This window comes from Colius striatus, chromosome 4 (assembly GCF_028858725.1).
Source record: "Colius striatus isolate bColStr4 chromosome 4, bColStr4.1.hap1, whole genome shotgun sequence".
NCBI lineage: Eukaryota > Metazoa > Chordata > Aves > Coliiformes > Coliidae > Colius > Colius striatus.
The window spans coordinates 38,298,179-38,743,558 of record NC_084762.1 but is presented as its reverse complement, the minus strand read 5'-3'; the positions used below and the strand labels follow the sequence as shown (position 1 = coordinate 38,743,558).

The 445,380-nt window shown below is 40.5% G+C and overlaps 1 protein-coding gene across 2 annotated transcripts; it reads left to right on the top strand.

Moving 5' to 3' along the window:
• Positions 1–101,141: 101,141 nt before the first annotated feature.
• On the top strand, positions 101,142–347,267 carry DOK6 (docking protein 6). 2 transcript variants are annotated; one of them, XM_061995510.1, is made up of 8 exons: positions 101,142–101,366; positions 196,966–197,073; positions 215,732–215,846; positions 243,036–243,155; positions 252,948–253,137; positions 276,596–276,734; positions 303,162–303,279; positions 346,921–347,267. In XM_061995510.1, exons 1-8 carry the CDS (start codon positions 101,301–101,303, stop codon positions 347,058–347,060), a joined length of 996 nt encoding a protein of 331 aa, XP_061851494.1. In that variant the 5' UTR covers positions 101,142–101,300; the 3' UTR covers positions 347,061–347,267. The 2 variants fall into 2 exon arrangements, with proteins under 2 accessions (XP_061851494.1, XP_061851495.1); XM_061995511.1 differs by lacking the exons at positions 101,142–101,366; positions 196,966–197,073 and adding an exon at positions 207,202–207,244.
• Positions 347,268–445,380: the final 98,113 nt, after the last annotated feature.

The window sequence follows — 445,380 nt, the reverse complement described above, 5'->3', positions numbered from 1 at the left end:
TAGGATACATCATGAAGGGATGCTGTCTTTCTCTGTTGTCAGTAGCTGATACACAAATTTGTCAACAAGATAAAGAAATACTGTGAGAAAATTTATTTTTAAATGGAGTTTAAACATTTATGACATACAAGTATTGACAATAAAATAAGATTCACAATAGTGGGTTTTTTTTTTTTTTAATTCCAAGTTCCTCCCTTTCTTAGCTTACTGACTTGAGGTTTTATATTAAACAAAAGGACTCTGGTCTTGTCCCATGCATTGTGAAATGACACACTGACTTTCTCTAAAACCATCTGCTTTTCTCATGACACCCCAGAGTGTAACATAGCCATACTGAAATTGTTAATATGCACAATATAAATGGAAATGAAAAATTATAATTATTGATTTTCAAATGCTGTAACAGACAAATGACAAGACATTATAAATATGGTTCTTTTAAGAATGAAGCCTTAGGGTTTCAAGAATTGTGCAAATTCTCTTTAAGCTCCAAGTTCTCTTTTGAGCCCACAATAATCTCTGTGGCTAAAAATCAAGTAAAACAATTACATGATTTAGTGGGGAAACTAGGATTTTTTCTTTGCTCCTTTTTATCTCCAAAAGCATAAGAAAAACAATGTTTAATTAGTGATGGAGAATATTTCTGTGCTAACAGCTTGGCATTGTAACAAGGATATTGATGGAAATCAAGCTAGAAGCTAGTTTGTGCTGCTCTGTCTATCTCTGCCATATAAATCTTTACTATATATTTACTGTATTGTATTACCCAGCAGATGCAATGTATCCTACCAATGCAAAGGTCATAATAGCAATACAAAGTTAGTCAGATTATGTTGATTTTAAAATTTATATTTCAGAATATCAATACAGTATCCTTATTTGGAGGAAATTATAGTTTCTTGTGGGGTAGTTAATATTCACATTTATCCCTCATGCTTATTTGTAATCACTTATTCATTAGATTTTACTTTCAATTGTCTTTTTAGTAGTGCTATTTAAGTTTTCTTTCGTGTCTATGACAGATCGCACAAGATGCTTTCATTTTTATATAATTTTACCCTCTTCTCCAAGTAAGAGAAAACTCAGCTACTTCCATTAACTACATAGTATATTTATTTCAGCAGCTACTTACACACAGAACTTCAGAAGTCTCTTTGAATAAGTAACCCATAAATTAGACACATGAAAGTAAGCCAAAATAAGGTGATATATGATTGCTCTGGCTGCAGTTGAAAATGTCAGAAACTGTTAATTTATGACTTTTTACTCATAGTAATAGATTTGTGCAGAAGAAATTATTTACTCAAGGTCCCTAAGGATAAATATGAGAAAGTCAAGAAAATTCCTAATCTTAAATCTGGTAGTAAACCAATGACCTCTTCTACTTCATCTCTTGAGATGTATGGTGCTTAAAAAAGTAGATTGGCTCTAGGAAAAATTAACAAAATCTAGTCTTTTTTGTTTCCCTTGTTATAATACTATGTAACACAGATGTTTTATGTAGACCACTCTTAAAAGCTGAATATAAATGGTAATAGAAAGACTTAAAAATATTTTTCACAACTATCAAGCTTCATTAAACTTTTTTTAATATGATAAATGTGTATATTATTGAATATTGGTAGAAATGCAAAAAGTTAGGTAAAAATGGTTTATGTGATATGGTGGTCATCTAACAGCTGATAGGGAAACAATGGTTAACACTGTGGAATGGAATGGAATGGAATGGAATGGAATGGAATGGAATGGAATGGAATGGAATGGAGTAAGTAGATTGGAATCAAAAGGAATAGAATAGAATAGAATAGAATAGAATAGAATAGAATAGAATAGAATAGAATAGAATAGAATAGAATAGAATAGAATAGAATAGAAATTTCAGTTGGAAGAAGAGACATACAATGACCGTCTGATCCAACTGCATGATCACTCCAAGGTTGACCAAAAATTAAGGCATATTAGTCAGGGCATTTTGCAAATGTCTCTTAAAGATTGACAGGCTTGTGGAATCAACCACCTCTCCAAGAAGCCTGATCCAGAGTTTGATCATTCTCTCAGTAAAGAAATGCTTCTGAACATCGAGTCCAAACCTCCTCTGGCACAGCTTTGAACTATTCCAACACATCCTATCACTGTATCACAGGGATTAGAGATCAACATCTTTCTTTCCACGTCCCATCCTCAGGAAGCTGTAGAGAGCAATGAAGTTACCCCTCAGTCTCCTTTTCTCCCAACTACACAAGCCCAAAGTCTTCACCTGCTCCTCATAGAAATTCCTTCCAGCCCTTTCACCAGCTTTGTTGCCCCCTTCTGGACACATTCAATAACTTTTACATCCTTCTTCAATTGTGGGGCCCAGAACTGAACACAGTATTCAAGGTCAGGTCATACCAATGTTGAAGACAACATAATAATCTCTCTGACCTTCTGAATCTGCTGTGTATGGTGCATGCCAACATATCATTTGCCCTCCTGGTACCAGGGCACATTGCTTACTCACACCGAGCCTGATGTCAACCAGCACTCCAAGGTTCCTTCCTGCAGAGCTGTTCTTCATCTACTCCTCTTGCAATTTATACTTGTGCTCAGCATTACTCTGTCCTAGGTGTAGAATCTGGCATTTGGACTTATTAAATTGCATTCCATTAATCATGCCTAACTCTGCAATCTATCTAGAACCCTCTGCAAGGCAATTGTCTTTCAAGAGACTGAACAACACCTCTCAGTTTGGTATCATCAGCAAACATGTTAATGGTGCATTCGACTCCTGCATACAGAAAACTAATAATCATATTGAACAGGTCTAGCCTAGAATTGAACCCTGAGGAATATCATTGGTGACCAGTCACCAGACAGATGCAGTCCTATTCACTAGAGTCCTTTGAACACTGCCACTCAGACAGTTTTTCACCCAGCATGCCACAAATCCACCTATCCCACAGTTGGACAACTTGTTCACAAGGATGCTGTGACGGAAAGTAGCAAAAGCCTCACTAAAATCCAGAAAAACCACATCAATCACCTTCCGTTCATTTACTAGGTGGGTGACCTCATCACAGAAGCACATCAAATTAGTTAAACAGGACTTTACATTTGTGAACTTATTTTCTGTGCCTTCTGAGAGATGGCTCAATGTCTACAGTAGTCTTGTAAACACTTTTGAAGATACGTGTCAAAACAATGTGTACTTATTTCATTCATAGTCACTAAACACATAAATTAAAAGATGGCTATTGGGGGGAGCCAACCAAGTCACCAAGGGGATCTAATCCTGTTTGACAAATCTGGAGAGAAGCAATCCCATGCACCAGTACAGGTTGGGGATTGACCTGCTGGAGAGTAGCTCTGCAGAGAGGGACCTGAGAATCCTGCTTGACAATAAACTAACCATGAGCCAGCAATGTGCTCTCATGGCATCCTGGGATGCATCAAGAAGAGTGTGGCCAGCAGGTCAAGGGAGGTTCTGCTCCCCTTGTACTCTGCCCTGGTGAGGCCTCATCTGGAGTCCTGTATCCAGTTCTGGGCTCCCCAGTTCAAGTGGGACAGGGAATGTCTGGAGAGAGTCCAGCGCAGGCCCACCAAGATGATCAGCAGACTGGAACATATTCTTTATGAGGAAAGGCTGCAGGAACTGGGGCTATTCAGTCTAGAGAGAAGGAGACTGAGGGGGGATCTCATTAATATTTACAAATACCTAAATGATGGATGTCAGGAGGTTGGGGCACCCCTTTTTTCAATGGTATCTAGCAACAGGACAAAGGGTAGTGGGATAAAGCTGGAACGTAAAAAGTTCTGTTTAAACATGAAAAAAACCCTATTTCACTGTGAGGGTGAGGGAGCCCTGGCACAGGCTGTCCAAGGAGATTGTGGAGTCTCTTTCTTTGGAGTCCTCTTCAAGACTTGCCTGGATGCATTCCTGTGTGACCTGATCTGTACCTACTTCTACAGGTGGAGTGGACTGGATGATCTCTAAAAGTCCCTTCCAACCCCTACCATTCTATAATTCTGTGACTCTATGATTCATTCTTCACTCAACAAACAGCAGAGTAACTATGAAGAGAACATGACCAGTCCTGGCCTTTGTCTCCAGTAGGATATGAGTTCCCCAAGTTTAATTAAAACTTGTGAGTTTTTCCTAATGAGATCTCTACCATTTTATTCCTCAAGTCCTATTGTTACCATGACTTCCATGCTTAAATCTTACCACAATTGAAAGGTTATCTCAGAGTATCCTGAGTCTATTTTCCTCACTTTAAGGGGAAAACAATCCTTCAATACTAAATTTAAAATATGGCAGTAAGAAATTATAAACTATAAAGATACTTGGATGTCTTTTACTATTACAGACATTTTATCACATCACTTCAGGAAGAAGGGAAATAGCTTTCTTCAATTGAAATCAAAAAAGTATATTCATATTTTTGCACAATCTAAATCAAAATGATCTAAAAATAAATCACTCATTTCAAGGGGTATTATCAATATGTACAACAAATACAATTGTATTTGACTGCAAATGTGGTTCAGTTGCCTGCTTTAATCATGGATATTTTCCAGGCAATGCCTTTTCAGGAGTCAATTGATTATAACTAGAAAAGGGCCATGAATGACTGTTTATGCTGAGTGGGTAAAATAATTCTTAAGGTTATTAACATTTGAAAGGAAGAAAATTCAGATAAGAAAGGGACTAACACAATCATGTTACTTATAATTTAAGCTTTGAGGTTTTTCTTTAAAAGATAGTCTGAAGTGAAGAATTATTAACATACCATCAGTCAGTGAATACAGAATATAAAGATGGATTTGCAAATCATTTTAACTTAACAAAATGCCATGGTACATGCACAATATATTGAATTTCTGTACAAGTCTTCTCAGGAATATCAGCTTATAAAATCCTAGATATGCTCTATGTAACCATGAAGGTAATAATGTTATACACTTTTATCAGTTCTACAAGAAGATGCAAAGAAGCCTAAGATACAATTTGATGTCATCAGCAAGTAATAACCGGAACTTCGTTTTTAGATATATATATGATTTGCACATTCTTCCACCAAAAGGCATAGTGTCAATGTTTTGGTTTTGTTGTTTTGTAGTTCACAATACTGACCTTGCTTTACCTCGTAATCCAAACCTTGTGCCATGTAACCAGCAGCACTAACTTAGAAAATGTAGAACACAAAAGAGGCTTAATGTTATGGGTACAATAGCAGAAAACATGAAATAACATGACAAGGAAATTGGGTAAAGATTTGACAGTTTCTTCACCATGATCAGAATACACCTCTATATACATTTTAGAAAATGAAGCACCATTTAAGCTGGAAGCATAGAAAGGTTAATAAGAATCTTTTCATTTTTGTTAGCTCTGTAAATCTACTGTTCCTTTTCTTCATTATTCCATTTGTATTAATTCAAACCATTCAAAATCTGACAGTTTGCATCAATCTGCGTTCCAAACTATCTCAGAGGGAAAATAGGATTTTTTTTTAACTTTATGTTAGATGAGTCTTTTAATGGATTCAGGGATAAAGGGAACCTTTTAAGTTGGACAGCTATTGGAAGTCTTGTGTATTGTATTTTTTTTTCAAATATATGTGGTTGAAAAATATAACCAGAATCTGTAAATGTAACTGTGCTTTATTTCTTTAACTTAGTCTGAAAATGTCACTCATTGAGCTGAAAATATGTTATTAACTCCACTTTCATAGGACTTTTTGATTGAAGATAACTAGATTTTGGAGGGGAAAAACTTTCTTTCCAGTCCTTTATTTTTTCATCTTGTTTGTATATATGGAAACACAAACTTCATGCTCCAGTCTTCACCACCACCTCAGTAAGATGAAGTTTAATCCTTCAAAACTTAGAATTACAATTTACCTTTGTGTCCACATAAGGGATAGGGACATCAGATCCAGTTTTCCATGTGGTTTTTTTCTGTAGAAACTTGAAGGTTTTCTGTGTCTGTATTATATTATTAGGTATTTATTTGCAAACTAATATTAATAGTGCAGAAAGAGCTTCCTTTGTGTTTAAAGTCACCAGTGGTCATGCTTTCTATTTAAAATATTTCAATCATTTGCTTTTTATAAAAAAACAAATTTTAGAAACAAATCTGTTTTAGGAGGTCAGTTCCACCTGTAATACTAGACAACTTTCTTTTTCTACATATCACTAGGTATTACAGAATTCAAAAGCAAAAATAAGTAACTGTAATTACTGCTAGCAAGACATTGCATGTTGCAATTAAATGGTAATTAAATGGCAAGAAATATGTTTAAAATTCTTAAATTGACTATTCGGACCCTGATAAAGAGAGAAAAAAACCAAGATGGTAGAGACAACATAAATCAGATGCTGTCTAACCACTTTCCTATATCTCTACATATGCTGATTTCTAAACATGAACATTGAGGAAAGTGTTAGGATCACAGGAAAAGGGCTAACTAAAGACTACTGGCATTATAATGTGAAAAAACCTCAAACTTTTACTATTACAGGTAGCACTCTGTTGAAGCTGATCCTAAAGGGAAAAAAATCTCTCCATTTTGCTTTAGAAATTATGCACAGTACAACTCAAAGTCCTCTTTAATTGACCTTTAGTCAGGCCTCACTTCCCATAGTAAAACATTTCAACCATAGGAAAACATATATTTGGCCACTGAAAGTTTAATCATTTTCTTTAGACAGTACCCTGTGGGAGAGACAAGGAAAGGAAAGACTAATTTTTCACTTCTAACTAAATTTCATATGGTAAAAAGTAAATGCTACATTTCAAAAGACAGTCTGTTCTGCTAAATATTTTCATTTTTACAGTACAATTTTCTAAAGCACTATTGAGTGAGCCTATTTTATTGATTAAGTCAAAAGCAAATTGACTCTATAATATTTTTAAATGAAATATTCTTCTTAAGTTTGTTTTCTAATAATATCTTGATGCAGTAACTATCTAGTTTAAGCTATTACTTTAAGCATACCAAACTAACACAATGTATTGATTTGGAGGCTGTATGAGATATGTACAGCATAGTCCTACATTATGAAAGCTTTTGTGCATTAGGCAAAAAGAAACCGGAACATTTTTAAATTTTAACATGAAAATACTCCACTAATTGTTACTTAAGGCACTTCATATTCAAGCTAGAAAAGTTAAAACACAAAAGCAAAAGTTTGATGCCCAAGAAAAAATGATATATCAAGTATTTTTTTACTGAATGTGTAGTTCACTGTATTGCTTTCTTAAGCAATTCCAGATTCTCTGTCCTAAACATTCAGATTTAGAGCTATTGTCATCTTAATTTTTTCATTGAAAATTATTTTTAGAATAAATTTATATTTAGTTTAAAAAGTGTTGCATACCAATAAAGAATATCATTAAAAAGTGATACAGGAATGCAACCTTCTTCCAACACATGTCAAAGCTACCTGCCCAAATGCATGAAGATAAATTCTAAAGAGAAAATAATATGTTAAGTCATATCAATGTTACACTTCAAGGCAGAAGAACATTTTTCTTAGTAAGAAAGAATTGAGGGCTTGCTGGAGACAGAAATACATTTTGAAATGTACAACTGATCAGCTGACCTCCATTTCCAGCAAACAGTATGTACCATGCAATCCTGGATATTGAATTAATTTAACATAATTTAAGGCACTGATATGAAAAGACTTGATGAAATGCATAAGGTTACATGAATGCATCTGAATCTAAATGTAAAGAAAGATCTGTTATACCTGTTATATTTGCAAAACTAGCACGTTTCAGAAACACTTTGCTGTTAGTAAAGGAAGTAGTAATGAGAGGCAATAGATGACATCGTATCTGGAAAGCTACGTATCACTTTCCTTGCCAGTTCTCATTAAAATGGAATTCTCATTAAAATGGAATTCTAAGTGGAACAGTTACATTCAAAGACTACTAAGATGGATATTTTACTTTGACTAGAGTAGTTGTCTTTTACTCTTCTGAACAAAGCCGAAGAGGAAACACATTGTATGTAGGAGAAAGCAACTATATAGGCTATACAACAATGGCAGTGTCATACCATATGACTGTGTAAGATATATCTTTAAAACTAGAACAACATCCCTATCCTCTCTTGGGAGGTCATGATATGTTATAAGGTGAGTGATGTAATAATTCCATTTCTGTATGTATTTTATATTACATGGCATTAGAACAGGGATGGAAATGTGGACTGAAAGATCTTCTGGAGTCTAATGTGTGAACTTAGTCTGATGTATTAGGAATGATAGAAAGTGATTGAATTATGACTGCAGTTATCAATCAACTGGCCTGCATGCTGGCCTGCATGCTGTAACTGTGTGTTTGCACTTCAATAATGTAATGCAAGCATTAATCATACCATTCCAAGATGTCTGTTCGCCAAGGTATTTGATAAATATTGTATTTAAACTAGTAGAAAAAATTATAATGTGCAGGGGTTCTTCTTCATCATGCAAGACAGGAGCGACCAGACACCAATATGATTTGCATCGACTCCAACTTTATTGTCACATAATCATCACATATATACTTTTCCAAATGTTGTATACATGCTACAATTCATGATGATTAGTTAATACTAAGGTTCACACACTATGCATAAGGTTTCAAAGTTTCGTTTTTGTAACATCTGAGACACCAACCTCATTGTGCTAAAACACCAACCTTACTGTGCTTAAAATATCACTCCATCTATTTGGCCTTCAGTTAATTTCTCTCACATTAGACTATGGTTATGCTTACCTTACATTTTGCTTAGCTTTATACTATTGTTAGTTACATATATTACAATTTGTTAGTCACGTACACATGATCACACAATGCTTAACTGAATACTTTCCCCTGTCTTCTTGTTTTGACCTTGCCTCCATTACATTCTGTAGTTTTGATTTCCTCCCTGCTCAAGCTTGCTGACACATAGGCATTCTTTTCCTTTCTTTTCTCTTTCTGTTGTCAAAGGTAATTCAAAGATGAACTGCTGACTTCCTCCGTCTTTGTCTAACTCCACAAGGTTCATTATAGCCCAGGCCCCAACAATAATGGTAAATTACATCCAAATGACAGAAAGTGTGGTATTATAAGCCTGTTAACTAAAAGGGATCTGTGAAATTCTGAAATATCTTTGGGATATAAGAAATTGTTTGCCTGAGTTTGTAGACAGCATGAAAAGGTTTTCTGAGATGTTTTAAATGCCTCTGAATCTCAGATTAGTCATGAGATCCAGCAAACAATTAACTCTGTCATGGCCAGCTCAGCCTGCAGTTGTTGACACCGAGTTGAGCAGCACTGACAACACTGTGTTGTACAACCCCTGTGCCCTGTCTGAGGGATGAATTCTGGAGAAATCCTTCCATTTTACACAAGCATAAGATGCTTTCTTCTTTTCGCAATGAAAGAATGGACTTAATGAGATTATAGAAGACTTTCTCAACAGTTAAAGAGGAAAAAGTTGATAATCTATTACGGTGTTTCTATGCTTTGAAACCACCCAAAGATTCAGACTTAACTAATTACACATCACTCAGTTTCTCAGTTGGCAAATATTGTTGTGGCATTCAGTTACATTTTATTCAAATACATTTTTAGGAGACTAGAAACACCAGGCTTGAATTCTGTCCCATCAATTACAGTATTAGGGCTGACTACAGGAAAGAAGATCCTTAATGATTTTATTTTCAGTGTCTTTCATTCCACAGGTGTAAAGTACCATCAACTCATTCTTGCCAAATAGCATATTTCCACTTAGACATCTTAGAAAACAGGAGAATTCAGGTCTACATGGGAACAAAAGCTAAAACAATTGATTCTCTCTGCAACTTGTTCAACATATACTTATTCACTGAAATGTTTTGCATGTTACCTACAGAAGAGGGGCTGGATCTCAGCCATCCACAAAGTAGATGGCAATAGCATCAGGTAATGAACTATATTCTTAGCATGAGCTTTTCTCAAGACATCTCTTGTTCCTCCCATTCTCCCAAAAATATCTTGTTTTACAAATATACAATTTTTTATAAAATAGAATTACCCTTTTCTGCACAAAAAATTACCATAATCTAGTAAATGTTCTTATCATCTTTGCTTTAAATGAAGAATTAATCTGCTTTTTGGCACAGTGTTCCTTTCTTAATCGAGAAACAGGAATTTATCACAGTAGAATAGATTAGACTATTGCATAACATTTTAAAACATCATTAGTACAAAAACATATCCTTCCTTTTTACCACCACTGTCACTGCACCATTCAAAATCTCACCATTCAAAATCTGAGTTAATTTTCACATGTATTTCTTCTAACATATTTTTCATTCAGTACTACTCCTTTTACAGTAATGCATTCACTTCACTTTTCCAAGAGCCACAGCTTAATAAAAATCCTCAGAAAAACTCTTTTTTTTTCTCACAAATTTTCTTTAAGTAACAGCATTGTTGGAACTATGATCATATTTTATTTTCAGTTTATGGATCTGTACCATAGCTAGCAACAGTTGTATGAAAAGTAGCAGGACATAACATTAAGGCTGGAACTTCTTACGCTGGCAGCAAAGCATCATGAAACCATAGACAGTTGTATTTTCACTAATCAATTAGAAACTTGAAATAAAGGCTTATTAGTATTTGAGGAGCCAACAGATCTCTGTAAAGTTCGAAATTATGTATTGGTCCTTGAGGCTAAGAGTATAGTGGTAGATGCAGGGTGTCAAGAACTGTTCGCTGTTTCTGACATCAAAATGACAAGGCCTAGCTCACATTCACATGCCTGTACTCTCTTGTGCCCAAAAATAAGTGAGCAATATCAAGACTGCTTATGTGTCATGTGCTGTTTGTATCAAACTTGGCTTGGGCAGTGAGTGGCAAAATGTCATCTGACATTGTCCAGGGTTTTATGAAGAATGAAACCAAGGATTGAGCATGCAGTCATAACGTACCATAACCATGATACTATTATAGACTATAATTGTGATACTATCTCAAATTTGGCCTTGTTTTATTTAGCTGTACAAACGGGACCTTTGAAATCTGTAAGATAGTAAAATAGAGGTTTAAACATTTGCAGAATATTAGGACATTAGTTGATGAAAATATTATAAAGTGCTATGAGTGTTTGTTCTTAGTTCTATTAAAACTATTACTTTTTAAATCGTAGACATCTTTTGATGGTTTCAGGCTAGTTTATTCTCACTAGCTATTTAACTTACTTTTTAAAAGAGGGTTCAGGAGTCCAAACAATTAAACGCATGGGGAAGTCTCACAGAAGTACAGGTGGAGTACAGTCCTCATGCATCTGGGCCATATAGGTAAGAGCTTTCTGCAACAGGATTCCCATGCATCATCACTCCTGCTTTGATTTCCAGCTCTAAAATCCCCTTTCTGTGGATTCTCCTCCAAGATATAAATAGTATTCTCAGTTCAGCATTAAAAGTTTATTTTAACAATTTAAATCAGTGAGAATTAAGGAATAGAATGGGAATCATGGATGCAGAAAGTAGAGATTACCATAAATGACATATAGTACAGGTTTAATAGAGTGTGTAAGGATATCTCAAGTCCAAATCGATACTAGCAAACTAGCCACATAACAGATTTTTTACTCAGTATTATCTAGTTTGAGTTTTGAATGTACTTAAAGTTTCAAGCAACTTCTTACAGGAGCCATCTTTACAGCCCCTTCCCCATTACCAGAAACAGCTCTGCACAAAACCGTAACAAGTTTATAAAGTTATTATTTGTGGAAATAATAACTTATTAGTCAGATTTTAACTTTACTAATATGTATACAGAAAGTACAAATGATCATTGAAGAAACTTAATTTTTCATGTTTTCACTTACAGTGGATAAGGAGTTGCCAAGTCTGCAGCTTGCAAAACTTAACAACTTGAATCCAGCTGGCATATAAAATAAAAGCTATGGCCTACCAGGATTTGGAACATGACCAAAAAAACACAAAGAACTGCAGTGTAAGGAAAATATTGCTTACTTATTAAAAATGGGTCGTTGAACAAAACTCTTTTTTTTCCCAAAGAGCAGTCCAGAGAGACAGTTGTGAGTCCTAAATCATCACGTCTGATTTCCTCAAAGTTCAAAGAAAGTGAAAAGAAGTACTTTTATCCCGGATTCATGACCAATGCAAAATTACTATACTTTGTTTTTTTCCTTCAGATTTCACTGGACTCAATGCAGACCTCATTGCACCATCACAATACTTGAAGATATGTCTAAGTAGCTGTAACATTTTTCTCAATACATCCATGTATTGTGTCAGTGCTTATGATGTGTTCTAAACTCTATTTCAACTCAAAATTGCTCTTTTTTGAGTTTTTGAGGCCACTTTTTTGTCATTAAAATAATATACTATTAAATACTTTAATAGTATTCCAGAGTTGATGATTATGTATGATGAATAAACCCAGAAAACCTTTTCAGTCTGACTCTCAGACAATAATGATAATTATTTCTGTTGATTTGTACTTGAAACATTGCAGAATTATGACCTTTCATGAAAGTCTGATAACATCAAGGTCCAGCTGGAGATTCAGTCAACTTTTTTTTTTTTGGCAGCTAATACAGTTAAAAAAATGCAAATTGACAGTAGCAAAAACTAAGGGGAAAATTTTAATTTCTCCTGTTGTTCCTCAATATATAAGATGGAAAAAACCCTATCAAATGGAACTACAGAGAGAGAGTCTGCAAGTCTAATCTCCAGAGCACAGGGTCTCTAATTCCTGGGCATGGGTTCTAGCCTGATACACACCATAACATGTTTGAACATGGTTTTCTATAGGTTTGTGCAGCCAGTATTGCAGTTACATGGTAATGATGTGGATATCGCATCCTGCATAGCATTTCAGTTATATACTCAGTGACTGATAAACAGTAAAAAAAGTAACATCTCTCTAAATATAACAGTCCAGGGGTCACTAGCATATGATTTTGAGACGGATGGGATAGCATCACTTGGAGCTAGGTGCCTACACTCTCGCCTTAGAGCTGCATTAAATCTCCTTCAGGCTGGGGCCAGGATAATGCTTGGGAACACCTTGAATATCCCCCTGGCCAAATCTCCACTGGGAGCATGCTGAAAACAGCAACAGGGAAGTGCCAGTCATCCTCAACTGTTATCTGGTTTAATTAATGTTAAAACTGTAAATCAGGGAGAATGACATCATTATATCCTTTTCACCTTCTATTAGAATTCATTGTTTCCCTGATAGGAAATCAGTCTCTCTAGAGAGAAGGAGCTGATCCTAGATTGATTTCTGAAACACTCTTAAGCTTCTACAATTTAAAAGGAGACACATAATTCATTTCTGTATCACATGCTATATTCATTTGTGGGACATATCTTCAGCTGGGGTAATCTAGTATTTCTCCATTTACAGTACTGTGTATGAAGCCTGATTTACGTTAAGGTTTTATAATATAATTCTCTTTTAACTCCCAAGACTATAGGAGACATATTGATACTCCTCACTTACTTTTGACATGAATCATGAGATGTGTGGAACCGATTTCTTAAGTCAGAACTTAATGCTTCCCTCTCTATCCTGTGAATGACCTCTTTTCTGAATATCCCAATATACAGGGGTAGAATTTTCAAGGCAGGAAGCAGGAAGCATTGCTCTCTTCACTGACTCTGCTACATTAATTAAATATGATCAAACTGATGTCAAGATTTCACTGTTGAAATCATCATTCGAGACAGAAACAGAGTAATGAGAGTTTCTTTGAGTAGATATTCAGATGAAGTCTACATACTCAGGAAACATCTTGTAGGCTGCATAAGGACTACTTGATTTTGCTTCCCCTGGTAAGCATCAGTTTATTCTCTCTTAAAAAAGATTTCTAAAATTGTCTTGAGAAAACTGCTTCAGTCTCTTGAAATTATTAAAATTATGGAATCAATTTAGTACCCCGATCTTTCTCAAATACATTATACCATGTCTATTCCAGGTCATTTGTTTAGCTAAGTCATGGTGTAGCTTGTTCCTGTTATGAAATATAAGATTTAGTTAGGCCAAGTAAGCTGAACCACCTCAATTACACAGTTTCAAAACTTACTGGAAAACAAGAGGACAGTGGATACAAAAAATAGACCTGTTTAGTGTCAGGAGAGTACAAATTTACATTTCCATTTATGACAGCTTTGTGCAGCATGAAAGCTATGTCTGAGTACAAAAATGATGGTGCACTGACTTCATACAGTCTCTTAAAAAGGAAAGAGATTCTGCAGATAATTTTCCTAGGATTTTCACTTTTTTATTGTCATAAAGAAAAGAGTTTATATCCTGCTACCTCTTTTCAATGTCTTTTGTGATGGTTTAACCCTGACTGGGTGCCAAATGCTCACTAAAGCCATTCTATCACTCCCTGTCCTCAGCTGGACAGGGGAGAGAAAATTAATGAAAAGCTCAAGAGTTCAGATAAGTACAGGGAGATCACTCAGCAATTACCATAATTGGTAAAGCAAGACTCTGTTCGGGGAGAACTCAGTTGATTTCTTAACAATCAAAACAGAGTAGAGAAATAGGAAATAAAAACTGAATCTTAAAACACCTCCCCTCACCCCTCCCCTCTTCCTGAGTTCCTACCTCATCCCTCTCAGCGGTGCAGGGGGACAGGGAATGAGAGTAACAGTCAGTTCATCACAGATGGTTTTTACCACTGCTTCCTCTCATGGGGAGGCCTCCTTACACTTTCCACTACTAAGTTGTAGGGGGTCTCTCACAAGAGATAGTCTTCCACTAACTTCTCCAATATGGGTCCTTCCCATAGGCTACAGTTCTTTATTAATTGCTCCAGCCTGAGTCTTATTCACAGGGGATAAATTCAGGATAAATTCAGGAATTAACTGCTCCAGCGTGGATTCCTCATGGGGTCACAAGTGCTGACAGCAAATTTGCTCCTGTGTGGGCTCTTTAGTCCATGGGTTCAGAGGTCCTGCCAGGAGCTGCTGCAGTGGCAGCTTCCTCCAGGGTCACAGTCTCCTTCAGACATGCACCTGCTCCAGTCCAGGGTCCTCTCTGGGCTGCAGGTGGACCTCTGCTCCACCGTGGTCTCAATGGCAGAAGTGGCAGGGCCTCACTGTGGGCTGCAACCATGGGTCACAGGGGAATCTGCTCCAGCACCTGGAGTACCTTCTGTCCCTCCTTCTGCACTGACTTTGGTGTCTGTGGAGATATTCTCACATTCTCTCCTGCTGCTGCAGTTTTTAACAGCTGCACTGAAACTTCTTTCCCTTCTCAAATACACTACTTATTATAATAATTACTAACTGGTCCAGCCTTGGTCAGTGCTGAGTCCAACTTAGAATAGTCTGGCACTGGTCCTATCAGATACAGGCGAAGCTTCTATCAGCTTTTCACAGAAGCCACTCCTGTAGCCCCCTTGCCACCAAAACCTCGCCACACAAGCTCACTATAACTTTAAAATGAAGTGTAGAGTCTGGTTTTTTTCTAGCCTGCAAAAAATATCTCCTTGATTGAGAAGTTCAATTTTTAGAAAATCTTGTCGTTTTGTTCCTTTTCATCAAAGAACACAGGAACAAAGATTGTACTATTGTGTATTCCCTCATGAAAATGCTGCATACAAATGTTTTTCCCCTTGAGATATCAAGATGAAAAACAAACTTGCATTATCTAGCTTTAGTAAAGAGCTTAGTTCTTACTTTAGTTCCTAAAAATTCTCTTGAGCTTTACTCATGTCCCTACACGATGTGATGCCTAGTGACTGAAGACTGACTAAACAACATGAGAAACGGTCTTTTAGAAATATTTCTGTTGTATCCAATAGAAACCTCTAGATCAAAATATTTCTTGTGTATTATAACATTTCTTCATTTTCCAGACTCTTTGTTAACAGGTCATTTTGAGAAAATAATTCTCTATGCCAATTTCACTTCAGTAGCATAAATGAGGAGAAGATTCGATATCTAGCAAGACATTTTCTCATTATATTGTATAACTGAGAAATCAAACTGCTTTTTTTTTTTCCCTTCCATTTCTGTACATCCTAAACCATGAAAAGAAATTTCAGGATATGTTTGGGTTTTTTTTTTCCTATCTCTATTTTATTTTATCAAATAGAACTATTTATCCATCATCCTCTCTATTCACTTCAAGAATGTAAGAGACTTCCTGGGCTGACCTCAGCTCTTTGACCTCTGGTTAAATAAAACATGTTTCCAAGTCCAGAAATGAAAAAACGTTTGAAACCTGTAAGTATTGCCACCAACCATTCATTAAGCAAAGCTGTAAGTATTGCCACCAACCATTCATTAAGCAAAGCTGTGAAGAACACTAGCATTATTGATACTTCCAGACACATTTCTAAGGAATGTAGTTTTGAAAGTAACTCCTGGAGTTGTTGAATGTTAAGTGGCCCCTGAGAATACTTGTTAGACAGACATTTGTGCTAGAAAGCCAGAAGAACATCCAGTGTATGAACATGATCAGTCTGAAAATGAGGTGCTGTATTTCTCAGTCTCTTTAAAAATGGGAACTTGAGGAATATATGCTGAGATGTGTAGTTAATCTTTTACGGTTATAATTAGGAAGCATGCAATGAAGAGCTATACCCATCATTTGTAGGTGTGCTTATAAACTACTATATACACATTGCTATATTCTAACAGGTATCTCTTTCCATTTATAGTTTGTTTAGAGAAATTCAGGTTTAGATTAAGTTTTGATTTTTCAGTACATTGAATTTTATCCAATACATTTGCTATTGAAAGCTATTTCAGGATGTCATAGTTTTGTCCAGCCAGGGACAAAGAGCCACAAGGGTGCTCGCTCACTCCTCCTCCTACTGGTGGAATGGGGAGAAGAACTGGAGAAAAGGGAAAACCCGCATGGGCTGAAATAAGAACAGTTTAATAGAACAACAACAAAAAGAAATAAGTTCAGGAAACAAAGCCAATTATAATAGTGAATGAGGGGCTATACAAAGGAGATGGTGCGTGTCACAGTTGCTCATCAGCCGGGATCCAACACAACCGCTCCCAACTGGCAGCCGTACCCGCGGTTCTGCAGCGCCGCCCCCGACTAGCTCCCTGCCTATATGTACTAGGATCGGCGTCAGTATGGTATCGAATACCTGTTGGCCGGCCTGGGTCAGCTGCCCAGATTGTGCCCCTTCCTACTGCCTCATCGAAGTTTACCCTGTCCTAGCCCAAACCAGGACACAGGAATATTATTTCTGCAGATAATTAAATCCTTTATACCGGCATAGGATAAATAAAAAAATCATTAGAGCAAAAAACAACAACCACCTTATGATCTCTAAAGGTCCCTTCCAACCCTACCATTCTACTATTCTATGATTCTGTGCTTGAGGAAATATCTTAGCTAAACCTTATAGGCTTAAGCTCCTTCTGATACCTTTATGTATGTAAACAGTTGTCAAGAAAAACAAGCTCTTTCTCAGTCTCAATCTTCTGATTTTTTCACATCCCTTGACACAATTCAGCTTGCGACATAAAGGCAATGATGAGCACCAATAGTCATTGTTGTCATTGTTTCTTGTGATACTATCTGCAACTGATGGAAAACCAAAGAAAAGCACTTTCTTCGGCCACTGGCAAAGTCAGAAACTGGACAAAGATCAAAGTCTTTTAGAAATTTGTTTTCTAACAACATGGACTCCCATTAAAGAGGATACAATGAAAGTAATGCATAGATACTTGTCGTGGTTTAGGCCCATCAGGGAACAAAGACCAGGATTAGCCACGAGTACCTGAGTGGCTGAGAATTGCTCAAGGGCAGGGAGAGCTTAATTGCCACTTAAGGTTCAGGACAAAACAGACCAGGCCACTCGGTTTGGGGAAGAAAACAGAAAAACAATTTAATGCAACATCAACTAAAACATACCCCCAAAAACCCAAAACATAACCAGAAAGAAACAACCCAGAGTAATACATCAATGAACAGTCCAACCAGCCTTTTTAAGAACACCTTCTTGCCACACCTCCCCTCTTCCCGGGCTCAGAGCCTTGATCCCGCGGTTTTTACCCTGTCCCCCCCTGAACGGTTCGGGGGGGCAGGCAGTGGGGGTCTCAGTCAGTCTGCTCCCAATAGCTTCTGCCGTTTGTCCCTCCTCAGGACGGGTGAACTCCACGCCAGTCCTCCCTGCAAGTCCGTGGGGTAACTCACACGCATGGCAGCCCTGCACGGGCTGCTCCGATGCGCACTTATTCCAAAGGCTGCAGCTCCTCTCTGCCTCTCGTGTGGGGCTGCTCTGCGGCACACAGGCTCTCCAACATGGCCTGGGCCATGGCCGTCTCCCCACACAGTCCCTCGCCCGTCTGGGCTCACTCACATGGAGCTGCTGGTGGCTCTCAGTCCTGCCATGGATCTCCATAGGTTGCAGGGGCACAGCTTGCATTCTCGCCACGGCTTGCAGAGGGGTCTCTGGTCTGTTGCTTCTCCTTCCTTCCTCCTTCTCTGACTGAAGGGTCTGCGTAGTCGCCTCCATCTTGTATCACTCTTACACCTCCTGACTCGCGTTCCAAATTCCTGTCCCCTAAATAGTGACGGCAGAGGCGCCAGATTGGCCCAGCCGGGCGTTAGGTGGGTCTGAACCCAGGAGCCGGGGGAGAGTCCGCAAACTCTTTACCGGGTCTTTACCGCTCCCCCTGTTACTAAGCCAAAAGCTGCTCCTTGCTAAACCAGAACAATACTAGGGAGTAAAAGATGCATTTGAATTTATACAGAGTTGCTTCTTGGTTTTTCTGGCTATTTATCTTATGTAGGCATGTAAAGTATGACAAAATCTATTTATTCTCATTACTCTTCCTGATTAGAAACCAGATGGCCCAAGTCATGAGCAATTAATTTATTCAGACACTACAAATTTTAAGTATTGTTTGAGCCTTTGGAATTTTTTAAGTCTGTGGAATTACTGAAGCGATATTTGTTAAATAACACTTTAACCTGATTTCTGTTTTCCATAGATGCTACATCAATGGAAATTTAATCTAGATATCTTGATAACATAATATCTGCTTACCTATTATATAAACTTTCTGCCTTTTCTTGGAATGTGTAGAATGTGCTAAAGGCATACAAGAGGAAAAATTTCTAACTTAAATCCTCTGAATAATCCTCTAGAAAGATGCCATTGGCCTCCAAGGTGTTTAATGTTAGATAGTCTGAATTCTGTTCTATGTTAAACATGCTACCTACTCAGAGTGATAAAAAATTACAACCGTCTTTCACAGGAACAAAGACCATCAAAACACTGACTCTCTGGTTATCAGAGTCTAGGCCTAAAGCACATTTCAGTTTCATCAAGCCATCAGTTTATTTTGTACAATAGGATGTTAGATAGCTATTCCTTCCCTGAAAGAATGATCAATAGCGAACATGATAGTGCTAGACAGTGAAAGAGTGGTCCTAGTTGTGAAAGATGTTGATTACATTTTACCCTATAGAAACTTTCATTTCACAAAAGTGCTAATACAAAACATCCCTCTCACTGAATTAGTACTTTTTTGAAGACTTCTGTTCTCTGACTTGCAGTTCTAAAATATACGGCACAGAAACTCTACAGTTATCTCACTGCCAGAAATCTAATGTTTCTGGTTTCAAAGCTGTTTCCAGCAATGCTGTGTCAAAGGAGCTCATGGATTTCCTGAGCCATTTCCCAGCTCAGCCTCCTAAAAGAAATTCTCATTTTAAATTGTGCTAGCTATTTCTCTACTATTTACTTTTTCCTTTTCTGTAGCTCAATCCATTGACTGTGTACAATTTCCTGATCTTCAGCCTCTTTGTCTAAATAATGCTATGTACCACTGTTAACTGAAATTTAGGTCAGAATACTGTTTAGAATAATTTATTAAATTGCTGATGATATTACTTCATCTTGCCATCAAAAAAAGGAATTATGTCTGTCACCAATCTCTCCCAAATATTTCTATATCACCATAAAATATCTGAGAATTAAAGACAATAAAATCTGATTTTCTTTTTTGTGTCAGAATGATTCCAATGTACTGTTGAGTCTCTTTCTCTGGAAACATTCAGAACTCACCTGGATGAGTTCCTATGTGACCTACTCTAGGTGGTCTTGCTCTCGAAGGGGAATTGGACTAGGTGATCTTTCTAGGTCCCTTCCAGCCCTTGAGATTCTGTGATTTTATGATTCTACTAGGAAAAAAAGTCTCCATTGCAGGAAAACCATTCATGATTCACTGCCCTAACATCATTCAACATGCACTGAAAGCTGTTTCAGAGGGATGGAATGACAAATGTATGTGAAAGATGTATTTGTGTTATTACCTGACACACATCATCTTCTTGTGGTCTTCCTATATGCTTTCCAAATTGGAAATTGGAAAGGAGGAAATTGGGTCAAAATTGAACTTAACAAAAACGAGCAAGAAAACAATCAAAAAATGTAAAGATTTTTTTTTTTCACCTAAACTCTGTTTTTGATAATTTAGAATCCTTTATTCATTCATTTATTTATTATAATCTTATTTAGGCAGATACATTTATAAAAATATCCATGGTGAAATGATGGTAGATTTCTCTTTTTTAAAAAAGCTCAGAGAACTGAAACATCAGATTGTTATACTGTTTCATAATTAAAATTAAAAAACTAATCTGATTTACTTTATCTTGTCACAATTACTTCTTTAAAAATTTGTGCAGCTGTTGTTGTTTCTGGCCATATGGAATGCAAATTAGAATATCAATCTTTCAAAGTTTTCAGGTATCTTTTGTATATAATCTTCCTCTGAGTATGACTAAGAAAAATAAGTGTTATGGAGAGATGTTTCTGCGTAAGATTTTTTTCTTTAAGTCTCTTAATATTACAGTTGCATTGTTGACTATTGCAAAACTCCAGAATGGGAAGTTAACATATAAAGTACCCTGTTTCATATGGACTCTATTTCATACAGCTTACTCTGTTCAGCAGCACAGACCAGACATACATGTGATGAACAATTAAACCTCTCATATTCAACAACTGCCCTCTCTAAATTCTTCCTTATTATTTACTCCCGTTCTCACCTGATATCCTTACACATTTCCTTTCTTAAATGAGTGAATATTTCTCTCATCATTATGCACATGTCTATGTTAATTTCACAGACAGTGAGACAAAAAAATCAACCTTGGAGTTTAAGTAATTTCTAACTCTTAATTCTTCCATTGAAAAATAAGATTGTTTAAAGCCATGATATTTTATTAGGCTGTTAAAGTAGCAGTGGTAAGTATCACTCTGGATACTGTTGTTGCTTTTCAAAGTGTTCTTGGTACCACATCAGCATTTCAGTAATTATGATAATGCCTTGTTTGGATCTGACATTTTGTCTCAGAAAGTATCAGTCAACAGTAAAATGCCATGCTGACAACAAAGTGTTTAATTGACAATTTTCACCTGTAGACATGACATTGAGAAACAGTATCTTGATCCAATAGATAGCATTTCATGAGTGCTGTGCCATACAGACATACCTTTGGTTTTCCTGATTTCCATCTCTTCCCTCTTACTTGAACTCAAGCAATGCTTTCTCTTTAGAAGTGGAAATGCTTTTAAAACAAACAGCTTGTAAATTGAGACTACAAAGGCAGAAAGTATGCAAACATCTCCAAAGAGTGTGGCATAGGACGACAATTCTAGCAAAAAAAATTTTTATATTTTATGAGTCCTGGTAGTGAAATCATGATTGCAATTTTCAAAAGTGAAAAAAGAAAAGTAAAGCAAGTCTAACTTCAAACAAAGAATGTAAACAATGATGTGAACAGAAGAAATCATAGCATTTCTCTATAGTTTTCTAGAACAGCTTCTTTTATTGTTGGCTGATGAGGAGATGTTATGGGTTTGGTTATTCATTTTGCTGCTGAAATAAGCAAATAGATCAGGGAAACATCACATAGAGACAGAGCTTCCTTGAAGTGCTGTGGTCTACATAGTAGGCAACTTCATGCTCAATCATATAGTATAATTAATTATCAATATTGTTGATGTGTTCTTAGGCAGCAGACTAATCCTATGACAATTTTGTATAAATGTCAGAAAATCTCGTACAAAAGACAACACAACCATCCTTTTCTTAGATTCTATCATTGTATCACTTATATTTGACATCATCTTACAAATATTTACCACACAATTTGATCTGAGATGAGTTGGATCTTCTTTACAATTAGAATATCTAGAATGCATAGTGAATGTTTACTTTAACATGGCTTTTAATGAGCTCTAAATGGGATATGAGTGAAGAATAAGAAAAATCTCATTTTTGTGATGCATTTTGGCCCATTCCATAATATTCATATCCAGAATAAGGATATCTAAATTCAAGAAATAGCTAAATTCAATATAATTACCCAATATAATGAAAAAATAATTTTAATCAGATAAAAACTTAAACAGAAGCATGAAGAAAATGTTTTTACTGTGTCCCTAATATCAATCATCATTGTTAAAGCACCTAAGACTTCCAGTTTCTCTCTTTCATTTAAGGGTCTCAAAGCCAATTACTGCTTTAACTGCTCACATATCTTTATAAGATGAACAAATGTTGTCTTTATTTTGCAATAGGAGTAGTAGCAGAAAATTAGCTTCTAAGAATGTCACTGAAAACTGTTCCAGATTCTATTCCTCCTCTCCCTATTTCTCTTTCTGTATATTTTAACCCAGCACTACTGCTACAAAATTGGAAATGTTTGAGCCAGTCAGAATTCAGGAATGTTGTTAAATTTTTAGCTGATACAGCCCTAGAGCTCAGTACGTATACTTACTCATAGTCAGTCATTTTCTTGTACTTTTTTTTGCATATATAGTGGGTCTGAGATGGTAGTGATTTTCCATAGCAGCTCTTGCAGTCCTGTGCTTACCATTGGTATTGATATTACGACTCCTGCTCGCACAGCATCAGGGTTATCCCTCTAGCATTCCTTCCCCCACCATCACCAACAGCTGTGGGTGGGCACAATCTTGGGAGGGATCACGGCCAGAACAGCTGACCCAGGCTGACCAAGGAGATATTCCGTACCATATGACATCAGCTCAGTAATATAAACTGAGGGAGAGGAGCAGGAAGGGGAGGCAAGATTCATTTTTGACCTTCCAAAAGCAACCGTTATGCGTACCGAAGCCCTGCTTCTTCAGAGGTGGCCGGACATCGCTGCTGATGGGAAGTAGAGCGTAACATCTTTATTTATTTTGCTTTGCTTCTCGCGTGCCCGGATTTGCTGTTTCTTTATTAAACTGCTTTTATCTCAACTCACGAGACTCTCATCTTATTTTCTCCCCTTCCCTGACTTGCTGAGGAGGTGGGTGATAGAGTGGTGTGGTGGGCACCTGGCATCCAGCCAGATTCAAACTACCACAGGATAATAGCACAGTTCTATCTTAGGAATTTAGTGTAGTATGAAAATTTCCATACTCTGAACTGCAGGCAGCCATTATTAGCCAAGGAAAATTTCTATTTACATTAATCAATGTATTGCTTGTTCTCATAGCTCTGATTATCTAAAGAAAATTGAGAACAAGTGAATTGAGGTTTTATAATTATCAGGGTTTTATTGACCATGGTTTCATGGCCCTTGTGATCTCAAAGCTTTTATCACAAAGACTATATAAGTGAAAAAAAAAACAGAAGAAAACCATTCAATAATCTGGATGAAGGCACCATTGTGTAAACATTTGTAAGATAAAACACGTTATATAGATCCGTAATTCATCTTATTCTGTTCTGCAAAGCACATATTTTCTCCTAAATCTACAGTTGGTTGATAACTATACCCCGTGGAAATACTTGACATCTCAAATATAGAAAGACAAAATGTTCTCAGGATGCATAGTTACTCAAAGATACAATAACAATTATGACATTAGAAACATAGACTAAGCTTCCTGGTATTATAGACTATCACCACTCCTTTGCCTCTGAGAGAGTGACAGCAATTTACAGAGGATATAAAGAATGTCCAAGATTTGTAAATCACTTAGAAGTAAAACTATAGAGAACTCCACCTCTTAATTGTTCAGGCACATTTTCAACTCTTTGCCTTATCTATGCAGGGAGAGATTTAAAAATATAAACATGCATTCATTCTTTGATGTTTCATCCTCCAGGAACAGTTAGAGTGATAGAATTGAGAGAAAATATGTCACATAAATCCACAAGAACAGGTTTTCTTCATAAGGTGAAAAATCCTTTCCTCTGCCTTGTCTTCAGAGCTACTGTGGTCTGGTCTGGTGGCTGGGAAATGCCTTAAAGAGATGAGATACACTTTCCAGTTGAAGTTTATAGCCAGTTTACAATAAAAGTTGATTTAGACATTAAGCTGACAGAAGTTATTTGAGTCTTATATATTGTGTCATGTGTCCTTTGCTGTGTTTGGTGTTTCCTCTCCTTTTCTCATACTGAGATAGTTCTTACCTCAGGGAAAGTAAGATTCATCGTTGCTCACACACTTTTATAATTCTTATTTCCCTCCTGCTAGCACAGACAGCACACGTCCTGTGGTTTTGTCTATGAGGTGAGTGATGTGAGTCTATTATATAGCTCTGTGTTTCAGTCTTCCTTATGATGTGTGTGAAAACTGGGGTTTTTAGTCTTGAAAAAAATCACTTTCAGTAAATGCATTGCAAAGGTCTTAAATTTTTGTGCCTGCACAGTAGCCCTCACTCTGGGATTTTCTGCCTATGTCCAAGATATCAGGCTGAGCCAAAAAGAGGTGCATAGGAGAACACAGAAAAATAATAGTGATCTAATATTCTGTTTTCAACTAAATAATCTAATCTTGTTAATATTGTCTTTATAACCAATGACCTATACCCTTTTTTTGTGCAATAATAATTTTCATTGAAGCCTTTTCTGTGCTACATTTCTGCAAACACACATCTAGTGTAAAATTTTCTGTTGAAACTCCTATAAGTTGGAAAGAAGTGAAGCTACCAATGTCTCATGAATTGAAGGTCAGTATAAGATATTTGTATACATTTCTGAGAAAACCTAGAATGAATCTTCAGGGTAACTTTTTAGCAGCTGTTTTGAAGCTATGAAAAGCAGCTAGAACTGGGACTTAGAACTATTCTCCATGGTTTTAGTTTAATACACCATTCCCAAAATCAAGAGTTGTAAATATCTGTGATTGCCTGTAAGTTCAAAGCAGACAAAAGAAAGTACTTATTAAACTTAGCTTTCTGCTTCAGTTTCCTTTAGTTTTTTCTTTCCTTTTGTCCTAGGTTTGGCTGGGATAGGGTTAATTTTCACCAGAAAAAGCAAGGAACCTAACCCAGCTATTCCATACCATGCTAAGGGCAGCTGTCAAGGTGCAACAGCATGACATGGAATCTCAACTATTCTGTTAAAACTGAGCATCGGTCTGCTGTCAATGAGCAGTCACACAGGGCATCACTCTGTGTATTCCTTTGCTGTTGTTATGACGTTTGCTCTCTCCTTGTGTTGTTCTATTAAATTATCCTTATCTCAATCCACAAAGCTCTACCTGTTCATCCTGAGTTTCCTCCCCATCCTGTCAAGGTGGGGAGGATTGAGGAACTGAGTGATTTGGTTGTCAGCAGCTGGCTTTAAAACACAACACTCTTAAGAATGAATTTTCTCTTGACTAATGCAAATAGTGCTAATTTTTTGCAAGATGATTGCTATAAAAAATTTATATACTTTCTATATTAATTTCCTAGTTTCTCCATAAACTATTATAATATGAAACTTATCGTCTATAGTCCTATGGAAAGATAATTTAATAGCATTAATATATATTGATATAAAGCAATAGAGATCTAAATTTTGAATGAGTACTGTATGTATTTGTTTTCTAAAGCATCCTTGGAACTGAAATATTAGCAAATGAAGAAAAAATGTTAATATTTTGTTCTAAAATTGTTTAATATTTTGAAAATACAACAGTGTAATTATAAAAAGAATAATACTCATGAAGAGACATATCCTTGACCTCAAACTTATGAATGCAGGAGAACCACTTTATGACCTCTGGAGATCTACCAAGAAGGGCCTAAGGGAGTAGTAAATATTTTGCCAAAAGATGATGGACTTCTTTAATATCCCAATTTTTAAATTCAGCATCTTATTTAATTATATATATATAAATATGTATCAAAATATGTGCACTAAAAATGAATACAACTGAACCAGCTTTATCATGAGACTTGTAGTCTCAAGACTTTTCAAGATGCACTTCTTTCCAACTTCTGCTGACATCTTCAAAAAATTAAGTCATTCCTTTCTAAGCTTTTCAGAGTGATAGATGTTGCTGTATCTGTCTTTTCCCTACATAAATTTAGAAGAGTATTCAGTTAAGAGGCCTTGATGAGGATCTATTACATATCTCTACATTCCGAAGGAGCCTCGTTACCACATGAGGAGTTTGCACACCTAGGTGCACATAGTCATGTTCTGAGAAGCATGTGCTCTCCCGATCTGCAAAGATTTCTAAATATGGGTCAGGCTGACATGAAAGATAGTTCAGTCTGGAGTAGAAGTCCTTTCTTCGTAAAAGGCAAAAAGATAAAATATGAGGTATTGAGAACTGTAAGATACAACTTATGGCCTCAAAGACATTTGCATATCTCCAAAGTTTGGTATCTACTGACATGATTTGGGTTTTTTTCAAATCACAGTTTTAAAGTAACCAAAATCGATTTAGATGCTTTTGTGGCTCAGAATCCTCTTGATCCCCACCAGCATCTCGATTGAGCTTTTGTTTAAAAGCGTTGACTAAATTAGACTTCTGTTACTAAGAGGAAAAGTAGTGTCTGTTTACCTTGACAAATGGGAAAAAGTTTGATTGAATTTAACATCACATCATTTTGGTGAAGAATGAAAAAACAATTAAATCTAACAGACAAATCTAATAAACAATTCACTGTAAGAACTGGGAGAGGCGTGATAGTTTTCCTGTTACAACTGTAAGGAATCCACAAAGATTTGTTGTCTTCTGAAGCTGAAGAAGACTAGAATAAAAGTGAGCACTGGGAAAGTATGTTTACTTCTAATGCTAGTCAGCTACTCAGAGCCAAGTTTTTACCCAGAGCTTCCCATAGCTTTTTCTTCCTCTGCTCCTGGAATATTATATATATTTTTCTGTTGTTATCTTTGAACAGAAGTGTAGGAATTCTTCTATATAAAACTGCTTAATTTTCGAACTCAGAGAAGCTATGCAGTGGTCAACCACAGAATAACGAATTGAACCTTAGTCTGTAGTAAAAGTATGATTTGTTTGGCAGTCAGCTAATTCTCAGATTTGTGTGAAAATATATTATTATTCAAATCAAATACAGATTCAGGAGGTATAACGCAACTGGATCAAATCTCAACGAAACAAAAAACCTAGGCCCAAAATCAAAACAAAACAAAAAAACCAAAAATCCTGTCCCACATGTAGGAAAAGGAAAACATTGGATAGCAAAATCATGGGTTTTCACAAATACCTGTGAAAGGTATAATGGACTAGCATTTGATGACAGTCAGTTTTGGGAGCTAATGAAAAACATGATGTTGTTGATATTGTTACAATGATAGTGAACTATTTTGTTTGCTAAATAAAATCAGGATGTACAGGGTCATTCACAGAAGTGAATTTCAGGGATAATGATTACATCGGGGATATAATCCAAAATGTTACTATGTCTCTGGAGTGTTTTTTCTTTGTGGAAGCTTTGACAGGCACATTAACAACACAAAAACCTTGTATATTTTTTTCTTTTTTTTTTTTTTTTTGGAAAATGCTTTCTCTTCAACTCTCTTGCCTAACGGCAAATATTTACAGTTTCATGAGATTACCCAAAGGTTTATGTTCCTTTGAGTTTTCACATGCCAAAAGATTAACTTGGGGTAAATCAGAAACCATCTGAAACCTGTAGCAGTTACAAGGATTATATAGTTTTGATAATTTGTCTTTTTGGACATAAATAAAAATGAAGTTAATGTTATTTGAAAAACAAAGTGTGTCTATAAAAACTTACATTTAGACAACTATCAGTTAAGATTGTTCATGAATTTCATACCTTGATTTTGTCTAAATTTTGGATGAAGATTCATCCAATATTTCTGAGAGATGGGGTATAAAAGACTGAGAGGGCAATGAGCTGGGCTTGCAGTTTATTAAGGCAAAAAGTGAAATTGCAGATATATAGCAGTAAAAATATTAATATATTACTACATAATAATTTAAATATTGCATATGAGATCAATTGATGACAAAGTGTTAATTCAAATGACAAAATAAGATGCACGGGTAAGATTCTTTCCGTCTTTGTGTTAACTAAAGTTCTGGTTTGTTAGGTAACTAGAGATATGGCTTTTCACCTACAGAATGGAGTTTCTACTCAAAATAGTCTCAAATTTTGAATGGCACCTCTTGATAGTCAAAGAAGAACAGGTGTGGCTTAAAACTATGATCCTCTCTGTTGAGCTAGACCTCTTTCTACTAGAAATGCCATTCTGCCTGAAGTCAATTTCTGATAACTTCCCTGCGAGATAAATCAGAAGTATGCCGTAGCTATTTTCCCAACCTGCAGGGGCTCATAATGCTGTCCTCTGTCTAGTTGCCTGTCATCTGGATGAACAAAATAACTGAAAGTTTGGGGTCCACATTTGTATATCAGTGTTTGGTTTCATTTCTTTGTTCTTTAGTTGTGGTTTTTAATGAGATGAGATTGAATTTTCATTTTAGCTTAAACTTTCTCTACTTTCTTGATGTCATTTTAAGACCCTGGAATTTCAGGTAGGATATATTTTGTTTCTGATTTTTAAACCTTTACATATTTGTAAGGATCATTCTGTGGTTTCAGATAAATTGTCTTGATTTGTCCTGTATCTTTGCCTGTTAGTCAACATATACTACAGTTGACAATGCTTCTTCCACAGGATTTTTCCTGCTTTAGATGTGATTTATGTAATGTTGGGTTATGTTTTCTAATCCAGGAACCATAAGGCTATTTAAACAGATATTAACAGAGACTTTTGGTTCCATACAAGCAGCCAAAGAAGAGAACTTGCAGAAATTCAGCTTTCAGTCTCCAACAATGCTCTAACTCTTTGAGTACACAAACTTGTTTTGCAGAGAGCCTGGCCAGGCTGCATGTCACTAGAATTGCTTTTTCAGAAGCCAGCACAATTTAGACCAGTTTCCTAGATGTTATAAGCTCATAAGTCTTGTTTTTATACAATTTCTGATTAAAAGCTCTTCCTTGGATAGGACGAATAGAAGTAAGCTAGAAATGAAGTCTGATTTATTGCTGTCAAATATTTGACAATGGTCAAGTACCTAAAGGAGCAAGGGGGAAAAAAAATTGTATTAAAATGAATTAATCTCTCATAAAAATGTATATTCAGATATATTTATACCACAGAAGGTAGGTTTCAGATGCTTTCCCTTGTTCTGAGAAATGTCTTCTTCTTTTGCAATGAAACACAACGATGTCATAGTAGATATGATGAATGGAAGGACAATAAATATTAACATCAATTATCCATTTTACACACAATTATACACATGTCAATTATGTTCACCATTATGCACATCAATGCATTAATAAAATGTATAATTTAGAAAACTTTGTCTGCATGAAAGCTGCTTTAGCACCCAGAATTCTAGCCAGAAAAAAACACATTGAGTAAAAAAATTATCAATATTCCTTTCATAGAATATTATCTTCTAGTGTTTGTACTTAATATGTTTCATTTACTCTCAGTTATTGCTTTTATACGTTACTGCTCTGTATATAAAGTATAAATCTTAGCAATGTTTCTCGTCAAATATCCAATCCCTAAACATCCCACCCTTAATTAATTGTGTTGTTTATAAAAGATCTATATTCTTTGATTTAATATCAACCCTCTGCAAAGAAAGAAAAGCTTCTCTTTTTCTGAAGAGAACTAAAATGTGCACAGTATCAGAAAAGAGGTAAAATTTTATTCTCTTTATCAATGTTTAACATACATTAGTGGGGTATTTAGACATCATTTACATTCTTTTCTTTTTTCTCTTCAGCATGGAACCAAAGGATGGCATTTGAGGAAGACGGTATTCACAATTCAAAGAAATAATTTTTAAGGTCATTATTGCACCACTAAAGCATTTTCTTCCTCTTTGTGCATCAAACTGACAACTTTGATGAAAGATAGAGCTGATGTTTCTTCCAATTTGTTTCTCAAAATAATCTTTTGTGATTTCTTTATAAGAAATTCTCTTTCATGTTAACTTAATTGTGGAATCCATAGAATTGGCAGGAAAGCCAATGAGGCCTAAAGTCATAATTATTCACCAAAAACTCAAAGATTTAGTGAGGAGAAACTATTTGATTAATGTGTTCTACATGTTGTCATTTGACTAACAAATGTCATCATGAGATGCTTTTGTGTATTCTTAGTTAGTTTACTTCTGTTAAAGTATAAATATGAGACAAACAAAAAAAATTTTTTTTTCTACACTTTATCAGTGTGCAACTTCAAGTTATTGTGATAATCTTCAACAAACTAGACGCTTTCAGAAAGTAAAAAATTCTTTCTATGATCTAAAATAATGCAAGAGCCCTTACATTGAGCTTGAAATAAAAGAAAAGGACAGTAACAAAACTGAAAATTGAAAATTAGAAACAAATTTTCAAACATAAAAGACGATTTCTCAGAAGTAACTCTGAAAACATGGGATTATGGTACTATGATAGTAAAAAATATGGTATTTGGTACTAAAGCTAGAAGCCAAAACTTTTCTGGACATAACGATTGTAAATAAAAATTTCAAAGTGGCAGCATTTGGTGCCAGTCAGATTTTTTTTTTTAGATATTTTATAGTGTGATGCAGAAACCTAAATGCCGTAGTTCAGCCCTGATTGATCTGTCTGACAGGTCACTGAAGGTCCCTAAGTACTGAAGATGACTGCACTTATGAGAGAACAAAGGACTCAGACAAGCGTGAGCCTTTCCAGATGCAATAGGATCTAACATCAGAATAGTTTTTGAAAAAAAAAGACCAATATCATAAAACAAAACCAGAAGCGTGTACATACACATGCATGTAAACACCGTGGAAACTACAGCTGTAAAATACAAAGTAAACTTTGGGAATTATTCCCATTATTTTCATTTACAGTCACAAAAGAATTTGCTGCCCTTAGTATTTTGATGCCCTCAACAACTACCTGTTCTGCTTGTGTGGTAGAGCCAGTTCTAGGAATCACTGATGCCTCACAAGTTTCTTCTTATCTTGTTTTTTATGTTTTGCTCTGCATGCTATACCTGATTGATCCTCTAAAATAGCATTGATTCAGCTGACTATCCAGCTACAAAAGTGAATCACTTCCTGGATGTTTGAGGTTGTACAAAATCTCTTGGTTTTTAATCACTCAATTTCATTTTTGTGCCTATCTTGCTACTGGATTTTCGTTTTTTGGTAGTGAACTCAGTGTTTATCCTCTTGACTTCATTTCTGTCACTATACTGAACTTATCTTAACCCCTTTACCATTTTTTCTTCCCTCATATATTCTTTAATTCACTATCATCTTACTGTCTCCTTCCTTTTTTTTTACCCTCTGGCAAGCTACCACTTTCTTGTCACTTTGACTGCTCTGCAAGAGATGGTGTGCACTCTGATAACCCTCAAGCTACTCATAACTACTTATGTGTGACAGGAAGTCATAAACATTAAACATAAAATTAATAAACAGTATAAAGTACTAGAAAACTGTGATCTCTACATTTTTTTTCTTATTTTCAGCTTTACCCTAATCCCTAGGGCAAGACTGTTATGTTATTACACATTAAGAAAAATTATAGTAGTTAAGCCCTCAATGTCCACTTTAAAATGTTACTTTTTTCATAGCCAGTGCCAATAATTTTCCAAAGGAAAAATAATTTCATTATAATATGTTGACATTTTGTTCCCTAGGTTGTCCTGAAGGATCTATGTTCCCTTTTAACCTTCTAATCCTGGTCTTCAGTAATAGTTTTCTAATCTAGGAAACAAGAGAGGACATTTTTCTTTAGTCAATCAATGCTAAATTTGAAAGTAAAAACTAAAATACCCATGACTGTAAAAAAATAATATTGTAATAACACACTGTTCATATCCTCTCTTCTCACTTAATAACTCACAATTGATTTTTCATTTTTAAGTTTTAGGTTTAAAATAGATCACATATCTATGCAAAATTATATATTAGATTTCTGGAACAATGATCAGTGTAAATAAAATATTGTCACAAGAATGCAACATTTTAATATTTTTGCTAATTTTTCTGCAAGTCACTTGTCATCCTGGAATATCAGTTCCCTTCATCCAAACTACTGTGAATCATTTCACCTCTGACAGATTATTTTTTATATAAACATGAATAGGCACATTATGGCCTTACTGCTAATATTTTTACTTCCCTACTTTCAAGTACTCAAAGTAATTGCTGCACCTGAATATTTCTGTTATTTCTTTTAATTATACTGTACTGTTATACTAACAAGAACAGGCAAGAACAGGGACAGAATAAAGATACTGCTGGTCCTTGACATAAGAACACAGCTAGAAAGATGGGATAGGGGAGAAAATAAAACTTAACTCATTTTTTTGGAAATCACAGGTCCATAAAAAATCTTTAAGGAGTGGTCTGACTAAATTAGTCAGTTGAAATTGTGGAGTGAATCTGTCTTGACTTCTTTCTTACAGTGAGATACAACAGATACAATTTCTATTAGAATTTACAAAGATGATTTAAAAGAAGAGAAGATAGAATAGAAAATTTTAAAAGAACTTTACCAATATCAAACTGCAACAAATACTTCCACTGGTCTGTTAAAAGTCTCTGCTGTCACTTCTGAGATTTTGCTAGCTGTTATCTGGTCTCCTCAGTAGTTTCTCTGTGTGCTGCAAACTTCCAGCTCCTTGCATTAGCTCTTTCTGTCTCAAAATCTGTAGCTTCAAAGGTTTTGTCTTTGATTGTATATACACAAATATATTCCATTCCTCTGCCTTCACATCCCCTGGTACCAGTATCTTTTCAAACTCTTGACCCTGTGCCCAGTACTGATTGAACATCCTCCAACTCCAGTCTCAGTGCTGCTGCAGTATGTCAGATGTCTTGGCTACAAATCAAAAGAAACTCATTATTTCTTTAAAGTATTCACAGAAAGTTTAAAAAGGCCAAAAGTGACATTTTGGCCTTGAGGCTTTCTTCATATTGTTGAAATACAGAGAGTATCTTCCTCCTTCTTGCCTGAAGAAAAATTTCTAGATATACTGATCTCTATAGAGAAATAGACTAGGTTGATTCACAGTGGGCATTTGTATTGCCTACAGCCAACAGTATGTTTTGAGATCATGAGTATGGGTCCAGGTACTGTGCTCGTGCTATGATTTAGCAGGCTTTTTTTTCATTTGTTTGGAACTTCCTTAATATTTTTCACTTGAAAGAACAGCAGCTAATGCCCTCTATCCTCATTAATTTCTGTTAGATATACATTTGGCCACAGTTGTATTCTCCTCTCCTCTCCTCTCCTCTCCTCTCCTCTCCTCTCCTCTCCTCTCCTCTCCTCTCCTCTCCTCTCCTCTCCTCTCCTCTCCTCTCCTCTCCTCTCCTCTCCTCTCCTCTCCTTTTATATATAGTGTATATAGTCTATTCAATATATATATATACTTGCTAATAATGACTCACCCTCTCCTCTCTCCCTTTTTAAAAAATTCTTTCACTGTCATAATTTTTTGCACTCAAAAAACTAGTTGCTATTCCTAGTGTGGAAATTTTAAATTTACCTTTGAATTGAAAGAATGAAAACATTTAAACAGATATCAAGTAAGAGATTTATAGCCATTTACAACATTTATTACACTGACATAAGGTCCTGAGGGCCTCCAGCAGAACTAGAAAGGATTCATTATTTTGTCAGTCAGCTACTGCAACTAACTATAACAAAAACAATAAATTCTGTAGAACTGATGTAAATGCAAATGGACAAATTCCCTTGATCTACCTCCATTTTATGTACTTCCTTGAAAGACCTGCAGAGCTTTCACTTCTAGAACAAAGTTGAAGGCTACATTTCCGATACAGTGTTTTGTATGGTTTATACAGTCCCTTAAAGAATTTAGGAGTGGAGTTTTTTTTTTCCTCCCCTCTGAATTATTCCTCTTTATACAGCTTCTGCAGGTAACATTTTCACTGTTCTGATGTGATAAATTGTTGGCCCAAAAAGATTTTGATAGATAAATTTATATAAATACATTTTTATTTACATTTATGAAAGGTTGATGAAAAAATTTTTGCACATAAATAACCAAGAGAATCATGTTGTGGTGTAAAAACAAATCTTAAAGGGTAATTAAGATTACCTATAACTATATAGATATAGATACCTATATTGTGGGTATCTATAAATTGAATGTCAGCCTGAATTCCAATCAGCTTTTGAATGAATAGCCAGGAAATTTATTTCACTGTAAGATTATATTGCTTCATTTGGAATGTTTTCCAAATTTGGGTTATTTGAAGACAACTTTCAACAAAGTGTATTGGTGTTGCTGCCTTTTTCTTTATCAAATTGTCTCCTGATTGTCTTAAGATTGTCTTGTCTGAAATATACAAAAATATTGAAGAGTGTAATTTAGTTCCCTGTTCTACTGTCCAAGGACAGCATGGAATATATATGTCATGACAATACTAATGATAGCAATATCAGAGATTTTTACATCAGTAATCAAAACTTCCTTTAAACAATATCTTTGCTCAACAGAAAAAAAAATTGTTTTGATTCTTTCTTCAAGAACAATAGATAGCAATGGACAAGACATAAGCTGCAAATGGCTAGCTATATATTTTTATGCTTTATAGGCTTTTTGAAGTTCATCTTAAGCCTGCATATTCTTAATTTGACTGCCTCCATTTCTCTTAACTCTGGAACTGCAAAGCTTTACCACTGATTAAATGAGGAGATGCATTAGACTCTTCACAAACATGTTAATTTTGTGGTGCATATTACCTTTTTTTTTTTTGCCCCCTCCAGGGCCTTATGAACAACAAAGTGATAAAAATGACAAGAAAACAGGTTCTGAATAAACTACTAGTGTATTGTTTTCACAATAAGTAGCACATAGCACCAAAACATAAAACAACAAGATCTCTGCTTTACTTTTCGCCAGAAAGTTTTCTTACATTCCCTTTAGCCCACTTATTTTCATCTTTATACTGAAGTGAGCAGATTGCTCATTTCAATATCCATCCACATTCTTTCTCATCATTTAAACTTAGTGTCTTTTTTCCCCCTTGCTATCTAGAATTGTACATTTCAAGTTCAACCTGTACCTTCATTCCAAGCTTAATCTGGAAAAGGAAAGTTTTACTAACCTAAGGGATACAAATGTGAGGTTTAGAGCTTTAGCATTACTGATTTCATCATCTTCATTGTTTCAGTTGTTAGTTTCCTGATGCATTCCTTGGTACTGCTTCTGCAGTCTAACTTTGAACATGAAGCGGGATAACATCATTAGATTAAACTAAGAAGCAAATAGAGATTCTATCACAGTATGGTAATCTTATGGTAAAAGAAAAAATGAATTTTCAAAAGACAAGTTAATTTCCATTTTTAACATATTTACTTGAATGTATATGCTTGTTTACATATGGGCATTTTGAGGTTTTTTTTAAAATTATCTAATTTTTGGGGGATAATCCAAAAACAACTGTTCTCCAAAAAGCTTTTTGATAGTTTTTCCTAGATAAGTACATTTGAGGATAAATTCAGCAGTGAAAGTTACAGTACTTCTGCTGCATAAAATTCATCATATGATAAAATTGCATAGCTAAAACATTGGAAAATATTTAATTTGAGCTTTTTAATATTTTTTTTGAACAAAATGTATTTTCATTGAAATACACTTTTTTATTGAATAAATCTTCAAAAGATACCGGGTTTGATGGTAGTTTCTTTGGATTGTTTTCTCAGATCTGAATAAGACTGACAAAATCCATCCATCCTCTCTGTCTTGTTTTAGGCCCATCAGGGGACAAAAGACCATGATAAGCCTCAAGTGCCAAAGACCTGAGGATTGCCAAAGAGCAGAGAGAGCTTAATTGCCACTTAAGGTTCAGGACAAAACAGACCAGGCTACTGAGCTTGGGGAAGAATACAGAAAATAATTTAATGTAACACCAACTGAAGCATAAGCAGAAAACCCCAAAACATAACAAACATAACACAACACATAGTGGTACAATGATGAAGAGTCAGACCAGCCCTTCAAGACCACCTTCTCCCCCACTCCTCCCCTCTTAGAATCATAGAATGGTAGGGGTTGGAATGGACCTTTAGAGATCATCTAGTCCAACCCCCCTGCAGAAGCAGGTTCGCCTAGATCAGGTCGCGTAGGAACATGTCCAGGCGGGTCTTGAAGACGTCCTCTTCCTGGGCTCAGAGCCCTGATCCCAGTGTTTTTACCTCCTCCCCCCGTGAACGGCCCAGGGGGGCAGGGAGTAGGGGGTTCAGTCAGTCTGTTCCTGGTGGCTTCTTCTGTTTGTCTCTCCTCAGGGCAGGTGGGTTCTGCACCAGTCTTCCCTGCACCTCTGTGGTGTACCTCAAACACACGGCAGCCTTGCATGGGCTGCTTCAACGTGCATGTATCCCAAAGGCTGCAGCTCCTTTCTGCCTCTAATGTGGGTCTGCTCTGAGGCCCACAGGCTCTCCAGCATGGCCTGCACCATGGCCGCCTCCTCACACAGTCCCTCTCCCATCCAGGTGCATTCACACAGAGCTGCTGGTGGCTCTCAATCCTGCCATGGCCCTATATGAGTTGCAGGGGTACAGCTTGCATTCTCACCACAGCTTGCAGAGTGGCCTCTAGTCTAGTGCTCCTCCTTCCTTCCTCCTTCTCTGACTGTGGGGTCCGTGTGGTTGCCTCCATCTTGTATCACTCTTACACCTCCTACCAGCAGTTCAAATTCCCGTCCCTAAATAGTGATGGCAGAAGTACCAGATTGGCCCAGCCGGGCCGTAGATGGGTCTGAACCCAGGAGCCGGGGGAGAGTCCAAAAACTCTTTACCGGGTCTTCACTGCAAATTGCTCCCCCTGTTACCAAGCAAAAGCTGCTCCTTGCTGAACCATGACACTCTCCCCTCTATTTCTTTTTTTTTCCTTTATAGCTAAGAACATTTGGCTGAAATTGGGTTTAAAGTTCAGAGCTTTACTTCAGATTAGATGAAGACAGGCCTTAAACTGGATGTCCTAGTGGCAATCATCTTCTCCAGGTTAAAGACGTAAAAATCTTCTTGATTTGGTGAAAACTTCAAGAGGATTGACCACCAAAAACAAGATACAATTGGTTTCCAACCAACAGCTCACAGGAAATTAGCACTGTTATGTTTTCCTATCAATATAACAGAAATATTTGCCTACCGTACCAGACTGTGATAAAGATAAATTTAATATGATAGAGTTTTACATGATAGAAAAGTCTATATTTAGTTATTATTTTTCAAATTGTGGCTAGAAGACTGTGCTTAAAAAACTACTGAGCAGTAAGCAATCCCTAAGGATCAAGCCAGCAAGACATCATGAAATTAGGAAGCATCCACTATGAACAATTTCAAATGGCAAAAAAATTGTTCAAAAAGCAACCAGTGAGGCAGAAGTTCATTTCCATCGTTAGACAACCTAAAAAAAAAAAAAAAAAAAAAAGGAAAATTCTTGTACCAGAAAAACACAGATGAAGAATATCAAGAAAGTCACCATTCTTTTGCAAGCATAAAAGCTAGGAAAGAAAATTTATCACAGCTTGACTCAGCAGGCTCACAAATATTTGTTTTCTGGCACAGTGATCTCTAGAGGATGTCATTGAAACAATATTTAGCTCCTGAATGTTAACATTCTTCTTACATAAGCATATATTAGATTGGGTTAGAAGTGAGGTCAATGAATAGGAATCAGTGAAATAATAGGAGAATTTAAAATAGCAATAATTGTTTGATAGAAGTGGTAGATAGGTACTCATTCCTCAGATTTGCAACAGTCCTAGATTTAAATTACATCTATAGATCCATGCCTATTATGCCTGTTTCTATGTATGTAATTTCCTTTTTTCGCTTGTTTGATTAGCATTATGGAAGCTCACACTCAAACTAAGCAACCCAAAGGAATTGCTAATGTTCTAAAGAAATTTTCAAGTTGTCATAAATTCAAGAAAGTTTAGCATGAAAAAAAAAAAAAAATCCCATGAATTTTTAAGAAGTAAACTCATTTTCTATCTAAAGGTCCTCAGAATTCAACTACATATTCTAAGCAATCTAAATACCTAGCTTGGACTAGCTAATCCAGATATATAAATATTACTGGTTATAATCATAACAGTATCAAAGCTAAAACAGTAAAATTCAGTAAGCTGACAAAAATTAATTCTTTAATGTGTTTTTAATCATTAAAATTTAGAAAGATGTCATCTTTCTTCCTCCTCATAAAGGATTTTTGTACAGGCAAGAAATTAAAAGTAACTATGTAAGGTTGATTGACATTGCAATGATTTTTTTCCCTACTGGAATTAAGTTTGCATTAAACCCATTTTAGACCTGATCTGCAATCGCAACAAGAATTTCAAATCTAAGTCTACCAAGGTCAAACAATATTAACTGGCTTCTTCAGAAGAGGAGGAAATAATCCAGCCCTATCAACCACTAGACCATTTCCTTAAGTGCAATATCCAACCATCTCTTAAACACCTCCAGGGACAGTGACTCCAGCACCTCCCTGGGCAGCCTATTCCAATGCCTGACAATCCTTTCAGTAAAGAAATTCCTCCACCTATGCAGCCTGAGCCTCCCCTTATGCAGCTTGAGGGCACTTCCTCTTGTTCTATTGCTTGTTACTAGGTAGAACTGACCAACTCCCACCTCGCTACAACTTCCTTTCAGGTAGTTGTAGACAGCAATAAGGTCTCCCCTGAGCCTTCTTTTCTCCAGGCTAAACAGCCCCAAGTAAGACTAGTTAAAGAACAGTAACATTCTGTATACTAAGTTAAAAAATAAGTATAATATATGTTTAAAGTGTTCATTCATCAAATTATTTACTTTTCACACCAGATCCCACAGGCAAGTAATCTATGTCAATACTCATTTGTTCACATAGAACATCCTCTCACAGAATTATTTCTCTGTTCCTTTAGTAACTATATGTCTTACCCGATCCTTCTGAGGAGGAGGACTCTCACCTCCCTCTAAAGTCAAAAGATTAAGGTTTTGTTTCTTCTTTTTCCATTCCAGGCTGAATAAATTCAATGTAGCAGTTATTGAAACAGTTGCTGTATCGAGTTTGCATGGCAAGGTTTTGGTAGCCGAGGGCTACAAAGATGGCTTCTTTAAAAAAGCTTCTAGAAGCTTTCCATGTGTCTGATAGGGCCAGTGCCAGTTGGCTCAAAGATGCTTATTAAAGATTTGAACTTTCAATTTTTTTGCTAATAGTAGTATTGATGTCAAATTGTCTAAAGAACAAAGTCAACTTTGTTAGGAACAATGTAGGAACACTGCAGGAACACTGCAGAAATGATGATTAAGTTTGAAAAAATCCACTGTTGTAAATAAGTGGCAAAAGCACAAACCTGGGTAGGATTCATGAGAATCATGAGGAGTCAAGAGACTGCAATGAACCACCTATGTCTGCCAAACTATGAAGAAACTAGGTAGAAGATAATTGCAGCAGCAGGAGATCATGACCATTGACTCATGAACCATCTACTCAATTTATACCCCAGACCCAAAAGAAAAGGGCAGAGAAGGCAAAGTGGACATGTGTGCTAATTTATATGTTCAGCAAAGGAACTTTGATCAATCATTTAGTGGAATGTTAATACACATACATTAATGTATTGAATATGTATAAACTGTGTATATAAATAAGAATTTTGGGACCAGAGTGTGTTGTTATGGGACAGGCACTTCTGCATGTGCATTCACATAATAAAAGAAAATAACTCCATTCTGTATGTGAATTGGACATCTGCACATCAGGTGATGAAGCCCCAGTTTTGGGGATAACACTATCCTTTAGCAAAGTAGCATTCTGTGCATTTAATATATTGCCACCTGAACACAGTCTGTCCTTCAAATATCATTTCTGCTATTTCACAATAGAAAATTGGAGCTTCTCTAACAAGAAAATATTGAAATTGAGCTTTACTGTGAGACTTCTGATGCTTCTATCTTAAACAAAATAATTGAAGTATATTGCTAGGCATGTGAAAACATGCAGGTCACTAGAACAGTTTGTTGGTTTTACTTCAGATAATTCTTACTTTATCAAATTAGGAAATACATTGCCTAAGTCTAACTTTTTTCTCTTAAACACATAAAAAGAAATCAAGTGACCTTTTAGTCACTGTAAAGGTCATTATGAGCTGTGAGGTGAATAAGAAGAAAGTGCAAGTTTATTGATTCAATTCCATAAATGTCTAGCAGAGATCCAATGCAAAAAATGGATAGAATCTCAAGAGATCTTCATAGTGATTTGACTTTTATTTCTGTCAAATAGACACACACATGTCCTGCCCAAAGTAATTGGCAGACAAAGCATCTCACTTGTCTTACAAATAACCTTCATTTTTATTAAACATTTACTATGCACATTAACAAGAAGATGGTTTCTCTATATAATAGTCAGAATAATGTGATATCAGAACTGTTCCTATTTTAGATGGGTTTTTTGTACTTGTGTTTTGGCATCACTAATTGTGGGAAAGGTGATACGTAAAGATGTTACGTGCTTTCTCTCAGGAAAAAAAAAAAAAAAAAAAAAAAGAACAGAATGGGATTTTTTTATCCTGCCCATTGATCTGCCTATTCTGTGGAAAACAGCTGAACACTGACTTAAAAATCAGTGTTACTCTTCTGTGTCTGCAGTCCTTGATGGGGAATTTGTGACAGTATGTTGATCATTAGCACAAGAAGCATTTGACTGACATTAAAATATGTTTGAGCAAGAGGGAGAAAAGCTGGGAATTTTCCTAAACATGCTCAGACTGGCATATAGAATTTTCTCCCTTGAATTGTCTGTGACAAATATTTTCATCCCATCAAGGTTACATAACTTTTTCCATTTAATTGTTAAATGTTACCTGCATTTAACTGTTAAAGGCTACAAGGAAATCCAAATAAATTTATGTATTAACACTATCAAATTCAAAAAGTGGAAGCTGCTAATGTTCTATCTGAGTGAACATGATTTCAGTGCTTTAGAATTCTGCATGCTGCTTCTTATATCAGTGGTATAACAGACTGTGTAATATCTTCTTGTTTCCCATTTACTATGCAATAAAAGATGATGATTGATTATGAAAGGTGCAGGATGCCACAGGCTTTATGTGGTTATGAATCTAATTGATGTCAAAATGGTTAAAGTGTTGGATAATGATTTTTTAATACTAATGTATATCTCATTAGAAAGATTAATAGTATTTAAACTAGATTTTCATTTTGGTTCTAATATTAATACAGAGACCTATAATGAAAGCACACAGAGACATGCTCAGTTATTTTACTTCTGTTAATAAAAAAAATTAATTGTATGGGAGCAGAAAAAAAAAGAAAAGAAAAAAAAAAGAAACATGCTGTTTGTATGCAGTACATAACTCATCTGGGTTAAACATTACCCCAAATACAAAAGAGAAAGAGAACTAACTTACTGAAAATAAAGAGAGAAGAAAACAAATGAGAAGGCCAGATTTAACTGATTAATTAATAGATTTTTGGTCTCATTAAAATTAAACTGCATTGCCAGACATCCTTGGGTTTACTGTTTTCAGTATGCTTTATTGCCAGTACTCCAGATATGCATATAATCAGACAACATAGCTCTTGCCTCCTCACATCCCCCTCTCTCCTTTTCTTTCTGGGGTTGGAGGTAGGTTCTCTCTCTAAGAGTCTACTGCAACTGATAAGATGAAAGAAATAATTTCATCCCTTAGATTGTCTAGGAACTAATTTTCAGAATTACAGGGAATGAATGATCAAACTTTCACTTACAGAAGGGTAAAAAATACAATGTTGGAGTCAGAAAATGGTGTCATCTTCTAGAAGTGGAATACGACAGCCTACGGCTTACAGGTCTTTAAAAATTGGAAGACTGGGCAGGGGAAAACATAAAAATGGAAGTAAGAGGAGAAGATAACGAGCTGTAACTGAATCCCATCCTTTCTAGTACTGTTCTGTTATAATTTTATTCTGTTGTTTCAACTCTCACCTCTGTGTCTTCATTTCTGGTTTGGCTATTTAGATCCTTCTTTTTAGATTAGTTCTACATGGACAGGGATCTGTGCTTACTTGAAGCAAGGCAGTTTCACTGGGTTAGGACTCAGGAGATTTTAATTGTAATTGTTCTAATTCATCAAATTTTTTTAAAGTGTCTGTGAAGCACTGAACACTGTTACTCTATAGATAGCCAAAATTTATGTAAGTACAAACTGGGTGAACTTCTGTTGACATTTCTATTAAAATAATTGTAGTATTTTTACTATTAATAATAATAACAGTGATACTATTTTCTCTGTGTTTGGTATTTTATTTGACTATGTTCTCAATAAAAAGAGAAATAACATAAAGTTACATTAGGGAAGGCTTCTTCTTCCTTAAAAGAAGGTTACATTTTGAGGAAAGTTTGTTCATTAAAAATCGTGGAAATAGCTATAAATGTATAACACACTACAGAAGCACAGAACAAGCTCTATGTCCAGTTTTATTGCACACAAGAGCACTGACTAACAAGTAGAGACATCTCTGGTACTATGGTAGGTTTGGGAAAGACAATTATCATAGAATCACAGAATCATAGAAACATTTGAGCTGGAAGAGACCTTAAAGATCATCAAGTCCAGCCTTTGTCCTAGCCTTATCAACCACTAGACCATTTCCTTACGTGCAACATCTAATCATCTCTTAAACACCTCCAGGGACAGTGACTCCAGCACCTCCCTGGGCAGCCGTTCCATTGCCTGACAACCCTTTCAGTAAAGAAATTCCTCCACCTATCCAGCCTGAGCCTCCCCTTACACACTTGAGGCCACTTCCTCTTGTTCTATTGCTTGTTACTAGGTAGAACTGACCGACTCCCACCTCACTACAACTTCCTTTCAGGCAGTTGTAGAGAGCTATCAGGTCTCCCCTGAGCCTTCTTTTTCCAAGCTAAACAGCCCCAGATCCCTTAGTCTATCTTCACAGGAGAGGTTCTCCATTCTTCTGATGATCTTTGTAGCCCTTCTCTGGACTCTTTCCAAAATAATTCCTTGGATGGTACATTAATTAATAAGATTTGGAAATTCTTTCTCCACAGCTAGTATCCATGTTATTCTGTTCCTTTTGGCTCATAAACTTTTTACTCCTAAAAGTACTCTGCCTATATATCTCCAATCACAGCTTGCTCCCAAAAGGCTATTTTATCACTTGAATTCCAGTTGTGAACAGTACTTTCTGAAGTCTATACTACCACCTCTTTATGTATGTATAAGCAGTATGACATGTGGTGTTATGGAGCAATGGAGATGGCATCTGTCACTTTGGAGATCAAGGTTACAATTCAGAACCCCCAATGTGCAATAAGAATATCAGCAAGATGGAAGCATTATCTTCTCTGCAAATATTGCAGTCCATTCTCTGTCCACATCTGAAGTTACTCAGCACATCAAACTGCTTATTTTCAAGGTTTAATTATAATCTAACTCCTTTATATTGGCAATAATTTTTCCTGACCGCAACTCACAGTTACTTTGAAAACATTCTTTTGAAACTGGTTGCTGTGCTGCATAATAACTGAAATAGTAAACTGCTCAATTATTTTAACTAATGATGAACATTTTTTGAGGAAATCTTGACATTATTTGTACAAACTTTCAAATCCATAAGTTTTCTAATTAACTGAGTAAATTTCAATGATACTCTTCTACATGCAATATGAACATCTGATACATCTGTTTTTCCTTGCTAAGCATCAAGTTACACATTTCAATGTCACTTATGTCACCCATTGCAATGAAAGGCAACTGGAGTATAGTTAGGAAAGTCCTTTGTTCATTTTCAAGATAGTCAGTCTTCCATGAAGAATTAGGGGCTTTTTTTGAGAAATAAAGTTTATTAATACACAACTATGGGTGCTTCGTAGTCAAAGAGTCTTGAAAGTTTTAGAAAGAGATTCCAGTTCAAAAATATCTATACTTTGCCTACTCTGAATTATTATTGTTGTTCTTTTTCCCTTGAATTGAGAATATTCTGGCCTTGTACAGCAATTAAATATTGTCTTACTATTCAGGAGCAGGTGGTACCTCTGCATGTTAATTACTACACAAAGTAAGTGATAACATCTCTTGTTTCATATCTTTCTTACTGTCGGAGTGCATGCACTCAGTTGTAATTATGAAAATTAGATTAATGGTATCCTAGTTTCGTAAGAAATGTACTTTGAGAGTCATGAAAGAGAATATAAACATGCTAAAAACGTGCTTCTGCATCCTCCATTTCTGCATGTGCTGAGACTTTTTATATCTTCCTGTTGTATTTTCAGCATAGGGAAATAAGTACTCCAGCTTCTTACACTTATTCCTCTGCATTATCATTATTTGCCTCATCTTTATCCTGTGGTCTGAATTTTGTTCTGATTATTTCTGCAAATTATTGATTCATAATTTTCATTCCCTTCTATGGATAAGTCACTTGTCCTTTTAAACTTGGATGGACAATATATGACTTAAGTCTCTATCTTTCAATTTAAAAATAATGTAAAATTAATCTTTAATTACAGGAATTTTCAATATCCACAAAGCTACAGAGTTCTCATCTCTGGGAACAAAATGTTTGGCTGCTTCTCTACATCAGACAAAAATATCTTTGCATCATTTCATGTTCTAAGGGTAAAATATTTTTTGGCTTATTTTAGTGGCCCTGACCATGTTTCAGACATAATTACTGTTTTCCCAATGTATTCTGTTTTTTCTCTATCCTTCTCTGATATCCTTTTCACAGTGCTTTTAATTACAACATTATTTAATTATTAATCAAGTTCTCTTGCTCTTAGTGTCCCTAGATTGGTCACTTCCATTGTATTTCATACATTTCTTGACGGAAAATAAGAAAATGTGAGACGTTAATGAAAATTTGTAATTTTTCATCACTTATCCAGATGCTAAAAGCAGATCTAACACTGCATTTTCCACAGCTTTATTATCTGGACCAGTACCCTAATACCTCCCTTCATAATTTCTGTTTCTTCATCCAGTTCTTTCCATGTTATTAAAATTAGTATTAAAGTATGTTTGATTTACCAGCATTGGAGAGATCAGAAGGATGGGGAGAATGAGAATCGGAGTGTCTGTAGTGTGTTTGAGAAATCTGACCATTTAGTGTTTCAGGAAGAATTAAGTGGGATCCAGAAATTGTGGGAAGATATGCATGTGTGAAGAGAGAGTCTTTTCCTCTCTTAGTAAACATTCCACCCTCCAGCTGCTCTCATCTTCAAGGAATGCTCTCATCAACTACTGCTCAGTATGTTCACACATTGTCTCCTCCCTATGACATTTATCTAACTTTCTGCATGAGTAGTTGTTGGGTTTTTTTCACTAAGACTGGCATTTCCAACTTTTCTTAACTGCTGCATTTGCAAATTCTAGGCTTTCAGATACAATAAAGTATTATGTATAAGAATATTTTTAATTGTATAAATGTATTTTGGAAATGATGGAAGAATTTTGTAAGATAAGCAAGTGATGACCAAAATGCATAAAATAGAATTATAGATTTCTAGTTTTTTCTCACTTCTCAATTGGACAATATCATTTTTTCTCTTTGGATTTTTTTGTATGAAGTCTGAATGAAAATCTAACTGTAATTGCCTTGCTATATATTAAACAGGAAAAGTTAAAGATGTGGTATATATTACTAATAGGAATATCTTTTGTTAGGCAGATTATGTTAGTGGTTATTCAAGTCTAACTACATTTTCTATTATTGCAACTAGTGTGTGAATAGAGCTGTGTGACAGTGTACATCTGATTTCATTAGCTCAGAATAACAGCACAAACAGAATCTCTGTAAGAGAATCAAAATTATATCTCAATGCAAAAGGCAAGAAGAAGCTCCCATCTTGTTGCCCTTGCTGCTCTAATATAATGCAAAAACACCTGCTCTTCTCAGTTCCTTCACCAAATTATTCCTAAAGCCTGCATATAAGAGTACTGAGAAGCACTAACAAAAGCACTCGTAAGAATGGTAACTATATTACAATAACAATAATTCTTAGTTGGAAAAACACTTCTGAAAATTAAAACAAAACAAACTCACCAAAAAAACCCCAAAATGAAAACAAGATGTAACCAAAACCAAAGCAGACAAACAAACAGCAGAAAACCAAACACACCCAGCCAACCAAATCAGCACATATGGATTTCCAGAACATTTTAATTTTCTGGAAAGAAAAGGAAGAAAAAAAAGGAAGAAAGAAACAAAGAAAGGAAGAAAGAAAGAGAAAGAAAATCTCCTAACTGATATGAAGAAATGTAAAGAGACTGATGCAAATAACATATTTTAAGTCGACACCAACACATAGAATTTCATTTCCCCCATGTTAGAGGCAGCCAGTTTAGTCTTCAAACTGTGAGGAAGCCTGACCTCCATGTATTTCTGGTTCAGCCCAAAAGGTGACTTCTACTCTGTCAAGTTTGGTTTCTAAGTGTAGCTTTAAATTGTTATAGGCATATATAACATTACTCTGCATCAAGATATCTAGCATGCTTCATCTGACTCTTTCATCAAAGTAACATGCATTCACAACTATATGCAGTTCCCTGTCTGCTTAAAGGCATTGCAGAATATGGAGAAAACAAAATGAATTACTGATAAACAATACAAAAATGGGCACAGTTTGTAGGCTCTTCACTGTAAAGACTGTAGACTCAAACTTTTTCTCCCAAAAGTAGTCAATACTTCTATGTATACTTTCTGTATGGGGGTTTTTTTTGTCAAATGGATATGAGTCATACTGTGGTTGGTTGTAAAGACACCACCATTTACTATTCTGAGTTGCCTTGCTTGACTTAGAATTCTGATGCAAGTGGTAACAAAGAGAGCCTTTCCATGTAATGTTTCCTTCTCTTTCATATGTTTAAAGAAATCAGGGAGAGTTTCAGCTCAAGGAAGATGGCATAAGATTTTGTCAGATCTAAGGGAACTCCCAAAATATGTTTATCTGTCAATGCAGAGGATTTGATTTGCTACACCACTGCATACATTTCTGTATTTATTACTGCCATAACAGGAAGCACCACGTATTGGGTCTGATGGTGATAATTTTCCATAGCAACTCTCACAGTGCTTTCTATTGGTAGCTAGAAACATGTTTGATAGAACATCACTGTTTTGGCTATTGCTTGCACAATATTGAGGCTGTCTCTCCAGCATTTCTTTCCCCACCTTCACCAGTAGGATGAGGTGGGCAGGATCCTGGAAGGAGACATGGCCAGGACAGCTCACCCAAGCTGACTGAAGAAATATTCCATACTTTATGACATCAGCTCAGCAATATAAACTCAAGGAGGGAGAGGGGAGGGCACTTGTGGTTTATTTTTTTTCTTCCAAAGCTATCTCTATGCATACCAAAACCCCACTTTCTGGTATGTGGACAGTGGCCAGGCATCGCCCACTGATAGAAGGTTAGAGAGTAACTTCTTTGTTTCCCTCTGCTTTTATTTACATGACCTTTGCTGTTATTTTATTAAACTGCTCTTATCTCAGAGTACAAGATTTCCATCTTATTCTCTCCCATCCCTGGCTTGCTGAGGAAAGAGGTGATAGAACAGCTTGGTGAACACCTGGTCAAGGTCAACCCAGCACACACCATATTTTATAGCATTTACCTTCTTCAGACAGATAGGGAATTATGTTTCCTCTGTTACAATATCACATACATACTGTACAGCAGTTGGACTCTGTGCTGTGAATTCATCACTTGTTTTAGAAGAAAAGCATTATCATAATGAAACAGATTGTCTTTCAAAACTGTTGCTAGGATGCTGGCTTCACCAAGGAGTATTAATTGAAGTACCTCTGAGCTTGCTAAATTATCTAGATTATTTCTTTTTTAGCAAATAAACATCTAACTGGCAATACATTAGTACAATGGGTTTGCGTGGCCAGACTTTGGTAGCAGGGGGTTACAGGACTGACTTCCTTAAAGAAGCTGCTAGAAGCTTCCCCTGTAGCTGATAGAGCCAGTGTCAGTCAGTTCTAAGACGGACTCACCACTGGCCAAGGCCAAGCCAATTAGTGAGGGAGGTAACACCTCTGTGATAAACGTATAGGAGAAGGGAAAGAAGTTGCTGCATAGATGCTAAACTGCAGTAGCAACAGGGACTGAGAATGTGATAATAACGTCACAGACACCAAGGTCAGAGGAGAAGGACAGGGAGGAGGTACTCAGACACTAGAGCAGAGAATCCCCTGTGACCTGTGGTGCCTATGGTGAGGCAGAAGGAGATGTTTTAAGATGCCATTTTTATTGCATTTCTCTACTCTGTTTTGATTGATTGTGCATAAATTGAACAAATTCTCTCCAAGTTGAGAGTGTTTTGGCTATGATGTTAATTGTTGAGTGATCTCCTTGTGTAGCTCTTGAACTTTTAGTTATATTTTTCTCTCCTCTGCCCAATTTAGAAGGGGGAGTAACAAAACAGCTTTGGTGAGCACCTGGCCTCTAGATAGGGTTCAACCACTACAATTAGGTAGAAGTGCAATTGTTGTCTGATCAAACAACAATCCATTTGGAACTAAACCTAAATTATTTCCATTGACATAAACAAAATATCATAGATAAAATTAAGAATTAAACTCTCACAGAAAGCTACTCACTGTAAGGATTGTAATTATAATTTCCCTTTCTAAGTTAGCAAGGATCTGCTGGGACAACTCAGGCAGAAAGCAGCCATCTATGAGAGGTGGAAACAGGGGCTAACTTCTTGGGAAGAGTATAGGAACATTGCCAGGACATGCAGGGGTGCAACTAGGAAGGATAGAGCCCTTCTAGAATTAAATTTAGCCAGGGATGTTAAGGACAGCAATAAGGCATTTTTCAAGTACATCAGCAGCAGAAGGATGGTGAGGGGGAATGTGGGCCTGCTGCTAAACACTGAGAGTGCCCTGGTGATCGAGGATGCAGAGAAGGCCGAAGTACTGAATGCCTTCTTTGCTTCAGTCTTTACAGCCAAGGCTGACCCTCGGGAAGCCCAGTCTGGCAAGGATAACAAGATGGTCAGGACAGCAGAGGACTTGCCCTGGGTGGAAGAGGAAGAGGTTAAAGACTTGTTGGCCAAGCTTAAGGCTCATAAGTCAATGGGTCCTGATGGGATGCATCCTAGAGTGCAGAGGGACCTGGCTGATGTAACTGCTAAGGCACCCTCCATCATTTCTGAATGATCATGGAGGACAGGCAAGGTGCCTGAGGACTGGAGAAAGGCCAATGTCATGCCAGTCTTCAAAAAGGGCAAGAAAGGACAACCCAGGAAACTACAAGCTGGTAAGCCTCACCCCCATCCCTGGAAAGGTGATGGAACAATTCATCCTGAATGTTATCACTGAATATATGATGGAAAAGATGGTTATTGGGGGAGTCAGCATGGATTCACCAAGGTGAAATCCTGTTTAACCAACCTGACAGTCTTCTACGAAGTGCATCACCAGCTGGCTAGATGAGGGGAGAGCAGTGGATGTCATCTACCTTGACCTCAGCAAGGCTTTTGACACTGTCTCCCATAACATCCTTGTCAGAAAGCTCAAGCAATGTGGCTTGGATAAGTGGATGGCAAGGTGGATCAAGAGCTGGCTGAATGACAGAGCCCAGAGGCTGGTGATCAATGGCACAGAATCAAGTTGGAGGCCTGTGGCCAGTGGAGTTCCATAGGGATTGATTGTGGGGCCAATTTTGTTCAACATCTTCATCAACGACCTGGATGAGGGAACAGAGTGTACCCTCAGCAAGTTCCCCGATGACACTAAACTGGGAGGACTGGCTGATTCCCCAGAAGGCTGTGCTGCCATTCAGTGGGATCTCAACTGGCTTGAGAATTGGGCAGAGAGGAACCTCATGAGGTTCAACAAGGACAAGTGCAGAGTCCTGCATCTGGGAAGGAACAGCCCCATGCACCAATACAGGCTGGGGGTCTAACTGCTAAAGAGCAGCTCTGCAGAGAGAGATCTGGGAGTCCTGATTGATAATAAATTAACCATGAGCCAGCAATGTGCCGTTGTGGCCAAGAAGGTCAATGGCATCCTGGGATGTATCAAGAAGAGTGTGGCCAGCAGGTCAAGGGAGTTTCTTCTCCCTCTCTACTCTGCTCAGGTGAGGCCTCATCTGGAGTCCTGTGTCCATTTCTGGGCTCCCCAGCTCAAGAGGGACAGAGAACTTCTGGAGAGAGTCCAGCACAGGGCCACCAACATGATCAGGGGATTGGAACATCTTTCATTCGAGTAAAGGCTGTGGGAACTGGGGCTGTTTAGAAAAGAGGAGATTGAGGGGAGATCTTATTAACACAAAAAGTTCCATTTAAACATAAGAAAAAACTGTTTCACTGTGAGGGTGATGGAGCCCTGGCACAGGCTGCCCAGAGGGGCTGTGGAGTCTCCTTCCTTGGAGGTCTTCAAGACCCACCTGAACATATTCCTATGTGACCTGATCTAGCTGACCTTGCTTCTGCAGGGGAGTTGGGCTAGATGATCTCTAAAGGTCCCTTCCAACCCGTATCCTTCTGTGAATCTGTGATTCTATGATTCTGTTATTTTGTATTTGATTCTTATGTATTATATTGATGACCTGGATGGAAAATGGGGATTTCTTTCAGAAATTAATTTATGAGTAAATCTTTGGGGATCAAAAGCTTTTTTAAGTGTAAAATACCCACAAATAGTTGAACATTTAGACTCATTTTCCAATTCTGACATTTTTATTTGAGGGTCAAAGCTTCCAATGGTGAAGGGTAATGTTAGTCACCTCAGCAGTTTTCCAGTTTAAGACAACGTACCAGTTTGTTCATTAAAGATCAGCTCCATAACTTTTGACAATTCAAATCCAATACAGCATTTCAAATCAATCAAGAAGTAACAGAGGTAATAAAATTTCCTAGATATTTTTAACAATTTGATATAGAGTCACAAATTTAAAATTAAGTTTCAGTTTTCCAACAGTCTAGCCTTTTTATTATATTCTCTATCCTTCTGTCTGCTGACATATTTATCAAAGATGATATTTATAGTATCACTGGCAAAAGTTAATTTTTTTGTGTTCCTTCTATAATCGTATTAAACTTTAGAATGTATAATAGTGATAGAAAAAATAGAGCTTCAAATATAAATATCAAATTGTATGTCACTACTAAATTGGCACAGATTCCTGACAGAAAATAAAACAGTGTTTCCTGAGTTAGATTAGATTTGATCTTTAAGATGTACAAAATGAATAAAAGATTTTAAAAAGAATATATTTTAAAACAATATCTTATTTATGTGCTTGGTTTAATGTAGGTTTTTTTATAGTATATACATGCAAGCTGAGGTAAATATTTTTTTATGTACCCATCTGGAATTAAAGCCCTTAACGATTCAAAAACAGTAGATTTGATGCACTATTGATTTTCTACCTTAGCAGTAGAAAAACAGTTGCTCTGTACAGACCTGTTTTCCCAAACCTCTGACATCCATCTTGTTAACATTTATGCAATGTAGCATTTGTCTAGAAAAAGGAACTCACACAAGGTTGAAAAGGAAAGAAAAAATATCTTTCATAATAGTTTTAGACAAACTTTCACATTGCAAAATAACTTTGAGAAGCATTTAATACACTTTCAATATTAAATATCTGTACTTATTTTTAGTACACAAATACTTTCTGAATTGTATCTGCTCTTACTTCTCTGCTCTCAGACCACATGCAGTTCAGTCTACCTGCAGCTGTGCAGGAACACAGTTAGTCACTATGTGCTGAATTTCCTTTCTTAGACAACATTGAGTCGGGACAAAAGAGTTTTGGTCTCAAAATTTTTTTGAGTCAAACTGTGGGTTATATAAAAGCCATTGGGAAGCCACCAGTTCGGAATACCAGTCCCAATGCCTCTAAGGAAGAGAAACTATGTGCGGCAAATTCAGGCTTGAGATCTGGTTGCAATGCATCTGAGCCAAAGATGAGTTTCTTTCTGTGGTAGGATTTCTTCGTTCCTGGTCTGCAGATAGTGTGGACATCTTCAGAAGTAGAGAGCAAATCATAGGAGACAAGTTACAGTGTAACCTTGTTGTGATATATTGTACTATTAGGGCTATTTTATGGAAGCATTCACAAGTCACTAAAAAGTCTAAGACAAAGCAGTATTTTATGTTTTTATAGGTGCAGACATCAGAACACTTAAGGCAACAGTCTCATCAGTTCATAAATCACTACAGGTGAGAGTACCTTCCTTCATAAACCCCCTAGAAGACTTAGCATTCCATTCTTCTGTCAGGTCTAATCTTTTATCATTTAATATGAATAGTAAATAGAAATCTATTCCTATACAAGGCTGATCAAAATTAAATTGGGTATTTCCATCTCTAAAATGAGTGTTTTACAGAAATATGAATAGTCATCAATAGGAAAAAGGCAAAAATATAACTTTGCACAGAGGAACCGATCTCTTTGAGCTCTTTTTGCGATCTGAATACTCCACTGATTTGTTCCTTCAGTGGTGGCCTAATCTACCCATAGTATTGCCATCCTGTAAACTAAAATTACAATTTTCACAAAATTACTTTTCCTGCCAATTTTTCCTCTATTCTATCACATTGTAGTTCTGTTATTCATGACTAATATTTTTCTTCTTATAGCCTCATCTGTCCCTCTGCTCTCTAATATCATTTTAACTGTGTCTTATCTGTGCTTTCTGTGTGCCTAGACAGTACAAGACAATTTAGAAATGATTTTTCATCAGGATTTCCACAAGTTAGTCTAGAATCCATATTCAGAAGTACTTTACTAATACAGGAACACCAAAACATCAGTATATTAATTCCTATGCAAAATTATATTTATATTTTTTTTTCTCCTTTAACCTTGAATTTATTTCAAAACCTATAGATATCATTGACAGTCTTTCTGTTTACCTCCTTATGCTTGGGTTCCAATGTAAATGACTCTTGTGAATAAAATTAAATGTCTTATACCTGCAGTGTAAAGAAACAAATAAGGAAGGTCATGGAGAGGCAAATGGTATAAATTAGCATTACTCCATTGGATTCATTGGAGATGTGACGATTTATGCAATTTCAAAAAATAGCATGTCATAAAAATATATGAATTTATTTTACATCAAAGATCAGTTTCCAACAAAAGAAATTTGCCACCTGTTGCTGCTGTCTTACTGGACAGATGGCTTTGAGGAAGGGGTGCCAATCAGTGAAACAAATTAATAGGAACCAATACTCAGAATTGTACTGATGAACCAAATAATTGCTTCTTTGCAACCCATTTTACAATTTTTTATTTACCATGCCACTTGGATAGTTGACAGTAGGTTCTGGAACACATTAATTAGACGATGACACCTGCTAAGTTTTTCCTCAATTCCATATTCAGATATATTTGCATCTTCTGTCCTTATGGTTAATTTTGTTTTGCAGAATTGTGGATAGGTCCTACAAGTGGTCCATTATAGGATTCTACTAAAAGAACTAAGATAATTCACCCATCTCTGGGACATCCAGCATGAGAAGAACCATAAGCCTGTTGGAGACAGTCCAGAAGAGGTACATGAAGATGATCAAAGGGCTGGAGCAGTTCTGCTGTGAAGACAGACAGAGAGTTGGGGCTGTTCGATCTGGAGAAGACAAGGCTCAAGGGAGACCTTACAGCAGCCTTACAGTATCTAAACGGCCTACAATGAAGCTGTAGAGGGTTATTTTACAAGGACATGTAGTGAGATGATAAGGGATAATGGCTTTAAACTCAAAGAGGGGAGATTTAGATGGGTTATTATGAAGAAGTGCTTTACTATGACATAAGGCACTGGGAGAGGTTGTCCAGATAAGCTGTGGCTGTCTCATCCCTGGAAGTGTTCAAGTGCAGGTTGGATGTGGCTTTGAGCAATCTGTTCTAGTGCAAGGTGGCCATGCCCATGCGAGGGGGTTTGGAATTCAGTGATCTTTAAGGTCTCTTCCAACTCAAACTATTCCAGGAATCTATGATTCTATGAATAATACATTTTTTAAAAAAAAAATAACCAAATAAAAAACCCAACTTGATGTGATGAAGATAATCCTAAAGTTTCTTATTTCTAATTACTCTGGTTTTACCTGATATCATTGTATTCTTTTAAGCATGAGAGAAGTAATTTTTTTTTGAGAACTGATTTTATTTCTCCTTTGTTCAAAGAATGATTCTCATATTCTGGCTGCCAAGGTAGATTTTTATTCTTCTAATAGATTATTTTCACACTGTTGAGAAAATGCAGCTTTGGAAAGCACAATCATATGATAAAAGTATGTGAAGTATGTTCATGCAGTGTGCCAGAGACAGAGTGACTGATTGATCAAAAAGACAAAATGTTACTGTTAAGGGTTTTTTTTAATTTCATAAAAACCTAAAGAACATTTTTCTATTTTTAAACTACTAAACTTCAGTCAAATTCTAAGAGTAAACACTTCTCGTTTCTCATGCATAAGTGAGTACAATTATGTCAAGAAGAGTAAAAACTGTGAAGGAACTGTAAGATTTTTTTGTCAAAGTCTGTAGTTTAAAATTTAGGAGTTATCATAGGTTGATATGTTTCTTAGTATGAAATGAGATGACATCTTTTCCCTTTGTATTTTTGAGACATGTCAGTTTTGCAGAGTTGTCTAAGGCCTCAGCAACGTTTTAGCAAGACTGTGGTGGTTTATGTCTTTATAAGGAATGATTAAAATAAAGCCACAGTAAACTAAAAGAATCAGCTGACCTGTCCTTGAGCTATATACAAAAAAAGTTATCTACACAAAGAAGCATAATTAATCTATATTTGATGCATAATAATTAATCAGATCAAACAATCATCTTTACTAGTGTAAAGAAGGCAAGATATGCACCTATTAGAGCTAAGATTATCAGAGATTACTTTCAATTGAGTGTGAACAAAAAAAAGAAATATGGTAGATAATTTAAATGTGGTATAAATCTGGTATAAACTAAAAAAACCTTAAAATTTGTGCATGCACATCCTCCCCCTCCTCTGTCCTCTTATACTTTTCTTTCTTTTCAGGAGTAGAAGCAAGAAAGAAAGGAAAGTGAGAATTTTTTCCAGGCATGCTTTGTTCCCTGGTAGAGAGCAATAGTTACAAAGGAAATACACAAAGGTTTTTAAAATAGTAATTATTTTATCATCTTTCTGTTGAAGCTTAGAGTTTTAAAAAAATTAAGTTAGTCTTGTAATTCAGTATCAAATTTCAAATAAATATAGAAAACACAGAAATCATTACAAAGCATAAGTCTGTATCTCTCACAAGCATGAAATGTCAAATATATTTGTTCAGTTCTAACGCAGGTTTATACAAAGTGATTAGTCACCAGAATATTTGATATCTTTTGTTATGTCTTCACAAAACAAATCTAATTTTGAAGTATTCCTGTTTCTGAATCCTCCATGAGTCAGTCAGGTTTGTTTCATTGTGACCATATGTTGCCCTGAAAAGTATATGGCAAATACATATTTGTCACAGTAAAAAAACCATACATGGACCTCTGGTCAAAATCTGCCTTGAAACTTTTAATGTAAATTTGTGCAGTCAAAACAGATTTGTTGTTTGGTGTCATGAAGTCAAACCTTCATGTCTGCATTTTTTAGTAGACATTAATTGCTGTCTTGAACTGTATTCTCTACCTTTGACTTCATTAATCACAGGACAGTGGTAGGCCTGGGGGTGCATTATGGAAGTGCCTAAACTGTAAGGAATGAATTTTCTGCTTCTGCTCAAAATTATGTAGTAAGTTGCCTTTCCAACATTTTTTTTAATAAGAAATGTTATTTGAAAATTTCTTGTAAGTAAAAACTGAGCTATCTCAAAGTCATTGTGAAAAGTAGCTGCATCAATTTCTTTATCTACTATCTAGTGATGGCACATTATGGTTATAATCCTTTGTCATGTACATTTAAAACTATGAAAACTTTAGACTGCCCTTGAGAAACAGATAAATTAATGAGTAACATATTTGCAAGTTAGTTTTGTTGTCTGTTCATTTTTTTCTAAAAGGTATTCAAGTAAAGATAGTCAAACATATGTTACATGTACCAACTATGGGATGTCTTGTCTAGGGTGAGACTATGAGCTTCTCTGTGCTGCTCACAGATAGCTCTGACATCATCAGGAATAGCACTGCAGTCTGTTAGGGATCACCAATGCAGCGACCTTGATGTGTTTAAGAAAGAAATGCAGACACTGTAGGAAGGGGACTTGTGAAGAGACATATGAGGAGAAGGAATCATTTCTAGGGACATGGCTGGAGATGTATTCTGTGAAGCATGTGCTCCCTGCCACAGCAGGGACTACTGAGAGACCACAGCTATGGACAACTCATAAGGGGTCAGAAATGCCCTTGAGGAACTGAGGCTCTCACTGAAGGTCTTGGGTGGGATCAAATATGCTTCAAAATGCTTCAAAACAATGGCAGATGAACCTGGGTAAATGGAGATGAAAGATGTTTCCTAAGTATTTTTTTACCTGGCTGTGGTTTTTCTAAATATCTGAATCAGTAATAAAAAGTTGTGTTAATTGTCAGTACATTAAAAATAACTTATATAAATTTACCCACATTTAGATTATTTTGCCCACAGCAATGGGTTAAGATGATTCTTTTCCCCAGTATTTTAAGAGAGATTGTAGTGACAGCTGTTTTGATTTAAATTCACCTGACTTTACTTCTTTGTCAGTAATTTGACAGTTTAGTTTGCTGACCATATATTTATAACTAGAATAATAATCTATTGCATTTGATGAATCACTTCTTTGAAGAACAAAGTGCTGAAGACAAAGGATAATACTTCCCATCTCTAATATTTCTTGCAGTAATATTTTGTAAAATAAAAACAAAGTTCTAAATTGTAATTGTTCCTTTTTCCCATATCAAGGTTCTTGCCCTGTTTAGGAGATTTTTCAACATCTTCAATGTTTTGTTTAATGCTATAAATATCTTATTTCTTATAAAAATTCATTTCTAGAGTCAGAAAAGAGAGAAAAAATGCTGAGCTCTCAATTTTGCTGGTCAAACTTCTGATTAAACATTCTGTGCAATGTGTGCAAAGGACTGGATTTTCAGCACTTAATTACTTTAGCCAGTTGCCATCTGTTCTTTGAATCCTGACCTTTCTTTGCAAGTTGAGGCTACATGGAGTGTCTGCAGGCAAGCCAATTAGATCATGGATGTTTCATGCTGATATTACAACAGGCTTAATGTCCACCTGCAGAACCTTGGTTGATAAATTTAACAGTGATGACACAGTGGCTTTCTGAAACCTTCATCCAGCAAGTAAATAATAGTTTATTACACTTAGCATTGTTCGTTTAAAATGTGGCACAACAAGCAACGGCAAGATCACATTTTGATTTGTTTCTTCAGTCCATGACATTAATCATACACTGTCAAAACATTTTCCTGTTACAGTTGCTCACAGAAATAGTACAGGTTAACGCTAAAATACAAGCCCATAAAAGTACCCTTTTCTGAGATAAGGGGAATAGTCTCAGACTGAAATAGCATGGAGCTTCAAGCGACCTATTCTCCCATGAAATTCTGTGTTGGCCAAGCTTGAATTTTGTAGGAAGTCCATCTCATTGCTCTCTACCTACAATAATGATTAAATATCTACCCTGGTAACATCAATGCATACAAAACATCACCCTATTTCTAGTAGTGATCATGTTAATGGATAATTTTCCATCAATGTACAGTGGTGGTTCAATACAATTTCAATATTGTTTACTAGCAATTGATACAAAGACATATTCAAGTCTATATGAACCTCTTAACTAGGATCAAACTACTTACGAGAAGCTTAAAATGTTATAATTTGTGAACATAATATTATCATCAAAAAGTATACATCTACAGGACTTAATACCTAAAAGTTTCTTTGCAAAAAAGCTTCTGGGAAAACATACAATTTCACTTTCATTAAGTGTCTGAAAAAATAATAAGAAATATATACCTTTCCTTGAGGAATATTTTGAAGCTGACTGTAAGCACAAAGATGAGCTGGAGGGCATGATCTCAAGCCTATCTATGTGAAAAAGAGTCAGCTTTTGTATTGATTTTAACGGTCTTTGAATCAGGTCCTAAGTGTGAGAGATTTTGATGACCCACTAAAGCTTCCACAGTTTAAAACTGAATTTCTTCTATTGATCCACTAACTTGGAGACAGAAAATAAATCAATGTTAGATGAAGAAGCACAAATCTTTACCACTGTACGGGAACATGCTACTTCAGTGTTTCCTGTGCTTACAGTACTGAGCCAGATGGCAGTATATGTAAAGCATTATGCAGGGTTTCAGAAGCAATTTTGCTGAGTGTCAAGATTAATCGCTTAATAGAAATGCAGCTTGTGTGCTTGCTTTTTATGGGAGTCTTTCATTTTCACTCCACTTCTTCAATACTGCAAGTGCAGTATAACCAACAGCATTTGCACTGAATGAAACTCACTTTATTTCAATACTAGGTAGTGATGAAACTTCCAATGAGCCACTTTACTCATTGTGTTTATTTGGAAGCATCATGCATCAGGAAAACTCATGCATCAGGAAAAAAAGCCTGAACATTATGTCATCTTTTTTAGTCGATTCCCCTACATAGAACATTTTTAGGATTCTTGATAAAGAATTAGATGTTATTTCAGCCTAAAAAATGAGTTCAAATACCAAATTTCTCTTGTACAGATACCGAAGTGCTTCAACCTTTCCACAATAACATCTGAATAAAGGGAAATTTAAATTGATTTAGATAAACATTTAACATACAACATCTTTCCCACAGATAATAAACATATTACCTTCAAAGTGTCACACAGAAATTTCTTATACTTCTAAACCAATCTGAGATGCATACACTCTGGTGTGGAGTCCTCCATGGGCTCTGAGTGCGTCTCTGCTCCCCAGTGGCCTCCGTGGACTGCAGGGGCACAGCTGCCTCACCATCGTCCTCACCACAGGTCACAGGGGAGTCTTTCTTTCAGGGCCTAAGGACCCTCCTTCCCCTCTTTCTCCACTGACCTTGGTGTCTGCAGAGATATTTTCACATTCTCCCTCTCCGTTGCTGCTGCAGTTTAGCAACTGCCCAGCAACTTCTTCTCCTTCTCAAATACTGAGGCGTTACCTCAGTCACTAATTGGCCAGGCCTAGGTCAGTGGTGGGGTCCAGCTTAGAACTGACTGGCCCTAGCCCTGTCAGCTACAGGGGAAGCTTCTGGCAGCTCTTTGTTTAAAGAAGCCATCCCTGTAGCCCCCTCTGCTACCAAAACTTGGCTCAGGCAAACCACTACAACAAAATACTACATTATCATTTAAAAAAATCAAAACAAATCAAAACATCAAAAAACAATCTGTCTAAATTCTAGCAGCAGCTACTCTCATGTCAAAATACTGTGGTATTCTGGGGTACACTGGTGTTACTCATAACACATAAAGGGAGACACTGGGATAGAAGCAAGAGGTCATTTTCCCAAGAAATAATGTCAAGAAATAAGAAGAAACACTTTACTGACATTACAAAATATAAATTTTGACATTAAGTAGTTTGGGGGGAAAAAAAGAAATAGAGCTCATATTACTGGATTAAAGAGCTAACAGAATTCTGTTCTCACTGAAGGCTAGGGGAATTATTGATTACATGTATAACTTAACAGGTAGTAAAATTAAAGAGGTGTCTCTCAGTCTTGGTCCTAAAACCAGGAACTGACATGGGCATATCTATCCTATTCCCGTAAATCATCCATCACTGCTATATCCAGCAAGAAAAGAACTTGCATGTTACTTACTGTCCTTCCTGTTGAGCTATAGATTTGATGTTTGTGTATTTTATATATAATAAATAACCACTATCAGTGACCATTGGAATTTAAGAGGAAACTGGGCACTCTGCAAGAACAAAGCTATAAATAATCATTTGTATTCTATTTGACTAGAACCTGAAGCACAAAGTTGACCCACTTTTGCTTGTTGATTGTGTTACAATGCACAAAAAGGAGTCAGTTGAAAATAGCAGAAATATTTTGTTTCACAACGTTTTGGTTTAACTACGAAATTAAACAAGAATAGCAAAGCAAATTTCCTTATTTTTCAAGTCTATGAATCTTTCAAAATTTGGATGAAATTGATGGTATCTTCGCTTCCTTAAATTAAAGATTATTTTTGTCCTTCATGAAAACAGTTAATGTTGCCAATTATTTCTTTTCAGACATGCCTGAAAAATTTTAATGGGAAATATTCATCCTGGTGACATTTTTAAGTAGTGGATTAATGCATTCTTAGTAGAAAACTATGCTTTATGTGGATAAAAGAAGCTTGGAAGTTATTAATATTATACTTGTTAATATCTATAAGACATTTACTTTAAGGCATCAAAGCTAACAATGTCAGAAAAAAGATTAAGTAGATAAATTTTATTCTCTTAACATTTTCAAATTATCTGCACCTTAATAAATTCTGTGAGGCATTTGCTAGCACAATTGAAACAATATAGAGAGATCTAATTTTTAGATATGAGTATATTAAAGAAAATTTTAATGTAATGAATTTGAGGGACTAAGTAAGTTTCAGGTGATAGTTTTTTCAACTAAAAAACTAGGATTGGATTAATTTGAAGATATTAAAAAATTGGCATTTCCTGGCAAAGATCTCTGAAAACTCAAAAGTTGATGTTTAAAGGAGTAAGGACCAGAGTTTACTGTTGATCCTTAGGAAAATCAATTCCCAGTAATGACTAAATAGAACAATAATATTATTCTAGTGGGTCTTAGTTAACTGGAGTAAACTCATAATATTTATTTTTACACAGTGTTCTTTGTTCTTAGACACAGTTCAAAGTAGCTAACAGACTGAAAGTTGCCTCCAGAGTGAGGAAAGGTACCGTAGTTTTTACAACTGTGAGAGAAAAAGGATACATTTTACCATACTGGCACATATTTTTGTGTTTGCTTAATGTGGTATGAGCTACTTTACAACAGGAGAGAATATAACTTTTCCATATGCTATTGACAACCTTTATCACCAAGAAGAACATACAGTGATAAGAAATTGAAATGCCCATAGTTTATATGTGTCTAGTTTGAAACTTTTGGAAAATCTTGAAAAACATCTGAAATATCCACAAAATCTTCAGTATTTAATCTACAAGCAACCTGAATTTTATATTAACGTTTCTGTTTGTAATTTACCAGTTTACTTGACTGTGAACCAAACATTATCTGTGAATTAGACATAGTCTATGTAGAGTAAAAAGGAAGACAATCTTGTCTATAAAGATCTCTTCAGATAAAACTCCATCAGCTCACTACCAATATTTTCTATCAGAGATACCTCAAGGTCTATGTTTTAAAAAAGTAAAAGGTAAACACCACCATTGTCACCCCCCAATGTCCAAAATACAAGCAAAAAAAACCCCAAAAATCTTTTTTTCAACTAATTTCACTTCCAAGGAAAAGTCTCTCTTGACCCTTTGACTTTTATGTAGACCCATGGAAGAACAGTGACAACATGGGAGTAGGTGGGGGAGCACTGGGCTTTTTATGGTTTTTTTTTTTTACCTTTGCCTGGTTGGAAGATTCTATGCATACTGCAGATATAATATTTTAGAGAAATATAACACCAGTGGAAACTGTGGGACAGGCAAAGGATCTTTAAATATTAAGTCATCTCTACCTTCCTATGCTGTTAACCATCACACTAGGTGTTCAGATGCTTTGACTGATTTGCTGTGTTATTCATGACTTTGTGCATTTTAAAACACTTTAGCATTTTTAAACATCTTCAAGATTTTGAAGATGTGTGAATCCCTTAGGACAGGCAATGCTGCTGCAAAACTACTTTGCATTGGTATGAAACGAGCAAGCTACTTAAGAAATCTAGGACCTTCTAAGCTCCTTGTTTAAATGTCTTATAATCTTATCTCTGTTATACATGCTTTGGCCTGTGTTTATAGTGTAAATATTATTGCAAAGCTCTGGAAAAGATACATACTGACTTTAAAAGAAAGAAGGACTGGGCCCAAGGCTCTGAAGCAGTACTGCTCCATCTTCTTGGAAAGCTTTGTCATATTAACACAAGTATTGCAAGAATATTTTTCTTTCCTAAGGACAAAAGCAAGGCTTTGCTAGCAGAATTTAACAGATAATTGGCACTCTGAGCCATAAACTTTGGCTCCTTATTCTAAAAATGTTTAAGTCCAAACATATTTTGACAGACTGTTTTGCTGCTAGTTAGTTTCTCTTGTTTTGGCAACGCATGAGTGCTACAAAGCAGCTCTTCCTCCTGCCTACCTAGCGGTTTTCCATATACATTATCCAGGTCAGTTGAAGTTTTTGAAGCCACTTATGCAAAGGAAATTATAGGTCTGAGTCTATATATGAACTCTTTCAATATGTGGAAAACAGGAGACACAATGTATGGATCTAGGTCAGTGCAAGAGAAATACGTTGCACCACATTTCAGATAATCATACTATGCCCTGGTGAGGCCTCATCTGGAGTCCTGTGTCCAGTTCTGGACTCCCCAGCTCAAGAGGGACAGGGAATGTCTGGAGAGAGTCCAGCACAGGGCCACCAAGATGATCAGGGGACTGGAACATCTTCGTTATGTAGAAGGGCTGCAGGAACTGGGGCTCTTTAGTCTAGAAAGGAAGAGACTGAGGGGAGATCTTATTAACATTTGCAAATATCTAAATGGTGGATGTCAGAAGGTTGTGACATCCCTTTTTTCTATGGTATCTAGCAGTAAGACAAGGAGTAATGGGATGAAGCTGAAACACAAAAAGTTTAATTTAAACATAAAAAACTATTTCACTGTGAGGGTGAGGGAGCCCTGGCACAGGCTGCCTATGGAGGGTGTGGAGTCTTGAAGGAGGTCTTCAAGACCTGCCTGGACATGTTCCTGTGTGACCTGATCTAGGTGGACCTGCTTCAGTAGGGGGGTTGGACTAGATGATCTCTAAAGGTGTCTTCCAACCCCTACCATTCTATGATTCTATGATCCTTGAAGGATTGTCAATAAATATGAAACAGCAGCAGACTGGGCCTACTGTAAGACATGGATTGCTGCTATCTCCATCTGTACCAAGGACAGAAGATAAAGACACTACAATACAGAGACTATTCAATCTTGAATGTTGAAAAATTTTATTCTTGCAATGAGATCAACCAGCTGAAACTCACACTTGAGTCTTTTCACAGCATTTTCTTAATGGTGCTTTCAAAAGTGCCATTTAGTAAGGACATGTCCTCATTCTGCCATGGTTTTTATTTACTATTATTGGTAGACAATGAAAACACAAATCTAAACCTAGATTAGGCTTTACAGTTCTGAAATTCGAAACAGTGACTTAGACCACATTTGAAAGAAGATCAATTACAGAATATTAGTGCAGGGAGAAAGGTCAGACTACAGCAGCGAAGACTGGAAGAATTACTTTCCAAAATATCTTTAATGAAGCTTTCATATTACTATAAAAAGTTTAAATTACATTCAGAGTTGCCTAAAATTACATGACATATTTACATCATACTTTCAGTAAGAAACTTTCCTGTAATTTCACCCTCCTCTCTTGATCTTGAGAAATGAACAGAAGAATGAAGGAGATCTTTGACAGATTTTCTGTAGCTAATAGAAGTCTGATTTCTATAGCACATTTCAGAGATTGAGATATTATTATCAGAGCTTTTTTCATATATGATTGCACCAAAGATGCTTAGGGAAAGCTTGACAAAATCGCATAGAATCACAGAATGATTGAGCTTGCTAAATTACAATTATTTCATCACGGAATTCTAGAATAATTTTGGTTGAACAAGACCTTTGAAGGTCCTCTGGCCCAGAGCAGAACTAACCTGGATATTTGATCTAACTAGAAAGTTAGATCAGGTTTTCCGGTGCCTAACCCATCAGAATTTTGAGACTCTCAAAGGAGATAATGTAAGCTTTCACAGATTCCTCTATAGTTTCAGCAAACCCATTCAGAGAAGCTCATTACATTCAAAGGATTTGAATGGTGCATTGCAACAATTTATTTCAAGAATGGATACGTTAATAAAAATTCTTAAGTACTAGGTTCACATTTAGGGCCTAGACTACAAGCTGGCTGAAAGCCAGGTAGATGTGGCTGAAGAGCACTGGAGTTTCCAAATCTTACCAGTATTAACATTAACCAAAGTAAATGGCTCCTAGCCAACTCAGAATAAGAGCAGAGCTGTTTCGTGTCTATCTCTAAAATGAACTTTATAGACTGGCTATCTTATTTGCCTTAGAAGCCTGAAAGAACCATCTGGTTGTTTTTGATCCTCACATTTATTGTGATGAGAAATTCGTTCAGGCAATTCTTTTGCAGCTGCAAAAAAGTGGTGAGACATGCTGTATTTGGGACAGAAAAAAAGGCTTCAAATGCTGCTAAATATGTTTCAGGATAATGGCCTCAATAGCACATCTGATGAGTATTTAGAATAAGTGAAAGCCGAATGCCTTATCAGTGATAATACAGACAAAGGTTATCAGCATGTGTCATACATCAAACATTGATCTCAATGCAATTAATTTAAGTGAAAAATTGTTTCCATCAGCAAATGCTTTTGCACAACATCAAAGTCTGTTTCTTTGTTGTTCCTCTTCTTTCCAGTATGAAACTTTGACCTGTCCAAGCAAGTTAGAAATCTTTGTTTCTTTTAGTTTATTACAGTTTCTCATGCTTTGTAATTAACTTCCCAAGCTTGCAGCCTGAAAGTGGCAGAACATTTTATTGATGTTTTGATAAACAACATTTTTTTTCACCTACTGGTGATATTTTTATGGACATGTAAGTATTGTAATACAGATATCCAAATTAACTTCACCATATTAAGAGACCTTCTACTTGTTCTATTTTTTTAACATAGGTTTACTAAAAGCCCATTTAAACAAGCATTAATACTCATGACATATTGAATATATATTGTCATTACAATTGGAAGGTACTGGTAGCAAGGTTAGTTTCTGAAATACAAGAATGCTTTGAAAAGATGACAGGACCTCAGATACCACATACTGGTAGGACCAGTGTGTGACTTTGCACAGGCACTGAAGAAAATAAACTCTTAGAATAGAGGCAAAGTTCTGCCAGCAAGTTCTTGGACACAAATAGAAATGATAGGCCATCTTGACTATTAGTTTAAAATATCAACAAGTACAAGATGTATAAAATAAGGATAAAAATTAGAACACAGGGTAACTGCACTGTGCTCAAAAGAGATGAGGGCAAAGTAGTCAGTCAATACTGGTATAATAAATCAATTACTGAGGTCTCCAGCACTGATCACTTTTCCAGTCCCTGCCATTCTGTGATTCTGTGAATGCAAAGCCACATTTTGCATTTTGCATGAAGAAAATTAACTCTGCTCCAGCCAAAACCAGTGCATTCTCCAGTTCTTATAATTCTCCAGTCCTTATAATTTGTGTCATGCTCAGGTCCCACACTACCCAATACCTCTTCATTAAACATCATCACCCTTCCCATCCTTTGATTTAATATGCAAATATCATTAGTCTATGGACCACTCATATGAAATGTCCATAAAATGTGCATTGAGTTAATTTAGTCCATGACTTTGGTGTCCATCTTCATGTTTTTGTGTGGAGCTGTTTCTAGTAAGGGGAAAGGGGCAATGTTGCTTGAAACTCTCCCCATCTCTGAGTCAGACCCACTCTGGGGCTGAGCCAATTAGGCACTTCCACGATCACTTTTTAAGAAGAAGCCAGAAGAGGAGACTTCTTCCTGTTCCTTCTTCCTTTTTTTTCTTCCTTTTTTCTGACTGGTGGTGCAAGGAGTTGGAAGAGAGAGAAAAGCAACTATGTGGACCCCAAGATCAGTGAAAGAAGAGAGGAGGAGGTGTGCTGGAGCAGACACTCTCCTGCATCCTGTGAAGAGTAGTAAAGTAGAGATGAGTTTGCACTTTGTAGAGGACTCCACACCAGGGGTAGTGACTGTGCCCGAAGGAGGCTGTGAATTTGTGGGAAGGCGGCGTTGCAGCAGAAGGTGCCCGGAATGCTGCTGGCCACAGAGGAGTCCCATGGTGGAGGACTTCGTGACCAGAAATTGTAGCTGTTGGGAAGAACCTCCACCAGAGATGTTCATTAAGGACTGTGTCCCATGGGAGGGAACCTGTATCAGAGCAGGGGAAGAATGCAAGGAGTTGTCCTCCTCTGAGAAGAGAGAAGCAGCAGAGCCCATCTGTGAGAGACTGACTACATACCCCATTCCCTGTCCCCCTCAAGCCACTGAGGGAACAGTGAGCTGAGCCAGGGAAGAAAGGAGGGATGGGGGAGGGAGATCTTAAAGTACTGGTTGTAATTTTTTCATCATCCTGCTCTGGTTTTGCTTTTTGTTCTGTTCTGTTTCTTGTAGGTAGGACAATAAACTTTTCTCACTTTCTAAGTTGAGTAGTGGAGTCTGTTTTGCCCTGAACCGTAATTGGCAGTGAACTCTCCCTGCCCTTGTCTCAATCCACAACATCCTTGGTTATCTTTTTTCCTCCCATCTCACTGGGGCCTCTGAGCGTCCTAAGGAGGGTGGGGGTGGAGGGGGGGCAGTGAGCAAGAGACTGTCGTGGTGCTTTGTTGCTGGCTGGGCAAAACCATGACACCATCTCTTATGATGGTCAGTCAGGACAGAAGAGGTGATATCCTGTATGGAGTTACTGGGCATCAAAGCCAGCTCTGGTCAACAGTCCTGGCATTTACATTGTTTCTTATAAGGCTTGTCCTCTATTTGTTCAGATGATTCCTGCTGTAGTAATTCCTATAACATGCAACTAAAATAATGAATTTTCATTACAATGTCTCCTCCTGGAGACTGGGAAAGTTTATAGGGTTTAACATTTGCAATGAAATCCTCCTCTTGCTCTTTTTCTGGATAGCAACAAGGATTCCCTGCTATAGTAAGTAATTCCCATGATATGCAACTCAAATCCTGGATTAGAACACTTTAAATGTATTTCCATTACAATATCCAGGTCTGGTCCTTTTGGATCAGACCACTGGCTTTAACACTGCAGTGAGCTTCTCTCATTTCCCATGCTCCAGATTGGACTTACCCACAGACTGCAACTCCTTAGGGGTGTATTGCTCCAAGTGGAGCAATATTTATTTATTGCTTATTTATGAGCTACAGTCTCTTCAGGGTTATATCTGCTGTGACATAGACTTACCCACATCCACCGTAACTGAGGTGCGTCTGTTGCAGCATGACCTTCTACATAAGTCAAAATACTTTCAGAGATGTACCTACTCCAGGAGTAATCCCCTGGCCATCTGCCAGCCCAGGTGCATTACCCTTGTTATCAAATGTTCCCAAGCACTGCAAAGCAAGATGATTAACAGTACAAAAGTACAAGCAGTGAAAGCAGAAAGCATCCACTAATGAGCACTGGATTCTAGTATACAGTAAGGCAAGGAAGTCTCATGGCAAACACAACAGCCAGCCAATTACATATCTGCACAGCAGTAGTAGTTATAAATTTGATCTAGCACATTCCAATGAAAGCTGTTATTGTCTCAAATCCTTTAAGCCGCAAGTTGGGACCAAAAAGAAATGTTGTGGTTTAACCTCAGCTGTCAGCTAAGCACCACAAAGAAACTCACTCACTCATCACTGGTGGGATGAAAAAGGTGTCCCATTGGAATACAACTCATCTTGGTCTTGGAGATACAATAAAAGCCATAGCATAACCTGAGCACATAATAATGAGTGGTATAGTTCTTGTGGGAGGATTTCTGATGTTATTTGAAGAATTATAACTCTAGTAGAACAGAAATGCTTCTTATAGTCTGCAATAGTGTAGCTTCTTTGATTCACAGCAGATATAAGGAGTGCATTTATAGAGAGTAAGAAAAGAAGTGAACAGGGCAAATGGGAGAAGTGATTTAAATAGAGGCAGATACCTGAGTCCACTAATGACTTATCTGACACAAAGAACAATGACTGGAGTTTCTCTATATCTCCGTAGTTCTGTAAACTAAGAAAGAAATGTCGTTGTGTCAATTTTGTCCACTTTTCTAATTTTCCCCTATACCAAGTTTCAGGAGTCCTTTATAAGGAAGAGAGTTTATATGTATTTGCCCATTGACTTTATATCTTTCTTTCACTAGTGCTCTACCTGCTACAGATATATTACTAAGTCAGTAACTACTTATATGACACTTACAATAAAAGTTACGTGTTTCTCATGTTGCTTGCTGGTATAGTCCCTAGAAACTCAAGAGATGGTGTGTGTTCTGTAATTACATCATACCTTTCTAACTTTCTAAATCACTGTCATGGTTTAGGCCCATCAGGGGACAAAAAACCATGATTATACTCAAGCACCAAAGACCTGAGGATTGTCAAAGAGCAGGGAGGGCTTAATTGCCGCTTGTGGTCCAGGACAAAACAGACCAGGCTACTCAGCTTGGGGAAGAAAATGGAAAATAATTTAATCCAACAGCAATTAAAGCATAACCAGAAAAGCCCAAAACACAACCAACACAAAAAAACACAGAATGGTACAATGATGAAGAGTCCGACCAGTCCTTTAAGACCACCTTCCCCTCACTCCTTCCTTCTTCCTGGGCTCAGAGCCGTGATTGAACAGCTCAGCAGGATAGGGAGTGGGGGTTTCATTCAGTCTATTCCTGATAGCTTCTGTCGTTTGCCCCTCCTCAGGGCAGGCAGGCTCTGCACCAGTCCTTCCTGCACCTTTGAGGGGTACCTCACACACACGACAGCCCTATACAGGCTGCTCCAAAGTGCATTTATCCCAAAGGCTGTAGCTCCTCTCTACCACTCATGTGGGTCTGCTCTGCGGCACGCAGGCTCTCCAGCATGGCCTGTGCCATGGCCACCTGCTCACAGAGCCTCTTGTCCGTCCAGACAAACTCACACGGAGCTGCTGGTGGCTCTCAGTCCTGCTATTACCCTGCATGGGTTGCAGGGGTACAGTCTGCATTCTCACCACAGCTTGCAGAGGAGTCTTTGGTCTGGTGCTCTTCCTTCTTTCCTCCTTCTCTGACTGTGGGGTCCACATGGCTGCCTCCATCTTGTACTGCTCTTACACCATCCCCCAAGCACTTCAGATTCCCATCCTTAAATAGTGATCGCAGAGATACCAGATTGGCCCAGCTGGGCCGGAGGTGGGTCTGAACCCAAGAGCCAGGGAAAGTCCAAGAACTCTTTATCAGGTCTTCACTGCAACCTGCTCCCCCTGTTACCAAGCAAAAGCTGCTCCTTGCTAAACCATGACAATCACAAATAAGAGCCAGCTTTGAAAGATACATTGAGACTCAGAAGGCTAAGTGGTAGAGCAACAGTTACCCAGATTTATAGCAAAACCTAGAAATTGTAGAGCTACTAAAATCATGTCAGTTCCTGACATCCAAATTATATACTTTTGCATAAAATTAAGCATCTGAATAATTTTCATAATGGCTCATAACTTTTCTCTACCTAAAGCTTATATATCTTCAGATGCCAAAATAGTTATATACTACAAAAGCAAAAGCATTAAAACATTTATTTATGTCAAGGTGTGAGAGGAAGGTCTTCTGACTTTCAGAACAACTGGATTTATTACTAATAACAACATACTGTATTCTTAATATGATACAAAACTTTCACTAAAACACCTGATGTTGCATTTACCAGTTCATATTTCCATGGAGAAGCAGAAACTGGATTTTTTTTTTTTTTTTTTTTTTTACAATATGACATCAATTCACTTAAAACCAAAGGTGGGATGATATCTATAGATTAAATATTTAAAAAAAAAAAAAAGAAAAAAATAAGCTTCTAATATTTCTGATAACTTCTTATTGAGAACTTTCCTTTCTTAAAGGAAAATATTTTCCAGTCATTTTATCAATAAACGATCTCTATAGAGCTGAGTTTGAGCACTCTTACATTAGTTTGCTTCAGTTTGTTTACACTGCAACATTATGTACGAATAACTTGAAAATCCACTAGAGTATCCTGCTGGCCCAGAGTAAACATAAGAGTAATATTTAAAGTGGATTGAATCACTACTGAGCGGTGATATTTTCTGTTCTTTGAAAACAGCAAATGTTTAACATTTCTATTAATTAAATAATTTAACAAATACAAAATATGATTGCAATATTCTCGTGTACCATGTAAAATATAACATGATAACCCAACTTAGAATTAACACTCGGCACTTTTTCTTTAAGCCATTTTTTATCTGATTGGTAATAGACTTTTGTTCTTTTTTTGTGTGATGGCATTATGCCATCCAGAGGCCAATCTGGCACATTACAAGCTTTGGTTGCTAGGGTTACACAAAAGCCAGTCATCTTCTGGTCAACCAACGTAGGCTTGCTTCTTATTTTGTCATTAGAAAACATATTTTTTTCTTTTAAGAAGACCTGACTTTCGACTGAGACAACATTTATGTCTTCCATGACTACCAACATCTTCAAAGTTCTCTATATGACAGGACTGTTCAGCAACATAGCAAAAAGGAAGCTTCAGAGGAATGGCTAGTCCAAGAAGAGCATATAGAAGAATAAAACTTCAGAATTAGATTTCTTTAACAAATGAAAGCATTTAGCTTCCTAAAATTACCAGTTACCTCATCTACTTTCTATTCTGTGAATCATAGCCATTGAATGTTGTAAAGTGGGAAAATAATGTCTTCTCAGTTTCCAGTGACAATAGCAGTAAGGTTAGGAGCAGCTTTTAAATATCCAGCGAATCTTCAGATTTTTATTTGAGAGTAAACTCTTAAGAAATTTTAAAGTAAAAACAAAGCAAAACAAACACAAAGCCCCTTTATTTTTTTTTTTCCCCAGATTATTCATCTTTGGATCTAATGTCAAAATAAAGAGTGTAATTCCGGGATTTTATTTTCAAGCCTATAGTGTATATTCATTATAATTAGACCAAAATATTTTCATCTTCTGATTGTTAAAAAAAGAAACCTAAAAACTTTCTTTTACTTATACATGAGATTAATTACACTTTAGAAAATTTGTTTATAATAAATCTTTTCCATTTTTCTTTAAAAAATAGCAGCCACATAAATGCTGACAAAACTTATGTTTCTTTACACTGTGACAAAGTCATTGGTATGTATTATATAGTTGTTTACACATTAAAAAAAGAATTACGACAAGAGTACATTAAAATGTTAAATTCATATTTCAAATATTAAAGAACTCTGAAAATAATTAACAATTCAATGATAAAAATAAGAATAAAATTAATGAATTATTAGACTTGGTTCACTTTGTTTGTAAACCCTAAGTAAAGATTAGAATTTTGACCTCTGTGATTAATTAGTTATGTTCCTAAAACTGGAAAAGTTATCCACCATGACTTTTTTCAGATGTGAGAGAACTTGACAGAAAAAGTTATGACCATTCACCAGTCAACTCGTACCCACAAACTTGTTGGGAATCACCAGATTGATTATGAAGTCTATTTCACAACACTTAGCAATATAAGCATAGAATAAACCAGTAAAGAGAGTCTCAGATGGAATTCTTAGACATGGTGTGTATCCTCAGATGCTTGAAAGTCTTGGAGTGTACATTTAAGATGAAAGCTAAGCTTGAGTAAAGGCTGTCTATGTGCTGCACTTAACATCCACATGGGTAGCAGCATCATCACAAATTCCAAACTTCTATACACAGAGTAAGAATAGCTTGTACAACAATAGGTTAAAATCGGCAGTATGTATAGTTCATGACTATTAGCTTCCTTAAGCCTTCTTGGTTTTTACTTCATAGGGTGGATGTAGCTAGAGAATTTTACTCAAAGGCTCATAGGAACCATTGGACTCATTGGTTGAAAGTGGCAGGACAAAGCCTTGAGAGGTTCAATTGATGGATTTGTGTGGACCCGCTTGTGCTTGGTAATGGTGAGGAGGCTGCAATGCTGTCCCTGCAAACAGTTCCTGAAACTTCCCCTGTCTTTGAGTTTTGGACCCAGATGGGCCAATCTCGCACCTCTAACATCACTATTTAAGAACAGAAACCTGTAGTGCATAAGAGGAGGTGGAAGAGTAGGGCAAGATTGAGATGACCACATGGTCTCCGCAGTCGGAAAAGGAGGAAGGGAGGAGTGCTGGACCAAAGACCGTGCTCCAGCCCACGGCAAGAGTGCAGGCTGTCCCCTTACAATGCACGTAGAGCAATGGCAGGACTAGTTGCCAGCAACTCTGAGAGGACCTCATATCAGATGGGGTGATAGTCATGGTCTCCGACCTAAGACAAACAGAGAGAAGCTGCAGCCCTCGGGACTGATGCATGTCAAGGCAGTCCCTGCAGGGCTGCCTGGTGTTAGAGAGACCTCTTGCTGTAACAGGGAAGGACTGACGAGTTGTCCTCCTACTAAGAGGCGAGACAAGTGGCAGTAGACTGACTGCACCCCTCATTTTCTGCCTCTCTGCACCACTCAAGGGAAGTAGGTAAAAACAGGGGGATCAAGTACCTGAGCCTGGAAAGAGAGGAGGGTTGAGGGGAAAAGGATCTTAAAGGGACTGGTCATACCTTTCATCATCACCCAACTCTATTTTTTGGGGGTTACTTATTTCTGTTTGTTGCTTTTGGTTGATGGCAGATGAAATTAAGTTTCATTTCTTCCCCAAGTTGTGAATTCCTGTCTGTTTAGCCTGGGACCATAAGTGGGAAATGAGCCCTCCTTATCCTTAGTGAGTTCCAAAGGCCTTTGATAATTACGGCTAATCATGATCCTTTGTTCCCAGATGGGCCTAAACCAGGACACCTGGCTTGCATGAATCTTCAGACACTCTGTTCCTGAAAATAGTAATGAAAATGTAGCTTTAAGAGTAAGATGATTGTTTCTAGCAGAACAACATGTAGATCAAGCGTTTGCTAACAGTTGCCTCATAGCACATTATTTCTGTATGTTACAAGGAGCCTATAGTATTTGTTTCTTCTTGAGTAGGATATGAATACTCTTGTAACCATAAGCCATTACAGACTTTACAAGATATTTTCTCTACAGTATTTTAAGTTCTCCACTCTCTAGTACAGCAAGTTTTTAAGCAGTAATGTCGAAGGAATATAAATCACTGATTTTTTTTTTTTTTACATTAAAGTGTTCAAGAGAGAATTTTTTTTTAAAAAAAAAAAGGTAGATTTGAAGAGAGAAAATATTTTATCTGGTTTATGTAGGTGGCACATCTTGATAGGAAATCTATAGAGACTCTCTTATACTGTTCATTATTGTGTAGCAAATTCATGAGCAAACATGGGAAGAAAATTTTATTATGGATAGACTAGCAATATTACAATCTATGTTCAATCATTGCATATTTTTCCCTGTATGTTATTCTATAAACTAAAAGACTGTATTCTGAAAATATCACTGGGTTAAACATAACTTATAACTTAATTGAAGTGCTCTTCTGTAACTAAAACAAAATTAGAATTCAAGATGTGTTATGTTAGATTTATAACACCAGTGAAAATTAACCTCCATCAAGCATGGTATGTTGTAATTGAAGTACTAGGTTAATGTTTATAGTTCTTTTAATAAAAATATACAAAGTATTTACCCCAATCATCAAATAACAAAATTCATATCATAAAAATTCCACATTCTCCTTTTCTCTCTGAATACAGTGATTTTTCTATAATTCATTAGTAGTGTTGATGTCTCGTAAAAAACAGAAAACTAATACTTGAAAAAAACCAAGTTCCTTTTCTAAAGAAAGTTCACCCTCTGTAAAGAGTTGATGTGAGAAACAAATCCAAAGAAAAATTGTTCTAAGATTATCATAATAAAAAAAAGTGAGATTTAGATTTGAAAACACATTAGAAGGTCAGGAATGTGTTCCTGTGTTTAGTAATCTCTAGAGCTCAAGAGGGACAGAGAACTTCTGGACAGAATCCAGCGCAGGGCCACCAAGACGATCAAGGGACTGGAGCATCTTTCTTGTGAGGAAAGGCTGCAGGAACTGGGGCTGTTCAGCCTGGAGAAGAGAGACTGAGGGAGGACCTCATTAATAGTTACAAGTATTTGAAAGGTGTATGTCAATAAAATGGGGCAACACTTTTCTGTAGTGTCCAGTGATAAGACTAGGGATAATGGACAAAATCTGGAACACAAATATTTACACTTAAGGAAAACCTTTCCTTTGAGGTTGAGGGAGCCCTGGCACAGGCTGCTTGGGGGGGGGGGGGGGGGAATCATCTTCTCTGGAAGTCTTCAAAACCTACCTGGATGAGTTCCTGTGTGACTTGGTCTAAGAGGATGTGCTTCAGCAGGGGGTTTGGTCTAGATGATCTCTAGAGGTCCCTTCCAGCCCCTACCATTCTGTAATTCTGCAATCTTCTTTACACTTTCCCTTCAGTTATTGATGTACCTTATAAACGGTACTCCAGGTGTGATTTCACCAGTGTTGAGTATAGGGGAAGGATCACTTCTACATGCTGATAGCACTCCTCTTAATGCAGCCCAGAACACTGATAGCTTTTTTTGTTGCAAGCATACATTGCTGGCTCATACTCAACACGGTATCCACCAGTAACTCCAGGGTCAATTCCTGCAGAGCTGCTTTCCAACCAGTCAGTCCCCTGCATATAGGGAGTTCCTGGGGTTGTTCCTCTCCAGATGCAGTACTTCTTGTTGAACTGCATGAGATTCCTGTCAGGCCATTTCTCCAGCCTGTTGAGGTCCCTCTGGATGGCAGCACAACCCTCAGTCACTCCTCTCAGTTTTGTGTCATCAGCAAATTTGCTGAGGGTACACTCTGTCCTATCATTCACATAATTAATGAAGATGTCAAACAGGACTGCATCCAGTATTGACTCCTGGGGTACACCACAGGCCTCCAAACAAATTTCATGCCACTGATCACCACTTTCTCAACTCATCCATTCAGTTGACTTTCAATCCATCTCATTGAAATGGGCTGCTCATCTAGCCCACACTTCACCAAAGTTTCTACGAGGATTTGACATATGGTAGTGTCAAAAGCCTTCCTGAAATCAAGGTAGACAATATCCACTGCTCTACTTTCACCTACCAAGCTAGTAAGCCAGAAAACATCTTCTTCAAGCAGAATTTGGTAGTCCCTAAAAAACCAGCAGCAGGTTCCTCATATTCTTAATTCATGCATAAATAATCATTTATTAATAACTTTGCAATGGTGACAGCAGTAGAGAGAAATAAAGATACCATAAAGGAAAAAGCAGTATCACAAGCAGGCAGCTATTAAAATTTACCAATTAATCCCTTGAGAAAGATCACCTCAGAACAAAAAGTCTCCAAACTAATGACGACAATAAGACCATAAAGAGTTAAAAGCAATGCATAACATATGCTCTTTTTTTTAGTTAATTAATTAATTAATTAATGCATTGCTTCATACTTTTGATATCTGTAGAATTTGGAGAAGCTCATAATCATTATCAATCCTACAGATTATTTCTTTTTGTCATTTTTTTTCATTAAAGTAATGAAGTTTTCCAATGAATAAACCAGAGAAAAGACAAAATGTTAATCTCCCTAAAAAGCTTATTAAATATTTAAAAGCTCTGATGTGTAGTAATAAATTTTAGCTGACAACTTATAGGTCACCACAGTGTGTAACATATGTGTAAATATACATAAATATATAATACCTAAGTGTGATTGAAAGGTTTCTGAAGGCCGTTACTGAAGCTGGAATGCCTTAACAACTGTGTCTTTGAAACTAAGCTTATATGTCATATTTGTCATACATATATCCGTGTAATAAATAAATATATTATTTTTTTAGGTACACTTTAAATGAGTTAATGGTACAGTTACTATTATTGTAGAAGTTAAATATAACAAATCATCTGTTATGCAAAGCTAATATCTAAAATAATACAAGCACTTAAAAGTGAACTTGTGCTTTAAAGCTGAAATTTTAATTATTATATTAAACATAAAATATAAATCCCCTTTAAAAATTATATTCTATAGTTCTTAAAATTTCATAGAATCACAAAATCATAGAATCTTAAGGGTTGGAAGGGACCTCAAAAGATCATCCAGTCCACTCCCCCTGCCAGAGTAGGACCACCTAGAGTAGGTCACACAGGAACTCGTCCAGGTGGGTTTTGAATGTCCTCAGAGAAAGAGACTCCACAACCCATCTGGGCAGCCTGTTCCAGTGCTCCCTCACTCTCACAGTGAACAAATTTCTCCTTATGTTTCTTTGGAAACTGTTATATTCTAGCTTGTACCCATTGCCCTTTTTCCTATCATTGGACTTCACTGAGAAGAGCCTGGCTCCATTCTCCTGACACATTAATAAGATGTGACTCCTCCAAGCCGAAGAGCCCCAGCTCCCTCAGCCTGTCATCACAAGGCAGATGCTCCACTCCCTTCATCACCTTGGTGTCCCAGTGTTGAACTCTCTTCAGCAGCTCCCTTCCTTCTTGAACTGAAGGGCCCAGAACTGGATACAATATTTCAGATGTGGTCTCATCTGGCAGAGTAGAGGGAGAGGAGAATCTCTCTCGACTTACTGCCCACACTCCTTCTAATGCACCCTAGGATGCCATTGGCCTTTTTGGCCACGAGGGCACATTGCTGGCTTGTGCTCATCCTGCTGTCCACCAGTACCCCAGGTCCCTTTCTCCTATACTACTCTCTGTTCATTCCTCAACCTGTACTGGTACATGGGGTTATTCTTTCCCAGATGCAAGACTCTACACATGCCCTTTTTGAATTTCATTAGATTTCTCCCCACTCAACTCTCCAGCCTGTCCAGGTCTTGTTGAATGGCAGCACAGCCTTCTGGTGTGTCAGCCACTCCCCTCAGTTTAGTACCATCAGCAAACTTGCTGACAGTACAGACTGAACAGTACTGGTCCCAGCACCAACCCCCGAGGGACTCCACTAGATACAGACCTCCAACTAGATTCTGTCCCATTGATCACAACTCTTTGCCTTCTTCCCTTCAACCAGTTAACAATCCACCTCACTACCTGACCATCCAGCCCACAATTTCTCAGTTTTGCTATGAGGATGCTGTGGGAGACAATGTCAAATGCTTTACTGAAACTGAGGTAAACCACATCCATTGCAGTACCACCATCTATCCACCTGGTTACACCTTCATAAAAGGCTATTAAGTTGGTCAGACGTGACTTCCCTTTGGTAAAGCCACGTCAACTGCTCCCAATGACCCTCTTGTCCTTTAAATGCCTAGAGACAGCACCCCAGGATAAGTTGTTCCTTCACCTTTTAGGGATGGAGGTGAGGTGATGGAACTAACTATCCCAGTTTGTAGTTACCCGAGTCCTCCTTCTTTCCCTTTTTTGAAGACTGGAGTGACATTTGCTTTCCTCCAGTCCTCAGACACCTCCCCTGTTCTCCACGACTCACTGAAGATGATGGAGAGTGGTTTAGCAATGACTTCCACCCGCTCCCTCAGCACCTGCAGCTGCATCCCATCAAGGCCCATGGATTTATGTACATCCAGATTACTCAACTAATCCTTAACCCAGTCCTCATCAACTCAATAGAACTCCTTCTTTAACCTGCCTTCCTCTGGAGTCTGGAGCTCCTGAGGACAGTCTCCAGCAGTATACACACAGGCAAAGAAGGCATTCAGTAACTCTGCCTTCTCTGTATCCTCTGTCACCAGGGCACCTGCCTCATTCAACAGTGGGCCTACATTGCCTCTAGTGTTAGTTTTATCTTCAGTGTTTTTGAAGAAACCCTTCTTGTTGTCCTTGATCTCCCTTGCAAGGTATAAATCCAACTTGTTAGTTGCTTCCGTCCATCCTCTGACAACAGTCTTATACTCATCCCAAGTAGCCATTCCTTCTGACTCTATCTAGACTTCCTTCTATAGACTCTCTGCTTCCAACTGAGTTTACCCAACAGTTCCCTGTTTAACCATACAAGTCTCCTGACTCTCTTTCTTGATTTCCTACCTACCAGGATGCTCTGATTCTGAGCTTGGAAAAAGTAATGCTTGAATATAGACCAACTATCTTGGGTCCCTTTACCTTCTAGTACCCTGTCCCATGGGATGGCCCCTGGCAATTGCTTGAAAAGGCCAAAGTTGGCCCTACTAAAGTTCACGTTGTGATCCTGCTTGGTATTCTGTTCCTACCACACAAGATCCTGAATTCTCATGGTCGCTGCAGCCTAGGCTGCCCTCAGCCTTCACCACTTCAACCAGACCTTGCTTGTTTGTGAGTATATTATTAAAAGTCCTCTAAAAGAGAAAGTACATAAAATTCAGAAGTCTCCAGTACAATTTTGTTTCAGGTGGGTGAAAGTTTCACCATACAAAGTTAAGCCCTAAATATGTCAAGATAAAGAAGTAAAATAAATCTCATTGATAGTATTATGCTGAAGTATCTCAAAATATCACATTGTAATGAGAGGAAACATACAACATTGTCCTTAAAATCTACATCTGCTTACATTTCTGAAGAGACATTTGATACATGTTCTTTTGTGATCTGATCTGGTGAGTTATTTGTGCAGATAATTTAAAATTCAAAAGAAATACAAAGCCTCTGATACCTACTACATTCTCCTTTATAGAAGAGTAGTCTGTAATTTTGTGAACATTTTCAGCTGGTTGAAGGAAATGTTCATGCAAAGGGTACTTTCAAGCTTCTACGTCATTTATAAAAGATAAGATTTCACAAAATCAAAAATGTCCAAAGATGGATTAGATCTTCCCAGAAGACAGAAACTTAACAGAGTAACTGAAACCATTTCAGAGAAATTATAAAGATAACTGAGGAAGAAATTAAAATTATGTTTGAAGTCTTGTGAAATGCCTGAGGAGGGGGCTTGTAGACAGACTGCAAAGCCTCGTAGCTGGACATAGAATATTTTTGCCTACCAAAAACAACTGCAAAGCATCTGACAGATTCTGAAATTCTGTTATGCACACACATCAAATTAAAACACTATCAGCAATTTCACTGTCATAGATCAGGGAGAGGCGGGAGACGAAAATTTTGAACTAGCAGAAAGCTTTTGCCAGTGAAGAATTTCTTGCTTAAAGTGGTATAAGAATGCAGACAAAAAAATGTGAAGGGAAGAAACAACCATGAAAACTATCTGCCTGAATAAAAAATTTATGAGAATTTAAGACAATGGATGTGTAAACTTCCATCTCTCAGCTCAGGTGGAGATAATAAGACTAAATCAATAAAGAAATTTGCTTTTCATGGAAAGTAAAACTCATCATAGTCTCTTTAAACTCAATTTAACATCATATTTCTACAGAATAATTGGAGAAATCAATAACAACAAATATTTCTAAAAAAAGTTTTGAGGACTGTAGTAAACAATGCCTATAAAGATAAATCTTACTTAAATGGATGTATCATAAACCTTCAATACTTGACTTGGACCCATACAACAGTTTTTGTTAACTGTGGCTCTTCTAAAAGAAATTAACAGGTGACTGAGTAAAGAAATCTCTCTTGAACCGACAAAGGAATTGAAAAAATGTATGTCCAACTTATTCAGATACCTAGAACAATTATGTGCTGATGTTCAGTCAGATACTGATTCTCTAATTCTTATTCTTAAATTACTATAATTGTTATTTATCTGTGGAGAAGACTAATAGAATGAAAACAGACAAAGAACTAGATAAAAGCTATCTATCGTGTCCTACTACATATCTAATGAAAAATGATTGGAACTAGTTCTTATTTCCAGTGACTTGGAAAGAAAAAAAATAGTTAACCATCTCAAAGGAAATGAGAGGGGACTGACAATAACATAAAAGCCATAACTACAGAGATACATGCCTGAAAGAGACTGCCTGCCTCCCCCCTTCCCCTAAGTAATCAAGCAAATAAAAGCTCTTCAAAGACAAATGAAGCCTAAGCCAAAGTAAGAGGATTATATATTGAAGTCAGTCCAGGAAGGATATCACATATGTCTAGGATAATATCTTAATCTTTTAGAAAACTATTCAAAAAAATGTTACACACAGACAAAAGTAAACAAGTATCACTTTTTAAACTTAAACAGCAATATATGATCCTTACTCATCTGATTCTAAAAGAAATATATTGCAAATTGTCTTTAGGGTATAATTTTTCACATTATTTGGCATGACATACGCAAACTCTGGTGTATATATGTGTGCATGCTTATGAGTTTGTCTGTGAGTATGTGTACATACATGCATGTGTGTGTATTCACTTACACATATGTGGCTGACAGAGGATCGACAGAATAGCAATGACAAATAGTGCAGCTGCTTTGTAAAGATAAGCAGGTGCTGCTGCCTCATGACCTAAAACACATCTATTGCACCAGAAGGTGCTAATATTCCTTTAGCCATGTCAGACACTTCTCTCGATAGTTAATCTGTTTCTCTGCATCTATCACCAAAGATAATTACAGTGTTGTCATAATATTAAATGATGCAATTACCTGGGCATTAGAGTTTTAAAGTATTTAACCACCTTAAGTATATAATTATCCATTAATATGAAGTTAGCATTTGATTGCCTACTGCTGAATTCACACAGTAATTACACGTTTATCCATATTATAAAATAAAATAAACCTGGAAAGATAATCGTTATCTAAATGTTGGTTTCTTAATAAGATTACAAACATATCATCTATACAATTTATCAGACAATTTTAATTTTTTTTTGGTAGAAGTGCATGAGTTTTAATGAGCTGAAACTTAAATTATGTCAGTTTTAGCACATTACAATACATTAAAAATCATGGAGAAGCAATATTAATTAATATTTTAATACTCTGTAGGTATTGAAAATGGTGGAGCATGTAATGCATCTTTTGGGAAAACTGCTCTTTTCTTTTGTGCTTGTTCATTTTGTCAACTAGCTTGTAACTTCCAAGGCCAGCGACAAGTTAATGTCGTATCGCACCTGTTACGTTTTAGTAAGAGATAGCATAGCTGTATGATGTAAGAATGCATTCCCTGATTCTCTTTCTTTCTGAATCTGTAGTAATTATTGAGATAGAACTTACAAAAAATTATAACTGCAGAAAGATTCAGTAGTATCAGGAAAGATCTCTCGTGATTCTCATTTGCCATTTTTTACCTGCTTCAACGTGAGAGAAATGGTAGTTGGATACAAAGTAGATATGACATTATACAATTCAAGAGTACAGTGCAAAATACAGATTATGCAAAATCATTGCCCTTCTGTAACACAACTACATGAACACAAAATTAATGGCATAGTTAGTGCTAAAAATGTCTAGAATTTTATTATTAATGCTGCACTCAGAACAAAGAAGAATCTTACAGAGAGGAAAAATGGTGAGACCAAAAAAAAGAAAAATTACTGAATAAATTTTCTAATTGAAACTAAAAAAGCTTTAGGGAAAAGGTTTGCTCCAGTTGTTCAATTAAAATATGTGCCTTCTTAAAATAGAAGAATAATCCTGAAATAGGATTATTTTTATTCCAAAAACAGCAGAGAGAAATATTGATGCATAAAGGCTGAGTGTTTAGAGAGTAATGGAATGATTTTGGGTCTCAGTCATTAGAATACATTATTTTCATTAATGAATTAAATTGTATTTATTAAATTCAAAGTTGTCACTAAGATGAGAGGGACTACAAGAAAAATAAAAAGACTTAATAAAAATTACAAGTGGTCTTGACAGATAGAAATTATATCTACATTGTCAGAAAATAAAAGGCAGTCATGAGCATAGTCCTTTATGATGAGAACTAAGCAGTTGCGTAAAGATAATGTGGGGATAATTGATTGAAAGTCTGTCTACAGAGATCACAAACCTCTATGAATCAGTAACGTCATCTTGACGTAAAACAAAGGACAAGTATTTATCTTCCTCGGAAGCATAAAGTATTGCCATGGAAAAAGGAAAACATTTTTTATCTCTGAAGAAGACACTACAGAAGATTTACTGACATCCCAATGTAACAACTGCAGTTCAAGGAAAATGATGCCTGAGAGATACCAGAGAAAGTCATGGTTATGTGTTATAGACCTCTGAGCATGCTCTATAAAGCAAGTTTTTCAATGAACAATGTTCAGTTTTGTAATCAAAATCTGTAAAAGGAGCACTCGCCAAAACAGGTTTTATAGTTTAGAAAGCTGACATCAGTTTAATGCAACACTGACTGTCTGAGGGACCACTCCTCCTAGCATGCACATAAAAAATGAAAGAACACTCCTTACATACTTTACAGAAAAATGAATGACCCCCCTACCCATTACACATGCAATACAAGGTGATGTTTACCATGATTTGGGTGAAGAGTTGAACAACATACTCATGTTTAGCATGTACTCCTTTTAGCTTATTATCATTTTTAAAGATGTTAAAGGGATGTTGATTATAGTATTAATTTCACAGTTAATGAAGCAATTATCTCACTTTGGGCACTGTGACTTTGCTGAAACTGTTTTGAAGTTGTTTATCTGCTCCCTCCTGCAGTCTATAGCCAAAGCATAACTGTTTTCAGACTTAAGGCGCCCTTTAGGCTCCCTCCCTCAGCTGCTTCTCAAGCTGATTTGGAAGGCCTCAGCTCACAAGTGTCTGCACAACAGATAAGTGGACACTGGTACTTTTAAACACTTTTAACCCTTTCCTTGCAATTCTCTACTTGCTCATCACTCAAAGTCCAATCATGCTTGTAGGAAATAGGAAATATTAAATGAGGATTTGGGGGGTCCTCAAATGAAGAGGGTTAGAAATCTAAGGAATCTGAGAAAAGATCTACAAATGAGAAATCTCTGAAGTCTGAAAAATAATCTGGTGGAGATGTAACAATCTTCTTATTCATAAAACATCATTGAAAAGAAGAAGGAAGTAACCTCTCAGTGACAGGATAGGAAGTAAGAAGTTTAAATTCCAGCAAGGAAGGTTCCATGTTTACAAGGTACAGGAATAATGAAATATGAGAATGAATTGCTTAGAGAGGTTATGAACCTTCCTAATAGAAAACTTGTTAGAACTGACTATGCTGGTTTCCTAAGGAATTTAGTCCTATGTAATAGTTCTGTCCACATATTTCTCTGTGTCTCTGATCCACCAAACAACTGATTAATTTAAAGAAAATTTGGCAGAATAGTATAGGTGGTATTTCATTTATTTGCAGGAAAATACATTATGGGCAAAGATGAGAAATATTTTTAGAATTCTCTGCAAGTATTTTGAACTCAGTCTTCGCTAGATAACAAAAACAGTCTGTATGAGATTAGATATGACATAAAAGTATATGAAAGCTAGTTCAGTTTCACTATTTCTACTGTATCATGGATAGACAAAAGATTTTTAAGGCACATGGAGTTACAGCTCCATGTATGCTTCAGTTTTGACTATTTGCAGTTAGTTGACATTCAGAGCAACCAAATCTAAAAATTAAGCTTAAATTATATTTTTTAAGTCTTTCCTCATCCAAATTAACACTCTGCATGTGCTTGTTCTGTAATGATCTTTCCCCTGAATTCTGATTATCCCTCTGTAGGAAAATCTGAGAAAACCATTGCCAGAATTGGTTTGATGGCATACAAAATCAAACAAAATAAATGCTTGTTTCTGTAATGTAAAGCATTTTCTCATTATCAGGAAGATATTAACATATCTGAGTTGTTCTAGGGTGGGGACAGGATGATCCATTATGTGTGTTGTATGATGGAATTATTCGTGGTCTCCTCGGACCTACTGTGTGGATGATAATTTATCTCAATCCTTTCTGTCATTTTCCCATTAAGTAGCCATGACTAAATATAATGGGTGTATAATCTAGCACTTATGATACAGCAATGGGCTACGCAGTCAATGGGCTATAGTGCTCCTCAGTGCCTTAATCAGTATAATGCCATATACATTTCAAACATAGTAAAAAATCACTAACTTTGTGAATAATATCATTTCACATACAAAAAAGCTAACCCATAAATTTTGCCATACTATAAAGCCATCCTGTCTTTTACTCCATCATGAGTATTTAGCCTTTTTAATATTTTTACTAAATGGCAGGTGCATTCACTCCTTCCCTTTCTGGACAACTTTTTTGTCAGCTATAGTTGTCTATGTATATAGAAGGCTTCTCGTGTTTGTGTGATACATTTGTCCTGTTTCTGCTTCAATGGCATGAAATCAGAACAAGCCGAATTAACATTTGCCTCCAAAATGTAACAGTTGACTTCATTAAAAATTTTGTATCACACCAACTTGATTCTTTATCACTTATCCTTTTTTTAGGTGAAAAAACTTATGAAATGTTGAAGATAAAATGTAGAATAACTAAGTTCTTATTCTTTAACTCATTTGTAGATGGATAGTGTTAAAAACATTTCCTCTTACAGACATAAGTTCTTCTTTTATTTAGTGCAGTTGAGAATAACACTGTGCTGCATACGTGAGCATGACTGGACATTTCTTTGAACCTCTAATGACTGGTTGAAAACTTTCATTTAATAGGAGATTCAGTGTCAAGAAGTAAAATGTAATGACTACATTTGAGCTGAAGGAACACTATGTCATGGAAAAAAGCTGAGATATTCACTGTCTGCTCTGTCCTCTTCCCTTGTTTCCCACATGGGAAAAAAGCAGCGCTTGTGAGCAGAGAGGGAGCACAGTTCCACACCAGATGTATCCACCAGCCCTGCAGCCATGGCCACTTATCTACAAATGCTCATTATAGCACTAGATATTTGGTAGCACCAGGTTACCTCAGCCCTGCTGACACTGAGGTGTGCTAATGCACTGCTCACAGCTGAGTTATCAGTCCTCAGCAGACCAGATTCTCATGTGCACAGGAACTAACAGCATCAAAATTTTTCCCTACACTCTCTGCAAACATAGAACGTGATTAAGGGTTTCAAGATTGCTGCTTTAATTCTTGTGCAGGGATGCAGGGAAGGGAAGTAATAGGGAAGTGAAATGTACTTAAGTACAAATAATATCTGTCACTCACAATGTTTGGCCTCCAGACTTTTCATTTTGTTTGTAGCAAAGACAGAAAAACATGACTAACTCTACTTAAATTACTTCAAAGAACTTTGAAAAGCGGCTTTTATCCAGTTTAACACTCTAAAAGTCTGTATTTTTTTTCTGTAAGAGTAACATGTATTCTTAAGGAGGAAAACAAATGCTGTTGGTAGAAAATAAAATAATTATTGATATAATTTGGTACTTATTTTAAAGCATACCTGAGATTAATGACTGTACTGAAAGAAACTTGATTATATTGTCATTTAATTTAGAAAATGTTCTGGTTTAGCAAGGAGCAGCTTTTGACTTAGTAACAGGGGGAGCGAGTTGCAGTGAAGACCCGGTAAAGAGTTTGCGGACTCTCCCCCGGCTCCTGGGTTCAGACTCACCTCCGGCCCGGCTGGGCCAATCTGGTGCCTCTGCCATCACTATTTAGGGGACGGGAATTGGAATGTGAGTCAGGAGGTGTATGAGTGATACAAGATGGAGGCGACTACACGGACCCTTCAGCCAGAGAAGGAGGAAGGAGGGAGAAGCAATAGGCCAGAGACCCTTCTGCAAGCCGTGGCGAGAATGCAAGCTGTGCCCCTGCAACCTATGGAGATCCATGGCAGGACTGAGAGCCACCAGCAGCTCCATGTGAGTGAGCCCGGACGGGCGAGGGACTGTGTGGGGAGACGGCCATGGCCCAGGCCATATTGGAGAGCCTGTGTGCCGCAGAGCAGCCCCACACAAGAGGCAAAGAGGAGCTGCAGCCTTTGGAATAAGTGCGCGTTGGAGCAGCCCGTGCAGGTCTGCCATGCGTGTGAGTTACCCCACGGACTTGCAGGGAGGACTGGTGTGGAGTTCACCCATCCTGAGGAGGGACGAACGGCAGAAGCTATCGGGAACAGACTAACTGAAACCCCCACTGCCTGCCCCCCCGAACCGTTCAGGGGGGGACAGGGTAAAAACCCCGGGATCAGGGCTCTGAGCCCGGGAAGAGGGGAGGTGTGGCAAGAAGGTGTTCTTAAAAAGGCTGGTTGGACTCTTCATTGATGTATTACTCTGGGTTGTTTCATTTTGGTTATGTTTTGGGTTTTTGGGGATATGTTTTAGTTGATGTTGCATTAAATTGTTTTTCTGTTTTCTTCCCCAAACCGAGTGGCCTGGTCTGTTTTGTCCTGAACCTTAAGTGGCAATTAAGCTCTCCCTGCCCTTGGGCAATTCTCAGCCTCTTTGGTACTCAAGGCTAATCGTGGTCTTTGTTCCCTGATGGGCCTAAACCACAACAGAAAAAAAAAAATATTTTCAAGTATCCTCCACTGTTTGCCCATAAAGCTGTAAAAAACATGAGAAAAATAAGGATTTCTAAATATTAGTTTTTGACAAATCCATACTGCTGCTTGTGATGACGTTTCTCTAAAATATCCATTCTTTCAATATTACATGCTTGCCAATTGACAACTGAAATACAATATTGCCATTGAGGATAGTGTTAGGTGACACTACCAAGACCATACTAGACTACTGTAGTTTCAACTGTGTCAAAATTTCTGGTATCACCATTACATCTTGGCAAAGCATAGAAATCCCTTGCTTGCCAAAGCACTCTCAAGGTCAGTGACAAAGTATTTGCTGTGAATTCCAGAAGTTGTTTTTATTTTAACACAATTTCAGAGAAAAATAGCCTAGCTGCTAAACTTAAAAAACCCACAGAGCCTCTCAGTAGGTGGAAAATTATAAGACCAATAGTTGGGAGCAAAAATAGTAAAATAGGTTAAGAAGCAATAAGGATTCACAGAAAAATATTTGGCATCTATATCTTCACTTTTCATTTGTTCTTTCCCCAATTGTATCTATTTTATTCAAAAACTGTTACACCTATTTTTGGAAAGAAAATATTATTTCCAAAGTTTCTATCATACCAAACAAAATATCTATTTATAATGTGAGACTTCAAGGGATTTAGTCAGAGCTTCATACACTTCTTGGGATCAAATCTTGAACCTACCAATGCTTTGGAGGTATATATTAACAATTTCATAAAGCATACTTTGTTGTGCTTTATTGCTTCTGTTAGATAGATAATGGAGTACATGTGCTCCTTAGAAAGGGATTATAACAATATCCTGACTTTGAAAACCGAACTAATCAGTGCTACTGTATTTACATGTTAAAAAAAAAAAAAAAAAAAAGTTTCTGCAACCTGCTACTGTTTTGAGACTTGTATCTTATGAGGAAGCAGTCAGACAACACTGCCATTTTTTAAATACACCTACACATTTAAATGCTTTGCAATAAAAAGGTCCTTTTTTAAAGCACAATGCACCTTACTGTGAAAGCCAATGTGTCTGACTTCCTGACTCTGCTTCTAGTAGATTCCCACATCAGAATGATAAAATTTTAAGGGCTTGACTTAATTTTGTATGACTATAACTAACTCTTCTCAGCCTCTGCATTGGAGTTATTTGTCTTTTGAGAGAACATTTGACTGAAAGCCATGCATACAATTGCAAGAGACGGTGTTTCTTTTAGTAGTGATCAGGGATCAGTGTACTGAAACTTCTCTCAGCTGTTTTCTGAAATCTTTTTAATAGGTTCTGAGATTGTGCTCAAGGGCACAGTAGTAGAAGGCTAGAAATAGTATAAATGTGAGGGCTATATGATATTTAGAGAAATATATCTTTATGTTTTCAATGTGTTTGTGAAGCTATCTTTCAAGAACAATCCAACCTGAGTTCTGCTTATTCAGAGACTAGCAGACAAGATCAGATATATTGGTTTTCTGAGCCTACTGTAGGTTTTCCTACATTAAAAAAAAAAAAAGGCCTCTGTGTGAGATCTTTATGTGTTAGCAATGGGGAATTAGGTGGGTGATATGGCTCCCTAGGTGCAGAGTGGAAAGGTGGATACAGACCAAAGAGATTGCTCAGTCTGAACACTGCAGGATGCTAGAAAGCAAAAAGTGCAATGTTCTTAAGTGACTGTAAAAGTAGTTAATTATCCGGAGCTGTTGGTATGATAGTTAACGATTGATGTTTGAAGTAGTGTCAGTGTAGACTGGTGCTACAGAGTGTTGAAAATCCTTTTGTTTGTGAGAAAGAACTCATATAATCAAGAAGAACTTAATTTGTACAATGGGACTCAATCTTACTTGTTCATCATCAGATTTATGCCTTTCTTAACTAGAAATGGTTAACTTTAGAAGGGTGTGGACCTGAATAAAGAGATTACCTAATAATCTTTGAATGGCATGGATCTTGTGAGTATGATGTCAAAATGCAAATACTAATCAATTCATTTTGCAATATGACGATTGTAAATAATCTTATAGAATTGGCTTCCTCCAGTGAATGAGTTACAAATGTACATATGGGAGTCTGGTGGCATGAACGGTGCTGTAGGAAAGAACCTTGAAATATGTGGTGTTCCTTTGCTCTCAGTTCTGAAAGACACAAATAGTGTTCAGAGTTTGCCTGTGCGAAAGGTAACACACTCTTGCTTTCTCTCTTTTGAATACCTTCAATTTTACAGTGGTAGCTCAGTGCATTCTCATTTTACATCATCTTTATGTGCTGATAAAAGCTGAACATGCATTGTGTCTTAATAAATAGAGCAGGCAGAGATGTAAATGGTATGATATCAGCAACTATGCCACTGTGGCTTTTTAGAATCAGAGTAATATGTTTCTGAATTCTATAAGAAAATGCTGCATAAACCTTTCTTCTGAGAAAACAAAAAGACAGTTTCACCTTTTCATTAAAAAATCCCAACAAAACAAGCCAGGCTCTGTACCTGTAAATTGTGGTAAATTTAAGATGTTCCCCTCATAACTTGTTGGGTTTTTTCCTGTACTGCTTCTTAATTTTAAGGCAGAATTTAATAGATACGTTATTTTGGACTACTGTGAAGGGTCAATACTTTCACTTCCGTATGTAGAGTCTATATGCATCAGTGTATATGTGTAATCTATTAGCCATTTAATAATTCAGATATGTTGACAACATAGAAATACACAATCTTTCTCTGTAGAGATCTTTCAAAATCTGGAACCAAACTTAGTGGTTGCTTTCTCCTCAGAGGCAAACCTTTTCAGGGAAATGCAAAGCAAAAAAAGCCTTGCCCAAACTACTGTCACTCTTCACATGCAAAATAATATTTTAAGTTTTCCATCTGGATCCACCTACCACAGCTTGACAGGACCCTCAGCAGTCAGGAACAACAGTTGCTTTTCCATAACCAAGCACAGAAATTGTGAGATATCATTCTTAACTGAGAGGCATTAATGAATTATTTAAATATATAGTTCTGCCTGCCCTCAGTTTATCTTTTGATTAGGATATAGACTGGCAAGTAACTCTGGCTTTCCAAAAACAGATGCATAAGTGAGAGATGTTTAGAGATGCCAGCTGAGTAGAAGAGTCTACCATTCTAAGACAGAAAACCAACTTTTTGTTAGACTCCATTCCCAAAAGTGCTCTTAAAAAATAGCATGATGCCTAACCTGATCTTTCATCATACTAGCTACTTACTTGTAGAATAAGTACATGTGGATATGTAGGTCTTCCTACCTGAGGAAAATAAATGTTTGTGTCCTTTATCATGAGTGATCTAAACACTGAATTTAAAAGAGTCACAGAAATAGAACTTAAAAAAAAACTAATAAGGAAAAAGGCATTCTCAGCCTTTTTTTTTTTCTACCCTTGTAGACAGAAAAAATGTGTAGCTTGTAATCATTTTAAGCAATCATCTTTTCTGACTGTGCTGGTCAGCCTGCCAGCCACATTTGCTCTCTCAGTATCTGCAACTCTTTTCCCATAGGCACACATTAAATCTCTTTCTCCCAGACAGTCTGTAGATGACATACATGAACAATATTATAGGAGATGGCCCAGTGAGGAAAAAAAAATTACTTTCAAGACTTACTAACTTCTCTCAGAAATTCACTTGGCTTTCAGAAAGCAGCTTTAGTCAGTACTCCCATTTTTTCTCTTTTGTCTTTGTCACCAACTTATGGGCAAAGGCCTATTCCTCTTGTCAGAAACACCTCTGGCCTCACAGTGTGTGTTTGAAGCAAATCCAAATCACCATACAAAGAAAGGCATCACTCAAAATGTCTATCTAACTGAGAGATAATGGTACTCTTACTGCATGATTTTGCTGAAATAGGTGCAAAAACAACAGTATTATTAAAATTTCTACTTAGTTCTCATCTGTGTTGATCTGTTGAAAGCCTCTGATTATCTTGGCTCTACTTCAGTGAACACCTGATGAGACTGAATGTAGTCAACTTGACAGAGGGCACATCTGCACTGCAGCAGGTAAGTGTGTTTAGTCTACTGTACATAGGCTTCCTACTCACCAATATTTAGCCAACATTTCTTTGACAAATTGGGAAGGTGGAGCTCTTTGAGGTCACCTTAAGATGGTACTCATTCCAGTTCTCCTAATACTTGCTATATACCAAATGCTTTCTAACACTGGAAGATATTCCTCTCTTGCAGCCTGCATATGTCTTCCTCTATCTACTTGCTGTTAGCTTTTCTGTGCTGGTAATCAGAGTCTTCCACCACAAGGGAGGGCTAAGAAGCACTAAAAGGAAGTTTTACAGAGCTACTTCCAGTGGTTTAGATTTACAACACTGCAAGATCCCTCCCACCTCCAAATGAATTAATTAATAACCTTCATCATTTATGCTGCTTACTTTAGCATATTAAAAGAGTGTCTGCAATTTCAAAGAGACCAGTTGTATCGTCTACATGCAATCATGTAAATAAAAATGTGACAATACAGTTCTATTGATTAAGAAAATAAACACTCTTAATTTTTGACTATAAATACTTATTCTTGCAGTACTTGCCATTGTGTAATGAATTTAGGCTGTACTAGACAAAAGTCGTAAGGAATCCTCCTCCAAATTGCCGGATTAACTGACTAAAGAAATTGACATACTGCTGTTTTGCTTATTGTTCTCTCTTTTTCTCACCTCAGCCATCAAAAAAAATAAAATACCAGTTCTGGTTTTATCCGATATGATGCAAGGATTGTGCTCTTGAGTCTGGAGAGCCTGAATTTAGTTTGGGGTTTTGTTGATTAATGTTCAATGAATTTAAATGTGAGGCTTTCATTACAGTCTCGCTTAGTATGAACAGCATCTCATCTGGGTGAAATATGAAAAATGTAAGTTAAACTTGGATTTTGTTCTTTTAGACTGTTATTGATGCAGGTGATTGAGAGAAAAAAATGCAGAATTTTAAGATTACTTCTTTTCAAAATTTTGTGATGTTGGACAGGGATTTTTGTCGCAACTTCTGCTACAACTTTTTTGTGTTTTGAAAAGAGTAGTAGATAAAAAGATTCTTTTCCACTGAAGTGCAATTTTCATTAAAAAAAATCACAAAATATATTTATTTTTGCCAAAGCTTGCAATATTTTTTTTGCTTTACTATCTCTACTAACAAGTAAGATGGAATTTAATATAATGCACAGATATTACATCTAAATATAAACCTTAAAATTAGATAAACAGATACACGGTTAAATAGAGAAGAGGGATGTCTGCCAATTGTGTGTTTAAAAAAAAAAAATAGAGTTTATTATAAATTTGAATATGATACTGACTGTCCACACTGAGAAATGAAAAGTTTCAAGTCTTGAATATGAAAGCCCATGTTTATTTTTCTGATTTATAATGCTATTGTGTAGATTACATTAACTTGCACTATCGCCTTTATTTTCCTTGAGGCTTGTATAATATTAAGTTCAAAACATGTATTGTGATAGATACAAAATGTCATATGAAGAAAACTTCTACTTTTTTCATTCATGTTACTTCAGGCAGCCTTCTTCTATGTGTAAACTGACCAATTGCATATTTAGATTAGGATCTGAGGTCACTTTTTTCATACTGGTAAATTTGGTATATGCTGAAAACATGTCAAAGTAATACTCACTTGATTTATGCAGCAGGGTAACTAATGTTTGTGCTTTGTTCTCCTGGAAAGCAGGCAGAGCTTCAGGCAAATAGAATCTAGAATGGACGCAGAAGAGCATGAACAAGAGCTTTTACAGATTCAATCTTTACCCCAAATCCTTAGGACTCAGAAGAAATTTCTCTATTCTTTGTGCACACTTTAATATCCTGTTGATTTTCTTCATCTATAGTTTTTATGGAAGAAGAATAATAGTGGGCTTCTGTTCTGTCACTGTAGAGGAGAAAAAACAAATGGGAACAGAAGTTTTTTGAGTGTTCTTTCACGGAAAATATGACTGAGAAAGCCTTAGAGAGTAATAACACCAAAAACAGACGTGGGGAAAAAATACAAAATTTTAAATATAATATTTTTTTTTTCAATCAATGTGTAATACACAGATTCTCAACTCCTTTTCAAAAGCTGACTGAACATTAACCAATACTTATTTGTTCTGTATCAGACCCATTTTATTCAAGTGACATGGTGAAGCAATGGAAAGTTAAGGCAGGATATATCTTCCTGTGTAGTCCTATTTCTGTCACTGCATGTAGTCCAAGGGAAATCAGCAATTCCCTGTCAAAAAATTCATAATGACAAGTAACTAAAGACTAGGAAGAACTTTGGAAAAGAAGTGGCTTGAGGATTGTGCAATGAATCTGAAGTCTGACACTTTCAAATCCACCTTGTAGCTTTCTTCGCTTTTGCTAATGTAGTACTTCCAGGCAGCTTCATGTGGCGGCTTAAAACATTCCAGTATAAACTTCGTTTGGGAGTGTGTCAGAGTGATTTTGTCACACAGTCAAGTTTTTTTTTTTTCCTGAGGAGCAGAAGTTAAGAGAAGAGACATCTAATCTTTTTACATTCAGTCAAATGTGAATGGGATTCCATGAAAGGAGAAAACTCAGTCTTGTCATCTTCATAGATCATCTTCATAGATTTTTTTTTTTCCTTTCAGGCTCCACAGTCTGCAGCAAAGAGTAGAAGTGTGGAAGTTTTGAAAAACTTCTTCAAATTGGAAAGCATTAGACATTTTGAACACAAAAGCTGTATTAAGCTGCTATTAAAATATTCAGGAAAGGATATTCTGAACTCAGGTCTTGGCACAAGAAAGGATGTGTCATTCACCATTAAAAAGAAACAAATATAAAAGCATTGAAAAGCTAAGGAAAAAAAAAGTGCTTCCATTACCAATAGATTAAAAGAAATCTGTTTGGTGTCTTTTCTGAAAGCCCCTTTATAAAATAAGTTTATTTCTTCATGCAAACATGCAAGGGAAAAAACACCCAAAATCTAAAGGGAAATTTTATGAGGCAAAAAGCTTCAGTAGCTTCTGACTTCTAGGACATAGATGAGGGACTGCATGTTTTTTCTGGACATAAATGGAAGTAGCGTTTTTTAAGTTATGCAGTAGTCTCACTCAAAACCCAAATGCATGCACACATTGATGGAAGCAAAATAGGCCTCCAGCTGCAGAACTAATAGGAGATAGAGTAATGCGCTACAGTGCTTTGTAACAGCCGTGGAACAAAGAGAGATATTTTCATCTGCTACTGTATGGCTGAAGTCTAGTAAGATATGATTGTTAGGAAGGTATTCTTATATATGTATATATAAAAATATATACACATATATAAGTCTGTACTTAAATGCATAGGTCATTTAAAATGCATCAGTAGAGTGATTATAAAAAAAATATATAACTGGTAAATAAAAGAAAAAATTTGAAGAAATCATAAAAGCAGTTGGAATAAAAAGATGAAAAGCACAGTACATAAATTATCTGAACTTCACACAAGGCCACAGAAAAACTAAGAAAGTGTTGGCTTATATGTTGGACCTTTGTAAAGTCCTTTCAACTCTTTACAAATCCTAAATTGTTTACGGCTTGTATAGCAAACAGTTCCTTCCCCTGACACCAGTCTGAAAATACATCCAAACAAAAATTTGGTTTTTTTTGTTACCCTGACACTCACCACTTAGGATTTATATGACTAGTGTCATATGTCAATGATCTTAAATGAAATCCTCTGTCAGCTTTTGTTAGAGATTTGATGCAATGTCACCATAGCTTTTTTCTTTTTTTTTCTTTTTTTTCTTTTTTTTTTCTTTTAACTTCATGTGGAACCATATAACATTATGATGATACATAAGTAGTTTTGTATTTTTATGGTTTTCAGCTGCCACCCCCTGTCATATGATTATCTGTGCTTTTTTTACAAAATCCAAATTCATTGGTTTTGTTTTTATAGCAGTAGGGGAATCACAGAATCTTAAAGGTTGGAAAGGACCTCAAAAGATCATATAGTCCAAATCCCTTGCCAGAGAAGGACTGGAATGCTGAAGAGCAGACTATGTAGTACGCATTTCTGCTGTCGAGTCATGAAACTTCCTAGGGGTGTCATGTCTTCTTCACCTCTGGCTGCTTCTACTGATCTTATCCAAGACACCTACTAGCAGAAAGTAAATGAAACCACTCCCTGAGTGGTTTAACTTCCATGAGTTAAAAGGAGACTTTTTTTCTATTTCTCCATTGTTTGGGATCATCTGACAGTATGAGGACAGTGTTATGGTGAAGACAGGATGTCAAATCTGCATTTAGCAAATTATCTACAGTGCACTGAAGTTAGAAACTTTCGTTTTGCAGAGAAGGAAAGATTTTGTCTATGATAGATTTTCAGAAGTCTATGATGTTTGGTTATTAGAAAGGACTTTTCTGTAGGCATATTGATCTATAGAAACTATTATCTTACAGTGAGTACTAGACTCCCTAGTGGTAACTAGTAGTGAATTGTTGGTTAAATTTAAAATTAAAAAAAACCCATTAATATTTATCAGAGATAGAATGTTTTGATTGTTTGCTAGATATGTTTCTCATCAGAAATAAAATGCAAGACTTAGCTGTAATAATACTAAAACCATATATTGCAATCCAGGCGGACCTGTAATTAATACATTTTGTGTGCATATGTAAACAAGTAAAACTCTTAGCCTAATGTACTAGAAAATGAATATTAAAAGAAATAAATTATAAAGGATACATTGAAGGGTTTTGAAGGGTTTTCTTCAAAGCTTTCACCAAAATGCTATTTCTTTTCCTGGGCTCTGTTAGAATAGACAAGATAAATAAGCAACTGATTTGATTCCAGTGACACATGATGTTAAATTTTCCTCTTGATTTCTACTTAGGTGTCTTTCTGCTATGTCTTGCCTTAATAATGTGACCAGTCAGAAACTAAATCAGTAAAACTATGAAGAGATAATTTGCATCTCTTCAACATAATTTAATCTAACTGTAAGGTTACTAGTCATCCATATTTAGGGGGTGCTCTACTGCCCAACAGGCTCTGAAAACATCATCTGCAATCTAATATCTGCAATTAATATCTATTTATTGAGTTCTAGGTAAAGATCATGAGGCATATAATTCAATAACCTTGTTTTAAGTTCCTGTTCTTTTTAATCTTGGCAGAAGCCTAGCCTTCATCATGCTGGTTGTCACTTCAAACAGGCATGGCCTTCATAGAAGATGAAAGAAATATTTTCCTTGTAGCAAAAATATGCATTATTTTTTAACAAGCTGGGGTGTATAAAATAGTATCTTTTTTTTGTAATTAATTTTTTTCCCTATGATTCTATGATAAATATTCCTTTTCTAAATATTCCTTTAAGCAACTGCCCAGCAACTTCTTCGTCTTCTCAAATACATTAATTACAGAACTGTTACCTCAGTCAATAATTGGCCAGGCCTTGGTTAGCTGCGGGGTCCTTCTTAGAATTGACTGGTCCTAGCCCTGTCAGCTACAGGGGAAGCGTCTGGCAGATCTTTGTTTAACAAAGCTACCCCTGTAGCCCCCTCCACCACCAAAACCTGGCCCAGGCAAAATCCGTACACCAGTATACATATACTTCTAAAATTACTACTACATATTGTTCTCTAAAAGTAGACTCAGGCAGACATATGGGGAAAATAATGCCTCAGAGTGGTGTAGTAACCTCTAATAGAGCACCTCTCTCAAGACAAAGTTTGTCTGCCAACACAGTTACTGGGACCCCAACCATCCCTACGATGTCTCTTGTTTTGAGACAAAGAGCAAAAAGCAGAGTCTCAGAAGAGCAGAGATTTGACTATCACTATCTCCCTGACAGAAACCAGAAGTGACAATATTACCTCTTCCAATTCCAAAAACAGGCTAATCAACTATATTGCCTTATAAACCAGGAAATGTCACTTAAAAAAAAAATTTAAAAAAATCTTCCTTACGGAGATCAAAAGCAACAGGGTAAGATACTAGCTTATCTGCCTACTCTGTCTTTGGAGTATGGAAGATCATGCACTGTGGGTCTGGATAGTAAGCCAGTAATAAATATGCAAGTGGTTTCATGCAGGAACTAATGGCTTTGCATTCTACAATGCCCATGGAAAACAATAGTTTTTTAATATTGTCTATCTAGGTGATTTATGTTTCATGCTAGTTCACAAAGGACTCTGGTTAGTATGTGATTTATGGATTGCAGAAAAATAATTGTTTAGAGCCTAGCTGAAGGTAGGCTTCCAACAAATTAATAATACATTAGCTAATGTTTCTTTCTTGGCATTTCCTATGCAAATTTCTATTAACATAATAAAAATTACTGTTTATTTTAGATTGGAAACAGCTTTAGGTGAGAGCATGCTTTTTATCAGATGTCTTGATTAAATACTAACTGCCAGTTCCCTGATAAACTTTCAATTAGAGATTGTTCTTTGGACTCAGCTGGTATTTGGTCAGGAATGAAGTGGGAGAAGTGGCTTGCTTTGATAAAAACTGAGATGGAAATATCTGTGCTCCTCTTTAGCAAGTGTGGTGAAAGTCCATCCTGGCTGGAAAATTCAAACACTGGTAATTTCACTGGAGAATCGTTCATGAGTCTGAATTGTTGATGAACGGGGGACATACAAAGTCAGATTTAAAAGAGACACTAACAAAATCTGTTAATTTTGTCAAGTAAGAATAGGTGACTGTAATTTCATTTAAATAAATTGCTTTCTGACAGAGGCAAATGGCAATATATATTGTCTGTCCAAAATAGTATTAGATTTGATTGCACTTATGTTAGGTAGATTTGAAATTAACTTCTCTGCTTGAAATAATTCGTGACTTGATTACTTGCTGAATCATTTCCCTTTTCAAATGACGATTTCACACCAACAGGTGTATCAGAAATAATCTTTTACAAAATATAGAAGGCATTAGTTCACAGTAATGTATTCTTCAGAAGGGACCATACTATATCTTTCCTGCCTCCTCCTTTTTACTTCATTGAGTCGGTACCTGTTGAGTTTCTGAGAACATTTGTCTTCTTGAGATTTCTGAAGAAAAACAAGACAAAGCACGTAGGGCGACTGTTTTGAGGAACTTTCATTCGTAAGTTGTGACTTTCACAGAAAACGCAATTTATGAATGTGTTATGAACACAACATTATTTTTGTGGGGAAGTAACAAGACAGTTCATCTGTCCTTCTGTGATTCAAAGTAGCCTTGCTATGCATTTGTGCCCCAAGCTGTACATAGGACACATATGCAAATGAGTATTTGATCATTCTGACTGGAACCACCCAAAGAAGCTGAAAACAAATAAGATACTTTATAAGGTATCTTATAAGCTCAGGCTGGTTAGAATGTACTTTGTAGGAGGTACAGTATTTTGAGTTTGTATTTTACAAATATTTTGCTTATATCTTATTGCATTGTTGTAAGTAAATAAATAATTACAATTCATACACAGTTTTTGAAGACAAATACAAGAACAATAATGAATAACTGGGGAAAATCTGATGATAATTACTAATACAGATATGAATATCTATACCATTAAACCATTTTCCATGCTTGTTATATGATAAACTAACATAATCAAGAATAAATGGCTAACTAGCTTTGGAATTTTCCAAATGGTAACAACAACAACATGCATGTTAGGGAGGTGATATAAGTTCTGCTGTATTGTTACCTCTTACTTCAGAGACTAAAAAATGAAAAGTGAAAAAATGCCCCAGAATGCTCTGAAACTGCTGTTACTTTCATATGATATACAAAACAGTCTTTAAAAAACAAATCATAACATTGATTCTATCTCATTTTGAAGATTAATATAATTTTTCTCAAATGCTACAAGTCAATTTTTGTGTAGCTGAGAGATGACAAAGAAAGGATAGTGACTGTATGTGAAATTAGGTCTACAAACTTATAAATCTTTCAGGGTTAATGTGTAAGGAAAATGTTTGGGGTTTTTTTTTGTCAATTAATTGAATAGGATTACATACTTTTCTGGTTGGCAATTGAAAGGAACTGGTCCTCTCTTTTTTGATCCTTCAAGAGCTTTCTGTAATTTAAACAATTGTTAGTCTCATTTCGAACGAAGTTTATGTTCTATATGTTGTAAGGTGCCTTGAATCCTGTTGTAGGTATATCACAGTTTTCTCTCTAAAATCACAGAATATTCTGATTTGACATGTCATTAAAACAGAAATTGAGGAAGAAGTCATGTTCTGACCAAAGTAGAAGTTTAAACTTTTAATATTCTTTTGTCATTTCAATAGAAATAACTAGGAAGCCATATTTGTGTAAAGGTTAAGTATTTTTCTCACTTCCTTTTTATGATCATATTTTCATAAACAATTGCATAATTACACAGAAGTTTTTTTGCTTGGATAAAAACAATGTAGAATCTTACTCCTAGCAGATTTTACAAAATTCATATAATTGGGAATCAAGTTGCTAGAAAATAAAAGGACAGGTAAACTTTCACCTTCTTCAGCATTAATTGACCACGGCAAAAAAATCAGAACAAGTAAAGTAATAAGGGTTATTCTGAGGAAAGAGATTTTCCTTGGCCTAGTACCACAACTTTCACACTTGTTAGACATGGATGCAAAGCCAACAGCAGTCAATGATGATGCAAGAGTATTTTGATCATAGTATTAAGATTCTTGTTTTCTGTTGTTTAGATTTGGTTGGTTGTTTGGGATTTTTTTTTTTTTTTAAGAGATTCTAAACCTGGTGTATGGTGGACTAGCAAAAGTACTTTCAGCATAATTAAAAATGTTTCGGAAACCTGAAACATAAGATCTCTCTTTTATCTTCAATTTCCCATAGAATCATTGAATAGTTTGGGTTGGAAGAGATCTTTAAAGGTTATCTAGCTCAAATTCCCTGCAATGAGTGGAGACATCTTAATCTAGATTAGTGTGCTCAGAGTCCTGTCCACTGATGGTAAATGTTGCCAGGGATAGGGCATCTATTACCCCTCTGGGCAACCTGTTCCAGTATTTGATTACCCTCATTGTAAAAAATTTCTTCCTTGTACCTAGTCTAACTCTACCCTCTTTAAGTTTAAATTCATTATCCCTTGTCCTATTGCTACAAGCCCTGCTAAAAAGAAAAAAAATCTGGTCACTTCTTTCTTTCTGGTTCTCTTTAAGTACTGAAAGGCTGAAATGAGGTCTACCTGAAGCCTTCTCCAGACTGAACAATTCCAATTCTCCCAACTTTTCTTCACAGGAGAAGTGTTCCATCCCTCTATCCTTTTCATAATTTCTGTGGCCCTGCTCTGGACTTGCCTCTGGACGTCTGTCCTGTTCTGAGAGCTCCACAGCTGGACAAAGTACTCCAGGTACTTATACAAAGTTACAAAGCTTTTCCCTATAATTCCATCAGCCAAGCACTGTAACATCTTCACCATTTGCTGCAAGATTACTCTCTAAATGTGAGTTCTGCAGAATTTTACAGATAAAGTCTAATTTGCAGAAGGTTTGATTCACCAAAGTTATTACAGACTTTATATTCATTAAGAATATTATCTATCAATTTTAAAAATCTGAAATTAATCTGACAAACTCTCAACTATAGAAGTACGTTTCATTGCCCCAGTCCACAGCACACTGTATGCTGCAAATGCCTGATTCATAAAACGTCAGGGAAATGGTACAGCAGAAGGTAGAGATCTTGAAAAAAAGTTCATGAATATTTTATTAAGCTTATAACAAAAATTGAACTTTTTCACTGAAAATGCTTATGAAGTGAAATTTTACAGAACAATAATAACGCTCTCTCTTGTCAATCCTATGTTTGCAAGTTGTCATTCTCAAGCAGTTCGATTCATTCTTGTCCACTGCTTTCTTGCATGTAACTAAAACAATAACTTTCTTTTTTAAAATTATATAAACGTTTTTCTCAGAAGTCATTCTTTTTGCTAGATCCACCTCCATTAGCGGTACAATTAATTAAAGTCATGATCACCATTGCGGACGGCACAGAACGCCTGTGTGACACCTCATTTTTCAAGTTCGGATGAACTCGAGCTTTTTCAAATTGTTTTACTTTTATAGTTTAGATGTTTCTTTCATTCAGTTACTTGTGCTGACACTATATTTTAACATTTGGTGGTGGGCGTCTATGCGGCTTCTTGAACACAGGCGCAGAAAGATACCCTCCTGGGCCGTGATTCCGAAGGGATCTGCCACCCGAATAAGAGATGCCGCGGCCGCAGTGATCTGACAGCGTGCCGAAAAGTGGGTAAAATTGCCAAGGCCAAGGCCAGCATCTGGCCTCGGCTCTACGTCATGGTCGCGGGCGGCGGTGGGGTATCTTACCCCCCGCTCCCTCTCCGGCTCTGGAGACACGTGCCGCCTCCCTGGAGTCAGCAGCCCGGGCAGCCCCCTGGCCCCCGGCGGCGGAGAGGGCAGGGGAGGGTAGGGCAGGGCAGGGCAGGGCGGACGCTGGAGGCGGGCTCCGCGGCCGCGGCGCCGGGGGCGGTATCTCCGCTGCGACCCGCCCACCGCCCCGCCCGCCGCCCCGGCCGTAGGTGCGGGCAGCCGCGGAGCAGCCGCCGGGCGGTGCGATGTGAAGGGAGGCCGGCAGGCTGCGAGAGCGGCAGCTCAGGGGAAGCGAGGGGCTGGCGGAAGAGCGGGGCCGAGCAGCCGCTCCCACCCCCGGGGCGGTGTAGAGCGGAACGGCGCCGCGCGGCCGCGGGAGTAGCGGAGCGCGGCGCGGGCCGCTGCCTGCATGCCAGAGGCGCCTCCGGAGCCGGCAGTCGGCGGCACCCAGGAGGGCCTAGGGGAGAAGAAGACGGAGAAGGCGGTGGCGGAGGCAGAGGAGGACTCCGGACACGGAGGAGAGGAAGCAGGCAGCGCTGGCCATGGCCTCCAACTTTAACGATATTGTCAAGCAGGGCTACGTGAAAATCCGCAGCAGGAAGCTGGGGGTGAGTGAGCTCTCTTTTCGCTCGCCCTGCCCAGGGTAGGGGCGCGGCGCGGGCGGCCTGGGGGGAGGCAGTGCCCCGGGCCACGGTCGCCGCCTCAGGGCGCGACGACCTGCTGCTGCCGCCGCTGTCGGTGCACCGACTTTAGTGCCTTCTCCGTAAGGAGTCAGTGAGGATGCACTGCCATTGCGCCTCGGACAGAGCCAGTTTCTCTCCTCTCCCTCTCTGGGAAGGCACCGCTCCTCCCTTCTTTCTGAGCGAGCCCCTTCCAGGGTCACTGTCCGCGAAAAGCTTCGTCCCGTCCCACTATTCCCCCCCGAGTCCCACAGCGCAGGCCGGGGCAGACACTCGCCTTGGAAGTCTTGCCCCCCCGCCAGCCTGTCGCCTTGGTGCAGCCGGCGGGGGCTTGGGTGGGGGGAGAAAGGCGCGGGCAAGGTGTCTGAAAACTTTATGCACGGATTTTCCCTCCCCCTCTCTCCCGTTTTGGGAAGAGGCTGTCTTCAGTCATGGCAAGGTCTGAAAATATTGGAGGCTGGTACCAAAGCAGCCCATTAGTAACTGGAAGTAGCGTGGGAGTGGTAGTGCTCGACGGCGTGAGGGGCTGGGGAATAGGAGATAGCAGCAGGCTGAAGGGCAGAGAGGGAAGGGGTTGACAGCCCCATGGACCAAAAGACAGATGCAGGGTCTAACTGTGATCGAAATCGGAGACAGTCTCATAGCAGAGGGTGGCTGGCTTCGATACCCAGCGGGATGCTCATTGAAGCTGAAGATAACACAGATTGGCCGTGGACCCTTTTCCTGATGAGCTACAGCAAGCCTTGAAAAGCTATGAAGGTGGAGCAGAGTGCATGTAGAGGACAGGATTTCCTAAACTTCAGATGGTGCATCAGTTTGGTCTTTCTCCTACACTTTCTGTGTGTGAGAAGGCTCAGGAAAACTGTGTGCCCTGAGGCCTCTGCTGGTTTTCACGGCTATTGGTGTTGCCAGTAACCCTAAAAGAACAGTGTCCCTGTGGGTTTGATGCTAAAACTGACTGGGACTGGAGGGATGGCTAAGCTGCTTCTTTGGATTCATCCTCGTATTTTTTTTTCTCTGGATGTGGAGAAAAGTGCATGGTTGCTGCCTGCCTTCCTCTCCAGGGAGAGACTGCCTCTCCTGAAACCTAACCGAGCATGGGCCGTGTGAGATCTGACCTCCTCCACGTCATGGTCTGTGAGCTTATCGCAGTGCTAATATTTATCTCTTCCCTCTCCCCCTTCCCTCCCTTCTCCCTTTCCCCCAGGTGCTGTGCTTTACTTGCAGACATGGTGTGCAGAATGGGGGGAAACTAATCATAAATTGACCTTTGGAGCTCTTTGCTCCCTTGACAGGGCTATTAATTCCAAAAGACCACAGAAGAGTTTGGTGCAAATACTTAATAATGCCAACTCCAAATGTTTGAGAGATAGTGTAAATCCAAAGAGAATGGATGCTCGTATTAACGATTTTGCAACCCAAGTCATTCCATTCATCAGTCAAGCATTTGTCTCCGAGAAGCATTTTCTAAGTCTTAGTTTGTTTTTGGCAGTCCTCTGCTTAACCTTTGCTCATCAGTTTTTCCTCAGCTCAGCAGTATTATTAGACAGGCCCAACACAAAGCAGTGAGATGATGGTATGACATTGCCTTAATGATGGTAGTTGGATGTGGAGTTAACCTATTTGATTTGCAAATCTGTATTTGAAGGTATCTCTGAGTCCTTAGTATGAAATTATGATTATGTGCATATCTATATATGTGAATACTTTTACATACCTATATGTATATGCAACAATTGTAGGGTTTGTATTACAGTAATCTTGGATGATACTTGCTGAAGTTATGAAGACACTGATTTTTAGCTTAAGTAGCTTGAATATTTTGTTTTGAAGACAATCTGATTTTTTTGAGGGGGTGGATGTATAACTGGGTTTTTTTTGAGTGGGTAATATTCATGGTGGGAGTAATTATCATACTTTTACACAAAGCATAATTGAAACAATTTTTACAGTGTCTATGGAGGATTTTCTATGGAAGAGGTGTGTGGGGGTGACAATTCAGACTACGCAGCCTCAGGCAGGTGGTAGTATAAGCTTAAATATGACATATGGGGATGCACAACTGAATAAATCTCTTAAATACAATGTAAAATGGATTATATTTTATAGAAAATAGCATAAAAATTCAAATGAGTATGATGGTTGAAAGATATGAATATATGTGTATATATCCATAGCTAATTGGATTCTTGTGACTGAATTTCTAAATTAATGCAATTTTTATTCAACGAGTGAAACATTAAAGGTTTGTATTTTTTTCCCTTATCGCTATCTCCAAGTCGGAATCTTAATGAGTTACACTAGAACTGTCATAATGTAAGTGAATACATCAGTTTTCAGGGATATAAATGTCTGTTAACAAATTAATGCTTTTAACCTCCAAAAATCATAAGAGGAGGGAAGAGAACCATGGGTTCTGAAAACAAAGGCTAAGATCATTTTGAAACATGTAAATAGAAATACATCTCTTACTGGTTATGTTTTATTTGTAGACACTGGAAGTTGTTGTTGGCTTTTTTTGTCTTAATAGTATATGTCTCATGAAAATTAAATTGATTAGAACTTGGGGAGATGATGTTACTAATTTTAGTGCTAAGCTTGAGCAATAAAAGTAATTCTGGAAGCCAACTCATTATTGAACTTCTTCCAGGGTAGCTTTTATTTTCTCTTGTTTTGTGACTGAGGGAGCCCTGGCTGGGAATCAAATGGAAGATACTTCAATGTAATGCAACTGGTGAAGTTTCAGGTAAAACTGGATGACATAATACCATAGAGGAAAATCTGACAATGTATTTAATTTTGTTTTTTAAAAAAAAATCAACCAACAACTTTGGTGTGACCTTTCTGGTAGAATTTGATTTTCCAATAATTTAGTTTTCAAAAACCCAGTAGTAAATCTTCTTCTGATTGCCTCCTTTTCTCGATTTTTGTACTTTCTAAGGTAGAAATTTATTATGAATCTTTTTTTCACAAGGTATCACATGTTTACTTCTGACTTACTATGGCTATACCTTGCTTTAAGTACTTGCTACATACTCCCCACATATATGCAAAATGTATTTGTAATATGTATGAGTGCCATCTTCAGTCATGGAGATGGACAAATGTCCATTCTGAACCAAGTGGTCAGAACATGTAGCTACTTTGTCATCAGTAAGTGATCCTGGTTAGAATGATTGTCTGAAGTCAGAGCTAGTCTTTGACTTGTACCTGAGTCTGAACGGGAATATATGCCAAGAAATACTGTGAGAATTTGCCCATATTTTTGCTTAGTGATACTGGATCATCAAGGCTTTTTTCCTTCTTTTCATCATAATCATCAAGTGCTTATCTACCATTGGCTTTACATCTTAGTGGACTTCAGTATATTTTCTGACAGTCCAGTGTTTTCAAGTAGACCCCATTGTTCTGGTATCTTCATGCTGTTAAAATAGCTTGTTTAGATGTAGGATTGGATACTGAGCATGCCAAAATGAGGAGCTTCACCAGCATCTCTGTTGTTGGAATTTGATATCTGCTTCCATTGGGAATATGCTTTCTGCCATGGAGATGTCAGGCCATAAAGAGACCATTTAGCCTATCTCCTTACTTTTGTTAACTATGACATGTATATAAAACATTTCTATGGTGCCTTAAAATTTTAAATCTGTATTAGAAGCCTACATAGTAGGCAGTCTCACATGTGTATGTGACATCTTCATCAAGGTATTGCAGATATCTTTCAAACTTAGATACTGTAGTCAGGGAGGATAGCTAATTAAAACATCTTTTGAAAATCTGCTCCCTGCAGCCTAAATATGCTTTTGGTTTCAGTGCTCTGGCATTCCTGCACTGTTTGATACTCTGCTTTTCTCAAATATTACATAAAGGAAATACCTCATTTGTGCAGCCATTACATTTGACCTGTGTGACTCTCCTTTGAAATAAATTTGATTGTAATGTGGTGTGCTGTTCAGATCAGAATAGGTCATTTGTGTAGTGTGGAACAGGACTGCGCTGCCTTTGTTCTTTTGGAATCTTTCATACTTGTGTCGCATTAAAATTCATATGACACGATCTTTTTTACTGCTCTGGCTGTGCTTATAGGCTGAAACTTTCTTGTAGCAGATTGGAATCCCCTTGTCACCTCCTAATAAACTAAACAGTGAGGATTTCATGCCATATTGAAGTGGTGCTTCTTAGAAAAAAAAAATAACTTGATCTCACATTAGGAAGTCTAGTTAAAACCAAGCAATGTGTCACTTCTATAGTATCATTTTGACCTGTATTAACCTTCAAAGTCATAATCTTTTTGTTTGTTTTTTGTCTTTTCTTTGGGGGAATGCCTTGACCACAGAATGAAGCATCCTATATACTGGTTTTCATGTGTTTCTGCATACTGAGTAGAATTATTTCCTGAGTGGTTCAGCTTATGCTCTGATACTACTATTGGAACAGAAAATAGTACCTGCCTGTCAGTCTTGATTGAGTAATAAAACTCAAGTTGCTCTTAGTCACTAAATGCAAAGTTTTTGCCATATAAAATGCCCTATTTTTAACCATATTTTTAGATCATTACAGGTACCTTTTCTGGAAATGAACATAGTCTTTCTCCTTCTCCTGTTAATGGTGTCTTCAATCAGTCAGCACTAACAAGGCTATGAATAAGAACCTCTGATTGCAGCTTAGTTCCTCGTGAAATAGCGCAGAAAATCTTACAGAATCCTAACATTTAATTGATATTGTGTATGTATTTAGGGTGAAGAAAGTAAAGGGATGTGCAAAATGTCCTGAGTATGAGAATACGCTGATTGATGGCAGCAGCTTTGCAAGTGGGCCATGATGAATATAGAGGGCAGAGGAAAGGTTCTTCTAATTCTTTGAGTTGCATAGCATATTCTAAGAAACAAACAAGTGAAAACGCCGGAGCAAATTAGTGCAGCCTGGAATGGATAAGCTTTCCATAACTTATTTTATACTATTATTGCTGGAAAATATGCTCAGCCTGTTTGAAAGCACCAAGATTGCCATTTATAGCTGCATCCTGATGTATGAGCTAAACTACAAATAATGTCTTTGAATATGAAAATAATAAAAAAGAAATTATAAATATGTAGTTCCTGATTTTAATAAATGTCTGTAAATTTTTAGAAAGATCCAGGCTGACAGGATTTAGATGCCAGATTCTTTCCTTCCATCTAAAGCAGTTTATTTTTCATACTAGTTCAAGACAATCTGAGATACAGAATTTAAAGGATTTCACTGTAATCTATTAAAAGAAGCTAGTCACATTTACTACTTAATACTGAAAGTATCATTCAAAATACCAGTAATTACTGCATTCAATACTACTTCTTGCTACAGTTACATGAATGGATTTGAGGAACTGAATGAAAAACCATATGGATTTCCAATTTGGTCATTATAGAAAGAACAATCATTTTGAGCTTTTGACTGGTTCTCATTGATTAAGCATATTGTTCAGGAAATAGAAGTGTATTACAGCTGTTGTAAACAAAGACAAAAAGTCTAACAGTTCTTTATGCTGATGTTTGTGTTTAAAAAAACCTTGTGAGTCCCTCTTGTTGATAAACACTTTGGAGTTGCTGTGTTTCCCAGTTGCATTTCGTGATGTTCTTTTCCACCTATTTTAGTTCTCACAAGGTCTGATAGCCATTTTGTAATGAATACCACTTATTTAAAGGGACAAAAGGTTCTTCTTCTGCAGAAAGCATATTGCATCTCTGTTATCAATGGATTGTAGGTGCTTCTATTTTTACTCCTGTGTGTAATGTTATTAGCCTCAGTGAGATTACACCATAGCTGTATGAAGATTACACAAAGCAGTGTTTGTGGACTTGATCTCGTTTACTTGCATATTTTAAGATGATAAAATTTTATTGAGAGTTTATTTGTATCTCCTGTAAGGTTTTGCCTTCTGGATTTTTTGTTTAGGAATCTGTCATTTTTGTCCTGATATGGACAGTAAAGACCAAATGAAAAGACCCTGAAGCCAATTTAAAGGAACCCATTAACTGCAGTGGCTTTGGTTCAGAGTCCAGGTGGCAACCTTAACCGCATGCACAGAACATGAATTTCTTTGTTGTAAAATGCCCTTCCAATCCTAATCAAAGGATATGTCCTTTCTCAAATCGGTAATTGTGGAAGAAACTTTTTCTATGAATCCTTGAAATACTCAAAGAATTATTCATGTAATTCCAGTTGGGAGTTTTCTTCTTAGTTTCTGAGAAGTAATCTCTCTTCAAATCATTCATTCACATTTTTGCAAACAGTGCAAAATGCTTTACAGTGGTTGCCTGGCAACAGCATAGTCAGGCAAGAGCATATGTGAATCAGTTGATAGCTACATGTATGAATGTGTAGAGAACACATTTTAGATAAGTACTAGTGAGGAATTTCAAAAGAAGCTTTTGTTAGGGATTTTTGAGTGATTTTAATTTTTTTTTTTCAAATTATTTTTTTTAAGTATAAATAAAGGGATTTTGAGTCTGTATTATCCTGGAAAGTTTGTAATTTATTTGGGGTTTTCTAAAAGATCTGCTGGTTAAACAGCTTTTCACAAATGTCATAGTGTAGTTAATATACTTGTGTGCAGTCAGACCAGGAAATCTAAAATACTTTCTTTGTTGAAGATGAAAAATACTTTAATCTGTATATATTCTGGATTACATGCCTCACTGTTCTTTAAGAAACTATTATTGAAGCAAAATGTAGGTATTTTACTGTATCCTGTAGCCTTTCAGATCCGCTAGATTTAAAATAGTAATACCAATTTTGTGCAGCATTTCGTATTTTTAATCTCTTCAACCTGTAGTGCAGCTAAGATTCAGAAAGATACTGGTTTATACTTTTAATCATTATTTAATTGAAATATAAAATATATTGTTGAATTCTAAATACTATGAAATATCTTTAACAAAGTAAGCAAGGACAAAGAAGGAAACCTTTTAGTCTTAAGCAGAAAGGACAAAATTGCAAATGTTAAGAATTGAGTGAGAATAGATTTTGCAGTAACTGTATCGTCACATATGTACTTTCTTTCTCTTAAAGTTTTTTTTTTTTTACTATTCCGAATACGTACCCACATATGTCTGAGAAGAACATTTATGTCATTGTTTAGCACAGCTAGTAAAAGACTAACTGAAAACTTGATGCAAGTCAAGAAAGTTCCAAATACTGAGATTTTCAGCTGTTAGGATAATTGAATCAACTGACTCCAGGAGTACTACTAACTAGGATAGACAGAATCTGTCTTGGAAAGCTCAGACCAAAATTGAAGAGTTTTGAAGTTGAATGTAAATATTGAAGCTTGCGTATAGATTAAAGAAATAAATAATGCAGTCCTTAAGGTAGTGATGAAATACACTGCTTTACAGTGAGTGCCATAACAAAATAAGTCCTGCAGATTTTGCAGCTTTTTAACAAATTTTTAACAAATGTAATGTGTGAAACGTCATTGCCGTCATACTGAGAGGTTACAAGACCATGTAAATGGAGCCTCAGAGGAGTTGTTGTTCACTTCAGATGCACACAGCTGAGTAAGATAATTAATGCAAGTATGTATATCCTTTAAAAGATTGATCCTTCTGTCTGTTGTTCATTTGCCAAACTGGCCCTCATCATCTCCAAGGTATCTAGAATGAACTTTTGGAAAAGTCATACATGTCACTAAGGAACTACAAACGCACAGCATTGACTAGATCTGGAGAGAGTTCCACATGGTCTGCCTAGTAAAGAAAGGCACTTCATTGTGTTTCCTCTACTTCACTGCAAAAAGAATTCATAGCAAAGTTTAGTATCGGAAGTTTTGCACTACCAAAGTACCAAATTAGGACTATTTTTTTCAAGCAGGAAGCTCATGATGCTTCTAGTATACTCTGTCTTTTGTCCTTGGAATACTTTTTTGAGACATTGTTCATCCAAGATCCCCTGCCCTCAGCAATAATTGGTGTGTTCTATATTATCATGAAAACTTTTTTTTCATGCAGAGAGAATAAAATACATAAAGTCTTACAAAACAATAATGCAAAAGGGTTTTCTGAAGGAATAATAATAATAATAATTAGTGTTTCTGAACAGTATGGCCTTTAGGCATTGTTGCGATAAATATAATTTATATTTATTATCATTGCTTTTATTTTCTGTTGTAGAGAATGCAGTCTTTGGTGAAGTATTTACTTGATACCATAAATGTGCTATCTAGTTCAAATACGCTAAAAGATTGTGGAGGAAAAAAAAAAGTATGAGGCTAAACTAAGAATGGAGAAAACTTCCATTTTAACTGAGGCTGTTATACTAAATTATTAATTGCTAGATCAGTATAATAATAAATTACTTTGAAAAGAAACTATTTTGCTGATGAAAGTAATTTTTGTTGATGCTGTTATAACAGTAATGCTTTCTCTGAATTATAATTATTTTTCTTGAAACCATACTTTAAAACTATTTCTATGAATACCTCATGAGTATTTAGAGTTTTCATATGAGAAAAGAAAAAGAACAGGGTTGTTTTTGTGTTCTGCCTCTTCCATACAGGATATTGAACTCTACCATCTCATGGTCACTGCAGCTGAGGTTGCCTCCAACCATCACATCCCAACCAGGCCGTCTCTATTCGTCAGTACCAGGTCCAGCAGCACACCCCTCCTTGTTGGTTCCTCAATCATCTGCAACAGGAAATTGTCGTCAACAATCTGTAGGAACCTCATGCACTGCGCGTACTTGGCTGCGTGGCTATGCCAGCAAATATCAAGGTGGTTGAAGTCCCCCATGAGGACCAGGGACTGTGATCGTGAGGCAGCTCTCAGAAGGCCTCATCCACTTCCTCCTCCTGATCAGGTGGCCTGTAGCAAACTCTTACAACAGTATCACCTGCCTTGCCCTGCCCATTAATTTTTACCCATAAGCACTCTCCACGCTCCTTATCCCAACCCAAGCACAGTTTGGTACACATTATTAATGCTTCCTCACATAGAGAGCAACTCCACCTCCAGGCCTTGTCAGTCTGTCTTTCCTGAACAATACATAGCCCTCCATGGCTGTGCTCCAGTCATGGCAGCTGTCCCACCATGTCTCTGTGACCGCAATGAGGTCGTAGCTCTGCATCCGCACCCACGTCTCCAGTTCCTCCTGCTTATTCCTCAGACTGCGAGCATTGGTGTAGAGGCAGTGCAGGGGTTTACTCAGACGGGTTTCCCTGGGCGGGTGCAGGAGGTTCCTCCCCAGTTTGGCTCTTTCTCAGGGTGGTCAGCCTTCCGTATCTCAGCCCAATGTGCAGATGAAGGGCACTTATCATTGCATTCCCTGTCCTGCCCTGTTTCGCAGCTAGAGGGGACAGCTTGTTCTATTTTGCTTCTCTCCCCACCCCCCCAAGTCCCTTAGTTTAAAGACCTCTTTATTAAATTCGCTAGCCTACTGCCAGATATTTCAGGCTGGGTGTCAAACTTCTGAAGAGCAGCTCTGCAGAGAGAGACCTGGGAGTCCTGATTGATAATAAGCTAAATATGAGCCAGCAATGTGCCCTTGTGGCCAAAAAGGCCAATGGCATCCTGGAATGCATCAAGAAGAGTGTGGCCAACAGGTCGAGGGAGGTTCTTCTCCCCCTCTACTCTACGCTGGTGAAGCCTCATCTGGAGTCCTGTGTCCAGTTCTGGGCTCCTCAGCTCAAGAGGGACAGGGAAGTGCTGGAGAGAGTCTAGCGCAGGGCCACCAAGATGATCAGGGGAATAGAACATCTTTCATACGAGGAAACTGGGGCTTGAGGAGGAGATTGAGGGGAGATCTTATTAATGTGTAAATATCTAAAGGGTGGGTGTCAGGAGGTCGGGACATCCCTTTTTTCTGTAGTAGCTAGTAACAGGACAAGGGGTAATGGGATGAAGCTGGAACTTAAAAATAAGAAAAAACTGTTTCACTATGAGGATGAGGGAGCAGTGGCACAGGCTGCCCAGAGGGGTTGTGGAGTCTCCTTCCTTGGAGGTCTTCAAGACCCACCTGGACATGTTCCTATGCGACCTGCTCTAGGTGAACCTGCTTCTGCAGGGAGGTTGGACTAGATGATCTCTAAAGGTCCCTTCCAACCCCCACCATTCTATGATATGATTCTATGTTTTTGGGTTTTTTTTTGGCAAAACGAAAGCAAGCTATAGCTGCTCAGCACATGGTCCTTTTGGTTGCTAAAAACATTCATATCTCTCTGACTTCTGTAGCAGGCACTGAAGATCCTCAGCATCTCGTATGATACCATTCTTAATGAATGTCCATTGATTACACAAGACCAAATACTGTTAGACATATTGTCTACTCTTAGTGACTCTAGCATTTATGTTGCATGGTATTTACCTACTGTCCAAGAGATGTTGAGACTCATCACCTGGGATTTTATTATCTGAGAATAAATTTATTGAGTTCTTAATATCAGAGGTGGGGAGGATATATCAAGCTGTAATTATAAATTTATTTCCAAAGTTGATACTTGGTATTATTTTCAAAGTTGCAGGGTTTTAGATCAATCTATGTATACTGTTACTGATAATCCTAAAAAGACAGACTTGTAGAAATACAATTACATAAAGAAAGAATCTTTGAGTGAAGAGATATGTAATGCTGCTTCTTGCTTTTCAAGAAAGAAATGTATGTGTGTTTTTGTGTGTGTATATATATATCTACGTGTATATAAAAGAACAAGGACATCCTAGCAATAAAGATAGAGGTTAATTATCCATAGTTGTTATAAGAAGCACAGTAAAAAAAAAAAACTTTTTTGGTGTTTCCACCCCCCCCCTTAGTCCTCTTATTTAACTACAGTAACATTTTTAGAGGTTTTTCCACTGTTAATGAAATAACCTCTTTCTAAAAGATAGAAATATTTATGTTTATGTGTTGGGCAATATATAAGAAGAGTGAAACATTAGTCTTTCTCAGAGATATAATTTGTAGTCTTGAGCACTCTGATTCATTCCAGCCTTATTCTCCATTATACTAAGCTTACTGTATACCACAAATTTGAAGCTGCATTAAGGCCTTTTATACTGCCAGCATAGTGAAGAATGCTGTCAGTGTAAATGAGAAACAGGCTTTCTGAACTTTTCTGTCTGCCAAATAAGTATAATCTCTTTTCACCCACCACTTTTTTATTTTGTCTATTTCAGCTATAAACCCTTGATAAATTCTTGTTTTAGATATGTAGATGGCTAGCACTGATCATAATGAAAATCATTATTTGGTGCTGCCACTGTACAGAAAACACTATAAAAATTCAGAATTTATTTTTAGTAGTTTGAGTCACAGAACCAGAGAATGGCTAAGGTTGGAAGGGACCTCTGGAGGTTATCTAGTCCAAAATCCCATATCAGGCAGAGTCATTGTCAATGTTGCTTGAAGACTATTACTTTTGGTTGGAAAATAGATTGCCTTGAATTCTTGTATGAAAAGCCTCTTTTTATAGTCAGGATTTGTTCAAGTGTCTGAGCTATTTAAATTTTTGGTATATAAAGAAAGTAAATATCTTGCTTTTTTTTCCTGTCATCCTTCCAATAGAAATACTTACTCATGAATTTTCATCTTAGAAATAGATGTCACTAATAGAAAGACAAGAATTCTAAACTGAAGATTTTGATAAGCCTTATGTCTCTTTTGCCTTATTTGAGATGGAATTGTAGCAAAAAAGCCAAAATCTTGACTGATTTAACTTTTTCAAGTAGATGTTGAAAATGTCAAAGCTACAGTTGGTCACATCTTAACTGGCAGAACAACTCTGAAAGCTGAATACAGCCCATGAGATGATTTCAGAATTGCTAGAGTTACTAGTTTGCAATTGTGGATGTAAATTTCTGACACTAGACATGCAGAAATCAGCTATTTTTTTCAAATATTACATAATCGTCAAATGCATTTCACACAATCCAACAATCTTATTTTAAGCAGGGACATGGGGGTGGCTGGAGATGTTACTACAATGTCTTTTTTCTTTCCTACTACAATGTCTTTTTCCTTTCCTGATGTAGCATATCACTGGTTAGATTTTGATAACACATGAATTTTCCCATATCCAAATTTTGTAAAAGGCATATTCTTCCATAAGACAATCTGGATAATTCTCTTATTTTGTGAAGCTTTCTGCTAAGTAATACTAATCACTAGCCTTCATTTGTTTTACCCATTAATATCTCAAAGCTCAACACAGGAAGCATATATTTGCATGGTCCTATAGAGGAAGATTTGTGGGAGTATGTGCAGGTTGTAGGATCCACTTGCAGAGGTTAGAGATGAAAAAATGTATTCTTTCTTGAGACTTTCTACCTACTGAATATGTGCAATGAAAAAGCGCTACAGAAGCATTTATTGAAAATAAATGTATGAGACTAAAAAAACCCAAAAGCTTGTCAAATTATGGTTTGTCTGTAATAGTAATGCTAGCAAGAACACATCCAGAAGGTTTGTAGTAGTCAGTATTGTCAGGACACAGGTTTGCTAGGGTACAGGTGTGCCTTTAGTTAAAACAAATATCTTTTTCTGCAGCCTTTTGAAATCAGTACATCATAGCTCAAAGCAAAAGGTTGAAAGAATACCGAATATCCTTTGCTGGTAAGATTCGCCTTGGTTGAATACACTCTCAAGCTTACGCAGTGTCAAGACAACTTAGGTAGTAATGTGTTTAATGCAATTTAGTTTCTCCATCATGTTACATCTTTCCAATAATGTAAGAATCCTGAGATTTAATTTTTTTTTAATAATGAAATTTCTAATATAATGCCGTCATAAAGAAGAGAAAGGGAAATGTCAAAAATAGGGAAGTAACCTTCTTTTCACTGTATATGTGACTATGTAGATGAACTAGATAAGCTGTTTCAGACATATGTAATAATTCTTTTCATTAGATCTCATTATTCTGTGCAGGTACATTTTTAATTGCTTCTGGCAAGTTGTAAGATGAAACATTGCTTCAGGAAAAGCTAGGCAATAGGCAGAGAGTTTCTCGGCAGTAGATCTACATTTGTATGTAAGTTTTATCTGGTGTGAATTAGTGAAAGTGAGATTTACAAAAAGCAAAGTAAGATCTAACTTCCCCGACTGGAATAGAATCTGACAGGAGGAATTCCTCATAATGGCATGAGATGTATTAAGCATATAAATATTAAAAATAGAGCAGAAGGAATAAGGAGCAAAGAAAGGAAGCAGACTGCTCTATTCTGATGTCATTGCAGAAAAACAAGAATGGAATTATTTATATGGTCTTGGAGTTCCTAGTAAAGCAGAAGACTGCAGTTTTTTAAAGGTAGATACGTTATGCAAAGGTTTTCTTTCTAGAATATAAGCCATTGCGCGGTACAGGACTTGACCAAGACCCAGAGGCCAAACGGGATATTAGTGGGTCACAACCATTTTAGAAGGTTCAGATTATTTTGAAGAATTGGGTCTGAGTGCTTGTAGATGATCGTTAGAGATGATTGTTTTCAAACACCTCCTATTCATTTGGGATGAAGACAGCGTACAAATTATGAAAGGGAGCTGTAGGTAATACTAAAATTTTAACAGACAGTGGAGAACATGGATTAAACCATTGGAGTTAAGTGTCTGAGGTGCTTCAAAAGCTGAAGCTACATAGCAACATAAGGAGGAATCTGTGGAGAAGCTGTGGAATTAAAGTTAGATGAGATTTATGGGCAATGAGAGGAAAATTTATACTGGTGAGTTTCATACTGTACTCATTTGAGTATAAATGTTATTCCAGCAGCTTCAATACAATAATGTACCTACAGTATTTATATGTATCGCTTTGTGACTTTTTGAACTGAAGGAGAAAGCAGGAAAGTAAATGTTATTTGTAAATATTTTGGACATAATTTTGACACATTATTTTGACACGATCATACTATAATGCTCCTTATGTCCTAAGGTTAAATACATGTCAAGATGTTCTTGGAGATGTATTTTCCAGAACTGTAGATGTCAGAGAATAATTTTTGCCTGTAATGTGTTCTTTTTTTTTTTCTTCTCTGAGCAAATGAATTAGTCATTTCTGCAGTGTTTCTGTATAACATTATTCTGTGCCTTATAGTCATGTCTCCTAAAGAGAAGTATTTCAGGTGAATCCTCCACTGCAATCTCAACAAAATCCAGTTAAAAACTGTAGTGAAGTGATGCCTCTTGATCAGTTCTTCAGAATCCTATTTTTTTTTCCCACCTCTATCATACCTTAAACATTTCCTAGACCAGGCTGTACATAAATAATTGATCTTCTGATAGCAAAATTAACACTCTTCTGTAATCTGTAAATTACTAGGAAAAGTAAATACCTGTTCTTATTTAAACTTTTAAACAGATACTTCCTAATATACTTAATCAATTTACCTCTACTAGTTAAAAAGCTAATGGGCCAAATATCTACTAGTCAGTAGAAAAGCATGTGAAGAAATGCAGCTCCCTTCAGCATATGTCAGGCTTTTCCGTCTAGGAAAATGCAGAAAATTGTAAATGGTATTGATTTTTGTTGACCTAAGCTAACCCACAGTAGTGCCATAGCTGCATTCTCTGATGGTTATGACTTGAACTGAATGTACAATAGATGAATTGAGTTAAACCAGGGAATTTGAAATGGTGAATGCTACTTGATAGCATTTGAAGTCAACTTTAGAGAGCTATAAAGCAAAGCATAGCTGTCTGCATAGCTGTTAGGGTCGTCATGAGTGAAACAGTGAAAATGGAAGGAGCTCAACTACAAATACATAATTACTGAGAATTTTTTTTTTAATTGTCACTAATATTTATTTAGTAAGTTAGACTAGCAGCGAATTTATACACTTGAGCAGAGGAAAGACCTCCGCTACAGAGGGCCAAATCTGCCCTTGATTGTGCAGATATCTTTGAAATTGTATGTGTTGGCAGGTGTTACATGCCAGACATAGGGCTTATTACCATGTCAGTGAATATTTTGGTCAAATTTCATAGTCTTTTAACGTCAATTTAGTAAAGCTTTATCAATCCCAGAAACAGCTGAATAGAGCAGTTACTCATTTTCCATATTAGTTTTCTAGGTATATAAGTAATTTTAGGAATGCATCCCATATAACTGGAATTTGTTCAGATTTTATGTTTCAACTTTTCTTCAGAATCAGGGCTAATGCTTAATTTCTGAAACCAAAAATGGAAATGCTTGTGTACTATTTTGTCCTCAGGACCAGATGTTTTAGGCATAGGCCTTTAATCCCTGTGCCATAGTTACAGCAATTAAGGTTCATGAAATATAAATTTTGTTACATATGTATCTTGGTTTCTCCTTTTTTCCTCCTGTTTCAAAATCAGTCTAGAATATTAATGATCATAGTAAGTGCTCTCTGTTACGTGAATTGCTGTTAATGTCACATTCTAGTTACCCTGACAGATGCAGTGAGTGACGTTTTTTAACATTTAGACTTAAATATGTATTCTCATGCTGAAGGAAATCTGACTTTCATAATATGGTTTCTTGTAGGCCTGGTTCTTTATCTGCATTTAAATAAAAAGATGTTGGAGTTATGCAGCACTTTGGAAGGCCACAGCTTATAATTGTTCATGATTTTCTAGTGCTGCAGTGCAAATTAATCATTGTCAGACTGTGCTGGGGAGTATAGAAATGCCTAACAACGTTGTGGTCCTTGTTTGAAGGAGCTTATAATCTAACATATGAAATGTTAAAGCTGTCTCTTAAAGTCTCGTGGTTTTTTTTTTCCCTGGAAGATTTGTCTCCATCTATAATTTATCATCTATTTCTGCCTATCATGTCTATGCAACTGGATTTCTAAAGCTTGATTTTAAGAATTTCCGTGTCCCCCAAAACTTATGAAGAAACCATCACCTATGTGAATGAGGTCTATTAAAGCACTTGCATTATACAGTTTGGTTAGGATCAGGGAAAATACTGATAGGAGATCAGAGTACAGAGGTGAAAAAACAGCTTGATTAGGATAGTTCAAAACTGAAACCGATGAAAAAAGTGCTGTCTTTATAGCAACAGGCATAGCAGCATGTAGATTGTACTTCACTTATAGAGATGGCAGCCGCTTCGTATACATGTGAAAGCTCCCACATGAAAAATTCACAGCCTTGGGGTTTGTTTTGTTTTTTAAGGCAGAGGTGTATGTCACTGTAAAACAACTATATTTGCTTTAATGTAGCCAGAAAAGAGGCACTTAGCTGTTCCATCGGAAAAAGAATGAGTTAATAAACCTGACACACAATCTGTCTCTGCTGTAGCTCTTGGCACACAACAGCTCTAATTGGTGGAAGCTATTGAGGCCTTAATTGCTGATTTTGCAGTACTGCCATGTTTACTGATAAGGTTTAATGCAATATAAAATTTGTTAACTAGAGAGGAACAGTCACACTTGCATGAAGAGTGTGAGGACAAACAGCAGACTTTTCTGTAGCACCAAGTGACGATGAAGTATTTCAACACGTGGGATCATTAGATTTCCTCTTTCAGTCTAATGAAATGCTTTTCTTCAAGCAGAAGAGCAGGAAAAATGTTACTGAGTTACATGGTATACAGCTAGTATTGAAATAAGCCTACAGTTAGAGTGATAGCTGGATGTTCTCTTTGCTGTTTTACATTACTGAAATCTAATTTTTTTGTTTCCTGGAGAAGGACAGATGCAACTATTAGATTTGCATTGCATCAAGAGATCTGGGGTTGAATTGAACATATGAAAGGAAAAACACCAGTTGTGCTCATCAGATGAAGATTACATCAGTAGATGTGGTAGTAGTATCTCCCTAATATTAAAATTTGTTTGATATCAGAATTTATTCACTGAGATGTAATTTCATTCAGGTTTTGGAATATCACAAAAGTTTTGCTATTTGCCAAATGAATGGATGATCCTTACATATAGTTTTTAAAAAGATTGTTCTTGAACTGGGAGATTCACAGATGTTCATTTTTAATCAGTATCATTACAGTGTAATACAGAGGCTTTTTAAGATACTAACCTGCTATTTCATTTCTGAATCATTGTTTGTATTTGAATTTATACAGTAGTAATATGAATGTAATGTATAGTAGTAATATGTTATGTGGCTGTTTATGTCCCAAAAGCTAAAAGGAACAAAAAAAAGGGAAATATGTTTGGTACTTTGGACAGTTTTCTGTGTCTTAGCATGTTTTTCATATGCTGGATGCATGCCTTAGAGCAGAGCAAAGTGTAAGATACTAGCTGAGTGAAAATCAGATGCTACTGTGAACTCCAAATGAGCTTTTGTCTCGATGCTTAAAAAATACATGAGTCTAGTTTCAAAGAGATTTTGTGCTTCCAGGTGATTAAGTTCTATTTCATTTTGTTACTGAACATACTGTACCTTGAATATATTCTTTGTCATGTATGTCATCTCACACAGTTCATAAAATATATATTAGTCTATGTAACCGAATTTATATTAGAAGAACAGATGGTTGAAGTACCTTACAACAGTGCTTTAATCCAATATTTATTAAAGCTAAGAATATGAGAAATAGGGCATGTTCATTGAGTGTACTAATAAAATGTAGAAGTAATTATTATTCTTCTAAACTTCTCTGCAGTTTAAGTGGAAGTTACATCAAACATTAAATATAAAACAATCAGTATTTCTATTTAATTTAATGGACTGCTTTGATTGTAATCTTCTCAAACCTTCTGACAATTTTTGTTGAAAAGTATTTAATTAAATAAATTGTAACTTCATACAGTAGTACAAATATTATGTGTAAAAGAAATTGCATTATGTAATGTTTTAGATATGTAACAGGACAGCATTTTTAAATACAGACAAGTGATCAGTTTTGCTTTTAAGTGCTGGAAGTAACGTTGAGTACTTCGAGCCTTAAAAAGCTGAGAAAAAGCAAAACACTTTCATTAGCAAGTTAATCTTTAAGCTATGCACTTGAAGTCAAGAATGGCTATATGTCTGCTTTTAATTACCTCCGTAAAAACCTCCAAGGTTTGCAAGCAGCCTGCAAGAATGACCACCTTCTTACCAAACTATTTGGCAAACTTTGTGTAGTTATCCACAGAATGGGTAGCATTTTTTCTGTAAACAATGTGATTCAGAATCTTTTCTCTACTGATGTTCTGTGACCCACAGATGCAGCAAAATGTGCCTTGATTCTGTTGTTTTTATTGAAGTTTGCAGAGCAAGATATTTCCAAGAAAAGCTACAGAAAATGTCACATAATTTGCAGTTTCACAGGTCCATGGTGTCTCTACCTCTCTGTCTATATGCTTCATTGTGGGGTTAAAGAAATTTTCTTTAAAAATTAGTTGCCCTCCTATTGCCAAGAAACAGCAAAATTTATCTATAGGAAAGGGTCTTCAGTCAAATAGTAGTGACAGCAAAACTGTGAACTCTTCTCTGCCTTTTCCTTTCACTTCATTGAAGTATGAAATAGAAAAACATGAAACAATAAGTTTTCAATAAGACAAACTGGAAACCAGACTACTGTATTCTTGACCTAGATAACGCCATTGTACAAATAATAACTCATTTCCTAACCATTTAATCTGGATATATATGTTCACAATGTCACGTTCATAGCTCTATGTTTAATATTCTACCAGTACTTTTAAAATGATATCTTTTTACTTGGATTTTATGAAGTAAAGGACATGTATGATGACTCTTCTGAATAGAGCTTTACTTTTAATGGTCATGTGAGTTTGTTTCATCTGCTATTCCAATACTTCTTTTCTTCTTCCCCTTATAGCTTAAGTAGGGATACAGAACTAAAATGTGGAGAACATGATTTTAGAAGCACAAGCTATTATTTATTTTTATCTTCCCATAGTGTATATGTATATCTTATAGTAGTAGTCCATTAAAAATATTTTTTCAGTGTTTTTTATTACTAGCAAATAATATTTCTGAAATATGCAATTTATATTTTACCATGCATAAATTGTGGAATAATGCACATTATTAATTTGTCATTATTTACTATTATTTTCTTTTTAAGAAAATCAAAACACGAATTTTACGACAGAGAGAAAATTTTTAATAAAGCCTGAAGTGCCAATCAGAAAGTACTGAGTACCTCCTGTTTTACCTACAGTCTTCTGGTGTTGTAACCTTTGTGAATCAAGACTATGTAAAAAATTCTTTTAGCTGCAAGACTTTCTTTGTCTAAATAAATGACTCAAGGTTTAAAATAATGAAGGTATTAGTCTAAAATTGTCTGTTGTTATATTTCAACTATCCAGAATTTTTATTCAGTTTACCAGGAATTAACAAATTATATTTGCTTTTGCCTAATCTGAAACCAATTGTGAAAGAAATAAATTACTATTATTCCTTTCTTCTCTTTAATCAGTAGATGGCTCTACCAAGCCACTATCGTGTTCTGGTCATGGTGTAGCATTTGGTGGAAGGGAGTTAGGTGATTTGAGTAGGTAGTTAAGATATTTGCAGATGAAGGATCTTCTTCATAACTTTAAAAAAAAAAAAAAGAATATAAATTAGGGCATGATTCATGCATCCAATGTAGATATTCAGGTACTAATTCCACTTAACTGTATGATTGACTAATTCATATCCTGGCTCAGCTCATACTCACTTATTTTGAATATACTCTTAGCAAAATACCTTGAACCAAAAAGAATAATTTATTTTCTTAAAAGCAGTAAGTTAAACAGTGTCATCTGAATATAATAATAATTTTTAAATTAGATTTAGGGAAGAAAATTCATTTTCATGCCTCTGTTCTACCTGATTCCTCAATTGCTTTAAAAATATTTCCTCTGAGTGCTTGTTTAGTGTATTCATTATTTGTCTCTCACATTTGTTAAAGGCAAATAGAATCAATGATAACTTATAATAATTTCTATCATATGCAATTTTAGAGGCGACATCTGATGTGAATTAAGCATATAGAACTCCTGCTACCTCCAGAAAATTCCTGCAAATTTTCTGTGGATGAAAGCATGAAATGCCAGAAGCAAAAAATTTAACAAAAAAAAAAAAGGAAATAAAATAGCTAAAATGAAGAAACAAATTGTCTCCATTTTCCTCCTTACAACTCTTTAATTCATCATAAGTGCAGCAAGCATTGCTATTAACTTGATTCACTCTCACAGTATGTTGTCAGTGCTCTGGATAGAGATTTAAGACAGTGCTGGACAACTAGAAAGGGGACATGGTGAAACAGAAGTAAACAGGATGAGCAAATGAAAGGAGACTTTATAAACAATCAGTTTAATATGTGGTAAATATTTTGTAAATGAGAAATAATGGTATATAACTTCTGTAGCTAAAATTGCAGCTCAGTTTCTAGCATTGCTATGTGTGTTATAATAGGAGTTTCAGCGCACAGTACTCACTAGTCTCTTGTAGCAGGAATATTACAGCAGGACAAAAGGTCCTCTCTGACTTCTTATTTTGAGGCTGTTTAATTGCACATTAATATAATGTCCTGTGCAAGTCCAATAATAGATTAGCTGCACAGATGTTGCAATACTGTGGTTTAAATTTTAAACCTTTGCCTATATCTGCCTTTTAAATTTACTTTCTTGCAGCTGCAGTGATTAATAATGTATTATTGCTGTAACTGAAAAAAATGAACTGTGAAATTTCAGGCACTAAAATGGTCACATTTGAAAACAGAACTAAATGCCGAATGTCAGTTGTTGCTTTCAAAGATAAAGCAAACCTGGGATTGTCCATTCAGTGATTCTAATAATATGTTGCCAGGATAGCTATAAAAGGGAAAGAATAGGTAAGATAGGTTCATACTCTAGTTTTACGTTTTGATTGGCTCTTTACTACCTATGCTAAGGCAATTCAACAGCCATTTGTGATGAATAATAGAAAATAAGTCTCCACCTTTTTTATTTTACTCTCAAACTCTCTGAGCCTCTTTCTGTCTTATACATCTGCTGCCAGTGCTGTTGATTCAGCAGCTTATTTCAGTTCAAGTAGTCAAAAGTCTGAAGGATTACTTTCTGCTTTTGTTTGCCCCACAAAAGCAGCTTCTGTCAACATAGTATCTTTTTATTTTATGTCACCCATTTCTCTGGTGGAAATCTACCCTTGTGTCTGCAAAAGTTTAGTTTCTGTCCAAGATCACAGGACTCTGGACTTACCAAGTCTTACTGGCAGGTGGGAAAACTTCATTTGGCAGCAAGATCATTTTCCTTGGAGCTCAGTGATTGCCAGCACACAGTTCAAGCTTTTCTCTCTGGGCTGATCTCTTCTGTAGACTTGGAAAACTGTAGCTTTTTATGATTGTGCTGCTTTTGGTTTCACCTCCACCAGTTAGCTCTTTGTTAGTTTTTGTAAACTCCCTCTTCTCAAGTAGAACAAGTTAATTACAACTGATATTGTTTAGGACACCTTTTATTATTAAGCTATCACTATTAATAGCAAATAACAATTCACACAATGCATTTGTCTGCTTGCTCACATAGTTTACTAATGTGCTTGCTTGTAGTTACTTTGTAGGAGGAATGACGGGAAGGTCATGTGGCTCTACCCAAATGCAAAGGTCTGTGCTGCCATGCCATGGGTTTTGTAGGTAGGTGTTAAGAACTTCAGCGGGAACTTTCTCTCAGCAGATATGCAAATGATGTCTCTTTCTGCATGTAACAGCCACTGCCGTCTTATTTGGGATCTGAGGCGTACCACCTGTTGATGCTTGTGTGTGCCTATGGCCTTGTCTTTCTGACAGTCAATGTCATCAGTGTATTGACTTTTGCAATCTCAGCAGGACGGTTGGTCTCCAAAAACTTAACAGTCCTTGGGAAATTTTTACATGCTGCTTTCTCAGCAGCATTGGAGTTCAAGTGTGTTTCCTCTTTTTGGCTGATTTTCTGGTAATTAGTTTCTCTGTTCAAAACTATAAGGGCCTTGCTGGCACCCAGGTAGTCACATGGGTTGATTTGCTGCTTTATGTCTCTGATCTCCATCACTGATGAGTGGAAACCTTTTCAGGCTCAGTGTTTTTTTATTGTTTTACTGACACTTTTTTCCTGCACTTGTAGTAATAGTCATCAGTATTAGATTAAAACTGAATAAGGAGCTTCCAGCTGGGGCAACTGATACTAAGCTAAGTGCAGAGTGAGAAGGCAACCAATACAGAGCAAATGAATTCCAAGAATCTTTACTTAGAAGTGCCAAAATACATGGTAAGAGTAAAATTATTAGTTATGGAATTCAGAATCAGTGACTGTTCATTGGGTACTTAACTTTGTGTCCTTTCTTAAAGATAATGTGGCTGCTTAGCAAAATTCACTTTGTATTAATAAAGAAGTTGACTGAACACATTAAAAGCACAGCTTCTGTAAGTTTTGAGGTTTGTAAGTGCAGACTTAAACATCCAGTATTTTGCATGAGTTCAAATCCTGTGTAGGTCTATTTATCTCTGTAGTCATTCCTCTTAATTTGTTATATTGATCTCATATTAAGGTGAATTAACTGAGTATTTAGATGATCTCTAAAGGTCCCTTCCAACCCCTACCATTCTATGATTCGCCTTTACTGATAACCATTGTCGGAATGTGGTCATGCATCTACACTTATGAATGTAAAAGCATTTTTATTCCTTTACTGTAAAATCTGTGGCTTTTCATACCTGAATTAAGTGCTGATTTATTAAATGAATACTTCTTTCAATTTTTTGATATAATTTTTCTACCTGAAGTTTAACTAATTCTAGTAACTAAAGGACAATATTTGACATTGAGGACAACTCTATGTTACAGTTGAGTTAAACAAAAATAATTATTTCTTATTGTAAAGGTTTACAAAAGAAAATAAAAAGAAAAGTAGTCAAGAAAAAGGAAGAAGAAAAGAAATAAGTATTGGAGTCTCACTAGAAAGAATCATGCCTTGTATTTCAGGTAAAATATTTTTGCCTGAACTGTCAAGTTACTTACTGTAATAGCTGTGCATCTAGATCATGAAAGGGATGAGAGAGGAACAGGAATGATGTAAAAGATTATATTTCATTTCATCAAAATTACTTTGGGCAAATTGTCAAATGCAGTTTAATTGATGTGAAAAATTCTATGAGATGTGCCTTTGCCACTCTGCATAGGATGCTGTGCATAGGCTACAACCTAGTGGCAACTTCACCTATCTAAAGTATTTCTGAATTGTCAGTCACTGCAAGAACCAGGTGTCATCCTGATTTGAGATTACTGTAGTCTAGCAGGCTGAGAAGGATTCTTCTTTCCCACTGCTCTGGTGAGGCCTTGTCTGGAGTCCTGTGTCTGATTTTGGGCTCCTTAGCTGGAGAAGGACAGGGAACTTCCAGAGTGAGTCCAGCACAGGGCCACCAACGTGATCAGGGGACTGGGGTATCTTCCTTACGAGGAAAGGCTACAGGACCTGGGGCTGTTCAGCCTGGAGAAAAAGAGGTTGGGGCCTTACAAGCATTTAAAAGGTCATGAGGATGGGTTGGCACTTTTTTCTGTAGTGTCCAGTGCCAGGACAAGGAGTAATGGACAAAAGCTGGAACACAAAATGTTCCACTTAAACATAAGGAAAATCTCCTTTCCTGTGAGGGTGAGGGAGCCCTACAGGCTGCCCAGAAAGGGTGTGGAGTCTCCTTTTCTGGAGGTTTTCAAAACCCACCTGGAGATGTTCCTGTGTGACCTGATCTAGGTGGTCCTGCTTGAGCAGGGAATTGGACTAGGTGATCTTTAAATGTTCCTTCCACCCCTCTATCATTCTATGATTCTGTGATGGTCTGTACTGCTTTTTCCATGCATATTTCTGCAAATTTTCTCAAGACTTCTGTAGAGAAATCATCTCTGGAGTGGCAGAATATATTGGTGGCTTAGAGTCAGATTCCAATAAAAAAAAGGAAGATCTTGATTTCAGTCTGAGGAACTTAAGCCATTTTAATCTTGCCACATCAGTCCAGATGATACTTATGTATTTCAGAATGACTGCAATGACTGGCCATTGGAGTGTGATGGTCGTGTTCATTTAGTGGGGATTGGGTGCCTGAAGCACTTTAGTCCTGTAGGATTTTTATTCCTTGATCTATTCTGTCCTTAATCTTCCTATGAGAAATAGGAACGTGTGGTTATGTTCTCAGAGAAAACCGAACCTAAGAACTTAATAAATAACACTGTGAGAAATAGAATTATGTAGGTTTAAGATGGACTAAAGTATGTTAATTTGTGTGATACATTTGTTTGCTTTGATTCGGTATTTTCCTACTTTTACTTGAGGATTATTGAGTCCTTAAGCATTTACTGACTTTTAGGGGAAACAACTTCATTATTTTATGTCTGAAATAATATCTTTGAATAATCTCTTTGTAGTAATGACATGTCATGCTCTTATACTGCCAGTGGTTTAAATTCTTGGAAAACTTAGTCCTTCTCAAATCTGTGTCTACTGTATAGAGGATTTTGTGGATATTTTCCTTGAAGCTTACGAATTATGCACGCAATTTTATATTGAGTTCTAGTTTCATATACTATTTAAATATCCTTTTCGTATCAACAGCTCCATCTAACGTCACTGAAATTAAAAGACAGATGAGCTGACTTCAGTGTACACGTATCTGAGCACATGGATAGCAAAGCACTGAGAGAAATGCTTCATTTTACATATGATCTGAGGTTGACTCTCCATGTGGAATTATTCCAGACCACTGTTAGTGGTCCTGTGGAAACCATACAGAAAGGGATACAGGTTGTTCTTTCTGTACAATGTATTTGGTGGTCACAAGGCTGCATGCGGAAGAATTTTGCATGGGATGACTGACAAGTCTTCCTGGCTTGAGGGTTGTTGACCATCCCATCTTTTCAAGTCCTGATAGGTATTTGAAGGTCTTGCAGCAAAGACATTCAAAGAGTACTTACACAAGCTGTTACGCCAGAATGCAGTTTACATAGTGGTTATGTGCACTATATATAGCCTGTGTAGCTTAGTGACAATTTAGGCAGTAAATAAACCCATATTTGTGTCTATATGTTGGAAGCTTTGTCTGAGCACTAAGTGGACCATTCAAGGATGATGGCAGTCAGATGGGATATGTGGTGTTTCAGCAGTCCAGGGGAGAACGAGCAGAGAAAATATGCTGCTCTTCTTCTTGGGAAACCTTTCAATGTATGTTAATATGCTGTCACTGTCATAAAGCCGTTGTGAGTATCTTTTTGTATTCCTGTGTACTTGTGAGGCTGAACTGGAGGGACATCCATTATTCTCATGGCACTATACTATGTATTGAGCAAGCAGGTCCGTGCTGAAGGTGCCATTGAATGCTATATGTTAAGATATGTTTACTCGCCAGGCATAGCTTCAAAGCATGCACAATATCTCATCTATTTCAAACAACCGGCAGTCCTCTCCATACTGCTTTCAACAAGGGTGAGTGAGCCAAGGCACGCAGTGCTATTAAGACTTAATATTCCTTTTGGTTTAATCTGATGTTCTTCAGGTTTTTTCAAGAGGTTCTAACCAAAATTTTGAAATCTATGTTTGCACAGGATCTTTTAACACCTGTCTTTCTGTAAAATCCTCAGCTGTATGTTACAACAGTTTTCCTGCCTCTACACACATAAAAAAATGCCCTGCCATTTCTTTTGATCTTTTAAAGAAACTAGTTTGTATCGTGTAAATTAGTTTCATTTTGTGATGTTTTGTTTCTATTCAATAAGAAGATGAAAATAATTTAGCACCTATTTTTAACTTGTTTTGCATTCATATTGCTGCTTTAATCAAGCTGACGTTAGAAAGGCTCCATTATATTAAGTTTATCCCTAGCTGCAGATGAAATAATTCTGGATTAATGTCATTGAGGTGTGCTTTGAAGGTAGGAGAGGCAGCCTAGCATTGATGGCCAACCATACTAATAGCTTAACATAATTTTTTTTTTTATTACAAAAATGGGACTAATTTTCATTTAGTGAAGCATTCTCATGAGACTGACTGTTTTTTTATCATGGGTAGAATGCCCTGAGAAAAGTAAAATTATTTTTACAGAAATAACTCATGTTGATTTTTCTCTTTACAGTTAATTACAACAGAGAAGAGAAAGTAAAAAGTAAAGCTAGCAATAAAAGCATCTGTTTAATGTCCAAGCACACACTTCAGAAAACTCCATCAACAAAACAAATTTTATTACCTTATATTTCTATTGTTGGAAGGAGCATCAGTCAGGTATATTTTTGTTCTGCTTTTAACTGTAAGAACCCATTTTATATTGTATTTTTTAAAAAGCTACAAAATCTTGCAAATGATTAATTAGAGTGGGAAAAAAACCAAACTAAAATAAACATTTTTAGCGAGCCTCCTACAGAGATACCAGCTGATTTCTGTGATAGTATAACACTCCCCTATGTCATACTAAGGCTTTCTAGTAAAACACTGTTGTTAAAAAAACAGGACTGTTGTTTTTAATATAAAAGGCAATTAGAAACAACTCTAGCACAGTTAAGATGCCTGTTGTCCTAAATTAGAATGAAAATCAGGTTATTTTTTTTTTAAGTGTGTGCTTAATTTTCATGTTTATCAGGTGGATGCCTATGAAAGTACAGATATGAATGGGTTGATCTTGAGAGGAAAATATATTGGAATTGGTGAATATAAACAATCCAGACAAACATTTACATGATTCTACAGGATTTGATTATTTAAGTCCACTTGTATGTACCAGATGTCCATGTTATTCTACAAATATTCTTTTTACTCAGGCTACTTTTTAGATAACTACCTGAAATTCCTAAACTAAGGAAGAATATTTATGAAATATTAATATCATACATATATACTGTAACAAGATTCACTGCATATTAAAATTATATCAGATTAAACTGGCTTTGAAACTTTTTATGCTATTTCTTGAGGACCTCACAACAGTAATTTTAAATAAAAAAATTATTAAAAAAATAAGTAGAATCATGTGTCTTTGCAAATGGCAAAATGAACCGTTAAAACAGAAAACGGAGTAATAAAAAACTCCAGGCCATTTAATTCCCTGATGTAGTCAATAATGTTTATCAATATACTGCTATCAGAATTTAAGACGCTTCTTCATTTCAACCTGAAATTTATTTTGTAGAATAAATTGTAAATGCTGTGCCAGCTCAGTGGTTTTTTTTTTTTTTTCATTCTTAATGATCAATGAAAAGTGCTTACATGGAGGTCTTCCAAGATCAGATACTGTGATGTTTCCCATTCCTTTGCCCTCTGCTATTTCTTTCCTTTAAAAGTATCTCTCTTGAATAATGGAAAAGATGTGGCATAACAACAGTGGGCAAAGTGATGTTTGTGTGTATGTGTGAATGCGCATGAGGAACACAAAACTGATAGATAGGCTTGTGAATCAGAGGGGTGAGAGTAAGAGAAACGGATTTTTTTCTGATGCACATCTTCCCCTTTTATTATGATTCATAGTTACAAGGGTAATGTCTTCTTTCATTTGGTGAAGGACTTTAAAGATATTTCCTGTACGGTGGACTAGTTTTTATGTGACCTTTTGCTATCATCATGTTCTTTAGAGAGGTAACACCATTGCTTCTCTTTTAGCATGACTGTGTCAGAGATGAATCATAGCATTCCTTATCCTTCCTCTGCACTGATAAGTACAAAGATCATTCATTTCTGATATTCACTTAACTCAGGACTTTAAAACTGGACAGAAAAAAAAGCAAGCTGTCATCATTAAGAAAATGGCAGATTGACAGGTAATACCAATTCCTCTAATTTGGAAGGTGGAATTGTGCCTTATGTGGGGTTAAAGAGATTGCTTATCCCTTAGGTAAAGGTTGCATACTCAATGTCAGACAGAAGCATCCATCCTGAGTCGTCAGAAATCATTTATTTCTTCTTTTTCTTTTTTCTGCCTTTATAGGTCTTTTCTTCTGTTCTAAGTTTTCAAGATATATATCTTTATTTAAAGCCTAATGTAACTTGTTAGTTTGCTTTATAGAAGCCTTATTCTGATACCTATGTGAAATAGATCCTACGGACATATACTTCCTAAGCGCTTTGAAGCTGTGAAACCATTTATGTGAGAGAGCGCATAATGTCACAGCCCAGCCCTAAATCTCCGTCTGTGCTGCTGGTGCCAATTTTTGTGACTATTATCATCACTGTAACTGCACCACTTCTATCATTGAGCAGCACAGCAAATGGCACAGTGACATGTGTAAATAATTTATACAGAGGTGATAGAGTAGTTTGGGTTTGGATGCTGTATTATCATAAATAGCACTTTTTTGTTACTGACACTTTGTGTAAGCCTTTGGGTATGTAATTGGGAGGGACACTTAACTGAGTTTCTAGAGTACCTACTTTTCAAGATGAAATTACTGGCCATTTTATTAGTCATTACTTACGCAAAAGATAATTTTTAAAAGTTTTTATTCAGTAGATTATCTTAAGTGATGGAAAGATTTTCCTTCTCACAATTTTGTCCAGTCTTGTTTTTTATTGAAACACGCCACAAACTTTCATGCCTACGTTTCAATATATTCATGGAACATTTTATACTAGGTATTAACTGATTAATCCTCCTGCTTGAAGATTATTAAACCCCCAGATCTGCATATTATTCAGCAAATCCAGGTTAAAAAGCTTTTAAGCACTGAGAATTGTGGATCTCTTGGGGACTTAAACAATTACTTCTTTTTTTTTTTTTTTTTCCCCCCAAGGAAACCAAGCCATTAAGAATCATCATGTGCTTCAAGTTCTTTGAATGGTGACTGACAGTATTGCCTGTTTCTCATTTGCTTCATACATTATTTCTTCTGAGCTAGCTCCTTAGAAACTGATTCTGAAGAGCTCTTCCCACACAAAACATCCTCATTCACGTATGAGTAGTGTACAATCACTTGTATGGGCAGACACTCAGATGTGTGAACAGATACCTAAACTTAATGAGTGAAAGAGTAATTTATCACTGATTTATTTCAATCCTTCTCATATTTTTTTTTTTAATCTGTCAGATTTTTTTAGTAATTGCAGTTAATTAGTCAAATATTTTGAGAATGGCAGTTGAAAAAATAGTTATAGAAGTGAAGAATATATACTGATATCTTGCAAATATTTTTGACCTAATCCAGATACAAGCATTTTCCTGTTTTGGTATATGAATTCTGAGCTCTGTTAATTCTGATTTGGAAGGCCTCAAAATGATGTGTAGCTTTTGAAATTCAACTGATACTAATTTATCTGTTTTGATATATGATTTTTGTGCAAGTTGGTTTTTTGTTACTCAAGTACTGACTGATCTGTGGTTTTTTTTCTTTTTTAATATTTCCATGTGTGTGTTTCAAGATAAAGTTGAAAATTTATTCTTTCCCTATCTTCTGCCTCCATTTTAGAGGGAGCTTTTGTGTTGGGGGTTTGAGTTTGGGGTTTTTGATGATTTTGGTGATTTAGATTTTTTTGAGTTTTTGTTTGTTTGTTTGTTTGTTTTGGTATTTTTTTAAAGTAGTATCTTCAAAATGGCTTAAAGTAAGAGATGCGTTTAATATCAGTGGGCCTGGACCACGAGTGATGACTTGGAATAACAAGCTTCTGGTTTTTAGGCATCCACATAGAAACCTAAGTCTATTGGCAATCAAAGTATCAAGTTCTAGTATTTAACAACATGTATGTTTTCAGCTCCCATTTAAATTAGAAGTACCTATGAGACTCTCACTGCTGAAAGATTCCAAAGAAAGAAGAGTTCAATCATTAATCAGTGTTTTGTCCTAAGTGGTATATAACTCATACATATGATCATTGAAAATATATGGCCTCATGCTAACATACTAAAGATTTTATTTTTTAAGGCAATCATTTTGCTGATGGCTGTTTATTGCCACAACAGTCTATCTTGCCAAATGTAGGATTTTTATTTCTACTTGTTGTCCCTTGACACACAGAATGATATACAATTGTCTAGAAGCTGAACAGACTGGGATATTCAGTACTCTGTTCTCACTGAGCTCCTTACATGTAGTTGCATATAGTTGCAGTATATAAATCACTAAAGTCAGGAACTTGAGCTAGTTTGGCAATCTGCAATCAGAAAGATGACACAGGTGCCTCTAAAGTACAATGTATCTCAGATCCCAGAGAGATGTTCTCATCAGTCTCATCACAGTTCTGAGATACTCCTCTGAATGTATTGTTAAGGAAGTTCTATGCAGAAGTCAGGGATGAAGAAGATAATGTTGTGTGATCATGAAATCCTAGATGTTGTTAATAAGATTGTGAGACAGAAAATGAGCATAACAGAAAAAGGATTATTCAAAGATTCTGCTTTTTATGACTTTATACTGCTCTAACTCAGACAAGAATGTGACACTCAGATGAGTGTTTCCTGAATTTTGCTTGTTTCTTTATTGTAGTAACTATTAAAAATTGTTCTTCCCCTACATCATCAGGAATTCTAATAGCTGCACCAAGGAGAAAATTTGCCTAGAACAATATCCTTTGAGTCATTTAAGGATAATTAGCTTTTTGTTTTGTTTTGTTTTAAGACTTCTTTTTCCAGCTGATGTCGGTGTTCATCTTACATTTTGTCTATTGGCACCATTATATATAGACTTTTAGGGTACTAAAAGGATTTTTGGCTTTAAAGGACATTTTAGGGTAAATAGTGTGTTAAGAAATGTATTTCTTGTGAAATTTTTTACTTTAGCTGTATTGAAACTGCTCTTTAGTCTGCAGGATTTCAAGCTAAAATCAGAATTTATCAGAACAATAGTAATATCAAGTAACTCTGTCATTTCATTTCACCACTCAGGTTGTGATAAGTCCATAAGCATGTAATTGTTTTCTTAATAATAACTAAAGTATATTTTCTTCTGTAGCAGAAATTTCATACTTAATTACTCAAGAGAGAGAAAACATACAGGAACTTCTTTTTCAAACTGGTGTGCATGTTTTTCTGACACACATTTACTGACTATATTTTCTGTATTATCACTTTGTGAATTTTTTGTCTTGTCCAAGTTGATCTATTCTAAATTTTTTTCCAGCCTCCAGAAGATTTGTGAAATGGACTTGAAATATGATTTTAAAAAAGCTAAACTTCTCCCGAGGTTTTAGGTTCATCCTAGGTCCATTTCTTGTGTGGTGATTGTATGAAGAATTTAAGTACTGACAACATAATCTCTACTAGAACACTCCTGAAGATGACAATGCAGGCATGCGAGAGGGTTAAAGTAATACATCCAGTACTAAGAGGGATGCTCATATTGTAAGTATTAAATGGTTTCAGGAAGGAGTGTAGTCATTTATATTGTACAAACAAGGCAGCAAATAATAAGACTCATTTTTCTTAAACAGTTAAATTGAATTCAGTTAAATTGAATTCATAATTAAAGTCATTGTCGATGGCTGAGTGAAAGGCTATTCCAATTCAGAATGCAAAGGCAGGATGAGAAGAAACTGAATCAATGAAGATTTAGTATCTCTTCTTCCTCTTTTTTTAGTCTTGGAATTGAGCTATGAAAATTTCTTAGCCTGTATCAGATACCAACATATCTACTAATACAGTCAAGATAGAGACAGGTTTCTGATGTCCATAATATCTTTTGCCTTTTCTTATTGTAATAGTTACCGTGTTCCCTCTGCCTCTCAAGACAGAAGCATAGTATTAAAGGAAAAAAAAAATAAGGTGAACGTGTTTCTAGCCATTCATGGAGATTCATTCATCGTTCTTTACCTGAACCACAGTCAGATCTGACCTATGAGCAGCCTGGAGATACTAGTTCTCACATCTCCCTCTTTTCTGAGTTTAACTGCTGCCTGCTTAAAAAAAAGACAGTTGTTCTTCATGTAGATTCCAGCACCATTTCCTATATATTCTACAGGTGTACTGGATCAGTGAGTGAAGGGGGAAAAAACGCAACCGAAATGGTGCTTGAATAATTCTTGGCCACATATGTCAGACTTAAGTCCAGAGGATGAAGTTCTTTGTTCTGGCGTGCTGAGGTACAGCATGCCTCAGGAAACTGCAGACTCACTTACTGTGTGTCTGAACAGTCTTCTTGTGAGTTTTCTTTTGGTTAAGACAGTTCCTATCCTTATGTACATTCATTTGTATTCTTTCCTCCGTGCTTCTGCACTGCTGTTTATGATTTGTCTAGGCTTGTGAGTTACAAGAAATCTATAGATGTTTTGAAAAATAATACTGATTTGACTTTGTGTTTACTGTTCCTATTCTATTACAAAGTCTACTAACTTTAAACACTTGAATATAGACATACTAAAATTTGACCATAAAAGGTAAAGTTTTCTAGTTTATTAGTTTTATTTCTTTAAGTATATCTTTGTTAAGTACCGTAACTACATCTAGCTTTTTCATTCTCACATAGGAACCATTCAGTGATGTAACTAGATGAATACAAATGAGATGGGAAGATTGGGCTGGGATAGAAACAATTAAATTTGGAAAGTTTGAGAGCTGCTAGTTCAGGGTAAATAATAAAATAAAGATAGCAGATTTGCAATTTTGAAAAGGTCTGTGCTGCGTAATAGACTATAATTTAATTCTGAGAGACTATTTTATTAGATTTTTTCCCCAAGTTAAAATCACAATTCCTATTGTTCCTTATCATATGTCTCATTACTGCTGCTTCAAATATTATCCTCTTTATATGATTATAGTGATTCATACTTCACCGTCTTGGTTGTTTTGTACACAATTGCAAGTTAATAACAGTATCAATTTGACGTTTCTGAATACGAGACCAATAGGTTTTTGGTTTTGTTTTCTCTAAACAGAGATGGATATTTTAGTGAGGAGGTGATGATAAGCTTTACCTTGAGATCAATAAACAGATGCATACCTGATAAAATATAAATTCTCATAATTGATCAAGGTGGTAAGCTGAAGAAATGTCTATGCCAAACAATGGTTCTACAATAACTCTAAAGTTTGTCATTAACACTCATTATCTTTAATAGATGCTTTTTGAAAATACATGGTTATCATTTGTATGTTTGAATGTACAACTGTCACAAGAGTGTACCTAACAAAGAAAATAATCCTTTTCTGAGGGAGTTTACTCTCTTAGAGACAGGATACCTTTCATGCTATACTGGATGCTTCAAAATCCAGTGAAAGCCAGAAAGAATTGTGAGAGTGAGTTTTGAGTTCACCTGTTGAATTGAAAGGACTTCACTAGTTGGGGAGAAAAGAACAATCCATTTCAATTCTTGAAGAAGCAATGGTTTAAGAATTGTAAGAACAGAGGACCAATATGTTTCGGAAGAGAAATGAAGCATTATTGGTAAAATCAAAATATATAAATTCAAGATGCCCTTCTTTGGGATGCAAATAATAATTGCATTAAAATGACGTAAATCTATCACTATTTATATTATTTTAAGTCACTGAATTAAGCTAATTAATTCAACTTCTTTTCTTTTGAAGACCCTTCCAATGATATCTCAGCTAGAGATGTTTTTTAAAGTGTCGCTATTTATTACTGCCATTACTTACTACATTTAGTCTTTGTAGTGAATTCTCAATTTCTTTCTTAACTTTCTTCTTGTGCTTTACTTACATTACTTTTGTGTTTCAGAGTCTGAAAGCTTCGTCAACAAAAGATTGAGAAAAATATGGTGAAATCCAAGACAATTTTCCTCCTTTTATCACAATATTTTATCATAAGTTTTAGTTTTTAGTATGGCTTAAATATTAAAATAAGTATGGAAAATTTTGATTCATGTGGGAAATAAATGTGAAAAATAGTAGGCTCTAATAATGGAAATAATATCTATCAGAGATACAAGGATCATCCTTTAATATTTATATAATGTAGGTTAAATGAATATGAAAAGCATGCATTGGTGAGAATGGAGTGGAATTTCTCCAAGTGCAAGTAATCTTTAAAAGCTTGTCCAAAAATGGTTACAGACGTTTTAAGTTGGATTTAATTATTTTAACAGATTTCATTCTTGTTTCTTTTACTTTTTATTGTCATTCCCACTTCTTAACTGCTGCTTTTATTCAGACCTAAGATGTGATAATTTCATGGTATCTGTGTTTATGATTCTGCAACATATAGCTATGGAAATTATTGGAAAGCCATAAATGTAAGGCCTACTTCTGAGTGAGATTTTGCTGTCTTTGCTTCTCCATATTTATAAATTTATCTAAGTATACAGATAGTACAAATCTTCAGGATTACTCAGTATATACTTACGAAAGTACAAGTGCCAAAAATGCAAGTAAACTTCCAATGTTCTAACAGGAGATGGGAATGATCAATAGGAATTTGATGTCTTTTCTATGTGAATCCTGGTGTTAGAAATGTCTGTTTTAATATATTTAAACCAAGGATCTTTTGATTTGTAGCAGTAATATTACTTTATGGTATTAGTGCTTTTCATCTGATTTCTAAATTTTCTTTCCCCAAAACATTAATTATTGTTCTTATGTACAGTAGGTTAATACAATTTTCATTTTACAGATGAAGAAGCTATATCTAAAAAGATTACATCTCATGCCAGTGTCAGATGGAGGGTACATAGTACTTTTCTTCTTTAGCTACTGGGAAAAAAAAGTTTCTTCAATCTCTGCATTTACCACTATTACCATAACCAGACATAAATGCACAGAAATCAAGCTTTCCCTTACAAGAACAGATATTTCCATGAGGGGGCAGGGAAAGAAAACTTTAGTAGGTAGCCAAAGCACAGGAATAACATAATTGAAGTGGACCTGTCACTAAATAGTTATATGAGGTATGTGAATATAAATATGTGTGTGTACATACAAATAGACGTACTTGATTTGGATTTAGACTGTAAGTTTTAAAGAGCTGTTGAAAATCAGGAGATCTACAATCTGATTTTATGTTTAGAAAGAATCATCTCTTCCAGAAACAGATGTATTTTCCCAGATGCTGTTCAGTAGCCCAAAAAAATGTAATGGAGGAAAAAATCTGTAGCGGAAGGAGCAGCTGACATTTTCTGAAGAGTAGAAGTTCTAAAATTTTATTTAGAGAAATAATATTTATTTTCAACCTTTTAAATAGGCTTTTGAGACACTCTTTTTCTAAGCATTCTTAGATCTCAGCTTCTAGAAATTGTGTCTACAGAACATCTTGGGCAGATTGCAGACCTGACATCTAAGCTTCCCAGATTAATGATTACTGAAGACACTAGAAACATAAGCAAAGAGTACTAACTGCTCTAATTGGATGTAGCGGGGTATTTTCCATATAGGTATGAAATTTGATTATCTGAAAATGTAACTGCTCTAGTTGGATATAGCGGGATATTTTCCATATAGATATGAAATTTGATTATCTGAAAATGTAATTAGATAGATATTTATCCAAATGTAATTTTTAGCAAGATACTGAGATAACTGCCATTGCTTATAATTTTTCTTTCTAGCCTAAGTCACTACTAGCACCACAGTAAAACATCAGAATAACTTCCATCGTGAATTCACATACTGGTGTGTTTCTCGACAAGCGTTCACGTACCCTGTTTTGGTTGCACTTAACATTTAATAGAATCATAGAATTATAGGGGTTGGAAGGGATCATCTAGTCCAACTCGCCTGCCAAAGCAAGGCCACCTAGATGAGGTCATACAGGAACATTTCCTTCTTATTTGTCTACATAGATCATCTTCTGTCCCAATTCTGTTTTTATTCATGTTTTTAGGGAAGCCATTGGTGGAGGACTTAATTTCTCCTGTTCAGCAGCATGTGCATATACCTGTGACAACTCTTTCCTGTAGCTGGTCTTAGACTTGCAGTCTATGTAATAGCTGACCCCTAGACCTGCTGTCTCCTCCCTTTGCAACACTTGGGCCTATAAGCCACTGACTTTCGTGCCTTCACTACAGTTTCTGGCACTCAGGCCTCATACTGTCCTTGCAGGCTAGTCCAGCTTGAAGTTCATCACTGGCTCCACAACTTGCCCACTCAGAGCTGAGAGTGTACTCACACAGAAGGCATCCTTCAATAAGGAAGTAGGACAGGCTGTGGTACAGTGCAGGGCTCATGCTAACATGCTGACAAACAACCTCTTTCTTTACCTATGACTTAACCTCTTTTGTCCTTTTCTATTTTCTCGCTTTCATCTTTCCCAGATCTATCTTGACTCCTCTTTTTCTATGTCTTTGGTCTTTTCCTGGAACATCTCATAATAGATTTTAACTAACTTATTCCTTCCCTAAACATCTGATAATTACCAAATACTCTCTCTGCTTTATCAGCAAATTCTCTTCACCCATAGTAAGTCCTGTGCCCCAGTGAGCCCATTTAATGTGCCCGGCGAGTTTCCTGGTTTATCTGCCTTGGTGATTGTACTCACCGGAGGCAACTATGGAATTGGGGTTTTTTTGATGACCCTCAGAGTGTTCATCTCACTGTGTTCTATTTTCATTTCTTAGCTTACTGGGGTTCCTGCAGCTCTCCTGCTCCTCTGTGTTTATGGTCATTGTCCATTTGTCAGACAACCTAGCATTTGTTACCAGACAAGATTAATTCACTGTTAATTTCATTAGTCTGGAGGCCACATAAATGAATTACCTCAGATATCTAAAACAGAGTTTGTGTAGGACTTAGCTTCCTCATCTGAAACTGTGAATCTCACAACCCCTTTCACAGATGCTATTTGTGTGAATTCTCTTGCTCTCTGTTGTGCTGTAGGACTTTAGTCCTAAGTTTTCACAAATTAAAACCGCTTCTATTTTTACCCTGGAAAAGCTTGATTTAGTAGACATGCTTAGGTCAACTTTATTAGGTTGAGGCAGGAGTTGCCCCTTACTTTATATAGCGTTGCAAGTGCACTATATATATCCTGCCCCAAAGCAGTACTTCAGGAAATGAGTTAGTGCAGGTCAAATCTAAGTGCAAATTGACCTTAAAAGTTATCTGACACACAGAGGGAGGGCATTTAAATGAGTTTGGCTATTTTGTGTCTTTTTTATGTAAATATGGTCAGGTGGCTTCTTGTGTAATAACTAACTTTAGATTTCTACCATACAGAGTACATGTTGTACAGATCATAACCTTCTCCGAAATTTCGAAGACAAATAGATCATTTAGTTAGGAATGTTGTTTTGTTGTGACATCAAATGTTAAAGAAACGGATAATGAAACTTGATAGTCAAAGCATTTAAGAAGTTGATGTCATTATATTTCTTTTCAGAAATAAGGATTAAAAAGGTATAATCTAAGTTACAGCTTTAAATAAACCTTATGCATGATAATGATTATTGTCCTCTGGGAAAGAATATGGGTAATGACAAATAAACTGATTTTTTTCAACAATTTCTGATTGTAAAGATATTCTCCCTGTGCATCCTTTCATAGCTAGAGTTTCATTTGGAAAATGGTGGATTCCTAGAACAGCAGCTTTAACTCAGAAATTATTTTATTAATAAAGGAATTGTATTGTTTGACAGATTTGCTTGGTGAAAATTTCATAGAAGTAATGGTCTATAAACATATGGCTTAAGCTGAACTAATATAACTGAAATATAACCTGGTAGGATCCCCCTTACAGACGTACCATACTTTGGCTATTTTCAAATAACAAAGACATTCCAAATATATGGAGGTGAAACCTGTGTGTCTGTGATACTCCCTCACAACAAACAAACATGAAAATCCAGTTAATATTCATCTGGTTACTGTAAACTTCAGTATTGTGACACTTACTAATGTAATTCAATGAAGTTTTAAAGATATGCATATTATCTTGTCCAGAGAATGTTATGTAATTGAAGTAAAGAGGGCTAGTATGTTCTTGGATGATGAAGTTCGTAAGAAATGATTTTGCAGTCAAGTTACTAACATTCTTTCTTGGATATGAAAAGCGCAATTCTTTTGTTTACATGGAAATTTGTATTGCACAACTGTGTGTGATTTTTCATATCTTCTTCACAAGTAGAATATGGTAAGAGCAATGTAATACAGTGGAATGTGCAACCATGAACTCTCTGGAGTATCATAAGGTTCTCTTTTAAGAGTTATGACATTTTATACTAAAGATATAGATGTTATTTAGATTTAGAGCTATGCTTTTTACAGCCGTGTGTGATAGATTTGCCCCAACCAGCAGCCAAGCACCACACAGCTGTTCACTCACTTCCTGCATCCATTTCATTGGTTGGAGTAAGGGCAATTTAATAGATGGAAAGGAAAAAAAAAATAACTGAACCGAGACAAGCAATGCAAAAGAATTCACTTATCACCTCACAACCAGACTGATGCCTAGCCACTCAAGCATCAGCCATATTGAGAGGTAACTCCTCAACTCCCTTCTTTCTCTGTGCTGGTTCTTATTGCTTAACCTTATGTTACATGGTAAAGAATATCCTTTTGGCTGTTTTGGATCAGGTGTCCTGATTGTTTTCACCCCTTCTTGCCATCCCCATGCTGAATGCAGGGTCCGAGTGGAAAAAAGAGAAAGCCTTGATGCTGTGCAAGCACAATTAAACAATAGCCAAAACATTGCTTTGTTATCAACATGTTCAGTCACAAATTCAAAACACAACACCATGCAGGGTGCAGTGAAGAAAATCAACTTCATACCAGGCAGATGAAGTACACCTTGTTAGCATAACTAATACATATAATATCACACACCAATTTTAAAAGCATATCTGACATAAAAAGAAGTTGCAGGAGCAGGCAGTGAGTAATACATTTGGATGATGACTTAAGTGTGAAGGCATACATTTCACAGAAGTGATGGTGCTCAGAGATATATGAAAATGTAGCAACTTTATTTCAGAAGCTATCTTTGCTCTGTCTGCATTGTTTTCCATTATTGCTATTTGATGTATTTGTTACCATATGTTCACAGCAGCTTACAAGGAATGGATTTGTTTTTCAATACAGACAGACAGTAGATCATGCTGAACTTCAGAATACTCAGCAGAGTATTGTTTTAAGTCTGCATTAAGGCTAAAATGAATTGGCTTTGTACATCCTTTTTTCTAGTTCCTGCTTAATCTCTTTCAAAATACTTCAACTTTCATTGTATTAGAACTCATTCTTTAGCTTACAAAGGCAGATAAAAATGTAAAAAAATGAAGGAAAAGACAAAGGAAAGCACATAGTGAATATGAGATAATTGCGCCGTGCAACAAAGGAAGAAGAAATTAATTTTATTGTAAAGATTTGAGCTCTGTATTTTATTTTACTCCAATCTGTATTGTCCTAATAATTTTGGTTCTTGCCCAACACATTTCTGGAACAGTAGTTAATTCATAATATTTTCTACATAAGCGTAATTCAGATTAAAAAGAAAAAATCTGTTCCTGATTTAACAATTTTTGTAAGTTGTTCCAAAATGATTTCTTATAAACGAGCTCCTCAACACTTCAAGAATACAAAAAAACAACCAAACAAAACAACCCCCAAAAAGAGATCTAGCACTTAAATTCCACAATAAAAGAAAGAACTGTCAATAAATAACAATATCTGAGAACATTTAATAACTGAGGACTTTACATTGTGTGTTTTCAATATGAATAGAAAATTGGATGGGGAGTAAGATAAACTAAATCCTGAGAAACTGGTAAGACATACTTGCAGTTCTATGTGACTCTTCCAGCCTTGTTGCAAAGATGAGCTTCAGTAAAGTATTTGCTTGGTGATATCTTCAATTATAGATACTTTGTTAATCCTTAAAGTAGCCTGAAAAATTCCAGTTGTCCATTTGGATTTTTTTTAACCTTCCTGATGAATATATCTCTAAATGTAGGCTTTTTCTTATACCTAAAGTTTTACATAAATACTCATTTTAAGAGTCATAGAATCATAGAATGGTAGGGATTGGAAGGGACATCTGGAGATCATCTAGTCCAACCCTGCTGCAGAAGCAGCTCAACCTAGATCAGGTCGCATAGGAACGTGTCCAGGCGGGTCGTGAAGACCTCCAAGGAAGGAGAGTCGACAACCCCTCTGGGCAGCCTGTGCCAGTGCTCTGTCACCCTCACAGTGAAATAGTTTTTTCTTATATTTAAATGGAACTTTTTGTGTTCCAGCTTCATCCCATTACCCCTTGTCCTGTTACTATCTACTATAGAAAAAAGGGATGTCCCAACCTCCTGACATCCACCATTTAGATATTTGTGACTACGAAAAAGATCCCCCCTCAATCTTCTGTTTTCTAGACTAAACAGCCCCAATTCTCATAGCCTTTCTTCCTATGAAAGATGTTCCATTCCCCTGATCATCTTGGTGGACCTGCGCTGGACTCTCCTCAGCAGTTCCCTGTCCCTCTTGAGCTGAGGAGCCCAGAACTGGACACAGGACTCCAGATGAGGCCTCACCAGGGCAGAGGAGAGGGGGAGAAGAACCTCCCTTGACCTGCTGGCCACACTCTTCTTGATGCATCCCAGGATGCCATTGGCCTTCTTGGCCACGAGGGCACATTGATGGCTCATGATTAATTTATTATCAATCAGGACTCCCAGATCTCTCTTTACAGAGCTGCTCTCCAGCAGGTCAATCCCCAGTCTGTACTGGTGCAGGGGGTTGTTCCTTCCCAGATGCAGGACTCTGCACTTGTCGGTGTTGAACCTCATGAGTTTCCTCTCTGCTCAACTCTCAAGCTGGTTGAGATCCCACTGAATAGCAGCACAGCCTTCTGTTTAATCAGCCAGACCTCCCAGTTTGGTGTCATCAGGGAACTTGCTGAGGATACACTCTGTCGCCTCATCCAGATTGTTGATGAGGATTTTCAAATGTCCGTCTGTTTTCTAAAACCAATGCAATAAACACGTAATAGTCATGTTTTTAAACAAATCTCAGATTCAACTCAGAATTTAAATAAAACTGACTTAATGGGAAGATTAGAAAAGTCCACTTATACTTCATAAATTTATTTGTGCTTTTTTGTAAAAAGTTGGTTTTAGCTGAAAATCTACTTTTATTTGTGTGTTAATAAGAGAAACTTAGTATTTCCCAATACATTCGTCCTCTATGCAAGTGAAAGTCCTCTAGTAAGTCCTCTAGTGAGTGAATACTTAATTTACTTGTGTCAATGGTTTCACTGGTGGACAAACGACCAGAGACTTACTAACTTATAATGTAAAGTGTAAGTAAAAAGGGTGACTCTTCATGAAACTTGAACATCTAGTGGTTGAACTGCTAAATTGTGTATGTGGTTAAATATGTATAGAAACACATATATGTATATATATATAGGTTTTCAATCAGAAACTGAAAGTCTAACTTCACAATGACACTTAACTTTATTTCACTTATTAGATTTTTGCCCACTTATTCACAAATATTAAATCATCCTGTTGCTGTATTAGAAAGGTATACTGTGTCCAGTTTATGCATTCTTATCATTTAATAATACATCATATAAAGTTCAGTACCAGAAAAAACTGAAAAATGTTAGTTGCTTGAGTAGTAATGAAAGTGCAGTTAAGTAACCAGTTTTGTTCAAAACTACTGTCTCTTGAAAATATCTTGAACAAACGGGCTAAATAGTTGATAGCAATGAAAATCATATTTGTGTATGAGTGTGTAGGCATTTAGGAGAAAGACGCGGAAGTAGGTGTTAAACATGACGGTAAAGTGGGAAAAAGTGACAGTGGGAGAATAAGAAAATCTAATGCAGAAATTTATCTTGTGCAACTAAACATTGACACTTACGTAACTTTGTGTATAGCTATATCTATACGCTATATCTGAATCAATACCTCTATGCTATTACTCAATATCCTTCTGTAAATATGAGACAACAAGTTTCTATTATTTTAAGGCAATTTATATTTGTAATTGTATTCTTTCAAAGAAGATCACCTTGAGTACCCTTACATTTTGACTCCATAGTGCTGGTAGCCTTTGGAATAGTTTGCTTTTCATAGAAAAAGAAAAATAAGACTCTTCATTTATGGTGTGGAAGCACTTGTATATTTGTAATGAAAAAGGTGTAACTTCATTTGAAATAATTCATAGATATTGATAAGGTGACATATTTTGTATTTTTAAGGAAAAAATGTTGTTTAACGTGAATCTTATACTTCATCCTTTCAGGTTACATTCCAATCAAGTTACGTCCACAGAAATGGAAATGAATGTATTTTTATATATTGAAATGAATTGAAGTTAATATATTTATAATGTATATAAATGTGGAATGTAAGAAAGAAATTATGTATTATGCTCAGGTTTGGGGAAAACTTTTCTAACCTTTAGCAGCTAACTAATTTAGTTGCCAAATGATTAAAGAGCAGTGGATTGTATTAAGAATTTAACAACTCTCAGTAACGACCTATTCCCCATTGTCATGCCTCTAACTTTATTACCTTTTGTGATAATTAAATAAAACCCAGACCTGTGCAAGCTCTCAGGAAGCAGAGTAAATGTAAAACTATGATCTATCATGTTTGTGTCATGATGATTTTTGTTGCATATTTGATGGATTTGTTTTCCTTTTGATTGACCACAACAGGTTTTCTTCATTAAGAGTATGTTATAGCATGTGTTTTCCATATTGCATATGGAAAAACAAAAGATTACAGAGATGGTCAGCAGCTCGTTGTCGTAAAACAAACTTGAGAAAAGGTTGTTCATTTTTATCAATAACATTGGATTAAGAAAAAAATCGTGACTTATTCACAATTTACCTTGTTTAGATTGATGGTTTACTCTCCATTGAATTAACAGAAAGTAAAACTAAAATACATAACCTTAAACTCATGTATATTCAGTATTTCATAAGAGGTGTAGGTTGTCTTTGTCTGAAGAAGTGGTTCTTCTTTTAAAATTCCAGTTTCTTTGGGACAGTTTTTACTTGTACTGGAACTTTCCTTATGTTATAACTGTATACAAAAATAGTACATCTGTAGGCTTCCCTGTCTGACTTATGAACAGTGAGTTCATAAAATGATCTCATAAACCTGTGGAGAACCTTTTGCCATGAGCGCCAAAGCATGCTGTGTAGTTTCTTATAGCCTTTACTTCAGGATTTGTGCATCCTCCTTTAATTTGTTAAGTGATTTGACACCCAAGAAAAATGTCCTAAACCTCTTACTATATTTTGGTATTTTTCTGTTGTTTTTCATTTCCACTAGAAGCATGACTGAAAACGTGTAGACAATATTTGGAATAGATACAGGTGACAAGTCCATTCTTTTTTGTGACCTACTCTAGGTGGTCTTGCTCTGATAGTGGGTTCAAATAGATGATCTTTAAAAGTCCCTTCCAACGCTTAAGATTCGATGAGTTCCTTTTTTGTCTATCAAAGTTTATTCCAGACTTGTATCAGACTTGTTCCGATGAACCTCTTCTTTAAGCAATTTATACACCTACATACATTATATCTGAGAAATGGAAATTTTGTCCTTGATTCTTTGTCTCACTGCTTTATACATTCCTTTGGTGTCCTAGACCTAAGCATTTGTGACCTTAAAAGGCTTTGTGTTCTGTAAGCAGTCAGTGTAAGGATCTGGATTTGGTATATTTTCAGTTTCTTATATTCGAGTACTCTCCTTGCTGTTTTGTGTAAGTGCATTCCTGAGGGCTGGTGACTTTATGCTCAAGTGTGTTGCATTGCTGAAGCCAGGAGGCAGGAAAGCATGCATTGTGTGCTGTCAGTCTATAACCTGATAGGATGAAATGTGTTCCCTGAGCCTGCTGTAGATAGAACACATTCTTTACATAAAATGTAAACTATCATAGTTCAGCTTCTTACATTCAGGAGCAGTTCTACATTGTAATCCTTGTCAGCTAGTTTACAAACAAAAATTTTTAAACAATGGAGATGATATTACAGATAAAACTTCTCAAAGTATTTTCCTTTGCCAAATTCAGGTAAATGAACCTTATCCCAAGTTGATATCAGTCAAGTGATATCAATCTAGATAATTTTTATGTCAGTAGAAGACAGAGTTATGACTCAATTTGTTTGGGCCCCTTTAGTAAGGTGCAAAGAGATTTTTGCAAACAGAGTATACATAACTTGAAAGCTTAAAGTCAAATTGCCTCATAAACAGCAGATGTGTAGCACCTAATAAGCTCTTAGGCTAAGTATTAACATCCTCTCGACTTGTATGACACAGCAGAGTCTTTGTGGGCCAGGCAGGCAGCAGTTAGGAGAGGAATGGTTGGGAGCTGCAACAGTAGAGTCTTCACAGTTTCAATGCTTCTATCCTCTACCAGCAGCACTGATGTAGATCACACTGGTGACCTATAGCAGTTCCCAATCAGCCTCTCTCTTCCCCTTTTTCTTTATGGTTTATACCTATGTTGACATTTATTGCCCTGGAGTTGCTAATGATCAATAATCCTACTTCTGTCTGTAATTGGAGCTATATGGTATCACAACTGGGCCTTGCATCCTTGGGTATACAGAGGTTTGGGATGAAGGAGTTGAATAAGGTGAAGAACTGTAGCTGGAGTTGGAGAAAGGAGGGATAATAAGTGATAAAGTCTGATCAGTTGTACTTTATATTGGTGTTTGTTTATGTCGCATCATGCACGTGTGATTTTTTTCAGACATTACAGCTCACTTCACACCTACCCCTGAATGTGGAATAGAATGAGGATAAGAATGATTGTTTCAGGAATCTGAATATAGAGATTTTTTTTTTAGTCTAGGTGATGATCTCCAGCAGCACATTTTGGGCTTTCATTCAGAAAGTATTCAGAAACATTCAGTAAATTGTTCTGCAACTGTCAGCAGCTGGAATATGAACTGAAGACACTACCAACTGAAGACAGCAAAGGATCACTAAAATACATTCACTTCCGTCGACTGCTCTGAGTCCACATTATAGCCATTTCATTGGCTTTTGTAAAAAGGCCTGAAATTGGCTTTTAACTAGACTTTGAAACTTTTGTCAGAAAAGGAAAGCTTAACTCTAGTCAATAGTTTGCTAGAGATATTGGGTGCTTTGAAGACCTTAAAGAAGGAAAGAATATTGAGTTCCTGAATATATCAATAGATACTTTCTTCAGAATAGTAATCTCTTATAAGCCAGGAAGGCTCAGATGGTATTTTTAATGTAAGTCAAATTGTCATCATAGTATCTTCTGCCTTTTTCTAGAAGATAATAGAGCCTAAGTCATGGAGCAAGAGTAGGGTATTTTCTGATAAGAGAAAGAGTAATTCATGCAGCATAACAATGCCTAATATGTTTGTTTTAGGTCACATGTCCATGTTTGTATTAATTCTTAGTTTAGCAAAGAAAGAGTTCCTAGGACTCAGCAGGCTGAAGTGTGTCAAAGACAATAATATTTTATATTGACAAAATGGTTTAATGTTTTGGGTGAACTTCATCTGTTTTTGTTTTATAGAATCTCACCCTGAATACTTGCACAGAATTTGAAATTCTGTGAAGAGTTTGTAGGTTATCCCCAGCAGAAAATAAGAAATAATAGCATCTCAACACTAAATCTGAAAATATGTATTTTTATCTATCTAAGAAAAATATAGCAGTTTTTTAGAAACAAAGAAGCAATAGCATAAAATAGCATAATGGCCTTTTGGGATACAATTTCCTCTGTTATAAGCATATTAAAATAAGCTGGTATCTACTATTCATCTCTGACTTCAATAGAAATGGTAAAACAGCCATGTTTCTACAATTCTAGTGCCTTGTGATATTTTAAAATAACTTTTGAGAAATTACAGTTTATAATTTAAATTTTCTACTTTATTAATCACACAAATGTCAACTTTCAGTAATAGCCAGGTCTTTTGTACTTTAAACTCATTATACTGTTGCACTGATTAATTTGTATAACCCATAGTAATGAAGTGGCATTGGAGCAAAGTAGGCTACAGAATTAGTGTCAAGTGAAAAAAGTAGAATCATGTAGATGGACAGAATATTTTTCTACCCAGAAGAAAAATATATTAATTAAGATCTATTTAATCATTAAGAAATATATTAGAAGAGAGTTTTATCTCAGATGTTGCACAAAAGCACAACTACAATGTGATATTCAGATTCAGCTTAAATTTCTGCTTCTTTCTAAAAGGAAAATGAATTATCAATTTTTGACATTCCTACAGTTTATGTTTTATGGAAGGTCGGATGAAATGAGATCCCTTTCAAATTATAACATTCAAAAAAGGGAATCTCAAGGACAATGCTTAAGACATAGAACAGTGTCTGCTTTTTCATGGTTATGTTTATACAGTAAGATAATATTTTTTACTTCAAATAATTTGTTCCCTTGAAACCTGACTTTTCTGCTTTTTTTTGGTTACAGTTTCAGTACCTATAAATAGAAGCTCTTGACATTTTGCATCATTCTCTACCCTTGTTCTTTATATAGAACTCTCATTGATTTCAATTGCGTATATTGAATTAGACTAGGATAAATGACTTTTGATTTATAAAAAGGTGACAGTATTAACTTCTATGCTGATACAAAAGCTGTTAAATCTTTCATTATAAAATGCTTTAAATAATATCTCAGGACTGAATTATATAATTTCTAGGCCATCACAAATTGAGATACTGTGATTGTATGAAGGCAAGTAGAATGAGTTCTGAAAAATCTTTGTTTTTAAAAGTTACTGTTCCGAAAGTTGCTCAAAATACCAATTGTTTCTGCAATGAACTGTTGGAATCACAGTGATGTCCCATGTCCAACTAAATGGATTTCAAATTACAAATATCTAATAATCACCTTCTTATAAACTCATAAAGATACATTTGCTTTGACTTCCCTCTGAAGGTTTTCATATTGTTACGGAGACAACAAATTCGTCAATGCACATTTGACTGACACAGGACTCCACAACCTCCCTGGGAAGCCTGTGCCAGGGCTCTATTACCCTTACAGTAAAGAAGTTTTTCCCTAAGTTCAAGTGTAACTTTTTGTTTTCCAACTTTTGTCCATTATCCCTAGTCCTATCACTGGACACTACAGAAAAGTGTTGCCCCATCCTCTTGACATACACCTTTCAAATACTTGTAAGTATTAATGAGGTCCTCTCTCAGTCTCTATTCTCCAGGCTGAACAGCCCCAGTTCCTGCAGCCTTTCCTCATAAGAAAGGTGCTCCAGTCCCTTGATCATCTTGGTGGCCCTGTGTTGGACTCTCTCCAGCCGTTCCCTTTCCCTCTTGAACTAGGGAGTCCAGAACACAGGACTCCAGATGAGGCCTCACCAGGGCAGAGCAGAGGGCGAGAAGAACCTCCCTCGGCCTGCTGGCCACATTCTTTGTGATGCATTCTGGAATGCCATTGGCCTTTTTGGCCAGGAGTGCACATTACTGGCTCATGTTTAGTTTATTATCAATGAGGACTCCCAGGTCTGTCTTTCTGTACAGAGCTGCTCTCCAGCAGGTCAATCCGCAGCCTGTACTAGTGCATGGAGTTGTTTCTCCCAAGGTGCAGGACTCATAATAGGAATTAATTTCTCTGTCACTCATTACTTCTGCATATGCTAAGTCTCAGAAGATGTTATGTGTTATGACCAAGCTATTTGAGATATAAAGTTGAAAATAGAATCACTTGATTCCCATAAGTAAGCAAATTCTTTGTAATGCCTTATGGACAAATACCATATTGATAAATACACGGCCTCTGTAGAGGATAGTTTATAATATATATTAAGATATTAAGTTTCTCTTCTGTTTATTCAATAGATACTGGATGTGGTACACAATCACTACAAGCAGTAAAGAGAAAATTTGGGTCAGAATAATTTATACACGAATTTAGACCACAGAAACAGATACTTCTGTTATGTTTGAGTCTCTGGGTTGTTCAAAAGGCATACAGCCCTTCGCACTTTGGAAAGAGTTACTCAGCTTTAAAACAAAATATAACATCCTTTTAAGTAGTTTTCTGTTGGTTTTCCTATTTTGTATATTCCAAGGAGCAGCAAGATATAGCTAGTATCTCCAACAGCATTGTCTTAAAAGGAATGGATGTGGTTCTAAATGAGACAATGTTTCTCTCCTTTGAAAAAAACCTAGAAGCTAGATAATGCTCACTATTACTTCACAGTGATTTCATGTCCCAAGCCTGGTTTTTAAAGCTTTGAGTAGCTTCAAAATGCTGAAGATCTATTCTGCCTTAGAAGCCGTGTTTTTTAGCAACAGCTCAGCTTTTAGAAACTCTGTTCTTTGGTTAACAAATTGTACTGTGTTTTCCCTAAGAGAGTAATCCAGCAACTTAAAGATAGCAAGTCTAGAATATTGTAAAATAGGTACCTAGAAAATGAGGGTATCTATATGAAGTCTTTCTAATTACTTTTGAATGTTCTTTTAAAAAAAGTCTGAATAACTTTTTTTTTTTTAGCACACTGTCTTGAGTGCTTAGCACCTTCTGAAATTAATTTCTGTAGATTATTCCTTAAAGCAAACAGATTCATTCCCTATTACAAGAAATTTTGGATCAAAATCAAGTGTTAATTTGGTTTAGTATTATAAGGAAAAAACGTAGCAGATATACTGTTGAGCAGAAATGTGTTTTTATTTATTGCACATACTCATCATTTCTTTATTTTGAAGAGGAGTTACACAATTCAAAAGTGAATTGATAAAAGGTCTTTTAAAAGGAAAGTGATATGTAGGTGAATTTTTTCCTGTTATGTCCTTTAAAACTAAATTATGAAAAAAAAACCCCAAACCAAGGAAATGAATTCCACTGGGAAAAAATAAAACTCCATGTTAAAATATTTTTTCTTTATATTCAAAAAGATTTAAACATTCACAGCAAATAATTAGTCTCAAATGATTATGGGTTCAGAATAACATCTGAGATTTGTCTTGGTGGAAAAGGATGTGTTATATTTGTTCCATGCAGGAAGACAGAATGTAAAAAAAATCATTTAATTTAGAAAAGTAATAAATATTAGTCTGTAGTAGATAACATTTGAATTCATAAACTTTCATGGTTCAGTATTTTTCATACTTTTGCTCCAGGCTTAAGCTAGATTTGCCCTATTTTTTCAAGAGAATATAGCCTGATACCTGATCACCTGCCATCTGCTGCATGAGTATATGTTTTCAGCAAACAGATGAGCCTATCTTGAGCATAGGGCCATAAGAAACATTGGCCAAACAAACCAAAATAATCTGGTATTTTAGAGTCCATCTGTTAAAAGTATAGCACAAAGCTGTTTTTGCAATTGTTGAAGAAAAGTAATTTAGCACAGTATGTAGTTTATATACTTATTTCAGTTTATTATAATTTCTTGAATGCTTGCTTTTGCCTTGGGATATAAACGTAAATTGTTTAGTTTAAGCAAAGACTTATCAAGAAATTCAGAAGAGATTGCAAGTGATTCAAATTAAATCTGTGTTGTTAAGAAGCAGCTATAAATATTAATTCCATTTTTTTTTAAGTGAGCTTGGCCTGCAGTAAGAGTTTTCTGCGAAGAGAAACCTTTTAAAACTCTACAAATATGACTATACAGACAGGCAATGATGATAGAATTATGTACTAGAGAACTGCTGTTAGATTATATCTGCCTGATTGAAACAACATCATTTGCTGAGCTGCTTTTGCAAAAGAAAAAAAATGGGGGCAAATCCAAAGAGTCACAGAATCTTAAGGATTGGAAGGGATCTTGAAAGATCATCTAGTCTAACCCCCCTCCCAGAGCAGGACCACCTAGAGTAGGTCACACAGGAAGTTGTCCAGGTGCATTTTGAGTGTCTGCAGGGAAGGAGACTCATCTGGGCAGCCTGTTCCAGGGCTTCTTTACCCTCACCATGAAGAATTTTTTCCTTATATTTCTTTGGAACCTCTTATGTTCCTGCTTGTACCCATTTCCCCTTGTACTATCATTGGATGTCATTGATAAGATCCATCCTCCTGACACCTGCCCTTTATGTATTTGTAAAGATTAATGGGATCACCCCTCAGTCTCTCCTCCAAGCTAAAGAGCCTCAGCTTCTCAAGCAAAGCATTCCTTCCAGTCTATGATGAGTGGGATAATGTGAAAAGGAAATAGATACCATTTCAGTTAGGTTCAGTTAGCTAGAAAGAAGACACTGAGAAATAAATAAATGGAGGTGTTGGAATCAGTAAATACAGGCAATTAGCACCTGTAAAGAAGTATCAGCACACTGTCTTATGTAGACATATTTTAGTGTAAATTTTAACTAAGCTAATTAGCAACTACTAATGTCCTGGTATTTTTCTTTGTGGGAAATGATTTTAAAAAACTTCTGGATTATAATATTTTCTTATATTTCTGCTGTATTGTTCTGTTTAGAATTTAACCCTTATGTGCAATACTTTTTTCAACAGTTTCAGTTCAGTTTGAAAAGCAATGTTGGAGAAAAAGGCTATATTAGAACAAAGAAGTGTTATGTATTACTGTGTTTTAGGAGATGTGTCTGAGGATAACCATTTGAGAAGCTTTTTTTAACTTCATATTTTTATATATAGGTTTGCTACTGAAGGGAGATGCATTTCTGACAGAAGTGCAGAGAGATCATAGGTAGAAAAAGTGAAACTGAGGAAGACATTGGAACAAGGAGCTGGACTGACTGATCAAGCAAGTGAAGTATATGAGCAGAGGGATCCTGAAAAGGAGAAGGGTGACAAACAAAAACAAAAATGAAGAGATTGAGGTTCTTTCCTAGATAGGAGATTATCATTGTTGGATAGCAAGCCTTGGTTTGTGCTTCGAAGTCTTTGGGAATGGGTTAGACAAGAATGCTACGGGACAAAATCCAGAAGATAAAAGTTCTGAGAGATGTGAACATAAAACTTTGTTGGAATATATGATAAAAGTTTAAGATTGCACTTGGAATTTTAATTCTTTGTCATAAAGTTTAAAATTGCATAGGAGTTTTAATTCTTCGTTATTTCCTTTTTTTTTTTTTTTTTTTTACTTCCTGGTTTTGGATACTTGAAAGAAATATGGGAGTGTAAAGCAAACTGGAAAAAGAAAATTGTGTTCTACTGCATGGTGTCATACAGATCCTGACTTTGTCCATCAGCTTGATTTAAAATTTTGGATCCAGTTTTCTGCTATTTTAAAGATAATTTCATTGGTGGCAGTAGTAAATTGCTGTTTAATTCCAAAAGAATTACACATGAAATGAATGATCTTTTTATTTCCCTATTCTTTCCTCTTTGAAGTTGAAAGATGTCTAGTAGCACAAACGTTCTCTCTAGCCTTTTTTCTCTAAACTGACTATTAGTACAAAAGCAGATATTTTAAAAAGCACTCTAAAAACACATGGAAGACCTAATTCTGCATTGCTCTCTTATTTGGCAAACATCAGTCTGTCAGATACTGTTATCTTAGCTAGAGACAGTCCTGTGGCTATGGCATTTTATGAGATAAGAAAGAAATTCTAAAACAGTTTAGAAATATGTGACAGGATTCAGAAAAGTCATGGCAAAAACATCTAAAATTAGATATCTCAGTATACTCTATGAGTCTTTACTGACATTTAGGAAAAAAGAAATCATAAAATTTATTCCGTCCACCATGCAACCTGGAAAGGTAACAGTTCTTTGCCATAATATGAACTGAATATCCTTTAATTCTGTCTCAATACTCTTTCAAGTATTAAAGAGTGTCCCAACTCTCTTGCATTAACCCAGTTCCTATTTGTATAACTCTTGTTGTAATCATCTTTGAAATCGGAATCATATTTGAACCATACCTCCCACGCAGAACTTTCTCTGAATGATAGTTGAAAAATGTGCGTATTAGTGAGTTGTCATCTGAAAATATTTTTTGTTCTTCATTGTAATACACCATACTTGGATAATGAAGGTCTGAGGTTATGACACAAGCATTTTTTTATTGACTCTGCTTTTATCTCTTTGAAGAAAGGTAGTTTTGCTATCAGGGTTTAGGTTAATTTAGTCTAACATTCTCACTAGCTGCTCTGTCAGAATAAATAAAGTACAAGTAAAGTAAAATGTGGTTTAAAATGAAATTGGAATTGCCAAAAATGCAACAACTGAACTGCAGACTGACATGGAAGAAATCTTCATTTAATTAATTGCATTATATAAATAAGTTATACTTAAATAAGTTTTGAGGGAACTTCAGCGACATTTACTGCTGCAGTTGCATGATACTGCAAGTCATTAGCATGTTTTCAGAAGTAGTATTCTCTCTCATCACTATTACAAGTATTTATTAATTATTTTCTTAGTTGATTTAGAGTGGATTTTTACAAAATGTATTTGAGAATATCTAAGTGAATGGCACCCAAATTACAATCAAGTTTGAGGTACCACACCCCAACAAGCAAATATATACATGAATATATAAGGATAGTAGATAAAACTTACCTATGCTTATATATCAGTACAAGTTATTAGAGTGATGAATTCTCTGTAACTGATTCTCAAGTAAGGTATCCTTTCAACTAGCTGGTGGGTTTTTGCAGTTACACACAATACAAAGACATTTCTGTCAAGGCTTTCAATCACAAGCGGCTGCAGTAGCTTGCTACACAGTTCTATACATGCTTGAGTTATACTTTAAATAACCTTTTATGGCATTTCTTCATAACTAATCTTTTAGAAATTGACTTGATACCATTAGGCATAATCTTTATTCTCTGAGACTTCTATCTTGTGTTACTACTTTTACTACTTTTGTATTCTCTGATACAGTTTGTGGGTTTTTTTCCTCAGAAACCTATGATATGTGATACTTCCCTGGGCAGCCTATTCCAGTCCTTAACAACCTTTTCAGTGAATAAATTTTTTCCTCATATCCAATCTAAACTTCCCCTGATGCGATTTGGGGCCATTTCCTTTTGTCCTATCACTTGTTACATGGAAGAAGAGCTTGACAATGGCATTGCTATAACCCCTTTTCAGGTGATTGTAGGGAGTGATAAGGTCACTCTTCAACTTCCTCTTCTCTAGGCTAAACAACTCCAGTTTCCTCAGCTGTTCCTCATCAAACTAGTTCTCTAGACCCTTCACCAGATTCATTGTGCTTCTTTGGACACACTCCAACACCTCAATAATTTCTTGTTGCCAAAGGCCCAAAACTGAACACAGTATTTGAGGTGAAATGGATGCAAAACCAATTTAATATAGTGAGTAGTCAGGGAACTACTAATACGCTATTAAAACAGTGTTCAGGGAACGCTAGATCACTATTAAAAAGAAAGGATGTAGCAATTGAAATTTCCTTGGGACTGTTGTGGATCCACACTTACAAGCAGTTTCACTGGTGACCTAAATGAAACAGGAAACATGCACATAGGACATGGAATGCAGAGTAAGATAGTGCAAACACTTTGAAACTAGAATTTGATATAATCTTGATAAATTGAAGAGATAGTTTAAACAAATACAAAGAATTGTAATATGAACATGTACACAAAATAATCAGGTGTACAAACTTGCTTTGAAAGAGTTCAAAAAACCAAATATGATTTGCTGAATCTTAACAAGGGTTTGTAAGTTAGTGTAATCAAACTAGTTTGAAAGGTCCAATATAAATGGTGTAAATATACATTCTAGCTTGAACCTGGAAGAGGACCTCTTCACTGACCCAACTTGCTGAAACAGTGAAAACTGAAAAACTTAGCAGCTTGAAATTTTGCTGTCAATTCAGTATTTTAGGGATTTGAGAGTAAACCACAAAATTTATCCAGAAATTCTTTTTTTTCATGTGTTCTGTAGTATAAAAATTAAAAATCTGATGATAAATTGAAATTACTGTAACATAGAGCTGACACCAAAGGTTTGGAGTAGGATAACACAGAAAACCTTTACGTCATTTGGAATATATATATTGACAAACTGTACATCTTTACTGAATTTAATTCAATCTTAGTTAAGTAGATATGTGATGGTTAAATATCTACTTACAGTTAGAGTAGTTTGAGATATGAAGTTGCTCATGAGTGGGGAGACAGCAAAGTCAAAAAGATAAGTTTTTCTGAAGAAGATGGTGAGACTTACTTTAATTGATAATTTGGTAGCCCATAAGTCTAGAAATGTGTATGCTCAGCAAATATATTCATATTTTGTATGGCAATATGTAAGGTCTTGAAAAGCATTCAGAGGCTTTGTCAGTAAGTCCCTATCTTTCTTTGTCTATGTTTTGGTGATGCAACTGGTACCTCAGAAGACATTGCAACCAGTGGGCTAAAATAGGGTGGCTCTGAGGTAATAGATGAATATTGAGTTGCTGTAGCCCAAAAACAAGTGTTCCATAACACTTTTGGTCTGATCTATTGTTCTGGCTTTGAAAGTGTTTTATTTGCATAGATTTGATGCATAATACAAAGACAACAACATCCCAACTTTTCTGTATTGCAGAAAACTGTGTAAATAAATTACTTTTCAGTAAACAGTAAAAATTCTGACTATATTTTTATCATTTCTAAACAATATAATGCTTACTTTTTAGCATAAAAATTACTGAATTCAGGGAAAGAATTGAAGACAGACAGACTGGATATAGTGTATACTGCCAGCACATCTGGAAGACAGTTATTCTCTAATTACCCAAGAGACAGAAGAGAAAACTGGCAGCTTTGCTGCTATTATAAATCCCATCACTTCTAAAGGAGTTAATGGAAGCCCAGCTAATTGGTCTTTGTTATCTTGTAATATTCAGGGACAAAATAAAGGCCATAAAAATAAAAAGCAAAGGAAATTCATTAGTCTAGTACATTAAAATGTGCGGTTTTGTTTTCCCAGCATACAACCAACAGACCTGTTTTACAGTGTGTGATTAGTTGTTTGGATGAAAAATTACTTCTCTAGATGGAATGGCTGTTGTGATGAGCAACTTTCCTTCTCTCATTTCATCTTTTGAGATGTACACCTAACCTACAGTTTGAATGATTCTCTCAGTTTTAGCACCAGCTGCAGAGCAGTCTTGCCTGTAACCAGATTTATTTTCTTTATCCTGAATTTAACTGTAAAAGAAAATAGAACATCACCTGTGAAAAACCAGAGTATTTATCTCCCTTTTCTTTGGAGAGAAGAACCTCAAATTACTTACCTTTAGGTAAACCTATATGAAAAAGGAATCAGTGCAGTATTGTCTCACTGGAGTAGGAAACCTGAAAAAAAATTTGACAGAAATAGCAACCCAATTTGAAAAGGTTCTTGAATATCATCAGGGACATTTTAACATTGCCAAAATGTTGCCAAAATATAGTAAGAGGTTAAAGAGAGACCTTATATGTCACCAGAAAATTCCACTTAAACAAATTTCTCAGTCATACAGTGCTTAGAAAATAAAAATACAGTGTACTTACTGCACATTCTACACTTTCTGAAGGCTGGAGTGAAAATTAATGTATTGACCTGAAGTTGAGCAAGAGAATTCCCTTGTGAGGGTAATAAAACTGGATTATGAATCATGAGGTCTAATACCCATTAAAGTATCTCTCACTTAATGAAGAAATCTCTAGTTCTTGTCTTCAGTGCCTACTGAATAGATTCCTGAAGGGGTCACTACGCCTAGAGCAGCAATGGGTCACAGTATAGTTCTGAACATCTCCCTGATTTGTTTTTTATGCACGGAAAATACATAAGTAAACATAGTTGTATATCTGGAGTTTAAAAAGAAGCAACTGATTATCTGTTGGTAATCTTCTGTGTCATTTAGTAAGCTGCGAGTTTGTTCCTTGAAGTTTAGGATTTTGAACACACAGCTTCAAACACATGCATTTCAGGTTGTAAAGCAATACTATAATGTTTCCACCTTTCATTACATATAGCACCTCCTTTTCTGAATTTCATATTCCCAGAGTTCATGGGTGAGAGCAGGCCTATGCTGGAGCACTCTCAGTCATTTGCCATAGTTCTTATATTGGAATTTTCAGTTGTTTTTTTTTCCCATACATATTTTAAATGGCATATAGCACTGGTTCTACTGTCACTTGATTTAAGATGTCAGCTGTACCTGGACTGAACCAAGACTCCACATCCTACAGCAAAATATTCCTCAGTAATAGATCAGGTCTGCTCAAACGTAGGTATGAATGCTTTCTTCTGAATGGCTTTGCTGCTCTGTTCTATTATCTTTGTGGAAAGGTGGGACTGTCAGAGCATAGTGTAACAAAGCAGCGTAGATGGGACCTCTACAGATATGCAAGTCCATGTGGGGTTTATCTCAGCTGTTAGCTCCTCGCAGCAGTGGGATGTGAATAATAGCCTTACTCATGCTGCTCTGAGTCATAGCAGAAAGCTTCATCAGAACAGAAAACTAACTGGAAGTGTTTTTTCTGTGTACCTTGTCATCCAACCTTGTCTTGTGGGAAAGCAGGTTTGTGCTTTTTTAATTTTTTTTTTTCCTCCTTTTAGCATAAGTGGTTGGAAGCAGCTTTAGAATGCTAACTGACTTTCAGTTATCGTAGACATAATTTTGGTTCATACCACTCAAAAATAGCGAGACAAAATAGTCCTGCTGCTTTGCTGTCATGGGATACTATTGTGAGGAACTGTTTCAGGGAACCACATGGGAAGATTTGTTAAACAGATCCAAAACATTTTTTTTTTAACAAGTGTTTTTTATGGACAACACACAATAGAAGGCTTATGTTATTTGAGGTTGTAGTTGAAAACAAGTTGAGGAAAAAAGTAAGGATCCGATATTTAGATCAGTGATTAGACAAAAAATGACATGACATCTTGATTCAAACAAAACGCTCAAGATGTGAAAAAGCATGAGCTGTGTTAATTGACTAGTTCAAGAATAGTTCTCCCACATCTGGCCATCTTAAAAATGCAGAATTAACCATAAGTTTACTAACCTGAATGTGAGAGGAGACTTCCTTTTTCTCACTGCAGAACTCTCAAGAAGACAATTGTGATTTAACATTTTACAGAGGACAGATTAGTTTTTGTCCCAGTTTTCTGCAAGGGGAATGTCAAATATGAGAAACCTCTTCTCACCAACCCTGGGGCACTGTGGCTACTTTGTGAGCAGCAGTATCGTTGTTGAGGACTTCTGCCTTTGAGTTCTTAATAGTTCACTTTAAATACCTTGGGGGAGGAGTGTCCCTGTAAGGGTTTTACACATAGACAGTACACAGGAAAAAGAGTGCAAAAGAATAGATAAATATAACATATAATCTGGAATATCGCAGAGAAATTTAGTTTATGACTGTTCTATTTCAACTGCTGTGGTTATTAAAGTCAACATTTCAGGAAGCTGTATTGTTTGTTTAAAAAATGTAGTCACAAAATCAGAGTTGAAACTAGACACAGTGCAAGACCAGAGATTTGAGCAGGTATCTGTGAACATTACAAAGTTTCTATTTGTACATCAAACTCATGTACTTTGCATTTTCTACAGATTTCTGTGAGATCCTTTTCTTTGTAGTGTCTTGCTTTCAGGCTTTTTAATTTCTGATGTTAGTATTATGCAAATACACTGTCAACTGTTTTCACACATTTCTTCAGGAAAAAAAGTTCTAGTTCCTTATAACAATAGTAAGTACTGTTTGTTTCAGATGATTTTGAATTCTAATGCAACAAAACACATGTTCGTTAACAAGAGATCTCTATTCTCTGCCAATATAAAATAACCTACACTACTATGTGAAAGGAAGGGGGATGACTGAGAGGGAATCGATAAGATAATCATTAAATGGCTGTGCAGAATCTGAGACTATGGATTGATGATAGAAATTGGTGACTGGCTTCCTGACTTTGCTCAGAAAGCCTCCCTGATTTTCTCTCTTCCCTATGTTTTCTTTTCTAGGAAGCAGCAGAACAGCCACTTAGTTGTAATGTCTGAGATATGGATGAAGGAACTAATCCTGCTTTACAAATACGTAAATAATAAGTACAGGAGCCCTCCACATCAGCTCCTCTCCTCCCATCATCCGAAGTAATTTATTATGAGGCTTTAAAGCTGGTTCCACAAACAAATATTCTCATATTTTGACACCAGCAGTCCACTGCACAAATACATGGTTGGGCCAGGACCACCTAAAACTAGTTTTGTTGCCAAGAGCGTCCTAACATGAAAATATAACCTCAGAGTTAGGTGCAGAAATATTTATGGTCTCTGCAAGAATCTGTATCCATTTTCTGTTTGATTAATGTAAATTTTAAAATGTATGAAATCTTCAACAATATGTCTCCATTTGCCACTAATGAGAGAGAAAACACAATTTTGTCACGCTTCATGCAGATTGGAGGCTTGAATTCTGATGTTACTTTTTCTCAGGATTTGTTAGGGCTTTTCTTTTGAATATTTAAAATTTTAAAGACTTAACTAAGTTTTTGTTTTGTTTAAGACTGGTCACATAAGAACTGTGAATCAAGATTAAGTGAAGATAACTGCTTGAAAGTAAAATTTATTTCTGTTAAAATTTTGGAGCATCCAGTTTTTTTGAGATTAAATATAGAGTATATTTGGCACCTGGTATTTGTGTAGAATAAAACCTAACTCTTACAGTCAATCAGTAGTCACAAGATTATAAAATCCGAGGAGTCTTTCAAAAAAAAAAAAGTACATACTTTGGTTTTTGTAGATAGTTTTCTTCTCGTACTCCTTGCCAGTGTAAATTCAGTAATGATTCAGTACATTTTCCTCAGAGGTACTATTTTAATCCATGGATGTTTATACTTAGTCTACGTAAAAAGAAGCATTATTGACCAGCTAAAGCAATCAAATCATGAGTTCTTTCTTCTTATATTCCATGAGGACAGGAATGAGCTTCAGATGAAATACTAGGTTGTACTTTGAGGAAATGCTGCTCTGTCCTGTCTTTCGCCTTGTGAAGGCTTCTGAAAGGGATAGTGGGTGGATCACAGTATTTGAAACTAAAATTATTTTTTCATCCATATTCTCATTCAGAATTCATCCTTTCTGGCCATGTTCCTGGATTCATGAGCCCTTATTATCACTGGTTTCTAGAACAGCTTTAGTGAAAGACAAATATGACCTCTTTTATTAATATAGCCCAACAGTGGCTCATGTGAAAATGTTTGTGTCATTTCAGCATAGACATTAGAGCATACAAGATTAGTAGAATAAGCTACTACAGTTTCTTTTTACTGAGGTTTTCTGTTTAAAATTAGATTTCTAATTAGATTCTAGACTCATAATCCACAGCGAATTAAGACAATTAAAATTAATGTAATATAATGTATTAATTTATTAGAAATGATGAAATAAACCACCAGAAACAGCAAATGAAATGTATCCTGTTTTTTTCCTGAAGTTTGCTTTTTGTAATGGCTGTACCGTGTGTGCAACTCAGTATCCGAGGAAGTTAGTAAAAACCATGCTATGCTAGTAGTGGTAAAACATCTCGGCAAATTTAGAGTTATACTTGTTTTCTCAAGCTCTGATATTCAATATTTTCTGATCTAAAGGAATTCAGCAATAGTGTCATGAGAGCTACTCCCCGGTGAGCATTTCCTTCTGTCTACATTGGCATCTGATTCAGCTAGAGCAGTGAATTCCACGAGATTACTTTTAGGGATATGAAGACTATTTCCTTTATTATTTTGTTTACTGCAAAAATAGTTTCATCTGGACCTGCTGATTTTTGCATTCTGAAACAATGGACACTTATGCCCTATTTGTCTTTGCCTTGCCAGTGAGCATCACATGTGGTTATGCAATACCTCTCTTCAAGTGTGCGTTTTCCAGACTGAGGCATTTTCATTGTTTTAATCTATGACATTAAGGAAGCCATTAAATACTTTTAATAACTGTTGTTTACCTTCTTTATACATTTCTAGCTGTGCCATGTCTGTCCTGAGAAGTATAGCCGGTTCTAAAAGCTACATTGACCTTTGAATGATACGGACATCTGTCTTGCTGTTCTGTATTTCTACAATTTGTACCAAATTTCTTGGAAGAAAGGTTTTTTTTGTCACATTTCCTACATATTACACTAGTAACAGGGCCCATTTAAAGGCTAATTTGTTCACTTTACTTAATCTTTTGGAATTTTTGCACTTCAGTTGCTCAGGTACAAGTGCTTTTGAGTTGTAGTAATCTTTTAGTATTCATGTTATTGATTATTTTCCAAAGCCTCTTTTGCTAATGCTTTCACTGAGACAACTACTTATTTAATGCCAGGAAAAACTCAACCAAAATCCAAACAATGGTTTGGATGTTACTCAAGCTCGTTTCATAAATTGATGCAAACAATTACTTTAATTGCCTTTTTTTTTTTTTTTTTTTTTGCCTCTCTTACAGCCTTATGTTCTTTGAACACTGTTACAAGCTGATAGTCTTTTGGCCCTGCAGGCTCCCTGGCATTGGATGCTATTTTTTAAATGTTTTAAATGCCTCAAACTGTTCTTTGATCTGACTTACAATTTTCATTGAACTTGTTAACATTTGTGCTTATCTCTGTTTTCATCTGATTGTAAAGAAGACAATTTAAATTTCTGCCAGTTCATGATTGTTAAAAAGCCATCTTTTGGTCCTTTTCAGATGTATCACATATATTTGTTTTGATGTTCCACTTCAGTGTTTTAGACAATTTGTGTTTGAAAATACTTTAACCTTTACCTGCCTCATTTAATTTCAGTTTACTAACTTAAGTACTTATATATAGTTCACCTTTTCCAAATCAATGTTGCTGACTGGATGTTTTAATTTATTAAGCTTAATTATCTTGTTTCTTCTGAAAAGCACCATAGTGTCACCTCCTATGTCATTCTTATATTTCTATACCAGAATGTATTCAACTAATTATCTTTTTAAATACAATTTACAAGTTACCTAATGTGGCAGTGTCTTCATTCATAATTACCTATTTAATTTTCATTACTTTTGAAAACCTGGCTGCTGTCCATATACTATATTCTTTTCTTAATATCTGTCATTTCAGAGCTCTCATCATGAAAATGTGTGTTTCCCTAAAAGAAAAAAAATACAGAAAAAAATGTCCAAATACAGGTTTGTTGCCTGTGATAGGTAAATGTGCATCTTTTTCCCTTTCCACGGGGACAACGAAAACTCATAAGAAATCATTGCTCTAATACTTCCTTTTCAGATAAGTTGTGGTACTCTTTATACACAGGAGTTAAAGTTCTTTAACATCCAAATAGATTCAGTACAATTTTCCCTCTGCTTTTGCTTTGTTATGGAGACCTAGGTCCCATAGCTTTTGCTTTGTTATGGAGACCTAGGTCCCACAGCTGTGTTTCTAATTTTATTTCTGTTACCATTAATATACACTTAAATACAAATTCCCGTGCAAAGGAAATACAAACTGAATATATGGAAGTCTCCTGACCTGTACGTATCAACAGCCAAGAGCGTAGCCTAGTTACTGGTTTTACTCTTGTTTTTTCTTTGTCATACAGTCACATCAATAACTTAATCAAAACTACAGGGGACAGGAGTTTAGAGGAAGATAGGAGATTAATATGTAATAAGGTATAACTCCACAGGAATGAATTCTTTTCTTTAAGTGGGGATACAGAGAGAGCAAGGGATCTTTAAAAAATAATTTGATATACAGTCTATTAAAATAATCTAGTATTAAATAAGTATAAATACGTGCTTAGTTTCAGAATTGTTTCACAGAACACCAAAGTAAACTCTGACACAGTTTTGACTTTTAAATATTCCTCCGTTATATGAGAAAATGAGTAAGATGAATTAGCCATGCCAAGTTTTCCCTGTTGTTACTGTACTTTTTTTCAGTACCTCATAAACAGCCAAAACTCACAAAATTTGTCTAAAACAGATAAAGCCTGTTATGTAAAAAGTAACAAGTTACCTGTACATTATCTAGGCTTGTTTGCTAAAATCAATCTTGAATTTTCCCTCTTTTTTTTTTTTTCCAAGAAAGAGTTTTGCCAGTTCTATTTGTTATTAATTAAAAATCCTTAAGCATTTTCTTTGTAACTGAGTGGGTTTTTTTGGTTTAGGTGGTAACTGTTTTGTTTATGAACTCAGTGGTAGCATTCTGAAACCGTATGAAACAAATAGCAAAATGTCATCTTCCTTGCATGAGCAATTGCTCATAACGTGTATGTTACCTATAAAAAAGAACTCCCTCAATAGTTTGAAATGTTGAGTTTGTGTGAATCAGCACAATGATTTACTTTCCAGATGACTAGAAACACATTAGAAAAGCTTGAAAGTGTGATTTATGGTGGGAGGGGTTTTTCAGTGCAGATATTTTCTAAAACTTAGTTGTTGATAATTTGTGTTTTAAGGAGAAACTGTACATTTTAAAAATAATTTTAACCAAAACTTTAACGTGGTCAGGTCACATTTCTAGTCACATTTTTTAAGTGTTACCACTAACATAGTTTAATTAATCTACATCAACTGTAGTATAAAATACATATACTTGTGCACTTTGAAAATGAAGTTGAATTTACATATCTATGAAAATTAGTAAGGCAATCCTTTCTTCTGTAAAAAAAAAAAAATATTTTTATATTATTGTTTTCTGATCTGTTTTTTATTACCTTCATTTATCTGTTTTTATCATATTCGGATCACTAAGAGTGCATCTGCCTTAGCATTTTGTATGGAGTAGAAGGGTGCTTTTCTTCCCTACTTACACTTTGGCTTGCATTGCACAGCCATCTTGGAGGACTCTGACTAGATTTCTTTTAAGTGAAAGTATTCCAAATAATGTTCTGTAAGGGTATTTCATCAATGGAACAAGATATGAATCCCAGGTGAAATGCATATTATGTGGGTACTGGGTCTTTAGCAGCAGTTGCAGACCTGGCCCTATTGTATTCACTCACTGGCGTAGCTTTGGCCTAAAGATTTAGAATAGGATCCACATTTCCCTTCTGTTGGACAATATCTGGAATGACATTAGAGAGAAACAAAGAATAGTTTTGTAAAGAAGTATAAATAAGTAATCTGTAGATAGCTTGTAAGGGACTGTGTTTACAAATAGTTTTATTATCCATCAAAAGTCTCTTTGATGTCTCCTTACTACATCAAATTATCAGTGACGTATCTGCTTTCCATAAAAAGTATCATTTTTTTTGTGGTAACTCTTTCAGCTAAAGTCCTGAAAACTGTGATACATACTGTTGAAGTGATGTATTTATTTTTTCTTACATATAAGAAATTGACTACACTGTATCAGAACACATTTAAAGGACCAGGTTATCCTAATTCCTATCCAAATATAAATCCTTGGCCTAAGAGTTCAGATTGTTTCTCACAACTCATGTAATCTGCATGTTGTGAGATTTTAATTATGTTGTTTTACAAGTATTCTAGTTTCACTTTTTGAACGAAAAATAAGAAGGAACATCTGGAAATTGGAAGGAATGATGTTTATTTCACTGGGGAGGTCTGACTGAATAACTATTAATTTGCAAACATTGTACAATTAACATAAGACATTTTATACTGTAGCATAGTCAGCATTTGTCTTGAACAAAATTCTTGCTAAGGACATTTGTTTTCAGCATTGGCAGCTAGAACTTAAAAAACACCAGCTTGGCAGGTGGATTTAAATTGTTGTTGCAAATATATTGGCAACTGATTTTTAGTCTGTTAATTTTACACCTATTTCATAACAACTTTTTATTAATAATTATATAAAGATAATGCTAATATTATTTTTCTGAAGAGAAAAAGTAAAGTGATGTTTTTACAGATAAAACTTAGAATATATGGTCATAAATCAGAACACTGCAAGTCTTGTAATAGTGTAATTGTGTATTTCTTTAAATTACAAGATGCTAAAAAATATTAAGCATATAATTAAATAGATTTTTATACATTTAAAAGCAAGTTCAAAGGACACTTCCTTATTCTTTATCTATGCTGGAAAAGGAACATAGTGCATAGTAGGTTTTCATCCTATTAAAATTATCAGAACGGCTATCAATCATGTTACTGGAAAGAGGTTTAAACCATCTATAGGATTCTGATACAGGTGAAAGTCGTTTGTATATATAACTTATTGGTGGATACCAGTTTCTCCTCTAAAGAGAGTAACAGTACTGAAGTACTATTTTCACAGTGAGCTGTCAGCTCACATTTATTTTATTCTGTGATATTTTTCAGGTTGCACTGTTCATGGAAATTTATGACTGATCACTCATACTTGTTCTTAACTTTAGCCATTAGTAATGAAAACTTTCTCAATAAATTCACAAATTACTGTTTTGCTGACGCTGCTGATTTACTGCTACGAATTTCTGCCAACTTAGGCCTGTGAAGCCCTAAGCTAATTAACTTTTTCAATTTCACAATTGAAGTAATATTTTGCCAGCTTTCTTGGAGCGTTATTTTATAGACATTCTTGCACAAAATTGTCCCATATGAGTCATTTGCCATCTGTTAATAAAACCAGAGGAAAAAAAATCTACAACCCTGAAGTAAATCTATAATAATCCTTCACGCAGCACCTTAGAAGCTTACATCGAGAGTCATACTTTTAATGATACAGTTCAGTAACAGACAAAGAAAAGTCTGTAGAAGCGGTTAGCGAAAAAATATGCTAGTATACACTTTCTGCTGCACACAGGTTTGTCTCCCCACCAAATCAAAGATTAACTTTTGTTTCAGGAAAGAATTTCTACACCTTCACAATGGTTATAATGTGTGAAAAAAAAGTTTTACAAACATTATATCCAGTTCCAATACAAATCAAGGATGCAAAGACTTAGTATATCATCTGACAGAACTTTGTTGGAGGGAGGGGGTGGGGGTATTGAATTTAAGTGATATAATGTGGCAAACCAGAGTTTGCAACACAGACAGGCTCAAGGTTTTTATTGTGTCAGTGGTGACATCTACAATACACTGATGATTAACAGTAAAAGTGAGAATCAGATTATTTATCTTTCTCTAGAAAATAGCCCATTGGTCAATTTCTACTTTTGTTCTTCTTCGTCTGCTTTTTTTTTATATATGTTCCCAATAGGCACTTGTGGTGGTTTAGCCTGGCTGACAATACCCAAATCATCCAGTGACTCACTCCTCCCTACCTTAGCAGAACCGATAGGAGAATCAAGAGTGTTCTAGAACCTTGTGGGTCGAGATAAGGACAATTTAACAGAACACCACAAAGAGTAGGCATTTACACTGATGGCCAAGGGACATAGAAAAATGAGCAATGCCCAGTGTAACTGCCCATTGCCCGCTTCAGAGCTCACACTCGCCCCCGCCCCCACCATGGGCCGCATGAGGTCGCATGGAATAGAACAGCCTGGCCATGCCCACTGGTGGCAGCTGGGAGGAGTTAACTCTATCCTGGCCAAATCCAGGACTTTATCCACCCCTTATTCTATTCCATGTACCTCATGCCCAGGTAAGGCACATTTTTAAAAATGTTCCTGTCATTGATACACACATATATACACCTACAGATATTATTCCCGTAGTCTATGGGCCATTAATTTAGTCCATTACTTCAGGGCTCCATCTCTCATGGCAGTGTTCTAGGTTCCTGTTCCTGTTTTTGAAAGATATATGAGAAGATTTGTAAAGATGAGTTAGTGTTAAAAAACATATTTTAATGTTTGCTATCTGAAAGATTTAGAAACAAAATTATTTATTCACAGGAGAGTGCTATAAAGTTATCACTGACTTTCAGTTGAGAATGGAGATGGTGGAGTTACCATCTCTAGGGATATTTAAAAGCTGTGTAGATGAGGTGCTTAGGGACATGATACAGTGATAGATTGATAGTGTGAGATTAGTGATTGGACTCGATTAGCTTAAAGGTCTTTTCCAGCCAAAATGATTCTATGATTCTATGCACAGGATACATAATGATGCTCTTCAACAGCTTAAAAAAGACAAATTAGACAGTGAAGAGACCTACTTCTTCACGTTTGGATTCTATCTCTGATGTTGTTGCCTGTAGTCTCATCAAATTTTGCAAAAGGTAAGATGTAGCACAAGAAGACATTTGAAAAAAAAGATAAATGATTGCATAAGGTGATATGTTGTTACTTTTGAATTGCCACTGACAGAAAACTTGGCAACCATTTTTGTCAGGTGTTATGCTGCAAGTCTTGAGTAAAAGCAAAGTCTGAAGATCTCATTTGGTTTTAATGTCCTGTCAAGACTTTCACCAAGAGTGAAGGTGTGACTGCTTGAGTAGTGACCCAATTCAAATCCACAAAATATGTTATAGGTCAGAAGAATGAAAAGTGAATCTAGCTTGGTTGTTTTTCTTCATCAGTGCCCGTAAGCTGACATGCAGTTAACAGTAAAAGCAAAACAAGTGTGTATAATGTTTTTCACAACTGGTGCCCCAGAATCCAACAATTTCTGACTCCTGAGCTTTTCTAGGTCTTTGATGGTTTCTCTGCTTGTTAATTCTTAACAGAGTCCTCCTCCAGAACCTGTCCACCCTTCCCTTGAATACACTGCTGACTTTTGACACCCACAATACTCATTTCCAAAAATGTTTCTACGGCTTCCTACCCACTGCCAGGCAAACAAAAGGATCTTGCTGTTGTCATCTCCTAATCACGGTTCCTCTACTGAAACACCTAGTGAATAGTTTACCCTCAGCTCTCTCACATGATGTTGCTTTCAATCTCAGAAGTCTGTACTTGGCCGCCTACTTTGCCAGCCATGTCAATCCTTCTCCAGGCTGAAGAGGCTTCACTCCCCTGATAGGAGCTGTTTTGTAATTTTTGGATAGCTCCTATTTCCCCTTCTGAGCCTTCCTATTTTCTCTCTTGGAAAGGAAAGAAAGATGAGATGAGCTGAGATGTGGGTGAAACATGGACTTAGTGACATAAAAATGCTCTTCGTTTTTCTCTGTTGCTTTCCTAATCTTACCTAGCAATTCATTTTGCCTTTCTGACAACTACTGAACTGATGTTTTCAGGAAATTCTCTTACTGCCACTGAGTCTCAAAGCTTCTCATTTACCAAAACAGGTGGTCATGGTTCTCTGGCTTGTGTTAACTGATATGTTTCCAGGATGATTTGACATGCTGTTGCCATTTCGACATTGCAAGTATTATGGCCATTTCAGTGCCTGGTTGCTTAGGAGTGCCTGATGTGCCCTCAGCCTGGTTATCTCCAGCAAGAGCATATCATCACCAGTTGCCTCACTGCTTACCCTCTTTATGATTACCCAAGGGAATATGATGAGCAGCACTAGATGAAGTGAAAGCTCTTGCAGAGCTCCACTGCTGGCCTTCCTTCGCGACAAGAGCTGATTGTGTTCTCTCACCCACTACCCATCTTTTACTCAACTATTTATCCATTCCATTATATTCCTTGTTACGTCAGGATTGCCTTGTTTCCCGAATAAGCAGCATCAAAAGTGTTTTTGAAATCCAAATATGTTTTCAAACTTAGTTCAATATAGATAATTATCCTCAGATAAATAGCCTTTGTATTTTACCTTTTGTGTTATTTTCCCCTTACACAATACTGTGCAGTATCAGTATATGCTCTTTAGTTATTCACCTTGGATGGTGATATGTTTTCTGACAGAGGGATATTAATGACATGAGCTATATTCTTATATCAAAGTTAAAACTTCTTATCTTGATTTAAACTGAAAAAAAATTACAGAAGACTTTACATTTTAGATAAATCTTTCTATTCTTTTTCAGGAAAATTGGTTGCTTCTTTCATCCTCCAAGATCAATGAATTAAATATGAGTTCAGGACAAATTTTGTGCCTTCCTAACTGAAAGATCTGCATCTGTTGCATGAGAAATGAGTGCAAATTCAATGTCTTAGGTAAAGATAGAAACAGTGAATCTCTGGCTTACATAGACAGATATTTGTATTTTGTCTAAAGGAGGACTTAATAAATTAATTTTCAACTGTAACAGATGTTAGTGGTTGGGAGGGAGCCTATTTCTCCTATATTTCTCCTATTTCTTCTATATCAATATTGCTAAAAAATATTTTACACATTTCATTGATGATATATGCATGTAGTTTCTGATGATAAATTAGCTTGCTTTCATTAAGCTGTTCATTCAAAACTCTGAGTGTTTCAGTTTATCCCCTGAGCTTTTGGAGCATCCATATTTACTAATGAAGTGCCTACTTGGTCCATAGTGAAGTGCAACTATAGGTAAATATATTTAAGTAAGGAGTTCTTGAAGATAAATTGCTAGAAATACATGATCCAGAACCTATTTTATTCTGGTTTATATCTGCAGTGACATTTTTGATTATGTTAAAAAAATGATGCCCCTGGGTTGCAAGACTTTTTTGAGAAAAAACCTGTGACTTCATACTAAACACATAAATGCTGAAGCATAGAAAATACAGAGAAATGAGTCACTTGTTTGCTGCTTGTGGAATTCGGGATGTTCCTTCCTTGTCAACTCACAAATCAGTTCAGCAAATGTTGCAATAGTTTTCTTAAATCAAGTCCTCAAGGAATTAATTTGTCTTTGCAGAAATGTTTAAATGTCCAGGGTTTGGAACAGAAAAAAGAAAACCGTTCTACAGATAAAGGAACAAGAATAGAATAAGGCATCAGGAGGATGGCTATTGTATACTCTTTTCTTTAAAAAAAAATTCCCCCAAAACTGAAACTATTTAGAAAAAGGAAATGGTATTCAAGAATGTACATATTCAGCCAGCTAATTATTTTTGAAATGGCTATGTAGTTTCATTAAACCTTCCCTGCTCCTCCAAATTTACTATTGCAATCGAAAATTCAAATTAAAATGTTGATGCCTACAGATTAGAACATATAGAACATGTTTTATCTATAAACAGTTGTAACAGGCTGCTTGAAAGACAGGAGTTTTGTCCCTGTCTACATTATTCAGTGAAGCATAAACAGCAGCAGTAATGCTCTCAAGAAAGATAAAAAGAATAAAAACCTGTGTACATTTAAAATAATTGGTTTTGTGTTTGTGCATGCACAGCAGCCAAGGACTTAATGAAAACTCTAAAAACCTTAATTCATACAGTCTCATGGAGTGTAAACAACCAGGTAGAAGTCTTTGATAGACTGCCTCATTATAGTAGTGCTTGTGCCATTTATTCACAAAGCAAATGGCAAGCCAGTGGCCTCTTAAAATGTAAAATGTTATTTTTCTATTTGAAACCTATTTTGCACAAGCAAAACTCAACTGCTTTAAGAGAAAGCCAAGACACCTATTCCAACCTACTTATGTTAACTCACACACATTTTCCTTACAACTTAGGATAGATATGCCTGTTTGATGTTAAGAGCTGTCAAAATATTAAAATTCATCATCAAGTTTATTTATAAAAACTGAATTAGCTTTCACTCTGGAAGTTTTTAATAATTTTTCTCTTTGTTTGTCATAATGACATTAACAAAAAACTGTGTCCCTGATGCAGCTGTTGTGAATTCTTTGCCATTTTTATAGAATTCTCTATTTTTTCAAATACAATGCAGACCAAAATTCAGGTAGAAATGTGTTAGAGTTGGATGCATAGTAAAATTATATATTAGAAATATTTGAGTTTTAATTTCTCACAAAATGTATTAGCATGTGCTTTTTAAGAATGAAATCTATTAGTTGTTAGTCAAATCCATTGTATAATGGTGTCATATTATAGACTTAAGCTTTTTCAATCTTCATTTAAGGATACTACATTAATAACAATATTTGAACATTTTCCAACTACTAAATATTTTTTTTCTTAACTGTGAAAGTGCTTTTTCTTCATTATAACACTGCAATTTAATATTAAGAGTATGATTAAACTTGAAGAATATATGTAATGAAACCTTCCTCATGGAATCACATTATAATAGGACATTCAGCAAAGAGAACCTTTCTCTTTGGGTTGCACATAATTTTATGAGGAGTATGACTGAGCATCTTCTATACATCTTGTTATCTTTTGATTTTTTAAAGAAAGATGTAAACACTGGCTACAAAGACTACAAAGCCTGTTAAGCATAAGTTATTTTTATAAACGTATATGGTTCTTCGGACCAAGAGTGTAATTCTGTCCTGTGAAAAATTGTAATGAAAATCTGTTCAAGGACTGATATCCCAAATAGCTTGTCAAAGTGAGACTGAAGATTCTTGTTTAACTGAATGAACCAAGTGTCAGCTTTCTGCACAGAGCTGGATTATACCCTGCAATTGCAGGAAGTTGAAACATGAATGTTTTCATTTATGACATTTTCTTGTGTTTTAGTTGAAGGTTTGAATCAGCAGATATTTATATGTATGTCCTTCTTGCAGTCCATCTCACTGAAAGTGAATGGAGCCTGCTTATGCCTATAAAGAGATTCTGTATGCAAATGTATATATATAAGAATGATGAGGTAGCTCTATGGTCTGAGCAATGATTATCGACAGAAACCTTCTCTGTAACTACCAGAGTTCCATTGTCTGAAGTGAAAAAGGAAATATAGATACTTTTTCATCTATTGAAACTGTTCAACGTTATTAACTCGACCTTTAATGTATTACTAACATTGATCATGTGTCAAAGGGAAGCAGAAAAATACACAAAGCAAGCCTTGTATTCAGTTACAGCAGGAAAAAAGTGTCCATGAATACCAAGTGCTGTTGGTGAGATAACCTTTCTCCTGTAAAGGTGACATATAAAATATACAGAAGCTACTCCAGAATAAATCAGATTGCTAAAGTAAGCAGGTTGCCATGTCTACTTTTCATTTTGACTCCATAGATACATAACTAAAGGCCACTACAATTTACACGATAATTTTTCCGTTTGATTTTCTTAGTGTTTTCTTTGGTTTGTTGTAGCTTTAAAAAAGATGCTGAGTGAATTATAAATTCCATGAGAATTGTCTGTTGTGAATAGATGCTCAATAGTTTTGTTTCATCTGGAACTAAACTTCATAGGACAGAATAAGTAATTTTAGATTCAGGAAATCAACAGCTAATTTACTATATTTTGCTGTCTGCATACGTACATTAATGTTTTTATTATGTGCATTTTTTTTAATGATATGTACAAAATGCATATGAGACCTGGTGTCAGTTTGTGGACTGGACTCTCACAGAACTTGGCAGAGTGTCCATTGTCAACATCTGCTTTTTTCAGTAAAGAGATTTGTGTTTAGTTTCATGAAAAAAAGCACATTCCTAATACTTGTCCTTTGTCATGCAGAGGGACATGGATCTGAAGAACAGAATGATTCCCATTAATACTTCAGCCAAATGACTATCTATTCTCTTGAAGAATGGAAACCCATAAGCTCTGTGGACTGAAACTCTTACAGTTTCAGTATATCTCTGCCTGAAAATACTAAGTTCTTAGTTGAATTCTTCTGGAATAAGTAGGAAGTTTCCCATTGATTTTCATGCAGATTATACCAAAGAGGACATCCTTACGCAAGAAACCAAAAGAAAGTAACTGAACAGTTTGAATGATTAAAAAATAGCATGAAAATTCAAGAAAACCATCAAATTCGGTATTTAGGAGAAAAAAATCAACTCTGACTGGTTTTGTTTGCTTTTTTGCTTTATGAAAGACCACTGAATTTAAGTGAGTACAATGAGAAATGTTTATGGAGCTGACAGATACAACCAATAGAAGACAGTTGGGATGTTTCTCCTAATGTTCCTTCAAAGAAAACCAGTTCCTATCAGAATTATAAGACATTATATAAGACATTAGAGAATGGTTGTAAATTTAAATTTTAATGGATATTTCTAATTTAAAATTTTAATTTTAAAAGTTAAGTATTTTATTTTGCATTTGATAGAAAGGAAAATTAATTTTTAATCTGTGTGGTTTTTCTGTTTTTCTGGTCTTCTATAACCAAAATTCATCCCCCATAATACAAAGTTTACTTTGACCTATGGATCCATTTTATCTTGGGAGTCACATAATGGGTAATATAAGATTCTGGCCTGTGGAGAAAATTGTAGCAGGTTGAGAAAAAACTTTAATGAGACAGAGACAGCGCATCGGCCCTGGGAATTAATTCTAAATCTGTAAGTTTGTCAAGTGAGAGATTTCCAATTACTCACACCAGAACTTTTGTATGTAAATTTGAAATACCCTCAATTTTTCATCTATTCTGAAACTAAAACAAACATTAAAATACAGGAGTTTTCACCATGTGAGATTTCCTGAAAAGCTTTTACTGCACCTGGCATGTTGACTGATTACTGAGTAACTAGCTTAACTGGGGACTCATTGCTAGAGAGTGGAGTACATGGCAAATACTCATTATCCTTTTAATTACATACTTAATGCAACTGTAATTTAGATACAGTATCAACACAGTGCTATTACAAGGTAATTATCCTGTCACTTTGTTAGTTTACTGTTTATATGAGTTACTGCTTATTTCACAAAACAAAGCTGTATCTGAGATTAGTGAGATGACTGAAGGAAGCAAGCTTGTTCACCTGAAGGTTAATAATAAGGGACCTTCATAATTTAATCCATAATTCTCTTACTCTCTTCCTACTTACAGTGGTTGCCTGCACAGCTGCTCTAGGAGTCATTTAAGCTGTAATAATTCATTGTACACACTGTAACTGTTCTCTGAGACACTTCAGTACAGCCACACTAGTTACAGTTACTTTAACTATTAAAATACTCCTTTAAAATGAGAAAATGTAAGCTTTCAGAGTTAAATAAATGTATTCTGTAAAAAAAAAAAAATACCATTTTACTTCCAGTGGTTTTTAAATCTTATGAAATCAGACATTTGCAGTTTTATACAAGAATATAGTCATCCTTATTCAATGATTTGGCAGAAACACAGCAAAGAGTAGAGATAATACCCATTCCACAGAATCAAAAAATGCTATGGATTGAAAAGGACCTCGAGTGATCGTATGGTCCAAGCACTCTACCAAACCAGGTTCACTTATATTAAGTCACACAGGAACACATCCAGGCAGGTTTTGAAAACCTCCAGATAAGAAGATTCCACACCCTCCCTGGGCAGCCTACGTTAGTGCTCCCTCACCCTTACAGTAAGGTTTTTCCTCATGTTCAAGTGGAACTTACTGTGTCCATTACCCCTTTTCCTGGCACTGGGAAGTACAAAAAAAAAAACTTCTCTCCATGCTCTTGACACCCTCCCTTTAAGGAGGGAATTTATAAGTATTGATACGGTCTTCTCTCTGTCTTTTCTTCTCCAGGCTAGACAGTCTCAGATCCTGCAGCCTTTCCTCATAAGGAAGATGCTCCAGTCCCCTGATCAACTTGGCAGCCTTCCACTAGACTCTCTCTAGAAGTTCCCTGTCTCTCTTGAGCTGGGGACCCCAAAACTGGACACAGTACTCCAGATGAGGCCTCACCAGGGCAAAGCAGGAAAGGAGCAGAAGCTCCCTTGACATGCTGGACACAGTTTTCCTGATGCATTCCAGGATGTCATTGGCTTTCTTGGCCACAAGGGCACTTTGCTGGCTCAGGGTTAGTTTATTATCAATCAGGACTCCCAGGTCTCTCTATACAGGGCTGCTCTCCAGTGCCTCTATCCCCAGCCTGTACTGGTGCATGGAATTTTTCCTGCCCCAGTGCAGGACTCTGCATTTGTCCTTGTTGAACCCTTGTTGAACCTCATGAGGTTCCTCTCTGCCCAACTCTCAAGCCGGTCAAGATCCTGCTGAATGGCAGCACAGCCTTCTGGGGAATCAGCCAGTCCTCCCACTTCGATGTCATCTGTGAACTTGCTGAGGGTACGCTCTGTCCCCTCATCCAGGTTGTTGATGAAGATATTGGCCCCAGAATTGATCCTTGTGTCTGAGCTTTCCTATGAGGATGTTATGGGAGATGGTGTCAAAAGCCTTGCTGAAGTTAAGGTAGATGACATTCACTGGTCTCTTATCTACCCAGCCAGTCATGCCATCATAGAAATCTATCAGGTTTATGAAGCAGGATTTCCCTTGGTGAATCCATGTAGATTCTACTATCCTGTCTCTTCCAAAAATGTGGCTTTCTTAGACTGCTGATACCAAATTGAATAAGCATCTATGTTATACATTTGAAATATTATACATCTTTGCTGACATTGCTGGAGAATGTGCTATTTACTGTTCATTTCTCTAATATTGGATACCTGCGAGCTTGGACTTGGGTAAGGACAACCAGTTCATTTTATGTAGGACAGTGAAGAGGCAGCAGATGGTAGATAAGCTTCAGTCAACACCAAGCTGGGCAGGATCCACACCACCGAGCTAGATGTGGAAAACTCAAAATCCCTCACCTAATTCCATGAGCCAGCCATTCTCCCTTTCTTATGGAGAGCCTTAAGAAGATGTATTTTGCAGGATCTAGTTTCAGCTTAATGAATAAACATGATTTAATGTACTGACTGTAGGATTTTACTAATGTATTTATTATTTTCCCTTTCAAGAGAACTTGTAATGATGTGTTTTCACTTAAAGCAATTAGAATGTATTTTTAACAGGGGAAATGACTTAGATTATAATTACAGAGCATTATGATGTATTTTTAATGATTTTACTCTTTAGAAAAATGAACAATGAGAATCATTTTGCATAAAGTTATTATCTTGCTCTCACAAGATAATACTGACTTCCTTCTCAGGCTGTTGGGTCACCAGAGCTGTCAGATCAGGGGCCTATGTCTTAGCCTAATATAAAAAAGAAAATTAATAAATATTTAGAATTGCATATGTAGTACCTGAAATATCTCTTCTTAATTATAATATTTGAGTCTTCATATAGTTTTGAGGCAAAACCAAGGCTAAATGTATGAAGATTGTACTACTGTTTTTCGAAATTTATAGTTCCCAATGTCGCACGTCTAAACTAGAAAATTATATGTAGTGCTATAGCAACAAGAAATCTATGAAACAGTAAAGATGAGTCTGTCTTGTCCTATGTAATCAACAGATAGGGAAAGTAAGATAGAAATTGGGCAAACTGAATTCCACTCCTTAGGTTAAAGACAAAAAAAAAGGGGGAAAAAATGGGCCAGCAGTTTTGCAATACACCTGCATTGCAAAGAACTGGATAACAGTCTCAGGAGAAAAGTGGACAATGACAAAATAGTAGATATGAAGCACAGCAGGTACGTCTTCAGCCTTGTGTACCCACTGGTTTGCATGCCTGCATTGCGGCAATGGGGGAAGTGGCAGCAGCTGTGAACTCTGTATCAGAACCATAGGAAATTTTCGTCCTGTTTTTTCTCAACTGCTATGTGGACTCTTTTCTAAGAAGGCTGTTTGCCTGAGCAGTTTCTGCAATGTTTTTCTCAAAGTTGGTTAAGAAAGCTAGGTACACTTTTCAAACATGAGTCTTTCAGATGTAGAAAATGCTAAAATCATTGATAGGCAATGGAAGAGAGATGTCACATTAATGAGGTTGTGTGAATTAATACTCTCTACTGAGACCTAACTGAAAAGGAGATGAACTATTGTTTTCCTCTTTAATTCTCCTGTGTTATCCTGCATCAACAATCTTTATTAGGTCCCCTCCTGTGAAAGGTACTTTTCTTAAGGCAATCATGTAAAAAGCATAAGTGGTACTGTATTGTGAAAGTGAGACAGAATAGGAAAAGTTTAGAGATTATGTGTTTACAGCCAGATAGTTGGAAACAATAGTCCTTTGACTGTATTACATTACAGCTATTATCTCACTGTGTACATGAACAAAGTGTGCTTTGGTGAGTTTGAGAGTCTGGTGGGAAGGCGGTTCTGAAGTTTAGGAATTTCAAGCAAGAAGGGGGAGAGTGGCTTATCGCTTTCCTGGTCAGGCCGGGTGGGAAAAACACTGGAATGAGTGAAGGTGAATGGTAAAATTTGGACCTCAAATACATGCCTGAAGTATGGGACTGGGGGAAATGAGAACAGAAGTAATGTGTTTGAATGAGTTTACAGTTCTGAGATGAAACTGGGGGAAATATGGTGAGACGATGGGGTAGGAGGTAGGGCTCAGCAGGTGATGGAATAGGAAGAATGCAGTAAATGAAGTAGAATCACATATCAGATCTCTTCTAGACATGTTCCTGATACCTTAAGAGTAAAGTTTAATGTTACTTAACAATTTTTGTTGAGATTCCCTCACTATCAGATAAAACATGGGTTGCAAATCCTAACCTTCCTGCATCACAAAATATTTTCAGCCATCATAACAGTTCTCCTTTTCTACCTGCCCTTAGCCATTTCTCTTTAAGGATACCAGGCACTGTGAAACAAAGCATCAATACAAGGTTTTGTGTGATAAGTGATACTGGAAGGTGATGCATACTCACCCTTCTCCTGACTGACAGAAGTATCTTATTTTGGTTATAGACTCATCTTTTGATGCAGGGTTTTTCTTTAGTTACAGAAATTTATGAAATCCTCTAGATGTGGGAGCTGACTGAATGCCACTAGTAGCATTTCATCTTTGTAAAAGTCTTTGAAGACTTACCTTTTTTTGTTGTGTATCCCTAAAAGCCTTGCAGGATTTGTGAAAAAAAAAAAACCAAAACAAAACAAACCTAACAAAACAACCAGACATGCTGGCTCTTGTGTAGGTATATGGGTGGGCTTTTGTCCTGGTTTCAGATGGGATAGAGTAGCTGCTACAGGGCTATGTCTTGGGTTTACACTGAAAAGAATGTTGATAACAAAGGGACGTTTTGGTTATTGCTGAGCAGTGCTTGCACAGCATCAAGGCTTTTTCTGTTTCTCACCCAGCCCTGCCAGTGAGCAGGCTGAGAGTGCACAAGAAGCTGGGCGGGAGCATGGCCAGGACAGCTGCCTTGAACTAGACAGAGGACTCTTCCATACCACAGAGTGTCATGCACAGTAAAAGACTGGATGGACCTGGCATGGAGGGGTACATCACTGCTTGGTTAACAGGAAATGAACAATTCCCTTGTGCAGCACTTGTTTTTTCTTGGGTTTTATCTGTCTTTTTGTTATATTCCCTTTAATTACAATTCTTACTATTGTTATTATTCCTATTATTGTTTTATTTTATATTAATTATTGCACTGTTCTTATCTTTTGGTTTTTTTACTGATTCATCAAAATGAGGGGTTACGGAGCATGTAGCTCCATGGTGCTTACTTGCTGGTTGGAGTTAAAGCACAACACCTGAAATTGCAAAAATCTGGGTTGGGAAGAAGGAAAGTATGTAGGTGTGATTCAGAGCAGTTCTCTAACAGACAGGGTAACTCTATGGAAGACAGAGCATGTGTTCCATGTGTTATTAATTTTTCCTCCTTTTGCTTTTACAAGGCTGCTTAGATATCTTGTCAATGTATAATATATTTCAGATGCTCTGATAGGAGCACAATGATTAATTTGTTTGGCTGTATTGAAGGAATTTGTAGTCAAAGAATTTTTTATTAGCTTTATGATTTCTTCTTAAAGAAATAAGATCTTATACTTAAGAAATATATTTTCTTATATTTCTTCTTATATTTAAGCTTTGTAAACATAAATATATTCTATGGGACATTCTTGGAAAAACATGCCATTTAAAATTTTTATCAGAGTTCAGATCTTCTGCTGAAAGAGGTATTAATAGTGGGGTTTTTTTTGTTGTTTTAGTTTTACTGGTATCTTCAGCAATTATGATCTTGTTTCTAATGTGGTAGCTTTCTACCAGAGCTTTTTTACATGTTAACTAGTAATGAAACCTATACTGTTGTGAATATCAATTTGTTATTAGTGTTGTTTAGTAAATAATGAATGTAAAGAATAGGTAAAGCAATTATCAACTTGAAATCAACTTCACATTTCAAATACAGTATACATTGGATTCTAGTATCCTCTGAGGGCTACATTGAGTGCTGCTACAGTAAAGCATGTGGACAGGTCACCCCTTATTTAAATAATCTATGTTATTTAAATATATTTCTTATTTATCTATCTTATTTTAGTAATGTTTTTAAATAATCCATAAAAATTATACAAGGAATGAGAATGAACAATAAAATCAAGTGTCTGTTTTAAAGGAGTGATCCATTCGCTGTTTGAGGTTTACAGGAACTAACTGAAGAACTTCTATGTTGATTGATGTAAAAATAAAAGACATCCGAACTAAGACCATTCCCAAACATTTATTTGTTTGTTAAAAGTTTTTATACCAATATTCTAGCTGAAAATGTATTTTGATCTACTTTAAGAGGATACTTGAAACTGGCACTATGTTTGAATAATTAACAAACATTCTTTCAGCCTTGCTTTTCCTTCAGCTTTCAGTGACAGGAGAACCACGGCGAAGCTTGGGAAGTTGCTGTGTCACTATGGAAATGGCTATAATGCCACCAGTTTGGCATTTATGCTTCATTGCCAGGTCCAATGCAAAGACATATATGAAGAAGAAATCTCAAGACTATTTATACAAGGAAAAAATAAAAATATGTCAAATCTTGATACTAATGATAAATTCATTGAGATGTTGTATCGCCTCAGGACATTCAGATTTTTTTTCTGTAGCTGATCAGTTAATATTTTAACTTTTCTGAGTTTTGAGAGGTTCAAAGTGATTTGAGATAGTACTATTTTAACACAGGAATTAGGGCACTCAACAAGGATGTCAAATTACAGCAGAACTTCTATGACTACCCTGTTGTCTTACCTTTTCAGTTCCCATGAAACAGGATGATTGTTGTTCAGTAAACTGTAAGTGTAAATTCTCCTCACTAAGAAGAGATTAGCAAAGTCATGGAGGAAGGAGCTACCATCAGTTATATACTTCGAAGTATCTGGTTGGGTGTCTATGTGTGTGCATTCAGGGGAAGGGGTTCTGTCAGACATTTGTTTTGCTTGGTTTGGAATGATTAAGTAAATAAATTGTTGAGGGCAGAGGAGGGAAGAGAAATTGTAATTTCTGAGACTGTTGCCCTCTGCTTGTTTTGCTCCAATGCAGGGAATGTCTGTCCTGTGGGCCTGAACAGGGTCATTCATATAGGAGATGAATGATTTTCAGGGGTTAGTCACTGTAGCCACAAGAGCTATTTCTAATGCAAAATGTGTGTCTGAGTCTTAACTCTCCTCTGAATTTTCCTAAATTTTAGTGATAATTTATTGATTATTCCTGGGGTAGCTTGTTTTTTTGTGGACAACCGTCTTGGCCTTCAGCCATGAGGCTGGATGCAACTGCCTCCAAAGTAGAGTGGGTAGCTGACCATTTCACAAGGTCACAAGTGTGCTTCCTTGGACGTTTTTTTCCATATTTCAGTTATTGCTGCTTGAGTACATGTAAAATTCCAGGTCAGAAGGTGAATTTCTTGGTCATAAACAAGATGACTGAAGTGCCAGCTTTCAAATTACTGACATACAAGCTGCCGTTTCAACTGGCAAAATTCCCCTGTTCTTAACACTCAGGCCATCTGAGAGTATTCTCTGTAGAGTTAACGTAAACTATTTCATTTTGTCTTAAAAATTATTCTTCAGTGAGAAATGATAAAAATGTAGTTCTTGTTTCCTTCAGATTCTCAGAAATCAAATTAGTTTGTCCAGTTTTTATTTATTTGTGAAAAGTTACTTCACTGGGATGTGGGGAATACTTACATGTAAACAAGAAAAAAGAAGTAAGGTAACATGAAAAGGAGAGCCAGTTGCTTTTGATTCATATATTTACCACTGTCATATTTTCTGAAAGTACTCTACCATCGGGCATTGAAAATGGGAAATGTTTTCTAAACTTTTTTATCACTTCTGGTGTATCTGACAACCTGCCAATAGCCTGAAGCAACTTGCTGTGCTTGCCTTCAGCAGTACTTTTACTTGTTTACACGAAAAATGAAAGAATGAAAATCTAGTTATTCATCCTTGATGTCTCCACACAAAAGTTTTTTCCTTATTTATTCAGCTACCATTAACTGCAGGTGACATGCAGAAGATTAGTTTTCTGGAATGCTTGGAAGCAAATTCTTTTCTATTCAAGCAATAATTCACGTCTGTGGAGTCACACCAGTCTCAGACACTTAGGATTGCTGGTAATGAAAATGTTAGAAATACAATGAAGGAATGTTTTAAGATCAAGGAAGTGTAAACTTTTTTTTGCAAGATGTTAAGTACCTTTCTGAAATCGAGAGGGACTGTGGAGTCTCCTTCCTTGGAGGTCTTCAAGACTCGCCTGGACATGTTCCTATGCGACCTGATCTAGGTGAACCTGCTTTAGCAGGTGGATTGGACTAGATGATCTCTAAAGGCCCCTTCAAACCCTACCATTCTATGATTCTGTGATTCTGTGATTTGAGCCTGCGGCCTCTGTAGCCTAGGTTGTTGTGTAAGCTTCAGTATGGATGTTGTCATCAAAACCACTGCTACAGTAGCGGCAGATCTATACACACTCTGTGATTTGTTCAGTGGTCCTCTTAAAATTTGACATAGAAAAGGGGAGAAAAGTGTCATTACAGGGAAAAAAAAATCTAGTGTAAACCACCATATGTTGACCATCTACTATTTCTTCTCTAAAATGTAACTTAATAATTATATTTCACGTGTGCAGCATACAGATTATCCCAGACTAAGAGTACAAGATACAAGTTTTGAACTTTCACAGAGATATCTTGAACTAAGTATCTTGGTGATGTGACCAAAACTTCGAAAGCTTGTGAAGAAGGGGTACATTGTATCATAGAAAATAAAGGACACCTTTTTTTTTAATAGTGGATAAAACTATAATCCCAGATACAGAATTGTTTCCCTTCATGCTTTCAGATGAATGGAAACTACCATTCCAGTACTTTAAATCTATTTTTTATTCAGAGCCTGACATCTGCATGCGTGTTTTGAACTGTGCTATGTTTAGACTGAAGAGATGAAATTAGAGAATTACACAACTTGGAGGCATAAAGCATAATGGATTAAAACCAGGAATTACATATCCTTACTTTAGACAAAGAAATACTAAACTTTTCTTTAGAAATTGCTAAACTTTAATCCACAGCTGTAGTCATATTTTACAGCTATATAGTGAGCCACAACTGTTGTTGAAGACCCTTACTTTATTTCATTGACTTCTTTTTGTTTTCACTAAAGTCAGTAACACCTAAGATTTTTGGAAAGCCCTTTATTGGGAAGGAAGAAATTGATTTTCAGTTCTTTTTGCAATCTTAAGAGGGGAAAGAGCTAAGTTACTCCTAAGTTACTTCTCCCAAAAAGTGATGAAAGGTTTTTTTTTTTCTGTAGCAATAAAAGAAGGGAAGACGGGAAATGGAAAGAGAAAAGTAAGACTGGCTTGGGAAAAGTGCACTATATTAGTGTTTTCTACAGTTTCAGAAGTAAACCTTGATAAAAGGCTGCTTTGATACCTTTCAACCATTTACTTTTGCTTGAGAGGCCTGCTTCTAGGGTCTACAAGTGGCAAAGCCTCTTGTGGGTTCTTTGGACCAATTTTACTTCTCCTCACTGAAGTTCAGTTTTAAACAGAATAAAGAGCAAAACTGAGAAGAATTAAAAGGTTATATCCTTAGAGAAAGAACTCTCCAGATATTTCTTCCTCAGAAATTCTTTGCAGAGAAAAATACAACTAAACATGGCTCTAAGAGAAAGTGTAAACGTTTATGGTTACATTTAGTCATTGATTCACGTATGCATAGGATCACGGAGGGCAGCTAATCCTGAGTGGGACTGTGAACTACTAGTATGTGATTTTAAAATAATCTCAGACATTATATCAAGCTTGTGCTCTTCACAGGATGCAGGAATCTTCTGCACCAGTAATTAGAGGCATACTAAAATAGATTTCTTAATGTAAGCACTCTCTTATAAGATGCACACCATCACTATGACAGTTCCAAGATATTTTAATCATCAGTGGCAACATTGGAAGAGTGATGCCCTAAAAATGAAGAACTTCAGTTGGCAAAGCATGCAATTGCTTATATTTTTAATAGTATGTACTAATGTCTATTGTACTTCAGGTGCCTGTAAATTTGTTAAATTTTGACATCTGTGCCTTCATTCCCCTTAGTAAAGCTTCTGAGTAAAGATATACATACAGACATAGAATTGTGGGTGTATTTTTAGAACAAATGCTCACCTACATCCGTGACTTGCATCCGTGGACAACTGGTGTAGTGTTGTTAAAAGGAACAATGACAAGTAGAATGACATACCATGCACGACCTCAAAGTAATTAAGTATGTGTTGTGTTCTGTTACTGAATTAGCTTATGGTCACGGAGGGATTTTTTTTCTGTTTTTTTTTTTCTTTTCTTTTTTTTTTTTTTTGTTTACTGTTTGCCTTCCTTTGCCTGAAAAACCATAAAAGGCTTATTATTTTACTTTTTCTTTTCTATTTATGGACATGGGGGAAGGGAATAGAACTTTTAACTTCTAAAATCACATTTTAAATAAGCACTAGGACCCTGTGTCATGGTTTATGCCCAGCTGACAGCAACTGGACCACACGGCTGTTTGCTCAATCCTCCCGACATCAACAGGTTGGGGAGGAGAATCAGGAGGAAAAGGTACAGTTTTGTGGATTGAGATAAAGACATTTGAATGGAACAGCATAAGGGGAGAACAAACAGCCATAACAACAGCAAAGGAACACACAGAGCGAGTGGTGTCTGGCACCCAGTTCTCAGCCTGACACTCAGTCCCAACAGTTCCTGCGCTCAGCTGCACCCCAGCAGTAGGGTATGGAATAGCCTGGCCATGGCCCCTTGGCCTCTGTGGAAAATTAACCCCATCCCAACCAAACCCAGGGCACTCTTAAGACCAAGCCAAAACATGGTCCAATCCAAATTTTGTTCCAGAACAAAAAACAATGATTATCGAAAGGAACTGAAAAATGTTTTACTTAGTCTAAGGCAAAATTCTTTGAGTGCAAAGGTTTTATATTGCTTCAATTTTAGTTGAAGGTTGTTTGAAGAATTACAGAACTAAAGAAGATAAAACAATTGTGGCCTTCTCACAATGTCTGGATGCTGAAGAACACAGAAAGACAAGCTGTGTATATATAGACTGTGTAAATTCTGTCAGGGACATTTAATAATTCTCACAAGGAAGATATAGGAGAAAAAAAAAAGATTAATGCTGTAGTGCTTCTAGAAGGAATTTATCCAAAAGATCAGCTCTAATATTGATCTGCATGGATATAGCTTTGTTATCAATGTGCAAGAAAACAAATTCTAAAAAGAAACTGACAAAATAGTCACATAGACCTGCTCAGAGTAATTTTGACCACCCCTCTTAATAGCGGTATATTGAAGCCAAACTTGTCTCAGTTTTGTGAAACAGATGAAGAATGCTCTCTTCTTCATTCTGCTTGTGGTCAGTGGGATACTGCTGTCACTCCCTTTGAAGGTGCAAATCACTAAGTTGTAACCCCTTCATCTGCAAAAGATGAGTGGAAAACGTCAATATAAATAAGACATGGAAGTTATGTAGTGAACAACCATACTATCTATTCAGACCAAGTTTAGAAAAAATTAAACCCACCATAAACCTCCTGTCTTCAATGCCTGGACCATTTAGAATGCCATTTTAATGATGTTTCTATAGACCTCAGGAACGGGGCTAGGAGCTTCAAAAGGATATGTGAAATATTTTAAAACACTTCACACTAAAGCACATCGAGTTGTAGAATGACATTTACTGATGTTTAAGAAAAGGAGACTTCAGCTATGTATGTAGTATGGAAATAAACAGACTTCTCTATGACATTGTATAATGTATCTCCTGGAGCATATACTGTGGGACCATTACTAATGCTTATAATATTCTTCAATTGCTGTGCTGCTATCTAGAAAAGATTAGTACTGTTCATAGTAGAAAGGAATTGCTGTCATATGCAACAAATAGCAGCAGCAACAGAAGTAACAGTAGAAAAATGTAGAATTCTGTAAAGAAGTAAAAAAAAAATCATTGTAAATGTGGCTGATGCTCCATTATGAGTTGGCTTAATTTATGTAACATTTTTATTAATTTGTAAAATCTTAGAGCTTGAACTGAAACTGGACATGAAGGTGATTATTGAAAGATATTTAAAGTTCAGCAGAACAGACTTAAAATGGTGTGAGGGACAGCAATAGGAAGCAGGGACATGTTAATTTGCAAATTAGAGGAACTGAAGGAGAAATTACTCACTGTGTGCTGTCTGAAAATAACAGAGTTGAACCGTTCTAAAGAGAAACTGAACAAAAGGTTCTGCCATCACCAGGTTGGATGGTACAGCACCCTCAACTGCTGAATGTCATAGTGGCTGTGTTGGTGTGAGTTGATGCTGTGAGTTCACTGATGAATGCTGCAATGAACTACCATGTTTAAGCTTAAATGTCTCATCCTGCTGATAGATTCATTATAGTAGATGTTAAAAATACAAAAGCCACTAGGGAATTTTACTAAAACAGGTGCTATAGAGTCAAAGGGAAAAATCCATTTGTACAGATGTTAGCTGCAAGAATTAAAATTTCTACAGGGACAAGACTCATAAATTAAATCACAGTATAAACTATCTCTCCAAAGCATGAGGGTTGTGTATTAGCCATTGAGCACCTATGAAAAAAGAATTACAAATATGAAATGTTCAGTATTTTTTTCTCCCTGTTACTCCTTGGGAAGTAAATAATTTCTGTCCTAGTGAGGCAGTACCATGAGGACAACAAAAAAATCCCCGTTAGATTTCAAATATCAACTTGGATATAAATAACATGACAAATAGAAAAAGAGATCAAAAAGTAGCGGACACCTATTGCATGACTTTCTGCAACTGAAGGAGGTAGGGCTTAGTAACTTGCACATTTCCTTTCATTCATCTATACCCATCTCTTACCTGACTCTGTTTGGGTTGATATGCAAGCTGGGTCATTTTTAGTGCAGGCTTTAAAAATAAATGTAGCAATTGCTGCTGTGCAGTGCTGGACTCAGAGCTGTCTGTATATGGACAGGAGTTTAATGGCCACATAAGGAATTGCTTGGGTTAGTTTCTGAGATACTGGAAATGTTGCTGTGAATTTAGAATACTATTTATTAGTAGATAGTAATTATAGATACTACTTTATATAGATTATATATAGATTATAAATACTACTATATATGCTATATCTACTATATATACTATATATATACATCAGTACATGTACTGGCAAATGACTAGGTAATATATTGTTTAACATACAGAGACTAAATTTTGCCTACAGTTGTCAGTATCTGTTGTCTGATATATATATATATATAGAGAGAGAGAGAGAGAGAGAGAGCGAGATGATAAAAAACACCTCTCAGATTCTGAATCATTCAGTGCAGATGCCTGGGATTACAAGAGTCTATGTAATAAAATTCTACACTGAGAAGATTTCCTTCCTTATCTTTTCTTCCCACTCCCTAATCAGAAAGTTTAATTCTAGAGTATTGAAAATATTTTGAGAATTTTCCACATGGCTTCATTAGAAACCAAATAGATGAAGAAGACACACTTTCTGTAGATTATTGATGTGTAAGACAGTACCTGTGGTGAGCCAGTAAAATGGCACTGTATATCTAGATTGTTACCTTGAAGAAGCTAGGAACTGGTTATAGTACTTTACTTACTTCACACAATATCCCCTGCTACCTCCTCTTTATGTTATACTACGTATTACAACTTCAGATCTTGTAGCTGAGACCACTTCAGCAGTCACGGGAAGTGAGCAGCACTATTTTCTGCTGTTGACTTGTCTACACTTTTAATACTGTGAGAAAAGGGGCTTGTGTTACCTAATATTGAACCAATATGCTAGATGTTTGCACTGTGTATGAGGTATCACAAATTGTCTGTTTGATTTGTCCAGAAATGCTACAGGGTTTTTTTCTTTTCTTCTACTCATTTCTGCCCTCATGTGGTCCCCATAACATAGAAAATCATGACGTTTTCTATTTACATACAGCTGATAAGAATATTAAAATAAATAGCATTACTTGGACAGATTAATAATTTTTTTCTGCCTGTGGGAAATGCTTGTGAAAGGACAGTTTTATTTCTGGAAAGCTAGTGGTAATCAATACAAGTGATGGAGAAGGAGTTGAGTTTATTTTGGGGTTTTTTTCCCCTCTGAGATAATATTATTAACTTGATGAGATGATCATCCTTCCATTAAAAAAGAAATTTGTGTTTGATATATGATGTCTTGAGTATTGCCGATTTGAGTCAGAGCCAAAGCATACTAAAGCACTGGTGTGGTTTCTTCGGATTTACTGGAATAAAGTTTGGGTGAATGGCTAAAACACTTCCAGGGCAGACTTTTTTGAGACCTATCACAGATACAGAGTGGAGAGTTTCAAGCAGTCTTTTGGATTTAGAAGTTTTGGACTTATGAAGTGATTTGAAAACCATCTGCTTTTCCATTGCATTATTTCCTGTAACAACATGATTTCTAATGCTCTGTAGGAACATTTCCCCATAGAATATCTTGTCTGGGAATGTAACTCACCAACTTTATTTAAATTCTTCAAGAAGCCTTTTTATGCTAGTTTTTCTTTGGGTAAAAACTTTCTCTAGCTGTTGAAAATTTACTGTTGAAACAAAAGCTGAATAGAATTGATGTTGTTAGTTACTAGAGCTAAGAGCTACAGCCTTTTGTTCCAAATTTGCTTAGCTGTGTGTAAAAATGTTTGGGTTTTCATCTTTTCCTTGCTTTGGATTACGTATTTATTCAGTGCAGTACTGATGCATTGTATTAGCAGACTGGTAACATCTTAAAGCAGAGATTCTGTGAAATAAGTATCAAAACAGTGGCAGAAAGCAAATCAGTAATACAAAGAAATGAAGTATTTGAAATATGTATCTCAGAGCAAATGATAATTTTTTTTCAGTGTTTGGTTTGATTTTTGCTGTGGTTCTTTAAAATTTTCTGATATTTCTATGTATGAATATTGCAGAAAAAGAAATCACTGCAGTACTCAATTTTAGTATCCCTTTTTTTCCTGCTGCAGAAGATTCTTGCTAACTCTGATCTTTTAAGTGTTTCCACTTACCATGAGCTATTAATTCATCTTCCTCGTCTTCAGTTAGGTTGAAAGTAAGACATGTGGAGGTCTTTGGGGGCACACTAGTATCTGTTAAAACCACGATTATTTGCCAGGAGAAGATTTAACCTATAGCTTACAGTAATTCAGGTGATCAAATGTCAAAAAAACAACACTAATATTAGACATCCTCTTGATCATTACTATTTGTAGGGTCCTACTTGAATCCTACTGAAGGCTTCATTTTGCAGAACACATTTTTTCCTATATAAGATGATTTTTTTTTTACAAAAAATCAAGCAGACACATCATAACACTTCCAAAGCAGAATATATAACTTCAGAAATACACTATGGCAGCTACTAAGAAGGAAACTGTCTCTGTCCTAGCTGATATTGGGACAGTAAAAAAGGATACATTTGATTTATGGGAAGCTAACGTTTAATTCATACAACTTGGTGCTTCAGAGTTCTATTGAATTATGTGTCATGGATGTTACTCTTAGAATCTGTACCCTGTTCTGTAGTACAGTGTATAGGATTATGTTTGAAGGGCTTTTCTTCTGTATTGGCACCTATATGTTATGTAGTCTCACTGTATTTAAACTTGTTGCATACATTTCCTGTATGTATGTGTTCCTGGGACTGTAACCTGACATTTAATAGCGGCACTTGCAGATTATAGTTAGCTTTCACCCATATGTATTAGTATGGCTGGTATGAAGATTTTCTGGATTTATGGGAAAATGACAAAAGATGCTCATGAGAAAAAGCCTATAACTTTACAATCTTTAGATACCATCCAACCCTGACCATTCTATGATTCTATGATTCTTATTCTACTTTGAGGATCAGTTGCTGTTAGAAATTACGCACCTACGTAAATGTACAGTAGCACATTTTTATTCTGTGTTGAAAGTTCTTTGAAATTGTTACTGTGCTCAGCTATGTTAAATCCTCTCTAAAGCACACTATTTTGACTTATTTTATAATTTTTGAGGACTGTGATACCTTTGCTAAGACATACTTTGGTGTGATAATGTAGGAAAGAGTAAGGATAGATGTGGTAAAATACTAGCTGGTGTAAACATAATGAATAATTTTGGATTCTGAAGCTGAATTTGAGTTTGTAACCTTCTAAATTTGAACTGTAAAAATGATTTGAATTTTTGTCTCTCAGTAGTCTAGAACAGATGTTTGCAATTACTGTTCTGTTCAGAAGCTCTGCTTCATTTTGAGTTATTCTGTTACATGATTTTGGTTTTGTAACACTTATTTTCACAAATCTCCACCTTCCTAATGTAAAATATTAAGAATCTGAGCAGATAAATACCATCTTTCATTGCAAGTGTTTTATTTCAGATTGTGTGTAAAGGTCTGAATTTTGTTTTATAAAGACATAAATAAGAAATCCATCTCAAGAACTTGTCTGCTTCTCAGCATTACGTTCCCTTGCAGGTACACTAAATGCCTTTTAACTTTTTCAAGAACAAAGTGATGACTGTGTACTAAGATGCATGAAAGATACTGCATTTCAGCTTAATAAGATCACCTAGGGAAGAATCAAAATTAGGAAGCTTTACTGCCATGGTATCTCCATTATTTTAATATATAGCTAAATGATTAAAAACAAGTGGGAGGGTTTATAACTTTTCTTCTGTAAATATTGCTTTCCATTGCAGAATATCAAACCATTATTTGTGGTTTGTCATATTCAAGTGGACTATGCTTATTTGTAACCGAAAAAGGTTAAAATTTTAAAAAGGTGGTGGAACAGAGGAAATTGGTGTTTCCAAATTGATGTTTCCACCAAAAATACATCAGATGAGTTAAGTAAGCTAGTTATTCCATTTCAGTCTGAGAAGTTAGTCACACTGAATATTGAAGTCACATTTAATATTAAATATAACCATAACTTTCTCTGTTGATATTTTTTTCTGATTACATTTGGAAAAGTAACTGTGGGAGAGGATACAAATTTGGGTACAAATTCTGGCTACATGATTTTTCATAATAGCTGCTACACATTCAACTTAAGTACAGTGAATTGCTTGAGATTTCTTAAACATAATAATTTCTTTAAAAATACTTCAAGTTCTAGAATTTTCCCAATGGATGTCTGCTAAAATTTTTGTAAACTATTTTTTGTTTTATTTTGATGATTCTTTTTTGTAATTTATTGTGAGATCAGACATGAAGCAAGCAGTATCAGCTTTCTTCCAAAAGAATCACTGAAGTTAGTCTTGCTAACAGAGTCAGAAATTCAGAAAGCCAGAAAATGGCTACTGGAAATAACTTTTTAAAAATAACTGTAAGATCAATTCAGATATAAGTGATAAGTTCTGCTGATCTGCAAACTGCTGTGAAGACTGAGTGCATTATTTTTCTAAACTGGCGTGTCCTTGAATTGCCCTGCTGACAGTTCAAAGCAAAGTAATGGTGTTGAATTTTTAAGCTGTGGGTACTTAAGGAGTGATAAAATTCTATAACAGTTTTCAGAGGAATACAATGTTCAGATATGTATCCCTTGCTCTTTTTTAAATATTGGAAAAAAAAAGACTTCAATTTCCACAGCTAAAGCATTTATACACATGGTATTTTATAGTTAGTATAGGAATAGTTGGAAAATTACTATGGTGTGCATTGATTTCACAGAACTCTCTAATAATAAAATAAAACTTTTTATGGATTACATATGTAGCCTGCAACTAAAACACCATAAATTATAGTATATTATAAACATCTATAGGAATCTATAATAGTATGTTATGGTAGCAGAATGATGACGTATGTATACTGTAACTGGGTGAATTGTCCCTAATCATATCTCTCTAACCATCCTAATTCTCAGTGACTGCAATCAAGCCCACATGGATTGATCTAATCTGAGAGGAAAGAGTTTGTAGCAGATGTTTCTGTATTTCTTCTATTCCTGACTTTAAATGCTATTAGATATGCAATGTGGAAAATAATAATAGTAATAGTAATAATGATGATAATAATAATAGTAAAAATAGTAAATGCTATGGGAAATTTTAGGATTTGAACTGTGACACTGAAGTGATCTAAGGCCCAATTGTCTTCTGTAATATTGCAGAAGGTCATAGTACAGGGTTTATAAATTAGAGGTTTAAAATTGCTTCCTAATTACCATGACAAAATGAAGCTCAAAGGTATGTGCAAAGTTATCATATATGAAGAACATTTCCCTGCTGGATAGCCTTTGTAAAATACCTTCAGACAGCATTTTTTATTAATGATCTATTTGGGTTATATTTTTGGGCTTTTAAACCTAGCATTACAGTTTAAACAGCTTTGGGTTTATTGCAATTGCTTTGTAGAAGATATTTGATAATGTCTGAAGAGAATATGTTGAAGTAGGCAAGAGCTAGTGGAAAGTTAGAATCAACAGAAAAAAAAGACAAAAGAAAAGAAAACTTTCCAAGGTTTATTGTATCTTGCAGTAAAATCTTGGCCCCTCATCCCAGAGCTTCTGAAAACAGCTAGTAATCTCATGCTTCTGAGCACAGCTATGGGTTATTTTTGCCTGTCCTTCTGTTTAGGGGACAGTTGTTGGAGGATCTCTGCTCTGCTGCTGGAAGATGTATGACTTCCCAGTGGTGTAGTAAAGGAGCAGGAGCTGGCCTTGATTCCCTGCAACTCTGCACCCTCTGCACTAATTGCAGGAGCTCAGTGTTGTGCCATAATATCCCGCTGCTCTTGCTTCTTCATACCAATCCAAATTTACCACTGAGAATGCACCCACTTAGTGCAACGGTAACTGTGTTTCAAAGAAGTAGATGGTAAAAATAGTGCTGTTCAAGACAGGGAAAACACTGTTTCTAGGGCACCTTAATTTCAAAGATTCCCAGAAACTTAAGTATGGAAGGGCTAGGATGCCATATTACAATAGTAGTTGCTTTTGCTTTTTAAACGCACTTGTTGGTAACATGAATATTTGGATTGCAATGATGAGGTGTTTTGTTTTGTTTTCTATTCACTTTACTCAGTAGTAGCTTATATCCTGTAGCTTACTCTTTAGCTGATGCATGAATGATTGTTGTCCTCTCATTTTCATCTTGTGCTGTTTTACAGATAATAACTACTTTTCAGTGTCTCTTAAATTTTACTTGAATACGTGATGACTGTAGTTCCACTGAAGTGTCACCCCTCATCTCTTCTCCCTTTGCCAAAATATGCACAGAAAAATAAAAAAGCTGTGGGTGTCAAAGCAATGGTTAAATGTGACTTGACTGTGACAACTGTTTTTGTTTGTCTTACTATGAATGCAGCATTTTTTAATTTGTTAGTCAAGATTTTTATTAGCTCACAACTTAGTGCATTTCTCTCATACACCCCACAAAAACCGATACCCATTTGTGATGGGGATAACTAGTGAAGTAAATTTGGACATATTCATGTTTTAGTATTTTTGCTGCATACACTGGAGATATCTTGTCTAAAAGGAGAGACAACATGAAAAGTCAGGAAGGACAAATCAACTAGCCTTTCCTGCAGATAATGTGGTGTAAGTGCAGGACTGGATATGATGTGGTAGCTGTCTTCCTGGGAGAACCATTTGATGCTTTATGCTAGCTGTAAGACTCATGGACGATGCTTTGGTCAACGGTGGTTTCTGTTAGTAACTAGGAGCTAATTCTGCTGCTTCTCTAGAGACAAATGTTTGTACAACTAGTGGCAGACAATTAGATGGTTTTCCAGTAGACTCAAGAAGGTGATTGTCATTTGTATTATCTTTTGGATAGGGGTAGGGAGATTTCAGAATGTGTTAAGTGGTTTGGGGAAAACAAGACAAAACAAAACAGCAAACTGAGACTGTTGTAACTTTCTTTTTTGACATAAAAAAAAAAAAAGATGGATGAGATTTTTTTGTTTCTGAGAGTTTTCTGAGTGTGAGGTGGAGTATCTGGATTAATGTGTAGAGACTTGTCAATAAAAATCCCTTCTCTAAATATTAGTGATGACTAGCAAAGCTTCCCTAGGTACAGCTGTGAATGAATGAATGAATTCTTTAATTAACATTAAAGAATGTTAATCTCTAAAGCATCTATTGTACAGGACTAGGAGAATGCTTTAGAAATCTGTGGAAATTAGAAAATCTAATGTAAGGTGCGCACTGTACACTAATCATTTGAAATTATTTGAGGAAAGGGAAAAAGTTTTTCTTCTGTCTGAAGAACTAATTTAGCCAATGATTTTCTTGTAATATGTCTTTTAATGGATTTGTTGTGAACAACCATGGCAAACAAAAACCAGAAGTGTATGATATGAGCATGAATAATAATGATCTGTTCAGAGGCCAACCTTTTGCAGTATAATCAAGAATATAATCAAGAATATTAAAAATATAAACATGCTGGAAAGATGAGCTGAGAGGTGAATTAAAGAGAAGGAAAAGCAATGAAAATATTAGGCAGAGGTTTTCATAATGAATTAATCTATTGCACTGTTTCAAGAAAAAATATTTTTTACAGTATCTGTAAAGATTAACAGAAATGGAGCAACACTGGAAGTCAAATTTCTGAGTGGAAAAATTTCAAAATTATTTTGGGCAATAAGGTTATATTGTTCCACGTCTGGAATCCTCTTATTTTGCTAACAAGATGAGGCTTCTAAGAGGCTTGTTAACAGAGACTGTTCTCCCCTGCAAGCTTGTACACTGTAATCAAAGTCACTCCCATATGATAATTGAACAGGAAAGATAAACAGGTTCTCAACAGACCATAAGTGTGCTGAGCTACTGTCAGTGCGTACTGATACATAGTTGTACAAGTAGTGGGATCTAAAGAAAGATATTTTTTCTGCTTTGCCCATCTTGTAGAACTGAGATAGTAAGGGTGTTTTTTAAAGAGGTTCTGCTATGCCATGGACTCAGCAGATAATTTCCACAGAATCCTTCTCAGGTTTGTGCTGAACAATTTTTCGTCTTTCTAATTGATATTTTAATGAAAAGAAACTTATCCTTAGCATGTACTTAATACCATCTTTCTGAATTTCTCAAAAAATAGCATAGGGTGAGACTTTGTGTTGCCCTCAATACAAAGTTTTTAAGTCATATTCGCTAAACATTGAGTACTCATCCAAGAATGCTGTAAAACTGATTAAATGATTGAATATTTGGCATTTCTTCAACTGTGCATGTGTAAAAAACAGGCACTTAAATTTCACAGGAAATACAAAATATTATTACCACTGTAACTGGTTCTCAATCTGTTATTAAATGACTGATGCGTATTTGTTTTCTAATGACTACCCCAATTATCTGAGGACTTTAGAAGTATTTCAGAAGTTTTGATTACAGCTAATGGCATCCTGAAGTAGGGCAGGGATAAAAGAGTATCTCAGGAGTCCTGAATAATTTAGTAGGCTCTGCATAACAATGAGGTGTCTTATGAAAGGCAAATGTTTGTCTGCTGTGCACTCACATCTGCACTTATTTATTCAGATTTATAGGTAAATTCATATGCTAATGCTTTTTCAAACACTGACATACAAACTATGTTTTGGTGTAATAAGGTGAAATGCTGCTGAAATGCAGTGGAACCGTTTATGTTTCTATCAGCTTTAAGAGTAGGTTTAAAAAAAAATCCAAATGCAAGGATGTATCTTGGTATATATACCTTGGTATACGTACCATATCAGGAGGACTCTTTGAGACATTCTATTCTTCACATCTCTCCTCTCCCTAGAGATCTGGAAAAACCAGATTTCAATAAATTGAGGCAGTATCAGTCTAAAGGCAGAACTTACTGTTCTCTCCTCTTGCTGTTCAGTGTTGTCCTTCAAAAGCAAAGGCTGTTTATTCCTACAATCTGTCTGCTGAAGCCTTTGAATTTAACTCAATGCTGAAATTTGGCAAAAGACCTGATAAGAAGAATACTTAATGATAACTAGCATTTAGCCCTCTTCAATGGATACTTTGAAACACTCCCTAATAAGGGAATCAAATTTTGAATTTTGAATTTTGTCAATTGTTTAGCTGAAAACCTTCAAGCTCACTTACACACAGTCTCAGGTTGATAACCAGTGAAAAAAGACTAAAATTGCCATTCAGGAGACCCTGCTCATTTGTCACTAAAAGAATCGTTTTGGAGTACACATTAGATGACCTGTTGTCTAGAAAATGTCCTCATCCTTGCAGAAAGAAATCTGACTCCTTAACTTTGCATGTCTAATTTTCCATTTATTAGAGCTACTTTTCATGTATTGGATCTAACTGATACTTTGCATTATAATGAAATATGACAGTGCCATATATATTTTTTAAAAAAGACCCAAACCAAAGTCACACGTTAAAAAAAAAAAAAAAGAAAAAAAGATCAGTAAAAACAACTTTAAAAAAAACTTCTCAGTCAATTAACATAAAACTTCTGTTACCTTCTCACCACTGTCCAAAATTCAAGTCATCTATAAAATGTGGAATCTCTGGCTATCCTTAAAACCTACTGCCACTAGGATGGATCCTGTTGCTATTGCTCGACTTACTTTTCTAAATAGAAGACTTTGAGGACTGTAAACCTGAAAATAAGGAGATCAATAAAATATTTTAAATTAAGGCAATAGTTTTTACTTTCATAACAAACTTCTTAGGAAAAGACTTTCCTCAGAGGAAGAGAGATAAACGGAAAGTACACATGGACTAAAAAGAAACCCAGATCCCAGAAGAACAATTGACACTTTTACTAAATGAATACATATATCCCTTTTGGACAGTTGATGCTGTTGTTTTTATTAAGGTAAAAACATCATGAGTATCCTCTGTCTATGTCTGTAACTTTCACACCATAATGTTGTCAGGAGTTAATAAAACTTCATTTTAGCTCTCCCTGATAATAGTTTCTTGATTTATTTTTAATTTTTTACTTTTCTTTATTACTGGGAGATGTAATTGATCCAAATGAAATGGTACTGTGCTTGTGTCATTAAATTTTGCAGAAATTCTAAAAAACTAAGGCTGTTCTCCGCATACAGCTAGTGGAACCATTAACTGTTATTGGTGGGTTGTTCTGTTTTTCAATGTATCCTTGAAATAATAATGGAAAAATTCCATATTATATTGATTATAGAGCTGTGCAAATAGTGAAGAGGAAAAAATAAGTAAACTATTGCCATAGATTGTACAACTTGATTAACATCTAATCCGTTTCTTGCATAATGGAGTCTAGAGGATTATCCTTAATCAGTTTCTCTTTGAACTGCAAATATATTCTTATTTGGTAATTCAATCCTGATTTTAAACTTATATTTATGGCAGTAATATCAGAATACTTGGTAAATAGTAAAAAAAAAAAAAAAATCCTCATTGCTTAAAAATGGATTTTAAACAAAATGTAGGGTGTTTCTCATTAAAATGAGAGCATAATATTGTTTTGATTTGTGCTTTCTGGAGGATTTTTTTTCCTACATGTTTCCAAACTTAATAGTCTGCATAGGTTTTCTTTAGTTTGTCATTGAAGTAAGTGCAGAAACTAGATGTTTTCCAGTAATGGCCACATTGATGCTTCTTTCAGCGTAGTGTTTTCTGGGCATACAAGCTTATATTGACTGTTGATTACTGTATTGTGTTAAAAGCTGCAATGGGTGTTTCTCAGTGGTATGGATGCTCTTACAGAAACAATACAAATGTGAAAGCTAGAAATGCATAGAGTGATTTCTGAAAGAACTTTGTCTAATGACAGCCTTGTAATTCTTTTCATATTCAAAGTTCATGGATTTACTTGCATCTCAGGAACTGTCAAATTTGGCGTGCATGAAAGAAGCTAAAGCAAAAAAGTCTCCAAAGGACTGACAATACATATAAATTGACAGACTTGGATTACTTGTATAGAAATAATTGATGTTCTCAGTATTTTCTAGATTTTTTAAACAAAATATCTGTTTTAAAATTTCTTCCCAAGTCAATTATGTAACTGAATATATTTGTGATACCGCCCACCTTTAAAGAAAAACTAATATAATCCATTGGTTTTGTCTGCAGATTTTCAGACGTTGTTGGTTGGTTTTCAAGAAGGCTTCAAGTAAAGGACCCAGGAGGTTGGAAAAATTTCCAGATGAGAAGGCAGCATATTTCAGGAACTTTCACAAGGTAAGTAATGCTTTTCTCGTGAACTGAATGTTTACCGCTTTTCATTGATGAGAGTGTGTTCCTCATTGATGAGAGAGTGTTAGTTTGCAACCAAGACAATGAAAACAGGGTTGAAAGCACAGTAAAACCTCTATACATTTGGGTAAAGGAGGTGACATCACACTGTTTTTTCCAAGTGAAGACCCCCCCCCACCCAATCTGTGTGAAGTAACAGGTTTTTTTTTTTTCTTTAAATATTGATATCTCGAAAATGTGTAAAATTGGCTGCTTAAGCAAACCTTTAACCATTAGTTTTTGACCAAGTATTGAACAAATTTGGAAAATGCTAAATACCCTGATTGTAATGGCAACACTGATTGACTATTTTTCCAGAGCTTGAAGATTTACAAGCTCTGTCAACAGCAAGGATTTTTAAGAGTAAAAATTCAGTACTCACTGAATTAATTTATCCCTGGTCCCTCCATTGCTATCACTTCTGTGATCAAAAACAAGATATTCGAGCGCTATTTTTCTTTTTGACTTGTAAATTACTGTTATCACCTCCCCTAGTCAGTCACTAGACTTGAAATTAGCTAATCTCTGTGCTTGTACTGTTGTCTTCTATCCAGTCACCTTTAGCTTTATGTCATGTCAACTGTAGATATTACGTTAAAACTGGTGGGTTGAAACACAAAAACAACATAACCAAGGTCACAGGACACGCAGGTAAAACAGTGTGGATGTAAGTCTAGACCCTCAAAGGCAAGTCTAATGCTTTTTATCATAAAACTACAAATTAACCTTTACATTCCAGTAACATATCATTATGTTTAAATTAAAAATGTCTATATAATAAATAGCAAGCCATTATCCTGTGAATATTTTCTAAGAAAAAGAGACACTGTAATTTCGTATCGCCAAAAATCCAACTTCTGATCTTATATTAATATCCAGGTTTAGGACTAAGTATACTGTTCTACGAGCACTTTCACTGATGTTACACCAATGACAATGTTTGCTCTCATGTGTAGGAGGTCCACTTTGAGCAAAAGTGATTCTTCAACACAAATTTCAAAACCTGTTTACTTTCAAAATGTAATTTAATGACGGGTCTTTAAAAATATTAATTGGATGGTTTGGGCTGATTGCTGTGGTGGATTGATACTGACTGGATATCAGGTCTCTATGAAGCCATTCTATCACTCCCCAGTCCTCATGGAGGACTGTCTCCCATGGGAGGGACCCCATGCTGGAATAGGGGAACAGTATGATGAAGAAGCAGCAGAGATGTGTGACAAACTGTCCACAACCCACATTCCCCTTCTCCTTGGGCTGCTGGGGAGGTGGAAGTAGACAATTGGAAGTGAAGTTAAGCCTGGGAAGAAGGGAGCGGTAGCGGCAAGGTGTTTTTAACATTTGGTTATATTTCTCATGATCCTAACCTGATTTGACTGACAATAAATTAATTTCCTTGAGTCTGTTTTGCCCATGATGGTAATTGATGAGTGATCTCTCTGTTATTATCCCAACCAATGAGCCTTTTGTTACATTTTGTGTCCCCTGCCCTTTTTTTTTCCTTTTATTTTCCCTTTTTTCCCTCTTATTCCACTCCTTGGAGGCAGAGAGGGGAAAGAGAAAGAAACGTATACTTTTTCCTGTTTAAAAGGATACTGGGTTTCTGGCTGTACAGGAAAAAAGAATTATATCCATTCACTTGCATTATACCAATTTTTCAGATACAGTCATTAAGTAATTTTTAAAGTTATGTCATCAAAAATAGAAACTCTGAATCTGACTCCCAGTTGTGATTTTTTTCTCAAGGATATTTTATTATTTCATAATGATTATTCTCCTCAATTGCCTTCATACTCATAAATGAAATAGTGGTGAAGCAGGTGTGCATGAGTTATGTATAGTCATCAAGCATGACTATTGATGGAACAGTGCAGAACCGCTTATTGCTTTTTTATGCTTTGAAGTAGTTTATAATGCATGCTTATTGTTATCCTAAACAAACTAATAGCCCTGTTTCAAAATTTTCCTTTCCCATATTCACTCACAAAATACAAGAGGGCATGTGGTGTGCAAAGTTGAAGGATAACTCTGAATTCTAAGAATCAATGGAAAAAGTTGTACCAAAGACATGACACTTAGGGTTTTTTAAGGAAGAAAAAAATGGAAGTTGCAAGCCTGACTTCCTATGACAGGACAACATGTTTGAAAAGGTGAAAAACTCTGATCACATACTAACATTCATATGAGAATATGTACATCAACCCTGAGATCCTTATTCCTGCTTGGTCTCTTTATAACTAATGGAGAAAATGAGGTGGTACAAAGGGGTCTCAGAAAATACGGGGTTTCTCTAGGAACTCGTGTCCTTCAGATATTCAGATCAGTCTAGGTTGCCTTGGGAGGAGGTCTAAAAGTAGCACATAGTCTTACTAGGTTTTACTGTGCAGACTTTGTATCTTTCTTTTGCCAGAGTTACAGGAGAAAATTGTACCTCTCCACTGAAAACATCAGAAAAATTAATAATTTTGGTTTATTTTAATTCGAATCAATATCTAGGATCACAAAAGTACCCCACTGTAAGTAAATCATCAAGATCCTCATTTTTTGTGTTTGAGCTTGAAATGTAGTTCGGATCAAATTCCTATTTAAAGCACTTTGCTTAGATGACTATATATCTCCTACACATATGTAATAAACCCAGGCACTGGGCAATGTGAATTATATAAAAAGCTAAAAAAAAAAACCCGAAAAACACAGGACTGGTAGCACAAAACTTAGACAATCAACAATAGAGATTTTCTAGTTTACATATCCTAAATAAATATTTTTTAGTAAATAAATAGTCTAGGCTGTTTAGAAAATGAACTCTTTCCTCCCCAGTATCCATATAATATGTGGATTTATTTGTTATTCTGTAAATTCTCTAATGCCATTGTACACTGTTTTGGGCTTTTTTCTTAGTAACTTGTTTATTGTAAGTAACAGTAATGACATTAGTCCTTATAGACAGGTGCCACCTGAAAGTAACATTCATTAGTGAAAACAGGACCTCATCTGTTCATTCAATTTCTGATATGAAATTTAAAATTCTCATAAAAATAGAAATACAAAAATACAGATTCTGATTGATCAGGAGCAAAATGCTCGCCAAAGACCCTGTGCATGCAAATCATTAAATCATAAAATCATAGAATGGTTTGGGTTGGAAGAGGCTTTAAAGATCATCTACTTCCAACTCCCCTACCGTATGCAGAGACACGTTCCATTAGGCCAGGTTGCTTAAAGCCCCATCTATCTCGGTCTTGAACACTTCCAGGGATGGGCAGCCTCAGCTTCTCTGGACAAACTCTTCCAGCGCCTTACCTCATAGAATCATAGAATCTCAAGGGCTGGAAGGGACCTTGGAATATGATCTGGTCCAACCTCCCTGCCAGGGCAGGACCACCTAGAGTAGGTCACACAGGAACCTGTCTAGATATTTTTTTAATATTTCCAGAGGAGACTCAAAAACCCATCTGGTCAGCCTGTTCCAATGCCCCATCACTCTCACAGCGAAAAAATTCTTCCTTGTATTTCTTTGGAACCTCTTACATTCCAGTTTATACCCATTGCCCCTTGTCCTATTATTGGATGTCATTGAGAAGAGCCTGGCTCCATCCTCCTGACACCTGCCCTTTGCATATTTGTAAACATTAATGAGATCACCCCTCAGTCTCTTCTTCTCCAAGCTAAAGAGCCCCAGCTCTCTCAGCCTTTCATCATAAGGGAGATGCTCCACTCCCTTCATCATCTTGGTGACCCTGTGCTGAACTCTCTCCAGCAGCTCCCTGTACTTCTCGAACTGAGGGGCCCAGAACTGAATACAATATTCCAGATGTGGTCTCATGAGGGCAGAGTAGAGAGGGAGGAGAACCTCTTTCGACCTACTCACCACAGCCCTTCTAAGATGCCATTGGCCTTCTTGGCCACAAGGACACATTGCTGGCTCATGCTCATCCTGCTGTCTACCAAGACCCCCAGGTCTCTTTCCCTTATACTATTTTTATACTGTGTTCATGCCTCAGCCTGTACTGGTATATGGGGTTAGTTTTTCGCAGATGTAAGACTCTACACTTGCCCTTTTCGAATTTCATTAGATTTCTCCCCGCCCAACCCTCCAACTTGTCCCTTCAGGTCTCATTGAATGGCAGCACAGCCTTCTGATGTGTCAGCCACGCCCCCCAGTTTAGCATCATCAGCAAACTTGCTGACAGTGCCCTCTGTTCCCTCATCAAGGTCATTAATGAATAGATTGAAAGTACTGGTCCCAGCACAGACCCCTGAGGGACTCTACTAGACACAGGCTTCCAACTAGATCCTACCCTATTGATCACAACTTTCTGGTTTCTTCCCTTCAACTAGTTAACAATTCACCTCACTACCTGCTCACCCAGCTCAGAACTTCCTTACATCTAATCCAAATCTCCCCTAAATACGAAGGAAATTTGAGCTAGCCTACTAGTTCAGTCCAAGAATCCTTCTTTATTGTAGAGTGCTTCAGCATCTTGTGTTGCTCATGTTCACTACAAATCAGAAGTTATGTAAGTCTCCTTATGGACCTGTCTGATCTGGGTGCTACTATTATTACTCATGATATCACATTACTTCTCAGATGCAAAGGTATTCTCAGGGGGAAGTTGGATAAACTTATCTCAAGATATCCCATTTGATTTGCATAAAAAATTGACAATTTGAATTTTCCTTACTTTTTAATGGTTTTAGTATAATATTTCTGATTTCTGGTTTTCAAAATCTCAAATTCAAACTTGCCTAGTTTTGCTTGATTGACCATTCTTCTTCCACTGTTTGTTAGTTGATCTAAATTTCCTCTGAAAGTCTTTATTTTATTATCTAGTTAAATTAACTCAAAAATTTGTATTTTTTTTAAAAAAAGCTAAATATTAATATCTGATGAAGATCTGGTTACATTCACAGATATTGGATTTTTACATTGAGAACAATCTAGAATTTAAACCATTATGTCTTTTCTGTCTTCTCCCTTTCTTTTTGAATATGTGGTCATATTCTGTTCCCCAGAAAAAAATCAGAAAATTGCAAAACAGCAAACTCAATGTAGTGTTTTCCCGGGAGCCCAGTGAGTGTCTGTGAGCATGCATGACTATGTTAATTCTGAGTAATATTTCTCAAATTTTTGTCTGCAAAGAATGAAGAATTTAATTGTTTCAGTTTTTTCTGTCTTTGCTATTTAATGTTGAAAGAGGTGCACAAAAGTTCTTTATGTGGCTTTCACACCTTTATTTCCCTTGAATCCTCCAAAGCAGAGATAACTAAATTTTCCTGAAAATTATATCCTTATTTTTCCACATTTTATCTTTTAATTCTCTTCATATATCTGTTTACAGAACTTTTTAGTAATATGCTGTCTTCTAGCAAAATCGTGTGGTTAGTATGGAAAGGTTACAAAGAACACTGCTTTCATGGGCTGCTGTTACTTGACTGATGAGATTAAAATGAACCCTGTTTAAATGAATAACTCTTAGTAAAATTACTTAATTCTGTACACCAAGCAGCAAGATTTGCAGTAATTATCAGATCCCTCTCAAAATATAGAAATATCTGAACAACATAATTGTTCAAAGCAAGCATTCTGTGCACCAAAAAGCAAATTATAGGAATAATTGTAGCTGTGCTGGTAATAAAAGTAGAGTCTGAGCACATCAAAGCGCAGCATGCAAACTAATAAAACAAAATCTCTTTCAACAATGATTGTATTAAGGCAATAAATAGCATCTTCTTTCCTTAACAGTATAGTGAGGAATTTTACAAGCCAAGCATGCTGACAGGACTTGGAGCTCCTACAAACAAAGACTTAAAATGCTTGTGTGACCATGTGAATCTCTTCCTGTCTAGGACTCTACTCATCCTTGTAAACCCAGAAGGCAGAGTATTAGTTATGACTATCAATTCACAGGGTAAAGATGTGATGTCAGTGGGTGGCTTAGAATTCCTCAGAAGTGGCATCAGTGGTATCAAGAAGGGAATAAACGGTGGGAAAAATAAAGATAATCTCCTAGTCTCTACTGGTAACACAAAGCAATTTCTAGACCTGTTAGTGGTTGTTCTTAAATGAAAACTCATGTACAATGATTACAGTAAATTCATAGTGGGTGTGTGCACAGTTTTGCAGGACAAGTGACACTCTTAATAATCAACTGTTGAAATAAGGAGCCTACATTCCTGTTATATTGTGTTAAAATGATCTGGAAGACTAACTTTTTATTGTAAAAAATATTATTGGGTGGGGAAGGAACATTTAAACAGGAGGGGAGAAAAAAAAATGTTTTTTAATGTAAAACTTCCGAAATGTCATTGACCCATAGAATGATTCAGGATGAATGGAACCTTTGGAGTTCGTCTTATTCAATCTCCTGCTCAAAGCATCATCAGTCACACCATGTTGTTCATGGCCATGACCTGTTAGGTTTTTAATAACTTCAGTTATGGAGGCTTCATGACCTCTATTCAAGAGAGATACAAAAAAAACCTAGAGAGGGTCCAGCAGATGCCCAGTGAGGACAATGGAGGCTGGACAACCTGGCATATGGGGAAAGACTGAAGGAATTGGTTTTGCACTAGTGAAGAGATCTAGGGGAATCTAACCACAGCCTTCCGGTTTTTATGAGATGACTGAGATGAGAAATGTAGGTGCGCTTTTTTCAAGGATGTGCAAGGAAGGGACAAGAGGCAATGGGCATTGGTTGCATCAAGGGAATTAGTGCCATATAAGGAGAAGAAGAAAAAAAAATACCCATGGGAACAAGTAAACATCAGAGCAGGCTGACCAGAGAGGTCAATATTTTCTTGCTGGAAATCTTAAAGATCTAGCTTGACAGGGCCTAATTGAAGGCCCTGCTTTCAAGGGTGCACTAGGTGCTGTCCAGGGATCCCTTCCAACCTAGACCTTTTCTGTGAGTTATGAAGTATGTGTCATTAAAGTTACTACAGGCTCTTGATATATCCCTTTGTTCCATATATTATATTAAACTGGTCTTGCCCTCTCCTGAGTATATTGTAGTTATTTCTAGTGATGGAAAAAGTACACTTAGTCTTCCTGGTTTCTCTTAAAACAGTCTCAAGGAGCTTTTCTTTGAACTGCTCTAGTATTACTGCTTTACAGTAAATAACATGACAATCTGTGTGTCAGTTACACATATTCTGGTTTTGCCATGAAAACTGAGCCATGGTCTGGCAAAGTTTAAAGCCTTTGCAAACCTATCTTTTCTCTCCGTTTGTTAGAAATTCTTCTGAATTTGACAGGTAAAATATCTCATGTCATCTATAAAGCTTCTTATATGATGGAAATTCAGATGATTTTTCTGTCTTGAGTAATGAAATATATTCCCTTCACTTCTTTCAGGACTAAAGCCCAACATTCACTCTAATAGCTACTTGTCATTTCTGAAGACTAGCAGGAGGTGTTTAAGATGAGATCGTCAAGCCAGCCTCTGTATATATATTCCTTGGCATGTAGGTAACATGGAAAGGAAATTTACTAAATTAGAACTTAGAAAACAAATAGATCAAATGTTAGAACGTGTGAGAAATATAAAGAAATACATACTCCGGCATTGTATGAAAGCTCTTTATCAATTAGATATCTAGGAGAAACACCAAGAGCTTCTGGCAGATTATATGAGAAATACTAAAGGGAAGAATGGGACAGGAAAGTGGTGAAGCAAGTGTGTATTACTAAGGGTAAATAATACCATTGTGTCTGACTTTGCACAAAACCAAGACTGGTGCAGAAATTAAAATCTGTCGATGAGAGGGAAGTGGACAAGGAAGCAAAAACATAGTTTGTCTCTTCAGCTCAGTTACATCCAGGGCAAAGGGAATCAGTGCAGCAGGACAAAAGCACATTAAGGAAAAGCCAGAGATTGTTCAGATTCTTGCACTAAAGCAAATTGCTGTCTAATAACTCTACCTCATTTGTTTCAGCAGCTGGGAAGTATGCACTTCTCAAGACATTTCTCTGGAATGGCAAGTTGAGAAATAAGACAATCCTGTATCTGGGAGTGAGGATATCAGATACTCAGATGAAGCTGGAAGTTTGATACTGACAAGAAGAGAGATAGGAAATAAAATCTCTGAAGGATGTCTTCACTGGTTCTTTGGAAGGGATCAAGAAGATATGATTGGTCTAGGATATAAAACAACTGGGTTTTACTGTGGATATTTGCACTAACTTAGCTCCACTTTTTAATGCAAGTGGTGTTGAGAAGCTGAATCCTAGATATATCAAATTCAGATCAAAAGTCTAAAGGACATATTTTTTACTTTCATTTGTTTTCACCATGCAATTTCTTTGTTCCTTCCCTGTCAGTATAATCCACACCTCTCTGAAGTGAGGAAGGTGTGAAAGGAAATTAATATTTATGAAACCATCTGTGTGAAATATATGTGTATGATGACTATTATGGAAGAATCCTGAGAGAAAGCAGAGTGTAAACAGTATGCATTAAGCCAGAAAAAGAGTATGAAGTTAGGAGAATCAAACATAATTTATAAAGTCAATTTTTCTGAGGTGAAAAATTATTACAAAAAATCAAATATGATCATATAATTAACAAAGTGTATTATAATATGTATAGAAAAGATACACATAAAGGTATTTATTTGTCTTAACATAATAAGCATGAATGCCGTAGATAGACCCAGTGGAGCTGACCAACTTACAAACAACATGAAAATAGTGAACTAGGCCTGTAGATCTAGCAGTCAAATAATAATTAAGTCTTCATTTCCTAGTCTTCAGCACTTGATCCTGCATTTGTTATTTTTTATCCGGAGTTGTTGGTATGTATTTTCAGTATTCAAGTGTAGAAAGTAGATATACTATGTAAATAATAAAAGTTCATTCTGAAAGTCAAAGACCTAATTATCTAGCCTGCTGTGTATAACACTAGTTAAGAAATGTTATGTGAGGATTTTTATTTTCTCAGTGATAACATTTTCTCTTGAAGCTACTCTGAATTATGTGTCTGTATTGTTGAGGAATGTTTATCATTTTGATGTGGAAATAGGAAAAGGCACGGTCTTTTGTGCTATAGCCATAAAAGGAAGCAGACAGGTTATGATGATGAGAGAGGGCAGATACTGTAATTTACTTTTTCTTAATAAAGGAAGATGAACTAGAATAAGTCTTATGAGTACTAAGTTTCTTTTAAGGTCTTGATTTGCTTATAGTAAGGGAGGTTTTGCAACATAAAGAGCAGCTTATTATGAAAATTAGCACAAAGCTATCTAATTTTTACTTCTTCATAGAAAGAAATTTGAAATTCAAATCACTGGCTGATGAAGGTTATTAAAAATGCATTAGAGTTGAAAATGTAGCTGTATGTTATTGTTGTAATAGTAAAAATTAATTTATCCCCAGTGAAAATTAAGCTAAAAGAATTTTCAAATTATCAGCTAAAAAATTTCATTTAATTTTAGAAGCAAATAAAGTAAAAACATTTTAAAACTTTGTAAAAAAGTTAAAATTAAAAAGAAAAGCCTAAAAGATGAGTTACATTTCTGTTCAGAATCTTTCATTTTCTTGTTTTTCAAATTACTGCATTTTTCTAATTTTTTTTTTTGGCATTGGGTTCTCTCTGTTTCATTTTTATCATGAAGAGTTCTAAACCACTTTGAGTGTTGTGTGTACACTCACATTAACAGGCATGTGCTGAATCTAGGTAAATTTCAACTCACAAATTTTTTTTCTATATCTGGAAGTTTTTCATCTAGTTGATGCATCTTTCTGGTGAGCATCAACAATCCCATAGGTGACCCAATGCTTAATACTTTCAGAAATGCCTTTAATTTGTATGTTTATAATTAAGAACATTATTGAAACTCCATTTTGACATTGTCGGATTGGGATGGGAGTTATTTTTAAAGCATATTTATACCCTTTAAAAATTGGAATTTTTCTAAATAATATTGGTTTTGTGGTGGGTTTATATTGTTTTAATCCTTTCTCAAAATAATTTAGGCTAGTTACTATTTCTGTGGTTGTTCTTTTGTATGTACACACATGGACTTGTACCACTTGCAGTTGTCCACACCCAGCTATAGGGCAGAACTGCCAGCCAAGTCCTGTGCTCATATGTGGACTCCTCATCTTTGGCATCAGGTGAGAAAACCCAAGAATGGGGAGGGCAAACATGATGATGTCACTTCTCCTTTCCTCATTAGTGTCATTTCTCCGTTTCTGAATATAGCTCTTGATAGTTCAGTGGATACCCAGCATCTGAGAGGTCCTTAAAACCTTCATTGTGAAGTGCCTCTTAACCATAATTATTTCTTCCTCTGTGAGAGGTATGATGGAAATAAGCCAACTTCTCTCACTTAATTTTGACCTAAGGCTTCCCCTGGTTTCAAGATCTATCTGAAGGGATCTACAGCCTAAATTGAAGGCTTTCACAGTTTGAAATGGGTAGGAAAGAGAATTAAAGCTAAGGCTTAGCCACTGCCATAATTTACAGCATAGGTACAGCTAAAGTAAATTATGTACGTTGAAAGCCTATGGTTACTTGCGTCCTTTAACATGCAGTTTGTCAGTGCAGTGAAAGATCTTGTAGTTAGGATTATACCTAGCAGTTTTGCAGGAAGAATTGTATAACCATCACTTTCTATGTTAATCAAAGTTATATTTTCCAAGTGTGTCTTTGTCTGTAATTTGTTTTAATGTAGTCTGCGAATAAACCTGTGTTTTTATTGAGCTTAACTCACAAGATAAGTTTGGGAATCAACTAAACCAAGAGGAAAATTTAAAAGAAGTTTTAGAAAAATGCATTTCTCCTTTTCTTTCTACTCAAAGATGAATAACATATTCCATTTAATTAACCAATACCTTTGGGTCAAAACTAGAAAAGATCTGAGCGTAATTATGTTCCTGAGAATGTTAAAAGGGAAAACTCTTCAAAATGGAAACAGTCTCTTACTGTCCAGTATATTTTATTAGCCTCATAAGATTTTTAAAACAAAATCATCTAATTTTGTGAGGTATTGTCTTATTACTCTACTTGAATAATTAAACTACAGTAATGAAATTCCCCATTTTGTTTCTCAGGCATAAGCACAGTGCTACTGTTTGAATACCTTGTAACTCAAGCAGGAATTCTGATATTGAAAGTATATTTTTTTAGTAGCTGAAATTTGAAAAGATAATTGGGAAACCTGTTTTATTTCAGTTGTGAATCATCTTCCCTTTCTGTCATCTCTTTGGGGTAGTGTTATTTTTCAAATGTGAACCTGGATTTCAAATTAGAGTGTTCTTTGAGTATTAAGGTGTTAGTTATTTTAAATTTTGTCAACACTTTTACAGAAGGCTAGGGTTTTTATTTTAATGGAAAACTAACATAGTACTCTGGTATTCAGTTTGAAAATCAAAATGAAAGGTCAGATTGGGAAACATATTTCAAAAGTTCTTTAGGATAGCAAGGAAATGGTATAGGGGAGAGCATATTCCAAATGATTGTGTACAAAAATACCCTTTGAAGCGTGAAGGCATTTCTTTTTCAGTATGTATTTAAAAATCTCAGTTAAAATAATTTTTTAGGGAAAAAATCCACGTACACACGAACTGATCAGATTTGAGCTATTGCTTTAAAATACCAGGCCACCAGCCAAAACCAGAATAATCCCAGTAGGCTGCTTGATTTTATGGATTAGACAGCAGATCAATCCTGGCAGTATTACAGCAGTGCTGTTTGAGAGAAAGTAAAGCAGTTTGGCTCAGCAAAACCCCTACTTCCTTGGCTGTTAAAAGTAGCTGGCGTGACCTAATGTGCTTATTATGCCCTGGTAGGCTAGGTTTACAAACACTGTGAAACACTACTGCTTTTAAAGTGGCATAACAAAAGCTAGCCAGTAAGTTTTTTTTCCATCCTTATTTTTTTCAGATTTCATTGAGGCAAGTAAAGAGTTTGTAGCTGTTTATGGGGTAAGGGGTCAGTTAGAATATAGCAGATGAATCTCAGTACCCTGGTTGTAGTCCATGTTAAAGTCAGCAGTACTAGTATTAGTACTTAGCAGTAGTGAAGACTTCAAAGAGTTGAGGTGAAGATTAGTAATTTCTCCTTCTTTTACATTAATTTAAATTTTGATAAAGTAAAAGATAGGTATTTTATTCTGTATTCACATTAAATATACATAATGTCATCTACATTCTCCAGAAATGATGAAACATTGAAACTTTTTCATTTTTTTTAGATTTAAATTTTACCTGGAGAACAAGAAGAAATTATTGACTGTCCCTCTACTCTCAGACCTGTGCATATTTCTCCCCATCAAACTTCACTTTCTTGCCTTGACATTCCTGGCTTATACTTAGCCTGTTTTATTTTTAAAATATACATTCAATCCATCCTTTTTTGTTGTTTTTGTTACCCAATTACTGCTATTATAGGCATGGTTTCTATGCTTACAGGAGTGAATGTTTACTTGGTAGCAGTTTCTTAAACACTCAAGGCTGTAATGGCAACTGGAGACCTGCCCCAGAGGCGTTATGTAGAGGTTGATGTGCCACTCCTTGGCAACATTCCTGGAGAGTGTTCTTGTCACTTATTGTCCATGGATAAATCCATATGCTGAGATGAGGAAAACTCTTGTGTTTTCTTTGTGAATTAGTTTTGCTTTTATATGATCCATCCTTTCACTGTTCTGATCTTGCGTTTTCTCATTATTTTCCTCTTGTAATCTTATGTTTAAAGTCTTTGTGTTCTTTCCTGAAATGATTTTTTTCTTATTTTTCTGCCTCTTAGTACATTTTTACCTAAAATTTAATTTCTTTGTCTCTTTAATCCCCCTGGTCCTATTGTACATGGTCATGTGCTTGTCTTGTGCATGATGTCAGGAGAACGTATTTCATCAGAAATACTCTGAATGCCTAATGTGATATGGGTTTGCCCAAACTTGTAAAGATATAAATAGTCTTACAGATCTGTTAGCATCCCTTTCTGAGACTCATAGCTTATATGTGAGTACACCTCAAGAGGCCTCTTACTCAACTCCTGCTTATGGTAGAGCCAACTCTGAGGTCAGGTATTGTTGTGCAGGGCTTTGTTAAGCCCAGGGGACAGAGGCTCCTGGGCTCTCTTCATGATGAAAACATTGCTCCTCATATGCAGCCTGAACATCTCGTATCTCAGTTTATGCCTGTTGTCTCTCTCTCTTTCACCAGGCCCAGCTCTGGAGAGCTTGTCTCTGTCTCCCTGCAGGCATTGCAGGGGGCTGTTAGGTGCCTCTGAAGCCACCCGTGCTGCAAGCTGGAGCAGCACTGTCCCAGAACCTCTCCCCACAGGGCAGGTGGTCCAGCTCTGGCTGTCTTGAGGGCCCTTTGCTAAGCTCTGTTTTAATAACTGCACTGAGGTCCCAAAACTGGACACAGATTTATAGATGTGTTCTAACGAATGCTGAGTAAAGAAGAAAAATCACTTCCCTTGATCTACTGGCTGTGCTTCTGCTAATGCAGCCATTTTCCCAGTCTAAAATGTCTTAATGTTTTTCAGGCAGCACACTGAGGTTTTTTTTAAGAGCCAAAATCATGTCCAACTCTGTCTGAAGCTGTAACAAAATTTCTACTCTGTGGCAATTGGATTTAACCATGTCAAAAGAGCCTCCACTAACTGCAGATAGGAAGACTGAAAACTGAGCTGAGATGTTTTGTTTCTTTGAGATACTCCTCTCTATAGACATTTCATCTGCAATGGGTCAACATCTCCTTTTCTCCTCTTGAGGACTGACAGCAGTATTCAGACTAATATTAACATATTGGTGTCTTCCTTACCTCATTCTTGCTGTGATGGATAACATAGCTCTTGCTTCCTGTATCACTCTCTTATTGTTGTCATACTGGTTGGAGGTAGTTCTTTACTGTCAGGGCATTAGTCACTAGAGTCCCTGGTCCTTGCCACTGTGTTGACTTTTGCGCTGTTACATTACTGCTTGCATGGCATTACACAACAGATGGTAATATGTGGGCCACTATTACGAAATAAGAGGATAAACATTTACATTTTGTAGCTCTCTCTTGTGCTTCTATTTTTACTAGATAGAATTTAAATGACAGGAAGGCAGTGTGCAATGAAAAACAGAAATGCATTTATGTAAATTCAGACCTTCTCCTCTGCCCAAGCAATTTCCAGGACTCTGCACAGTGGAAATAACACTCAGGAGATGGAATTGCAGAATTGTTTCCCTCCCAATTTCATATGAGAGACATACGTTTGGAAGAATTCAAACAGAATATAACCCAGAATAGAGCGCTTGAGATTTTAGGAATGATTTTTGTGTTTTTCATCTTTTCTAGACCTCCTTTCTTATGTACTATAGAACTGTGTTTTTTGTAGTGATGCAGATTTAATATATTATTTGGAATTTCTGTAGTTGTGGGAGAGTTATCGGATCTATTTAAATGTAGAATTTGAACATCAGAGCCGAATTAAGATGCCAAAAAGAAAAGAGAAACAAAACTCATAAACATTTTAAAGGGTAGGTATCTTAAGTTGCATTGACAGCTACTCTTTTGTTATATAAAATATTTTGGCCACAAAATGAATATATTATCCTGTATTATTTCTTTTAATTTACCTAGGTAACAAATGCACTTTCAAAAAAAAAGAAGACTATAGGTTGCTATAACATGAGTGAAGGACTTCTGGACAGGAAAAATTATGGTGTTTTTCCCAAGTAAAAACAAGCTCTTAACAGGGATGAGTTTTTTATGGCCAGCACTCAGGCTTAAGAGAGTGGGAGAGTTTTGAAGTCTCATGTCAAGACAGGAAGAGACTAAAGTGTTTCTAGAAAGACTAGAATTTTGTTACTAGAAATTTACTATCTGAACTCTTATGTCTAGCCAGAGGTAACTGTCTGCTTCAGTGAATGGATCTACTGTTCAAAGTTTCCATATAACAATCCTGAATAATTTCCTTGATCAGCCTATGCCTGTGTATCTTTCACAGATTCACGCTCTTCCTACCTGATGCTGCAGTCTATCTTACATTAACAGTTTTCCTGCACTTGAATTATTCGCTAGAAAACCACAATATGACCTTACTGAAATCAGATGACAGTGGTTTTAGCTAGGGAGAAGTGGAATTAGACTTCTGAAATCTGTCAGGATGATTTTCAGTTCTTTTCCAAGTCTATTGACACAGAAATGCACAAAAACTATAGTAGGAGAATCCTTTCATTTTTCTTGTAACTCGGTCCCCTGGCATAAAGAAATACTTGGGTGTTCTGACAGACAGTCAGAATGGAAGCAATTTGGTGTTAGCATCAAATTTAGGATCTTCTTGTAGAAAGATGACTTCAAGTCCCTGTGAGCCTCTCAGGGTATGAATGATTATCATAAAACATAGGATAGGGAAAATCTTCAAGGAAACTCAGATTTTTTTTTTTAGGTTTTTTCTTTTTTTATTTTTAAAAGTGAGGGCATAAGCTATCTTATTCTTCAGATCCACTTAACTTTTTGACCAAATGAGTTAGTATTTGTTAACTATTTGTTCCTTCAGAGGAGTCCTTTCTAACATTTCCTCTTACTCCTAAGGCTGATGCCTTGTTCTATGGTTTAATCATTTTTTTAAAAAAAAAAGTAAAATATAGAAACTTCTTAAATATAGTCATAATACACAACAGCAGATATCTTTTTTCCCCCTTTTTTCTTCTTTTTCGTGTTTTTAGCATTTACAATGTGTTGAAGATTATTGATTTTGTTATACCTGCATAACATTTACTTAAAGGAAGCAAATAGAAACTCTGAGAAGTGGCACCCTTTTTAGAGGAGGTGCTATACCAACACAAAAAAGTTTTGGGCCCGTCTGCAGACGAAGAAAAAGAAAAATAATGAGGATGAGAAGTGAAGCAGTCTTTGGCTGATTCTTAAGTTCTCTAGATATGTGAACAACAATGGCAGAAAACTAACTATAGGCTCTTTTACATTGTTGTTCAGTGCTTGGGGTTTCTCTGCAAAGATATTTTCTAGTTTGGTGAACTATCTGAGACTCACCCCAAAAAACTGTGTGCAAATCAATTACATTTCATTTTCTGAGGCTATACTGATGATTTATTGTGCTGATGTATAATATTTGAGCAGATCCAAATTCCTCACTGTGAGAGGAAGCAAGTTACAGAAACCAACACTGATGGGTAGTCTTGAGGCTGTAGTAAAAGCCTAGCCTAACTTAATTTTGTGGGAGTGAGATTCTACCTTTACCAATCCTAGAAATTCTCCTACCTTGTAGCCCTTCAGGGTTATGTCCTTTCATCCAATATTAATCATAAGTAACTGAGTTGAATGTCTCTGATATACCTCTGTTAAAAAAAAAAAAAAAAAAAGCAAAAAAACCAAAACCAGCAAACTAAGAAAGAAAAAAACCTTTTACATATGAAAAAAAGTGGAATTAAAAAACCTTGTCAAATAAAAGTTAACTATTCCATGTATTGTCTTCAGTCACTGTTCATTGTCATTCTGGAAACAAGAAGAAACTGATACAGGAAAAGATCCAGAAACTAATTGGAAAAAAAAAGCAAGGAAATTTATAGGTGGGCTGCTGAGTGATGGACATATGAGGCAGGAATTATTGATGACACATAGGAAAGCTGAGAAATAGACCAGGTGCTAGGAAGTCCCTAACATGTACCACACTGAAGACCATATGGAATACCACACTAAATGGTAGTGCCAATGCCTAGTAGAGCAAAGAAAGTCTAAGTCACTAGCATAAGTGAAAAGTTGTAAGCTACATAATCACAGCTAAATACAAAAAGATTGATTTAGCCTACTGGAAGAAATCCTAAAGGATAAGATTACTTACTGAACAGATAATATTAGGGATTATATTTGTTGTTCATTTTGTTGTATACATAGAAACAAGGAGAAATAGGAAAAGCTTGTTTTCAATTATTTTGTTGTTTTGTATTGGTTTTAATATGATCAAAGTTTTAGCAAAGCATAATTCTACAATGTGAGTATTTACTTTTTATTTTTGTGGACAGTATAGGTAAGACTTTTACATTAAATTTTCCCTTTTTACTTTTCGTTTTGCCAATACAAATTTAACAATGCTTTAGGTAGTTCCAAAAAACTGTTTTGTTGTTCTGAACAACAGCAATGTTTTCAATAAACTAGACTGTATTTTGTCAACAAGTTTGATATAAGACAGGGTGCAAATTTTGGTATAACATTCCTTGCTTTGAAACTTATATATACCTAATGAACTACTCATAAGAAAAGGACCTTTTTCTTTTTGATAAATTTTGAATTTGATTAGTCTTTTAAAACCGTCTGAAAGTTTGCAAGGAGGTGGTTTAAATTATTTAAAAATTTACTAGTTGTTTAGGATTTTCTTCTGGTCTTTTCAGTACCTTTGATACCTTTTTCCCTTTTAAAAAAAGGTTTATTTTTTTTTTTTTTTATTCAAAAGAATAGATAAAAAAAATAAAACTACACTTTAAAAATTAAATCAGTGCGATAAAGCAGCCTGATTGCCAAGGCAAAGTTTGTTTTTCCTTCATACAAAATAATGTAAACTCTCAGATGTTTGGTTTTTAATTGCAAATGTTCAGCAAGTAGAGAAATGACTCATGCTTCAATGGCATTAAACCCAGAATTGTGAATTCGAATTTGATTAACTTTACTTCTCTTTAGCAGTGGAAGGATAGACTTCCACTATTTCTCTTGCCTCTGTCTTGTAGAGGGAGACATACAGTAAAATATCAAGAGTTGAACATGGAAGCAAAAATTCATATTTCTATTTGATAATAAAATTATATATCAAATAAAATACTGAGGTACTCATTTAATATGTGACTTCTGTCATTGTTAGTATTGACTCACCTTTCTTCAAGTTGTATATTGTTTGGTGTACATTAGCCAGCAAGGTGTTCTTGCCACAGAGAGAGCTAATGATATTCTGACCTGCATTAGGAGAAGCATTTCTAGCAGATGGAGAGAGGTGATCCTTTCCTTCCCCTCTATTCAGCACTGATGTGGCCAGACATTAAGTGCTGGGTCCAGTTCTCCTCCCAGTAGAGGAGAGATATGGGCATACTGAAGAGATTTCAATGAAGAGTCATGAAGATCATGAGGGAACTAGAAGATATGTCCTATGAGAAATTTATTTTAAAAATATAAATTCTGATTAAGAGTAACCTGGACTTTCTCTGTCTCAAATCTTTTTAATTCTTTTGCTTGTATATGCTCTTCTTATTTAGAAAGACTAGTAGATCCATATCTTTCCTGGCTCCTACTTTGGGCCCTTCTCAATCTTCAAAATTTCTTAATGATTTCTAGATTTGGTACAATTCCCTCAGATTTTAACTTTTTTTAATTGAATCATGTATTATGGAATAATCACAAGGCTGTCTTGATGTCATTGGAGTAACTGTTTTCAAGTAGAATTTCATTAAAAAAGTGAACCGTTCACTTCTTGATACTTTACATTTTATAGAAAGTTTTACAACTTTAGTCTCTACCTATTTATGTATTTTTGTTTATTAAAAAAATATAAATGTTAATAGCCTTAGGGGAGAAAAGTAGATTTTAGTAAAAATTAAATAGTTATGGTTAGTATTTTTGATTTATACAGTGGCCTAAAATACTTCTTTTTTTTTTAAGGTAACTGAGCTTCACAATATCAAAAACATAACACGATTGCCTCGAGAGACGAAGAAGCATGCAGTGGCAATTATCTTTCATGACGAGACGTCAAAGACATTTGCGTGTGAGTCAGGTAAGCAATTGATACTGCATCTCTGTCTTGAAGAAATCAAGTTACACATCAAAATCTTGCTCAAATGAATTAACTTAAAACACCAGATAGAAATCCTTAGCTTAAGGGAATTGCTCTTAAGGGAGTAAGTTCTTTGAGTTTGGGGTTAAGGTTTTTTGGGTTTTGGTAGGGATTTTTTAAATATACTTTGGAGGTTTAAGGGGTGTAACAGAGGTGTTTTTTTCATTACTTATCTTTGACTGCATGCAGATGGTCTAAGTACTCAAAATTTTCAACTCAACTTGTAAAATAGAGTAAAAAATACCTATAGGATATTATTAACTCAAGATGTCAAACATTCTTTTTTTTTACCAAGTTTTGCTATAGGCATTTACTAAACTATTAATTATCATGTTGCTTCAAAGAAGAGGTAAATACCAGCTAAAACCTCAGGATATTATAAAACTTGATATCAAGCAGTCTGTGGCTTGAAAAGCTACGTGGTATAATGAATTAAGTTAGGAACAGACTTCGGCATCATGGTACATAACGGCAGGTAGTTACTTGTGAGACACAGAACATTGTACTATTAAAGTACGCTGTTTTCTTATGTGAAATATGTCTGTGTCTTAAGAGTATATATAATGTGAAAAAAGTTTTTTAAGAAGAATGAGGATTTTTTTAAATTAAAAAATTTCTATTTGTTTAATGACATACTTGAAACTGCATTTTAAAACTGTATCTTAACATCATATAACACATTGCATGTTGTATAGTCTGTAGTTAAAACGGTGAAACAAAAGTCAGGAAATGTGGAGAAAGTAGGTCAAAAGGGTGTAAGGTCATGAATTATGTTGATTTTGGATCAAGTATTGCAAACATTGGTGTGTACATCCCATCACAAAAGCCAAATTGACAGTTTTGATCATTAATTTATTTAAATATAAACATCCCTAAGATCTGTTCTACAGAGGTTTTTCCGTTTACCTACACATGCATTCCTCTTGTTCTCTAATGAAAAAATCTTATTCCTTCCCTAGAATTACTGTGGTGCAGGTATATTTAAAAAGAGTGACAGCAAATCAGAACTTTACGATTCTTTCATGAAAGGTACAAACCTAAAAAAGTGCAACACATCTTTTCTGCTCATCCCTTTGTTCTTTAACAAACATGATGTAACTCCTTAACCTTGAACCCAATAGTGTAGAAAAGATGCAAGTACATTAAGGTGCTAACAAGATGAAAGCATGAGATGCCCTATCTTTAGACTATGCTCTATGCAGAGATGTGTTTTGAGTGGATGGAGCCTTGGGTAAAGTGGCGAACCAGTGGAGAGCTTGTGGGTAGAGATCAAAGGACAGACCAACACAGATGTCTGCTGCAGACCTTCTCTTGTTAAAGAGAATGCCGATGAAACATTCTTAAAGCAAGTGGATAAATCTTCACAGTCCCAGACATTAGTACTCAGCAAAAGTAAGGCTAAGTGAGTGTGGGCCCATTGCTTGAACGTTGCGTGATGGGGTGATGGAATTAGTGATAAGGAGCATGAGAAAGGCTGAGGTACTCAGTGCCCTTTTTTATGTGTTGGTTTTCACTCGTAAGACTTGTCTTCAGTCCTTCCAGGTCACTGAGGCTCTTAACAGGCAGTGGGAGTAAAGTGATATGCACAGTATAGCAAGACAGAGTCAGGCATCACTTAAATCACTTGGGTATACTGCACAAGTCTGTGGAACTAGATTGGCAAGAATAACAAAGAGGATCCAGATAGCTATTGTCCTGTCAACCTCACCTCAGTCCCAGAGAATGCTGTTGGAGCAAATCATGTGTAAGCACATGAAGGACAACAAGGTAAATATGTGTAGGTAAAAGGTTTTTGCATGTAAATCATGCTTTCTATGAGATGTCTGGCCTTGTGGGCTAGAGAGAGACAGTGGCTGTTACATACTTCGGTGTTAATGGTGTTTGACAGCCTCCCATACCCTCCTTCATAGTCCTCAAAGTGGTGGGACATGGGATGGATAATGGCACTATAAAGTAGATGGAAATAAGCTAGACTTGAAGAGTTGTTATTAATGATGTAAAGCCAAGCTTGTGGTCATTAAGTAGTGAGTCCCTCAGGGATCAGTGCTGAGACCAATACTATTCAATGTCTTAATTGACAACCTGGATTATAGGATGAAGAATACTCTCAGCAAGTTTGCAGTTGATGCCAGATTGAGGTGACCTCAGATTGTGAAGGCAGGGCTGCTGTCAGAGGCACATGGACAGGCTGGAGAAAGGGGCTGACAGAAATCCTACAAAGATCAAGAAGAGCAAATAACAGGCCTTGAATTCGGTTAATTCTGGGCAACAAGGCAGGCTGGGATCTAACTGGCTGGGAAGCAGCTCTGCAGAAAAGGCCCTGGATCCTAGTGGACAACAAGCTGAATATATCCCGGACTGCATCAGTGAGAGTGTTGACATCAGGTACAGGAACGTGATTCTTTGCTTCTATTTCTCACTTATAAGACCACACCTGGACTACTATGTCCAGTTTTGTGCTCTCTTCATAATATCGTTGACATACAGGAGTGAACGCAGTGGAGGACCACCAAGGGTCAGGGTCAGAAGCACATAACATTTGAAGAGAAACTGAGAACTGGGCCTATTCACACTGGAGAATAATCATCTTTAGAGGATCCTATTGCTTTTCACAACTTCATGATCTGAGAATACATGGAGATATAAAAGTGTCAGATATCTTGCTGTTTCTGAAAGACCACAAATCTTAGCTGTGGGTATAGTGGAGTTTCAATCAGGTTGCCTTTCGCCATGCCTTCAGTCTATCTGAACAGTATAAACTGCGTTATCTCCATCAGATGAGATAGATACACTGCATTGTTTCAATAAATCTGACTCTCTTGAACTCCAAATCTTTTTTGTGTTCTGAACTAGGAAGATATAGTCTGAAAGAATTTCTTTCACAGCTCACTTCCACAACTGAATTCTGTCTTCCCGTAAGGAACTATTACCATTTTTACTGCTGCTGAAATATGCCAAGTACTTCGCTTTCCTTTATGACTAAAGTTTAAGGACTATTTAGAGAGCTGCTTGTTACTTAAAGTGTTTTCTTCTTAGATCTCTAAGAAAATGTTTAGTGATGGTGGTTTCTACAGGACAATGCCTAGACTTTTAACAGCCTTATGGTGTGTAGTGTTGAACACACAAAGGGATTTATTTTGGCAAATCAGACAACTTCTCTGGTTAATGCAATAATACCTTTACTTTACTAATAACTCTTCTTTCCTATGACTACAGTGAGAAAGAACCATTCAAGTGGTTTTTGACTCAGCCAGATGTCTTCAAGAATCATGGCTACTTGATCACCTTGAATTATTTAGAAGCCCAAACGTTCATTATAGGAATATTTTTCTCTAAATATAGAGAAACATATTCTTTTTTTCCTTCAATCTTGACTTACAGGGGCAGATGGAAGGACAGTAACGCTGAACCCATTGCAAAAGGTTTGCTGAGCATAAAGTCACTACTTTCTTGGAAAGGAAGAGGTGTAATGGCCAAAGTTGTGTTGATTTTATATCACAACTGAACAATGTGGTTTTCTGGCAGACTTGTACCAGGAATTGTTTTAAGATAACCATATCATTTTGATTTTGATAGTATGAGCAGATATTTTTTTCTCTTCACAGTCTAAAAGTCCATATGATGAAAAGTTGCACAATTTTCTGGTACTTAACTTTCTTAATTAAGCACAGTAAAATGCTCTTCTGTTTTAAAACAAATCTCTAAAGATATACAAAACTTAGATCCTCCCCAGAAAGCCTGAGACTTGTGATATCAACTCACTGGGTGTACTGGCTGGGACCCTATGGTTTTTTTTCCTAAACTTCTGTGGTTTCTAGTCCTTCAGCTTACTTACTGTCTTCAAGGTAGCTACTAGCAAGTCTGAGTTCTGCATGGGTTGTAGCACTCATATTTCCATTAGGATTTCAGCAAGTTAGTCATCCAGGGAGGATCTAACTTTTGATGATCTGAACTGGAACTGTTTAGTCTAGAAAACAGAAGACTGAGGGGGGATCTTATTAATATTTACAAAGATCTAAATGGTGGGTGTCAGGAGGATGGGACATCCCTTTTTTCTCTTGTAACTAGCAACAGGACAAGGGATAATGGGATGAAGCTGGAACACAAAAAGTTCCACTTAAACATAAGAAGAAACTATTTCATTGTGAGGGTGAGGGAGCCCTGGCACAGGCTGCCCAGAGGGATTGTAGAGTCTCCTTCTTTGGAGGTCTTCAGGACCCACCTGGACATGTTCCTATGCGACCTGATCTAGGTTGACCTGCTTCTGCAGGGGGGTTGGACTAGATGATCTCTAAAGATCCTTTCCAACTCCTACCATTCTAGCATTCTATGATTCTGTGATTCACTTACTAATGAAAACATTCTGTAGAAAAACAAACATAACCCCTCCACGTGTTTTTGTTATTGTCTTACTGTTCCCATCACTACCACCATTGCTCTGAGCATCTACAGCTGTTCAATTACAAACCTCTATTGAAATATTTTGAAGAGCAAACCAGTCTCAGATATGACAGTTCCCTGGTTAAAAGAATGGGATAACAAGTCTTTAAAGAAGAATTCTCCCTCTTCAGGGAGAGAATGAAGCTGCTTTCTGTCGCTGTGCCTTTGACTTCTCTTCTAGTGAGCAGAGAGTTGTGACTTTGGTGATTAGCAACAACTGGTTTTAAATTGCCTCAGTTACTATCAGAATTGTCTCAGTTGAGGGTTTTCACTAATGAGAAGTCATAGCTGATTAAATAATACGAAAAATAGTCTACAACTCAGTGAACTTAAGATGGACTCTGAAGAGTGAGAATTCTTCTTCAGACCATGGGAAAATGCTGTCAGCAAGAAACATGCCAAGGTCTCAGTTTCAGCCTCCTTGAAAATCAGGTGAAAGTTGTTGCCATTAAGAGAATTTTTAAAAAATTAAATATCAAAAATCATGACATTCTGAGGTGCTTTAGAAACAGGGAAATGCAAAACTCTTAGGTTACTAACACATTGAGACTTGAGAGAAAATGAAATATTGCCAAATGTATAAGCAGATTAAGTGAAAGGACAAAATACTGTGAAGAAAAGTGAAGCAGTTTGGGGGAATTGAGCATATATATGCCTCCATAATAAAGGTTAAAAACATATCACTGTTGGCTTTTAAATACATCAAGGAGAAAAAAAAACAGAACAGTTTTTAAGAAATGAAATTATTTTATCATAAGAACAAATATAGAATGACTATATGCCTGGTATCCGTCTATGTTGCTACACCCATTCAAACAGCAGGAGCAACATAGACTGAAAATTTCTAGAAGTTAAAGCAATGAGGTTGCATACAGCCTCACAGAAATCTTTCCCCATTCCCTTGCATCTTTTTTCTGCATTCCACTGTGTATTATCAAGCAAATGGAGAAATTCTTTTAACTCTAAATGCTAGCTTCTGCCTTTGAGGTGCTGTCTTTTTTCTAATGTCTTTTTTTAATAAAGTTGTTGGGATGGGGTTGGTTTGTTTGGTAGTGATAATGGGTTTTTTTCAGATAAACATACTGTTAGTTTTGGTGTACGATATAGCTATGCTCAGACACATGTATCTATTGAGAAGCTCTTCTTCCTGCAAGCCTAATGTCCACAATGTAACAGTAACCCAAGTCTGTGTTTTGAGACAGGCGCGGCAAACTTTTAAGTTGTAGATATGATGTAGCAAGCAATGGTGGCTATGCACTATGAGTAAGAGAATAGAATCGGCAGACGTGAACACTGATTAAAACTAGAAGTTTCTGGTTGCTATTGTGGAATTTGATAGAATGACGATTGAGCCTGAATAATAACTAGCTTTCAATGAATGACGTTTCTGGGATTGCATTAGGTCAGTGACTGACGATATGGGAGCATGTTTTTTCCTTCAGTGATGCCACCAAAATATTAAGTGATCATTCATTTAGGCTCAGTGGATCCACCAGCACATGTTTCTGTAAAGTTTATTTTGATTTATAAATGACAGAAGATGAGGAAAATTGATGAACTTGTAAACCATGTGAAAAAAATCAAATTGGGAGTAGTAGTATGAATTCAGAGATAGAAGAAAAAATAAATTAGGAGTAAAATTTGATTTCAATGATTTGAGTATTGGATGAGATGTAGTATGAGAAAAAGAAAAGGAGCAAAATCACAGAGAAATTTTAAAACTACAACAGTGAAACAAATGCAGAGATTCCCCCAAGATCACAGAATCACTGAATTGTAGGGGTTGAAAGGGACCTCTAAAGATCATCTAGTCCAACTCCCTTGCTGAAGCAGGTTTGCCTCAATATAGTTGCATATGAGTGCATCCAGGTGGGTTTTGAGAAACCTCCAGAGGTTTTCCTCCACAACGTTTCTGGGCAGCCTGTGCCAGTGCTCCATTACCCTCACAGGAGAAAAGTTTTTCCTCATGTTCAAGTGGAACTCCCTGTATTCCAGCTTGTGTCCATTACTTCTTCTGTCACTGTGAAGTACACAAAAAAAAGACTGAGCTCATCCTCTCAGCACAAATCCTTTAACTATTGTGTTTATATAGATTGATAAGATCTCCCCTCAGTCTTCTATTTTCCAGGCTGAACAGCCCCATTTCCTGCAGCCTTTCCTCATAAGGAAGATGCTTCTGTCTTCTGATCATCTTGGTGTCCCTGTGCTGGACTCTCTCCAGAAGTTCTCTGTCCCTCTTGAGCTGGAGAGCCCAGAACTGGACACAGAACTCCATATGAGGCCTCACCAGGGCAGAAGGGGAGAAGAACCTCCCTTGACATGGCCGCACTCTTCTTGATGCATCCCAGGATGCCATTGGCCTTCTTGGCCATGAGGGCACATTGCTGGCTCATGTTTAGTTTATTATCAATCAGGACTCTCAGGTCTGTCTCTGCAGAGCTGCTCTCCAGCAGGTCACCCTCCAGCCTGTACTGGTGCATGGGGTTTTTCCTCCCCAAGTGCAGGACCCTGCACATGAGGGTCCTCTCTGCCCAACTCTCAAGCCGATTGAGATCCAGCTGTATGGCAGCACAGCCTTCTGGTGAGTCAACCAGTCCTCCCAGTGTGCTGTCATCAACAATGACTAGTACTGTTATTTTTCAGATATTATTAATATTATTGCAGTTGTTTTGACTCAATCCACCATTTTAATTTCTTGAATGTCTTGCTGCTGTGATGATTATAGTGGTAAAACACATACATCTATAACATCAACAGTTTTTTTCTACTATGTTCTTAATGTTTTTCCTAGACTTACGCTTGTTCTGGATGTAGTTAAATTGATATAACTCCACAAAAATTTCTCTCTGTAGAAATGTAAAGAATGTTGGTGTCTAGTGGCAATGTGTTCAGCAACATGATTTTTTGGTTCTATACATATTTTCTGTTTAAAGCTATCTTCAAATCTTGCTTTCTTAAAAAAAAAAAATCATTGCTACCATTTTGGAAGGCACAAATTCATTCCTGTTTTGTACTGAAAAAACTTTTCGGCTATTGCCATATTAGTTTTGATTATGATCTGTGCTTTTTCTCCTTGGTAGTTTTCATAAGCAGAAATATTCCATGCTTGAAGAATTTGACAGATGTCAGTGGAATATTAGATTTAATTCATATCACTATATCCTTTGACAGCTAAGAAACCTATAGGTTTTGAATTAAAATTGCAGTGAAACATTCAGACTTTGAGATGAAGCATCAGTGATCATACCTGCTGTTATTACTAACTATGCAAATGGTTACATAAACCCCAGCAGATTAAAGTTCTCATTTTCACTGTCAGTTTTGTGAGTCTGAGACCCCAGGATTATGGAGGTGTTAGAAGTGAAGAACATCTTCCGAAGTACAGGTTTTGGTACTGAAAAGAGGAATAAGGAGTTCACCTTTTGTGTGCAGAAAAATGATCCCATAGAGTTGAAGATATTCTGAAAGATGATTTATTTATCTGTTAAATTAACAGGGAGTATTATATGAAAATATATGACCCTTATTTTCAGTTCGTGATTTTTTTTATACATATATACTGAAGGGGCCATGTTCTCACTTCCACATGTGCCTTTCAGGTACAAAAAAGAGTGAAAACACAGGCATTGCATAATGTTAAATGTTGCTGTGGATTCTTGCATTCTCCCTTATTGATTGTAACATTTGAAAAACTGTCCACTTTCAGGGCAAAGCTAATCTGAGTCATGTTTGTAAATGTTACATTCTGATACTAATATTTAGGATGCATATTCTTTTGTTCTTGACAAATAATTCCCTTTTCATTAAAAATAATCTTTATTTCCTATTTTTTTATCATTTACCTAAAAATATGCATCTTTATTCTGACTTCAGCATTCATAAATTAGAAATATTTGGATTTTTGCTCTCATTTCTCATAGTTGCTTGCCTTTTTTTGTTCCTCATTTTTCTGTGATCGTCTGTCTGAACGGCATTGTTACAGTTTTCTGACATGAATTGGTAGTATGTATAAGTAGCAAATGGAAGGAATGCAGAAAATACCACTTCATCTCCAGGACATGATCAGGTCCTAAATTTGAAAACAGTAGACACACAAAATTATCATCATCCCTTCAGCATTTCTCCCAGGCAGATCCTTGATCTGAGGATGCTGCTGCTGTATTCTCAGGTTCTAAGACAAATGGGGGACAGCAAGGAAATAAGGTTAACGTCCAGCCTAGCAGGAGCATGCATGGGAGTTATGATTAAATGAGTGGGAAAGCTGTAAGATTTCTAAATATGGAAACTTGAAAAGGTAAAGTTGCAGTGGGACTGCAGTATGTAAAACCCTGAATTTAAGATTCTGAAGGTAAAAACATTTGGAGGTTGATTTTTTTTTCTCTCTTTCCCTAAATTTTCATTACATAGTTGTGTATATTGCAGGTATGATAGGCATTCTGTTTTCCTTGCTGTTCATGTACTTGCCCGGACACTCTTTACTAATGCTTTAACATAGTGAATCGTGAGAAATTATGTATTATTCTTTCTTCCTGGACAAATATATTGAGGTATAGACACTGTAAGTGCTTCCCGTATTATTTTTACCCAAAGGGGTTGAAATTCATATGAATTATAAACTACTCCCGTAGGAACAAAAGTCAAAGAAGATAGCTAAGATAATATTGAATCATCCATTTTAGAGTGTGTGTAGTACTACTTCAGAGTAAAAGAACAGAAAAAGTCATCCTGCCTGGAGAAGCTGAACAACTTCAGAAAACTAACATAAGGCAAACAGATTTTAACTTATCTGGTAGATAATGCAAGCTAAATTTTTACTTCAGAAAGATTAGGGTCAATATATGAATCTCAAAACCTCTGCCCTAGAAGTTTAGCATACAATTAGCTTTCCTAGTAGGCAAAGAAAGGAGGCAGGTTAGTTAAGTCCAGGATATTGGCATATGGAGATATGTAGTTGTTCGTTGGACTTCAGTAGAAAGTTTTGTAATTGCTCACTGGTTTTGGTTTTAGTTGTTGTCATAAGCTGTAAACATCTGACAAATCTTGCCGTATCTGCAGCCTCCATGTTTTATACCAGAACATTGTATTAGTGTAATGACACAAGACCATAAAAATGTAATTTAAATACAGCCTAACATTTGGCTTAGAAGAAAATAAAAGCTTTTCTTAGTGTCTGACTGTCTACCTTAAACTGAAATCTAAAATTATTAATATTTTGTGAATCTATACATAACAAGATCTGTCCTTGATGCCATTTCGAGATTCTCTCCTTTGTGTAATTCATGGCATAGATAGATTTCAATCACATTTAGAATAATTTTCAATTGTATTGTAAATGTGAAAGTCTAGATTTACTTCTTATCATGTAAACACATTTCATTAAGAAGGTAAGGCAATAACGCACTATGTTTTTAAACATACCCTTCATGGTATGTATCCTGTAGCTTGACTTTAAACATACTGTCTCGTTCTACACTGACAAATAACACAAACAATAATAAAAGTATTACCAAAAACTATCTGAGAATCTTCATGAGTTTTCTACATAAAATTGTGTCATGTTTTGAGATGTTATTAGGAGTTTGCAGAAGAGGGAGTGGAAATACAACCTGATCAACTGAGTGGCAGATAAATTTAACAAAGCCTGAAAAAGAATCCCAGTAAGAAGACTTTTCTCTGTGATAAACAACTACTTATATTGTATCAAGAAGAGTGTGGCCAGCAGGTTGAGGGAGGTTCTCTTCGCCCTCTACTCTGCCCTGATGAGCCTTCATCTGGGGACCTGTGTCCAGTTCTGGGCTCCCCAGCTCAAGACAGACAGGGAACTTCTGTAGAGAGTCCAGAGCAGAGCCACCAAGATGACCAAGGGAATGGAGCATCTTCCTTGAGAGGAAAGGCTGCGGGAACTGGGACTGTTCAGCCTGGGAAATAGAAGACTGCAGGGGGATCTCATTAATATTTACAAGTATCTAAATGGTGGATGTCAGGAGATTGGGGTATCACTTTTTTCTAGCAGCAAGACAAGGGTAATGGAAAGAAGCTGGAACACAAACAGTTCCATTTAAACCTAAGAAAAAACTATTTCACTATTCAGGCGAGGGAGCACTGGCACAGGCTGCCCAGGGAGGGTGTGGAGTCTCCTTCTCTGGAGGTTTTCAAAACCTGCCTGGATGTGTTCCTGTGCAACGTGATCTAGATGGACCTGCTTTGGCAGAGGGATTGGACTAGATGATCTCTAAACATCCCTTCCAATCCCTACCATTCTATGAATCTATGATTCTATAGCTACATGTACGAATATGGAATCTGCTTTCACTAAAATATCCACGTGTGAAGCTGTAGTATGGATTTGCAAATGCCATTACCAGTAAGAAACATGAAAGTTAAACAAACAAACAAAAAAGCCAAATAGAGAAAAAAATGCAGTATCGGCCTTCCACACTACTTGAGAATGGATCAACTACGTTCTGGAGCAGAAATAAATCAATGCCTCCTTCTTCCTGAAATTAAAAACCCTGCTCATTCAAATTAATGCATATTTCATATAATACAGGAACTAAAGCCTCTTCAGGGTTGTTTTTTAATGCATTCTTACATGGAGGAATCATGTTATGAAAGAATACTTTGGGTTCCAAAAGGGTGATGTTCACAAGGAAATGTAATGCTTTCATTTAAAAAGTACCTAGTGTTAATAAGCACTCTGATGTTTGCAGAACAGATCATAATAAGTCAATGTACACTGAGCAAAGTAATTTCTTACTTGCTTCCCACAATATGAGTGGGAATATGTGAGGCTATTGGATTTTTTCAAAGACTTTATAATGTTGTCATTATACTTAATGTTATTTTTTCTGCATGCTGTTCAGGTTCTTAGGCACATTACCTTGATTTTATTATGAAGATCATAGAACAGAATTCTTAAGAACAACTGCATTTAAAATGATGATTGGTATTTATCCAACTGTAACAAATTAAATTTCATTATCAAAAAGTAAAGAAAAATATATAGTAAGTCTTTGCATGACCAAAAAAAACAGAAAAAAAATCATTCTCCGTTTGTCTTTATGACAGAAATTAAGGCCAGATGTAATCTTGGGAAACCTCTCCATCCTAAGGAAGTATAAGCTATACCTATTTATAGATGTATATGTCTATTATTGTATGTATATATATATAAATATCATTCCAGGTAGGTTATGTCTTGTCTATTTAGGTTTTTTGAACATAATTAAATAAAAACATTTCAGAAGTACTGAGGTTGAAAAAGAATGACATAGCAGTATATGGTTGAAAATAGAACAGAAGCCTCTTTTCCATCTTGATTAGTCATTGTGCATATGGTAGTCTTTAATGGAATAATCTGTTATAAAGACCTCTGCTATGGTAGGTACTTTGGAAGAGAAATGAACGAGACTTAGTGTTTTAATAGGTTTTTTGTAAACTCAGAAGAGATTAATTCTTTTTTTTTTTTTCCCTAGGCTTATAGTTTCTAGCACCTAGCACTACAACATGTAATAGTGTACATTTGTGTGGTTTCAAATTTATTGCTTCCTGTGTTCCAAAGACTGCAATTTAAAAATAGATTTTAAAAATGCTTTTGTGAGAAGGAAATTCAAACAAGATGTTTTGAAATTCAGGCAGGACTCCAAAGCCTGATTACTGTAGTGTAGCTATTCTTGCCCAGGCTTTTAGGCTTCTGGTCTCCGTTACAACCTAATGCTGCAGTCGTGGATCCTTCAGCAGCCTACCAGACAGACAGGCAGAGATGGGTACATTCCTGACAATGCATTTAGGACTTGATGAATTTAGTCAGAAAAGTCCCACCCAGCTCTAGGAATAACACTTCCAAGTAAGTCATCACTGTCTTGAGACTTAACCGTCAAAACTGTGTTGAAGTGTTAACACCAAGTTAAAGTGTGTTATATGCAAAAGGTTGTATTTTTCATTACCTGATGAAGGGGAGAGTCAATAAAGAATTTTGTTTTCATTATGTCTTCATGCCTAGATGGCTGCAAGCCAGTTCTAGTCCGTAAATGATGTACCTTTATATTAGGAAGGCATCACATCTCTTCAAATTTCCCACATTTCTCATCTGGCACCAAAATAGAAACATAATCACCTGCTCTTACCGGTAAACATGGTGCCAGACCTTTGCAGAGGCTGTTTGTGTTCAATGCCCGTATCGAGGCTGTATTGTTATGTAAAAGAATTCTGCACCACCTCTATTTCTAACATTCATATCTAGGACACATGTAACATATCAGAAAACATATAACAGCATATTTTAGTGGATTGACCTTAGGTTGACCTGGGTAGCTGCCAAGTGCTCACCAAGCTGCTCTATCACTCTCCGGCTGCAGGAGAAGATAAGTTGAAAAGCTCGTGGGTCAAGGATAGGGTGATCACTCATGAATAACTGAAACAAGAAAAACAGCTTTGCATTGAGGTAACTAATAACAGAGTAGGATATTGAAAAATAAAAACAAACCTGAAGATACCTTCCTCCTACTCCTTACTTCTTTCCGATCTCAGCTTTACTCTCAGCTCTTCCTGTGTGCAGCACACAGAGATGGGGAATGGGGGTTGAAGTCAGTACATAACATTTCATCTCTGTCACGTCTTCCTCATGTTCTTCCCCTGCTCCATCATGGAGACTCTCCTGCTGTATACAGTCCCTCATGAACTTGTCCAACCTGGGTCCTTCATGCAGGCTGCGGTTCTTCAAGAGTTGTTTCAGTGTGAGTCTTTTCCATGGAGTGCAGTCCTTGAGGAACAGACTACTTAAGTGTGAGTCCTTCATGGGGTCACAGGTTCTGACAGAAAACCTGCTGCTAGAAGCTTTCTCTGTATCTGATAGGGCCAGTGACAGTCAGCTCTCAGATGGACACACCACTGTCCAAGGCCGAGCCTATTAGTGATGGAGATAATGCCTCTGTGATAAATATATTTGAGGAGGGGAAGAAGTTGCTGCACAGTTGCGAAACAGCAAGAACAACAGGGAGTGAGAAAGTGAGAGCAACATCTCTGCAGACACCAAGGTTAGTGGAGAAAGAGGGAGACAAGGTGCTCAGGCACCAGAGGAGAAATTCCCCTGTGACCTGTTGTGAAGGCCATGGTGAAGCATACTGTCCCACTGCAGTTCATGTTGGTTCAAGGGGGAGCAGAGATCCACCCGCAGCCCATGGAGGACCCCATGCTGAAGCGGGTGGATGCCTGAAGGAGGTGGTCACCCTGTGGGAAGTCCACGTTGGAGCAAGTTCCTGGCAGGACCTGGTAACCCATGAACGGAGAGGAGCCCATGCTGGACCAGATTTGCTGTCAGCACTTATGATCCTGTGGGGGATCAATGCTGGAACAATATGTTCCTGAAGAACTGTTTCCTCCATGGATGACCCACGTTGGGGCAGTTTGTGAAGAACTGCATCCTGTGGGAAGGACTTATGTCAGAGAAGTTTGTGGAGGACTGTCTCCCATGAGTGGGACCTTACACTGTACCAGGGGAAGTGTGAGGAATCCTCTCCCTGAGAGGAAGCAGCAGCAAAGAGCAGCTGTGTTGAACTGACTGTAACCCCCATTCACCATCCCCCTGCACTGCTGGGGAGAGAAGGGAGGGGTGGGGGAAGGTGTTTTAAGATTCAGTTTTTGCTCTATTTTTATTGATTGTTAATAAATCAAACCATTTCTCCCCAAGCTGAGTCTGTTTTGCCAGTGATGGTAATTGCTGAGTGATCTCCATGTCCTTATCTTGACTTCCGAGCCCTTTGTTATATTTCTCTATCCCCTGTCCAATTTAGGAGGAGGAGTGATGGGCAACTGGCACCTTGCCAGGGTTAAACCACCACAGACTAGTAGTAGTAAGGCTTTCGGGATTTAAGAACATCTATTTAATTATCACTCAAACTCTTAATCCTTTCTGTCAGCTCTTCTGAAAGGTACTGGGATGTTTCTGATGTCATAATGTACTAACAGAGAAATACATAGTTGTTTGTCTTCTAAATTGTTTCCTTTTTTGCCGTTATTTTTTCACATTTAAAAGTTTTATGTAAAAATAATAGAAACTACAATAATTTAACTCATACCTCTTGTGTTTGGGCATATTTCTACTTCTTTTGAGATTAGTGTAATACCCTATCTGCTCTCCACAAGTTTGCTAACACTGTAGTGTTCCAGATATCAGATGAGATAAAAGGACTTCTGCTTATCTACATGGAATGTGGATCAGATCTCTTGGGATTTATAAATATGTATCACCCTGTAAAATTATATGACTTCTGCGATTCGTATCCTCTCTTGAGAACAGCTTACATTTGGTGACAGCACAAAAATAATGACATTAGTTTAAAGATTGAATTCATAGTACTGACAGATGAGATATGGCTAACAGAGCCCAGGGAGAGTTCAATGAATAACATGATGATTTACTGCTCCAAACCCGAAGCACACAGTCTATTTCTTATTCTATGTCAGTATTCAGCTTGCATTGCATTTGAATACCTACAGTGTTTAAGGTATATGGGACTTTTAGCAGGTTAACTGTTTCAAGCCATTTGAAAAACTTTGTCACTGAATGGAGAGAATCTGAGAAGAATAGCATGTGTAAAGCCCATTACGTTTTATGTGCTAGTAATGTATACTTAGTCATGTATTCAGCATGGTATATTCTATTTTATTTACAATCTAGGGATACAAACTTTGGACAAATTTGTACACATTAAAATGGAAAAAAAAAGCAATCAAACAGAAACCCCAAAGATTAACATATAACATTTTGAAAGGTTACTAGAAGCCCACTGCCAACACAAATATTATTATCAGCATTAACCCAGTCCAGTGGGCTGTTGAGCAATCACTAGTGGCAACTGCAGTCAGAGTGACTGCTAAAGAAATTTGCATTTTACTGCTGGCTAGCAGTGAGAATTAGAGTGATTTTTAAGACTTAAACCATATGTGGGACTACTGTAGATATATAGTGACAGGCAGACAAAGCTTTTTTTGTGAATCTGACCACATGCTTATGTGAGATTTTCTAAAGTTATTTAATGCATTGTCACAGTACATTTAGATTTTTAGTTATTTTGGGAATATATCATGGGAAAGTGTATTGAAATATGGCTTAACTTTAAGAAAATAAGTAAATACATTTTAAGTAGAAATAACTCTAAACATCAGTAATTGAAATTGTTCACTTTTCCTGTGTATTTGAAAAGACTACCACGTCTGTAATTTGTCATGTCCTCCAAATAAAAGTAGAAAATGTACTTCCTTCAGAAAAGTACAAGAAGCTTCCCAGTAAATAATTATGGCCTTATAACCTCTGAGAGCAGTACACAAAACAGTCTCTTACCTAGAGATGTATCCAGTCCTTTTTGTGATTTTTATGCAGTACCACTTTTTTTTTTTTTTTTTTTTTTGTTTAGTGTCATCTCCTTCCCAGTAATCATGCATTGGTTTTTATAATAGTCTTATCAAGACTGTACTTTCTGAAAGTAGTCTAGCATTTCTGAGCTTGGCCTCTTCTTTGAGATTTAATGAGAAATAGGGTTCTACTTCCAAACATAAAACAGATTCTTTCATACAATGATATCGATTCCTAGTTTACAGGTAGATATGCAAATGAATCACATATACACCAATTAATCCAAACAGTGTATTCCCAGACAAATGAGATGCCTCTGCTTACAATAATTTATGATCCTGGGATGAAGTTCTAAGCAAGACAGCATTAAATCTCTCAAAGAGAGGACTTGGCCTTTTCCCTGGTAAATAAATAAATAAGAATGTTTTCCTGAATGACTTTTACTGTGTGAGTAGTTCCTCTGTCATTTTGGGATGTTTAGTCTTAAATTCTGTAGAGATTTTATGCCAAATCTTTCTTATTTATTTCAAAGAAGTAAATTCAGGCTTAGGCCAAGAAGAAAATTATGCTTCAATTGTCCAGAGAAGCTTAAAAAAAAATCAAAAAAGTTTATTGTCACAGTCAGTGCTCTTTTTAATGTAGTTTTAAAGTAACATGGTTTTAAAAAGTGGTACAAAGTACAACTCTCTTCTTAATTGCAATTTAGTCTTTTTTGTATGAAGATTGCACTGAAAAAAGAAAATGTGAACATATATTCTGTAACTGCTGTTCAAGTACATTCATACAATATTTTCATAAACTATACATAGAAATGAGTCTTCCAGCTCTAAAAAAGCTTTCTTTTTTTCCCAATTTCTCTCCTAAAACGTGACTACTTTTAAAGTTTTCTTTTAAGCAATTTCAGCTGCTTACAACTGCTACTAAATCTTCCTTGCAAGTTAAGATGAGGTTAAAACTGAAGTTAATCAATGGAAGGAACAATAAAAAGAAGCTATTGACTGCAAGTTGCATTTTAGTTTTTAAATAGGCTTAAATAGACTTAAAGCTGGTTTTCAATTTTAATTGCTTTTGAAACTTATAAAATAGTGTATTAATGTGCAAAGAAAGTAAGGTGTTAATGTAAGGGAAGGCATGTGGTAGCATATGTACTGTACTTTTGCCCATTTGTTGAGTGTGCTGATGGTGCTAGATTATTTGTAAGTGACAGTGATCAACTTTCTCATCCCTACTGTCAATAACTTCTTCCTACTTATAATTAGTTTTCAATGTTATTCTCTCCATTAAAAGATATCAGATAGGAAGTACTCAAATTTGAATTTAGCTTAGGTCGTGACAATTCCCAAGTAGGGCACAGTACTGTCATCTAGTACTGTATGTGTTTATAAATCAGTTCACAACTAAGCTGTAAGTGGGCAATTACTCACTAGTGTACATAAATTACGCCTTCACTTTCAGATGGTTTGGATGGGGCTTTGGGTAACCTAACCTAGTGGAAAGTGTCCATGCAGAGAGGCTAGAACTATATGATCTTTAATATCCCTTCCACACAAACCAGTCTATGATTCTGTGATTCAGATACTGTTTTGTCATTGTAATCAGCACCCCTGAAAGGTCCTATGTCCTGACCTTTCTGTACAATTCTGACTTTATATGATCCAAAATATCAAATTTAAACACTTTATCATTTCCTTATGAGATGCTTACTCTTCAGTAAGGGTGAAAGATTAAAATGAAACAACCTTTCATCAGTGATTCTTCAGTTAATATGACCTTAAGCCATCATTCAGCAGAATTCTTTAAGTTTCAAATGATTTAGTCATTGTATGTTCTGTAGGACTGCATTCATAAAGACTTATTCTCATTTTCTTGGAGGAAAATGACATAACTGAAGTTGGATCTATTTGCTCTTTTGCTGGTTCAACAAAGGACAGAGTTTTGTTGTGCTGAATCTTAGAAATGTTCCACTGAAAGTAAAAAAAAAGAAAAAAGAAAAAAATTCTATTAAGAAAAAATTAGGATTCGCTTTAAGCGGACTGCCTCTTCTCTTATAATCACATTGGTGAAGATACCAGTGGCCTGTTCAAAACCCAGCAGAATGAAATTACATCATTAAGATACAATTTTATTTTAAGAGACTAATATTTATAAGAGATTTTACTTGATGGGACAATGTCTGTTTTCATAGACATTCAGAGATTGTCTATTTTCATAAAACATTTTTTAATGAAAATAAAATTTAGGTGGATCAAATGTACGGACTCAAGCTGCGAATAAAATATACAGGAAAAGTGTAAAATGAGAGTAAGAAATATAAATAATTTATAATTAAAAAGAATCCTCTTGATTTTAAATTCTGTAGATATGAAGTTTGAGACAGACACTTCTCATTTAGATATCAACTCTAGACTATGCCATGGATTATTTTATTTCTTTTTGCAATAGTATCTCATTAAAACAATCCTCCAAGGATAAAAGTAAAAGACACAGTCCTCTCTTGCTAATACTTCACTGAGAGTAAAATTTTATGCAACTGAAAATCAAATTGAACACATACCATGATATTATGTTCTTAAAGATTAATTCAGTCAGAAGTTGTCTGCAATTGCCTTGAATCATTTTTCTGTGCTCTTCAAGTAACATAAAATCCTGATTGTTCACTCTTTTAGTAGAAAGTTCTCAGATCTTTACAACATTAGTTTTAGGAGTTTGAGGGAATATTCCATGGAAGCACAAAAGAAAAAAATATTCCTCCGTGGAGTTTGTTGTTTTTTGAAAATGGTATGTAGCACCATGCAAGAAAGATCTCCTAGAGTCCTTGCAAAGTTAGGAGGAGTAAACACCAACACTGCCCTCCATGCTCAGCCAAAATGGGGCTATGCTTAATAAATGTAAGTATTCAAATCTGGAAATCTTGAATTAGACATTTTTAGTCAAAGAGGAGCCAAAGGGATGAGACATTCCAAAGTCTTCCTAGTCTGGTAGTCATTGTCTTCTGCTGATTTAATGCAGAAGATACTCAGATGGCTGGAGTGAAAGTCATGTATTCAAAGATACAAAAACAATGAAACATATCATGGCAGTGATTCATATTTTTTCTCTCATGTATTGAAACTAGTGATTATCACCTTGATTTTTGTCTATGAAAATACTACTTTTAGATTAATTTACCTTATCTAGCAGCATTTCTGTTCGTCAAGTGGCAAGATTTGCAATAGTTCAAAGAGAAGACTGAATATTTAGCATATGTTAAAAAAAAATGAATGGAGTGAACCTTAGAATTTGTATTTGTTTATTTCAATATGAATTCCCTTACTAGACTAAAACGTTTGACAATGAGGTTCACAATAAACTAAGCATGAGCCAGCAATATGCCCTCATGGACAAGAAGGCCAATGGTATTTGGGATGCACCGTGAAGAGTGTGGCCAGCAGGTCAAGGGAGATTCTGCTCCCCCTCTTCTCTGCCCTGGTGAGGCCTCATCTGGAGTCCTATGTCCACTTCTGGGCTTCCCCGCTCAAGAGGGGCAGAGAACTTTGGGAGAGAGTTTAGTGCAGAGCCACTAAGATGATCAAGGGACTGGTGCATCTTCCTTTTGAGGAAAGGCTGTGGGAGCTGGGGCTGTTGAGGAGACTGAGAGGGGATCTCATTAATATTTACAAGTATATAAAGGATGGGTGTCCGGAGGTCAGGGCAGCCCTTTCTTCTATTGTATCTAGTGACAGGACAAGGGGTAACGGGATGAAGCTGGAACACAAAAAGTTCCATTTAAACCTAAGAAAAAACGATTTTACAGTGAGGGGGATGGAGCACTGGAACAAGCTGCTCACATTTGTGGAGTCTCCTTCTCTGGAGTTCTTCAAAAGCCACCTGGACGCATTCCTCTGTAATCTCGTCTAGGTGGATCTGCTTCAACAGGGGGGTTGGACTAGATGATTTCTAAAGGTCCCTTCCAACCCTTACCATTCTATGCTTCTCTGAGAGAGAGAGAGACATACTTGAGACTTACATAGAACATATGAAATTTCCCATACCTTTAAGAAAGGTCCAAGAGGTATTATGGGAGTAGACTAAATCTGAAATATTACCAAGTTTCAAGCCAGAAAAAAGCTATTACTGTCTGCCAATTATGAGGTAGCTGCATAATTTGATGTGATAGCGTCCTTTGTGTTGTTATGTTACCGGTGACAGAACCTTTTTTGGACACTTGATTGGTAGTGTTTATATCATTCCCACTTCTGACAAGCTGCCTGAGATTATTTTGCCTCCATGCCACTGTCATTTATCATTCATTACTGTTCAAACAGATGTGGATTGACAATCCTGGGTAACTGTCTAGTTCTCATGCCAGATTATTTTAAATGGTCCATTGGTTTCAGACAAAATGCAGATGTTTCTTCTATATTCAGGCAGGTTTTCATAATTATTACTTCAAACTTGAAAGAAAGTTTTAATTTAGAGTGAAAATTAGCTAGGGATATTTTAGAGTAATGATGCTTGCTGTGGATCTCTTAGACACACTAATACTTGATAAACATTTATGATATAATGAGAGTCACTAGTCCTCAGCATGAGGTAGAATATACAATGTGTAAGGATACCGCTAAATCTACACTCAAGGACTAATTTATCCACTAAATAGCATTTTATTCCTGGAACAGCATCACTTATTTCTGTAGGACTAATCACTGAGTAAAGTTATATTCTTTTTTTTAATAACAGAAAACAAATGTCTATTTCCTATGGTTACATCACCACTAGTTTTGCACAAAGGAAACCTCTGTCTTATAGATTAACTGTTTTCTTCCATTTTCCTGTACATTCTTCATATGTTAAACATGTCAAGTTCAGTTTCTGTATGAAAACTACATTCTCAAGCAACATTGCACCTAGGAAACTTTGTTTCCTACTGGTTTAACTTAGTGACTGCTGGTCCCTTAAGTTAAGGAGTCTTTAGAAACTGCTAGCCAGCATTGAGTGGAGTTTCTTTTAGTGTTTCAGTGAAGGTTACTCTTTCACTGCAGTGTTACAGTGGAAAGGAGGAGCAATGAGAGTAGATTTTTTTTTGTGCAACTAAAGTCTGTTTTAGGGAAATAGTTTAATGGATGGTAACATTAATATCATAAATCTTTTTAAATGCTGTTATTGTCTTCCAAAGCATTCACGTAATGTTGTACATGTTTATATTATTGACAGGATAGCAGTCCAGTAGCTGAGCGTTAGTTATTCAAGCTGACACTTTTGATTAGACTTGCAGAAATGAACAGGATATTGTGAGGAAAATGTCAGTGTTCATATACCTCAATAAGTACTTGGATACACAGCTGGCTTGCAGTATCTCCAGATAAGTTTGGATGATTTTTGGCAGAAATATCAGTTTTAATTTTATGATAGCTAATAAATGTCTTTTTATAATTGCTATAATTAATTGTGCTGTCCTTATGCCAACACAAGTTTGAAGCAGCAAATGATAGGAAAATAAATATTAATTTGTGTATAATACTTAAACTGTATCTTCCCTTAGTTTAGAAAGTGCATTAGCAAAATGTAACAAGTTGAATTTACAGAAGAGAATGTGTTCATATCCTGTAATTATTCATTTAACTTGATTGCTGCATTATTCAATATCTCCTTAAGCCAAAACAAAAGATGTGTAAGACTCAAGTCATATAGACAAATGTGGGTATGTCATTAAACTCATGGTATATTCAAGAATATACATACATTTAATAGTTTTAAATAGTTCAAAATTAAAAGTGTTATTGCATTGTCTTAGATTTGGTTGTGATAGGGTTAATTTTCACCAGGCATCGCAAAGGGCCATAACTGACATCACACTCAGGATATATGGGCAGCTGCTGGGAGCAAGGGAACTGTGCTGCTGTCCAGTCTGGGCTTCTGACTGCAGGTGGTGAGCAGTAACACCAGGCATAGCTCTCTGTGTTCCATTGCTGTCCTTATGGCTGTTTGCTATCTCCTTGTGGTGATCTATCAAATTGTCCTTATCTCAACCCACAAAACTTTGCCTTTTTCCTGTGATTCTCCTCCCCATCTCAAGTCTGGGTGGTTTTTAGAAGACATAAATTGGCACATGTTGCTTTTCTGCTCCACCTTTCTTTCTTCATAGAGAATATTATGTCTAAGTCTAATAATCCAAACAGGAAAGATTCTCCAGTTTCATTGAGAGTAAGACTATTCAGTTTCATTTGAACCTCTTATAAAAGTAGTTCAGAGGCAAGAAAACTCAATCAATTTGTGCAGAAAAAGCATTAAAATGTTCCAGTAATTAAGAAACTAACAATTTAGGGTTTTTATTTGACATTAGGGAAAGCTCAAAAAGTAAGTAAGGTTTTACGATTTGCAGAAGGACAAAGTTTTCCTCTCCAATATTGCATACATGTTTTTTTCCAACTTAATGCCTTGGTCACATCATATTGTGTGGGTTGAATGAGAAGGGGAAGATACAAACTGCCCTGTCTTTGCTTTTAAACTTTAAGAGTTGCATATAAAACGAGTCATTTTTTAATGACTGTGATAATTTGCTGCTGCTAGTGATGGAAGTGATCTCCTGGAATGGAGAGCACTGCCTTACAGAGCAGATGACATTACTCAAGGACACAAAGCTGAACTGAGCGGGATTGATCTACTCTTTAGGTCTTTATCTGAGGCTAGTGGAATTTCACTATGCTATCAACTTGTAGTGTGTGATGGCAGGATCTTGTAGGATTGTGTGATGTGAAGATTGGAGGTTAAATGTGAAAGACTGTGAAGTTATCAGGATTCAGAAGGTATTTGATTTAGCCCACATGCAAAATCTTAGTCCTGAGTTAGGAGTCTGAAAACAATCCTACCTCCAGGTTAGAGATCTAGAGAATCTCTGACAGTGAAGTGAAATAAATCTGTGTATCTGTATCTATGCCCCATGACCTCCTCCCTGTAAAATATATTGCGTAGCATGAACTATTTTAAACCATAAGTGGCAGAAGAGCTCTTTTACAAATTTGTATTTCCAACACCATTTGCCAATATTTTTTCATCATCATTATTATATCAACAATTTTATTTATCATCCTGTGTTATTACCTGTGTTATAGTTGGGGTAGGTACAGCATCAGTTTAATCACCTGGGAACTGAAGTAGAAATGATACATAACTGCAGACGTGACCTAGAAGCTCAGGTAAACTGAAGTAAAATATTGTCAATAACAAGGTGTGTGTTTTCAGGTAACAAGTTTGCATATTTGTTCCCAGTAATATTTTTTATGCAATAAACAGTGCCTAATTAAGGTCTCCCATCTGTCGCATTTTATCTCACATCATGACATTTGTATAGTAGCATTTTATAATCAAATAAATGCAAGTATTTGGGTTTTATTAATAGCTGTGCAAGCATGCTTTACAATTCATCATTCAGTCTAAGAATTCAAGTTTTTTTAATGACGAGTCACAGTTACAAATAAAAATCAGAATTTAGCACCAGTAAATCTAATCTACATGCATTCAAGAGAAGAATTTTGCTGACAGTTTTTTATGACTTGGTTTCTCCCTAATATTTCATCTGTTGCAATATATTTATGTAAAAAATAAAGAAGTAACTGATATTTCTCTTTTGTGATGTGGTAGCACTCATTCTTAAGGATTGCTACTGTGACTGATGCATTTATGCACTAAAAGTTATAAGAATTACATTTTTTTAAAAATAATGCTTAATTTGTTAGCCAGAAACACAAAGCATGCTATAGACCTTTTACAAAGGAAAGGTGAACAGCTTTACAGATGCACATAATGAAAGAAGAAATAAGGCTTTGGCTTTGAAAGGTAATTCACCTGCTTCTAAAAAAGATTTCATGTCTGTCAAGGAAAGGGTTGAAGGCAATCCTTTGCAAGTAAGCAATAGCTATCAGGTTGCATTAGGTGAAACTAACTCACACAGTATCCTCATACCCTTGACCTTCCAACCACATTTGTAGATAACGATGTTTCTGACAGCAGGCGCAAATCCTCACAGTTCTGTCAGAAGATATTTCAGTTCTGTGTTGAAACTATATTTTCTGTAGTATTAGGTCAATCATTTTTGTAAGATACAAAATCTGAGTTATACAGCAATACAATGCATGTTATAGCCTACACTTTGTAAAATATAGTGCTTACAGTAAGATAAGTTTCTTATGTGTGGCAGCTGGAGAATGGTCTAATCTGGGTCTAATCATCAGTGCTTGGCAGTAAAGAAGCAGCAGCTGAAATCAGACTGCCAGTGTCAAACATTGAAAGGCATTTTCTGTATCCAAGCTTTCAAGACCTAAATGTTCATGTAAAAGAGGCAATTGGATTGAGGAGATCAAAACAAAGTCACTCACAAGAAACAGCTTACTAGAACGCTGCTTTTAGTTATTTGATTGGTTGTTTCCCAAAAAAAACCATAGTAGAAATGCAGTCTGAGAATACATATAAATAGAACTTGTTACTTTTACTTGAGTCCTGTTTTGAATTTTACTGATGTTTAGTTGAATTTCTGGAAATGGAAATGTGTTCTTTTCTCCTTAGATGTGTGTAAAATTAGAAAGGTTAGTTTAGTGTGTGTTTGCCATTGTCTCATTCTACGTTTCCAGAATATACCTTTTCAGTCTGGATGCAGGCACAGTGAAAAAAAAATAAGAAAATGCAGATACAAAAAATATTATTTCCTGACTATAGTCCAGAAGAAAAATCAGGATTTGTATAAGCTGTCAGTATATGTATTGTTCTGTGATACAGTTGTGTCAGAGAAAGAATTGTGAGAGGGAAGGTGACATAGGAGCACTGGACTAGCTCACTAGCCCTGTCACCTTTGCACTACCAGCCTTTCTGCACTGATTCCACTGAGTTTATTTGTAGCTGAAAGCAGATGTTGGGCAACTAGGTGGAACCCCTTTCTGAGGGGGTTTGACTTACCCATGTGCCTGTGCGCTGCTCCCCATATCCCCTCTGTGTGCTGCCAGAATGTGGCTGCATGTGTTATATTCCACTTTTATAATCTCCCTGACATGAAGCCCTCTCCATGAGAAGATAAAATTTATAAGGCATGGCTCTGGTTCAACAGACCTCACAAATATCCAAAAATAGGCCACGAAGTGGCAAAGGCTGAAGGAGAAGAAGGGAAAATGGGAGGAAAATTTCTTCATGTGTGAGCAGAAGATTAATTCTGAAGGTCGGCTTTCAAGCAAATTTATCTTCTTTGTTTTTGAGGTCCTGAATTTTTATTACTGTTCAGAAATACACTGATTCTCTGCTTACATCCATGAGGAGGCTGTACTTGTAGAAGCATTAAGAACTAGTGTGTTGTTACCTCAATATTTTCTTCTCACATACAAAGTTATATATCATCTGAATATTTCTGACAGAATGTTCTGTCTCTTACCACCAGAAGCTGAGAAAGTTTGTGAGAAGACCAACTTTGGGAATCTGAGACAAAGACTGAAAAAAATCAGGAAGAGTTAATGGAAATCCCTGTGCTTACAGTGCTCTGAAGATGCTCTCCCAACTTGTGTCCCTGTGACAACCACATTTGAGTCTCAAAAATCCCGAAACAGGCTTTATCATTTGAGCTGTCTGCCTGGAAACTCTCTTGGCAGATAGCCAGAATAACTCAGGAACAATCCATTTGTGGATTATTCAGGGCCTTGAACAAAGGAGGGTATCCAAAAGTCCTTGGAGACCTGGAATTGTATGCCTGTCTCTAATGTCTAGCAAATGTTTCTGCCTAACCAAACAAGGATTTGAGCACCATACGAATTAGGCATGGAAAGATTTTTCTTAGATATAAATTGTTGCTACTTAAAATGAGTCATCATCACTAAATGCTTCAAGGCTTGCATGCAGTATTTTTCTGTCTCTCTGAATATCAGCACTATGATTTAGAGATTGTCACAAAAGTCATTTCCAGATGTCCCAAAAATAGGATTGCAAAAAAAAAAAAAGTGGCAATTTAAAAGAGACATTTCAAGATTACTGAAGTCACCCACTCCGAATGATCAAATGTAGACTGACTGTAACAGTTCATACTCAGTGTGTGCCTGGTGCCAAGCTTGGTCTCCAGAAAGCTCCCCTTAGATGAAGCCTATCCTGTAATATGACAAGCTAGTTGTACGATATTTTATTAGCTATGATTTCATGCTCTGTGAACACCAAATTGAGAGGTCAGGTTTTTTGACCAATGCTGAAGATTTTGTGATGCTAAGTTAGAGAAATGGATAAGGTGAAGTTTGGTGTGGAGGAGAGGCGATTGTGATGTCTTGGAAGGTTATGCCTTGGGGAATTTCTGTCTTGATAGACTGGCAAATAGGGAGCTCTTGGATGTACATCAACAGAAGGACTCAGAAGGGACTAGGAGGTTTTGAAATTCCATACAAATTCTACAACTAATGCCCAGTTTGTGCTGAGACCAAAAGAGGGTGAACAAAACTGAGGAAATTCGTTATTCAGACTAACTTAACTCAGTACAGCAAAGAAGTAAGTTTTGCATTTGAAGATCTTTTTATTACTGTTTTTTTTTTATTTTGCACCTAGAATAATGCTTTAGAACTTTTAGAAACAGAGAGTATTTTAATAGTTTGGATTCACCTAAAGAGCAGTAAAGAATATTTCTGTGTGAGCCAACACAGGCAGGATGCAGGAACAACCACAAAACCACAGATAAAATGAGAAGCAAATTTGTTTTTATATACTTCACAAACCAGGGGATCCCCAAAGCAGCAGCTGGGCAGAAACCCACAGTGCAGGTATCACAGTGCTCGGTCCTTGCTAGAGGATCACTGAAACTGCTGAATTTGCCTCTGTTTTACTGATTCATGCAGGCATAATTCACCACTGTGCATTGATCTTTGCCATAGCAGGGCAGGAATCTCAAGCTTAGTCTCTAAGGTCTCTCTAAGGCCACACAAAAATTAGTATGATACATCTGTTTTTCTACACCCCAGATACAAGTCACTTGAGCATATTTACAATCCTCCTTACCAATCTTACATTATTTTCCCAAAATTTCGAATACTATGTCTAATGCTTTTTTCTAAATTGCATTTATTCAAGAAGGCCCACTAGAAATATACTGTCTTGAAAACTCACTACTCTTTTCTCTTTTAACTCCACCACCTGTCATCTGAAAATGAAAGATGTAGTCCAAATAGCATAAAGCTTTTTAGAAGCTCCTAAATCAAGGCAAATAAAATCATGTGGAACTTTATACTAATAACTCATATTTCATCATGTAATTCATGATGTAAATCTGGTCAGTAAGAAGGTATCAATTTAACTCCACACTTTCTTGAGTAAAATGTTAACTTTTTTTTTTTCTATCTTTCTAGAACTAGAGGCAGAGGAATGGTGCAAACATCTTTGCATGGAGTGTCTAGGAACCAGACTCAATGATATAAGTCTTGGGGAACCAGATTTGCTTGCTGCTGGAGTCCAGAGAGAACAAAATGGTGAGTAACTCTATAATTCTTCCTAAATCAATTCTTAGGTGATGTCACGTGTTATCTTTGCTTGTGTTGGTGGTTGTGAGGATTTTTACTGTTAGCTAGAATCACATCATAATAACATTTTGATGTGTTTTTGAGGCTTGATCCTATTTTTCCTACAAATAAAGATGATTCAGTTCCATGTCAAATATGGAGTGACTTTATGTCTTCATTCTATTCACATTTTCCTGTCATGGGAAATGATGACCCTTCTAGTTCTGGAAACAATAACCTCTGTGAAGAGGAGTAAAATAGCAGCTGTTCTTCCACAGCCTTTGAAAGACAACGATGAACATATCAACATCACTTTGGACTGCAAAACATATATTTGCTTTAAACTAATACCTGCCTTCAATAATGAAGTTGAGGTCATCTAAATCTTGTCAAATACAGGGGAAAAGAGCAATGATAGTCAGCACTAACCCTGAGCTTGTAAGTCTTCATCCAAAGGCTATTTGACATAGAACTTTAGATCAGACATATGCACAGTAAGGATGCTAGTGTATCAAATATGTAATAACAAAAGTAAATCTGTGATTATCCTGTCATTTAATTCCTATTAATGAACATGAGGGCAACACAAAATGTTCTCTTTTATTCCTCCCTAAATTACAGCTCTCAATGGTTATTACTGTCTTGATGGTTTTATTGGATCCCATACCTTTTAACAAAGTAATAAACCAAACTGCCTTAATAAATAATGTAATAAAATATCACAGCAACTGTCATTACAAACAAAATTATGTAGTTAAATTATAGAATCAATAGCACTATATCGATTATATTGTATTAATTTCGTAGAGGAGTCTAGACATCTTAGAACCGAAAATATAAATGTGCAGAAATCTTTAAGGAGTTTTTTTTCAAAAATGAGGTCTTTTTAAGTATGATTTATAAGTTCAAGTGTTCGTGGTTTGCTTGCTATGAGACATGGTATTTGTAGTCTTAAGCTCCTTCACAAAGGGAAAGCTACTAATGTAGGAATGTGACAATATGTCAGTGATCAGACACTATTCAAAGCACCCTGCTATGTGCTCATGGGCTAGAGATATAAAATTCATATGATGCTATTAAAAAGAACTATGAGCACATGGAGTTCCTTCACAAATGTGAAAGGAAATAAATCTTGTCAAAAGAATGATTTGCGCAGAAAAATAGCTTGAAATTCCTCAAGCTCTTTCTGCAGTCCAGCAGTTTTCAGATGTAGATGGCAAATACTACATTTCATCTTGTTCTTGAAAGAAATTGTTACACACACACAACCTCCAGAAGGCATACATTAGTTCTGTTGTGTGAACTACTCTTGATTCCACTGCCTTAGCCTAGAAATTAATTGCAGTGCTGACAATCAGCATATATGAACATAATTAGCATCTTTATTGTTCTAAGTAAACAAATGAAAGGAAACAAAGAGGCAAAGCATGTATTTGTTGTACAAATGACATGAATAAAAATGCACAGAGGGTATCATTAGCCATATTCTTTAAAACCAAGTAGCTGAATACCTATAATCTAATATTTGATGACCATATTCTGCTAAATCATTGGTTACAGTATCTCTGAAAAGTAATTGTGATAACTGTCCAGTTCCTTTGCTCATACCCTTGATGCACAGCTCTGCATTTTTATAAATATGTTTGAAATAAGTTGTCTTGTTCCAAAGCAAAGCAAATTCTATTTTAGGAGTCTTTTAATCAACTTGGAAGGAAGATTCTTACTATTGGTATGAAATTTAGCATTTTATTAATTTTAACTGTGCTGTAAGAAGCTGCAATTGCTTTCAAATTTATTTAGCAGAATCCTTCAGTAAAATAAGTTAAGTGGAAGTGTAACTGCAGTTTATACTAGTTATCTTATTCTGCTACTTGGCAGTGTCATTCACCACATTACCATTTTATGGAAAAGGTGACTAATGGGAGAGTAGAATCATTTGGTGAGCTATGACAGAAATTCAAATTTTAAATTGTTTCTTGCACATTTCCCCCATGTTGTAGCTTTTAAAGGCATGGTATTGAAAATTGTAGATCAACGATACCTAAAAACTTTTCAAAAGTCTACTAAGCATTTTTTACCCAAAACTGAATGGTCAAAGTTAATGTTGCGACCTGATCTAGATTGACCTGCTTCTGCAGGGAGCTTGGACTAGATGATCTCTAATGATCCCAACTCTACCATTCTATGATTCTATGAATGTTCCAGTTTGAAATTCTTGAAAAGTGACTATATGTATTAAATATCTAAACTCAGTTTCTCATTGTGAAAATGGCAGCTGTGTCATTCTCAATTTGAAAAAATTGATTTTTGCGTGCATGTATGTGTTAAATAAAAACCATACCATGGTACAGTGGATATTATAGGACTTGTTTACATTTTAAGGGCTTAAAGCAATTGAATAATTATATCATAATGCTGATATCTCTATGATACAATTGGTTAATAATAGCATTAATCCCAAAAGAACAGGTGTATTAACCATTAATCTCATCTCATGACCCTTTTATCAAATGGTTACTTTGCCCTAAAGATTTTATGAAATGTTTAAAATTTGATACAGATACTTTCTTGATCATAAAAGAAGTAGCATAATAAGGTTTGGAACTTTTTTTCCATGAACTGTTTTCCATTTTTCTAGCAATAATGTTTTTTAATACATGATGTTCATCTGTCCAACCACTTACCCATTCCTGTCCTTAAAGGATATTTGCATGATGTATACCCTGTACTTGTAAGGATATCCACTGAAGGGATCAGGTAAATTGGCTATGTCTTTCAAAAAACAGTACATTTTCTCTTGTATAGGTTTGTATTTGAGTGCGTATTTATGAGCACTGTAGCCAGAACCTTCAGTCTGCAATGTTTGTGATAATTTTCTTAATTGTTATTGTATATACCCTGGGACCATAAAAATTACTACATGCTACTTATGTTTTTTTATACCCAGGAACTCATATTTCAGAAAATACTTGGCAAGGAAAATATGTGTATTTTTTATTATTTGTCTGATACTTCTTCTTGTTATGACTGAGCCTGTTTATCCTTCTGCTCTTAGTCTTGGCGTTCTCCTGAGATGAGTTTTGAATTTTGAAAGGGGAAACATCTGATTCTCTGTGACATGAATGCAATGATACAGTTCACAAAACAGTTTGTTCCAAAGGCTGGGAAATTGCTGTTTGCTGTGCAAACGTCGTGGCTAAAAGGCCGTACATTCATAAGGAACTTCTGTCATATGAGGATAAAAATTTATGGTAGTGCAACGATCTGAAAAAGACATACTTTTAGGGTTCTGAGTTGTTCAGTAAGTGCTACTGAGACTTATTTTATTGAGATTGCACTCTTGATTGACCCTTCATCATCAGGCAGTTCTGCAGTGGTGATAACTGAGAGCCAAACTGTAGAGCTACACTGCTTATAGTAGAAACCTCTAGCTATTGTGTCTTATAGGCAGAATAGAGAAGACATCTAAGCAATTCTTGTGCAAAGCACATCAGTATCAGAAAGCTTCTCTCTAGATTCTTTCTGTTATTACTTTCAAGAAGTTTAACTGCAAGTCTCACTATGTAAACTCTGCTGCAGAAAATGGCCCTTAGGTGCTTTTCTTTGTACATTCAAGTCTCACAACTAATGGCTGCGTAGTTTGCAAGGATATGCAGATTCCAATTAAAATGAGATTTTAAGTGAAGCTTCTCTTACTCTCTACCCATTTTATGTTCTCTCTCCAGCAAATCTCAGTGATTTTTTTCGTATTCCTCAGTCCTATAGCAGCAATACAATCTCTTACTATTTATGAATGTCCATTTAGATCATTTGATAAAGAATGAAAATGTAGTGTTAAATCAAAAGCAGATCCTGTTCAGATAGTGAATTTAGTATAATGGCAGTGGATCTGTATATAAAATGATAAAACAAATAATAATACACAGTTTTAACACGAGGAAAGAAAACCTGGACTCTGCCAGGTCTGTTAACGCTGTTGACAAGTAGCCTTCTAAGCAATATCCAGTGATACATACACACACATTTCATATTCCTCAGGCTTCTCAAGCTGCTGCTAGGGAAAGAAATTGTGAATGTAGAGTGCTGTCTTCATTTGGAAGAGCTGAAAACTTTGTTTCCAGTTCTCAATGTGTTTGGAAGCATTTTTAATGCACCTCAAAACACACCAACAAAAACAACTCTATTTTTAAAATGTTCTTAGCTGCCTTGCTATTGTCATATCTAGAATTTGTTGATGGTCATGATTTTCTTTAAAAAACTCTGTTTCCAATGTGTTGATGTAATTTCATTCTTTATAAAAGGAAATAACTAGAAGGAAGTCATCCGAATGGACAGTATACCATGGCACTATGTTTACTGTTAAAAAAAATAAAAACAAAACAGAAAATTCAAGACAGTATTAGTTAAAAAGGCATTATGTGTAAACAAGTGGTACTAAATTCACTGTTTAAGAGCAAGGACTTTGCTTTGGTGAAGACCTTATTTCTATCTATCTTGAATATTGAATGATAACACTAAAACGTATTCTATTAAACTTTACTTGGAAACCTGATGTAAACTGTGAAGAAAATAGACACATGTAAAAATGCAAATTTGTAAACTGAAGAAAAGGCCTGATGCATCTTTTGCTGCTGTAGCTCATTTATTGTTAGGTGTCATGCCTCTGTTGTCAATATGATGCTTTTCTATTTTGTGTTACTAGTGCTTTGGCTTTTTTTTTTTTCCTGCATTATAAAGCTAATTTTGATTTTAGAAATCTGGAAAAATGTAAAAGAGAATTAATCTTTTCTTTTTACTGACTGCCTAATATTTCAGTTAATATAAAAGTATTTTCTTAGCAAGTATTTTCCTCCTTTGTAAAACATTTGTTTTACCTTCCTTTTTTATTTAAAAATGATGCACAGTAGAGCAGTCTTTCTTCCTGGATTTTAATTCTAAGAAACCCATTCATTTCTGTTAGTAAAAATCTAGCTTTTCATAGTGAACAGCATCCTTGAATCCTCAGAGAGGATTATGAGTTTTTTATGCTACATATTGAGATTACAACTGAAGCCAAAGCATAGAGAGTTTGTAATTACACTCACAGAGCTGACTTGGTTTAGGGCATATTCCAGGGTCTATAGAATCTATTTGAAATTTACTACATAAAAGTATTTTACATGTTTTTTTGTTCATCTTCTGTTATCCTTAATCCATTTTTGTACTTTGTGGGTTTGGTTTTTTTAAATAAACCAAACATTGCTAGCTTTATTTAGAGAAGAAAGGTGCTTACAGTTTTAATGGCTGGTTAATCCAGTGAGATTTCAGATTTTTCTCTACCTTACTAATTATCAGTGAAACAATTACAAACATTTTATTTATGGTAGCCTTTATGTTTTCATTGAGATGTTAAAAAACATTTTCATATATTTTTAGCAGTGGCAAAGCAGCATAATTATCAGCAAAGGAATTAAATTAATTCTGGTTCCTCGCTGTCTAAAGCAGAAGATCATAGCTATAATAGACCTGACATATGAGTGAACCTAAAATGCTATGACTTCAAGATTTAAGCTCTCTTTCCATCTGAAAATTATCCACAGATGATCAGCAGCAAAACTCTCATAGATAGGAGTTTCTTTCAGATAGAAACTGAATGTTTGCTTTCAAAACCTCTTATACTGACTCTACCAACCTGACTGACTCATTCTGTAAGCAGTTTTTCCCTGTCATCAAAGCTGAAATGAAACAAAACATCTGGATTGCAAGATTGCAATGTCATCTGGTCAGTTTTCCAACTAGGATGATTTAGGCAAAGGAATCCTGTGATAAAATGGCAGAACCAGGATCATTAGGCCTCACAGTCGTTTTGCTTCCCCAGTACAGCTGCACTTTGAGGTGAAAGACAGAGCATTTCAAAGTGGCTGCCAAGTCTACATGTCAGTCAATGTACTCATTTTAACAAAGAGTCTTATGCTCATGCGTTGTGGTTTAACCCTAGACAGCAACTAAGCACAACACAACTACCTCCCCAGTGAGATGGGGGAGAGAATCGGGGAAAAAAGGTAAAACTTATGGGTTGAGATAAGAACAGTTTAATAACAAAAATGAAATATTATAATAATAATAGCAGTAATATTAAAGTGTCATAATGACATTTTATATACTGGGCATGACACTCTGTGGTAAGGAACAGTGCTTTGGCTAGCTGTCCTGGCCATGCTCTCTCTGAGCTTCTTGTGCACTCCCAGCATACTTACAGCAGCATGAGAAGCAGAAAAGGCCTTGATGCTGTGCCAGCACTGCTCAGCAATAACGAAAACATTCATCTGTTATCAACATTGTTCTCAGCATAAACCCAAAACATATCCTTGTACCAGCTAATAGGAAGAAAATTAACTCTATCCCAGTCAAAACTGGACTCTATCCCAGTCAAAACATTTTCCGTGCTCTGGAAAATGTTATCGAAGGTCATATTCTCACCAAAGACAAATGCTAAACACTATTAAATACACAACGTGTATGATGAAGCTTATTCAAGGAGATGAGAAAGAGCAGTTGCACTGAAAAAAAATGAGTAAATGTAACAATATATCAACATTTTTTCTCATCGTGGCTCTCCCACTCCCTAAACTTTGCTCTCATCAATTATAGAGGTGAGAGGAGAATAGTGATACTGAATGATGAGGAATTGCGCCTGCTCAGTCTTAACCTTGTCTCATCCAAACTGCAACATCTACTTATTTGTTTTCTTCCATCTTCCTATGTTCTGGGTCCATTAACTTCTATTTACTGAATCTTACTACCCAGTGAACTGTTATTACCTCATCCTACTCATGTGGAGATAGTTCTCTGCCCCTCAGAGAAGCCAAAAATCATATTCAGTGTGATTCAGAAGATCTGATGACAGAATTCAGCTGGAATTCCCAAATCTAGCCTATGAATGTTTGTTCTTACCTAGATGAATTTAAGGGCAAAACTTACCACTAAAAATTGAATGATGGTATTTCTATTACCTAGATACCTGTTAAAATATTTTCTGTAATGGAAAAATTTGACCTTGCATTTTAATTCCTAAAATCATTTAGTAGCATGTGCACCTTTCCACTCCTCAACTTCCCACTAATCAGAAGTCCATTTTTGTTTCAAAACCATGTATATCCATCCTCAGTTTTCTCCAGTACGTATGTCTCTACACTTTTCTTGCCAATTTGAGTAAATTCCAAGAGTACCACGTTTTGCCCTGCAGCTGATGTTCAGTTTAATCAGACATGCTTTCTTTAATCCATGACACCTCACTTTAGACACTGACCTCCCATGAAAAGTCAGCCAATGTCTTCTGACAGTTTGAGGATACCATATGTCCTGAATATCCTTCATGCATTAATATCCTCAAACACTTCAGAGATTTGAAGTATTTCATGAGCGTCCTAGTAATTTCTAAGCCAAGTTGAAATATTCTATGCCTTCAGCACAAGAGTTTGTTTTCTGTACCTTTCCATTTACTCTGTTGTCTGAGGCACTCTGTTCGTTAATACAGGGGAAGTGAAAGATTTCCATTCTCATATAGTAGCCCATTCACTCCTAGAGACATTGTATGATTTCATGTATTGTAAAAGAGAACTGGCTGATATGTCAGTCATCTGCATCTTTTTTTTTCAAGTGGAGAAGATAAGTAACAATAAATGAGTAACAAAAAATGAGTAAATGTAACAATATATCAACATTTTTTCTCATCGTGTACAGCATGGCAGTACAAAACTGGAGTCTAATATATGTTAAAAGCACACTTGTGTGCATAACCATCACAATGACATGTAGATTCTGAAGAAGGTCGTATATCTATATATATAAAAAATATAATCCCATTGCAAAGTATGCTTTCTGTTTCTCTTTCATTCCCTTTGAGATGCAGTCATTGACCCATACTCCCTCATGTGAGTCCTTCCATTTAGTAGGCAATACGTTAGACCTGTCTCCAGTTCATTCCTCTGAGGGTCAGGGGAAATTCTTTGCCATGATCTCAGCAGCACCTGCTAGTCTATTTGTGCTATGTGTCAGAAGACTTTTACAAAACATTAGGAGTTTCACACGAGGGACCTTAGTCATAAAATGGAGCTTTTAAGGCCCATTAGTGAGACTAATGAGAACCACAGCATGGGAAAAGAGGTTGAATGGCTGTGAGACTGAATGAATCAATTGGGGAGTCATTAATAAGACAAAATTAAATTGAGTAAAACAGAATAATATTGGGGATGACAAGTTTACTTATAGCTATGCAGAACGTCAATTTTTAGCTTACCCAGCAGTTCCTTGCTTCCATTAATTCCTCAGACAAACTTTGGCAATTTTATTGACACACATACTCACACACACCCTTCTAACACATTTTATATTAAGTAACTCATTTGTAATGTTATCAGTTACTTATTGGAAAAGTATATATATCAAATGCTTAAAACATGGAGACCTAATGTCTGTGATATTGAATGTGAAACACAATGGGAAGCTGCATCTAATTTTGAATGTTATGATTAATTTCTCTCATTCTACTTCTGATTAGTTTAAATTCCTTCCTAATTTTTATGAGGACACCGTAAAAAAAATCAGTGCAAATAGCAAGTTATCCAGTAATTTGAGACAATTTTCCTATCAGGTGTACCTTTAAAGTACATTTTCCCAATACTGTTTATTGAATGAACATTGCTCACACTCATACTTTAAATTGCTCTCACCTTTTTGTCAACACACTTTAGTGCAGTAGCATTGACATTTTGCATTTCTAGCCCATTTCAAGAATGAAGGAAAATTGTGAGAGGAAGCTGTGAATCAGCTGCACTCTCCCTTGTTATGCTACTGAGCCCTAAGATTTCAGTGCCTTTAGAGTTAAAATATAGGCTACCACTTCCAGTAGTACAACCTGAAATTTGAGTTTCCTGGTTTTTGTAGAAGCAACTCATAGAAACAGTCTTCAAAGAAAAATGCATTTTTCTATAAAATTCTCTTGCTATTACTGTGGGGTTTTTTCTTCTGTATGAACCATTGGTGTTTTATGTCATCTTGGCTTTTTACCTTTTTGTTTATAAGGATAGTTTTTTGCATTGCTTGTTAAATAACACACAATTCAGAAAGTTGTTAATGCCCTTGACCTCTTACTGCGGTGTGTACTGATAGCAATTGATGTCATGACCATAATAATATATCATGTAAAATCAGATCTTTCAATGAAGTGACAGATGATTTATTTGACAAATTGTCAAGATTTGGAAAATAAATAGAAACTGAACACAAGGAATGGAATTTTTAACAAGCTTCAGTAACTAAACCATGCAGTTTCAAGGGCAGTTTTTCTAAGAGGTAATGGTTGTACATACATGTTTTCCCAAGATACTTTTAGATTTGTTCTTTGAGAGGCGAGTCTGTATCAGAGCTCACGTCATTGTGAATTTAGATTTGCAAAGAGTTCTGGACCTTTATGGGAGGATAAAGGACTTCAGTTGAGTTACTGGGAACATATGTCAGAGAACTATGCAGATAATCTGTGAAAGATGTTTCAGTCTGCTGCATTATTTATAACAACAAGAAGATTCTTCTCTTACTTTTCACATGTACTAGCGAGACTTTATTGACATCAGTGGATCCTCACCTGTGTTCAAGGCTCGAAATTTGGCCTTCATTTCTCAACCATCAGTAACTAGACTTGGGGTTCTTTTCCCACATTATAAAGTCTTGCCTTAACTGGTGATGCCTTATTCTGTGTTCTTTTTTTTTTTTTTTTTTTTCCAGAACGATTCAATGTATATCTTATGCCTACACCAAATTTAGATATCTATGGGGAATGTACAATGCAGATCACACATGAAAACATCTATCTCTGGGACATCCACAATGCCAAGGTCAAGCTGGTCATGTGGCCTCTGAGCTCTTTGAGGAGATACGGACGTGACTCCACATGGTTCACATTTGAGTCTGGAAGGTAAGAGCTAAGGAGGGGGAGCAGCAAGAATAATAAATAAGGAGTGATTTTTGACAGGCAGCTTGATAAGTTAAGTTAGCCTCTCATTATAAAAAAAGATGGAATATGGGCCTCTCCATAGACTTGAAGTTTCTTTAATATTACTATTCAGTATAGTCAACCCAGTATTCAAAATAAACATTAGTATCTCTTATATTTAAAAGGAGCTTAAACTTCCTCTACTTTTATTTAACTGCAATTGAATTGTCATTCTTAATGTTTATGAGTCTCACTGTGCTTAAACATTAGCATGGTATAATTTGAGTACTTTTGATGTCAAATAAATTAATTCTGGATCATGGAAAAGGCTCATCACACAGTATGAATGTAATAACTCCCATTATGGCAGATATTACTCTTTTTGGATGTTTCTGATGACTGATTATCACTCTAGAGTATAATTGCAAGCAGGAGTATAGAGAACATCGTGAACCCATAAAAAGGCTTGCTCTTTTTTCTGCCTGCAGTTTTAATCCTCATTGCCATTTCCATCCCCAGATCAGTTTTAAATGTCTGTGGAGCTCTTTTTTTCCACCTTTTCATATCTTTTTAATACATTTTATATCTTGCTGTTAGGTCTGCTCCCTTTTCTGCATTTCTGTGCAGAAATAATTCTGCATTTGACTCTCTTTGGTGTTTCATCTTGTATTTTATGGTACTAGTTTTTTCTAAGTTTATCATACTCCCTTATGTGGACCCTGAGTTTTCTGAAGCAATCTGTGAAATTACAAGTGTCTACACCCTTGGGTTAGACACGCTGCCTTGTAAAAAATCTTTATATGTATTTCAGTATACACTTATTCAATATCATGAACAAACACATTCACCAAAGTACAGTTGGTGATCACAAATAAAAACATGAATCCATGGGCTAAGGAAAAGGTAATGACCAAAGTTACTCTAAACTTTCTTATAGACAGGAATTACCACATGTAACTTTGTATATTCAGACTGATGTCACCAGAGCGTTTTAGTGCTCTGCTACTTTTCTGTGATGACTTCATTAAAAATCATTAAGACATCCTTACTTTTTAAAATTTAATATTGTTTTACTAAAAATTAGCTTCAGCTGATCCACATTTCAGTTTCATTGTTAAGCCATGGGGCTCTTCAAATATACAATTTAGCAAGAATAATTTGCTGAATCATTCCTCCCCCTAGGCCTTAAATTACCTCATGTGAAACTAGTTCAAACAGCATACCTACATGATACCAGAAAGCAAATAAAAGTCAAAAAACAATGCCTGTGACCCATCATGGGGAAAAGCAAGCAAGCAGAGAAACAAAAACCCTATCCCATTGCTTTTGAATATCCCTCTCATCTGACTCTGGCTAAATTTGTATTGCAAGTATGCATTTTATTAAGAGTGAAGGGGTTATTTTTGCATAACAGTGTAATGATTGAAAGCTTATTAATATTTGCTTGTTGAGAGCAGTATATCTATCTGTGAGTAGGCCCACTTCTTTTAGTTGTCTCTGAAGGAAACTATCTTTGGAAATGGGAATCATGGCTAACTCAACTTAAACTGCTGAAACTAATTGAGAATATTCACTTTCTTATACGTGTCTCAAAGTGTGGTTGTGTCATTCTCTAGTGTTTTAATTATGAAAAAAGTCATGTTGTACCATACTGAGTTGGTTTTTTTTACAGGATAGTTGCTTTCAGTAATGCTCTAGTTTTATCTAAGGCACATCAGTACTAACAAACCATGTATAGTATTGTTTACATTCAAGTAAAGTGTGAGTTCTGTCTCTCTGCTTTCTCAAACCTCCTAAAACATTTTAATTCCATACTAGTGTCTGAATATCATCTTCCCCTACAATCCATGCACCATGCAACATGAAAAGCAATTTTCCTGTGTTTTATTATTATGAGATAGCTCGCTTTTATCTGTCATGATTAATCATCTCTGATCTGATTCCTCCCTTTTTCTTCCTTGGGAGTGTTATATCCATCTGATTTGAAAATGCATAAAGACTGGGTTTAGACTGGTAGAAAAACATGGAGATAAAAAAACAAGACTAGAGAAAAGTCAGTATTTTTAATAACATCCAAAGACTGAATAGGGCAACACTAATGCTCATTTTAAAATCTGTAGTTGATTTGTTTGGCTTTCTATTCTATGTTTTAATGAACATCTTTCTCATCTTTCTGAACATGGTTTTCTTTGTCCCTTGATCTGCTAGTACCTTAATACAGTAAATTCCTAATGCATGCTGTCTTAACAGAAGCAAAGCACTTACCCATGTTTTATGAGAATGTTATGCAGTAAAAGTGTTGCTGCGTTAATTTTTCCCTAAGGCTTAGATATTAAATGTAGACAATTTGTTTAAAGGAAATATTTTTAAATAAGTTCATATGTTTTACTTAGTTTTATCAACTGTGCTGTATATGTTGTATTAGTCTTGTATGAACATTAAGAGCTTTGGTTTATTATATTGTTATCCATTTCCAGTTTTGGTATTACTTTGAGAAAATAAATTCCTCCTATTAAAGTAAATGGATATATTCACAAAGAGATACTATGAGAAATGGATCAAAATTAAGCTTTATGACAAATTTATCTTTTAATAAATATAGTACTTTGCATTTAAATAGAATATGGACTCAAAAGTCTAAAACTAAACTGTTTATGTGTCTAATAAACTATAACAACTACATGATTTGGAGACTGCCTAAACTGTGGGAAGAATAAACATATAATCTTTTAAACTGCTATTTTTTTGCTCTAAAGATTTTTCCTTCTCCAGTGTTTTTTTTCACTGGAATGTTTAAATATATATCTCTGCACTACCTATGAAGTCAGTCCCATCCTTATTTAGTGAAGAACTGAAAGTAAACATTTCTCACAAAGTGATTTACTTAATTTGTGTTGTTCCCTATCAAAACTCTGCTGAGATCTAGGCAAAGCATGGTTTTGTGTGGATTAGTTCCATGCTGGATGAAGAGATTCTAATTATTTTAAGTACCTGATTAAGGCTGATCCCATACAATCTACCCATCGACCACAAAATAGTAATCCACAACTGCATTAAACACTGCAATAGCTTAGTAATGATTAATACTGTACAGTGAATTGATCCCACAGTAATAAAGAGCACCTAATGTAGGAGCCTAACATTTAGTTTTGCAAGAGCTAGGCTTTCTACCCAACCAGTTTGGATTGGCTTGAGGAGTTTTAATGTTGAAGCATTAATGAGTCAACAGGATTTTTAAAATTTGTGGACACGTATAATGTATTCAGGCACCTCATTCTCATTTGGCATGTTGAATATGTTGGAGACACTGTGCCTAAGAATGCCATTCATCTGCACAAGTGCACTTCACAGAATCACAGAATAGTGGGGGTTGGAAGGGACCTCTAAATATCATCTAGTCCAACCTCCCTGCTAAAGCAGATCCACCTAGATCAGGTCACACACAAAAGTGTCCAGGCTCTACAAACTTTTGGAACTGCTGTTGCACGTACATTCAGGGCATTAGACCCTGAATGATTCTGATTTTAAGCTCACCTGACTGTGTAGATGAATTGCACTGATTATGTTTATTACATGCAATCCAAGAAACATACCAGAAAAATAGTAAAAGTGTTGTGAGTGAAATATCTCATAGGCCACATCTGACATCACTCCTGCCAAAGTTACAGAATGCATTTTGCTGATGTTGTAAACCAAAGAATCCATAACAAAAGGCAGTTGTAAAAGGTGATTGTCCAAACTTTCATATTAGCAAAATAAGCTGTCTAAAGCATCTTTTTAGGGCCCTGAGACTCCTAAGAATTCAGAATTTAGGCACTGAGAAAAAATAAGACATATGGGGTTTTTTTCATTTTGAATTGTGCTTTCTTTTGCTTTACTGCCATTCCACCATTTACAATATTTTCTATGTATGAAAGCCAACTAGTCAAGTCTATTAAGTGTTCACTAGAAATTTTAAAAAGAAAGAAACCCCAAAGTCAAACTGAAGTCAAAGGAATGGGCTGCAAAAGCTCAGACCAAATTTAGTCAAATACTGTAAGTTTCTAGATGAGTAGACAGGTGGAGGCAGGAGGTTTGTTCTTGGAGTTTTGAGAACAGAAGTAGCCACAAATCCGTGATACACTTCTTTTTTTGAAATATATTTTCTCGTGTTTTGTAGACAAGACATTTAAATTTAAGCAGTTTTAAGTATTTCCATGATTAGTCATGATGTACATTTAGGGTGATCCATTGAATCACAGTAAAGTATTCATTATTTGGCTTTCATTTTGTGATTTTCTTCCTCAGAGAAAAATCTAATGAAATGTGATATTTTCTGTCATTTCTAAGACATGGAGTCTATTTCTTTGGTTGAGAAAAATGTTAATCTAAAGCATCGCAGCATGACGAGATGAGAATTTCGAAAGATTTTTTTTTTCCTCCTTCATGTAACCCAAGATTGACATACTGATTTTCTTAGTGGTAGATACACAGATGCTAGGGTTATCCGAAACTAAAAGTTCAGTATTTGCTTCAGGCACTACATCTGACTAAAATATTTCATTTGTCTGTCAATCCTCTGTGGCAATTTTTGGTGTTAATGTTCAATGCATTAGTCATTTAACCCTTAAAGTTAAGTCACAGGAAACATCCTCTTTTTTCCTGTGTATGGGGAGAGATTTGTTATGTATGTATGTGCCTCATGAGGCAGTTGTTCTGGAGCTACATACACTGATATACCTCTCTGAAGAGAAGCTTTCAATTCCTGATTGCTGGTGGATTATCTAAATTGTGAATTAAGTTTATCAAAGGTTTATAATATAATTATGAAACACATAAGTCATTCTAAATATCGTTATAAATCATAATCTTGTCATAGAATGTTTGGGTTTAGCAACAGTATAAGCACTTGCAACTGCAACAGATAGGTTTTTCATTTCAGATAAATGTTAGCTCAGAGCTCAGTATCTCACACTTAATAGTTAAGTGTGTTAGGATCTTTTATGCCTTTTTAATATTTTCAAAAATGATGTGAATTTTTTATGGTTTATTTTTAACTGTTTTCTCACTCCTTCTTCCCTTCTTTATCATTATCTTATTGTCCTGGTTTAGGCCCATCCAGAGACAAAAGACCACAATTAGACTCAAGGACCAAAGACCTGAGAATTGTCAAAGGGCAAGGACGGCTTAATTGCCACTTGTGGTCCTGGACAAAACAAACCAGGCTACTCATCTTGGGGAAGAAAACAGAAAATAATTTAATCCACCACCAACTAAAACATAACCATAAGACCCCTAAACATAACCAACACAAAACAATGCAGAGTGGTACAATGATGAAGTCACAGTGAGTACCACTAAAACTTAGAGAATTACATTCTCCCCAGTATGACTGACTATGGCAAACAGAGAGATTAGAAGATATGATATAGAAACTTTTTGATCCTAAATTTCTTTTGTACCTTTGCCTTGTGCTTGGCTGGGAAGCCAGGAGGGACATAGACAGGTTAGCTGGCCCATGCTGGCCAAAGGGATGTTCAAGGCCCTACTGATGCCATTCACAAAATATATCTGGGGGAGCTGGACGAAAAGGGAAATGGTGGAAATGGCATTTTTCAGTCAGGACTGAGCATCAGGTTCCCAGTGGTGGGCAATTACATTGGGCATTGCTTGCTTTGTGTGTTCCTTTATTAGTATTATTGTTATGATTGGTTTTTTCTCCCCTTATTGTTCTATTAGTAAATTAGTAAAAAAAAAAAGTTTTACCTTTTCCTTCCAGTTCTCCTCCCAACCCTGCCAGGAGGTTGAGGAGTGAGCAAGTAGCCGCATGGTTCTTTGTTGCCAGCTGGGCTTAAACCACGACAACTTTCTATCATGTTCTGCTTTCTTTTAGTTCCTGTTTTAAAAAGTTCAGCCATGATATACACACACCTACAAAAGATTTTCTCTAAATGACAGAGAATGTGTGAGCCATACCACTTTGCTGTGAAAGCTCTAATTTTAGTGAGAAAATCAATAGCATCTCAAAATGGGCAATATATTGAAAGATTAAAATTACCTTTATTAAATTAAAATTTCATTACAAATAGATTGAGAAGTCAGTAACTCCTAGGACAAAGCAGCAAGCTCACAGATGGAGTTGTGTAGCATAGTAATGAACGAATTTATAAATACTACATTGATAGGAATGAGCACATCACTATTTCATTAATTCACCATTGCCAAACCAGTACATTTTCTTAGGAATTTGCACTGAATTACACATATGCAATTAGAAAAACAGCTAAATTTTGTCCAGTTAACATTGGACATATAGCTTAGAAGGAAAGCCGTATTCTCTGTGTTATCTGTAGAAGTGGCTCGTATTTGCACATTTTACAGGCCAGAAGATGTAGCCTGAGTTTTCATCTGATCACTAGATATCCAATATCATTAGTAGAGTTCAACTGGTACAAAGCGTTTTAATGCAATTGCTAGGAATTTTATTGTGTTTGCCTAGTATATCAGCAGACAGCATGTTATGTTCCTTCTGATGATCCTGGGGTAATGTGAACTGTGCTGTTCAGTTGAAGTGCACAATTTGTCTTCGTCATAAGACATTTGTATGTCATAATCAAAACAAAACTTATTTCAAAATGTTTTGAGATAAGCTGCAATTTTACTTTCAGATGGCTTTACATCAGTGCTTGAGCCCAGAAGATTTGTTATTCACTTACCATGTTCTATTTATCGCTTTTTCATACATATGCTCTGCTGTAAGCATGTATAGTTGGATTAACGTTCCTGATGCTGAATATGACTAATGAGGTTATTGCTGTGTGATGTATGAGCAGAGAAGATGCAGATGAAATAATTCATACATTCTTCATCACATCACGGCTCCATTATTGTTTCAACTCTACATTTTAACCTTGGAATTCCACGGTGAACGGTAGCAGTAATTAATCTCTCATGGCAGTTAGGCAGAATAATTTGAGGTGCCCCACAAGCGGGTCCTTTTCTCTCCAAGAGATACATTTAGAACATTTAACCTTCTACCCCGAAATACAGGAGAACCGAAGTGTCTCAGGTTTGATAAGTAAATCAATTCTTAAAAAAACAGCAAAACTCAGAAATTCATATGTACAAAATGCTAATCCATTTCATGATGTTCTTCATTTCATATATAGATACCATTTGCAATAAGAGCCAGAGTGTCTATTGTAACACTTAAATACTGTTACATCTCTCTCCCAGCAAGCCTATTTGTGTGAGGTAATGAAAAGTGCTGAAACTGGGCACTTAGTTATCTGTACAGACATTAGGAGAGTGTTAAATACTTCAGAAAGGGCCCTCCAGAATGCCACATTTTGCACAAAGAACCATCTAGCCAGCAAGAATGCTAAGCACAAATAAATCCTCCTTTTCTCCAAAGCTTATGAACTAATATCATCAATTACGGGGAGGTTTGAAATATCCTCTATGCTTTGCCTGTGCACTGTATAAACACAGAAGGAAGTAATCAAAATGCAAAGGCTGGAATTTGCACAACAAAAGAGCCTTGTTGTGTATGTGAATGTATATGCAGTAACCTGTGCCAACCATGCAAGTCATGGACACGGGGAGCCCTGCAGAAGCATAAAGGTGTACAGTTTTAAACATTTATGTAGTTCACATACTTCTATATTGTGGATATAGTAACAGTGTGAGAGCAGAAACTGTAGTGTGGAAATTTCCGTGGTAATTCCTTTTTTTCAGTAACTGTATCCTGGCTTTTAATTAGTAACTTGAATGCTATTACCAGCAGAGCTTTATGTATATGTGCATATATGACTGAGTTGAAATATGTGAGTAACTGTGGAGGTTACTAACTTTTTAAGTTTGTTATTTTTTTCTATTGCTTTAGTTTTTTTCCAAATTTTGTTTGCAGTATTGAATCAATAATCATGAATATTTTCATCTATTAACTTAATAACACCATAATTATTTTTTTATGTCCATACAAATCAGAGATTACCTAGAATATTTTGATTCAAACCTTTAAAACATGTTAAAAACCTCTGATCTAGATTCTTTACCACTTCTCAATGTCTGTATCCTTAATGAAATGCAAGGGATTTTTTTGTGAACTTTTCCTACTAAGACAATCCATATTAACAAATATGTTTAAAGACACAGATAAAATAATATAAAATGTGTTCCTCCCAAAATGGGTGTGTAAGTAAATGGGAAGACCTGAAAGAACTACCAAACTGACCATTCATGAGTAATTCCTTTGGTATTTTAGATAGTGATGTTAAATTATGTTTGAATACAAATCCATGTAATACATTTCATTTTTTTCTTTTCACAAAGCACTTTACTGAGGAGAAAACAAGATGAATAATTGAAAACCATGACACAGCCTTCCTCGCATTATCATACATTATGCCCCCTCAAGTCTTTTAATGCAACTGTTTTCTCACTCTAATTTAAATTAACTAAGGAACTATCAAAATGTGGCCATATAGAGAAGATGGAGAGCACTTTATAGGCTATGCCTGCTCAGTAGCATTCTGGAAAAGTCAGACTGGTTTTGAGGTGTTCTTCACTGATCCTGTGGGCTCCTTTAATCTTCTAGTTATTTATAAGGCACCTAAGGGAGGTTGATCCCTTAGTCCCTGTTAGAGAAAATGCTATTAGCTACTGTGTCCCTCCTAATATTACTTCTTTGCTATTGAAGTAAGTTATTACTATTATTACACTATTAATAATGCTGTATTCTGTGGTGTGTGATTTATTTCTGCTGTGAATAGTCATTTGTCACATATTTTCTAAAAAGCTTCCGTCTTATTAGAAGGATGGGAGAGAGAGGCAGTATCTAATGGAATCCCTCAATCTCAGTAGCTCCAAACATCATTTGATCTTTCTGACCTTTTGGAAGAAAACTCAGTACAGTGCTATAATTCACCGAGATGCTTCATCTACTTGATTATCCTGTCAATGTCCAAAAAGTCAAATATAACGTTATACTCACATGGCTTGCTTGAACGAATGCAACAAAGCATTTCTCGCTGGCTTTGAAAATATATCTCATTTAAAATGATACTTCAAATGATCCCTGATACAATTTTTGAAAACAACATTTTAGGATGAATGTGTGCTATTAGGAATGAAATTTCATCAATTTGACTATAAAATTAAATTTAAAAAAATGCTTATTGCAAAATTGTATTTATTAGCATGCAGTATTTAAAGAATCAAAAAAAGTGAAACTGTCTGACCCTAAGTATCACTTATTGTCACAAATAGGGGTGAGTGGCCAAAAATTTTATAGTCTAAATGATGATTCAGTGGCAAACTCTAAAGTTCTTTAAATGATGACTGAGCATTCCAAACCTTTACTTAATGAAAGAACAGGTTGGATCATCTATATTTCTGTTGACTTATCTAAGAGTATTGTCACTGCCACCAGAGAATAGAGTGACAGCAGTGACTGCAGTGATGCAAAACAACACTGTTCTGGAGAGGACCCAAGAACTGAGTTAATGCTAAAGCTGTATTGCACACATGTTGGACAGCAAATGAATCAGCTTTTTGGGACTCAAGAAACTCAAAGGTCTGATGAAAACAGGAGGGGGGCTTCATGGGTCAGGATGAGCTCAGCACATAGAATAGAAGGAGGTAGGAATGTGGTAGAGAAATACAGGGAGTGTTAAAGCGGAAATAAATGGGGAGGGACTTCTGAGTAACAGCAAAAGGTAGCTGTTTTTCTGATGGAACACTGTAGCAGTTTTTAGAATATGTGTAGCATTTTTGGAATAATCAGAAAATGTGGAAGATGTGAGCAAAAAGTAACAATAAAAGGTTGGCCAGCTTCAGTGCTTGTCATTGGCAGATGTTGACAGCATCGTCTCAAATATTTCATTTCACAGGTACTTTGCCTTTTTATGGAAAGCTTCTTTAAGCCCCATTGGACCAATTTCTGGGGGAGAAAACAATCAGTATGATTAACTCTCAGCTCTAGAAGCTCAAGTGAAATGGAGGACAGCCAAGAAGAGTTTTCAGTGCACATGGAAGTAGTCTCAAATAGCTGGTAAAAAGGACCTTCAGAGAAATTAGAGTAGAAATAGTAATACACAGAAATAGAAATGTATATTAGCATTTATCTTGAGACTAACAGTCTGTCTATGATATGAAGGGTACCTATAATGTGAGTGTTCCACAGTGGCAAAATTGGGAAATACTTCAAAAGACTTTTAAAATGTTACCTAGGATACTCAAAATGGTTTTAATGACTTACATGAAATATCCACAAACATGCCCAAGCTATTACACATAAATATCCAGGGAAGGCATGGTCACCTCTTGCTGCCTAAGAACCGTGAATAGCCATTATATGTAATTATGCACATAGGGGATTTAGTACCCTTTCTCTTCTGCCACCTATAGTGCTTCCTTTTTGGATAGCTATATATAAATGTTTGATGAAAGCACTCTATAGCTCATGCATTGAGTCATTGACAAAAGGGATGTATGCTTTCCAGTGTTCAGAGTACTTCCATGGCTGCTTAAAATTAAGTAATTAATTAATTGATATTTATTTCTTATTAAAATATTACTAAGGCAGTGTAGAACAGCAAAACCCTAAATTGAAATGCGAGGTAGATGTGTAAGCTACAGCATAGAAGTAACTTGTAGGGATTTTTTCACAGCAAAGGATGATTGCTTTTTTCATCTTGCTAACAATGCCCCAAATTCCCAGGGATGAGAGCAGGCATGCTAGACTTAAAAAAATTACACATTACTGAAGATGAAATTCAGAGTTTTATGTTTTACTATCCCAAATTTGTTCTGTAGCCTTTGCTTTTCCCCTGTTCTGTTGGACTTGTGAATGTACATTTCTTGTCAATTAGTAGCATCTTGTGCTATGCAGAAAACTTGTCTTAGGGAATATTTACCCAGAGCAGTTGAATGCACATACAGTGGCCACAGATCATGCCATTCTTACTTCAACTTTTTTCTTTTAAGCAAAATCCACACTAAAAATAGAATAAAGCATGTCTTTATCAAGACTAGCATCAGTAGTTTCACACAGGATTCATAGTAAATATTCTAAAGGGAAATAATCAGCATAACTGATTGCTATTAATCAGAAGTGGTTTGACACTGTCTCCCATTACATCATCATAGGAAAGCTCAGGCACTGTGGGTTGGACGAGTGGATGGTGAGGTGGATTGAGAACTGGCTGAATGACAGAACCCAGAGGGTGGGGATCAACGGTGCTGAGTTCAATCAGAGGCCTATGGCCTATTAGATTCCACAGGGGTTGATTCTGGGAACAATCTTGTTCAACATCTTCATCAGCGACCTGGATGAGGGGACAGAGTGTACCTTCAGCAAGTTCTCTGATGACACCAAACTGGGAGGACTGGCTGATTCCCCAGAGGCTGTGCTGCCATTCAGCAGGATCTTGACCAGATTGAGAGTTGGGCAGAGAGGAACCTCATGAGGTTCAACAAGGACAAGTACAGAGTCCTGCACCTGGGAAGGAGCAATCCCATGCACTAGTACAGGTTGGGTGTTGAGCAGCTCTGCAGAGAGAGACCTAGGAGTTCTGGTTGATAATAAGCTAAATATGAGCCAGCAATGTGCCTTTATAGCCAAGAAAGCCAATGGCATTCTGGGATTAGTGTGGCCAGCACCTCAACTGAAGTTATCCTCCCCCTCCAATCTGCCCTGTTCAGACCACATATGGAGTACCATGTCCATTTCTGGGCTCCCCAGTTGCAGAGAAAAGGAACTTCTAGAGAGAGTCCAGCGGAGGGCTACTAAGATGATTGGGGGACTGGAATATCTCTTACAAGGAGAGGATGCAAGACCTGTTTAGCTGTGAGGCTGTTTAGCCTGGAAAAGACTGAAAGGGGATCTTATCAATTCTTATAAATACCTAAAGAGAGATTGTTGAGAGGACTGGGGGGAGTCTTTTTTTCAGTAGTTCCCAGAAACAGAACAAGGAGTAATGGACACAAGTTGGAACACAGGAAGATCCACTTGAACACTTTACTGTGAGGGTGATGGAGCACTGGAACAGGCTGCCCAGGGAGTCTGTCAAGTCTCCTTCTCTGGAGGTTTTCAAAACCTGCCTGAACACATTCCTATGCTACGTGATCTAACCTGCTTTGGCAAAGAGGCTGGACTAGATGATCTCTAGAGGTCCCTCCAACTCCTTCTGTTCAGTGATTCTGTGAAGTACACCATTACGAAACATCAGAAAATGTCTATCTGTGGCATCCCAGGCAGTTTTGGAAAGAAGATATTATATGAGACATATTATAAGAAAATATATGGGGAGCCCAAGTGTGTAACTGTAAACCATAAATACTTCTTTGTTAATTTTTCATCCGTTTTGATGCTTTTCATGTTGCTTGTCTGCATAATTTGATACATGTGATTCTTTCTGATTATTTTCTTTTGCAGGACTCTCTTTTCTGTTTCTTTGTTTTCACACTTCTTTCATCCACTTGTACCTTCTTCCACCCGCTTACTTATGTAATTGCAAGGAATGTCTTTTGTATGTAGTAGAATTGTACAAAAAATATTTTGAGGGTTCTCAAGACCTTATCAAGCTGCCACCCACTGGAACACAAACTGCAATTTATTTTAGGTATCAGGCTGATGAAAAGTCCTTACAGCGTTTTCCTAATGAGCACTAACACGAGGATATTGAATACACAAAGTTGGAGTTAGGGGTGCCGGGTGAATGCATTTTGAGTTTTTTGATCCATAACAGAATTGCTGCTGTCTTCAAATGAGAGAAATGGGAAAATCTATCTACTTCCACCTGGCTTATTTTAAAGAGAAAAAGTTAAATCAGGTGGGAGGAAATCCATGATTCCTCTCCAAGTTAAATATCACATGTAGAAAATCTGTGGAAGTTCAGTGAATATTTTATTCTTGTGGTGAGGGCTGGGTATTTACTGTTACTTTTTATGTTATGTTATTATTGCACATCCAGTTTACCACTGGAGACAGTATTTGACCACTTACATCTGCATATATGTCTAGTTAAAGTTTAGAACTGAAACATGGTCTTCTGCTAAGATCTTCAGTTCTTACCGTCAGCAGGTGAGAAATACAGCTGGGTGGGTTTTTAAAAAAAAAAATCACTGCCTTGTCTCATTCTGGGTGTTTTCACTTGTCCCAGGAGTTGCTGCTGTGGTAGGCTGCTCCCAAATTGGAGTTGACACCCTGCCAGTTCCAAAATTAGTGTTGATGAGTCTTTGGGTATCATTAGCATATGTTAATTATCTGTTAGTGCATGTACACACCATGGTGAGTGTCTCTGGACAACCCTATGTGCCCATTATATTTGCATATGACTTTCTGAATGTTCCTCTGTGGCCACAGTGGTTAAAACAGTAGCTCTCATACCTTGAAGATTGAGAAAGTGACATTGAAAGACGACAGCAGTACTTAAATCCTCATCACAGTAAAATCATAGTGATACTGAAAGTTTCAGAGAATGGCTGAGCATGAATGCTTTAAGTCACTAAATGATGATGCATTTAAAGTAGTCAAAAAAACTGAATTTAGAGTGCTTAGGGTGTTCCCTTCATCATTTCTTCACAGTTTGTGTATCACACTTTTGAAATGGGAGAATGCAGCTTTCATTTTCCATAAACTGGGAAAAATAATGTTTTGAATTTATAATTTGTTTGGGTTTTTTTTCTTGATTCTGTGGTTCTAAACCTTTGTATTGGTTCTCTATTAAATTTACTTCTACTATGTCAATATTATTCCTCCACTAAAAGTGTTACTTGTATTAGTTCATTCCTGTTCAGCCCTGCAGAAATTTTCCGTCCTCTCCTTAAGTTGCTATACTTCCATCAAAATGCTGGAAAAATCTGTTTCCTATACTTGCTGTCGAAATAAAAGAGAGCAATGATACAAACGCAGTGTCTGCATTACTGTGGGTGCAATGTGTTTAGTATGGCATTCTGTACATAGGTGAACGATTAATGAGGCATTTTAGGGCAAATAACTCTTGTAGAGTGTGTCAAATGTGGTCATATACTAAATTGTTCATATCATATTTGTTAGCATTTGCAGATGCAAAAGCAGTTTTTATTACCTCTTTTTAGTTTAGCTTTTAGGTTGAACAGGGTCACTTACTCCAAGTATTGTTGGCACTTCTACAATAGTGTCTGGTGTCATAGCTTCTAAGCACCCCAAAGTTGAAGTAAAATAAACAACTATAATTGTGCAGATTCATTCCTTGGCTGTTACTGTTCTAACATTTGTTTTTGGCAGATACCTCCTTAGAAAACTCACTCACTCCTGAGAGTGGATCAAATAAGTTCAGACTTGTGTGACATTGTATTTGGAATTAATTGAGATTCTAGTGAGTAGCATCTGAGACAATTTCCATCTACCCTGGGCGAGTAGTCCCAAACATAACAGTGACTTCAGGGCTTAAAAAGATAAAAAAAACCCAAACAAACAAACAAAGAAGCAAATAATGATCCTGGGCCACTAAGTTGTATTACTTCTGTTTAAGCAAGTAGCAATGCACAGGGCTCCTGTATTATTACATTGTCATTTATTTTAACCAGTAATGGTCCTCTTTAGGTTTTATATCTAACATTTCCTGTTTGTCAAAGGCAATGGTATTCATGTAGATTAATGTGGTTTCAGCTTTGTTATGCTACTAAAGACACTGAGACAAACTGTCTAATATTCTTATGGGATGTATTTGTCTTCATTGGGGGAATAATAGCTCTTAACAGGGTTTCAGAAAGTCCTGTAGCAAATATTTGTATTTGAATATGATCCCAGCTTCCAGGACTTGGAACTTATATCCCTCTTGTTCAGAAGTGAGATGACAAATAGTAGCCAAACCATGATTAGTGAAAAGATTTAATCAAAAAAATACAGGCATTTGTAGTCTTTGTAATCTGTTACTTTTTCATTGATCTCTTTGTTGTTCAGCCAACTGTAACTGCTGCTTCTGTACTAAAATGTTAATAGTAATATATGAGTTTGTGGTTTATCTTTCATGGAGCTGGCAAGAATAGATACTACTCTAAAACACTATTTATAATATTTCATCATTATCAACAAGACCCATGCTTCATGAGCTAATAGAACAAATTATCTAACAAAATCTTCTCATTTGTTCTGTTATTTAAACTATCAAAAATGCAAACATCTTGTGTATTTAAGAACATGTCAACAATGAGTTTTATTCTCCTCTGTTTAACAAATGTGTTGGGATTTTTTTAAGAAAATGTTAAGAGGTCAAAAGTCTTCATGAAGTGTGTTGTTTTGCATATGCATACATGTCAATTACCTACACTAATTTCTTAAATAATATGAACTAAATAGTGACACAAGAGGGTAATTTGCATGTGCATCCTAGAATCCTTCTTACTTAGAGGTGGTAAAGCACAAACAGCACAGTTCAGTGTTCTCCATCAAAATATCTAGATAATGATTTATGAAAATACAAGCAGGAAGAGACAAAAAATGTTGTTATAGTGAAGTATTTGGGATTCAAGTTCTTAGACTCTGGAATATAACTTCTCTGATTTTTACTACAATTTAGTTTCTAGGGTCTCAGAAATAGAAAACAGAACCTCTGCTCAGCACACGTCAGTCCCTACATTCTACCTTTTATCCATGACTTCAGTGTAGTCATGTTTTCTGCTTTTTATGCTGTAATTAACACTGAAATTTATTTACTCTTTTAACTCTTCAGCACTACTCACACTTATTGTGAGATATCAAAGTAATTAATATGAATAAAAACTTTTTAATGAAAATAGGTGGAAAAATTTGGTAGCAACCAAAAGGTGATCTGGAATAAGTCCCAGATCCCAGATGAGAGTTCTCCTTCTTATCAAAGCTAAACCTTGGGAAAAAAAAAAACCTTTGACAAGGATAAACCCTCTGGAAGTAAATTACAGAATTACAGTGATAGTGGACAATTATTAATATAGCCCAGAGAATGACACAGCTTGCTTTCTACACTTTCATTAAGGAAAAAGTGGAAAGCATCTGATACGTAGAAATGGGTTAGTGTCTCCAATATGCCCCACTAGTCTAAATATACTATCACAGAGTGCAGTGCAGAGGCAGCGATTCTAGAGGTAGCACAAGCAATGAGAAGAAAAAATATCCCAAGACATTACCGCAAGTACTGTACATAAATCTCTGCTATCTGACAAAACAAATAATACATGTTTTCCTGAGGAAAAAAAAAAAAGTTTATATTATACCACTTAAAAGGTCATTTGGTTGAGGCAGAAAAACAATCTTGTCATGAAAAAACATGATTCACACAAAAAGTCTTTCTTTTAGAGAAAAAATTTGTAAGGTACTTCATCTCTGTTCAGAATGACTAGCAGTGTATTCACCAGACTAGTACATAAGATTTTTGTTACTGTCATTGCATATAACATCTTAAGAATATATGGAACTTGGAAAGTATTAAGGTCCTCAATTAAGTATTGAAGAAGGACTGCTTCATTCCTCTGAGTGATGGAATCCCAACTAACTGGAAGCAGTTCATCATCCCTCACTCCCACTCATTCTCTGAACATTTTTCTTCTCAGAATTGCAAAGTGTTGCCATAAACATTTTTAGTAGGAAAGCTGCTTTAATGACATAAATGATCATTTAGTTCTTTTAGTTGAAAACAATGAGAATGACTTGAGAAATTCAAGATCTGACCTTGAACAAATCTTCAGGACTAAAGCTACATGATCAAGTTACTGAGCCATATCAGAGGTGTGGTAGTACACCACATTCCCTGTATTAACTCAGTCCAAATTCAAGGAGATTCCACATGAATAGGAGCAAATTTAAGAATATTGCTATCTATGTCTCATAAGCATGTGCAAGAACATGGAAAGTTACCCACCTCAGTTGAAGTGCAATAGCATGACAATGAATGTTATGGAGCAAAGTTTATAGCCAGAAATTAGTATGTATCATGCATAATAACTTTTTTTGTGTGTGTTGTGTGTTCTTGCCAGTAAATAATTATCATTAAGGGTGACAGACATCCCATCTGTCAGATAATTTTCATTATTTACTTTTCAGGTTATAATACTGCCAGGTTACCCACTCCAGGTAAAACTCTGAAGTGCTGATTGGAAAGCGTGGCAATAAAACTCGTTATTCATATAGAGAATGAGTAACAGGCCACACTCTGTGTCTGCATGTTCTGGATATTGTCCTTTATATCATTGCTGTGCTTCATGTTGGCCATCATCATTTGCCTTTCACAGATTTTTCACGGTACATTTTCCCTGTTTTCACTGACCTTGTCCCAGCTTTAAGTCTTTCTAACCATGTCTGCTGTCAAAGTTCTATACCTGAATCAATTACACTTTGGGCACATTTCCCGTTGCTTGTCTTCTCTCTGCTTCACCCACAGATCTTTCTTAAGTCTAATACATATCATATTTATGTAGTTATATTTTTTCTTATTGATTCCCCCATCAAATAAATGCCTTTTTCGCCTGCTGTTAGGATTCTTGTTATTTTTTTATTTAATTTCTTTCTGTGTTTTTCTACCCTTTCAACATAGAAATTTTACATAAATTTTTACAGACTTACATAGTTTATTTTTCATTTGTTTTGATAAGTATTCCTAGGTATAAACAGAGGATTTTTTTAATCTAAATACTCCCCTGCCACAAAGAGTTTATTTGCTTACCTTTTTTTTTCATTTTCTCAGAAAATATCAGCTTTGGGAAGAAGCAAGTTAGCATGTGCTGAAGGCTGGAATGAGCAAAGCATTTGGACCCTCAGGGGTGCTTTGTATTCATTTTTTTATTGATCTACTGGTTAGCTAGCCTGGCTTTAATGTATGCTGTGTGTAAAGTCCTTCCATACAAACAGCATTTCTCTCAAAATGGCTTAGCTCAAGTTGAGATAACAAACAAGGAAACAGCAAAAGTTAGATAAGGACAAGAGATAGTGCTTGTGTCTCCACTAATAATCTAATTACATTGGAGGCAAATTTGCTAGTTTCCATCACTTGTTAGAAAATCAGAGCTGTAGCAATGAAAGAAGTAAATGTCTCAGTTCAAAATTAAGTACTGCATACCAGTTTTTTCTGAGTAACAGCCACAGCTTCAAGGCTTTAAAGAAAAGCTATCTTTTGTTTACTGCATGTCTTGTGACAGTGACAGGTCTGGTCCCTGTGAGACATCTGAACACTTTCTTAAACGTACATGAAATAATAACTAGGTAACTTCGTTTATGGGCCGTGAAGTATCTGAGTAAATAGCTTCCCTGTTTAAAGGAATTCATTTTTTCACATATCGAGTGCAGACTATGCAACAGCAATTTCATCCAGTTCAGTACCAGTAAATTTTAGCTCTTTGATTACTGGAAAATACCTCCTCATGATCTGTTCTCATTTAAAAATTTAAAGTCCATATTTGTTTAAAGAACTAGAAACTGTTAAACTACAGTAGTATTTATTTATTCATTATTAATAACTATAGTTACTAACAGTAAATAGTAATAGTAAATAGTTAATAATAGTAAATGTTTTTGATTTTTAGTGCCTATTTGAGCGTATTTACCCTTATTTTGGTTTTTGTGTGTAGTTGTATATACATAAATGACCCATTATTTCTATGATGCTAAATTATTGGTGAGTAAAAAGAAATTATTAAAATCCTTTAAAAAAATAGATCCACAACTATGAAGAACTAAAAATTTTCTAGGTACAATTGTTATTTATCCTCTATTTTAAAGCAAGAACTTATAGCAAATAATGTTTCTGAGCATCTCAGTTTTTCAGCCTTCATTATTGTGAAAACACATTTTATCCTTAACCACAATAGTAAAAGGAAGCTGAGATGTCAATTTTTTGTCCTCTCATGCAGTTGCTGAATATTGTGCTATTAAACTTTTTAAAATATTTCAACTATGATTTGGAAGCATGAACTTCTGTTTGTAAAAAATCACCATTTGTAAAAGATGATCAAGTCAACAAATTTTTCTATTTGAAGAGAATTCTTCAAGGTTATTATATAGTATTAATTCTACTCTAAAAGATTGAAATTACTATCATGAGTAGCAGCAGTAGGAAGCCGTTGTGTGAATTTGGGATATATTGGAAAAAGTCTGACAATACTGGTTGGAAAAGGCCTTTGACTTGAACAAAAGCCCAACCTTTGAGTAAACCTAAAACTTTCATTGTTGATCTCTTAATCCAGTGTATCCTAGGCCACAAACTTAGGTCTCACCTTCTCTTATTCCTTCCCCTAGCTCTTGAGCCAAATCTACTAACATTGATGGTTGTGAAAAAATGCTGTGGTAGCATTTTAAAAAGTAAAAGCTTTTGATGTAAGAAAGTTTTGTTTAAAAATTTTTTGCCTTTGGAGAGCTCAGGCATGCCAGGTACTGAGTGCTTCATTTTGGGAGTCTTTGAGCCCTGTTAAACTTCAAAGCAGCATAGGGGAATTCAGCACCTTAAAAGATGATGACCATAATTTTCCTCCACCTCCAGTTTTGAGCAGCTGTGTGTGTGTGATCCATCATTAGCCAGGGAAGCTCACAATCTGGAAATGGAGAGACCGCCATCAAGGACTTTCCAACATGGCCATGCCATGTCTGCTACAGTCACCCTGAGGTGCTGGCCTATGCAGTGAGTGAGATGCCAAGGCAGTACCACATCCCACATCACAACCTCCACACAAGGCTCACGCAGTGATAGTGCTCAAAACAAGCACCTCAGCTCCTGAATCTTAGTCACGCCCCATTGCTTCCTTGTTTTCATGCCTGTAGGATTTTTCATCCTCTGAAACCAACAAAAAGGTCATATTTTTCCTCACTTTCTGAAACCTCGTCATTTTTTCCAGACTTTCCATTTCACACTCTTTGAATTTTATTAAGATCTCTTTACACAAAAGCAGAGTACCAGCTATACGATGCCCTGAGGGATCAGAAAGGCTGTTCCCATAATGTCGCAAAACTCTGGAGACATTTTATTTCTCCTAGAAGCTCTTTGAGGGATTATGGCTAAGGATATAAAATATCTTAAATATTTACAGCAGGAATCTTGATCTCCATTGGAATTAATTACAAAAGTGGGGTTTTTTTATGTATTTATTGGCACATCACATTAATACTGATCAGGTAATACTTGTCAACAAAATGGATTTTATTTTCCTTACATATTGGGACAGAGATGATTATTTTTATTCAGAATTAAAGATAATGCCATGAATCGTCTATCCTTAAGACTATGACTTTCTTCTCAACACCTCAGTTGATCATCATTAAGTATTTTCACCAGGTGTTTTCCAGAAGCATGTCTGTTTTATTTGTTTCTGACTCCAGTACTTTCTGTTCTTCTCCAAAACAGCCATACATAAGTTCTTTACGGGAGGCTCAGATTTTCTGTAAGATTTTATTTTCACTGGTCAGTCCTGAAATGAAAAGCAACTACTGAACTCTCAATAGTCTCTTATATAGGCACAATAGTCCTGTTAAGATGAGTTTTGAAGTAAAATTGTGTACAAACTATCTAATTTGACAAAAAGACAAATCTCATGAAAAAAAATATTCCATTTTCAAAATGCAGTAATATATATTCTGGATGTACATAAATCCATGAGCCCCGCTGGGATGTACCTGCAGGTGCTGAGGGAGCTGGCAGAAGTCATTGCTAAACCACTCTCCATCATCTTCAGTAAGTCATGGAGAATAGGAGAGGTGCCTGAGGACTGGAGGAAAGCAAATGTCACTCCAGTCTTCAGAAAGGGCGAGAAGGAGGAGCTGTGTAACTACAGACCAGTCAGATTCCCCTCCATCCCTGGAAAGGTGATGGAACAACTTATCCTGGGTGCTGTCTCCAGGCATTTCAAGGACAATAGAGTCATTAGGAGCAGTCAAAGTGGCTTTATGAAAGGGAGGTCATGTTTGACCAACCTGATAGCCTTTTATGAAAGTGTAATCAGGTGGATAGATGGTGGTAGTGCAGTGGATGTGGTTTCTCTTGATTTCAGTAGAGCATTTGACACTGTCTCTCACAGCATCCTCACAGAAAAACTGAAAAGGTGTGGGCTGGATGATCAGGATGAGCTGGATTGTTAACTGGTTGAAGAGAAGAAGGCAGAGATCAATGTAATCAATGGGGCAGGGTCTAGTTGGAGGCCTGTATCTAGTGAAGTCCTGCAGGGATCCATGCTGGGACTAGTACTGTTAAAAATATATTCATTAATGACGTTGATGAGGGAACAGAGAGCACTGTCAGCAAGTTTGCTGATGATACTAAACTGGGGGAAGTGGCTGACAGACCAGAAGGCTGTGCTGCCGTTCAATGAGACCTGGACAGGCTGGAGAGTTGGGTGGGGAGAAACCTAATGAAATTCAACAAAGGAAACTGTAGAGTCTTACATCTGGGATAGAAGAACCCCATGTACCAGTACAGGCTGTGGAATGAACTGTTAGAGAGTTGTGTAGGGGAAAGGGACCTGGGCGTCGTAGTTAGCAGCAGGATGAGCATGAGCCAGCAATGTGCTCTCATGGCCAAGAAGACCAATGGCATCCTGGAGTGTATTAGAAGGGCTGTGGACAGTAGATCGAGAGAGTTTCTCCTCCCCCTCTACTCTGCCCTTGTGAGACCACATCTGGAATACTGTGTCCAATTCTGGGCCCCTCAGTTCAAGAAGGACATGGAGCTGCTGGAGAGAGTTCAGCACTGGGCCACCACAATGATGGAGTCGAGCATCTCCCTTATGATGACAGACTGAAGGAGCTGGGGCTCTTCAGCTTGGAAAAGAGGAGACTGAGGGGCGATCTCATTCATGTTTACAGATATGTAAAGGGTGGGTGTCAGGAGGATGGAGCAAGGCTACTGTCAGTGATGTCCAATCATAGGGCAAGGGGCAATGGGTATGAGTTGGAACATAAGAGATTCCAGAGAAACACAGGGAAAAACTTCTTCACTGTGAGGATGAGAGAGCACTGGAACGGGCTGTCCAGGTGGGTTGTGGAGTCTCCTTCTCTGGGGACATTCAAAACCCACTTGGACAAGTCCCCGTGTGACTCTAGGTGGTCCTGCTCTGGCAGGATCTGGATCTGGACTAGATCTTTCAAGGTCCCTTCCAGCCCTTAAGATTCTGTGATTCTGTGATAATAGCATATGTTTGCCCGTGTGTGTGCATAATGTAGGAGATACATTTAAATTACTATTTAATTAAAACAATATAGATCTATATGTTTAGGACATGGGAAAATATTTTCTAAAATTTGATATATGATTAATCATTAAGAATCTGGTATGCAAAATCTAAAGACACTGATATTTAAAAACCTGGTAGAATGTTAGACTATTCAGGACATATTTTTCTATATACCTCAGGATTTCTGGGGCCATTGTAAAGGTGCTGGGATATTTTAAAAGTTTAATGTCTCTAAAAATAACGGAAACAATGAAAACATTAAAAGAATCTGGTATTTTAAGAATAAAAAAATCTTTTGTTGAAGAATGGTATGCATCGGTCACAAGTCAGCAATTTTCTGTCACAGATAACTGAAAATCTGTACAGCAATTATCAGATCTAAAAAAGAGGATTTTTTAAATTCCATTTCTAAAACTGCAAGAAATCTATAAAAATACAGACGTTAGACACTGATAATATAATGGAACTACTAATATAAATATGTCATATGGCACCACTGTTAACACTGTATATATTCTGAAGGTAAGATTCAGTCAATAATTGAACATTGTCTGTTCCCATTTTCTGTATTTCCAGCCCTCTTTGTCGTTGCATTTACCCTGTACCACTCTTCTTCTTGAGAATAATGCCATAGTGATATCACAGATAAAGATAACAGCAGTTGCTCTTTCAAATGAGAAATTAAATTGTGTTTCTAGTGGGTTTTTCTCACTAATCTTCTTATACTACAGAAATACTGTTCCTGTTGTCAAATAGACTGAATGGCTTTTGTAATCATCAAAATAGCTTTAGACACTGCCTCACATAAATGTCCTGAGATAGTTATAATTTAACCCTCTTAAAGCTTTCAATATAGCTTCTTTGTAGTGATTAACCATAATAGCACTTTTAATTGTCCATGTTCTCTTAAAATGTCAACTTTTCAAAGTCATGATGTGATATGTACTTCTGGCATTTCTTGGCTAAGAAAATTAAATGTAGCTCCCACTTACCAATGCAGACATTTGAAACAATGCTGGAAATAGCTGACTGTATTACCTCAAATTTTATTCTACCTTAAGACTTCTTTTTCACCATCTAGATGATGATTAAAACTGATCTTAAAAGTGTTGTTCTTGAAGTTCTGCACATCTCTTGGAATATGTCTGTCTTCAAGGGTAAAAATAACTTCAGAAGTTTATAATTCCAATGTTTAACTGCTAAAGTCATAATTTTCTACTGCAAAGTGTACACTTTTTGTAATAGTTAAATAAAAATTACACAGTACTATTTTTTTTCCTCACTGCAGGATGTGTGACACAGGAGAAGGACTGTTCACCTTTCAGACACGAGAAGGAGAAATGATATATCAAAAAGTACATTCTGCAACGCTGGCAATAGCAGAGCAACATGAAAGACTAATGATGGAAATGGAGCAGAAGGCAAGGGTAAGGTCCTTTCACCAAAATCTTTAAATTAAAATAAAAATTGCTATCTGAAACAAAAAGTGATAATGAGGAAAAGAAGTTTGGAGTAATGGAAGTCTGTGGATTCAACCGTAATGATGGCATTAACTATGTATATTTTGTAGTTTAGTAGATACTTTTGTAGTTCTGTATTTTCATGGTCAGGGTTTTCCAGGGTGTAATATATAGTAATTGTTGGTATCTTTTGAGAGCAGTGGGTAACATTAAACTCAATATCCATGGTTACCTTCTTGAAAATTGTGACTCTGTTACTCAAAGATTAAGCCTTTAGCAGAAGCTAGCAATGAGTTGACTATTGATGAATGTTGATTGCTCCTTATGGCGTCACAGGTGGGGAAGAAAAAAAAAAGTCCAGTAAAAACACTGCTCGGTGAGAGCAGACATGTTCTGTTTTCCTTAATCCTCAAAAGTTTGGAATTTCCTGTTTACACTTTATATGATTACTGAAAAGTTTGCAGCTTTTTAAGACAAAAAGAAAAAAAAAAAAAGTATACCCTGTATGCTTAGAAGTAGAGATGGTCTTAAGTTGTAATTCTGGAAAGCTAATTTTCAGCTGTGGTTTGAAACTGCCTATATAAAGATATGGGAGACCAGAGAGGCTGGTATACGTGCTTTTTGTCTCGGATGACCACGATTCTCCGCGGAATTTGCCATAGAAAAAGATTTGAGGGCAATTGCATCATTTCCAGTGACTCCTCCTTCTCTGCCTTCCCATCATGTATGTGCCCACAGTTATGCAAACATGACTTATATGATCCCCCCGCACTCCATCAATGTAAAAATATCTTGCTCACAATCCTGAGAGAAAGGCTTTTGCCAAAGTCAACTTAAGACCTCAATGTTCAACTCTTTCTCCTAATTACTCCTCAGATAAGTCTTCTTTCTCTTTTATGGAAAAAGAAACTTGACAAAGACTTGGATTTCTGTATCAAAAGTCTTTTATGTTGAATGCTTCACTTAGAGTCTGCATGTGTCTAATTAAGATCTAAGATAGGAAGCCATGAAAAGTGATCTTTTTCTATGATTTATGAGGAAAAGTGGATGACTTTTTCAATAAAACTGGACAAAGTAGGAGCATTTTCACAATAGTTGAGATGCATGAACTTTGGACAGAAAAGGCAGGAAGAGGAGAGTTCATAATCAAGATTAAAATAAAGTTACAGACACAGGAGCAATTGCTGGAAAGGCAAAGAAAAGAGGATTAAATGGAAGAGCATCTGAAGTAGTAGAAGTGCAGGCAACAAGAAAAGAGCATTCTACAGAGTAGAAAATTATTGAATAATAGTCCAAAACTAGGAAAAGGAATTATAAATGTTTCCTTTTAAAGTGTTTGCACCAGTAAGATAAGCTAGACCAATTTCATGCTCCCATAGTAGATGTTTAGACCTGGATGATACAGGATTTTCCTTTCATGGAACCACCACTTTCAGGCTTAGCAAAACTGTTTCCATTCTGCTGTCAGATTACTTCCTTGAAACCTGATTTATGAAGGCTGTGGCCATATGGTGCATAATATCAAACTCTGAGAGCAGGTTGAGAAATAGAAATGACTTATCAGCCACGCAGTGTATAATGTACTTGGCTCCTGCATGAGGCTGCGCTGCAATCTGCAGAGAGAGACCGGCAGAGGCCTGCTGTAGGCTGCCATAGGCTGCATAGAAGTTGTGAACTGTGTAAAAACAACTGAAAAAAATCTGTTGATTTTATACTTCCACTAGTTAGATAATCTTAATTTGATTTTGGAATCTTGGCTGTTCCTGAATGATGGGGTACTGAAACTTTAAGGGGTCATCTGTAACATTTGAGTTGTAATCATATTAGAAACAAAATATGAAGATATTAAATAGACTAAACAGCATTATTTTCCTTTTATCAAGTATAATTGCTTATTTGATATCTAAATCAACAGTTTCATCAAATGCCTATGTGTAATTTTTTCCATAGGATCTGTAAATGAAATACAAGCAAGAGTATATTTTTAAATCAGGGATCTAGAGGCCGTAAGTGTGTTTTAGGTCTACCTTTAGATCCTATGTATCTGTAGCTCTATATTTGAGGGTTTTTTCTCTCTCCTGACCCTTTCTGTAATGAACAGCTCACAGTTAGTATTACGGAATTACATGTGGGTTTTTTTGTAAAGGTGAAAATTAAATTTTTTAAAGTAAAGAAAGCTTAACTGGTATATCTATTGTTATACAAATCAGAAAAACTAAAGAAATGTAGTGATAATTCCATCTTTACTTCTTCCTTCCAATCATTAGAGGCTATATATTAGAAAAGACTCTTGAATATTTTTGTGTTCTGTCTTACATCTTAACATATTTTAAGAAATTAATACACCAAGTTTTCATTTAAATTTTTCGAAGTTATAACTGGTTGTAATCCAATGTTCTTAAACATTAAGACATTTTATAAAGGAAATAACAGTGTATTTTTTTACCAAAGAAAACTTGATGAAATATATACATTATGATTAGTTCTCATAATGAATATACAAAGTGCTTCACCTTAGTGGTAAAAAAAGCAAAAAGACACAAAATGGAAAAAAAAACCCAGTAATAAATTCTGGCAAATGGAAAAAGTGAAAATTAGTTACTACTGATAGACATCTGTCAGATAAAGGTACTGAAGGCAGCTACAGACCATATTTATTCTATATGTATAGGTCTCTACACAAAGATGCTGCTTTGGGTTACTAAGCAACAAATTCATTTTTATGCTAAGAAATCTATTACTTGAGCCAACATGCTGGATAACCATCTTAATAAGAGAGACATTAGAAAGAAACTAATTCTTCCCATTACCTTTGAAAGGGCATAAACTGAAAGTAAAATTGTTCTATGGCAGCTAATACAGTACCAAGTTTCCCATACTGTTTCCTACAGTTTCCATTCTCTTAGAGAAATTGGCTGTTCTTGGCTTGGATGGGGTTATACTTTCCTGGGTGAAAATCTGGTTAGATGGTCGAGTCCAAAGAGTTGGGCTCTATGGAGTTAGATCCAGTTGGCAGCTGGTCACAAATGGTGTCCCACAGGGACAGTACCAGGGCCACTCCTGTTTAATATCTTTATTAATGATCTACATGAGGGGATATAGTGCACCCTGAGTAAGTCTGCAGATGACACCAAGCTGGGTGGAAGTGTTGATCTGCTTGAGGGTAGGGAAGCTCTACAGAGAGATCTAGATAGGCTGGATGACTGGGCCAAGGCCAATGCCATGAGTTTCAGTAAGGCCAAGTGCCAGGTCCTGCCCTTGGGCCACAACAACCCCCAGCAGCTATACAGACTTGGGGAGGAGTGGCTGGAAAGCTGCCAGGCAGAGAGGGACCTGAGAGTGTTGCTTGACAGTGGCTGAATATAAACCAGCAGTGTGTCCAGGTGACCAAGAAGGTCATTGGCATTCTGGCCTGTATCAGGAACAGTGTTGTCATTAGGATGAGGGAGGTGATCATTCCCCTCTAGTCACCTTTGCTGAGGCCGCACTTTGAATATTGTGTCCAGTTTTGGGCCCCTCTCTACAAGAAGGACATGGAGGTGCTGGAGAGGATCCAGAGGCTAGCAAGCTAGTAAAGGATTTGGAGCATGTCTCCTATGAGGAATGGCTGAGGGATCTGAGGCTGTTTAGCCTGGGGAAAAGAAGGCTCAGGGGAGACCTTATTGCTGTCTACAACTACCTGAAAGGAAGTTGTAGCGAGGCTGGAGTTGGTCTGTTCTCCCTAGTGACAAGCAATAGAACAAGAGGAAATGGCCTCAAGTTACACTAGGGGAGGTTTGAGCTGGATATTAGGAGGAATTTCTTTAACTGAAAGGGTTGTCAGGCACTGGAACAGACTGCCCAGGGAGATGGTGGAGTCACTGTCCCTGGAGGTCTTTGAGACGGTTGGATGTTGTACTTAGGGAAATGGTCTAGTGGTTGATAGGACTAGGACAAAGGTTGGAGTCAATGACCTTAAAGGTTTCTTCTAGCAGAAACAATTCCATGATTTTAAGTCTGCCTTATTGTCATTATGAGCAGGAAAAACCCAGGCAGTCTAAGCAGCCAGTCATATCCACACACTTCTATCCTGCCCATTTTTCTTTCAAATTATAACCTGGAAGAAGGAACTGAAATACAGAATCAATACTCCTTGACATAGGTGTGGTTGCGAATTGGTTATTTGTTTTACTCTGACCAAAACAGACTGGATTTTATTCAAATACACAGTGGATGGTGATGTAATTTAGGTCAGATAGTCTCCTTGGTTGAGCTTGAAACATTAAATTGGCAAAGTCATAGTGTTTTATGCTCATTTTGTTTGAGACAGTAGCAAATTTTGTACAATGCAAGTAATTAAAATGAAACTCTTTGCAGGGAAATTGTTATCTGTATATTCACTTTTTCCAGTTTTCACTTTTTTAATGGATCACTGTGATATACATAATTGTTCCAATTTTTTATTGTTCTTTTTTTTTCAAGGGGAAGGGGAGTGTGGATTGTAGTATCAACACAAAAAGTTAATTAAAGTGAACAATGTCTGTTTAGAATATTTTATTTAGTGCTGTTGTATTATCTGTATGTGACAGTGTCATCAACTCCGATTTTATCATCTGAATAGTGTGTATTCTTACATACCTATTCTCTGGCATTTATATATATATGACCACCCCTTTTGATTTTAAATGTAATATTTACAAATCTGGTTCGACTGGCAATCTGAGAATTACAAAAAAAGAAAAAGAAAGTGATAGCCTCAAGAGTAGCATATCCCTCACTAACTAATCCTGAACACAGAAAATGCACATCTGAATGTCTAACAGCCAGCTCTCCCATCCCTCTCCCATCTCCCGGCTGTGCTGTAAGCTCCTTCCACATCCTTTCTGGTAGCTTAGGTGCTTACCTGACTCGGGGAGACAATTCAGTTTGCTCATTTCGCAAAAAATAACGAAACCAAATCAAAATAATCTAACTGAAATAAAAGAAGAGGATTTTGCAGGATTACTGAACTTAATTGGTTTACAGAGACACTAGTGAATAATCATATCTTTCCAGTTATCCTATCCCAGGGAGAGAAGAAAAAAGAGTAATTGACCTTCTATAAATACTGTCTGTCCTCCTTATTGCAGTCAGTAGATGATGTTGGTTTTAGTAATCTTTTTCTAAAGAACCTCAGTGAAGATAATTTTCACACATCAGCACATGAACAGTTGTTCTTGGCAACATTTGTCTATCTAACCTGTATACCAGGATGACAACATGCTTAGTGTCACATGGCATCGGATTTTAAGACTTATTTTACCTCCATAATGACAGCTTTGATCTTCTGCCACACAGCTTCTACTGCAAATACTCCTGATGTAACTGTTCGTCAGGTGTACAAAATGGAGGGTTGAGAACTGTAGACTACACGAGGGAGGCATGCTGAAGAATTAGTCTTACTTTTGTAACTTTACAAATCACTTCTTTCAAGAGTTGCCAGCCGAAACCTATTATGTAATCTCAAAAAAATAAAAATTTGCAGTGTCTGAAACAGTAATTCTAAATAAGATGGCACTAAAGTAGATGTTAACAGGTGGAAGTAAATCAAACATCAGTAGGACTGAAGTATTAGTGCATGAGAAAATGATAATGGTGCAAGTTTCATAACATTGCCATAGGAGATATTCTATTAGGCTAATTTTGCTTTAGACAGCAGAGCTGTAAAAGTCATATTAGATTGTGATCTTTTTAATATTTATCAGAAGAGAAACACTTACATGAAACACTGCAGTTATATATTTCTCTTCCATTCTTATTATTTACAAGTCTTGTCTCTATTATTCTAACTAAATGAATGAGTCATCATGATAGATTTCTGTCACTTAAGAAAAAGATAATATCAATGAGTTTATAGAGCTGGTTTTTGTGGTTTTAAAAATAAAGTATTAGGAGGGAAATAATGAATGTGCCAAAGACAAGTATCAGGCAGTGGAACCATGCTTAAGGAGATGTTGAAGAGGAAAGAGGTTAAGAAATAAGCTGGCAAGTCATTTAGTCTTTCTTACCTGGAACAGAATGAGGAAGGTAACAATATTTCGTAGGACTAGTCTGAGGATAAATGTAGATGACAGAGTTGTCAGGCATGGTATTACTAAGAACAAAAACAGAACAAAGAATATAAATGTAAATTTTCTTAGAATCTGAAAAAACAAACTCTCTTGAGGTTAGAAGAAATAACAGCATTACTTTTCTAACAAACTTTTAATTTAGCTTTACTCTGTAAACATTTTGTATCATGTATTTCTTCATATATTTTTAACCTGATCCCAATGCAAACACATACTCATTGAAAACAATACAGGATCAAACACCATTAACATACACATCATCATTCTGAATTTTCAATGCAAAATGATGCTTTCAATCTGAAGAATCCTATCTTTGCCACTGCATCTTCAGGGCTTTGTCTAGTTTATGGTTATTATTTATGTCTTTACACAATATTATAAATATTATTTATAACTTGTGAAGTACAGGAAATTCAGAGAAACACTAGCAGACACTGTTGACTCAAAGATTATATGGAGTATTTAGTTAAAATAAATATCTTTTGGACTCCATTTCCGAACTGCAATTTAGTTAATTTGACAAAACTCTTCTATGTTGTAATTTTGCCTAAGTGCGTTTAGGTTGAATATATACCTGGAGGAGAAAAGGGAGAAGAAAATTCCAGAGCTCATCTGTAGATGATCTCATGTCGTGATACATTGGTCTCTTATCATGTTTTCTTCTGTTTCCAAGCTATGTACAAGCTCAAATACTGAGGTTCTGAACACATATGATCATTCATGAACTCATACACTTTATATAAGCTGAAGTATAGCCTCAGGTCATTTATTTCTCTGAATACTTAGCTCAATATTGTTTTCTATTTCTCATCTGAAACTACTGTATGATGTTGTTGTATAATGTTTGTTTAGAATCTTTATAACCCTATAAAAGGTGGCTGTTTTGCTACACTACATGGTCAATGGTTTACTTGAGTCACACAGGTGTTGTGAAGCTTTTTTCATTTACTGGTTTTACAGTTCTGTGAAAGTTACAGGTTAAAACTGAAATAGCCTTTTAGCACTTTTGACAGGAGAGAACTTCTGGAGAAGTAAAGATCATCTTGCTTTGTGGTGGAAATCAGTAATAGAAGATTGGGACTGTTCCACTGCAGGATCTTTGGATCCACTGTTAAGCCATGAGCTGTAAACATTGCCAAGATTAACAAGAAAATCAAGAATGTGGACTTCTGGATTTTTAACCCCTTAAGTCAGAATCTATGTACTTTTGGGTATGAGCTTTGTAAACCCAATTCTCCTAAGTATCAGTAATTTTCCATAGGGTTCAGTGGTGATTTCACTCATAGTGATCTCAGTGGCAGTTAGTGATTCCTCCAACTAGAGTTGCTTTATTTCTTTATCTAATTTGAAAGGAAATATTTTCTTGAATGTACACATTTCATTGGTTTGTTTTCAGGGGCTATTAGTAATATCCAATAATAGACATTTGAGCACTGCAGCAACATTCAAATGTTATACTGCAGGTGCCATTCACTTCCTAAAATGAATTACTTCATCCCATCATGAAATATGAATTTCCATGGCCACTGCCTGTTCCTTTCTTTATGAAGTCAACAACTTTTTTTACCTGCTTCTTCCTCCATCAGCTGCAAGAGTCTACTATCTCCTGTAGAGTACCTTGTAAGCATTGTGAGGATGAGGTGCAAAGTCTCGCTTCTCAGGAGACCACTGCAGATGGTGGTTGTTACTGGGCGTTTGCCATGTTTTTTGAATGAAACCACAGTGTAGGGAAAGTCTTTACTATGGTAATGAAGGGTTAGTGCAACTGCCTACATGAAGTGACAGAGTGGTGCGGGAGGGCAGGAGAACAGAGCTATTTTTCATGTCAGAAGCACTGCAGACAGCATAAAAGTTTGTGGAGTGTGTAGGTAAGTACCGTGAGAAGGTGTGACAGCAGATCTGGCAAGTACTTGCATAAGAGTGTATCAGATATTTAAATGTGATTTTACCATTTGAAAACTATTCACTAGAGCACTGGATTCCTTAATGTTTTTGAGGTAGTAGCAGTCACAAGGGCCCTCATTCAGAACATGGTGAGAAAAATTCAGTTCCTCATTTGCCTGACAATTTTGAAATCTTTTATCTCTAGCCATTGGGCTGGACGATCTTGAATGCAAAGACCCATCTATAGGAACTAAAACCCAAGTACCTCACCAGAGGGAGGTACATTCTCTGTTCTCCTGACACAGAATTTGCTCTCAATTTTATCCTCTTAAAAATTCCTGGAATATTTTGTATAATGTTCTTCTAGCTTCTCTCTATTGTACTACCTAAAACTCAATTTAAAATCTACATTCCTCCTAATATAATGTAGGAATTGAAACAAAACTTGTAATAAAATCTTCACAGAGGTGTCTTATAATGGAGATAGTACAGTTACTTGTCTGCCAGGAGCCTACTCCATCCTATGAATACTGTTTCCCATGTTCTATTCACATTGTTTATCTGTTTGCATGGAGTGTGCTGCATTATGGATATTTTGATTTAAGCAGCTAGGGTCTGGTTAGTTTGTTTAAATGCAACAGAACAAAGATGTTTACATAGTAAGGTGTAGTGGATCTGGGTTGATGGTGATTCTCCACAGCAGCTCCTGTAATGCTGTGCCTTCTGTTGGTAGCTAAAAATGTGTATTGATAGCACATCAATGTTGTGGCTACTGCTCGCATGGCATCAGGGTTTTCCCTCCAGCATTTCTTCCCCTACCTTCACCAATTGCTGTAGACGGGCAGGATCTTGGGAGGGGCCATGGCCAGGACAGCTGACCCAGGCTGACCAAGAAGATATTCCACACCATATGATGTCAGCTCAGCAATATAAACTTGGGGAGAGGAGCAGGAAGAGGGACGTGATTCATTTTGGCCTTCCAAAGCAACCGTTATGCGTACTGAAGCCCTGCTTCTCGGGAGGTGGCCAGACATCGCTGCTGATGGGAAGTAGAGTAACAGCTTTATTTGCTTTACTTCGCTTCTCACATGCTTGGCTTTGCTATTTCCTTATTAAACTGCTTTTATCTTAACTCACGAGACTCTCATCTTATTTTCTCCCCTCCCTGGCTTACTGAGAAGGGGGGTGATAGAGCAACATTGTGGGCACCTGGCATCCAGCCAGGGTCAAACAACCACATAAGATATCGGAAGATGCAAACAGTCTGGAGAATGTAGCATGTGGGCACTTTAAAAGTACCAGATTTCGTAGAAGTTTACAAAGTTGTATTTGTATATAAGTAGTGCATTTGAAAAGTTGCATTTGAAGTACATTTGAAGATTGGTGACATAAGCACATTTAATTAGGGTTTAGAGTTTTTTGCTTTTCTTGTGTGCCTGGCTGAACCCTATTTGGGTATTCCCAGCCTTCCTCTTAACTAAACTCTGAGAATCACTCAACATGGAAGGAAAATTTTATTTGACATTGTGTACATTTAAAACAACCTGCTTGTATAATGCTGCTGGTAGGTTTATGTCATCAAGCTGCCACAACAGAGGAACAGGTATTACTAGAAAAATAATTCTCAAGCCAGTTCTCCAGTGAGCTTGATTTATTATTAATCTCATATCGGCTCTTTTGAGACAACTGTTTCTTGTAAAATAAAGTGAAGTAACCTATAAAGCTCATATTATCATTAGCAAAAATAATAGCTGATGAAGCTATCCAATGCTCTCAAGAGGCGGGTATTATTATAATCATTTTACTAATGAGTAAAATGAGTCAACGAAAGATTAAGGCCAAATCAACTGTATATGAATTTTCCAAGGTCATAGAGTAATCGACTGTACACTGGGAATAGGACAGAAACAAAACAAAAACAAAATAAATCCTGAATCATGACCAATTACTCACTCACTGAAGAATTATGTTCTGAAAAACATATTTTTCACATGGTTTTCATTGGTCTTTTGAAATATAGTATCATTCTGTGTCTTCTATCAAGCAAGACCTATCTCTGTTTCAGCAATGCTGTTCAGGAGTTCTTTATATCACCCAAGGGAATAGTTAAGGCTTTGTCTTATTAATAAGAATCTTTTTTATCAATGATTTACAGAGAGGCACAGTGCTATTCAGAGAATAGGAGACTTATAAAAAGCAATAATCTGAGAGGGGATCAAAAATTCTGGTAATAGTCCTAAAGTTGCTCTGTAAATCCCACCTATGCTTTTTGTGCTTTGGCTCATCAGGTACCTGTTGGTAGGACAAAAATTAGGTGAAGTTCACACTTTGTCTTAATTTTGCTCTTTTTTCCTCCATTTCCATTTCTTTTTGTAAGGATGACAGAGTTTTTTAACATGAAAAATATTCATAATAATCTCTCTGATTATGTTTAGACTAAAAACAACAGATATTTAGTACTTAAAAAAACCCCTATATCTAGAATGTAGACACTTTTTCAAGTACAGACTGTCATTTGATATGTATTAATCAAAGCCCATCCAGATAAGGGGTTGTTTAGTAGATCTCTGGTTGTTTAGATGATCTCTAAAGGTCTCTTCCAACCCTACCATTCTATGATGATTAGTTTATGTTCTTTTTTATTTTAACCTTGGGTCATTGTTCTTACATTACTGATACCCCATATATGATTCTACCTATGCTAACAATTTTTATTCATTGACTGCTCTGCACTGTGCAAAATTCAGAAACGTAGGACAGTAGTACAGAAGGTATAGTCCCATTGTTTTGACATGATTTCACTTACTACAGTAGCTATATTATATAAAAGGGTACAGCTACTACAGTAAGCGAAATAATGTCAGGTAAACACACTGACATGTAACATCTCATTAGCTCTGAGGTTTTCAAAGTCCTAGAACCATAGAATCCTGGAATGGTAGCGATTGGAAGGGACCTTTAGAGATCATCTACTCCACCCCCTTGCAGAAGCAGGTCCACCTAGATCAGATTGCACAGTAAGGCATCCAGGCAGGTTTTGAAGACTTCCAGAGGAGACTTTCCAACCTCCCTGGGCAGCCTGTGACAGTGCTTCTTCACCCTTACAGTGAAATAGTTTTTTATTATGTTTAAATGGATTTTTCTTTGCATTTAATCTTCATCACATTACCCCTTGTCTTGTCACTAGACACAACAGAAAAAAGGGATATCCCAACCTCCTGATACCCACCATTTAGATGCTTGTAAATATTTGTGTGATTCTCCCTCAATTTCCTCTTCTCCAGACTAAACAGCCCCAGTTCCCGCAGCCTTTCCTCTTAGGAAAATGTTCCTGTCCCCTGATCGTCTTAGTGGCCCTGCGCTGGACTCTTTCCAGAAGTTCTCTGTCCCTCTTAGCTGTGAAGTCCCGAACTGGGCACAATACTCCAGATGAGGCCTCACCAGGACAGAGGAGAGGGGGCTGGCCACACTCTTCTTGATGCATCCCAGAATACCATTGGCCTTCTTGGCCATGAGGGCACATTGCTGGCTAATGGTTAGATTGTTGTCCACCAGGACTCCCAGGTCTCTCTCTGCAGAGCTGCTCTCCAGCAGGTCAGTCCCCAGCCTGTATTGGTGCATGAGGTTGTTCCTCTCAGATGTAGGACTCGGCACTTGTCCTTGTTGAACCTCATGTGGTTCCTCTCTGCCCAACTCTCAAGCTGGTCAAGATCCCGCTGAATGGTAGCACAGCCTTCCGGTGAATCAGCCAGTCCTCCCATTTTGGTGTCATCAGTGAACTTGCTGGTGGTACACTATATCTCCTCATCCAGGTCGTTGATGTAGATGTTAAACAAGACTGCCCCAGAACCGATCCCTATGGAACTCCACTGGCCACAGGCCTCCAACTTTATTCCCTGCCATTGATCCCCACCCACTGGGTTCTGTCATTTGGCCAGCTCTCGATCCACCTCACTTTCCACTCATCCAACCCACACTGTCTGAGCTTTCTGATGAGAACGTTATGGAAGACGGTGTCAAAAGCCTTGTTGAAGTCAAGGTAGATGACATCTGCTGCTCTTCCTTCATCTATCCAGCCAGTTATGCCCTCTTAGAAGGCTATCAGGTTTGTCAGACAGAATTTCCCCTTGGTGAATCCATGTTGACTCCTGATAACCATCCTCGCCTTCATATGTTTAGTGACAACATTGAAGGTGAGTTGTTCCATCACCTTTCCAGAGATGGAAGTGAGGCTAACCGGTCTGTAGTTTCCCAGGTTGTCCTTCCTGCCCTTTTTGAAGACTGGAGTAACATTGGCCTTTCTCCAGTCCTCAGGCACCTTGCCTGTCCTCCATGATTGTTCAAAAATTATGGAGAGCGGCTTAGCAACCACATCAGCCAGCTCCCTCAGCAGTCTTGGATGCATCTCATTAGGACCCATTGATTTATGACCATTAAGCCTGGCCAACAAGTTTTTAACCTCTTCCTCATTCACCAAGGGCAAGTCCTCTGTTGTCCAGGCCATCCTACTATCCTTGCTGGACTGGACTTCCCGAGGGCTGGCCTTGGCTGTAAAGATTGAAGCAAAGAAGAGATTCAATACTTCAGCCTTCTCTGCATCCTCTGTCACCAGGGCACCCTCTGTGTTTAGTAGCAGGCCCACTTACCTGAAAAACCCCTTCTTCTTTTCCCTTACTTTCTTGGCTAGGTTTAAATCTAGAAGGGCTTTAGCCTTCCTGGTTGCACCTCTGCATACCCTAGCAAAGTTCCTATACTCTTCCCAAGAGGTCAGGCCCTGTTTCCACTTCTCACAGATGGCTGCTTTCTCCATGAGTTGTCCCAGCAGGTCTTTCCTCATCCATGGAGGCCTTCTACTTCCTTTTCCCGCTTTTCTACATGTGGGGACACACTGATCCTTACTTTGGAAGAAGTGATACTTGAAGATCAACCAGCTCTCTTGGACACTTCTACCTTCTAGAATCTTATCCCATGAGATCCCTCCAAGCAGATCTTTGAAGAGGCCAAAGTCAACTCGCCTGAAATCCAGGGTCACGGTCCTACTTCGTGTCCTGCCTCTTCCACATAGGATCTTGAAGTCTATCAACTCACGGTCACTCCAGCCAAGGTTGCCTCCAACCTTCATATCCCAACCAGACCCTCCTTATTTGTCAGCACCAGGTCCAGCAGCACACCCCTCCTTGTTGATTCCTCTATCATCTGTGACAGGAAGTTGTCATCAACAATCTGTAGGAACTTCCTGGACTCTGTGTGCTTGGCTGTGTGGCTATCCCAGCAAATATCACAGAGGTTGAAGTCCCCCATGAGGACCAGGGATTGTGACTGTGAGGCAGCTCTCAATTGTTCGTAGAAGGCCTCATCCACTTCCTCCTCCTCATCAGGTGGTCTGTAGCAAACTCCTACAACAGCATCACCTACCTTACCCTGCCCCTTAATTCTCACCCACAAGCACTCAACTCCCTCCTCATCCCCACCTAGGCAGAGCTCAATGCACTCTAATTGCACTCTCACATAGAGAGCAACTCCACCTCCTCACCTTGTCAGCTTGACTTTCCTAAACAATACATAGCCCTCCATGACTGTGCTCCAGTCATGGCAGCTGTACCACCACGTCTCTGTGACTGCAATGAGGTCGTAGCCCCGCATCCGCACCCACATCTCCAGTTCCTCCTGCTTATTCCCCAGGCTGCGTGCTTTGGTGTAGAGGCAGCCCAGGGGCTTACTCAAACACACAGGTTTTCCTGAGTGGATGCGAGAAGATCGTCCTTGATTTGATACTCCCTCAGGGTGGTCAGCCTTCTGCATCTCATTTTTGTGTGCAGCTGAAGGGCACTTATCACCACATTCCCTGCCTTGTCCTCTTTCCCTCTTAGATAGGATGGGTTGTTCTTTGTCATTTCTCCCCCCACTCTCCAAGAACTTCAGTTTAAAGCCCTCTTTATCAAGTTGGCTAGCCTATTCCCAAATATTCCAGTGCTCTTATGAGAGAAGTGTATTCCATCCTGCCCTATCAAGTTACAGTCCCCGAAGAAAGATCCATTGTCATAAAAACTGAAACCTTCCCACCTGCACCAGCCTCTTAGTCAGGAGTTAACTTGTCTGATCTTTGCAATAGTGACTTCCCCTTTTCCTCTGGTGGACAGAATGGAAGACAAAATACCCTGTGCCCCACCTACCCTTCACTTGCTCCCCTGGGGTTTTAAAATCCTTCTTGCTTCTGGAGATACTATGCCTGATTACGTCATTCATCCCCACATGGAAGAGGAATAGTGGATAGTAGCCTGCACCCCTGACAAGCTGTGGCACTCTCAGCCACATCGCTGACCTTGGCTCCCAGCAGGCAGCACACCTCTTGTGACTCCTTATCTGATCAACAGATGGATCTCTTGGTGCTTCTTAACAATGAGTCACCCACAAAACGCACTCTTCGCCTCTTTTTAAGCTGCCTATTACCTGTCGCTGGTGGAGCAGCTGATGGTGAATTGTTTGCTGGATTTTCCTCTTCTGGACATTGCTGATCTATGTCCCAGGTCATCAATGCCTCATACTTATTTGTAATTGGCACACTGGAAGGAGGGTCTTTATGTTACCTCTTTATGTAACTAAGCTCTTTATGTTACCAGAGTCCAAAGTATATCAGGATCATTGATCATATTCTGCTGCTTAGAATTTGTCATCTTCAAACTCAGTAAGGGTGGATTCTGTCTCACTGACCAAGTTGATGATGAAGATGTTAAAAAGTGTTGGAGTACTGGCCCAGATAAACTGCAGAAATAGGGCTTAAAAAAAATGTTACTGTTCTGCAGTATTCAGCTGCAAGAGCTTAATGAAGGTTTTCCACACATCGCTCTGTTGCTTATGACTGTCTCAGGGTAAAAGCTGCTAGTCTCATAACATATTAAGTCTGTCAGAATCCATTTCCATAAAAGTAGCTGCCAGGCAAGATTCATATGGATTCATATGGCTAGCTGTTGAATGCATGTCTCTACAGTGTCTGTGATTCAAAATCTTTTGACAAATCAGCATAGATTCTTGTTTCTAAAATGAGAGAACTTGTCTCTTTATTATTGTTAATCATTTCCTTGTAGGACACAGTGATAAATGTGCCAATTGCTAATAGATGAGATATTTTGTAAAATCATTTGTAAAATGATAGCATTTCTATAATGTTTCCCACATATTGTTCAGTGATCACCTTTACATACATCTTGTATTACAAGCAGAAAAGTAGTGATGGAGTTGCAGGTTTCCATGGCAACAGTTCTAATTCTATTTCTTTTGTTTCATGAAGCTGGAACTTACCAACATGGAGGAAAAGGATTGTTCTGTTAAATGGCAACTGTGTATTTCAGAAGGTAGTGCATGTGGTCATGCAACACCTTGACTTCACAGAATTACTTTTGCTGGGAGAAAAAAAAAAAAAAAAACCACCAGATTTATTGTCAGAAAATGAAATTAATGGAGAAACATTGCCAATTTTAGGATTTATTAGGCTGATACAAGTATGTTGAAAGATACAGCAATTTACAAACACTTTTCTGTTTCTCCCTTTCCAAATTGGATTCCTTGTTTACAGCTATTTTTACTACATCAGTAAACAAGCATCAGTAAGGAAGCAAAAATGACACTAGTTTCTTTTGTATACAGAAATTTGGACTGTGATTTGAAGAGTATCATCTCTCATGTTAAGTTGTTTCTGGACCCCCCTTCAAAAAAACCCCCAAAAAAACCCATTACATGGTTTTATTTAGAAGTGCATGTATTGCTTTTGAATTAGTGCTTATTGCAATTTTAAAACTAAGCAGTGTCAAGAATTTTCTGGCTGAATTTATTTATATATATAACCATGATGTGATCCTCATGTATGGACACCTACAGAGGAAGATAATAGCCCTTTATTTTTATATACCATCTTCTTCATTGATTTTAAATCTCTAAAAGCCCTCTAAAGGCAATGGAACTACTGAAGTAAGTATTAAATGAAGTAAGAATAAATTGAAATTAAACTAATATATTTATTTGTGTGTTCATCTGCACAGGCATATCTTTTATCCTCCATCCAAAATAATATCCTATGTTTCAAAAATAAAACTTAATTATAGAATCATAGCATGATGGGGGTTGGAAGGGACCTTTAGAGATCATCTAGTCTAATCCCCCTGCAGAAGCAGGTCCACCTAGATAAGGTTGCATAGGAACATGTCCAGACAGGAGAATAATTTATATTCATGTACATTCCTGTGCATTCCACATATACACATGACCCCATTATGTAAAATTTGAAATGGATTTGTAATGTTTAAAAGTAATTAGTTAGAAGGAAGGAAATGTGTTCTTTCTAAAGGTATTCAAGAGTCAGCTAAGATGCCTTCACTACATGATAGTCATTTTTATATATTTGAAGTTTATTATTTTTTCTTTTTAATTGAAATGCCTTCGTTATGACATATAAAACTGACTTATGAAAATGTCAAAAATGTAGAGGTCAGCAAGACTGTGTATTTTACTTGAATACTGGAGTCATGCACTGATAAACTTAATGAGTTATCATGAAAGGTTGTTGATGATTATTGTTTCAGCAAATTGTCATCTTGTCATTTTATTAAAGTTCATTTGTACCAGCAATTTATATATACTGAAATGAAACAGCTAAAAGAAATGTTGTTTCCACAAATATGTGTACTTGGAAAATACTGATCTGTTTTAGACAATAGAAGAAAAACATCTTGAGAAAGCTTATGAGGCCGAAGGCATTTGCTTTAGCAGAAGGAATGAAAAATAACTGTACAGTGAACACAATACAGATTCTAACTTTTTGTTGGTTTTGTGGATTTTTTTTTGTTTTGCTCAAGTAAGGTTCTCTCAACTGGGGATATTGTGAGTTCATCCTTATTTAACCTTTCTTGCTACATCCTAGAGAGACTTTTTGAAGTCTGTTGTCCACTGGGAAACATTTTTTCGTACTATGACTTTGACCATACCAGCTCTAAAATTGGCCAGAGCAACTTCTATAAAGTCAAAAAGGTTGTCCTTCCAGTATTCTCAAGTAAAATATTGAGGACTTAAAGCATCTCAAATACCTCTTTAAGATATGACATGTCTTTTGGCAAGCAATAAAAAGGAAAAACTTGCATACTTTGAAATCTCCTAAGCATATCGGGTTGAGGTCAGACACAAGCAGCTTTGTCAGAGAGAAGACTACACAGCAAAGCAAGGAGAGTAAAAAGCAGACAGAGAAAGGTGGACAAGACTGTGTAAGTTAACGCTGATGGCAAGACTCACTATTTTTAACTTTGGTTTGACATACCTCGTGAAAGAGAGCCTTCTGGGACACTATGAATCTCAGGTTAAATTCTGCAGAAAACATTCCTGGTGAAGCATACCAGCCTTTGTGGACAGTCTCTTTCTTTGATGTTTCCAAGTGATGCATTTCAGTTCATTCTTTCCCATCCCAACTGACTTATCCCTACCTTGTTCAGAAGACTGGTCTGTCACTCTCCCTTTTAGTAAAACCTTCTCTACAATTTTGGACATGCTCATCACAGAATCACAGACTGGTTGAGGATGGAAGAGACCTCTGTAAGCCACCTTGTCCAACCCCCCTGGCTCAAGCAGGACCACTCAGAGCTGATTGGCCAGCACCATGTCCAGATAGCTTTTGATTATCTCCAAGGTGGGAGACTCCACAACTGACCTGGACAACCTGTGCCAGTGCTCAGTCACCCTCACAGTAAAAAAGTGTTTTCTGATGTTCAGAGGGAAATTCTTGTGTTTCAGTTTGTGGTCATTGCATCTGATCTTGTAACTGGGCTTCAGTAGAAGAAGCTTGGCTCTGTCTTCTTTGCACCCTCTGTTCAGATATTTACAAATATTATTAAGATCTCCCTGGAGCCTTCTCCAAGGTAACTAGTCCGAACTCTCTCAACCTTTCCTCATAGAAAAGATACTCCACTCTTTCATCATCTTTATGGGGCTTCATTGGACTCTTTCCAGAAAGTTTATGTCTCTATTGCACTGGAGAGTCCAGAATGAGACCCAGGTGTAGCCTCACCAGTGCTGAGTAGAGGGGAAGGATCATCACTCTTGATATGCTGGCATCAGTCCTAAAAAAGCCCAGGATACAGGTACTGTTCTTTGCCACAAAGACATCTTACTGGCTCATGTTCAGCTTCATGTCCATCAAGACCCCAGGTCCTTTTCTGGAAAGCTGGAGTATTGTGTCCAGTTCTGGGCTCCCCGGCTCTAGAGGGACAGGGAACTTCTGGAAAGAGTGCAGCACAGGGCCACCAAGATGCTCAGAGGACTGGAACATCTTCCTTATGAGGAAAGGCTGTTCAGCCTGGATAAGAGGAGGCTGCAGGGGGATCTCATTAATATTTACAAATATCTAAATGATGGATGTCAGGAGGTTGAGGCATCACTTTTTTTTCTGTTATATCCAGTGACATGACAAGGGGTAATGCGATGAAGCTGAAACATAAAAAGTTCCATTTAAACCTAAGAAAAAAAAATTTTACAGTGAGGAGGATAGAGCACTGGAACAGACTGCTCCCACTTGTGGAGTCTCCTTCTCTGGAGATTTTCAAAATCCACCTCTGTATATGTGTGTGTGTATGTGTGTGTATTTATTGAAAAAATTATCTCATCTTGCTAGCAATTTCTCTAACTTGTTAGAGAATCCTACCATTTTGTTGTGTTTGTTTCCACTAACACCTACTGTATACAGGCTTGAAGTAATTTCAGCTCTGTTCATGTCACCATCATCTCCCATGTTTTTAGTGAATGGTTTTATGCGATGAGAAATGGATCAAGTATTTCATATGCTGCCTTTGTGTGATACTATCTCTCAAACCCTCTATAAAATTGTAAGAACTTGACCTTGTGCCCTCATAGTAATTAGTATAATTTCCATAGACAGGAAACTTCTTTCATGAAAGAAACAAAACCAGAATGTGAGTGAAGACACACACCTTACTGACATTCAACAAATATAATCCCAATGCACTGTAAAACCCAGCTACTTTTCTGCAACATTAATCCATTCTGTCAGACAACAAAGTGATCTATTATGAGCTTCTTTTAGAGGAAAGAAAAAAAAAGCCAAGAAAAAACCCAATACACTTCTGCCAGAAAAGGAGCAATATGCCCCAATTCTCCCTTTATAGTGTGGCCAAGGAGATTAGAAAAAGAAATATCAGTCCCATTGAGCCTCCCTTCAGAATGCTTTTCTTTCACCATTGCTTTATTATTCAAACATAATGTTATTCTGTCACCAAGGAATAATCATCATCTACCTTGGCACTGCAAAGCGGTGTTATTATTTTGAGATTTTTTTCCTCCATAATTGATTAAGGAAAGCTCTAAAAGGCCATAACAGGGTTAGAATAGCTACTGAAAACCTAAACACTCGAAAGATAAAGGCTGAAATTACTTTCGCAGCTAGCTTTTCTATAAGTCTTTTCAGAAGACTTACAAGGTCATATATTGGTGGGGTTTTTGCCAATATTGTGTATTCTATCAAGAACAGCAAGCTGGATAAAAATGTTAAAGTAAACATACAGCAGTGTATAGCAAATAAGTAGTGTGCTGATATTTGTAAGTGTTTACATTATTAGTAGACACCTTTAAATACTGAACAATCCAAATAGCATATGGCTATTTTCTAAGCAAACTAAATGATCATGAACAAGTGCTATGGGGAAATAATAACCAGAGAGTTATTATTACTCATACATCACAAAAGGGAAGAATCTTCTCAATAGTGTTTCACTATATCCTGCATCCAGTTTTATTAAGTATTTTCATAGAAGTTTTGTATCAAGGCACAATCTGATTATTAGACTTCCAGATCTTGCAGTTGTAAGACAATACAGAAATGGGTCACTGAAGAGATTCAATATGACAAGTTGAAAAAATTGTTTGAAACAACAGAAGAACTGCTTTCTGTAGAACAAGTTTTTTGTTTAACAAGTTGAACATGGGACAATAGTATATGTTTTGGGGAAAAAAAAAAAGGCAAACATGACACTTTTTTCTTGGTCATTACTGAAAACACATTCTTTTAAAAAACAAACAAACAAACAAACAACTTTATCCCTCCAAGGTCATGCAATTGGTAGCTGAACTGGTACCTCAGCCAGTTCTACCTTCTAGATTGTGTGACTCTAAAACTTTAGTAATTTTTCACTGTTGATACTGGTTAAATTAGTCCTGGTTATTCCACTGTAAGCTAATAGGCACTTGAGAAGTGAAATATATTTCTCCCCTTTTTCTTCAAGACATAACAGACAGAGCAACCTTCTTAAGAGTTATAAAGACAAAAAAATGTAGTGATGCTTAAGTTGTATTTCCAGACTGTAATTCTTCTAGGTCTTCTGTAACCTAGTTCTGTAGCTATTTGTTTAAAAATTCTAATGAGAAGATGAAACGAGATGGGTTTTTTCATCTGTAATAAACTAACCTATTTTCAGAGCATATATGTAAAAAACAAATTGTCTTTATGGCAGCCAAAAAAATTGAATGAACTATATGTTCATCAGTTCTTTCCCCCAAACCAAATGTCTTTTCTGTCACCTTCAGTGTTTTAATTTTTTCAATGCAAAAAGCAAATGAGATAATAATATGCTAAACAGATCAAAGCTCAGAGCTCATTCATTTAACAAGCTCTATTCCTGGAATTCTATTCATTATTGATATCAGAGTAACAAATCTGTTTAAGTCAATGGAGATGGCCTATAGGAATTAAAAGAGACATTAATAGGTTGGGGGGGAGAAGAATATTATTTCCATTTTAATGAAATAGTCTTTTAAGAATTATAAAGTTATTGGGAAGGCAAAGGTTTCATATAAAAATATTTTGGATATTTTGGATTTGGATACAGGAGAGAAATGTAATGTTCACTATGTGAAAGCTTTTCACTGTGTGAAATCTTATCAAAGAAAGATTCTGGAGGAAACCATAGGAAACTGAAGTACTAGATATGTCAGATACCAAAAAAGCTTCAGTGATGGAGTTTTTTTATATTCCCACCAAAAATATCCCTGAGATGATGTGGATTTGATGTATGCATTTCTACTTCTCTCTCAACCAAATCTTGATTACATCATCATTTTCTCCTTCTTAAGCTGGCAAAAAAAAATCTGTATTATGTTTTTCATAATGTCCCATCAGGTTTGAGAAATATTTGTAACAAAATTGTTCTAGATGCATGTTTGATTTAATGCTACATTAATATATATTTCATTTCACATACTAATTTTACTGTCCACTATATTTCTGTATCTAGATACCAAAAATAAGGTTAGTTCATAGAAGCAAAAAAAAAAAAAAAATTAGAAAAAAACATCTTTATTGACATCATAGCATGGTTTGGGTTGGAAGGGGCCTTTAAAGATTATCTAGACCAACCTGCAATAAGCAGGGACATTTTCAACTGGATCAGGTTGCTCAGAACTCCATCGTGTGTGATATTGAAAGTTTCCAGGGATCAAACATCTGCAATCTCTCTGGGCAACCTGTTCCATTAGGTCACAACTCGCATCATAAAAAAGTTCTCCCTTGTACCTAGACTGAATCTACCCTCTTTCAGTTTAAAACCATTACCCACTGTCCTATTGCTACAGTCCATATTGGAAAGTTTGTCCTTCTCTTTCTTATAAGCCTCCTCTTCAGTATTGAAAGGCTTTAATAAGGTCTTCCAGGAGCCTTCTCTTCTCCAGGCTGAAGAACTCCAGATTTCTCAGCTTTTCTTTATAGGAGAGGTGCTCCATCCCTCTGATTATTTTTTTATCCCTCCTCTGGACATTCTCCAAAAGTTCTATCTTTCTTGTACATCCAAAGTTTGATGCAGTACTCAAGTTGGGGTCTCAACCAAACAGAGTAGAGGGGCAGAATTATGAACTTAGAATCATAACAAATGGAAAAGACTTTTAAGATCATCAAGTCTAATCACTAACCTAACACTGCCAAGTTCATCACTACACTGGGCTATATGTCTCAGCATCTTATCTATGAGTCTTTTAAATATATCTAGGGATGGTGATTCCACCAGCTCCCTGGGCAGCCCATTCTAGTGCTTAATAACCCTCTCAGTGAAAAAGTTCTTCCTAATGTCCAATCTAAACATCCCCTGATGCAACTTGAGCCCGTTACCTCTCCTGAGGAAAATATACCAGTGTTGTAAGCAACAACTCAACATTGATTTCTTGAATAAGAAAGGATCCATGCTCAAAGATGTTTTAATTTTGTAAATGGTAGAGCTACATCTGTGCAGAAAAATTTAGTCTACATATTTCATGAAAATAAGAAAATTTAAAAGGTTATTTACTTGATTTTCCATAGTGAAATGTTCAATTAGTTAGATGTTAGAATTAAATGAGTTAGATGATTCAGATGAGGGTAGAGGAGAACTCAATTGTTTTTTACTGAGGCATAGTAAAAAGATGAAAGGGTATCAAGGATAAAATCTCTGAACTTAACCAGAGTGATCTCTTCAACTGGTCTGGAACACCAGAAGTCTCAAGCCTGAGTGTCTAATTATTTAATAAGTAAACAGTTGTGGTTCATCTTCTCTGATTTACAGATTGTTTGTTTGTTTTGTTTTTCTTTTTTAACATTGTGAACTACCAGAAGTTCATTTACACTTGGGGAAAAGGGATTATGAAACAGCAGATCTCTGTACGTTAAATTGTAGTTTAGCCTGTAGTGATTTATAAAGCAAAAAAGATATTTAGCAATACAAAAGCAACCAGTTATATGGATGTTTATGCGCCCATTTTCTTCACCTTGATTTCAAGATTTTTTTATATCTGAACCACCTACAGTCTTGCATATAAGATGGTCTCTAGAGAGAGTAGATTTCTGTCAGTTATCCAATTTGTTTTGAACAAAGAAATATTTTTACAAAAAGAATTTTGTAGAAATAAGCATATTGTCACTGTCAATTATATTTGACCAATAAAGTGATTTTTATATTTATAAATAAATGACAAAAAGCCAAATTCTAGCTAACAGTGATCTAACAGTTAGTAAGAATAACTTTATGGTCAAATTAATGTGCTATTATGTTATCATCCTTTATATGATATACAAGGTCTTCAAATCCATATGTTTGTCTTTACATTTTAAAGTCTCAAAACCAAAACTGAAAACTCATTTTAATTTGATTTTTTTTTCTTAGGATTATAATTTAATGAAATAGAAATTGCATTTTCTCTCTATGGAGTCCTGAAAGAAATTATTGCAGTTAGCCTATTACTTGTTCAAAAGGTAATATCAAAAGTTGGTTTTTTATTAGAGAATCTATGGAAACAAAGTACTGTGAATGCTCACAATGCTATCTTCTGCATTAGAGCAGTTCCTAATTTATCATGAAAATAGATTGTTGTTGTTGTTGTTGTTGTTCTTTCAAAGCTTTAATGTCTGCATATAAAATTTTCCTGCCTCAGAGTTGGTCATAGTAGGAATAGTGATGTAAATTTAATCACTTCAATTCAGTCCATGGATTTAGATTTGAGATAATGAGCCATAGTCAAAATTATTCTCTTTACTAGATTTTTTTTTCTTCAGAATACATTATAATACAAATTTTTTGTCTGTTACCTCAAGACTATAATTTATCTTTTAGGTGAATAAATTATTAATAAACTATCTGAGTATTGAAGTTACAGGATTTTTTTTTCTTAACAAAGATACCTATGTTACCCTTGCTACACTAAAGTGTTAAAAGAACTTAGGTTTTTTTATTACCTTCATCTCCACAATAAAAGAAATTCTCTGTATCAATAAACTTTAAATTCTCAAGTCTTCCTAAAATCATAATTCCTGTGACAAGGATTTTGAACTTTTTTAATGGAGGAAATGTTTCTGCAAACTTTTTTCTTCATATTGAATAACTTCCAGTGATGATCTGTACCACAGACAAATTAAATGCAATATTTGGCTATAAATGAGCAGAAGAGATGTTAGCTGTAGACGAGGAGTAATTTTGATGACAATTCTCAAGAAAACAACAACAGAAGTAATTACAATAGATTGATCTGAAGAAAAATATCTGCCACAAATCAGTGTGTGTTAATACTCAAAAATGAAATAACTGAAGATTATTTAAATATAAAGTGTGGATGAAGTTTCTAAAAGGATTTTTTCCTTTTATTAGAGAATAACATTACTTTGTACAGATAAAAATGTCTGCTTCAATTTGGCATTATGATTCTAAATGAGGTATTGCTAAGAGTTAATCAATGAATATTCTAGACCTTGAATACCAACTGCTCTGTAGCTGGACTCTGAAAATGTGGGTTTCTGGGCTCACCCTTTCAGAATACCAACCTCACTGTCCTGGTGCACCTTCTGAAATTAAGAAGTTTTCCACTCTAAATGTTCAGACATAACTGATTCTTCAGTTTTGATACTTCCAACTATCATCTGAAGAAATTACATTTCCCACAGCATTATTATGATTTGTTAGATCCCACAAAGTACTGATCACATTTTATCTATTGGAGGTTTAACCCTGGCTTTGTGCCAGGTTCCCACCAAAGCCATTCTATCACTCCCCTTCCAAAACTGGACAGGGGAGAGTAATATAATAAAGGGCTCCTGTATCAAGGTAGGGGCAGGGAGTTCACTCAGCAATTACCGTCATGGGCAAGCCAGACTCAACTTGGAAAGAGTTGATCTGATTTATTTAAAAACAATCAAAACAGAGTAGGGAAATGAGAAATGAAAACCGAATCTTAAAACACCTCACCCACCACTCTCTTATTCCAAATTTTCTACCTCCTCCCCTCAGCAGCAGAGAGCTACAGGGAATGGAGATTACAGTCAGTTCATCACAGATGAACTTTACTGCTGCTTTGTCTCAGGATTGGCATCCTCACACTTCCTACTGCTACAGTGTGGGGTCCCTCCCATGAGTGACAGACCTCCATAAACTTCTCCAAAGTGAGTCCTTCCCATAGAGTGCAGTTCTTAACAAATTGCCCCAGCGTGGGTTTCATACATGGAGAAAACAGTCCTTCAGGAACAAGCTGCTCTGTCTCCCACGGGGTCAGGAGTCCTGACAGCAAACCTGGTTCAGCATGGCCTCCTTACTTCATGGAATCCCAGGTCCTGCCAGGAACTTGCTCCAGCGCTAGTTTCCTACGGAGTCACAACCTCCTTCAGGCATCCACCCTCTCTGGCATGGAGTCTTCCACACGTCGTGAGTGGATCTCTCCTCCCTGGTAGCCTCCATGGACTGCAGGGGCACAGCTGCCTCACCATGGTCTTGGCCACAGGTCACAGGACAATCTCTCTTCCAGTGCCTCCTGGGCACCTCCTCCCTCTCCTTCACTACTGACCTTGGTGTCTGTGGAGATATTCTCATATTCTCATTCCCTTCTACTGCTGCTGCAGTTTAGCATCTGCACAGCAACTTCTTCCCCTTCTCAAATATGTTCATCACAGAGATGTTACCTCAGTCACTGATTGGCTCAGCCTTGGTCAGTGGTGGGTCTGACTTAGAGCTGACTGGCACTGCCCTATCAGATACAGGGAAAGCTTCTAGCAGCATTTTTTTCTTTCAGACGCCACCTCTGTAGCCTCCTCACTACCAAAATCTGGCCACACAAACCCATTACATCTGTAAAGCAAGAAAAACACTACAGAGACATTCTTTTTTCATCTATGCTGTGAAAACGTAAGTTTCACAGTTATATCCAAGAAGTTGTCAGGATGCATAATCTTCCATCATTCTTTTTTTCCTATGGCCTGGTCTTTCACTGAGTTTTTATAATGCGTTGGAGACAGAGTTCTCTTTATTAAAGTTTACATTCTTCTTATCATATTTTTTGTGCTGTAACTCTTGCACACATGGACACTTATCCTGCCATTCAGTTTTGGTTACATGAAGGCCCTGAACTGGGAAAACTTCTTCTTGAGGCTATAGCCTGCTACTGGTGATGAGCTGCCTCCACTTAAATGGAGGGTTAGGGGATTAATGGCTCTTCATTGCTAAATCTCTCTTAACGTCTTTCTGGGTATTCAATCCAGTATGCAGGCTAAATGACTAAAACGAAATGTGATCATAGAGGGGTTTAAGATTTCAGGCATATTCCAATACATCATTATTATAAACTTAAAGATGAAAACAACAAAATCTTAGCAGTAGAAAGGATAGCTGTGGAGAAATAGGAACACATTCCTGTGTCCTGATATTTACCTGTGCTAATGAGCCTATATACCCAAATATACTTTTGCAGCTTTTTTTCCTGAGCATTCAAAATGCTGATGCTTATAACACAGTTTCCATGAACATACAAAACCTGTGGAAACTCAGGAAATAGTATTAGCATTCATAACAGCATTGATTCAATTTACAGTTTTGAGTGTATCAAGTTTGGTTATGTGTGATCTTCCATTCATGTTTGCTTTTTCTTTTAGCTCCAGACCAGTCTGTCTGAACCAATGACATTATCCAAGTCAATCTCACTTCCTCGTAGTGCATATTGGCATCATATCACTCGGCAGAACAGCGTTGGAGAAATCTACAGTTTACAAGGCAAGTTCCTGACAAGTAAATGCCATGTCCATTAGCTTATTTCCATTTGACCAGAATTCATGCAAATTGCTTTTTATTTGAAGTGGTTGTTTTCTCTCCATTTCATTTTATCGATTGTCAGGATCCTCAGCAGGATTCTCAAATTTACATAAAACAGGTTTCAAGTCATTTTGCAAACTAATGGTGAGAGTTATTCTCAGAATCACCATATAAAGCTGGATAGACAATTTGGCTCAATGTAGCTTTTCAGTAGCTAATGAATGTCAAGTTTTTTTGGTTATTTTCTTCCAATAAGATTGTGTATGTATTTGTGCAACCTCAGGGTGTCCAATTATATCTACATAAAGTGACTATATGATTTGCAATATTAAACCAAAATAATTCTAGGAATAAGAGCTATTCTTGGTGGATCAGTTGATGAATCATATACATAAACTGTCAGTTTGACTGACTGACAGGCCTTCCTTATATACGTATATTTTTCTGTCTCCAGTTCTCTTTCATATGTTTAGATTCTAAGCTATTTTCTTAAAACCTCAAATGCTATAATTAACATAACTTCATGACAATGATTCACTGCTCTTAAGCTGAAATTTAACTCTGTTTTAGGGAATTGGAATTATTATTACAAGTTAGACCTTGGTTAATAGTATTGTTTCCACTTTCAAAATAAACTGTCTTATCATATGCTTATTGATTGTAAAGGGCTTAAGGATTTTGTTTTACTTCTCTCTTAATAATCCATTTGCATAAGCAATTTATATTTAGATAGGAGGTTAGAAACTACTCACAAATAAGTGTATCCAATGCAAGAAAACAGTATATTGTCATGAAAATAAATGAAATGCAGCACATAGGTGAAGTGCCTGAAGTGTTTTGGTTTTTAAATGATGATAGAAATTAAAATCAGCAGGTGAGCTGTGAATTCAATACGTGACTCTTTCATGAGTACAGCAGTTTTCATCATCCCCTATACAACAAACACAAAGGGAATTTCTAATCATAATTATAGTCTTATAGTTATACAACAGTAGTGGAAAAAAAGAAAATAACCTTCAAAAAGTTGATTGTGAAAGAAGTAGTGCTTGTAGATCACTTTAAAAATATTCACCATATTGCTGATATTTTTTCATTAACACAGTAAGAATTTTTGTTAAAAAGGGGTTTTGTAGAGATGTTAGAGCTCCTCTTATGTTCTTGATGGGAATTTCCTTTGGCAAAAAGATATTAAATGTGTTACACTATACATGAAGTGAGACAAATATATGTAACATTGTTCATTGTCTGCAACATTTTGCTACTCTTAAATTACCTTTGCCTCACAGGAAAGCAAAACTTGATATATCAAGTAGTAGTTTACTATTTATGCTTTTCAGGACGCAACAAATAGAAAGTGTATTACTAAAAATACAAGAATTACACTTTTTGAAATATGCAGATTTTATTGATGCTTCCACTGAAATTTGGGACTAATAAATATTTCAGAAATTAAAATTTTAATATTTCTTACATGTACTATGATGACTGAAACTTGAGAAAGCATAGTTGATTTCAAGAAAGACTAGTTCAGTTTCACTTAAAAAATGCATCCAGAGAACAATTTTATCTCCTTCTGGTTGCAAAGTTTTTACACTCAAGAATATGGATCAAATGCACCCTCAGTAAGTCTGCAAAAGACACCAAGTTGTGTGGGACTGTTGATCTGCAAGAGGGTAGGAAGGCTCTGCAGAGGGATCTAAACAGACAGAATTGATGGTATGAGGCCAGTTGTGAGAGATTTAACATGACAAAATGCTAGGTCCTGTACCTGGGCCACAACAACCCCATGCAACGCTGCAGATTTGGGGCAGAGTGGCTGGAAAGCTTTCCAGAGGACCTGGGGATGTTCACTGACACCCAGCTGAATATGAGCCAGCAGTGTGCCCAGGTGGCCAATGGCATCCTGGCTTGTATCAGAAATAGTGTGGCCAGCAGGTCCAGGGAAGGGATTGTCCCTCTATACTAAGCACTGGTGAGGCTGCATCTTGAGTACAGTGTTCAGTGTTGGCCCTCTCACTACAAGAAAGACATTGAGGTGCTGGAGTGTGTCCAAAGTTAAGCAACAAAGCTGGTGAAAGGTCTGCAGAAGAAGTCTTATGAGAAGTGGCTGAGGGAACTGGCATGCTTTAGCCTGGAGAAAAGGAGGATGACAGGAGACCTTATCACCCTCTACAACTACCTGAAAGGAGTTTGTAGCCAGAGGAGTGTTGGTCTCTTCTCCTAAGTAAAAAGCAGTAGAAGAGGAAATGGCCTCAAGTTGCACTTGGGGAGGTTTAGGTTAGATATTAGGAAAAATTTCTTCACTGAAGGAGTTGGCAAGTGTTGGAACAGGCTGCCCAGGGGAATGATTGAGTCAAAGTTCCTGGAGGTATTCGAAAGATGTCTAGGTTTTGGTGCTTAGGGACATGGTTTAGTGGTGGACATGGGAGTGATCTTAGAAGTCTTAATGATCTTAAAGGTCTTCTGCAACCTAAAAGATTCTATGATTCTTTGAACCTTCTGCTGCAAGAGAGATTAAGAGAGTGCAAAGGGAGTGCAAGGTCCATGTTTTTATCCTAATACCTGTTTCTTACTGGTAGTCTTTTCACAGCAGCTGCTGCAGAAGGAAAAATCACTTAGTGTCACTGCGATTTCCTCTGAAACTTGAAAAGGTGTATTACACCTTCAGAGAGGAGACATTTTGTTTAACAAATAATTCATCAAGTTCAGTTCTGCACTTCATGAGCATTTTTGGCAAAGATTTTTAGATTCGAGAAATGAATTTGAAGTTCCACATGTTCTACTGAATATCTCACAAACTCTAAAATGGCATAACTAAAGTGGTGTCTAGCTATGTTCCAATTACTATTAATATCAGTAAAATAACAGCCAATCTTACTGTTAAGTACAGTGTAAAACTGTTTCCATAGTGGCAATTATTTAAAATTTCCAGTCTGATGTAACTAGAATTTAATTAATAGCATCTGTTGATGTATAAAAAGAAATTAATGTGTTCATACTAGCTTGGATAAAATGGCTCTTTGGGAGTTATTTAGCAGTCAAATTTAACTTAATTAGTAGTATGACTTGATCTGATAATGAATATGCTGTACAGTAAGAAGATGGGGTAGTCTGTGTTGGTTTTCTGTTTAAAGACTGCATTTCAGTGTCAAAAAGGCAATTTGAGAAACAGCTATTGGTTTTATGATCCTCCATGACAACACTTATACGTAAAGACTTTAAAAGATTAAAATATAGCATAATAGTGCTAAAGGAACCTGAGTTGCACAAAATATCCTAAAATGCAGTGATCTGGTTTCTCTCTTTATACAGCTTTTCTTCTTCTATTTCCATCTTCCTTTCACTCTTAGATTCTCCACTGATAAGATAAAAGTAGCAATTTAGTTGTCTAATTAATCTTGTCAATAGGAAGAGGATGATAGTTAGCTTTTACCAGTGACAGCACATCACTACCAGTATTTGCTTCAAGTTTTACAGTATAGCAATGCAGGTCTGACAGAGTTTCCATCTGTGATCTGCAGCTGCTATAGAAGTTGTGATGTGGAACCTCATTAGCTGACACAATGATGCCCTTTCAGCACCATGCATTGCCTCTCCTCTCCATCTGATGTGTCATTGGACATGTGGCAAACTCCACTGCTCCACTATAAAAAGAAAAAGATAATTGCTCCCACATCAGAAAACAGCGCAGTTTTTACAGCCATCAGATTAAATCATGGTGTAATCGTCTTGATTTCATTTAAAATCTCAACTGATACCTATGGTTTCACAAATCACAATCTCTTTCTCTAAAGTGTACATGTTAATAATCCAGATCTTGGCTTTAATTACAATTCAGAAATAAAATAGCATCCATGTAGATTTTTATTATAAAAAATACTTTCACATCACTTTTGTACATATACAAGTAAGATTTAAATTAATTTTACATTTTCATGAGCACTAGTCTGCTCTATGAAGAATTATAACTCTAAAGAAGATAAACTTTTATTGATATGTTATGCCCTCCTGCACATCAAAGTTTAGAAAAACGTAAAAATTAAAAGCCGAAAGAACTGCTGTGAACTGCAATCACGTTCAAGGACAAAAATACAAGTACAAAAACCATTTAAGCATGAAAAAACCCTCTATATGTATCCTCGTAAGTCATTGTCTATTGCTGTTACCTGGCATATGATTTAGCACTGTTGTTAATGTATTAAAAATTGAGAAACAAAGCACATGAGTTTTTAAACAGGAAACGATAACATTGCATTAATGCATGTTTTTTTAAATAATTTTGCATTTTAGGGTTTAAATTTGCTTAGGATTAAAAAAGGATTGCAGATTGAATTTTCATAGCTAAAACTTTGTGTTGTGGTTCTTGCTCTACTGAATTTCAATAGTACAAATTTTTAACAGAGTCATTTTGGATATTGTTAAACAAATAAGGCTGAATTTTAGGTATAGAAAATGACATTAGCTTTTTGTATTGCAGTTATTGAAATCCCTATGGAAATTATGTTCAAAAAACCTAACTAAAATCGAGTCTTTCCCAAGAAATTAAAAATTAAGAATCCCTTTCAATCACCCCTGTTGTATTTGAGTATGATTCATGTTCATTTTTTGGACTTTGGTTTTGCCATCCATACTCAAAGGGATGAGTGCCTATGTACATAAACAATCTTATTCATTTCCATGAGAGTATTCATGTGAAGGAACATATATTGGTGTACGAATGATACCAAGAACATCTTTAAAAAAAAAAAAAAAGTAGTACTTTTTACCATATTAAATTGCATATCACAATTTGCTTACCACAAATCCTTATTTGCTCCATCACAAATGCTTACCACATTTTGTTGTAAGCCCACAAAAAAGTCATTAAATTACACTGAAAAATACTAAGGTGTCTGCAAAGAGAGACAGTCTCACATATTTTAAGCTTAGTGGGGAACTGTGAGAAGTAAAATTATAGTCTTCAATGAGACAGGATTTAAGCTAAAAGCATCACTTAATCTTGTAAGTAGATGTCAAAATCAAAAACACACAGCAGTAAAAACTGACCTTCATGGAGACTGTAGGAATTTCACTATTGATACACTTGTATTTGTATTTCACACTAAAGATGTAAGAAAAATAAATCTGCTTTTGCAAATTGAAACAGAGGGAACTCTGCTTCCTCTTTGGCCTTGGTAAGCAAGCCTGCATTGCTCCTTGTCTTTTGGCCTTGTTAGAGGAGAGCTCACCCTTTTCTTGGTTTGAATATATTTTGAGTAGAATAAGATGTAGTGTTAACTCATTCAACTAAATATTTTTTTTAAGTAAAAGGGAGACAAAGTCATACACAAATATTCTCCCAGCTACATGTTTCCAGCCTGTTCAAAGTAGGAGCTCTGATATGTCGTTTAAAATAACCAGAGAATATTTGAGTTGCTAAATATTTAGCAGGGTTTGAATCATCATGTTCAGCCCTCCTTAGCCTCATCCTGCAAGAATCTTCATTGTGGATTTCTTCAGTTTTCTGAAAATCAAAGTATGTAAAAGGAATTGCAGGATATTTGTCATTTTGGCGTTTTCATTGTTTGTTCATATGCCCAGCAACAGAGTGCAGAATACATTTCCCCATCTAATCTTGATGCCAGAATAATGTGAATGACATAAAATGTGTAGAATGTGTCTGTTATATAAACCTGATCACTCAGTAATGTTGCACTAATTTTCTACCAGCAGCTAAAGCTGAAATGCTCCACCTTCCCATTTCCTTTGCTTAATCTCATCAGAATTTTCCCATTAGTAAATGAAGCCTATAAAATTTGAAGTATGAATAAAGGACAGTTGAAACAAGATACTTACTGAGAAGAAACTATGTAAGAGCTCCATTATTTAAAATGACTGTATTATGTGTGTTCTCAGTCTTATGCAGTAGATTTGATGCTTTTCTTTTGAGCTTTGAAATTCTGTGCAAAATAGTGCATCAATAAATTGATTTTTGAATGACGTATTGGAAATGGTGTCTTACTCATAAACTAGTAAAGAAGAAATGCATTTTGTTCAACAGTGATTACTATAGCTAATTAAGATCATTAAACTCTAAAAAATATCTTGACATATTCCCTTTCATTTTGATAAATGATTGCTGAGGTAAGAGGTTCTTACAGTTATGAGCCATGAAAAATTGGGGAGGGAGGAAGTCAAAAAAGGTTAATAAAGCATATTCTGTTGTTAACTCCAGAAGTTCTGATTTCATTTAAACCGTATACTGTCATGCCCTTGTCAGAGATTATTCTGTGGTAGACCAGAGAGCATAGAAGTCTCTGTAATCTCAATTTACAACTAAAAGCCCAATGTAAGAAAAGCAGTTAAATATTAGCTCATTGCCTCCTCTCCCCTCCAAAGCCCAAGAAATTTAAGTTCTTCAGTTCTACACCAATTCTTAGTTATACATCTCTTTTTATGTCTTAGCTTAATGAATGGCTTCATGCATATGTAATAACTTCTCAGTTAGTGTGATAAGCAAATCAAGCTTTGCCTCTAGCTTAACTTAGCTGAAACTAGGAATCTTTACCCTGAGAAGACTAACTACAGTTACACTACAGTCATTTGATCTCTTTGCTGTACCATAAAAATCAAGGAATCCATTGTTTCATGATACTTGTAATTCAGTAAAAGAATATGTGTACTGGCAGAATAGGCATAACCAGCTCCATGAATGCTAACTGTTGGCTGGTATTGGATTGTCTGAATATGAAAGGCTTGCTATGTTATTTCAAAGAGAAAATTGAAATACTTGTCAAATGTCAATTTGGGGAAAACAGCTTTTTTCTATTGAATTGTCACCAATAAATCCAAGCTGATCTAGCTATGAGTATCTTAGGTTGTGTTAAGTATGTTATCACGATTAGAATCAAGAAGACTGTCAATTCAGTTTTGTAATTTCAAGCAAATTGAAATATTTCTATGTTGACAAGCCAGATTTTCTAGTGAAACTATTACTTAAAATCATGTATACATTAAAGTTCTTTTAAAACAATTTAGGGTGGGGGGAAGTCTGCATATTTGTGAGAAAAATAACTGATCAAAAAGTATCTATTTGCAGGAACTGTGCTTCTTTTTCTTTAAATAATTATTGTTAAATAAAGTAAAAATTATTGACATTTCTATAGAATGTCTTCACATAAAATTATAATATAGAAACAATATAAGTTTTGAAAATAGGCTGTGTAATGGGAAGAGCGGAGGGATATTTATAATAACAGCTTTTCTAGCAGGAGTAAGGAAAGAAGTCAAGCCCAAGTATTTCAGGTGCAATTGATTGTGTCCTATTTTAAGTGGAAAAAAAGTTCCACCCTTCACGTTCTACTGTTTAGGACATATGAGGTAATAATAAAAATAAATATTTAACAGCTTGTCTTAAGTGATATAACATTGACCTAGATGCTTGTCATGTGGTTATAATGAAGTTTAAAATATATTTGTTCTAGAAGGAACATTGTAAGATCTCAAGTACATGAATCTTAGGTTTCTGTAAGATTGCCTTTATGTGTATCTTTACTAATATGTAACAATACTATAGTCACAATATTTCTGGCACACGACATACAGTCTGTCTATATGTAGACATATAGATCTATATGTTTTCATGGTAAGGCCAATATAACCACAATGGGCACGCTCCTCAGTTTGTTCAGTTTAATCAAGACATGAGAATATATTCTTTATAATTCCACAGTGAATTTCGTCTATGCAGACCTTATTAAAACAATCATAGCATTATTCAGTAGGGTAAAAAAAATTCAGAAAATCTTAAAACATCTTAGAACATCTTTCATTTTATTAAAAAAAAATTCCATTTCTTCTTGGTTAATGCTTACATCCTGACAACTTTTTCTTTGATCAAAGTAATACACTGTAAGAACCTAAAATAAATTGCACAGAAGTAAGAACTGTGAATAACAATGGGAATTTTCTCCAATGCAGAGTTAGAAAGACTTCACCAAAGTAAAAGCTTTTTATCTTTTCCAAAACTGAGGTCTGCCAGCTCCATGCCTTTCCATGTTTGAATACGAGAATTGAGTTTGCTGTTTATATGTTGGATTCTTGTTTATCATTCAAAATTCTTTGAAGATGCCTTTTGGGAAAGTATTTTAATCAAAGGCTCATTGTCCTGAGTGTAAGAAAAAATTTTATATTCTACTGTGGAGCTGTATGGAAAACAGGAATATGCAATACCAGACTAGGAGAGAGCTAAGAGAAAAAGAACTTGGTAGAAACTGGAGGAAGGGTGGAGTTAACAGCTTAGTAGTATAACTGCAGGCTTTGGAATTTACATTTTAAAGATCAAAGGCTCTATCTTTCCCCACCGTGTAAAAAAAATGTTTACATGAGGATCCCGTGCAGAGTAGCAGAGCAGTATACCATAAAACCATACCTATCCTGACTGCAGACAGTAGAGGTGAGGTCCTAAGTGGAATGAGGCTTTTCACTACTCAGCAGCAAGCACCATAACTGGAGAGTGAGGATGAAATTAGAAGTTTCTTATTACTTTAATGGCTTGAATATCTATATTATTGCTGTCTGGACAAGTTTACATGCAGCGGGACTGTGCCATACTTGTTTTCTCTGTCCTGGTTGTACATGTGACATAATGTGGCAGAGTCCTATCTGCTCCTGTGTGTAGTAATGCCATCCTTCAGCCCAGCCCAAGAAGCGTAGGAAATTAGCTTGCAGGGAGAGGCACAGCCTTGACCTGCTGTACCAGTGAGGCTGTGAACTGAGAAACTAAGGATTCATCTTCTCTCTGCCTCTTGTCCACCTTGGACTTTCATCCTCACTCAAAGTAGTCTTGTGCAACCCACCTCCATCCCTGGAAATCATGCTTGATGGAGGCTACCACTGTCAGTAATAAGCCCCCTTTTTCTATCCAAATTCTTTTGAGCTCTATATAGCCACTGCAGGCTGTTCTCTATATGAGCTGAATAAGGTGCAAGTCAGTGTTACTCAAAGTAAAACATCTACTTCATTAATTGAATACTTAGCTGAGAATTATCCTGTTGTGCACAGGTGTGTTTTCAACCTACAGAAGACTCATAGCTAGTTAGTTACATCTATATTACTGTTTTTTTATCTTTTCTGAATGAAATATAATTAGGAAGATTTTGATCAGTTATTTGTTTTCAGCTTCTAAGAACAATAGTGATCCCCTATCTTTCATTGCACATTGTTCCTGTGTTTGACTGACTAAGCACTTAAATACTATCAGTCTTACTCTTTTCTACATTGGACTTCTGTAAAATTGTCATTACTGGATATGGTGCTTTTTGATGTAAGTTAGGGAAAACTGCATTAAGCAAGTTTTCATCTTTACCTCATTTTACTATTTTTCCATGCATCTACATAAACAGATAAAAATAACAGGGTTTTTTTTTCCAAATTTCCTATTACATACATGGCAGAGTAGCACCTCTGTGTCCATACATTTGCCTACTTTTTAATAAAATGGAAATATGTCTTGCCTTTTGATAAGATTTCTCTATGCTATGTTAGGGTATCTAGTGGGAAGTTTTCAGATTCCTTAGTTTTCTTGGTCATGCACTGATGGCATCAAACCGGGAATGCAGGTAACCAAATGTGCTTTCAATCTCTTCATGTGTGGATATTTCAAGTTTGGGGGATATTCACAAGCAATATTGCTGCTGAAAGTGCAATTCAGAGCCTGTTTACATGTTAAAGCTTAAAAAAAAGCCTGTTCTCATTGTAATTGTTATAAATGCAGCATCAGTTTAAGTGATCAATTGTTGACAGGCTTTGGCCACTTATTTTTATCCATTATTGCTGTTATATTGTTCCAGGATTTCTCAGCATGTTTTCAGGGCTTCTATTTGTGAGATGACAGTCCTATCATTAGCAAACATTGAATTTGTGAGCATTTTATGATGGAAAAGATAACCTGTTCTGGGTTAGGAAATGGAAATGCATTTCATTCAGTCTTGTCAACTGTCTCATTATTCCCCATTCATCAGAGCAGGTATTTAATTCTGAGAAATAGCTTCAGCAGTTTTTCATCCCTTTCGTGCCTCTTATAGAAATGCTTTCCTCCGATCAAGTATGTGCATTTTGGTTTAAGTATCAATCTGTTTATGAAAAGTCTTGTTTTTATCCAAACTGTAATCATATATTTGCTAAGACAACCCATAAAGACAACTCATTTTTACCAAACAGTGCAAGGGACAGAGTGAAACAACAGGACTGGGGAGAGTAAACACCGAACATTATCTGTACCAGTATGTGATTTTTCAGTCCTGGTTTCTATGTGCTAGTAATGCCTTTTAGCTCTTTAGGGTATCTATGAGATTCTTGTAACTTCTTGAGCATAGATCTTCTGTTAATCTAGTGTAAGAATAAGGAAATGGGATTTTTCTTTTTCTTATTTAGCATTTTGTACTGTTTTCTGTTTTGCTGGCCGGCATTTCAAAGCAAAGAACTACTCCATCCTATGCTAATGGATTTAAGCAACACCAAGCAGTCTTAGGACTGAAGAAGTGTAAAGAAAGGCTCTAGATGCCTCTTCATGTACTCTTATTATTTTAATTGTACTTCAAACCTTTTAAAAATGTAAGAATGAGCCATAATTTTTTCAGTGGTGTTTGCTGTGTAATAAAAGATCAGAGGGACACAATTTAAAGCTATTACCTTCAGGTGACATAATTTTTTTGCTTACACTGCAGTAAATCGTGCATGTTGCCAGGGACATGAATCACATCATGCTAGTGCATAACTCATATGAAAGGGGAAAATGTATAGGAAATTTTAATACTATCATTGCTGTAAGATACTCATTTTGCTTACTTAAATATTCAAAACCATACAAGATAACAAAATAAAACCTTCATAGCTGGACAAGAAAGATAATTAACAAAATCATAGATTCATAGAATGGTAGGGTTGGAAGGGACCTTTAGAGATCATCTAGTCCAACCCCCCTGCAGAAGCAGGTCCACCTAGATCAGGTCCCACAGGAATGTGTCCAGGCGGGTCTTGAAAATCCAGAGAAGGAGACTCCACACCATCCCCGGGCAGCCTGTTCCAGTGCTCCCTCACCGTCACAGAGAAATACTTTTTTCCTTATGTTTAAATGGAACTTTTTGTGTTCCAGCTTCATCCCATTACCCCTTGTCCTGTCACTGGACAAGAAAAAAAGTGATGTCCCAACCTCCTGACATCTACCATTTAGATATTTGTAAATTTTAATGAGATCCCCACAGTCTGATTGAGACTAAACAACCCCAGTTCCCACAGCCTTTCCTCATAAGGAAGATGCTCCATTCCCCTAATCATCTTGGTGGCCCTGTGCTGGACTCTCTCCAGAAGTTCCCTGTCCCTTTTGAGTTGGGGAGCTCGAACTGGACACAGGACTCCAGATGAGGTCTCAACACGGCAGAGTAGAGAGGGAGGAGAACCTCCCTTGACCTGCTGACCACACTCTTCTTGATGCATCATAGGATACCATTGGCCTTCTGGGCCATGAAGGCACATTGCTAGCTCATGGTTAGTTTATTATCAACAAGGACTCCCAGGTCTCTCTCTGCAGAGCTGCTCTTCAGCAGGTCAATCCTCAGCCTGTACTGGTGCATGGGGTTGTTCTTCCCCAGATGCAGGACTCTGTACTTGTCCTAGTTGAACCTCATGAGATTCCTCTCCACTTGACTCTAATTTATTGTTAAGACATTTATCCTCAGCTGTTTGAAGTCATTCTTGCTCACGAAAAAAAAATTCTACTGACCTAGACAAGATTAAAACCTTTATAACTCATGTCCACAGATCACTGTAGCATAAACATAACCCCCACTTTTGAGCATGTCTTCAGTGGCCCGTGTCATTATACAGAGCCTTTTTGACTGAAGTTAATCTTTATTCTGATAGTCATGAATCTCTGTTGGATTTTTGCATGATAATGTTGGTTGCATTTTATATTATAAAATATCTGCACATTCACTTTGGACTTAGAAGTCATCTATATGAAAGAGATTTCTTTTGATTTTTTTTTTACACTGATGTGATTGGACAAAAAAAAAAGTAATTTGAACAGTTGGAATTTGTTAAATAAAACCTTCTCAGTACCATCACATAGCATGAAATTGTCCCAGCACACATACTGTTGTGGTATAGGTTAATACCTCGAGAATGGGTCCATACCTTTGCATTGTCAGTAAAGCAATATTCAGCTGCAACAGTAGGGGAGTGATGATGCCCTTATCTCTCTGAAAACAGCCCTTAGTCAGTAGGAGCTCTAAAGCCAAACTCTGTGAATTGCTGCTTGAAAATAATTTCCATCCAGAAGTGATAGACAGAATTGGCTTTGAACTCTAGTTTTGCTGACCTCAGAGAAGTAAATTACCTTACTCTTAGAGGAAGTATGACTCACTGTCTGACTGCTTGCACAGCATTTGAAGTTTTCACCTGCCTGGGGAAGAATTGAAATCTAACAATTATTCTGGCACTTCTCATCTAACAGCCAAGCAGTGTTCCTTGACTGTAATGATAGAGTGTATGTACAATTTTAGTACATATTGTCTGAAATGTGTTGTTTCTTGAAGTAGCCACTGAAGTCACTAACCCATTAAGAGACATTTTCCTAGGATAAGTTTTTCAGAATTAGTTTATAATATTTGTTTGAAATGGAAGCACTTATATGCCTTTTGCTTACACAAATGTACATATAAGAATTAGAATTTTCCAGATAGTTACGGGTGCAGTTTTTGGTTAGAGTTTTACTGGCAGAAACTGAATATGAAACTCATAGATGCAGCAATCATTCCCCAAATATCTCATACAAAAAATATTAACAGGATGTTTAAGCTTACATAGTAAATGAGTAAACAAAAAAATACTAGGCAGATCAAAATGAAATATGTGATTGCAGATAACATGTACATGTTAACACAAACCATGTTATTAAATGACCATTTAAGCATAATGAATTTTATATATTATGGTAGCATAGATGTTATTTCAATGTGAAATCTTTTCTAAACTCTGCAGCTAAAATATATCAAGATCTGCTGTATCCTGAATATGTACATTGTATGTCTTGTAAATTATATATTCAGTTCTAAATATCTACAAACTTGAATCCAACTCATATCTAGGTGTGTTTCCCCCACAGAAGTGTGTATTAGATCAAAAATCTCATTTAGTGAATATTTGATTTAAACAGAAAGCTGTGTTAGCTACCATTTTTTTACATATGTGTATCAGACTTCACAGACATAAAATATGTGGCCAGGTACAGCATATTCTAAATCTCCTTACACTTTCTGTGTCAGATATTTGTCTTTTATGAGTTACCCAATGTACATTATTCCTGTTAAAATCTTTTCTCGTTTCTTTTCCATGGAACATTGTTTTCTTTTCTCAGAGGTCATAAGGGGATTTATTCCATATTATTCAAATATCTATGATATACAAATAGTTGGTGACAATTAGGCCCAATATTCTTGACTGTGTGACAGAACAAAATGAGTATCAGGTCTCAATCTGGTGTAGATCAGTATAGCTCTGCTAAAGAGGCATCCGAGGGTGTTTGCTAAAGTGATGCTGCGAAAGTTCCAGTCAGGACTCAAAAGCCAACGTGACTGTTAAGCAGGTACTGTTTATTGCAGCACTGGGTGATTTTTCAGGGGATTTCTCCACCAAACATGCACACCCAAGGTTTTTGTCTTATATATATATTAAACATGCATATTCATTAAATTTCTCAGAAAAGTTTGGGTTATGCTAATCAGTTCCAAGAACTCATTATCATCAGTTCCACCATTGTACCTGCCTCAGTCTGCCCAGGTTATGCCTCCATCACGCTGTCTTTCGGTGGTCGCTGGGGGTCATAGAGGATGAAGATCTAAGTCATCCTCACAGTGTACTTTTCACCTTTGGGTTCTTGATGTTTGTTCAAACTGCAGAACAGGACAAAACCAGCCTTGTTCTGTCAGCACCAGATAGTAGTGCTGTCAGTGCTGGATAAACGTTTCACAAGGCTTGTGATTTTACAAGGTTAGCAATTTTGCAAAGCTATCATTTCAAATGCCTAAGACTTATAAATGTATGCTTGAGTTTTCTAGCTAATATATAATGCCCTATAAGTTCTTTCATTCAAAAGAGTCATATTTCTATACTTACCCTACGTAATACATCAGAAATGTTTATTTCACCATAGATAGGTGGCCTTTATATGTTAATATTCTGTGCTTGTACTACCTACTATCATAAATGTAATGGTTAATAGTTACTAAAATAGTGCTAAAAATATCTTTCATTTGAAACTCATTCTTGTTATCTTGAAGTTTCTTTTGCTTAGCAGACATATTTATGTTTTGTTTTGAATGCCAAACTATGACTTAAAACTTTTATGTTGCTGTTATTGCTGTGTGCAAAATGATATCACTAGTATTTGCACTAAATCTAGTGTCTCTGGAAAGTGTAACAGACAGATTTACAGACAAATGATAGCTGGAAACCTCTTTCCTAAGGACAGGCACTTCAGGCAAAAAGACAAAAAGAAAAATTTTCAGATCTGGAAGGTACAATGAATTATAGATATCATAGTATGGCACTATTAAACCAAAATGCAGGAGTTTTGGCAGTTTTCTCCTACCAAATTAATGGTTTTCAGATTCATTATACTCATCACCACACCAAAAACAAAGTGAAGGAGCAGAAAGAAAGTCTACCCAGCAGTCCACATTCAATAATATTAATGAGTATTCTTAAGTTGAAAACTTCATATCTTCAATTGAAAATTTAATGAGATGTTTGTGGTTGAATTTTTTTTACGTCCTCATTTTGAATAGAAGAATGCCTGCATGGATTTTGATGTATAACTTATAGATATAAATTAATATAAGTGGTTAGTAGTGTCTTGATTAAAATGTTACCTTGTGCACTTACAGTCCTCGTGATTCGTGAAATAAGACTGTGATTTGACAAAGCAATAAATATAGTTTGAAAGGACCTAGTGTTAGTGTTTGGTGTTAGTCATTGTTTGTTTGACCTAGAAGAAGGAGTGTGTGTCATGTTATAGACTTTTGTAATCCCATTGAAAATAGAGAGGGAAGAAGAAAGTGAGGTTATATTTTACAGTGACAAAAAAATAAAACATTGTTCTCTGCCCTGGAATGTTAATAAAAGCCCTATAGTAACAGTATTACATAGCCTTTTCCAGGATGGAAGGAATAGAAACAATAGTTAGGTGTTTTATCTGTTAGATCTATCTGTATATGTAATGCTTCTAGAAACATGTTTACTTAATCTGTGAAGCTTAAGTTAACAATTCTATGAACTGAAGTCATGATGAAAATAGAAAACATATTCTGAATTATATGTTTCTAGTAAAAAGAACAAATCAGAGATATTAATTTTATATGTGTATCCATTATCTAAATATGAAGGCATTTTTAATGTATAAAGTGTATGTAATATAAGTGGTTCCAAAAGAAGAAATTAGCTTTTTAAAGACACTATTAATAGCTCATTTTTACAGGAATTTTTGCAAACTGAAAACTGTTACTGGATTTCTTATAGTAAATTAAAAGTTTAAATACAAATCTTCCAAACTGTTTGAATGACCTTTTTAACTACTTTTTAACGTTACGTTATTAAAGTGCGATCACAAATAATGCCACATCTTCAAATATTTTGAGAAGCACAATCAGTATAATCCAATAATTTAAACATACTATCAAGAGTTGGAAAATAAATTCTATTTCTAAAATGTTTTATTTTAAAGAAACTTGGCAAAGAGTGTCATTGTTTGACTCAAATTTAAATTTATTAATTTTACAAATAAAAATAATAGACTAAATTAGAAGAAAGTTAAATCTGCTTTTTTACTTTGAAAACTATCTTTTGTGTAATATGAATCTGCTCATAACCTTTCTTTCTCAACATCCATTTATAAACTCACTCAATTCTACATTTGTGTTTGGCTACTATTTTTATTTCACTTCATTTTCTTACTAGTTGAAATAAGGCAGATCCCTTAGGAGTGGCCTTTTACATGGTATTTTTCACACTGATTACATTCAAGTTCTTTATCTTACATTTCTTCTAGCAAAAACAATCAAAACCAATTTTGGACCTCTGTACAGGTGGATATATTTGCTCTTTTGTTAGTATTTTTTCTGGTGATAATCGCTTTGCAATGTTCAAGATGGCATTTAACATTCCAAAGAGATTAAACACTGTTATCAGACCAGATGGTGAACAAATTACCTTATCAGTAATAAGTAATTCTTAAAGGATTAGGTCACATACATAGATTTCTATGAACATCTGAATCATTAATCAGCTTTGTCTTAAATACTTTACTTATTTTAATTTCCAATTGAACTTTCTTAGCAAAAAGGAGAAAAACTCACACTGACTTCCAACAAAGGTCCACACTGTCATTTGAGATGTGATTCTCTGATCGGTTCTGTAATTTCCTGTTAGTATAAATAGATGATAGAATTTTAATTCTATTCACTGTATTGGCAAAGATCATTGCCATGTGCAATAAAGTGCAGATAAGACCAATAGCAAAACAAAACAAAATAAAACTGTCATAGCCTATTCAGTTTTTTATAAGAGAAATAGAAAATACTGTAATGAAATATTCTTATGGAGTGGATGACTGTGGGAATAGTGATACTCATTTGTTGCAACCTTTGTCTTAATGTTTAGCCTTTTCTTCAGTTTAAGTATACTTTTTTGTTCACATTGAATATCCATAGAAGAAGCAGTTATTTATTTTAGTTTAATTGCATTTCCATCATTCTAAATATAATGGACTTACAATGAGATAATATTGTATACCCATAAATGTCATAACCTATCATAACCTATCATCAATATCTATGTGTTTTTGGGGGGAAAATGTAAATATTATGAGAATTGTGAGCTTTATGACACAGTTTTATTATGGTGCTCAAAAGGCTGAAACAACTGCTTGGAATAGACGCACCTAGGTTTTACCCAAAGGGAAGGTGCATTCTCCACTTATAGTGAGACCAAGAGATATGAGTTATTTCTGTAAAAGAGTAACAAATTAGCTGAACTCCTTCCCGTGGGTCAAGAGGCATGCTACGTTTTGCTGTCACATGCACAGTATTTAGGCATGTACTACAATTAGAGAGCTTCAGGAGCTCTATTTATTGTCATTGTTGCCATTGAATGCCAAAAAAAGTACTTGCCACTGCAAGAAAATACATTTCTTGTGGAAATTTCTTGTGGAGTGGAAATTCCATATTTTTTTAGTGACAATAAAGAGGAGTGCCCTTTACCGGAGGTTATTGCATACAAGTGGGCTTTTTTGCAAATTTCAGATATTAGAATAAATCAATGGAGGACAAAAATGAAGTGAGAGGAGCATTTGAGAATGGAGGATCAGATAAATTCTTAGTCTCTCATTTATCATATTACTTGTGCTAGCTCTGGGATAGATTATTGATTACCCTACTTGAAAGATATCTTTTTCTCAGAGTTTATTTTCCTTCTCACTTACTTAGCTGTTCTCAGTCCACTGCTAGACTTTCTCATTAAATATGACTGTATGAACTAAATGTTACCTGTTTTCTTTTCTCCCAGTCCATTTACTCCTAATAAGTAAGGGAGGGTTCCAATGTCTAAATAACATCTAATGTCTAAGCCATCAAAACAATGCATGAAGCAGTTTCTAAAGACTACAATTGCGATCCCTCTGGTAACTTGAAAACTTGTCAAAACTAATTGGCTTATAGACCAAATGCCATTTTGGGGTCAGAAGGAACAGAAGTTACAAGATTGCTTAAGTACATCCATATCTCAGTTAAAGAAAAAGTGACATAAATACTCCTCCAGACAAATCTTCATACCACTACATATTAGGTCTTTAAAAGGAAAACTGGATAGGCTAAATCAGGCTTTTTGTCACTTTTTTTTTTTTCTGTAACTGTACACAAATACAATTATTTACAAATGACAAATTACATCTATTAAAGAGCAGTAGAAATACTACAGTGCAACACCTTCTGCAACTTTTACTTTGATTCAGTATTAATCGTTGTTGATCAGGCTCATTCACAAACTTGACTGGTCTGTCTCAGTTGCCAAAAAAAAAAAGTGCTGATGACTGCATCCAAAGCATTTTTCTGTTGGTCCAAGTGCTGAGCCCTTTCCCAGTCAGAAGTGACAACTTCAAAGGAATGCTTTAGCACAAGGGAATTTGAGTAGTACTTGCTTAAATGTTGTGACAGAGAAGCAGAGTTGTTAGCTTTACTGAGCTAACAAAATTCCATCAAGACTATTCAGCTAACTGAAACTAGAGTATCTACTGAGAGATGGGCTGTGTTTTATTTATGTATTTATTTTTACGATATTCAGAATGACTTTCCAATACGTGTCTTTATACTTCGTCTCTTTGACACTGTGATGGTCTCAAGTGCAGTAGAAATTCTTTCTTCCTGGACAAATTATTTACTATGCACTTTTACATGAAAGTAGGCGCTTCTTAGAGCAGGCTTATCATAATTCTGCGTGTAGTCCTGAGAGTGGGAGAACTGCTATTTCCTTAGCAATATTAAACCTACAGTGCCTTTTCCATAATTTTAGCATAACAGCAGGATGGAGACATCATTTTTTCTGGTTAAACTTCTAGAAGTTTAAAATATTCTTTCTTCTAGAGGTTGCAAAACTAAATCCACATGCCACTACATGTTTTGGTTTACATTCAGAAAGACAGAGAATAAGAATGACAGGTTTTATTTTTTAGCATGATATTTCTTCTTTTAGTTGTTGTGAAGTTGTCACATGGATTGTTAAACAGATTCTTCATTTCATTCTCACACTGCTCAGTTTTAGCATTTTGTTTGTATGTGTGGACATATACTGCTCTTGGTTCAGTGTTATTCTCAGGCACAGTATGTAGGAGAAATAACCTCTATGCTATCATTCATTACTTTCCATTAGATAACTCATTCTGACTGGTTTTCTTTCTTGTTTAATAATGCAGTAAATGTACATACTATGATGTCGTCAGACTGTACTTTTATGCAATATCTGATTCATTCAGACAAATTATCACTCATTATAAATATCATAAAGTGGTGTCATTAAATGTCCTCCTTATGAAACATATTCTCAGACTTTTTAACTTCTTTCTGAAAGTATAGTGGATGAGGGAGAGACTGTGGATGTGTCTGCCTAGACTTTAGTAAAGCCTTTTACAGCTTCCTACAGTATTCTTCTAAAGAAACTAGCTGCTCATGGCTTGGATAGGCATACTCTTCATTGGCTAAAAAACTGAATAGCCAGGCCCAGAGAGTTGTGGTGAGTGGAGTTAAATCCAGGTGATGGCTGGTCACCAGTGGTAATTCCCCAGGGATCAGCCAGTTGCAGATAGTTCTGTTTAACATCTTTATCAATGACCTGGAAATTGAGTGCACATTCTGTAAGTTTGCAGAAAACACCAAATTGGACAGGAGCCTAGATCTGCTTGAGGACAGGAAGGCTCTACTGAGGGAACTGAACAGACTGGATTGATGGGCCAGTTGTGTGAAATTCAACATGGTGAAGTGTCAGGTCTTTCATTTAGGCCACAACAACTCCATAAAATGATACAGGCTTGGGCCAGAATGGGTGGAAAGTTGTCCTGCAGAAAAGGACCTGGGGGTGTTAGTTGACAGCCAGCTGAACATGAGCAAGCAGTGTGCTGAGGTGGTTAAGAAGGCCAATGACATCCTGACTTGTGTCAGAAATAGTGTGGCCAGCAGGACCAGGGAAGAAATTGTCCTGCTGTACTCAGCACTGGTGAGGCTGCACCTCAAATACTGTATTCAGAGTTGAGCCCCTTACTACAAGAAGGACATTGAGGGCAACAAAGCTGGTGAAGAATCTAGGGCACAGGTCCCATGAGGAGCGACTGAGAGAGCTGGGGATGTTTCGCCTGGTGAAGAGGAGGATAACAGGAGACTTTAGCATTCTTTACAACTACCTGAAAGGAGTTTGTAGCCCAATGGATGTTGATCTCCCAAGTAAAAAGCAATAGGAGAAGAAGAAATGTCCTTAAGTTGCACAAAAGGAGGTTTAGATTGGTTATTAGGAAAAATTTCTTCACTGAAAGAGTTGACAAGCATTGGAACAGGCTGCTCAGGGAAGTAGTAGATTCACCATCCCCAGAGATATTTAAAAGACATGTAGACATGGTGCTTAGGGCCATGGTTTAGTGGTAGCTGTGGCAGTGCTAGGTTAATAGTTGAACTCCATGATCTTAAAGGTCTTCTCCAACCTAAATGATTCCACGATTCTGTGATTCTGTCTACATGGTAGATGAATCTGCATATGCCTGCGTGAGAGCTTGCAACCTAGAAACACAAACTTATTTCAAATTGGAATATGAACATTTTCTAGGTTCATTTATTTTTTTATGGGCCTAGCTAAACTTGATGTGGCTTCAGAGCTAGGGATTAAAATCTGACGTTTAGTACAATACACAGCTAGAGGAGTTGAATGTGTCCTTAACATAAGCAGTGATTGAGACACAGAATCTGCTGTCTTTAAAAATAATCCTACAACAAGAAACCATACTCCAATGCAATTTCAGTTTGTGTGAGTTAGATTTGGTAAACTTAACATCACCAAAACCGGTGATTTGAGATGACAAGACTCTCAAGCCCTTTGTCTTTTATAGATCCATGCTCTGCTAAGGCAGTGACCATCATCTTGGAAATTACCAAATGAGTAATGACAAATATTCTGTTTGTATGGTTACAGGTCTTTGAGTGTACTTACCATTTACTTTGTTAGGAAAATGTCAACGTGGATTGTAGCACACTGAAAACAGCACGTTGTCTCTTTCCTGAATTAACAGAGTAAGAGATTCACTGTTTTGTTACATTTCTCTATTAAAAGAATCTCCTTTAAACTGGATCCTTAGGCAGCTACCAGCAGCAATGTTGTATGGCAACAGTATAGATTTAGCACAGACGTGTATATTTTTTTTCAGACTGTCATTTTTGCCTCCACCAAATTCCCCAAATTATCCAAGATGTGTCATTCTAACTAGCCTGTTCCTTGTAGGAGGGTAGTGTTGAGTCCAGCTGATGCTGTCATTATAAAAGCAAGCTTCTGCACTTGCATTAGTAATCTGAGCATGTAATATCTGAGTGATTTAGAAGGTGTTCCCTTCCATTCAGTGGGCTTTGTGAAATAAAAGTAGTTTTTTCTTCAATTTTTCAAGTGAAGATTCACACAAAAGATATCAGTCTGGTGTATGTCTGCAGTAGTATGTGCTGAGTCTGATCAAATAAATGAAAAGTTTGAAAAGAGTTTGAAATTTCAGTTAAGGGACTGAAAGATTATTTTTAAAAGACTTCCTACGTTTAAAGAGAGTTGTCCTTTAATAGCAGGTTTTTTCTGTGTTCTTTAGTAAAGAGCACAGAGCTTTTCCCAGCTCATAGGGAGAAAACTGGGGAAAAATTAAAGAATTCCTAGATAAGCACACAGTGACTTGATGCTCTCCGTACTTCTCTTTGAAATATATTGTTTAATTCCTTGTGTGTATATGACTTGTATGATATATCTGGAAAGGAGTTCAAAGTTCTGAGCCTAAATCTCATCTTATGTTCTGAATACAAGTAGCGTGTTACTCTGTAATGCGTATACACCTACAGTTGTAAATGTAATACAATTGCAGTCACTGCTCTGTTTTTGGTATATGAGATGAATTCGGAGTCTGTCCTGCACCTCCTGCATCAAATAACCATGACAGGGCTGCCAAAGACTTGCCTATGTGGCTGGTAAGTCAAAGCAAATCACCTTGTCAGTAGTTTATCCATGAAACTCCCTGTGGATTGTCTGTATGCTTATCTGGTATTAAAATAGAAAAAAAGCTTTTTTTTTTTTTTTTTTTCCCAGAAGATCTGTAAATATCTTCGCTGAGTCTCAAAACAGTGTTAACACTTTTTTTGCAAACTAAGCTTTTAAAGTACATTTTGAAGTATTTCCAAAGTTAAAACACTCTTCCCTTCAGAATGTGGTCAAATACATTTAACAATGATCAGAAATGTGTGTACATCTTCCCCTTTTTGAGCTCTGATTCATTGAGTTTCAAGGTCATATTAGGCAGAAATCTTTTGCAAGACTTAGAAAACTGACCATAATAAATCAATTAGACATAAACAAAAAAGATCTTTAAACTTCTGTTTCACATGAAAGGGTGACAATGCCTCTTCACTCTTTGAGAAGTAATTTTTTTTTTTTTAATTGCATTTGAGCTTTTATAAAAGCTTTTTTGCTTTGTTTTCCCCAATAGTTTACTTTTTCTGACACTGGAGCCCACCACACAAGATACATGGGGTAGAAAGAGGTGAACTCCCACATTAGGCTAAATGTGTCATCAAATTTAAGTTATTCTCAAGTGGGTTCATTAGTGTGTAGAGACTTGAAACATGGTTTTTTTCCTACAGTACATATTTCTAAAACAGTAGTTTGACTGCAGTCACAGAATTCACAGCAAGGAAAGTTGAGCAAGAAAGAAAAGAAAAGAACCTTGTTGATAGCTTGCATCGAGACTCAAATTACAGGTCACTTTCCTCTCTCCTTGCTTCTTTCCGTCAGTAGTGTCATTATATCCATCCAGAACAAATCTTGTAGCTAACACACCTAGATATCTGTACTTTAGCCCTTGGAAAATGTATGTTCAGACCCTGATTTTCTACCACCTTCCGTTCTTGTCCAGAAAGACACTAACAGCACAAATAAGTTCCAAAAAGCATCATACAAAAACTAGGTTTGAAAGGAGAAAAGGCATTGCGTCTTTAGAATGCGCTTCTGTATATATAATGACTCTTCTATATGTATAAACAGCTATGTGTATAGCCAGCCACCAATATTTTTGCAAAAAGGAATAACTTTCGTGAATCTTAGATTAGATTTGCGGTTAGAAAGAAGACTTCAGGATTTCATTAACCCATCTCTTCTCATTATTCATATAGATTGCGAGATCTGTTCCTTGGTCTTTGTCAAATGACAATCGAATTACAGGCTACCTCCTAGATATACAAGAACCTCTTACTCTTTCTTCTTCCTTGCTCTTTTTTCTGGACACAATATCAGGTTATTCTTACTGAAATAGAGTGCTGAAAACTGCAGGAGTTTTATTTCTACATAATTCCAGCTACTCCTTCAATGTTGCAAAAGAATTTCACCTAATACAATTCTGCAACTGAATGAATCACTGCTCAAAGCCAGGTGGCATATGTCTTGTGACTATATACTCTCATAAATACAGTACAGCAGAAGCCTAAATGGAAACACATCTTTTTGAAACCATCTGTTCTTATAGATAGCTGCAACAATAAAGAAAATAAAGGCTTTAAATTCTGCTGTGCTGTTTTAAACCTATTCGTCTATTCTCATTCTGAGAAGCTCAATTTGTTTCACTTGGAAATAGCTGCCATGTTTGTTACTGTCCTGTTTACGGGCTTTGGAGAATCTCACTCTAGCTGGCCTACCTATATGTGAGTATTTATAAAACAGAACTTTTTTTCATGGTGGAAAGTTCTGTGTTGCCCTCTGGTGAGTGTAACTTGTTTTTGTATTTTATAATAGCTTATAGTGTGAAATCAGTGACTTAATGGCTTGCTTGTTTATTTGAGGGAAGTTATGTATGAATTATTCAAAAACACAAAGCTGATAATCTTTGATGATTGCTTATTTACTTAATTGCATCATGTTACTCTTGTGATATCTTGACTGTAAAAATGCTCATTTGGAACAATATTCCTAAACTCATGCATTTAGATCATACTCCTTAATTGTCGGTCTGTGTAACGTTAACACTGATTAAAAAAAAACAGGTAAGTTTCTTACTGGAGTTGAATCTGTTGCCTGTCAGTTACAGTCATTTGTGTTTTGCAGCCAGTGAGTGCTGCAAAGACTACTATTACAGTTACATCTGTATTATATCTGAATTTATAAGATTACAGTGTATTTGCTAATGCTTTGGTCAATATTTTAGCTCTGTTTACAGAATTTCTGTAGTCCTTTGAGGTGGTATTTGAAGGCCGAGATTTCTTCTGAAGTGAAATAAAGATAACAACTCTCAGAAATTCAAGATATAAGCCAATATATGAAACTGAACTGCAGTCACGTAAGCTGTCTCATTCCTGAAAGACTAACAAAGAACAAAAGTGACATAGGGAGAAATGGCAAATAGAATTTCTAACTGAGAAGACCAGTGTTAATCCATGGAGGCCTCTGGTTTATCTGAAATAGTTAAACCTATGTGCCACATACTTGTCAAGCAGTTCTGCTTAGGCACCAGTTTTGGGATGAGGGGGCAAGAAATGGCACAGACACCGTACCTAATTATGTGACTGGCAGGTTTTATTTGCATGTCACTACCAGACAGCACAGATTTGCAGAAAACACATTCACTCTTTTTTTCCATCATGTCTCATTTTCAGCAGAGTGATAGAGCAGGGGAAGGTTGCTCTTGACCATCCTGGAAAAGGTGTCAGTCCCTGAACCATGAAGCCTAATTGCCCTTTTACTCTATGCTAGAGGCATGAGCTGGAAGAGAGATCTTTCTACCTGAGTGTCTTCTCTCAGTGAAGGAAGAAATGAAATGTCACACCAATTATCCGAGCAGTGGACAGTGTAAGAAAAACTGGCTGCTTCATAAAGCTGCAGCCAGAGCCTCAGTTACTGAATTAGGCTGAGGGTTTTTTTATACTGTTGGCTCTGCACTTGGGTGCATGTGACAGACCCCGGTGTGCATGGGGTAGTCAGGTGTGACTTGTGTCAGCAAGATGAGGTTGTGAGCATTTGGGGGGATGGATGGAGAGGGATAGGGCCTAAATTGGCCTTTGCTTTCAAAACCCAGAAGTCATTTCTGTGGTATTTGAGAGCAATTCTCCTGAAGGAGGCAGAATTGCACAGCTACATCTGATAACTGTATCAATGATGGAGATTGGAGTGATGCCTGGGTGTGCAAAAAGCTGCACTCTGCTTCAGTGTTAGTAGAAGAAAAAATCATCCAGCTCATCAAGAACATTTAAACCAGAAAGGGAATTTAGACTAGTTATTTCTCAACAAAACTCAGCCAAAATGTACAACAGAATGTGAAATATAATACGCTATTGTTTTATCAGGAAATTAAATCTTTTGAGGAAAGAAAGTTCCCACTTTGCAGGTGGGACCAGGTTGTTCTTGTCCAAATGCTTTATATCTAAATGATATAATTTTCTGGTATAGGAAGAAAAAGCATTGTAATACCATTAAATAATATTCACAGTTTCAGCATGTGTTCTAATTTCTCATATGACAGTGTGACGTTCTGCTAAGTGCTGTGACATGACAGCAGCTGTGATGAATGGAGCTAAGATACTAAAATCTTTCAGGCAGCAATTGTATTTCAGTTGATAAAGCATCAGTTTTAAAAAATGGATTTATTTAGAGTTTCTAAGACAGGTAAACAGACAAAGTCTGTCCAGCAAGACACATTATAGGTGATAAAATTGTTAATAGTGTGTCATAGCTTAATATAGTTCCATATCTTTCTCTTCATTTCCCTCAATAATATTTAGTGTATGCTCTATAAAACATCCTCTTTTATCAAATACCCGTTTAAATGCATAGGCTCTTGAGGAACACATAATAGAGAAAGAAGGTTTTTTTACCTGAGACATGAAATAAATCCAACATAGAAATAAACCCTATGACAACAAATAGTGAAACAGTAAAAATACTAAAACATTAGAAATCTTCTAGAGTATTTTTAAGTTTCATGTTATTAAATTTATACGTTTTCTGCAGATCATCCTGTAATACTTAATGAAGAATATTATGAGTGATATTGCTGATGAAGTGGAAAAAAAAAGATACAGAAATATGGAAATCGGAGTTGTATGAATTCTTAGGAAAGTTCAGTTATATCTGATCATCTCATCAGAAATAGCTTTTCATCATCTCTGGTGCTTGACAATATTTCAATGATTTGGGAATATTTTGGGGAGAAAATTAAAAATAATATTTTGTTTGAATATTGAAATCATTATTTCTCCATATTTTAAACAGTAAAATACATATTTTTTGTCATTTATCATTGATCAATTTTAAAACCATATTAAATTAAGATGAACAAAAGACAGGTGGCATAGTGCCAGTTGTCTCATTTATCAGAGCAAAAGTATATGTTTGAATTCTGTTGAAGTCTTAAGAATTTAAAAGAATTCTCAAGAATGAGCAAAGAGGTATGTATGCATGCCAAAAGGGGTAAAATAACTGTTTTATTGAACTACTGAATGTGTAAATATTGTGTCATCTAAAATGAATGAACTAATGCAAATTCAATTTATTTGTAAAAAGACTAGCATCTGGATTTTTTCCTTGGGATTTTTTGTTGTTGTTGTTGGTTGGGTATTTTTTTAAAAAATATCCTTCCTAACCTAATAAATAATATTAAGTGTTGTATTTAGTGGGAGAAATTGGCAGACTTCAGAGACACACAAAGAACAAACTTCCAATAAATACTTATATCAACCAGCAGTATTTGAAAAATCATCACCAAGTCTCTCTAACTTTTTGCATATGTGCGTTTGCTATCATTTAATTTTAGAGACGAGTCCTCCTAGAATAGCTTTGCTTTCTAGTAATTTCTAGTGTGACATGAGCTGGATCCAGTACAAGATTAATCTAATGGAAGGAAAATAAGAAAAGTCTCTATTTGAAGAGGTACTCTCACTGAAAAGACTATTCTCTTTCCCTGTGCCTTAGCTTTGAACATCAAGGAATAAAGCACGTAGCAGAATGATTGTTGTTACTAAAGAATAATGAAAAGAGGGGTTTAGCCTCTCTATTACATTCTAGGCAGAAAGATCAGAAAGCTGGAAACCTCCCAGCCCTATTCATACTGCATCATGTGTGTGTTGAGCACGGGATAGGTCCTTTTAGTGGTTTGATATTGCTCATAATTTGAAATTACAGTCACTGGGTTTATAGTTTCTAGTTCATAAATTAAATATGTATATATATGTGTATATTAGGTTCTTGTTAGGCAAAAAAGGACATTAAAAGTACTGAAAAGGATAGATTTTGTGTGAAATCACAGAAATGACTACACTAGATGTAAAGCTTCTGATCAAAGGATGATACTCAGTGAAGCAAAAATCACATCCTACTTTGAAGAAGGGAGGAAATGCTTTCAGTCAGACGGTGCTTCTGCTGTTAAACTTAATGAAGAATGCTATTTGCCTCTTTTTATTTGCTTAAAAGTTAAAATACTAAGACAATACTTCTTTCTCTCCACCCCAGCTCTTGCAAAGGTGCTGTCATCCAAGCACAATAGATACTGCATCACACGGGTTTTTTTCTTTTGCATAGCTCATGTTCACAAAAAAAATAAAAATGAAAGCACATGCTGTAGAGGTTTTTCTTTTCTTTCTTTTGAAATTAGAATACTTTTGAGGAAAGGAAAGTCAAGATATTATGACACATCTGCTACTTTTTCAAGGCAACTATTTTCTTAAATGAAGAAGAATCATAGTTAGCTGGTAGAAACATTAACACTTCATTTTTCACTGTACTCCTTGGTACTACTGCTTTTTTATTTTTGCTCTTAAAGTAACAATTTACTAGTGGTAACGTGGTTTTGTAATGCATTGTGGTGATCCAGTTGACTGAATCACTGTTGCTCAGCCATTGTACCAAAGATGTTAAAATTTGATCTCCACTTGCTCGTTGCCTCTACTGAAATCCCCAGGTATGATTCAAAAAAAACCACATTTATAGGAGGAAAACATATGGTCTCATCGTCTTCAGCATCAGGTCTGAATGTATTCTAAAATTCAGATAGCTCCCCAGTTGTCTTTTAAATTCAATTCCTGATTATCCTCTAAAGTAAATGGACAGACGGATTCCACATCCCAGAAAAGTTCTTTTTTTAGCATATGATTGTTGTCATTAACTTCTTTGAAAAGTTAGAAACGTTTCATTCTGTTTTGCCTTTCAAATTGAATTTATGAAGCCAGGAATTATTGGACTGAGTATTGACTAGCTGACATTTTGAGCTAGTACATTAGTTTCTGAGCTACTTTACAGGTTTCTATATCCATTCTTGTATTTCATTAAATGTCCATTGTAATGAAACAAAGTAACTGACTGTTACCTGCATCCCATCCTCCCACTTATGAAGAAATATATAAAATCTTAAAAGAATGCAAAGATATCATCTTGTGAGAGACAAAGCTCTACAAGAAAGACATAATACTCTTCCCTCTGAGCCTTAGTAATGCTCATGTCTGCAGCTGCAAGACTATATAAAGAAAATTACTTTAACTGCAAGCTCTAGCAGTGGGATGTAAATATGGTGATTTTATGGTACAGAATCACTGTCCTGAATAATCAGGATGGTGCAATGTCAAGATTTAACCCCAGCAGTCATCACTGGTGTGAACTGTAACACAGAAGATTTTCATTCTTTTTCTTATGGCATAAATCACTTAGATTTTATTGTTAATAGCAAACCCATTCTGTGAGAGTTATCCCACACCTCAGCTTGAGGATTCAGCTAAGGACTCTTTAGTAATTCTGTATTCTGTTTAACAAGCAATGAGTAAAAATTCTCACAATCACTGATTGTTAATTATTATTTCTCTAGGGAGGAGGAGTCTATAAAGAGATAAATTTGAAATAACTGGAAAAACACATTTACTTTCTTATTTATTTTGTCAAATTGATTCATTAGGTATGTTTTATTATCTTTTTGCCCTTAAAGTTGTCCTCAGTGTGCTCTTAAAATAGACGATATATATGTTTAATTTTAGTTTGGCTTTACGCTTGTAACCTGGAGCCCAGTACCTTATACAGCACAGTTTTGCAAGCTGCCATTTTGCCTTAATGTAAAAGTATGTTATCATGTTTCATCAAATATGGTACTTTCAGAATAATTTCTGCTAAACCTGTGCTTTAACTTCCTTTTAAATCACATCTAATTTCTCTAATTCTATTTTTTGTGCTGCTATAAAGCTACTTGCTTTCCATTATTTATTTCCCTCCTTTTAGAGCTATACTAATAAACGTAAAAATTTACATGTGAGTTAATATTTTTTACAGTGTTCATGAAGAAATAGTACCATAACTCAAGAATACCATCTTATATTGTATGCTTCTACATTTTACACTGCTCTGGTATAACGGCACTGAGAATAGAATTAGCACAAAAAATCTTCAAGCTCTGGTGGCGGAAGGCAAAGCTGGTTTTAGTATCTTTTGTGTCATAGTGTATTCTGAGCAGCAATACACAAAAGGCTGCTCTGAGTTTCACCTGCCACTGTGTGACTGCCAATTGCTGAAAATGACTGAAGCAATGGATGGCCAAGCCATACACAAGAAATTCCCCAGATTTCTTTCAGAAAGTATGAAGTGGGTCTTTTGTGTTATTTTTCTTTCAACTGCTGATGGCTCCAGGCAATTCATCTTGCTCTTAGCTAAACTGCTACCTAACACCAATATCTTTAACATTCATCCATCCTCTGAGCCTCATCTTTGCTCACCTTGTCATCTCTTATCTCTATACTATGACTACAGACACTCATAATGAATTTAACTTCTGCATTACAGCTCTTTCCAGTCAAAGCCAGCAGCAAAATTGCCATAAGGAAAATGTCTTGCTTTAATATAAAGCACTCTTTTCTCCAAACATCTCTATGTAGTGTAATTACTTTGTACATGTCATGTTCTGAGTATGATTGTTGGTCATTACCTTGTGCCATAGGCTTTTTTTTCTTTTCCTATATGACAGAGGGCAGATGAACGTTACTTAAAAGATAATAGCTCTCTGTCCCTTCTTGCATCAGCAGATCAATCAGTTGATTTGCCAGAATGCACTGGGTTTTGTCAGGACTCTTTCTGGCAACTACTGTTAAGCTTTCGCAGCTTCTATGACTGGAGAGGCCACAAAAGGAATATCAGCAACAAAAAAGTCTCAGTGAGCTGAGCAACAGAAAAGACAAACATGAGATATTTACAAGGCTAATAACAAACTTCCAGAGCAGAGCCACGTAGATGGTAATTTCAGTGTGTCTCACTATTACTGTTGGATTTTATGTACTATTTATTCCTTTGTTTACTTGTTTGTGTGGAGGGGAGGAAGTCAGTACCTTGGCTTAAGCCATTTCTTTTGTCATCTGAGAGTGAAGAACAAGGCACTCTTCCCAGCTCCAGACACTCTGACTTTACACAAGTCTGATGAAAATGGCACAGCTTGTTCATGCTGAACCACAGTGAATTCCCTTTCAGGGGAAAAAAAAAGGAAAAAGAACATCACTTGCATCCCTCAGTGAATTATAGCTATTGTTTTTTATTTCCTGGTGGGTAATTGAAGGCTTTTACAGCTAGAAGAAATTATTTATAGAGTCACGAGAACTGGATTAACTTTCCTGAGTGCTTCAGTGATGTTTTAGGGATGTACTTTGTTCCAATTAAACTTATACAATCTAAAAATCAATGAAGTTCTTTATTTTAGAGAATAAATTACATGGCAAAATAATTTGTTTAGCCTCCGTAAACTGCCTTATCTACACATATTTTATATATGTAATCTCTGCAAGCAACAAAAGAAATCAAAATGCCATTACAAAGCTTCGTACAGACAGAAACCTTTCCTTTGTTAACAGAGCCTAGAGTGGCTTCACAGAGACCAAGCTTTGGGAAAGAATTTAGGAACTTTTCTGCTGAATTAGAGCTGCATCCATCTAATAAACTCTTCAGCCACTAACTGACTGCTACCAAATGCCTCAGAAGAAGGACTGGCAATGTAGAGAGTTCTATAGTCATAACTAAATTAATTTTAAAAAATACAATAAAATCTTTATTCATAGAAAAAAATAATCAGGAAATACTGTCACTAGCAAAACAGACTCATCTTGAAGAGAATTGGTTTGATTTATTCATAAACAATCGGGAAATGAGAAATTAAAACTGAATCTTGAAACACCTGCCCTCATCCCTCAATTCTTCCAGAGTTTCTACCTCCTCCTCCTCCTCCTCCAGCGGCTCAAGAGGATGGGAAATGGGGTTTACAGTCAGTTCACCACAGAGAGTCGTTGTCACTGCTTCCTCTTGGGGAAGCCTCCTCACACTTCCTCCCTGCTACAGTGTGGGGTCCCTCCCATGAGTTAGACCTCCATGAATGTCTCCAACATGGATCCTTCTCACGGAAGACAATCCTCCACAAACTTCTCCAATGTGAGTCTTTCCCATGGATTGCAGTTTTTCACACACTGCCCCAACATGGGTCATCTACAGGGGAAACAGTCCTTCGGGAACAAACTGCTCCAGCATGGCTCCCTCATGGGGTCACAAGTCCTGACAGCAGACCTGGTCAGAATCCACAGATTCCCAGGTCCTGCCAGGAGCTGCTCCAGCATGGACCTTCCGTGGTGTGGGGTTCTCCACAGGCTGTGGGTGGATCTCTGATCCACTGTGCCCTCCATGGGCTGCACTACAGACTGTAAGGGAATCTCTTCTCCAGTGCCTGGGCACCTCCTCCACCTCCTTCTCACTCATCTTGGTGTCTGCAGAGTTATTGTTCTCATAGTCTTACTTGTTTTTGCTGCTGCTGCAGTTTAGCATCTGCACAACAACTTCTTCCCCTTTTCAAATACGTTAATCACCAAAGCATTACCTCCGTTGCTAATTGGCTCAGCCTTGGTCAGGTGCAAGTCCATCTCAGAGCCAACTGGAATTGGCCCTGTCAGCTACAAGGGAAGCTTCTAGCTGCTCTGTTTCTTTTAAAGAAGGCACTCCTATAGCCTCCTGCTACCAAAACCTGGTCACACAAACCCACTGCACATTCCTAAATCCATAGTTCAAGTTTTACAGTAATTCAGTCTATCTTTTTAAGTTGTTCTAAGCAGGTATAGTGAAAGGTGATGTCCTATTTTAAAGTTAAGCAACCTTACATTTTAGATAAAATGCTGGCAGTCTCAAGTCTTAATAGCTTTGAGAAGCCTATCATTTCAAATATTAAAAGAAAAAAAACCCAAAACCAACTGAAATCCCACATTGTCCTTTCTTCTTTAGAACTGCTGGACTACTGGAGAGGTGTGTCTTCTTGTCTTGTGAGTGTTGGAGTGTGGTTTAGGCCCATCGGGGAACAAAGACCACGATTAGCCTCAAGTATCGAATTGCCCAAGGGCAGGGAGAGCTTAATTGCCACTTAAGGTTCAGGACAAAACAGACCAGGCCACTCGGTTTGGGGAAGAAAACAGAAAATAATTTAATGCAACATCAACTAAAACATACCCCCAAAAACCCAAAACATAATCAAAACGAAACAACACAGAGTAATACATCAATGAAGAGTCCAACCAGCCTTTTTAAGAACACCTTCTTGCCACCCCTCCCCTCTTCCCGGGCTCAGAGCCCTGATCCCGGGTTTTTTACCCTGTCCCCCCCTGAACGGTTCGGGGGGGCAGGCAGTGGGAGTTTCAGTTAGTCTGTTCCCAATAGCTTCTGCCGTTTGTCCCTCCTCAGGACGGGTGAACTCCACGCCAGTCCTCCCTGCAAGTCCGTGGGGTAACTCACACGCATGGCAGCCCTGCACGGGCTGTTCTGACGCGCACTTATTCCAAAGGCTGCAGCTCCTCTCTGCCTCTCGTGTGGGGCTGCTCTGCGGCACACAGGCTCTCCAACACGGCCTGGGCCATGGCCGTCTCCCCACACAGTCCCTCGCCCGTCCGGGCTCACTCACATGGAGCTGCTGGTAACTCTCAGTCCTGCCATGGATCTCCATAGGTTTCAGGGGCACAGCTTGCATTCTCACCACGGCTTGCAGAGGAGTCTCTGGTCTGTTGCTTCTCCTTCCTTCCTCCTTATCTGGCTGAAGGGTCCACGTGGCCGCCTCCATCTTATATCACTCTTACACCTCCTGCCAGCACTTCAAATTCCCGTCCCCTAAATAGTGATCGCAGAGGCGCCAGATTGGCCCAGCCGGGCCGGAGGTGGGTGTGAACCCAGGAGCCGGGGGAGAGTCCGCAAACTCTTTACCGGGTCTTCACTGCAACCTGCTCCCCCTGTTACTAAGCCAAAAGCTGCTCCTTGCTAAACCAGAACATGGAGAAAGCTTCTTAGTCAATGCCAGAAAGCTAATTATCAGCTAATGCAATGTTTTCGCTTTTATGTGGCATCTACTGTTACTATCTGCTTGTAGTGTGATATAATGTTAAGGCCCTCTAAGGAATATTCCTAAGGAAAATTTCATTAAAAGTTATTTTATAGAAATCTTACATCTGAATAACAAATACTTTAATAAGTGCTTTCAATGCACAGGTAAAAAATAGAACAACTTTGGAAAGGTAGAAGTTCTAAAAGCTGTGTTTTATCTCTGCATAAATTGTGAGAGCTATTATCTTTCCTGAAATTTGTTCTTTGATGACAAAAGAATCACAGAAAATCTTTAATCAGTTTAAATAACTCATTTTTAAAAATAGGAACTATATTTTTGCTTCCCACAAACTTCCCTGATCCCCTGCTTTCAAGCAAAATATGCATAAGCAGGACTAATTGCCCAAGTTACACCTTAAATACCAAAGTTCTCTGAAAGGCTGATTACTAGAGTCCAAGACTTTGTTCTGAATGGAGGATATTGTCTACAGTTAGAACAGCATTTTGTCCTAAAATACCTATAGTGAAGTACAGTAATGAAGTGACTGAGTTCTGTAACAGAGGTAGAAGAATATGAATGAAACGATGAATTTTGCTGCTTTTGTGCAGTCAGGAGCACTAGTACGGGTCAAACAGGACTGAGACTGCAGTATAACAAATTGCTGAGGTAATCTGAGACACTGCTGATGCAACAATGAGTGGTCCAATTACACCTCATAGCCATTTTCAACAACCAGGCATTCCTTCCTTTTCTTTGAACAGTCAAGTTGTATATCTGACTTTACAATGAAAGCCAAAAAGACATAAAACATGTTTTGGTTGGTTGGTGGGTTCTGATAAAGGTTAGTTTTGTTGCTGTTTTTCTCCCTGTTTCCCCAGCTCTTCAGATGTGCAAAGCAACTTCCTAGGAGTGACAAAGGAAGGGCTCAGCTGTATCACCATACTCAATGTGAATGTATTAGACCTTCTATTTTATATGTGTTTAGTTTTCACAGTATCTTCATATGATGAAATTGTCTTTTAAGATTAACATTTGTGAAATTAATATCCACTTGGGGCAGCATAAATCCTTGGCCCTCATCTTTTCCTATATCAAGAAATGTAAACTATACTGCTTGCCATTTTTTTTCTTTTTATTTTTTTTCCAAACAAAGTGGTATATTACATAAAAATGTGGTGAAAAATATACTCCTTCCATCCTGTCAGACCAAATTTGCTCTCTGGCTTCAGACCTTATGTGCTGAGTTTCATTTTATGGCAATATTTTTATGGGCAATCTATAAATCTTTATGAATGGAGTGTTTATAATGAAAATACTACTGTGCCAAGAAATATTGACCGCACTAAAGAACAGCAGAATTCTAACAGCAACAAGGTTAAACAATACTGATCAATCAGCCTCCAGTAGCATCCCATTTTAAAAGGCAGTATATTGTCTCCACATTGTACACTTTTTGTCAGCGTAAGGATTTTTTTCCTTCCTTTTGCTTCAAATACTGAAATATGGAATTAGAAATTTACTGTTTCACTTCACCTCTGTTGTATCTGTAGAATTGCATGAGGCCTGTGTAGGGTTTTGTGGAATACTATATCTCAGGGGAAATGTCAACATGATTTGCAACGCAATAAATATTTAACAGTGAGATATACCATATCATCAAAGTGATATGCAATGTATAAATTTGCATTTTTGCATTGCATTTTTTAGGAAGATGCTTCATACTAAATCAGTAACAGATTTAGAGGTTACTTTTTTTTAACAAAGTATCTGATAAGATCTGGGTTATAACTGGGCCTTTAGTTTGGCTGTAAGAAAAACGAAAAAAAAACCATTTTGAGGAAGGGAAAAGTGAACAGTGAGCTAACAAATTTGTAAACCAAGATGATAACACAATGTATATAACTACCTATTTTAAATTACTGTGGTAGATGTGATTTTCAGGAACGCAAAAGAAAATTGTACTCAGAATCTATTTATGCACACAGATCAACTATCAGTTGACTCTCATAATCACTTACTGCTCTGCACAGGAATCAAAAGCAAAAGAAGGCAGCAGAGTGTGTGCTCTGCCTACTTGAATATAACAGAATCAAGAGGGACAGAGAACTTCTGGAGAGAGTCCAGCACAGGGCCACCAAGATGATCAGGGGACTGGAGCATCTTCTTTATGAGGAAAGGCTGCAGGAACTGGGGCCGTTTAGTCTAGAGAAAAGGAGACTGAGGGGGGACCTCATTAATATTTACAAATATCTAAATGGTGGGTGTCAGGACGTTGAGGCATCACTTTTTTCTATAGCAGATAGCAACAAGGGGTAATGGGATGAAGCTGGAACAAAAAAAAGTTCCATTTAAATATAAGAAAAAACTATTTCACTGTGAGGGTGAGGGAGCAGTGGCACAGGCTGCCCAGAGAGGTTGTGGAATCTCCTTCCTTGGAGATCTTCAAGACCCGCCTGGACATATTCCTGATCTAGGTTGACCTGCTTCTGAAGCGGGGTTGGTCTAGATGATCTCTAAAGGTCCTTGCCAACCCCTACCATTCTATGATTCTATGAAAAAATAACTGAATCTGTAGAATTTTATCTATCTTTCATATTTGTTTCTTTTTTCATTACTTTTATACTCTTCCTACTTTTCAGTTATTCCAGGAGCAGAGTAAATTTTCAGTGTTTCCTTTTGTTGGTTTGTTATGTCCCCATGAATCAAAGCACCATAGAGATGAAAATAATTGTCTTACTAGAGTTTTCCTTTATTTTTTCTTCTTCCCCATGGCTTTAGCCTTTCCCATATGCACTTAGGACCAGAGCGTTCTTATTTCTTGCATTTTGCCATCATCTTATCGTTTGTCAACATTCTTATCAAATTCAAATGTTCTTTAAAGTGAAAGAAATTGTTTTTTACAGGAATTCATCCTCCATCATTTTCTTTTTATTTTGTTAGTATTCTGAACATGGAATATCTCTGTTTTGTGAAGTTTCTCTTAAGAAGGTCATTAACTTTTGCACTTGAATAGGAAAATGAAGCTAACTGTATTTTGTATACAAATGGTTGATCTCTGTTTACCTCTGTGATAAATGAAATAATTATTACTTTACTATGGACAAGTGTGAGGTTCAGAAACAGAGTTATTCTATTAGTAAACTTCAGGTTTACAACTTATGTAGAAAGGTTTTATATTAGTTTCTGGTTGACTGAGTCTGCAGCTGAAAGGATAAATTATGCTGGAGGTGCTAGCCACCTTGTACAAAGTAGTTTGTTGGGGCACCCATTCAAGATTTTATTTAGAGTCTTAACTAACTTGTCAATATTTTTACATATTTCAGTAGTAAACTGCATGTATTTCCTCTCAATAGCTTTTCTTCAAGGGCATGATGCCTGTATCTTTCACCACAAAACAAAACCCTTGACCATAGTCTCTTCTCTAGTACACACAAATTGTTATCACCTGTGTACTGCTTCGGAGAAAGCTACAACTCTCCTAATACAGTGTGCAGGATGAACAGTTATTTTCTTTATCTGATTTAAAACAAAGTTGGTTTTTTTCTCTCACAAAGCAAAATGCCTGAAAATTAAATATTGCATCATATCATAGAATAGTTTGGATTGGAAGATGGGTCTGGAATTGTTTCATCCCAATTGCTCACTCAGTGGAGGGCCGTTATAGATCCAGGCTCCTTGATAAATACTTTAAAATCAAAAACTAAAAGTTGAAAGTATTACTGCAGAAAATTTCACTTCTGTAGAATCTGTGAAACCAAACTCAAAAACCTGAGTTTTTTCTGAGAGTTTTCATCTGGAAAATTCTGTTTATTTGGAAGCAAAATTGGAACTTAGCCTAGTTTTGTGTTAAGTGAGAACACGATTATGCCTCCTTGAACTGTATTGGCATAGTTAAGGAGCTGGACTCGGAACAAAGGGAGAGAGGAAGCTAGTTTCTTATTGCCACATTATCACAAGTGTAAAAAGCTTTAAGGATGAAGTCAGTAAATCTCTGTAAGGACTGCTGCAGTCCATATATAGAATACCACATAAGAAAGGTAAGTACAAGCTTGTTCAGGTTTTTTCTGCATTTTGTCTCAGAGTATAACTAAAAAAAATTGCTATTCCAGTCAAATACTTTTTTTATGTAATCTCCCTGTAGCTCAGGCATGCATGCATACAATTTTTCATTACACATGGAAGAGCACAAGTCAAAAGAGATGTAATATGTAAAACAGATTACTTTTCCCAAATATTTTGGCTGCAAGAATGGGAAAGGCCATAGGGTAATGTGAGACAAATGTAAGTAACTTTATTTTCCATCTCCTAAGTGGATATTTTATGTAGCAGGAGTTTATATGTTTTCATTTTCTGTATATAATGTTTACAAGCAAGTCATGATATTTTCTAGGTATTGTAACAATTATTACTATTGCAAAGCCCTAAGGACAAGTACAAGAATGCTGGAGCTTTATGAAGAGTACATTTACATGTCATTATTTTGAAATAAAGAAAATGCATGTCCTGAATGCTGAAATTTTTTCTTTAAGACTCAAAACTGTTGTATTTTAAATGTAGTAGCATTAAACTGACTATCTTGCAATCTTTTCTGCATGCACATGTAAAATTTCTTCTTTTCTAGAGAAAGATTTGATAATACCAGAACCTTCTTTCCCTATGTGTTATCAACAATTTAAATTATTTAATTGAAATTAGTTCTAATAAATAAACCATTATCTGTAATATTTATATCAGAAATTGTGTTCCTTGATTGTCATTTTCCCTTCAAAAAGCTAAATATTTGATTAAGTGAAATTCAAAATTCTTTTAGAAAATATAAAAATAGGAGCCCAGCTGTGCTCCCAGGAGTTTTAAATCCAACTGCAGTTAAATTCAGTGGAAAATTTGAATTTCTTTATTTGGAACTGAAACAGGGCCACAGTTTCACTTCCAATAAGTGTATGGAAATCAATATGCTGTAATGTAGCTTATGCGATTTTTCAGTTTCCATCTGCTCCCTTCCATTGCATCTTTTTGTGAGTGACACCATAATAATTGCTGTACCAATTAATGCCCTTCCAATCCAACTGCATTGTTACTGCCCAATAAATGTTTTACTTCCTAGCAGTTTGTCCTGATCCGAAACTTCGCTTTAGTTATTCCCGTCATCTAACAGCAGAAAGGTAAAAGCTGCTTTGTTTTCAACAGCTCAATAACAGACACTGTATGTTTCATACGAGGAGTTGGCAGAATTTTAACCAATATCAATTTATAAATAGGACAACAGCAATAATTTATTTTCTGCTTTAAATGAAAGTATCCTTTTTTTGATGCAATAACAGCTGTTTTACTGATTTGAGATTGTAGTGGGTTGGGCTTTTTCTCTTTTTTTTTTTTTTTTTTGAGGAACATTTTCTTTATCCAGAATGAAATATGGAGTCTCTTTCTTTGCCACAAAAGCTCTTAGAGGATAAAAGCTCCCATCTGAAATAAGCAGTCATAATAATTTAGTTTATTGCAGTAAGTGTTTCATTTTCCCTAGTGGGCTTTCAGTGCATAGCTACAGTGTCTTTCCCGTTTTGTCCTGTGTGTCTTAACATAAATGCTGCAAAGAATACTGGAGGTTAAAGCACCCTGAGATACACTTCCCTATCAAAGCCATATATTCAGTGCAATCTGCAGACCTCCTCTGATATAAATAGGAGCTTTCACTGCTGTTAGGAAAGTCCTCAGAGAACATAAATCTAGATTAAAGGCTGGTTCTTCTTTTGTGAGCTTTTCTAGATGAAGGGATGCATTTATTGTCCAGTGAGAATTATGTGAGGAAACAGCATGCAATGAACTCCTCCTTACTACCATTTAATTCCTAAAACATCTGTTAGCTAATTGGGATTTTTCCACCTCCTTGCAACATCCTTTGTGGATAAAACCTCATTGTCTCTGTTTCACTGGTTTTCAGACTGTTCTGTTAATTGTGAAGAACAGAATTTTGCAATGAATATTTCTAAAAGGAAAAAAAGAGTGCTTTACAATGGAACAGTGATTCACTTTATTTGGTCTTAGCTCACACTGATAGATTCTTAGACATTTCTTTTGAACAACTTTGTTTTCCTGTAACATTTATAGAAACATCTATATCAGTCACAGAGCTCTTGTCCTCTTGAAGTCTCAGAATGCTCCCAGGTAAAAACCATAATACTAATAAAAATATCCAGTTAGCTTTAACTTAATGACTCATAATCTTGGGAATGGAAATGCAAAATTGTATTTTCAAAAATAAAGTTCATTATTATTACCTAGAAAAGCAAAACTGCATTTTGTTTGTAAAGTCATCTCCTTAGAGGTTAAAAAATCTCAGATGAAAGCTTGCCTTGCAGCTGCAAAAGTCTATTTCTTTATTTTACCAAATGACTCTATAATATGAGGTACTTAAAAGGCATGCAACAGGAGCCAAAACACAGGAGTCTCCAGTTCCATTAATTTTTAATCACTGTACTCCAAAACATACACTTATATTAAATCTAGTATTAGAAAAACATAGCCACAGAATTTCAAAAGTGATCCTGCATCAGAGTAGTTTGATGACGGTAGCAGTCCCCTGCATTTGGTTGCATATTGCTCACAGGTCATCATTCCCTAAATAATCTGGCACCAAAACCAGTCTGAGAAAAACTCTGCCATCTCTTGACCTTGGATGCTTGTTCCTGCTCCTCAGCTGTGCCAGCACAATGGTTTGCAAGGCTCTTGCAAACCAGATGACCCAAGTGCTTCAGTCTACAAAGCAGCCTTTCAGTTGTAATGGTACAGCTGAGGGACAGTCGTCAGCAGTTGTGGCAGAAAAGAAAAAGGGAACATTTTCAGCTGATTCTTCAGTTACAGAAAGTGTAATGTCAAACCTTACCCAGAGGCAGAGGGAAATTTTAACTCAGGACTTGTACATCATAGATGAGTGCTCTAACCAAAGAACATCAGATGAAAGAGTCCCTTGAATTCTTGCATTGGAAAAGAAAAGCATAACCTTTTTTTTTCATTTAGAAAAGAAAAGGTTTGGCACCTGCTTTCTGGTTAAGAATTTGAATTCTGAGCCTGAAACAGAGAGAAACATCTCCCAGTAAGCAACAGTAAGAGAACTTTTAAAGCTTATCACTGGATCTTATCTCTTGGTTGGTTATTTTTTCTTTTCATTTAGCTGAGCACTGCAAGTTTTCTCTTAGAAGTTCTGATAAATCTACTTATATGTACATCAGTAACTGCTGTTACTAGGAAACCACTGGATTTTTCCTCCAAAGAATTGTTATAAATAAGCATCATACCATGAAATAAGATCCTTGTGCATACTGCCTCTGCTTCCAACATAATTAAGATCAGGAAAAATCTAATTTTTGTGTAATTTGCCAGGTTACATTAAATTATCTTGGTGAATCATTAATACATAATTGCTTTGGATGACAGCTTCATTGCATTCTATGATCCTAACACTAAATTTAAATAAAGGATCAAGTGGGCTGAGTAATACTTACCTTTCCAAGGTCCCGTCCTAGAACAGAAAAAAAAAAAAAATAGTTTTCCTGTGTAAGCCACAGGAAAAAAAAACCTCCCCCAGTTCTACTGGTGTCTTCAGGTCGTGAAGTGTGTGTTAATCAAATTCATCTTATGCTGACTTTAGAAGAACTGTAGAGAGAAGTTCATTTTGCATTCTTGAAAACATCTGTGGTACCAAAAAGCTGCAAAAACCACAAACAGCATTCTTCTTCTTCTCCCTTAACCTTTTAAGACCTAAATATGACACAGAAAATACTATTGAAGCAGGAAGCTTAGAAACCTGTGGAACTTAAATTCTTTACTGCAAAAACTTTCCCTATGTCTTCAGTTTCAAAACCTTTCCTGCTGACATAAAGTGTAACTGTGAAGACCTAAGACTGCATAAGGCTGATCAGTTGTATGAATGATAGAATAACACTTAGTAAGAATGCAAATAAAAGAATCTATTAGTATTTGCAGTATGAGATATGCTGGTTTTTTTTAATCTGAAGAAAACCTCACTTTTTGGAAATTTACTACTTAGAAGTCTTAAGCCAACTTGGAACCATTGAACTATTTCATTATTTTTACCATCATTATTTTTTATTAATTTTATTTAAAGATGTCAATATGATTTGTTGTTCTTTAAAAAAAAAAAAAAAGTAAGTTGAAAGTAAACATATTGCATAGAGCCTTCTTTCCTAAACTCACAAATTCTCTTTTACCCATAGGTTTCTCATTTCATTTGCACCAGTGTTCTCTACTCTTTTTGTTGTTATTTCTGTAGATTCATGTCATGCTATTGTACTTGAGCCTCGACCAGCTGTCTTAGATCTTTTGTCTCTGTTGAGTGTGTCTTTTAATCTTTGGGACCTGACTCTCTTTGACTACATATTGTAACATTCACAGAAGGAGTCACTTATCCATATTAACCCATTTGGTTACAGAATGGCTAAAATCAGCCCTGTTGTGAGATTTAGCAACTACGAATTCTCTTTTAAAGAACAGTAAGGGATGTGCTAGCAGCTGAGGCATATATCCAGCAAATGGAAATTTAATTCCCTTTTTAACCTTAATAGGTTCAAATTCATCTTTTACATTCTAAGAGACTACCTTAATTCCTTAGCAAGAAATTAGTTTAGTGGGAACACTCTTCATCATTGTATTTAAGCTGTACTATTCTGCAGAAGTGAATTTTAAATTAATTGCAAGAGATGCAGCACAGGGTACAAATAGGCCTGAGTTTAGGGAACTCCCTTGGTTTGCAAGTGTCTTTACTCCTGCTCATTATCACAGGGACTGTTTGTGTGGTTTACATTTTTGGATAAAGAGAATGGAGGAAAATGGCATCTTGATATATTTTATTTCTCTTTATTGGTAAGAAAGAGAAAAAATGTACGTAGCAAATACAGAGATGGACTAGCAGTTCTCTGTGGCCCTTAAGATAGATATGACTCTAGCATCTAGATGAAAAAAAAAACAAGACCTTACATCCTTAGAAGGAAAAATATCAGATTCAGAAGACAAAAAGAAAACTTAAATCATGCCATTTTCTGTATTTAGGTCTGCATTCAATTTTAAAACATCTAACTGTAATTGTGATGCAAATCCTAAATAAAAATGAATGAAAACCTCACTTAATATAATTTAATATCATGGTTGAAAATTGGTCAAAGCAATAAAATATTTCAGACTATTCTCAAACAATGTATTATTGTTGCTTTTGATTTGCAACTCAGACCTTATAGCCACCATGCATTTTAATTGTTTGATGCAAAAGCTTCTTTTAAAGCTGGCATCTCAGTCAGGTTTTGATCGCCAATGTCAATTTAACCCAGTGAATAAATAGTGAAAGTACACACACAAAATTCTTCCTGCTTCATCATGCTATGAAAGGGATTGTTTCGACCATTAATCTGCCACTAGGAAATCAGACTCTAGTTTTACTGTCTCCAACATCACTGAGATATACCTTTTATTCACCTTTTATACCTTTTATTCTATTTTTCACTTAGTTGGGCTTTTTTGCTCTCTTGGTCTCAGTATTGTTCTGAGAGACTCATCTTTGAGGCAATCAGAATTTTTTTTTCTTGAAGCAGTCTGTAACATGCTATTGCCAAAATTTTCCAGCTAAGTTTTTCCAAATCCAGTGAACATCGTTCTTGGTTGCAGCGCTACTGGGGCAGTCTAGAAAGCTGCTAACCATTTTGAAACATTTCACTTTGAGCTAAGTTCTTCAGCATTTGAGTCTATACTCTGTTATAGCTATTTTTTAGTATCTCCATGGTTGCATGAAAAACATGATTTTGCATTCCTGCATATAACACATGTATTGAAAGTATTTTTAAAAGCTTTAGTGAAAATTATTTTACGTCCAAGCTTCAATGTACATTTCCAAAAAAACCTGAGAATTCACACTGCATGAAAATATGCACTTTGGAAATTAACTTTTTATTATTAATTAAATCTCAATATCAAAGGGGAATTTTGAGATAGGAAAATTATCCCATTACAGAATTCGATCATAAGAGTCATCTTCTGAGTTTGGTCATTGGTCATTGTCTTGCACATCCCCTTCCCAACCAGTATTTTGTCACATAGCTCATAACCCACTTCCAGTTCATTGTGAAATTACAGTGGTGCTGTGTTTACGTGACAAACTGGCATCATCTTTGAAACACAGTAAGTACATGCATTTGTGTGACAAATCTCTTTGAAACCACCGTTTAAGCAGCACAAAATTAAAAACAAAGCAAAACAGGCAGAACCCTCCTTTGCAGCCTTAAAAGTGCCTGATGTGGCATGGCTGGTCTCTGGCCACTCTGGCACCACAGGGCAGTATGAAGTCAGCCCATCAGGGTCTGTATCCATGGCAAAAGGCTTCAGGTAAATCAAAATTAAATTAAAGCAAAGTTACATCTTTTGTGTCCGTGTCCTCCCCACAGGTCACAGCCTTGGGCCGACGAAGGTGTCCCGGGCACAGACATTTCCCAGCTACCCCTCGGAGCAGATTGAGGAGCACCAGCAGTCCCTCTCACTGGCCGGCAGCTATGCCTTCAGCTATGGATCGGGCCTGGTGCAATGACAGCTGTGTGAGGCCAACCAAGAGAGACAGTCGAGCTTGGAGTCTGCTGCCAGGGCCGGGGAGCTGCTGGCCCCTTCTGCACCCACCATCTGCCGTGAAAACTGATGCCTACAAGCTCCAGCCAGGTCACCGCTGACGCAGAAACCTGGGGAGGCAGCTTCCCTGAAGCAGAGGCTAAGTCTTTATTTATTTATTTTGCCTTTCCTGTTGTGGATATGTTCAGAAAGGAGTGGGGCAAGGGGGGTGGGCAGAGGGAGAGGGGTGCGTTCGTGTTGTAAGAAAGTGGTGGAAACAAATGAAACTGTGTTGCTGTGAAGGTTTCTGCATGACCAGAGAGGGCCCATTCTGGGGCTCCATCGCAATGACGCATTTGATGTTGGGGCTTTCCTACCTGCCTCCGCCAGCAGGCCAGCCCGTCTTCACCCTTATCGTTTTTAGATCTCTGTCACAGCCCAGTGGTTCCCTCTGGGGTCACTGAGGTGTCACCAACTCGAGACACGGCATCAGCACTGCAGGGGTCACCTTCAGATCCAAGCAAGTTCACTCATTACCCTAGAGAGTGGTTGGGTGTTTTTTGAGCCAGATGCCAACAGAGACTGAAGTAGTGAGCTTATTACAGTTTGTTGGGAATAGAGTTTGATGTATTAAGCTAAGGTTATTGCCTGGTACAGCTCTAATCTTAAATTCCCAGGGCACAAATTCATCCCTTACTAATACATGCATAATTCTCATGACACTCCTGAGATCTGTGAATTCCCGTATCAGCAGCACAGTCTCATTCACAGAAGTGCTGCAAAGTCTTCTTATTTGCAATTATTTAGGTAACCATGCCTGTAAGCCTAACTTTAAAGAGCGGGAAAACTGTTCTACAGACAAATAAAAGCGGACCACGTCCCCAGCTGGTGACTGCCTGTGCCACAGCTGGGCCAGACACAGTAGAGCTGAGCTCTGGTCTTGTCTTTCTGGTCAGCGTTACTTTTATTTTCTCTATTTCTTCCTGAGATTTCTGTTTTATATGCATGTTGTATCTTGTATGATCATGTGTCAAGCATTGGTTTATTTTGAAAAGGAGGATGAGTACCTCTTCCTAAAAATTTTCTGTCTTTGGAAGGTATCTTTAAGAAATAAACTGTAGTAGGTGTGTTTGTAATCAATGCTGAAAGTTGGAAGGCATACCTGCAGGTGGGAAACACGTTTTATCTATCTGGAACATTTAGATTTTTGTAAGTGGTATTGAATATTTATGTACTCCTGAAATGTTTTAAATTGTGAGGAGAAAAATCTGCCCTCTTTGCTATGATCTGAGCACCCTCTGAGTTCTGTTATCAGTGTGAAGCTATTGCCATGATTGCCAGAGGGATTTGTCTCATTAGTTGTTTCTCAGAACAGGTTGAGGAAGTGTATCAAGGAGGAGACAGACTCTTTTCCAATGAAACAATCACTTTTATGTACCATAATTTACCAGAAAAAGTGCTGTTGGGTTGTTTTATATATACGCACATATATAAATATATATGTATTAAAAGGTACGGAAGAAATTTCTGCTTTTGATTAAACATTTACTGGTACAGTATGTCCAACCATTTTCGAGGCTAAGAGACCTTGCAGACTTACAGCTTTCTACACATCAGTGAACAGCTGCTGAACAAAAAAGCTTTGTGATCTGCTTGAATGTAACATTTTTCACTCATCACAATCAGCTTTATTTATTCTTCCTCTTTTCCTTTTCTTCTCACAATGCTGCCATACTCAGGAATAGAACAGTTCCCTGCGGAGAGTATTTTGATGAGCTAAAATGAAAAACTGTTCTAGCATGCTGTCAGGGAGCTCTACCTATGGTGCTCTCTGAGCTATACCCATCAAGGAAACTTCATTCATACTTCCATTTAAGAAAAAAAAAATTGGTTGACATAGATATTTGGCTGGTGTCATTCTGTTCTTCAGTGCATCTTTGCCAAATATACTGTTTTCTGATAACTGGACAGTTAATTTTATTGCTAGGCAGCTGCAATTCTTTCATTTGCCCTAAAATTACACACTTTCTTTAAAATTCCTTATATTAAGTATCCAGTATGTTCTGCAGATTTCTGTGCTGTGTCTAGGTAACTATTTTCCTCTGTAGCTTGAATACTTGTCGTTTATAACTTACGTATTCTACATAGTCCAAAAGTGGGGAAAAGGCAGAACAGGAGAGTATCAGAACTGCTTTATATTTCCAGTGCCCATGTACTTCAAGAATCTGTCTAAAGCTTTTTAGCTTTAGCAGTGTTTAGACAAAAACATAAGATCTGTATAATGTGTTCTTTCTGTCTTTTCCAGTTGCTATATGTATGTCACAGATGGTTTTGTCTTCCTGTGCAGTGCATGATTATTGCCTAGTTAATGAAAATGTAGATACTCTTTCCAAGGAAAAAAAAAAGGGGGGGGGGAGCAGGGCTTGGCCATGTACAGGAGGTTTACTAAATATTTTACTTTATTACATAATGCAACTATCCTCTCAACTTGTACATTTATAAAAATCTGTTAAGTCCCATCTTGTAGTAGTAGGCAGAAAACTGAACTCCTAGACAAAGCTGGAGAATGCAAGCAAGAAAATTCAAATCTGATCTGTTGGGAACCCATTTTTTGCAGATAGTAAATACAACCATATTGGATGTTGAAAGTAAGGATGTAACTTCACAGTATACTGTAAGAGCATCTAGAGAAAATGAGCAGATGAAGCCCAAAGGTATTCCGCAACCAGTTGATGTTGTCCTTAGCACCACTTGAGAACAGCAGATGACATCACTGGAACATTTGTGGATTCACATAGCTTCCAGAACTGTTTCTTAGAAAAACACCATGAGGACCAGGCAGACGTTGTGCCAATAGTTCGCTAGAAAATTCTGTTTTCTCAGAATTGCTTTAATTCCTGGCATATGCCTGTCAATAACCAAAGTGATTCCCCACTACGACTACTTGTACAGCTCCTAGTGCTTTTGCCAAAAGCAAAACTCTTCTGGCACACGTGGTAGAGCTGGCTGTCTAGAGGCAACAGGGGCCTTTAAATAAGCCCAGGGACCCCATGAGTCCCTGTTCAAGTCTCAGCTTTCTTCATGTGCAAGACAAACAGATAAATACATCTGCTCCTGACCCAAGAGGAAGTCTCTATTTACAGCTAATGAGCCATGAAGAGATGAAAGGCAACAAAATGTCTTCAGTGGTAACCAGGTGCAACAGGTACAAATGGAATTTAGCATTACTAAGTTATAAAATGTAAGGAATAATATAAGGCTATTGCTTTCATTTGGATTTTGATGCTGTGTTGTGAATACCTGTAACCGTGATTTACATTTTTTAAAAATGACCTTTGATAACAGTATATTCACCCCTATGAGCAAATAACACAGTGCATTACTAAATATAGTAATTACTAATATATCTTAACAGTAAATATTCTAGATTGATGCATGCTAGTACTTTTGATTTTGAAGTCACTTGCTGCAGAAAAGGAGAAATTGAAAGAGACTGGTAATAAGTTATCAAGTTGTGCTAAGGTACTTGAGTAGCCCCATTTTTTAAACAACTACATGCTGTTATCAATAGTTTAAGTCATGAGTACACTTCTTTGAAATAGATTTGCCTTCATATTGTAAAGGAAAAAGAAAGAAGAATATCTTTTAACATGGAGTTGGTGGTTTTACTGAGTAAATGTTTAGGCTTTACTTTCCATAGTAGGCTCTGATTCCAGCTCTTCACATGTATCAGATCCATGCAAAATTTTATTCTTGGGGGCTTTTGCGAGGTTCTGTTGTCCCTTTAAAGCTAACAAGTAAAGCTTGGAAAAGATGTTTGTTAGACAGCAACAATAGTTTCTCTCTTTTGTTGTGACAAAACTCTACCATGAAAGTACTTAATTTCGTGACTTCTGAATAGAAATCCTGTTGGGAAGCAGCAACACGTTTCTAATCGAGTCTTGTTCTAAGCTAATAAGACTTTTCTGGTAGAGAATTTGAAATTTTATATCTGAGGTCAAAAGTCTTTTAAAGTGCTTTCTATAGCAATAATTTCAGTACAACATATAGCCTTCAGGTACCCATTTATTTAAGAGTTGCTAAGTGCAGGCAATCTGTGAAAACCCTTAACTGTTTGTGACAAAGAGGGGAAGAAAAAGAGCATTAATCAGATCACTGTATTGCACTTAAGAGAAAAGGAATGAACTTCATGCTTGCTCAGCTGTACGATCTAATAGGCAATACTATTAGCAGTAGGGATTTTTGAGATATGTGATTTCTAGGTACTGACAAAGACCATCAGCCTGCAGCATATAAACCCCTGCTCAGATTTAGCTCACCAGCCACATCTACTACTTTTCATTCAGTAATCTAGAAACTGCAGGGTACTTTTCTGTGAGAAAATGTATCTCTTGAATGGCTGCCTTTTTTTAACATGAAACACAGAATTATTTACAACTCTTTCTTCCAAGAAAGAAGGAAGGTGCTTCAACTCCTTAGTGTTTCATAGCACTGTATTTTAGCTCCTTTTTATATCTGCTTCAAAGGAATAAATATTGTTTTTATCCATACATAGAGTGGACTGTGGAGAAAGTGTGAAAACCTACTGTTTCGTTGCAAGAACAGACGCAACAGCACTGAAACGTTTAATTTTTCCATATTTTCCATTTTTCATCTTTCAAATACTTGTGTCTCTTTCCAAACCAACTTGTTACACACTTGTATATATTAAAATCTCATATTTTTCATTGCAGACAACTGATGGGGATGCCTGACTATGCTTTGTAACTGAAAGATGATTGTGCAATACCAATGTAGTGTCATAACTTTAATATCAAAGGGTATAAGGTTAAATATATTAATTCTTCAGATATTAAGTCTTGCACTCCATAAAGGCTGCTGTGCTGTTCTTTGGATTTTAGATAAAAAGGTGTGTTACATTGAAAACAAGTATAAGCATATGGTGGAAAGAATGAAATGTCAAAGAATATTGACTAACCTGATGTAACAAGAAGTTTTTCTCTCTGTTCAGGCCCGATAAGACAGTAAAAGGTGGCAGATGAAGTAGCTTGTATTCAGCACTTATTTAAATGGCATTATGCTTAGAAACTTAAACATTAGAATCCACAGGTGAATCGGCTCTATTGAAGAAAGGGGAAGTTTCACTTTGCAAAAGTGCTTTTCATATTTTTGCATTCATATGCAGCTTGACAGATTTTTATGGATATGGTTAAAACAGATATGAATGTAACTTAAGTATGACTAAATGTAATAAAAGTGTTTTATAATATTCATATTGTTGTGAATATTGCAAGTTGTAATGGAGGAAAGTTTTACATTTTAATTAAATGCAAGCTCTGAATCTAATATTCTCTCTAAGATGTAGAAGTTAAAATATTTTTAAATCTCACACTGAAAGTCCCAAAGAATGGATTTTGTTGTTGTTTTTGTCCTTCAGTATAGAAATCTTCATGAAGTTAAATAGATTTACCATGTTCTCTTACAATCCTGGGATTGGGAACTGAACGGGTAGATTTTATATTGACATGAATGAAGTTAACCTCTTTTTTAATGTTGGCTACACATTGTTTTCAGTCTTCTTTTTAAATTGCATGATACAAATCTACAATGGGCATAGAAAATAGCACAAAATTAATCAACTGTCTTGGTAATTCCATACCAGTAATGTAGATGAAGGTTCCAGTTAAACATCGATTCTCATTGCTGCTCCTATAACTAAAACAGAATAAATGATGTAAAATAAAGCTATCCTTGTTGATGTTAATTGTTGCATTTCCTTGATTTTCTATAGATGATAAGCTGTAGCAGGAGGTATCCAGAACTACTTTTTTTTAAGTCATACTCATTGGAGTTTATTACAAGGGAAAACAGACAATGCAGAAAAAAGTATTATGACTTCCTACCAAAATATGACTCATGCTCACCTTTATTTTTTTTTCCTTCTTTGAAAAACATTGTTAGAGAGAGTTTTTGAAACCTAATAAAAAAGGAAGTGAAAAATAGGGTAAGAAATTGACCAAAAAAAAAAATGTTAAAGGTTCTGCAATCTTTAAAAAGATTGGGAGAATTTAGGAGACATTTAAGCACATAACAGTGGGGCATGTTGAGTGCAAAACAATTTCCTGGAAATTTATTTTTTCTGACTTTATCAGAAGCTGGGAACAATATTTTGTAAACCAACTCACAGCTCTAAGTTTCTGTACAACAATGGACTCAGGATTGCTGAGCTTGTTTTCCTGGACCTGGCTGGAAGAACCAAGTACCAGTTTGGCTAACAAGCATTATGCAATATATAGATGCTTTAAAAAATATTGTTTCATACAATGTTGTCACAGTTGTTTTCACACAACTTTGTAGGACTTAACTGCAGCCAGGTATTGCTAAAAATAGGATTTAGAATGTTTCAGAGATTATAAAATTCTGGGGTAATAAAAGCAATATCTGCACTTAACGATGCATAAAAATGCATACATTGGTGCTCAGCCTTTATGCTTCTAATTACAAAATGATGTGACAGAGTTCTGTGGGGAAGTTACTCACATACTCCGTTGCTGGGTAAACTGTCAACATTTAAAAGAAAAATAATAGATGTCTGCTTCAGACAAAAAAAAACCAACAGTATTAGCAGAGAGTAATTAAATACATATAAATAATCCTAAACATACATTTCTTTCTTCAAATACACATGCAGACATCAGCACAAATAGAGAAATGCATTAAAAGAAAAAAAAAAAACAGAAGAAAGGAAAGATCCTGTGTATTTGTTTGGCTATACCTTAATGTGATAAGCTGTTGATCACTTAAATCATGCTATAAAACTTAATCCTCCAAATGAATTATTTAATGTAACAATCTAAATATAGAATTCAATATTCTTTAAAATCATCGAGAGACTTTTTTTTCTAAAACTACAAAATGGTCTCTTTTAAATAAGCTTAAAATTAGAAGATATATGTCAAGCTTGGCTAGTAATTTTTATTAGCTACTTTATCAAATTATATTGACAACGTGAACAGGTTAGAAGTAATAAACATATATTTTTGAAACTTTCATAAGTTAACTTTGTACTTTTCCTTCAGTACTTCTAGTTTGAGTGGTTCTAAGTTATATGTAGAGATATATAACTGCAAGACTATAACATGGATAGTAAGGTAAATCTACAGCTTTATAAATCAAGCCTAATCAGGGTCAAGAAACTAGTCAGAGCAGTGACACAGTTCCATGGCATGACAGCAGCCTGCTCCAGTAGTGTCTGAGCTCCCACAGATGAGGCCATCTTGTTGATCCTGAAGCTTTCTTATTCTAAAGGGAGTACTGGTAAACTCATCATGTGTTTGGCCAGTGGTTATCCAGATCACAGAATCATAGAATCATAGAATGGTAGAGTTGGAAGGGACCTTCAGAGATCATCTAGTCCAACCCCCCCCTGCAGAAGCAGGTCATCTTTTTGTCATAACTCTTAAGAGAGACATAGGTGAAAGCAAAAAGAAGGTCGTTCTTGCTGGAGCTCTTGCCGTGTCTTCTTAGAATTTTGAGCATGAGTTATTTGTGTACAGGAATCCAGCTTCGGGAACAAGACTGGAAAGGACAGGGTAGAGGGAGTGAATCTGATGCAGACTGGCTGAGAACTGGGACAGGATCTTCCATTTCCTGACTGATTTGGCAGGTCGGATGCTGGATGAACTGACTGTGGTAGCAGGAACAGCGAGCATTTCATGAGACAATGGGAAGGCTGGCCTGGCTTAGTGTTTTCATTGAAGACCACTGTGGTCCTTCAGCCTTACGGTGTAATCTTTCACCCTACTGGTCAAAGGGACACCATGAGCCCATACATACTCTGATATCATGTCCCAGTGAGGCACAGCAGTGGAGACACCTCTTGTGTTCTAGCCCAAAACAGTTCCCCAGGATTGTGTGAGAGTTGGAAATGTCTTTTGGATTGCCTTGCTTACATCTTCAATACCATGTGAGAGCTTGACATACAATTTCTGTTCCTGGGATCTAAAGACTAAAAGAGCATTTTAGCACCTACATTGTAGACAGACAAGCCTGATTTTGGAACTAGCGCTTAATGTCAGACTTGGGAAACCATTTAGGGAATTGAATCTTACTGAGCACTTAGGCTCATTAAGAAAATAAATCTTCCATTTGTGCTGGGGAGTACTCACTGAAACAGAATTTCAGATGCTGCAAGTAGACACCTCAGTAACATAGAAGGTTTAGAGAAGCATGATGCAGGTGAGATTTTAAAATCAGAGCTGTGGTTCTGAGATGTCTTTTGATTACAAAAAAATCACTACGACTCATCAAAAAAAAAAGAGGGGGAGGCAAACTGGAAATGAATCTGATAGTGTGATCAGTCCTCTGAAATCTTTTCTTCTTATGAAGTAAGGTTTCTTATGTGGATCTCTCAGGAGTAAGCTGGTACTCACCAGTCATCAAACTATCTAATGCTGATAGCACTTTAACTTGGCTGCCTGTTTGGTTGCCTTGGTCCTTTCCTCCTGGCTCTTAGTCCTGGGGTAAGACCTAGATTGGGGGGTAGGTGGCTAAGTTGCACAACAAAGTTAGAAAAAGATATTTCGAAGTGATTAAAAAAAAAAAAACGAAACTTAGATGCCTAAGTGAAAAGGTGGCTTGGAATCTAGGGTAGGTGGTGGTCAGAAAGGGTTAAGTGCTGGACTGCCTTGCCTACCATGGGGGTTTGGAGGAGTCCAGCTTCTTGTGTTCCTTGGTGGGTCCAGCCCTTAAAGTAGACTGTTTCCTCACAGAAGCATCGGTTTACCCCAAGATTACAGAGCCAAGGCATAGCAGAAGACAAACAGAATGAGCAGTATCATGAACATATTATAGAGTCAGAGAAGCTCCAAAACATGTTTGAGATGAATGAAGAAGAGGAGGTAATGCATGTTATTCTTCTAACTTTCACCTTCTGTCATACTCTGTGAGTTTAGTATTTACCTTGGAGATCCAACCTCTGGTTACTGCTTCTCCTATATTCATAAGTCCCAGCAAAGACTGATTACAACATTATTTTTTTCTGATTTTTTTTAAAGACATATACATTTACAACCTTTAAAGACTTATTAGTACCATTAATCACAGAATTCTCCTTTGAACAGAGGACTAAAACATTATCTTTTTCACTTTTTATTGTTATTGAAAAGAAATCTGGTTTTACTTTTCTTAAAATCTCAGTCATTCATTTTCCAGTTATGTGGAAGGCAGTTACCCTATAATAATAAACCATGCTAACATGTTTTACTATGTTTATTTCCTTTCAGTGAAGTTTCTAAGGCCTTAAGACAACAACAAAAAGACAGAAATATGTTTGAGTTTAGACATTATGCTCAGCTGGTTGTTATCTATAGTTGTGTCACGTTACTTTCTTGGGTTTTTTTTTATTTTCCTCACTCTTAACTATTTGGGCAAGTGGTACAGCACAAAATAGCACAGTAATTGTTCAACATAAAATTTCCAAATTACAATTAAGGAAGTTTACTCAATGGGGAAAAAAATTCCAAAAGAAAAAGGCAAATTTGTGGGAAATATTGAAAATAAACAGCAATAAACATACTGCTTTACACTGGCAAGTCTATTTACATAATCCAACTCACAATCACAGCGAACAAGCTCTTATTGGGTCCCATCCTGCCAAATATATTTAAAGGGTTTTCATATTACATTTCCAGTTACACTTCTGGAAGTTTCTCTTGCGTGTAGGTTTTAAGACAGTGAGAATATTGATGTTTTGGTTTGTTTGCATTTGGGTTTTCATTAGCATCAGTCTCATGTTCAGCTGCTGTTCACTGATACCACCATGGTACAAAAACTAAGCTCTTGTTTTGGCTTTGTTCTTTGAAAAAAAATTGTTCTTATTATACTATGTGTGATGTGATTTTTCCTGTGGACTATCCTGGTAAAAGTATGTATGTGGAATTTGAATTAAAACAGATTAAATACCTGCAAAGGTGTGCACTACATATTATTTTTTTCGTCCTCAAAACTAAAAATTAAGCAATTATTTGGAAAAGACAAGCTAAAAGTAGCAAGGGAGGCAAGGCAAGAAAGAAGGACGTTCAGAAACGATAAAAATTCTGGTAATCCAGATACTTAACCTCAACCTCTCCCCCCTTTTTACCCTCAGTAGAGTAGCTATGTATTTTGACTGTCTCTACAAGGAGTGAAATAATAACAGCTTCTTGTCTTACGGATATTTCTATATCGGGGTTCCAACTGAGAACTTTGGTGTAATCAAATTCATTACTTTATCATTTTGGTATTTTAATATAAATGCAATCATCAAATAAATAACCCCGTGCTACAGGGTTTTATCTGTAATGATGTGCACAACTTAAAACTATCTGCTGTGACATTTGATAACTCAGGAAATAACCCAACTTATTAATGGTACAGTTCTGTGTATCCTCATCAACATCACACGCAAGCATTTATGTATCTGAAAACCTGCAGTAAGAGAAACAATTTTTAAAACTGTCCCTAGCAATGTGTATATGTCCTTGTTCTACAGCACACAAAACCAAAATGATACCCTTTCTAGTGATATATATGACATTGTGAATGATTTAAGTCTTCAGTGATAAGTTGAAGAAGACTTTGGTTTAGGATTTTAGGTTTTTAGCTGGAGTGGAGGATAACCACACAACGCTGTTATTGCTCAGCTAGTTCAGAGAAGCCTTTTGTCCACATTATTCTCAGAAGAACTTAGACCGCTGTTTCCTGTGCACATGAAGAAAGCTTTCCATTGGGAAAGCAACGCAAAACATGCTTTTCACTGTCAGGCTGTTGATGCCATTCAGCTGGATCTGGCAACCGATCTGTAGGCAAACCCATGATGCCTTCCCCTCAACCCCTTCCAAAACAGGAAAACGCAACATTTTAAGTGATACTTTTACCAACACTTGAAGAGAAAAGGGGAATCATGCCCAGGTGGGTCAGGCACAGTTTGTAGTATGCAGACATATATGGTTATCAGCTGTCATTGTAAAACCTTCATCTGCTGAGATTCTGTCCTTTGTAATACAGCAGGTTTGTAAAAGGCCAAAAGATGTGTAGATCCTAATTTCTCAGGTCTGCCTTCTAGTAATGTTTGTTTAAGGATTTTTTTTTTTTGTCTGTTCAATTTCTGTGGTTTCTTCTGTAGATTTCAGCAGAATATACACATATACACACGTACAACTACATAGGTATGTGTATTGTTTTGTAAGCATTCTCAATCATGCTTTTTTCTGCTTAGCATCATTTATTCATGTATCTTCCATGTTCTCGGTTATTTTTTGCGCAACTAAACCTTATAATAAATTATTATTAAATATAATCAGACAGTGACGGAGTCGTCATGTTTTATTTTCTCCTGGGCATGTTGGGAGGGGCAGAGGGGGCAAGGAGGGAGAGAAAAGAGCAGGGACTATTCTTCTCTTCCATCCCCAAATAGAAAATGCTGAAATAACTGTGGTAAGTGGCAAGAAGTCTCTAACATCACACAGCTGTCAGATAGTAAGTTCCATTCATACTTTTAAATCAAGGTTCAAGGCTCTCTGATATGTTTGCTTTTGTCAACTGAATAGTACTGTTTGCCCAGCAGCACAATAACATTTCCTATGCAGAAAATCATGGATATTTATTATTCTATAGAGCTTTCAAAAATCAGGGACATAGACAACGTCAAGCACATTTTCTTTCTCAATCCTATCACATAGACTATTCAGATACATAGATTTCTCACACCAAATTGACTTTAGTTAAATGTATGCAGCTCCATTCTACATATCAGAGCTGTTCTAAATTTCTTACTTAAGAGTACACTTATTAGGTAAAAGTGTTTACATTGTAGAAGTACAAATAATCTTTAATTCTACATAAGAATCACAGAATATGTTAATACTGCAGGCTGCAATGCATCACAGACACCCCTTGTATAACCTGGTACAGCCAAAGCATCCCAGGCACAACTAGTTTGATCTTCCATTTCTTGCCAGCACAAAGGAAATAAAGGTGCAAATATAAAGCCTGTGCTTTTGTTACTTTGTTCTTAAGATGGAATCTAATGATCTTTTCTTAGGTTTGTGTGAGACACTTTTGCAATTGATGTAAACGAGGGTTTGGCTGTGGGCTGACCTGCTGAGAGCAGCTCTGCAGAGAGGGATCTGAGAGTCCTGGCTGATAAAAAACTATACAAGTCAGCAATGTGCCCTGATGACCAAGAAGGCCAATGGCATCCTGGGGTACATGAAGAAAAGTGTGGTCAGCAAGTCAAGGGAGGTTCTGCTCCCCCTCTACTCGGGCCGGTTGAGGCCTCATCTGGAGTTCTGTGTCCAGTTCTGGGCTCCTCAGCTGAAGAGGGACAGGGAATTTCAAGGAAAAGTCCAGCACAAGACCACCAAGATGATAGGGGACTGAAGCATCTTTCTTATGAGGAAAGGCTGTGGGAACTGGGGCTGTTTAGTCTAGAGAAGACTGAGGAGGAATCTCATTAACACAAACATTTAAAGGTGCATGTCAAGAGGATGGGGTGGCACTTTTTTCTGTTGTCTCAAGTAACAGAACATGGGGTAATAAACAAAAGCTGGAACACAAAAAGTTCTACTTAAACATAAGGAAAGGCTCCTTTCCTGTGAGGATGAGGGAGCCCTGGCACAGACTACCAAGGGCGGTTGTGGAGTCTCCTCTGGAGGTTTTCAAAACCCACTCAGACACTTTCCTATATGACCTGATCTAGGTGGACCTCCTTCTGAATGGAGTTGGATTAGATGATCTCTAGAGGTCCCTTCCAACTTCTACCATTCCATGATTCTGTGGTTCTATGAAATCTATCTGCTTGAGTGATGATTCTTCTTTCTCTGTTCTGTGTGCCATGATAATTGGGTCTTCTGTAACTGTTATCAGGCTAGGAGAACATCAAAATAAACAAAAGACAAAAATTTGTCAGCCTTTTCTCAAAGCAGCTACAACTTCGAAAAAGGAGAAAAATGGCAAATTTTCCTTATACGCTGATTCATTTTTGGGAAATATTCAACCATCATTCAAAATTTTTTATCACCATGTTTTCTATGAATACATTTCAGGTTCAAGTTATATGAAAAGAGAAGTTGCACTTTGAGTGTTTCCCAGCTGTCCTGCATCAAGTGCCTGTATCTTGGTTTAGGCCCATCTGGGTACAAAGAACCACAATCAGCCATGAGTACCAAGGGCCTCTGGAATTCCCTAAGGACAAGGAGGGCTCAATTGCCACTTATGGTCCCAGGAAAAACAGACAAAACTACTCAACTTGGAGAAGAAAACAGAAATTAACTTAACCCACCAACAACCAAAACCATAAACCTCCAAAACATAAAAAACAGAAAACAACAGAGTGCTACAGTGATGAAGTGCACAAACAGCCCTTTTAGACCACCTTCTCCCCACCCCTCCACTCTTCCTGGGCTCAGAGCGCTGATCCAGGTGTCTTTATCTCCTCCCCCCATGAACGGCAGAAGGGGCAGGGAATGGGGGTTTCAGTCAGTCTATTCCTGATGTCTTCTGCTATTTGTCTCTCCTCAAGGCAGGCAGACTCCTCACTGCTCCTCCCTGCTCCACCACGAGGTCCCTCACAGGCCGGGCAGCCCTGCACAGGCTGCTCTGATGTGCATTCATCCTGAGGGCTGCAGCGCCTCCTGTGTGTGTCTCTGCGGCCCGCAGGCTCTCCAGCACAGCCTGCACCATGGCTGCCTCCTCATACAGTCTCCTGCCCATCCAGATGCACTCACCTAGAGCTGCTGGTGGCTCTCAGTCCTGCCATTGCCCTCAATGGGTTGCAGGGGTACACCCTACATTCTTGCCATGGGTTGCAGAGGTACACCCTACATTCTTGCCATGGGTTGCAGAGGGGTCTCTGGTCTGGTGCTCCCCCTGCCTTCCTCCTCCAACTGTGGAGTCCACATGGTCATCTCCATCTTGTACCACTCCTCCACCTCCTCTTCCAGCTCAAGTTCCTCTTAATAGTGATGGTAGAGGTGACAGTTTGGCCTGGTCTGTCTGGATGTGGGTCCATCTCAGAGTCAGGGGATGTTTTGAGAACTGCTTACTGCAGCTCTCTCCCCCTGTTACCAAGCAAAAAGCAGTTCCACACAAACACACAACAGTCTGGTAAAGAACCAGTGGAATGCCCTCTTCCCCTCATGTACACACTCGAAGTAGTAGTACATGCTGAAGTAATTTCTCCTATGTCAGTAATGAAATGTGAATTACTCTAAAGTTATTTTCTATGCTAAAAACTAGTCATGTTGTTAAGACAGCTGAATGTGACCACGCCTTCATACCATTCTGGTAGAAATAGTCACCCAACAGTCAGAATGAGAAAAATGGAAATGACAGGAGGTGAAAAGGCCTCTTAAAGACATATCAACAGTGGAGCTCACCATTGGATCATATAGACGTGTCATCTGAGAGGTCGTAGGTGGAAAGACAGTCTCACATTCACTATGAGAATGAAGTCACTTCCCTAAGCACAGCTTACGGTATGAAGAGACAAGTCAGAAGCAGTGAAGTTGGCTCGTATCTTTTCACTACTAAACTTCCAGTCTTGAATAGGATTATTAAGGGGAGAAAAAACATTGAGCTCCAAAACATTGTTGACTCTTACAATACAAAAAGAAAGGAGAAGCATCGAAACAGTTGTTCCAACAACAGTTCAACTGGAAGAAATAGATAGGACAAAGAGTATCACAATTACTACAATTTTTTGCCTTGGTTTTACAAGTAGTGATGAGGAAAAAAAATATTAAGACTGTACAAACACAAAAACTAGCAAACTGAAAGAACTAATTTTTTAATCGCATGGAACACAACTCAGTCTCTAAATATAGCTGTAAGACATTGATGATTCATCAAAAAATAATGAGTAGTGATAATCATACTTCTTAATATTTTTTTTTTCCTGCCTGTATAGTTGAAAATTAGAGTGTAAGATTCAAAGGATTTAAAAAGCAGATACAAAAGAGAAAGATATTTAAGAAATATACAGTACAAAACAGGAGTAAACTCCAGCTCTCTAGTTGGAGATCTTACCCAGGTCTGAGTAGAGTATAAAGGTTTGATAAGGCCTCTGTGTTCCATTTCTTACTGATAACACACAGTCAGAAACAGAAAACAGTATTTCCAGTGTATAAGAGAGAATGCTGGTATTTCTTTCTTTCCCAGTGAAACAAAGAAGTGCGTTAAATTCCAAACAGTCTTTTCTCTAACTTGAAAATTGTATCATGCATGAGATTAACAGTGTTTCATGAAAGCCTGGACACAGATAAAAAGACCCTTTGATTCAAGGACAAGCACAGTAATATATTCCAACAAATTCCATAAGCTTAATCTATTTTAGTAAGGGAAGAAATTTTTTTTCCTGACTATTTCTTTCCATTGGAAGCAGAAATTCTTGATCAGAACACCAGCATATATTTGTCATGGAATACAGCAAACTTAGATAACTTAAAACTATTAGTTTTTATCTGTTTGTGAGCAAATTTGAAACATAAAATCAGAAGACAAAATGCTAAAAGATGTAGAAAACCTCAAGATGTTGCCTGTACTTCTCTGTGCACAAAAGAGGAACAGCATGTGGAGCTTCAGGAAATTCCTGACCAATCACTCCTGACATGAAGTTTCAGCTAATACCACTGTAAGCATTTAGCTGATTAAGGAACTTAGGTAAGCCATTTGTTTTCTTAGTTCAAAAAAAAAAAGGAAAAAATAGAAAATATAATCTTTTATTGTAGACTGTGAATGAAACTGATTAGTTTTTTTCAACTTTAAAGGTTTGGCAAGAAAATTCAATTTTCACATCTACCTGGTTTTTAGTTGGTTCTGAAGAAGATAGTAAAATGAGCTGTTAACACCTTCATACTTACCTACTTCAGCATGTTAAGCAAATTGGGTTGTTATTCTCTTTTTTGTGGTAAGCAGTGGTGCTGTAGATCAGTAGGAAAGCTAACAGTAAGACAACAGCAGAAGCTCCTCCAACTATGTAGATAATAAACCATTTCTGATCCCAAGTTGCTAAAATACAATTGTAATAAATGTGATTAGTATTTTGTATAAATCAGTCTGAATTTTGTATGACAAACTAAGCTGAAAATCAATTATTATTTAAAGACATTATTCCAAGACATCTTATACTCAGAATTCAGACCTCACAACCGTTTCCTCATTTTTAAAGTGCCTTTGTTTTACAGAACAGGCTCTTTTAAAAGTTGTGACTGGGATGACCAAAGATCAGTGAACATAGTACAGTGGTATGAAAGAAAAAGTGATGCCTTGTAAAATCCTTTCCTATCTTCTTCACTCCCCTGGTGAGAAAGCCATCCATACATAAGGGACTCGCTACATGGATAATAAAAGTGCTCATACAACTTAAGTGAATATTCCTAGCACTGCAAAGGTTGTCCCGTAAGAGATACCTAACAATCATGCAGTGATTCCATGAGAAACAAGGTATTTTTTACAGTACCGCAAAGATAATCTCAGACTCTTGGTCAAAGATAATCTCAGACTCTTCTCTTTGGTGCTGCACATGGTTGTGTTTGTTCTTTTCTGTTACAGTGACCAAAAAAAAAAAAAAAAAAAAAAAAAAAAAAAAGCCAAAAGTGTTAATTGTTGAACAAAAATATTTCCACAACAATTTCTCACTGTACATGCTTTGATGATGGATGTCAGGAAACCTAGTCTATTTGTTCTAGTCTAAGCAAAGATGCTTTCTTTGACAATTACAAGCAAAGCAGGAAAAGTTATTTCCTTAAAATAGATTGACTTCTTCATTATGAGGTCACATCTTCAAATGAAGCTAAGGAGCAACACGTAATAACTAAAGGGTTGAGACAGGCAAGACAATGGTTTCAAGGTATGGTTCCATAAGTTCTTATGATGCTCAAGTTGCAAAGTAGTATAATGAGATACTACTCTTATTTCTGCGGCAAAGAAAAGCTGGAGGAAAGAACAGTGGTAACATACTCAAAATCACACAGGAAGCCCACAATACAAGTTTGAACTTGTGAAACACATGAATTTTTTTCTTGTTGTATTTCTGAACTTTGGTTAGTGGTAGCATAAAAAAAACCCCAGCATTGTTTTATACCACAGAATTCCTAGTCAGCTTTTTGCAGCCCACTACGGTGCCCTGCTTCCTGCTTCTCTGTTGCAAATCCAAACTGTATGTAATAAACATTTCTGTACATAGTGTTTTTGTGGCTAGCAGTATCAATTGCTAGATCTGCTAGATCTTACCCAGATGATCTTACCAACTTCTAGCAGTCTCAAACAACCCTACATGTCAGCAATATCTTGATCAGCCAAGCATTGGGTATGACTCTGCCCAGACACCTACTGAAGAAAAAATATTTCCTCCATGTTCTTCAGTTTCTGAACATGTAGGAGTAAAATAAAACAAGATGTAAAAAGAAAAAATGTGAATGGCCTGCGATGTCTCCTTCCTTGGAGGTCTTCAAGGCGCACCTGGACATGTTCCTACGCTACCTGATCTAGGTGAACCTGTTTCTGCGGGGGGATTGGACTAGATGATCTCTAAAGGTCCCTTCCAGCCCCTACCATTCTATGATTCTATGATTCTATACTGTTTCTTCTTGTGTTTCGGATAAATGCTAGCAACTCATTGGTGAAGAGAGGGTAAAAAATTATCTTTGGGCTAGTCCTTCTTTAATGTTCTGCTCACTGTATGGAGGAAATTAATATCCTAAGATAAAACCACACCTACCTAAGATCTTTCATTCTAGGTAGAAAAGCATTACACACTCCGTTCATAGGCAAAACAAAATGATCAGTATCACTAAGGACAGTAATCCCAGCTAACCAGCTGCTAGGCTGTTACCAGATAGCTTTTCTCTCCTGGTTCAAAAATGTTCACAGCTTCTTATCCAACCATACTGAGTATCAGTTGAGAGCTGTTCAAATATGCCACTTTAGTATTAATGTGCTCATTACAAAGGATAACAAAAAATACTGCTCACAGAAGAGCTTTGTACTTGAATTCCAATGCCATTTTACTGAAAAAAAAGTAATTTCTCTCAGAAGTTTACACTGCTGAAAGTGTGTGACACAATGGAGAATACTGCTTCGTAACAAAAACTGGCGTCTTGTGTGTTATAACCACGTATAAAATCACTACTTTCAGCATGCTTTCATCTGCTGTGTGCTTACAATGACAGTACAGTGAATATAGCTATTTCCAAATTCAAGAAAAATTATAATATCTTTTATTCCAAGTGTTTACCTACCCACCACAGAAAAACACTAGGCCAGTGAGTACTTACAGAAATAAGGAGAAAGTATCCCTTAAACAACAAAGAGAAAATTTTAAAATCTTGTGATTAATTTTCACTAAGGATGGGGGGATCTGGACAGAGTTCCAGACTTCAGCAGCATCCCCACCCTTCAGTTGAAGCACTCCAGACCTCCTCATTTTTCTTTTCCTGAAGTTTCACCTTCAGTTTTATCAGGTCAAGATAACAATCTCTGAGTTAATGCATTTGAGAGCTGAGATTATCAACTGTCACTTAAATTTGTATGAGGAAAATCATTAGATTTTCTTTTAGAACTGACAGCAACTCAAAGCCGTTTTGCCTTTTCTCATTTGAAGTGAGCAAAGCCTTCCCGAGGCATTTGTTTTCTTTATAAAACCTTTTGTAATTTCTGACTAACATAGCATTCAAGATTTTGCAGAAATGTGTCAGAAGCTTATCATGTGTCTCTTTAGTTCTTCTGTTCTCATCTAAGGTGATATACTGATGGGAGGCTATTAAGTGTATTTTCATCATCAGTACAATTTCTTTTAAATAGTAGATATGTCCCTCTCTCCCCCCATCTCTGTGGGGGGGAGAAAAGCCTCAGCATTTTCTCTGCAAGATTGTGAATTTTTTTGGCGGGAAGGATTTCCACCTTTAGTGCACTGATTTTGATTTTGAGGACAAAGCACTGATGGGCCAGACAGTTATTTGTTTTAACAAGAGATTTTAACTGCATGTAGCTTGTCTACATGCCTTGCTGGATTGGCACAGATGGTATGCTAACTAGACATCAATGAAATAGTTTTGCCCATAGCTGAAAGGCAGACATCCAGCACAAATGCCTTTGTGCCCAGAGAACAGTAGTTTGTTGTGTAGAGATACATGGACATGGTCTGTTATCTTGTGTTCACACTGGGTGAACTCATAAAGGAAAAAGGGAGCTAATTTCACTCGCCCCAATTCTCCTCACCCCCTATTGCAACCTTATCTTCTGTTTTCTACGACACAGAAGTACTGCTGTCTTTTCCCAGCTCAGAAAGACTGTATGATAACCGTCAATGACTGGACAAGTAGTCCCCCAAAGATCATACTAGATGCTGTTGAAAGACATTTAAAGGCTCATTCACATAGACTCACAAAGGGAAAGTCTTGTCTAACTAATTTAATATTCTAAAATAAGGACATCCACCTCATGGATGAAAAGAACAGAGTCATGTTAGGCACAAGTATAAATTGGGAGAGGAGTGAATGGAGAGCAACTCTGCAGAAAGGGATTTGGAGGTGCTGGCTGACAGCAATGTGCCCTGGTGCCAAGAGGACAATCCACATCCTTGGGTACATTAAACACAGCAGAATCAGCCTCTTGAGAGGTGATTATCCTACTATGTTTAGCATTGGTGCAGGCCTCCCCTTGAATACTGTGCAGTTCTGAGCCCCACAATTTAAGAAGGATGTGAAGGTCCCTGAATGCATCCAGAGGAGGGCAACAAAGCTGTTGAAAAGATTGCTACAAAACATAATGTAATTCTTCTCTAAACATACATTTAAATATAACCATCAATCAGTTTTTCAGATCTAATGAGAGAACACACAGCAACGTAAAATGTTTACATTTTTCTTTGTTGATGTGTTCTTGCTATTTCACTTCCTACTAAAACAAGGAAAGAAATTATTAAACCTTTCTAAACATCTCTAGGTCTTCAGGATGGAATAATGGATTATTTTTTTACTCCTAATAATTTTTAGTTCTTTCACGTGCCATCTCTCCTTCTTTCCCAATCACCTACCAAAACAATACATGGATTTTAAGTCTGCTTCCCTCCTTCAAAAACATGCTCAAAAGAGAAATTTAATCAAATGAAAAAGCATAGTAAATAAAAGTCAGAAATAGTTTCAGAAATGGAATCTGGTGACTCCATATGAGTAGAATTTTTAGAAGGAGAAGTATGATGAAGAACACATTAGAAATTAGCCCAAAGGCTCTTGAACACTTTATATAATTATACAACATTCAACCTTCTGTTTCTGTAAAGTGCTGTCCAACAAAAGCTACACTATATGTAGCTTAATAGGTTCCAGGTGTTGAGGTCAGAAAATATTTACAAAAGTCTCATTTCAGCTGGAAATTCTTGTCACTGAAGAACAACAATTACAATATTCACTGGGATAGAATGGACAAATTTTATGATATTGAATGAGTCTCATGGTTTTATTTTCACTGACATTCAAAAATGTTTAAGGCTGCATGACAACTTCTACTGAAACAACTACAAGAATACCACAGACTTTCCTGATACTTGAATACTTACTCCCTCCTCTCACCTTTTTGTTTTCATAGGAATTCCATGCTGATTTTCCTTGCAAAAATACATTCAACTTTAGAGAAGAAAGCTGCCTCTTGCTACTGTACTACCTCTTAGAATCAGCCATTTTGAAACTTTTATCGGTTCTGCAAGTAATCCTGTGGTCATATTTCTACCTCCTTTCACCCAGGATTTCTCCATTTTAAAAATTCTTAGAATCTTCTCAGCTTCAATGACAGCTTCTCAAGAAAAAAAAAAAAAAAGCAAAATAACAAAAAATAAGGTTGATCTCTTTCTTCTTACTCTCTCTCAACCTGGAGTCTTCTCTATTTACAGTGCAGAGATTGTCCCAGCTACTAAACTCCTCACTTCTTAACTGTATCAGAGATTAAGCATATTCTGAAATTTTGTACCCCATGCTACAGCTCTTAGTAGTCACTAAGCATAGGTCTTGCCCCCAAGACCCTGTAGCATGCTGTGCTAATGGGGAATTTTCCACATGCCTTCTTTGGGAGGATGCCCACTTTTCCCTGAAAAATCAGGCAGTGTCTCCTCTTTCAAAGTATCTCCTTCCTAACATCAAATCAATTTCTCACAAAAACGTCTGAAGTCCTATAATGAGATGAGAGAAGCTTAAAAGCTGCTTCCTTCTGTGTAAACAAGATTAAGTATAAACTTTGATGTCTTTTACGTGTTGTTAGTTGGAATGTAGTATTTAAATAAATTCTCACTTATTAGTGAAGTTATTTTATATGGGTAAAAGCAATGATGTCTCAGCAGACTCTTTATCACTTTACTTACCAGAAATGGTAAAATTCAGTACAACTACATTTTTTCTTCTTCTAGTACCTACACAGCAGCATGCTGTAAAGTCAAAAGTTGTCATACCTGGAAAGACAGACATGCAGTTTGCGTGATCAGAAAAATCCAACAGTGTATGCTCTTTGAAATATGAGCCAAATGTTATCTTTACTGATGACTGGCACAGAACAATGAAATCTACCTGATGTGCTTTAAACTTTTCCCAAAACATTTGATGCAGTCAATCTCCATTTTATAATGACAAGTAAAAGTAACATTTCCTCATGACTTGGTAGACACAGGATTATTCAGTTCCACAAATACTTAGAAATTATACACTGACAAATTCATAAAAAAAAACCCAACAAAAATCTACTTAAAATTAATTCAAAGGAAGATTAATACCACATATTTATGAGCAACAAATGTTGATGAAATTGGAATAAAGATGAAAGATATCATAATAATATGAGATAGTGAAAAATTTAGATTATAGAATCATATTTTTAATAAATATTTAGGAAAAAAAATATTCTTCAAAATATGAGGATGAATTCACAAATAAAGGTTTACGGCTCCCCGTTGCCATGGTGGCTTTGGGACCCAGGACATGCCCTCTAAGGCCACAGGGCCCCACTACATTGTGACCTCACGCCCCAGGCGGGTATATAAGGCCACGCTCGGGCAGCCCTGGCTGTGGCAGTTGCCGTCCGTGCTCCTGCAGGTCACGGGCGCAGCAGCTGCCGAGCGGGAGGCACCCGCACTGTCGGTGGTTGGCACTTTGGTTGCTATCCCCACAGCCATGAGCCGGCGCCACGTGCGACGGGGGCATGTGCCACGCAGCCGTCCCTCGCCCCGTGGGGGCCCAGCGCAGGCGGACGAGCAGCAGCGTGAGCTGGACAGGCTGCGGGCTGAGCTGGAGGCGGAGCGGCTCCACTCCCAAGAGCTGTGCCGCCGCTTTCCCACTGAAACTCAGCGGCTGGTGCAGGAAGCAGAGCGGGACCGGCAGCTCCTGGCCCAGCGGCTACACTCCACGTGGCGGCAGCGGCGCGAACGGGAGCTGCAGCGGCTGCGAGATCTGCACCAGAGGCAGCGGGAGGGGGAGATGCGGCAACTCTTGCACTCCAAGGAGACGGAGCTGCTGAAGGCACAGGAGATGCTGCAGCAGCAGCGTGATGACGCCATCCGTCAGGCACGGGCCCTGCAGCAGCAGCTGGCCAAGGAGCTGGTGCAAAGAGCCTGCGGGAGCAGCAGCGAGGCCCGCGGGAAGCTCCAGGATGTCCTCAGCAAGCTGCACTGGGAGGACGACGCCGAGCAGGCCGCCCACATGCTCCGCCTCCAAGAGCAGCTGCTGCGGCAAAGGCAGCTCTTCCTCAAGTATATCCTGGAGCACGCTGAGGGTGAGCAGCCCACGGCCTGCAGCTGAGGCCAAGGCCACGGCCTCGCACAGCCTGCAGACCCTCCTGGCCACCGAGACCGGTCTAAAGAAGTTTGTCATAGTCTTCTTCTGCTTTCACACTAATTGGAACGTGGTTTGGTGTCACCCTCACGTGTGTGGAAAGACATTCCAGACCATGAACTACAATTCCCCCATCCAGAAACCTCACCACTTCAATTAAAAATAAATAAATACATGAAATTCTTATCCATTCGTATACTTCACTTGGGAAAAAGCCTGTGGCAGAATCTGTGCCATGAAAGGAGACTTTCAGACACCTTCAGGACTTACTAATCGAATTCACCGCTTACAACTTCAGAAAAAACATTTTTTAACAACCTTCAATAGAAAGATTGGCAAGGTTGCTGATATCCAGAGAACTCCACAGCCATGAGGTTTCTAAAGGCAGCTTTGTCATGTCCACCTTGTTGATGGTTTGGCTGACGGCTGAGTACAAAGAGAGAGCAAGGAGCCTCCCAAGCCAGACGTCGGGTCTCTTCTTCCCAGAGGGAGACGAGGAGGAGGAGACATCTCAGCAGCTGCCTGAGGACTGGGATCTGGGTCTCGTTGCAGGGGGCATGTCGGTCCTCGTTTTGAGCAGCCTGGCCAAGGGCGGAAGAAGGGCTGAGGGCAGGTACCTGGGGCCACCTGTGGAGGGCTAACAGCAACTCTAAGGGTGTCATCGTGGCGCTGCTGGACGTGACTCCACTGGGGGAATGGTACTGCCCCTGGCAGCCACCTTCCCTCCCCAGGAGAGAGGGGCTGGCAAACTCTCTGGCTGCCAGAGCCAGGCAGGAATACTGCAGGACAGCCCTGAGGAGCAGGACCCTTCATCCCATGATGCTTTGCAGCCCGCGGCGGGGATTGGCCAGGCTGATGGAGCTCTCCCACAGGGCTCTCTCTCTCTAGCTCTCTCTCTCCAGCTCTCTCTCTCTCGCTCTGGCTGGACTCCTGAGAGGGAGGAGGACAGGAGGACTTCAGCAACAGCCGTTCCCTTGCCCAGGCGAGCAGGTGCATCGGTGTGGCTGATGGGAAGGAGGAAGCTCCAGGGCCCATGAAAGGCCACGCAAGAGGAGCCAGGAGGGGACGAGAGTTGCCCTCCCAAAGTGCCCATCAGTGTGGCTCAGGCTCCACAGCTCCTTGCATCGTCAAAGAGGTGTGGCAGCTCCTCAGAGAGTTTCAGAGTGATGGGGCTGGCCTGGTGCATCTTCGCAGCCCTCCACACATTCCTGAAGACAGCTAGCCACACACAGCCTGCTGTCAGCGCTCGGTACCCCGCAGGATCTCCCTGATGTCTGCCAGCAGGCCCTTGCCAGTACGAAACACACAGGTTAGCTTCTGTCAAGCCCTGGAAGACTTCAGCCATACAAGGCCATGGTGGCCATCCTTTGGGAGGCCAGAGCCAGGCCGTACCACAGAAGGCCTTACAGTCCCACCTCTCCCTTCAGACCTCAGGGCCCGGGCTGATGGCCACGTAAAGCTTTACGGCTCCCCGTTGCCATGGTGGCTTTGGGGCCCTGGACACGCCCTCTAAGGCCACAGGGCCCCACTGCATTGTGACCTCACGCCCCAGGCGGGTATATAAGGCCACGCTCGGGCAGCCCTGGCTGTGGCAGTTGCCGTCCGTGCTCCTGCAGGTCACGGGCGCAGCAGCTGCCGAGCGGGAGGCACCCGCACTGTCGGTGGTTGGCACTTTGGTTGCTATCCCCACAGCCATGAGCCGGCGCCACGTGCGACGGGGGCATGTGCCACGCAGCCGTCCCTCGCCCCGTGGGGGCCCAGCGCAGGCGGACGAGCAGCAGCGCGAGCTGGACAGGCTGCGGGCTGAGCTGGAGGCGGAGCGGCTCCACTCCCAAGAGCTGTGCCGCCGCTTTGCCACTGAAACTCAGCGGCTGGTGCAGGAAGCAGAGCGGGACCGGCAGCTCCTGGCCCAGCGGCTACACTCCACGTGGCGGCAGCGGCGCGAACGGGAGCTGCAGCGGCTGCGAGATCTGCACCAGAGGCAGCGGGAGGGGGAGATGCGGCAACTCTTGCACTCCAAGGAGACGGAGCTGCTGAAGGCACAGGAGATGCTGAAGCAGCAGCGTGATGACGCCATCCGTCAGGCACGGGCCCTGCAGCAGCAGCTGGCCAAGGAGCTGGTGCAAAGAGCCTGCGGGAGCAGCAGCGAGGCCCGCGGGAAGCTCCAGGATGTCCTCAGCAAGCTGCACTGGGAGGACGACGCCGAGCAGGCCGCCCACATGCTCCGCCTCCAAGAGCAGCTGCTGCGGCAAAGGCAGCTCTTCCTCAAGTATATCCTGGAGCACGCTGAGGGTGAGCAGCCCACGGCCTGCAGCTGAGGCCAAGGCCACGGCCTCGCACAGCCTGCAGACCCTCCTGGCCACCGAGACCGGTCTAAAGAAGTTTGTCATAGTCTTCTTCTGCTTTCACACTAATTGGAACGTGGTTTGGTGTCACCCTCACGTGTGTGGAAAGACATTCCAGACCATGAACTACAATTCCCCCATCCAGAAACCTCACCACTTCAATTAAAAATAAATAAATACATGAAATTCTTATCCATTCGTATACTTCACTTGGGAAAAAGCCTGTGGCAGAATCTGTGCCATGAAAGGAGACTTTCAGACACCTTCAGGACTTACTAATCGAATTCACCGCTTACAACTTCAGAAAAAACCTTTTTTAACAACCTTCAATAGAAAGATTGGCAAGGTTGCTGATATCCAGAGAACTCCACAGCCATGAGGTTTCTAAAGGCAGCTTTGTCATGTCCACCTTGTTGATGGTTTGGCTGACGGCTGAGTACAAAGAGAGAGCAAGGAGCCTCCCAAGCCAGACGTCGGGTCTCTTCTTCCCAGAGGGAGACGAGGAGGAGGAGACATCTCAGCAGCTGCCTGAGGACTGGGATCTGGGTCTCGTTGCAGGGGGCATGTCGGTCCTCGTTTTGAGCAGCCTGGCCAAGGGCGGAAGAAGGGCTGAGGGCAGGTACCTGGGGCCACCTGTGGAGGGCTAACAGCAACTCTAAGGGTGTCATCGTGGCGCTGCTGGACGTGACTCCACCGGGAGACGGTACTGCCCCTGGCAGCCACCTTCCCTCCCCAGGAGAGAGGGGCTGGCAAACTCTCTGGCTGCCAGAGCCAGGCAGGAATACTGCAGGACAGCCCTGAGGAGCAGGGCCCTTCATCCCATGATGCTCTGCAGCCCGCGGCGGGGATTGGCCAGGCTGATGGAGCTCTTCCACACAGCTCTCTCTCTCTAGCTCTCTCTCTACAACTCGCTCTCTCTCGCTCTGGCTGGACTCCTGAGAGGGAGGAGGACAGGAGGACTTCAGCAACAGCCGTTCCCTTGTCCAGGCGAGCAGGTGCATCGGTGTGGCTGATGGGAAGGAGGAAGCTCCAGGGCCCATGAAAGGCCACGCAAGAGGAGCCAGGAGGGGACGAGAGTTGCCCTCCCAAAGTGCCCATCAGTGTGGCTCAGGCTCCACAGCTCCTTGCATCGTCAAAGAGGTGTGGCAGCTCCTCAGAGAGTTTCAGAGTGATGGGGCTGGCCTGGTGCATCTTCGCAGCCCTCCACACATTCCTGAAGACAGATAGCCACACACAGCCTGCTGTCAGCGCTCGGTACCCCGCAGGATCTCCCTGATGTCTGCCAGCAGGCCCTTGCCAGTACGAAACACACAGGTTAGCTTCTGTCAAGCCCTGGAAGACTTCAGCCATACAAGGCCATGGTGGTCATCCTTTGGGAGGCCAGAGCCAGGCCGTACCACAGAAGGCCTTACAGTCCCACCTCTCCCTTCAGACCTCAGGGCCCGGGCTGATGGCCACGTAAAGCTTTACGGCTCCCCGTTGCCATGGTGGCTTTGGGGCCCTGGACACGCCCTCTAAGGCCACAGGGCCCCACTGCATTGTGACCTCACGCCCCAGGCGGGTATATAAGGCCACGCTCGGGCAGCCCTGGCTGTGGCAGTTGCCGTCCGTGCTCCTGCAGGTCACGGGCGCAGCAGCTGCCGAGCGGGAGGCACCCGCACTGTCGGTGGTTGGCACTTTGGTTGCTATCCCCACAGCCATGAGCCGGCGCCACGTGCGACGGGGGCATGTGCCACGCAGCCGTCCCTCGCCCCGTGGGGGCCCAGCGCAGGCGGACGAGCAGCAGCGCGAGCTGGACAGGCTGCGGGCTGAGCTGGAGGCGGAGCGGCTCCACTCCCAAGAGCTGTGCCGCCGCTTTGCCACTGAAACTCAGCGGCTGGTGCAGGAAGCAGAGCGGGACCGGCAGCTCCTGGCCCAGCGGCTACACTCCACGTGGCGGCAGCGGCGCGAACGGGAGCTGCAGCGGCTGCGAGATCTGCACCAGAGGCAGCGGGAGGGGGAGATGCGGCAACTCTTGCACTCCAAGGAGACGGAGCTGCTGAAGGCACAGGAGATGCTGCAGCAGCAGCGTGATGACGCCATCCGTCAGGCACGGGCCCTGCAGCAGCAGCTGGCCAAGGAGCTGGTGCAAAGAGCCTGCGGGAGCAGCAGCGAGGCCCGCGGGAAGCTCCAGGATGTCCTCAGCAAGCTGCACTGGGAGGACGACGCCGAGCAGGCCGCCCACATGCTCCGCCTCCAAGAGCAGCTGCTGCGGCAAAGGCAGCTCTTCCTCAAGTATATCCTGGAGCACGCTGAGGGTGAGCAGCCCACGGCCTGCAGCTGAGGCCAAGGCCACGGCCTCGCACAGCCTGCAGACCCTCCTGGCCACCGAGACCGGTCTAAAGAAGTTTGTCATAGTCTTCTTCTGCTTTCACACTAATTGGAACGTGGTTTGGTGTCACCCTCACGTGTGTGGAAAGACATTCCAGACCATGAACTACAATTCCAGAAACCTCACCACTTCAATTAAAAATAAATAAATACATGAAATTCTTATCCATTCGTATACTTCACTTGGGAAAAAGCCTGTGGCAGAATCTGTGCCATGAAAGGAGACTTTCAGACACCTTCAGGACTTACTAATCGAATTCACCGCTTACAACTTCAGAAAAAACATTTTTTAACAACCTTCAATAGAAAGATTGGCAAGGTTGCTGATATCCAGAGAACTCCACAGCCATGAGGTTTCTAAAGGCAGCTTTGTCATGTCCACCTTGTTGATGGTTTGGCTGACGGCTGAGTACAAAGAGAGAGCAAGGAGCCTCCCAAGCCAGACGTCGGGTCTCTTCTTCCCAGAGGGAGACGAAGAGGAGGAGACATCTCAGCAGCTGCCTGAGGACTGGGATCTGGGTCTCGTTGCAGGGGGCATGTCGGTCCTCGTTTTGAGCAGCCTGGCCAAGGGCGGAAGAAGGGCTGAGGGCAGGTACCTGGGGCCACCTGTGGAGGGCTAACAGCAACTCTAAGGGTGTCATCGTGGCGCTGCTGGACGTGACTCCAGTGGGGGAATGGTACTGCCCCTGGCAGCCACCTTCCCTCCCCAGGAGAGAGGGGCTGGCAAACTCTCTGGCTGCCAGAGCCAGGCAGGAATACTGCAGGACAGCCCTGAGGAGCAGGACCCTTCATCCCATGATGCTCTGCAGCCCGCGGCGGGGATTGGCCAGGCTGATGGAGCTCTCCCACACGGCTCTCTCTCTCTAGCTCTCTCTCTCCAGCTCGCTCTCTCTCGCTCTGGCTGGACTCCTGAGAGGGAGGAGGACAGGAGGACTTCAGCAACAGCCGTTCCCTTGCCCAGGCCAGCAGGTGCATCGGTGTGGCTGATGGGAAGGAGGAAGCTCCAGGGCCCATGAAAGGCCACGCAAGAGGAGCCAGGAGGGGACGAGAGTTGCCCTCCCAAAGTGCCCATCAGTGTGGCTCAGGCTCCACAGCTCCTTGCATCGTCAAAGAGGTGTGGCAGCTCCTCAGAGAGTTTCAGAGTGATGGGGCTGGCCTGGTGCATCTTCGCAGCCCTCCACACATTCCTGAAGACAGCTAGCCACACACAGCCTGCTGTCAGCGCTCGGTACCCCGCAGGATCTCCCTGATGTCTGCCAGCAGGCCCTTGCCAGTACGAAACACACAGGTTAGCTTCTGTCAAGCCCTGGAAGACTTCAGCCATACAAGGCCATGGTGGTCATCCTTTGGGAGGCCAGAGCCAGGCCGTACCACAGAAGGCCTTACAGTCCCACCTCTCCCTTCAGACCTCAGGGCCCGGGCTGATGGCCACGTAAAGCTTTACGGCTCCCCGTTGCCATGGTGGCTTTGGGGCCCTGGACACGCCCTCTAAGGCCACAGGGCCCCACTGCATTGTGACCTCACGCCCCAGGCGGGTATATAAGGCCACGCTCGGGCAGCCCTGGCTGTGGCAGTTGCCGTCCGTGCTCCTGCAGGTCACGGGCGCAGCAGCTGCCGAGCGGGAGGCACCCGCACTGTCGGTGGTTGGCACTTTGGTTGCTATCCCCACAGCCATGAGCCGGCGCCACGTGCGACGGGGGCATGTGCCACGCAGCCGTCCCTCGCCCCGTGGGGGCCCAGCGCAGGCGGACGAGCAGCAGCGCGAGCTGGACAGGCTGCGGGCTGAGCTGGAGGCGGAGCGGCTCCACTCCCAAGAGCTGTGCCGCCGCTTTGCCACTGAAACTCAGCGGCTGGTGCAGGAAGCAGAGCGGGACCGGCAGCTCCTGGCCCAGCGGCTACACTCCACGTGGCGGCAGCGGCGCGAACGGGAGCTGCAGCAGCTGCGAGATCTGCACCAGAGGCAGCGGGAGGGGGAGATGCGGCAACTCTTGCACTCCAAGGAGACGGAGCTGCTGAAGGCACAGGAGATGCTGCAGCAGCAGCGTGATGACGCCATCCGTCAGGCACGGGCCCTGCAGCAGCAGCTGGCCAAGGAGCTGGTGCAAAGAGCCTGCGGGAGCAGCAGCGAGGCCCGCGGGAAGCTCCAGGATGTCCTCAGCAAGCTGCACTGGGAGGACGACGCCGAGCAGGCCGCCCACATGCTCCGCCTCCAAGAGCAGCTGCTGCGGCAAAGGCAGCTCTTCCTCAAGTATATCCTGGAGCACGCTGAGGGTGAGCAGCCCACGGCCTGCAGCTGAGGCCAAGGCCACGGCCTCGCACAGCCTGCAGACCCTCCTGGCCACCGAGACCGGTCTAAAGAAGTTTGTCATAGTCTTCTTCTGCTTTCACACTAATTGGAACGTGGTTTGGTGTCACCCTCACGTGTGTGGAAAGACATTCCAGACCATGAACTACAATTCCCCCATCCAGAAACCTCACCACTTCAATTAAAAATAAATAAATACATGAAATTCTTATCCATTCGTATACTTCACTTGGGAAAAAGCCTGTGGCAGAATCTGTGCCATGAAAGGAGACTTTCAGACACCTTCAGGACTTACTAATCGAATTCACCGCTTACAACTTCAGAAAAAACCTTTTTTAACAACCTTCAATAGAAAGATTGGCAAGGTTGCTGATATCCAGAGAACTCCACAGCCATGAGGTTTCTAAAGGCAGCTTTGTCATGTCCACCTTGTTGATGGTTTGGCTGACGGCTGAGTACAAAGAGAGAGCAAGGAGCCTCCCAAGCCAGACGTCGGGTCTCTTCTTCCCAGAGGGAGACGAGGAGGAGGAGACATCTCAGCAGCTGCCTGAGGACTGGGATCTGGGTCTCGTTGCAGGGGGCATGTCGGTCCTCGTTTTGAGCAGCCTGGCCAAGGGCGGAAGAAGGGCTGAGGGCAGGTACCTGGGGCCACCTGTGGAGGGCTAACAGCAACTCTAAGGGTGTCATCGTGGCGCTGCTGGACGTGACTCCACCGGGAGACGGTACTGCCCCTGGCAGCCACCTTCCCTCCCCAGGAGAGAGGGGCTGGCAAACTCTCTGGCTGCCAGAGCCAGGCAGGAATACTGCAGGACAGCCCTGAGGAGCAGGGCCCTTCATCCCATGATGCTCTGCAGCCCGCGGCGGGGATTGGCCAGGCTGATGGAGCTCTTCCACACAGCTCTCTCTCTCTAGCTCTCTCTCTACAACTCGCTCTCTCTCGCTCTGGCTGGACTCCTGAGAGGGAGGAGGACAGGAGGACTTCAGCAACAGCCGTTCCCTTGTCCAGGCGAGCAGGTGCATCGGTGTGGCTGATGGGAAGGAGGAAGCTCCAGGGCCCATGAAAGGCCACGCAAGAGGAGCCAGGAGGGGACGAGAGTTGCCCTCCCAAAGTGCCCATCAGTGTGGCTCAGGCTCCACAGCTCCTTGCATCGTCAAAGAGGTGTGGCAGCTCCTCAGAGAGTTTCAGAGTGATGGGGCTGGCCTGGTGCATCTTCGCAGCCCTCCACACATTCCTGAAGACAGATAGCCACACACAGCCTGCTGTCAGCGCTCGGTACCCCGCAGGATCTCCCTGATGTCTGCCAGCAGGCCCTTGCCAGTACGAAACACACAGGTTAGCTTCTGTCAAGCCCTGGAAGACTTCAGCCATACAAGGCCATGGTGGTCATCCTTTGGGAGGCCAGAGCCAGGCCGTACCACAGAAGGCCTTACAGTCCCACCTCTCCCTTCAGACCTCAGGGCCCGGGCTGATGGCCACGTAAAGCTTTACGGCTCCCCGTTGCCATGGTGGCTTTGGGGCCCTGGACACGCCCTCTAAGGCCACAGGGCCCCACTGCATTGTGACCTCACGCCCCAGGCGGGTATATAAGGCCACGCTCGGGCAGCCCTGGCTGTGGCAGTTGCCGTCCGTGCTCCTGCAGGTCACGGGCGCAGCAGCTGCCGAGCGGGAGGCACCCGCACTGTCGGTGGTTGGCACTTTGGTTGCTATCCCCACAGCCATGAGCCGGCGCCACGTGCGACGGGGGCATGTGCCACGCAGCCGTCCCTCGCCCCGTGGGGGCCCAGCGCAGGCGGACGAGCAGCAGCGCGAGCTGGACAGGCTGCGGGCTGAGCTGGAGGCGGAGCGGCTCCACTCCCAAGAGCTGTGCCGCCGCTTTGCCACTGAAACTCAGCGGCTGGTGCAGGAAGCAGAGCGGGACCGGCAGCTCCTGGCCCAGCGGCTACACTCCACGTGGCGGCAGCGGCGCGAACGGGAGCTGCAGCGGCTGCGAGATCTGCACCAGAGGCAGCGGGAGGGGGAGATGCGGCAACTCTTGCACTCCAAGGAGACGGAGCTGCTGAAGGCACAGGAGATGCTGCAGCAGCAGCGTGATGACGCCATCCGTCAGGCACGGGCCCTGCAGCAGCAGCTGGCCAAGGAGCTGGTGCAAAGAGCCTGCGGGAGCAGCAGCGAGGCCCGCGGGAAGCTCCAGGATGTCCTCAGCAAGCTGCACTGGGAGGACGACGCCGAGCAGGCCGCCCACATGCTCCGCCTCCAAGAGCAGCTGCTGCGGCAAAGGCAGCTCTTCCTCAAGTATATCCTGGAGCACGCTGAGGGTGAGCAGCCCACGGCCTGCAGCTGAGGCCAAGGCCACGGCCTCGCACAGCCTGCAGACCCTCCTGGCCACCGAGACCGGTCTAAAGAAGTTTGTCATAGTCTTCTTCTGCTTTCACACTAATTGGAACGTGGTTTGGTGTCACCCTCACGTGTGTGGAAAGACATTCCAGACCATGAACTACAATTCCAGAAACCTCACCACTTCAATTAAAAATAAATAAATACATGAAATTCTTATCCATTCGTATACTTCACTTGGGAAAAAGCCTGTGGCAGAATCTGTGCCATGAAAGGAGACTTTCAGACACCTTCAGGACTTACTAATCGAATTCACCGCTTACAACTTCAGAAAAAACATTTTTTAACAACCTTCAATAGAAAGATTGGCAAGGTTGCTGATATCCAGAGAACTCCACAGCCATGAGGTTTCTAAAGGCAGCTTTGTCATGTCCACCTTGTTGATGGTTTGGCTGACGGCTGAGTACAAAGAGAGAGCAAGGAGCCTCCCAAGCCAGACGTCGGGTCTCTTCTTCCCAGAGGGAGACGAAGAGGAGGAGACATCTCAGCAGCTGCCTGAGGACTGGGATCTGGGTCTCGTTGCAGGGGGCATGTCGGTCCTCGTTTTGAGCAGCCTGGCCAAGGGCGGAAGAAGGGCTGAGGGCAGGTACCTGGGGCCACCTGTGGAGGGCTAACAGCAACTCTAAGGGTGTCATCGTGGCGCTGCTGGACGTGACTCCACTGGGGGAATGGTACTGCCCCTGGCAGCCACCTTCCCTCCCCAGGAGAGAGGGGCTGGCAAACTCTCTGGCTGCCAGAGCCAGGCAGGAATACTGCAGGACAGCCCTGAGGAGCAGGACCCTTCATCCCATGATGCTCTGCAGCCCGCGGCGGGGATTGGCCAGGCTGATGGAGCTCTCCCACACGGCTCTCTCTCTCTAGCTCTCTCTCTCCAGCTCGCTCTCTCTCGCTCTGGCTGGACTCCTGAGAGGGAGGAGGACAGGAGGACTTCAGCAACAGCCGTTCCCTTGCCCAGGCCAGCAGGTGCATCGGTGTGGCTGATGGGAAGGAGGAAGCTCCAGGGCCCATGAAAGGCCACGCAAGAGGAGCCAGGAGGGGACGAGAGTTGCCCTCCCAAAGTGCCCATCAGTGTGGCTCAGGCTCCACAGCTCCTTGCATCGTCAAAGAGGTGTGGCAGCTCCTCAGAGAGTTTCAGAGTGATGGGGCTGGCCTGGTGCATCTTCGCAGCCCTCCACACATTCCTGAAGACAGCTAGCCACACACAGCCTGCTGTCAGCGCTCGGTACCCCGCAGGATCTCCCTGATGTCTGCCAGCAGGCCCTTGCCAGTACGAAACACACAGGTTAGCTTCTGTCAAGCCCTGGAAGACTTCAGCCATACAAGGCCATGGTGGTCATCCTTTGGGAGGCCAGAGCCAGGCCGTACCACAGAAGGCCTTACAGTCCCACCTCTCCCTTCAGACCTCAGGGCCCGGGCTGATGGCCACGTAAAGCTTTACGGCTCCCCGTTGCCATGGTGGCTTTGGGGCCCTGGACACGCCCTCTAAGGCCACAGGGCCCCACTGCATTGTGACCTCACGCCCCAGGCGGGTATATAAGGCCACGCTCGGGCAGCCCTGGCTGTGGCAGTTGCCGTCCGTGCTCCTGCAGGTCACGGGCGCAGCAGCTGCCGAGCGGGAGGCACCCGCACTGTCGGTGGTTGGCACTTTGGTTGCTATCCCCACAGCCATGAGCCGGCGCCACGTGCGACGGGGGCATGTGCCACGCAGCCGTCCCTCGCCCCGTGGGGGCCCAGCGCAGGCGGACGAGCAGCAGCGCGAGCTGGACAGGCTGCGGGCTGAGCTGGAGGCGGAGCGGCTCCACTCCCAAGAGCTGTGCCGCCGCTTTGCCACTGAAACTCAGCGGCTGGTGCAGGAAGCAGAGCGGGACCGGCAGCTCCTGGCCCAGCGGCTACACTCCACGTGGCGGCAGCGGCGCGAACGGGAGCTGCAGCGGCTGCGAGATCTGCACCAGAGGCAGCGGGAGGGGGAGATGCGGCAACTCTTGCACTCCAAGGAGACGGAGCTGCTGAAGGCACAGGAGATGCTGCAGCAGCAGCGTGATGACGCCATCCGTCAGGCACGGGCCCTGCAGCAGCAGCTGGCCAAGGAGCTGGTGCAAAGAGCCTGCGGGAGCAGCAGCGAGGCCCGCGGGAAGCTCCAGGATGTCCTCAGCAAGCTGCACTGGGAGGACGACGCCGAGCAGGCCGCCCACATGCTCCGCCTCCAAGAGCAGCTGCTGCGGCAAAGGCAGCTCTTCCTCAAGTATATCCTGGAGCACGCTGAGGGTGAGCAGCCCACGGCCTGCAGCTGAGGCCAAGGCCACGGCCTCGCACAGCCTGCAGACCCTCCTGGCCACCGAGACCGGTCTAAAGAAGTTTGTCATAGTCTTCTTCTGCTTTCACACTAATTGGAACGTGGTTTGGTGTCACCCTCACGTGTGTGGAAAGACATTCCAGACCATGAACTACAATTCCAGAAACCTCACCACTTCAATTAAAAATAAATAAATACATGAAATTCTTATCCATTCGTATACTTCACTTGGGAAAAAGCCTGTGGCAGAATCTGTGCCATGAAAGGAGACTTTCAGACACCTTCAGGACTTACTAATCGAATTCACCGCTTACAACTTCAGAAAAAACCTTTTTTAACAACCTTCAATAGAAAGATTGGCAAGGTTGCTGATATCCAGAGAACTCCACAGCCATGAGGTTTCTAAAGGCAGCTTTGTCATGTCCACCTTGTTGATGGTTTGGCTGACGGCTGAGTACAAAGAGAGAGCAAGGAGCCTCCCAAGCCAGACGTCGGGTCTCTTCTTCCCAGAGGGAGACGAGGAGGAGGAGACATCTCAGCAGCTGCCTGAGGACTGGGATCTGGGTCTCGTTGCAGGGGGCATGTCGGTCCTCGTTTTGAGCAGCCTGGCCAAGGGTGGAAGAACGACTGAGGGCAGGTACCTGGGGCCGCCTGTGGAGGGCTAACAGCAACTCTAAGGGTGTCATCGTGGCGCTGCTGGACGTGACTCCACCGGGAGACGGTACTGCCCCTGGCAGCCACCTTCCCTCCCCAGGAGAGAGGGGCTGGCAAACTCTCTGGCTGCCAGAGCCAGGCAGGAATACTGCAGGACAGCCCTGAGGAGCAGGGCCCTTCATCCCATGATGCTCTGCAGCCCGCGGCGGGGATTGGCCAGGCTGATGGAGCTCTCCCACACAGCTCTCTCTCTCTAGCTCTCTCTCTACAACTCGCTCTCTCTCGCTCTGGCTGGACTCCTGAGAGGGAGGAGGACAGGAGGACTTCAGCAACAGCCGTTCCCTTGCCCAGGCGAGCAGGTGCATCGGTGTGGCTGATGGGAAGGAGGAAGCTCCAGGGCCCATGAAAGGCCACGCAAGAGGAGCCAGGAGGGGACGAGAGTTGCCCTCCCAAAGTGCCCATCAGTGTGGCTCAGGCTCCACAGCTCCTTGCATCGTCAAAGAGGTGTGGCAGCTCCTCAGAGAGTTTCAGAGTGATGGGGCTGGCCTGGTGCATCTTCGCAGCCCTCCACACATTCCTGAAGACAGATAGCCACACACAGCCTGCTGTCAGCGCTCGGTACCCCGCAGGATCTCCCTGATGTCTGCCAGCAGGCCCTTGCCAGTACGAAACACACAGGTTAGCTTCTGTCAAGCCCTGGAAGACTTCAGCCATACAAGGCCATGGTGGTCATCCTTTGGGAGGCCAGAGCCAGGCCGTACCACAGAAGGCCTTACAGTCCCACCTCTCCCTTCAGACCTCAGGGCCCGGGCTGATGGCCACGTAAAGCTTTACGGCTCCCCGTTGCCATGGTGGCTTTGGGGCCCTGGACACGCCCTCTAAGGCCACAGGGCCCCACTGCATTGTGACCTCACGCCCCAGGCGGGTATATAAGGCCACGCTCGGGCAGCCCTGGCTGTGGCAGTTGCCGTCCGTGCTCCTGCAGGTCACGGGCGCAGCAGCTGCCGAGCGGGAGGCACCCGCACTGTCGGTGGTTGGCACTTTGGTTGCTATCCCCACAGCCATGAGCCGGCGCCACGTGCGACGGGGGCATGTGCCACGCAGCCGTCCCTCGCCCCGTGGGGGCCCAGCGCAGGCGGACGAGCAGCAGCGCGAGCTGGACAGGCTGCGGGCTGAGCTGGAGGCGGAGCGGCTCCACTCCCAAGAGCTGTGCCGCCGCTTTGCCACTGAAACTCAGCGGCTGGTGCAGGAAGCAGAGCGGGACCGGCAGCTCCTGGCCCAGCGGCTACACTCCACGTGGCGGCAGCGGCGCGAACGGGAGCTGCAGCGGCTGCGAGATCTGCACCAGAGGCAGCGGGAGGGGGAGATGCGGCAACTCTTGCACTCCAAGGAGACGGAGCTGCTGAAGGCACAGGAGATGCTGCAGCAGCAGCGTGATGACGCCATCCGTCAGGCACGGGCCCTGCAGCAGCAGCTGGCCAAGGAGCTGGTGCAAAGAGCCTGCGGGAGCAGCAGCGAGGCCCGCGGGAAGCTCCAGGATGTCCTCAGCAAGCTGCACTGGGAGGACGACGCCGAGCAGGCCGCCCACATGCTCCGCCTCCAAGAGCAGCTGCTGCGGCAAAGGCAGCTCTTCCTCAAGTATATCCTGGAGCACGCTGAGGGTGAGCAGCCCACGGCCTGCAGCTGAGGCCAAGGCCACGGCCTCGCACAGCCTGCAGACCCTCCTGGCCACCGAGACCGGTCTAAAGAAGTTTGTCATAGTCTTCTTCTGCTTTCACACTAATTGGAACGTGGTTTGGTGTCACCCTCACGTGTGTGGAAAGACATTCCAGACCATGAACTACAATTCCAGAAACCTCACCACTTCAATTAAAAATAAATAAATACATGAAATTCTTATCCATTCGTATACTTCACTTGGGAAAAAGCCTGTGGCAGAATCTGTGCCATGAAAGGAGACTTTCAGACACCTTCAGGACTTACTAATCGAATTCACCGCTTACAACTTCAGAAAAAACCTTTTTTAACAACCTTCAATAGAAAGATTGGCAAGGTTGCTGATATCCAGAGAACTCCACAGCCATGAGGTTTCTAAAGGCAGCTTTGTCATGTCCACCTTGTTGATGGTTTGGCTGACGGCTGAGTACAAAGAGAGAGCAAGGAGCCTCCCAAGCCAGACGTCGGGTCTCTTCTTCCCAGAGGGAGACGAGGAGGAGGAGACATCTCAGCAGCTGCCTGAGGACTGGGATCTGGGTCTCGTTGCAGGGGGCATGTCGGTCCTCGTTTTGAGCAGCCTGGCCAAGGGCGGAAGAAGGGCTGAGGGCAGGTACCTGGGGCCACCTGTGGAGGGCTAACAGAAACTCTAATGGTGTCATCGTGGCGCTGCTGGACGTGACTCCACTGGGGGAATGGTACTGCCCCTGGCAGCCACCTTCCCTCCCCAGGAGAGAGGGGCTGGCAAACTCTCTGGCTGCCAGAGCCAGGCAGGAATACTGCAGGACAGCCCTGAGGAGCAGGACCCTTCATCCCATGATGCTTTGCAGCCCGCGGCGGGGATTGGCCAGGCTGATGGAGCTCTCCCACAGGGCTCTCTCTCTCTAGCTCTCTCTCTCCAGCTCGCTCTCTCTCGCTCTGGCTGGACTCCTGAGAGGGAGGAGGACAGGAGGACTTCAGCAACAGCCGTTCCCTTGCCCAGGCGAGCAGGTGCATCGGTGTGGCTGATGGGAAGGAGGAAGCTCCAGGGCCCATGAAAGGCCACGCAAGAGGAGCCAGGAGGGGACGAGAGTTGCCCTCCCAAAGTGCCCATCAGTGTGGCTCAGGCTCCACAGCTCCTTGCATCGTCAAAGAGGTGTGGCAGCTCCTCAGAGAGTTTCAGAGTGATGGGGCTGGCCTGGTGCATCTTCGCAGCCCTCCACACATTCCTGAAGACAGCTAGCCACACACAGCCTGCTGTCAGCGCTCGGTACCCCGCAGGATCTCCCTGATGTCTGCCAGCAGGCCCTTGCCAGTACGAAACACACAGGTTAGCTTCTGTCAAGCCCTGGAAGACTTCAGCCATACAAGGCCATGGTGGTCATCCTTTGGGAGGCCAGAGCCAGGCCGTACCACAGAAGGCCTTACAGTCCCACCTCTCCCTTCAGACCTCAGGGCCCGGGCTGATGGCCACGTAAAGCTTTACGGCTCCCCGTTGCCATGGTGGCTTTGGGGCCCTGGACACGCCCTCTAAGGCCACAGGGCCCCACTGCATTGTGACCTCACGCCCCAGGCGGGTATATAAGGCCACGCTCGGGCAGCCCTGGCTGTGGCAGTTGCCGTCCGTGCTCCTGCAGGTCACGGGCGCAGCAGCTGCCGAGCGGGAGGCACCCGCACTGTCGGTGGTTGGCACTTTGGTTGCTATCCCCACAGCCATGAGCCGGCGCCACGTGCGACGGGGGCATGTGCCACGCAGCCGTCCCTCGCCCCGTGGGGGCCCAGCGCAGGCGGACGAGCAGCAGCGCGAGCTGGACAGGCTGCGGGCTGAGCTGGAGGCGGAGCGGCTCCACTCCCAAGAGCTGTGCCGCCGCTTTGCCACTGAAACTCAGCGGCTGGTGCAGGAAGCAGAGCGGGACCGGCAGCTCCTGGCCCAGCGGCTACACTCCACGTGGCGGCAGCGGCGCGAACGGGAGCTGCAGCGGCTGCGAGATCTGCACCAGAGGCAGCGGGAGGGGGAGATGCGGCAACTCTTGCACTCCAAGGAGACGGAGCTGCTGAAGGCACAGGAGATGCTGCAGCAGCAGCGTGATGACGCCATCCGTCAGGCACGGGCCCTGCAGCAGCAGCTGGCCAAGGAGCTGGTGCAAAGAGCCTGCGGGAGCAGCAGCGAGGCCCGCGGGAAGCTCCAGGATGTCCTCAGCAAGCTGCACTGGGAGGACGACGCCGAGCAGGCCGCCCACATGCTCCGCCTCCAAGAGCAGCTGCTGCGGCAAAGGCAGCTCTTCCTCAAGTATATCCTGGAGCACGCTGAGGGTGAGCAGCCCACGGCCTGCAGCTGAGGCCAAGGCCACGGCCTCGCACAGCCTGCAGACCCTCCTGGCCACCGAGACCGGTCTAAAGAAGTTTGTCATAGTCTTCTTCTGCTTTCACACTAATTGGAACGTGGTTTGGTGTCACCCTCACGTGTGTGGAAAGACATTCCAGACCATGAACTACAATTCCCCCATCCAGAAACCTCACCACTTCAATTAAAAATAAATAAATACATGAAATTCTTATCCATTCGTATACTTCACTTGGGAAAAAGCCTGTGGCAGAATCTGTGCCATGAAAGGAGACTTTCAGACACCTTCAGGACTTACTAATCGAATTCACCGCTTACAACTTCAGAAAAAACCTTTTTTAACAACCTTCAATAGAAAGATTGGCAAGGTTGCTGATATCCAGAGAACTCCACAGCCATGAGGTTTCTAAAGGCAGCTTTGTCATGTCCACCTTGTTGATGGTTTGGCTGACGGCTGAGTACAAAGAGAGAGCAAGGAGCCTCCCAAGCCAGACGTCGGGTCTCTTCTTCCCAGAGGGAGACGAGGAGGAGGAGACATCTCAGCAGCTGCCTGAGGACTGGGATCTGGGTCTCGTTGCAGGGGGCATGTCGGTCCTCGTTTTGAGCAGCCTGGCCAAGGGCGGAAGAAGGGCTGAGGGCAGGTACCTGGGGCCACCTGTGGAGGGCTAACAGCAACTCTAAGGGTGTCATCGTGGCGCTGCTGGACGTGACTCCACTGGGGGAATGGTACTGCCCCTGGCAGCCACCTTCCCTCCCCAGGAGAGAGGGGCTGGCAAACTCTCTGGCTGCCAGAGCCAGGCAGGAATACTGCAGGACAGCCCTGAGGAGCAGGACCCTTCATCCCATGATGCTCTGCAGCCCGCGGCAGGGATTGGCCAGGCTGATGGAGCTCTCCCACACGGCTCTCTCTCTCTAGTTCTCTCTCTCCAGCTCTCTCTCTCTCGCTCTGGCTGGACTCCTGAGAGGGAGGAGGACAGGAGGACTTCAGCAACAGCCGTTCCCTTGCCCAGGCGAGCAGGTGCATCGGTGTGGCTGATGGGAAGGAGGAAGCTCCAGGGCCCATGAAAAGCCACGCAAGAGGAGCCAGGAGGGGACGAGAGTTGCCCTCCCAAAGTGCCCATCAGTGTGGCTCAGGCTCCACAGCTCCTTGCATCGTCAAAGAGGTGTGGCAGCTCCTCAGAGAGTTTCAGAGTGATGGGGCTGGCCTGGTGCATCTTCGCAGCCCTCCACACATTCCTGAAGACAGCTAGCCACACACAGCCTGCTGTCAGCGCTCGGTACCCCGCAGGATCTCCCTGATGTCTGCCAGCAGGCCCTTGCCAGTACGAAACACACAGGTTAGCTTCTGTCAAGCCCTGGAAGACTTCAGCCATACAAGGCCATGGTGGCCATCCTTTGGGAGGCCAGAGCCATGCCGTACCACAGAAGGCCTTACAGTCCCACCTCTCCCTTCAGACCTCAGGGCCCGGGCTGATGGCCACGTAAAGCTTTACGGCTCCCCGTTGCCATGGTGGCTTTGGGGCCCTGGACACGCCCTCTAAGGCCACAGGGCCCCACTGCATTGTGACCTCACGCCCCAGGCGGGTATATAAGGCCACGCTCGGGCAGCCCTGGCTGTGGCAGTTGCCGTCCGTGCTCCTGCAGGTCACGGGCGCAGCAGCTGCCGAGCGGGAGGCACCCGCACTGTCGGTGGTTGGCACTTTGGTTGCTATCCCCACAGCCATGAGCCGGCGCCACGTGCGACGGGGGCATGTGCCACGCAGCCGTCCCTCGCCCCGTGGGGGCCCAGCGCAGGCGGACGAGCAGCAGCGCGAGCTGGACAGGCTGCGGGCTGAGCTGGAGGCGGAGCGGCTCCACTCCCAAGAGCTGTGCCGCCGCTTTGCCACTGAAACTCAGCGGCTGGTGCAGGAAGCAGAGCGGGACCGGCAGCTCCTGGCCCAGCAGCTACACTCCACGTGGCGGCAGCGGCGCGAACGGGAGCTGCAGCGGCTGCGAGATCTGCACCAGAGGCAGCGGGAGGGGGAGATGCGGCAACTCTTGCACTCCAAGGAGACGGAGCTGCTGAAGGCACAGGAGATGCTGCAGCAGCAGCGTGATGACGCCATCCGTCAGGCACGGGCCCTGCAGCAGCAGCTGGCCAAGGAGCTGGTGCAAAGAGCCTGCGGGAGCAGCAGCGAGGCCCGCGGGAAGCTCCAGGATGTCCTCAGCAAGCTGCACTGGGAGGACGACGCCGAGCAGGCCGCCCACATGCTCCGCCTCCAAGAGCAGCTGCTGCGGCAAAGGCAGCTCTTCCTCAAGTATATCCTGGAGCACGCTGAGGGTGAGCAGCCCACGGCCTGCAGCTGAGGCCAAGGCCACGGCCTCGCACAGCCTGCAGACCCTCCTGGCCACCGAGACCGGTCTAAAGAAGTTTGTCATAGTCTTCTTCTGCTTTCACACTAATTGGAACGTGGTTTGGTGTCACCCTCACGTGTGTGGAAAGACATTCCAGACCATGAACTACAATTCCCCCATCCAGAAACCTCACCACTTCAATTAAAAATAAATAAATACATGAAATTCTTATCCATTCGTATACTTCACTTGGGAAAAAGCCTGTGGCAGAATCTGTGCCATGAAAGGAGACTTTCAGACACCTTCAGGACTTACTAATCGAATTCACCGCTTACAAATTCAGAAAAAACATTTTTTAACAACCTTCAATAGAAAGATTGGCAAGGTTGCTGATATCCAGAGAACTCCACAGCCATGAGGTTTCTAAAGGCAGCTTTGTCATGTCCACCTTGTTGATGGTTTGGCTGACGGCTGAGTACAAAGAGAGAGCAAGGAGCCTCCCAAGCCAGACGTCGGGTCTCTTCTTCCCCGAGGGAGACGAGGAGGAGGAGACATCTCAGCAGCTGCCTGAGGACTGGGATCTGGGTCTCGTTGCAGGGGGCATGTCGGTCCTCGTTTTGAGCAGCCTGGCCAAGGGCGGAAGAAGGGCTGAGGGCAGGTACCTGGGGCCACCTGTGGAGGGCTAACAGCAACTCTAAGGGTGTCATCGTGGCGCTGCTGGACGTGACTCCACTGGGGGAATGGTACTGCCCCTGGCAGCCACCTTCCCTCCCCAGGAGAGAGGGGCTGGCAAACTCTCTGGCTGCCAGAGCCAGGCAGGAATACTGCAGGACAGCCCTGAGGAGCAGGACCCTTCATCCCATGATGCTCTGCAGCCCGCGGCGGGGATTGGCCAGGCTGATGGAGCTCTCCCACACGGCTCTCTCTCTCTAGCTCTCTCTCTCCAGCTCGCTCTCTCTCGCTCTGGCTGGACTCCTGAGAGGGAGGAGGACAGGAGGACTTCAGCAACAGCCGTTCCCTTGCCCAGGCGAGCAGGTGCATCGGTGTGGCTGATGGGAAGGAGGAAGCTCCAGGGCCCATGAAAGGCCACGCAAGAGGAGCCAGGAGGGGACGAGAGTTGCCCTCCCAAAGTGCCCATCAGTGTGGCTCAGGCTCCACAGCTCCTTGCATCGTCAAAGAGGTGTGGCAGCTCCTCAGAGAGTTTCAGAGTGATGGGGCTGGCCTGGTGCATCTTCGCAGCCCTCCACACATTCCTGAAGACAGCTAGCCACACACAGCCTGCTGTCAGCGCTCGGTACCCCGCAGGATCTCCCTGATGTCTGCCAGCAGGCCCTTGCCAGTACGAAACACACAGGTTAGCTTCTGTCAAGCCCTGGAAGACTTCAGCCATACAAGGCCATGGTGGTCATCCTTTGGGAGGCCAGAGCCAGGCCGTACCACAGAAGGCCTTACAGTCCCACCTCTCCCTTCAGACCTCAGGGCCCGGGCTGATGGCCACGTAAAGCTTTACGGCTCCCCGTTGCCATGGTGGCTTTGGGGCCCTGGACACGCCCTCTAAGGCCACAGGGCCCCACTGCATTGTGACCTCACGCCCCAGGCGGGTATATAAGGCCACGCTCGGGCAGCCCTGGCTGTGGCAGTTGCCGTCCGTGCTCCTGCAGGTCACGGGCGCAGCAGCTGCCGAGCGGGAGGCACCCGCACTGTCGGTGGTTGGCACTTTGGTTGCTATCCCCACAGCCATGAGCCGGCGCCACGTGCGACGGGGGCATGTGCCACGCAGCCGTCCCTCGCCCCGTGGGGGCCCAGCGCAGGCGGACGAGCAGCAGCGCGAGCTGGACAGGCTGCGGGCTGAGCTGGAGGCGGAGCGGCTCCACTCCCAAGAGCTGTGCCGCCGCTTTGCCACTGAAACTCAGCGGCTGGTGCAGGAAGCAGAGCGGGACCGGCAGCTCCTGGCCCAGCGGCTACACTCCACGTGGCGGCAGCGGCGCGAACGGGAGCTGCAGCGGCTGCGAGATCTGCACCAGAGGCAGCGGGAGGGGGAGATGCGGCAACTCTTGCACTCCAAGGAGACGGAGCTGCTGAAGGCACAGGAGATGCTGCAGCAGCAGCGTGATGACGCCATCCGTCAGGCACGGGCCCTGCAGCAGCAGCTGGCCAAGGAGCTGGTGCAAAGAGCCTGCGGGAGCAGCAGCGAGGCCCGCGGGAAGCTCCAGGATGTCCTCAGCAAGCTGCACTGGGAGGACGACGCCGAGCAGGCCGCCCACATGCTCCGCCTCCAAGAGCAGCTGCTGCGGCAAAGGCAGCTCTTCCTCAAGTATATCCTGGAGCACGCTGAGGGTGAGCAGCCCACGGCCTGCAGCTGAGGCCAAGGCCACGGCCTCGCACAGCCTGCAGACCCTCCTGGCCACCGAGACCGGTCTAAAGAAGTTTGTCATAGTCTTCTTCTGCTTTCACACTAATTGGAACGTGGTTTGGTGTCACCCTCACGTGTGTGGAAAGACATTCCAGACCATGAACTACAATTCCCCCATCCAGAAACCTCACCACTTCAATTAAAAATAAATAAATACATGAAATTCTTATCCATTCGTATACTTCACTTGGGAAAAAGCCTGTGGCAGAATCTGTGCCATGAAAGGAGACTTTCAGACACCTTCAGGACTTACTAATCGAATTCACCGCTTACAACTTCAGAAAAAACCTTTTTTAACAACCTTCAATAGAAAGATTGGCAAGGTTGCTGATATCCAGAGAACTCCACAGCCATGAGGTTTCTAAAGGCAGCTTTGTCATGTCCACCTTGTTGATGGTTTGGCTGACGGCTGAGTACAAAGAGAGAGCAAGGAGCCTCCCAAGCCAGACGTCGGGTCTCTTCTTCCCAGAGGGAGACGAGGAGGAGGAGACATCTCAGCAGCTGCCTGAGGACTGGGATCTGGGTCTCGTTGCAGGGGGCATGTCGGTCCTCGTTTTGAGCAGCCTGGCCAAGGGCGGAAGAAGGGCTGAGGGCAGGTACCTGGGGCCACCTGTGGAGGGCTAACAGCAACTCTAAGGGTGTCATCGTGGCGCTGCTGGACGTGACTCCACTGGGGGAATGGTACTGCCCCTGGCAGCCACCTTCCCTCCCCAGGAGAGAGGGGCTGGCAAACTCTCTGGCTGCCAGAGCCAGGCAGGAATACTGCAGGACAGCCCTGAGGAGCAGGACCCTTCATCCCATGATGCTCTGCAGCCCGCGGCGGGGATTGGCCAGGCTGATGGAGCTCTCCCACAGGGCTCTCTCTCTCTAGCTCTCTCTCTCCAGCTCGCTCTCTCTCGCTCTGGCTGGACTCCTGAGAGGGAGGAGGACAGGAGGACTTCAGCAACAGCCGTTCCCTTGCCCAGGCGAGCAGGTGCATCGGTGTGGCTGATGGGAAGGAGGAAGCTCCAGGGCCCATGAAAGGCCACGCAAGAGGAGCCAGGAGGGGACGAGAGTTGCCCTCCCAAAGTGCCCATCAGTGTGGCTCAGGCTCCACAGCTCCTTGCATCGTCAAAGAGGTGTGGCAGCTCCTCAGAGAGTTTCAGAGTGATGGGGCTGGCCTGGTGCATCTTCGCAGCCCTCCACACATTCCTGAAGACAGATAGCCACACACAGCCTGCTGTCAGCGCTCGGTACCCCGCAGGATCTCCCTGATGTCTGCCAGCAGGCCCTTGCCAGTACGAAACACACAGGTTAGCTTCTGTCAAGCCCTGGAAGACTTCAGCCATACAAGGCCATGGTGGTCATCCTTTGGGAGGCCAGAGCCAGGCCGTACCACAGAAGGCCTTACAGTCCCACCTCTCCCTTCAGACCTCAGGGCCCGGGCTGATGGCCACGTAAAGCTTTACGGCTCCCCGTTGCCATGGTGGCTTTGGGGCCCTGGACACGCCCTCTAAGGCCACAGGGCCCCACTGCATTGTGACCTCACGCCCCAGGCGGGTATATAAGGCCACGCTCGGGCAGCCCTGGCTGTGGCAGTTGCCGTCCGTGCTCCTGCAGGTCACGGGCGCAGCAGCTGCCGAGCGGGAGGCACCCGCACTGTCGGTGGTTGGCACTTTGGTTGCTATCCCCACAGCCATGAGCCGGCGCCACGTGCGACGGGGGCATGTGCCACGCAGCCGTCCCTCGCCCCGTGGGGGCCCAGCGCAGGCGGACGAGCAGCAGCGCGAGCTGGACAGGCTGCGGGCTGAGCTGGAGGCGGAGCGGCTCCACTCCCAAGAGCTGTGCCGCCGCTTTGCCACTGAAACTCAGCGGCTGGTGCAGGAAGCAGAGCGGGACCGGCAGCTCCTGGCCCAGCGGCTACACTCCACGTGGCGGCAGCGGCGCGAACGGGAGCTGCAGCGGCTGCGAGATCTGCACCAGTTGCAGCGGGAGGGGGAGATGCGGCAACTCTTGCACTCCAAGGAGACGGAGCTGCTGAAGGCACAGGAGATGCTGCAGCAGCAGCGTGATGACGCCATCCGTCAGGCACGGGCCCTGCAGCAGCAGCTGGCCAAGGAGCTGGTGCAAAGAGCCTGCGGGAGCAGCAGCGAGGCCCGCGGGAAGCTCCAGGATGTCCTCAGCAAGCTGCACTGGGAGGACGACGCCGAGCAGGCCGCCCACATGCTCCGCCTCCAAGAGCAGCTGCTGCGGCAAAGGCAGCTCTTCCTCAAGTATATCCTGGAGCACGCTGAGGGTGAGCAGCCCACGGCCTGCAGCTGAGGCCAAGGCCACGGCCTCGCACAGCCTGCAGACCCTCCTGGCCACCGAGACCGGTCTAAAGAAGTTTGTCATAGTCTTCTTCTGCTTTCACACTAATTGGAACGTGGTTTGGTGTCACCCTCACGTGTGTGGAAAGACATTCCAGACCATGAACTACAATTCCAGAAACCTCACCACTTCAATTAAAAATAAATAAATACATGAAATTCTTATCCATTCGTATACTTCACTTGGGAAAAAGCCTGTGGCAGAATCTGTGCCATGAAAGGAGACTTTCAGACACCTTCAGGACTTACTAATCGAATTCACCGCTTACAACTTCAGAAAAAACCTTTTTTAACAACCTTCAATAGAAAGATTGGCAAGGTTGCTGATATCCAGAGAACTCCACAGCCATGAGGTTTCTAAAGGCAGCTTTGTCATGTCCACCTTGTTGATGGTTTGGCTGACGGCTGAGTACAAAGAGAGAGCAAGGAGCCTCCCAAGCCAGACGTCGGGTCTCTTCTTCCCAGAGGGAGACGAGGAGGAGGAGACATCTCAGCAGCTGCCTGAGGACTGGGATCTGGGTCTCGTTGCAGGGGGCATGTCGGTCCTCGTTTTGAGCAGCCTGGCCAAGGGCGGAAGAAGGGCTGAGGGCAGGTACCTGGGGCCACCTGTGGAGGGCTAACAGCAACTCTAAGGGTGTCATCGTGGCGCTGCTGGACGTGACTCCACTGGGGGAATGGTACTGCCCCTGGCAGCCACCTTCCCTCCCCAGGAGAGAGGGGCTGGCAAACTCTCTGGCTGCCAGAGCCAGGCAGGAATACTGCAGGACAGCCCTGAGGAGCAGGACCCTTCATCCCATGATGCTCTGCAGCCCGCGGCGGGGATTGGCCAGGCTGATGGAGCTCTCCCACAGGGCTCTCTCTCTCTAGCTCTCTCTCTCCAGCTCGCTCTCTCTCGCTCTGGCTGGACTCCTGAGAGGGAGGAGGACAGGAGGACTTCAGCAACAGCCGTTCCCTTGCCCAGGCGAGCAGGTGCATCGGTGTGGCTGATGGGAAGGAGGAAGCTCCAGGGCCCATGAAAGGCCACGCAAGAGGAGCCAGGAGGGGACGAGAGTTGCCCTCCCAAAGTGCCCATCAGTGTGGCTCAGGCTCCACAGCTCCTTGCATCGTCAAAGAGGTGTGGCAGCTCCTCAGAGAGTTTCAGAGTGATGGGGCTGGCCTGGTGCATCTTCGCAGCCCTCCACACATTCCTGAAGACAGATAGCCACACACAGCCTGCTGTCAGCGCTCGGTACCCCGCAGGATCTCCCTGATGTCTGCCAGCAGGCCCTTGCCAGTACGAAACACACAGGTTAGCTTCTGTCAAGCCCTGGAAGACTTCAGCCATACAAGGCCATGGTGGTCATCCTTTGGGAGGCCAGAGCCAGGCCGTACCACAGAAGGCCTTACAGTCCCACCTCTCCCTTCAGACCTCAGGGCCCGGGCTGATGGCCACGTAAAGCTTTACGGCTCCCCGTTGCCATGGTGGCTTTGGGGCCCTGGACACGCCCTCTAAGGCCACAGGGCCCCACTGCATTGTGACCTCACGCCCCAGGCGGGTATATAAGGCCACGCTCGGGCAGCCCTGGCTGTGGCAGTTGCCGTCCGTGCTCCTGCAGGTCACGGGCGCAGCAGCTGCCGAGCGGGAGGCACCCGCACTGTCGGTGGTTGGCACTTTGGTTGCTATCCCCACAGCCATGAGCCGGCGCCACGTGCGACGGGGGCATGTGCCACGCAGCCGTCCCTCGCCCCGTGGGGGCCCAGCGCAGGCGGACGAGCAGCAGCGCGAGCTGGACAGGCTGCGGGCTGAGCTGGAGGCGGAGCGGCTCCACTCCCAAGAGCTGTGCCGCCGCTTTGCCACTGAAACTCAGCGGCTGGTGCAGGAAGCAGAGCGGGACCGGCAGCTCCTGGCCCAGCGGCTACACTCCACGTGGCGGCAGCGGCGCGAACGGGAGCTGCAGCGGCTGCGAGATCTGCACCAGTTGCAGCGGGAGGGGGAGATGCGGCAACTCTTGCACTCCAAGGAGACGGAGCTGCTGAAGGCACAGGAGATGCTGCAGCAGCAGCGTGATGACGCCATCCGTCAGGCACGGGCCCTGCAGCAGCAGCTGGCCAAGGAGCTGGTGCAAAGAGCCTGCGGGAGCAGCAGCGAGGCCCGCGGGAAGCTCCAGGATGTCCTCAGCAAGCTGCACTGGGAGGACGACGCCGAGCAGGCCGCCCACATGCTCCGCCTCCAAGAGCAGCTGCTGCGGCAAAGGCAGCTCTTCCTCAAGTATATCCTGGAGCACGCTGAGGGTGAGCAGCCCACGGCCTGCAGCTGAGGCCAAGGCCACGGCCTCGCACAGCCTGCAGACCCTCCTGGCCACCGAGACCGGTCTAAAGAAGTTTGTCATAGTCTTCTTCTGCTTTCACACTAATTGGAACGTGGTTTGGTGTCACCCTCACGTGTGTGGAAAGACATTCCAGACCATGAACTACAATTCCAGAAACCTCACCACTTCAATTAAAAATAAATAAATACATGAAATTCTTATCCATTCGTATACTTCACTTGGGAAAAAGCCTGTGGCAGAATCTGTGCCATGAAAGGAGACTTTCAGACACCTTCAGGACTTACTAATCGAATTCACCGCTTACAACTTCAGAAAAAACCTTTTTTAACAACCTTCAATAGAAAGATTGGCAAGGTTGCTGATATCCAGAGAACTCCACAGCCATGAGGTTTCTAAAGGCAGCTTTGTCATGTCCACCTTGTTGATGGTTTGGCTGACGGCTGAGTACAAAGAGAGAGCAAGGAGCCTCCCAAGCCAGACGTCGGGTCTCTTCTTCCCAGAGGGAGACGAGGAGGAGGAGACATCTCAGCAGCTGCCTGAGGACTGGGATCTGGGTCTCGTTGCAGGGGGCATGTCGGTCCTCGTTTTGAGCAGCCTGGCCAAGGGCGGAAGAAGGGCTGAGGGCAGGTACCTGGGGCCACCTGTGGAGGGCTAACAGCAACTCTAAGGGTGTCATCGTGGCGCTGCTGGACGTGACTCCACTGGGGGAATGGTACTGCCCCTGGCAGCCACCTTCCCTCCCCAGGAGAGAGGGGCTGGCAAACTCTCTGGCTGCCAGAGCCAGGCAGGAATACTGCAGGACAGCCCTGAGGAGCAGGACCCTTCATCCCATGATGCTTTGCAGCCCGCGGCGGGGATTGGCCAGGCTGATGGAGCTCTCCCACACGGCTCTCTCTCTCTAGCTCTCTCTCTCCAGCTCTCTCTCTCTCGCTCTGGCTGGACTCCTGAGAGGGAGGAGGACAGGAGGACTTCAGCAACAGCCGTTCCCTTGCCCAGGCGAGCAGGTGCATCGGTGTGGCTGATGGGAAGGAGGAAGCTCCAGGGCCCGTGAAAGGCCACGCAAGAGGAGCCAGGAGGGGACGAGAGTTGCCCTCCCAAAGTGCCCATCAGTGTGGCTCAGGCTCCACAGCTCCTTGCATCGTCAAAGAGGTGTGCCAGCTCCTCAGAGAGTTTCAGAGTGATGGGGCTGGCCTGGTGCATCTTCGCAGCCCTCCACACATTCCTGAAGACAGCTAGCCACACACAGCCTGCTGTCAGCGCTCGGTACCCCGCAGGATCTCCCTGATGTCTGCCAGCAGGCCCTTGCCAGTACGAAACACACAGGTTAGCTTCTGTCAAGCCCTGGAAGACTTCAGCCATACAAGGCCATGGTGGTCATCCTTTGGGAGGCCAGAGCCAGGCCGTACCACAGAAGGCCTTACAGTCCCACCTCTCCCTTCAGACCTCAGGGCCCGGGCTGATGGCCACGTAAAGCTTTACGGCTCCCCGTTGCCATGGTGGCTTTGGGGCCCTGGACACGCCCTCTAAGGCCACAGGGCCCCACTGCATTGTGACCTCACGCCCCAGGCGGGTATATAAGGCCACGCTCGGGCAGCCCTGGCTGTGGCAGTTGCCGTCCATGCTCCTGCAGGTCACGGGCGCAGCAGCTGCCGAGCGGGAGGCACCCGCACTGTCGGTGGTTGGCACTTTGGTTGCTATCCCCACAGCCATGAGCCGGCGCCACGTGCGACGGGGGCATGTGCCACGCAGCCGTCCCTCGCCCCGTGGGGGCCCAGCGCAGGCGGACGAGCAGCAGCGCGAGCTGGACAGGCTGCGGGCTGAGCTGGAGGCGGAGCGGCTCCACTCCCAAGAGCTGTGCCGCCGCTTTGCCACTGAAACTCAGCGGCTGGTGCAGGAAGCAGAGCGGGACCGGCAGCTCCTGGCCCAGCGGCTACACTCCACGTGGCGGCAGCGGCGCGAACGGGAGCTGCAGCGGCTGCGAGATCTGCACCAGTTGCAGCGGGAGGGGGAGATGCGGCAACTCTTGCACTCCAAGGAGACGGAGCTGCTGAAGGCACAGGAGATGCTGCAGCAGCAGCGTGATGACGCCATCCGTCAGGCACGGGCCCTGCAGCAGCAGCTGGCCAAGGAGCTGGTGCAAAGAGCCTGCGGGAGCAGCAGCGAGGCCCGCGGGAAGCTCCAGGATGTCCTCAGCAAGCTGCACTGGGAGGACGACGCCGAGCAGGCCGCCCACATGCTCCGCCTCCAAGAGCAGCTGCTGCGGCAAAGGCAGCTCTTCCTCAAGTATATCCTGGAGCACGCTGAGGGTGAGCAGCCCACGGCCTGCAGCTGAGGCCAAGGCCACGGCCTCGCACAGCCTGCAGACCCTCCTGGCCACCGAGACCGGTCTAAAGAAGTTTGTCATAGTCTTCTTCTGCTTTCACACTAATTGGAACGTGGTTTGGTGTCACCCTCACGTGTGTGGAAAGACATTCCAGACCATGAACTACAATTCCCCCATCCAGAAACCTCACCACTTCAATTAAAAATAAATAAATACATGAAATTCTTATCCATTCGTATACTTCACTTGGGAAAAAGCCTGTGGCAGAATCTGTGCCATGAAAGGAGACTTTCAGACACCTTCAGGACTTACTAATCGAATTCACCGCTTACAAATTCAGAAAAAACATTTTTTAACAACCTTCAATAGAAAGATTGGCAAGGTTGCTGATATCCAGAGAACTCCACAGCCATGAGGTTTCTAAAGGCAGCTTTGTCATGTCCACCTTGTTGATGGTTTGGCTGACGGCTGAGTACAAAGAGAGAGCAAGGAGCCTCCCAAGCCAGACGTCGGGTCTCTTCTTCCCAGAGGGAGACGAGGAGGAGGAGACATCTCAGCAGCTGCCTGAGGACTGGGATCTGGGTCTCGTTGCAGGGGGCATGTCGGTCCTCGTTTTGAGCAGCCTGGCCAAGGGCGGAAGAAGGGCTGAGGGCAGGTACCTGGGGCCACCTGTGGAGGGCTAACAGCAACTCTAAGGGTGTCATCGTGGCGCTGCTGGACGTGACTCCACTGGGGGAATGGTACTGCCCCTGGCAGCCACCTTCCCTCCCCAGGAGAGAGGGGCTGGCAAACTCTCTGGCTGCCAGAGCCAGGCAGGAATACTGCAGGACAGCCCTGAGGAGCAGGACCCTTCATCCCATGATGCTTTGCAGCCCGCGGCGGGGATTGGCCAGGCTGATGGAGCTCTCCCACACGGCTCTCTCTCTCTAGCTCTCTCTCTCCAGCTCTCTCTCTCTCGCTCTGGCTGGACTCCTGAGAGGGAGGAGGACAGGAGGACTTCAGCAACAGCCGTTCCCTTGCCCAGGCGAGCAGGTGCATCGGTGTGGCTGATGGGAAGGAGGAAGCTCCAGGGCCCGTGAAAGGCCACGCAAGAGGAGCCAGGAGGGGACGAGAGTTGCCCTCCCAAAGTGCCCATCAGTGTGGCTCAGGCTCCACAGCTCCTTGCATCGTCAAAGAGGTGTGCCAGCTCCTCAGAGAGTTTCAGAGTGATGGGGCTGGCCTGGTGCATCTTCGCAGCCCTCCACACATTCCTGAAGACAGCTAGCCACACACAGCCTGCTGTCAGCGCTCGGTACCCCGCAGGATCTCCCTGATGTCTGCCAGCAGGCCCTTGCCAGTACGAAACACACAGGTTAGCTTCTGTCAAGCCCTGGAAGACTTCAGCCATACAAGGCCATGGTGGTCATCCTTTGGGAGGCCAGAGCCAGGCCGTACCACAGAAGGCCTTACAGTCCCACCTCTCCCTTCAGACCTCAGGGCCCGGGCTGATGGCCACGTAAAGCTTTACGGCTCCCCGTTGCCATGGTGGCTTTGGGGCCCTGGACACGCCCTCTAAGGCCACAGGGCCCCACTGCATTGTGACCTCACGCCCCAGGCGGGTATATAAGGCCACGCTCGGGCAACCCTGGCTGTGGCAGTTGCCGTCCGTGCTCCTGCAGGTCACGGGCGCAGCAGCTGCCGAGCGGGAGGCACCCGCACTGTCGGTGGTTGGCACTTTGGTTGCTATCCCCACAGCCATGAGCCGGCGCCACGTGCGACGGGGGCATGTGCCACGCAGCCGTCCCTCGCCCCGTGGGGGCCCAGCGCAGGCGGACGAGCAGCAGCGCGAGCTGGACAGGCTGCGGGCTGAGCTGGAGGCGGAGCGGCTCCACTCCCAAGAGCTGTGCCGCCGCTTTGCCACTGAAACTCAGCGGCTGGTGCAGGAAGCAGAGCGGGACCGGCAGCTCCTGGCCCAGCGGCTACACTCCACGTGGCGGCAGCGGCGCGAACGGGAGCTGCAGCGGCTGCGAGATCTGCACCAGAGGCAGCGGGAGGGGGAGATGCGGCAACTCTTGCACTCCAAGGAGACGGAGCTGCTGAAGGCACAGGAGATGCTGCAGCAGCAGCGTGATGACGCCATCCGTCAGGCATGGGCCCTGCAGCAGCAGCTGGCCAAGGAGCTGGTGCAAAGAGCCTGCGGGAGCAGCAGCGAGGCCCGCGGGAAGCTCCAGGATGTCCTCAGCAAGCTGCACTGGGAGGACGACGCCGAGCAGGCCGCCCACATGCTCCGCCTCCAAGAGCAGCTGCTGCGGCAAAGGCAGCTCTTCCTCAAGTATATCCTGGAGCACGCTGAGGGTGAGCAGCCCACGGCCTGCAGCTGAGGCCAAGGCCACGGCCTCGCACAGCCTGCAGACCCTCCTGGCCACCGAGACCGGTCTAAAGAAGTTTGTCATAGTCTTCTTCTGCTTTCACACTAATTGGAACGTGGTTTGGTGTCACCCTCACGTGTGTGGAAAGACATTCCAGACCATGAACTACAATTCCCCCATCCAGAAACCTCACCACTTCAATTAAAAATAAATAAATACATGAAATTCTTATCCATTCGTATACTTCACTTGGGAAAAAGCCTGTGGCAGAATCTGTGCCATGAAAGGAGACTTTCAGACACCTTCAGGACTTACTAATCGAATTCACCGCTTACAAATTCAGAAAAAACATTTTTTAACAACCTTCAATAGAAAGATTGGCAAGGTTGCTGATATCCAGAGAACTCCACAGCCATGAGGTTTCTAAAGGCAGCTTTGTCATGTCCACCTTGTTGATGGTTTGGCTGACGGCTGAGTACAAAGAGAGAGCAAGGAGCCTCCCAAGCCAGACGTCGGGTCTCTTCTTCCCAGAGGGAGACGAGGAGGAGGAGACATCTCAGCAGCTGCCTGAGGACTGGGATCTGGGTCTCGTTGCAGGGGGCATGTCGGTCCTCGTTTTGAGCAGCCTGGCCAAGGGCGGAAGAAGGGCTGAGGGCAGGTACCTGGGGCCACCTGTGGAGGGCTAACAGCAACTCTAAGGGTGTCATCGTGGCGCTGCTGGACGTGACTCCACTGGGGGAATGGTACTGCCCCTGGCAGCCACCTTCCCTCCCCAGGAGAGAGGGGCTGGCAAACTCTCTGGCTGCCAGAGCCAGGCAGGAATACTGCAGGACAGCCCTGAGGAGCAGGACCCTTCATCCCATGATGCTTTGCAGCCCGCGGCGGGGATTGGCCAGGCTGATGGAGCTCTCCCACACGGCTCTCTCTCTCTAGCTCTCTCTCTCCAGCTCTCTCTCTCTCGCTCTGGCTGGACTCCTGAGAGGGAGGAGGACAGGAGGACTTCAGCAACAGCCGTTCCCTTGCCCAGGCGAGCAGGTGCATCGGTGTGGCTGATGGGAAGGAGGAAGCTCCAGGGCCCGTGAAAGGCCACGCAAGAGGAGCCAGGAGGGGACGAGAGTTGCCCTCCCAAAGTGCCCATCAGTGTGGCTCAGGCTCCACAGCTCCTTGCATCGTCAAAGAGGTGTGCCAGCTCCTCAGAGAGTTTCAGAGTGATGGGGCTGGCCTGGTGCATCTTCGCAGCCCTCCACACATTCCTGAAGACAGCTAGCCACACACAGCCTGCTGTCAGCGCTCGGTACCCCGCACGATCTCCCTGATGTCTGCCAGCAGGCCCTTGCCAGTACGAAACACACAGGTTAGCTTCTGTCAAGCCCTGGAAGACTTCAGCCATACAAGGCCATGGTGGTCATCCTTTGGGAGGCCAGAGCCAGGCCGTACCACAGAAGGCCTTACAGTCCCACCTCTCCCTTCAGACCTCAGGGCCCGGGCTGATGGCCACGTAAAGCTTTACGGCTCCCCGTTGCCATGGTGGCTTTGGGGCCCTGGACACGCCCTCTAAGGCCACAGGGCCCCACTGCATTGTGACCTCACGCCCCAGGCGGGTATATAAGGCCACGCTCGGGCAACCCTGGCTGTGGCAGTTGCCGTCCGTGCTCCTGCAGGTCACGGGCGCAGCAGCTGCCGAGCGGGAGGCACCCGCACTGTCGGTGGTTGGCACTTTGGTTGCTATCCCCACAGCCATGAGCCGGCGCCACGTGCGACGGGGGCATGTGCCACGCAGCCGTCCCTCGCCCCGTGGGGGCCCAGCGCAGGCGGACGAGCAGCAGCGCGAGCTGGACAGGCTGCGGGCTGAGCTGGAGGCGGAGCGGCTCCACTCCCAAGAGCTGTGCCGCCGCTTTGCCACTGAAACTCAGCGGCTGGTGCAGGAAGCAGAGCGGGACCGGCAGCTCCTGGCCCAGCGGCTACACTCCACGTGGCGGCAGCGGCGCGAACGGGAGCTGCAGCGGCTGCGAGATCTGCACCAGAGGCAGCGGGAGGGGGAGATGCGGCAACTCTTGCACTCCAAGGAGACGGAGCTGCTGAAGGCACAGGAGATGCTGCAGCAGCAGCGTGATGACGCCATCCGTCAGGCATGGGCCCTGCAGCAGCAGCTGGCCAAGGAGCTGGTGCAAAGAGCCTGCGGGAGCAGCAGCGAGGCCCGCGGGAAGCTCCAGGATGTCCTCAGCAAGCTGCACTGGGAGGACGACGCCGAGCAGGCCGCCCACATGCTCCGCCTCCAAGAGCAGCTGCTGCGGCAAAGGCAGCTCTTCCTCAAGTATATCCTGGAGCACGCTGAGGGTGAGCAGCCCACGGCCTGCAGCTGAGGCCAAGGCCACGGCCTCGCACAGCCTGCAGACCCTCCTGGCCACCGAGACCGGTCTAAAGAAGTTTGTCATAGTCTTCTTCTGCTTTCACACTAATTGGAACGTGGTTTGGTGTCACCCTCACGTGTGTGGAAAGACATTCCAGACCATGAACTACAATTCCCCCATCCAGAAACCTCACCACTTCAATTAAAAATAAATAAATACATGAAATTCTTATCCATTCGTATACTTCACTTGGGAAAAAGCCTGTGGCAGAATCTGTGCCATGAAAGGAGACTTTCAGACACCTTCAGGACTTACTAATCGAATTCACCGCTTACAACTTCAGAAAAAACATTTTTTAACAACCTTCAATAGAAAGATTGGCAAGGTTGCTGATATCCAGAGAACTCCACAGCCATGAGGTTTCTAAAGGCAGCTTTGTCATGTCCACCTTGTTGATGGTTTGGCTGACGGCTGAGTACAAAGAGAGAGCAAGGAGCCTCCCAAGCCAGACGTCGGGTCTCTTCTTCCCAGAGGGAGACGAGGAGGAGGAGACATCTCAGCAGCTGCCTGAGGACTGGGATCTGGGTCTCGTTCCAGGGGGCATGTCGGTCCTCGTTTTGAGCAGCCTGGCCAAGGGCGGAAGAAGGGCTGAGGGCAGGTACCTGGGGCCACCTGTGGAGGGCTAACAGCAACTCTAAGGGTGTCATCGTGGCGCTGCTGGACGTGACTCCACCGGGAGACGGTACTGCCCCTGGCAGCCACCTTCCCTCCCCAGGAGAGAGGGGCTGGCAAACTCTCTGGCTGCCAGAGCCAGGCAGGAATACTGCAGGACAGCCCTGAGGAGCAGGGCCCTTCATCCCATGATGCTCTGCAGCCCGCGGCGGGGATTGGCCAGGCTGATGGAGCTCTTCCACACAGCTCTCTCTCTCTAGCTCTCTCTCTACAACTCGCTCTCTCTCGCTCTGGCTGGACTCCTGAGAGGGAGGAGGACAGGAGGACTTCAGCAACAGCCATTCCCTTGCCCAGGCGAGCAGGTGCATCGGTGTGGCTGATGGGAAGGAGGAAGCTCCAGGGCCCATGAAAGGCCACGCAAGAGGAGCCAGGAGGGGACGAGAGTTGCCCTCCCAAAGTGCCCATCAGTGTGGCTCAGGCTCCACAGCTCCTTGCATCGTCAAAGAGGTGTGGCAGCTCCTCAGAGAGTTTCAGAGTGATGGGGCTGGCCTGGTGCATCTTCGCAGCCCTCCACACATTCCTGAAGACAGATAGCCACACACAGCCTGCTGTCAGCGCTCGGTACCCCGCAGGATCTCCCTGATGTCTGCCAGCAGGCCCTTGCCAGTACGAAACACACAGGTTAGCTTCTGTCAAGCCCTGGAAGACTTCAGCCATACAAGGCCATGGTGGTCATCCTTTGGGAGGCCAGAGCCAGGCCGTACCACAGAAGGCCTTACAGTCCCACCTCTCCCTTCAGACCTCAGGGCCCGGGCTGATGGCCACGTAAAGCTTTACGGCTCCCCGTTGCCATGGTGGCTTTGGGGCCCTGGACACGCCCTCTAAGGCCACAGGGCCCCACTGCATTGTGACCTCACGCCCCAGGCGGGTATATAAGGCCACGCTCGGGCAGCCCTGGCTGTGGCAGTTGCCGTCCGTGCTCCTGCAGGTCACGGGCGCAGCAGCTGCCGAGCGGGAGGCACCCGCACTGTCGGTGGTTGGCACTTTGGTTGCTATCCCCACAGCCATGAGCCGGCGCCACGTGCGACGGGGGCATGTGCCACGCAGCCGTCCCTCGCCCCGTGGGGGCCCAGCGCAGGCGGACGAGCAGCAGCGCGAGCTGGACAGGCTGCGGGCTGAGCTGGAGGCGGAGCGGCTCCACTCCCAAGAGCTGTGCCGCCGCTTTGCCACTGAAACTCAGCGGCTGGTGCAGGAAGCAGAGCGGGACCGGCAGCTCCTGGCCCAGCGGCTACACTCCACGTGGCGGCAGCGGCGCGAACGGGAGCTGCAGCGGCTGCGAGATCTGCACCAGAGGCAGCGGGAGGGGGAGATGCGGCAACTCTTGCACTCCAAGGAGACGGAGCTGCTGAAGGCACAGGAGATGCTGCAGCAGCAGCGTGATGACGCCATCCGTCAGGCACGGGCCCTGCAGCAGCAGCTGGCCAAGGAGCTGGTGCAAAGAGCCTGCGGGAGCAGCAGCGAGGCCCGCGGGAAGCTCCAGGATGTCCTCAGCAAGCTGCACTGGGAGGACGACGCCGAGCAGGCCGCCCACATGCTCCGCCTCCAAGAGCAGCTGCTGCGGCAAAGGCAGCTCTTCCTCAAGTATATCCTGGAGCACGCTGAGGGTGAGCAGCCCACGGCCTGCAGCTGAGGCCAAGGCCACGGCCTCGCACAGCCTGCAGACCCTCCTGGCCACCGAGACCGGTCTAAAGAAGTTTGTCATAGTCTTCTTCTGCTTTCACACTAATTGGAACGTGGTTTGGTGTCACCCTCACGTGTGTGGAAAGACATTCCAGACCATGAACTACAATTCCAGAAACCTCACCACTTCAATTAAAAATAAATAAATACATGAAATTCTTATCCATTCGTATACTTCACTTGGGAAAAAGCCTGTGGCAGAATCTGTGCCATGAAAGGAGACTTTCAGACACCTTCAGGACTTACTAATCGAATTCACCGCTTACAACTTCAGAAAAAACCTTTTTTAACAACCTTCAATAGAAAGATTGGCAAGGTTGCTGATATCCAGAGAACTCCACAGCCATGAGGTTTCTAAAGGCAGCTTTGTCATGTCCACCTTGTTGATGGTTTGGCTGACGGCTGAGTACAAAGAGAGAGCAAGGAGCCTCCCAAGCCAGACGTCGGGTCTCTTCTTCCCAGAGGGAGACGAGGAGGAGGAGACATCTCAGCAGCTGCCTGAGGACTGGGATCTGGGTCTCGTTGCAGGGGGCATGTCGGTCCTCGTTTTGAGCAGCCTGGCCAAGGGCGGAAGAAGGGCTGAGGGCAGGTACCTGGGGCCACCTGTGGAGGGCTAACAGAAACTCTAATGGTGTCATCGTGGCGCTGCTGGACGTGACTCCACTGGGGGAATGGTACTGCCCCTGGCAGCCACCTTCCCTCCCCAGGAGAGAGGGGCTGGCAAACTCTCTGGCTGCCAGAGCCAGGCAGGAATACTGCAGGACAGCCCTGAGGAGCAGGACCCTTCATCCCATGATGCTTTGCAGCCCGCGGCGGGGATTGGCCAGGCTGATGGAGCTCTCCCACAGGGCTCTCTCTCTCTAGCTCTCTCTCTCCAGCTCGCTCTCTCTCGCTCTGGCTGGACTCCTGAGAGGGAGGAGGACAGGAGGACTTCAGCAACAGCCGTTCCCTTGCCCAGGCGAGCAGGTGCATCGGTGTGGCTGATGGGAAGGAGGAAGCTCCAGGGCCCATGAAAGGCCACGCAAGAGGAGCCAGGAGGGGACGAGAGTTGCCCTCCCAAAGTGCCCATCAGTGTGGCTCAGGCTCCACAGCTCCTTGCATCGTCAAAGAGGTGTGGCAGCTCCTCAGAGAGTTTCAGAGTGATGGGGCTGGCCTGGTGCATCTTCGCAGCCCTCCACACATTCCTGAAGACAGCTAGCCACACACAGCCTTCTGTCAGCACTCGGTACCCCGCAGGATCTCCCTGATGTCTGCCAGCAGGCCCTTGCCAGTACGAAACACACAGGTTAGCTTCTGTCAAGCCCTGGAAGACTTCAGCCATACAAGGCCATGGTGGTCATCCTTTGGGAGGCCAGAGCCAGGCCGTACCACAGAAGGCCTTACAGTCCCACCTCTCCCTTCAGACCTCAGGGCCCGGGCTGATGGCCACGTAAAGCTTTACGGCTCCCCGTTGCCATGGTGGCTTTGGGGCCCTGGACACGCCCTCTAAGGCCACAGGGCCCCACTGCATTGTGACCTCACGCCCCAGGCGGGTATATAAGGCCACGCTCGGGCAGCCCTGGCTGTGGCAGTTGCCGTCCGTGCTCCTGCAGGTCACGGGCGCAGCAGCTGCCGAGCGGGAGGCACCCGCACTGTCGGTGGTTGGCACTTTGGTTGCTATCCCCACAGCCATGAGCCGGCGCCACGTGCGACGGGGGCATGTGCCACGCAGCCGTCCCTCGCCCCGTGGGGGCCCAGCGCAGGCGGACGAGCAGCAGCGCGAGCTGGACAGGCTGCGGGCTGAGCTGGAGGCGGAGCGGCTCCACTCCCAAGAGCTGTGCCGCCGCTTTGCCACTGAAACTCAGCGGCTGGTGCAGGAAGCAGAGCGGGACCGGCAGCTCCTGGCCCAGCGGCTACACTCCACGTGGCGGCAGCGGCGCGAACGGGAGCTGCAGCGGCTGCGAGATCTGCACCAGAGGCAGCGGGAGGGGGAGATGCGGCAACTCTTGCACTCCAAGGAGACGGAGCTGCTGAAGGCACAGGAGATGCTGCAGCAGCAGCGTGATGACGCCATCCGTCAGGCACGGGCCCTGCAGCAGCAGCTGGCCAAGGAGCTGGTGCAAAGAGCCTGCGGGAGCAGCAGCGAGGCCCGCGGGAAGCTCCAGGATGTCCTCAGCAAGCTGCACTGGGAGGACGACGCCGAGCAGGCCGCCCACATGCTCCGCCTCGAGAGCAGCTGCTGCGGCAAAGGCAGCTCTTCCTCAAGTATATCCTGGAGCACGCTGAGGGTGAGCAGCCCACGGCCTGCAGCTGAGGCCAAGGCCACGGCCTCGCACAGCCTGCAGACCCTCCTGGCCACCGAGACCGGTCTAAAGAAGTTTGTCATAGTCTTCTTCTGCTTTCACACTAATTGGAACGTGGTTTGGTGTCACCCTCACGTGTGTGGAAAGACATTCCAGACCATGAACTACAATTCCAGAAACCTCACCACTTCAATTAAAAATAAATAAATACATGAAATTCTTATCCATTCGTATACTTCACTTGGGAAAAAGCCTGTGGCAGAATCTGTGCCATGAAAGGAGACTTTCAGACACCTTCAGGACTTACTAATCGAATTCACCGCTTACAACTTCAGAAAAAACCTTTTTTAACAACCTTCAATAGAAAGATTGGCAAGGTTGCTGATATCCAGAGAACTCCACAGCCATGAGGTTTCTAAAGGCAGCTTTGTCATGTCCACCTTGTTGATGGTTTGGCTGACGGCTGAGTACAAAGAGAGAGCAAGGAGCCTCCCAAGCCAGACGTCGGGTCTCTTCTTCCCCGAGGGAGACGAGGAGGAGGAGACATCTCAGCAGCTGCCTGAGGACTGGGATCTGGGTCTCGTTGCAGGGGGCATGTCGGTCCTCGTTTTGAGCAGCCTGGCCAAGGGCGGAAGAAGGGCTGAGGGCAGGTACCTGGGGCCACCTGTGGAGGGCTAACAGAAACTCTAATGGTGTCATCGTGGCGCTGCTGGACGTGACTCCACTGGGGGAATGGTACTGCCCCTGGCAGCCACCTTCCCTCCCCAGGAGAGAGGGGCTGGCAAACTCTCTGGCTGCCAGAGCCAGGCAGGAATACTGCAGGACAGCCCTGAGGAGCAGGACCCTTCATCCCATGATGCTTTGCAGCCCGCGGCGGGGATTGGCCAGGCTGATGGAGCTCTCCCACAGGGCTCTCTCTCTCTAGCTCTCTCTCTCCAGCTCGCTCTCTCTCGCTCTGGCTGGACTCCTGAGAGGGAGGAGGACAGGAGGACTTCAGCAACAGCCGTTCCCTTGCCCAGGCGAGCAGGTGCATCGGTGTGGCTGATGGGAAGGAGGAAGCTCCAGGGCCCATGAAAGGCCACGCAAGAGGAGCCAGGAGGGGACGAGAGTTGCCCTCCCAAAGTGCCCATCAGTGTGGCTCAGGCTCCACAGCTCCTTGCATCGTCAAAGAGGTGTGGCAGCTCCTCAGAGAGTTTCAGAGTGATGGGGCTGGCCTGGTGCATCTTCGCAGCCCTCCACACATTCCTGAAGACAGCTAGCCACACACAGCCTGCTGTCAGCGCTCGGTACCCCGCAGGATCTCCCTGATGTCTGCCAGCAGGCCCTTGCCAGTACGAAACACACAGGTTAGCTTCTGTCAAGCCCTGGAAGACTTCAGCCATACAAGGCCATGGTGGTCATCCTTTGGGAGGCCAGAGCCAGGCCGTACCACAGAAGGCCTTACAGTCCCACCTCTCCCTTCAGACCTCAGGGCCCGGGCTGATGGCCACGTAAAGCTTTACGGCTCCCCGTTGCCATGGTGGCTTTGGGGCCCTGGACACGCCCTCTAAGGCCACAGGGCCCCACTGCATTGTGACCTCACGCCCCAGGCGGGTATATAAGGCCACGCTCGGGCAGCCCTGGCTGTGGCAGTTGCCGTCCGTGCTCCTGCAGGTCACGGGCGCAGCAGCTGCCGAGCGGGAGGCACCCGCACTGTCGGTGGTTGGCACTTTGGTTGCTATCCCCACAGCCATGAGCCGGCGCCACGTGCGACGGGGGCATGTGCCACGCAGCCGTCCCTCGCCCCGTGGGGGCCCAGCGCAGGCGGACGAGCAGCAGCGCGAGCTGGACAGGCTGCGGGCTGAGCTGGAGGCGGAGCGGCTCCACTCCCAAGAGCTGTGCCGCCGCTTTGCCACTGAAACTCAGCGGCTGGTGCAGGAAGCAGAGCGGGACCGGCAGCTCCTGGCCCAGCGGCTACACTCCACGTGGCGGCAGCGGCGCGAACGGGAGCTGCAGCGGCTGCGAGATCTGCACCAGAGGCAGCGGGAGGGGGAGATGCGGCAACTCTTGCACTCCAAGGAGACGGAGCTGCTGAAGGCACAGGAGATGCTGCAGCAGCAGCGTGATGACGCCATCCGTCAGGCACGGGCCCTGCAGCAGCAGCTGGCCAAGGAGCTGGTGCAAAGAGCCTGCGGGAGCAGCAGCGAGGCCCGCGGGAAGCTCCAGGATGTCCTCAGCAAGCTGCACTGGGAGGACGACGCCGAGCAGGCCGCCCACATGCTCCGCCTCCAAGAGCAGCTGCTGCGGCAAAGGCAGCTCTTCCTCAAGTATATCCTGGAGCACGCTGAGGGTGAGCAGCCCACGGCCTGCAGCTGAGGCCAAGGCCACGGCCTCGCACAGCCTGCAGACCCTCCTGGCCACCGAGACCGGTCTAAAGAAGTTTGTCATAGTCTTCTTCTGCTTTCACACTAATTGGAACGTGGTTTGGTGTCACCCTCACGTGTGTGGAAAGACATTCCAGACCATGAACTACAATTCCAGAAACCTCACCACTTCAATTAAAAATAAATAAATACATGAAATTCTTATCCATTCGTATACTTCACTTGGGAAAAAGCCTGTGGCAGAATCTGTGCCATGAAAGGAGACTTTCAGACACCTTCAGGACTTACTAATCGAATTCACCGCTTACAACTTCAGAAAAAACCTTTTTTAACAACCTTCAATAGAAAGATTGGCAAGGTTGCTGATATCCAGAGAACTCCACAGCCATGAGGTTTCTAAAGGCAGCTTTGTCATGTCCACCTTGTTGATGGTTTGGCTGACGGCTGAGTACAAAGAGAGAGCAAGGAGCCTCCCAAGCCAGACGTCGGGTCTCTTCTTCCCAGAGGGAGACGAGGAGGAGGAGACATCTCAGCAGCTGCCTGAGGACTGGGATCTGGGTGTCGTTGCAGGGGGCATGTCGGTCCTCGTTTTGAGCAGCCTGGCCAAGGGCGGAAGAAGGGCTGAGGGCAGGTACCTGGGGCCACCTGTGGAGGGCTAACAGCAACTCTAATGGTGTCATCGTGGCGCTGCTGCACGTGACTCCACTGGGGGAATGGTACTGCCCCTGGCAGCCACCTTCCCTCCCCAGGAGAGAGGGGCTGGCAAACTCTCTGGCTGCCAGAGCCAGGCAGGAATACTGCAGGACAGCCCTGAGGAGCAGGACCCTTCATCCCATGATGCTCTGCAGCCCGCGGCGGGGATTGGCCAGGCTGATGGAGCTCTCCCACAGGGCTCTCTCTCTCTAGCTCTCTCTCTCCAGCTCGCTCTCTCTCGCTCTGGCTGGACTCCTGAGAGGGAGGAGGACAGGAGGACTTCAGCAACAGCCGTTCCCTTGCCCAGGCGAGCAGGTGCATCGGTGTGGCTGATGGGAAGGAGGAAGCTCCAGGGCCCATGAAAGGCCACGCAAGAGGAGCCAGGAGGGGACGAGAGTTGCCCTCCCAAAGTGCCCATCAGTGTGGCTCAGGCTCCATAGCTCCTTGCATCGTCAAAGAGGTGTGGCAGCTCCTCAGAGAGTTTCAGAGTGATGGGGCTGGCCTGGTGCATCTTCGCAGCCCTCCACACATTCCTGAAGACAGCTAGCCACACACAGCCTGCTGTCAGCGCTCGGTACCCCGCAGGATCTCCCTGATGTCTGCCAGCAGGCCCTTGCCAGTACGAAACACACAGTTTAGCTTCTGTCAAGCCCTGGAAGACTTCAGCCATACAAGGCCATGGTGGCCATCCTTTGGGAGGCCAGAGCCATGCCGTACCACAGAAGGCCTTACAGTCCCACCTCTCCCTTCAGACCTCAGGGCCCGGGCTGATGGCCACGTAAAGCTTTATGGCTCCCCATTGCCATGGTGGCTTTGGGGCCCTGGACACGCCCTCTAAGGCCACAGGGCCCCACTGCATTGTGACCTCACGCCCCAGGCGGGTATATAAGGCCACGCTCGGGCAGCCCTGGCTGTGGCAGTTGCCGTCCGTGCTCCTGCAGGTCACGGGCGCAGCAGCTGCCGAGCGGGAGGCACCCGCACTGTCGGTGGTTGGCACTTTGGTTGCTATCCCCACAGCCATGAGCCGGCGCCACGTGCGACGGGGGCATGTGCCACGCAGCCGTCCCTCGCCCCGTGGGGGCCCAGCGCAGGCGGACGAGCAGCAGCGCGAGCTGGACAGGCTGCGGGCTGAGCTGGAGGCGGAGCGGCTCCACTCCCAAGAGCTGTGCCGCCGCTTTGCCACTGAAACTCAGCGGCTGGTGCAGGAAGCAGAGCGGGACCGGCAGCTCCTGGCCCAGCAGCTACACTCCACGTGGCGGCAGCGGCGCGAACGGGAGCTGCAGCGGCTGCGAGATCTGCACCAGAGGCAGCGGGAGGGGGAGATGCGGCAACTCTTGCACTCCAAGGAGACGGAGCTGCTGAAGGCACAGGAGATGCTGCAGCAGCAGCGTGATGACGCCATCCGTCAGGCACGGGCCCTGCAGCAGCAGCTGGCCAAGGAGCTGGTGCAAAGAGCCTGCGGGAGCAGCAGCGAGGCCCGCGGGAAGCTCCAGGATGTCCTCAGCAAGCTGCACTGGGAGGACGACGCCGAGCAGGCCGCCCACATGCTCCGCCTCCAAGAGCAGCTGCTGCGGCAAAGGCAGCTCTTCCTCAAGTATATCCTGGAGCACGCTGAGGGTGAGCAGCCCACGGCCTGCAGCTGAGGCCAAGGCCACGGCCTCGCACAGCCTGCAGACCCTCCTGGCCACCGAGACCGGTCTAAAGAAGTTTGTCATAGTCTTCTTCTGCTTTCACACTAATTGGAACGTGGTTTGGTGTCACCCTCACGTGTGTGGAAAGACATTCCAGACCATGAACTACAATTCCCCCATCCAGAAACCTCACCACTTCAATTAAAAATAAATAAATACATGAAATTCTTATCCATTCGTATACTTCACTTGGGAAAAAGCCTGTGGCAGAATCTGTGCCATGAAAGGAGACTTTCAGACACCTTCAGGACTTACTAATCGAATTCACCGCTTACAACTTCAGAAAAAACATTTTTTAACAACCTTCAATAGAAAGATTGGCAAGGTTGCTGATATCCAGAGAACTCCACAGCCATGAGGTTTCTAAAGGCAGCTTTGTCATGTCCACCTTGTTGATGGTTTGGCTGATGGCTGAGTACAAAGAGAGAGCAAGGAGCCTCCCAAGCCAGACGTCGGGTCTCTTCTTCCCAGAGGGAGACGAGGAGGAGGAGACATCTCAGCAGCTGCCTGAGGACTGGGATCTGGGTCTCGTTGCAGGGGGCATGTCGGTCCTCGTTTTGAGTAGCCTGGCCAAGGGCGGAAGAAGGGCTGAGGGCAGGTACCTGGGGCCACCTGTGGAGGGCTAACAGCAACTCTAAGGGTGTCATCGTGGCGCTGCTGGACGTGACTCCACTGGGGGAATGGTACTGCCCCTGGCAGCCACCTTCCCTCCCCAGGAGAGAGGGGCTGGCAAACTCTCTGGCTGCCAGAGCCAGGCAGGAATACTGCAGGACAGCCCTGAGGAGCAGGACCCTTCATCCCATGATGCTTTGCAGCCCGCGGCGGGGATTAGCCAGGCTGATGGAGCTCTCCCACACGGCTCTCTCTCTCTAGCTCTCTCTCTCCAGCTCGCTCTCTCTCGCTCTGGCTGGACTCCTGAGAGGGAGGAGGACAGGAGGACTTCAGCAACAGCCGTTCCCTTGCCCAGGCGAGCAGGTGCATCGGTGTGGCTGATGGGAAGGAGGAAGCTCCAGGGCCCATGAAAGGCCACGCAAGAGGAGCCAGGAGGGGACGAGAGTTGCCCTCCCAAAGTGCCCATCAGTGTGGCTCAGGCTCCACAGCTCCTTGCATCGTCAAAGAGGTGTGGCAGCTCCTCAGAGAGTTTCAGAGTGATGGGGCTGGCCTGGTGCATCTTCGCAGCCCTCCACACATTCCTGAAGACAGCTAGCCACACACAGCCTGCTGTCAGCGCTCGGTACCCCGCAGGATCTCCCTGATGTCTGCCAGCAGGCCCTTGCCAGTACGAAACACACAGGTTAGCTTCTGTCAAGCCCTGGAAGACTTCAGCCATACAAGGCCATGGTGGTCATCCTTTGGGAGGCCAGAGCCAGGCCGTACCACAGAAGGCCTTACAGTCCCACCTCTCCCTTCAGACCTCAGGGCCCGGGCTGATGGCCACGTAAAGCTTTACGGCTCCCCGTTGCCATGGTGGCTTTGGGGCCCTGGACACGCCCTCTAAGGCCACAGGGCCCCACTGCATTGTGACCTCACGCCCCAGGCGGGTATATAAGGCCACGCTCGGGCAGCCCTGGCTGTGGCAGTTGCCGTCCGTGCTCCTGCAGGTCACGGGCGCAGCAGCTGCCGAGCGGGAGGCACCCGCACTGTCGGTGGTTGGCACTTTGGTTGCTATCCCCACAGCCATGAGCCGGCGCCACGTGCGACGGGGGCATGTGCCACGCAGCCGTCCCTCGCCCCGTGGGGGCCCAGCGCAGGCGGACGAGCAGCAGCGCGAGCTGGACAGGCTGCGGGCTGAGCTGGAGGCGGAGCGGCTCCACTCCCAAGAGCTGTGCCGCCGCTTTGCCACTGAAACTCAGCGGCTGGTGCAGGAAGCAGAGCGGGACCGGCAGCTCCTGGCCCAGCGGCTACACTCCACGTGGCAGCAGCGGCGCGAACGGGAGCTGCAGCGGCTGCGAGATCTGCACCAGTTGCAGCGGGAGGGGGAGATGCGGCAACTCTTGCACTCCAAGGAGACGGAGCTGCTGAAGGCACAGGAGATGCTGCAGCAGCAGCGTGATGACGCCATCCGTCAGGCACGGGCCCTGCAGCAGCAGCTGGCCAAGGAGCTGGTGCAAAGAGCCTGCGGGAGCAGCAGCGAGGCCCGCGGGAAGCTCCAGGATGTCCTCAGCAAGCTGCACTGGGAGGACGACGCCGAGCAGGCCGCCCACATGCTCCGCCTCCAAGAGCAGCTGCTGCGGCAAAGGCAGCTCTTCCTCAAGTATATCCTGGAGCACGCTGAGGGTGAGCAGCCCACGGCCTGCAGCTGAGGCCAAGGCCACGGCCTCGCACAGCCTGCAGACCCTCCTGGCCACCGAGACCGGTCTAAAGAAGTTTGTCATAGTCTTCTTCTGCTTCCACACTAATTGGAACGTGGTTTGGTGTCACCCTCACGTGTGTGGAAAGACATTCCAGACCATGAACTACAATTCCAGAAACCTCACCACTTCAATTAAAAATAAATAAATACATGAAATTCTTATCCATTCGTATACTTCACTTGGGAAAAAGCCTGTGGCAGAATCTGTGCCATGAAAGGAGACTTTCAGACACCTTCAGGACTTACTAATCGAATTCACCGCTTACAACTTCAGAAAAAACATTTTTTAACAACCTTCAATAGAAAGATTGGCAAGGTTGCTGATATCCAGAGAACTCCACAGCCATGAGGTTTCTAAAGGCAGCTTTGTCATGTCCACCTTGTTGATGGTTTGGCTGACGGCTGAGTACAAAGAGAGAGCAAGGAGCCTCCCAAGCCAGACGTCGGGTCTCTTCTTCCCAGAGGGAGACGAGGAGGAGGAGACATCTCAGCAGCTGCCTGAGGACTGGGATCTGGGTCTCGTTGCAGGGGGCATGTCGGTCCTCGTTTTGAGCAGCCTGGCCAAGGGCGGAAGAAGGGCTGAGGGCAGGTACCTGGGGCCACCTGTGGAGGGCTAACAGCAACTCTAAGGGTGTCATCGTGGCGCTGCTGGACGTGACTCCACTGGGGGAATGGTACTGCCCCTGGCAGCCACCTTCCCTCCCCAGGAGAGAGGGGCTGGCAAACTCTCTGGCTGCCAGAGCCAGGCAGGAATACTGCAGGACAGCCCTGAGGAGCAGGACCCTTCATCCCATGATGCTTTGCAGCCCGCGGCGGGGATTGGCCAGGCTGATGGAGCTCTCCCACACGGCTCTCTCTCTCTAGCTCTCTCTCTCCAGCTCTCTCTCTCTCGCTCTGGCTGGACTCCTGAGAGGGAGGAGGACAGGAGGACTTCAGCAACAGCCGTTCCCTTGCCCAGGCGAGCAGGTGCATCGGTGTGGCTGATGGGAAGGAGGAAGCTCCAGGGCCCATGAAAGGCCACGCAAGAGGAGCCAGGAGGGGACAAGAGTTGCCCTCCCAAAGTGCCCATCAGTGTGGCTCAGGCTCCACAGCTCCTTGCATCGTCAAAGAGGTGTGGCAGCTCCTCAGGAGTTTCAGAGTGATGGGGCTGGCCTGGTGCATCTTCGCAGCCCTCCACACATTCCTGAAGACAGCTAGCCACACACAGCCTGCTGTCAGCGCTCGGTACCCCGCAGGATCTCCCTGATGTCTGCCAGCAGGCCCTTGCCAGTACGAAACACACAGGTTAGCTTCTGTCAAGCCCTGGAAGACTTCAGCCATACAAGGCCATGGTGGTCATCCTTTGGGAGGCCAGAGCCAGGCCGTACCACAGAAGGCCTTACAGTCCCACCTCTCCCTTCAGACCTCAGGGCCCGGGCTGATGGCCACGTAAAGCTTTACGGCTCCCCGTTGCCATGGTGGCTTTGGGGCCCTGGACACGCCCTCTAAGGCCACAGGGCCCCACTGCATTGTGACCTCACGCCCCAGGCGGGTATATAAGGCCACGCTCGGGCAGCCCTGGCTGTGGCAGTTGCCGTCCGTGCTCCTGCAGGTCACGGGCGCAGCAGCTGCCGAGCGGGAGGCACCCGCACTGTCGGTGGTTGGCACTTTGGTTGCTATCCCCACAGCCATGAGCCGGCGCCACGTGCGATGGGGGCATGTGCCACGCAGCCATCCCTCGCCCCGTGGGGGCCCAGCGCAGGCGGACGAGCAGCAGCGCGAGCTGGACAGGCTGCGGGCTGAGCTGGAGGCGGAGCGGCTCCACTCCCAAGAGCTGTGCCGCCGCTTTGCCACTGAAACTCAGCGGCTGGTGCAGGAAGCAGAGCGGGACCGGCAGCTCCTGGCCCAGCAGCTACACTCCACGTGGCGGCAGCGGCGCGAACGGGAGCTGCAGCGGCTGCGAGATCTGCACCAGAGGCAGCGGGAGGGGGAGATGCGGCAACTCTTGCAATCCAAGGAGACGGAGCTGCTGAAGGCACAGGAGATGCTGCAGCAGCAGCGTGATGACGCCATCCGTCAGGCACGGGCCCTGCAGCAGCAGCTGGCCAAGGAGCTGGTGCAAAGAGCCTGCGGGAGCAGCAGCGAGGCCCGCGGGAAGCTCCAGGATGTCCTCAGCAAGCTGCACTGGGAGGACGACGCCGAGCAGGCCGCCCACATGCTCCGCCTCCAAGAGCAGCTGCTGCGGCAAAGGCAGCTCTTCCTCAAGTATATCCTGGAGCACGCTGAGGGTGAGCAGCCCACGGCCTGCAGCTGAGGCCAAGGCCACGGCCTCGCACAGCCTGCAGACCCTCCTGGCCACCGAGACCGGTCTAAAGAAGTTTGTCATAGTCTTCTTCTGCTTTCACACTAATTGGAACGTGGTTTGGTGTCACCCTCACATGTGTGGAAAGACATTCCAGACCATGAACTACAATTCCCCCATCCAGAAACCTCACCACTTCAATTAAAAATAAATAAATACATGAAATTCTTATCCATTCGTATACTTCACTTGGGAAAAAGCCTGTGGCAGAATCTGTGCCATGAAAGGAGACTTTCAGACACCTTCAGGACTTACTAATCGAATTCACCGCTTACAACTTCAGAAAAAACATTAACAACCTTCAATAGAAAGATTGGCAAGGTTGCTGATATCCAGAGAACTCCACAGCCATGAGGTTTCTAAAGGCAGCTTTGTCATGTCCACCTTGTTGATGGTTTGGCTGACGGCTGAGTACAAAGAGAGAGCAAGGAGCCTCCCAAGCCAGACGTCGGGTCTCTTCTTCCCAGAGGGAGACGAGGAGGAGGAGACATCTCAGCAGCTGCCTGAGGACTGGGATCTGGGTCTCGTTGCAGGGGGCATGTCGGTCCTCGTTTTGAGCAGCCTGGCCAAGGGCGGAAGAAGGGCTGAGGGCAGGTACCTGGGGCCACCTGTGGAGGGCTAACAGCAACTCTAAGGGTGTCATCGTGGCGCTGCTGGACGTGACTCCAGTGGGGGAATGGTACTGCCCCTGGCAGCCACCTTCCCTCCCCAGGAGAGAGGGGCTGGCAAACTCTCTGGCTGCCAGAGCCAGGCAGGAATACTGCAGGACAGCCCTGAGGAGCAGGACCCTTCATCCCATGATGCTTTGCAGCCCGCGGCAGGGATTGGCCAGGCTGATGGAGCTCTCCCACACGGCTCTCTCTCTCTAGCTCTCTCTCTCCAGCTCGCTCTCTCTCGCTCTGGCTGGACTCCTGAGAGGGAGGAGGACAGGAGGACTTCAGCAACAGCCATTCCCTTGCCCAGGCGAGCAGGTGCATCGGTGTGGCTGATGGGAAGGAGGAAGCTCCAGGGCCCATGAAAGGCCACGCAAGAGGAGCCAGGAGGGGACGAGAGTTGCCCTCCCAAAGTGCCCATCAGTGTGGCTCAGGCTCCACAGCTCCTTGCATCGTCAAAGAGGTGTGGCAGCTCCTCAGGAGTTTCAGAGTGATGGGGCTGGCCTGGTGCATCTTCGCAGCCCTCCACACATTCCTGAAGACAGCTAGCCACACACAGCCTGCTGTCAGCGCTCGGTACCCCGCAGGATCTCCCTGATGTCTGCCAGCAGGCCAGTGCCAGTACGAAACACACAGGTTAGCTTCTGTCAAGCCCTGGAAGACTTCAGCCATACAAGGCCATGGTGGTCATCCTTTGGGAGGCCAGAGCCAGGCCGTACCACAGAAGGCCTTACAGTCCCACCTCTCCCTTCAGACCTCAGGGCCCGGGCTGATGGCCACGTAAAGCTTTACGGCTCCCCGTTGCCATGGTGGCTTTGGGGCCCTGGACACGCCCTCTAAGGCCACAGGGCCCCACTGCATTGTGACCTCACGCCCCAGGCGGGTATATAAGGCCACGCTCGGGCAGCCCTGGCTGTGGCAGTTGCCGTCCGTGCTCCTGCAGGTCACGGGCGCAGCAGCTGCCGAGCGGGAGGCACCCGCACTGTCGGTGGTTGGCACTTTGGTTGCTATCCCCACAGCCATGAGCCGGCGCCACGTGCGACGGGGGCATGTGCCACGCAGCCGTCCCTCGCCCCGTGGGGGCCCAGCGCAGGCGGACGAGCAGCAGCGCGAGTTGGACAGGCTGCGGGCTGAGCTGGAGGCGGAGCGGCTCCACTCCCAAGAGCTGTGCCGCCGCTTTGCCACTGAAACTCAGCGGCTGGTGCAGGAAGCAGAGCGGGACCGGCAGCTCCTGGCCCAGCGGCTACACTCCACGTGGCGGCAGCGGCGCGAACGGGAGCTGCAGCGGCTGCGAGATCTGCACCAGAGGCAGCGGGAGGGGGAGATGCGGCAACTCTTGCACTCCAAGGAGACGGAGCTGCTGAAGGCACAGGAGATGCTGCAGCAGCAGCGTGATGACGCCATCCGTCAGGCACGGGCCCTGCAGCAGCAGCTGGCCAAGGAGCTGGTGCAAAGAGCCTGCGGGAGCAGCAGCGAGGCCCGCGGGAAGCTCCAGGATGTCCTCAGCAAGCTGCACTGGGAGGACGACGCCAAGCAGGCCGCCCACATGCTCCGCCTCCAAGAGCAGCTGCTGCGGCAAAGGCAGCTCTTCCTCAAGTATATCCTGGAGCACGCTGAGGGTGAGCAGCCCACGGCCTGCAGCTGAGGCCAAGGCCACGGCCTCGCACAGCCTGCAGACCCTCCTGGCCACCGAGACCGGTCTAAAGAAGTTTGTCATAGTCTTCTTCTGCTTTCACACTAATTGGAACGTGGTTTGGTGTCACCCTCACGTGTGTGGAAAGACATTCCAGACCATGAACTACAATTCCAGAAACCTCACCACTTCAATTAAAAATAAATAAATACATGAAATTCTTATCCATTCGTATACTTCACTTGGGAAAAAGCCTGTGGCAGAATCTGTGCCATGAAAGGAGACTTTCAGACACCTTCAGGACTTACTAATCGAATTCACCGCTTACAAATTCAGAAAAAACATTTTTTAACAACCTTCAATAGAAAGATTGGCAAGGTTGCTGATATCCAGAGAACTCCACAGCCATGAGGTTTCTAAAGGCAGCTTTGTCATGTCCACCTTGTTGATGGTTTGGCTGACGGCTGAGTACAAAGAGAGAGCAAGGAGCCTCCCAAGCCAGACGTCGGGTCTCTTCTTCCCAGAGGGAGACGAGGAGGAGGAGACATCTCAGCAGCTGCCTGAGGACTGGGATCTGGGTCTCGTTGCAGGGGGCATGTCGGTCCTCGTTTTGAGCAGCCTGGCCAAGGGCGGAAGAAGGGCTGAGGGCAGGTACCTGGGGCCACCTGTGGAGGGCTAACAGCAACTCTAAGGGTGTCATCGTGGCGCTGCTGGACGTGACTCCAGTGGGGGAATGGTACTGCCCCTGGCAGCCACCTTCCCTCCCCAGGAGAGAGGGGCTGGCAAACTCTCTGGCTGCCAGAGCCAGGCAGGAATACTGCAGGACAGCCCTGAGGAGCAGGACCCTTCATCCCATGATGCTCTGCAGCCCGCGGCGGGGATTGGCCAGGCTGATGGAGCTCTCCCACACGGCTCTCTCTCTCTAGCTCTCTCTCTCCAGCTCGCTCTCTCTCACTCTGGCTGGACTCCTGAGAGGGAGGAGGACAGGAGGACTTCAGCAACAGCCGTTCCCTTGCCCAGGCGAGCAGGTGCATCGGTGTGGCTGATGGGAAGGAGGAAGCTCCAGGGCCCATGAAAGGCCACGCAAGAGGAGCCAGGAGGGGACGAGAGTTGCCCTCCCAAAGTGCCCATCAGTGTGGCTCAGGCTCCACAGCTCCTTGCATCGTCAAAGAGGTGTGGCAGCTCCTCAGAGAGTTTCAGAGTGATGGGGCTGGCCTGGTGCATCTTCGCAGCCCTCCACACATTCCTGAAGACAGCTAGCCACACACAGCCTGCTGTCAGCGCTCGGTACCCCGCAGGATCTCCCTGATGTCTGCCAGCAGGCCCTTGCCAGTACGAAACACACAGGTTAGCTTCTGTCAAGCCCTGGAAGACTTCAGCCATACAAGGCCATGGTGGTCATCCTTTGGGAGGCCAGAGCCAGGCCGTACCACAGAAGGCCTTACAGTCCCACCTCTCCCTTCAGACCTCAGGGCCCGGGCTGATGGCCACGTAAAGCTTTACGGCTCCCCGTTGCCATGGTGGCTTTGGGGCCCTGGACACGCCCTCTAAGGCCACAGGGCCCCACTGCATTGTGACCTCACGCCCCAGGCGGGTATATAAGGCCACGCTCGGGCAGCCCTGGCTGTGGCAGTTGCCGTCCGTGCTCCTGCAGGTCACGGGCGCAGCAGCTGCCGAGCGGGAGGCACCCGCACTGTCGGTGGTTGGCACTTTGGTTGCTATCCCCACAGCCATGAGCCGGCGCCACGTGCGATGGGGGCATGTGCCACGCAGCCGTCCCTCGCCCCGTGGGGGCCCAGCGCAGGCGGACGAGCAGCAGCGCGAGCTGGACAGGCTGCGGGCTGAGCTGGAGGCGGAGCGGCTCCACTCCCAAGAGCTGTGCCGCCGCTTTGCCACTGAAACTCAGCGGCTGGTGCAGGAAGCAGAGCGGGACCGGCAGCTCCTGGCCCAGCGGCTACACTCCACGTGGCGGCAGCGGCGCGAACGGGAGCTGCAGCGGCTGCGAGATCTGCACCAGAGGCAGTGGGAGGGGGAGATGCGGCAACTCTTGCACTCCAAGGAGACGGAGCTGCTGAAGGCACAGGAGATGCTGCAGCAGCAGCGTGATGACGCCATCCGTCAGGCACGGGCCCTGCAGCAGCAGCTGGCCAAGGAGCTGGTGCAAAGAGCCTGCGGGAGCAGCAGCGAGGCCCGCGGGAAGCTCCAGGATGTCCTCAGCAAGCTGCACTGGGAGGACGACGCCGAGCAGGCCACCCACATGCTCCGCCTCCAAGAGCAGCTGCTTCGGCAAAGGCAGCTCTTCCTCAAGTATATCCTGGAGCACGCTGAGGGTGAGCAGCCCACGGCCTGCAGCTGAGGCCAAGGCCACGGCCTCGCACAGCCTGCAGACCCTCCTGGCCACCGAGACCGGTCTAAAGAAGTTTGTCATAGTCTTCTTCTGCTTTCACACTAATTGGAACGTGGTTTGGTGTCACCCTCACGTGTGTGGAAAGACATTCCAGACCATGAACTACAATTCCCCCATCCAGAAACCTCACCACTTCAATTAAAAATAAATAAATACATGAAATTCTTATCCATTCGTATACTTCACTTGGGAAAAAGCCTGTGGCAGAATCTGTGCCATGAAAGGAGACTTTCAGACACCTTCAGGACTTACTAATCGAATTCACCGCTTAGAAATTCAGAAATAACATTTTTTAACAACCTTCAATAGAAAGATTGGCAAGGTTGCTGATATCCAGAGAACTCCACAGCCATGAGGTTTCTAAAGGCAGCTTTGTCATGTCCACCTTGTTGATGGTTTGGCTGACGGCTGAGTACAAAGAGAGAGCAAGGAGCCTCCCAAGCCAGACGTCGGGTCTCTTCTTCCCAGAGGGAGACGAGGAGGAGGAGACATCTCAGCAGCTGCCTGAGGACTGGGATCTGGGTCTCGTTGCAGGGGGCATGTCGGTCCTCGTTTTGAGCAGCCTGGCCAAGGGCGGAAGAAGGGCTGAGGGCAGGTACCTGGGGCCACCTGTGGAGGGCTAACAGCAACTCTAAGGGTGTCATCGTGGCGCTGCTGGACGTGACTCCACTGGGGGAATGGTACTGCCCCTGGCAGCCACCTTCCCTCCCCAGGAGAGAGGGGCTGGCAAACTCTCTGGCTGCCAGAGCCAGGCAGGAATACTGCAGGACAGCCCTGAGGAGCAGGACCCTTCATCCCATGATGCTTTGCAGCCCGCGGCAGGGATTGGCCAGGCTGATGGAGCTCTCCCACACGGCTCTCTCTCTCTAGCTCTCTCTCTCCAGCTCGCTCTCTCTCGCTCTGGCTGGACTCCTGAGAGGGAGGAGGACAGGAGGACTTCAGCAACAGCCGTTCCCTTGCCCAGGCGAGCAGGTGCATCGGTGTGGCTGATGGGAAGGAGGAAGCTCCAGGGCCCATGAAAGGCCACGCAAGAGGAGCCAGGAGGGGACGAGAGTTGCCCTCCCAAAGTGCCCATCAGTGTGGCTCAGGCTCCACAGCTCCTTGCATCGTCAAAGAGGTGTGGCAGCTCCTCAGAGAGTTTCAGAGTGATGGGGCTGGCCTGGTGCATCTTCGCAGCCCTCCACACATTCCTGAAGACAGATAGCCACACACAGCCTGCTGTCAGCGCTCGGTACCCCGCAGGATCTCCCTGATGTCTGCCAGCAGGCCCTTGCCAGTACGAAACACACAGGTTAGCTTCTGTCAAGCCCTGGAAGACTTCAGCCATACAAGGCCATGGTGGTCATCCTTTGGGAGGCCAGAGCCAGGCCGTACCACAGAAGGCCTTACAGTCCCACCTCTCCCTTCAGACCTCAGGGCCCGGGCTGATGGCCACGTAAAGCTTTACGGCTCCCCGTTGCCATGGTGGCTTTGGGGCCCTGGACACGCCCTCTAAGGCCACAGGGCCCCACTGCATTGTGACCTCACGCCCCAGGCGGGTATATAAGGCCACGCTCGGGCAGCCCTGGCTGTGGCAGTTGCCGTCCGTGCTCCTGCAGGTCACGGGCGCAGCAGCTGCCGAGCGGGAGGCACCCGCACTGTCGGTGGTTGGCACTTTGGTTGCTATCCCCACAGCCATGAGCCGGCGCCACGTGAGACGGGGGCATGTGCCACGCAGCCGTCCCTCGCCCCGTGGGGGCCCAGCGCAGGCGGACGAGCAGCAGCGCGAGCTGGACAGGCTGCGGGCTGAGCTGGAGGCGGAGCGGCTCCACTCCCAAGAGCTGTGCCGCCGCTTTGCCACTGAAACTCAGCGGCTGGTGCAGGAAGCAGAGCGGGATCGGCAGCTCCTGGCCCAGCGGCTACACTCCACGTGGCGGCAGCGGCGCGAACGGGAGCTGCAGCGGCTGCGAGATCTGCACCAGAGGCAGCGGGAGGGGGAGATGCGGCAACTCTTGCACTCCAAGGAGACGGAGCTGCTGAAGGCACAGGAGATGCTGCAGCAGCAGCGTGATGACGCCATCCGTCAGGCACGGGCCCTGCAGCAGCAGCTGGCCAAGGAGCTGGTGCAAAGAGCCTGCGGGAGCAGCAGCGAGGCCCGCGGGAAGCTCCAGGATGTCCTCAGCAAGCTGCACTGGGAGGACGACGCCGAGCAGGCCGCCCACATGCTCCGCCTCCAAGAGCAGCTGCTGCGGCAAAGGCAGCTCTTCCTCAAGTATATCCTGGAGCACGCTGAGGGTGAGCAGCCCACGGCCTGCAGCTGAGGCCAAGGCCACGGCCTCGCACAGCCTGCAGACCCTCCTGGCCACCGAGACCGGTCTAAAGAAGTTTGTCATAGTCTTCTTCTGCTTTCACACTAATTGGAACGTGGTTTGGTGTCACCCTCACGTGTGTGGAAAGACATTCCAGACCATGAACTACAATTCCCCCATCCAGAAACCTCACCACTTCAATTAAAAATAAATAAATACATGAAATTCTTATCCATTCGTATACTTCACTTGGGAAAAAGCCTGTGGCAGAATCTGTGCCATGAAAGGAGACTTTCAGACACCTTCAGGACTTACTAATCGAATTCACCGCTTACAACTTCAGAAAAAACATTTTTTAACAACCTTCAATAGAAAGATTAGCAAGGTTGCTGATATCCAGAGAACTCCACAGCCATGAGGTTTCTAAAGGCAGCTTTGTCATGTCCACCTTGTTGATGGTTTGGCTGATGGCTGAGTACAAAGAGAGAGCAAGGAGCCTCCCAAGCCAGACGTCGGGTCTCTTCTTCCCAGAGGGAGACGAGGAGGAGGAGACATCTCAGCAGCTGCCTGAGGACTGGGATCTGGGTCTCGTTGCAGGGGGCATGTCGGTCCTCGTTTTGAGCAGCCTGGCCAAGGGCGGAAGAAGGGCTGAGGGCAGGTACCTGGGGCCACCTGTGGAGGGCTAACAGCAACTCTAAGGGTGTCATCGTGGCGCTGCTGGACGTGACTCCACTGGGGGAATGGTACTGCCCCTGGCAGCCACCTTCCCTCCCCAGGAGAGAGGGGCTGGCAAACTCTCTGGCTGCCAGAGCCAGGCAGGAATACTGCAGGACAGCCCTGAGGAGCAGGACCCTTCATCCCATGATGCTTTGCAGCCCGCGGCGGGGATTAGCCAGGCTGATGGAGCTCTCCCACACGGCTCTCTCTCTCTAGCTCTCTCTCTCCAGCTCGCTCTCTCTCGCTCTGGCTGGACTCCTGAGAGGGAGGAGGACAGGAGGACTTCAGCAACAGCCGTTCCCTTGCCCAGGCGAGCAGGTGCATCGGTGTGGCTGATGGGAAGGAGGAAGCTCCAGGGCCCATGAAAGGCCACGCAAGAGGAGCCAGGAGGGGACGAGAGTTGCCCTCCCAAAGTGCCCATCAGTGTGGCTCAGGCTCCACAGCTCCTTGCATCGTCAAAGAGGTGTGGCAGCTCCTCAGAGAGTTTCAGAGTGATGGGGCTGGCCTGGTGCATCTTCGCAGCCCTCCACACATTCCTGAAGACAGATAGCCACACACAGCCTGCTGTCAGCGCTCGGTACCCCGCAGGATCTCCCTGATGTCTGCCAGCAGGCCCTTGCCAGTACGAAACACACAGGTTAGCTTCTGTCAAGCCCTGGAAGACTTCAGCCATACAAGGCCATGGTGGCCATCCTTTGGGAGGCCAGAGCCAGGCCGTACCACAGAAGGCCTTACAGTCCCACCTCTCCCTTCAGACCTCAGGGCCCGGGCTGATGGCCACGTAAAGCTTTACGGCTCCCCGTTGCCATGGTGGCTTTGGGGCCCTGGACACGCCCTCTAAGGCCACAGGGCCCCACTGCATTGTGACCTCACGCCCCAGGCGGGTATATAAGGCCACGCTCGGGCAGCCCTGGCTGTGGCAGTTGCCGTCCGTGCTCCTGCAGGTCACGGGCGCAGCAGCTGCCGAGCGGGAGGCACCCGCACTGTCGGTGGTTGGCACTTTGGTTGCTATCCCCACAGCCATGAGCCGGCGCCACGTGCGACGGGGGCATGTGCCACGCAGCCGTCCCTCGCCCCGTGGGGGCCCAGCGCAGGGGGACGAGCAGCAGCGCGAGCTGGACAGGCTGCGGGCTGAGCTGGAGGCGGAGCGGCTCCACTCCCAAGAGCTGTGCCGCCGCTTTGCCACTGAAACTCAGCGGCTGGTGCAGGAAGCAGAGCGGGACCGGCAGCTCCTGGCCCAGCGGCTACACTCCACGTGGCGGCAGCGGCGCGAACGGGAGCTGCAGCGGCTGCGAGATCTGCACCAGTTGCAGCGGGAGGGGGAGATGCGGCAACTCTTGCACTCCAAGGAGACGGAGCTGCTGAAGGCACAGGAGATGCTGCAGCAGCAGCGTGATGACGCCATCCGTCAGGCACGGGCCCTGCAGCAGCAGCTGGCCAAGGAGCTGGTGCAAAGAGCCTGCGGGAGCAGCAGCGAGGCCCGCGGGAAGCTCCAGGATGTCCTCAGCAAGCTGCACTGGGAGGACGACGCCGAGCAGGCCGCCCACATGCTCCGCCTCCAAGAGCAGCTGCTGCGGCAAAGGCAACTCTTCCTCAAGTATATCCTGGAGCACGCTGAGGGTGAGCAGCCCACGGCCTGCAGCTGAGGCCAAGGCCACGGCCTCGCACAGCCTGCAGACCCTCCTGGCCACCGAGACCGGTCTAAAGAAGTTTGTCATAGTCTTCTTCTGCTTTCACACTAATTGGAACGTGGTTTGGTGTCACCCTCACGTGTGTGGAAAGACATTCCAGACCATGAACTACAATTCCCCCATCCAGAAACCTCACCACTTCAATTAAAAATAAATAAATACATGAAATTCTTATCCATTCGTATACTTCACTTGGGAAAAAGCCTGTGGCAGAATCTGTGCCATGAAAGGAGACTTTCAGACACCTTCAGGACTTACTAATCGAATTCACCGCTTACAAATTCAGAAAAAACATTTTTTAACAACCTTCAATAGAAAGATTGGCAAGGTTGCTGATATCCAGAGAACTCCACAGCCATGAGGTTTCTAAAGGCAGCTTTGTCATGTCCACCTTGTTGATGGTTTGGCTGACGGCTGAGTACAAAGAGAGAGCAAGGAGCCTCCCAAGCCAGACGTCGGGTCTCTTCTTCCCAGAGGGAGACGAGGAGGAGGAGACATCTCAGCAGCTGCCTGAGGACTGGGATCTGGGTCTCGTTGCAGGGGGCATGTCGGTCCTCGTTTTGAGCAGCCTGGCCAAGGGCGGAAGAAGGGCTGAGGGCAGGTACCTGGGGCCACCTGTGGAGGGCTAACAGCAACTCTAAGGGTGTCATCGTGGCGCTGCTGGACGTGACTCCACTGGGGGAATGGTACTGCCCCTGGCAGCCACCTTCCCTCCCCAGGAGAGAGGGGCTGGCAAACTCTCTGGCTGCCAGAGCCAGGCAGGAATACTGCAGGACAGCCCTGAGGAGCAGGACCCTTCATCCCATGATGCTTTGCAGCCCGCGGCAGGGATTGGCCAGGCTGATGGAGCTCTCCCACACGGCTCTCTCTCTCTAGCTCTCTCTCTCCAGCTCGCTCTCTCTCGCTCTGGCTGGACTCCTGAGAGGGAGGAGGACAGGAGGACTTCAGCAACAGCCGTTCCCTTGCCCAGGCGAGCAGGTGCATCGGTGTGGCTGATGGGAAGGAGGAAGCTCCAGGGCCCATGAAAGGCCACGCAAGAGGAGCCAGGAGGGGACGAGAGTTGCCCTCCCAAAGTGCCCATCAGTGTGGCTCAGGCTCCACAGCTCCTTGCATCGTCAAAGAGGTGTGGCAGCTCCTCAGAGAGTTTCAGAGTGATGGGGCTGGCCTGGTGCATCTTCGCAGCCCTCCACACATTCCTGAAGACAGCTAGCCACACACAGCCTGCTGTCAGCGCTCGGTACCCCGCAGGATCTCCCTGATGTCTGCCAGCAGGCCCTTGCCAGTACGAAACACACAGGTTAGCTTCTGTCAAGCCCTGGAAGACTTCAGCCATACAAGGCCATGGTGGTCATCCTTTGGGAGGCCAGAGCCAGGCCGTACCACAGAAGGCCTTACAGTCCCACCTCTCCCTTCAGACCTCAGGGCCCGGGCTGATGGCCACGTAAAGCTTTACGGCTCCCCGTTGCCATGGTGGCTTTGGGGCCCTGGACACGCCCTCTAAGGCCACAGGGCCCCACTGCATTGTGACCTCACGCCCCAGGCGGGTATATAAGGCCACGCTCGGGCAGCCCTGGCTGTGGCAGTTGCCGTCCGTGCTCCTGCAGGTCACGGGCGCAGCAGCTGCCGAGCGGGAGGCACCCGCACTGTCGGTGGTTGGCACTTTGGTTGCTATCCCCACAGCCATGAGCCGGCGCCACGTGAGACGGGGGCATGTGCCACGCAGCCGTCCCTCGCCCCGTGGGGGCCCAGCGCAGGCGGACGAGCAGCAGCGCGAGCTGGACAGGCTGCGGGCTGAGCTGGAGGCGGAGCGGCTCCACTCCCAAGAGCTGTGCCGCCGCTTTGCCACTGAAACTCAGCGGCTGGTGCAGGAAGCAGAGCGGGACCGGCAGCTCCTGGCCCAGCGGCTACACTCCACGTGGCGGCAGCGGCGCGAACGGGAGCTGCAGCGGCTGCGAGATCTGCACCAGAGGCAGCGGGAGGGGGAGATGCGGCAACTCTTGCACTCCAAGGAGACGGAGCTGCTGAAGGCACAGGAGATGCTGCAGCAGCAGCGTGATGACGCCATCCGTCAGGCACGGGCCCTGCAGCAGCAGCTGGCCAAGGAGCTGGTGCAAAGAGCCTGCGGGAGCAGCAGCGAGGCCCGCGGGAAGCTCCAGGATGTCCTCAGCAAGCTGCACTGGGAGGACGACGCCGAGCAGGCCGCCCACATGCTCCGCCTCCAAGAGCAGCTGCTGCGGCAAAGGCAGCTCTTCCTCAAGTATATCCTGGAGCACGCTGAGGGTGAGCAGCCCACGGCCTGCAGCTGAGGCCAAGGCCACGGCCTCGCACAGCCTGCAGACCCTCCTGGCCACCGAGACCGGTCTAAAGAAGTTTGTCATAGTCTTCTTCTGCTTTCACACTAATTGGAACGTGGTTTGGTGTCACCCTCACGTGTGTGGAAAGACATTCCAGACCATGAACTACAATTCCCCCATCCAGAAACCTCACCACTTCAATTAAAAATAAATAAATACATGAAATTCTTATCCATTCGTATACTTCACTTGGGAAAAAGCCTGTGGCAGAATCTGTGCCATGAAAGGAGACTTTCAGACACCTTCAGGACTTACTAATCGAATTCACCGCTTACAACTTCAGAAAAAACATTTTTTAACAACCTTCAATAGAAAGATTAGCAAGGTTGCTGATATCCAGAGAACTCCACAGCCATGAGGTTTCTAAAGGCAGCTTTGTCATGTCCACCTTGTTGATGGTTTGGCTGATGGCTGAGTACAAAGAGAGAGCAAGGAGCCTCCCAAGCCAGACGTCGGGTCTCTTCTTCCCAGAGGGAGACGAGGAGGAGGAGACATCTCAGCAGCTGCCTGAGGACTGGGATCTGGGTCTCGTTGCAGGGGGCATGTCGGTCCTCGTTTTGAGCAGCCTGGCCAAGGGCGGAAGAAGGGCTGAGGGCAGGTACCTGGGGCCACCTGTGGAGGGCTAACAGCAACTCTAAGGGTGTCATCGTGGCGCTGCTGGACGTGACTCCACTGGGGGAATGGTACTGCCCCTGGCAGCCACCTTCCCTCCCCAGGAGAGAGGGGCTGGCAAACTCTCTGGCTGCCAGAGCCAGGCAGGAATACTGCAGGACAGCCCTGAGGAGCAGGACCCTTCATCCCATGATGCTTTGCAGCCCGCGGCGGGGATTAGCCAGGCTGATGGAGCTCTCCCACACGGCTCTCTCTCTCTAGCTCTCTCTCTCCAGCTCGCTCTCTCTCGCTCTGGCTGGACTCCTGAGAGGGAGGAGGACAGGAGGACTTCAGCAACAGCCGTTCCCTTGCCCAGGCGAGCAGGTGCATCGGTGTGGCTGATGGGAAGGAGGAAGCTCCAGGGCCCATGAAAGGCCATGCAAGAGGAGCCAGGAGGGGACGAGAGTTGCCCTCCCAAAGTGCCCATCAGTGTGGCTCAGGCTCCACAGCTCCTTGCATCGTCAAAGAGGTGTGGCAGCTCCTCAGAGAGTTTCAGAGTGATGGGGCTGGCCTGGTGCATCTTCGCAGCCCTCCACACATTCCTGAAGACAGATAGCCACACACAGCCTGCTGTCAGCGCTCGGTACCCCGCAGGATCTCCCTGATGTCTGCCAGCAGGCCCTTGCCAGTACGAAACACACAGGTTAGCTTCTGTCAAGCCCTGGAAGACTTCAGCCATACAAGGCCATGGTGGTCATCCTTTGGGAGGCCAGAGCCAGGCCGTACCACAGAAGGCCTTACAGTCCCACCTCTCCCTTCAGACCTCAGGGCCCGGGCTGATGGCCACGTAAAGCTTTACGGCTCCCCGTTGCCATGGTGGCTTTGGGGCCCTGGACACGCCCTCTAAGGCCACAGGGCCCCACTGCATTGTGACCTCACGCCCCAGGCGGGTATATAAGGCCACGCTCGGGCAGCCCTGGCTGTGGCAGTTGCCGTCCGTGCTCCTGCAGGTCACGGGCGCAGCAGCTGCCGAGCGGGAGGCACCCGCACTGTCGGTGGTTGGCACTTTGGTTGCTATCCCCACAGCCATGAGCCGGCGCCACGTGCGACGGGGGCATGTGCCACGCAGCCGTCCCTCGCCCCGTGGGGGCCCAGCGCAGGCGGACGAGCAGGAGCGCGAGCTGGACAGGCTGCGGGCTGAGCTGGAGGCGGAGCGGCTCCACTCCCAAGAGCTGTGCCGCCGCTTTGCCACTGAAACTCAGCGGCTGGTGCAGGAAGCAGAGCGGGACCGGCAGCTCCTGGCCCAGCGGCTACACTCCACGTGGCGGCAGCGGCGCGAACGGGAGCTGCAGCGGCTGCGAGATCTGCACCAGTTGCAGCGGGAGGGGGAGATGCGGCAACTCTTGCACTCCAAGGAGACGGAGCTGCTGAAGGCACAGGAGATGCTGCAGCAGCAGCGTGATGACGCCATCCGTCAGGCACGGGCCCTGCAGCAGCAGCTGGCCAAGGAGCTGGTGCAAAGAGCCTGCGGGAGCAGCAGCGAGGCCCGCGGGAAGCTCCAGGATGTCCTCAGCAAGCTGCACTGGGAGGACGACGCCGAGCAGGCCGCCCACATGCTCCGCCTCCAAGAGCAGCTGCTGCGGCAAAGGCAGCTCTTCCTCAAGTATATCCTGGAGCACGCTGAGGGTGAGCAGCCCACGGCCTGCAGCTGAGGCCAAGGCCACGGCCTCGCACAGCCTGCAGACCCTCCTGGCCACCGAGACCGGTCTAAAGAAGTTTGTCATAGTCTTCTTCTGCTTTCACACTAATTGGAACGTGGTTTGGTGTCACCCTCACGTGTGTGGAAAGACATTCCAGACCATGAACTACAATTCCCCCATCCAGAAACCTCATCACTTCAATTAAAAATAAATAAATACATGAAATTCTTATCCATTCGTATACTTCACTTGGGAAAAAGCCTGTGGCAGAATCTGTGCCATGAAAGGAGACTTTCAGACACCTTCAGGACTTACTAATCGAATTCACCGCTTACAAATTCAGAAATAACATTTTTTAACAACCTTCAATAGAAAGATTGGCAAGGTTGCTGATATCCAGAGAACTCCACAGCCATGAGGTTTCTAAAGGCAGCTTTGTCATGTCCACCTTGTTGATGGTTTGGCTGACGGCTGAGTACAAAGAGAGAGCAAGGAGCCTCCCAAGCCAGACGTCGGGTCTCTTCTTCCCAGAGGGAGACGAGGAGGAGGAGACATCTCAGCAGCTGCCTGAGGACTGGGATCTGGGTCTCGTTGCAGGGGGCATGTCGGTCCTCGTTTTGAGCAGCCTGGCCAAGGGTGGAAGAAGGGCTGAGGGCAGGTACCTGGGGCCACCTGTGGAGGGCTAACAGCAACTCTAAGGGTGTCATCGTGGCGCTGCTGGACGTGACTCCACTGGGGGAATGGTACTGCCCCTGGCAGCCACCTTCCCTCCCCAGGAGAGAGGGGCTGGCAAACTCTCTGGCTGCCAGAGCCAGGCAGGAATACTGCAGGACAGCCCTGAGGAGCAGGACCCTTCATCCCATGATGCTCTGCAGCCCGCGGCGGGGATTGGCCAGGCTGATGGAGCTCTCCCACACGGCTCTCTCTCTCTAGCTCTCTCTCTCCAGCTCGCTCTCTCTCGCTCTGGCTGGACTCCTGAGAGGGAGGAGGACAGGAGGACTTCAGCAACAGCCGTTCCCTTGCCCAGGCGAGCAGGTGCATCGGTGTGGCTGATGGGAAGGAGGAAGCTCCAGGGCCCATGAAAGGCCACGCAAGAGGAGCCAGGAGGGGACGAGAGTTGCCCTCCCAAAGTGCCCATCAGTGTGGCTCAGGCTCCACAGCTCCTTGCATCGTCAAAGAGGTGTGGCAGCTCCTCAGGAGTTTCAGAGTGATGGGGCTGGCCTGGTGCATCTTCGCAGCCCTCCACACATTCCTGAAGACAGCTAGCCACACACAGCCTGCTGTCAGCACTCGGTACCCCGCAGGATCTCCCTGATGTCTGCCAGCAGGCCCTTGCCAGTACGAAACACACAGGTTAGCTTCTGTCAAGCCCTGGAAGACTTCAGCCATACAAGGCCATGGTGGTCATCCTTTGGGAGGCCAGAGCCAGGCCGTACCACAGAAGGCCTTACAGTCCCACCTCTCCCTTCAGACCTCAGGGCCCGGGCTGATGGCCACGTAAAGCTTTACGGCTCCCCGTTGCCATGGTGGCTTTGGGGCCCTGGACACGCCCTCTAAGGCCACAGGGCCCCACTGCATTGTGACCTCACGCCCCAGGCGGGTATATAAGGCCACGCTCGGGCAGCCCTGGCTGTGGCAGTTGCCGTCCGTGCTCCTGCAGGTCACAGGCGCAGCAGCTGCCGAGCGGGAGGCACCCGCACTGTCGGTGGTTGGCACTTTGGTTGCTATCCCCACAGCCATGAGCCGGCGCCACGTGCGACGGGGGCATGTGCCACGCAGCCGTCCCTCGCCCCGTGGGGGCCCAGCGCAGGCGGACGAGCAGCAGCGCGAGCTGGACAGGCTGCGGGCTGAGCTGGAGGCGGAGCGGCTCCACTCCCAAGAGCTGTGCCGCCGCTTTGCCACTGAAACTCAGCGGCTGGTGCAGGAAGCAGAGCGGGATCGGCAGCTCCTGGCCCAGCGGCTACACTCCACGTGGCGGCAGCGGCGCGAACGGGAGCTGCAGCGGCTGCGAGATCTGCACCAGTTGCAGCGGGAGGGGGAGATGCGGCAACTCTTGCACTCCAAGGAGACGGAGCTGCTGAAGGCACAGGAGATGCTGCAGCAGCAGCGTGATGACGCCATCCGTCAGGCACGGGCCCTGCAGCAGCAGCTGGCCAAGGAGCTGGTGCAAAGAGCCTGCGGGAGCAGCAGCGAGGCCCGCGGGAAGCTCCAGGATGTCCTCAGCAAGCTGCACTGGGAGGACGACGCCGAGCAGGCCGCCCACATGCTCCGCCTCCAAGAGCAGCTGCTGCGGCAAAGGCAGCTCTTCCTCAAGTATATCCTGGAGCACGCTGAGGGTGAGCAGCCCACGGCCTGCAGCTGAGGCCAAGGCCACGGCCTCGCACAGCCTGCAGACCCTCCTGGCCACCGAGACCGGTCTAAAGAAGTTTGTCATAGTCTTCTTCTGCTTTCACACTAATTGGAACGTGGTTTGGTGTCACCCTCACGTGTGTGGAAAGACATTCCAGACCATGAACTACAATTCCCCCATCCAGAAACCTCATCACTTCAATTAAAAATAAATAAATACATGAAATTCTTATCCATTCGTATACTTCACTTGGGAAAAAGCCTGTGGCAGAATCTGTGCCATGAAAGGAGACTTTCAGACACCTTCAGGACTTACTAATCGAATTCACCGCTTACAAATTCAGAAAAAACATTTTTTAACAACCTTCAATAGAAAGATTGGCAAGGTTGCTGATATCCAGAGAACTCCACAGCCATGAGGTTTCTAAAGGCAGCTTTGTCATGTCCACCTTGTTGATGGTTTGGCTGACGGCTGAGTACAAAGAGAGAGCAAGGAGCCTCCCAAGCCAGACGTCGGGTCTCTTCTTCCCAGAGGGAGACGAGGAGGAGGAGACATCTCAGCAGCTGCCTGAGGACTGGGATCTGGGTCTCGTTGCAGGGGGCATGTCGGTCCTCGTTTTGAGCAGCCTGGCCAAGGGTGGAAGAAGGGCTGAGGGCAGGTACCTGGGGCCACCTGTGGAGGGCTAACAGCAACTCTAAGGGTGTCATCGTGGCGCTGCTGGACGTGACTCCACTGGGGGAATGGTACTGCCCCTGGCAGCCACCTTCCCTCCCCAGGAGAGAGGGGCTGGCAAACTCTCTGGCTGCCAGAGCCAGGCAGGAATACTGCAGGACAGCCCTGAGGAGCAGGACCCTTCATCCCATGATGCTCTGCAGCCCGCGGCGGGGATTGGCCAGGCTGATGGAGCTCTCCCACAGGGCTCTCTCTCTCTAGCTCTCTCTCTCCAGCTCGCTCTCTCTCGCTCTGGCTGGACTCCTGAGAGGGAGGAGGACAGGAGGACTTCAGCAACAGCCGTTCCCTTGCCCAGGCAAGCAGGTGCATCGGTGTGGCTGATGGGAAGGAGGAAGCTCCAGGGCCCATGAAAGGCCACGCAAGAGGAGCCAGGAGGGGACGAGAGTTGCCCTCCCAAAGTGCCCATCAGTGTGGCTCAGGCTCCACAGCTCCTTGCATCGTCAAAGAGGTGTGGCAGCTCCTCAGGAGTTTCAGAGTGATGGGGCTGGCCTGGTGCATCTTCGCAGCCCTCCACACATTCCTGAAGACAGCTAGCCACACACAGCCTGCTGTCAGCACTCGGTACCCCGCAGGATCTCCCTGATGTCTGCCAGCAGGCCCTTGCCAGTACGAAACACACAGGTTAGCTTCTGTCAAGCCCTGGAAGACTTCAGCCATACAAGGCCATGGTGGTCATCCTTTGGGAGGCCAGAGCCAGGCCGTACCACAGAAGGCCTTACAGTCCCACCTCTCCCTTCAGACCTCAGGGCCCGGGCTGATGGCCACGTAAAGCTTTACGGCTCCCCGTTGCCATGGTGGCTTTGGGGCCCTGGACACGCCCTCTAAGGCCACAGGGCCCCACTGCATTGTGACCTCACGCCCCAGGCGGGTATATAAGGCCACGCTCGGGCAGCCCTGGCTGTGGCAGTTGCCGTCCATGCTCCTGCAGGTCACGGGCGCAGCAGCTGCCGAGCGGGAGGCACCCGCACTGTCGGTGGTTGGCACTTTGGTTGCTATCCCCACAGCCATGAGCCGGCGCCACGTGCGACGGGGGCATGTGCCACGCAGCCGTCCCTCGCCCCGTGGGGGCCCAGCGCAGGCGGACGAGCAGCAGCGCGAGCTGGACAGGCTGCGGGCTGAGCTGGAGGCGGAGCGGCTCCACTCCCAAGAGCTGTGCCGCCGCTTTGCCACTGAAACTCAGCGGCTGGTGCAGGAAGCAGAGCGGGACCGGCAGCTCCTGGCCCAGCGGCTACACTCCACGTGGCGGCAGCGGCGCGAACGGGAGCTGCAGCGGCTGCGAGATCTGCACCAGTTGCAGCGGGAGGGGGAGATGCGGCAACTCTTGCACTCCAAGGAGACGGAGCTGCTGAAGGCACAGGAGATGCTGCAGCAGCAGCGTGATGACGCCATCCGTCAGGCACGGGCCCTGCAGCAGCAGCTGGCCAAGGAGCTGGTGCAAAGAGCCTGCGGGAGCAGCAGCGAGGCCCGCGGGAAGCTCCAGGATGTCCTCAGCAAACTGCACTGGGAGGACGACGCCGAGCAGGCCGCCCACATGCTCCGCCTCCAAGAGCAGCTGCTGCGGCAAAGGCAGCTCTTCCTCAAGTATATCCTGGAGCACGCTGAGGGTGAGCAGCCCACGGCCTGCAGCTGAGGCCAAGGCCACGGCCTCGCACAGCCTGCAGACCCTCCTGGCCACCGAGACCGGTCTAAAGAAGTTTGTCATAGTCTTCTTCTGCTTTCACACTAATTGGAACGTGGTTTGGTGTCACCCTCACGTGTGTGGAAAGACATTCCAGACCATGAACTACAATTCCCCCATCCAGAAACCTCACCACTTCAATTAAAAATAAATAAATACATGAAATTCTTATCCATTCGTATACTTCACTTGGGAAAAAGCCTGTGGCAGAATCTGTGCCATGAAAGGAGACTTTCAGACACCTTCAGGACTTACTAATCGAATTCACCGCTTACAAATTCAGAAAAAACATTTTTTAACAACCTTCAATAGAAAGATTGGCAAGGTTGCTGATATCCAGAGAACTCCACAGCCATGAGGTTTCTAAAGGCAGCTTTGTCATGTCCACCTTGTTGATGGTTTGGCTGACGGCTGAGTACAAAGAGAGAGCAAGGAGCCTCCCAAGCCAGACGTCGGGTCTCTTCTTCCCAGAGGGAGACGAGGAGGAGGAGACATCTCAGCAGCTGCCTGAGGACTGGGATCTGGGTCTCGTTGCAGGGGGCATGTCGGTCCTCGTTTTGAGCAGCCTGGCCAAGGGCGGAAGAAGGGCTGAGGGCAGGTACCTGGGGCCACCTGTGGAGGGCTAACAGCAACTCTAAGGGTGTCATCGTGGCGCTGCTGGACGTGACTCCACTGGGGGAATGGTACTGCCCCTGGCAGCCACCTTCCCTCCCCAGGAGAGAGGGGCTGGCAAACTCTCTGGCTGCCAGAGCCAGGCAGGAATACTGCAGGACAGCCCTGAGGAGCAGGACCCTTCATCCCATGATGCTTTGCAGCCCGCGGCGGGGATTGGCCAGGCTGATGGAGCTCTCCCACACGGCTCTCTCTCTCTAGCTCTCTCTCTCCAGCTCTCTCTCTCTCGCTCTGGCTGGACTCCTGAGAGGGAGGAGGACAGGAGGACTTCAGCAACAGCCGTTCCCTTGCCCAGGCGAGCAGGTGCATCGGTGTGGCTGATGGGAAGGAGGAAGCTCCAGGGCCCGTGAAAGGCCACGCAAGAGGAGCCAGGAGGGGACGAGAGTTGCCCTCCCAAAGTGCCCATCAGTGTGGCTCAGGCTCCACAGCTCCTTGCATCGTCAAAGAGGTGTGCCAGCTCCTCAGAGAGTTTCAGAGTGATGGGGCTGGCCTGGTGCATCTTCGCAGCCCTCCACACATTCCTGAAGACAGCTAGCCACACACAGCCTGCTGTCAGCGCTCGGTACCCCGCACGATCTCCCTGATGTCTGCCAGCAGGCCCTTGCCAGTACGAAACACACAGGTTAGCTTCTGTCAAGCCCTGGAAGACTTCAGCCATACAAGGCCATGGTGGTCATCCTTTGGGAGGCCAGAGCCAGGCCGTACCACAGAAGGCCTTACAGTCCCACCTCTCCCTTCAGACCTCAGGGCCCGGGCTGATGGCCACGTAAAGCTTTACGGCTCCCCGTTGCCATGGTGGCTTTGGGGCCCTGGACACGCCCTCTAAGGCCACAGGGCCCCACTGCATTGTGACCTCACGCCCCAGGCGGGTATATAAGGCCACGCTCGGGCAGCCCTGGCTGTGGCAGTTGCCGTCCGTGCTCCTGCAGGTCACGGGCGCAGCAGCTGCCGAGCGGGAGGCACCCGCACTGTCGGTGGTTGGCACTTTGGTTGCTATCCCCACAGCCATGAGCCGGCGCCACGTGCGACGGGGGCATGTGCCACGCAGCCGTCCCTCGCCCCGTGGGGGCCCAGCGCAGGCGGACGAGCAGCAGCGCGAGCTGGACAGGCTGCGGGCTGAGCTGGAGGCGGAGCGGCTCCACTCCCAAGAGCTGTGCCGCCGCTTTGCCACTGAAACTCAGCGGCTGGTGCAGGAAGCAGAGCGGGACCGGCAGCTCCTGGCCCAGCGGCTACACTCCACGTGGCGGCAGCGGCGCGAACGGGAGCTGCAGCGGCTGCGAGATCTGCACCAGTTGCAGCGGGAGGGGGAGATGCGGCAACTCTTGCACTCCAAGGAGACGGAGCTGCTGAAGGCACAGGAGATGCTGCAGCAGCAGCGTGATGACGCCATCCGTCAGGCACGGGCCCTGCAGCAGCAGCTGGCCAAGGAGCTGGTGCAAAGAGCCTGCGGGAGCAGCAGCGAGGCCCGCGGGAAGCTCCAGGATGTCCTCAGCAAGCTGCACTGGGAGGACGACGCCGAGCAGGCCGCCCACATGCTCCGCCTCCAAGAGCAGCTGCTGCGGCAAAGGCAGCTCTTCCTCAAGTATATCCTGGAGCACGCTGAGGGTGAGCAGCCCACGGCCTGCAGCTGAGGCCAAGGCCACGGCCTCGCACAGCCTGCAGACCCTCCTGGCCACCGAGACCGGTCTAAAGAAGTTTGTCATAGTCTTCTTCTGCTTTCACACTAATTGGAACGTGGTTTGGTGTCACCCTCACGTGTGTGGAAAGACATTCCAGACCATGAACTACAATTCCCCCATCCAGAAACCTCACCACTTCAATTAAAAATAAATAAATACATGAAATTCTTATCCATTCGTATACTTCACTTGGGAAAAAGCCTGTGGCAGAATCTGTGCCATGAAAGGAGACTTTCAGACACCTTCAGGACTTACTAATCGAATTCACCGCTTACAACTTCAGAAAAAACATTTTTTAACAACCTTCAATAGAAAGATTGGCAAGGTTGCTGATATCCAGAGAACTCCACAGCCATGAGGTTTCTAAAGGCAGCTTTGTCATGTCCACCTTGTTGATGGTTTGGCTGACGGCTGAGTACAAAGAGAGAGCAAGGAGCCTCCCAAGCCAGACGTCGGGTCTCTTCTTCCCAGAGGGAGACGAGGAGGAGGAGACATCTCAGCAGCTGCCTGAGGACTGGGATCTGGGTCTCGTTCCAGGGGGCATGTCGGTCCTCGTTTTGAGCAGCCTGGCCAAGGGCGGAAGAAGGGCTGAGGGCAGGTACCTGGGGCCACCTGTGGAGGGCTAACAGCAACTCTAAGGGTGTCATCGTGGCGCTGCTGGACGTGACTCCACCGGGAGACGGTACTGCCCCTGGCAGCCACCTTCCCTCCCCAGGAGAGAGGGGCTGGCAAACTCTCTGGCTGCCAGAGCCAGGCAGGAATACTGCAGGACAGCCCTGAGGAGCAGGGCCCTTCATCCCATGATGCTCTGCAGCCCGCGGCGGGGATTGGCCAGGCTGATGGAGCTCTTCCACACAGCTCTCTCTCTCTAGCTCTCTCTCTACAACTCGCTCTCTCTCGCTCTGGCTGGACTCCTGAGAGGGAGGAGGACAGGAGGACTTCAGCAACAGCCGTTCCCTTGCCCAGGCGAGCAGGTGCATCGGTGTGGCTGATGGGAAGGAGGAAGCTCCAGGGCCCATGAAAGGCCACGCAAGAGGAGCCAGGAGGGGACGAGAGTTGCCCTCCCAAAGTGCCCATCAGTGTGGCTCAGGCTCCACAGCTCCTTGCATCGTCAAAGAGGTGTGGCAGCTCCTCAGAGAGTTTCAGAGTGATGGGGCTGGCCTGGTGCATCTTCGCAGCCCTCCACACATTCCTGAAGACAGATAGCCACACACAGCCTGCTGTCAGCGCTCGGTACCCCGCAGGATCTCCCTGATGTCTGCCAGCAGGCCAGTGCCAGTACGAAACACACAGGTTAGCTTCTGTCAAGCCCTGGAAGACTTCAGCCATACAAGGCCATGGTGGTCATCCTTTGGGAGGCCAGAGCCAGGCCGTACCACAGAAGGCCTTACAGTCCCACCTCTCCCTTCAGACCTCAGGGCCCGGGCTGATGGCCACGTAAAGCTTTACGGCTCCCCGTTGCCATGGTGGCTTTGGGGCCCTGGACACGCCCTCTAAGGCCACAGGGCCCCACTGCATTGTGACCTCACGCCCCAGGCGGGTATATAAGGCCACGCTCGGGCAGCCCTGGCTGTGGCAGTTGCCGTCCGTGCTCCTGCAGGTCACGGGCGCAGCAGCTGCCGAGCGGGAGGCACCCGCACTGTCGGTGGTTGGCACTTTGGTTGCTATCCCCACAGCCATGAGCCGGCGCCACGTGCGACGGGGGCATGTGCCACGCAGCCGTCCCTCGCCCCGTGGGGGCCCAGCGCAGGCGGACGAGCAGCAGCGCGAGCTGGACAGGCTGCGGGCTGAGCTGGAGGCGGAGCGGCTCCACTCCCAAGAGCTGTGCCGCCGCTTTGCCACTGAAACTCAGCGGCTGGTGCAGGAAGCAGAGCGGGACCGGCAGCTCCTGGCCCAGCGGCTACACTCCACGTGGCGGCAGCGGCGCGAACGGGAGCTGCAGCGGCTGCGAGATCTGCACCAGTTGCAGCGGGAGGGGGAGATGCGGCAACTCTTGCACTCCAAGGAGACGGAGCTGCTGAAGGCACAGGAGATGCTGCAGCAGCAGCGTGATGACGCCATCCGTCAGGCACGGGCCCTGCAGCAGCAGCTGGCCAAGGAGCTGGTGCAAAGAGCCTGCGGGAGCAGCAGCGAGGCCCGCGGGAAGCTCCAGGATGTCCTCAGCAAGCTGCACTGGGAGGACGACGCCGAGCAGGCCGCCCACATGCTCCGCCTCCAAGAGCAGCTGCTGCGGCAAAGGCAGCTCTTCCTCAAGTATATCCTGGAGCACGCTGAGGGTGAGCAGCCCACGGCCTGCAGCTGAGGCCAAGGCCACGGCCTCGCACAGCCTGCAGACCCTCCTGGCCACCGAGACCGGTCTAAAGAAGTTTGTCATAGTCTTCTTCTGCTTTCACACTAATTGGAACGTGGTTTGGTGTCACCCTCACGTGTGTGGAAAGACATTCCAGACCATGAACTACAATTCCAGAAACCTCACCACTTCAATTAAAAATAAATAAATACATGAAATTCTTATCCATTCGTATACTTCACTTGGGAAAAAGCCTGTGGCAGAATCTGTGCCATGAAAGGAGACTTTCAGACACCTTCAGGACTTACTAATCGAATTCACCGCTTACAACTTCAGAAAAAACCTTTTTTAACAACCTTCAATAGAAAGATTGGCAAGGTTGCTGATATCCAGAGAACTCCACAGCCATGAGGTTTCTAAAGGCAGCTTTGTCATGTCCACCTTGTTGATGGTTTGGCTGACGGCTGAGTACAAAGAGAGAGCAAGGAGCCTCCCAAGCCAGACGTCGGGTCTCTTCTTCCCAGAGGGAGACGAGGAGGAGGAGACATCTCAGCAGCTGCCTGAGGACTGGGATCTGGGTCTCGTTGCAGGGGGCATGTCGGTCCTCGTTTTGAGCAGCCTGGCCAAGGGCGGAAGAAGGGCTGAGGGCAGGTACCTGGGGCCACCTGTGGAGGGCTAACAGAAACTCTAATGGTGTCATCGTGGCGCTGCTGGACGTGACTCCACTGGGGGAATGGTACTGCCCCTGGCAGCCACCTTCCCTCCCCAGGAGAGAGGGGCTGGCAAACTCTCTGGCTGCCAGAGCCAGGCAGGAATACTGCAGGACAGCCCTGAGGAGCAGGACCCTTCATCCCATGATGCTTTGCAGCCCGCGGCGGGGATTGGCCAGGCTGATGGAGCTCTCCCACAGGGCTCTCTCTCTCTAGCTCTCTCTCTCCAGCTCGCTCTCTCTCGCTCTGGCTGGACTCCTGAGAGGGAGGAGGACAGGAGGACTTCAGCAACAGCCGTTCCCTTGCCCAGGCGAGCAGGTGCATCGGTGTGGCTGATGGGAAGGAGGAAGCTCCAGGGCCCATGAAAGGCCACGCAAGAGGAGCCAGGAGGGGACGAGAGTTGCCCTCCCAAAGTGCCCATCAGTGTGGCTCAGGCTCCACAGCTCCTTGCATCGTCAAAGAGGTGTGGCAGCTCCTCAGAGAGTTTCAGAGTGATGGGGCTGGCCTGGTGCATCTTCGCAGCCCTCCACACATTCCTGAAGACAGCTAGCCACACACAGCCTGCTGTCAGCACTCGGTACCCCGCAGGATCTCCCTGATGTCTGCCAGCAGGCCCTTGCCAGTACGAAACACACAGGTTAGCTTCTGTCAAGCCCTGGAAGACTTCAGCCATACAAGGCCATGGTGGTCATCCTTTGGGAGGCCAGAGCCAGGCCGTACCACAGAAGGCCTTACAGTCCCACCTCTCCCTTCAGACCTCAGGGCCCGGGCTGATGGCCACGTAAAGCTTTACGGCTCCCCGTTGCCATGGTGGCTTTGGGGCCCTGGACACGCCCTCTAAGGCCACAGGGCCCCACTGCATTGTGACCTCACGCCCCAGGCGGGTATATAAGGCCACGCTCGGGCAGCCCTGGCTGTGGCAGTTGCCGTCCGTGCTCCTGCAGGTCACGGGCGCAGCAGCTGCCGAGCGGGAGGCACCCGCACTGTCGGTGGTTGGCACTTTGGTTGCTATCCCCACAGCCATGAGCCGGCGCCACGTGCGACGGGGGCATGTGCCACGCAGCCGTCCCTCGCCCCGTGGGGGCCCAGCGCAGGCGGACGAGCAGCAGCGCGAGCTGGACAGGCTGCGGGCTGAGCTGGAGGCGGAGCGGCTCCACTCCCAAGAGCTGTGCCGCCGCTTTGCCACTGAAACTCAGCGGCTGGTGCAGGAAGCAGAGCGGGACCGGCAGCTCCTGGCCCAGCGGCTACACTCCACGTGGCGGCAGCGGCGCGAACGGGAGCTGCAGCGGCTGCGAGATCTGCACCAGAGGCAGCGGGAGGGGGAGATGCGGCAACTCTTGCACTCCAAGGAGACGGAGCTGCTGAAGGCACAGGAGATGCTGCAGCAGCAGCGTGATGACGCCATCCGTCAGGCACGGGCCCTGCAGCAGCAGCTGGCCAAGGAGCTGGTGCAAAGAGCCTGCGGGAGCAGCAGCGAGGCCCGCGGGAAGCTCCAGGATGTCCTCAGCAAGCTGCACTGGGAGGACGACGCCGAGCAGGCCGCCCACATGCTCCGCCTCCAAGAGCAGCTGCTGCGGCAAAGGCAGCTCTTCCTCAAGTATATCCTGGAGCACGCTGAGGGTGAGCAGCCCACGGCCTGCAGCTGAGGCCAAGGCCACGGCCTCGCACAGCCTGCAGACCCTCCTGGCCACCGAGACCGGTCTAAAGAAGTTTGTCATAGTCTTCTTCTGCTTTCACACTAATTGGAACGTGGTTTGGTGTCACCCTCACGTGTGTGGAAAGACATTCCAGACCATGAACTACAATTCCAGAAACCTCACCACTTCAATTAAAAATAAATAAATACATGAAATTCTTATCCATTCGTATACTTCACTTGGGAAAAAGCCTGTGGCAGAATCTGTGCCATGAAAGGAGACTTTCAGACACCTTCAGGACTTACTAATCGAATTCACCGCTTACAAATTCAGAAAAAACATTTTTTAACAACCTTCAATAGAAAGATTGGCAAGGTTGCTGATATCCAGAGAACTCCACAGCCATGAGGTTTCTAAAGGCAGCTTTGTCATGTCCACCTTGTTGATGGTTTGGCTGACGGCTGAGTACAAAGAGAGAGCAAGGAGCCTCCCAAGCCAGACGTCGGGTCTCTTCTTCCCAGAGGGAGACGAGGAGGAGGAGACATCTCAGCAGCTGCCTGAGGACTGGGATCTGGGTCTCGTTGCAGGGGGCATGTCGGTCCTCGTTTTGAGCAGCCTGGCCAAGGGCGGAAGAAGGGCTGAGGGCAGGTACCTGGGGCCACCTGTGGAGGGCTAACAGCAACTCTAAGGGTGTCATCGTGGCGCTGCTGGACGTGACTCCACTGGGGGAATGGTACTGCCCCTGGCAGCCACCTTCCCTCCCCAGGAGAGAGGGGCTGGCAAACTCTCTGGCTGCCAGAGCCAGGCAGGAATATTGCAGGACAGCCCTGAGGAGCAGGACCCTTCATCCCATGATGCTTTGCAGCCCGCGGCGGGGATTGGCCAGGCTGATGGAGCTCTCCCACACGGCTCTCTCTCTCTAGCTCTCTCTCTCCAGCTCGCTCTCTCTCGCTCTGGCTGGACTCCTGAGAGGGAGGAGGACAGGAGGACTTCAGCAACAGCCGTTCCCTTGCCCAGGCGAGCAGGTGCATCGGTGTGGCTGATGGGAAGGAGGAAGCTCCAGGGCCCATGAAAGGCCACGCAAGAGGAGCCAGGAGGGGACGAGAGTTGCCCTCCCAAAGTGCCCATCAGTGTGGCTCAGGCTCCACAGCTCCTTGCATCGTCAAAGAGGTGTGGCAGCTCCTCAGAGAGTTTCAGAGTGATGGGGCTGGCCTGGTGCATCTTCGCAGCCCTCCACACATTCCTGAAGACAGCTAGCCACACACAGCCTGCTGTCAGCGCTCGGTACCCCGCAGGATCTCCCTGATGTCTGCCAGCAGGCCCTTGCCAGTACGAAACACACAGGTTAGCTTCTGTCAAGCCCTGGAAGACTTCAGCCATACAAGGCCATGGTGGTCATCCTTTGGGAGGCCAGAGCCAGGCCGTACCACAGAAGGCCTTACAGTCCCACCTCTCCCTTCAGACCTCAGGGCCCGGGCTGATGGCCACGTAAAGCTTTACGGCTCCCCGTTGCCATGGTGGCTTTGGGGCCCTGGACACGCCCTCTAAGGCCACAGGGCCCCACTGCATTGTGACCTCACGCCCCAGGCGGGTATATAAGGCCACGCTCGGGCAGCCCTGGCTGTGGCAGTTGCCGTCCGTGCTCCTGCAGGTCACGGGCGCAGCAGCTGCCGAGCGGGAGGCACCCGCACTGTCGGTGGTTGGCACTTTGGTTGCTATCCCCACAGCCATGAGCCGGCGCCACGTGCGACGGGGGCATGTGCCACGCAGCCGTCCCTCGCCCCGTGGGGGCCCAGCGCAGGCGGACGAGCAGCAGCGCGAGCTGGACAGGCTGCGGGCTGAGCTGGAGGCGGAGCGGCTCCACTCCCAAGAGCTGTGCCGCCGCTTTGCCACTGAAACTCAGCGGCTGGTGCAGGAAGCAGAGCGGGACCGGCAGCTCCTGGCCCAGCGGCTACACTCCACGTGGCGGCAGCGGCGCGAACGGGAGCTGCAGCGGCTGCGAGATCTGCACCAGTTGCAGCGGGAGCGGGAGATGCGGCAACTCTTGCACTCCAAGGAGACGGAGCTGCTGAAGGCACAGGAGATGCTGCAGCAGCAGCGTGATGACGCCATCCGTCAGGCACGGGCCCTGCAGCAGCAGCTGGCCAAGGAGCTGGTGCAAAGAGCCTGCGGGAGCAGCAGCGAGGCCCGCGGGAAGCTCCAGGATGTCCTCAGCAAGCTGCACTGGGAGGACGACGCCGAGCAGGCCGCCCACATGCTCCGCCTCCAAGAGCAGCTGCTGCGGCAAAGGCAGCTCTTCCTCAAGTATATCCTGGAGCACGCTGAGGGTGAGCAGCCCACGGCCTGCAGCTGAGGCCAAGGCCACGGCCTCGCACAGCCTGCAGACCCTCCTGGCCACCGAGACCGGTCTAAAGAAGTTTGTCATAGTCTTCTTCTGCTTTCACACTAATTGGAACGTGGTTTGGTGTCACCCTCACGTGTGTGGAAAGACATTCCAGACCATGAACTACAATTCCAGAAACCTCACCACTTCAATTAAAAATAAATAAATACATGAAATTCTTATCCATTCGTATACTTCACTTGGGAAAAAGCCTGTGGCAGAATCTGTGCCATGAAAGGAGACTTTCAGACACCTTCAGGACTTACTAATCGAATTCACCGCTTACAACTTCAGAAAAAACCTTTTTTAACAACCTTCAATAGAAAGATTGG

Coding starts and splice junctions, on each gene's coding strand:
- DOK6 (XM_061995510.1), top strand. CDS start 101,301: ATGGCCTCCAACTTTAACGATATTGTCAAGCAGGGCTACGTGAAAATC. Junction 215,847..243,035: donor GACATTTGCGTGTGAGTCAG/GTAAGCAATTGA, acceptor CTATCTTTCTAG/AACTAGAGGCAGAGGAATGG. Junction 253,138..276,595: donor TTCACATTTGAGTCTGGAAG/GTAAGAGCTAAG, acceptor TCCTCACTGCAG/GATGTGTGACACAGGAGAAG.